The sequence below is a fragment of the Symphalangus syndactylus genome, chromosome 20, assembly GCF_028878055.3.
Source record: "Symphalangus syndactylus isolate Jambi chromosome 20, NHGRI_mSymSyn1-v2.1_pri, whole genome shotgun sequence".
Classification (NCBI taxonomy): Eukaryota; Metazoa; Chordata; class Mammalia; order Primates; family Hylobatidae; genus Symphalangus; species Symphalangus syndactylus.
The window spans coordinates 66,030,342-66,514,486 of NC_072442.2; the positions used below are offsets into that span (position 1 = coordinate 66,030,342).

The window sequence follows — 484,145 nt, forward strand, 5'->3', positions numbered from 1 at the left end:
GGTAAAAGAAAATTGGCCCATTACGAGCTGATAGTGGGGGATTGGTGACGAGGATGGAGTCACGGCTGACGGCTGAACCCCTGCTTAGAGGAAAGTGAAGCTGGAGGGCAAGGCGGGGAGCTGAACTGGGTCAGGATGCTTCAGAACAGGGGCTGGAAGGGACTCCATCAAAGCGTGCACCCACCCCTCCTCAAAGAATGAACACCAGCCAGGTGCGCTGGCCCAGCCTGTAATCCCAGCACTTTGGGAGGCCGAGGTGGGCGGATCTCTTGAGGCCAGGAGTTCGAGACCAGCCTGGCCAACATGGTGAAAGCCCATCTCTACTAAAAAGTCAAAAAATTAGTTCGGCGTGGTGGCTCGCACCTACAATCCCAGCACTTTGGGAGGCCAAGGCAAATGGATCCCCTGAGGTCAGGAGTTCGAGACTAGCCTGGCCAATGTAGAGAAACCCCGTCTCTATTAAAAATACAAAAATTAGCCATGCATGGTGGCATGCTCCTGTAATCCCAGGTTCTTGGGAGGCTGAGACAGGAGAATCGCTTGAACCCGGGAGGTGGAGGTTGCAGTGAGCCGAGATCGCGCCACTGCACTCCATCCTGGGCGACAGAGCAAGACTCTGTCTCAAAAAAAATAAATAAATAAATAATAAAAAATTAGCCTGGTATGGTGGTGTGTCCCTGTAGTCCCAGCTAATCAGGAGGCTGAGGCAGGAGGATTGTTTGAGCCTCAGGAGGCTACAAATAAACCCAGAGAAAGACCTGCCTCCCTGGGTCAGCGTAGAGTAGGGCCTGGAGGAGCTGGGTCCCTGGCAGAGAGGTGGGTCTGCTCAGGGGCTGGCGGGGCCTGCCTGGGAAGCAGGCGTACATGTAAAGAGGAATTTGCTGAGGGCTCCATGGCTCCAGGGAGCCTCCGCAGCAAACCCCTTCTCTCCGACCCCGGTCCCCGCAGCTTGCCCTCCACCAGCCCTCCCGGGCTCTCCCGCTTCCCCGAACCTGCTCACAGGCCTTCCTGGAGCCCATTCACCGCGGTGGCAGAGCACCGGTGATTAGCTGGGTGGTGAGTAAACGTTTGCTAAATGGGATTCTTGGCTCTTGGAAAGAACAGCCCGGGCAGGAGAGGAGGGGTGCGGTTGGTGGGAGGGGCTCTGGGGCTGGCTGATGGTCAGAGCCGGCACAGGCAGAAGCGCCGGGGAGGGGGGAATCTAAGCAGGCTGCTCCGAAGCCAGGAGGGGCTGAGGGCGGCGTGGCTGGGGAGCGCGGGCCGTGGAATGCTTCCCGAGCTTGGAAGCAGCAGGTGTCTGGGAACGGGCCTGTGGCCCAGGCCGACTTCCCGCAAGCGCTCCAGCTTGTTGGCACCAGGGGAGGATCTGGCTGAGCCCAGGAGGCAAGTTTCCACCATGAAACCCACTGTGGAACCGCGGCCAGGGCGCCAAGGTCGGAAACCACGCGCCCATAGACAGGCTGGGGGGCGGGCGGGAGGACGACCCCAGGTGGGGGGACCACACAGCCACTTCCACGGCAGAGTCCAGTCCCTGAGCAGGATCCCCTGGGCCGCTCCCGTACTGGGCGCGTCTCCCACGCCGTGAGCTGGGGGTGGTTTGTGGATACCCCAGACACGGTGCTGTTAGCACCTCTAGCCCTACTCCCCACGCTCTTCCCTGGACGGCTCCTCACCCTCCAAGACTCATTGGAGTGTCACCTCCGCCTGGAAGCCCTCTCTGACTGCCCCCACCCAGCTGCGCTCCTCATTTCGGGGGCCGAGGGGTGCTAACACGAGCGCCAACTCCATACCAGTTGCGAATACTTGTTTCCACATCTAGGCTCTGAGCTCCTTTTGCCCCAAGCCACGTCTTCTCATGTTTATGTTCCCAGAGCCTGGCCAGTGGCTGGACACGGAGGCCCCTGATCAGCCCTTGTTGAATGAACCATGCAGAGCCAGCCAAGCCTGGGGTCAGGGGAAGAGCTTGTGTGAAAGGCCTTAGAGACCACCAGTGGCCACCCAGCCCCTCCGACAGGGGTCAGGGGAGGAGTTTGTGTGAAAGGCCTTAGAGACCACCAGTGACCACCCAGCCCCTCCGACAGGGGTGGCTCTGTCCCTGTCGGTCCACAGTGGAGGCCTGTGTGGCAGGAGGGCGGGGAGAGAGAAGACATGACTCCCTCTGGGGGTCCGGGGAAAGTGGTGGGGGAAGACGGCAGTGGAGGGGTGGCCTCCGCCTCTGGGAAGACCACAGGAATCTGCATCTCTGTGCCCTGAACGAGACGCAAGGAGCCGGGGCTGGCGAATAGAGAAGATTTTGCCTCACCCCTGACATGTCCAGTTGCTTTGATGTCTGGGGTGATGGTGTCATCATAACTGCGTAGCATGAGCCGCTGAGTGACAAGTGATGTCGCTGCAACAGAGCTGCCTTGATTCCCCCTACCTCTTAGAGGAGAAAGCTGCTAAAAATACCTGGCGTCCTGGGCCCCCACTGCCTTGCCTCTAATAACAGTCGGCAACCAGAGACTGTGCTGTGCTTGACAGAAGTGGATCATTTATAAAACATTAGCATTTCTCGTACTGACATTTCACTTCCATATTATAGGCCTTCCTAAGTCTTTTTAAAAAAAAAATTTAATAAAGTGCTTAGACTCTTGATTTTCCCACTGAGGGCCTTGCTGTCTGAAGTTGGAAATGAAATCAACAACATAAACAACATCCTTGGGTTCTAAGGGACAGCCAGGCCCTGGCACCTCGGCCTGGGTCAGAGCCTGCAGACCACAGGGGAGCAATTGCAGGCTGAGGATACTGTGGTCTGCAGTCACTGGGCTCCCCTTTAGTGAGCGCCCCAAGCCTCGTACTGCGGAGGATTTGTCCAGCCAGGCCTGAAAACACACCTTCCTCCCTCTATCCGGGGAACCCTCTCCTTTCTCTGAAGCCAGAGAGACGTGTGCAGTCTCCAAGCCCACCCACAGCTGTCTGGGTGGGTCCCTGGCCTCCTGGAAAACCCCTTGGGCCCCAGGAACGGACTGTTCCCTTGCAGCCACCTGTCCCCACCAGCCGCCTGCCCAGCCCCCTGAGAACCAGTCACTCAGCAGCTGCTCCTGAGGCTCCCGGGAATAGGCCAGGAAGGACCCAGGACCAGCCTCCTCCGGGGAGAGCCACGGAGATGGTGCCGACGCAGGGCAGTCGGAATGTGGAAAGTGAATCATCATCTGTGCGGGAGAAGGAAGTGCCACGAAATGGAGCACTAGGGTGTGCGTGCTCTCTTGTGTCCCGCGAGTCAGTGCGCCCCTGCCCCCTGCGGCTCCTCCCACCAACAAATGTGCTGTGTTCCCAGAGCTGTGCCCGGCCAGGCTCACCCACCCACAGAAGCCCAGGATCTGCCACCTGTCAGGAATGCGGGGTTAGGAAATGAAAAACAGGGTTCTTGTCCAAGATCATTTATTGTTATTATTATTTTTCTCTCTTAATTGGATTCAGCCTTTCTGGCTCCTCACACACATCCTCTCTGGCGGGGGATTCAGGTTTGTGCAAAGCACAAAGGAGCTTGTACCCAGCTGGGCCCCCGGCCAGCAGCATGGCCGGCTTCGATCAGAGCCCCTCTTCCCTGTCCGGGCTCGCCTGCCCCAGTCCCTGCTTCTGACCCCTGAGTCCGGCCTCCCGAGCCTCTGCCTACACCCTGAGCATCCCCAGGACGGCTGGGAGGGTCTTCCGTGATGCAGAAGTGCCTGAGATGGTTCATGGAATGCCCTCATTGTTCCTCTTCTGCTAAGGCCCCCCGATGCCTCCCTCCTGCTTCCTACACAGGGCCCTTGCTGGGTCCCACGCCAAACAGCCTCAAGGACAAGTTCAGCAGCTGAGCCATGCGGGAGGCCTGGACTCAAGCCCAGAGTCTCCTTGGCCCGTCCAGACCGTCACTGACCAAACGCTAGGCTGACGACACGGTCCGACCCTTTGGACTAACACTGTGGACACTGCCTGGCCTGCTGGCTTCCAGATCCCAAAGCCCCTTCCTTCCCCTTCTCCGTCTCGCTCACCCTTGAGGCCTGGCTCCCTGACATACAATAAGCTGCTTCTCACTTCTCACCCTGAAGCCAACAGCTACGACAGCAGGGGTGACAGGGTGCTCCAGGGTGGCAGACAGGTTTGTGTTGCATATAAAAACAAGGTGATGCTCTAAATATCTAAGGATATGGGTTCCCCAAAGTGACTCTTGCTGCCTCCCCCTTCCTCACCGTCTCCGCCGACACCTTGCCCCAGGCCCTCGGGAAGCCCAGGTACCTTGGAGACTATCACTGCCAGTTTGGGATTCTAGACAAAAATTCTATCACTTTGTTCTTGCTAGAAATCACCGATACAATCCTTAGTTCAGCAAATACAGTTTTCTGTATAGTTTATAAACATGAAAAGACGCACAGTTAGGTAACGGAGTGGAAGGGGGACTGTGTATTTGTATATATATATATATATGTAGAGTGTGAATATATATAAGTGGACGTAGTTATAAAACTGCACCTTCTGTGAGAACCTCATTGCCCAGGATGAAGTTCTAGATTTCAGCCTCTGATGATCTTTCCTTTGGTAATTGGTTCTTGGACCCCAGCAGTGGGGCCTGGGTCTGCCAGGGTTGCCTGAGACATCAGGAATGAGAGGCGCTACCCCCGAGGGAGGGGCTGAAGGTGGAGTAGGGTAGAATTCAGGGCAGGGTGACTCAGTGGCCTCAGGCAAGAGCCAAGATGCCACCTGCTCGTGTGTGCCCAGACTGCTGGCCACCCAGCCTCGTGAGTGAGCCTTGTTTGTTCTTCTCTGCGTCCTTCTTTCTCCAGGAACCACGGGGCCCTCCGGACCTCTCGGAACGATCGGGATTCCACAGAGCCCCGGTGCCGCCGCCGGCAATTGTCCCACTGTTGCCAGTGGAGGATGCACTTGGAGTGCCTTTTACCACCTTGCCAGAGTGGACACTATCCGTGGGTGCTCTGCGGGGCTAGCTGGGACAGCCGGCTGAGATGCGCCAGCCCCTCCCGCCTAGGGCTGTACACTTTGGGTTTATAATCCACGTGGCAGGGTCCAGACGTCCAGACAGCAGCCGAAGCCTCTACCAGCCTTTTCCTGAAACCCAGCAGATCTTCCACTTGTTAAAAAAAGAAGAAAATAAATTCTGTTCCTTGGTGGACATGTGGCAGTGCTGGGTGCTGACGCCCTGGGTCCTCAGCGGAGAGTGACTGCCAGCCCCAGTGTCCAGGCCAGGAGGGAGGCCCCCAGGGAACTGGCCGAGGAGGCCTGCTGCACCCCGCTGGGGGCACGGATGGGGGTCCTGCGGGCACACTTGCCCTTCCTCTTGGGCCGGGCCGTGGGCATGATGTCGAAACTGAACTTGTGCTGGTAGTCTGGGGCATAGTCTGGCAGCTCGGGGGCCTGTTTCCCGGCGCCCGCCTTAGAGATCTGATTGCGGTTCCTGTGGCTGGTGCAGTTCTTGCCCGGCTTCCTGTGGCCGGGCCGGGAGCCAGGCGGGTGGCCGTGCGGGTGGCCCTTGCTCCTGGTGGGGCCGTGGGGTGAGTGGTGCTCCTTGCGGGCAGCCCTGTCGGTGGTGGTGAGCGTGTGTGACTTGATCTGGTGCGGGGACGCTGGTCCCGTGCAGTTCCGGAAGTCCTCGGCCCTCAGCAGCTTCAGGTCCTGGCCGTGCCGCAGCGCGGGGGACACGCAGGGGACAGCGGAGCTGGAGCCCCGGAACCTCTGCAGCCATTCCCACAGGGAGCGCGCGCGACAGCCGCAGTCCCAGGGGTTGCCGTTGAGGCGCAGGAACTCCAGGGCCCCCAGCGGGGCCAGGCACTCGCCCTGCAGCTCCGAGAGGCTGTTGTTGAAGAGGAAGAGGGTGGTCAGCCTGCGGAGGTCGTGGAAAGCCTTGTGGTGGACCCACTGCAGCTGGTTCTCGTGCAGCAGCAGACGGTCCAGGTTCACCAGGCCTCGGAAGGTGCCCGGGCCCAGACTCCACAGCTTGTTCCCGTGGAGGAACAGGTGGCTGAGGTTGACCAGGTCCACGAAGATGTCGTCCTGGAGGTACTCGATGTGGTTGTCCTGCAGGTAGAGGTACTGCAGGCTGTGCAGGCCGCCAAAGACGCCGGCCGGCAAGGCGCTGAGCCCGCACTTGTAGAGGTAGAGGGCGTGAAGCTTCACCAGGCCCTGGAAGGTCTCGGGCGCCAGCGTCCGCAGCTGCCGATTGTCGCCGAGGTCCAGCTCCTCCAGGTGCACGAAGCCGTCGAAGGTGCTGGGGTGGATGTAGGTGATGTTGTTCGAATAGATCCACAGGGTGACCATGGCGGGGCTGAAGCGGCCGGGCTGGAGGAGGCTGATGCGGTTGTTCTGCAGGAAGACGCGCTCGCTGTCCACGGGGATGCCCTCCGGGATGGCTGCAAAGTTGTGCGCCTGGCAGCTGACCGTCATGGGCGCCGGGTAGCACACACAGTCCCGTGGGCAGCCACCACCCAGGGGCAGCTCCGCAGCTACCAGCAGCAGCAGCAATTCCACACAGCACCCTGGCAGGGAGAGAGAGCACAGCCAGGTCAGGGGCCGTGCAGGTGAGGACTGGCACCGCACCTCCGGTGCCCGCCGGGGCCGCATCCTCGTCTCGGCTGAGCTCAGTGAGAGCCTAGCCTCTGGCTGGAGCAAGGCCAGGGTCAAGGCCCAGCCTGGAACCCGTCGGGGACGAGAGGCCTCCCCTCCTTGGTGACCCACTTCTGCTGGGCTGGGAGGTGAGTCTGGGGTGAAGGCCCCAATCATCCCCACACCTCCTTAGTTCCACCCCACAGCTGCTGAGCCCCAGCCCCACCTGCTCCAGCTCTGCCACACTGCTGGGGTGGAGGCCATGACCCAGGGACACAGCCGTCAGCCTCCTGCTCTCCTGCTAGCTGTGCCGCTGGTTGTTGTCATCTGCGCTCACGGATATTGGGAAGGGCTCTTGCTCTAATACAGTAAATATCTCATGTAGAGTCCTGAAGAATCTCTATTTATTTATTTTTATTTTTTATTGAATTTAATTTTTTTTTTTTTGAACGGAGTCTCACTCTGTTGCCCAGGCTGGAGTGCAGTGGTGGGATCTCGGCTCACTGCAATCTCCGCCTCCAGGGTTCAAGTGATTCTCTGCCTCAGCCTCCTGAGTAGCTGGGATTATAGGTGCACACCATCACGCCCAGATAGTTTTTCTATTTTTAGTAGAGACAGGGTTTCTCCTTGTTGGCCAGGCTAGTCTCGAATTCCCCACCTCAGGTGATCTGCCCGCCTTGGCCTCCCAAAGTGCTGGGATTACAGGTGTGAGCCACCGCACCTGCCCAGAATCTCTTTATTTAAATCATTCCCAATCACAAGCAGAGCATGCATGCGTGGCACCAAAGTTCACCTCAAATAATGTCTCCTTTACATTTACGGTGTCTTCACATCCTCAAAACATACAGGCCACACCCCTTCTAAGCCTCAGTTTCCTCATTTCTGAAATACAGACATGGCCGGGCGCGGTGGCTCACACCTGTAATCCCAACACTTTGGGAAGCCGAGGCAGGCAGATCACCTGAGGTCAGGAGTTCAACACCAGCCTGTCCAACATGGTGAAACCCCGTCTCTACTAAAAACACAAAAATTAGCCGGGTGGCTACTCAGGAGGCTGAAGCAGGAGAATCGCTTGAACCTGGGAGGCGGAGGTTGCAGTGAGCTGAGATTGCACCACTGCACTCCAGCCTGGGTGACAGTGAGACTCTGTCTCAAAAAAATAATAATAAATAAAATAAAATAAAGGCCAGGCACGGTGGCTCACACCTGTAATCCCAGCACTTTGGGAGGCTGAGGCAGGTGGATCACAAGGTCAGGAGATCGAGACCATCCTGGCTAACACAGTGAAACCCTGTCTCTACTAAAAATACAAAAAAATTAGCCGGGCGTGGTGGTGGCACGCACCTGTAGTCCCAGCTACTCGGGAGGCTGAGGCAGGAGAATAGCGTGAACCCAGGAGGTGGAGCTTGCAGTGAGCTGGGATCGTGCCACTGCACTCCAGCCTGGGCGACAGAGCGAAACTCCATCCCAATAAATAAATAAATAAATAAAATACAGACAATAGCAGTTCTCCCTGGCAGAGCTGTGTGGATGTCCTGAGAGGGCACCTGTCTGTGAAGGCCTGGGGGTGGCACCAGCTGTCAGGTGGAGGCTGCCCCAATCCCGGCCCACCTTCTGGCCACTCCCCTCTCCCACCTCGCTCCAGCTCCCAGGCTGTGGCTGCAAAACCAGGTCTTGCCTCTCAACTGTCCAGAGAGTTTCCTCTGTAGCTTCCCTCTAATTGGGCATTAATTAGGCATTCGTTAATGGATCCTTAAAATAATTTATTTTCGGATGTGTCCAGCCTGTGGTCGGATAATAGCCCCGCGCTCATTATTGGTGCAGCCTCATTACGGACGGTCGTCATTACCTACCTTTTTCCAGGGTCCCAGCTGCCCCAGGCGGCCGGGCAGGCGCGCCGAGGTGGGGGGGCCGGCTCCAGGCCTCCAGGCCCCAACCCTCGAGGGCCAGGCAGCCATCTCCTCCCTACCCAGCTAGCCTCCGGCCCCTTTGCTTCTAGCTTTCCAGCCAGACCTCGTGGGAGAGCCGGGGCGCCCGGGGCAGCTGAGTCTCTGCGGCAGCTGTGCCCAGAGCTTGTGGGATGAGAGAACCAACCCTGTGGCCACTCTCGGGCCAGCCCTGCTCCCGGCCTCGTGCCGCTGCCTGTCCAGGCTCCCGGCCCAGCAGGCCTCACCGCCACTGTCACCCCCTCGTTCCTGGCAGAAACAGCGTCGTAAATAAGTGACAGCTCCCAGCTGTTGGGAGTTATGGGCTCCCAGAGAGTGGCAGCTGCTTCCCGTCCCCTGTAATCACCCGGCTTCGACTGAACATTTCCAACACATAAAAATCATCGTACATAATTTGTTTTTTTTGCATAATTGGGCTCGGTTGCGAATTCAGAGGAATTATGACTTCAGTTGTGGCGGTGGCACGGCTTCAAGGACCCTTTATGGGCCAAGCCGTGCTCTCTGCAGTGACTTCAGTCCCACCCAGTGCACAGCCCGTAGGCTGGGCTGAGGCTGCTGCTGTTTCCCCCTCCTACCTCAGTTTCCCCTCCTACCACGCATAGGAGATGATGGCAGTGTCCACCGTCTCCACTTGGAGGCTCAGATCTGGCTTCCAGCCCCTGCTGCCTGCCTCCATCTGCCCAAGGAGACCCAGCCTGCAGGGGGAGGCAGGGGTGTGAGTGGGGAGGAACCTGGGCTCCAAACCCCACTTGACTTTTGGGAAGCCTGCCCACTGCCTGAAGCCTCCACACCCAAGGCTCGGAGGGGGCCCCAACCCACACCAGCTGCACCTTCCACAGAGCCGACACTCCCCGTCTCTCTCAGCTCACACTCCTCACCCCTGCTCGGCTGCTATCCTCCAGGAAGGTGCTTCCCGCACCTGTAGGAAGCTTCCTCCCCCAGGGAGCGGCCCCACTCTGCCACCCGGAGGGAGCCAGGGTGCCCCTCCTAGCTCAAGGGTGTTCATGGTATTCACTGCTTCTCATCCCACATCTCAGGCTTTTGGGGACGGGGCCACAGCCAGGCCATTCTGCAAAGACAAAGCCATTTCGTCCCTCGGGCTGCAGCAAGAGAGGCCTCGCGGCAGGGGGACGGGGTGATATGTGTCCGGCTTAGCGCTAATCCCGCTCGACATTTGCACAGCTTACTGGAGTTACAAAGTGCTTCTGCTCACACTGCCCCGAGCCTCAGAACTACCCTGTGTGCTGGGGTGTGGGGAGCCCTCCTCCACCTGCTGTGTGGCTAGCTCTGTAAGGCCCAGGATGCAGATCTCTGAAACGACGCCCGGAGAAGCTAATAGGGGTCCCACGGAGAGACATTTCCCCGTCAGACACAAAGCAGGTGCCTCCAAGGGTTGTCGGGGAACAGGGGAAACCGGGCAAGGACCCCAGTTTAGGTGAAAAAGCCAAATGGCTCCCAAATCCAGGAGTGGGCTTGGTACGTGGCTTGTGGGTGTGCCGTGGGTGGGAGGGGTCAGAAAGCAGGGGTGAAGACCCAGGGCAGGAACCCTCCTGCCCCTCCTCTGAGAGGGCTCCAGGCTTGGCGCAGGGCTCACATTCCCTGTCTCAAGGAAGAGCAAGCCATTGTATCAGGGGCCTGGGGGCGGGGCCCGGGCAACAAGCCACAGGCACCAGTGTGGGCAGCCCCTCCCGTCCCAGTGCCTGAGGATGGTGGAGGGCCCCCTTGGGGGCCAGGCCTGGGGGAATCCGGGCCCCGGGGAGTGCTCACCGACTTTCGGTACTGCCCAGATGCAGGGGACCCATGCCAGGGAAGCTGTCCTTCCAGGTACCCCCACCCCTCCTCCTGGGGAGTGGGGATGTCTCGGCTGAGTGCTTCTGCACCCTGGAAGTTGGGTCCCATCTCCAAGACCTGGACCAGCTCTCCCAGCAGGCCCCGCCGCCTCCGGTACCCCCTGCCAGCGCCAGTGGATGCCCCAGTCTTGGACTGTCCCCCTGCTGGGTTTCTCCCAGGGAGGCTGGCACAGCATTGCCACGGCTCCTCCTGTGCCCCTCCATGCAGCCCTTGGGAGCCCCGACCCACTGATTGCCTGATTAATGTACTAACAATGAGGCCCGCGCCTTTGCGGTGCATTTTAAGATTGCAAATTAGCAGGGATCAGTCTCTGTGGAGGAGCCCTGCACCACCCCCCCACCAGCCTCCTCGTCCCTCCTGGGTGGGGCAGGGGTGGCTCTGCCAGAGGGGGCTGAGGAGAGCAAGGCCGGGCCTCCCCCAGAGCTCCCCCAAGCTTTCTCTGGGGTGTCCCCCTGCTCCTCCTCTCCTCCAGGGGCATGCACTCCTCTGAATGCTCAGCTATCCCCAAACCTCCCGGCCTCCCACACTCCTCAGCTCACCCGCATCTCTGAAGCCTCATTCATTCTCTCCTCCATTCAACATTTGCTGCCTGAGCCCCGGGGTGTTGGGGGTGCCAGTGGGGAGGGCCCAGAATGAGTGGGTGGGGGGACACGGGGGATCCTCATGGCTCACTAGCAGATGGGGGCTCCCAAGAGCAGGCAGTCTGGCCAGGTGCTAGGGCCCAGGGTAGGCCCCTAGAGGTGTGTGTGGGAAGTGGGGGTGCTCAGGAAAGACTCCTGCCATCCCTGTGCCACCTGCCAACATTGTTCCGTCACCTCCTGGAGTATGAATCTGGGAACCAGGGAGAAGGGTCCCTGCCTCACAGGGTTGCCTTAGGATTCCAGCCAGCAGAGAGGAGGCAAGGAGAGCTGGGGTTGTGTTCAGGTCCTCCTTTCTGCAAATCCCCAAGGCCCTGCTTGCTGGGCAGGGAGCATGGGGGCAGCTCAGGTGAGTGGCCTGATCATGGGAAGCCACCCTACCCAGTCCACTCAGCAGCCCCAGATGTGCCTATGAGTTGTCCTGTGAGGCCAGACCTGCCGGGATGGGTGGGAAGGGAAAGGCAATGGCCACAGCCCGTGCAAAGGCCCTGCAGTGGGAAGGGGGCGACATGCCCCTTCCTATCCTGGCTCTGCCTCTTGGGCTGTAAGTACACAGAGCTTCCAAGGAGGCTGTAACCTCAGTTCAGCTGGGCTGGGGGAACACAGAGCCGGGATGGCCAGAGATCTCCCCACTGGGACCAGCCCTGACAGGGCCCTTGCCCCAGGCCCAGGCCAGCCAGCCACAGCCAGCCACTGCGGAGGGCACTCTGCAGCTTCCCAGCCCCTGGAAGCAGGACAGGACCAACCAAGGCGGACCCAGCCCTAACTGTGTACCGGAGTCCTCAGGACAGCCCCCGTTTCACAAAGGAGGAAACGAGGAACGCCGGGGGAAGGCACCGGCCACGGCACAGGCCTCACCCAGCTGACTGCAAGTACAGGGCTCTGCCCCCAGCTCCACCCTGCACGTGGTGGGCAGAGCATCCTCCACGAAGGGCTGGTTGGCCCTCGTAGGCCCCAAGGCCTCGAGCTGCTCACCCCAACCTGCCAGCACCGAAGGGACTGCGCCTCCCTGTGCCAGAGCAGGGGTGGCCCCATGGGCTAGCATCCACGCAGCCCCCTGGGCAGGGCCATGGGGCTCTCTGAGTCTTGGAGACGGGTCAGATCCCTCTGGCTCTGCAGCCCTCTTTCTGTCCCCCTCCCCGCTTTCCCAGCCCTGGCAGATTGGCAGATGCTCCTCTCTACGCCAATCGATGCTAACCCAATGCTCTCTGCTGGTCAGATAACAGCCTCAGGCCAGGCCGGCTGCACTTGGGGCTGCTGGCACCTTGGGCTACTTGGCACTGTCCCTCCATGCTGCACCCAAGCACAGGCCACTTCCTGGTGGGCCCATCACCCCTCCCCAGCCCCGCCTGGAGCCTGGCTCAGCCCTGGAGACATGGAAGCCAGCCAGTGCACAGCTGGGCTTCCCTCGTCCTATTGCTGGACATGGGGCGTGGGGTGTGCAGGATGGGGAGGGGCTCCTTGTCCATGGCATAGGGCATTGGAAAGAGCACAAGCTTTGGAGCCAGAGAGACCTGAGTTTGAATCCTACCTCCCCTATTTTTTTTTTTAAAGACACGATCTTGCTCTGTCGCCCAGGCAGGAGTGCAGTGGCAAAATCATAGCTCACTGCAACCTCAACCTCCCGGGCTCAGGAGATCCTCCCACCTCAGCCTCCCAGACAGCTTGGAATACAGGCCCACACCACCACGCCCAGTGAAGTTTTTATTTTTTGTAGCAATAGGGTCTCATTGTGTTCCCCAGGCTGGTCTTGAACTCCTGGGCTTGGCCTTACAGACGCGAGCTACCTCGCCTGGCCCCGGATCCTCAACTTAACCGGTGTGTCCCCACGCTTGTGTGAGCCTCATCTTCCTCACCTGCAAAATGGGGCAGTCATTTAAAGCTCTAGCATGGCCCTCTCATCTGCGGACGTCGGCCTCCCCCACATCTCCATCTGTCACACGAAAGCCTCCCAAACCGAGCTCTGCTCTTCCCCCACAAGGCTCCTCCGCTCGCATATAATCCATCTCATCAGACGCAGTGCCTTCGTTTCGGCTTCTCCGGCCAAACACCTTAGAAATATTTCAGACGGAGTCTCGCTCTGTCGCCCAGGCTGGAGCGCAGTGGTGCGATCTCAGCTCACTGCAACTTCCAACCTCCTGGGTTCAAGTGATTCTCCTGCCTCAGCCTCCTGAGTAGCTGGGATTACAGGCGCCCACCACCACACCCAGCTAATTTTTGTATTTTTAGTAGAGACAGTGTTTCGTCATGTTGGCCAGGCTGGTCTCAAACTCCTGACCTCAGGTGATCTGCTCACCTTGGCCTCCCAAAGTTCTGGGATTACAGGCATGAGCCACCGTGCCCGGCCAACTTCAAAATGTATTCAGCAACTATCCACTTCTCATGGCCACCACCCTAGTCTGGGCAACCATATTGCAATAGCTTCCTGAGTGGTCCCTCTGCCCCACCCTCGCCCCTGTATCTCATCTAACACAGTAGCCAGGGAGATCCAGCAAAAGTCTGTTAGAAAATGACACTCCTCTGCTCACCCCTCCATGGCTCCCATCTCGCCCAGTAAGGTCCCTCCAAGTCTGTTCTGTGGCCCAGAGACCCCGCTGGATCTGAGCTGCCACCCGCTCCTTCCCTTCCCAGCCGCAGTGGCCTCCCTGATGCCCCCTATTCATGCCAGGGATGCTCCACCTCTAGCCTTTTGCACGTGCTGTTCCCTCTGCCTGGAGCACTTCCCAGAGTGTCTGGGGGACTCCTGCCCTCATCTCACCATTTGCAGCTGTCCCTGCCTCTTCCTCAGGTGCCCCAAGTCCCCTGAGGCCTGTCTGAGCAGCCTGGTTATTTTTTTATTTTTTATTTTTTTGAGACGGAATCTCACTCTATCGCCCAGGCTGGAGTACAGTGGCACAATCTCGGCTCACTGCAACTTCCACCTCCTGGGTTCAAGCGATTCTCTTGCCTCAGCCTCCTGAGTAGCTGGGATTACAGGCACCCGCCACCACGCCTGGCTAATTTTTGTATTTTTAGTAGAAACGGGGTTACACCATGTTGGCCAGGCTGGTCTTGAACTCCTGACCTCTTGATCCACCGCCTCGGCCTCCCAAAGTGCTAGGATTACAGGTGTGAGCCACCGCCCCCGGACTTTTTTAAAAAAAAAATAGAGATGGGGTTTCACTATATTGACCAGGCTTGTTTCAAACTCCTGGCCTCAAGCAATCCTGCCGCCTGGGCCTCCCAAAGTGCTGGGATAACTGTTGTGAGCCACTGCGCCCGGCCACCCTGTTTCACTTTACCCCACAGCATTCCCCCTCTTCTAATACACTACATGATTTCCTGATTTTTCTTATTGACTTTCCATCTCTTTTCACTGAGTGTATGTTGACTCCGTGAGGACGGTGGTTTTGTCTGCTGTGTTCTCTGCTGTGCCCTCAGGGCCCAGAACACTGGCATCCAGCAGGTGCCCTGTCACAATGGCTGGATGAAGGAAGAAGCTTTCTGAGTCAGCAGGGGGACTGGCAGGTGCTGCTCAGGAAGCCCCAGGCCCGGGGCCTGGCTCCCAGCACGTGCTCCATAAACAGAGCGGTGCTTACCCAAAGCGAGGAGCCTCAGGGCCTCCAGAGTAAGAGCAGAGACTAGGCCCTGGCTCTATCCTGAGGCTCCCTGGTCAATCACAGAGGTGACACACGGTGAGGAGAGTTCTGGGAAGGAGGATCCAGCGCCAGGCCAGCCAGAGGCCCAGGGCAGGGTGACCAGGGCAGGTTTGCCTGGGACAGAGGGGTTTTCCAGGATGTGTGGGACTTTCACTGCTAAAACCAGGACAGTCCCAAACCAACCAACCAACCAACCAGCACAGGTCAGTCATCCAGGTCATTCAGGTCAGGCACATCCAAGGCATGTGCCTCCCTCAACAACAAAAACCTCTGAATGCAGGAAGGCACGAGGCATGCGTCTTCTGAAACACCATGCGTCCTGTTCAGTCCCTGCAGCCGGGAGGCCAGCCTGGGCCCAGACTGAGCCTGTGCGTGGCGTGTGTACCTGTGTGTCATGTGCATGTATACGTGTGTGCACGTGTGTCTGTGAGCGTCTCTGTGTGAATGTGTGTGTGTGCACGGGGTCTGTGTGTGTCTCTGTATGAATGTGTGTATGTGTGCACGGGGTCTGTGTGCATCTCTGTGTGAATGTGTGTGTGTGTGCATAGGGTCTGTGTGCATCTATGTTGAATGTGTGTCTGTGCACATGTGTCTGTGCGTCTGTGTGAATGTGTCTGTGTGTGCACGTGTGTCTGTGTGCATCTCTGTGAATGTGTGTGTGTGTGCACGGGGTCTGTGTGCATCTCCATGTGAATGTGTGTGTGTGTGCACGGGGTCTGTGTGCGTCTCCGTGTAAATGTGTGTGTGTGCACGGGGTCTGTGTGTGTCTATGTTGAATGTGTGTCTGTGTGCATGGGGTCTGTGTGCGTCTCTGTGTGAATGTGTGTGTGTGTGTGCATGGGGTCTGTGTGCGTCTCCGTGTGAATGTGTGTGCACGGGGTCTGTGTGCGTCTCCGTGTGAATGTGTGTGTGTGCACGGGGTCTGTGTGTGTCTATGTTGAATGTGTGTCTGTGTGTACAGGGTCTGTGTGCGTCTCTGTGTGAATGTGTGTCTGTGTGCACGGGGTCTGTGTGCATCTCTGTGTGACTGTGTATCTCTGCCTGCACGTGTGTCTGCGCATGCATGCTTGTGTGCTCGTGTACTCGTGAGGGCCTGTGTTTACATCTGTGTGCACAGCTGAGTGCATGTGCAAAGCCGATGCATGTGTGTGAATACACAGGTATGCACACAGAAACACATGCCTGTCTCGGGACTGTGGATAGGGTAGCGGCCCTGCCCCCTTCACCCTGCAGCGTGCCTCGCTCACCCTCCTGAAAAGGGAGCGGGGCCCTCGTCTGAGCAGAGCCACCCATCCCAGGTCTTATCTCGGCACTGGCTCTGGCTTTGCCTTCAACTCCCGCCCTCCTCCCGACACGCTGAATTATGTACCCACTCCAGGTCCCTCCAGCACGCCAGGCTCTCTCTCAGCTGAGAAGTGGGCGGCCCCTTATTGGAATAGCCTTTCAGCTTTCATCTGCCTCCCTGGGCCCCTGGAGCAGGCCTGGCTGGGAATGCCGTGCTAATTAGGCCGCCGCATTCTCAGGGGGCCTTGTCGGAGCAACCCCCAGCTCCCCAACCCTCTGCCCATCAGGTCTCCGGTCTCCTTGCTGTGAAGGTCTCACATGGGGCGGGGGTTGGAGGCTGGCACACTGACAGCTCTGGACCCACGTACTGCCCAGGCTTGAGACCGGCCCCCGTGGCAGCACATTGCAGTGGGATGACCTTAGGCCAGTCACTCAGTCCTGAGGTCTGGGAACTGCGGGTCAGAGCAGCTGGCTCCTCGGGTGCACTCAGTGGGACTGTGCGCCTGAACTGCTCAGCCCAGTGCTGGTTGTACGGGTGGCCCTCCCTAAGCCGTGATGATTACGTTACTTCTAGGGTTACCAGAGGGAGCTGCCCCCACTCCTGCTTAGGGCTCTCCCAACTTCCAGCAGGCCCTGGACCCTGGATTTCACTCCGCCCACCCTGATGCACCCAACCCGCTGCAGAAAGACCTGGCATATCAGATGCCGAGAAGGGGCTTTAGCCCAGGGCTGAGGGTCCGTGCCAGGCTACAACTGCAGGTGGAAACAGCGCCCTGACCTCTCTACTCGGCCCTCTCTCCCCATCGACCCAGCCCCACCTGGTCCTGGCAGTGCTCTGCAGGAAGCCTAGGGCCTGTGGCCTCTACTTCCACCTCCTGTAGCCCCTGCTTTCCAGGGCTCATAAAATGTGTCCTGTTATGCAAATTTGTTCCCAGGTTTGGGGGCCCCAGAACCTGAGTTGTGGCAGCGCAGACTCCAGGGCTGAAGGCTGAGGGCTTCTGAGAGCTTGTCCTTCCCAGGAGGTTTCAGTGAAGGCTCTGGGCCCTGCGTCTGAGCGTGGCACCTTGTGGAGCCAACTGCCCCTCCCCCAAAGCTACAGCAAATTGTTGACCACCCACTGCCGGACAGGCAGACAGGCAGGCGGACAGGCGGACAGGCAGACAGGCAGACAGGCAGGCGGACAGGCAGACACCGGCGGATGGGTGGACAGGTGGACACAGGCGGACAGGCGGACGGGCGGATGGTCCCACCAAGTCCCCAGTGATACCATAGGTGTGTTTAGTGGGGCGGGGGTTACCTCTGTGGCGATGGGACTGTCCTCAGTGGCATATGTCTGTTTGTGATGCCTGCCTGGGGGTCCAGGAGGGGTGTGAGGGGGAGGGCGTGGGGTGGGGACCTACTGTTTTCTTTTCTTTTCTTTTCTTTTTTTTTTTTTTGAGACAGTCTCAGTCGCCCAGGCTGGAGTGCAGTGGCGTGATCTCGGCTCACTGCAAGCTCCGCCTCCCGGGTTCACGCCATTCTCCTGCCTCAGCCTCCCGAGTAGCTGGGACTGCAGGCACCCACCACCACACCTGGCTAATTTTTTTTTTTGTATTTTTAGTAGAGACGGGGTTTCACTGTGTTAGCCAGGATATTCTCCATCTCCTAACCTCGTGATCCGCCTGCCTTGGCCTCCCAAAGTGCTGGGATTACAGGCGTGAGCCACCGTGTCCGGCCTAATTTTTGTATTTTTAGTAGAGACGGGGTTTCACCATGTTGGCCAGGCTGGTCTCCAACTCCTGACCTCAGGCGATCCGCCTGCCTCGGCCTCCCAAAACGCTGGGATTACAGGCGTGAGCCACAACACCTGGCCAGGGCCCACTGTTCTTGAAGGCCCTGGTGCTGGGCAGGCCAAGTTGTCAACAATGCAAAACAGGAGCTGGGAGCCTGCCTTTGAGAAGCAGGTGCAGAATGCCCTGCCAGGGCCCTTGTTCCCCAGGCCCGACGAGCCGCCCCTTCCCTGCGATCAGTGAAAGGCATTCAGAACCGGCACCTAGAGCTCTGAGCGCAGCCCAGATCCTGTCCGTCACCCGGTTCTGAATCTATCCCCACTCCTTCATTCACGAGAGTGACTGAGCTCCGGGCTTGCTTCCACGGCAGCAAGAGGCTCGGCTCCTTCCCTCCTGGGGCCTACATTCTCCTGGGGATGCAGTCAAACTAAAGGAACCAGATAAGCCCCAAATGATAGATCATGGTAAATGCTGGCGACAAAAAGGGTTGAGATAGAGACAAAGGAAGGGACCTATCTTAGCTGTGTGCTCTCAGAGGGCCTCCCTCCCTGGGCGACTTCTGTATTGAAACCTAAAAGGTAAGAAGGAGCTGAGGAACAGCGTTCCAGGCAGAGGGCACAGCAGGTGCAAAGGCCCTGGGGCAGGACTGAGCTTGGCCTGGACGAGGGCAGAGGGGCAGGAGATGGGGTCAGAACAGCGGGAGCCAGGCCTCGTATGGCCTGAAACGCCATAGGAAAGGGTTTGGATCTCATTCTGGGTATGATGAGAAGTCACTGAAGAGCCCGGGGTGGGAGCTACAGGGTAGGGTTTGGATTTGGGAGGTTGCATTTGGAGGGTGAGTTGAGGGGGAGCCAGGAGGGAGGCCTGTGGCCGTGAGAGACCTCGGGGGCCTGAAGACGGCAGAGGCCATGGAGACAGACAGTGCTGAATGGACTAGACAGATGCCAGGATGGGGCCGGACAGGACACACTGACAGATCAGGGTGAGGGAGGCGATGGGGGCCACGGGGCGGCTTCCCAAGTCTATTCCAGATGATGGAGAGGATGAGGGTATCACTATGAGACTGGAGGAATGAAACAGGAAAACGGGCTCGGGGCAGCCAGGGCACAGCGGGGGGACGCATAAGGTCTGAGAAGCCTTAGAGAGATGTTTAGTTGGCCGCAGCTGGATGTACGAAACTGAAGCCCAGAGGTCAGCTGAGCTGTCGGCACACAGCGGGAGTGTAACTCGCTGGGAATGAAGCCGGGGCAGCAGCTCACGCCTGGAATCCCAGCACTTTGGGAGGCTGAGGCAGGTGGATCGCTTGAGTTCAGGAGTTTGAGACCAGCCTGGTCAACATGGTGAAACCTCATGTCTACTAAAAATACAAAAATCAGCCAGGTGTGGTGGCTCACGCCTGTAATCCCAGCTACTCAGGAGGCTGAGGCACGAGAATCGCTTGAAACCCCAAAGCAGGGGTTGCAATGAGCCGAGGTCGCACCACTGCACTCCAGCCTGGGCGACAGAGTGAGACACAGTCTCCAAAAAAAAAAAAAAAAAAAATGCTACTTGGCAACATCGTAAGACTCGTTCTCTCTCTGTCTCTCTTTCTGTGTGTGTGAAAGTAAGTTTGTTAAGAAAGTAAAGGAATTAAAGAATAGCTACTCCACGGCCGGGCGCGGTGGCTCACGCCTGTAATCACAGCACTTTGGGAGGCCGAGGCGGGTGGATCACAAGGTCAAGAGATTGAGACCATCCTGGCTAACACAGTGAAACCCCGTCTCTACTAAAATTACAAAAATTAGCCGGGCGTGGTGGCGGGCGCCTGTAGTCCCAGCTACTTGGGAGGCTGAGGCAGGAGAATGGTGTGAACCCGGGAGGCGGAGCTTGCAGTGAGCCGAGATCGCGCCACTGCACTCCAGCCTGGGCGACAGAGTGAGACTCCGCCTCAAAAAAAAAAAAAAAAAAAAATTAAATTATATAACAAAAAATAGTAAACACACAGGATTGAGGCTTTTCGCAACACAATACTTTTGGGCAGGGGAAAGAAGGAGTCAGCCAAGGAGAAGGAATGGCCAGTAAGGTGAGAGGAAACCAGGAAAGTGTGGCTTTATCAAAGCCACAAAGTTGTTGTTGTTGTTGTTGTTTTTTGGGACAGAGTCTCGCTCTGTCGCGCAGGCTGGAGTGCAGTGGCGTGATCTCGGCTCACTGCAACCTCTGCCTCCGCGTTCAAGCGATTCTCCTGCCTCAGCCTCCCGAGTAGCTGGGACTACAGGCATGCGCTACCATGCCCGGCTAATTTTTGTGTTTTTAGTAGAGACGAGGTTTCACCACATGTTGGTCAGGCTGGTCTCAAACCCCTGACCTTGTGATCCGCCCGCCTCGGCCTCCCAAAGTGCTGGGATTACAGGCGTGAGCCACCGTGCCCGGCCCGAAGCCACAAAGTTTTTCAGGAACGGGGACAATCAACTGTGACGAGGACTGCCGAGGACTAAAGTGAGGACAGAGAAGCGCCCACTGATTTGGCGACTTGGAGGCCACTGGAAAGTTCTTTCCTGGCAGAAAGGCGGAGGCAGAAGGCATATGGAGTGGGATGAAGATCGAATGTGAGTGAGGTGGGGGAGCCAGGACAGGCAGGGGCGTGCTGAGATCACGAGGGACTCAGATTCCTAATGGCTCAGGGACAGCAGGACAGCTGAGGTTCTGCTCCAGGACCTGGGCCAAGAGGGCACCCTCTACCCAGAAAGCTGCTGCTCTCCTAGCAGAAGGGAAAGACCTGTGGACGTGGCCCTTGCCCTTTTGTTCCAAGCGACACATGTCTCTCCTGCTCACATTTCATTGGTCAAAGTAAGTCACGGGGCCCAGCTGCCATCATGGACGAATACCCCCAGGGGAGTTTGGGGAACCGTGAATATCTGTGAGCACCCAGAGACCACGCTGCATGACGTTTTGCCATGAGGGGCAGCGGAGAAATGGGGCAGGACCTGGAGGGGCATGGGTCAGGGGAGGTTGGGTTTTTGTTTTTTTTTCTTGACATGGAGTCTTGCTCTGTTGCCCAGGCTGGAGTGCAGTAGTGAGATCTCGGCTCACTGCAACCTCTGCCTCCCGGGTTCAAGTGATTCTCCTGCCTCAGCCTCCTGAGTAGCTGGGATTACAGGCGCCCACCACCATGCCCAGCTAATTTTTGTACTTTTAGTAGAGATGGGGGTTTTACCATGTTGGCCAGGCTGGTCTCGAACTCCTGACCTCAGGTGATCCACCCACCTCGGCCTCCCAAAGTGCTGGGATTACAGGTGTGAGCCACCATGCCCGGCCCCAGCCTGGTTGTTTTTTAAATGGAAGAAACTCGAGCCTGTTCACATGCTGACAGCATGACTCAGGAGGAGACAGAGAAACTGATGCAGGAGGAGTGAGAAGCAGGAAGAATATGAGATGCGGAGCTTAGAGGGATCCGAGCTGGGACGGGCTGGAAAATGGACTACATGGAGGTGATGATGGAGCTTGCCTCTGGGGGCTTCTGTTCTCTCCATGAAGAAGGGGTCCTCAGCTGAGGTAGGGACGAGGGCGGGAGTCTGAGGAGAAGGAGGACAGGACGGAACAGGCCTTCCCTGTAGTGGGTGGGTAATACCCTAGTCACATGGGAGGCCGGCGGAGGGCACCTCTGGGCGGTGGGGAGGGGAGGTATGGAGCACTTCAAGTGAAACCGGTCACCCCGCCTCTGCGGCTCCCTCTGGTGATACTCGCTGCTGGTATAGTGGGAGGCAGAGAAGGGTTCACCCAGGGCTGGGTTTTCCAGCGGGTACTGCAGAGTCAAGGAAAGATGAGAAAGTTGAAGGTGTTTGCAAACAGAAGTTTCCGGCGCCTGCCGGCCCAAACTCTGCCCAGGTTCTCGCCTCAGGCTGGGCTACTGGGGCTGTGTGGCCCCCTCCAATTAGGTCTGATCAGATACCCAGTTCCTGGTCTCTACGAGCAGACACATCTTTCCTATGTCTGCAGGACAGGATGCTATGGAAATTTGAGGCTCTTTTTGGCCCCTCAGCCACCAAACCTGCTTCCTCTGAGAGCTCTCCGTTTACGTAAATGAGCTATTCCCCCCCAGTCGGAGCTGACGGGCTCGAACTCACTTCCCCAGCCTCAAAAGACCCCGGCTGGGCTCTGCCCCTCAACACGCCTACCCTAGACTGAACTAGCAGTCAGAGACGCAAGTAACCAGGAAACAGGCGGGATCCATGGCCGTGGCAAAGCCATCGGGGACTGGCAACCGGCGGGAACATTGGAGGTGCAAATGGAGGTGTCTTTGCCCTCACTAGGGGCACCTGCTCCTGCCTGTGGAGCCCACAAGGTGCTGTGAGTTACCTAAGAGCCTTGAAATAAGACTGGTTTTTCGCTCACATTAGGTAAGGCTGGTGTCTGCTGCTTGCAAGTAAGACTCCTCCCTGATGCCAGGACCCTGGAGCTCAGATGGTTTCTGAGCTGAGACGGGTGTGCCCATCTGTGCCCCACCAGTCTCTGCTCTGAGGCTTCCTGCTCCCCTCTCCCTGCCTTCTTGGGGCAGCAGCTCCCGAATTCCCTTGCAGGTGAGTCAGGAGGCAGCTATCAATGCAGCAGCCAGGATCAGCCAGTTAGACTCTGCCTCAGGAGCTTGACCCTGAAGCAAGCGACGGGTCTAGACCCTTTCATCCTGGTGGTGCCATCCTGGGGACATTGTCCACTAGGTCTTTCCACCAAGACCCCGGCACCACCCTGGAGTCCTGCCCTCCCCAGAGCTGCTCCTTTGGGTCTGTGGGTCACCCTCCCCCATTTTTTTTTGAGACGGAGTCTCGCTGTGTCCCCCAGAATGGAATGCAGTGGCGTGATCTCAGCTCACTGCAACCTCTGCCTCTTGGGTTCAAGCAATTCTCTGCCTCAGCCTCCTGAATAGCTGGGATTTCAGGCACCCACCACCACACCCAGCTAATTTTTTCACATTTTTAGTAGAGACGGGGTTTCACCATCTTGGCCGGGTTAGTATTGAACTCCTGACCTCGTGATCCACCTGCCTCGGCCTCCCAAAGTGCTGGGATTACAGGCGTGAGCCACGGCGCCCGGCCATTAAATTTTTTTTTAAAGGATTGGGAGATACAAGGAAGAGATGTTCTACTTCCTTCCTCTGGGTGTGGTTGGACGAGCATGAAATGCATGGCCCTGAAGCCCCATCTTTCAACCATGAGGGGACCAGCCCAAAGGCTAATGTCAGCTTGCCAGGACTACAGAGTAAAACAGAGAGAACCTGCGTCCACAGTGATCTTGTTAAGCCAATGAGCCAACCAATGCTGGAATCTCCAAACTTCTTGTTGTAGAACATAGTAAGTTCTCTTTCTGTTTAAGTCATTTTAGGTTGGATTTTCAATTACTTGTGTCCAGAAGTGTCCCAACATGCCTTCCAATGAATTCCTTTTTTTGCTCAGTCAGACAAGAATTTCTCTTGCTTACAACTAAAAAAAAGTCTAACTTACGTACTGGGCAACTCTGTGATTCGGCTCAGATGGGACCTGCTTAAGCCTCCCTCGACTCACTCTTCCTTTCCTTTCCTTTCCTTTCCTTCCGTTCCCTTCCTTCTTTCTTCCTTTCCTTTCCTTTCCTCCCTCCCTCCCTCCCTTCCTTCCTTCCTTCCTCTCTTCCTTCCTTCCTCCCTCCCTCCCTCCACCCTTCCTTCCTTTCTTCCTTTCTTTTTTTTTTTTTTTTTTTTGAGATGGAGTCTCACTCTTGCCACCCAGACTGGAGTCCAGTGGCACGATCTCAGCTCACTGCAACCTCTGCCTCCTGGGTTCAAGTAATCTCCTGCCTCAGCCTCCCAAGTAGCTGGGATTACAGGTGCTCACCACCACGCCAAGCTAATTTTTGTATTTTTAGTAGAGACGGGGTTTCACCATGTTGACCAGGCTGGTCTCGAACTCCTGACCTCCGATGATCCACCCGCCTCAGCCTCCCAAAGTGCTGGGATTACAGACATGAGCTACTGCACCCGGCCACTCCCACTCTCTTCTCTCTCCACCCCAGAGGTGCAGCACTGCTGTGTGTCCAACTGTTTCCTGGTACATAGAGGTCATCCTGCTGTCTGTCAAGTCAATGAATGAATGAATGATTTAGCTGATGTCATTCCAGTCAAAAGCAAAAAGCCCAGGTGGCCTTATTGTGGGTAAATGGAGATATATAATAAGTTGCAGCAGCCAGAGGATCCCAGGGTAGGTACCTTATGCTTACAGGATAAGTTGACCACCAGCCATTTCCAGCCTCAGCTCACAGATAATTCTCCTTGGACCCTCTGCACGATTTCTCCTCACTGGCTCCTTGAGATGCCTGCAGAGTCTCTAAGAATCTCCGGTCCCAGGCCTTGAATTACCTTCTCTTCTCTGTCAGCCTGAGCGCCGCCCTTTCACTAGGGACCCACATTTCACCAGCCACCAGCCACCAGCCCCTGCCAGTCTCTGACCTCAGGCCCAGGAGGTTGAGCCCAGGTAGCATTTAGCACAGGCTTTGTGTGTGGTCCTCAACCCTATTTCTCCCTGTAAGGTTTTTATTTAATATCACTCATCATTATTTACTTTCAAAATAATACTTGCCAGGGCTGGGTAAGGTGGCTCACACTTGTAATGCCAATAATTTGGGAGGTCAAGGCAGGAGGATGGCTTGAGTCCAGGGGTCTGAGATAGCCTGGGCGACGTAGTGAGACTCCAACTCTATAAAACATTTTAACAATGAGCCGGCTGTGGTGGCACATGCCTGTAATCCCAGCTACTCAGGAGGCTGAGGCAGGAGGATCACTTGAACCCAGGAGGTCAAGGCTGCTGTGAACCATGATCATGCCACTGCACTCCAGCCTGGGTAACAGAGTAAGATCCCATCTCAAAATGATAATGATAGTTATTATTATTACTATTATTATTTTTTTGAGAGAAAGTCTCACTCCTGTCGCCCAGGCTGGAGTGCAGTGGCGCAATCTCGGCTCACTGCATCCTCCACCTCCCGGGTTCAAGTGATTCCCCTGTCTCAACCTCCTGAGTAGCTGGAATTACAGGCGCCCACCACCACGCCCGGCGAATTTTTGTATTTTTAGTAGAGACAGGGTTTCACCATGTTAGCCAGGCTGGTCTCGAACTCCTGAGCTCAAGTGATCCGCCCGCCTCAGCCTCCCAAAGTGCTGGGATTACAGGTGTGAAATAATTATTATTGAATTAAATAAGACCTGCCAGTTGTGGAAAACATGAAAAGCATATAAGTAAAAAGGAAGAAAAATCACCACAATCCCATTACCCTTGACAACCATTGACAGAACCTTGCTGTATCTTCTTTCAATACTTCCCTTTTTATATGGAGCTATATAAAATTTAAATAAAAATTTTATTTAAAGAAATAAAATTGGGATCATGCTATATATGGAGTTCTGTTATCCCGCATTTTCTACTTAAGACCATTCCATTCATTCAGCAGCTCTCAGGGGGTCTCTGTCTTTGAGGCTGTGTACTAAGGAAGCCCCAGGAAGCTTAGCAGGCAGAGGGGCCCCTCCGCTCAGGGGGGTGCAGGCGAATGGGGAAACAGGCACTCGTCAAACACCACGCCCAAATACAGTCGCAGCGCCTAACGCGGAGTACAGCGAAAGATGCAGGTGGCTATGAGAACTGTGGGGTTTCCCTCATCAGTGGGGGTGCAAAGCCTCGGACAGCCTTGGAGAGTCATCAGTGGGGGCGTGAAGTCTTGGAGAGTCTGAAGGCTGAGGACTCCGGTGGGGGCCTGGTGGGGGGCGGGTTCCAGCCAGAAGGAGTAGTCTAGGCTGAGGGCCTGAGGCCAGAGGCAATGCACAGTTACTTAACAGAAGAATGATGTGGTAACAGGCAGGACATTTAGAGACTGCAGAGTATCCCACGGCATGGACAGATTGTAATTTATTTATCCGTGAAAGAGTTAGATTGTTTCTCATTTTTTCTCATTTTTCACTGTTACAAATGATCGTGGCAGAAACTGGTTACAGCTGCCTCCTGGGAGGGCTGCAGGGGAGCTCAGGGTCTGGGGGGAGGGAAACATCACCGTATACCTGTCGGGAACTTTTTTTTTTTTTTTAAGATTGAGTCTCACTCTGTCGCCCAGGCTGGAGTGCAATGGTGCGATCTCGGCTCACTACAACCTCTGCCTCCCCGGTTCAAGTGATTCTCCTTCGTCAGCATCCCCCGAGTAGCTGGGATTACAGGCACCCACCACCACGCCCGGCTTTTGTATTTTGAGTAGAGACAGGTTTTCACCATGTTGGCCAGGCTGGTCTCGAACTCCTGACCTCAGGTGATCCACCAGCCTTGGCCTCCCAAAGTGCTGGGATTACAGGCGTGAGCCACCGCGCCCCGCCAGGAAATTTTGATGTATTACCACGTGACTGTATCTATTGATTCTTTTCAAGAGTCAGTTACATTAAAACTAAATAACGTAGGAATGAACATCTTTGTGCTCACGGCTTGGTTCAAACACCTGATCCTTTCCTTAGATCAGATTGATTCAGTCCAAGTCCTCTTGGCATTTGCTGACGAGTTGCCTTTCAGAACATTCAGTTCCTAAAACCGTAAGTTCTACACTCGGAAAATCACCAGCTGTGGGAGCTGTCAGAGATTCAGCCCTTTCCTCTGTTTGTCTTCCCAGCTGGACCGTGAGCTATGCAAAACAGACCAGGCCCGAGAGCCTCATATGAAGAGGAGACCGTGGGGAAGTGAAGGGGGTTAACATGTGCTGAACCCCTTCTGTGTGCCAGGCCTACCCATGCTGGGGGTGTCCGAATACACCCATTGAACAGTCTCCTCTCGATTATTATAAGGGTATTAATATCCTCATTTTACACTTGAGAAAAATGAAGCTCAACAAAGTGAGGTGGCGGGGCCGGGCGCGGTGGCTTACGCCTGTAATCCCAGCACTTTGGGAGGCTGAGGAGGGCAGATCACCTGAGGTCAGGAGATTGAGACCGGCGTGGCCAACATGGCGAAACCCGTCTCTACTAAAAAGACAAAAATTAGCCGGGCATGTTGGTGGCGGGTGCCTGTAGTCCCAGCTAATCGGGAGGCTGAGGCAGGAGAATCGCTTGAACCCAGGAGGTGGAGGTTGCACTAAGCCTAGATCGCACCACTGCACTCCAGCCTGGGTGACAGAGTGAGACTCTGTCTCAAACAACAACAACAAAAACAAACAAACAAAGTGAGATGGTGGATTGCAACACTCACACCTGTAATCCCAACACTTTGGGAGGCCGAGGCAGGAGGATCACGTGAACCCAGGAGTTCAGGACCAGCCTGGGTAACGCAGTGAGACCCATCTCTACAAAAACGAAAAAAATAAAAAATAAAAAAATAATTAGCCCGGCATGTCAGTGCACACCTGTAGTCCCAGCTACTTGAGAGGCTGAGAAGGGAAGATGGCTTGAGCCCAGGAGTTCAAAGTTTGCAATGAGTTGTGATTGCACCACTGCACTCCAGCCTGGGAGACAAAGTGAGACTGTGTCTCAAAAACAAAAGCAAAAATAAAACCAAAGCGAGGTGATTTGTCCAAAATGGTTGAGCCAGGATTCAAACAAGATTGCCGCAGCATCCAACCGTGAGAGGAGACATCTCTCTCCTTTTTTCAGACAGTCTCACTCTGTCGCCCAGGCTGAAGTGCAGTGGTGCAATCTCGGCTCACTGCAAGCTCTGCCTCCTGCGTTCACGCCACTCTCCTGCCTCCTGCCTCAGCCTCCTGAGTAGCTGGGACTACAGGCACCTGCCACCATGCCTGGCTAATTTTTTGTATTTTTAATAGAGACGGGGTTTCACCTTGTTAGCCAGGATGGTCTCGATCTCCTGACCTCGTGATCCACCCGCCTCGGCCTCCCAAAGTGCTGGGATTACAGGCGTGAGCCACTGCGCCCAGCCGACATCTCTCTCCTTAGAGGCCACTGCTGCACAGAGACCCCCTCCCAGCATGGCCCCCCCCAGTGCCCCACCAGGCACCCCCCTCCCCACCTCCCATGAGCCTTATCTTTGCTCCCTTGCCAATAACTTCATTCCTCCCCTGTTTTCATTATTAATTCCCTATTCTTGTGCTTCACACTCATGAGGCCAGGGAGATGGACAAGGCGGATGGGGAGGGAAGTGGAAATTCTGTGTAATACCATCATCACTGGTATCACAAAACTTGTCTTAAGTGCCAGCCCCAGGGATTTGCTGGAGTTGGCACAACAGAGGTGGGGCTGAAGGTCAGATTAAATTGGACTAGTAACCCCAGGGGGATACTTGAAAGAGGTTGCTAAAGAAAGAGGTTGCAGGATCGTGCAGCAGCTGAGGCAGGCAGCTGGCAGCAGCGTGCGGGCCGGCCGGCCAGATCAAGCCTGCTTAGCAGGGCTTGCTGGTGACAGGCCTGGGTTCACACGTCCTCCTCCGGAAGCCTGAAATCTTGCCTTTTCCCCCCAATAATGAGTTGGTATAAAAATGGATCTTGAATAAAATTGTCTGCAGTTTTCAAATTTCAAACTGCATTAGTCAAAATATATCAAATTTCCATGTACTGACTTACCACCTGCTCAAAATCTGATCCTTTTTCAGCTGGAATACATTGAAATATGAATCACCTCCTGAGAGGCAAAAGGGTAAAGACACGGAGGGTGAGGCCCTCTCCAAACGCGCCGGAGGGCGAGCGGGAATCCTGGACTCCGCTGGGCTCCCCCGGCCTCCATCTGACAATGGCTCCTTTTATTTCCGAGGTGGTCCAGGCCTCTTGGCCACTTCCCTTGATCCTAGGTTTCTGGCTGAGACTCTTATACTCTGGGCAGTCTATGGCACACAGTGCAGAAAATAATCATTTCATGCCTCTGGCCTTTATTAAGCACCTACTATGTGCTGGGTGCTCAGACTCACCAGGGAGGCAGTCCTATAATGGTATTGCTGAATCCGAGAGTGACTTCTTCATCCTAATGTGCTCACCTTGGCAGCACTGGACACAGTTGGCCCTCCCCTCTGGAAACTCTTTCTTCTCTTCTCTTCAGAGACCTGGTTCTGTCATCTTGTCTGCCTTGCTGCCTGCTGCTTCTTGGTCTGCTCTTCCCGGCCTGATGACCACATATCCTAAATCCCCAGAACTCAGCCCTTGAAACTTCTTTCTTCTGTAGTCACACCTGTCCCCAGGTAAGCTCGTCCAGGCCCAAGTTTTTGTTTTGTTTTGTTTTGAGGCAGAGTCTCACTGTGTCACCCAGGCTGGAGTGTAGTGGCACGATCTCAGCTCACTGCAACCTCCACCTCCCATGTTCAAGCGATTCTCACACCTCAGCCTCCTGAGTAGCTGGGATTACAGGCGCCCGCCACCACGCCCGGCTAATTTTTGTATTTTTAGTAGAGACGGGGTTTTGCCATGTGGGCCCAGCTGGTTTCGAACTCCTGACCTCGCGATCCACCCACCTCGGCCTCCCAAAATGCTGGGATTACAGGCATCAGCCACCACGCCCAGCCAGGCCCAGGTTTTAAATACCATCTTCATGGGGGTGGGGATTAGACATGTGTTTTGGCTCTAAACTGCAGACCAGTCCACCCGCCTGCCCGCCTGGCACTGCCACGTTAGTATCTAATAAGCAGCTCAAACTCCACCTGTCCTAACTGTGTTCACCGTGTAGGCTTCCCTGTCTCAGCAGGTGACACCTGCGGCATTTCGGTTGCTCGAGCTGGAAACGCAGGTGTTATTCTCCATTCTTCCCTTTCCGTCATCATCTCTCCCTTTAATCCACTAAGTCCCACCGGTCCCACCTTCAAAATACATCCCAAATTCACATCACCCCGTCCCCACCACCCCCACCCTACCCTAGGCCACTATCTTTTGTCCCCTGGACCCCTGCCGTGGCCACCCTCACTGGTCTCCCTGTTTTTATTGCAGCCCCATCACCACCCACAGCCTTAAGCACAGCCAAAAAGGATCTTCAAAAACAGTAAGTGCTATCATGTTACTTTCCTGCTCAAAATCTTCAGTGCCTTTCCACTGCACCAGAATAAAATGCAGGCTCCTCACCAGCCCACGACGCCCTCGTGAGCGGCCCCACCTCCCTCTCCAGCCCCATCCTGCGCCACTCTTCACAGCGCTAGCTGCACTGGCCTCCGTTCCTAGACCACAGTGAGCTCATTCTAGTCTTGGAGGCTTTGTTCTGTTTTCTTGTAAAATAGACACATTTTTATTGCAAATAAATAACTAAAAGTTAACATTTTAAAGCGTACAATTCACTGGCATGCAGCACATTCGCGACTATCATCACTATCTGGCTCAGAACATTTTCCTCACCCCAAAAGGAAACTCCATCCCCCTCAGCAGTCACTCCCCATTCTTCCTCCCCCAGCCCCTGGCAACCACTAATCTGCTGCTTTCTGTCTCTGTGGATTGGCCTCTTCTGGATACTTCATACAAATGGAATCATACCACGTTGGCCTGGGAGTTTTCACACCGACTGTTCCTGCAGGGCCCTCTCTGCCTCAACAGGGCCCTCTCTGCCCCAACAGGGCCCTCTCTGCCCCAGGCCTTTGGGGGACCATCTCCTTGTTAACATTCAGCTTGGCTCAAAAGTCACCTCCCTGTCTCCAGCCGATGCCCCCGCCCCTCTGCTCCCAGCCACTCTCGATTTCATAAGGACCCAGCCCTATTTATTTCCCTTTTAGCACTTAACACTCTGAGAGCACCTTGCTTAATTATCTGTTTACATATTTATTGTCCTTCCCCCTGTCGCTCCCTGTGATACCCCCATCCCCGGGACAGGGCCAGGCACCTAGGTGGTGCTCAGCAATTATTTGTGGATTGAAGGAGCCGATTCACTATCAAGCACTCGGATGGAGCCATCTACAAAGATAAACAGCCAAGGAAGGAAGAAAGCGGTGCTGCTGGCGAGGGGCGGAGTAACCAGGAAAAGTCACGAAGGGAAGCGGGGCCTGGAAGGATGACTAGAAGCTCAGCTGGCCTTCGGGGAGGAAGGGGCATTGGAGGAGGAAGGGGCAGGGCATTCCAGGCAGAAGGAACCTCACGGGCGGAGGCCTGGAGGCGGGAGAGAGGGAGAGAGCAGTCAAGGTAGGAGTCACGTGATGGCCTCTGTAGTTTGCAGTTTGTCCCCTAATTGATTCGCATTCACTGGCCTCCCACAGAGAGGACATTTAATACAGGTCTAGGAGTTGGGTTTGATACAACACGTAAGGGACTGAGAGGAAAGGAAGGGTGGAGTCTCTTTTGTTCATTTCTTCTTCCCTCCTCCCACTCTGGTCCTAGTGTGCTCTGGACACCCCACAGACACAAAGAAAAACAGGCCGGGGCCAGGCACGGTGGCTCATGTCGGCTCCCTGCAACCTCCGCCTCCCGGGTTCAAGTGATTCTCCCTGCCTCAGCCTCCCGAGTAGCTGGGACTACACATGCTGGCCATCATGCCTGGTGTAGTTTCCGGTTTTCTGATTTAAAATCATCTTGTAACCACTTTTAAGAGTCATGGGAAGGCCAGGGATGGTGGCTCACGCCTGTAATCCCAGCACTTTGGGAGGCCGAGGCAGGTAGATCATTTGAGGTCAGGAGTTCGAGATCAGACTGGCCAACATGGTGAAACCTCGTCTCTACTAAAAATACAAAAACTAGCCGGGCAGGGTGGTGTGCCTGTAACCCCAGCCACTTGGGAGGCTAAGGTAAGAGAACAGCTTGAACCAGGAGGCAGAGGTTGCAGTGAGCCGAGATCGCGCCACTGCACTCCAGCCTGGGCGGCAGAGGGAGACTCCATCTCAGAAAAAAAAAAAAAAAAAAAGATGTGGGAAGGTAGGGAGGGCAATGAAATATATTACAGATCATTGCCAATTCTATTTTATTTTTTTTTAGAGACAGGGTCTCTCTCTGTTGCCCGGGCTGGAGTGCAGAGGTGTAATCATAGCTTACTGCAGCATCGAACTCCTGGGCTCAAGCGATCCTCCTGCCTCTGCCTCCTGAGTAGTTGGGATTACAGACACGAGCTACAGCACCTGGCTTGTCAACTGTTTTAATGGTCAGAGGAGGGTCCCCGCTCTTTGGGTTCCTAGGAGGAAGGCAGAGCTGGGATGGACCTGGGACGGCTTCCCATTGGCCCTCCCCAGCCTCATCTTTCTGGGCTGAGCCACCGGCCCCTCTGGGCGCAGAGCTGTCTGTGAGCCCCGTGTCCTTCATTTCTCTTGATTGAATCAGGCCTGACTGACCCAGCCCCGTGGCTCTGGGAGTCCAGCTGAGCTCCCAGGAGGAGAGGCCCTTGCCCAAAGCCAGGAGGCTCACAAGGGCAAATTCAATTGTGGGCGAGGGAGGAGCCATTAACCTGTCTGTGGACTGCGGCTCCCTCACCTTCTCTCCCTGTGCCAGCCAGGCCTGTCCAGGCTGCCTCTGCTGGATCCCTACTGCCCGCCACCTTCAGGGGCTCCCTGCTGCCTCTGGGCTGTGTCCACCCGCCTTTGCCACTCAGCGCCCCGTAGCTGTTATCACCTGGGCCTCTCGGATCCGAGCGGATTTTGCGGTGAGAAAGAGAACAAATCTCTGGGAACTTGCACTTCACCTTGGAAGCAAACCAGGCTCTTGGTCCTTCCCAACCCTCAAGCTTCCGAGTGCAATCAGCCCTTGGGAGTTTTTTCTTTTTCTTTTTTTGAGACAGAGTTTCGCTCTTGTTGCCTAGGCTGGAGTGCAGTGGTGCGATCTCAGCTCAGTGCAACCTCCGCTTCACGGGTTCGCACCATTCTCCTGCCTCAGCCTCCCGAGTAGCTGGGATCACAGGCGCCACCACACCCGGCTCATTTTGCATTTTTGGTAGAGATAGGATTTCGCCATGTTGGTCAGGCTGGTCTCGGACTCCCGACCTCAGGTGATCCACCCGCCTCGGCCTCCCAAAGTGCTGGATTACAGGCGTGAGCCACCGCGCCCAGCCTGCCCTTGGGAGTTCTAATGGGGAGGAGGTCCTGGAGGCAGGTGGGAGTCACTTGAGAAAAGTGTTCTGGGGTCTCAAGCCTCCGGAACAGTCTGAGGCTGCGCTGTGCAGCATAGTAGCTGGTACGCACACGTGGCTTCCAAAAACTGGAAATGTGCTCACTTCAAAGACTTAGTAAGAAAAAGAATAAAAATACCTCATGAATAATTTTATATTGATTGCATGTTGATATTGCGATATCATATTTTGAATATATTCGGTTAAATATAAAAATATTTTAGGCCCAGTGTGGCTCCTCACGCCTGGAATCCCAGCACTTTCAGAGGCTGAAGTGGGAGGGTTGCTTGAGTCCAGGAGTTCGAGACCAGCCTGGGCAACATGGCAAGACCCCCATCTCTACAAAAAATTTAAAAATTTTCCGCACAGGTTGGGTGCAGTGGCTCACGCCTGTAATCCCAGCACTTTGGGAGGCTGAGGCAGACGGATCACGAGGTCAGGAGATCGAGACCATCCTGGCTAACACGGTGAAACTCCGTCTCTACTAAAAATACAAAACATTAGCTGGGCGTCGTGGTGGGTGCCTGTAGTCCCAGCTACTCAGGAGGCTGAGGCAGGAGAATGGCATGAACCTGGGGGGGCGGAGCTTGCAGTGAGCCGAGATCGCACCAGTGTACTCCAGCCTGGGTGACACAGCAAGAACCTGTCTCTAAAAAAAAATTTTTTTAAATTAATTTCACCTGTTACAGTTTGCTTTTTTTTTTTGAGACGGAGTCTCGCTGTGTCACCCAGGCTGGAGTGCAGTGGCGCAATCTCAGCTCACTGCAACCTCTGCCTCTCGGGTTCAAGAGATTCTCCTGCCTCAGCCCTCCGAGTAACTGGGACTACAGGCGCGCGCCACCACGCCCGGCTAAGTTTTGTAATTTTAGTAGAGATGCGGTTTCACCATATTGGTCAGGCTGGTCTTGAACTCCTGACCTCGTGATCTGCTCACCTCAGTCGCCCAAAGTGCTGGGATTACAGGCGTGAGCCACCGCGCCTGGCTTACAGTTTGCTTTTCTAATATGGCTACTAGGAAATCTAATGTACCTGTGGCTGGACAGAGTTGATCTTGAGTGGGGAACACAGGCTCTGGGTGGGTCCATCTCCCTGGCCCCATGGACTTACTGCCCTTTGGGGTGGAAAGCAGCAGGAAGCAGGCCAGAGCGGGCCTCCCTCTGAAACACCCAGTTACCGTGGAGGAGCAGGGCGGGCCAGGAGCCCCGAATGGGTCTGGGCGACCCTCAGGGGTGCAAAGGAGAGTTGGCTCAAGGCAGAGGTGGTCTGGGGCCTCTCCCAGTTCGCTTTCCAGGTAGAGACCCCTGGCCCCGCCAGGCCCCCGCTGCCCTCAGCGCTGACCGACACCCGTCCAGCCCATTTTTGCAGGAAGTCTGACTCCTCGGCCCCAGGACTCTCTGCCCTCGTCTGGGCTCTGTCTAGCAAAAGGTGAGGACTATGGCTTCTGCCTTCCCCCCACCCCCGAGAGGGCTGGCTCGCTCTCTTTCCCTGCTTCAAAGCCCAGAGCACCCTCTCAGGCTCCCCACTAAAGCTCCTGCTTCCTACTCAAGAACAGGGCAGGCTCGTTGACACAGCCAAGACGAGGACGTCCCGAGCGGCTCTGGAGCTCATGAAGGAGCCCAGCCTCCTGCTCAGGTCAACAGCCCCCCGCCCACCTCCCTGCTCCTCTGTGATAGCTCATTATTCCAGTGTTCCCAGGAGACAGATGGAATTTTCCCCACCACCGCCTAATTACATTCCAACTCGACGTGGTACAGTGACATGTGTCCAAGCCGCGTACGATTCCCAGTGTGACTGAGAGCTGAACACTCTGCAAAAGGGTCCAAATGGGGATGTTTCTGTCTTGAGGTGTGTGTTGAGCTGTTACGTGGGGAGGCCCTGGAGCGAGACCCCCCTCTCCTGTCAAGAGCAAGCCCCTTCTGGAACTAATAGAACTTGGCCTAAGGCTACAGCTGGGCAGGCAGAAGATGCTTCAGATGGAAACCGATGGAGGGAGTGGGTGCAGGAAAAGCATTCCCTGAGGGCCTGTCCCAAGGGAGGGAGAGGATTCTGACCTGGAATCCAGGGAGCAGCCTAACTTCCCTGGACAGGAGTGCTTCTCAGTGCTCAGTGGAGCGATCTCAGCGCGCTCCTAGCCTAGGAGGGTCCCTGGGCTACGGAAGGGCAGTCTCTGTCTTGGGGTTCCCTGCCTGTGTGGCCCGAAGTTCCAGGGACTCCCCCACCCACTAACATAGCCAAGGGTCTGATGTTGGGGGTGGAGGCTCCTAGAGAACACAGAGTCCTCTGCCCTCTGCTTCTCTCCAGAACCGGTTCTGTCACCCTGTGATGGGAATGGAGCCACTGCTGGTTCCTGGTTCAACATTTTAGCTGGTTCCGGCACTGCCACCACCAAAGCGCTTCTCCGCGGGGGGGCTTCCCAGCTTCACCCCCACCCTCACTGCCTTCAGGGGCCCTTCCAAACCTCACCCAGTCTCTCCCTACCTCACCTCCAGGCCTGGCCCCTGGCCTTCCCAGCATCCTCACACATCCTTCCCAGAATTATGGGCCCTCTGCCTCTGGTTCCGTTCTCTGACCGCTCCTCACCCCAAGGTCTCAATTCAAATGCTTTCAGAGGCCACGCAGGAAACAGAAGAGGCTGAAGTGGGCAGGGAGGTGGCACAGGTGGCAACCCAGGAGCCAGGCCCCTCCGCAGGCCCCAGGCTCCCGCAGCTGCTCTGCAGAAGGAAGAGGGGGCCCTGGGTTATCAACTCTTTGGATTTTGCCAGAGGCTGGGAATCAGGATTTTTGCATGCAATTGGTTGGCAGCAAATTCGACAAAACAAACAAAACACTGTGTGGGCCAACACAGCTCCACCTGCAGCATGGATTCCGCCGGAGGCCACGGCTTCTGACAGCTGCCTTCCTGGTCTAGAGTGGCCCCCTCAGCATCCTCAGCTCCTCGCCCCCGCTACCCACCGTGCCTCGGCATCTGTCTGTAGACTCAGATCAAGCCTCTCCCCTTGAACCACAAAACCCTGCCCAACCCAAATCTCCCTGCAGCCACTGCCTCACTCTCCTGCCCTTCACAGGCAAACTTCTCCAAAGGCCACCTCCTCCCTGGCCTCTCCCTCTTCGAGCCCTACACCTGGAATTCTACCCCTCCTCCCAGGCAGCCATGCAGACTCCTGCTGTTGCCCAAGCCCAACACTTTCCAGCCTCTTTTTTTTTGTTTGTTTGTTTTTAAACAGAGTCTCACTGTCACCCAGGCTGAAGTGCAATGGCACCATCTCAGCTCACTGCAACCTCCGCCTCCCAGGTTTAAGCGATTCTCCTGCCTCAGCTTCCCAAGTAGCCGGGACTACAGGCACCTGCCACCATGCACGGATAATTTTTGTATTTTTTAGTAGAGACGGGGTTTCACCATGTTGGCCAGGCTGGTCTCGAACTCCTGACCTCAGGTGATCCACTTACCTCAGCCTCCCAAAGTGCTGGGATGACAGGTGTGAGCCACCGCGTCTGGCCCCCAGTATCTGTCTTGCCTCAACTGCCCTAAGGTCAAAGTCCCCTTGAAATGTCCCCCTCCCAGTTTCCTTGACACAACGCCCACCCGAGACCACTCCAACTTTCCTGGACGTTCCTTCTCAGCCCCTGGCATGGGCACCTCTTCTCATTTTACCCACAGCCCGTGGGGGCCACCATGACCTGTGCATATACTGATGGCTCCAGATTCCCCTCGTCTCAGCACTCTGCCGATTCCAAGTCCGAACTGCTTTCTGCACAGGTCCTGTGGGAGCTCCTGGAGGCTTCCCCCCCAGCATTCCCCAGATGAAAAGCACCCCATCCAAACCCTTTCCCTCTTTCTGGACCACCCTCTCAATGACTACCACCGCCTCAATCTGCCAGAAACCCGAGACGCTGCCTTCTCCTCTCCCCTTGAGTTGGGTTCACCGAGTCCCATAGCTTGGACCAGCTGTCCTCTCTCCCGACAGATCAGCTGCCTCCTCACTCATCTCCTGCCTTTGCCTGGCCCCATTCCCCCTTCTGTATCGGAGAGGTTTTGCTAAAACTCAGCTCCGATGGTGTCACTCCCAATCTCTGTGACCCTTCCTGCAGGAGGATTTCTGACTCTGCCCTGGGCTCGAAGCCAACACTCATCTGCAGTCAGGAGCTCAGCCCGCTTAGGGGCTAATGTTCCCTGCATGTGCCGTGTTCCCTCCCATCCCCGGGCCTGGGGTCATACCGTCCCCTGTCTCTGGGATGCCCCTCCTTCCCGCACATCCCTGGGCCTGGTGTCACCGGTCCCCTCTCCCTGGGATGCCCCTCTTTCCCACACATTCCCGGACCTGGGGTCACACCGTCCCCTCTCCCTGGGATGCCCCTCCTTCCCGCACATCTCTGGGCCTGGTGTCACCGGTCCCCTCTCCCTGGGATGCCCCTCCTTCCCGCACACCCCTGGGCCTGGTGTCACCGGTCCCCTCTCCCTGGGATGCTCCTCCTTCCCTCACACCCCTGGGCCTGGTGTCACCGGTCCCCTCTCCCTGGGATGCCCCTCCTTCCCGAACATCCCCGGACCTGGGGTCACACCGTCCCCTCTCCCTGGGATGCCCCTCCTTCCCACACATCCCTGGGCCTGGTGTCACCGGTCCCCTCTCCCTGAGATGCCCCTCCTTCCCGCACCTGCCTGGCCTGGGGTCACGCAGTTCCCTCTCCCTGGGATGCCCCTCCTTCCCGCAACTGCCTGGCTCATTGCACGTGTTCTTCGAACTTGGCACAGGCTAAGGGGATTGTCCCCCTTTGGGGCTTACCCAGAACACTGTTCATTCGACCTGGCCTCATAATTGTCAGTTTGCATGTAGGTATCTATTGCCGAGTGACAGACTAGAGGCACAAATGGACAGCGCCAGTCCCCATATAAAAACAGAACTCTGACCCACGGTCTGCAGCAACCAGCTCAGGAAACCAACCCATGATCTGCAGCAACCAGCTCAGGAAACCAACCCATGATCTGCAGCAACCAGCCCAGGAAGCCAATCTGCTGTCTACAAGTCAGACTCGTGGGGGAGCCGGACCACTGTCTCTTTTTTTTTTTGAGACGGTGTCTCGCTCTGTCGCCCAGGCTGGAGTGCAGTGGCGCAATCTCAGCTCACTGCAACCTCTGCCTCCCAGGTTAAAACGATTCTCATGCCTCAGCCTCCCGAGTAGCTGGGATTACAGGCACCCACCACTACACCCAGCTAATTTTTGTATTTTTAGTTGAGACGGGATTTCACCATGTTGGCCAGGCTGGTCTCGAACTCCTCACCTTGTGATCCACCCGCCTCGGCCTCCCAAAGTGCTGGGATTACAGGCGTGAGCCACCGCGCCTGGCCTGGACCACTGTCTCTAGCAAACAATCCAAGAAGCCAAACAAGGACCCCTGCAACAGTCCACCCAGAACAGCTAGGACTTGATTAGTTTCCCTCATTTTTGTCCCCACTTCCAACTTCGGACCAACCAGAGAGAAAGCCAAATATCCTCCCTTAGCCAATCACAGTGGATGAGCAGCTTCCCCTTACCCAGCCGCCAGCTTCCCTAAGCGAACAGCCTCCAATCAGGGCAGGCTTGAAGCTTTCCCATCTTCCTCTATAAAACTTGCCCACTCCTCTGCCTGCCTGGACTGTTTGCCAGAATTTGAGTGAGGTGGCTGGCTCCCTTGCTATAAAAGCTCTGAATAAGTAGCCTTTACCAGTTCTCATTTGGTTGGTCATTTATTTCCACATGTGTAACAAACCACTCTGAACATGAGAGCTTAAAATAAAACCATTTCTTACTACAATAGTCCTGTCCATGAAAAAAAGTTCATGAGCTCATGACTCTGTGGGTCAAATGGGCTCAGCAGGATGGTTCTTCTGCTGTTCTCACTCCGGGTGTCTCATGTGCTTGCAGTCAGATGGTGGCAGGGGCTGGAGTCATGTGGGAACTGAGTTATGATGTGTAGACAGCTGAGCCTCTCTCTCTCTCCATGTGGCTCAGGATTTCTGCTCTCTCTTTTTTTATTTTTTTCGAGATAGAGTTTCACTCTGTCATCTAGGCTGGAGTGCAATGGTGCAATCTCAATTCACTGCAACCTCCGCCTCTTGGGTTCAAGCAATTCTCCTGCCTCAGCCTCCCAAGTAGCTGGGATTACAGGCATGTGCCACCACGTCTGGCCAATTTTCTGTATTTAGTAGAGATGGGGTTTGACCGTGTTGGTCATGCTGGTCTCGAACTACTGACCTCAGGTGATCCACCTGCGTCGGCCTCCCAAAGTGCTGGGATTACAGGCGTGAGCCACTGTGCCCGGTGAGGATTTCCCCTCTTAATGTGGTCTCTGTGCACGATCTCTCCAGCAAGGTAGCTGGACTTTTTACCTGGTGGCTCAGTGCTCCTAAAACCACAGCATGAAGCTGCCAGCCTTCTTAAGGCTTAGGACCAGAACTGGCACAACCTTACTTTCACTGCATTCTACCGGTTAGTTCCAGCCACAGACCCAGCCCAGATTCCACGTGGGAAGGGGCCCTCGTGGGACAGGCGTGGCAAGAGGGATGGGGGCCATCTTTGGAGACTGGCCACAACCCAGCTTCCTTCCCTGCTGACACTGTGTTCTTGGTCTCTGTGCCCTTGGCATCTAGCAGGGTGCCTGTCCGAGTCAGTGCTCAGCAACACCTGATAATCAAGGGAATGGAGGGAAGGACGGTGGGTCCTAAAGATGGACAGAAGGGCTCCACGCTGGCTCCCCTGCCCCCAGACTCCTACCACCCTGTTTAGTTCACATAAACACTGCTCTCTGCTGCCTAACACTCCTCTATTTTTAAACCTCTCAAGCAGTAAGTGGTGCTTAACATTTTTTGAATCAGGGACCCCTTAAGGAATCTCATGAAAGCTGTAGGAGACCCTCTCCCTAGAGAAGTGAGCCTACACATAATCACTCGCACTTCTGCAGCATATTAACGACGGCTGCCCTTGACTAAGATCTTACCATGTGCCAGTGACTGTGAAGGCACATCGTGTACATTACTCGACCTCTTACCCCAAACATCCTGCAAGGTAGATACTACTTATTTTTTTTTTTTTTTGAGACGGAGTCTTGCTCTGTCACCCAGGCTGGAGTGCAGTGGTGGGATCTCGGCTCACTGCAAGCTCCGCCTCCTGGGTTCACGCCATTCTCCTGCCTCAGCCTCCCGAGTAGCTGGGACTACAGGCGCCCGCCAACACGCCCGGCTAATTTTTTGTATTTTTAGTAGAGACGGGGTTTCACCGTGTTAGCCAGGATGGCCTCGATCTCCTGACCTTGTGATCCGCCCACCTCAGCCTCCCAAAGTGTTGGGATTACAGGCTTGAGCCACCGCGCCCGGCGGTAGATACTACTTAGTATGGTTTGGCTCTGTGTCCCCACCCAGGTCTCATCCCTTATTGTAATCTCCATGTGTCGAAGGGGGAGGTGATTGGATCATGGAGGCGGTTTCTCCCTTGCTGTTCTCGTGATAGTGAGGGAGTTCTCATGAGATCTGATGGTTTATACGTGTTTGACAGTTCCTCCTTCACATGCGCTCTCTCCTGTCGCCTTGCGAAGAAGGATGTGTTTGCTTCCCCTTCTGCCATGATTGTAAGTTTCTTGAGGCCTCCCCAGTCACGCAGAACTGTGGGTCAATTAAACCTCTTTCGTTTATAAATCACCCAGTCTCGGGTATTTCTTTACAGCAGTGTGAAAATGGAGTAATACGCTATTATTTGTTCAATTTTATAGATGAGGAAGCTGAGCCTCAAAGAGGTGAAGGAATAACTAGAAAGAGGCGGAACTGAGGCTCTGAGCAGGAAGGTCTAACTGCAAAGCCACGTACTTGGCTGGGCATGGTGGCTCACACCTGTAATTCCAGCAATTCGGGAGGCCGATTTGGGAGGATTGCTTGAGTTCAGGAGTTGGAGACCAGCCTGGGCAACACAAGGAGACCCTGTCTCTACAAAAAGAATTTAAACATTAGCCAGGTGTGGTGGCACACCCCTGTAGTCCCAGCTACTTGGGGAGGCTGAGGTGGGAAGATCACTTGGGCCCAGGTGGTCAAGGCTGTGGTGAACTGTGATCACACCACTGCACTCCAGCTGGGCAACAGAGCAAGACGCTATCTCAAAAAATAAAGTAAAATCAAATTAGCTGGGCGTGGTGGCGGGCACCTGTAGTCCCAGCTACTCGGGAGGCTGAGGCAGGAGAGTGGCTTGAACCCAGGTGAAGGCGGCAGTGAGCAGAGATCGCGCCACTGTCTGTACTTCAGCCTGTTGACAGAGCAAGACTCTGTCTCAAAAATAAATAAATAAATAAAAATTAAAAAACAAAACAAAGTAAAATCAAACCCCTCTGTAAGTGCTCCTAGAGTCCTCCTTCCTGTTCCGAACACCCTGCCTGGCTTCAAGGCCCTGAATAAGTCAGAGTAGTGACTCTGTGCTCTCCCTTAGATTTCTGCCCACTCTCAGGCCATGCCTCCTGCTCCCTTCAGCCTGGCCACCCTTGACCCTTCCCGCTTTGTGGCCCCTCCCCTGCAACGCCCTCTCTACCCTCTGTCTCCACCCCAAGGTCAAGTCTCCCTCCTCCCTGGAGATCTCCTCCACCCTAGCCTGCCCCAGACTCGTGCCTGTTTTCCTGCCCGCGTGGAGCTCTCATCATTTCCTGAGTAAAAGTTAACTTCCTGACTCAGCAGCAAGTGCCTTGAGAGCAGAGACCCATCGTCCACGTCCTTCTCACTTTCCAGACGGGCACTGGCATCAACGCTAACTGTTCACAGACTCCTCCACAGGCCCATTTTCTATGCGATTATGTTGTTTCCTGAATCCTCAAACCCAAAGACTAACTGAAACTCCAGAGCGGACCAGGCCAGAGAGAGCCTGGGTTGGGGCTGGACTTGTCTCCTCTCTGCAGATGAAGCAGTGGCCGAAATGAAATGCGGAGTCAGAATCAAGCAGAGTCCGACCCCCACCTGCCGCTCCAGCGGGGATATCAGGTGTCATCTGTTTCTTTCTTTTGCATTCTCAGGGGATACCATGTTGCATGAAATCTGTGGCTGCTTTTGTTTCTCAATAACAACAAATAAAGACTAGGCTGGGCACCGCGGCTCACGCCTGTCATCCCAGCACTTTGGGAGGCTGAGGCAGGCACATCACTTGAGATCAGGAGTTCAAGACCAGCCTGGCCAACATGGCAAAACCCCGTCTCTACTAAAAATACAAAAAAATTAGCCGGGCATGGTGGCGAACGCTTGTAATCCCAGCTTCTTGGGAGGCTGAGGTGGGAGAATCACTTGAAACCTGGGAGGTGAAGGTTGCAGTGAGCTGAGATTGCACCACTGCACTCCAGCCTGGGCAATAGTGTGAGACGCTGTCTTAAAAAAAAAAAAAAAAAAAGGTCTGGGCGGGGTGGTTCACGCCTGTAATCCCAGCACTTTGGGAAGCTGAGGTGGACAGATCACTTGAGGTTACAGTGAGCCGAGATCGCGCCATTGCACTCCAGCGTGGGCAACAGAACAAGACTCCGTCTCAAAAAAAAAAGCAATCCCAGCTCCTTGAGTTCCCCAGGATTCTGCTCCCCTGGTGTCCTCCACCCAAACCAGGTTATGAACAGAAAGCAAAGATTCCCATTGGTCCAAGGACAGACGTGACTGACCAGTCCAGTCCCCACCATTTCTGTCTCTGAGGCCTGGCCCCAGCCCCGCATGTTAGCTTGAGGGACAAGGTTACACTTTGCATATGATGATACATTTAGTTAAAAAGAGCTGGCCGGGCATGGTAGCTCATGCCTGTAATCCTAGCACTTTGGGAGGCCAAGGCAGGCGGATCACCTGAGGTCAGGAGTTCGAGACCAGCCTGGCCAACATAGTGAAACCCCGTCTCTACTAAAAGTACAAAAATTAGCCGGGCGTGGTAAGGTACACCTGTAATCCCAGCTACCGGGGAGGCTGAGGCAGGAGAATAGCTTGAACCCGCGAAGCGGAGATTGCAGTGAGCTGAGATTGCACCACTGCACTCCAGCCTGGGCGACAGAGCAAGACTCTGTCTCAAAAAAAAAAAAAAGAGCTATCCGTAGGAGGGGGGAAAGGTTACATTTAGTTTTCATTACCACCACACATGGAAACTGTTTACTAATAAAACTACCCAGCCTGGGCAACAGGGCGAAACTCCATCTTTACAAAAAAATACAACGAATTAGCCAGATACAGTGGCCTGTGTCTGTAGTCCCAGCTACTTGTCTGCAGTCCCAGATGAGATCTGGGTGGGGACACAGAGGTACTGTAGACCCAGCTGCAGAGGTGAGAGGATGGCTTAAGCCCAGGAGGCGGAGGTTGCAGTGAGCTGAGATTGTGCCATTGCACTCCAGCCTGGGCGACAGAGCAAGACTCTGTCTCAAAAACAAAACAAACCCTCCATTTTACAGATGAGAGGGAACCAAAGCTTAGAGAGGTAAATGACTCGTCCAGGACCACTGTGTCAGCCGAGTGTCATTATGTAATTTGAGGAGTTTAATAATGGGATGATTGACAAACGTGTGGGTGGGGCCTAGGGCATCCACAGGGATAGTCAATAACAGGCAAGAAACCACTGGTGTTACTACCCAGGGTCTGAAAGGGTAAAGAAAGGGACTGGAAATGAGAACCCAAACAGGGAAGCCAGGTGGAGACGGGCTCTGGCCACAGCGAGAACTTTGGTCAGGGGCAGTGCTAGCCTGCGGGGGCGGGGGGCGGGGGGAATAAATACCCAGCAGTCACTCTCCTCCTCATTCCCCTCTCTCCCTCTGCTCACCTGCCACTGTCTCCCATTGGCTGAACCTGAAGGCAGAGGGCAGGAGCCCACTGGTATCATCAGCATAGGCCAGTTTCCCAGGCATGGTGCCTGACGGAAGGGCAAATGGGATGTCCCAGCACCTTTATTAGCTGGGAAGGAACAAGCCTGCGCTCAAACTCAGGCTCACTCGCTGCCAAAGGCCAAGCATTTAGCCCTTCCACTACCATCTTTCCACGGGGTAGAATCCAGAGGCCCAGGGGCCCCCACTTCCCTAAGTGTTGGCACCTCTGGCGCCCCCACCCACGGTGACCTAACTCCTACCTTGCTCACCACACGGCTCTGACCCCAAAATGTACTTTCTAGTTTTGAGAGAAGACATGGTACAGGAAGCTGAGGAAATCCCCAGCAGAGAGGAGCTGTTCTACGATGAAACTAAAAGCCTCTTACTAGCATCTTTACCTAAAAGGTCCCAAACGCCCACCCAGAAATGGGTCTCCTCCACCCTGACTGGCTTCTTGCTTGGGGTAGTAAAAGGGTTTCAATAAAGATGTGAGCTGAGACTCTGCAGTTCAGAGCATCAGCAGAAAACTTTGGGGGACCAGACGTGGTGGCTCATGCCTATAATCCCAGCATTTTGAGAGACCGAGGTGGGCAGATCACTTGAGGTCAGGACTTGGAGATCAGCCTGGCCAACATGGTGAAAGTCTGCCTCTACTAAAAATACAAAAATTAGCCAGGTGTGGTGGCGCGGACCTGTAATCCCAGCTACTCGGGAGGCTGAGGCAGGAGAATCGCTTGAACCCGGGAGGTGGAGGTTGCAGTGAGCTGAGATTGCATCACTGCACTCCAGCCTGGGTAACAGAGTGAGACTTTGACTTAAAAGAAAAAGAAAAAGAGAAAGCTTTGGTGGAAGGGAGATTAAGCTGCACCGTGTGACAGGAGGCTCAAAGCAAGCTAAGGCCACATCATCTCAGTGAACCCTGCACCATTTGCAGATTTATTGAATCGAGAGCCAATTCTGACACAGTTTCTTTCAAGACGATCTACCTCACAGGTGTGCGAAATTTATTTGAGATAAAGAAAACCACTGCAGAGAGAGCACAATCTTCAAAGCCCACCCCTGAGACCAGAAATAAATAAAAACAGTAGCCCGTATAAATGTGCAATTAAGTTTCCAAATACTTGGGAGCCATGGAACACCATCCCTGCAGAGAGCAGGTCTTTAAGGCAATTTTCTTGAATTCTATTCAGCACTCACTCAAAATGCCTTTTAAAAATAACGTATGATTTTCCTCCCTCTCCAAACGCACCCTTGTTCTTTCTCTTTCAGGTAAGAATGAGCCAGCTCTGGAGTGAGAAAGGCAGTCACTCATGTTGATACGGAATGATGGACTATGTCCCCAGGAGGGCAAATCCCAAAGCCAAACAATAGCCCGGGGCTACAGGAGTCTTGCTGAGCCATGAGGAGGCCCAGGGGCAGGGGGCTGGCCCCAGGGGTCTTCACTCACCCCTAGAAGGTCATGGTTCCAGAGACCAGGCTCCTCTCTGAAGAGGTGTCGACCCACGGCCTAGTCTGGGTTCAAATAATGAACACTTTCCCCAGATGGAGATTTGATTCCCTGTGAGCAGAAGCCTCAGTTTCACTGTAAGTTTAGCTAAGAATGAAAGGATCTTCTCTCTGCATGAGGCTGAGGGAGTTACAAAGAGGTTTAAGTAGTGTTGGTGCTGCAGAAGGAAACGGGACCCACATCCTGGCCCTGCCACTCAGCAGCCGTGTGACTTTGGGCAGGTGGATTGGCCTCCTTGAGCCTCAGTTTCTGAGCTACAGTGGGGTACTTCCCAGGGCTGTTGGGAGGCCGTGCAGTTTATCCGAGTACCTAGTTACAGTCCCTGAATCTAGGCAAAAACCACTGCAGTTGGGGCTCAAAGCATTGCCACACTCCTGGAAAAAGACCACCACCCAGCTCACAGGGCAGGGAGCCAGGGGTGACACTGTCCGGAGACAGCACAGGCCATGGTTAAAATTAAAGCCCAGTCTTTGGGTGGAACTCGGCTGGGACTCAACTTGTCATTTAGTGGCGATGTGCTCTTGGCCAAAGCCCTTAGCTTCTCTGAACCTCAGCGTCTGTATCTGTGAAATGGGAACACTGATAACATGAGATCAAATGAGCCAGTCCAGGTACAGTGCTTAGCTAGTGCCTGGCTCGGAGTAAGTGCTTAATACGCAGTTATTTTGTTACCACTGTGGCCTCTCAGATCAGACTTCCTGTGCTACCATTTAATCACATTTTGTTTCTTTGTATTTATTTTTACAGTTACTTTCTATTTATGGCAGGTGATAGATACTCTGCCTCTCCACTTAAAGATGCCATATCCAGTTTCCTTTTAAAATACATTTATCTAAGTGAAAATGGGTCAATCTACGTAAGAAAACAGAAGTGCAAAAATAGTGCAGGTGTGCACAGACGGGCGAGACGCTGGGAAGGTGCGAGGCAGAGACTAGAGTCTGGGGAACACCCAGGCAATAGAAAGGCAGAGTCAGGCCCGAGAGCGCCCCACACCCACCCCACGGCCACCCCAAGGTCGTTCCACCCCAAGGTCACTCCAAGGCCAGCAACGGTGGTGGTGACCCTGACGACCTTGGAGCCTGCCCTTCCCCACCTTCGGGGTTCTCCCTGGATCCACCACCTGGTCTCAGGCGGAAGTCCCTATCCCCCTGAGGATGACTTTCCCCAAACAAGAGTGGGGTCGAGAGCCGCCCAGTGCCGCCCCCCACCCCGCCCGCCCGCCCGCCCGGGGTGTCTGGGACCCAGGAACGACCTGCGGCTGGGAGACCTGGGGCGGCCTGGCCAGAGACCGCGGGGCCTGGGGCTGGGGGAGGGGAGAGGTAAGTGGGGGCGGGAGGAGGTCCCTTTGCGGAGGGAAACCAATGTCATCGGTCTCCAACTTCTGAGGAGAGACCCGGAGCAGCCAGCAGATTAAAAACCCCATCCCGGCCCCAAACGAGGTGTCACAACTCTGTCCCAGTTGCCTGGCAACCGCGCAGGTGTGTGATAGGGCGAGCGGCGCTCCCGGGAGCCAACCAGCGGCCGCGGGCCGCCCGGGTGGGAGCCGAGGTCGGGGGCGCATCCTGCATCCTGCACCCCGCATCCCGCACCTGCATCGGCGCCCCGCATCCCGCACCCCGGATCCTGCATCTTGCACCCCGCACCCCTCATCCCGCATCTTGCACTCCGGATCCCGCACCCCACATCCCACACCCCGCGTCTCTCACTCCGCACCCCGCACCCCGCAGCGGCACGCACCGCAACCCTCCCGCAGCGCCGCCTCCTGCACCCTCGGGGAGGGAGGAACGGCCATTGCCTGTGGGGGCAAGGTGGGGGCAAGGTTAGGGCGGCTGCCAGGCCCTGCTGGGCTGCGTTTAACCCCGCCGTGCTCCTGCCGCCTCTGCTGTCTCCAGGCGTCCCTTCACCAGCCTCGAAATCAGTGGCCAAGAGCCTGGACCCGTGCAAGCGGCCTCCAGGGTCCCCACCCCACTGGGATCCAAACCCAGCACTTCAGGGGAACCCAAGAATGGGGACGGGAGGCACCTCCCTCTCCAGGACCTGGGCTCTCCTTTGGGCCACACATACACCTTCTCCTGTTCCCAGAGGAGGGGCTGGTGGAGCAGAAGCCTTCAGAGCAGAGGCTTGGCCGACCGTCCGCAACAGCCATCCAGACGGAAGCGCCCAGGTGGGCTCTGCAGCCGGCCTCCCAGCAGCAGCAGCCCAGAATAGCGGCCAACAGCTCTTGCATGGAATCAGGCTGCACTGGGATCCCAGCCGGTGACTGTGTGACCTTTAGCCCGTCTTGCAACCTCTCAGTTTGCTCATCCGGAAAATGGGGGGCGGAGGGTGGGCTGCTGTGCGGATTCAGTGAGGTAGTGCGCACGGAACATGGAGCACGGTGCTCAGCAAATACTCAGCCCTCCATTCAGCTCAGAGAAAGAAATGGTTCCTTTGGGAACTGGAAGCTGTTGCCATTAGGCACAAGTCCCAGAGTTGCTGCGGAGAATCCCACCACAGTGCTCCAAGCTCCCCACCGCACCCCACTTCCAGTAACCTGGGCAGGGAACCTCTCAGAGGTGGGGCCCAGAGAAGGGTGGAGGGCTACCTGGCTTCCCCACGTGGTGGCTATGCCCAGCCAGCAGAAGGTGTGGCCCCCGCGTCTGCTGCCTCAGCACCATTTCCAACAATCCTAACGAAACACTGAGGCGAGGCACGGCGGCTCACGCCTGTGATGCCAGCACTTTGGGAGGCCGAGACGAGCGCATCACTTGAGGTCAGGAGTTCAAGACCAGCCTGGCCAACATGGTGAAACACCATCTCTGCTAAAAATACAAAAATTAGCTGGGCATAGTGGCGCGCACCTGTAATCCCAGGTATTCAGGAGGCTGAGGCAGGAGAATTGCTTGAACCTGGAAGGCAAAGGTTGCAGTGAGCCAAGATAGCGCCACTGCACTCCAGCCTGGGCGACAGAACCAGACTTTGCCTCAAAACAAAAACAAAAACAAAAAACCCCATCTCTACAAAAAAATACAAAAAATTAGCCAGGCATGGTGGCATACGCCCGTGGTCCCAGCTACTCAGGAGGCTGAGGTGGGAGGGTTGTTTGAGTTCAGGAGGTCGAGGCTGCAATGTGTGCGCCACTGGGCGACAGAGCAAGACCCTGTCTAAAAAAAAGAAAAAAAAGAAAAAGACAAAGAAGGAAAGAAAAAAAATGCTGAGTAGGGGGTGTGGGTTGGGAGTATCACTCAAGGCTTTGCCTAACTGCCCAACTCACTCACCCTGTCTCCACCCTAACTTTCCTCTGTCCCTCTAAGTAGCATTCCCCACAGGAGTCTTCATCAGCCTATACTAAGATCTCTGCCTTCCTGAAGCAATCAGTGCGCACCTGCAATTCAGCAGGGCCAGACACAGGACAGAAAAGGGGAAAAAACGGGCCAGCCAAGTCCAGCCCTTTGCCCAGTGGGGTGGCCCTTCTCTTTGGAGAGCACCTCCCCACCGCTTCCCTCCTCCTCCACCCTTGACTGCCGCTTACCGCTAGGCAGGCCAAGCGTGAAAGTGCTCAGACCCGGAATTGCGTGGAGAAGGAAATCTCTGCTCTTCAGGCAAACCCTGTCCAGCCTTTTGGGATTCTCCTGAGAAGCCATGCTGAGCCCCAGGAGCTGAAGGCCCAGGCCCCTTCCCACACACCCTGGCCTGAGGGTGTCTTAAAATCCCAGCACTCCTAATCCACTTGGCTCAGACATATTTTTTCTTTTCTTTTCTTTTCTTTTTGTTTTTTTGTTTTTTTGTTTAAGACAGGGCCTCACTCTGTCGCGCAGCCTGGAGTGCAGTGCCACAATCATGGCTCACTGAAGCCTTGACCTCCCAGGCTCAGGTGATCCTCCCACCTCAGCCTCCCAAGTAGCTGGGACTACAAGCTCGTGCCACCATGCTCAGCTAATTTTTTTTTTTTTTTTAGTAGAGACAGGACCTCACTATGTTGTCCAGCCTGGTTTGGAATTCCTGGGCTCAAGTGATCTGCCTGCCTCGGCCTCCCAAACCGCTGAGATTACAGGCATGAGCCCCCATGCCTGGCCTGACATGTTTTCTTAAAAAGACAAATTCCAATTCCATGGGATCCCAGGCAGCTTTTGACACTAATGTTTCCATAGGCTTTTTAAAAGCTTCGGCTATTCGGGGGAGAGCAAACGTGTTAACATGTTAACGGTGGTGCTTGGCTCTGCCCTGGGTATTTGCCTCCCTCCCGCTTCTTTATAGCATTCTATACTTTTCAAACTCTCCACAGATGACGTATATTACTTTTATAGTAAAAATAAGTAAATAAACACAAAAGATTATTCATGGGACCGCTCAGCAACCTATTTAAATCCTTATCAAAGCGGAGCATTTGGGAGGCTGAGGCGGGCGGATCACCTAAGGTCAGGAATTCAAGACCAGCCTGGCCAACATGGAGAAACCCCATCTCTGCTAAAAATAAAAAAAACAGCCGAGTATGGTAGTGTAGCCTGTAATCCCAGCTACTCAGGAGGCTGAGGCAGGAGAATCACTTGAACCCGGGAAGTGGCAGTTGCAGTGAGCGGAGATCACGCCACTGCACTTCAGTCTGGGCCACAGAGTGAGATTCTGTCTCAAAAAAAAAAAAAAAAAAAAAAAAAAAAAAAGTGGAGCAGTTTCCCATGGGGCCAAAACTGGCCCCTGTCCCTGGCTGCTTCCTGGAGCCACACTGGCCAGGAAAGGCAGGAGGCATTGATGGGATAAAGCGCTCCACAGGAGCCCCTCGTGACCCACAGGGAATGGCCGTAGTCACAGTGCAAGAGGCCAGCAGTTTCCTGGGAGCCTCGTGCCTAGGACACTGGCAGCACTTTGGGAGCCTGAACAGGGAGGATCACTTGAGACCAGTTCAAGACCAGCCTGGACAACATAAGGAGACTCCATCCCTACAAAAAAAATTTAAAATGATCTGGGTGTAGTGGTGCACACCTGTAGTCTCAGCTACCTGGGAGGCTGAGGAGGGAGGATCACTTGAGCTCTGGGGGTCAAGGCTGCAGTGAGCTGTGATTGTGCTAGTGTAACTCCAACTTGGGTGACAGAGCGATACCTTGTCTTCAAAAACAACAACAACAACAAAAAACCTAGAAACGGAGCTGACTCCATCTTGATTTTTTTTCTTTGCATAACTCTGTCTTTCCAGAGACTTTAGGGAAAGGGGACTGCTGGGCCTTCCCTCCCTCTTGCCCTGCGGCTGCCTCGTGTGCAGATTGGCTGACCTGGTCCACCCTGCGCAGCCCCACAAGAGTCACTGCCTCCTTCCGGGTGAGCCTGCTCCAGCCTGAGCTGTGGCTGATGTCCCCATGCACATTGCCCTGGGAGCTCTGTGCCTCAGCCTAGACCGCTGTTCTCCCAGGAAGCTCTAGAACCTGCAGTGCAGTGTCTGGGACACAGCTTGTACCCAACAAGCACAATCATGCATCACTTAATGACAGGGATGTGTTCTGAGAAATGTATCATCAGACCATTTCGCTGTGCAAACATCATAGAGTATATTTACACAAATCTAGATGCTAGAGCCTACTGCACACCTAGGCTATATGGGATAGCCTACTGCTCCTAGGCTACAAACCTGCACAGCATGTTCCTGCGCTGAACACAGCAGGCAACTGTAACACAAGAGTGAGTATTTATGTATCGAAACTGGCCGGGCACGGTGGCTCACGCCTGTAATCCCGGCACTTTGGGAGGCCGAGGTGGGTGGATCACCTGAGGTCAGGAGTTCCAGACCAGCACGGCCAACATGGTGAAAACCCATCTCTACTAAAAACTACAAAAATTAGCCGGGCGTGGTGGCGGGCACCTGTAATCCCAGCTATTCAGGAGGATGAGGCAGGAGAATCGCTTAAACCCAGGAGGCAGAGGTTTTAGTGAGCCAAGATCATGCCACTCCACTCCAGCCTGGGGAACAGAATGAGACTTTGTCTCAAAAAGAAAAGAGAAGAGAAGGGCAGGGCAGGGCAGGGAAGGGAAGCGAAAGGAAGGGAAGGGAAAAGGAAGCCGGGCGCGGTGCCTCACGCCTGTAATCCCAGCACTTTGGGAGGCCGAGGCGGGCAGATCACGAGGTCAGGAGATCGAGACCATCCTGGCTAACACGGTGAAGCCTCATCTCTACTATAAATACAAAAAAAAATTAGCCGGGCGTGGTGGTGGGCGCCTGTAGTCCCAGCTGCTCGGGAGGCTGAGGCAGGAGAATGGCGGGAACCAGGGAGCGGAGCTTGCGGTGAGCCGAGACGGCGCCACTGCACTCCAGCCTGGGAGTCAGAGCGAGACTCCGTCTCAGAAAAAAAAAGAAAAGAAACTGGGAAGGGGCAGTGCCACAAACACCCGGCCCTCGACGCCCTGCAGGAAGCCCTCCCCTCCTGTATGGAGGTGGACGGCCAGGCTCCCCGACAGCTCCGGGTTGCTGGGTAACCCTGCAAATGGAGTGAGGAAAGTCCGACAACTTGCTGAGCCAGAGGAAGGAGGAAAGGGGTGGCTGCGCAGGAGGAAAAGCGAACCTCAGGGAGGGGCAGCGGCCGACAGTCACTGTGTGCGGCAGGCTGGGCTCCCTTTGCTGTGAGCTCCTCGAAGGGCTGGGTTTTTCCCAGTTCTCTCTCGGGCACCCCTCAGGGCAGCAACCAGCAAACTGGGCAAGTGCTTCCAAGTGGGCAACAGGCCCTGGGAGGCCTTTTCATGGTGGAGCTATGCTGAGACCTCACATTCTTCTTCTTTTCTTTTTCTGAGACATTCTCGCCCTGTCGCCCAGGCTGAAGTGCAATGGTGCCATCTCAGCTCACTGCAACCTCCACCTCCCGGGTTCAAGCGATTCTCCTGCCTCAGCCTCTCCAGTAGCTGGGATTACAGGTGCCCGCCACCACGCCCGGCTAATTTTTGTATTTTTAGTAGAGACGGGGTTTCACCATGTTGTGCAGTCTGATCTTGAACTCCTGGCCTCAAGTGATTCACCTGCCTCAGCCTCCCAAAGGGCTAGGATGACAGGCATGAGCCGCCACACCTGGCCGAGACCTCACATTCTTCTGAGGACACTTGTCCAGTAATGACACCAGTGGGGGCCAATTGACAGTGATACTAACAAAACATCCGCAAGCCCTTCCCAAGACCCTGCACCTAATTCGGGAACAAGGTTCACTGCAGCCTTCACCTCCTGGGCTCAAGCGATCCTCCCACCTCAGCCACCCGAGCAGCTGAGACCACAGGCAGGCACCACCACGCCTGGCTAACATTTTCTATTTTTTTTTTTTTTTTTTGTAGAGACAGGGTCTTACTAGGTGTGTCCAGGATGGTCTCGAACTCCTGGGCTCAAGCGATCCTCCCACCTCAGCCTCCCAAAGTGCTGGGATTACAGGTGTGAGCCACCACGCCGGGCCCTGAACCTAACTCTGTACTCATGACTTGTTTTTATAATGGGGTCCACAAAACCTTCGGGCTCCACCCAATCCGGATCGGAACCCTGCTCCCGGCTGGGACATGTAAGCAGGTTTCCCCTGGTAGAACCAGGCTAGAATAAGGACTGGCCAGAGCCCTGAGGCCGAGAAAACCCCCAGATCATGTCTCAAGGTCGGCTGTATACACCAAATGCAGGTGGGCAGGGCGGGCAGCACCTTCCCTTCCCCCATTTAGTCACAATATCACAGAGTCCAAAGAAGTTCTCGATCATTTTGAACAGGGGCTCCTTTTGAGAAGCCGATAAAGGCCATGGATCTTCTCTCTCCTAAAATGCACCTACACCTATTGTTCTAGGGTCCTGTGGATGCCTAAGGCCCACCAGGTGCCCTTTAGAGAAGCTGAGTCAAGGCCACTGCTATGCTCTGGAAGCAGCTTGGTGTGAAGGTGACATGGGTGACAGTGAGGAGGTTGAATTCCATCCCAGCTGCTGCTGCTTCTTTTCATTCTTTCGAGGCAGGGTCTCACTCTGTCAAACAGGCTGGAGTGTAGTGGCCCAGTCATAGCTCACTGAAGCCTCAAACTCCTGGACTCAAGCGACCCTCCCTCCTTAGCCTCCCAAAGTGCTGGGATTCCAGCCAGAAGCCATGGTGCCTGGCCCCAACCCAGCTTCTAAGTCACTTCCCCAAACCTCTACTGAGCTTTGTATGAGATGTTCTCAAAATGTCTTCCAACTTGAGAATTCTGATTCTTTCTGCGACTTTCATCTTCTGCAGGCCTTCAAGAAAAACAGGAGAGCCGGGCGCGGTGGCTCATGCCTGTAATCCCAGCACTTCCGGAGGCCGAGGCCAGTGGATCATCTGAGGTCAGGAGTTCAAGGCCAGCCTGGCCAACATGGTGAAACCCCGTCTCTACTAAAAATACAAAAAATAGCCCGGAAGCCGGGCGTGGTGGCTCACGCCTGTAATCCCAGCACTTTGGGAGGCCGAGGCGGGCGGATCACGAGGTCAGGAGATCGAGACTAACACAGTGAAACCCTGTGTCTACTAAAAATACAAAAAATTAGCTGGGCATGGTGGTGGGCGCCTGTACTCCCAGCTATTCGGGAGGCTGAGGCAGGAGAATCACTTGAACCCAGGAGGCGGAGCTTGCATGAGCCGAAATTGCACCACTGCACTCCAGCCTGGGCAACAGAGCGAGACTCTGTCTCAAAAAAAAAAAAATTAGCCGGGGGTGGTAGCACACGCCTGTAATCCCAGCTACTCAGGAGGCTGAGGCAGGTGAATTGCTTGAACCCAGAGGCAGAGGCTGCAGTGAGCCGAGATCCTGCCACTGCATTCCAGCCTGGGCAACAAGAGTGAAATTCCATCTCAAAAAAAAGAAAAAGAAAGAAAAAAGAAAAACAGGAGAAACTGAGCTCACTTAGGCTGAACACCCCGTTACATGCGACAAGCATTTTTCACACACTGCTCATTTCATTCTCTCGATGCCCCTTTCGGGCAAATATACTTTGTTCCTTTTTAACTGATCATGAAACTCTCCTGTCAGGTGAAGGAGCTTCCCGGAAGGTGTTTGGCAAGTGGTGGGGCTTGGATTTGAACCTGGGCCTGCTGGACTCCACAAGCCTGTGCTCCTGGCATGAAGGTGCTCACTCCCTGCGTGCCTGCACCAACGCCCTAGGTCCCCTCCTTCTTCTCACCCCCTCTTTCAACTCTGCCCAGAAATGTGGGCCTTCCCTCTACCTTTGGAACCTCTTGGGATCAAGCCACCTGCCTCCTACTCTCTGTCCCCAGGGCTTGCCAGCCGCCTGGCAGATGGGAAATGAAGATCCCATTCCCATCCACCCGGATCAAATCCTACTGAATCCACCCCCTCCTGGGTCCACTGCTTCACTGGGGGACAATTAATGGCTATGGTTGATTATTGGACACTTACGCACGGAGCAACATAAACCGGGTTTACATTCCCGGCTTTCAAAGCCCAGATTAATCGCCCTGGGCTGGTTCTGTCACACATAGGGATATATTTTCTTCCTGGAATTTACAAGTAGTTCCATCTGAGAAATAAACAACCAGAGATAAAAATTACATTGTCACAGTACAGGTGTGATAGATGTAGGAAGCCAGCGTCTGGTGGCTGAGGTGCTCTGCCGATGGAATCCGCTAAATGAGCCCTGGAGGAGCCCCAGGTAAGGGAGTAAGATGCGGATGGATCTCAGCCACAGGGGAAGTGTGGAATCTCTGCAATTTGCATCTCATCACTGTAAATCACAGGGTTCCCAGGCCGGCCTGCAGAGCCAGGGTGAGAGGCTGATTGGCAGGAGACCTCCTCAAGCTGCCCCGCCTCTCAGCTGCAGGCCTCAGGAACCCCACTCTTCAGGGACAGGAGGATGGCCCCAGCTAAGCAACAAGCAGGAAGACACTTGCCCACAACCTTGACAGCTCTGTCTCCACCAAGACACAAACCACCTCTCTTGTCTCTACTGCTACCAGCAGAGAGGAACTAGGCCTGTTGGTGGAAGAAAGCCATCTCCAGAAGGTCAAAGGAAAACCAGGCGGGATCTGGAGTCAGCAGAGTAATAATAACAACTAACATCTCTTGAGTGCTTACCAAGTGCTCAGCCCCCTGTGAAGGACTCGGCGAGGATTACTGTGTATTAATCCTCATGACCACCCGATAAAGTAGGTATCATTATTAACCTCACTTTACAGATGACAAAACGGAGGTGCACAGAGGTTAAGTGACTTGCCCAAGGTCCCTGCAGTGAATTGAATGGTGGCCCCCAAAAGGATATGTCCACATCTATATCCCTGGAGCCTGTGACCTTATTTGGAAAAAGGCGTCTTTGCCGACGTAATTTAGTTAAAGATCTTCCGACGGGCCATAAATGCAATGACAAATTTCCTTATAAGAGACAGAAGACGACGAGACAGAGGGAAGCCACATGAAGACGGAGGCAGAGACTGGAGTGATGCAGCCACAGAGAACCCCCACGGCCCCCAGAACTGGAAGAGCCTTCTTGGGGTGCACAGTCCTGCCAACACCTTGATTTCAGATTTCTGGCCTCCAGAACTGTGAGAGAATAAATTTATCTGGTTTTAAACTACTGAGTTTGTCGTGATAGCCATTAAAAAAAAAATTCATAGCCAGGAGTCACAGAGTCAGGAGTCAGGCCCCGCCCCCTGACCCCAGACTCAGGCCCTGCCCCCCGACCCCAGACTCAGGCCCTGCCCCAACCCCAAACTCAGGCCCTGCCCCCACCTCAGACTCAGGCCCTGCCCCCTGACCCCAGACTCAGGCCCTGCCCCCCGACCCCAGACTCAGGCCCTGTCCCCCACCCCAGACTCAGGCCCTGCCCACCACATGACAAAATGCTCACAGACTTCCAAGCCTGGATTCCAGGCTTGGCTCTGCTGCAACTGAGCTGTGTGACCTTGAGGACATCTCTAAGCCTCAGCTTCCTTATCTGCAAAATGAGGGGGCCGGACAAGAAAGTGGATGCCTCAGGGGCTGCCGCTGCGACAAGGGGACCAAGTGGGGTTCTGAGGAATGCAGGCAGGTGCGAAGGAGAAAGAAAAAAGGTTCAGCAAACCACCTGTAGGCAGCCATTTACAGGGAGTTTGGGCCACCCATGATGTGTTCCCCTCCTTTTGGCCACAGAACCCTGCTTTTCCTTCGGGAGAGCTGGTCCCCTCCCTCAGCTCTCCACCCATGCGCCGTGATGGAGCCAGCTCAGCCCCCACCTTCCGGAGTGGGCTCCGACCCAGTCAACAGCTGCTCCCAGGCCTCCATGACTGGTTCAGGATGAACTTGAGCCAATGTTATCAGTCCCACAACTTTTGTTCAAACCTGTGGGGGAGGAGAAGTTCTCCCTTTCCGGGCGCAGGGACAGATGGAAACCTGGAGCTGCTGGATCCTTCTGAGAATGATGCCAACTCCGTGCAGCCATGCCAAGAAGCCAAGAAGGAGAAGCCACGTCCGGAGACACCATGGGCTCAAGATGCACCTGAGGACGAGGCTGTTTCATGAGCCTGTAAGATTCCTGCTCTGTTCCAGTGGTTTTGTTTCCGTCTTTTGTAACCAGAATCTCAACCTTCAAGTCCCCAGGTCTGGCCATTTCCAAGGGTCCTTCTAGCTCTGAAGCAGTGTGATTGCAGGGCCAACAAAACCACAGCACCTGTTTGCCTGCACTGCAGATGTGTGTGAGTTCAGGGACACACACACACACACACACACACACACACAGACTTTCCACACATTATCCCACAACATCTCTGACCAGAAATAATTAAGCCCTCATGCTGGGTGCGGTAGCTCACTCCTGTAATCCCAGCACTTTGGGAGGCCAAGGCAGGTGGATCATCTGAGATCAGGAGTTCGAGACCACCATGGCCAACATGGTGAAACACCATCTCTATTAAAAATACAAAAATTAGCCTGGCTTGGTGGCAGGTGCCTGTAATCCCAGCTACTTGGGAGGCTGAGGCAGGAGAATCACTTGAACCCGGGAAGCGGAGGTTGCAGTGAGCCGAGATCGTGCCACTGCACTCCAGCCTGGGGGACAGAGTGAGACTCCATCTCAAAAAAAAAAGGAAAAAAGAAAATAAAAAGAAAGAATTAAGTCCTCGATGCTGGAACACCCTTCCCCTCTCTAGAGGTGTCTCTCTCCACCGCATCCCTGGCACCCAGGAGTGTGCCTGAACCCTCTGATGTCTTAAATGCTTCCTGAAAGAATGGGGAAATGAATGAACGGATGCTGGATGCTGTAGGCACACATAACTGGGGGACCTGACCTCGTCTGGAAGACTCAGGACCACTTCCCAAGGAAGCATCCTTTGAGCTGGGCTCTAGAAGAAGCATAGGAATTGTCCAGGTAAGCAGGCTGAGGCGGGGCAACGTTACAGGCAGCACAGCCCGCATGTGTGAGGGCCTCGAGTGCGCGGGGAGGCAGGCACATGTGAGGAACAGAAAGAAAATAGTCAGCATGAGTGGAAACTGGTGTGAGATGAGGCTGGAGGATAGGCAGGGGCCAGATCTCACGAGGTCAGTTAAAAAGCCCCGTTAAAAACAGGGACCTCTATTTCAAGAGCCGTGGGAAGCCACTAAAGGATTTTAAGCAATCAAAGTGATATGATCACATCGTGTTCCCTAACATCCCCTAATTGCGGCGAGGAGGCTGGAGACCAGAGAGTAATCTAGACCACCAATCAAGAGGCTACTGCAATAGTCCAAGCAAGAGATGTAGGACCCTGGTTTCAGACAGTTAGCGGCGACAGGGGAACTGGAGAGGAGGGGATGGAGGTAAAGGATGTGCAGGAGATGGACTCAACTGATGGAAGATGACGAGGGAGAGGATGACTCAGTGGGTGCTCAGCGCACAGCAAGCCAGATCCTGCACCGCCCTAGATTTGGACACTTCTATTAATGTGGCCAAAAATTATAGAGGCTTTTTTTTTTTTTTTGGAAGGCACATCAAACTTTCTGACTCACTGTGCTTGTAGGCAAATGCTTCCTCATCATAGTAACCCTTAATGGGACGAGAAGGCTCTACTGCGAGCACACTGGAGGGGCCCTGAGGCCAGGGCAAGCTGCTGGATCACAGGCTTGAGAAGGGTGCTGGAGCATCACACTGGCTGAGAACAGAAAGCCGGGGGGTGGGGGTATCATATATTTTTTATTTATTTATTTTTATCTTTTCAGACAGAGCATTGATCTGTCGCCCAAGCTGGAGTGTACTGGCATGATCTTGGCTCACTGCAACCTCCACCTCCCGGTTTCAAGCAATTCTCTTGCCTCAGCCTCCCGAGTAGCTGGGATTACAGGTGCATGCCACCATGCTTAGCTAATATTTGCATTTTTAGTAGAGAGGCAGTTTCACCATTTTGGACAGGCTGGTCTCGAACTACTGACCTTGTGATCTGCCAGCCTCGGCTCCCCAAAGTGCTGGGATTATAGGCGTGAGCCACCGTGTCTGGCCTGAGTATCATTTCAAGAGAAGAAAGTATGCTTAAACCCAGGAGTTCGAGACCAGCCTGGGCAAGACAGCAAGACTGTCTCTACAAAAAAAAAAAAAAAAAAGTCATGATAGTTTGTACAACAATGTGAATGTGTTTAATGCCACAGATCTGTACACTTAAAATGATTACAATGGTAAATTTTGTTGTGTACAGTAAAAAACTTTTTTTTTAAATTATCAAGGATGCATAGAATATTTGGGAAGCTGAGGCTGGAGGATCACCGGAGGCCAGGAGGTTGAGACCAGCCTGATCAACATGATGAAACCCCATCTCTGCTAAAAATCAAAAATTAGCCGGGCGTGGTGGCGGGCACCTGTAATCCCAGCTACTTGGGAGGCTGAGAGGCTGAGGCAGGAGAATCGCTTGAACCCGGGAGGTGGAGGTTGTAGTGAGCCGAGATCGCGCCACTGCACTTCAGCCTGGGTGACAAAGCGAGACTCCATCTCAAAAATAAATAAATAAAATAAAATAATAAAAAATAAAAAGTGATTGCAGGCCAGGCACGGTGGCTCACATCTGTATTCCCAGAACCTTGGGAGGCTAAGGCAAGGCAGGAGGATGGCTTGAGCCCAGGAGTTCAAGACCAGCCTGGGCAACAGAGGGAGACTTCATCTCTACAAAACATAAAAAATATTAGCCAGATGTGTGGCATGCACTTTTGGTCCCAGCTACTTGGGAGGCTGAGGTGGGAGGATCGCTTGAGCCCAGGAGGTTGAGGCTGCAGTGAGCCGTGATGACGCCACTGCACTCCAGCCTGGGCAATAGAGCAAGACCCTGTTTCAAAAAACAAAACTTACTGTAATACAATCAAGGCTAACATAAGAAAGGAAGGAAGGAAGGGATTATCATGGAGCTTTTTGAGTCCACTACAGAGGCGCTTCTGAGTCAGAATCTTTACAAAGCTGGGTTTTCTTTCTGACTATCACAATGTTGTTCTGCTCTACCTCTTAAAGTCTCTCTGAGCTGCGTCTCCAGGAGAGGAGACGGTGTGTACCCAGCCCTATACCCACCCTTTCCTGCATGTGAAGTGCTCCCCCTGCGTAGCCACAGTGGAGAAAATGAGAGCATCCAGGGAGCAAGTCCCTCTCTAGACTCAGAGAGCACCACCTCAGTGCAATTTGGATGCCTGACCTTGGCCAATTAGTACCTTGCTCAGGGTAACCAACCGAGTCGCAGGTTCCATTCGATTCAGCAAACATTTATCGAGCATCTCAGTGCCAGCTGATTTCTGTCTGTTCTATAAGTGCAATGAAGCTCAGCCTTCTCTCCAGATTAGAGTTATTTGTATTTCAAGGCAAAAGATAGGTTTTAAGTACCTGTAAGAGGCGGTAATGGATGCCCTGGGGAAGGGTAGGCATCGGCTTGTGGGGAGGGAGAGGAGCTAAGAAAAGGCCTGCGAATCAGGGCAGTAGGACCGGGCTGGAAACGGAAGAAAAGGTGGACTGAGAAGCTAGATAAAGCCTGTGAGTTTGTTTTTTTTTTGAACCTCCCCCTACTTTCTTTTTAACCAAAAAGATAATGCATGCACATAGTAAAAAAAAAAAAAAAAAATTTCAAAGAACACAAAAGGGTATACAATAAAAAGTAAGTCTCCTTTCCTCTCCCAGACCTCCAGGCCCCAGTATCTTTCTTCAGAGGTATCCTACTGTCAACAGTTTCTTTTGTGTATTTCCAGAAAATTTCTATCACATACAAGTATATCTTTTTAGAACCCAAATGGTAGCGCCGTGTATTACCACTGCTTTTTCACTTTGCAAGGCAGCGTGGCATCCACCTCACCTCAGTGCACAGAGAGTCACCCATTCCTCGCAGCAGAGAATCTCATTGCACCGGGGTGTTGTCATCTACCCAGTGGATCCCCTCCTGATGGACAAGTAGGTTGTTTCCAGTTTCTGAACTTGCATGCTCCCACATGCGCATTTCTGCCCACAGATACAAGGGTAGCAGTAGATCAACTCCTGGAAGTGGAATTGCTCTATTTACGTAGCTGTAACTGGAACTGTGACTGAGAAGTCCAGGGAGAGCTGTGTCTCCAGAAGAGGAGAGACGTGTACTGAGCCCCACGCCCACCCTCCTTCCTTGTACACATAGTCCCCCAGATCCCTCATGACATGGGCCACGTAGGAGCAAGGGTTGGACTGCATGCAGAAAAAGAGTCCTCGTGCCGGGCGCAGTGGCTCACGCCTGTAATCCTAGCATTTTGGGAGGCCGAGGCGGGCGGATCACGAGATCAGGAGATTGAGACCATCCTGGCTAACACAGTGAAACCCCGTCTCTACTAAAAAAACAGAAAATTAGCCGGGCGTGGTGGCAGGCAACTGTAGTCCCAGCTACTTGGGAGGCTGAGGCAGGAGAATGGCGTGAACCCAGGAGGCGGAGGTTGCAGTGAGCCGAGATCACGCCACTGCACTCCAGCCTGGGTGGACAGAGTGAGACTACCTCTCCAAAAAAAAGAAAAAAGAAAAGGAAAAAGAGTCCTTCTCTGGGTTCAGAGAGAGCCAACTTGTGTGGCTGGGGACCCAGTTGGGGGCAAAGAGCACCCCCCTCCCCCAGCTGGGGCTAAGAGCATGTAGAGGGATTGAAGCTTAAGGATACAGTGCCTGGCCCACAGTGACTGCTCCATCAGCATGACCTATTGTCGGTATTATTATGATCGCTACTGTGATCCAGAGGAAGCCTGTCTCGCCAGTGGCTGGGAAAACTCCCTGTGCTGTTCTGTCCAAGAGTCCAGCTGATTCAAAGGCACTGAAGTGGGAGCCTGCTCAGCTCTTGGAGGTGGATGAGAGCTGAGACAGGCAGTTCCCACTTATCACAGCTTGGCATCTGCAACTCCCGGGCCTTTGCCAGTACCTAATAAACACTATACTTCATGCCTTGCCATCGTCACCCACGCGTGCCCTACGCCTGCTGACAATGGCTGCCACAGCACACAGTCAGCATCTCACCCTGACACATGATTCTCTTATGGCCTGCTTTCGCTTTGAATGGATGCAGCCTGAATGATGTCACTGTGACATAACGAAACTACAGGTGAGGGCCGGACACGGTGGCTCCCACCTGTCATCCCAGCACTGTGGGAGGCCGAGGCAGGTGGATCGCCTGAGGTCAGGAGTTCGAGACCAGCCTGGACAACATAGTGAAACCCCCATCTCTACTAAAAAAAATACAAAAAAATTAGCTGGGCATGGTGGTGGGTGCCTGTAATCCCAGCTATTCGGGAGGCTGAGGCAGGAGAATCGCTTGAATCTGGGAGGCGGAGGTTGCAGAGAGCCGAGATTGTACCACTGCACTCCAGCCTGGGCAACAGAGTGAAACTCTGTCTCAAAAAAAGAAAAGAAACTACAGGTGTGTATTACGGGTGGGGAATGTCAGAGCTGACACACCCAAAAAAGAATTAGAAGAATTAGCCTTGACTTTGGGGGCAGGTCAGACCTGGGTTCAAATCCTGGCCTTGACACTTCTAAGCATGTGTCCTGGGGAAGTCATTTAACTTCCTTGAGCCTTAGTTTCATTACCTGTGAAATGGGCTAAGCACTTGTTCTAACAGGATTACTGTGAGGAGTAAGCAAGATAATGGATTATTTATGAGTTTTTGTTTTTTTTTTACAGACCTGCTTTATTCTTAAACTTATTTCAGGCAGTTGAGATAATACATGTAAAGTGTCTGGCACATAGTAATGGTTCAATAAAGCATCCATTCCCTTCCCCTACCCTTCCATCAGAGTGGTCATCTTTGAACCCAAGTCCCCCATTGCAAAGCACTGCCATTACTTGAAACAATTCTGGAACCTCCTCGTGAGAAAACTGGCTCAACTGGTTAGGGTGCCATCGCGTTTTGAATCTTAAAAAAAAAAATTCCAATAACGAAAACAAATCACATTCTGCAAATTGCTCAGCCCCTGTATTCACAACACACAGCTTCAAATTACTTTTGGCCTTTTCCAAAAAATCAAACCCACCCTCAAAGGTCAAGGATTCACCATTGCCAAGGCTGTTAAGAGGAAAATGCTGTGAAATCTGAAGCAATTTTCCAAGAAGAACTCATCAAGTTTTGAGCAAGCACAGCAGAACCGGAAGAAAAACAAAGCCCCCCAGTCCCCACCCCCAGCTACATCGAACCACCCCGTTCCTCAGGACACGTGCACTTGAACCTCGCCGCTCCGGGTCCCAATCTGTGGATTGCTTTCCCCAGTCTCTGGAGTAAGATCTGATTTTGCTGCCTCTGAGAAGAGTGTGCCCAGGTGGAATTCACAGGTGCTGGGAGCTTGAGGGGGAAGTGATGGGCAAGAGGTGGAGAGGACAAAGTGGCTTTCGTTCCATCCCTTATGGGGATAGTGAGGAGGGAGTCCAGGGACAGTGGGCTAGCAACCAGATGCCTTGGGGGCACAGCCACGTCTCCCCCGTGCTGAGCCCACCGTGTTACAGCGGACCCACCAACTCTCCCAGCCAGGGACGCACTTGGTCCCTCCTCTGGTGAAAGCAGGGCGAATACTGCCCAAGTCCTGAATATCCTCGGTCTCATCCCCTGATATTCTCAATTCTCAGGTCAGAAAACGCCAAGGGGCCTGCTCCATCCCCTTCCTGCCAGCTTGTGAGCTTATCAAACCCACAATTTGGGAAAAGATCCTGCCCCTACCTAACTTCACAGAAGGCAGAGGACAATGAGTCTGAGTGAAGATGCTGGATTCAGCCAGGCCTGGATTCCAATCCCAGTTCCGCAAATGACAGGCCCGGTGACCTCGGTCAACACAAGCAGGCTCTGCTGCCTCCCACCTCCAAGCCTCAGTTTCCTTCTCTAGGAAAGGGGATAATACATACTTGGGTTGGGGGAAAGGTGGTTGAAAAGGAGGCTTATAAAGATTAAATGATGGCCAGGTGCGGTGGCTCACACCCGCATATAATCCCAGTACTTTGGGAAGCCAAGGTGGGAGTACTGCTTGAAGCCAGGAGTTCAAGACCAACCTGGCCAACATAGCGAGACCCCATCTCCAAAAAAAAAAAAAAATCATGAAATGAGATGACAGAGGCTCTCAACAGACAGCCAAAAATATTCCCAAGGCCCTGTGTCTGGAGCGTGTGGTTCCCCTGTGCTTACAGAGGGCCTGGGACCATACTCAGAGCCCACAGTGGTAGAATGAGCCTCTCAGGCCCCAGCAGCCCACTGAGCTCTCACTGCAAAAGGTAGACATGGGGCCGAGTGCAGGGGCTCACACCTGTAATCCCAGCACTTTGGGAAGCCAAGGTGGGTGGATCACCTGAGGACAGGAGTTTGAGACCAGCCTGGCCAACATGGTGAAACCCCGTCTCTACTAAAAATACAAAAATTAGCCAGGCGTGGTGGTGGGTGCCTGTAACCCCAGCTACTCGGGAAGCTGAGGCAGGAGAATCACTTAAACTTGGGAGGCGGAGGTTGCAGTGAGCTGAGATTGCGCCATTGCACTCCAGCCTGGGTGACAAGAGTGAAACTCTGTCTCAAAAAAAAAAAAGGTAGGCATGGGCAGGGGAACCTCTACAGCCAGGAGGGCCTAAGCTTGGCTCTGGAAAGACCTTCGTCATTTGCTCACTCTCCTCGTCCTCACAGGCTCATGCCCCAGATGAGGGAGCTGACTCTCACTGTCGCCGGAAGTCCCACCTGCCAGAAGGCGGTAGAGCAACATGGTTATGCCTGGGCCTGCGTGCTGAAGAATACCCCTGGATCATTATCATCCCCCTCCAATGGCTCGCTGCAAGATCTACCGTCAAAGATAAACAAGTCCTTATCTTCTTGCTAATTGGTTCGAATCGATTGACCTTATAAGTTGGTCTAATGTACAACTGGTGAAAGATGGCCTATGTGCCAAGCAACCCATGCACTTAACTAGCTGTCGCTCAAGCACGGAACAAGGCATATTAACCCAAATTTCTCAGACCGCCTTCTCCTGAGAGGCTGCAGAGCCAGCGTCTCCCCTGTCGGGCTAACATTTGCTGGGTCAACAGGCCCGCTTAGAGGCACCTGGATGCTATTAGGCGGGTGGTGGTAACACTGGTGTACGTTCCTTGGAAAGGTGAGGGCGTGCTGAGCCTGTGACAAGCATCCCTGGGCCCTGCCCTGCCCTGGCTCAGGCTGCCTGGCAGGAGAAGGGACTGAATCCCAAGTGTTGGCAGGGGAGGAGCAGGAAGGCAATTTTCCCGGTACTCTCATCATCTGCCTTCCATGTGCTTTTTGATCTGTTTCCTTACTCGGTCTTCTCCCAGGAAAGCTTGAATCTGTCTCATTGAACCCATCTCTGAGGCCAGGTCACTGCTGCTTTCCAGGTGAGAGCTGATGTTCAGTCTTTTATCACTGCCGGTGTCTGAAATAGTCCAGAAACTGGTAAAGACAACAGACACCAGGAGATGGCCCAAAAATCTTGGGCAGAGTACGGGTGAACAGCAGCTCTCCCGCCCTCCCCTCCCCCCGGCCCAAGGTCCCCTTGCGGAGGGCTGGCTGCTGCCCCTCCCCGTGAGAAGCGGCCAGCTACCCCCAACTTTTTTCTGCTCTATTAATAAACCTCAGCTGAGATCCTTGTGAGCCCCCTCTTCCGGATTTGATCCTCGCTGCCTCGCCTTATCGGCCTTGCTTTTCACAAGCACTTAAATTCATGAGAAAAGGGAAAAAGTGAAATCAGATAGAAATGCAGGTCTGTTTGCTGTTTTCTCCAATGAAATGGTTCTGGGTAAACAGCAGACGCCTTTGATGAAATCCCAGCAGGCTTAAACAATAAAGCTGGTTACAAACTCAATCTGGCGGAGATATCAGATCTGAAATTGTTTCAAAAAACATGTCAACATTTTCTAATGCTCCTAAAAAAAAAAAAACCTTCCTGGGCTGCCCACTGTGGAGTCTGTGTCTCGGAGACAGGAGGGGGGTCACCCCAGTCTCTGCCCAGGCCAGCTGGGACTTTGTGCACCAAGAACCCAGGAGCAGGCTATTCCTGGCTGCTGGGGGCCCTGCCAGCTGCAGATGCGTAAATGGCCACTTCAGTGATAACCCAAGCCAGGCAGGGGACCAGCGTCCCCTGTGTACACCACTGTACCATCCCCCGCAACCAACCTGGCCTCTCCGCCTTCCCCCTTAACTATCTTCCATTCTCCACACTGCAGCCAGCAGAGGCTTTTAAAAATGTAAATCAGATCATGTCATTCCTTTGCTTAAAACCTCTAATGCGTTCACACTGCACTTAGAACAAAATCCAAACTCCTCCGTGGCCTACGAGACCTTCAGGGATCTGCCTACCTGCTTCTTCACTCACGACACTCAACCTCACTGGCCTTCCTCGCAAATTATTTCCTGCCTCTGGGCCTTTGCACTTCCTACAAACTTTGTCTGGGATGCTTTTTCCCCAACCCATCGTCCTCAACCAGCTCCAGGACCACCCCAGCTGATGTAGCTCCTCTCCCGGCCAAGTGCAATATCACATTAACAGTTTTATTCTCTACACTGAGTCTAACCACGATCTGAAATCATCGCATGTGTTTACTTATTAACTATTGCTCCCTGGAATGCGATCCCTCTGCAGGTCTGAACTTGTCTGTCTGGTAGTCGACAAGTATGACTGGCGCATAGTAGGTGCTCAATCATAAACCACTGCATGAATGAATGAGCAGTGAGGATGTCACCGTCCCCTCTAGGTATTCCCCAGGCAATGCCCAGCAAATTGGGAGCACCACCAGAACACTAAGGTACCCTACTCCAAGGTATGGGAATACCTCGCCAGCCTCCCTCTAGGGCCCCCCTAGCTGCCCCTGCCCCACTCAGGCCTCATCCAAGCCCCTGTTGGCTTTAGGCCAGTAGGACTTGGAGGTCAGGCCTGAGCCGCGGCTGGGAGGTCCCCGCCCCCTTCACAGCCCTCCTCCTCGGGCCTGCATCCCCGCAGACCCCCCACCCCAGCTGACGCCCTCTGAGAAGGGAGGTGGCAGGGGCAGGCCGGTGGGGACCGGCGCGCTCCTCGCAGGCCTTCTTGGGAAAGCGCGGGCGCAGGTGCCTTCGGTTGGGCTCCTGGGTCTGGGGCCTGGGGGCGGACAGCGATGTCCCCTTCAGGGTGCCAGGCGCCCCACCCCCACTCCCGCCCCAGGCCGCGATCGATCCCTGCCTCTCCTGGCCTCATTACCGAGGGAGAGCTGCCGGGGCTGGCAGGGGAGCCAGACGGCGGCGGAGGGGGCGGGGAGGCCTCCTTGGCTCCCTGTCCCGGATTAAATATTTACTATGTTTTGTTTGGCCTTTGGGGGAGGGGCGGGGAGGGCTGTCGCATTGATCGGGAGCTGCAGGGCGAGGCCTGGCCTAGCCTGGGGCGAGGGCGGTGCCCAGACCCGGTGACCCAGGGCCTCCCGCAGGCCGACCCGAGCCGAGAGCGCCCTTTGGGCACCGGCCCGGCCAGGGAGGGTCGTCTCGCTCTAGAGCCGGGGGCCGCGCTCAGAGATCGGGGTTACTGCGCGGGGAGCCGCGGCCGCGCTGGGATCCGTTCCCTCTCGCGGGAGCCGCCGGCCGGGGATCTGCGCACCCCACGCGCCCCGCTCGGGTCGGGCCTCCCCTCCCCGCGGCTGCCCCCGGGCTGGCTACCGCTGCCCAGCGCGCAGGTCCCTGCCGGATCCCCGGCGACTTTCCTGCCCCCACTTTACAGACGTGAACGCTGAGGCGGAGGGTGGGGGACGTGGGGCCAGCTCGCCTCCTCCTGGGCTCACCGGGATGTGGCCTCTGAGGTCGCCGCGGCGCTTTCCTGCCCAAGCTGGAGCTGCGGGAGCGCCCGGGGCCCCGCTCGCCTCGCGGGCCTCGCAGCAGAGACGGGGACATGAGCGGCCTCGCGCGCACGGGGACCCCGGGGTGGGGGTGGGGCTCTGCGAGGGCCCTAAAAACTCTAGGGGCGCGGGTTTGACGCACTCTCCCGGCAGCCGAAGAAGACCCCGGGGCCCCTTTATTCTCTGCGCGCTCATCCCACGCGCAGAACAGACACAGGCCCTGCCCTCACGGAGGCTTCCAGTCCGCTGTGCACAACTGAAGAGCTGCTCCCCTTCCCTGCACGATGACATCCTGTCACACACAGGGCGGGGACCACTCCACAGCCCCTTACAGCAATGTTCACTCGCCCCAGAGAACTGCTCACACCACAGTCTACACCAGACACACGCGCGATCACACGCACACACACACACGCTGCACTGAATGCGTGCTCATCATAGAAATACACACACACGGGCCGGGCGCGGTGGCTCAAGCCTGTAATCCCAGCACTTTGGGAGGCGGAGGTGGGCGGATCACGAGATCAACAGTTCGAGACCAGCCTGGCCAACAGGGTGAAACCCCATCTCTACTAAGAATACAAAAATTAGCCGGGCGTGGTGGCGCGTGCCTGTGATCCCAGCTACTCGGGAGGCTGAGGCAGGAGAATCACTTGAACCCAAGAGGAGGAGGTTGCAGTGCACCGAGATCGCGCCACTGCACTCCAGCCTGAGCAACAGAGCAAGACTCCGTCTTGAAAAAAATAAAACACACACACACACACGCGCGCGCGCGCGCGCGCAAGAACTGCCCCATCCCTATCCACATATGTGCACATGCAGCTCCCAACACCCATACACAGAGCTGTTCACCCACTGCCACCCTGTACATGTCAGTGTACACACAAGCACATATGCACACAGAACATCCAGCCTCTTCTTCCTGTCCCTGCACACATGCACAAATACACACTGCAGTGCCCACTCCCTATACATGCCCCCCCCCACACACACACACACGCATAGGCACACACACTCATGCGTGCTGACTGCAGGCGGCTGGGGAAGAGCTGCAGCCTCCAGCCCTGCTCCTATTTAAAGAGAAGCATTGCTGGAAAAGGAACAAAAGCAAAGCTGGCTATAAATAGCCACCTCCCTCCCGGCTTTTCCTGCCCTCCGGCCTCACGGCCTTGCCTCTTCTCGCCTCTCCTCTCCTGTCTAGAGCCCAGAGCAGCCGGGGCAGGCCTGTCCCCAGGGGGGCAGGCAGTGGGGCCCTGGAGGCCAGGTGGCCAAGTGCTGACCACTGGTCCCTGGGCCTGGATGGGTGCAGGGCACAGGCCGGCCACCTGCAGCCAGCCCTGTGTGCATGTACCCAGCACAGAGGGAGGGAAGCCTGCTTGGGCCAGGGCTGCTGCCTCAGCAGAACCGCAAAGGCTGACAGCTGTGTTGGGGAGAAGGAGTGTCTGCCAAGCAGCAGCCACCGCTGCCCCAGGTGTCCCTACCCAGCCCGGCCAGGCCTTTCCTAGTTTGCTTCCTGGGTTGGCTCCTGGAGCCCAGAGCCAAGGATATTGGGTGCCTTGTTAGGAAGCAGGATGGGGCAGAGGAAGGAATGTCAGGACGGGAGGCAGGGAAGGGACACAAAGTCCTACTTTGGGCTGCAGTTTTTATTTGTTTGTTTGTTTTTTTAAGATGGAGTCTCTCTCTGCCGCCCAGGCTGGTGTGCAGCGGCACGGTCTCGGTGCTACCTGCGCCTCCTGGGTTCAAGCGATTCTCATGTCTCAGCCTCCCGAGTAACTGGGATTACAAGCACATGCCACCATGTCCAGCTAATTTTAGTATTTTATTTATTTATTTATTTATTTTGAGACTGATTTTCGCTTTTGTTGCCCAGGCTGGTGTGCAATGGTGCGATCTCGGCTCACCTCCGTCTCCCAGGTTCTAGTGATTCTCCTGCCTCAGCCTCCTGAGTAGCTGGGATTACAGGTGCGTGCCATCACAGCCAGCTAATTTTTGTATTTTTAGTAGAGATGGGGTTTCACCATGTTGGCCAGGCTAGTCTTGAACTCCTGACCTCAGGTGATCCACCCAGCTCAGCCTCCCGAAGTACTGGGATTACAGGAGTGCGCCACTGCACCTGGCAGGGTTCTGGTTCGATTACCTACAGGTCCAGCGGCCTTGGGCAAGGCTCCGAATCATACCACCCAGCCTCACCTTCAACCCCTCTTGGAGGGATGGTGGGAATACTGCATGAAAACAGCTGTGGCTGGCAGGCCTTTGTGAGCTGTGGAGGGTCATGGAATAGGAGAGGTGACAGGCTGCCCTCTGTGTCTGAGAATAACTTGATAAAGATAACAATAATAATGTTTTTCATTTACTTTGTTTTTATTGTTTTGTAGAGATAGGGTCTCACTATGTTGCCCAGGCTGGCATCGAACTCCTGGGTTCAAGTCATCCTCCCCTCTTAGCCTCCCAAAGTGCTGGGATTACAGGTGTGAGCCACCACGCCTGGCCTTTCATTTACTTTGTATTTTCCATGTGCCAGACACTGGACTATGTTTAGCTTATTTGATCCTCTGTTTTTTTTTTTTTTTTTTTTTTTTTTTGAGACGGAGTCTCGCTCTGTCGCCCAGGCTGGAGTGCAGTGGTGTGATCTGGGCTCACTGCAAGCTCCGCCTCCCGGGTTCACGCCATTCTCCTGCCTCAGCCTCCCGAGTAGCTGGGACTACAGGCGCCCGCCACCATGCCCGGCTAGTTTCTTTTTGTATTTTTAGTAGAGACGGGGTTTCACCGTGTTAGCCAGGATGGCTACGATCTCCTGACCTCGTGATCCGCCCGCCTCGGCCTCCCAAAGTGCTGGGATTACAGGCTTGAGCCACCGCGCCCGGCCTTATTTGACCCTCTGTAAGGTAAGCACTATTTATATTCCCATTTTCCAAATGAAGAAACTGAGACTCAAGTGCTTGTTCCAAGGTCACACAGGCCCCTAAAGCACAGAGCCATGTTGCAAGGTAGAACTGGGTCTTTCTGAGACCAAGGCCTCCTTCCTATGTCCTGTACTACTGGGGACTAGAGCACCCTTGTTCTCCAGCAGCCCCTCCTCAATGGCCACTGGAGAGCTGGGCCAGGCTAGGCTGCCTCCCCCAGGACTAGATGGGCTGAGGGAAGGAGTGACTGCATGATTCTCCCCTGCTAAGGTCCCCACTTGGGGTTTGCAGCATCAGCCCGCCCCTGTCCTCGGCTCCCCCGAGGGGCCTCTTCACTTCAACCCTGGGGGAGGGGAGGGGAGGGAGTGGGGGGAGCTCAGGCAGACCTACTTTCAAGGCTTTAATCCTTTTTGCTTAAAGGATTTTTTTTTTGCTTGGGGAAGACTTGGTCTGATCAGAGGAGAGACGCAGGGAGCTGACAAGCTTCGGAAGATGGGGGGTGATGAGGAGAAAGAAATACATATTTATTACTCTCAATTATTAAAAAAATAGAGAGTACGAGATCTTAGGTGCTGGCAGACACTGCAGCGGTATTTCTGCAAGGACTATCTTCCTTCCTTCTTTCTCTTTCTTTCCCTTTCTTCCTTCCCTTCCTCCCTCCTTTCTTTTTTCTTTCTCTCTCTCTCTCTTTTAATTTTTAATTTTAATTTTTTTTTTGAGACGGAATCTCGCTCTGTCGCCCAGGCTGGAGTGCAGTGGTGCGATCTCGGCTCACTGCAAGCTCCGCCTCCCGGGTTCACGCCATTCTCCTGCCTCAGCCTCCCACGTAGCTGGGACTACAGGCGCCCGCCACCACGCCCAGCTCATTTTGTTTTTGTATTTTTAGTAGAGACGGGGTTTCACCGTGTTAGCCAGGATGCTCTCGATCTCCTGATCTCGTGATCCGCTCGCCTTGGCCTCCCAAAGTGCTGGCATTACAGGCGTGAGCCACCGCGCCCGGCCTCTCTTTATTTCCTCTCTCTCTCTCTTCCCTCCTCCCTCCCTCCCTCCCTTTTCTCTCTCTCTCCCTCTCTCTTCCTCCCCCCCCCGGCCCTCTGTCTCTGTTGAGATTGTGACATGGCTAGCTTGTTAGTAAAAACACTCTGGCCAGTTCCCAGTGGGGCGCGGAGGGAAAGTCAGGTCCCGGCGAGGAGGCAGGGGCGGCAGCTAGGGTCCTCCATACCCCAGCTACCAGGAGGGGCCCAGACCCAACTCAGCAGCAAGGGTGGGGCGGGAAGGATTTGTGCCCCCGTTTTGGGCTGCACAGGCTGGGTCCGAGGCGGGCGTGTCGCCCCAGCTATTTTTTTTTGTGCCTGCTGCTCTCCCAGGACAAACCCTCCACCAATAATAGGCTTTGCCTTGCGTTGCTGCTCTTTTCAAGGGAGTGGCGAGAGAGAAATCGATTCCAGCTTTCTCTGTGGGGGAGGTGACAGCTCTCGCCCCAGGCGTCTGAGGGCTTCACCAGGGGGCACTGCCAGCTTCCAGAACACACCCTTATCCTCCCAGGGATTGGATCTGCCTGCCAAATGGGGGCCAGGCATAAGCGTGGTGCAAAAATGCCAAGGCAGCCTACGAGGGTCCTAAAGGCCTCCGATACCTGATCCTGCAGGCTGGCAGACGGGCAGGTGACACCCACAGCCTCTTTTGTTGTGGCTCCTAAAACAGGGCAAGCAAGAGGGATCTACGGTGAGGAGAAAGGCCAGGGAGGCAAGCCCACTGAGAAGAGGACCGTGGCATTTTCATTTCGGTGCCCAGAGTCCCCCCAGAACCTGGCACCAAGAGGCCTCATCCACGGCTGCAGTGACAGAGGACAGTGACGCAGGAGGAACAGCAGCAGCGGCTCCCGGAGGCCTTGCTCCACCACAAGAAGGCACGCTACATCCACTTTGTCACAAACTCTCAAAGCCCCAGAAGGCAGATGGCATTAACCCCACTTGTGAGATGACAAAACTGAGGCCAGAAGGATTCAAAGCATCTGCCCAGGGTCAGGCACTTGGTAAATGGCAAAGCAGGAGCCTGAGTCCCACCTGCCTGGCCCCAGGGCCCCGGCCCGTCTGCTTGGCGCAGTCTCCGGAAGCAGCAGGAAAACCCGAGCAGACCAGCATTAACTTCAAGAGGAACCAAGCAAGAAGCAGTGGTCTTGGTCGGGCGCGGTGGCTCATGCCTGTAATCCCAGCACTTTGGGAGTCCGAGGTGGGCAGATCACTTGAGGTTAGGAGTTCGAGACCAGCCTGGCCAACATGGTGAAACCCGGTCTCTACTAAAAATACAAAACTTAGCTGGGCGTGGTGGCAGGAGCCTGTAATCCCAGCTACTCGGGAGGCTGAGGCGGGAGAATCACTTGAACCCTGGAGGCGGAGGTTGCAGTGAGCCCAGGTCGCACCACTGCACTCCAGCCTGGGCAACAGAGCGAGACCCTGTCTCAAAAAAACAGAAAGCAAAAAACAAAACAAAGAAGCAGTGTCTATTTTGCAGGCCAGGAGGTGGAGGCACTGGGGCTTTCTTTTCCAATCGGGGGACCCTGTTTCAGAGACAAGGAAGAAGTGCCTGCCTGGAGGTCAAGGCTGTGGACTGGCAGTTCTTGGATGATGCACCAGTTTTCTGGGGAGGCCTTCACCCTCATCTCACTTTTCCAAGCCAGTGGAAACCACTTTAATGCTTCCCGCAGCTCCACCTGCACCGCCTTAGGGGACTTCTCCCTGGCCCTGGGCAGAGAGGGCAGAGGGTTCAGGACAGAGCAAGGATAGTCCTTGGCAAACAGGGTGGCCCCCTCCACCCTACGTGACCTGTCCCTGCTGGTCTTGAGTTTCCTGCCCCTGGCCAGGGCTGGCGTGTGTCCGTCCTGATCACTCACACAGCTCTGGATGCAGAGAGGCAAAACTCCAAAGGGCAGTGAGACGTGGGCGGTAGCAAGGACGGTACATGAAGTATGCTGGGAAGGAAGTAACCACTGCTACTAGCAGTAGGAATGGCAGTGTTCATTGAGCTCCTGTTCTGGGTCAGGCCACAATAAAGTGCCAAGAGCTTTTTAAATTTTTATTTATTTGTTCATTTTTGAGGCAGGGTCTGGCTCTGTTGCCGAGGCTAGAGTGCAGTGGCATGATCTTAGCTCACTGTAGCCTTGACCTCCTGGGCTCAGGCGATCCTCCTACCTCAGCCTCTCCAGCAGCTGGGACTACAGGTGCACACCACCACATTTGGCTAATGTTTTTCACGTTTTGTGGAGATGCGGTCTCACTATGTTGTCCACGCTGTTCTCAAACTCCTGGGCTCAAGTGATCCTCCTGCCTCGGCTTCCCAAAGTGCTGGGATTACAGGTATGAGCCACCACATCCGGCCACCAAGAGCTTTAGAAGCATTGTCTTACTTAATCTTCACAATTCTACAAGATAGGTACTATTATTAGGCCCATTTTACAGATGAACTCAAGTCTGGAGAAAAAAGGTAATTCCCAGGATTTCAACCTGGCTCTGGCTTAATGACCCCACTCAGATGTGAAGGGCTTGGCCACTGACCTTTGCAATTAGGCCCTCCCTGCCAAGCCCTTTCCTCTGAAGAGGAGGAAGCCTCCGCTGAGAAAGGACAGTCACTGGTACGTCCAGAGAGGCCACAGGGCTCATGGCTGGTGTGGTGGCGTACACCTGTGCCTCCAACTACTCAGGAGGCTGAGGTGGGAGGATCGCCTGAGCCTGGGAGGTGGAGGCTGCAGGGAGCTGGGATTGCACTGTTGCACTCCAGCCTGGACAACAGAGCAAGACCATCTCTTTCTCTCTCTCTCTCTTTCCTTCTCTTTCTTTTTTCTTTTCTTTTTCTTTCTTTCTTTTTTTTTTTTTGACACAGAGTCTCGCTCTGTTGCCCAGGCTGGAGTGTGAAGTGCAGTGGCGCCATCTTGGGTCACTGCAACCTCTGCCGCCCGGGTTCCAGCGATTCTTCTGCCTCAGCCTCCCAAGTACCTGGGACTACCGGCGCATGCCACCACGCCTGCCTTATTTTTTGTATTTTTTAGTAAAGACGGGATTTCACCGTTAGCCAGGATGGTCTCAATCTCTTGACCTCGTGATCCACCCGCCTTGGCCTCCTAAAGTGCTGGGATTACAGGCGTGAGCCACCACGCCTGGCCTCTTTTCTTTTAATAGGTAGGGTAAGGGGAATTAGGAATGTCATATTTGGGGGAGGTTTGCAATTTTTTTTTTTTTTTTTTTGCAACAGAGCCTTCTCTGTGGCCCAGGCTGGAGTGCAATGGCACAATCTTGGCTCACTGTAACCTCCGCCTCCCAGGTTCAAGCAATTCTCAAGCTTCAGCCTCCCAAATAGCTGGGATTACAGGTGCGTGCCACCACACCCAGCTAATTTTTTTTGTATTTTTAGTAGAGACTGGGTTTCTCCATTGTTGGCCAGGCTGGTCTCCAACTCCTGACCTCAGGCAATCCACCCACCTCAGCCTCCCAAAGTGCTGAGATTACACGCGTAAGCCACTGCACCCAGCTGGGTTTTTTTGAGACAGGGTTTTGTTCAGTCACCCAGGCTGGGGTGCAGTGGTGCAATAATGGTTCACTGCAGCCTTGACCTACCAGGCTCAAGTGACCCTCCCGCCTCAGCCTCCCAAAGTGCTGGGATCATAGGCATGAGCCACCATACCTGGCCAAGTTTGTTTTGTTTTGTTTTGAGACAATCTCTCGCTCGGTTGCCCAGGCTGGAGTGCAGTGGCACGATCTCAGCTCACTGCAACTTCTGCCTCCCCGGTTCAAGTGATTCTTGTCCCTCGGCCTCCCGAGTAGCTAGGATTACAGGCACACACCACGATGCCTGGCTGATTTTTGCATTTTTTGTTTTTAGTAGAGACGGGGTTTCGCCATGTTGGCTGGTCTTGAATTCCTGGCCTCAAACAATCCTCCTGCCTCAGCCTCCCAAAGTCCAGGGATTACAGGCATGAGCCACTGTGCCCGGCCTTTTCTTTTTTTTAATGTGTGCTCAGCGGGGTAGAGGTACAGGAAGAGGTTGGCGATGGGGTCCTGGAAAGATGAAGGGCGTGTTACCCACCGTGCTCTATGGAACACATTGGCTGACCGTTTCCAGTGCCGTATGATGTTGGGCAAGCCACTGCAGCTCTCTAAGCTTCAATTTTCTCAGCTATAAGGTCCCTTCTAGTGCCACAGTTGAAAGTCTACAAATACGTCAAAATCACACAAATCCCCTGGCCCAAATCAGAAGCAAGGGGTATGCCCCTCCTCATACTCCAGCCACAGTTTTCTGGTGCCACAAGCCACCCGGATCCCAAAGAAAACGAATGCCTCTGTACGCTTTCCTCCTCTGGATCACCCACAGTCGGCTTCACTGGAGATCTAGGCCATGTTCATAGCCCCCCCCCCCCCACACACACACACAGACACACACACACACGGACACCGGACACACACACACAGACACACACACACACACACTCTTCCTCTCCAAATAATTGGATGATCGTAATTCAAGTCCCGTCTGGCTGCTTGGGGTGGTGCCAATGGATGTCACTGACCTCTTGCTCTGGCCTCCACCCAGCCAGCTCCCTGTGAAGACCTTGGCCTCTCATCCTGCTCCCCTGCCTCTGCTCAGAAACTCACCAAGTGGGTAGGCCAGGCTGCCAGATGCTGGCTGTGGCATGGTCTCTAACAGTGGTCTTGCCAACCTGAGGGTGCTGGCAAATCCTACAATGGAGCATTTTGCAGCCACTAAAACTGAGGCTTGGCTGGGCGCAGTGGCTCACGCCGGTAATCCCAGCACTTTGGGAGGCCAAGGCGGTCAGGCCATGAGGTCAGGAGTTCAAAACCAGCCTGGCCAGCATGGTGAAACCCCGTCTCTACTAAAAATACAAAAGAATTAGCCGGGCATGGTGGCGGGCGCCTGTAATCCCAGCTACTCAGGAGGCTGAGGCAGGAGAATCGCTTGACCCTGGGAGGAAAAGGTTGCAGTGAGCCGAGATCGCGCCACTGCACTCCAGCCTGGGCGACAGAGCAAGACTTTGTCTCAAAAAAAAACCCAAAAAAACAAACAACAACAAAAAGCTGAGGTTTAGGCCAGGCATGGTGGCTCATGCCTGTAATCCCAGCACTTTGGGAGGCCGAGGTGGGAGGATCACCTGAGGTCAGGAGTTTGAGCCCAGCCTCAACATGGAGAAACTCCGTCTCTACTAAAAATACAAAATTATCCGGGTGTGGTGGTGCATGCCTGTAATTCCAGCTACTAGGGAGGCTGAGGCAGGAGAATCACTTGAACCCGGGAGGCAGAGGTTGCGGTGAGCCGAGATCGCGCCATTGCAATCCAGCCTGGGCAACAAGAGCAAGACTCTGTCTCAAAAAAAAAAAAAAAAAAAAAAAAAGACTACCCCAAACTGAGGCTTAGAATTGCAAACATAATAAAAAATAAAATAAAAATTTGACACATTAAAAAAAAGGAATTACCAACATAGAAAGGTGTTTGAGAAATACTGTTAATTAAACGAGACGGGTGCGTCTGCGTGAATGTAGGAAGGAAGCGTAGCCGGATTATGAAATGCACGAACGCCCTGGGAGGGGTGAGCATTCCCACACTTTGCTCTTTGGGCTGTGGGGTTGTAGTGATTTTCTTCTTTTTGCCAATCTGTAGGTTTCCAGTGTTTGCTCCCTGGGTACGCATTTGGGAAGTTCAAAAAAATTCTGTGGCTGTTGAGTCAACCAACCCTCCTCCTCCCTGGTTCTTGAGGCTTTGCAACAGTTGGGCTCCCACCAATCTGCCCTACCACTAACTGATCTGCCACCACTCCGTGGCACCAACAGTGACCGTGGCCTAAGCACTGGTTGTCGCGTTGCTCTCCAGCCTTTCCAGCCTTCCCATCAAGCCCCTCTTCCTCTCACAAAGCCTCCCAGGTGCACCTGGGGAGCAGGTACCTCACCTCCAGCCGCCTTCCCCCTGGCTTGAAAGTGCCTTCCTTATCACCTACATCACCCTTTCACTTATCCAGGGTGTGGCTTCTCTGTCCTAGCAGGTTGTAAATTTCCTGGGCCTGCAGACTGAGCCTCAGCCCAGGGTTTACTCGCTCCCACCCTGCCTGGAGCACAGTGAGAGTTCACTCAGGAAATGACTACAGGGCATAGGGGCTCTGGTCTGGCTAGAACTGATGGTGTAAATGGGGAGAAAAGGGTGATGTATCGACGAGACAGGGACTGAAAAAGACAAGGCTGTACACAGAACTAAGTTCTATGTTGTATGCTGTGGAGTAAAAGGGCAGGGTTCGCCAGGGGTGGTGGCTCACACCTGTAATCCCAGCATTTTGGAAGGCCAAGGCAGGTGGATCACCTGAGGTCAGGAGTTTTTTTTTTTTTTTTTTTTTTTTTGAGACGGAGTCTTGCTCTGTCGCCCAGGCTGAAGTGCAGTGGTGCGATCTCGGCTCTCTGCAACCTCTGCTTCCCAGGTTCAAGCGGTTCTCCTGCCTCAGCCTCCAGAGTAGCTGGGAATACAGATGCTTACCACCACACCTGGATAATTTTTTTTTTCCGAGATGGAGTCTTGCTCTGTCACCCAGGCTGGAGTGCAGTGGCGTGATCTCAGCTCATTGCAACCTCCGCCTCCTGGGTTCAAGCAATTCTCCTGCCTCAGACTCTCGAGTAGCTGAGATTACAGGCACACACCACCACGCCCAGCTAATTTTTGTATTTTTAGTAGAGATGGGATTCACCATGTTGGCCAAGCTGGTCTCAAACTCCTGACCTCATGATCCGCCCACCTCAGGTTCCCAAAGTGCTGGGATTACAGGCGTAAGCCACCGCACTCAGCCGATGTTTGTACTTTTAGTAGAGACAGGGTTTCTCCGTGTTGACCAGGCTGGTCTTGAACTCCTGACCTCAGGAGAGGCATCTGACCCCTATGTAAAGGGGGATCCCCAGATCAGCCACCTCTCCTCCTGCCCACCGCCATAGCTGTTGCCTTGGTCCCTGAACCCCTGGCCAAGTGGCTGATGGACTTGGGACTGACCGCAAGTTCTGGTACTCTCAAAGGAATCTTAAACCACTCCACAGGCCACAACACAGAATGCCAGCCCTGCCCACAGCCCCAGCCATGGAGACAGCCAGGTACTGTAGCAAGCACACGCCTGACACAGGGCCTTTGCACCTGCTGTTGTCCTTCTGCCAGGAGAGCCCTCCCCAGGGAGAAGCAGCTCTAATGTCTGCAGTGCCCTCCGTCACTCCGTCACTCCGCTTAGGACCCTCTTCGAATGTCTGTCTATCAGAAAGACTTCCCTGCCAATCTCCCTAAAATAACCGCTCTCTGGTCACCCTCTGTTCTTCAACTATTAATTTTCTTCAAAGCACTTACCCCATCTGATAGAATATAGTTGTTTAGCAGGGCGCGGTGGCTCACACCTATAATCCAAGCACTTTGGGAGGCCGATGTGGGTGGATCACTTGAGGCCAGGAGTTTGAGACCAGCCTGGCCTACATGGTGAAACCCCATCCCTACTAAAAATAAAAAAATAATAAAAAATAAAAAACTAGCCAGGCATGATGGCCGGCATCTGTAATCCCAGCTACTCAGGAGGCTGAGGCACGAGAATCGCTTGAACCCAGGAGACGGAGGTTGCAGTGAGCCAAGATCTTGCCACTGCACTCCAGCCTGGGCTACCAAGCCAGACTCTGTCTCAATATATATATATATATAGTTGTTTATTGTGTATTTCTTCACCCCAACTAGAATGTAAGCTCCCAAAAAAACAGGAAACTTGGAATTTATTTATTTATTTATTTATTTATTGAGAGATGGGGTCTTGCTCTGCCACCCAGGCTGGAGTGCAGTGGTGTGATCACAGCTCATTGCAGCCACGGTCTCCTGGGCTCAAGCAATCCTCCCGCCTCAGCCTCCCAAATAGCTGGGACTACAGGCACACACCACCATGCCTGGCTAATTAAAAACAAACAAACAAAAACACTTTGTAGAGATGAGGTCTCACTATGTTTTCCAGGCTGGTCTTGAAATCCTGGGTTCCAGTGATCCTCCGACCTCGGCCTCCCTAAGTTTTGGGATCACAGGTGTGAACCACTGTGCTCAGTGCCTTGGATTTTATTCATCGCTTCATCCTCAGTGCCAAGCCAGCAGTAGGCAGGCAGTTAATCGTTGTTAAATAAACATTTGTCGGCCTGGCGCGATGGCTCACACCTGTAATCCCAGCACTTTGGGAGGCTGAGGCGGGCAGATCGCCTGAGGTGTGGAGATCGAGACCAGCCTGACCAACATGGAGAAACCCCGTCTCTACTAAAAATACAAAATCGGCCGGGCTTGATGGTGCATGCCTGTAATCCCAGCTACTCCAGAGGCTGAGGCAGGAGAATGGCTTGAACCTGGGAGGCGGAGGTTGCTGTGAGCCGAGATCGCGCCATTGCACTCCAGCCTGGGCAACGAGTGAAACTCCATCTCAAAAAAAAAATAGAAATAAAAATAAAAATAAACGTTTTTCAAATGGAGAGAGCCCCTCCATACCCCTCCTGGCTGACAAGATAAAAGGTGGCCGCTCCTCCACGGCTAGAGAACTGGTCGGTGATCATTGTCTGTAACATGCTCCGACAGGAGTCGTGACATGGCTGGCTCCGCTGGGCTCCTCCTTCTGGGAAATAAAGCTGAGAAAGCCAGGAATTGGAGGCACTTAGCTGTGGGAGGGGAAGGTGAAAGGCCGTGCTAGAGAGCAAGGCTTTGGATGTGGGGCAAGAGGAGGAGCTGGCGGGGTGGAGGGAGAGGCCAGGAGAGGGACCACGGAGGGCTGTACATTCTGGAGCTACTCCCTTGCCTGGAGGCCTTGGGAGTCCAGGTCACTCATCTCCTTGCAATAATCCCCCATTTCCAATGAGCTCCCATGAATCTCTGCAATCAGAATTGGCCATGGAAGCAGAAATAACCAGCCCATCAGGGGCAGTGGGCCAATTACGGTAAGATGATCATTGCTACAATCTCAAGGCAGCCCCAGGGCTAATTGCGTGTGAGTGGTAAAATGTCCCCTTTGGCTGGTGCATTCTCTTGAGCATAGCCCAAGAAGTTCCTGAGCCTCTTTCCCTCGCCCCTTGCTTGCTTGGGGATATTGTTTTTAAACCGCAGTCCTGAGCAACACCCCTGGAGCCCTCCCTGGGAGGGGAGGAAGCAGTTCAAAGTAACGCGTCAATTTCACAGATGGGAGCGGAGACAAAAGAGGCAGTCTTCTCATCCCAGGCACCACCTGAGCTCAGCTTCCTCTGGCAATTTTATCATGTTTGGTCCGGCCTCTTTTAAACATTTCAGATCTCTGAAGCCCAGAGAGTGTCCACGAGAGGTTTCCATTTGCCACGGAGTCGATAGTGCAAATTTTGTTCCAAACAAATCTGCCAAGTACAACCCTAAACTTTTCCAAGCGAGAGGTTATTTATTTTCCCAACACAGCGCCTGCTCTGCTGGGCATCCTCTGTGGTTCAGAAGGCCAGTCTTTCCGTGCCTGCTGGCTTCCTGGGGCCACGAGGAACACAGCTGGGCTGGGGTGAGGCGGCCCTAGGGCCCTGCCCAAGCTATTTAGCCCCTTGGAGCCTCGGTATCCTCATCTGTAACTTGGGACTAATGAGACGTGCGTTTTCTGCTTTTAATGAGGCATTGCACAGGGAAAAGTGCGTGGTAGGACTCTTTTCTACATCCTCCTCACTAAAAATTCCCCATTTCCTCCTGGTTCCTGGTACTGTTTCTATTTTTTTCTTTCTCTTTTTCTCCCTCTCTCTCTCTGTTTTTTTTTAAGCCCTAGATCATGATTTAATTTTTCTTATGGTTACAGAACAATATAAATATTAGGTTTTGGTACTAAGTTTCTTGTCCAATCTATGTACAATCATTCAATCAACATTTATTAGCCAATCAACTCGACTTTACTGATCCAGCACTTTTTACCTAATGTCACCATGTGCTATGTTTTTTTTTTTTTTTTTTTTTTTTTTTCTGAGACAGAGTCTGGCTCTGTCCCCCAGGCTGGAGTGCAGTGGCACCATCTCAGCTCACTGCAAGCTCCGCCTCCCGGGTTCACGCCATTCTCCTGCCTCAGCCTCCCGAGTAGCTGGGACTACAGGCGCCTGCCACCACGCCCTGCTAATTTTTTTGTATTTTTAGTAGAGACAGGGTTTCACTATGTTGGCCAGGATGGTCTCAAACTCCTGACCTCGTGATCCGCCCACCTCGGCCTCCCAAAGTGCTAGGATTACAGGCTTGAGCTACCGTGCCCGGCCTTCTTTTTTTTTTTTTTTTTTTTCTGAGATGGAGTCTCGCTCTGTCACCCAGGCTGGAGTGAAGTGGCACGATCTCGGCTCACCACAACCTCCACCTCCTGTGTTCAAGAAATTCTCCTGCCTCAGCCTCCCAAGTAGCTGGAATTATAGGCACCCGCCACAATGCCCAGCTAAATTTTGTATTTTTAGTACAGACAGGATTTCATCATGTTGACCAGGCTAGTCTCGAACTCGTGACCTCAGGTGATCCGCCCTCCTCAGCCTCCCAAAATGCTGGGATTACAGGTGTGAGCCACTGCGCCCATCCTGCTATGTTCTATTTTGTGCAGGATACTGTTTTAGTGGGGTCCTGATAGGAAAGAGCATTTTCGGATTGAGTAATTTCATGAATAAAGAAGAAGAGAGAAGTGAGGGGGATAGGGAAGCCCTAAGAGATAATGTCATAACCACCCCCAACATATACAGACCCCCAGGACTGAGTGAGGGGGAGCTGTTACTGAACTCAGAGGTAGAAAGAGCTGCCAGGAGGGCTAGTGGCAGGGGCTGTGTAGCAGATACTGCAAGGGCCTGCCCACAGCCCTTGCTTTGACCATTTCGGCACACCAGCCTGACTTCCAGCTGCCAAGACTTGCATTTCTTTGCCTCAGGGCTTTCTCTAGCAGCGGAGCTGGCTTTGCTCACCTACAGAGCAGGCCAAATGTGCTGGGAATGAATACCACCACAGGAACAAGACTCAGCGAGTGACCGGTGGGCGCTGGAACATAAATACCCCAGCTCCCTCACCCTGGAACATAAATACCCCAGCTCCCTCACCCTGGAACATAAATACCCCAGCTCCCTCACCCTGGAACATAAATACCCCAGCTCCCTCACCCTGGAACATAAATACCCCAGCTCCCTCACCCTGGAACATAAATACCCCAGCTCCTTCACCCTTGGGGTTTGATAACTTTGAGGTGCGGGTTCTAGACTGCATCCCAAAGCTGTGCAGCAGGGTTAAGCTCTGGTACCCACAGTGGTAACTACCTGACCCAGTGAGTCCCTGATTGGCTTCTCCCCTTCTCTGTTTCACTCTCCCACTCACTTCCTGGCATTTCCTTGGATCATTTCCCAAATAAACTACTTGCTTGAATTTTTGAAACTCAGGCTGTGCTTCTGGGAAAATCTTTGGGTAACCTTTTGGGAGGGACACCCAGTGCCCACGGGGACTCACCCTTGGCCAACCCAGCTGGAAGTGGGAGGGTGTGGAAGCCCACTGTTGAACTTGGACAGGCCAACCCTGGAGGACAGACAGCAGCATGAGGGATCTGGAGGGGCACAGGGTGGAGAAGTTCCAGTCTCCTCATGGAACTCACCATCCGGCGGGGAAGACAGATCATGTAAAAGTATTACCATCACAACAAGGCAGGCTGAGTACCATGACAGGGACGTGCAGAGCCCCACAGAGCTCTCAGGATCCCCTACTCTCCCCATTCAAGGCGTGGAGGGACCTTCCCCAGAAGATGTGTGTAAGTTGAGACCTGAGGATGGGAGTGCAGGGGAAGCAGCCACGGAGTGTTCTAGGCAGAATGAGCTGCTTGAGCAAATCCTTCGAGACAAAAGAACATGATTCAGGCTGGGCGCGGTGGCTCATGCCTGTAATCCCAGCGCTTTGGGAGGCCGAAGCAGGCAGATCACCTGAGGTCAGGAGTTCGAGACCAGCCTGGCCAACATGGCAAAACCTTGTCTCTACTAAAAATACAAAAATTAGCCAGGTGTGGTGGTGTTCACCTGTAATCCCAGCTACTCGGGAGGCTGAGACAGGAGAATCGCTTGAATCTGGGAGACAGAGGTTGCAGTGAGCTGAGATTGTGCCACTGCACTGCAGCCTGGACGACAGGGCAAGACTCCATCTCAAAGGAAAAAAAAAAAAGAACATGATTCAGTTGAATCCAAAGAAGTTCAGTGGACCTGGAGCTCAGAGTTCAAAGCAGTGGGGAGGAAGAAGGCCAGAGCTGCGGTGGGGCCAGGGGGAAGGATGTGGCAGGCCATTCCCTGATGAAAAAGGGAATCGCTGAGGGGTTCTAAGAAGAGAGAGACAAGAGCACAGGGCACTGTGGAATCCGGCCACTGTGTAAGGCCTGGGTTCAGCAAAGGCAAGACAGGAGGCTGCTGGGAGGGTCAGGAGACGATGGTGGCCTGGGCTTGGGTGGAGGCAGAGCAGGTAGCGGCGGAGGAGGTGCGATGGGTGTCATGGGAGAAGGGCAGGGCTTCGCGAGGGATGGAGGGTGTGGGGAGGGCAGGGGTCAGCTCTTGGGCTGGGGGTGGCTGGAGAGCAATGGTGCCAGATGCCATGAAGGGGAAATTGAGGAAGAGGCAATTTCAGACACGCCGGGTTTGAGAGGAACTGTGAGGCCACCAGTGAAGGCACTGGAGGTCGGTGGGCAGGTGGCTCTGGACATCAGAGGCTGGAGATGGGATATGGGGGGAGTCAGCCAATGGCCGGCCACTGCAGCCACGGCCGTGCTGAAAGCCCCCAGAGCCAAGCATGGCGCTGCGTGGGGAGGTGTCACATTGGAGAGGTGGCAAGAGTAGGGAAGCCGGCCAAGATGGCCGAGAGGGGCAGCCACAGAACCGCGGAGGCTGCCATCAGGGAAGCCGGAGAAGCAGGACGGCCAACAGGGCCGATGCCCCAGAGGTCAAGGAGATAAGGAAAAGATCTGTCGGGTTTAGCATCAAGCCAGAGCAGTGACCGTGGATGCCGGGGAAAAAGCAGGGTCTGGCTTGAGGAGTGAGAGGTGAGAATAAGGAGACTCCAAGTGTGGACAACCCTTCCTCGATCCGAGCGGAGAGAGCTGAGCGGCCGCAAGGGGTCCGAAAGGAGGGGATGCAGCATCTCACCAGCCGCAGGTGACAGAACTCAAACCCCTCACCCTGTGGACAGCGGACAGTCCTCTTTGTTAAGACACAACGCTCAGCACACCCAGTGGCTTCCTATGTCCTGCTAGGAGGGACCACAGGGGACTCCAGAGCCTCCAAGCTGGAGGGGCGGCCAGGGTGGCACCAAGGCCAAGGGAGGAAGCCCTTCCCCCTGGCTCTGGCTCTGATCATGGCCGCCCTGCCCTGGGCTCTGACATTAGGTACCATTTGAAGAAACTCCTGCTGTTGAAAAACTGTTGAAGGCCGGGCGCGGTGGCTCACGCCTGTAATCCCGGCACTTTGGGAGGCCGAGTTGGGAGGATCACCTGAGGTTAGGAGTTTGAGACCAGCCTGGCCAACATAGCGAAATCCTGTTTCTACTAAAAATACAAAAATTAGCCAGTTGTGGTGGCGGGTGCCTGTAATCCCAGCTACTTGGGAGGCTGAGGCAGGAGAATCACTTGAACAGGGGAGGCGGAAGTTGCAGTGAGCCAAGATCACACCACTGCACTCCAGCCTGGGTGGCACAGCGAGAATCCGTCTCAAAGACAAAAACAAAAAACAAAAAAAATTTTAAAGACCACTGATCTAGTCATATTACATATGGGTAAACTGAGGTCCAGAGATGAGGAGACATGTCTGGGGTTCTACTAAGTCCGCCCCAGAGCTGACCAAACACAGCCCCGGGGTGCCAGCTTCGGTGGTCTTTCCACAGCCCCACAGTTCCCGGAAAGGAAAGGACCGTGGCAACGCCAAAGCCAGGGTTGCCACAGGGCTGCGGTGAGAGGCGGGCGGGGTCTGGCAGCGTGTGATGAGAGACAGAGAGACGCAGCGTGTGGCGTGTGGCACATGCCAGTGACAGGCGGCAGCGGGCGGGCGGGCGGGCGGGCTGCAGCGCCAGAGCATAGCCATTGTCCCCAGCGTCCAGCCTGCCCAGGTGCCCCACGCTGGCCATCAAGTGACCTCCCTCGGCCCTGCCTCCCCTGAGGCTGGCCGGCTGTAGACCCCAAGCCCAGCTCCACACGTGCTCCTTCCTTCTCCCAGCTTGCTCAGACAAGCCCATGAATAGAACATTAAAGGCAAAACCTTCTAAAAGAAAAAGCAGCTCCCTGGTAGGAGTCGCCCCACTAAATGTCAAATGCAGAGCACGGCTTCTTGCCTTGTGTGCTTCTCACTAATGGAGGCACCTTAGCCTCCATATCCCCATCATCCTATTGCCCTATAAATAAATCATGGTCAGAGAATGCCAATTTCCCCCCTAGGGCCTCATGAATCTCTCAACATAAGCATATGTAAAGGCCCCCTTCACTGTGTGCTGGCTCTGGTGCCCAGAAACAGATAGCAAACCCTGCGAGGATGATTTTGGAGGCAGAAGTAAACTTTCTACCACCTCAGTGGGCTGAAAGTTGGGAGCCCAGCTTTTGTCCTGACTTGGGTAAGACCCTTGCTCACGTAGTTGTCACCATGATGCCACTACCCTCTGGAATCAACTCAGTAAGCTGCCAAGCGGCCCATCGCTGGGGGCTGCAGTGGTCTGTCCCCTGGCAGACATGTTACGAGTCGTGCCCACCCACCCCCTGTGAGGGCGAGCCACACACCCACTCAGCAAGTGTTGTTCCTGACATGTGGCACACACAGCGCTGGCCCGCCCACTCCTGGAAGCCCCTGCCCCCACTGAGTGGCTCGCCAGCGTGCCACGGTGCCAAGCCCTGCTAGTGGACCGATGGTGTGGGTGCCAGCAGAGGCTCTGGTGCACTAGCGGGTCCTGCTCTGCAACAGTGACCTCTAGCACACACACTCCAGGGAGCCTGTTGCGTGCTTTGCCAGGTGTGTTTCTGTACACACACACACACACACACACACACACTGTGGTGCCAACTCTTTTGCTGTGCCAGCACAGAGGCCTCCAGAGCAACTCTCCTGAATCAGATAGCAGGGGCTGTTTGCAGTTTCGTTTCCACGCTTCGCTGACTGGTTAGACAGTGATCACAGGTTCGGAAGCAAGCGCCTCACCACAGCGGAGGAGGCCCCCACTCTGAAGCGGGATTCCACACTCCTGCACCCTAAGATCAGCTAGACTCTCTGCCTTGTTTCATCTTTTTTCTTTTCCTAAAGAATCACAGGGAGAATTGACCTCTCTGGGACTCAACAGTGGGCTGGAAGGGGACAGAAGAAGCCCTTTCTGGAGGACAGCTGAACCCTGCAGCTGCCATCCTGCCTGGCAGGCTAGGGCTGGGCTGTGGGAAGGCCCCCCAGGAGGCAGGGAGCACTACAAGGCAAGAGGGGCAGGTATAGGTGGAGGAGCCAGTGTGTTCCGGGGCTGTGCTAGCAAGTCCATCAGGTCACCCTGGAAGGGAAGCCAGGGAGAGCAAACCATGCAGAGGGCTGAGACCCCAAGCAGAGCACAGCCCCCCAATAATCCATGGCCCTGGGCCTTCCTCAGAGGCATGAAAGCAGGCAGGAGGGTTCCTGGCCCACTGTCCCATCTCTGTCCCCAAGGAAGAAACCCGGGCAGGAGACAGAGGTGAGGACTGTGTCTTCCAGATACCGGGGAGAGGGAGTAGGAGAGGACAAATGAGACAGCAGCTCAGGCCCCAGGAGTCCCAGATCCCAGCCAGAGAGGCTCCTGAGTAACCACAGAGGGGAGTGCATGGGAACCCCAGCAAGCTCTGTGAGCAGCCAGAAATGAATCAGCAGTGCCAGCGCCCCACAAAACAAATGTCAGAGAAATCAAGACAGATGGGCACGTGAGACAGTGGAGCACAGAGGTCCAGAGAGCAAGGGAGAGGGTGGGCTTGACAGACAGAGCGGGGGCTGCATCCTGACTCAGCAGTGTGCCGGCTGGGTGGCCCAGGGAAAGGGACTCCAGCTAGCTATGCCTCAGTTTCTTCATCTGACACGGAGGAATGAGCACAGACAGATCATGCAGAGGTGGCATGAGTTAAGGCGTGGAGCACACTCAGTGAGGCTGTAACAAGTGCTCAGTCCACACAAGTGGCATGTGGACAGGGACGGGCAGGTGGAGAAAAGCAGGTTATTGCCTGCTGCCTGTTTCCAGCTAGCATCCATATCTCCTCCCAGCAGGCTTGGCTGGGCATGCTCTGTGAAGCCCAAGGTGGCTGGGACTCATTCCAGTGATGGACACCAAGTCAGTGGGCTCCTCTCTCCAGTTCCTCAACCTCCCCGGAGGCCCCTGCTCCTGCAGCCCTAGCCTTGGAGCTGATGGTTCCCTCAGTCTTCTCCAGGCCTTGGGGGGCCCCTCACGCTGGGGTCCCTTCCCAACTCCTCTCTCTGTCTCACTTCTGCCCAGGGAGGTCCGGCCACTGCACCCCGAGGAAAGGGCTGCTTCCGGCACTCTGCGTGGAGGTCCTGGCTTCTGCCGTCCCTGGAGGCTCCGTTCCCGTTTCGCCAGCTATTTTGCTGCCTCGGCCATCTGTTCCCTCCCTGTCATCTCCTCTCTGCTTTAACCTTAACCACTACTTCACTGCAGATGGCACCAGGCAGTTCCGCTCTCGACATCCTTCACGACGCCTGGCCCTCCTTCTCATCTCCAGCAAGTGAACCGCTCTGCCCTTTTTAAAGCCTCATCCCAAAGACATGGCCAGAGCTTGGAGTTGGATTCACCCCACACAACTCCCCCTCCTTGATGCCATCTGCTTTCAACTCCACCACTGGCCAGGGGCAAACACCTACCCCTTCCCCTGCCTTTTCCTCCTGAGACTTCTTCTCCTCAAACTTGGCCAAGAACCTCTCCTGGCATGGAGTGCGTGTCTGCTCCGGGCCTCTACCTGGTCTCCATCAACAGAGCCATGTAACTGCCCAGAGGGCTCCGGGTCGGCAAGCTGAGGCGGAGGCCAGAAACTCTGAAGTTCACTCCTACTGTGGGGGAACGAGGGCTCGTGCTGGGAGTTTGGGTCATGAACAGTTTCCCTGTAGACAATGGACCTGAACACTCCGCAGTAAGGGACTGTTTCCGTGCTGGCATGGTGGGAACCGAACCAAAACACATTTTCTATGTTGTCTGAGCTTACAGGGAACATAGCTCTGCTGTCCTTGCTGTTATTCTGGCTACTGGTGAGAAAATGCATGCATAGGCTTTACTTAGCAACTCGCTCTGCCTCTCCTCCCTGTCAGGGTGCTCCCCCAGAATCTCTCCTCTTGGCTGCTTTTTTCTGGCATAAGGACCCGGAGCTTTGAGGAGCGCAGCAGCCCTGAAGCTCCTAAGGAGAGAAGCTGTTTTGGTGAGATTGGTTCCACCAGGCTACATGCCTTGACTGGGACAGAAATGGGCTGGGAAGACCAAAATTTGACTTCTGCACCTGGATTTGGGCTAAAAAGTCTCACAGCTCAGCCTCCTTGATAAGGGCTCTTGTATCTTCCCCTCTATACTTCCTCTGCAGCAGAAAAGAGTATCTTGGCCGTGCAGGGAACACTCTTCTCTCACCCTCGCTACTGGGGCAAAGGGCAGCTATATTACTAACAGCTCCAAGTCTTGGTCGCCCCCAGAGAGAGGCAGAGATGTAGCCTGTCCACATCTGGCCACATGAAGACTCTCCAAACACCTAGAGGAGCTCTGGATTCAAGTGAAGCAACCATCTGATGCCACCACGGTCCCTCCTTTCCTTTGCCTTCCCTTCTTCCCACAAAAGAGAAGCCCAAATCCACCACCAGACCAGCCCATCTGCCCATGGAAACCAACGGAACCAAATGTATGGTACTGGGTTGCAGGCCTTAATCTAGCTCTTGCTGAATTATTCAGGGATGGCATTAACTTATAAATGAGTGTGTTTGACTGATTTTGTGGTTGATGTACTGATAAATTCTAATGAAACACAGTTACAAGATTTTAAATTATTAATTAGATTGCCACTTAACAAAGCCTATTTGGCACTCTATTTTCTCGCTTAACAAGACAAAAACTTTAAGGAAAGGTTCTGTATTAGCCCAGAGGCTCTTGATTTGCATTCTGTTTTTATAGCTCTACACATGAAAACCACTGGTCCCGACCTTAAGTAGGCCACTTCTGGCAAAGCAAACCCCCCAGTGGGCCGCCCTTCCTTCCTGGATGTTGCCGGGTGGCTTGGGGACTCGCTTGCCCTGCTGCCTCTCACCTCTTAACCAGAGGCTTGCTTTTAATATCCCTGGTTTTGCTGGCTAGGCCACGAGATGGAGAAGCAGGGAGGGCAGCTGCTGAAGCCTTCAGCTACCAGCACTGTCAGCAGCTTGGTCCCACTAGGGTTGTTCTAGTTCACAGAGGTGGGGCTGTGGCCAGTAGAGTCCTTTCATTAAGAGATGCAAGGCAGTCCCCTCAGTCCTCCCAAAATGTCGTGCCAGGGGACAGCTTTACTAGGAAAACCAGGAATCAGAGAGATGATCCTTATGGCCCAAGGTCTGTTCCCGCCTTCCTCCTCCTCTGGGGCTTCATACCACTGGACCCCTCACTGCACAGGGCACCCCATTATCAAGACCATGAGCCCTGCCCTTTGCAGAAAGATGAGGGGTTTTTTCTCTTCCCTCCTCCCCATGGGATCTAGGGAGGGCTACTCTTTCTTCATCTTTCAAACCCTTTCAGAATCGTAATTAAATTATTACACTCCCTCAGGTCCAGGACCCCACATAGGGCTCTGCATGTTATAGGCAAGAAAACCGCAAGAACTATTTAAACACATCCTATACCTTTTTTTTTTTTTTTTTGAGATGGAGTCTCACATCTTCTCCTGGGCTGGAGTGCAGTGGTGTGATCTTGGCTCACTGCAACCTCTGCCTCCCGGGTTCAATCAATTCTCCTGCCTCAACTTCCCAAGGAGCTGGGATTACAGGCATGAGCCAGCACGCCCGGCTAATTTTTGTATTTTTAGTAGAGATGGGGTTTCACCATGTTGGCCAGGCTGGTCTCGAACTCCTGACCTCAGGTGATCCTCCCAACTCGGCCTCCCAAAGTGCTGGGATTACAGGTGTGAGCCACCGTGCCCAGCTTTTTTTTTTTTTTTTTTTTTTTAATAGTGTCTGGCTTTGTCCCCCAGGCTGGAGGGCAGTAGCACAATCTCGGCCCACTGCAGCACCCACCTCTCAGACTCAAGTGAACCTCCCACCTCAGCCTCCCAAGTAGCTGGGACTACCAGTGTACGCCACTGCAAATTTTTTAAAATTTTGGTCAGGTGCAGTGACTCACACCCGTAATCCCAGCACTTTGGGAGGCCGAGGTGGGCGGATCACTTGAGACCAGGAGTTTGAGACCAGCCTGGCCAACATGGCAAAACCCTGTCTCTACTAAAAATACAGAAAATGAGTCAAGTGTGGTGGCGTGCACCTGTAGTCCTAGCTACTTGGGAGGCTGAGGCAGGAGAATTGCTTGAATCTGGGAGGCAGAGGTTGCAGTTAGCTGAGATTGCACCACTGCACTCCAGCCTGGGCAACAGAGTGGGACTCTGTCTCAAAAAAAAAAATTTTTTTTTTTTGTAGAGACGGAGTCCCACTCTGTTGCCCAAGCTGGCCTCGAACTCCTGGTCTCAAGTGATCCTCCTACCTCGGCCTCTCAAAATGCTGGGATTACAGCCGTGAGCCACCGCACCTGGCCTCCTATATCATTTTTGCTTGGAGACTTTGGGAACAATTCTAGAAGCAGACACTTCAATGGCCACCTCCCTGGGCATTAGCCTCAGGCATGCTTTTGGCTTTAGGCGCCTACCTAGAATCCATACAGAGAATCTGAGTGTCCTATACAGGTGTGCAGAAGAAACAAATCCAAAAGATCAGGATCTGGGGCCAAGAGGGAAAACTGCCTGCCCAGGAAAGAACCAACACAAGTCACCCGTCCACACAGTGTCCTAGGGGTGGCCTCCAGGTTACCCAGGCTGAGCTCAGCCCAGTGAAGGGCTTCTCTGCTCTGCTTCCTTTGGGCCAATCCAGGTGGAAACCTATGGGTGGAACCTCTCCAGCCAACCAGGCTGTGCAGGAAGGAAAAAACAGCCCGAGTGGCAAACACACGTGACTGCTAAGCCTCCAGTGGCCACCTCTTGTGCAGGGTAAGGATCCTACTCCCGGGGAGCGGCCCCCACAATGCACTGGGCTCATCCACAGCTGGGCCTCTGGCTAGCCAGGGTGGGAAAGAAAGGCTCTTGGAGGCTGCTGGAGCCTCCCTGGGCACCTAAACCATATAAATAAAGTGCGTAGGCTGCTTGGTGGCTCATTTTTAACTATAAACTGCCAAAAGACAAAAGACCAAAAGGGAAATGAGATGTCAGTTTCTCTCCATTATCCCTATCACAAACCTACAGCCCAGACAAGGCGGCTTCTTAGAACTACCTGGGAAGCTTTCCCTACCGGGGCAAGTTCGCGTGCTCTAGACCCAAGTTTTTCAGACCCGGGCTTGTGCTCAGCTCTGTAAAAAGCATCTTCTGTGTGCAACGACACTTTAGCCAGCACTGTTGGGTTGCTAAAAGGCCTTTTTGTCCCTTTCTGCAGGGAAAAGGAGGACGTGGGGTGTGTCTGCGAAGTGGTTTCTCCAACTAGCCCCAGAGACTCTTCCATACCACAGCGAGGGCAGCCAGCGTTTCTCCCTGAACTGCACCGACCCACGTGGAGGGCACAAGTCACGCACAAGTTTGTGACTATTCCAAGACGACGGGGCAACTCAGGTTCCTCGGTCGGCCCAAGCTAGGACCACCACGCGGCCTTTACTGCCCCACCAAAGGCGTGGTTCCTCCACCCACCTGTCTGACCTGCTTATATCTTGGTCTTCACCATCACCTCCACGTCTGCTTCTCTCCGCCCATCTTAGGGCTTCGCTTCCCCCCACCTCCACCCCCTCCGCCCCCTCCCCGTGCGCGTTTTCTCCTTCCCCATCCTGCTGTGAGGTCAGAATCCTGTGCTTACGACACCTCGGTCTGTTGCCATGGAAACAGGGGCGGATTAAGGCTGGAGCGCGGAGCGCAGGGATCAGGCCCCTCAGCTACCTGAGCTCCCGCCTCAGCTGGCTCCCGCAGGGCCGGGGCAGCCAGCCGCAGGCGCCGCGGCTTCTCAGCCTCCTGGCTGGGCCAGGCGCGGGGGGGATCCCGGCGGGGCGCCACAGCCCGCTCCGGCCTGGGAGGGGAGAGAGGCAGACGCAGAGGCTGGAACAGCTGGTGGCGGGGCCCGTGGGCTCCCGGCGTGATCACCTGCCCTCCCAGGGCCCGGGGGACGGCGCCCCGCGTGGCAACCACGTGGGGGCGCGGCGGGACTTCCCCGGTGCCCGCACCAACTTTGCCGCGCTCGGTACCGGGCCGGGCTGCCGGGGCGTCTAGCTAAGGTGGTCGCGAAGCCAGCTGTCCTCAAGTTGAGCTGGGCACCGGTCGCGCACACTGGCGGCACGGCCTTCGCGTCCCTCCGCTCCCAGCATAAGGAAAGTTTGAGGAACTGGACATCAGGCGCTGGCCGCTCCCCACCCTCAGCCGCTGGGTGCCCAGAGCCCATCCCTGGGGATCAGAGCAGGACTGCAGAGAAGACGTCCGCATCCGGCCCCCGTCTGGGGAGCTAGGGCGCGCGGGGAGTGCCCGGGCCGCGCGGTCACTGACCGCTGGCTGCACAGGAGCGCCGTGCGGACTCGGCCTCCACAAAGCGGCAGAAGCAAGGGCGTGTGCCCGCGCAGGGGATGGAGGCTGCAAGTGCAAAACTTTATCACAGCAAAGCAAAGGTCCCAGGAGGCCGGCTCCCCTTCTTCCGCCACCGGCCGCTCACTCTGGTCTCCGACTGACCCCTCCGGGCTGGATCTCTAGGCCTGGCCACTCGATCCATGGAGAAAACCCCGTGTCTCACAACTGGCCGCCGACGGGAGCTGAGCCCCAGCAGCAGCCCCTCGGCGGGTGCGCCCGGCAAAACCCACCAGCCCGCCGGGGGCTACTTCCCGGACCGGGAGCCCCGGCGCCGGGCGGCTCCCAGGCTCGCGGCTCTTTCCGGAGCGCATTCAACTTCAACTTGCCCCTGCGGCTCCAACTCACCTTTGCGAAGCATGTTGGCCACGGGGCCGCCGCTCCGAGGTCGGCCTAGGCGCACTCCCTCCCGGGGTCCAGATTCAAATCCCTGGGCGCCAGCTGCAGCTAATCCGAGCGCGTCGAGGCGGGGGCAAGCCGGGGATCCGCTCGTGCCCGGTGGCCCGGCCCCGCAGGGGCATGGTGAGCTCCAGCCCCGCGCCGAGGGCACCGGCGCCCGCAAGCAACCGTGGTGCTGCCCGGCAGCCCCGCGTGCTTGCTCAGCCCCGGGGCGAGCGGCTTGTTCCCCGGAGCCGGCGGCCTGCTTATGCCACCCGGAGCACTTTGCAGGCGGTTTTGAGGGGGGACGCCGCCCCCTGGCCGGCCGGCCGCAGCCCCCTCCTCTCCGCCCCCTCGGACCACCGCCGCCGCGGCTGCTGCAAAAGGGCGCTCGCACGCACCGCCGAGCTCCGGGGAAAGCGCCCGGCGCGCGTTTGCAGGACCGAGCGATCGGCGGAGCCGGGCGCCTCCCTTCCTCCCCCCGGCTTCCCCCTCCTCTCCTCCTCCCTCCCTCCCTTGCTCGCTAGCTCCCTCCCTCTCGCTCCGCTCCCCGCCCCCGCTCACGGTGCGCCTCCTATACAAAATTTATGAAAGTGCTCTCAGCTCGCGGTGCCGAGCGCCGTCCTATTCCCAGGGCAGCAGCGCTCAGCCGCGCGGCGCCGCCTCCCAAGGTGTTTTCACTGCGCCCGCCCCCGGGGAAGATCCTCGGCCCGCGTCCGTCCAGGCACCTGCCCCAGTCCCCAAGCCGGTCCTCCGACCGCTCCACGCCCCTCCCCGGCCCCGCAGGCCTCCCGGAGCCCGAAGCCGCAGCCCAGCCCCCGCCCGCTCGCCCTTCGCGGCTGGAGGTCATCAGGAGAGGCGGCTGGGACGCGAGGACCGCCGCCCAGAGTCCGGATCGCGAGTCCGCTCCCTGCCCCGGCTCCTCCCTGGACAGCGCCCCTTCTCCCAGTCTCGACGGCTCTTCCCCGCACTGAACAGCTCCAGCGAACCCGGCTGCCCCGCACCCCGAGTCCCAGGACACTGTTCTTTTGTGGGGAGAGGAGGGGAGCAAGCATTCAGAAAGGGCCAGCTGCAAATTCCAGGGAGAAGGAAGGACCCGTGCGGGTTCGGGTGGGCTGTCTCCGCCTGGGTGGGATGTGGGGCGGTCTGTGACCTCCCTTGGTCCACACAGACCCCGCTAGGGGGTTCGCGGAAAATGGGGGAGGCGCCGCTTGGAAAGCGGGTCCCGCAGGGGCCTGTTGAGCTGAGGGAAGAGAAGGTCCGGGCCAGGCGAGTTCCTGGGTGGAGGCGGCACCCCCTACTGGCCTGGGATCAGAGGGATTCGGAGGGAAGAAAAAGTGATGGACCAAGGCTGTCGTTCAACACACATTCACCGAAGGCTCAGCATGTGTGGGGCACTACTGTTCCTGAAAATTCAGCAGACTTTTTAAAGACTTGTCTTTGCCCTGTCCTCAAGGAGTTTCCATTTTAATAGGGGCCAAATGAGGAAAGTCCAGAGAAGATGGGAAGATTGTGCTTAGAAGAAAAACAAGCAGAGTATTGTTCTGGAGCTGATACGGGGGTAAGGGTGGCAGTCAAGGAAAGCTACTCTGAGCAGGTGACATCCAGGCAGAAATCCAACCGAATCCCTCCTTGTAGGAAAAGGTGACATGATAGGAAGGTCAAAAAGAAGGTCAGGGCCGGGTGCGGTGGCTCACACCTGTAATCCTAGCACTTTGGGAGGCGGAGGCAGGCAGATCACGAGGTCAGGAGATCGAGACCAGCCTGGCCCGCATGGTGAAACCTGGTCTCTACTAAAAATACAAAAATTAGCCGGGCATGGTGGCAGGCGCCTGTAATCCCAGCTACTCAAGAGGCTGAGGCAGGAGAATCGCTTGAACCCGGGAGGCAGAGGTTGCAGTGAGCCGAGATCGCGCCACTGCACTCCAGCCTGAGTGACAGAGCGAGACTCTGTCTCAAAAACAAAAAAAAAGGCCAGGCTGGGCGCGGTGGCTCACACCTGTAATCCCAGCACTTTGGGAGGCCAAGCTGAGCAGATCACTTGAGGTCAGGAGTTCGAGACCAGCCTGGCCAAGATGAAACCCTGTCTCTATTAAAAATACAAAAATTAGCCGAGCGTGGTGGTGTGTGCCTGTAATCCCAGCTACTTGGGAGGTTACGGGAGAATCTCTTGAACCCAGGAGATGGAGGTTGCAATGAGCCGAGATCACACCACTGCACTCCTGCCTGGGTGACAGAGCGAGACTGTCTCAAACAAAACAAAACAAAACAAAAAAGGCCAGTCTGACATATTCAGTCATACCTGCATTTGGTGGCACTGAAGCTTCAGATTTGAGCTAAGGCTCTGGACTTGGACTTCCAAAAGCTTCAGGTGTCGTGGGAAAAGAAAGACCCACAAACCATCTTAGAGTGTGACTGACAGAAGTCACAAAGACTGCGAAAGGGCTCTGCTAGCTCTGCCAGGGGCTACCGGATAATCAGGAAACAGTCACAGAAGAGGTGCCCTTGGAGTTAGGTCTTGAAGGCTGAGTTCATCACACTAAGAAGGGGGAAGGGCATTCCATGCAGATGATTGAAGATGAGAAGTAACCTTGTTCTGAAGATGAATAAGATTGGCCCTTCCTGAGGACCATGGGCTCACACCTATTATCTCACCACTTTGGAAGGCTGGAGTGGGAGGATTGCTTGAGGCCAGGAGTTTGAAACCAGCTTGGGCAACATAGTGAGACTCCATCTCTATTTTAAAAAAAAATGTTTAAAGATAAAAAAAGATTGATGGCTGCTACTCTGGGCACACTGCCCATGGCCACAGGAGCAGTTAAACACGAACAAAAAAAGATTGGTCCCTCTTGGGGTGGGAACAGAAGGTGAGGTATTCCTTCTCTTAGCCACCAGCTGCAAGGCAGTGCTGACCCCACTGCCTGACTTAGCCCTGACAATGGGAGCCTGAGAGGTCCTCTGTCAGTACACCGAGGCCCAGAGAGGATGAACAACTTGCTCAAGGTCACATCACAGGTCAGCGATAAAGTGTGGGTCTGACTCATGGCCTGAATGTGGGATAATCCTCCTTCCACCTCCCCAAGCCGCCTCCCCATGAACCCCTAGCCCACAAACTCTAGCATCTCAGGAAAAGTTGGCTGGGGCTGGGCGTGAGTGTGAGAAGCAGAGTTATTTCAGGCCTCAGGAGGGCTGGGTGCTGCCTTGGAGTCCAGCCAGGGGGTGGGGGCGAGTGAAGGCGGGTGTTGTGGTGTACTGTGGGGGTGCACTGTGCCCGCCTTCTTGTCAGGCAGTAATTACTCAGACTGCTGAGTAACTCAGGCAGGGAGCCCCCCACAGACAGATGGAGGTGCCCTCAGCCCAAGCTGAATGGCAGCCCCCAATGTCCTGCACCACGGGGTCTTGGAGAAGCATTCTCACATCTGTTCTTCATGTCCAGTTCTCCTAGGCATCATCCGGCTTCCTAATGGGGGCCAGAGCAGCTCATTAGGCACAGTGGATACGGAGCAATGTTACAAGAGGGATGGGAGCTTTGCCATCAAACAGGCCCCACCTCTGATGAGGGAAAGGTCCCAAGGGATATGGCGCCTGCTAGAGAGAAGCCATTGCTCAGTTGGAGCCAGTCGTTTCCCCTTCAGACTCCATGCTGCAGCCAGAGCTAAGGCTGTCCACAGGCTGGGCGGTGGTGTCCAGAGAGAGGAGGGGCTGAGCTCCTGGAATTCAGATCTTGCACCCTGGGGATCCAGAGAAGCTGGGGGGAGATGGGAAGGTCTAGTCTGGATGCTTATCAAGTTGAGGGGAGTGTTCCTGGGACCCCCATTGGTCACTTTTCTGTCTAGAACTACCTGTCCTAAGAGTGCCTGCGGCCTTAGGGGCACAGCACTGACCCTTGGTGATTGCCCCTCAGCTGCTCACTCCCTGCCTGTCCAGCCATTCCTCCTGTCTGGGCAGCCTCCCAGGCAGGGCCTGTCTCTGGCTGCTTGTTTTCACTTCTCCCTGAACATTAATTAGGGGTTTCCAAGCAGGGAGGGCCTCTGGGGGAGCCCGAGGCCACAGAGCTGACTTAAAGGACCAGCTGTGCTCACAGCACCACCGCAGAGAGAGAGGAGGAGGATGCCAGGGGGCTGGGTAGACCGTCAGCCCTGAAAGACCATTGTTCCACGGGACAGACTGCTGAGGGCCAGTCCTGCAGGTACTTTGCTCTTCCAAAGGTCAAAGCCGTCTCACTGGCTGTCTTCTCTTTGGGGTCTCTGGAGCCCTGGCCAGTGATCAGGAGAAAGACTAGCCCTGAGGGGCAGGGCAAAGGTTGGCCAGGGTCCAGAAGGGTTAGACATCACAGTCCTCAACTGCCCACCCTCCCAGGAAAGCACCCTCAGGCTGTGGGCCTTCCCCAGAGGGGCAGTTTCTACAGGGTCTACACGGTGGATGATAAAGGCTGTGTGCAGTGGCTCACGCCTGTAATCCCAGCACTTTGGGAGGCCAAAGTGGGAGGATTGCTTGAGTCCAGAGGTTCAAGACCAGCCTGAGCAAAATAATGAAACCTTATCTCTACTAAAGAAAAAAAAAAAAGAAAAAAAATTAGCTGAACGTACGCCTGTGGTCCTGGGTACTCAGGGGGCTGAGGCAGGAAGATAGCTTGAGCCCAGAAGGTTGAGACTGCTGTGAACCATGATCGCACCACTGCACTCCAGCCTGGGTGACAGACCAAGACTCTGTCTCAAAAAAAAATAATTTAAAAAGGTGGTAAGGGCGATCCAGAAACCTGCACCAAGACTCTCAACTTGGAGCTGGGCTGTTGGTCCCTGAGTTCTGTCCTACCGGACAATGGAGTCCCCCTAGGTAGGGAACGTGGCCCCACACGGCGGCCGTGTGACCGACCACTGCTTACCAGGAGGGGAGACTGGCAGGGGGGCTCAAGGAACATCTGGTGGGTGTCCCCCTTCACAAGACTCGGCCTGCAGAGTTCGTGCAGGGAGTTCGCACATAGGAGAGCACTGGTCCGGGAGTGCCAGGCCCGTGCCCGGCCGGGGAGAGGAGTGGGAGACTAAGTCGCAGGGTGAGGGCAACTGCCGTAGTCGGGGACCACTGGGGAATCCTGAGTCCCGGCATTCTGGGCTGGGGTGGAGCCCACTATAGCCACGCCCCTATCTCATCCTTTTTTTAATGGCCCCGCCCAGCGGATATCCCCCGCCCCCGCCCCCGCTGACCGATCGGCGATCGATCGCAATGTCTGCGCTCTCCGCGTTCTTCCAGCGCTGTCTTTTTAGTACCACGTGCGCAGGCAGGTGATGGCGGCGCTGGTTGTGTCCGGGGCAGCGGAGCAGGGCAGCCGAAACGGCCCTGGCAGAGGTGGGTGCTGCAACGCTGCGCCCTCCAGACCTCGCATCTTGGGGCGGGGCCCCCAAATTAGGGACAGGACCAACCCTCTTTAACGGCGGCGGCGCCTTTCTCCGCTAGATCCCGCTGTTAGTCGCTTTGGGCCGCTGTCACCAGCTCGGGGTCGCTGTCAACTGGAGCCCAGGGGTACCAGTCTTTTGCAGCTTTAGGGCGCGACCGAGAGCGGCCCTTAATCCTCAAATCGGAAACTACAGCATTGCCTTGGCGGGCAGACGGACGGAGGAAGATTGACGGATAAAATGGACTCGACGGGGAGGGAAAGGGCCAGGCCAGTTGCAGCGGGCATTTTACGAGTGCGCCCTCAGAGAATGCTTTCAGGGAAGAGGCATAAGGTTTCATTCGCCAGGCATTAACTGAGCGCCCACCGAATGCCAGGCCTGCGCTGGGTGCAGGTACTAGAATCAGAGATCTCAGTCTACTGGGGGAATGTTAATGTAAACATATCATAGCCACGTGATAAAGGAGGAGGTGCCTGCTGGTCCCTGGGACACATTGAAGGGCTAATGTTAGCAGTTCCTACACCCCAGCGACAACTAGGGACCTGTCAGAGGAGGATATGTAATGGGCCTAGGAAGCCTAGGCTGATTGTCCAAGGATTTTGAAACAACTGACCAAAAACCATAGCAGTGGTGACATTCAAATCTGGTCTCAGGGCCCCAGCCTGCCAGACTAGATCTCCACTGGACCATCCCCACCGCCGCCCACACAGTGGGTGAAGTCTCATGTCTGGGCGGGTCCCTCTTATCATAGTGTGGGACCCTAGCAGAAGCTGTGGCACATAGTACAGTCTCAATACATATTCGTTGAATAAGTTAATTTCTTGCTTTTTCATATCCTCAGACTGTGTGGTTCCTAAAGAGATAACGGGGTTGAACTAAGCTTAATTGTGGGGGCAGGGCATAGTGGCTTACACCTTTAGTCTGAGCACTTTGGGAGGCTAAGGAGGATTGTGTGAGCCCAGGAATTCCACACCAGTCTGGGCAAGATAGGGGGACCCTGTATGCACAAAAGAATAAAAAATAGCCGTGCATGGCTGGGCACGGTGGCTTACACCTGTAATCCCAGCACTCTGGGAGGCTGAGGCGGGCGGATTACCTGAGGTCAGGAGTTCGAGACCAGCCTGGCCAACATGGTGAAACCCTGTCTCTACTAAAAATACAAAAATTAGCCGAGTGTGATACCACACGCCTGTAATCCCAGCTACTCGGGAGGCTGAGGCAGGAGGATTGCTTGAGTCCGAGAGGCTGAGGTTGCAGTGAGCCGAGATTGCACCACTGCACTCCAGCCTGGCTGACAGACAGAGTGAGACTCTGTCTCAAAAAAAAATAATAATAATTAGCCCTGCGTCTTGGCACATGCCTGTGGTCCTAGCTACTGGGGAGGCTGAGGTGGGAGGATTATCATTTGAGCCCAGGAGGTTGAGGCCGCAGTGGACCATGATTGTGCCCCTGCACTCCAGCCTGGGTGATGGAGTGAGACCCTGCCTTAAAAAATAATAAGCTGAATTGTTTATTCAGCTTATTATTTTTTATCCTACTTAAGAGTAGGATGAGACCAGAGTAAGAGTTGCAGTCTTACTAAGGGCCACGGTTTCCCCTTTACTCCAGGAGTTGTAATTATGTGTACACCTGTCTTTGCCCCCCCTACACTGCTGGTCACTAAGGGACGAGGTCACTTTTCTGTCCTTACGGATACATCCACCACCCTGACTCAAGTGTTCTTTCCATCCTTCCTGGTTTAAGAGTAAGGAGGAGCAATGGGACAGCTAAGTCAGTGAAATGTATGATGTTTATTTCCCTTTTAAATGAGGGGAGGTAAGCGTGAAAGAATGAGCAGTGTGGCCATAGTCAGTGGGATTCTGAGTAAGGAGGGCCGTCTTTTAACTTAGTATTCATGTTTAACGATTTTCTTATAGACCTCATTAGAAGCTCAAAACTTCAAGGTGTCCTCAGGAGGTGGGAGAGGGGGGACATTCTCCCAGGCTGGCTGGGCTGGCTAGACTGACTTAGGTTTTCCACAGGGCTGTTCTCTATCAAGGAGCAGTATATGGACTCAGATTCATTCTTTGCTCCTTAGCCCCTGGTGTCACCTCTACTCTCCTGAGGAAGAAGTTGAGCCATGTTCTATTCATGGGCTCAAGTCTTCGATTCCCAGTCATTTCACAACGTGGAAATTATACCAGTTACCTTCTGGCTTAATGAATTGTCTCTACCTTCAGGATGAATTGAGTGAGAACAAAAGTTGGGCCAACCCCCTTGGTGTCTGGATCTGGCCCTTAAACTTGGTGGAGTTAACAGCTTAGCTGGGTCTTGTTACCGAACTCAACTTGGGTCTTCCCATCCTCACAAAGCAAAGCCAAACACTGACATTGAGATTTGCAGGGAGAGAACAAGCATTTATTGTAAGGCACCAAGCAGGGAGACTGGGCAGCTAAAGCTTAAGACCTAAACTCCCTGATGGCTTACAGGCAAAGGGTTTTTATTTTTTTTTATTTTATTTATTTATTTATTTTTGAGATGGAGTCTCGCTCTGTCACCCAGGCTGGAGTGCAGTGGCGCAATCTCGGCTCACTGCAAGCTCCGCCTCCCGGGTTCACACCATTCTCCTGCTTCAGCCTCCCGAGTAGCTGGGGTTACAGGCGCCCGCCACCACGCCCGGCTAATTTTTTGTATTTTTTGTAGAGACGGGGTTTCCCCGTGTTAGCCAGGATGGTCTCAATCTCCTGACCTCGTGATCCGCCCGCCTCGGCCTCCCAAAGTGCTGGGATTACAGGCCTGAGCCACCGCGCCCGGCTGCAGAGGGTTTTTAAAGGCTGGGCTGCGAGGGATCTTTAAAGTGAATTAAGCGCTGGGGAATTTCTGGAACTTTCTTAACCTATTTGTTGGCTTCAGTCTGTCTGAGGTCTTACATGACAGCAATTAGTTGGCATTTTTCACCTGGTGGGGGGTGGGGGTCCTGGATTCTGAAAAACAACTTAGGGATATATGTCAAGGTGTTATGTGTAGTTTCTGTGGGAACCAGACATCTCGAGACTCTGACCGGGGTGACTGTTGTTTATTATCTTCTTGTTTAGCAAGTTATTTGCTTCCCTAATTGCTGGTTGTAGGGCTAGCTAAGATGCCTGGGATTTTTCTTGAGATGACTCAAAATTTTTATTTCTGTGCTTGAGAGGGGGCACCAGCAGGCCCTGAAAAGGGATCCCTATTCCATCTCAATCTGGCTGCGGCCAAAGACAGACACCAACTCAGGCCTTATATCCATTCTAGGTCGGGCCCCTCGGGGCCGTGTGGCCAATCAGATTCCCCCTGAGATCCTGAAGAACCCCCAGCTGCAGGCAGCAATCCAGGTCCTGCCTTCCAACTACAACTTTGAGATCCCCAAGACCATCTGGAGGATCCAACAAGCCCAGGCCAAGAAGGGTGAGCCCGTGATCATTGAGCTGGGGTGGGGGTGGAGAGGTTGCCTGGCCCAGATGGGACAGTGTCCCCCTTGCAGCCCCTTCCTAGCCCTCCACCTCTCATGTCTCTGCTCGTCTTGCAGTGGCCTTGCAAATGCCAGAAGGCCTCCTCCTCTTTGCCTGCACCATTGTGGATATCTTGGAAAGGTGAGGCTTGGGGCACTGGAGAGGAGGGTGAGCCAGGTTTTCCCCACCCCCTATGCTCATTACCCAGGTGGGTAATGCCCTGGTGGCGGGCATTTTTTCCTTCTGAACCTCCACCTTCCCCATTTCCCTCCCACAACCATACACACACTCAGGGAAAACCCAAAACAAATCTCCCAGCTTGCTGAGAGCCCTGCTTGTCCCTGCAAATCCCCCTCCCCTAAACATTTGGGACAGAGAAAGAAATCAATCCCAGTGTCTTCAAAGCTAGGCCCAGAGCAGGTGGTAGGACCTGGGGAGGAACCTAAGAATTCTCCAAGCTGCCCTGAAATGCACTGAGTGATCAGTAGGTCTGCCGGTGGGGGGCGGCGGGGGACACTTTTTCCTCAGGCACATTTGGGGAATTAGGGCAAGGATGGGTTTGGAGCGGGGAGGTGCCTGGGAGAAGGTATTTAGTTCCTCTACATCCTACCCCTGTCACTCTAAGTTTCTGCAATACAATGAGCCGTCCTTGGTGGGGAGGGTGAGAGCTCAGCCATCTGGAACCAGCACAGGAACAGGGGAGGGGAGCGAAGAAAGAGGAGGTCATCTTATGCTGGGAACCTCCTACTCCCCTGCTGCCCCATCGCCCTCCCTCCCCTGCTGCCCCATCCCCCTACCCTGCCCCTCCATCCTCCTCCCTTGCTCCCCCATCCCCCTCCCCTGCCACCACCCTCCCTCCCCTGGTGCCCCATCCCCCTCCCCTACTCCCCCATCCCCCTCCCCTGCTCCCCTCCCCTCCCCTGCTCCCCCTCCCCTGCTGCCCCATCCCCCTCCCATGCTGCCCCTCCCCCTCCCCTGCTCCCCCTCCCCTGCTGCCCCATCCCCCTCCCCTGTTCCCCCTCCTCCTCCTCTGCTCCCCTATCCCCCTTCCCTGCTCCTCCCTCCACTGCTGCCCCCTCCCACTCCAGTGTTGCCCCTCCCCTTCTCCCTTCCCCCTCCCGATGCCCCCTCCCCCTCCCCTTCTCCCCCTCCGCTTCTCCCCCTCCCCTTCCCCGCTGCCCCATCCCCCTACCCTGCTGCCCCCTCCCCCTCCCCTGCTCCCCCTTCCCTGCTTCCCCATCCCCCTCTCCTGCTGCCCCATCCCCCTCCCCTGCTGCCCCCTCCCCTTCCCCTACTGCCCCATCCCCCTCCCCTGCTCCCCATCCCCCTCCCCTGCTCCCCATCCCCCTTCCCTGCTCCCCCCTCCCCCTCCTGCCCCATCCCCCTCCCCTGCTGCCCCCTCCCCCTCCCCTACTGCCCCCTCCCCGTTCCCCATCCCCCTTCCCTTTTCCCCCATCCCCCTCCCCTACTGCCCCATCCCCCTCCCCTGCTCCCCATCCCCCTTCCCTGCTGCTGCCCTCCCTCCCCTGCTGCCCCATCTTGTTGCCACAGACTCACTTCCCTGCTCCCACCTTCTTGCCCCTTGGGGATGCTCTCTGGGGCTCAGGCCAATTTGCATACATTTTAATCTATAAAAAATTAAGTGCTCTGGCTGACTCAGACGCCTGGGCTGCATTCTAAGGAGCTGAATAATCTGCTTCTGGGCATAGCCTGATTTGGGGAAGGGGGTGGAAGAGGGGGTGACTAGCAGGAGTTCAACTCTTCCACTGTCACACCCCAGGGGGAGGATGGGGGGACCCCAGTCACTGAGCCAGGCTCCACGCCCCAAGTGTGAGTCTCTTCCAAGGAAGAGGGGGTTCTCCTCCATTCTAGGGTGAGTTCAGGGGTGCAAGGTCTTCCCCACCCACCCCCTCCCCCAGTGATTCAGGCCTGGCAGCAGTTCCCACGGCAGTGTTCTGGCCAGAGCCTCCTCTTCCTGACGCAGGAGGCGTGTAGGTGGTGCCATGTACTATGGGGAGCTGTGCCTGGGTCCCCCAGTCCAGGGCACCAAGGGCCCTGCCTGTGGTGGGGAGGTAGTGGGGGTCCAGGCGAGAGGGCCCTGCCTGTGGTGGGGAGGTAGTGGGGGTCCGGGCGAGAGGGCCCTGCCTGTGGTGGGGAGGGAGTGAGGGTCCCAGCAAGAGGGAGGCTGTGTGTATTCATGCAGCCACGCCCATGCCCACCACAGCACTCAGCGCGGGAGTGAGGACCTTTGGGTGTGTGTGCATGCTCGTGGCTCTGGGTGGGTGAGTCAGGGCATGGGGCGTCTGTGTTTTGACCCCATGTGTGCTGGACTGAAGGTTGGGGTCCTCCTGCAGCCTGAGCCTGGGTAGAGGAATGAGGGTCCTCATGCAGCAACAGTTCCAGGAGCGGCTGCCAGGCTGGGGGAGGCGGCAGCTGTGCCCCTCCTACTCTTTGTTGGCAGAAGTGGCAGCTGCCAACCCGAGGAACCGGGAGAGGTAGGGAGAGAGGAGTTGGGCCCTGAGACACCCTCCCAGGGTTGGATCTCTCCTACCTCACTCCCTGTGTCCCTGTCCCACCGTTCCCCACCCCTGCCCCCACAGGTTCACAGAGGCCGAGGTGATGGTGATGGGTGACGTGACCTACGGGGCTTGCTGTGTGGATGACTTCACGGCGAGGGCCCTGGGAGCTGACTTCTTGGTGCACTACGGCCACAGTTGCCTGAGTATGGTGGGGCCAGGACACCTGGACGGTGGCGGGGCTGGCAGGGAGGCAGGTTACACACTCATCTTCCCCATGGCAGTGCCTTCTTGTCCTGCTTGGAGACACGAGGTCCCTCCTGGTTTCTGGGGTGGCCTCTGCCTTCCTGCTCTGCAGGTGGATCTTTCCTTTGGATTTGGTTGCCTTGGCAACCGTGCTGTGTCCCAGATGCAGGTGTTTGAAAGGCTGTTGGTTGTAGAGCAGGCCGGGCCCCGGCCGGGTGACAGAGAAGTCTGATTGAGAAGGAGCTTCTAGGGGACCTGTGACCCCCTCTTCTCCTACTCTGTCCTTTTACCCCCAGGCTGAAGCCACTGGGCCTGGCTGCTCAGAGACCTGAGCCTGGCCAGGCCCTCTGCTGCTCCTGCCTTCCCAAACAGTCCCTGAACTCCTCCCTCCCACAGTTCCCATGGACACCTCTGCCCAAGACTTCCGGGTGCTGTACGTCTTTGTGGACATCCGGATAGACACTGCCCACCTCCTGGACTCTCTCCGCCTCACCTTTCCCCCAGCCACTGCCCTTGCCCTGGTCAGCACCATTCAGTTTGTGTCGACCTTGCAGGTGGGTGGAACAAGGATTCTCGGCCTCCCGCAGGGTGGACAGCGGCCACTCTCTGGCTGTTGCTGGATCCCCAGGTGCTCCAGGCTGTTTCTCAGCCCTGGCTCTCCTGCTCCAGCCACTGGCTTCACTTCCCTCGTCATTCCCACAGGCAGCCGCCCAGGAGCTGAAAGCCGAGTATCATGTGAGTGTCCCACAGTGCAAGCCCCTGTCCCCTGGAGAGATCCTGGGCTGCACATCCCCCCGACTGTCCAAAGAGGTGGAGGCCGTTGTGTAAGTAAAAAATGGGGGCCAAGTAATTCCTAGAGACATGCGTGTACCCTGGGAGGGAGCCTGAGCTTCATCATCCAGGAAAGAAACCAAATCTCATGCTCCTTACCTATGAGGCCAAGGTCACACTGCAAGGGAGGGACCAAACAGGGAGCAGACCTCAGGTCTACTGTCGCTTTCTCCACTGCCCAGTCCATCGGCCAGAAGGCTGTGCAGGGTGGGGGCAGGAATCAGAGGGCATGATGGGGGGGTGAGGGTGGGCTGGAAATGGTGGGAATATAATTGGAGAAGATGGATGGGCACGCCCAGGCTGCAGCCCCATTAATTTACCATCCGGACAGCTAACAAGCAGAAGCAGCGTGTCTCCTGCCGCCTAATTATTTTAGGTAATGGAAATGCTTAATGTTGTGTGAATGCAGCCAGCCTGAGAGCCCACAGCTCCCCCGACTGGGGCGAGGGAAGGGAGCCTCCTTCCGTGCTAATGGCAGGGAGGGAGGGGCACTCCCTGACTCGGTCCCACCTCTGGGGCTTCGGAGGCTGTTTCCACAGGCCTGACACCCCTGCCCCAGACAGGCCCACATCAGGGCCTTCCCCAGCCCAGACCTGGCAGCCCTGCTCCCCAAGCAGCACCGAGCGGCATTTCCCCTGTGCCGGCGCCACTCAGTTGCTACCCTTGGGGGCCTCAAAGTGTATGTTGGAGGGAGGGACACGCTGAGTGTTAGCCATTCATCAGAATGAAGTGTGGTCTCCAAGAGGGAGAGAAGGAGCTGCCACAGGCAGGTTATCTTCCACGTTCTGGAGTCTTCGTGGGCTGGGAAGCTCCTGTCAGGGACAGCACGTCTGGGGGCACACTTGGTACAGCCTGGGTTGAGCCTCAGACACACTGCTTCCTAGCTGTTTAATATTAGGCAAGTTTCTTAACATCCCTGAGCCTCAGTTGCTATCTTCTGTAAAATAGGTACACTCTGCGTATCTTGGAGGATTAGTAGATAGGACTGCGTGAACTAATTCACATCAGGTACTTGGTCTATGCCTGGTACATAGAAGGCACAAGTCCAATAAACAGGAGCTGTCGGTCGGGCACGGTGGCTCACGCCTGGAATCTCAACACTTTGGGAGGCCAAGGCAGGAGAATTGCATATGTCCAGGAGTTTGAGACCAGCTTGGGGAACATAATGAAACCCTGTTCTCTCCAAAAAAAAAAAAGAAAGAAAAATTAGCTGGGTACAGTGTCCATGCCTGTAGTCCCAGCTCCTCAGGAGGCTTAGGTGAGAGGATCACTTGAGCCTGGGAGGTCGAGGCTGCAGTGAGCCATGATCGAGTCATTCAACCTGGGTGACAGAGTAAGACCCTGCCTCAAAAAAACAAAATGAAAATCTGGTAGCTGTTGTTATAACTCAGTAACTGGCCCCAAGAGCTAGTCTGGGCAGAAAGTAGCCATTGTATGTCCTGCAACCTCATGTACAGCATACATCAGAGGTCCCCAACCCCTGGTCCCATGGCCTGTTAGGAACCCTGCCGCACGGTAGAAGGTGAGGGGTGGGCCAGCCAGCATGACCGCCTGAGCTCCGCCTCCTGTCAGATCCGCCGCGGCATTAGATTCTCATAGGAGCTCAAACCCTATCGTGACCTGTGCATGCCAGAGATCTAGGTTGCATGATCTTTATGAGATTCTAATGCCTGATGATCTGAGGTGAGACCAGTTTCATCCTGAAACCATCCCCCAATCCCACCCGTGTCTTCCACGAAAGCTGTTCCCGGTGCCAAAAATGTTGGTTATTGCTGGCGTGGATGACTCCTTGAACACTACTGTCCACATCTGTATTGAGCTTGCAAAGGAGAATCTGTTCCCCAACTTCCAGATGAGGGGCTCTAGAACCCCAGGTGGCCTCACCACGGCCGGGCTGCACCTTCACTCTTCCCCAGAAGCTTGCGGTGGGACAGTTCTTAGATACTGCATTATGTAAATAGAGGGACCGTAGAGTCATCCAATTCAAACTCCTTATTTCACACGTGAGAAAACCAAGGCTCCAAGAGGTGAAATGAAGTCTTGTCCCAGTTTACGCAGTCAAAGCACAGCCAGCTGTGAACTCAGTCCTCTGGACTTTTTTTTTTTTTGAGACAGTCTTGCTCTGTCGCCCAGGCTGGAGTGCAGAGGCGCGATCTCAGTTCACTGCAGCCTTCGCCTCCCGGGTTCAAGTGGTTCTCCTGCCTCAGCCTCCCCAGTAGCTGGGACTACAGGCGTCCGCCACCATGCCCAACTAAGTTTTTGTATTTTTAGTAGAGACAGGGTTTCACCGTGTTAGCCAGGATGGTCTCAATCTCCTGACCTCATGATCCGCCCGCCTCGGTCTCCCGAAGTGCTGGGATTACAGGCATGAGCCACCATGCCCGGCCAGCCCTGTGGACTTCTAAGCCAGCGAGTGCCTCTTGTGCTGCCCTAAACCACACTTACAGCCTCCTCTCCACCCCTGCAGGTATCTTGGAGATGGCCGCTTCCATCTGGAGTCTGTCATGATTGCCAACCCCAATGTCCCCGCTTACCGGTATGAGCTGGGCCGCGCTGGGCTGACCAGCTGGTGAGGGGTGAGATTCCTTGCCACTGAGGTCCTCAATTGGTTGCATCCCCCTTTCCTGGCCACTAAGCCACCAGCCCTAAGGATCTGAGGCACTTGGGCCCTGGATCTGGGCATTAGCCCCAGGGCTGCTGTTGCCTACCCGTCTCCTGGGGTTTACACGGAGATCCTAAAGCCGCCCACTCTTGTCTGCTCCAGCTGTGGGACAGATCTTCCTAACGACAATCCCCGCTCTTGCCTCTGTTCCTAATTACCTGCGTGGGGCCTAAAGGTTCGGGAGCCCACGGGGCTGAGTCAGGAGCTGTGTGCATAATAGTGGTCCCGACAGCGGCTGCCACAGTGACCCTGACTGCTTCTTTTCCAGGTATGACCCATACAGCAAAGTCCTATCCAGAGAGCACTATGACCACCAGCACATGCAGGCTGCTCGCCAAGAAGCCGTAGCCACTGCCCGCTCAGCTAAGTCCTGGGGCCTTATTCTGGGCACTTTGGGCCGCCAGGGCAGTCCTAAGATCCTGGAGGTCAGTGGGCTCAGGACAGCCTCTGGAGGAGGGGAGTGACTGGGAACACAGCTGGGAAAACCAGTAGGCCACAGGTTCAGCTTTGGCTGCTTGCCCAGGTGACCCCCCCACCCTGCCTCCCTCTCCCAACAGCACCTGGAATCTCGACTCCGAGCCTTGGGCCTTCCCTTCGTGAGGCTGCTGCTTTCTGAGATCTTCCCCAGCAAGCTTAGCCTACTTCCCGAGGTGGACGTGTGAGTATCTGCCTGGCTATGACTGGCTAAAGAAGCTTAGAAGCTGGGTCTTGCCAGCTCATCTTGAAGGCTGGAGCCAACAGGAATTGCTTCCATGGTCATGGAATTTTACTGTTTACAGAGACCTCCCTGGGAGGGCTAACTGGGTCATACCTGCTTTGGGACTTTGGGGCTCAGAGGCAATGGCAACATCACATTTGTCCTTGTGAGATGAGTTTGAGCGGTGGCTGACACCTGCCCTGTACCAGGTACTAAATTTGGTTCTGGGGATACTATCACCAGTGAGCTGCCCTGGAAAGCTCATTGTCGGCAGAGGAAACAGGAGAAAACACACAACAATACAGTATTCCAAACAGCAGTGGGTCACTGTCTTTACTTTAGGATTCATAAAGCTTGTTAATGAATGGGTGTGCTGGGGGCAGTCATGTTCTTCAGCATGCTGCCTGGGAGAGGAGGAGGCCCTTCCTAGGGTCTGACCTGGCTTCCCTTCCCAGGTGGGTGCAGGTGGCATGTCCACGTCTCTCCATTGACTGGGGCACAGCCTTCCCCAAGCCGCTGCTGACACCCTATGAGGTAACACCAAGCTCTGGGAGAGAGTGGGCTTTGGACGTGGTTCTCAAAGGTGAGGTCTGGAGTGGGGTGAGGTCTGGAGTGGAGTGGGGTGGGTGGGCAGCATTTCGTTATGTTCATTGATTCCGGAGTCCGTCTTGATTTCTCCAACGGAGTCACTTCCTAGCTGTGTAGCCTTAGGCAAGGCCCTGAACCTCTCTGAACCACACGTTTCCCTTCTGTGGCAGGGGACAGTGTGCCCTTCACAGGCCGTCCTGAGGACTGAATTCAGTAATCCAGGAGCAGAAAAACCCTGGCAAATGTTATTGTCCACTCCCTCCCCTCCCCTAGGCGGCCGTGGCTCTGAGGGACATTTCCTGGCAGCAGCCCTACCCGATGGACTTCTACGCTGGCAGCTCCTTGGGGCCCTGGACGGTGAACCACGGTCAGGACCGGCGTCCCCACACCCTGGGACGGCCCGCGCGGGGGAAGGTAGGCGGGGGCTTCCAGGAGGGAGGAGAGACCGCGCCTGGGCACTGGCCGCCTCCCTGGCGACACGAGCCGAGGCCGCCGCCCTGCGACCGCGACGGGAAATGCACAGGAGCGGAGCGGAGGGAAATGCAGGGTCGCAGAAGCGAGACCCTGACCAAAGTCTGCGACCTCAGGTGCAGGAGGGGTCCACGCATCCCCCTTCAGCCGCGGCTTGCGAGGACTGCAGCTGCAGGGACGAGAAGGTGGCGCCGCTTGCTCCTTGACACGCTCCCGGGCCTCAGGTATCCGCCCCCGCTCTGGCTGCGCCCCGCCTTTTGCCGTTGTCATGGGAACGCCTTGGCGCTCCGAGGCCCGCCCTCGGGGCGGTGCCGACGTTTGGTTCCGCCCCTTGCATTGTGCTTCCGCTCGGGGAAAGGCCGCTTCCGGTGCTTCCGTCGCTCCTTGCCGGGCATAATGGCCGCGCAGCGACCCCTGCGGGTCCTGTGCCTGGCGGGCTTCCGGCAGAGCGAGCGGGGCTTCCGTGAGAAGACCGGGGCGCTGAGGAAGGCGCTGCGGGGCCGCGCCGAGCTCGTGTGCCTCAGCGGCCCGCACCCGGTCCCCGACCCCCCGGGCCCTGAGGGCGCCAGATCAGACTTCGGTGAGACAAGCCCCGCTCCAGAAATGCACTCAGTTTTCTCCATCTTGTTTCGTCCCCCTCGACACCCTTCAGCATTCCCCCACCCTGCGTCCACCCTCATTCCTCCCACCCAGTCCACACCCTTCATTTCTCGCGGCCCATACCCTCTTTGCTCAAACTGCAGCCTGTCCTCCCAGGCTTCCGCCTTCATCGTCTTCCTCCGCTGTCTCCTGTTCAGGCCAATCCATTACCCCCTCTCATTTCCCCCAGACTTTCGCCTCGATTCCCTCTCTTTTCCTTTCTGTCATCTCGAACCGTCCTGCCCTTTCTCATTTCTTTCCTTCCTGGAGCCTCCCATGCCCTAATCCCATCCTCTTTCCTCATATCTCTGTAGTGTCCTGCCCTCCAGAGGAGCAGCCTCGAGGGTGGTGGTTTTCAGAGCAGGAGGCCGACGTTTTCTTCGCATTGGAAGAGCCCGCCGTATGCAGGGGCCTGGAGGAATCACTGGGGATGGTGGCACAGGCACTGAACAGGCTGGGGCCTTTTGACGGCCTTCTTGGTTTCAGCCAAGGGGCTGCGCTAGCAGCCCTTGTGTGTGCCCTGGGCCAGGCAGGCGATCCCCGCTTCCCCTTGCCACAGTTTATCATCTTGGTGTCTGGTTTCTGTCCCCGGGGCATTGGGTTCAAGGAATCCATCCTGCAAAGGCCCTTGTCATTGCCTTCGCTCCATGTTTTTGGGGACGCTGACAAAGTCATCCCCTCTCAGGAGAGTATGCAACTGGCCAGCCGATTTCCCGGAGCCATCACCCTCACCCACTCTGGTGGCCACTTCATTCCAGCAGCTGCACCCCAGCGTCAGGCCTACCTCAAGTTCTTGGACCAGTTTGCAGAGTAAAAGATCAAGAAATGTCTCTGCTCCTACATCCAGCCCCTCTTGGGGTAGCCTCCGTCATCCGTGCTCTCCCAGGACTCTGCACTCACTGCTGTGAGTGCGCCTCACCAGGACCAGTTAAGAGACAACCATCAATTCTTGAGACCCAAATTATATGGGCCCTGCCCTGTACTGAAGAAAAGGGGAGCACAAGGCCTTAACGGACATTGACTTGTGAAAACTCAAACATGAATAAGGTTGGAGAGCCCTGGATTAGGGTGACATGGGGAAGGCAGAGGCTGGCACCATGGTGACTGCCACATAATAAAGTGGTGATTGGGATTTTAAGCATCTTTTTCCTGGTATACACAGAAAAACATTTTATAATGGAAGTCGGTTTCTTGGCCATCTACATAGTCTTCTGGGCAGCGCCAAGCAGGGAGGTGTTTCCAGTTGTGAGTTCCGGGACAAGTTCCTGCATGGGTGCACATACTCACACGTTATTGGTGGAAGTTTTAAGTCCCAAACTGAAGGGAAGGAGGCCTCGGTGGCACAATCAATCAGGGAGGAATATACACCTGAGGAGTTTTGGGAAGACATCACCTGGCAAGGCTGCCTGAACCACAGTAATTTAGTCTTCCTCTATCCAGATCACTGAGAGTTGTGTGCTGGTCTTCTCTCAAACCCTGGCTGTGTTCCCTGCTTCTCCCTAAGTGCTCTAACCTCGCTGAACTATGAGTTTGAAGAATGGGTTGATGCCGGACCTTGGGTGGAGGCCCAAGACAGTACAGAATAAATAGCTTCTTCCTAAATTGACCCCATCTTCAGGGTTTCTGAGATTGATGCCATTCCTTAGTGACTACAGCCAAGGCCTAAGCAATCCAGCTGGTTTTCCCTTTGGATCGTGTAGTTGTTCTTGGATACTTTGAGGATTGCTCACTCTTTTTTTTTTTTTTGAGACAGGCTCACTCTGTCACCCAGGCTGGAGAGCAGTGGCCAAGATCCTGGCTCACTGCAACCTTGACATCCTGGGTTCAAGCAATTCTATCTCAGCCTCCTGAGTAGCTCGCGTTACAGGCATGCGCCACCATGCCTGGCTAATTTCTGTATTTTTTGTAGAGATAGGGTTTTGCCACGTTGCCCAGGCTGGTCTCAAACTCTTTATCTCAAACAATCCACCTGCCTCAGCCTCCCAAAGTGCTAGGATTATAGGCCTGAGCCACTGCACCTACCTAGGATTGCCCACTCTTTTTACTTTTAAAGACAAGGTCTGACTCTATCACCCAGGCTGGAGTGCAGTGGCACAATCTTGACAGCCTCCCAGGCTCAAGCCATCCATCCTCCCACCTCAGCCTCCCAAGTAGCTGGGGCTGCAAGCGCACATCACCATGCCTGGCTAATTTTTGTATTTTTTGTAGAGAAGGGGTTTCACTATGTTGTGCGGGACGGTCTCCAACTTGTGAGCTCCAGCAATTTACCTGTCCTGGCCTCCCAAAGTGCTGGAATTAACAGGCGTGAGCCACCTCACCTGGCCAACTGCCCACTCTTAACGATTTCCCTCCCATTTCCAGTGCCACCTGACATCCCCCCACCCCACCCCAACACACACACACACACACACACACTCTGTTTTTTGACTTCCTGCCTCTGCAAGACAAGAAGCCTGTTCTTCTGGAAGATCACACCAACTCCTGTTTAGCCCTCAGACATAGATGCCAGGGAGCTAAGCAACTGAGCAGGAATTGTGGTCAGGGACGCAGCACAAATACTCCAGCCCATTTTTCTGACAACCAGACTGATATCCCTTACATTACCAAAAGTTCTAGGTTCCTCACGATAGAGAGTAGCTGTCCAAAATTAAAAAAAAAAAAAACAAAAACAGGAATTATCTGCCCAGAGACCTAGTTACTGGGTGTGGAAAGTGTGTGGGGAGGGGTGGGAGGTGGTTCTCCCTTGCTTCAGTTAGCTTCTGCCTTGTCGTTTTAAGGAATCTTCTCCTTTAGGAAAAGGAAGAGACTTTGGAATGGGTTGATTACACAGACTGGTATCTGACCCACTGAATTTTAGAAAAAATTCTGATTTAAAGTTTCAGAAATTACACAGAAAAATTCAGATTTCTAGCTTCTCTGGAAATGACAGATCTGCAGTTCAGGGCTCCCATACCCTCATGGCAATCATAGGCTGACCCCTTTAGCACAGTCCCAAGAGGTGAAAATGACTTGTATACCCCAGCTGCTTGGGATTATTGATGAAAGTAGAGAGAGGGAGAGAAATATTGGGGAGTGAATTTTGAGCCAAGGCTTAAAATTAGAAGTGGGGTAGGTAGAGCCCAGCAGTAGCAGGTGGAGGAGAAGGGCTCCTGGTCGGCATGAGGATTCCTTCTGAGGACCATAGTGTCCAAGCTAGAGGGAAACATGGGGTCCACTAGTTCTCAACAAGTGAACAGGTCACTTCCCATCATGCCGCCAGGAGCAAGAGAGACTTGGAGGATTGTGCCCTCTCCCCACCCCCAATACGCAGATTCTGTGTACCATTTACATCCAGAACATTTGTTAAAACCTGAATTCTGGCCCTGTGCGGTGGCTCATGCCTGTAATTCCAGCACTTTGGAAGGCCAAGGCGGGCAGATCACCTGAGGTCGGGAGTTTGAGGCCAGCCAGACCAACAGAGAGAAACTCCTTCTCTACTAAAAATACAAAATTAGCTGGGCATGGTGGCACACGCCTGTAATCCCAGCTACTCTGGAGGCTGAGGCAGGAGAATTGCTTGAACCTGGGAGGCGAAGTTTGTGGTAAGCCGAGATCACGCTATTGCACTCCAATCTGGGCAACAAGAGCGAAACCCTGTCTCAAAAAAAAAAAAAAAAAAAAGTAGCTGGGTGTGGTGGCATGCACCTGTAATCCTAGCTACTTGGGAGATTGAGGCAGGAGAATCGCTTGAACCCAGAAGGCAGAGGTTGCAGTGATGCAGTGAGCTGAAATTGCGCCACTGCACTCCAGCCTGGGTGACAGAGTGAGACTGCATTTCGAAAAAACCAACTTGAATTCTGGGGCCAACTCCAGATGTACTGAATCAGAATCACTGGGACCCAGGAATCTACATTTTGGCAAATTGCCCCCATCATTCCCAAGCAGGGTATTTAAAAACCACTGCCTTAGGAGTTGAATAAAAGTCTCTGGTGAGGGTGTGTTATTTGAAAAACCCCTAGTGTGACTTTCATGCAACCCACCAGGGAGGGGAGCAAGCTCCCCAGAAGAATCACTGGTTAAACATTTTCAATTTATAGCAAAGGAAAATTAGGTCCAAAGGATAGAAACAGGAATAGCATTTATTTATTTACTTACTTACTTATTTATTTGAGACGGAGTCTCGCTCTGTCACCCAGGCTGGAGTGCAGTGGGGTACAGTCTCTGCTCTCTGTGACCTCCGCCTCCCGAGTTCAAGTGATCCTCCTGCCTCAGCCTCCAGAGTAGCTGGGATTACAGGTGTGCATCACCACTCCCAGCTAATTTTTGCATTTTTAGTAGAGACAGGGTTTCGCCATGTTGGCCAGGCTGGTCTTGAACTCCTGATCTCAAGTGATTCGCCCACCTCAGCCTCCCAAAGTGTTGGGATTACAGGTGTGAGCCACCGTGCCTGGCCAGAATAGCATTTATTGAGTACTAACTGTATACCAGACACTGTAATAAGCAAGAGCTTTAATGTTGCCTAATTTAGGGCCGGGTGCAACTGCTCATGCCTATAATCCCAGCACTTTGGGAGGCTAAGGCATGAGGATCAATTGAGCCCAGGAGTTCAAGACCAGCCTGGGAAACACAGCAAGACCCCCGCTCTCTACAAATAATTTGAAAGTCAGCTGGGTGTGGTGGCATGCACCTATGGCCCCAGCTACTCGGGAGGCTCAGGTGGGAGGATCACTTGAGCCCAGGAGTTTGAGGCTGTAGTAAGCTGTGATTGTGCCACTGTACTCCAGCCTGGGAGACAGAGCTAGACCCTGTCTCCAAAAAAAAAAAAAAAAGAAAAAAAAACTACAAAAATTGGCTGGGGGTGGTGGCACATGCCTGTAGTCCTAACTACTCAGGAGGCTGAGACAGGAGAATTGCTTGAACCTGGGAGGCGGAGGTTGCAGTGAGCCGAGATCATGCTACTGCACTTCAGCCTGGGCGACAGAGCAAGACTCAGTCTCAGAAGAAAAAAACGAATAAAGTTTTATATATATATATATATTATATATATTACGCAATAAATATCTATAGCTTAAACCTTACAACTTCATGTTTAATCTCACAACTTCACGAGGTAAGTACCATTATTATTATCATTATTATTGGAGACGGAGTGTCACTCAGCCACCGGGCTGGCATGATCACGGCTCACTGCACCTCTGTCTCCTGGGTTCAAGTGATTCTAGTGCCTCGGCCTCCCAAGTAGCTGAAATTACTGGCAAGCACCACCATGGCTGGCTAATTTTTTGTGTTTTTAGTAGAGACGGAGTTTGACCATGTTGGCCAGGCTGGATTATTATTATTTTAAGACAGGGTCTACCTCTGTCACCGGCTGCAGGATCATGGCTCACTGCAGCCTCGACCTCTTGGGCTCAAGTGACCCTCCCGCCTCAGCCTCCTGAGTAGCTTAGCTGAGACTACAGGTGTTACCTATCACACTGGCTTTTTTTTTTTTTTTTTAAGAGATGGGGTCTCACTATGTTGCCCAGGCTGGTCTCCAATTTCTGGGCTCAAGCAGTCCTCCAGCCTCGGCCCCCCCCGCCCCCGCAAAATGGTGTGATTACAGGCATGAGCCATGTCTCCCAGCCCTAAATAATGATTTTTTTTTGAGACAGGGTCTCACTCTGTCATCCAGGCTGGAGTACAGTGGTGCAATCACAGCTCACTGCAGCCTCGACCTCCCAGCCTCAAGCAATCCTCCCACCTCAACTTCCCAAGTAGCTAGGACTACAGGTGTGCACAACTAATTTTCTTTTTTTTTATTTCCTTTCTTTTTTGTAGAGATGGGAGTCGCATTGTATTGCCCAGGCTGGTCTCGAACTCCTGGCCTCAAGAGATCCTCCCACCTCTGCCTCCCAAAGTGCTGGGATTATAGGCGTGAGCCACCGTGCCCGGCCCCTAAATGATTTCTAAGATGCTAAACAACCCTGACGTTGTACGGTCAATCCTCTGGTTCTTTCCCCTCTGACCACATTCTGACCTCTTCTCAGAATATCCCAACCATTTCTCTTTTCTACCTCTGATTCCACCTTGGATTCCTAAAGCTCTTAGGAGAGAGAGCCCCCTTAGCAAGGAACCCCTCAACAGCCCCAGGCCCAGAGTGAACCCGGGAGGCGGAGGTTGCAGTGAGCCAAGATAGTGACACTGCACTCCAGCCTGGGCGACAGAGCGAGACTCTCAGAAGAAAAAAAATAAAAGTATATGTATGTATAACATATATATAATATAGGTTATATATATATTTATTAGACAATAAATATATATAGCCTAAAGCTCAAGGTGTACCCCCCGCATCCCATTCATTCTGCCTAAGTGCACAGAGCTGGGGTCCCCTCCCAACACCACCCCTTCACAAACATGTAGTAGCCTAACAGAATACTTGAGATCAAAATAACATTCTGCCGTTTTTCGGATTTTTACTTACATGATCCTATTTAATCCTCACAATGCACCTGCCGAGGAGAAGAGATTATTATCCCGTTTTACAGAAAGCTCAGAAACAGAATATGGCCCCTTAACCACCAGTTTGCTGATGATGCCAGGTTGGACCTCTGGCTTCCCAGAGCACTACACCCAGCAGTACACTGCAGTCCACCCAGACATCCACTGGAACCCAGAAGCAAGTGCTTTTAATCTGCAAGACCTCGGGGCCCTGGGGAGGTGGGATGGCTAGCATGTGGGTGTTGATTAGCTGGGAAACCGGCACGAGTGTCTTAGAAGTACTTCACAAAGGAGCCGGGTGGGGAGTGAAGCGGGGGGTGGGGCGTGAGACATTAAGAAAAATTGGATTAACGTGTCGTGGGCTGGGTTGCATTAACCATTCCCAACACTATCTCTGGGGAAGTCTCACACCTGATATTCAATAGGCATCCCCTGCAGTGGGTGATGTTGGCAAGAGGCAGGCGACATATACAATAATATTTTTAAAGAGATCCTTGTTTACACTTCACCCGCACCGGAGGACTTCAGCCCCTGTGGTATTCACTCCTCTTTAGGGCTAATTTGAGAAACTCTCAAATTGGAATCCAGCACCTAGAGATAGGCTGAGGTGAGCATGTTGATCTGTTCACATGCTTCAGGGACCAGGTTAACTTTACAAGCTCACTGGCTTCCAGAGGGTTGGGGACCCTTCTTATCCTCCTAGCTCAGAGAGAAGGATTCAACAGTTTACTCTTCGCTCAATGCCCACTTCAGCTAGGGGTTCCTGGAAGAACGGGGCTGTGGAGTATCTCGGAAAACTTTCCTCCCTCTACTGTCTTCAGGCCCCAGGAGACAAACCTCCTTCCAAGCCTGCTGGTCCCAGTGGCTTCCCTCTCACCGAAATCGAAAGAACCCGAGTCCCAGCCCGACCCCTTCTCTCGCCGAGCCCTGGCTGGGACACCTTGGCCGGGAGGACAGGACGGCCTCAGGCTGGCCGCCAGACGCACTCCGCAGGCCGCGCGCGCTAGAGCCTCAGTGGACTCGGCCGCCAGCCCCGGGAGGCCGCCTCCCTGCGCAGCACCTCCTGCCACCCGCGCGGGCACGTGGGATCTTGACTCGCCGCCCCCGCCTCCTCCGTGTCCTCAGCCCGCGGCTCGGGGCGCGGCGTGGCGCGGCGCGTGGGCGTGCTGCGGGGCGACCATGGCTGTAGACTGTTACCTCCAGTTCCCACAGTAACAATCGAAAGCCACGGTTGCCCTGGAGACGCGGGGGCGGGGCGCGCGGACGGCGCCGGCGCGGGGCGGGCTGACGTCAGGGCCGCGGGGGGCCGGGCAGGGCGGCGGGGGCTAAGGAGCGCGCGTGGGTCACCGCCCCTCGCAGCCCCTAGGGACCCGGACGGGGCGGCCCGATGGCGGCGCCTGCGTTGATCAGCACCGCGGACAGCGGCGGCGCGGGCAGCGGGCCGGGGGCGAGGCCCTGAGGGACGGGGACTTGGGGTCCCGGCGGCGGCGGCCGGGGCCGCGGTCCTGGGGCGGGGCCAGGCGTCGGTGGCCGTGACTGGAGACTGTTACTGAGGGCGGCCCGGGCAGTAAGCAGTCTAGAGCCAAGGTGCCGGCGCGCTGTCCGGGCGGGGTGCCCCGGTCGCCCCGGCTGGGGGCGCTGCTGCTCCGCCTCCCCCGCGTCTCCTGCCCTGCCCCGCCCGGCGCTCGCGACCAGGCACGCGGCCCCTGACGTCAGAGGTCCGTGACGTCAAAGATGTCCCAGAGGGGGCACTTCCGGCGGGGGGCGTGGGGGGGGGGGCGGGGCGGGCCCTGGCGTGGCCCCGCCCCCCGGTCCTGAGAGGACAGCTCCGCTCGCAGAGGCGGGAAGCCGTGGGCGCCGCGGGACCCACTGGACGGGACCTGCCGGGAAGGGGCGCCCGGCGCCATGCGGGGCGGGGGTCCCAGGAGGGCCGGGGAAGCGGGGGTGGGCGTCCGTCTCTCGCCTGCACCCCCGCTCAGCCGGTCCGGGCAGCGAGGCTGAGTCACCGCGCCTCAGGGAGGGAGAGGAGGGGGCGCGTCTCCTGGGGCGCCAGCACCTTCGCCTCACTTTCCTGGGAGGATGGCGCAGGAGCCCCAAGAAAGCCGGGGGGGGGTCTCCGAGGTCGGTCCTCCATTCGATGCTCGTCCGAAGTAGCTGCGTCTCCATCGGGCGCCGGCAGGTGCTGCGCGGGCTCGTGTCGTCTCTGGCCCCGGCTCCACATCAGCGAGGGGACCCTGGTGCCCTCCGTCCGCCCCCATCCCCACCCCGGAGGGGCCGCCCCACCTGCCGCCTGCCCTTCCCTTCCTCGCCCTCCCGTCCGTGTCCGCACATCTGTCCCTCCGCTGCTGGTCCGTCCCGCTTACCTGGCGGGCCGCGTCGCCACTGCCCGGTCGCCTCCCGCAGCCTGGCCGGCGCGGCGGCTTTTATAGGCGCGCGTAGTACTCGTGCGGCGGCTCATTCATGCGGCCGCGGCTCCTACACACTGACGCGCTGCCGACGTCAGCGGGGAATTTAGGAAATGGGAAAAGGGGCTATTTATAGTGGCGAGGCGGGGGGTGGGGACCGAGGCGACCGAGAGGGGAGGAGGGGGTGCGGAAGCAGCGGCGGGGTAGGGGGAGCCGCGCCCCTGCCCAGCCGACAAGGGGTTAACTTTCCGGAACCGGGGGCCGGGGAGGCGGCGCGGAGGGGCGCGGCGGGCCCTTCGTGCTTATTCACGATGTCCTTCCGGAGCCCCGCGGCTCCTGGGGGTCTTCACCTGGCAGCCCCTTCCCCCTCCTCAGTTCCTGGACCTGACGGCTCTGCCGTCACACCCCGCAAGGCCACTGCGGTGTCGCCACCCTCTTTTCCTGCAGGGTGGGCAGGAGAGGAAGCTGGACTCCCGTGGGGGCCTGGGGCGCAGCTAGGGCTGTGGCGTCGGGGGCCGGGAGAAGAAGAGTAGGGGAGCCCAAGGTAGCCCAGGAGTCTTTAGCGGAGGAGCCTGGGCCTGGGAGGGAAGGCCCAGCGGGGATTCAGGTACCACCCAGGAGCTGGAGACCCGAGGGACGGCAGAGAAGTTGGGAAGGTGGGCCAACCTCCCCAGAAATGATGAGCAACGGGATCCTCTATGAGGGAGCTGGGGGAATGCGCCAGAGGTAGGGGTGAGAGGAATGGGCAGCCTCAGCAAGGGAGAGAGGAAAGGCTGTCAGTGCCACGTTCCAGAGCCTGGCAGCCAGGACCCACCTTCGGACCATTTGTGGCACGATGGACGCTCCCAGAGCTCATGTTAGGGTAATAGAGAGTGAAGGAGACCAGCAGCTTGGCCAAGAGGGGCCCCCAGGGGATGAGGAGGACCGTTTCCTGGAGGAGTTAATGTTCCTGGGGAATTGGCAGGGAGAGCCATGACTTGTGCGGCAGTTCCCCTGGTTGGGAGCGGGGAAATGCATGGTCCTGGCCCAGCCTGGCTCCATCGAGATGGAGGAAGGGTCTAAATGAGAGGAGTGTGTTCAGACGAGGAGCTGGACCAGGATGGGGAGGGCTGTGTAAGGCATGGCCGGAAAAGCGGGGCAGGGAGAGAAGGGTCGAAGAGTGAAGTGCACAGGAGGGCAAGGCGGTCCTCACACTGCCTGGGCTGGGGCAGGGCTGTGAGACCCTCCCTTACAGATGCAATGAGGGCTTGAGGATGGGGGTTAGGGGCAGTAAGTTAACTTGGGGAGCGGATGTGGGGAAACGCTGAAGAATAAAGACTGTGGGCACAGCAGACCCCTGGGGCAGGTTAGCAATGCACAGACTCCACTGCACAAGATACATGGGGCGGCCGGGCGCGGTGGCTCACGCCTGTAATGCTAGCACTTTGGGAGGCCGAGGAGGGAGGATCACGAGGTCAGGAGATCGAGACCATCCTGGCTAACACGGTGAAACCCCGTCTCTACTAAAACTACCAAAAATTAGCTGGCATGATGGCGGGCGCCTGTAGTCCCAGCTACTCGGGAGGCTGAGGCAGGAGAATGGTGTGAACCCGGGAGGCGGAGCTTGCAGTGAGCCGAGATTTCGCCACTGCACTCCAGCCTGGGCCACAGAGCCAGACTCTGTCACACACACACACACAAAAAAAAAAAAAAAGAAAGAAAAGAAAAGAAACAAGATACATGGGGCGGAGGGGCTCTTTGGAAGTGTGGGGGGGGATCTGACTCTATCAAAAAGAGAAAAGATAAAAGAGATGGGGTCAGAGAGACCCTGCATAGTCTGGATTTGGCCTCCTAGAGCTCCAGTTTTCTTGCCGTTAGCCTTTGTCCCAGGAGTTCTATTATTCACAAATGCCTTCCTGCTTGGTGGAAGAACTCCTATTCATCCGTCAAAGCCCAGCTCTAGGAGCACTTATGAGGAGCCTCTCCACCTCCCCTCAACACTCCGTAACATCCACCTCAGGCCGCAGCACGTCCCTCGGGCGAGATGTCGGGGTCCGCCTTCCCTAGAGACCGGCAGCTCCGGAGGCCTCCGTTTTCCTCTTTGGGACCTCACTGCTTCTAAAGTGAGGATGCTATGGGGAGAAATGGGAGAGGGAGTGGGTAAGATGGATCCAGAACATGGGGCGGACTCAGGCAGCGGCGGGAATCAGGCGGACTTGTTTGGACCGAAGCCTCCGCCAGGCACCGAAACCGTGAAATCGCCTGCGCAGCAAAGGGAGCCTCCGGGGGGCGCCCGAGACCTTGGTGTCGCTCGGGGGACGCTGGTAGCCGCGCCCGCTGCCCCTCGCCCGGTGACTCAGCCGGTACCTCTGGCTGGGCCATGGGGGCCAGAGGACAGCGCGGGGGGCGGCGAGCGCTGTTGCTAAGCTCTCCAAGGCCTCGGAGAGACGGGATCCGGGCGCACCTCATCGGTTGCCATGGTAACGCTGCGCCCCAGCCCCTCGCTCTCCGCGGCGGAGGGAGGCGCAGCCAATCGGAAGCGGCGGAGTTCTCGGGAACCCCCCCCCCACCCCTCCCGCTCCACGCCGCGTGTGGGCGGGGGTCAGGAGGTGCGGGGCGGAGGCGGAGCGTGGGCCGCGGAGATCCGGCGTTCGCAGGAGGCTTGGTGCGCGGCGGGGCCGCACGGGGCCACTTCCGGAGTAGTACTGCGGGCAGCGGCGCGACAGTGCGGGGTCCCCTTCCTCCCAGAAGAGACGTCACCCACACAAACCTGACCGTCACCTGGGGCACGGGACCTTGCGGGGTCCTAGCCGCAGGCGCCCCTGTTGTTTCCTTCGGGCGGGCGGGTTGGAGAAAAAGTCCACGCGGGATTCTTCAAAACGGCGTACAAGGGGATTCTAGGGCCCCATGGTTACTTCTGCGGACCCCCCGGAGGCGCTGTCTAGCCACTTCCAGTCGCCCTGATGACTCGTTGTGGGCTCCTTTAGGAGACCCGAAAGTTCAGGGCGGGCTGTGTGGGTAACACCTCTGCCCAGGTTCCCGGAGGGCCCTACGTGGCTGCCCCTGGAGTATCCCAGAGCGCCAGGACTGCGGGAAGGGGCGGGTGTGCGTCTGGAAACATGCGCGCCTGCTAGTATCAGTGCCTGGAGAGGGCTGGGGACAAACTGGTTTATGCCGCGCACACCGAATCCATGAGCCTGAGTGAGGGTGGGTGTGTTGGGGAGTTCGTCCAAGTGGACAGTGCCGTACAGTAAAGTCTACGGAGAGTTCTAGGAGAGCTTGGCTACTCCTGCGCAGGATAACCTCTCCCTCACCACCCGAGTCCCGTGCTTGCCGGCAGGACTTTTCCGAATTGGGGCTGTGTGCCTAGAAATACGTACATGGGAGCGCTCAGCTCAAAGCCCCAGGGTTTCTGGGACTCGCGTGTCTGGTGTCGGGGTCCCAGGTGGGTACAGGTGGGAGGGCGAACCTGCAGGTAGGGTGGGCCTCTCCGCCGGCTCAGCATCTGTGCGCCTCCAGCTCAGGTGCGCGGGAGGAAGGCAGCGGCCTGTCCCGCAGAGCCCTGCGCGCCCGCGAGGTGGCGCCATAGCCGCAGCAGCGCCCGCCGGCCCGGGCCGCTCCAGATAAGAGTGTGCGGAAAGCGCGGCGGGGCTGAGACGCGACCAGGACGCGGGGAGGACGGACCAGCAGGACAGACCGACCGGGGGCCCGGCGGGCGGAGGGCAGCGCAGCCACGTCCCCCCTGGATCCGCCGGCAGCCGGGCCCGGGGCTTTCGACATGCCCCCCAGGTGCGTTCTCGAGCCAGGGACTGGGAGGGACGGGGGACCCGGGACAGCCCGGTCCTCGTGCGTCGGCCGCCTCGGGCGCATCTTCTGGCGCGGGTGCCCCATCGCGACTGGCGGCTGGCGTTCAGGGCTCCGGGTGTCGTTCTTGTCGGACTCAGGACCGCCGGGCCGCGGCTCCGCGCCGGGTTCACGGCGGGGTCAGCGGCCCGGGGCCGGCTCTGCCCGCACATGGGCTGGAGAGGCGAGGGGAAGGGAAGGGAAGGGGAGCTGGCGGGCGGGGCTGGCAGGGGCGCTGCCCTGGCACAGCTCGGGGCCTGGCAGCGGCGGGTGGGGCATCGGCTAAGAGCTGCCACCGCCGCGGGGAGGGGAGCCCGGCCCGCCGGGGCCGCAGGTAACGGGCCGCGGGGCCCCGCGGGCCAGGAGGGGAACGGGGTCGGGCGGGCGAGCAGCGGGCAGGGGAGCTCAGGGCTCGGCTCCGGGCTCTGCCGCCGGATTTGGGGGCCGCGAGGAAGAGCTGCGAGCCGAGGGCCTGGGGCCGGCGCACTCCTCCCGCCCTGTCTGCAGTTGGAAAACTTTTCCCCAAGTTTGGGGCGGCGGAGTTCCGGGGGAGAAGGGGCTGGGGGAGCCGCGGAGGGAGGCGCCGGGCCCGCGCGTGTAGGGCCCAGGCCGAGGCCGGGACGCGGGTGGGGCGCAGGCCCGGGTCAGGGCCGCAGCCGGCTGTGCGCCGTGCCCGCCCGGGGCGCTGCCCCCTCCCTCCCCTGGGAGCTGCGTGGCTCCCCCCTCCCCCCCACCTGCTTCCTGCCTCAGCCTCCTGCCCCGATATAACGCCCTCCCCGCGCCGAGCCCGGCCTTCGCGCTCTGCCCACCACGGCAGCCGCTGCCTCCGCTCCCCGCGCGGCCGCCGCCCGAGCCCCGACCGAGGGTTGACAGCCCCAGGCCAGGGCGGCGCCAGGGCGGGCACCGCGCTCCCCTCCTCCGTATCACTTCCCCCAACTGGGGCAACTTCTCCCGAGGCGGGAGGCGCTGGTTCCTCGGCTCCCTTTCTCCCTACTTGGGCAAACTTCTCCGCCCTGAATGACTTTTCCTGAAGCGGACATTTTACTTAAATCGGGTAACTGTCTCCAAAAGGGTCACTTCGCCTGAACAGTTTTCTTCTCGGAAGCCCCAGCACCCAGCCAGGTGCCCTGGGGCGTGCAGGCCGGCCTGGCCTCCCCTCCACCGGCGGCCGCTCACCTCCTGCTCCTTCTCCTGGTCCGGGCGGGCCGGCCTGGGCTCCCACTCCAGAGGGCAGCCGGTCCTTCGCCGGTGCCCAGGCCGCAGGGCTGATGCCCCCGCTCAGCTGAGGGAAGGGGAAGTGGAGGGGAGAAGTGCCGGGCTGGGGCCAGGTGGCCAGGGCGCCGCACGGCTCTCACCCGGCCGGTGTGTGTCCCCGCAGGAGAGTGTGCTGGGCAGACGATGCTGGACACGATGGAGGCGCCCGGCCACTCCAGGCAGCTGCTGCTGCAGCTCAACAACCAGCGCACCAAGGGCTTCTTGTGCGACGTGATCATCGTGGTGCAGAACGCCCTCTTCCGCGCGCACAAGAACGTGCTGGCGGCCAGCAGCGCCTACCTCAAGTCCCTGGTGGTGCATGACAACCTGCTCAACCTGGACCATGACATGGTGAGCCCGGCCGTATTCCGCCTGGTGCTGGACTTCATCTACACCGGCCGCCTGGCTGACGGCGCAGAGGCGGCTGCGGCCGCGGCCGTGGCCCCGGGAACTGAGCCGAGCCTGGGCGCCGTGCTGGCCGCCGCCAGCTACCTGCAGATCCCCGACCTCGTGGCGCTGTGCAAGAAGCGCCTCAAGCGCCACGGCAAGTACTGCCACCTGCGGGGCGGCGGCGGCGGCGGCGGCGGCTACGCGCCCTATGGTCGGCCGGGCCGGGGCCTGCGGGCCGCCACGCCGGTCATCCAGGCCTGCTACCCGTCCCCAGCCGGGCCTCCGCCGCCGCCTGCCGCGGAGCCGCCCTCGGGCCCAGAGGTCGCGGTCAACACGCACTGCGCCGAGCTGTACGCGTCGGGACCCGGCCCGGCCGCCGCACTCTGTGCCTCGGAGCGTCGCTGCTCCCCTCTTTGTGGCCTGGACCTGTCCAAGAAGAGCCCCCCGGGCTCCGCGGCGCCAGAGCGGCCGCTGGCTGAGCGCGAGCTGCCCCCGCGGCCGGACAGCCCTCCCAGCGCCGGCCCCGCCGCCTACAAGGAGCCGCCGCTCGCCCTGCCGTCGCTGCCGCCTCTGCCATTCCAGAAGCTGGAGGAGGCCGCACCGCCTTCCGACCCGTTTCGCGGCGGCAGCGGCAGCCCGGGACCCGAGCCCCCCGGCCGCCCCGACGGGCCTAGTCTCCTCTATCGCTGGATGAAGCACGAGCCGGGCCTGGGTAGCTATGGCGACGAGCTGGGCCGGGAGCGCGGCTCCCCCAGCGAGCGCTGCGAAGAGCGTGGTGGGGACGCGGCCGTCTCGCCCGGGGGGCCCCCGCTCGGCCTGGCGCCGCCGCCGCGCTACCCTGGCAGCCTGGACGGGCCCGGCGCAGGCGGCGACGGCGACGACTACAAGAGCAGCAGCGAGGAGACCGGCAGCAGTGAGGACCCCAGCCCGCCTGGCGGCCACCTCGAGGGCTACCCATGCCCGCACCTGGCCTATGGCGAGCCCGAGAGCTTCGGTGACAACCTGTACGTGTGCATTCCGTGCGGCAAGGGCTTCCCCAGCTCTGAGCAGCTGAACGCGCACGTGGAGGCTCACGTGGAGGAGGAGGAAGCGCTGTACGGCAGGGCCGAGGCGGCCGAAGTGGCCGCTGGGGCTGCCGGCCTAGGGCCCCCTTTTGGAGGCGGCGGGGACAAAGTCGCCGGGGCTCCGGGTGGCCTGGGAGAGCTGCTACGGCCCTACCGCTGCGCGTCGTGCGACAAGAGCTACAAGGACCCAGCCACGCTGCGGCAGCACGAGAAGACGCACTGGCTGACCCGGCCCTACCCGTGCACCATCTGCGGGAAGAAGTTCACGCAGCGTGGGACCATGACGCGCCACATGCGCAGCCACCTGGGCCTCAAGCCCTTCGCGTGCGACGCGTGCGGCATGCGGTTCACACGCCAGTACCGCCTCACCGAGCACATGCGCATCCACTCGGGCGAGAAGCCCTACGAGTGCCAGGTGTGCGGGGGCAAGTTCGCACAGCAACGCAACCTCATCAGCCACATGAAGATGCACGCTGTGGGGGGCGCGGCCGGCGCGGCCGGGGCGCTGGCGGGCTTAGGGGGGCTCCCTGGCGTCCCCGGCCCCGACGGCAAGGGCAAGCTCGACTTCCCCGAGGGCGTCTTTGCTGTGGCTCGCCTCACGGCCGAGCAGCTGAGCCTGAAGCAGCAGGACAAGGCGGCCGCGGCCGAGCTGCTGGCGCAGACCACGCACTTCTTGCACGACCCCAAGGTGGCGCTGGAGAGCCTCTACCCGCTGGCCAAGTTCACGGCCGAGCTGGGCCTCAGCCCCGACAAGGCGGCCGAGGTGCTGAGCCAGGGCGCTCACCTGGCGGCCGGGCCCGACGGCCGGACCATCGACCGTTTCTCTCCCACCTAGAGCGCCCCTCGCCAGCCCGCTCTGTCGCTGCTGCGCGGCCCTGGCCCGCACCCCAGGGAGCGGCGGGGGCGGCGCGCAGGCCCACTGTGCCCGGGACAACCGCAGCGTCGCCGCAGTGGCGGCCCCACCTCTCGGCGGCCTCACCTGGCCTCACTGCTTCGTGCCTTAGCTCGGGGGTCGGGGGAAAACCCCGGGACGGGGGTGGGATGGGGTAAGGGAAATTTATATTTTTGATATCAGCTTTGACCAAAGGAGACCCCAGGCCCCTCCCGCCTCTTCCTGTGGTTCGTCGGCCCCCTCCCCCGGCTCCGCGCTGCTCTTAGAGGGGGAGGGGTGTCACTGTTGGGGCACTACTAGCCCTACCTCCGGCCCTTGCGACCACACCCATTCTCACTGTGAATCTCCCCGCTGGGGTCGGAGCGTCGGGCAGAGTTGGGGAGTGGGGAGGGGACTGAGCCGGCCGGAGGGCCCCCCGTACCCCCGCTCCCACCCACCCCGGGACTGATAATGTGAAGTTCCTCATTTTGCACAAGTGGCACTAGCCCCAGGGCCAACCCTTCCTTCCTCAACCACCAAGGGCGGGGAGTTCTGGAGTCAGAGGGCGAAGAGCCCTGGCCTACCGGGTCTCCCACACCCGCGGTGCCCTCCCATCCCTTCCCTGGGGCCCCGGACCATATTTATTGCATGCGCCCCGGCGGCCCCCCCATCCCGAGCCCAGGCTGGGCTGGGCTGGAACGCGGTCTCTTTAGCTCCCTCCTCTTCGTTTGTATATTTCCTACCTTGTACACAGGCTCTTCCAGAGCCGCTTCCATTTTCTATACTCGAACCAAACAGCAATAAAGCAGTAACCAAGGACCCCGACCCCGCTGCTCTCTTCTGCCCCTGCACAAGGACCTGGATGGGCTGCGCCTGCTGGGTGGAGGGGCCAGAAAGGGCCCCCCTCACACAGGTGCAGAGGCTTGGACCTGCCTCCCTCCCCAGTCCCAGAAACAGATCAGCAAGAGGTCAGGTATGTTTCATAACTAAAAATTTATTAAGGAAACAAAACCAGTGCTGCGAACGGGACAGAAAGGAGAGATGGGTCTCCCTCCCAACCACCCAGTCATCGGCCTTCCAGCTGGGGAGATAATCTTAAAGGAGAGGCCGGGGACCCTGTACTCCAAAGATCCCAGTCTTCTGAGACTCTAGGGGACTCTTACCCCCAAACTATTGGCCTTGGCTCCCCTGCACGGTACCCCATCGCTTCTGGCATAGTCCTGGGCCTCAGGGAGGGCAGAGCTGCGCACCCATCCTCCAGGCAGGCTGTGCAGTCAGGCCATGGGCTCTGGGGTGCCCTCCACTGGTCCCATTAAGATTTGCCCCTGGCTCCACCGAAAACCCTGTCTTCCTAAGTTGTCCTCATCTCTGGCCCTGGGTTTCAGGAACTCATTCTTGGTAAGGAAGCCTCCCCACTGAGGTACCAGCTAAAGGGGCAAGGAAAAGGCCCCTGTGTCAGTTCTTCCGGGAAGTGAGGGCAAAGCTAGAAACCAGGTTAGGCGATGTTGCCCCAGGCACTGGAATGCCTCAGGCTGGGCTGTCCACTCCTGGAAGTTTCTCCCAGCACAGGAGCCGAGGGTGGAAGGCCCTGGGTGGGAGAGCTGTACTAGGTTCCTGGCTTGGGGAGTAGAGAGGGAAGGTTCAGAGTGAGAACCCCTATGACAAGGAACCGCGGTGAAGAAATGAAGGGGATCAGGGAGGTGACAAGGATCAACTAGAAGGGGAAGGAGGGTGAGGGGCTATTCTGACGGGAGGGTAGGTGGGCAAGGAGGGGTGAAGGGGGAGCTGAGGAGAGTCAGGACATTTCCTGAAGAGGAAGCTAGACTGAAAGAAAGGCCAGTGAGGAGAGAGGGAGCAGGTGGAGACCATTGAGAGCACGGCCGGAGACCAGATGCCCGTTTCCTCTAGACTCATGACTGTCCATGGGGAAGCAACTGGCAAAGTGTGAGGGACCCAGGTTGATAAGGGCAGGAAGAAGAGCAGCAGGAAGGGTGTGTGTTAAGTCTGGGGTAGATGGTAGAAGAGGTGGGGGCCCAGGGCTGCTGTTAGGGACATGGTGTCTAGAAGCCAACTTGGGTCCATGGGCGAGTCTAGGCCTCAGGGAGATTGGGGACACACACCCTGGGCACTTCTTCCTGACATAAAGCCTCTTGAACACATTCAGGACAGAGGTTCTGAAGATGAAAGGGACCTGTGATTTCACTGCATCTGATGGAAACTCTGAACCCCTGCCCTGTCTCCACCGGAGAAAGTGGCTGCGTCCCCAGGCGAGAAGGCCCTCCCCCAGCCTTGGAATGAGACGGGGGAGGGAGAAAGGCTGAGAGCATGGGCGGCCTATCTGGCTTGCCCAGCTGCTGTTGCTGTAGTCAGCCACCTCCCTGCTAAATCCTGGCAGCCCAGGAGGGTCCCAGCAGCTTCCGCCCAATCCTTGGGAGGGGCTCTGTGAGGGGCAGCTCCCCCACAGCATGGCCACGGAGTGGGTTGGAAGAGGATGGTTTATTGTCTGGGTGGATTAGTGGCTCAGGCACGTGGGCATCTTCCGTGCTACACTGGGCGCCTGGTGGCCCGTCAGGAATGGTTCCACAGGGGTGGGCCCCAGTGTGGCTCCCTCAGCCCACCTGGGCCCACGTGAGGAAGGCTGGGATGTCCCGTACAGGAACATTCCTTGTGAGCGCCTTCACACGCAGGTTCCGGTCATCTGTCAACAGCACCACCTCCCGCAGTAGCCGGATTGGCTCCTCTGTGGGCATGAGAGAGCAGAAGGCTGTCACTGAGGACAGGAGGCAGAGGGCTGGCTGCTCTTCTCACCCTGGAGAATGTGGTCCTGGGGAGGGGTGCCACGCTAGCCATTTCTTGGCCCTTCTACCAGTCCTTTCCTCCATCCGGGCTCTCAACCCCAGGGCCCTCCCCTGCTGGCTTAGAGAGGGCTGCACTGGGCTTCTACCTTGACTCCCGCCTCCCATACAGGACTCTCTTCTGCCTAGTTCCTGAGAGCTGCCCAAACCCACCAGCCTCCAAAGACCTGTCTCCCAGGACCCTAAACTGAGGAAACAGAAGCAGCCCCTTGACCTCTACTCCTTTTTACCACATGGCTGGCCCCCAGATCACAACACCGCTCTCCCCAAACCCCACTTTTTTTTTTTTTTTAACAAGTCTTCTCCCTCTAAAAGTGAGCAGGTTGAAGCTTTAGCCATCCAGAGGCAGAAAACTAAAGATGGAACAGAAAATGTATCCAGGGTTTTCCGGATGTGGGGAGAGGGGTTAGCTTAAGGGAGCCCTGAGGAGAGAGGCGAGGGTAACGGTCTTTGCAGAATTGTGCCAAGGGCACACCAAGGCTTTGGCCAACCGATCGCCCCTGCTAAATAACAGTAATCCATGTATACAGGCAAAAGTCTCTAAGAGGACAGAAGAGTAAAAAGGAAGAGTAGAGTTAAGACGATGATCCCAGTTCTCTGTCTTGTACCCCAGGGAAGATGTGTGTATCCTTCCAGGTTTCTTTAGGCACATTTACAAGTACATACACTTGGACGTATAACCTTTTTTTCCTACATCATCATGATCATATTAGCCACACTTTCAGAGTATATACTTAAAAGATCTTTCTATAGTGGCACAGATATCTTTCATTCTTTCTAGATGACTTTTTTTTTTTTAGTACAGTCTCTCCACTACCTCTCTTTCCTTAACTCCCTAATCGTTAACACGTTGGAGAGAATTTAAGCCAGGGACAAGCACTCACACAAGTGACATCCCTACCCTGACATGCCTGCTTGGGTGGCAGGTCTACTCCTCAGTCCCAGGCTGGGCATCTCCTGACAGAGGTCCAGGTCCGGCAGACAGCAAGGCATAGGAAGTGTCCTGCCGTGCTCACTGACTGCGTGGGCTGGCGGGGGTGGGGGGCTGCAAATATCCATGTCTGACCTGAGCAGTTTCAGGCTTGCCAGCTCCAGGCAGGGAGGCTGAGAACTGGCTTTCAGCCTGGGGAGGAGTTTGGAGGATTCGGGAGGGAGAGGTTTGTGGGGTTGGTGGTGGTGAGAGAAGAGGACAGGAGGAAGGAGAGTGTGAAGGCAGGCAAGGGGCTGTGGTGGGCAGAGGGGAAGGGAAGGTGGCCTTGGGTGAGGGGATACTCAGACTACTCAGCTGCCTGGGCCGGGCCCCTCTGCAGATAAGTGTGGCTGGGGTGGTGGTATGCAGGGCTGCGTGGGGCTCTCAGCTGGCTGGCTGCGTCTGTCGCGGCCCCACCATTCCTGCCCTGGGCCTCAAACCAGGAGCGTCCCAGGCCTTAGGTCAGCCAACCAAGGCCCGACATTGCTGGCAGGGGTCTGCAGGGGTTTCTGTGGATACTTTAAGACATTTTTCACAATAAACATCCTCTGTTTTGACACTGGTAACTTCACTTTGTTAGAAACCAGAGACTGTCATCTTGTCAGGCCCCATCCGCCATAATCCACATGATTTTAAAATTCAACATCGTTTACACATAAACATTTAGTGACGGTTTCTCTGTGAATCTGACAAGTTAATCTGCTAAGAATTCACACTGACAAATGAGGTTTGATTACACCAGCCATTGCTGATGTAATTCTGATAGGGGCGGTCCCCAGGATGGCAATGGGTTCCTGTAGGCTGTTTGGGGTGAAGTCGGGGGTGGGCGGACTGGTAGGGCCAAAGCCAAAATGTGTCCGTTCTGAGAAAGAAAGTTCTGAGGCTGGGGTGGGGCCCAGCAGTCCTGGAACCACACTTCCCAACAAGGCCTTCGGCAATCCTGCCTACCTCTCTCTCAGGAGGTACCCCTCTAGGAAGCTCAGGCTTGCCAGCTCCAGGCAGGGAGGCTGAGAACTGGCTTTCAGCCTGGGGAGGAGTTTGGAGGATTCGGGAGGGAGAGGTTTGTGGGGTTGGTGGTGGTCAGAGAAGAGGACAGGAGGAAGGAGAATGTGAAGGGAGGCAAGGGGCTGTGGTGGGCAGAGGGGAGAGGATGGCCTCGGATGAGGGGATACTCAGAGACTACAGAACATAAGCTCCTCTGTTTGGCTCAGCCAGGTCTCCTTTTATGACTTTAATGCTCATATCTGGTCCTGAGGGATATGGCATGCAAACCTGGTGGCAGGACAGGACCTCTCTTGAGCAGCAGCTGCGGGCTCATAACCAGTCCCTAGTAAACAGACTCATGCAGGAGTGAGGGGCTGTGTCTGTGTGGGGAGAGGACGCAGGAGACAGTCAACTCCCAGAGCAGCCTGAATGCAAGGGCTAGAAACACAGACAGACAGGAGAGAGCAGCAGAGATGGAAAGGCAATGACAAGAGACCACTTATAGGTAGACAGAAACGAAAAGGTGAGAACTGCCAGCTCTGCAGATGACACAGAGCTGGCAGGTCCTAGGAATTCCTTCCAAATGAAAAAAATGCCAGAATCCTGGGAGCCAGGAGCAGAAAACCCTCGTGTCACTGACCTGTAGGGTGATGCATGAAGGCCAGCTCAGGGTTGAGGGTGAGGTGGTCAAGTGCTTGGGTGAGAACCCCAGAGTGGGGCTTTGGCCCAAAGATGAGATTCTGCTTACCCCAAAAGGTCTTGAAAACCAGGCTAAGGGCTCAGTCCTCAAGCTCTCACTAACCTCCAACTCTAGCCAAAGTGCTACAGCTTGTGACCAAAGAGACCAAGAAGCAAAGCCCACTATTCACTGGGGAAGTGCCTCTGCCCCAGGCCTGAAATAGGGTAAACACTCAGGGGTGAACGGAGAAGGTAGGAAGGTGAGCATGGCCAAGAAAGGGAAGTGTGCCCCAGGGACCCCTGGGGGCTGCCCTCAGAGCTGCAGAGGGCTGGGCTCGGGAGACCATGGCCAGAACCAGCTACAGTGAATCATAAAGACATTCTTGCTGTCAGATAGAACTCACTGAGGACACCCAAGAAAGGAAATGGATGCACGCTGGGTGAAGAACCTCGCGGCCTAGGGCTGGGCTTCCTGGGCTAGGCTCATCTCTAGTTGGCCCAGGGTGCACCTGGCATTCCCTGGGGCTGGGGGAGCCAGGACAGGGAGGTTGGGCCTCAGGCATGCATCAGCCCTAGCACTGATTCCTTACACTTCCCAGGCTAGAGTCAGTGGAGCCCTTCTCAGGGGCTGAGGATGGGTAGGACGAGGTAGGGCAGTGGGGATGGAAGATCCCAAGGCAGAGGCAAAGCTGTACCTTTGCTGGCGGGCATGAAGTCCTTAGCCTTGTCTTTGCAGTAATGGAGGCAGCAGGAGAGGATGAGATCATCGTTGTTACCCTGGAGGAAGACGTGTGAGAAGCACCACTGGGCAGAAGGGGGCGCCATGTGGAGGAGGAGGGATCCTCTGCCTCTGGGGCCCTGGGCAGGGCCACCTCCCCGATCCCTCCCATGCATGCCCTGGCCCTGCCTGGCCTGGTCTGACTGTGCTAAGAGCGATTTAGGGGAGAAGGAACTCCCCCACCTGGGCCTCCATGGTGGCTGGCCCTCAGCTGCCCAGGCTGACAGGCCTCCTTCAGCCCTTCCTTCCTGGAGACCTTGTTCTGGAAGCTGGCTGTGGGCTTTCCCTTCCTGCCACGGGGTCTCACCAGCTGGCCAGTGATGTCCTCACTGCGGAAGGCGATGGATTCGAGTTCATTGCCACGGCTGGTCAGGGCTCGCAGGCAAGAGTCCCGACTCTCGAATCGCTGCTCGAGGAACTCGATGGACTTGCGGGCCTTTTCTTGTACCACACGGGCGTAGCCCCCAGCCCGGTGGTCTGTCTCCTGCCCCTTGGCCAGGCCGTCCAGCTCATTGATCACTGATGAGACAGAGCCCCACAAAGTATCAGCCTCAGCAATCAGCTTTTATCCTAGGCCTCTGTCCATTCACTTTCCCAGCCAGCACCTTCCCAGACCAGAAGCCATCCTTCCCCCACAGGAGTCTTCCAGTAAAACTAGGGCAGGAGGAGAACTTGTGGGGGCAAAAAAGTGTCTCGAACTTAACTAGGGCCGTAGGGAAGCTTGTCGGGGCAAGAAGTGTCTTGAGATTTCACAGGACTCTACTCCCTTTCTGTCTCTTCTCCTGGGCCCTGCCCTCCTCTTGGGAGGAACTTAGGGGAATCTTCTGGAGCTGCTGTATTTAGAGGAAGAAATCTGGTCCCTCTATTGCATTCCTTGGTTACAGGACCAACGTGCAAGGGTCCCTCAGGAGAGTCCAGGGTATGCAGCAGCTCAAGGGAAAGGGAGGCATCCTTCCTCAACTCTTTGGGCCCCCACACACAGCAGTCCAGGAGGGGTAAAGTTCTACCCCCAACCCCACTGGTGGAGTGCAGGGAGGTCACCATGGAGGAAGGGGCAGTCACAGCCTCATTTGCAAGGCCCTGGTATTCCTCAAGACCAGAACCTTGGCACATCTACCTTCTCTGATACTGCACGTGTGTGTGTGTATGTGTGTGTGTGTGTCTGTGTGTGCATGTATGTGTGTCTGTGTACGTGTGTGTGTGTGTGTATGCGTTGTGTGTGTGTATGCGTTGTGTGTGTGTACATGTGAGTATGCGTCTGGGTGTATGTGTATGCGTGTGTGTGTGTACATGTGTATGTGTCTGTGTGTGTGTGTGTGTGCCTGTCTGCCTGCCTATGTGTCTGGGACATGGCTTCATTTTCTGGTGAAGATTCTTTCCAAAATTCCAGCCAAAAGCCTGAGGTCAAGTGGGAAATATGTGCTCCTCGGGGGCTCTGGGAGAGTTTGGGGTCTGAGGCCTCTCCTTAGCGCAGTGATTCATGGCTCAGGGAGCCGGCGTGAGCATGCTGTTCCATGGTGAGCCTGGCACTCATTGTCTGGGTATTCGGAGACACTTTCTGGAAAGGGCCCATGTGGGAATACACACACACACACAATGCCCATGTTTTCGGCACCCTGAAGCTGCAGTGTCCACACAATGCATGGCTGAGGTTGGGAAGCAGTGGTAGACGGGTGTACGGTACAGCAAACAACATCAAACAGGAAAAACGGGTATTCTATCCCAAAATCTGCTTTCCTGCTTCCAAACTAAACAGGCTTCAAAGAGGAAGCTTGTTTGTGATTCTGCACCAGGCAGGGCTTCTCCACGCTGGGGTCAGGTCTGCGGAGCACAGAGCAGGTTAAAGAGCACCAGAAACAAGAAGGGAAAGCTGGCGGCTTAACCCTTTGCTGCTCTGGGCACAGGGCGTGAGTCCACCAAGGAAAGCATCAGTAGACAGGAGCCCTCCTCTTACAGCCCCTGGGAGAGTCCAGGGGCCTGCCCAGCTGAGGCAGGTCCAGAGAGGCTGGCCTGCATGGCTGCAGCACAACTGTCAGTTCCCAGCACCCTTAGGCGTCGTCTCTTTGTCCTGCATGTATCTGCTGGGTTTTCTCATACGTTTGCTCCCTCCCCACCGAATCCGGATTTCCTTACTAAACCCTCAGCTCCTCAGGGCCAAGGGCTACAGCCCTGCCTTTCACTGGATCTCTCAAGAACAAGGAGACTGAGCCCACAGCTTGGGGTACGATCAGTCCTGGTGACGAAAAACCCTGGTAGCCTGGGACGGCGTCTGAGGCACCTTCCGGCTCTTAGGGGGCTCCTGAGATGTCCGCAGCCTCTTTCAGTTGTACCATTTCCTGACCACCTAGCAAAACACTTTCTTTCCCCTGAAAAGCTCCTGGGTAGGAAAGCAGAGAGACATATGACCTGGCAAGGCAGCCCGCCCCAGTGAGGAGAAGGGAAAGCCTGGGACAACGTGATCGTTTTGCTGCCCTGCCTTGGTGACAGAAACTGCTCTACTGTTGAAGAGCAGAAAGCCTTCCCTTAGGTCTAAGGGCCTGGATTTAAGAGGTTCTGGCCAGGCCACATGGGGAGGGGAAGGAAGACGGGGAGGGTGGAGGCAGGGAGGAGGGCTGCTTCAGTGCCAACATTCTCAGGTGGTGCTAACGTGTTTCCCACAACCCCCCAGGGTTCTGCAGCCTCTGCAGGGGCGGATGTTTCCTGCCCTTTGTTTCCACCCCCATCTGGCACTAAGACACTTGGGACTGGGAGGGAAGGTCCATTGGAACATCTTGGCATGGATGTCAAAGGTGGCTTGGCAGGCAGACTGCCAGTCTGGTGGCTTTTCCAGAAGACAAGGCTCTCAAACTTGCTCCAAGTAGCTGCTGAGAAGGGGATGTGCAAACGCCTGGGCCTCTCAATCATCTCCTAGACCCTCTCCCTCCGCAGAGGCCATCAGCTAGATACGAGCCCAGAGCCCAGAGCCCAGAGCCCACCCTGAGGCTGACCCACCACAGAGCTCCAAGAACTAAGGGTACCCAGACAGTCCCGTGGAGACGGCCCAGCTGGGCCTCTCTGGCTAGAGGGTGGGAAAGCAAGCTAGCTGGGTCCTGAGATGCTGACCCTGCACCAACACCAAGGCCCAGACAGTGGTAAGGGCCCAAGTGGTAGGAATCCACAGGCATGAGCCAAGGGCTTGCTCTGGAGGGTTCCTGCTGGCCTAGCCTTAGGGTGACACTGGCCAGAAGAATGCTACCTCGAACCAACAGAATGATCATGAAAAGCTATAAGACAATCAGACCAAAGGCATCTAACCACTTCAAAATCCTCCCAGCCTCCCTGCCAGACCACCCAGCAGCACTGCCGTTATCTGCCAGGGCTGAGTGTTTACCAATAACGGGAACCAGCTTTGCTGTTTTACTGCAAGCTTTATAAGGATAAAAACAAGGGCTGGGCTCATGCAGCCTCTGGTTGCTGGGACACAGGAGTCCATTTGCTCAAGCAGTTTAAGCCATGGATCAGCCATGATAATTTGAACTGCTTTGATTATTAAACAATTTTCTTTGCCCCACGCATTCCCTACTCCCCTGCAAATCCCGTCTTACACACGCACAGCAGGGCTCTCTGCCTGCCTGGCCCCCAGGCCGTGGGGCGTGTGTGGAGGGGGCTGCTGTGCACGTGCAAGGCTGCTCTGCCCTTCCCGCCTGACTCACCGATGAGGGGCACCACCAGGATGTACTTCCTGCTCTCCAGCAGCCGCGCCAGACTGGCCAGGTGGTCAATGAAGCCGTTGGTGTCTGGTACGAGGAACAAAGGTCTGATTTCGAGCTCCATCTGCCTCATCTGACTGTGGTCCTCCAGGACAGCCTGCGGGGACAGAGTGGTGAATGAGCCAGACAGCGAGCAGGCAAGCAGGTGGGTGAGCCAGGGCCCTGACACTACGGTGTGTCAGCATCCTGCCCCTAGGAACCTCTTCCCCTCCAGAGTAATAACCAGTCCCTGTCAGGCCTGAGGGATAGGCCCAAGGGCTGAGCACAGCACTGCAATAAAAAGAGATCAAGTGGCCCAGGGAATGGCATGGGTAAAACCCTGCCTAGGGCCGAGAAAGGATCCTGAGGATATTCAAAGTAACAGGTCTCTCAAAGTAAGTAAGACTGGGACAAAAATTCAACAAGGGAGAATTAGGTTCCTTAGATATGAAAGTGGTTTCACATATATTATCTAGAAAGCCTACAGAGGAGGTACTTTTCAATCTAGACATGAATATGCAAATAGAATCTGTTATTTTAACTTACTTCACTGTGTAGCTAAAACAAAACAAAACAAAATAAAATATAGCCCGGGCAACATGCTGAAACCCCCTCTCTCCAAAAAAAAAATTAGCTGGGTGTGGTGGCACACGCCTGTGGTCTCACCTACTTGGGAGGCTGACATGGGAGGATTGCCTGAGCCCTGGAGGCAGAGGCTGCAGTGAGCTGCGATCGCACCACTGCACTCCACCCTGGGTGACAGAACGAGACCCTGTCTCAAAAAACAAAAACAACAACAAACAACGAACAATGAAGTTAAACTCAAACGCTATACAAAAAAGTGATACTGACAGCTAATAACGCGAAATTCTCCTGCACCAGCAGCCGAAGTCCCTGCAATGTGATGAATTAAGACCCAACTCACGTGTCTGCAAAGAGCAACACCCAGGTCGATCACAATGGCCCACCACCTTGCCCTTGACCAACACAGTTTCCTAAACACGGGTCTTTTCTGTTCTACTTCTGCTCCTTTGCTATGAATCTGTACAAGCTACACTATTATTTACTCGACGTTTTTCTTTAAACTGACTTTGTCACTTTTTTTCTTAGCCTCTTCTTCAGCAACCATATCATGGTACTAAGCAACTGACAGCCTAGTCGTATGCTTACTAGTGCAACTAAACTGCCAAACAAAAAGCAGACAAAAGAATAAAAGCAGAAGAGCCTCCTTGGCCCCACTGACCCACCGCCTCCTCTAGCGCCTCTCACCAAGCACGTGGCCCAGCGCTTGCCTTCCCTGTGGACTTTGACGTTTCTCAGGGAAGTTCCTGAGAGATGCACATTTGCGAAAGCCTGATTTTCTTCTCTGACAGCCTTACGCGTGTGGCAGCGGCCCTTTGAGACAGGCTCTGGATATGTCTGTCACTAGAGAACATGGCCACTACTGTACTGCTTCCTCTTCTGGGGACCATGGCCAAGAATCGAACTGGTCTGCTGGCATCTGCCCAGACAGCAGGCTCCCTGAGCAGGGAGGTAGAGGGCACCCACACAAACCTGGCGGGGCCAGGAGGGCAGGTCCCAGCCCTGTCACACCCTCTCATGGCCTTCTGCCACAGAGCAACTTGCAGAGATCCAGATGCAGGCACAGGGCAGGGGAAGTGGACGTGCGTGCCAACCGAGATGGGGCCCACAGTGCTGGTCCTGGCCACCAACAGTCAGTGAGGAGGCTGCTCAGGTTTCACTGACAATGACAGTAAAACTGAAAGGGCATGCCTTCAAATGATGGGGGTGGCTTCTCTGTGACCTGCCAGGGACCTCTCCCTATGAGTAAGTTGTGCTGCCACTGCCACCACAGCTGGTGAAGGCACAGGCTACAGGACGCTGGCAGGCATGAGAAATGCAGCTCAGGGGCCCGCTCTGCTGAAGCCTTCCTACTGATCTCACCTCATGAGAGCAAGGTGCCACTACTGTGGGCTACCTTCCCATGGGACGCGGGGTCACTGACCCTCTGCATAGGGCTGCCACCTAGAGGGTGACGTGCACTCCAACAAACCTGGCTTGGGCATCTTGTAAGAACAGGAAATGGTCCTGCTCAGGCTCAGTAAACCCCTCTGCCCTTTCTCCCCTACGGAGGAGCATCAGCACTCTTGTTCCTCATTTCTCAGGCCATGCGTTCTCTGTCTAGCTCTTCTGCTGCCAGACATGCTTTCCTGGTACCGTGGCTCTCAAATCTATCTTTCTGGGTGAGCAGGGACAGAACAAGCATGGCTCAGGGAGACTTGGGAGCAGTGGCAGCTGGAGTGACAGGGGCTGGGGGTCCGGCTCTGCACTGTGCCTCTGCCTCTGCCCCTGTCCCACAAGCCCATTCCAATCTCAGTTCTCCTGCCTTGAGAAACGACCGTCCAGCCTGGTCTGACTCTATCAAGGAAGTGGAACTGGCTGCATTTTTTTTTTACCCTATGTGAACAGTCAGTTCCTAAGCCCTGCTACCATCCTACCTCTATTGCTGGCAATTAGGCAGGAGAGCCCTGAAGCCAGGTGGCCGAGGGATGCTGGGGACAAACAGCCTACCTGTGTGTTCTGATGGCAGGACAGAAGAAAAATCTAGAAGCGAGGTCCAGAGATGCTCTAACTTCCCCGGGTTCTTAGCTCTGGCTTGCGACTAGAAAGGTGAATAGGCCACAGTCTTTCAGAGGGGGCTTCCCTGGGTGTGGGGTGGGGCCAAGCCCCGTGAGGGTGGTCAGAGCTGTGCTGCCATCATCCGGTCCCAGGGACGCCCGCAGACAACTTCCCTTAACCTGGCTCTGCCCAGTGAGTCACCAAACAACTGCTTCCTGTTCCCCGCATGCCCTCACGGAGTCTCAGGAGATGAGATGAAGCTGCTCCCTCTTCTCCTGGGGTACCGGTGGGCCTCTAGGGCGGTCACACCTGGGTCACAAGACTGGCTCAGTCCCCTTAAAAAGAGCGGCAGGCCGAGGAGGGCTTCGGAGTCCACAGGCACCCTTCTACGGGTGTCTGCATTTCCGGCCCTTTCTGAGTGGCGCTGTGTGTGTGTGTGTTTAGCATCTGCCCTCCCAACTTTTCCAGATTTTACCCGTCAGATTCCTGGCAGCTGTGCACGGCGCCTGTGCCGGCCGTCACGTCCCATTCCGATCTCTGGGTCGCACGGTAACAGGAGGACACAGGATGCGCAGGGAGTGAAAAAGTGATGTCGGTGGGGAGAGTGCCAAGTCCCCACTCGCAGCCATGGGACACTTGGGGAGCACGGGAAGCATGCCGCTGCAGAGTTCAGAGGCCGGTAGTGAGGTTTATTTTTGTTTGTATGAGTAAAAAGCTGCAGAAGCCTCTGGTGGGGGTGAGGGGGGTGCAATCGGAATGCTGTGGTTCAGACAGACTGGCCCTGGCATGGAGTCAAGCGTGCTGACCCGGAAGGAGAGTTCCACAGGAACCTTCTAACGGCAGCTAAGGTTGGGCCACAGTGATCCCTGGATAGTGCACTTGGAACCCAAGCAACGTATGGACACTCTGAATCAGACTGGTGGCAATAAGGACCCAAGTTGGCATAAAATGTGGAAGAGAAAAATAATTCTGTTTCTGGAAGGTGCTAAGTAACCAACTTTCTCTAAGGTATGGGAGTTTCCTGGAGCAAGCTGGCAGAGAACTGGGAAGGAGATCATATACAATAACACCTAAGGAGGAGGCTAACAGGCTTGGGTCTCCAGGGAAAACTTTTGCAGGTTAAGTTCCTTCTCTACGGTGGAGACGATCTTATGATGCTTACCGCTGCAAGCTGAGACACACCATTACAAATAACAGCAATTCAATGAGCTGACACAGGAGGTGTGGCACTTGGCGAGCCTGGATCATGAAGCAGAGTAAGACCAGGAGAGGGCCTTCTGAGGTCTTCCTTCTGCTTAGGGGGTCCCATAGGGGGTGCGGCTGTTTCCTCTACAGGGTGAAGAATCATTCATCCCTGAGCCTCTCTGGCCAGAGCAATGTCTTCAACAGAAATCAGAAGCTTTGTAACACAGGAAATTTCCACATTCACCTTATATATGAAAGTACCTAGCAAAGTGCCTGACACATATTAGTAACTCAACAAATGCCAGCTTCCTTTCTTCCTTCCTAACTCTATTTTTTATTTTCTACATATCCAGAGCATAAATATCAGGGGGAAACCACCAGGAAATAGAACTGGGGACGAGGAGAGGTGGGGTAGAGGACTACTGATGTGTTTTTTTGTTTGTTTTGTTTTGAGATGGAGTCTTGCTCTGATGCCCAGGCTGGAGTGTAGTGGTGTGATCTCGGCTCACTGCAATCTCTGCCTCCCGGGTTCAAGTGATTCTCCTGCCTCAGCCTCCCAAGTAGCTGGGATTACAGGCGTGAGCCAACACGCCCGGCTAATTATTGTATTTTTAGTAGAGATGGGTTTTCACCACGTTGGCCACATTGGTCTCAAACTCCTGACCTCATGTGATCTGCCTGCCTTGGTCCCCCAAAGTGCTGGGATTACAGGCGTGAGCCACTGTGCCCAGCGTTTCTCTTTTAAAGAGACACGAGTTTCAGGCCAGGTATGGTAGCTCACGCCTATAATCCCAGCACTTTGGGAGGCTGAGGCGGGTGGATCACGAGGTCAGGAGTTCGAGACCAGCCTGGGCAACATCGTGAAACCCCGTCTCTACTAAAAATACAAAAATTAGCTGGACATGGTGGCTCATGCCTGTAATCCCAGCTACTCGGGAGGCTGAGGCAGGAGAACTGCTTGAACCCAGGCAGCGGAGGTTGCTGTGAGCCGAGATAGTGCCAGTGCACTCCAGCCTAGGCAACACAGCGAGACTCCCTCTCAAAAAAAAAAAAAAAAAAAAAAAGACAGAGTCTCATCCAAGCCTGACCAACATGGTGAAACCCCATCTCTACTAAAAATATAAAAATTAGCCAGGCATGGTGGCACGTGCCTGTAATCCCAGCACTTTGGGAGGCAGAGGTGGGCGGATCGCTTGAGGTCAGGAGTTTGAGACCAGCATGGACAATATAGTGAAACCCCATCTCTACTAAAACTTAAAAAATCAGCCGGGGATGGTGGCACACACCTGTAACCCCAGCTACTCGGGAGGCTGAGGCAGGAGAATTGCTTGAACCCGGGAGGCGGCGGTTACAGTGTGCCAAGACCATGCCACTGCACTCTAGCCTGGGTGATAAGAGCAAAACTCCATCTCAAAAAAAAAAAAAAAAAAAAAAAAAAAGAGAGAGAGAGAGAGTCTAACTCTGTCACCCAGGCTGGAGTGCAGTGGTGTGATCACAGGTCACTGCAGCCTCAAACTCCTAGGCTCAAGTGATCCTCCCACCTCAGCCTCCCGAGTAGCTGGGACTACAGGTATGTGCCACCATGCCCGGCTACTGATTTCTATTAAAAGACTTATTGTATGTATGTATCTTAACTATGTGGATGTAGATGAAAAATTGGAAATAAAATAAAAATAGGAACAGTGGGTGAGATAAGCACTGGCTGACTGTTCATCTTGGGCCAGCAGAAGCCAACGAGGGCAGATACTGAGCGTGCTAGAAAGGCAGGCAGGGCCACCAGCAGCATCCTCTGGGAGCAGGAGGAGGAGCATCTTCATTTGGGGTACACTGCTAATGAAAACACTGCTGCTTAGAACCCCTTTTCTGGATGTCCAAACGTACCACAGAGCTTAATATATTCTTGCACTCTTTTTAAAAATGATAACTATGGCAATTTGTTTGCTATTTCTTACTGTTTTAGGAGGACTGATCTTATTTTCAAACTAGACTGTCAAGTGCTCCAGGAGAACTGCCTACTTTTCTTGCCGTTTCCGTTGTCACACCTCACATACCGCCTGTTGTATCACAGGACTTCAGGGGACAGTGGGCTCAGTCACTGGCTCTCAGAGCTGAAGGGCACTTAATGATAATCTGATTGAATTTTAACTGATAACTTGATCTAAAATGCCAAAGAAGCAGGCAGGCCCTTTCCTGATGGAGAGGGAGGGGCAGGGCTAAGCATGACACCTCTGAGCCTGCTCCGAGCAGCAGCCTGAGGGCGTTTCCGACAGTGGCCTGGCCACTCTGTGGGAAGCCAGGCCCCCAGTGGATGGTGCTGGAGCAAAAGCTGGGGCCCAGCACTCAGGTTTTGGGGAGGCTGGAGCGGGTCTGGGTGGGAAGGGCGGATGCCCGCTCCACAGGCTGATGTGCTTTCCTGCCTTGACGTGAACGTGCCCCTGGCCTGGTGCTGTGCTGGCTCCCACCCTGTCTCCGACAGCCAGGAGCCAGGCCAGAGTGTCTGCCTTCCGCCAGCTTCCATACAGGTGTGGGGGGCTCTGTGCATACCCCATTGTTCCACAACAGCCCCCCCTAGCTGGGTGGCAGTATGAATGGACGGCAGCTAAATTTAGAGTGGAACTCCTGGGGCCACCACAAAAGAGGGACTACATCTTCAGGAGGGCGGGTGGGCGGGAAAGGGACAGGGGAGAGAAGCTATTTTGAGAACACATGTCATTGCTGGCCACAGAGCAAGACTGTGGCCATAATGCTGAGGGAAACAATAGATGTGGCCAGAGGAAGAGCCTGTTATGTTTCAGGTGGGATGTTTGCAACTGCTCAGGAAACCTGACCCCGCCCGACAGCAGCACAAATCACAGCAAAGCCTCAGAGAGGCAGTGAGGAAGCGGGGGATTCACAGGGCCAGGGCCAGCATGAGGTGCCAAGAGGCCACGCCTCATGCCTGGAGGAGCATTTTCAGTGACTGCTTTGCCCTGGGGGTTTGGTTAGGAATCAAACACTTCTGACCAACTTCCCAAACCATGTACCCTGCCCTGGTCTCTGAACAACTCCAAATGGCAATGAGAACGAAAAGGACTCAGGAGAAAAGCAGCAAGGTGGGAAGAACCAACAGGAGGAGCTGTCTCAGGCAACAAGACAGAGCGTGGGCTGAGCCGGAGAGTGTGGCCTCAAAGCCATGGGTGGGCGGACTTGGCGCCCCCAGCATCCAGGGGCCTGCCTGGGCGCTGCAGCTCCAGCTGCACGGGCTCTGAGAGCTCCCCACACCCCTTTTCTGACCTCCAGTCGGCCCCACTCACCAGCCTCTGTGCAGCGCCGGAAGCAGGGAGGGACAGGCTGCAGAGGGAGACCAGGCCTCACCTCCCCCATGCTCACAGAAGAGCTTAGGCCCAGGGGTCTAGGTAAGAGCAGGGAAGTGGGGGTGTGGCTACAGCCCCAGATCTCACTTGGACTTTACAGCTATCCTGGGGGCCAGGAGGATTTTTTTCAACCCCATCTTCATATCCCCTTCCCCAAACATGTGTGGTTCCTGTTTTGCTACATCTGTGAAAGGCGCTGGGAACTGGGGACTTGCCTTACACCTCTCGGTTAACACCCTGGAGACTGATGGAGTTCAGAGCAGTGTAATTTACAGCCCATCCCTCCAATCTTAATTCACTCGATGCTCCTTTCTTCCTTATTGTATTAGTGTGACCCAGGTACCTGCCAACAATAATGGCCTCTCCAGCTAGGAGCCTCTCCCCCACTCCCAGGACAATTTATACCTTTTCCTTGGATTTTCCCCCCTTAAATTAAACAAAAAGAGGAAAAATAAGAAAAGGTTAGCATGGGTTTGGAGCACTGAAGCCCCCGTGGTTCTGGGCAGGAAGCCAATGGCCTGAGGGCACACATGTGTGTGCTCTCCCAGAAGGGCCTTCACCGGCCCTGTTTTACAGCCACCTCGGCACAGACTCCAGGGTTCACGCATATGGCCAGACAGATGTGTCTGGCTTACGTTCAAGGCTGGAAAATGAAGAATTATGGAAGTGAAGGGCCCCGGGCATTAAAGAGGGGGGGGGAAGGGAAGGGGCGAATTTTTCCTCTGCTGAGAAATCCTCTTGTGGCTGTGAGGCTGGAGGAAGGAGGCTGACAGGAGGCAGGGCCGCCAGCTTGGTGCATGTGGGGCCTGTTCTTAAAGGGGCCACAGCAACCCCAGCTCCAGCTGGCCCGCAGCAGGCCTTCCATGCTTGGGTCTAAGCAGCCTCCTCAGAAGGAGCTGATCGGGAGAACAGGCAGCCTGGACAGGGCCCACCAGGGGCACGGGAAGTCAAGCGTTGGAGGAGACCTCCAATTCTGAAGGTGCTGCTGGTCGCTGGAGAGGCAAAGCTAAACACCGAGCTCCAGAAGGGGATGGATCCTGGCAGCATGTGCTCCCTCGGCATCCTGGACATCCGTTTTGTATGGATACTCATTCACACTTCAAATCACTTGTCAAGGACTCTACCACATTGTACCATTGTACACTCTGGAATGTGATCAGTTCTGTGTCCCCCAGACACTAGCCTAGTAAATGCTCAATACCAAACTGAGCTGAAGACATGCCTCCCGATTCCAAGGAGTTCACAGTACCATGTGGGAAACAAGTCCAGAAATAACTGTAACATGAGACATGACAGCAGGTCCACAAATGAAGTCTGATGAGTGTCACAGGAACACTAAGCAGAGGGAGACGGATTCCTCCTGGTGGAGACCAGAGGTGGCTTCACTGGGGAGGTGGAGTTTCATCTGGGGATTGAAGGAGGAATGGAATTTCGACAGGTAACAAGACATATGGAGCAGAAAAAGGGCACTCTGCTTTGAGGGACAGCATGAACAAAAACCTGAGTGGAAAAGGGCAGAGCATGTCTAGGGAGTGGAAAGGAAGGTTAGTGTCACTTCCAGGCAGGAGGGCCTTAGTGTCTGGACAGGCATTTTACATGCACTATGATTCATTCTGAGGCCTCATAGCAGCTCTAATGTTGGTGCTTTTACCACTTTCACTAAAAAAGTGTTTAAGAGATGGGGTTTTGCTATGTTGCAGTGGCTATTCACAGGCATGACCACTGCACACCGTAGCCTTGTACTCCTGGGCTCAAGCTATCATCCAACCTCAGCCTCCTGAGTAGTTGGAACCACAGGCACGTGCCTACTGTGTCTGGCATGCTTTCATTATATAGATGAGGAAACAGGCTCAGAAAAGTTAAATAATTTGCCCAATGTCATATAGCTAGTAAGGGTTCATGAGGGATGGAGTAGTGGGAGAAGAGGCTGGAAAAACAGACTGGGAACAGATCAAAAAGCCTTAAATGCCAATAATGGGGAATTAGACTTTATTTTACTAGCCAAGCAAAGGCCTGATGATTTCTGAGCAGGGGAGTAGCTCTTTCAGGAAGAGAATGATGGAGGCAGTGCAGTGAACAGGAGCCTGGTGTGTCACAGAGACAAGGCAAATGGCACCTTCTGGGGCTGTGCAACGCAGGGGCCTTCACTGCTATACTCTAAGCAACTACTTGACCTAGAATAATAGTAGTGGCAATGGAAACAGAGAGGAGAAGAGGGAATAAATGTGTGAATAAATAGTATTTAATATGAAATTAGATACTAAGGGTTAAAAGCCAGAGTGGAATTTAAGATGATGCTCTAGTTGCTACTATTATTGTCACTGAATACTTTTTTTTTTTTTGAGACAGGGTCTCGCCTAGGGCTAAAGTGTAGTGGCTCAATCTTGGCTCACTGCAACCTCCACCTTCTGGGTTGAAGCGATTCTCTTCCCTCAGCCTCCTGAGTAGCTGGCATTACAGGCACCCGCCACCACACCCAGCTAATTTTTGTATTTTTAGTAGAGATGAGGTTTCACCACGTTGGCCAGGCTGGTCTTGAACTCCTGACCTCAAGTGATCTGCCAGCCTCAGCCGCCCAAAGTGCTGGGATTACAGGCATAAGCCACCGCACCCAGCCACTGAATACATATCTGCTGAGCACTAACTCAGCTTGCTGAGACTAAGGAGTAAAAGGAAGGAGGAGACCAAAAATAGAATGGTGGTGAGGAAGCCCAGGAGGGTGGTCTGGTAAACAGAGAGAAGACAAGGGGTCATTCACTGATGCTAAAGTGAAGCTGAAGGAAGGTGGCTTTAGGGCCCAAAGACAAAGGGAGGTCAACTATGACACAGACTGAAATTTGATAAAGATAGGTCATCGGTGATTTTTCTTTTTAAGATAGAGTCTTGCTCTGTTGCCCAGGAGTGCAGTGGCACAATCTTGGCTCACTGCAACCTCTGCCTCCTGGGTTCAAGAGATTCTCCTGCCTCAGCCTCCCGAGTAGCTGGGACTACAGGCACCCGCCACCACACCCGGCTAACTTTTGTATTTTTAGTAGAGATGGGGTTTCACCATGTTGGCCAGGCTGGTCTCGAACTCCTGACCTCAAATGATCCACCCACCGTGGCCTCCCAAAGTGTTGGCATTACAGGCGTGGGCCACCGTGCCTGGCCATATTGGTGATTTTTGACATAACAGTTTCCATAACTGCTGGGTTGAGAGTCAAGAAATGATGGTAGAAACAGAACTTCTGGGAAAACAGATGGTAAGGAAGAGCAAGAAAAGAAGCATGAGGGCACTTCCGGAGGCCGTGGCGGGCAGATCACGAAGTCAAGAGATTGAGACCATCCTGGCTAACATGGTGAAACTTGGTCTCTATGAAAAATACAAAAAATTAGCTGGGCGTGGTGGTGCATGCCTGTAATCCCAGCTACTCGGGAGGCTGAGGCAGGAGGATCACTTGAACCTGGGAGGTGGAGGTTGCAGTGAGCTGAGATCAAGACAGCGAGACTCCACCTCAAAAAAAAAAAACTAAAAGAAGCATGAGGATAAAGTTGTTTTGAGGGTCATGCACAAGTTTACATGTAGACCCACAGCAGGGCTGGGGAGGCAGCCACACAACAATGGATGATGCTGGTAGAGGTATTACACACTGATTCCAATGGCAGCAGGGACGTGAATCTGTCTAAAGAATGACGGAGGCCGGGCGCAGTGGCTCACGCCTGTAATCCCAGCACTTTGGGAGGCCAAGGTGGGCAGATCACCTGAGGTCAGCCTGGTTTTTGTTTGAGACCAGCCTGGCCAACGTGGTGAAACCCCATTTCTACTAAAAATACAAAAATTAGCTGGGTATGGTGGCAGGCGCCTGTAATCCCAGCTACTTGGGAGGCTGAGACAGGAGAATCGTTTCAACCCAGGAGGCAGAGGTTGCAGTGAGCTGAGATTGCACCACTACACTCCAGCCTGGGCAACAGGGCAAGACTCCATCTCAAAACAAAACAAAACAAAACAAAAGAATGATGGATCTTGGCCAGTGTGATGGCTCATGCCTGTAATCCCAGCACTTTGGGAGGCAGAGGTGGACAGATCACCTGAGGTCAGGTGTTCAAGACTGGCCTGGCACACATGGCAAAACCCTGTCTTTATTAAAAATACAAAATTAGCTGGGCATGGTGGCAGGCACCTGTAATTCCAGCTACTCTGGAGGCTGAGGCAAGAGAATCGCTGGAATCCGGGAGGTGGAGGTTGGAGTGAGCCGAGATCATACCACTGGACTCCAGCCTGGGTAACAGAGCGAGACTCTGTCTCAAAAAAAAAAAAAAAAAAAAAAAAAAAGACGGATCTCGAGTGGTATTTATTCCTCTTCCCTGGTCAGGGTGACTGGACAAATATCAGACAAAGGTGGCCATTTATGGAGCACATACTAAGTGCCATGCACTATGCTAAGTGCTTTCCATACACTATCTCATGTAGGCCTCACAGTGACTCTGAGAGATAGGTGCTATTAGCACTTTTTTCTTTTTTCTTTTTTGAGATGGAGTCTCACCCTGTAGCCCAGGCTGGAGTGCAATGGTGCGATCTTGGCTCACTGCAACCTCCGCCTCCCGGGTTCAAGCGATTCTCTTGCCTCAGCCTCCTGAGTAGCTGGGATTACAGGTGTGCACCACCATGCCCAGCTAATTTTTTGTATTTTTAGTAGAGACAGGGTTTCACCGTGTTAGCCAGGATGGTCTCAATCTCCTGACCTCATGATCCGCCTGCCTCAGCCTCCCAAAGTGCTGGGATTACAGGCGTGAGCCACCGTGCCTGGCCAGCACTTTCATTTAACAGATGAGGAAACAGGCTCCAAGAAGCTGAATGATTTGCCCTATGTTACAAAGCTATTTAGGCGGCAGGGCCTAGACTGTCATTGGGTCTGCCTGATCACATGCATCAAACCCTATGCCAAAGGAGAGGGAAATGGGCATCCTTAAAGAGGCGGAGCGGGTGGCTTGACGCTTCCCTATGCACACGGTTCACCTTTAAACGGGGAGCAGGACTGCCTCTTTCCTGTCTGCCCCTAGCCCTAGAGGATGGGAAATGGCCTCACAGCACAAGGGAACAGACCTAGGAAGTCCAGGAAGAAACACTTGCTGGGGGTGAAGGCACAGGCCCATGAGAGGGCTGATGGGGATCAAAGTCCCTGTGTGGAGATTAAGTAGTTTGTCTCTGCAAGGGTGTAAGGAGTATCTTGTCCAGGGGGTCTTCCATTTCACTGGGAATCCAGGTAAGCAGACTGTGGCCATGACGTCCTCTCCCTGAGAATAGGTGTTTTGAACTGAGAATCCACAGCCTCTCCAGGATTATCTGGATAAGGCTCAGGGAAACTCTGAAACCCCCTCAAATTGTGTGAAAGGTCATGTATGTGTGGTGTGCATTTGTAGATTCTCACTGGGGAAGCAGCTTTTCTCAGATTCTCTGAGAAGACCCTACCCCTGCCTTGGAGCCCAGGATCAGGGAGACCCTAGGCACCAAACTTGCTACCAGAATTGAGTGGTAGAGTGAAAACAGGGGTAGAGCTAGAGAGAACATCGCAGGGCTGACTCTTCCTTAGTGTCCTGCCCAGCTCTGCTCTCTGCCCACATCCTCTCATGCCCTAGACAGCAACCCCCATAGTGGGAACCACGCTCCCCAGGCCGACTTCACCTGGATCTTTTCCTGGCGACGCTGCTGCTCAGCTATCTTCCTGGCCAGAGCCAGCTTCTTGGCCCGAAGTTCCCTGATGTCATCCTCGCCCCCGCTGCCTTCAGCCTCTGAATCTTCCTCAAAGTCTTCAATCACCACATCCTCCTCCTTTGGGTGGTGGAGCCGACCGGGACAAAGAGGAGACAGTTAGCTGGGCCCATGGCACTTACTGAACCCGACACTGCCCTTGTGGCCCCTCACCCATGCAGACTGGGGCCATCCCTTGCAAAGGGTCCCCTGGTGTGTGCTTCCCTCTACTCAGGCAAAGGGAGGTTGACAAAAGCTGTCACTCTTTCCCCGGAGCTGCTCTCTTTTATACTCTTCCCTCAGAGAGTTACACCATAAGTCACTTGCAATCACACATATATACCTGCGTGGTTTACTCACACTCTGTATTCTTCCTGGTACACACTCACAAAGTCAAACTTTAGGCCTATTTTCATTCTCAAGTCACCAATGATTCAAGAGGGAAACAAGAGAGATTTAAACCACCCAATTTAAATCTAATTCATGCTAACGATCTGATAGGAATCAGCTCTGGCCAACAGCTGGGAATTAGGCGTGGAAGTTCCCTTGCCGCAGACAGCATCAGAGACAGATGTTGCAGCTCAGCAGACCTTGCCCTGGTTTCTTTTTAAGACTCCAGCCTGGTGGTGTGAGGACTGCTGGGCCCCTTTACAGGAATTCACACGACATGACTTTGCTCAGCTGCCCTCCAGGGCCTGGGCAGGGTAGGAGGTGGCTGGCTGGCTTAAGGAGCCTCCTGCCAGGCTGGTGGCACATTCCCCAAGGATGGCACCTCCCTACTTGCAGCCTCAGCTCTTAGCAGCCATCACTCCCTGGGTGGTCCCAGTCTCCATTCCTTGCTTTCTTACTTTTGGCCTTGGTCAACAGAGAACATGCAGCTGCCCAAGATAGCTTCCTTTGAGGGACAGGGTTAGCATGGGTACATAATTTAGTAGAAGGTTCCTGTTTCTAACTGGATTATAATAATGACAGTGATGACAACAGCTATCACTTGCTGAGTGCTTATTATTGGCCAGGTACTGGGCTAAGCATTTTTCATGTATTAACTCAGTTAATCCTCACAACAGCCTGTGAGATAAGATAGGTGCTATCATCATCCCTATCTTATAAATGAACAAACTGAGGTTTAGAAGTCAACATCTTGCTCAGGGTCACATAGCTAGTAAAGGCAGAGCAGAGATTCAAGCCCAAGTGAATCTGACTCCAAAGTTTATGCTCTTACCAATACTAACAGCCAAGCCACCCTGAATCTAGACCATAAGCTCAGATCCAGCCCTTACCGGCTCAGCACCGTTAGGCCTGCTGTAAGCCCACCCTAGACCTGTTCAGTACAGACTGCTCTCTTCTCTTAACTGTCCAGCTCAAGGTAATATACAGATGGAGTCTCTTGACTGAAAGGGATTGCTCAAGTGGCTGGCTGGGTAGATGACGGGGGTATATTTTGTCTTGTGAGCAGAATCTAGGGGTGTTTTGGTAGGATCCCTAAGCGACTAAACTGTGTTCTATTCACAAAGAACTACGTCTGAAGAAACATCTTTCCCTACCTCTCCCAATCTGCTGAAGTGATTCCGTTTTGCAGTTTGGGGAGAGATGAGATCTGAGGATGGGGCCAGAACTGTCACTATCCTAAGAGATGTCAGGGGTCTGGGACGCTGTCCACAGTCACCATTCATCTGACACAGGCATGCTATAGTGTCACAGCGCTCACCTCCAGAGAGGCCCAGGCCGTGGAAAGAAGGAAAACTCTGCACATTCACTTCCTTGTTCATGAGGTTAACCCAGACTGCAGTGAGTGGGACAGAATGCCTGCCTAGCCCATGGGGGAACACTGCCTCTGCCTGCTCTGACTAGGGATCTACAAGGTTATCACGGGGCTTGAAGTGCGCTTGACTGAGGTCAAAAGAGGGTCAGAGAAGCTTGTCTGAGGTTCGCTCAGCTCTCACAGTAAACGAGGAAGTGCAAGGTTATGAAATGACACAGACCAGGGTGAGCAGAGTTTCCCAGAGACCACTAACATGAAGGAGCCCAGGAGACTCGTGGGAAAAGGAAGAAGTGGGCAGCCTGGTGTGGGTCACAACCTTTGTCTGGTCAATAAGCCTTAGAGCGAGAAAAAAAAGTGTGGCACTACCAAGATATGGGACCAGAGAACTCATCTGTTCCTTGTGAGGGCAGAGAAGGCCTTCTCTGGCTTTGATGCTGTGGCCCTCTCTGGGCCTCACTGTATTTGCGACTGCAGGCTCCACTGGCCAGGGGGCATCTTTGGGCAAGCCTGGAAGCTAACCTGGCTCTGCCCTCAGCCTTAAAGTGAGGGTGAGAGAGCTGACGGAGGCACTGCCCCACCTGTGCTTCCCCACACAGTGCCCAGGGTTTGGGTGGCACTGCTCTGCCCTGCCTGAAGCCTGGACACCCTGCCAGCTTTAGCAAGCCTGCTGTCCCCTCCCATGCTAACAGCTCATTCTTTCCCATTATTCTCTGCCCAGGTTTCATCTGGAGAGTCTGGAATCCTAGGCTCAGCTTTATCCCTGGAACCACCTCTGTTCTGGAAGCTGAGCCCTATGTCATCAGGGGTGGGGTGGAGCTCTCCAGTTATTCTAATGAAGCCAGTCCAAGATTCTGCTGCTCTCAAGACTCTGATCCAAAGGTGGCCACTCTATCACTGTTTCAGATCACAAACGACAGCTTCCAGCTGACATCTGGCTTCCTTGGCCTGTTGCTGATTTCATCCCTGTACCCCGCCCTGCTCTACCGGGCGCTTGAGACTGCTGCGGGCCAAATGACTGTGTTGGCCTATGGGTGACCTGGCCCCTGGCTAGAATCACTTCCATCCCTTCCCTTAGTCCCATGTTCCTTCCCACCTAAGTCTCCTGTCTGTAACACTGTGGGGTAAAAAGAAGAGTCAACCTTCAGGCAAAAGTGAGATGTGTGTGAACACACACCCAGACACACAGCAGGGCAGCTGCAAGTGATACTAAATGCATACATGCTCCAACAACATCACACTCACAACCACTCAGAACCCACAGACAGCAGGGAAGCTGGCAGCAGTGTTTACTTAAACTGACACACAAACCCAGCACACACAGACCCACATCAACAATCACCCCCAGAAAGACACATATATGCAATGGCAATATATAGGGCAGGGCAACTGCCAGTGGAGTTTTGCAGGGGTGGGTACACAGACTCATGCATGTGCACGCGCGTGCGCACACATACACACAGACAGACAGACACACACACACACACACACACACGAGTCTGGAGTGAAGCAAGAGCTACAGGAACAACCAAGGGCAAACAAACAAGAGGAGAATTCCTTAATCACATCAGGATGTGCAGGAGGGAGGGAGGGAACAAGGCAGGGAGGGTAGGACAGGGGAGGGGTGATTTTCCACAGAGGGCCAGCAATGTCAGCTCTTCCTGTACGTGTGCTGGAGGCTGGAGTTCAGGCCTGTGCTGCACTGGGCTCCACACATCTATAAACTTGATCCTGACCACCCCCCTCTCCCTTTCCTAAGCCTCGAGAGCTGCACATTATTCAGCTCCTTCTTTCTTTCTTTTCCTCCCTTCTCCTCAATGCAGCATTAAAAGAAGCATCTGGAACTCGTAGCGGAGTAGGATGGAGGCACCGGGGTGGACTGGCAGGAAGGGGCACCATCAGAGCACACTCTCGAAAAGCTGGCTGGTCACATTAACACAGACACTGTCCTCTGTGCTCATAAATAAGCAGGAGGGGAAGCTGAAGCCACGGGCAGAATGGGGAGGGGGCCTTCCCTCTGCCACAGTGGGCTCTTCCCGCATAGTACCTCATCTTCCAGTCGTGTTCCCTCTTGGCTTCCCATTTCCTTTCCCATGGTGTCTGGGACGGGTGCCACTGACACATACTTTCCACCCTTGAATGCCAGCAGAGGCTCTTCTTGTCCACAAAGGGCTTCCAGAAAATACTTCAGCACTGTGACCCTTTTGCAGTCAGCTGCAATAACCTACAGGGTGAGAGGGAGAGAAGAAAAACAGCATTTTCTGAAAGGGAAGATGGAGACGAGATGTTGCTTGCCGGCTGAGGGGCACAGGGGAACTGTGCCAAAGCTACCAGGCAAGGGGGTCAGAATGAATGACGGGGTGCGGAGGGCACAAGGGCATGTCAGGTGGTAGGTGAGGGCCCAGGGCAGGCTGAGGACCAAGATCTTCTGAGGTTATCTCTCCATAGGTTATCTCTGGGGCAGCAGACAACCCCAGGGACCAGTGACAGGTGCCTTACGTTTATTTGACTAAGGTCCTGATACAAAACAGAATACAGGACATTCTTCTAAGTTTGGTCTAGAACCAGCAGAGGGAAGAGTGGAGTGCTTTCACAGCATAGAGTTTTCTGGGGCCCCTCGCTGCCACTCTCCACTCCTCTCCTAGCACCCCTGCTCCAGAGTCCCAAAAGGAGAATTTTCAGCCCAAGTGCAAATTGAATGCTAAGGGCTTTCTTGGCTGTTTCATTTCAACCAGATCATTTTGGGCTTCCCCTGACAGGTTCCTGCCCTATCTAAGAGCTCCTCATGCTCAAGAGACTGGAGTCAGGCAGGAAATTGTCAGGAAAGAGACAGGCAGAGCAGGTGGGGATGTTTCACCAACCTCTACTCTTTCTGATGTTTACGCCAACCTGCTCCCATGTGGCCACATCAGCACACAAGTCAGTGCTGTCAGAGAAGCTTGGGCTGATTTAGCTGAGATGAAACTCAGTGTCTTGAGCAATAGTCAAATGTGTAAGTGTCTCAGATGAAGTGTCCACTGTCCCCAAGTCTGGGCCCCCCTTCCGGAGGCAACACACATGCATGCCCTCTCCTTCACACCTGTTTGCTTGGCTCACACGCTCCTCCGTGCTTGCCCCTTTGTGCCCTTCTCTTCATCTCTAGCCTCCAGCATCCTCTTCTCCCTACTGGCTGAGTGCTCACCAAGGGAGAGGGGCCCTGCTGGATCTGGAGCTTGAAAGCTGAAGGCCATTCCACATGGGAAACACACGTCCGTGGCCAGATGTGCCGCAAGGGACGGACCCTACATCCTCACTGACTAGCCCCTGCCTCTCTTTTAATGCATCCTCATTTCTCAATGTGAAAGGAACTTCACATTAATAAGTCTATTCTATCTGCAGCACATAGGGAAGTACTAATCTGGAGGCTACTGATGATCATTTTACAGGTGCAGGTGTTCTTTCATGTGGACAGCAACTCCTCTGGTGGCAAAGCCTAAATCTCATCATTTTCATATGTCACTGGCAACAATTGTAAGGACAAGCTGTGCACACAATAGGCTCCCAATAAAGACGGACAGCCCAGGGAAGCTCGGCTGGGTACCACAGAGAGCAGATGAAGCAGGCATGACCCATGTTCTCTAAGATAGTGGAAATAAATGAGCACCGCTGTGCAGGCTGGCTGCCCAGGAAAGTGCGGCACACACCGGTCAACTGTGCGCTCCGTGGCTGCATCCTCTGCCACCTTCACCAAAAGTCAACCCCGCTTTCCTACCTGGTCTAGGAGTGTTCTCTGCTTTCTCTCACCATTGGCCCTGTTACCACTATAGGAATCTCAAGCTAAGTACTTTGACCACCTTCACCTGAGAGGTTGATGTAGAAGGTTCTCGGCTAACCAGAAGGGCTTAGAAAAAGTCCAGCCCCTTGAGCTTGGGGTGCCTGGTCCTGGGCTTACCTCCGTGAAGGAGAAGGAAAGGTTGTCTTGGCCCAGGGCAGGTAAGCATGGTTCCATTGCGTGTATTCAAACATGTGATGAGGAAGGCTAGAAATACAGAAGCAGGGACTAAAAGGCATTAAAGAACAGAGCCGAAATGAGTAATAGCCTGGCAGGCAGCACGCACAGTGGCCTCCCTGCATCTCCAGCCTCTCACTTGCATAGGAAACTTCTGCATTTCCACAAGACTGCCAGTTTCCTCTCTGTGGTCTAATTTTAACTACCTTGTCGTTACAGTGTGTGTCAGCCACCTGACCCCACTATGACCTCTGACCTTACGCCCCAGCTACTGCTTGCACTATGGAGAATTATGTAATGGGTCCAGGACTTTCCTTTTTGGTGTGAGGCTGCTGCCACTGAATGGAGAGGAGAGGGGAGCTAAGGAGTAAGAAGAGGACAGAGGAAAAGCTTGCAACTGTCCTTGGCCTCACCTAGACGATGAGAGGTACACTGGCACCCCTGCTAAGTGTGCAGAGGAAACCTGCCCAGGACAGGAGTGTGCCATGGATGCATGCACGGAGAGGCGGGAAGGAGTGTTGCTGCTGCTAGAGCACGGGCTACATGGTATGCTGCGTGGCTAAGAAAGCGTGGTTCCCGGCCGAGGGAGAAAAGCCACATGTGTGGACGTGGGACTCCTGGAGATGGGGATTTCCAGGGCACAGCGGGACCCAGGGATGTGGACATCCTGAGGCCGCCTGCAGCACATCCTTACAGGCTCTGTGGGAATTGTCTATTCCAATTCCATGGACACAAGCAACGAGGAGTAGCCCTCTCCCGGTTTCATTTCCACCCCATTTAGGAGGAAATTGGTTTCCTTGGAGACTGTGTCTGCCATAGCTATTAGTTCCTCCTCTAGGACAAGGACACTCCTGGCTGATACGCAAAAGGCTGTGATCTACTGGGGTCTCTGACCTGGTGTTAACAGGCCTGAAAAGGATTCTACCTGTTTGGAAAGAGAAAGGTTGTCTGTCTTTTGGAAGAGTATCCTGTCCTTTGCAATCCAAGCAGCAGGGAGGATGGTCAAAGCTGTGTAAAGTGTACTGTGGGAGTGAGAAGTACACAGTCTGAGCTCTTTAGTAGATGGAGAAACTGAGAGGCAGAATGTCCAGGGCTTGCCCAGAGGCACAGAGAAACCTTCTGTCTGTAGCTCTCTGGCCTGTCTGCAAAAGCATTCTGCCTTAACGTTGGGGGAATAAGCCCACTGGGGAGAGGACCACAGCTCTCTTGATGCTGGAGTTCTGTAGGAGACTTACAGGAATATCCTCCTAGATAAAGCCCACAGCACTTGAGTCAGGGAAAAAACAACACAGAACAGTTTAAATACAGTTAATAAGAGACTTCATAATGAAAGAAGCCTTTCAAACCACTGACAAAAAGCCAATTCCAAGATGATCTTTGCTTGGTCTAGGAGGACTTCCTGGTAGGAGAGGGGTTAAAGCTGGACTCCCTGCTTGGAGAGGAAGGGCTCCAGATGAAGTCTGTGACATCATCCCCACAGTAACTCTGCTCGTGAGCACATTTTTCCACTCTATATCAATGAAAACCAGAGAATGTAAGTGGCATGTATATCGCGGCTCTGGGGGCAAACTCTGGATCCTCCAGGGGAGAAAGAGCTGGGCGGGAGAGGCTCCCTTCCTGGGCTACATTAGCAACGTGGGGCTGGACTGGGGCTAGAGGCGACTGAAAGGGCTGCCAGCCAGGGAACACCCTGGGGCACCTACGGACCTCTCCTCTGTGGTGTACCTTCTCACTCACAGTCCTGACCCTTCTGGAGGGAGATGCACTGTGTAGGCGATTGTCAAGAATTCCCAAGTTAATTGACAAAATATCACATACAAATCATTTCAATCAGCTTGGGAAAGAAAACTGGGGCTTTAGGTCAGGGAAGAGCTGAAAGAAAGCCCCTTTCCCTTCCCCTGAAGACTGTCGGAGGCAGCTTACCACTGCAGCAGGAACTGAAACCTTTAGCTTCAGGGCTCCAGTTATCACTCTAATCAAGTCCACACGCAAAGAACCAAGCAGAAAGGAAAACTGAAAGTGAGATGTGGGGAGGCGATACCGGAGGCTGTTCCCTCCTAGGCTCAGTTCCTTAGAGAGAGATAATGTAAGCATGGGGTAAGTAGGGGCTGGAGCCAAGGGGAGCGAGGAACAAAGGAGAAAACCTCTAGGTCAAGAGAGAAGACTGGGTAACTGTTCTGGGGTATTTAAGGTGGAGAGGTGGAGAAGTAAAGAAAAATGGTGTTTCTCGGCTGGGCACGGTGGCTCACGAATGTAATCTCAGCACTTTGGGAGGCCAAGGTGGACAGATCACCTGAGGTCAGGAGTTCAAGACCAGCCTGGCCAACATGGTGAAACCCCATCTCTACTAAAAAAACAAAAATTAGCCGGGCGTGGTAGCATGCGCCTGTAGTCCCAGCTACTAGGGAGGCTGAGGCAGGAGAATCGCTTGAATCTGGGAGGTGGAGGTTGCAGTGAGCCAAGATTGCACCACTGCACTCCAGCCTGGGCAACAAAGCGAGACTCTGTCTCAAAAAAAAAAAAAAAAAAGAAAAGAAAAGAAAAATGGTGTTCTCTGAAAACTGGTGACTCTTCACAGCTGCTCTGTAGGGAACAAGCACGGTGTGGGTAGAGATGCCCGGGGGGGAGGGGGGTTGGGGAGAGAAAATGAGCTATATGCTGCTTTATGAAGGTAGGGAGGGTAAGAGAAAACGGGAACTAAGCACCAGCTATCACATACTGATGTGCTCTGAGTTGCAAGACTTAATACCTCACGGCAGCCCCGGGGCAGGGAGAAAACCTCCAAATCTAGCCAGGGAATATGAAGAAGGGCTGGAGAGCCAGGACCCTGGATGCAAGCTCTAGGGAGTGAGGGACTCGCTCTATCATTACCTGGTCCCCGTTTTCTCCAAACAGGCCTCTTGGAAGGCACAACCACGGTTACTAGTCATTTTGCAAAATTTCTTTTTCTGAATTTTTGGTTTGGAGAAATCGGAGTTTAAACTTGTACTATCAGTCAGTTCTTTTTTCTAGTCTTAACAGTCCAGCTTGCTACTGCCCCTCTGGTTAAAGAGAACAATCACACAGGTTTCCCCCCACAAACTCGAGTTTACAGGTTGTTTTTCTTGTTTCTCTAAATGGAGCCAATTATTCTCACATTTGTTGAAACCTTCAATCAAACTTTATAGCTTGTTAATTTTACAGAATGTCCTTAGAGCAAATAAGATGCAGACAGGAACGTGAAGTCTTGCTGAGATTATTAAGAAACCTTAAAATAGCCTACAAATCCAACACCAAGGCTGGTAAAATACAGGCTGCCTGGCTGGCTTCTGAGGTCAATTAGCAATGGGTTAATTATCATCTTTAATGAGCCAAACCTCCAGGATTGGCCACAAGAAATTTAACTCAGACTAATGTGTTTTCACAAACTGGGAAACTCTAGTTATGCACTACTCACCCTCAGAGGAAACTGAAGGGTGGGAAGCTCAATTCTGTAGCAGCCAAGGGTGGGCCAGCCTAAGAAGGGGTCTGCCAATGGAAGTTCAGACACGAGAAATAAAAAATACCACACAGGGAATCCTCTGGAGCTGGGAGGACAGAGGAAATGGTTTATTCACATTCCTAGGGGGAGGGGCCTCCTGGCAGGAAGCAGACTCCAGAAGGCAGGAGCGAAACTGGCCACAAGGATGCACAGTCACTCTAAAGACACAGGCAGTAGCTTAGGATGGGGAGACAGACATTCACAGCCTACTTGAGTCGGAAGAAGTTGGTATGAAATTGAGAAAGAGGCTCATGGGTCAGAGAGGAGTGAAACAAAGAACCTGCGCGGGGGCTGAATGATAAGAGGGACAGAGTGAGAAAAAGCACACATCCTTGGACCAGATGCATCTCCTGACAACCTCGGAGCATACTGTCCAAGGGATCAATTCAAACAGTATTTCACTCTTTCCCTACCCCTGCTATAGCTGGGCCTCTTTCTATATAAAGCGTTAAGTACAAGCTACTTTCTCAGTCTTTTTTTTTTTTTTTTTTTGAGACGGAGTCTCCCTCTGTCGCCCAGACTGGAGTGCAGTGGTGAGATCTCGGCTCACTGCAAGCTCTGCCTCCCGTGTTCATGCCATTCTCCTGCCTCAGCCTCCTGAGTAGCTGGGACTACAGGCACCTGCCACCACGCCCAGCTAATTCTTTTTGTGTTTTTTTGTTTGTTTTAGTAGAGACGGGGTTTCACTGTGTTAGCCAGGATGGTCTTGATCTCCTGACCTCATGATCCGCCCGCCTTGGCCATCCAAAGTGCTGGGATTACAGACGTGAGCCACTGCGCCTGGCCCCTTTTTTTTCTTTTTGAGACAGAGTCTTGCTCAGTCACCCAAGCTAGAGTGCACCGACATGATCTCAGCTCACTGCAACCTCCGCCTCCCGGGTTGAAGCAATTCTGCTGCCTCAGCCTCCTGAGTAGGTGGGATTACAGGTGCGCACTGCCACGCCTGGCTAATTTATGTATTTTCAGTAGAGACGGGGTTTCGCCATGTTGGCCAGGCTGGTCTTGAACTCCTGACCTCAAGTGATCCACCGCGCCCGGCCTTTCTCAGTCATTTCTAATCCCAGTGTCCAGATCCAACCCTCCCTAGTCCTATGGTTGGCCTGTGCTAGCTGAGAGGTCATTGGGTCACAAGATGAAATGCTAACATCATTGGTCCACCCACAGCAACCACACCATTCCATGTGTCTGGTCCCAACAGCTGTGTTTTCTTCTTAGAGGAGGCAACGAGGGCCACTGTCAATCAGCCAGCATTGCACAGATAACTGCAGTCTCCACCTGTAACCACCATGTGTGTGCTGAAGTCTCTTAGGGGGAGGTGGGAACTGGCAAATGGTCAGATGGCAAGACCTGGTGCTGGTGGGGAGACTGTCCCAAGACAGGGTTACTGAAGATCCCAAAAGGTACGGGTGTATTTGGCTACTAGGAAGGAGATGATGTTCACACTGAAGGGAGAACCAGGGGAACAGGGGAGTTGTGAAGCATACACAGGAAGTAATGAGGTAAATAAAGTATAAAAAACGGGGCCATTCTGGCAAGAGGCAAGATAAGGCAATACAAGACGTTGGACAAGAGCCTGGGCTTCATAGTTACACAGACCTGAGTTCAAGTACTAACTGCCACTTCCTGGCTGTTTATCCTTAGACAAGTTACTTAACCTCTCTGAGCCTTTGTTCGCTCAAGTTGTTTGTGAGGTTTAAAAGATAATACAGGCCGGGTGCAGTGGCTCATGCCTGTAATCCCAGCACTTGGGAAGGCCGAGGCAGCGGATCACCTGCGGTCAGGAGTCCGAGACCAGCCTGGCCAACATGGTGAAACCCCATCTCTACTAAAAATACAAAAATTACCTGGGTTAGTAGCGGGCGCCTGTAATTCCAGCTACTCAGGAGGCTGAGGCAGGAGAATCGATTGAACCCAGGAAGTGGAGGTTACAGTGAGCTCAGATCGTGCTGTTGCAATCCAGCCTGGGTGACAGAGCAAGACTCTGTTGCAAAAAAAAAAAAAAAAAAAGACAAGACAAGCCTGGGCAACATAGTGAGACTGTCTGTCAAAAACAAACAAACAAACAAAAAAGCTGGGTATGGTGGTGCACCACACCTATGGTCCGAGCTAACCAGGAGGCTGAGGTAGGAGGATCGCTTGAGCTGGGGAAGTCAGAGCTGCAGTGAGCCATGAGCTAGCCACTGCACTCTAGCCAGGGTGACAGAGTGATATCGTGACTCAAAAAGAAAAAAAAAGACAGAGAGAATACATATCAAATACTTAGCGAGATGCCTGGGCCCAGTAGGTGCTCGATAACTGAGCAGCTGGCATTTTTTTTTTCCTCTTTTCTCCACTCTCTTCAGAGGTGGGAGGGGCACTGCCTAACACGGCTGAGCTGTTTGGAAGCCAGTCTGAGAGGCAAGGTGGGAAGCATGGGGCTGGCACATAGCCAAGGGCCAAGGGGAGAGGCCCTGGAATGCTTACCTGGCTGTTGAAGCTGCAAAAAAAATTTTTTTATATTTGTCCAGGCTGGAGTTTGCAGTGGCGTCATCATGGCTTGCAGCAGGCTCAGTCTCTTGAGCTCAAGCGGGAACCTGGCTAATTTTTAAAAATTGTTTTGTAAAGATGAGGTCTTGCTATATTGCTGGTCTCAAACTCCTGGCCTCCAGTGATCCTCCCACCTTGGCCTCCCAAAGCACTGGGATTACAGGCACGAGCCACCACTCAGGGCCTGAAATATTTTATTCAGAATTAAGGTGCTAGATCCAGGCTACTGGGCTGGCCAAGCAGGGGAGGAAAGACCTTGCCTCTCTTCAGCAATCCCTCTCCCTATTCTTCAAAAAGACTCTGGACCTAACCATAGGTATGCCTGCATTACTCCAGTAATCTAGAGAGGCTCCAAGGTCCTGGGCTTCAGAACAAGTGGGCCACTAATAAATGTATCAGAAATATAGTCACAGTTGCCTTGTCCATGAGGTCCCTTCACAGTGGGGCATGGGCGGTGGCTCTGCCTTTGCTAATGGGATTGTTAAGGGTTTGAGGAGGCCCTGCAAACCCTGCAACAGTGACTTTCTTTCTTTCTGAGATGGAGTCTGCTTCTGTCGCCCCAGGCTGCAGTGCAGTGGCGAGATCTCGGCTCACTGCAACCTCCACCTCTTGGGTTCAAGAGATTCTTCCTAAGTAGCTGGGGCTACAGGCACGTGCCACCACGCCCATCTAAGTTTTGTATATTTAGTAGGGATGGGGTTTCACCATATTGGCCAGGCTGGTCTCGAATTCCTGACCTCAAGCGATCCACCTGTCTCGGCCTCCCAAAGTGCTGGGATTACAGGCGTGAGCCACTTTGCTTGGCCAACAGTATCTTATTTTATTCTAAGATGGGGTCTTGCTTTGTTGCCCAGGCTGCTCTTGGCTGCTCCGAACTCCTGGCCTCAAGGAATCCCACTGCCTTAGCCTCCCAAAGTGCTGGGTTATAGGCATTAGCCACCGTGTCCAGCCTGGTATCTTTCTTAAATAAGACCCAGCTGGATCCTTGCCTCATGTCTCCCAATATGAAAGTAGTGATGAGAAGATCCCCAATATGGTATTTTCTACCCACCTGAATTTCCTGAGCTTAGATATTCCAAACAAAGCCAGATAGGAGTCTGGTCTTCCGTAGGCAGAGTAAGCTTGCTCTTCTTGAACTACTCCTTCATGGACAGAAACTATTCTTTTCTAGAGCTTTCGGCTCCAGCTGTACCAGAAAGGTACATTCTCAGCGGCAAGAGCGTCACAGAGAGCAAGCTATAGGCAGCAGTAGCTCGGGCTTCAGTCCAATTCTGCTTCCCCTGCAGAGTGCTCTTAGAGTAGCCACCCACATTGGCAGGGGTTAAGGACGGATACTGGCATTGCCAACACAAGCCTTTCAGGTCTGGCTGGCTTCAGCTGGTCTGAAACCTGGAACACAGGCACTGGGGCCCTCACTTACTGAACCAGCAGGGGAGGCTGCAGGCTCAGCCCCTGGGGATGAAAGTCCTCCCGTCTGTCTCAGTCTGCAAATATCCACACACAGTCTGTTTCTACACTGCCAGTTAGCTCTGGGCCAGAAGCACTGAACCCTGGGCTCTAGTCACTCTGAACCACATTGTTTGCCTTCTAGACAGCCACGTCCAGGAGGCCTCCCCTTAGGTTTGTGTTTAGGCTCCTTTACCAAATTTGCTCCTAATGGTATTTATTCTACGTGTGGCACAAGAGTGGACTCTCGGAGACATCTGTAGTCTTCAACACACTTAGGCAACATGCAGTTCAGGAAAATGTAAGTGCCTACTGTGTGTGTGAGGCACTGTCCTCCAGACCCTGGGGACTCATCACAGAACAAAGGAAAATCCCTGTTTCAGTTGGGGGGTTGGGTGGCGTGGGTCACATTCATACTAGATACATCGAAAGACCCCTGCATCAAGAGAGCACGTGCCCCTCCCCGGCTGCCATGACCTGCGGTACTCAGGAAGGCAGAATTCTCAGCCCAAGGGAGAAGAAAAACTCCTTGCAGAGACCCAGGACACTGCTCCTTCATTCCTTTCAGACAGATGGGTCCCGAGGAAGTCGGGATGGACAATTCTTTTGGGCTTAGCCTTGCTATAAAATGAAATCCCAATCTCTCTTAATGCTTCCCAAGCTCCTTGCAAACCCTTGCCCACTCACCCCTCCACCCAAAGATCGCTACTGGCACTTCTAGCTATTATTCCCTAATCCTGAACTTCAGGCCCCAGGCAACCCCCTTTGCAGTACCCTGCAGGCTGTCTGCTTCCTCTGGCACCTCTGAAAGTTCACACAGTACTCCCCACAACCTGCAGTGATTTTACATTTGAGCAATCAATTCATTCCCTCATCTTCTTTTAAGCTTGATAAGGTCTTTTTCTTTTTTCTCGAAACAGAGTCTTGCTCTATTAGCAATCAAGGCTCACTGCAGCCTCAAATAACTGGGCTCAAGCAATCCTTCCATCTCAGCCTCCAGAGTAGCTGGGACCACAGAGGCACACCACTTATGTCTGGCAAATATTTATTTATTATTTATTGAGACGGAGTCTCGCTGTGTCGCCCAGGCTGGAGTGCAGTGGCGCGATCTCGGCTCACTGCAACCTTCGTCTTGAACCTGGGTTCAAGTGATTCTCGTGCCTCAGCCTCCTGAGTAAGCTGGGATTCACAGGTGCATGCCACCATGCCCGGCTAATTTTCATATTTTTAATAGAGATATGGTTTCACCATGTTGGCCAGGATGGCCTCGAACTCCTGACCTCAGGTGATCCACCTGCCTCGGCCTCCCAAAGTGCTGGGATCACAGGTGTGAGCCACTGCGCCTGGCTAATGGCTAATTTTTTTTTTTTTTTTTTTTTTTTTTTTTGTAGAGACAAGGTCTTACTATGTCCCCTAGCTGATCTGATCTCAAATTCATAGCTTTAAGTGATCCTCCTGCACTGGCCTCCCAAAGTGCTAGAGTTGTAGGTGTCAGCCACCCAGCCCAGCCTGTAAGTCCTTCAAGACGCCAGTTAGCCTTTGTCCAGTCTGCCAGCCTACCTTCCACAAATCTTTTGTAATGCCCTATTATGTGACAGAGACTGCTAGACATCCTGGGCACATAAGACCAAACAAGGCAGATGCAGTCCTTGACTTCACATGACTTTCAGTCCAGCAAAGGACTCCACAGGAACCTCACACTAACCTCTCCCAAGTACACAGGTATCCCTCCAGCAACTATGGACTAGGCCCACACTTCATTCATCTTCTCTGACTGCATTAGCAGCCCTCCACATCTGCACTACTTGTACATCACAAAGTGAATTCTTTTGCCCTTTGGTTGGAAGAGACCTTAATAATCATTCAGAGCCACAAGAGAACCTCCTCTAAATACCCCTCAGTGATCCAAGTCTTTCTTGACTACTTCTGGTGGAGAGGACTCAAGGCCCTGGAAGAGTTTTTAAAATCAATCATTACTTAACATTGAAGAAACATATAATTTTTCTTTCTTTTTTTTTTTTTAGACAGGGTCTCTCTCTGTCCACCCAGGCTGGTGTGCAGTGGCACAATCACGGCTCACTGCAGCCTCGACTTCCCGGGCTTAGGTGATCCTCCCACCTGAGCCTCCCAGGTAGCTGGGACCACAGGTGCGAGCCACCATACCTGCTAATTTCAGGGTTTCACCATGTTGGCATGGCTGGTCTCGAACTCTTGGCCTCAAGCAATCTGCCTGCCTCCACCTCCCAAAGTGCTGGGATGATAGGCATGAGTCACCACGTCCAGCCAGTAATTTTTATTATCTACACTAACAGACTTTTTTTCTGACCATTCTATATGAGGTGTGTTACTGTGCTGAATCTGTAAGGGGGCACATTTCCTACCAGAAGGCCATTCTATTTTTGGACTTTTCTAATTGGTAGAGATGTTTACACCTTTTAAACCCAGATCTGCCTCCCAATGCTTCTAATTCGGTTCTCTGGGGCCATGTAAAAAAATAAAAAACAAAAAAACAAACAAACTCTAATTCTGCTTTTATCTGACCGGCCTCAAATTATGAGGTCTGCTGTGTTATACACCTTCTCTAGGCTAAACAGTCCCACTTCCTTCAACTGTGCCTCACTCTGTCTCCTAAACATCCTGCTTATTCTTTCACTAAGACTTTCACTAAGACTAATGTGTCTCCTACAGTGAGTGCCCACGTGACCTGGTAGCAGAGCAGAGAGTAGACCATCCCCTCCCATTTCTATCAGGGATACTCAATTTTAATAATAGACTTAACAGCATTACTTTTGTTGCCCCCACCTTGCACTACTGATAAACTGTGAGCTTCTTTTTTCCTTTTCACAGGGGGGACACGGTCTTGCTCTGACGCTCAGGCTGGAGTGCAGTGGCGAGATCATGGTTCACTGCAGCCTTGACTTCTCAGACTCAGGTGATCCTTCCACCTCAACTTCCTGAGGAGCTGGGACTACAAGCATGTGCCACCACACCTGTCTAAGTATTTTGTAGAGACGGGGTTTCGCCATGTTGCCCCAGTTGGTCTTGAACCCCTAAGTTTAGGGAATCCTCCTGCCTCAGCCCCCCAAAGTGTTGGGACTACAGGTGTCAACCACTGTGCCCAGCCAATTGTGAGCTTCTAATCAACAAATCCCCAAATTGTTTTCACATATGTTGCTAAATCCTATCTCCCTTTATGGAGTACAAGCCCTCCACCAACTATTCCCTTTCACATCTTTTCCTTCACCAAGGTCTTCTCCCCATGCCTGAAGAAATCCGATTATTTACCATTGTGCTGCATGCTACACGCTACATGTGGCTGACTTTTTGGACCAGGGTAGGGTTTTACATTTACTCTTATTTGATTTCATCTTGTCATTTACTTCTCCCATTGCAACCTATTAAGTTCTCTTTGGATCCTAAATTTTTCATCTGAGAATGCATTCCCTTCTCAGGTTTATGTTACATACATTTTTTTGTTGTTGTTGTTGAGACAGAGTCTTGGTCTTGTTGCCCAGGCTAGAGTGCAATGGCGCAATCTTGGCTCACTGAAACCTCTGCCTCCCGTGTTCAAGTGATTCTCCTGCCTCAGCCTCCTGAGTAGCTGGGATTACAGGCACCCGCCACCATGTCCAGCTAATTTTTGTATTTTTAGTAGAGACGGGGCTTCCCCATGTTGGTCAGGCTGGTCTCAAACTCCTGACCTCAGGTGATCCACCCGCCTCGGCCTCCCAAAGTCCTGGAACCACAGGCGTGAGCCACCGCGCCCGGCCATGTTACATGAATTTTATCAGTTGGTTTTATTTACAGTTCTCAATATCTTTCTCCCATTAATCTGCCGTGTTTTTTTCTCCTAAGTAAGATTCTTGAGGGGAGGCACTAGTGTGTGTGTGTGTGTGTGTGTGTGCTTAAAATAAAATCTATCTGCAGTATTTAACATGCACTATGGATACCTGAACGATGTGAAAAATTGACCGTGGGGGTCAGATGGCAGCCTCAGGACAATCCCAGAGGATATCACGGAGGTGGTGCGGCCATACTGTCTATACTGTGTCAATCATGCTCCCCGAAGCTGTGCAACACAGACACCCGGACACACTCGGAGATGCTACCTTCTGTTTGGGGGGTGCTCCTCATGGAGGTTTGGACTCAATAAGGAATAGGGACTCCTCTTTGACAGGCTGCCTCCAGTTTCTCATGTGAAACCAGATACCACAAGAAGCCACGCTCTGGGCATGTCTTAACTCCATGGAGGCTGTTGTACCAGGTCAAGGTAAAACATACCTCCTAAGAAGTGAGATTTAATGCTCTTCAAAGCACTGATGTCATGCTTTGAAAAAAAAAAAAAATTACATCCACATCAGAAGAACCCCTACAGCATATTAAAAAATGTAGTATGCAGACATTCTCTGAGGTTTGGGCTGAAGTAGAAAGCCATTCTAAATTGCATTTTCAGGTTCTGTTTCTGGAGTCCTGAATCACAAACATGACCCATGCCTCATAGCTGGAGACAAGACAAGTTTTGTTAACAAAAGCGAACTAGCCTATCCATAGCTCGGGATAAGGTGTAAGTCAGCAAATGGCTGCCATACAGAACCAGCTCAATCAGTGTTAGTTCCCTCTTCTTCACATCTGAACATGAAAAGGCATTTTTTCAAAACCAACTGTATCACAATCACACGCTGAGCTTATTAAAAATGCAGATTCCAGAATTCCACTTTTTTCTCTTTTTTTCTGGAGACTGGGTCTCACTCTGTCACCCAGGCTGGAGTGCAGTGGTGAGATCTCCACTCACCGCAACCTCTGCCTCCCGGGCTCAAGTGATCCTCCCATCTCAGCCTCCTGAGTAGCTGGGACTACAGGCGCCTGCCACCATGCCCAGGTAATTTTTACCTTTTTTTTTTTCGAGACAGTGTCTTGCTCTGTTTCCCAGGCTGGCGTGCAGTGGCACAATCTTGGCTCACTGCAATCTCCACCTCCCAGATCCAAGCAATTCTTCTGCCTCAGCCTCCTGGGCAACAGGGATTACAGGCAAGTGCCACCACACCCAGCTAATTTTTGTATTTTTTGTACAGATGAGGTTTTGCCATGTTGGCCAGGCTGGTCTCAAACTCCTGGCCTCAAATGACCCGCCTGCCTGGGCCTTCCAAAGTGTTCAAGTACAGGCGTGAGCCACCGCCCCGGCCTAATCTTTGTATTTTTTTTAGAGATGGGGTTTCACCACGTTGGCCAGGCTGGGCTTGAACTCCTGGCCTCAAGTGATCTGCCCTCCTTCGCCTACCAAAGTGCTGGGATTATAGGCATAAGCCACTGGTGCCCGACTTTGTTTTCTTTTTACCCAACACTACTCCTTGGCTGTGGATTCCACTTTGAATTCAATGAATTAGTATTTCTTAAGATAGGACCTTAGAATGTGTACTTTTAAACATTTTATTCTATGAGACAGGGTTTTGCTCTCTCACTTAGGCTGGAGTGCTGTGGTGTGAACACGGCTCACTGCAGCCTCAACCTATCGAGTAACTGGGAATACAGGCGCACACCATCACATCCACCTAATTTTTAAAAAATGTTTTATAGAGATGGGGTCTTGTGATATTGCACAGGCTGGTCTTGAACTCCCAGGCTCAAGAGATCCCCCTGCTTCAGCCTCCCAAAGTGCTGGGATTACAGGTGTGGGCCACAGCGCCCGACCAGAATGTGTGTAGTGTTCCCGGTGCTTACGAACACTGAGTCTGAGAATTACTGCTTTAAAGGATGGAAGGTTGTTAGGTCACAGTGGTCACAATTTTAGTAGACTCTTCAAAATGCAACTCTGTTTCTCAAAGGTACAAACACTACTACTATCTATGTATTTTTTTGAGACAGGGTCTTGCTCTGTCACCCAGGCTGGAGTACAGTGGCATGATCAAAGCTCACCGCAAACTTGAACTCCTGGGCTCAAGTAATCCTCCTGCCTCAGCCTCCCAAGTGGCTGGGACGACAGTCATGCATCACCATGCCCAGCTAATTTTTGAATTTTTATTTTTGTAGAGATGGGGCCTCACTATGTTGCCAGGACTGGTCTTGAACTCCTGGTCTCAAGGGGTCCTTTTGCTCTGGCCTCCCAAAGTGTTGGGGTTACAGCCGTGACCCACTGCACCCAGCCTACTTTATGTTTTTCATGACACTTTTAGGATTTAGAAATCCTCTGCACTCTTTGATGCAGTTACTACATCCAGATGATGTAGATGAGGAAACTAAAATTCAAATAAATTAAATGACATTCTCAGGAGAACTAAGATCCAAAGCCAGATAAAATGACTTCCTGATTCAAGGCTCTTACCAGCTCACCAGCGCTACCTTCCTGGAAGAGTGCCATCGGCCTTCCGGGACATAACAAAACCTGCTGCATGTCTCACTCACCCTTCGCAGCCACAGCGAACACTGAGCGAATGGTTACTACAAGCCAGGCACTGTGCCAAATGCTTGACACGAACCAACTCATGTGATCCCCACAACCTCATGAAGTAGATACTGTCACTGCTTCGATTATAGAGGTGAGGAAATTAAGGCACAGAGAAGTAACTTGCTCAGGAAATGTAGCTAGTAAGTGCAGGCGCCGGACTGTTCTAACTGCCACAGCTCTCCATGATCCAGAACATTCACAGGTGTTTCAGAGACCCTCACCATCTCCCCAAGGAGAAAGCTCTCATCTAGCCTGGAAATTCACAGAAGAAGAGAAAAAGGCAGCCTCTCAGAGCTGATTTCTTGAAGACTGAACTCTTCTGGGCATGGTGCACTCCTCCTGGGTGGGTGACATGCCACAGGTCTAGGACAAGCAGGGCCTAGTGGAACGATACTGTCGTAGCCTCCTAACTTGTGTGCTCTCAGGCAAATGACTGAGCCTTGTCTGATAATTACTGCTCTTACTGTCTGATAACTCGTGTGCTCCTGGGCAAATCACTGAGCCTTGTCTACAAGATGCTAATAATTCTGAAGATCTATATTCCTAGTCCTTTACAAAATTTTATTATAAATTGACAATTTATATTTGTGTATATTTACATGGGTACAAAGTGATATATTTTATGAATACAATGTATAATAATTAAACCCAGCTAATTAACATACCCATCACCTCAAATACTTATCATTTTATCGTGGTGAGAAAATTTGAAATCTTGACTTCCCAGGCTCAAGTGATCTTCCTGCCTCAGCCTCCCAAGTAGCTGGGACTACAGGCATGGACCACCACACCCTGCTAATTTCATTTTTTTTTTTTTTTTAGAGATGGGGTCTCACTATGTTGCCCAGGCTGGTTTGAGCTCCTGGTCTCAAGTGATCATCCTGCCTCAGCCCCACAAAGTGTTGGGATTACAGTTGTGAGTGACCACGTCTGACTTCTTAAAGCAATTTTAAATGTACAGTGCTGTATTTTAATGCTCACCATGCTGTTCAATAGATCTCAGAAAAACACACACCCATCTTTCTCCCATGGAACTGAGGCTTTGAACCCTGTGACCATCATCTCCCCATCTCCGAGCCTCTGGAGCCACCATCCTACTCTCTGCTTTTATGAGCTGGACTCTCTCAGATTCCACATGTAAGTGAGAACATATGGTATGTGTCTTTCCGTGCCTGGCTTATTTCACTTAGCATAATGCTCTTCAATTCCACCCATGTTGCTGAAAACGACAGAATTTCTTTTTAAAGACCAAATAGTACTCCATTGTGTGTATGTCCCACCTTTTCTTTATCCATTCATCTGTTGATGGACACTCAGACTAATTCCATAACTTGGTTATCGTGACTAACGCTGCAGTGAACCTGGAGTCCAAACATCTCTTCAACCAACTGATTTCAAATCTTTTGGGTGAATGCCCAGAATTGGGATTACTCTCTTTCCATTCTTACAGGTTTCTGTGATTCCGGGCAGTCATCTTGGAAAGGAGGAAAGGATCGTTCTGCCACTGAGCTTGATGGAGGAGCTCAGCTCTGTCATAGGGGACAGTGCCAAGAGCTGGGCTTGGCCTTTTTGGAAGGGTTAGATTCAGAATGTGAGCTAACAGTGAGAGGCTAGAGATTACTCTGATGGAAAAGGGTGGTATGGGTTACTCTCATATGATAAGCCACTCAGGAAGACTTGGAGGGTTTTATGGAATCATTAGCACAGAGCTCCCCTCTGGCCACAGAGCAGAGGAAGAAACAGCGGACCAGTTTATAAAGCTCCAGAGCGGAAAATTTCTGTTGGTGTCCAAACGAAGTTTTTGGCTTTCTGTGAAGCTTGGAAAGACTTATACTGATGTTTTAATCACCTGTTTAGTGTTCTGAGGACTCTTGTCAGCAGCCTCACTGAGCTTGCTCCAGCAGGCAGTGGGGAACAGCTGGCTCTCGCCCCATGCTCTTCTTGTGAGCTGTTTCTTTCCCATGACCGTCTCCAACACCCTGTAGCTCCCTTTGGGCCACTTGGAGGGTATAAGCCAAACCTGTGAGCCCTATAGGAGACTGAGCACACTCTTTTGGGCTAACTCACCACCAGATCTAAAGTCAGGAAAGACCCCTTAATAAGAGCCTTGGTGCAAAGAGATAAGAAGTCGTCTCAAGATTAGTCTGCCAGCAACACCTCTGTGATGGCACAGAGAAAGCAGGCTTGACTTCCAGGAGAATCACCATCAACACATTCTTTTTTTTTTCAGTTGGAATCTTGTTCTGTAGCCCAGGCAGGAGTGCAATGGCACAATCTCAGCTCACTGCAACCTCCACTTCCCAGGTTCAAGTCATTCTCCTGCCTCAGCCTCCCGAGTAGCTGGGACTACAGGCACGCGCCACCACGCCCGGCTAATTTTTTTTTTTTTGAGATGGAGTCTCGCTGTCGCCCGGGCTGGAGTGCAGTGGCGCGATCTTGGCTCACTGCAGGCTCCGCCCCCCGGGGTTCACGCCATTCTCCTGACTCAACCTCCCGAGTAGCTGGGACTACAGGCACCCACTACCTCGCCCAGCTAATTTTTTGTATTTTTAGTAGAGACAGGGTTTCACCATGTAAGCAGGATGGTCTTGATCTCCTGACCTCGTGATCCGCCCACCTCGGCCTCCCAAAGTGCTGGGACTACAGGCGTGAGCCACCGCGCCCGGGCACGCCTGGCTAATTTTTGTATTTTTAGTACAGACAGGGTTTCACCATGTTGGCCAGGCAGGTCACGAATTCCTGATTTCAAGGGTTCCGTCTGCCTCAGCTTCCCAAATTGCTGGGATTACAAGCTTGAGCCACCGTGCCCGGCCACCATCCAGACATTCTAAAGCACTTGGGTATTTATCATGAAAAGAAGTCCTCACAAGTGAAAATGCATACTGAACAAATTTAGGGCATGGAAAGTTCTAGAAAGAAAAACTCATGAGCATGCCAGAAGCTCTTTAAAGAGGTTAAGGGGGTTGAAAAACAAAAAAGGTTCAGGGTAGTGGCAGGTAGAGCAAGTCAGCATCTTACTTCCTCTGCAATTTTCATTGATCACAGTTTCTTGGTGGCCTAAATATCCCATTTTACTGGGAAAGCTGTGGTGTAGACGAAGTGGTGACAGATGGTTACTAGGAATTATGTTATTTCATTTGATTATCATGGTAATCCTGTGAGACAGGAAGAGGAAACTAAAGCTCAGAAAAAGCAAGTGATGAAGTGATGAAGCTGGGCTTTGAACCCAGATTTGTCTTACTCCAAAGTTTGTGCTCAGTTCATTATATTATAATATGGCCTCTTATGAAGGTAATGGCACTTTCACAAAGAGTATAGGGCACTTTTGAGAAAGGTCTCTACTTCAAGTCATCTTCTTTTTTTTTGAAGACAAGGTCGCACTCTGTTGCCCAGGCTGAGTGCAATGGCGTGATCATGGCTCACTGAAGCCTCAACCTCCCAGGTTCAAGTGATCCTCCCACTTCAGCCTCCTGAACATCTGGGACTACAGGTATGCATCACCACACCCAGCTAATTTTTTTTTTTTTTTTTGGTAGAGATGGGTTCTCACTATGTTACCCAGGCTGGTCTCAAACTCCTGGACTCAAGCAATCCTCCCGCCTCAACCTCCCAAAGTGCTGGGATTACAGGTGTGAGCCACCACGCCCAGCCTACTTCAAGTCTTTCTCACTTAAAAAATATTACACTCAGCTGGGCGCGCTGGCTCACACTATAATCGCAGCACTTTGGGAGGCCAAGGTCGGTGGATCACCTGAGGTCAGGAGTTTGAGACCAGCCTGGCCAACATGGTGAAACCCTATCTCTACTAAAAATACAAAAATTAGCTGGGCATGGTGGCAGGTGCCTGTAATCCCAGCTACCTGGGAGGCTAAGGCAGGAGAATTGCTTGAACTTGGGAGGCGGAGGGTGCAGTGAGCCAAGACTGTGCCATTGCACTCCAGCCTGAGCAACAAGAGCAAAACTCCGTCTCAAAAAATAATAAATAAATAAATAAATAACACTTGCCCAGGTTCAGCAGTAGCCTAAAGGCCCTCAGGACAGAAGAAACAGTTCTGACGAATTTGCCTTTAGAGGAACACAAATTGAATGGGTGCCTGACTAAGCTATAGGCAAGAAAAGAAATACTGAAATTTAAAATTTCTCAGGATACCTGCCCTAAAAAGAGTTCTATTATTCAGATTCATTTCATTTCACTGGACATAATATGGGCAAAACCTCAGCTGATTACTTGATGAGCTGAATGAATACAGGAAACTAGTAACTGCCAGATGTTAAGACCTGTATGTGGGTAACCTCTGAAAGCTGTCTGCACCACCGCCTTGAACTTTTATACTGAATGTAAAGAGTAAAGTCCATCATGAGGACAGGAAAATGGAAATCAAAGCTCCCTCCTGATACTTGGCACCCAAAGGCTCCACAAATCTGTCAATCCAAGTAACTTTTACTTTGCAAGCAACGGGGTGTATTATTTATCTGGCAACGCTTGATCTTGGAGAAGGTATGAAGGAGGAGAAGAGAGAATAGTATTTACTTCTCAGTGGAAAAATCAGGCTTAAGGAGGAGATACTGATTTCTGATTGAGTTCTCAGGGAGACCTTCTCTGCCACAGAATTTTCCCTTTCCACCCCATCACTTTTCTTCTTGTCTCTTTTCTTACCAAGGGAAGTTTCTTCAAACTGTTGTCTCTGGCTCAAAGTTAATTCCCCTTTGGCCAAAGCACTCTGCACATGCCATTGTTCCATGCCCTGTTATGCCAGAGTTCAAGCAGATAAGCCACCAACGTGCCTTTTAATAAAGGAAGGGAGGGGGTCTCTCAAGGGAACTCTGCTTACTGAGAGAAAAGAGAGTCCTATAGCAGCAAAGGCACATACTACCCTTCCTCGGTGACCTCAGAGGAGTCTATTTACAAAGGCTATAGTTAGAGAGGAAAGAGCAAGAAGGAAGGGAAAGAGAGGGAGACCATGACCAGAGAGGTCTTATGTCCCACAGGAATAACTCCGAGGACAAGGAAAAGGCTGTCCTGTCACAAGGGCAAAATTAACCAGACCCAGACAATTATGAGAGAGGGAAGGAGGATGCTGGGAACATGAAGGGGGCAAAGCTTACAGGCCACTACATACATGGGGGAATGCAGGAGGAAAATGTTCCAAAGCTGATGACAAGGCAGACAGGAAACCTCCGTGTCCCTGCTGACAGGAAAGAAAGAGTGAAAGAAATTCTGGGATCTTCTCTCTAAGCAGGATTTTTTTTTTTTTTTTTTTTTGAGACAGAGTCTTGGTTTGTTGCCCAGGCTGGAATGCAATTGCACGATCTCGGCTCACTGCAACCTCCGCCTCCCGGGTTCCAGCAATTCTCCTGCCTCAGTCTCTCAAGTAGCTGGGATTACAGGCGTGTGCCACCACGCCTGGCTGATTTTTGTATTTTTAGTAGAGACGGGGTTTCACCATGTTGGTCGGGCTAGTCTTGAACTCCTGACCTCAGGTGATCTGCCCACCTTGGCCTCCCAAAGTGCTGGGATTATAGGTGTGAGCCACTGCGCCTGGACTCTGCAGGATTCCTAATAGGCATGTGAAGTTCCCTGTCTTCCCATGGGTGCGCTGACAGCTGGGAATCCTGCCCTTCGGGTCAGGCAGGGCAGGGATCTAGACCTCTCGGGAGTTCATGAAGAGGTTCAGTAAGGACTGAAACCATGATCCCAAACACAAATGGGGACTGTCATTTCATGTTGGGTTTTCATGCTGTAAAAAAGTGGGGGAGAAATGCCAGCTACGAAGTACTACGTCTTCTGTGGAAAATGGAGTATGCAGTGTATCTGGCTCCTGGTTCTGACTTGTAAATCTAAGTGAGAACTAGTTGTTAGCTGCTAGAGGATTATAGTGTTAAAGAGACATTCTACCACCCAACCTGCCAGCCTTTCTGCTCACTGTCTGTGGGCCTCTAGATAGCTGATGACACAGTTGTCTTGAGCCTCCATAGGAAGGGCAGTTTGGGCTGGGGCAGCTCCTCTGGGCACTAGTTCACTGTCCTGTGTTCTTAAACAGCTCTGATGGAACAAGCCATCTGTGAGCGTTATTTAACTTGGAGCTGGAAGAGGGTGAGGATGTGGAAAAAATAAACTGAACAGCCAATGGATGGGGCCAGAGAGAGAGAAGGCAGGTGGCATGTTCATGGGACTGCGTGCCAGGGCCAAGAGGGGTGGGACTGCAGAAAGGAATGGTGCCGAAAGGAGGCCAGCATGGGAGGGGCTGGAACACCCAGGACAGCAGAATTTTATTTCCAAAATGGTATTTTGTTGCTCTCCTTCAAGGGCACCCAAGCCCTCACTTTAGAGTTCTATTTCTGGGAGAATCTTGAAATAGTGTAACTAAGCACACCTGCCTCGCCTTCTGAAAAGCTACCTGAACCTTGCCCAATTTCTGAGCCTTAGCCTACAAGATAAATCTAACAGGTTTTTTTTTTTTTTTTTTTTTTACATCCAATGCCTCAAAATAATGGCAACAGCTAAGTGGGTAGAAAATGGAAATGACGAAGGATTACAGAGAATTTGCATGAATTACAGAAAACAGCTACAGAAATGACAGGATGATCCAGAAGGAGACATGGGAATCTGGTGTGTGACTGACTTGTAACTGGACCTCTGTGGAGTCTCAGCCACTCTCCAATCCCCAGCCTCCACTATGAAAACACATATTGAAACTTTCATTTTTAAAAATGTTGCCAGGTGCAGTGGCTCACGCCTGTAATCCCAAGCCTTTGAAAGGCCAAGGCGGGCGGGTAACTTGAGGTCAGGTGTTCGAGACCAGCCTGGCCAACATAGTGAAACCCTGTCTCTACTAAAAACACAAAAATTAACCAGGCCCACGCCTGCTAACCTGCAGGTGCACACCTGCAGTCCCAGCTACTCAGGAGGCTGAGGCAGAAGAATTGCTTGAACCTGGGAGGCAGAGGTTGTAGTGAGCCGAGATTGTCACTGCACTCCAGCCTGGGCCACAAAGTGAGACTCTGTCTCAAATAATAATAATAAAAAAATTCTGAGCCAGGTGTGGTGGCTCATCCCTGTAATTCCAGAACTTTGGGAGGCCAAGGTGGGTGGATCACCTGAGGGTTAGGAGTTTGAGAACAGCCTGGCCAATACAGTGAAGCCCCGTCTCCGCTAAAAATATAAAAAAATTAGTCGCACATGGTGGCGGGCGCCTGTAATTGCAGCTACTTGGGAGGCTGAGGTGGTAGAATCACTTGAATCCAGGAGTTGGAGGTTGCAGTGAGTTGAGGATTACACCACTGCATTCCAGCCTGGGCGACAGAGCAAAAAAACCTAGGCATTTTCACTTATTTTATCTCATTTAATCCTTACTAAAATCTTATGAAATAACTATTGTCATCCCCATTTTTCAGAGAGTAAACTCAACCCCAGAGACAATAAATTAATTATCTGGAGTTTTCTCATGACTAGCACAGAGCACAATAAAGGCTATGACATCTATCTAGAACAGGAAGATGTATGTTTCTGCAGGTTGTCCTGGCAAAATAGCATTAGAGTTGACAGTATCTCATCTGCTCCATTCCTGATTACCAAGTCTATGTAGTATATTCTCACAGGATTTGAAAAAGAAACCAAAAAGCTGCTGTTAGAATATATGTCTTGCTCTCTCTTTTTTTTTTTTTTTTTGAGACGGAGTCTCGCTTTGTCACCCAGGCTGGAGTGCGGTGGTGCAATCTTGGCGCACTCCAACCTCCACCTCCTGGGTTCAAGTGATTCTCGTGCCTCAGCCTTGTGAGTAGCTGTGATTATAGGCGTGTGCCACCACGCCTGGCTAATTTTTGTATTTTTAGTAGAGACAGCGTTTCGCCATGTTGGCTAGCCTGGTCTTGAATTGCTGGCCTCAAGTGATCTGCCTGCCTCAGCCTCTCAAAGTTCTGGGATTACAGGTGTGAGCCACCGTGCGTGGCCCTTCTCATTCTTTATTAAATATTTCCAAGGCAGCAGATTAAGAATAGGCTTAGAGACAGGAATCCAATAACTGTACATGCTGCTTACTCTACTTTTGAAGACACATATAGACACGCAAACCATTATAAACTACTTTGAAGTATAGTTTCAGTGCTTTATACTGATAAAACAGAGACAAAATTTCTGGACCAGCCTATACTAGGGAAACCTATATACACCCTAAACTTAAAAATAATTGACAACACAAGGGCAGACGCAGTGGCTCACACATATAGTCGCAGCACTTTGGGAGGCCAAGGTGGGTGGATCACCTGAGGTCAGGAGTTCAAGACCAACATGGCGAAACTCTGTCTCTACTAAAAATACAAAAATTAGCCAGGCGTGGTGGTGCACATCTGTAGTCCCAACTACTTGGGAGGCTGAGGCATGAGAATTGCTTGAACCCAGAGGCAGAGGTTGCAGTGAGCAGAGACTGCACTACTGCATTCCAGTATGGGTGACAGAGTGAGACTCCATCTCAAAAAAAAAAAAAAAAAGATGACACAGAACTAAAAGCTGTCACTTAATTCTGTTACTTAAGCTAAAGCCACTCTTGCTGCTGACAAAGTACCAAAGGAGTTCAATGAGAACATCTGTTCTGGGAGGCACTGAAGATACGGTGGCATCTCAGAATCAAGTACCAGGCCAAACTGAAGCCGAAGCTGTTTAGTAATGTGTAGTTTAGAAACATGGCACATGGTAAAAACAAGCAATACAGAGGCTGAATTTTAAAAATGAAACCTGCCCACCTCTGATTTTTAGGCCCTTTTGCGAGTTTCTGGTATGTTCTTCAGAGATATTTCTGCATTTACTGACATATGTGATTATGAGCTCTCTCTATACCTTTTATAGATATATTTATGTAAGTAGTGATATACTATGACACATGCACATGCACACACACGGTATCTTAAAGATAATCAACATCATTTGTGAAGCACATTTCATGCCAAATACTAAGAATTATCAACAATAAAGCACTCTGTGTTGGGGGGACTGACGGAAAGATCTGGTGGAAGCAGCAAAGGAAAGCAGACGAAGAAAGACCCTGATGAGGTGCTCAAGTCCATCAGTCATTATCAAGTCCAACGGGCCTGGGAGTGGTCAGCAGCAACAGTCTCCCCAGCCAAGCAGGGTCTCAAATTACAAAAAGTTGGATAAAATGGGCTGCATTTACATGTCACAAAATAATGTGCAAAGTGTATACATGTGCTCCAGTCTGCACGCTGCCCAGAAAGAGCTCCCACCCCAGAGGAATCAATATCAGGAGGGTCATCAACAAATTTGAAGGCCAGAAACAAAGAGTGCTATGTATGTATTTACTGTGAAAATTAAGCGGCGCCGATTCCATTTCTATGTGTAGGCTACAGGTGTTACAGCAAGAGCTGCCTGGTACATCTGAAGGCCGCTGCACCCACCTTCAGTGCCAGTTTCCTTATCAGAGGAGCAGGTAGAGCTCTCACAGAACACAAAGTAAGATATCTAGGTGTTTCAGGCTGATCTCACAGTCTGAGTTCTAAATGTATTCTACTGAAATTCAATAAATATTTATTAAGCACATGCTATGGTGTGGCAGGCCCTATTCAAACCACAAGGAATACAGCAGTGAATAAAACAATGCTCCAGTTCCCATGGAGCTTAACATTTTTCTGAGACTGAGAATCAAATAAGCAGACAGTAGTGGGAAGTACTGTGAAAAAAAGTCGGGTAAGGGAGACAGAGAGTGGCAGGGTGGGGAAGAGTATTGCTATTTTATATAAGATGGTGTACAGAAGACCCTAAGAAAGGTAATATTTGATCAGACTTGAAGGTGTAAGCCACAAAAAAGAGAGGTCCTTTCTTATCTTGCTCAAAGAGGTCCTCTGAGATCACAGGATCTCGCTCTGTTGCCCAGGTTGCATGCAGTACAGTGGTGTGATCATAGCTCACTGCAGCCTCGACCTCCTGGGCTCAAGCGATCCTCCTACTTCAGCCTCCCAAGTAGCTGGGACCACAGACACCTGCCACCATGCCTGGCTAATTTTTTATAGAAACGGGGTCTCCCTATATTGCCCAGGCTGGTCTTGAACTCCTGGGTTCAAGGGATCCTCCTGCCTTGGCCTCTTAAAGTGCTGGGATTACAGGCATGAGACACCGTGCCTGGCCCGAAAGGTCCTTAGAGCAGGCTTCTTGGGTGGTGGCTGGAGCATCAAGGAGTCCCTTCTCTGATCGAAGGGCTTGTTAGCTACACAGTCTGAAGGAAGGAGAACAGGCTTTTCTAGCTCAGCCCGGTGAGAGGAGAGGCCTTTGAGAGTTTATGCAGCTTGCATACTCGCTCCATGCAGTTTCTGGAAAGTTTCCATCACAGATGAGAGTTTTATGTTGAATTTTAAGTTTGACCACAAATATTTAAACTTCCCTGGACCACAAATACAGTATCTTCTCTGTGGTTTATCTGGCGGCAAGTACATATTTACAAATCTCTATATGTCTGCTTGTTATTTAAATTTCTTACAGAAGTGCCAAGGTCTTTAGTTGTGATTTATCCCCTCCCCCTCCGTATTGGTAGGTATAGTCTTGATTAGGCCTAACTCTTGGGAAAAGGAGGTATCTTTACAATTGAAGCCACTGCACTCCAGCCTGGGTGACTAAGACTGTCTCAAAAAAAAAAAAAAAAAAAAAAAAAAAAGGCAATGGTCTGCTCCAAGTTCTTACATTTGAATTGAAATGTAAAAATTGAATTTTTTTGGTGCTTTTTATTCCACTAGAAAATTGAGAACAAAACTTAAAGCTAAATAAATCTGCATACTTTAGCTGTATTAAAAAGCAAAACAACAAACAAAAAAAGCCAGGTGTAATGAACTCCAAACTTTTTTTTTTGAGACAGACTCTCACCCTGTCACCTAGGCTAGAGTGCAGTGGCGCAATCACGGCTCACTGCAATCTCTGCCTCCCAGGCTCAAGCAATCCCCCTGCCTCAGCCTCCTGAGTAGCTGGGACCACAGACATGCGTCACCATGCCTAATTTTTGTATTTTTGGTAGAGATGGGGTTTCACCATGTTAACCAGGCTGGTCTTGACCTCCTGAGCTCAAGTGATCTACTGGCCTCAGCTTCCCAAAGTGCTGGGATTACAGGTGTGAGCCACTGTGCCCAGCCTTTTATTTTCTTTTTTAAGAGACAGAGTCTTGCTCTGTCACCCAGGCTGTGCAGTGGCATGATCAAGGCTTACTGCAGCCTCCACCTCCCAGCCTCCCAGGCTCCAGTGATCCTCCCCGCGACTTCAGCCTCCTGAGTAGTGAATAGTTAGCATTGCAGGTGTGTGCCACCATGCCCAGCCAATATTTTTTTATTTTTTGTAGCGATAAGGCCTCACTATTTGCCCCAGTTGGACTCGAACTCCTGGGCTCAAGTGATCCACCCGCCTCAGCCTCACAAAGTGCTCGGGTAACAGGCATGAGCCACTATGCTGGGCCTAAGGCCCAATTTCTAAATGAATACTCATTTGCTTACCAATTCCTGAAAATTATAACATGCACTAGAGTTACAAAGAATACAGCAAACATCCCTGCTCTCCAGCTGGGTCTTGAACAAAGCTGGCTTAGGAAAGGGTTCTGGCTCCACAGGAGCACAAAATTCTTAAATGGGTCTCTGGGTTATCAGGACTGGTTTCTCTTACACAGCTGCCAAGTGAGCTATATGGCATTCTTATCAAATGAAAGCAAACAGGTAGATCACCTAAAACCCATGGCCTCAAAATAATCACTCCTACTCCAATCTGCAGATCTTTCATTGTTTTCATCTTTCCTTTCCTGGACCTTTGGGGTATGGTCCCTACTAATATCCAGCCTACAGAGTTGAGACCCAACACAGAAAGGCTTAAGGAGCATCTTCATGCAATCACTGAATTATCTCCTCCTGAGTGTCACAGGAGAGTAGTGGAACTAGTTATGAAGTAACAAACCCACGCATATAAACCCATGAAAGAACATTCTAAGTCCAATGCCTACCTTTATCAAATGAACAATGACCTTCAAAGTATTCAATCTGGAAGGCTAGAAACTCATTTCTTAAAAACTAGCATTGAGGCCAGGCATGGTGGCTCACGCCTGTAATCTCAGCAGTTTGGGAGGCTGTGGCAGGCAGATCACCTGAGGTCAGGAGTTCAAGACCAGCCTGGCCAACATGGCGAAACCCCATCTCTACTAAAAAAATACAAAAATTAGCCGGGCGTGGTGGCGCATGCCTGTAATCCCAGCTACTTGGGAGGCTGAGGCAGGAGAATCGCTTGAACCCAGGAGGCAGAGGTTGCAGTGAGCCGAGATTGTGCCATTGCACTCCAGCCTGGGTGACAGAGCGAGACTCCATCACAAAACAAAACAAAAAATACCCCCTAAAAACGAAAACAAAACTAGCATTGATTTGATTAATCACAATGACATTAAGCATGTGCTTCTCTTCTATCCTTCCAGTTTCCCAATGAAATGACTAAAAATAAATAAATAAATAAAAATGAAGAAAGCATACATTAGTACTAGGCAACCCCATACCAGAAACTTTGGGAAACTGTCTGCAAGTCTAACAGTGGGTGGGACTGGAGTGAGAAAAAGGACAACTGGTGTTCAACCCTTTTCAGGCTGAGTAAGAATACAGACAAGACCTTATCGGCAGTACCATATTAATACCCTTATCTTGGGGCAACTAAGACAAAAACCAAGGTGGGTTGTGATGCAGTTGGAAGGGCACAGGGGCCAGGCACGATGGCTCACGCCTGTAATCCCAGCACTTTGGGGGGCCAAGGCAGGTGGATCACCTGAGCTCAGGAGTTTGAGACTATCCTGGCCAACATGGTGAAACCCCATCTCTACTAAAAATACAAAAATCAGTTGGGCGTGGTGGCAGGCGCCTCTAATCCCAGCTACTCAGGAGGCTGAGGCACAAGAATCTCTTCAATCCAGGAGATGGAGGTTGTGGTGAGCCGAAATCGTGCCACTGCACTCCAGCCTGGGCAAAAATAAAATAAAATAAATAAATAAATAAATAAATAAATAAATAAATACATACATACATACATAAATAAAAAGAAGGGCACAACTAGATCCTACCAGGGTTGATGGGAAACACAGCAAGTATTTGTGGCTGCTAACTGATAGCTGGTGTGGGTGGCCAGATGAGGCAGAAGGAAGACATAGCTGAGGAGGATGGGTTCTAATAAAGGCAAAAAACCCAGAATAAGAACATTAGGTTGAGAAACCTAGACTACTCTAGCAAACAGTGTTTAACACTGGCAGTATAAATCAAATGTTCCTCTTTTCCCTTTGTCTGCACCTGAAAATCTTAAGAGGCCCATCTAAACTCTCAATATGAACAAGTATAGACTGGCCCTAATAAGGATGAAAAAAAAATCACCTAACATATCAAAAAGTACTGCAGTTCAACAGGATACCAATCTAAGGAATTGGTAAACATCTTTCTAGAAGAGTCAATGTGAAAACAGGCACAAACTTTGGAAACTTTCAAACTAATATTTAAAAATTTAATAGTAATGGCACAAGGAGAGATAAATAGACCTTTGGGGAAGAAGATACAGTCTAGAAATAGACCCAAACATATATAATCATCTGACTTACGACATGGCATCATTGCAGTTCAGTGGGGAAAACTGATCTTTCAATAAAATGAACCACAGACCTAAGTGTGAAAGGTAACATAATATAGTTTCTAGATCAAAATATAGAAGAATATCTTCCTTCCAATATGTTGCACTTGGAATAGGAAAACATTTCTCTTTTTTTGGGGGGAGGTGGGAGGACAGGTTCTTGCTCTGTCCCCTAGGCTGGAGTACAGTGGCATGATCATAGTTCACTGTAGCCTCGAACTCCTGGGTCCAAGCAATCCTCCTGCTTCAGGAGCTAGGCGTGTACCACCGTGACAGGGTAATTATTTATTTAATTTTAGAGACAGGGTCTTGCTATGTTGCCCAGGTTGGTCTTGAACGCATGGATGGAAGCAATCCTCCCATCCTGGCCTCCCAAAGTGCAAGGATTACAGGTGTGAGTCGCTGTGCCTGGCCACATTTTTAAATAAGACACAAAAAGCACTAACTTTTAATAAAAATATATCTATTTATTATTTATTTATTTTTGAGACAGGATCTCGCTGTGTTGCCCAGGCTAGAGTGCAGTGGCATGATCTTGGCTCACTGCAGCCTCAACTGCCTTGGCCCAAGCAGTCTTCCCAGTTCAGCCTCTTGAGTAGTTGGTACATATGGGCATGCGCCACCCTGCCCAGCTACTTTTTATTTTTTTGTACAGGCAGGGTCTTGCTATGTTTCCCAGGCTGGTACTGAACTCCTGGCCTCAAGGGATCCTCCCGCCTTGGCCTTCCAAAGTGTTGAGATTACAGGAATGAGCCACTGTACCCGACCAAGAAAAAATTATAAATATGACTTAACTAAACTAAGATTTGTGTTCATAAAAAGATACCATTAATACTGAAAAGATGGCTGGGCATAGTGGCTCACGCCTGTAATCCCAGCACTTTGGGAGGCTGAGGTGGGTGGGGTCAGGAGTTCGAGGTCAGGAGTTTCTTGAGGTCAGGAGTTTCTTGAGGTCAGGAGTTTGAGACCAGCCTGGCCAACATGGTGAAACCCCGTCTCTACTAAAAATACAAAAATTAGCTGAGTGTGGTGGCGGGTACATGTAATCCCAGCTACTCAGGAGGCTGAGGCAGGAGAATCACTTGAACCCAGGAGGCAGAGGTTGCAGTGAGCTGAGATTGCGCCACTGCACTCCAGCCTGAGCGACAGAGCGAGACTCTGCCTCAAAAAAATAAAAACCCTGAAAAGATGAACCACAGACTGCAAGAAGATATTTTCAATACTTGTATCCAACATAGGACTTATATTCAGAATACTGGAAAAAAAAAAAACTCTATAAATCAATAAGAAAAAAGACAAAGAATCCAAGAAAAACATGGGTAAAAATCAGGAACAGGCACTCCCCAGAAGAGGGTATTCAAATGGCCAATAGCAGAAGAAAAGGCACTCAGTATCATTACTCATGAGGGAAATGCAAGTTAAAATCACAATGAGAACAACAACAACAAAACAAAACAAAACAAAACAAAAATCACAATGAAATACTTCTAGACAGCCACCAGTATGGCTTTTAATTTTTTTTTTTTTTTTTTGAGACGGGGTCTCTGTCGCCCAGTCTGTAGTGCAGTAGTGTGAACATGGCTCACTGCAGCCTCCTGGGCTCAAGTGATCCTTTCCCCTCAGCCTCCCAAGTAGCTGGAACCACAGATATACGTGGTCCTAGCAAGGATGCCCGCTCTCACCATTTCCATTCAACTCACTAGTGGAGATCTCAGACACTGTATTAAGGCAAGAAAAAAAACGATCAAAGCATAAAAACGGAAAAGAACTGCCTCTGTTTGCAGATGACATGATTGTTTAACACAGAAAATCCCAAAGAATGCGCAAATAACTACTAGATTAAATTCTAATAAAAATGTCTTTAGGATTGAAGGATACATCAATATACAAAAGTCAATTGTATTTTCATATTCTAGCAGCAAAAGATCAGTAAATACAATTTAGAAACAATTCCATTGATAATGGCATAGAAAATAAAATGTATTTAGGAATAAACTTAACAGACAATGTATACGACCTGTACAATGAAAACTATAAAAGACCTAGGTAAAAGGCTAGCTATACTAGGTTCATAAACTAGAAAAATGTTGTTAAGATGTCAATTCTCCCAAAACTGATATGTAAATTAAACTTACTCCCGTAAGGATTCTAGTGTCTGTCTTAAGAATTTTTTGCCGGGCGTGGTGGCTCACACTTGTAATCCCAGCACTTTGGGAGGCTGAGGCGGGCGGATCACGAGGTCAGGAGATCGAGACCATGGTGAAACCTTGTCTCTACTAAAAATATAAAAAAATTAGCCGGGCGTGGTGGCGGGCGCCTGTAGTCCCAGCTACTCGGATAGGCTGAGGCAGGAGAATGGCGTCAACCCGGGAGGCGGAGCTTGCAGTGAGCCGAGATCATGCCACTGCACTCCAGCCTGGGTGACAGAGCGAGACTCCGTCTCAAAAAAAAAGAATTTTTTAATAAAACAAGCAAAAAGAACAGAAAGCATAAGACACCCCCGCTTATATGCTCATCTGATATTTGAAAAAAAGTACCAAAGCAATCCAGTAGAGGCAAGAAATGCCTTTTCAATAAATAGTGCTAATATAACTTGATATCCATATGGGGGGGAAAAGTTTTAGTTCTTATATTATACCATATACAAAATTAATTTGAAGACCAGGCACACTGGCTCATATCTGTTAATTCCAGCACTTTGGGAGGCCAAGGCAGGGGGATCACTTGAGTCCAGGAGTTCAAGAGCAGCCTGGGAAACATAGTGAGACCCCATTTCTATAAAAAATTAAAAAATTAGCCAGGTGTGGTGGCACTTGCTTATAGTTCCAGCTTCTTGGAAGGTTGAGGTGGGAGGATCACTTGAGCCTGGGAGGTTGAGGCTACAGTGAGTCACCCATGTCACTGCATTCTAGCCTAGGTGACAAAGTAAGACCCTGTCTCAAAAAACAAAACAACAGGAATGGGCGCAGTGGCTCATGCCTGTAATCCCAGCACTTTGGGAGGCTGAGGCAGGCGGATCACTTGAGGTCAGGAGTTAGAGACCAGCCTGGCCAACATGATGAAACCCCGTCTCTACTAAAAATACAAAAATTAGCCAAGCATGGTGGTGTGCACCTGTAGTCCCAGCTACTCAGGAGGCTGAGGCACGAACCTGGGGAGCAGAGGTAGCAGTGAGCCGAGATCAGGCCACTGCACTCCAGCCTGGATGGCAGAGTGAGACTCTGTCTCAAAAAAAAATTTTATTTCAAACGTCTCATAGACCTAAATATAAAAGCTAAATCTACATAGCTTTTTTTGTCTTTTAAAATTTTGAGCTAGGGTCTTGCTCTGTTGCCCAGGCTAAAGTGCAGTGGTGCAAACATAGCACACTGAAGCCTTGCCCTGCAAGGTTGCAAGTAGCTGGGACCACAGGTGTAGGCCACCATGTCTGGCTAATTTTTTCATTTTTTTGTAGTCATGGGGGTCTCACTATGTTGCCCAAGCTGGTCTCGAATTCCTGGACTGAAGGGATCCTCCTGCCTTGGCCTGATAAAGCGTTGAGATTATAGGAGTGGGCCACTGTGCCTGGCTCAATGTAACTTTTTTTTTTTTTTTTGACATAGAATCTCGTTCTGTTGCCCAGGCTGGATGGAGTGCAGAGGTGTGACCTCGACTCACTGCGACCTCCGTCTCCCGGTTCAAGCAATTCTCCTGCCTCAGTCTGCTGAGTAGCTGGGATTACAGGCACCCACCTGGCTAATTTTTTTTTTGAGACGAAGTCTTGCTCTGTCGCCTAGGCTGGAGTGCAGTGGCACGATCTTGGCTTACTGTAACCTCCGTCTCCCGGGTTCAAGCAATTCTCCTGACTCAGCCTCCCAAGTGGCTGGGATTATAGGTGTGCCACCATGCCCGGCTAATTTTTTGTATTTCTAGTAGAGATGGGGTTTCACTGTGTTAGCCAGGATGGTCTCAATCTCCTGACCTTGTGATCTGCCCGCCTCCGCCTGCCAAAGTGCTGGGATTACAAGCATGAGCCACTGTGCCGGCCATAATTTTTGTATTTTTAATAGAGACAGGGTTTTACCATACTGGCCAGGCTGGTCTCAAACTCTTGAGCTCAAGTGATCCGCCTGCCTCAGCCTTCCAAAGTGCTGGGATTATAGGCATTAGTCACCACACCCAGCCCAGAATTATTATTATTATTATTATTATTTGAGACGGAGTCTTGCTCTGTTGCCCAGGCTGGAGCGCAGTGGCACAATCTCAGCGCACTGCAACCTCTGCCTCCTGGGTTCAAGTGATTCTTGTACCTCAGCCTCCTGAGTAGTTGGGATTACAGGCATGTACCACCATGTCCAGCTAATTTTTTTTTTTTTTTTTGAGATGGAGTCTTGCTCTGTCGCCCAGGCTGGAGTGCAGTGGCGCGATCTCGGCTCACCGCAAGCTCCGCCTCCTGGGTTCATGCCATTCTCCTGCCTCAGCCTCCCAAGTAGGTGGGGCTACAGGCGCCCGCCGCCATGCCTAGCTAATTTTTTTGTATTTTTAGTAGAGACGGGGTTTCACCGTGTTAGCCAGCATGGTCTCAATCTCCTGACCTCGTGATCCGCCTGCCTCAGCCTCCCAAAGTGCTGGTATTACAGGCATGAGCCACTGTGCCCGGCCATGTCCAGCCAATTTTTTATATTTTTAGTAGAGAAAGGGTTTCACCGTGTTGGTAACGCTGGTCTTGAACTCCTGGCCTCAAGCGATCCACCCACCTCGACCTCCCAAAGTGCTCAGATTACAGGCGTGAGCCACCAGGCCTAGCCTCAATATAGCGCTTAGAGGAAAACAAAGTCGAAGATCCTTATCACTTGGGATTTTTAGCCCTCATAAAGTAATAACCATAAAAGAAAAGCATGATAAATTGATTTCATGAAAATTAAAACCTTTTGCTTATCAAAAGATATTAAGAAAATGAATAGGTAAGACACAGACTTTGTGAAAATATTCACAAAACATGTATCTGACAAATTACTTACATCCAGGATACGTAAGGAAATCAATAAAGAGAATAACTCAAGAAAATGGGCAGAAGATGTGAAAAGATGCTTCATAAGGAAGATACACAAAATGGTCAGTAAGCATATGAAAAAGTATACAACTTCGGCTGGGCATGGTGGCTCATGCCTATAATCCTAGCACTTTGGGCGAGTGAGGCAGGAGGACTGTTTGAGCCCAGATGCTGGAGACCAGCGTAGGCAACATAGCAATACCTTGTTTCTACAAAAAATTTTAAAAAAATTAGCCCAGTGTGGTGGCACACACCTGTAGTCCCAGCTACTTGAGAGGCTGAGGCAGGAAGATTGCCCGAACTCAAGAGGTCAAGTCTGCAGTGAGCCGTGATTGTGCCACTGCTCTTTGGTTTGGGTGACAGAGCAAGACCCTGTCTGAAAAAAACAAAAAGTATACAACTTCATTAGTCATCAGGGAGATACAAATTAAGCTAAAAATGATACATCACCAGTCACCACACACCTACCAGAACGAGGATGTGAAGCAATGGGAAGTGTCATAATTGTTGGAGTATAACACAATCATCTTTGGAAAAAGCTGTAGGGCAGGGGTATCCAATCTTTTAGCTTCCCTGGGCCACAATGGAAGAAATGTCTTGGGCCACGCATAAAATATAATAGCACTAACTATAGCTGATGAGCTTAAAAAAAAGGGGAGGCAAAAAAGCTCATAATGTTTTAAGAGAGTCTACGAATTTGTGTTGGGCTGCATTCAAAGACATCCTGGGCTGCGTGCAGCCTGTGGGCCACGGGTTGGACAAGCTTAGTCCAGGGGATCTCTAATAAAAAATGCACATCTAATCTCTGACTCGGCAATTCTAATCCTACGCATTTACTCAAGTGAAAACACATGTCCAAAAACAGATTTGTGTACAACTATTCACAGCAACTTTATTCGTAACAGCTAAAAACTGGAAATAGATTCACTGTCTGTCAACCAGATAAACTGTGACATATTCACAAAATGGAATACTACTCAGCAATAAAAAGGAGTGGGCTACTAATATATACTAATATATGTAACAACATAGAGGAATCTCAGAAAGATTTTTTTTTTTTTTGAGACAGAGTCTCGCTGTCGCCCAGGCTGGAGTGCAGTGGCACGATCTCGGCTCACTGCAGGCTCTGCCCCCCGGGGTTCACGCCATTCTCCTGCCTCAGCCTCCCGAGTAGCTGGGACTACAGGCGCCCGCCACCACGCCCGGCTAGTTTTTTGTATTTTTAGTGGAGACGGGGTTTCACTGTGTTAGCCAGGATGGTCTCGATCTCCCGACCTCGTGATCCGCCCGCCTCGGCCTCCCAAAGTGCTGGGATTACAGGCGTGAGCCACCGCGTCCGGCCAGAAAGATTAAGCTAAATGAAAAAAGCCTTTCTCAAGAGCATGTACTTACTGTGTGATTCCATTTATATGGGGTTCTACAATAGGCAAATCTAATCTTGGTGGAAAAAATCAGAACACAGCTTGCCTTTGGGGACAGAGGTGGAGATAAGGGATTATAATATATGATTATATACATACACACACACATATACATATATGTGTGTGTGTGTGTGTGTGTATATATATATATATATATAGAGAGAGAGAGATACTCTCTTGCTCTGTCACCCAGGCTGGAGTACAGTGGCATGATTTTGGGCTCACTACAGCCTTGACCTCCTGGGCTACTAAAGCAGTTCTCCCGAGTAGCTGGGTCAACAGGTGCTAGCCACTACATTCGGCATTCGGCTAATTTTTGTATTTTTTTTTTGAGATGGGGTTTCACCATGTTGCCCAGGCGGTCTTTTCTTTTCTTTTCTTTTTTGAGATAGTCTCACTCTGTCGCCCAGGCTGGAGTGCATGGCACAATCTCAGCTGATTGCAACCTCTGCCCTCCTGGGTTCAAGCAATTCTCATGCTTCAGCTTCCTGAATAGCTGGGATTATAGGTGCCCGCCACCACATCCAGCTCATTTTTCTATTTTTAGTAGAGACGGGGTTTCACCATGTTGGCCAGGATGGTCTCAAACTCCTGGCTTCAAGCAATCTGCCCACCTTGGCCTCCCAAAGTGCTAGGATTATAGGCATTAAAAAAATTATTTAAAAGAAGAAAAAATGGATGGATGGATGGATGGATGGATGGATAGATGGGGGAAGAGAGGGGGAGAGAGACATAAACAGATAACATGATAAGACAAATACAGTAAAATGAGAATCACGGCATGTAGGTATTGGATATAAGTGAGCTCACTGGAGAATTTTCAACTTTGCTGTATAATAAAATGTTGGAAAATCAATCACATCACTAAAAAATAAAAAGACAATATTTGGAAGCACTGGACCTAGTTGGATTAAAAAAAGAAAATCTGCATCAATCCCTGTTGCCGTCACTAAACAGCTGTCTCATTAGCTATTAAGGAACACACAGTGTCAGAGGGCTGGTTCTGACATGTAAAAGAAGCCTTCAGCTTGCTGTGTCCTAACACTGGATCTCATATAAATCCCCAAATTCTAAAGGCTAGAAAGCTTTAAAACATAGACGCAGCTTCAATATCCAGGAGGCAGAACTAAGAACAAGAGATGTAAATCTAGCTCTGGCAGTGTGAAGTGGGGCGGGGGGCAATGGCGAAGCTAAGTTAGAAGCCGCCAGCCACTTAGCCTCTCCAGCTCCAGTAGTTCTGTGTCTGGACGTCGGCCCCATATACTGGCTTAAAACCTCAAGACACTAGAAGATCTCACCAGTGGGAGCAGCCAGAGCAGCTGAAACATGTCCCTGTAAACAATAAATGTTTATCTGGGCAGATAACCTGGCAGATAGCCCTATTCTGATCTTAGGCAACTTGAAACTCCACAACAGGAGGCTGAGCACAGAGGGGCCCCTTCCTCTTTGCTACATGGGTAGGAAGCAGAGATGGAGGTGGTCCTGGCTCCTACCACATGAGAGGTGGCAGAAAGCCACTCTCTGTAAATGCCAACTTCTACCCTACTGGATGATGGCCAGATTCCCTTAAACACAGAGGGTGGGGACAGAGAAGTCAAGTCAACCAACCCTAAACAATGCTACCGCATAAAGCTGGCTGTTACACCATACCCCTGAAGGTATGAGGAACTCTGGCGTGTTTGGCTGCTGCCACAGGAACCGCACTGGCTAAGGGCTTCCCCAGGCCTGGGTGGGATACTTGTCACTGACTCTGGCCACACACATAGGCTCGGTCGCCACCTCGGTCAGTGGCAAACAGCTGCTGAGAGGGGAGGAGTAGACCCAGGGGTGCTGTGTGCTGCACAGCCAAATCTTCCACTTTTGGAGACTCCAAACAATATTCATAAGAGCCATATGGCTTAAACCCCACGGAGGTACCAGGCAAAAGGCAGTATGACGGAAAGAGGCAGCTGGAAGGAAGGAATGGAAGTGTGTTGATGGCACAGAAACTCCTTTCATTGACAATTAACTCTGCAAACAATTTTACTGCCAGTTCTGAAACCCCAATCCCTAACTGACGAATTAAATCTTGGCAATGGTTATTCCTCCCACCTATATGCTTCTGCCCACACTCTTCTTGGAAGGAGAGAGGATAGGGAAGTGAAACCCACAGTATGCCGAAAGGGAAGTCGAGCTCTCATTCATAAGACTACTAAGCTCTCTCCCAGGAAAGAGAATGGAGATGGCACAACAAAGGCTCTTTGCTCTGAAATAGCACTGAAGTGAAGCCTGGCAGAGCCAGGGTGTGGATCTTGGATGGAGTGCAGAGGAGGAGTGTATTTGTGTATATGTTTGTGCTCATCTGGTTTTTGTTGGGGGAAGGTGACAATTCATTCTTTTGATTTCATTCAAACTTATAGCTGCTTTTATAATCACTTCCTGAAAACACAGTAGGAAGAGAGTGGTATTTGCTCACTCCACCCTCCATTTAACACTGCCCCAGCAATCCAACTATGTGCTTTACACTGAGAAGAGGCCAGCTTTTTGCCTTTGGCAGCACTGAAGGCCAGACATTACCAGCACTCCTGTGTACAGCTCAAGGCTCCACCCAAATCAGACTGCACACACTGAATCCAAGAGGAATATCATTCCAGAACAACAACCCATGAGAGAGAGGAGAGCTAAGGAGGCTGGATGGGACAGTTGGGACACTTCTAACTTCTGACACCGGGACACCCAAGTGGTTGGCAGAGGCATTTTGGTAGTGCGGTGACAGATCAACTGCAGTGTGGGAAATCCCAAATGCTATAGTAAAGAAGTTATCTCTGTACAAAGAGAGGGGTGACAATAAGGGTGGGGTACAGGCCACAGGGCAGTAAGGCAGAGAAATCAGTTTCAGCGAAGTGGCTAACTACTGGGCTAGTCCAATTCTGAATACACAAGTGATATTCTAGCCTCTTTTCAGGAGAGACTGATGTAGTCATGGGCAGGCCAGGAAACAAAGTTCCATTTCTGGCCTAAAGTGAATTGGAGGGTTCCTCCGCAGAGAGTCACAACAGAGTGTTTACATCAAACCCACTGCTCCTGGCTGTCCAAGGCCAAAGGCATCTTCTTCCTGGAGAGCTGTGTCTCTTACCCTCTAGGCTCTAAGACTCCCTATTTTACTTAGGAAGATTTCCTGTTTACTCTGGTGAGATCTGCAGATCTCCCCAGGGAGTCTTTAGAGAGAAGCTAGAGAAGGGGGCAGCAGGGAGACTGAACAGTACTAAGGACACAGGTCTTCCGCATCCTACCATTACTTCTTACATGGCAGAAAAATGAATGGACACGGAAAGGGGGTTTCCTGGTTTAATTAATTATTTACAGCATTTATTCTTTATTTTTTGTTTCTAATGTGCAGGCATCTCTTAGATTGCTGACCCTCAAGGAAAATACAATTGGGAGCACAACCATGATTGGCACCAAAAGGCATTTTTTGTTGCTGTTCCCATGAGAACAGCATCAGAATGATGAACAAGGTATACACTGCTATAAAATAATCAGCATCTCCATTTGGAGATGCTTTTCTTTTAAAAACACCCCATTTGGGGCACTGTGGTCTCTTCTTCTATGGAAATAGGAAGAGGCAGAAGGGGTTCCATTCCTGCCAGAGCAGAGTCTACTTTTTGCTAATTTTTTGGAAAACAAGAGGTTCTCTTTGGCTCTGGAGAAAAACAGACATTTCCAAAGGGAAAATAGAGAAGGAGACAGAGTCTGATGTGGCAAGACTTGTAGCCCTCTCATATCTCCAAGACAGAGATAACCTGGAGGGACCAAAACCCCGTTTATTCACCCTTTTAACCATGCATTCCATATAATCCAGACATCCTGAGACCAATGATCATTCAGATACTACAAGGTCTCTGAAGACGTCACTACAATCCTATGATTTAGGAAGAAAAGAAAATCTGAGGATAATTCTCTTGGGCTGTGCTGGCTAATAGGATGATGATTAGCTACAATGTGGCCAAACTTAAATTTAAATTTCCTAAAATTGAATATAATTAAAAATGGAGTTCCAATAAATGGAAAAACATTCCATGTTCATGAATTGGAAGACAATATTGTTATGCTAACAATGGTAACCAAAGCAATCTACAGATTCAATGCAATTCCTATCAAAATCCCAATGGCATTTTCCACAGATCCATAAAAACACATCTTAAAATTCATATGGACTCTAGCTGGATGCAATGGCTCATGCCAGTAGTCCCAGCACTCTGGGAGGCCATAGCGGGCGGATTGCTTGAGATCAGGAGTTGGAGACCAGCCTGGTCAACATGGCAAAACCCCATCTCTACTAAAAATACAAAAATTAGCTGGGTGTGGTGGCGCATGCCTGTAATCCCAGGTACTTGGGAGGCTGAGGCACAAGAATCGCTTGAACCTGGGAGGCAGAGGTTGCAGTGAGCTGACATTGTGCCGCTGCACTCCAGCCTGAGAGATGGAGTGAGAAACCATTTCAAAAAAAAAAAAAAAAAAAAAATTCATATGGAATCTTAAGGGACCCCACATAGCCAAAATAATCTTGAAAAAGAACAAAAGTTAGAGGGCTCATGCTTCTGGATTTCAAAACTTACTGCAAAACTATACTAATCAAAACGGTGTGGTACTGGCATAGAATAGAACAGAAAACCTAGAAGTAAACTCTCACAAATACAGGGTCAACTGACTTTTGACAAGGATGTCAAGACCAATTCCAATCTTATGGAAGGAATAGTCTTTTCAATAAAAAGAGCTTTAAAAAACCTGGATATTCACATGCAAAAGAATGAAGCTGGACCCTTACCTAACACCATATCCAAAAACAAATTCAAAATGGATCAAAGACCTAAAAAGAGCTAAAACTAGAAAACTCTTAGAAGAAAGCATAAGGGAAAATCTTTATGACACTGGATTTGGCAATGATTTCTTGGATATGACATCAAAAGCACAAGAAACAAAAGAAAAAAATAAGCAGGCCAGACACAGTGCCTCATGTTTGTAATCCCAGCACTTTGGGAGGCTGAGGCAGGCAGGTCACTTGAGGTCAGGAGTTTGAGACCAGACTGGCCAACATGGTGAAACCCCGTCTCTACTAAAAACACAAAAACTAGCCGGGCGGGCCCCTGTAATCCCAGCTATTTGAAAGGCTGAGGCACAAGAATCACTTGAACCCGGGAGGTGGAGGTTGCAGTGAGCCAAGATCAAGCCACTGCACTCCGGCCTGGGCAACAGAGTGAGGCTCAGTTTCAAAAAAAAAAAAGCAAACTGGACTTTATCAAAATTAAACACTTTTGTGCATCACAGGTGGTGACTCACACCGGTAATCTCAGCACTTCGGGAGGCTGTGGTGGGATGCTCACTCGAGGCCTAGGAGTTCAAGAGAAGCTCTGGCAACAGGGGGAGACCCTATTTCTACACACACATACGCACACACATGCATGCACGCACACAGACACAAACATACACGCACACACGTGCACACATGCACACACATATGCGTGCATACAATTAGCTGGGTGTGGTGGTATGTACTTGTGGTCCCAGCTATTTAGGAAGCTGAGGTGGGAGGATCCCTTGGGCTTGGGAGTTTGAGGCTGCAGTGAGCCATAATGGTGACACTGCACTCCAGCCTGGGCAACACAGAGAGACCCTGTCTCAAAAAAAAAAAAAAAAAAGACAAATATTGCATGATTCCACTTATATGAGGTACTTACAATAGGGAAATGCATAGAGCTAGAAAGTAGAAGTTGCCAGGGGAAGGGGGAATGAGGAGTTACTGTTTAATGGTTACAGCGTTTGGAATGATGAAAAGTTCTGGAAATGGATAGTAGTGATGGTTGCACAACACTGTGAATGTACTTAATGCCACTGAGTTGTACACTTAAAAAATTGTTGAAATGGTACATCCTTTTTTTCTCCCTCTTTAAATAGACCCTTTATTAGATCCGCAGGTGATAAAATCCCAGAGCTACTGTTAGGCATGTAAACATAGACCCTGCTAAATATTTAATATTATCAAGCTTGTGTGACTCAAGCATGGTTCTGGGGCCAGCAACCTGAGTTTCTATCTTCCTACCTCTCTGGGTGACGGCCCGATCTTGCTGGGCATGCAGTGTCACTATTTCTGTTCTCGATTCCAGCAGCTTCCTTTCATTCAACGAATACAATTCTTTTACTCTGCTCTTTTCTAGGGTGAAGTCTAATTTAGTATCTGTTCGGACTTTAATCACTTCATCCATTACTTGTTTTAACTGATGTAGTTTGAGTTTTATTTTCTCATGTTCTGCTCTGAGGGCTGAAAATTCACTCTTCTCCGAAGTAATCATATTCTTTTTCACATTCACAGTCTGAGACATTATTTGCTGAAGAGCAATCTCCTGCTGCATCTTGGTGGCCATATCTTTGTAGACGATGTCCATGTTGGCCTCCAGGACCTTGACCAATGCAGACACAATGATTTTTGCTTGCTGAGTAGCAAACCCATGGTCTTCCAGAAAGCACACTAAGGCACAAGTGTCAAAGGAGAGCTTCCTACTCCCAGAGGAGCTGAAATCTCTCCTTCTGCGCTCCAGCTGCAGGTATCCAGCAGACTCCTGCAGGAAGTGAGCATAGGCGCCGCGCCGAGGCACGGGCGAAGGGCGCTGGCAGCAGCAGCGATGCCCGGGGCAAGGCCCCACGGGCACATCTACGCGCTGCTGCATCTAGCCAGTGGGGCAGCGTACCCAAGGCATGAGCGCTCCCAGTCCCCAGGCTGCCGGCACGGAACAGCGGCGGCCAAGTGCAGGGAGGGCACGAAATGGTAAATTTTATGTTGTATATATTTTACCACAATTAAAAAAAATCATTTCTTCAGGTAGACCAGCCACATTTCGTGTGCTCAACAGTTACACGCGGCCAGTAGTTACCATACTGGACAGTGTCAAGTAGAACACTTTCACCACTGCAGAAAGTTGTATTGGACAGGATGGCTCTAGAGTTAGATTAAAAACCACCGGATTCTGATTTCAACAGTACTAACCTATATGCCACTCTAACTGCCTTATGCTTTATTCTGTATGCCACTATCCTGCTGATTTGTTAAGCCTCTCCAAGCATTGTATACCCACTATTGTAAACTTGAGGCCCGGCACGGTGGCTCATGCCTGTAATCCCAGCACCTTGGGAGGCAGAGGCAGGTGGATCACTTGAGGTCAGGAGTTCAAGACTAGCTTGACCAACGTGGTGAAACCCTGTCTCTACTAAAAATACAAAAATTAGCCGGGCATGGTGGCGTGCATCTGTAGTCCCAGCTACTTGGGAGACTGAGATGGGAGAATCACTTGAACCCAGGAGGTGGCGGTTGCACTGAGCTGAGATCGTGCCACTGCACTCTAGCCTGGGTGACAGAGCAAGACTCCAAAAAAAAAAAAAAAAGAGAGAGAGAGAGAGAAAGGAGGAAAGAAAGAAAATGGCATGCAAGCAGCAGAGTAAAAACCTTCAAGAAAATGAAAGAAATGTGTTATCTCCCATGAAACGACTATGAGTCAAGAATATGCTCATTTTGAAGTTTGGGAGAGTACACTGGACTATTTTGGGAAGAAAATTATAGTTTTAAATTAGAATTTTATTACTGGGCTGGGTGGGGTGGCTCATACCTGTAATCCCAGCATTTTGGGAAGCCAAGGCAGGTGGATCGCTTGAGCCCGGGATGGCGAAACCCCATCTTTATTAAAAATACAAACAAGTAGCAAGGTGTGGTGGCGCATGCCCACAGTCTCAGTTGCTCAGGAGGCTGAGGTGGGAGGGGCAAGCCCAGGGAGGTTGAGGCTGCAGTGAGCCATGATCGCACCACTGTACTCCAGCCTGGGCAATGGGAATAAGAACCTATTTAAAAAAAATTATTAATGTGTAACCCCATATAAACAGGTTAAAAAGAAAAACTACATAATCATCAACAGATTAAGAAAAAATATTTAATAAAATTCAGCCCTTATTTGTGATTAAAAAAAAATACTCAGCAATCTAGGAATAGAAGCGAATGGTCTTAACCTGACAAGATACACTTATCGGAAATCTATGGGCCAGGCTGGCTGGGCACGGTGGCTCAAGCCTGTAATCCCAGCACTTTGGGAGGCTGAGGCGGGCGGATCACAAGGTCAGGAGATCAAGACCATCCTGGCTAACACGGTGAAACCCGTCTCTACTAAAAATACAAAAAAATTAGCTGGGCACGGTGGCAGGCGCCTGTAGTTCCAGCTATTCGGGAGGCTGAGGCAGGAGAATGGTGTGAACCCAGGAGGAGGAGCTTGCAGTGCAGTGAGCCGAGATCACGCCACTGCACTCCAGCCTGGGTGACAGAGCGAGACTCCATCTCAAAAAAAAAAAAAAAAAAAAAAGAAATCTATGGGCCAGGCATGGTTGGTCACACCTGTAATCCCAGCACTTCGCGAGGCTGAGATGGGCAGACCACTTGAGGTCAGGAGTTCGAGACCAGCCTGGCCAACATGGTGAAATCCTGTTTCTACTTAAAATAAAAAAAATCAGCATGGCGTGGTGGTGCGCTCCCGTAACCACAGCTACTCAGGAGGCTGAGGCAGGAGAATCGCTTGAACCCAGGAGGTAGAGGTTGCAGTGGGCCGAAATCACGCCACTGCACTCCAGCCTGGATGAAAACAGCAAGACTTCATCTTTAAAAAAAGATCAAATGACAAAGTCTTGCACAGAGATAAAAGTAACCCCTTTTACCCCACCAAAGTATAAGCTCTGGCTTATTATTAAGACAATTGATTTTTATACAATAAAACTTTAAGCATATTTGCTATTAAATACATGCCAGTGGTCTTGTTTTAATTAAAATTTTATTATGGAAAATCTCAAACATATATAAAAGGAGAGACTAGTGTAATAAATCTGATATCATCTCCTAGCTTCAACATTTAGCAATATATGGCCAATATTGCACACTCAGAAATGCTTTTTTTTTTTTTTTTGAGACGGAGTCTTGCTCTGTCACCCAGACTGGGGTGCAGTGGTGCAATCTCGGCTCACTGCAACCTCCGCCTCCCGGGTTCAAGCGATTCTCCTGCCTCAGCCTCCCGAGTAGCTAGGACTACAGGTGCCTGGCCACCACGCCCAGCTAAGTTTTTTTTGTATTTTTAGTAGAGACTGGGTTTCACTATATTGGCCAGGCTGGTCTTGAACTCCTAACCTTGTGATCTGCTCACCTCAGTCTCCCAAAATGCTGGGGGATTCCAGGCATGAGCCCCCGTGCCCAGCTAGAAAGGATTTCTTAAATAAGACATAAACCAGAAAGGAAATGGCTGATTTGTCACACAAATTTTTATGCAAAGAAAATGCTGTAAATAAATTTAAAATTAAACTATAAACTGGGTGATCCGCAATGCACATAGCTGACAAAGATTCATATTCAGACTTGCAAATCAATAAAAACCAATCAGCCGGGCACGGTGGCTCACGCCTGTAATTCTAGCACTTCAGGAGGCCAAGGCAGGTGGATCACTTGAGGACAGGAGTTCAAGACCAGCCTGGCCAACATGGTAAAACCCCGTTTCTACTAAAAATACAAAAATTTGCCGGGTGTGGTGGTAGGCACCTGTAATCCCAGCTACCCGGGAGACTGAGGCAGGAGAATCCCTTCAACCCAGGAGGCGGAGGTTGTAGTGAGCCAAGATGGCACCACTGCACTCCAGCACTGGGCGACACAGCAAGACTCTGTCTCCAAAAAAAAAAAAGGAACTTTTGAACTCGAGCAATCCTCCTGCCTTGGCCCCTCAAAGTGTTGGGATTACAGGCATGAGCCACCACGCCCAGTGAATTTATTTTGCTTATTTATTTATTTCTTTACTTGTTTGCTCTGTATCCCCATAACTGGAATGTAAAATCTGTGAGGTAAGAGACTATGCCTGTCTCATTCACCACAAAATCCCTAGCACTGTGAATGCCTGGTAAATAGTAAGTGTTCAATAAATATCTAATATTGAATGAACGCGAGAAGTCAAGCCTCAGAGCAACTTAACAGCAGATGTGTCACCCTGGCAGAGAAGCCCAGGCTACATGTGGACTGTAAATTCAAGCGCCGGTCTCACTGAGTTGTCTGTGGGGAAGAGGTGTGGGATGATCAATGGATGGTGCTCTTACCTGTTACAACTCTTAACAGTACCAGAGGGTGTAGGAGTGAAGAGAAAATACAAAATTGTATTTGGAAATCAAATTTCTATTAACAAGATATAGAAACTTTGAGCCTCTGGATTCTCTGCAGACATCTCATTAATTCCCCAGCACAATTTTCTCATGCAAGTTCCTACATGAGGTACAGGAACTAAACTTTCTAAAAATCTAAAGCATGTCAATCTCTTTTCCTAGCCTCAGGTCTGAGAGAGTGACAGAAGAAGAAAGGGGACAGTGAAGAGAAAAACAAGAAGGCACATTAAATATACTGCCTTTTGTTGTTGTTGCGACAGGGTCTCATTTTGTCACTCAGGGTGGTGGAAACATAGCTCACTGCAGCCTCAACCTCCCAGGCTCAAGCAATGTCCCTGCCTCACCGCCCAAGAAGCTGGGACTACAGGCACATGCTACCACGTCTGGCTAATTTTTGTGTATTTTGTAGAGACGGGGATTCACCATGTTGTAATCCCAGCACTTTGGGAGGCCAAGGTGGGTGGATTACTTGAGGCCAGGAGTTCGAGACCAGCCTGGTCAACATGGTGAAACCCCGTCTCTACTAAAAATACAAAAATTAGCCAGATGTGGTGGCGCATGCCTGTAGTCCCAGATACTTGGGAGGCTGAAGCAGGAGAATCACTTGAACCTGGGAGACAGAGGTTGCAGTGAGCGAGATGGCGTCACTGCACTCCAGCGTGGGTGACAGAGCGAGACTCCGTCTGGGAGAAAAAAAAAAGTTTAAAAACGTAAAATTCTTAGAATAATATCTAAGATAAAGCAAGTACTCAGCAAACTGTAGCTTTTATTGTAATTATTCATCTGGGAGAGAGAGAACTGATGTTTAATTCTTTGGAAAAAATGGTAGCCTCCATAACAAGTCAAAGACAATATGAAACAGTGGGAAAGCACTAGACCAAATATCAATCGCCTGTACCTCCGCCCTGGGGTACAGGCGATTTTCATGTCTCAATTTCCTGAGTAGATGGGATTACAGGCATGCACACCATGCCTGGCTAATTTTTGTACTTTTAGCAGAGATGGGGTTTCACCATGTTGGCCAAGCTGGTCTCGAACTCCTGACCTCAGCCTCCCAAAGTGCTGGGATTACAGGCATGAGTCACTGCGCCTGGCCAATTAAGTAGACAAATGTGGCTAGTGACTGTTATCAGTCAGCCATACAGTGAGCTCTATGAAATAGAAGTAAATCATGGCATTTCTTCATTCCTATCTCATCTATCTCATTGATTCTAAATATCTGTGGCAAAATGTTTTCTTTTCGCCTGCTTCTGACACTCCTTGGAAAGTCTCCATTTCCCTATTCAGAATTTGGATTTAATGATCTTTCCAGAGGAATAGACACATATGTTCAACACACACACGCATACGCACACAGAGTCCTAAGTCAAACTCTGGGAAAACTTTACTGAATACACCAAAATAGTTGGATTCATGGAATTCACCAAAAAATGCACCAAAGACGATTCAATCCCTGAAAAGGCCTCAACTTTTTTTCTTTTTTGTTTTTTTTTTTAGCTTTTTTTGTCTAAAGACACCAGAATTTCAATTATCCTTTTGGTAAGTCCTTACATAAGTTTAGTGTGTTCTTTTTATTAAATAAAACACAAGAAAAAACAGGCATGTTCTGCTCCTGAAAGAAGATCAAATTAAGGTCAGGCATGATGGCTCACGCCTGTAACTTCAGCACTTTGGGAGGCCGAGGCAAGAGGATTGCTTGAGCTAGAAGTTCAAGAACAGGCTGGGCAACATGGTGAGACCTCTTCTTTACAAAAAATAAAAATAAAAAATAAAAAAATTAGCCGGGAGTGGTGGCACACACCTGTAGTCCCAGCTACCTTGGAGGCTGAGGTAGGAGGATCGCTACTTGAACCCAGGAGGTGGAGGTTGCAGTGAGCACAGATCCCGCCACTGCACTCCAGTCTGGGTGACAGAGTGAGACCCTGACTCAAAAAAAGGATCCAGCTGAAAGAAATGGTTACTAACCACGGAAAGCTTCTTGGTACAGGTTACTACTACCACACTAATAGGTAGGCAGGAGAAAAGCAACTCTCCAGAAGGGAATACCGAAAGTGGTGATATACGGAGAAATGTTTTTCTGGCTCAAAAGAAACACACTAGAACAAACACCCTAACCTTGATGACCCCCACAGGCTGCTATTCAGGTGCTCATGTTTTAGATGTGAGCTAAAGTGTAATTCCTTAAAAAAACTCCTTGATGTGACTCCAAGAAATGATGTGACGGTACTTGCTGCAGATTTCCCTTAGAGGCACGCCAGCATGACCTTTTCAAATGCAAATAGGCTTACTCATCACAGCTGTCAGGTTTCTTGAGGAGGAGTTTAAAAGAAAAGGCAACACTTCCCTCTCAGTGAACTGAGGAGTGTGGCTGACCCTGATTAAGTGAGAATGAAGGGATAAAAGACACCTGGAGAATGACCCCAGCAAGCAGAAAGCGCCATGGGACTAGGTCTTGAAAGAACTTGATGGGAATTGAAAGTCTTTAGCTGTATAGATTCTCTGCTTCAGTCAGCCTACCTTGATTGGTTTTGGCATATCCCCCACCCCCAAGCTGGCTTAGATATTCACGGATCTTAGTACAGAATCCAAATGTCCTCTGTATCTCCAAGTCAGATCTTCCTTGTCTTTACAGCAGGAGTGCCTGTCAACCATGTCATTCAGCTAGGCCTCACTGGCTCTTCCTCACACAGCCCTCATAAGACATGAGCACCACACTAGACACTTGGGGATGGTGGTCGGAGAGTAGTATCACAGAGCTCACAATCTAACTGTCCAGTGTGTAGTCTTAAAGGCAGATGCAGACAGAAAGAGCTGAGCGATGGCCCAGAACTGTGTCCACACCTGGAAAATGCCTTTGGTCTTGAAGGAGTTGTTATATCACAACATGGAAATACAGTTATTTAGTAGGAGGCAGGAAAAAAAAAAACACACCCTGGAACTTCAGAAAGAAGAAAAAAATGTACGGTAAAGGTAGGCAGTGGCTGGGATTCGTGAAAATGACAGTGAAAGCTTTAGATTTCTTCAAATATAAAGGTTAGGGAAATGAGAACTGGATACTCAAACACGCCAAGATAAAGAAGCCTGTCCCCCATCTACAGGAAGTTTATCCCTGACATCTAAATAGTCATGTTTTAAAATCAACAAGTTTGCTGGTTCTCAGCTGCCACTAACCAGAACCCCCAGTGGCTGCGGCCTACAGTGTAGACAGACTGTGCCCAGCCGGACTAAATGAAGACATAACCGCAAGTCCGCCACCAGCCTGACCCCTCCCAGTTTCAGGAGGAGACTGAGCAAAACACTATCCAGCTACATGAGTAGTAGACGAGATGCTTTAACCCTAGCAGCACAGGGTACAAAGGACCCCACATCTGAATCAGCAGATTCAGAGAGTAAGTGGTCTATGACCCAAGGAAACTCTAAGAATAAGAATGGAAACTTACCAGCAAGTTCAGCAGGACTTTTGGTTTCCCCCACCTCTCTCCCTCCCTGTCCACTGCAGTTACATATTCATGTCCACAGTCACATATTTTTAAAATTTGATATAATTATCTCCTAGAAATTACTGTATGTAGCCTCTTGGGATCTAAAGCAATTAAGTGAAGATAAATGTATTTCATAGAGCAAGCTGTCAAAGGATAAAGCAATTTCATTCCCCATTTGAAGTGGAGACTTGGGTCATGCACGGTTTATTTGAAACAAAGCCATCACCTAAAGCTGCTGATCTTATCTCTAACTCTGTTCTCCATTCCAAACTGCTGGAGATATGTAGCGTGGCACTGCCTGAAGTTATGACATCTGGCTCAAGGCCAGCAGAACAAGCCAGTTCTTCTAGGTTTCAAGCATAAGAGGACAAAAGTCATATTAAAAGAAGGTAACTATACAGGTGAAGTCTGTTAAACCCTAAAAAAGGGAGATGTTTCCAGGGTATTGGGAGTGACTACAGAGGCACCTAACAATGGGGAAGTTGTGCAAGAAAAGGCAGAAGAAACAGCCCCCAAATGGGGTAGGTAAAATACATGCCAAGGAACCAGATTTTTCTCTTCTGGGAGACACCAAACCAAACAGTGAGGCCTATTTCATGAAACAGCCTAAGAGATGGAAAGCACACCAGACTGACAATCAAGAGCTCAGGGTTCCAGTACTATAAGACTTTGTGAAACTTATGGAAAAGTGTCTGCTTTTTCTTTTTTCTTTTTTCTTTTTTTTTGAGATGGAGTCTCGCTCTGTCACCCAGGGTGGAGTGCAGTGGCGCGATCTCAGCTCACTACAACCTCGGCCTCCTGGGATCAAGTGATTCTCCAGCCTCAGCTTCCCAAGGAGCTGGGATCACAGGCGTGTGCCACCATGCCTGGCTAATTTTGTATTTTTAGTGGAGACAGGGTTTCGCCATGTTGGCCAGGCTGGTCTTGAACTCCTGATCACAAGTGATCTGTCTGCCTTGGCTCCCAAAGTGCTGGGACTACAGGTGTGAGCCTGTGCCAAGACCTTTAAAAAAAAAATTTTTTTTTTTGAGATGGAGTTTCGCTCTGTCACCCAGGCTGGAGTGCAGTGGTATGATCTTGGCTCACTGTCACCTCTACGTCCTGGGTTCGAGCAATTCTCCTGCCTCAGCCTCCCAAGTAGCTGGGATTACAGGTGCGTGCCACCATACCCGGCTAATTTTTGTATTTTTAGTAGAGATGGGGTTTCACCATGTTGCCCACGCTGCTCTCCAACTCCTGAGCTCACGTGATCCTCCCACCTCAGTCTCCCAAAGTGCTGGGATTACAGGCATGAGCCACCACACCCAGCTGGGAAACTGCCTGTTAACTAATTTTTTTAAAACTGTAACGGGCACTTTATTTTTGAGACAGGGTCTCACTCTGTTACCCATGCTGGAGTGCAGCAGTGAGACCTTGGCTCACTGCAACCTCTGCCTCCCAGGCTCCAGTGATCCTCCCACCTCAAACTCCCAAGTAGCTGGGACCACAGGCATGTGCCACCATGCCCAACTAGTTGTTGTATTTTTAGTAGAGATGGGGTTTTGCCATGCTGCCTAAGCTGGTCTCCTGATATCAAGTGATCTGCATGCCTCAGCCTCCCAAAGTACTGGGGTTACAGGCGTGAGCCACTGCACCTGGCCTGGCACTTTATTTTTTTAAATTCTTCATATCCAGGCCGAGTGCGATGGCTCACACCTGTAATCCCAATACTTTGGGAGGCCGAGGCGGGCGGATCCTGAGGTCAGGAGATCAAGACCATCCTGGCTAGCATGGTGAAACCCAGACTCTATTAAAAATGCAAAAAAAATAGCCGGGTGTGGTAGCACGCACCTGTAGTCCCAGCTACTCGAGAGGCTGAGGCAGGAGAATCGCTTGAACCTGGGAGGCGGAGGTTGCAGTGAGCCGAGATTGCACTACTGCACTCCAGCCTGGGTGATGGAGCGAGACTCCGTCTCAAAAAAAAAAAAAAAAAAAAATCTTCATATCCACATTGTATTCATTTTTATAACATGCAGTCAATGCACTATTTAGAAAGTAGTATTCAATTTTTTTAAAAAAAGACATTGAAACTGTCTTTAGGTGAAATCCATGCATGTCAGACCTTGTCTGAGCACTGCTTTTTACAGAAGCCTCGACAAACTGGAATTGGCTTTCAAGTATTAGTGCATTGGAATCACCTGGAGATCTTGTTAAATGAGATTGCTGGGCTCCACCCTCAAGTGTTTATGATTCAAAAGGCTGAGGTAGGCCCTAAAACATTACAAGTTCCCAGGTGAATCTGATGCTGCTGGTAGTGGCACAGAGAAATCTTGCCAGGAGAATGATCTAGAATTGCAGTTTAACACAGTAGCCACTAACCACATGTGGGTATTTCAATTTAATTACATGAAGATTTGTTTTTCTGTTGCACTAGCCACATTTCAAGTATTCAAAAGTCACATGTGGCCAGTGGCTACAATACAGGATGGTGCAGAAATAGTAACTTTCTATCATTACAGTATTAAACACTGCATCATTACATAAAGTCCTATAATATTTTGCAGCACTGGCCAAGAATCTATTTGATTGCACTAGTTTGTTTAGCTTAGAGAAAAGAAAACGTAAAGAGAATTTCAAGTATAACTAAGGTGTGTCAGATATAGAAAAAACAGACTTTGTGATTTTGAGAAAACTTTTTAAAAATCATTCAGTGGGAATTACAGGAAGGCAGGCTGTGTTCAGTTTGAGAAGGAACTTTTTATTCTTTTAGAGAAGCGGTCTTGCTCTGTCACCCAGGCTGGAGTGCAGTGGCACAATCACAGCTCACTGTAACCTTGAAATCCTGGGCTCAAGTGATCCTCCTGCCTCAGCCACTTGAATGGCTAGGACCACAGGTGTGCACACCATACCCGCTAATTTTTTAAACAATTTTTTGTAGAGGCAGGGTCTTGCTATGTTGCATGGCTGGTCTTGAACTCCTGGGCTCAAGTGATCCTCCCACCTTGGCCTCCCAAAGTGCTGAGATGACAGGCACAAGCCACCTCACTCAGTCTGAGGAGGAACTTTTTATAGTGACTGTCTCATAATAGAGTAAATTCTGGGGAAGCATCTGGAGCAGAGGCCATTGAGAACACTGGAGGACTATTTTTTCATTAGATGACAAGACTGGCCCTGATGTCTTCTAAGGAAACTTTTAACTCTATGGTTCTTTTGTAATCAATCTGATCCAATTTTATAGTTACAATCATTGTTCACCATTTCTTTGGAATCTAGGATACTTTTCTAAAGTATGTACTTCAGGTAGAAGAAACTTTGTTTAGTGAGGATATTTGGTGATAAACTCTATTTTGTTTTTGGCGGGGGGACAGGATCTCACTATGGCTGGACTCCAGTGCCTGGGCTCCAGCGATCCTCCTGTCTCAGCCTCCCAAGTGGCTGGGAATACAGGTGCGCACCAGCTTCTCCCAGTCCTTATTGTTTAAAAATGTCTTTATAACACCAAAGCACAAGTAACAAAATAAAATAAACCAGATTAATTGGACTTCGTAAAAATTAAAACATTCAAAAAAGTACAAGGACAATCAAATCACAGGAGGGAGAAAATATTTGTAAATCATTTATCTGATAAAGCACTTGTATCCAGAATCTAAAAGAACTCCTGCAAATCAAGGCTGGGTATGGCGGCTCATGCCTGTAATCCCAGCACTTTGGGAGGCCAAGGCAGGAGGATCACTGGAGCCCAGGAGTTCAAAACCAGCCTGGGCAACATAGTGAGACCCTGTCTGTCTATCTATCTATGAACTCCTACAACTTAATGTAAGCTATCTATCTATCTATCTATCTATCTATCTATCTATGAACTCCTACAACTCAACAATAAAAGACAACCCAATTTTAAAAGTAGGCAAATACGGCTGGGTGTGGTGGCTCAAGCCTGTAATCCCAGCACTTTGGGAGGCTGAGGTGGGCAGATCACTTGAGGCCAGGAGTTCGAGACCAGCCTGACCAACATGGAGAAACCCTGTCTCTACTAAAAATACAAAAAAAAAATTAGCCAGGCGTGGTGGTGCATGCCTGTAATCCCAGCTACTTGGGAGGCTGAGGCGGAAGAATTGCTTGAACCTAGGAGGTGGAGGTTTCAGTGAGCCAAGATTGCGCCATTGTACTCCAGCCTGGGCAACAAGAACAAAACTCTGCCTCAAAAAAAAAAAAAAAAAAAAAAAAGTAGGCAAATATTTGAATAGTATTCCAAAGAAATACCAATAGCCACTGAACACATGAAAAGCTGTTCAACATCATTAGTTATTGAGAAATGCAAGTGAAAATCACAATTGAGATACCACTTCACACATACTAGGATGGCTATAATAAAAAAGACAATAATAACAAGTGTTGGTGAAGATGTAGGGAAATTGAACCCTCATACATTTGCTGCTAGTGAGAATGTAAAATGTTGCAGTTGCTCTGGAAAACTGTCTAGTGTGGAAGTTCCTCCAACAGTTAAACACAGTTTACCATATGACCAAACAATACTATTTCTAGGTATATATATCTAAGAGAAATGAAAACATATGTCCACATAAAAACTCATATACAAACGTTCACATCAACATTATTCATAATAGCCAAAAAATGCAAACAACCTAAATGTTTATGAAACTGATGAATGGATAAACAAAATGTGGAATTACCATATAATGGAATATGATTCAGGCATAAAAAGGAATGAAGTACTGATATGGGCTGTGACATGGATGAACCTTAAAACATTAAGCAAACCAGAAGATGCCAGATACAAAAGGCCACATAATTATATGATTCCATTCGTATGAAAGAAGCAGAAGAGGCAAATTTAGAGAGACGGAAAGTAAACTAGTGGTTAACAGGGGCTAGAAGAGGGGAAAATGGAGATAACACAACAGGTAGAGGGTTTCTTTTTGAGGTGATAAAATGTTCTGAAATTAGTGGTGATTGTTGTATTGCTCTACGAATATAATGAAACAACGGAATTGTGTATTTTAAAAGGTTGAACTTCATGGAATGTGAATTACATCTGAATAAATTGATTAAAATTTAAAAAGGGTATTAAAATGTCTTCACTCTTATTTTGTAGTTAGTAAATAATAAATTGTATCTTTTTAAGCTAAAGGGGTTAAAAGTATTCTTTTAGATTTTTTCTCCACAACTGTACTGGGGTATAACTGAAGTGTACTAAAACTGCACATACTTAAAGTGTACAATTTGATCAGTTTTGGCTGCAGTGGCAGGATCATGGCTCACTGAAGGCTGAAACTCCTGGACTTAAGGGATCCTCCCCACTTAGCCTCCCAAGTAGCTGGGACTGTAAGCGCATGCCACCACGGCCAGCTTTTTTTTTTTTTTTTTTTTTGAGATTGGAGTTTCACTCTTGTTGCCCAGGCTGGAGTGCAATGGTGTGATCTCGGCTCACTGCAACGTCCGCCTCCCGGGTTCAAGTGATTCTCCTGCCTCAGGCTCCCGAGTAGCTGGGATTACAGGTGCCTGCCACCACGCCCAGCTAATTTTTGTATTTTCTTTTTTTTTTTATTAATTTTTTTTTGCACACAAAAACAATAAACATTTTCTAAAAATACATACAAACAAAAAGATGCGTATTAAACATATTAGGAAGGTTGCACATGGGAAGTTGGGGAATAGAAATGGGGGGTGGGAATTAAAATAAATGAGAGAGGGACTTTATATGGATCAGTGATAATAACTCAATCCTCTATTTGACAAAGAAGAAGCAGAAGGAAGAGGAAGAAAAAGAAAGTGGGATAAAGGATCAGAAAGGGAGGAAAATAGAAAAAATTAGAGTATGACTCCAGGGTAGACCTGTTTTGTTGTCACTGAGTTGGTTGGTTGGTTTGTCTGTTGTATTTTTCATATGTTTCGCCATGTTGGCCAGGCTGGTCTCAAACTCCTAGCCTCAAGTGATCAACCCACCTCGGCCCCCCAGAGTGCCGGGACCACAGGCGTGAGCCACCACGTCCAGCCCCCACATTGCTTCTGGCCTCCGAGGTAGACCTCCCAGACGGGGCGGTCGGGCAGAGGCACTCCCCACATCCCAGACGGGGCGGCTGGGCAGAGGCGCTCCTCACTTCCCAGACGGGGCGGCCAGGCAGAGACGCTCCTCACTTCTTCCCAGACAGGGCAGCCAGGCAGAGACGCTCCTCATTTCCCAGACGGGGCGACCGGGTAGACGCGTTGCTCATTTCTTCCCAGACGGGGCGGCCGGGCAGAGACGCTCCTCACTTCTTCCCAGACGGGGCGGCCGGGCAGAGGCGCTCCTAACTTCTTCCCAGACGGGGCAGCCGGGCAGAGGCGCTCCTCACTTCCCAGACGATGGGTGACCTGGCAGAGGCGCTCCTCAGTTCCCAGACGATGGGTGGCTGGGCAGAGGGGCTCCTCACTTCCCAGACGATGGGTGGCCGGGCAGAGGCACTCCTCACTTCCCAGATGATGGGTGGCCGGGCAGAGGCGCTCCTCACTTCCCAGATGATGGGCGGCCGGGCAGAGGCGCTCCTCACTTCCCAGACAGGGCGGCCGGGCAGAGGCGCTCCTCACTTCCCAGACGATGGGTGGCCGGGCAGAGGCGCTCCTCACTTCCCAGACGGGGCGGCCGAATTTTTGTATTTTCAGTAGAGACGGGGTTTCACCTTGTTGACCTCGAGACCAGGCTGGTTTCGAACTCCTTACTTGAGGTGATCTGCCCGCCTCGGCCTCCCAACGTGCTGGGGTTACAGGCGTGAGCCACAGCACCTGGCCATTAATTTTTAAATCTTTTTGTAGAGATGGGGTCTCATCATGTTTCCCAGCCGGGTCTGGAACTCCAGAGCTCAAGTGATCCTCCTGTCTTGACCTCCCTAAGTGGTGGGTTTACAGGCATGACCCACCATGCCTGGTCACCTTTGTTTATCCTTTACAAGATAGCTTTGTTGGGAATGACAATTATTTACTTTAAGTATATTAAAGGCTGTGGGCTGATTTCCATGGAACTGTATCCATGGGAATCCTTTGTGGCCTGAGTTGAAGCTGCTTTTTTCCAGAGAGGACTTGTCTTTGCTTCTGCGGGTTACCCTGGGACACTGTCAGACAGAGATCACTTTAAATTAAACCATCTGCTGCTCAAGGTTTTTCAGAGTACATAAGTAGTATGAATTCAGACTAAAAACTCAGGTGAGGGTTAGCTCATGGTCATAAAATGCTCACCATGAGGTTTCCTAAAGCTGGAATCCCAGCTTTAGGCAGGGCCTCCTATATCATTCTTCACCTAGGGTGCATCCCACGCTTTCAGGCCCGCTTGCCATAGTCCAAGCAGCTTTTAGTGAGTAAGCCCAAAGCTTCCACGGCTTGACAGAAATCATCAGGGCAAGCACCAGCCAGCTTTGACACTCGCTTACTTTTCAGAAATCTTTTGTTCATTTAGTTCTTAAGATCTGCAGATTTCTCGTTTTCATGCCAGCTCAGGATGCGTTACATTATAGTTAGCATTTTATGTTATTTATTTATATTTTTATTTTTTTGGAGACAATCTCTCTCTGTCTCTCTGTTGCCCAGGCTGATCAGTGGGGTGAAATCGGTTCACTGCAACATCTGCCTCCTGGGTTCAAATGATTCTCATGCCTCAGCCTTCTGAGTAGCTGGGACTACAGGTGTGTGCCACCACACCCAGCTAATTTTTTTTTTTTTTTTGTCTTCTTAGTAAAGACAGGGTTTCGCCCAGGCTGGTCTTCAACTCCTGAGCTCAGGCAATCCACCTGCCTCAGCCTCCCCAAAGTGCTGGGATTACAGGCGTGAGCCACTGTGCCCAGCCTATAGGTAGCACTTTAGCTGTGTTAACTGAGAAGGTTGTTCAGTGTATCTAATCCTACCATACAACTAAAAATGGAAGACCCTATTAAACTCCTTGAGTTCTAAAAACCTCACGTAGGGTGGGCGCAGTGGCTCACACCTATAATGCCAAAACTTTGGGAGGCCAAAATGGCGGAGATCGCGGCACTGCACTCCAGCCTGGGCGACAGAGCGAGACTCCATCACACACACACACACACACACACACACAAAGCATATAGCATACCTTTGCATCAGAAGCCATAAAGATGCTGATGTACCTTCAGAAATAAAAACAGAAAAGAAAAAACAAAAAGCAAGAAGCCATAGAGAGGAAAATCCATTCTTGTTCATCCATTCTGAACTCAATTAGGTGACTGTTGCTAACTGGAATAGTTTCTGGAAAGCACAATCCACCCTGAAGTTTGGGTCAATGTAGATTCCAACTGTCTGCAACTGTTCCTGAGTAGATGAATGATGCTCTATCTAAATCTCAATATATGTTCCATGTCTTTTAGTTATTCAGATTAGCATCTGAATAACTAAAAATATTATTTAAAATAACTAAAATCTTTAGGGACTCCTTTCCTAAATATTTCTCTTTGTTGAAACAAAGAAACAACAGGAGAAAAAGGGCCTAGAAGATATGATTAAATGAACTAAAATAATATATGTAGGGGGTTATAATTCTCAAAAAACAATAGTAATGCAAAAATATGCTTAAGTAAAACCTAGTGAAGCATATGCAAGCATGAACTCCGGTGCCTGGCACATGCTAAATGGTAAATATCTGTTAGATTACATGCTTACTTTAGATGGGCAGGTGATGGGGCCAATGCGTTCACATCCCTAAACAATGCTGAGCAGACTTTGTGACCATCTTCAGGGGAAAACCAAGTCAGAGACTTAACCCTTGCCCTAGTTCAGAAGAGGCAACCCCATACTGGGAGATGAACAGATATGAGTAAGTAGGTCACCTGTGCTCTGTTCCCCTTACCTACCAAAAAAACATACAGCCTTCGGTCTAAGACAAAAAGACTGTAAATTTGTTTTCCCTTCAGGTTTGGCAAAGAATTTCAGTAACAGTGAATTTGATGGCTCAAGATAATAATGCCTTTTTTTTTTTTTTTTAATTGAGACCAAGACTCTGCCACCCAGGCTACAGTGCAGTGGCGTGATCTCAGCTCACTGCAACCTCCACCTCCCAGGTTCAAGTGATCCTCGAACTCTTAAGCTCAAGTGATCTGCCCACTTCAGCCTCCCAGGTAGCTAGGACTACAGGCGCATGCTGCCACGCCCGGCTAAGTTTTGTATTTTTAGTAGAAATTGGGTTTCACCATGTTGGCCAGGCTAGTCTTCAACTCCTGGCCTCAAGTGAGCCACCCACCTCAGCCTCCCCAAATGCTGGGATCACAGGTGTGAGCCACCACGCCTGGCCTGAATTGTATTTTTATAGAATCTTTACAAAGTGCTTTCACAGAGCCGATCTCCTTTAATTCTCACAACAGCTCTTTGAGCTGGGTTGGGCAGTTAGGGGTTTCCTCATTTTATTGAAGAAGATACAGAAGCCCAGAGAGGTTACAGGGATATTTCATTTTTGCTTAAAAAAGAAAGAAAATCCAAAAGAAGGTATATATGAGATAGAGCTTTTGTTCATTTGGTTTAGAAAGCTATAGATTATAGGGGCCAGAACAGTGGCTCACACCTGTAATCCCAGCACTTTGGGAGGCTGAGGTGGGTGGATCATTTGAGGTCAGGAGTTTGAGACTAGCCTGGCCAACGTGGTGAAACTGTCTCTACTAAAAATACAAAAATCAGTTGGGCGTGGTGGCAGGTGACTGTAATCCCAGCTACTTGGGAGGCTGAGGCAGGAGAATCGCTTGAATCTGGGAGGCAGAGGTTGCAGTGAGCCAGGATTGCACCACTGCACTCCAGCCTGGGTGACAGAGCAAGACTACATCTCAAAAAAAAAGCTATAGGTTATAGGCCACACAAGTAGCTTATAGCAAGTTAGGATCAGAGCCTAGGTGGGCGTAGTGGTGCACACCAGTAGTCTCAGCTACTGGGAAGGCTGAGGCAGGAGAATCACTTGAGCTCAGGAGTTCAAGTCCAGCCTGGGCAACATAATGAGACCTTATCTCTTAAAAAAAACATCAGAGCCAACATCTGACACCTTAATGCTCAAGCATTCCAAGGCCAATCAATTCAGAAAGGAGAAATTATACATTTAAAATGAACACAACAAATAAGCACACGAAAAGATGTTCAACATCACTAGTCATTAGGAAAATGCAAAATCAAAACCACAGTGCAATACTACTTCAAACCAATACACCGACTAGGATGGCTGTTACTAAAAAACAAAGTGTTGTGAGAATGTGAAGAAGCTGGAACTCCTGTGCACTGTTGGTGAGGATGTAAAATAGTACAGCTGCCGTGGAAAATGTATGACGATTCTTCAAAAAATTAAACACAGATGACTGGGCACGGTGGCTCACGCCTTAAATCCCAGCGCTTTGGGAGGCTGAGGTGGGCGGATCACTTGAGCTCAGGAGTTCGAGACCAGCCTGGGTAACATGGTGAAACCCCATCTCTACCAAAAATACAAAAACTTACCTGGGTGTGGTGGTGCACGCCTGTGGTCCCAGCTACTCGGGAGGCTGAGGTGGGAGGATCGTTTGAGCCCAGGAGGTGGAGGTTGCAGTGAGCTGAGAGTGTGCCACTGCACTACAGCCTGGGCGACAAAGTGAGACCCCATCTCAAAAAATAAAATAAAATAAAATAAAATAAAATAACACAAAATAAAATAACACAAAGTAAAATAATAAAATAAAATAAAATAAAATAATTAAACGTAGAGCGACCATAGGATTCAGCAATTCTACTTTCTACTTCTGGGTATACACCTAAAAGAATTGAAAGCAGGATCTCAAAGAGATATTTGTACATTTACGTTCACAGCTGCATTATTCACAGCAGCCAAAAAGTGGAAGCAACCCAAGTGTCCATCAACAGGTGAATGGACACACAAATTGTGGTAGATATATGCATACAACAGAATATTATTCAGCATTAAAAAGAAATGAACTTTTGCCACGTGCTACGGCATGGATAAACTGTGAAATCATTATGCTGAGTGAAATAAGCCAATCACAAAAGGACAAATATTTTATGATTCCACTTATATGAGGTTCATAGAGTAGTCAAATTTATAGAGAAAGGCTGGACACCATGGCTCATACTTGTAATCCCAACACTTTTGAGAGGCCAAGGTGGGCGGATCACTTGAGGCCAGGAGCTCAAGACCAACCTGGACAACATGCCAAAACTCCGTCTCTACTAAAAACAAAAAAATTAGCCAGGTGTGGTGGCAGGCGCCTGTAATCCCAACTACTTAGGAGGCTGAGGCAAGAGAATTGCTTGAACCCGGAAAACTGAGGTTGCAGTGAGCTGAGATGGCACCACTGCTCTCCAACCTGGGAGGCAGAGTAAGACTCTGTCTCAAAAAAAAAAAAAAATTCAGAGAAAAAGTAAATAGAATGATGGTTGCCAGGGGCTGCAGGGAGGGAGGAATGGAGACTTATTATTTTATGGGTACAGTGTTTGAGTTGGTGAAGATGAAAAAGCTCTAGAGATGGTTGTGGTGATGGCTGCACAACAGTTTGAATGTACTTAATGCTGTAAAACCCTACACTTAAAAAACTAGTTAAAATGGCTGGGCAAAGTGGGTCACGCCTATAATCCCATAACTTTGGGAGGCCGGGGAGAGTGGATCACTTGAGGTCAGGAGTTCGAGACCAGCCTGGCCAACATGACGAAAGCCCGTCTCTACAAAAAATACAAAAATTAGCCGGGCGTGGTGGTACACGCCTGTAATCCCAGCTACTCGGGAGGCTGAAGCAGGAGAATCACTTGAACCTAGAAGGCAGAGGTTGCAGTGAGCCGAGATCACACCACTACACTCCAGCCTGGGTGACAGAGCGAGATTCCGTCTCAAAAAAAAAAAAAAAAAAAGGGGTTAAAATGGTAAATTTTGTCTTATGTATATTTTATCACAATTAAAAAAAAATAGAATGAACATTACTTAAAGAGTAAGACTAACCTCTCTTCCTAACTCCTCACCCTCTTGCCTCTTCTGGTATTTGACATTTTGCAGCTTCTGGTATTGACAACACAAGGAAGAACAGGTAAAAGCTACCAGTGAACGAAGGGCTGTCCTGTGACCCCCATACACCCGGAGCAAAAAGCAACCTAGGCAGGGCTTGCAGGCACTCCTTGACATTGCGGTCTGACTGGCAAGGCCAAATATTGTCCTCAGCTCTGTCTGTGTGAGATACGGAGGTAAAGAAAGAAACAACAAAGGACTCCTTCAGTTGTCTTTTTATGGGTTGGGCCCTCCAAGCAACAGAGCTGGCTCTTGGTCCTAAGAGGCTAAAACTTGCCTTATATCAAAATGTAAGTCAGTGGCAAAGCACCAATTCCAGCATTTCAGTTCTAAGTCCACAGGACTTTAATGTTCCCACCGGGAGGATCCTGCTCATGTTTTGTAATCCTAAAAGGCAGAACTGCCTGTTTGTTCATGTTCAGTTTAGCAGGAGGGCTAGAAAAGAGACAGGTTAGATTCTGAAAGAGTGCCTTCTCCCTCCAGCTGCATCCAGTCTAGAGCAGGGGTCCCAGCCCCCGGGGCTGTGGACCGTGGTACCAGTCCATGGCTTGTTAGAAACTGGGCCGCACAGCAGGAAGAGAGCGGTGGAAGCAAGCAGGAGCGCCTGAGCTCCGCCTCCTGTCAAGTCAGCAGCAGCATTAGATTCTCACAGGAGCGGAGTGCGAACTCTATTGTGAACCACACGTGCAAGGAATCTAGCCTGCGTGCTCCTTATGAGAACCTAACTAATGCTGGAGGATGGGAAGTGGAACAGTTTCATCCTGAAACCACCCACTGCTAACCCTGTCTGTGGAAAAACTGTCTTCCACAAAACCAGTCCCTGGTGCCAAAAAGGTTGGGGACCACTGGTCTAGAGTATCAAGGGCCCAATACCAATGTGTTGAACAGATGCTGTTGGCACTGTCTACTGTGTTCATCAACATCCCCAAAGGACACAGCTATGCCCCATGTCATCAGGGGTAGCTCACCTCTAGGTGGTTATGTCTCCTGGCCCTCGATGCTATGGAAGTGATCACCAAAAGACACAGCTATGCCCCATGTCATCAGGGGTAGCTCACCTCTAGGTGGTTATGTCACCTGACCCTCGATGCTATGGAAGTGATCAGATTCAACTCTGATGGCCATCTTGAGATGTTCTTCCTATTACACTTTATATTGCTGTTCCCAGAAGTCAGGCAAAGGCAAATCACAAAAGATCTCTGCCTATACAAAGTGTGACTCTAAGGTAATAAAGACATGTTTTTAAAAATCACAAATGAGTACTGGTGTAATTAGGATACTTGATAGTGACATCTTACACCGAGGCTGTGAAATACCCTTTTCCCCAACTCTCAAACCTAGATCTCACTTGAGCATGAAGGATTTAAAAAAAATCTGTAACCCAGCTGTGACACTTCCTTCCACCTCTACCTGTACATCTGTTTCCTATGGCATGCTGCTGCCTCAAGTAAGATGGGTGAGGCTTCTGTAGATGCTGGGGAACAAGATGGAACAAAAATGCTTCACACCTGGCTCCCAAATTACAGGAACGCTGGACAGAGGCCAACATAAGCTGGCACAGCACCAGCTGAAATGGACATCAATTAAGGAGCTTGTCATCTTTCAAGACTACAGGGTCTTTTTTCACTCCACAATCTGCACTGCTCCACAAACCAGCCACAGCACCACTAGCAGGGTTTTCCAGATGGGATCATTTCCCTTAGATTCCACATTTGCAGATTTATTGCAGAACTTTTTAACCCATCCCTCCATTTTTAAAGCCTGAAATATTATTCCACACTACAGTTTTATATTCAATTGAATTTGTCTCTAGTAAAATCTGTACCTTCATGAGCAGAAAAAGAAAGTTTTAAGCCTGCCTACAAGTTGCTGTTTGCTTACAAAAAGACATGCAAAAAACTGAGATTTGTGAAGGCTCAGAAATTCTTCTCTGAACACATTGCTCCAACTGGGGTCAGAAGTCAGAGAGCCTTCACCAGGCTCCATTGTCCTGGAGAAATGGACAGATCTCCAGCACTAAGGCAGGCCTCCTCTGACCATCAGAAGCAGTGTTAGTGATCCATGTCACATGCACAAAGAAAAAGAAACTCTACTAATGTCTAGTCAGTGGCAAATGCTGCTTCAGAAAAACATCTTAACACGGATCAGCAATTAAAAAGTGACAAGATTCCACACAGTATCTTCTCTTGACTTTCATCCAACGGGGCAGGACATCTTCCCTACACCTATGCGGCTGCCCAGTGGAAAGAATTCCACACAACACGAAAGAGACCCACGGTGAGTATGTTCTGAGAACTGAATTCCATTGCCTCAGGGGCCTGTCTGCTGCTGCCAATTTGCTTCTCATGGCAGAAAACTGTGTGTCAGAGCCCTGACTAGGCTCTGCCGATGCTTGCTTGGAAAAGCGTCCAGCTGGAGATGAAAGGAGTTCTTCAAAGCAATGACTCCTTGGAGGCTATCATTTTAGAATTCTTCACTCTGGAATATACTATGGGCAAGAAGCTGGCCTGACCTCTCGTGTATTCTGTTGGAGTTGGCCTGAGCCGGAGAGGCCTTGATGGGTTTGGAGTGATGGCAGGAAGTGAGGAACCCAGTTGAAGGTAAGAGCCCAGAAGCTACATCATAGGCGGGGACAGGACAAAGAACTGAAAAAAGCTTCAGAAATCTGTCTGGACAATTCAGTTTGGCCCACCCCTTATCCCTCTCTTTTATTTTAAATAAACAGCTTCAAAAGGGGTGGCCCTCACATCTTTCTGCTGACTAAGGTGTCGATTTCCTTATGTTCCTCTATGAAGAGAGCCTGAACCCTTCAGCTCTCAGCATTTAATCGGTCAAAACTTAGTCTCTAAAGTGAAAAGACAAGCTACAGACTGAGAGAAAATATCTGCAATGCATTTGTATTTGACAAAGGATTTGCATCCTAAATATATAGACCTCTCAAGACTCAGTAAGAAAAAAATCCGATTTAACAACAGGCAAAAGATGTGAATAGACACTTCACCAAAGAAGATACACAGATGACAAATGAACAGATGAAAAGATGCTCAACATCATTAGCCATTAGAGAAATGCGAATTAAAATCGCAACGTACCTATTATAATTATTTAAAAAAACAAACAAACTGACAGTATCAAGTGCTGATAATGATGCCAGAACAACAGGAACTGCTTATGCAATATGGTACAGCCACTTTGTAAAAGTTTGGTGGTTTCTAGCAAAGTTAAACATACTCTTATCATATAAACCATCCGTTCCATTCCTAAGTATTTATCCAAGAGAAATGAAAACTTAAGTTCATTTAAGAAACGTAAAGACTGATGCACAAATGTTTACAGCAGTTCTATCCATGACCACCAAGAACTGCAAATAGCCCAAATGTTCAACTGGTGAATGGATAAACAAATCATAGTGTATGTATACAGTGGAATACTACTCTGCAACAAAAAAGAACATATGACTGATATAGGCAACAGCATGCATGAATCTCAAATGTATTATGCTATGTGAAAAGAAGCCAGACTCAAAAGCTCTATATCAAGCTTGTCCAACCCGTGGCCCATGCAGCCCAATGCAAATTTATAAACTTTCTTAAAATACTATGAGATGTTTTTTGAGACTTTTTTTTTTTTAAGCTTATCAGCTATTGTTAGTGTTAGTGTAGTTTATGTGTGGCCCAAGACAATTCTTCTTCCAATGTGGCCCAGGGAAGCCAAAACATTGGACACCCCTGCTCTATGTACTGTGTGATTTTATTTATAAGTCATTCTGGAAAATGCTAAGTTATAGAGACAGAAAACATCAGAGGTTGTCAGGGACTGGGGATGGGAAGGGAGCTGGTTGCATGAGGGAATTTTTGGGGGTGTTGAGAATGCTCTATATCTTAATTGTAGTGATGGTTACATGAAAGCATGTGTTTCTCAAAACTGTACAACAGAGTGAATTTTAACTTATGCAAACCCACCAATCTTGGTTGCTGAGAGTCTCTGTGGCAAAGGGGTAAACTGGTGGAACACCACTTCATGCGGTGACTGGGGATACCTGGGGATGCATACATCTAGAGTGTGATGGGGCTGAGACAGAGCCCACTTTCACCTTGAAATTAGAGACAACACTAGAAAACAGACATAAATTTATGTTGGAATAAAAGAATTTTATGTCCTTTGTCCTTCAACTTTTTCCTTGTTGTAGAGACAATACAACCTTCTTTAGAGATTAAAAAGGTACAAAATCTCAGCCTGGTTTTCCTCCTCCCTTTACATGTCCTGTTTCATTTAGGCAGAGGTCTCTGTTTCTCCAAAGAGCAAAGTGTATATTCAAGCTGAAATCAGAGGCCTAGACTAACTAGAGGCCTGCTGGCTGGAAGGGGTTAATGTGCACAGAACTTAGTAACAATGAATACTGAAACTATTTTTAATAATAAACACCTGCTAATCTCTAATTAAAAAGTATAGGGACAGCATGGTGGCTGTAATCACAGCACTTTGGGAGGCCAAGGTGGGTGAACTGCTTGAGCTCAGGACTTCAAGACCAGCTTGGGCAACATGGTGAAATCTCATCTCTACAAAAAAAAAAAAAAAAAAAAAATTAGCAGGGCATGGTAGCATGTACCTGTGGTCCCAGCTACTCAGAAGCTGAGGTGGGAGGATCCCTTTAGCCCAGAAGGTTGAGGCTACAGTGAGCCACTGCACTCCAGCATTGGCAACAAAACAAGATGTTGTCTCAAAAAAAAAACAAAGTACACTCTGAGAAATATTTTTTTTTTTTTTTTGAGATGGAGTCTCTCTCCATCACCCAGGCTGGAGTGCAGTGGTGTGATCTCGGCTCACTGCAACCTCCACCTTGCTGGTTCAAGTGATTTTCCTGCCTCAGCACCCCTAGCAGCTGGGATTACTGGGATTACAGGTGCGTGCCACCGTGTCCGGCTACTTTTTGTATTTTTAGTAGAGACAGGGTTTCACGATGTTGGCCAGGCTGGTCTCAAACTCCTGACCTCAGGTGATCTGCCCGCCTCAGCTTTCCAAAGTGCTGGGATTACAGGCGTGAGCCACGGCGAATGAACCAAGAAATCTCTGTCATGTTTTCAGTGGGTAAGGGAAAAAACATAAAGTATCCATGTGAAAATAAAGTTTCTCTTCATGTCATTACAATAAAATGATGAGGATAGCCACCTCCAAAGATTTAGCAGATTAAATGAAAAAGTATGACTCTTATAATGAGGTTACATGACCACAGGGAGCAAGTAGCTTCCATGGAAAAAGATGGAAAAAGATGTGTGTTACAGCAGTACCCAGAAAGCTACGAAAGCAGTGAGCCTGAAGAAGAGAACATATCCCACTCCTACCACAGTGTCTGATCTCCACGCCTCTGCTTCACAACTTAGTCCTCCCAGCATTTCTTGGGTGCTTCAAGAGAGGAAGGAAATGGTACAGAAACGCAGCTTGTACATAAAGGGCACAAGCATGTAAGCATATGCACACATATGCATGTGTGCATACAAATGCAGAGAAAAGGCCTTTTCATTTAAATGGAGGAAGCTGCCATGTCTACCTCTATAAGCAAAAGTATTAATCATCCACCGTCTGGTTTTAATCCACACGCTCCTGATCCTGCATTTGAATGTATTGTTATCAGGGGAAGATGCATTTCAGCTCAATCTTATTCACCAGCCAAAAACCTGAAAATGTGAAAACCACATTGGTAGAGTACCTTATTGGGGACCCAGAAAACTTAGCTGAGCTGCTCTTTTATTTACCTTTTTTTTCTTTTTTTTAAATGATGAACAAATGTCAATTTCAGGGGCACTGAGATTAGAAAAAGCTCAGGCCGGGTGCCGTGGTTCACGCCTGTAATCGCAGCACTTCAGGAAGCTGAGGTGGGCAGATCATTTGAGGTCAGGAGTTCGAGACCATCCTGGGCAACATAATGAAACTCTGTCTCTACTAAAAATACAAAAAAAATTAGCCGGGCATGGTCAGTGGGTACCTGTAAACCCAGCTACTCCGGAGGCTGAGGCAGGAGAATCACTTGAACTCGGGAGGTGGAGGATGAAGTGAGCTGAGATTGCACCACTGCACTTCACCCTGGGCAACAGAGAGACTCCTTCTCAAAAAAAAAAAAAAAAAAAAAAAGTTAACAGCTCAAATTACAGGCCCTTCTTGTAGTGACACTATCCTCAGGGAAATTAGCACCTTTTCTTCTGTATTTCCCAAAGAGATCCAGCCACACACAACCTGACTGACATCAGCCTGTCAGATGCAAGACTGGGCACCCAGGTGCATCCCTTATGAGCACTTACAAATGAAATGGCAAGCCCAAACAGCAAGCCTTTCCCTCCTGTCTCTGTTTTGTTTTGTTTTTTTTGTTTTTTGAGACAGGGTCTTGCTGTGTAACCCAGGCTACAGTGCGGTGGCACGATCACTGCTCACTGTAGCCTTGACCTTCCAGACTCAAGCAATCCTCCCACTTCAGCCTCCAAGCAGCTGGGACTACAAGCATGCGACACCATGCCTGGCTAATTTTTATTTTTTTGTGGCGACAAGGTCTCACTATGTTGCCCAGGCTGGTCTCGAACTTCTGGGTTCAATCGATCCTCCCGCTTTAGCTTCCCGAAGTGCTGGGATTACAGGCATGGTGTCACCGGGTGTGTCTCCATTCTTCTAGTTCATGCTTTGCTAACAGTAAGGGAAGGGTTTTAAAAAGCGTTTGTATGTATCTAAGCATGTTTCTTCCACTGTTTGTGCTGGAGACCCTCCCCCCTCCTAAGGTTTAACCTAAAAAGGGTCCCAAAGCCCATATGTGGGCTGAAGTACCTTCTTCAAAGCCATTAGTCACCAACCTTGCAGTCTTATTCCAGACTGCACAAGGGGCCACCCATGACACAAAAACTCTGGCAAGATTAGGGGCTAGCAAGAGCAGAAGAAACCGCAATACGCATGAGACTCCCAGGAGAACAGTGACTAGTGCTGGTAGGGAACAGACTGACAGACAAAGCAGACAGACTCTAACCAGGCCTCACTCTGTTTTTGATGCAACACAAATGTTTTCCATTAAAAGTTCCCTGCCCCACAAACACTCATACATGCAGCTATGAAATCCACATACTTAACTTCTGCTTTTCTGGCACACTGACCCAACTACCTCTCCTGTTCCTCTGGAATAGAGCAAAGATGAGGGTAATCAGATTTTGGTACCCCTATCACAAAGGTTAGTGGAACGGAATCACAATTAGAAGCATGCTTACTGAGTACCATCCAACATGAGTATGATTGAGCAGGCCAAAGGGAAGAAGGCAGAAAGCATGGACTTTCCTTTTGCCAAAACCAATCCTGTCTAGCTTTGGATCTTACTGTTTGGCTCTTACGCTTTCAGCTTAAAGTTAGGCTTTGCAGTAAAGTCTGCAAATGATCTTCATCAGGAGGTGTTGGTCACCAATAAAACCAAAACAGGCAAAAACCTCAGAACACTCATTACAAAGCCTGCAAAATTCTAGTACTAAGAAATCAGGGAATGCTGGCTGATTTGTAATCTGTATTTCAAATGCTTAGAACCAGCTGGGTATTGCAATGGTGACAAGAAGCTGAATTAGAAATCCCTAAACCATCAGCAAGCTCTCCTCCCACCACCAGTAGAACCTGGCCCAGGTGCATTTCTAACCAAAGTCACAGAAGTGGGACACATAAATGTTTGAGTAATTCCTTAAAAGAAAAGAAACCACAAATAAGAATTTAAGGGAGTAATAAAAAGGAGTGAACATTGAAAAGAAGGGAAGAAGTTAATTTTTTAAATGGCATGTGAGAAATAAAAAGGAAATCCCCTATTCAGGCAGCTCTGGAGTTCCCTAATTGCACAAGAGCAAAGGACACCCCCCACCGAACATGTATGCCTTGTTAAGCAATTGCTCAACCTACACTCATTGTGCAATTTCAATCTTCCAAAGTTTTCTGCTGCACATATGCAAACCACGTTTTCCTCTGCATTCTAGAATTAAGAACAGTTTATCATTCTTCTCTTCACTTTAGAGAGGGGTGTATGCATGAGCCAAAAAAAAAAAAAGAAAGTATTGCTAGATAAGCATTCACTACAAATGAGGTTTTATATTATTTCTTTTACATTATTTCATCTGGTTATTTCTGAGTTTACTGGTAGTTAAGAAACACTTGAATTCACTCTTAGGCAGCTAAAGATTCATTTTTCCTGTCATTGACAATAATGATATCACAAAAAATAGCCCACGAAAACATCAAACCTTCAAAAGCCTTTGTCCTAAATGATGGCAATTCTAGAATATTTGAAACAGTTAAAAGTGGAAGTCCCTACTGTGTAGTCAAAATTCCATTGGAAGGCTAAGCGCCGTGGCTCATGCCTGTAATCCCAGCACTTTGGGAGGCTAAGGCAGGTAGATCGCTGGAGATCAGGAGTTGAGACCAGCCTGGGCAACATGGCAAAACCATGGCTCTACAAAAATTACAAAAATTAGACAGGTATGGTGGCGTGCACCTGTAGTCCCAGCTACTTGGGAGGCTAAGGTGGGAGGATCCCTTGGGCAACAGAGCAAGACCCTGTCTCAAAAGAAAATAAAAAAAGTTTGCTGTTCAAGACTATGTTTAAAAAAAAAAAAAAAAAAAAAAAGGCAAACCAGTCACAGACCACGAGAAATATTCACAGGATGTGTATCTGACAAGTTTTTGTGTCAAGAATATATGAAGAACTCTTATAACTCAATAAGAAAACACCCCAATGTTTAAAAATGGCCAAACAGATTAGAACATTTCCCAAATGAGGATATAAGAATTGTCAGTAAACTCATAAAAAGATGCTCATCATTATTCAGGAAAATGACTATTAAAACTACAGCCAGGAACAGTGGCTCACGCCTGTAATCCCAGCACTTTGGGAGGCCGAGGCGGGTGGATCATTTGAGGTCAGAAGTTCGAGACCAGTCTGGCCAACATGGTGAAACCCCGTCTCTGCTAAAAATATGTAAAATATTAGGTGGGTGTGTGGTGGCATGCTACAGCTGTAATCCCAGCTACTTGAGAGGCTGAGGTAGGAGAATCGCTTTAACCTAGGAGACGGAGGCTGCAGTGAGCTGAGATCAGGCCACTGCACTCCAGTGTGGGTGACAGTGAGACTCTGTCTCAAATGAACAAACAAAAAAAACCCCCGAAAACATAAAACCAAAATGAGATACTACTTCACACTTACTAGCATGGCTAAAACTAGTTGGCAAATATGAAGCAACTAGAACGCTCACACATTGCTAGTGGGAGTATAAAAGGGTGTAATCACTTCAAAGAAGTTTGGAAGCTTCTTTTAAAGTTAGATATATACTTAAATGACTAAGCAATTCTACTCCTGGATATTTACCCAAGAGAAATGAAAATATATGACCACAAAAAGACCTGTACATTAATGTTCACAGCATCTTTTTCATACCCCTCCAAAATAAAAACAGCCAAAATATCTATCAACAAGTGAATGGATAAACTGTAATATATCCATACAATGGAATACTACTCACCAATAAACGACTGAAAAAATATAATGCACAATATGGATGAATCTCAGACGTTATGCTGAGTGACAAAACAAAGATAAGAGTATACACTATATGATTCCATGTATATGAAATTTTATAACAGGCAAATCTAATCTATAGTGAGAATAATTAGATCAGCAGTTGCCTGGGGCAGGGAGTAGGATGGGGGATAGAGGCACTCGGGAACATTCTGTGGAGAAGGAAATATTCTGTATCTTGATTGAAGTGGTCTTTATGCAGAATATATAAATATTCTGTATCTTGATACGGGTATATATACACCCATACATTCAAATGTATACATTTCATTGTATGTAAATATATATTAAGTTGATTAATCAAGTAAAGGTATTAACTATAAATTTCTTTTTAATTAATTTTTTTGAGACAGATCTCACTCTGTCGCCCAGGCTGGAGTGCAGTGGCGCAATCTCGGCTCACTGCAGCCTCCGCCTCCTGGGTTCAAGTGATTCTTGTGCCTCAGCCTCCCGAGTAGCTGGGATTACAGGGTGCACAACCACACCTGGTTAATTTTTGTATTTTTAGTACAGACACGGTTTCACCATATTACCCAGGCTAGTCTCGAACCCCTGACCTCTGGTGAACCGCCTGCCTCGGCCTCCCAAAGTGCTGGGATTACAGGTATGAGCCACCGTGCCTGGCCTTAAATTGTTTTGAATATCTAAAATTATGGGCTGGGTACAGTGGCTCATGCCTGTAATCCCAGCACTTTAGGATGCCAAGGCAGGAGGATCACCTAAACCCAGGAGTTCAAGGCCAGCCCAGGCAACTGAGCGGGACCCTGTTTCCACAAAAAATTTAAAAATTAGCCAGGTGTGATGGTGTACGCCTATAGTCCCCAGCTACTCAAGGGACTGAGGTGGGAGGATTGCTTGAGCTCAGGAAGTCAAGGCTGCAGGGAGCCATGATCGTATTACTGCCCTCCACGCTGGACAACAGGGCAAGACCCTGTCTCAAAAAAAAAAAAAAAAAAAAAAAAAAGTAAATATAACTATCAAGTAAAAAAATATATTCTTTTACATATATGATATTAGTAAAGAAAACTAAAAAGGGTGAGACAAAAAGTACCAGGGCGGAAGTTTAAATCAATGTTTTTTTTTCCTATCATACATTCTCCTCTTAACCAATTTTAATTTTATATTTATTAAGTCTTGAGACAAAGGTTGTATGTATGTATGTAGGTAGGTAGGTAGGAAGGCTAGGCAGGCAGGCATGCTCACATAACTGATCCTTGTTTTTTTTTGTTTTTGTTTTTGTTTTGAGATGGAGTTTGCTCTGGTTGCCCAGGCTGGAGTGCAGTGGCACGATCTGGGCTCACCACAACCTCTGCCTCCTGCGTTCAAGCAATTCTGCCTCAGCCTCCCGAGTAGCTGGGATTATAGGTGTGCACCACCAAGCCTGGCTAATTTTGTACTTTCAGTAGAGATGGGGTTTCATCATGTTGGCCAGGCTGGTCTCAAACTCCTGACCTCAGGTTGATCCGCCTGCCTTGGCCTCTCAAAGTGCTAGGATTACAGACATGAGCCACCAAGCCCAGCCTTTTTTTTTTTTTTTTTTTTTTTTTTTTTTTTTTTTTTGAGACAGAGTCTCACACATTGTCACCTGGGCTGGAGTGCAGTGGCGCGATCTCGGCTCACTAATCTTCAGGTTTTCATATACCAGTCATCATCATTAGTCACTGTTCATCTATAAGCAATGTTGCCTCCAAAGTTTGGAGTCCAGGACATTGGACCTGATCTTCTAGTCCTTAGACACTGCACTGTCACTACTCTTGTATTTTTGCCCTTGAACACACCTCCTAAATGATGTAGATAAGACTACATATATTTAGTACCACTCAGAGCACTCTCAAGTCTCAAGGATTTGTCTAAAAAAAAAAAATCAAATTCTCTCTTCAAAGACTCAAATTCTAGACTTTGAGATGCTTTTGAATCCAGGGCATTCCAAGATTTGAAGAACATTCAATCCAGGGGAAAGATGCTGATAAATTCAGTCTTGAGCATTCTATTCCACTCATATGAACTTTTCCTTCTTTGTTTATCCTCGGGAACTATTCTGAGTCCCTTTAAATATCTATGAAATGATAGAGAGGGAGGTCTAAGAAGGAGAAACTATCTCAAAGGGCAAGAACAAAAGACTTATGTGTAAGGCTGCCTGAGATGGCATCGTTTATAATACAGATAAAAGTCAGTAACTTCCTATAAAACGTCTAATGATCGAGGACTAAACAAATATTATGATATATTCATACAATATTGTGCAGCTCTTAAATTCATGTTATAGGCAAACATGAATTTAAATGTTTATTTAAATTTAAATTAGTTTATTGCTAAGTGAACAAAGTACATACAAAACAAAACATAAAGTTTGATTCTATTTCTGTTAAAAAGCAAAAATTGGCTGGGCAAGGTGGCTCATGCCTGTAATCCCAGCACTTTGGGAGGCTGAGGTGGCCGGATCACGAGGTCAGGAGATGGAGACCATCCTGGCTAACACAGTGAAACCCTGTCTCTACTAAAAATATAAAAAAATTAGCCGGGCATGGTGGTGGGCGCCTATAGTCCCAGCTACTCGGGAGGCTGACGCAGGAGAATGGTGTGAACCCGGGAGAGGTGGAGCTTGCAATGAGCCCAGATTGCGCCACTGCACTCCAGCCTGGGCGACAAAGTGAGACTCCATCTCAAAAAAAAAAAAAAAAAAAAAAAAAAAAAATCAGTGCTGGACATGGTGGTTTGCACCTGCAATCCCAGCTATTCAGGAAGCTGAGGTGGGAATACTGCTTGAAGCCAGGAGTTCAAGACCAGCCTGAGGAACACAGCTGAGATCTTGTCTCTAATAAACAAATAACCAAAAAACTTCACTTAAATCCAGTCATCCATCTACCTATCAGCCATCCTTCTAGGTTGGAACATATGGAGCAACATGGAACAAGAAACAGTAGTTATCTCTGGGTAGTGGATCAAGAAAATCTTTTCTTTTCTGTATTGCTAATCTTGATTTTCCTCTCTTTTTTTGAGAAAAGGTCTCCCTCTGTGGCCCAGGCTGGAGTGCAGTGGTGCAATGCAGGCTCAGTACAACCTCTGCATCCTTGGTTCAAGTGATCCTCCCACCTCAGCCTCTCAAGTAGCTGGGACTACAGATGCACACCACCACACTTGACTGATTTTTTAATTTTTTATAGAGACAAGGTCTCATTATATTGCCCAGGCTGGTCTTGAACTCCTGGGCTCAAGTGATCCTCCTGCCTCAGCCTCCTGAAGTACTGGGGTTACAGGTGTGAGCCAACATGCCTGGCTGCTAATCTTAATTTTTAAAGTATTTCTAAACGAACATTTATTTTGTAATACAAAGATTATTTTATTTATTTTTGAGACAGGGTCTTGCTCTGTCACACAGGCTGGAGTGCAGTGGTATGATCACAGCTCACTACAGCCTCAACCTCCTGGGCTCAAGTGATTCACCCACTCAACCTCTCAAGTAGCTGGGACCACAGGTGTAGGCCACCAAGCCCAGCTGATTTTTTAAATTGTTAGTAGAGATGCTGTGTTTCCCAGGCTGGTCTCGAACTCCTGGGCTCAGGTGATCCTCTCACCTTGGCCTCCTAAAGTGCTGTGATTAGAGGTGTGAGCCACCGTGCCAGGCACCAAATCTTCATTTTGTTTGATTCTAGTATGTAGATATGGGATTGATTTTTGTATAATGACTTTATATCCAGCAACTGTGCTCCATTTACTTATTAGAATAATTCTAATAATTTATCCTTTTTGGGGATTTTCTAAATGTATCATGTTATTATCTACAAATAAAAACAGCTTTATTTTTTCCCTTCCAACAGTCTTATTAATACTTCATTTTTTTTTTTTCACATCTTACTGTACTGACTAGGACCAACACAGGACTGAATGGAACTGGTAACTCATTGCCCTTATCTTATTCTGTTTCTTGAGCTGCTTGCTTGGTGGTTATGTAGTTGTTTATTCTCTGAGAAGACTGAGGAGGGCAGATCACTTGAGGTCAGGAGTTCGAGGCCAGCCTGGGCAACAGGGTGAAACCTCATCTCTACTAAAAATACAAAAATTAGCCGGGTGTGGTGGCAGGTGCTTGTATTCCCAGCTACTCAAGAGGCTGAGGCAGAAGAATCCCTTGAACCAAGGAGATGGAGGTTACAGTGGGCCTAGATCACGTTACTGCACTCCAGCCTGGGCGACAGAGAAAAACTGTCTCAGAAAACAACAACAACAATGACAGGGTGAAACCCTATTGTACTAAAAGTACAAAAATACAAAAACTTAGCCAGAGGGGGGCACAGTGGCTCACACCTGTAATCCCAGCACTTTGGGAGGCTGAGGCGGAGGCGGGCAAATCACTTGAGGTCAGGAGTTCGAGACCAGCTTGGCCAACATGGTGAAACCCCATCTCTACTAAAAATACAAAAATTAGCTGGGCATGGTGGCAGGTGCTTGTAGTCCCAGCTACTCAAGAGGCTGAGGCAGGAGAATCGATTAAACCCGGGAGACGGAGGTTGCAGTGAGCCGAGATCATGCTACTACACACCAGCCTGGGCGACAGAGCAAAACTCTGTCTCAGAAAACAACAACGGCAATGACAACAACAACAAAACTTAGCTGGGCGTGGTGGCATGCACCTGTAATCCCAGCTACTAGGGAGACTGAGGCAGGATCATCACTTGAACCCAGGAGGTGGAGGTTGCAGTGTGCCGAGATCGCGCCACTGCACTCCGGCCTGAGTGATAGAGTAAGAGAGTCAGACTTCCCGTCTCAAAGGAAAAAAAAAAAAAACCAGCCAAGCGTGGTGGCTCATGCCTGTAAGCCAGCACTTTGGGAGACTGAGGCAGGTGGATCACCTGAGGTCAGGCGTTTGAGACCAGCCTGGCTAACATGGCAAAACCCCATCTCTACTAAAAACACAAAAATTAGCCGGGTGTGGTGACGCGTGCCTGTAGTCCCAGCTACTCCAGAGGCTGAGGCAGGAGAATCACTTGAACCTGGGAGGCAGAGGTTGCAGTGAACCAAGACTAAGCCACTGTACTCCAGCCTGGGTGACAAAGCGAGACTCCATCTCAAAAAAAAAAAAAAAAATCCTTAATGACATCTGCAGAGGTCTTTTTGTCACGTAAGGTAACATGTAACAGGTTTTAGAGATTGAAGACATAAACCTCTTTGGGGTGGGGGTGTTACTTTGCCTACCACAAAGGGTGAGGACAGCTCATGAGGCAGACGCAGACCACCACTTGGATGCTTTCTCACTGCTACAAATCAGTACCATTCGCAATGGTTCAGCAGTTCAGAGAGGTCTAAGGCAAATTCCCACACTAAATGCAAAGTGGCCCAATGACAGAATTTCTTCTTCACATGGTAGCTCCAAGAAGGTGACAGGATACTGCAGTTATCGTTTATATGAAAGAGACTGAAAAAAAAAAAAAAAACTGAAAACTAGACATGAATGATAGCTCTGATACAGTAGCTCCACTGTATACAGAACAGAAAATGTAGAAAATAAATTCATTTATTGACATTGCACACCACTTGGTCACCCTCCCACTCCCTTGAGGTTAATGACTTGCTAATACAGGTTATTCTTTACCCAAAATGCCTGGGACCAGAAGTGTTTCAGATTTTGGAATATTTGCATTTTATACTTACTGGTTGAGCATTCCTAATTGGAAAATCTGAAATCAAGCTTTGGATTTTAGAGTCTTTTGTATCTCAGATTTTTGGACTAGGGATATTCAATGTGTATAAACTCTATACTTGAGCAGGGGATTTCAACTATTGTCTATGGGCACACTCTGGGAGGCCATGGCGGGAGGATCACTTGAGCTCAGGAGTTTGAGATCAGCCTGGGCAACACAGTGAGGCCTTGCCTCTAATAAAAAAGTAAAAATAATTAGCCAGGTGAGGTGATGCTTGCCTGTAGTCCCAGCTACTCAGGAGGCTTAGGCGGGAGGATCGCTTTAACCCAGGAGGTCGAGACCGCAGTGAGCTATGGTCACACCACTGCATTCCATCCTGGGTGACAGAGTGAGACCCTGTCTCAAAAACACAAAGAAACAAGCACAATGGACAGGCACGGTGACTCACGCCTGCAATCCCAGCACTTTGGGAGGCCGAGGTGGGTGGATCACTTGATGTCAGGAGTCTGAGACCAGCCTGGCCAACACAGCAAAACCCTGTCTCTACTAAAAATACAAAAATTAACTGGGCGTGGTGGCAGGTGTCTGTAATCACAGCTACTCGGGAGGCTGAGGCAGGAGAATCACTTGAACTTGATAGGTGGAGGATGCAGTGGGCCAGGGGGTCATGCCACCGCACACGGTGACTCACGCCTGCAATCCCAGCACTTTGGGAGGCCGAGGTGGGTGGATCACTTGATGTCAGGAGTCTGAGACCAGCCTGGCCAACACAGCAAAACCCTGTCTCTACTAAAAATACAAAAATTAACTGGGCGTGGTGGCAGGTGTCTGTAATCACAGCTACTCGGGAGGCTGAGGCAGGAGAATCACTTGAACTTGATAGGTGGAGGATGCAGTGGGCCAGGGGGTCATGCCACCGCACTCCAGCTTGGGAGACAGAGCCAGACTCCATTGCCAAAAAAAAATAAAAAATAAAAATAAAAATAAATAAATAAATAAATACTGTAGACAAGGTATCCAGTGAGAATCTACCTAATCTGTTCAAAGCAAGTATCTTTCTTTGTTCAAAGAAATGTAAGTGACCAGCATCAAATTGTAGAAACTAAAGCTGAGGTCTAAGAAAACAATCTGCAATATATTAATAAAAAGGAGAATGTAGCACACAAATAGAGAAACAAATTATATTTTGGGGAAAAAAATGCCAAATGAAAAAGAAGGTACTATCTGCTATATTCTTTCAACTGAATTTATTTTTAAAGACGAGGTCTTGCTCTGTCCCTCAGGCTGGAGTATGGTGGCACAATCACAGGTCACTGCAGCCTAGACCGCCAGGGCTGAAGTAATTCTTCCACCTCAGCCTCCTGATTAGCTGGAACTACAGGTGTAATACCATCAACCCTGGCTAATTTTTATGTTTTTTATAGGGACAGGTTTTTGCCATGTTGCCCAGGCTGGTCTCAAACCCCTGGGCTCAAATGATCTGTCTGCCTTGACTTCCTGAAGTGCTGGGATGACAGGCATGGGCCACTGCTCCTGACCTTCAACTGAATTCTTCAAATTATAGACTCTGTGAAGTATGCTAAATGAAAAATGGAAAAGCAAAGACAGATATAAGGGGACTGAGGCCAGGCACAGTGGCTCATGCCTGTAATCTTAGCACTCTGGGAGGCTGAGGCAGACAGATCACCTTGAGATCCGGAGTTCGAGACCAGCCTGGCCAACATGGCAAAACCCCGTCTCTACTAAAAATACAAAAAAATTAGCTACGTGTGGCAGCGCGCACCCCTGTAATCCCAGCTACTTGGGGGGCTGAAGCAAGAGAATCGTTTGAAAACTGGGAGGTGGAGGGGGTGCAGTGAGCCAAGATCACACCACTGCACTCCAGCCTGGGCGACAGAGTAGGACTCCATCTCAAAAAAAAAAAAAAAAAAAGATATAAAGGGACTGACTAAAAGGCAGGCAAAAAAATAAAGGTTATAAGATATAATGTAAGAGAACAAATTATACAATAGAAGACTTAAAACCTGAACTAGAAGTAGTAAAAAGTAGAATCAATGCTATAAAAATATATAAAGAAGACAAACTTGAGAAACCTTCCTAGAATGCAGAAGAAAAGCAAAAACAGATTAAAGTGATGACAGAAAAAGTGACATATAGGACAAAGAATGCAGATCTAATATATCAGGAGAGCAGAAATTACTGAAGAAAAGAATATAACAAAGAGAGTATTTGCACTCAAAGGCATATAAGGTGAAAACTTTTCTGGTTCAAAGATACAATGCTAACATTAATGCCAAATCAGTGCTCTTGAAGCAATGCCTTCACTGGGATATTACCAGCTCAACAAAACACAAGAACTCCTCAAATTCAATTATGGTGCCACTCACATCTTTATATATGGCACAAACTGTCTCTCAAACTAGGAAGATATCTGCCTTATGTGTCTGGATCTCCCAGGCTGTGTTGGCAATACGTGTTTCGTAAATATCTGCAGAATAAGCATCAAGGCAGGACCAAACATGAGACTAATCTCAACCAGTAATAAAGCTGCTCACATTGCTGCCACTGATGAGCACTTGAGATATGTTTTACATTTCCTAGTAGCGAACACTAGAAGCCAGAGGAAATGTTTATATTTTTCAAATTTCTTTTTTCTTTTTTTTTCCAGACGGGGTCTTGCTCTGAGACCCAGGCTGGAGTGCAGTGTGGCACAATCATAATGAGCATCAAACCCCTGCACTTAAAAAATTCTCCCGCCTCAGGCTCCTGAGTAGCTGGGACTACAGGCAATTGCCACCACACCTGGCTATTTTTAAACTTGCTTATAGAGACAAGGCCTCACTATGTCACCCTGGCTGGTTTGGAGATCCTGGCCTCAAGTGTTCCTCCCACTCTGGCCTTCCAAAATATTGGGATTACTGGTGTGAGCCACCATGCCTGGCCCTTTTGCAGGTTTTTTTTTTTTTTTAATTTTTTATTTATTTGAGACAGAATCTCACTCTGTCACCCAGGCTGGAGTACAGTGGCACAATTTCAGCTCACTGCAACTCCACCTCCCAGGCTCAAGCACTTCTCATGCCTTAGCCTCCCGAGTAGCTGGGATTACAGGTGCCCACCATCATGCCTGGCTAATTTAGTAGAGATGCGGTTTCACTATGTTGGCCAGGCTGGTCTCAAACTCCTAGCCTCAAGTGATCCACCCGCCTCAGCCTCCCAAAGTTTTGGGATTACAGGCGTAAGCCATCATGCTACGCCCACTTTTGCAGATTTCTAAAAGGTCAAGAGTTCCCAAAGATTCATCTCCTAGGTTGGCCATGGAAATGACCCATATGAGCTTATTATCGTTCTTTTCTCTTGAGCCTCAGTACCCTCTTTTACAAAATTTGAAATGGCTCACACCTATAATCCCAGCACTTTAGGAGGCTGAGGCAGGAGGATCACTTGAGCCTAGGAGTTTGAGATCAGCCTGGCAAGATGGTGAGACCCCGTCTCTATTAAAAAAAAAAAAGAAAAAGAAAACGGTTTTTGTTGTTGTTGTTGTTTTGTTTTGTTTTCTGAGACGGAGTCTTGCTCTGTCACCCAGGCTAGTGTGCAGTGGCACGATCTTGGCTCACTGCAACCTCCGCCTTCTGGGTTCAAGCAATTCTCCTGCCTCAGCCTCCCGAGTAGCTGGGATTACACAGCCCACCACCACACCTGGCTACTTTTTCTATTTTTAGTAGAGACAGGGTTTCACAATGTTGGCCAGGCTGGTCTCAAACTCCTGACCTCGTGATCCACCTGCCTCAGCCTCCCAAAGTGCTGGGATTACAGGCATGAGCCACCATGCCCAGCCAAACTTTTTTTTTTTCTTAATCAGCCAGGCATGGTGGCACATGCCTGTAGTCCCAGCTACTCAAAATACAAAAAATTTAGCTGGTCATGGTGGCGTGCCTGTAATCCCAGCTACTTGGGAGGCTGAGGCAACAGAATTGCTTGAACCTGGGAGACAGAGGTCCTGCCGGGGCGGGAGGATTGCTTGTGCACAGGAATTTGAGGTGGCAGTGAGTTATGATAGTGCCACTTACTCCAGCCTGGGTGACAAAGTGAGACCCATCTCTTAAAAAAAAAAAAAAAAAGAGGTAATAATACTTACATGGTGGGCTTAGAGAACTTAACGAAATACTGTACAGAAGTACCTAGCTCGGGGACTCATACATGATAGATACTCAGGAGATGTTATTTTCCCCTGCCGTGGATGGAGAATAATAAAGCAGAGTACCACTTTATATGATTATATGATGTGGCCAGGGAAGCTCTCTTTACCAAGGTGACAGAAGGGAGTGCAAGAGGCACACACACAGCCAAGTACAGAGTGTTCTCGGTTAAGAAAAGAGCAATTGCAAAGACCCTGAGGCATGAGCGCTTGGTTTGAGCAACAGCAAGGATGTCGATGTGACTAGAGCACACTGGGTTGAAGGACAGTAGGAGGACCTGGGGTCAGAGAGCTTGGGAGCAGGATGGAGGTGGGGTCAGATAATGGAGGGCATCGTAGGCCCTGTGAAAACTTTGGACTCTAAGTGAGAGGAGCAACCATCAGAAGGTTTTGACCTAAGAAATGACATGATCTCACTGATATTTTAAAAATAGACTGAAGAGTAGAAGCGGGAAGGAACCAGAGCAACCAGTCAGAAGGCATTTCAGCAAACTGAACCAGGCGCAGTGGGAAGACAGAATTGTATCTGTATGTGTTCTGAAGGTAAAGAAGACATCACCTGCTGATGGATTAGATATGGAAGTGTGACAAAGAAGTGCCAAGAATAACCCCAAGCATTTTGACACAAGCAGCCCAAAAATCAAAGCTGCCATTTACCAAGATGGGGAAGGGTAAAGGAAGACCAGGTTGGCGGGTAGCAGGTGGGGCAGGATTCAGGAGTTTGGATTTGGACATGTTAGGTTTGACATACCTATTTCACAGTCGTTGAAGTGGAGACCTACCTTAGTCTCACTGAGCCGCAACTGCCCCCTAGGTAGCCTGTGGATCACTACACAGGCTGAGGGCTGGTCTGCTGGCTCTGTGCTCAGATACGTGGTATCTGACACTAGAGCTGAGAGAGCTGATGAAGATGGGGCGAAGGAAGAGTCTGAAGCTGGTTAGGACTCTTCTACTCAGCACCTGTCCCACACTACAAGACAGCTTCAATAGCGAACTCCCAAAAGCATCCTCTGGAATCAAGACCACCTTGTGATCACAAAAGAAAAGTATGAGGATCCTCTGGCCCAAGCCACGTCACCCAGTCTCTCTTCTAACTCAACATCTTCCACATGTATAAAACAATTTGTTAGCTGTCCTCAGCCTCACATACTACAAATCCCCATTATTTTCCCATTCTGAGACTAGAAGAGCAGAATTTCACTCTAAGTTTTTGTTGGAAAGGCATAAAATAAGTATTCCTCTTGGGAAAGAGGGGTTCTCTGATTCCCAAGATATAGTAGCCATTAAATGCATCCAAGGAGTATGAGTTTTTGATATATCAATGTCTAGAACCTTAAGCTACTTACAGCAATTTAACCAAAGGGAATATATGCTCAAATTCTGCTACAAGAAATTGATACACTATTCGTAACTGTAAAAAAATTGGGAACATTCTCTTGGTTCAATAAAGCAAAGATTGGTTAGAGAAATCTTGGAATATAAAAGCATTCTGGGTAACTATAAAAAATGATTCCATATAAGAATATATTTAAAATATTAGGAAAAAAGCAGATTACAAATAGTATATACAGCTGGGCATGTTAACTCAGACCTATAATCCCAGCACTTTGGGAGGCTGAGGCAGGTAAATCACTTGAGTTCAGTAGTTTGAGACCAGCTTGGCAACACGGTGAAACCCCATCTCTATAAAAAATACAAAAATTAGCTAGGTATGAAAGTGGGTGCGGTGCCTGTAGTCCTAGCTATGTGGGAGGGTGAGGTAAGAGGATTACTTGAGCCTGGGAGGCAGAGGTTGCAGTGAGCTGAGACTGTGCCACCATACTCCAGCCTGGGCAACAGAGTGAGACCCTATCTAAAAATAAAAATAATAAAATAAAATAAAAACAAATAGTATATATAAATATTAATATAACCTCCAGTTTTATTGAAAATGAAAGTGTGTGTGTGTATACTAGAAATTAAATACGATTATATATGATCAGCAAAATAACAGTGCTCTTACTTCTGGGTAGAAAGAAAAATTACGGATAATCTTTCTTCTTTTTATTTGTGTGTGTTTTCCAAATTTTCCACAGTGAACAAATACTCTTTTATACTAAAAACAGTTTGTGTGTTTGTTTGTTTGTTTGTTTGTAGAGACAGGTTTCTCATGTTGCCCAGGATGGTCTCGAACTCCTGGGCTCAAGCGATCCGCCCGTCTCCGCTTCTCAAAGTGCTGGGATTAAAGGTGTTAGCCACTGCAACAGGCCAAGACTTTATATTCTACATAGTCTCTCATATTTGTGGCTCATGTTTGGAATTTTTACTTTTTTTTTTTTTTAACATCTCCCTATGTCCCTAGTATATACTTCATCTAGGTCAAAAGACTTCCTCCTGAGAAGACATTTGTGGAGCCTCCCCGAAGGCCTGTCCCCCAGGGGATGTGATGCTCACTACTCTGCAGAGAAGTCAGTCACAGGGTATTCCTGCCTCCACACAGCACTTCACTCCCAAGCTCGGTGGCTACTACTTCCCTAGCCTAGTAACTGTTATTACACATGAGAAATGTGAAGTCGACTGGACTACCCTACTCTTTACCTGGCTGAAAACCCAACTGTTAAGCAGAGACTAAGAGCTCCACAGTCCCCATCAGTGCAACAGGGAATCAGCTTTGTTTTCTATAAACAGACAGGCAAGAAAAACATTCAGGTTAAAACACAGTCCTCAGAGGAAGGAAAATAGAAACCAGGCAGCGGGGAATGCTTCATATTCCTACAAGTTTTTTTTTCTAAGTTAACACATGGTGTCTGCTTCTCTCTAGTCACCTATTTATCACTCTCCTCCTTAGAGAAGGGAAAAAGCCCTGGCTGTTTTCCTAGTGCAGAGTTTTGTGGCGGAGGGGGGCAGGGAGGAAGGGGGAGAAAGGAGGGTGCTTTAAGCATGATGCAAACCATTTGGAGCTGAGTGAGAGCACTGCCAACACAAGCTGCACTATTTAAACAAGTGAGGAAATGATCGTATATACAACATGCCAGCGAGCACACACACACACCAAAGGAAGTCGAGAGGGCTTTTTTTTTTTTTTTCAGGACACAGAGCTGGATGTCAGCGGCTAAAAGGTCGATATTTTCCCTTAACACCCTTCTCAATGACTTAATCATGTTCCATTTGCACAGAAAACTTCCCAAGAATAAAAGTCTGGAGAATTAAGAGGAGGGGCGAATGGGGAGGGATGTTTGCCCTGGGGCTGACCTTATCCGAGGTTTTCTCCATGTAGCAGGGGTCCTGAGGGGCAGCCAGCAAAGGGACAAAGCCCGAGAGAAGCCGATCCTCTTCCAGGATAAGAAGGGTGAGGTCATCATCCGGGTCCTTGTACAGTGGCACCTCAGACTGATTGACTGCAGTCAGTATGTTACAGAAATCAGCCAGCGTCGACCACACATCCACAGCAACACTGTGAGAAATAAGGTAAGAAAAGAGCAGCTCTAAAGAGGGGCCAGTAAAAAAGAGTATTCTCAGTACTTGTGAGCAGGGAAGTACTTGCAGCAAATGTTGTCTAGGCTGGCATCTGCCAGGAAATCATACCCCAAAAATGCTAGGAAACAAAACTGTGCCCAAGGCAGCAATCTGAGGTATGTGTATGTGGTTCTATGCAAAGTTGAAATTGATTAGGGGGAGTTTTTAATCCTCACCAGAGAGGAAAAAGAATTTAGAGAATCAGCTGCCTAATGCAGGGTCCTGTCATCTTTCCAGACAGTGTGCCTGAAACGCTTATTCAAACACTCTAGACACCCAGTGCCTGAGGCTGCTCCCAGAATTCCCCACTGCTGTCCAGCCAACTATATGCCACACAGACAGCAACTGAGCACCAGCCTCTCCTCCTCCAGCCACAGCCATGGAGAGTCTAGTCACAACACAGCAAGAGTCATGCATGTTTTCCTCCTACAATGCTTTAGAAATCTCTTCCCTATATATAGGCAGGCAATCAATCAATCAATCAATCAATCAACCAATCAAACAAACAAACAAACAAACAAAAACCTCATTCCTGGCCCATCAAGATCCTCACAGGAAGGTAAAGCCTCTTATCCACAATTCATCAGCGCTGTCTCAGCCATTCCACACCTCTCTTTCTCTCATTTGTGGAAGGTTAGATACAGGGTGACCAACCATTCTGGTTTTTGTGGGACTGTCCCAGTTTTAGCACTGAAAGTCCCACGTCCCCAGAAACCCCCCAGTCCTGGGCAAACTGGGATGGCTGGCTGTCCTAATTGCGTATCACCAGGTCCTGGCTGAACCTGAGAAGAAACCTTGAAACTGCAAAGTTTGGCTCTCCTTAATTGAAATTTCAGGGTAGAATTATAAAAAAAGAGGTTCATTTCTCTGTCACCATCATTTGTCAAAAATCGACTGTGGGTCAGATTCCTGCTTTGGTGGGTGCTGAGGATCCATAAAGTTTTTTTGTTTTTTTTTTTGTCTGCCCAGGGATACTACAAATTGTGGTAAACATACAGGGCCTGCCAAGGCTACAGACTTGGGTTTCTTCTCCAGGAAAGCACCTAACCAGGAGTCTGGAACAGATAGTATCCTATGAATGCTAAGTTTTACTCTAAAAGAAGAGAGATGCATAGGAGAATTACAAAGAAAAGCTTCACAATTAGATTCATGAGCTAGACTGGCAAGAGGCAATATGTAAAGAGAACTGCAAGAATCATCCTGGGCGGAGTGTGGTGGCTCACGCCTGTAATCCCAGTACTTTGGGAACATGAGAAGGGAGGATCACTTGAGGCCAGGAGTTCAAGACCAGCCTGGGCAACACAGTGAGACCCTCTCGCTAAAAACAACAAAGAATCATCATCCTGGAATCTCCCCAGTGGAGTTACTGCCTATGAGTCCTACTAGGGAGGGGCCTCAGATCTAAGCAATTTGTTTCTCCTGGAGACCAAGAATCTTTGGGAGATGGCAGAAAAGAATGCATTCAAGGGACATGCCACCGAAGTTGACAGTGGGGGAGAAAGTGGTGCAGAGGTACAGGAACTCCCTGACTGGCTCCAGGTGGAAGGAGGCTGCAATGGTTTATTTACTGTAATCGTTGCACTAGGAAAAGGCAATGAAATGAAACATCTTGTTTTCAAGAGTGTCCTGGGAACCAGACAGAACACAGCCCCATTAATCACACAACGGCACATAATCAACACACGTGTACTGCAGAAGTAACTTGCTTCACAGGCTTTACCCAGGAAAAAGAACATGTTTGGGAAGAATCACCAGAGGGACGAGTTTTCTAAAGCCTCTCTCAGCACAGACACCGACAACCAGACTCATTCACAAAGCTCCATCTTTTGGCTCAGCCGGGTTTGGCTGTCAGAAATGTTTAAATATGGAAAAAAATAAACAGTTGCAACACGTTTCTGTGCAGAGATCTGCCTGAGCTCCTTTGTGATGTAATGGGAAACGCAGCATTCAGGCTACCAGCTGTAGAATAAACAGAACTTCGAGGGTTAAAAGGAACTGAACTTTCCACGACCCCATCTGCAGAGAAGAAAATAATAAGAGGAATGATGCACTGCCCCACAGCCCTGATAGTTTATCCTCCGGTCCCGGCTGCAGAGACAAGCACCGGATGTGATAGGGCTGCTCAGGGCCGCCTCCGAGGTTAGTGCTGCCCATGGGAGACGCACAGGGAGGCTCTTCCAGTTCCCCGCTTCCTCCCCCAGTGCCCTGCTGGCCACTTGAGCCCACTGCCTGAGTCTGATCCCACAGCACTGGTGAGCTTTGGCCAACAGGCACTGCTCGGCTGCAGAGCAGCAATTTGGAAAATAAACAGGAAAGACGACAGTGAGAAGGAAGAAGGTGAAAAGTCTCCCAGCTGAATTCTTGGCTTGGGGGCCCTGGTTGGTGCTGTGCAGGTCAAGGCTGCTGCAGGACATAGTTGGGGGTTGGGGGTGGTGTGGGCAGCAGCATCCCTAGCCAGAGAGAGGCGGCCGAAAATTACCCACGGCTGCCACAGTGGGAGGCCCCACATCCCTCTCTCATCCTCCCACCCCTACCATCTTGGATCCAAGATGAAGAAATATGTGGTACCATGTGGTTCTCATTACCATGCTCTCCTGTCCCCTAAGGCTCAGATAAACCAAAACTGACTCCTCCCAGAGACTGCTGGCCACCACTAGGGACCCCTGCCCACATATGCCTTTTTGCCCATTACCACCCACCTTGTACCAAAACCTTAAGACTCACTGCAAAAATAAGGTGGATGAGAATCCCCACCTCAATGTTGATTTGTAAGAAAGCAGCTGATGCCAAAAGACATAGGGAGTGCCCAGAGTTCCCAACTCAGAAATATAAATAAATGTGGTCCAAGAGCCAAGCTAGACTGTGCAGAACCAAGGAAACACACAAAATGCTTCAAAGAGAGGTCATCTCTGCTCTGGTTAATTCAGATTGGTCTTGTACTCTGATTGTGAGTAGCTGTCTTCTTCTGGTGTTTCAGTGGGATCACCCAAACTCAGTTCACATTCATATCATCAGTTATCTCCTTTCATCGAACACCACAGACATGAACACAACTATCCAGAGACCCAAGGGCTACACAGTGACTATCTACAGGAGTGAGGGAGTGTCAGGAAACTCAAAGGAAGAGGCGCTTTGAAAAACCAGGTGAGGGCCGGGCGCGGTGGCTCACGCTTGTAATCCCAGCACTTTGGGAGGCCGAGGCGGGTGGATCACAAGGTCAGGAGATAGACCACGATGAAACCCCGTCTCTACTAAAAATACAAAAAATTAGCCGGGCGTGGTGGCAGGCGCCTGTAGTCCCAGCTACTCGGAGAGGCTGAGGCAGGAGAATGGCGTGAACCCGGGAGGCGGAGCTTGCAGTGAGCCGAGATTGCGACACCGCACTCCAGCCTGGGCGACAGAGCGAGACTCCGTCACAAAAAAAAAAAAAAGAAACAAAAGGAAAACCAGGTGAGATGTCTGAACTCAAAAGTTAAGATATTTGCAAAAGGATGAGGTTAATTCCTGGAAGCTGGGCAACATCACCTCAGCTTACCCCAATCAGGCCTCTGGGCTGGGAGGTCAGTTCTGTGGGTGAACATAGGATTTCCTGTCTGTAGAAGGAGAAAAGCTTAGCTTTTTCCTGCTTTAATTCCTCATCCCAACCAGGAGCACCTTCTAACCTTCACCCAACAGCAACCCTTAGACCCTATGGATTCAAGGTTGGCCTGGGCCAAGGAGCCAAAAGTCAAATTCGGGTGGCAATGAGGATCTGTAAACAGCTGCCAATCTTTTGGAAATGCTTGGGAAATAACTTCCCAAAAGGTTTCCCAAATAATCTCTAACAACTTTTGACTCTAAATGGACCCTCTAGAGTGCTGTGGACTCATGCAGGTCCTTCTGGTTTATTCTGGTTCAATGCATATTTTAGGGAAATTCCCAGAGTCCACAATATCCCACTAAAGTTAGGGTGGACTCTTCACCAAGCAGACACAAAGCAGCCAGAGAATACGCAACTGTGTCCAATGAGCCTGTTTATGGCTCCCAGAATGATGGCCAGGGAGTCTCTCAGCAGCTGTGATGTGATTGGTGAGCAGGGATCGGCAGCTGCAAGGTGACCCACTGCCCAACCCCACAGAACACACCACACACCAGGACAGCAGACCCCTGGCTGGAGTCTGAAAGCCAGATCCTAGTTTGGGACAAACCAGCAGTGACTAGTTACAAGTATGCACTCAGAACCAAGGCTCACTTGCTTCCCTACAGACATGCATTCACTTAGTCCACCAGGAAAGGAAAAAAATAAGAGTTAATTTACTTTTTATTGCCTCAGAATTCCAAGGTTTAATGTATCTGTCAGTTTGAGTGCAGAGCAGCTGCTGGCCGATACAATGCAGCCCAGGCCAGCCCAGGTGACTGGGGAAACACATTTCACAGAAACAAACCAACACACACTCCTGGCTGGTTGTTTGGGGGATACTGACTTGGGGAATCAGATTAACCCTTCAGGCTGAGGTGAGTTCTGCAAACAGCTGTAGAAAGGCAGCTGACATCCAGGGAACTGAGAAGCCCTGAGAACTGAGAAGTATCTGAGAAGAGGGGCCATGGGTTTCTGTGTCCCTAAAATTTTGCTTTTCTCACAGGAGAGTTTACCCAACTGCAGCATCCTCTGACAGATTAAGGTACGCCAGGTGAGACACGTTACACCACAATAATCTACCTTCTTGCCCAGAACTCAGAAAGGCAGTCTGCCAGCTTCATAGGGAAGGGGTCAGGCAGGACTTTTTCTGAAAGCTCCACTGGGGCAGGACTGAGAGGAGGAGAGAGTCTGAAAAGAGTGGAGCACTAACGCCTGACCAAGACTCAGTCCAACTTCCTGGCAAGTCTAAGGAGGACGAGGCACTCACACACTCCTTCATATTTTACTGGGGGAACAAGCTGACTGGTGATTAATATCAAGTACAATGACCCCATGTTACAAGCCTGCTGGGGCCTGTGGAGGTGGCCATTTCCTGTGTAATACCAGCTTGTTTAAACACTAACATTCAAACTCCACAGCTGCAGAACAAACCCGGAAAGAGTTGAGTGAGAAGAAGCCGTGCATTGTGTTTCAGAGCTATGGAAGATCAGAGAAACAGTACAGATGGGAAACAAGTTGGGTCTTCTGGTTCCGGGAGTGAGGAGATCTGGAAATACAGCCAAGATGGCACAGAAGCTAGGCACAAGGATGCCGAAAAAGAGGACACCCATGTGGTACAAAGACAAATGGCTGTAACAAGAGAACCACGCCTAAGACATGCAATATCTGCCTTTTCAAACGGCTTCCCTGTGGGCCATTATATCCTAGCCTACAACTGTCCACATACAGGTCAGAGGCTAACATAAGACCACTGTTGCCCTGGAGAGCTTCTCACTCCACTGGAGAAAACTGCAGGAATTCAGCAGCTAATAGCAGAAATGGACTTGAATCCAGTAAGTCTGGCAGAGTTAAAAGAATAATACCTGGGCTTGAAATGGCTTAGTACGCCTCTTGGAAAGCCAAGATGTCATGCTAACTCTGTTTGCAGTGGGCGAAGGATTTGATTCTGGTACCTCAGTGCTAGGTAGCTCAAGAAGCCCTGGGCTGGGCTGGAGATGGGGAGAATTCTATGTAGCTCCTGGAGATTTCTAGCAACAATGTGTCATCCAGATGCCACATGATACAAAGAAGAGACAAAGGTATCAAAGGCCACCATTCCAGGAGTTAAGATATGAGCAGCAAGATACCATCCTCTAAGAATAAGAGATGTTTACTGGGTGACCACTAAAGAGTACCAGACTTAGATGAAGATAATCCTTTCTATCTTTCTCGTTTATACAAACAAGTCAACTTGGGACTTTGGGAGAGTACTCACCCTAAATCAATTTTGCCTAAAAGGGCAAATCAAATTCTGAAGCTTAGTCATCCTGCCCTACTGCAAGAATATAAACCTCTCCATGTTCTAAGCAGGGCAGCTGGAACCCTATGGCCAGCAATAGGTCACAGTAACCTCGTTCCAGGATTTCTCAAGTATCAGAGCACCTCTACCATCCACTGCCCCCAATATGCACGGGGTTGGTGCCTTATTTGATTTCAGTTCTCCAAAGCCACCCTCATATGTATAGCCTCTGTCATATCACTATGGTGTGCTAAACCCATCAGCACTCTACGTTTGGGAAAGAGCAGCCCCTAGGGGATCCTGACATCTCCACGGCATGAGTGGAGCCCTCGGCGGCCTCCCTGGTGCGGATTCTCACGGTTCCTGCCTCTCCAAACTTTTAGCTGTAACCACTCCAACACGTCTTCTTAGCTTAGCACACACTGGACCCAAATAACCTCAGCTCAGAGCTGGAAAGTACTCTCCCTGGGGTCAGCTGCTGTACCCTGCTGGGGTCAGACTGGAGCCTTAGGCCAACACCCCTTCCTCTCACAAGGAGTCCTATGGGAGGCGTGGGGAGGGGACAGGGGCTCCTGCCGTGGGAGAGATCACGTGTGCCCCACACTCAGCACTTGGAGGAAGAGGAACCCCCTGGTGCCAGGCTGTAGTGCTAACGCCCCAACCCGGAGCCAGGGAGACTGGGTGGGGAGCCAGGGTAGCAAAGGGGCTTCCCACAGTCACCACCACTTCCTTCAGGGAAGTGCTGATGGACTATTACTCAGTGACCTCCTAAAATGCCCTTTTGGGAAGACGTATTAAGCGTCCTTGAAGGGGTGCCGATTAGACTTGGGATTAGTTCTTATTTCAGAGCTGCCCTATGAAGGTGAGTGAACTAGTTGTTTTTTAACTTGAGAATTTCTATCTCATCTAGAGTCAACACATGGAAGCTCCCTGAGGAAGTCAGCTTACTGCGTATGCCCTACGTATCGCTCTTTCTCCCTATGTGACAAGACCTCAGAGGGCTCCCTACGACCCCTCTCCAGTGTGCTCTGTAGACTATGGAAGACGAACCATGGAAAAGCAGCAAGTACAGGAATTTCTAGAGTTTTTTTTAAACAGTACTCCAATCCAACAGTGTGATAAATGCATCCGAGCTACAATTAGGAAGATATATAGCATCAGAATGCGAAGGTCTGGGCAGCCTGGTGAAACGCGGGTTCTCCAGAGCCCCAGCTATGTTTCCCATTATGTAACCCTGGTCATGGGCAGACAGCCAGACTCCAAATGAAAAAGAGACTCTGGCTTGGCACTGGTTCTATTTTCCTATCCTCATTCGGGGTCAGCGCAGTGTCATACAGCTGCAGAGAAAGCTCTGGGGATTAAACCTGGGAAAGCCTCCAAGACCAGGACCTGGGTTCAAGTACCAGCTGAAAGCAATAAACCAACTGCCACAGCTGGGCTAGGTTTGGATGTTCTCAAAGTCCCCTGACTCTTTCACTTACTGAGAACCAGAGATCAGGATAAGTGAAGATTTGGCCTCAGCAGAGACTGAAATGAGGTAGGCTGTCCCACTGCCCTAGCCTTGCCAAAGGTCCTGGGATGCAAGGGGTCACTATGCTCAGGTTCATGAAGCCTGCCGCTCTACTCCTCTCCAGCACGACTTTCCTTGTGCTCACTTGCCGAAGTAGGGGCACTGCTGCCTCTCCCTTCTCACCGGAGGCTTGGTGTGGAAGGGAACACAAACTATGCTAGCAGATGGGGCAAGTAGATGGGCCCTCCAAACAAAGTAGTCTGTCCTAAACAGACCCAGCACTCTACACTGACTTTCACAGTGGCCCCAGGCCACTTTCCACATCCTACTATAATCCTCTATACCAATAATCTCCTGGGATTATGAAGCCATTCTGTTACAATCCCTAACAGGTACAAATGGGAAATCAACTTGCTTCCATACATGCTGGCTCTAACACGCAGATCTAATAAGTGCCACAGTGAGGGAAGGCACACATGCCCAGCAATCCTGCCCTCATCACTCTGCAGGGCTAACGATACTCTCATCATCATCCTAGGTGTTCCACATGTGCCTGCTGTTGTGGATTTGACTGGAAGGAAGAGGAGCATGGGCAAAGAGGAGAGAACCAAGGAAACTAATGATGAACCCTGGAATTCCCCTCAGAGACGCGAAGATGCTGTGCAATGATTCTCTAACTACATAAGGAAAGAAGGTAACAAATTAAAGATAGGGAGGGAATGAAGGAAGAGAGATGAAAGAAGGGTCCCACGTGTCAGAGGGACCATTTGGAAGTGGGGTTTCTGGAGGAAAAGCAAAGGGGACTTCCTCTTTGTAGGAAAAACAGGCTCTCTGGTCACCTTATCTTAGGATCAGAGAAATGTATCTTTGCAAAGAAGAAACGCAGGCAAAGACCAATGAAAGCATGCCAAGAAGGGGCACTAAACAGCAGCCATTTCCTTCCTGCTCCCTTGGGAGCATTTCCAAACCCTTCAAAACGATGAGCAGCAACAAGGACTTTACAAGCATCGGGGGGGTTACAGTTTTGGCATCTACAGAACCACTGGGGTGTGTTATTCTCTATGACCTTAAAAGAAAAGCCTCTTCAGTCTATAAGGTCAGTGGGCATGAGATAAAGTTGAAACCCACAAAAGCACCATACCTTTGCCAATCTCTCAACCAGAGTATTTACTTAGGAAGCTACATGAGAATATGGGAAACAAAAGAAGGAAGGTGCAATTCTGATTTCACTTTTCCAGTCCTCTGATCTGAAGGCTCTGAGGTGGGACTACCCTCAGTGGTAGTCAGGCCAGGTTTGCTCTGTTGAACACGGGCACCAGTCCTTAAATAGCCATGCCTTGGGGTCAGGCCCCAGGATAGCAAAGCCTCTCTTTCATGCTTAAACTTGCATTCCAGAGATAACCAGCTGCTGATCCTAACTGCAGAGAGAGAGAGAAAGAGAGCACAGAAGGAGACGTTTTTCTCTATTACACTGTTTTATCTCTCTAGCCCAGACTGGCTTCACAAGAGAGTAAGTGGTATCCACAGCTACGGTAACATATTTGCTGGGTAATTAAATTCAATATACTGTTTGGTCAGATTTGCTCTCCTCGTGAAGAAGTCTGAGAAGACTAAGCAAATATGACTCAAATGTCCCAACCCCCTCTGCCTCTCTGTAGCCCAGAATGTGAAGCCCAGCCGGGGATGGCTGTAGCTTGGACCACGTGCCTGCCTGTAGATTGAGCCCTTGCCCAAAGATGGGCAGCAGCTCAGAGCCGGCAACGGGCCATTTGCTGCAGCATCCAAAGAGAAAACAGACTCAGCATCTCAAGCAAATGAGACCCAGCACTTCCTGTGTGAGCTTTCCATTTCCTCAGCCAAACAAAAGCCAAAAGGGAGTGAGAGAGGGAGGAGGGATGAAGGGACACATGCTGCGTGAGAGAGCTAACAGACCTGTGGCCCAGGATATGGGTAAACAGGGGCTGTGTGAATCCTATCTAAGAGACCTGTGGTTGTGAGGTGAGGTGACCCAGGGAAGGCCCAGGCTCCAGGGACAGATGGTCTGCCTCCCCACCCTGAGAGTAAGGAAGGGACACTCAGTGACCCTTGTGCATGCTCAGAAGCAGTGGCTTAGATACTTGGAGAACTGAGTCCTTTCTTGGCATTTTCTTTCCAAAACTGCAAACTGCCTAGTCCTCATTATAGATTAATAGCCTGAAAAGTTTGAGGCTGTAGATGTTAACTCTTTGGGGATCACTGCTGAGAAACAGCTGTCCCCTAGCCGGCAGATCCATCAGTTCCTTTGTGTGGCCCCAGCTGCACAGCTTGGAGCTCCAAGGCTTCAGCCTGGAGTGCATTTTGGAAACCTAGGAGGGCCCACAGATAGGATGCAGAGAACTGTCTGATGCTGTGAGTACCGCCCACACCGTTACAGAGCCAGAGGTGGGGAGGGCATGGGGAGACTGAGATTAGTAACAGTCCAGGGGTGCATTTTAAGGCAAGGACAGGGAAAAAATTTAGAAAGAAAAGGGGAAGAATCAGACTACACAGTCCACACAGAAACTGCTGCCCAGAAATCCCTGCTTTAGCCTTCCCTCTGGAGGTCACCCATGAGTCTAGGAGACTCACATGGCTGGTCCCCAAGCCAGACAAGCTCCCCTCCCTACTCCCCAAAAGTGCCATCCAAGTAGCCAGGGTCTCCATAATCTATCCTCCAGCATTACTTCTCTCCAGAGAAGAACACTGGAGATGCTTGTTCTGAAACACACATAAATGCATAACACAGAGCATGAAGGAGCTTTGGGTACACAACACCAGCCGAAGACCACACTCAGAGAATGTGCGGTAGGGGAAGAAAAGGAAGAGGGAAACGAGAAATGGCCGGGGGGGCGGGGTGGGCAGGGGTGAAACAGAGAAAGACAGAGACACTAAGGAAGAGAAGAGATAAGAAAGAGAGGTCCAGCACTGTGGGAGGCCGAGGCAGGCAGACTGCTTTAGCCCAGGAGATCAAGGCCAACTTGGGCAACATGACAAAGCCCCATCTCTATTTAAAAAATACAAAAAGTTAGCCGGGTTGGTGGTGCATGCCTGTAGTCCCAGCTACTTGGGAGACTGAGGTAGGAGAATCACCTGAGCCCAGGAGGTCGAAGCTGCAGTGAGCTGTGATCATGCCACTGCAGTCCAGCCTGGGTGACAGAGCGAGACCCTGGGAAAAGAAGGTAGGAAGGCAGGAAGGGAGGGAAGAAGGAAAAAGAAAGAAAGAAGAAAGAAGGGAGGGCGTGAGGGAAAAATTAAAGTGAGCATGAGGGAGAGATGAACAGTCAACAGGGCTGAACAGAGATGGAGCCTACACGCACATACATGAAGACAGAATTGTACAAACATGAACACACATAGTGACACTAACACAAAGAAGGTGACACATGGAACATGGACAGACATTGAAGTCAGCAAGCTTTTTCTGTAATGAGCTAGACTGTAAATATTCTAGGCCGTGTGAACCATATAGCCTGTGGCAACTACTCAACTCTGCTCTGTAATGTGAAATCAGCCATAGACACAGTATAAACAAGTAAGCATGGTTATATTCCAATCAACTTTATGGACACTAAAATCTGACTTTTATATAATTTTCATGAGTCATGAAATAGTACTCGTTTGATTTTTTGTTTAACCATTTAAAAATGTAAACCATTATTAGCTTGTGGGCCATGGTATGCTGATCCCTGATACTGGCACGTGCACACACACACACACACACACACACACACAGCAGAGGCAAAGAGAAAGACAGAGGCAGGCAGGCAGAGACAGGCCAGGACAGACAGACAGGTAGGTAAAAGGCAAGGCAGGCAGACACAGGAAGACCCACATACACAGAAATCCCCCCTCTAACAGAGAGATCCAGACTGGCACACAGAGACATAGTTATACACAAACATGGACATGAACACAGACATTCAGGAACATATACTCACAGACACAGACATCGACATGAATGGGACCAAAGCAGACACAGACTGACATGGACCCAGAATCAGCACAGACACAGACAGATATATTGGTCGGACGTGGTGGCTCACGCCTGTAATCCCAGCACTTCTGGAGGCTGAGGCGGGTGGATCACTGGAGGGCAGGAGTTTTGAGACCAGCCTGACCAACATGGTGAAACCCCATCTCTACTAAACATAAAAAAATTAACCAGGCCTGGTGGCTCATACCTGTGATCCCAGCTACTTGGGAGGCTGAGGTGGGAGAATCACTTGAACCCAGGAGGCAGAGGCTGCAGTGAGCCAAGATCATGCCACTGCACTTGAACCTGGGCAACAGAGCAAGACTCTGTCTGAAAAAACAAACAAACAAAAAGGGCCAGACGTGGTGGCTCACACCTGTAATCCCAGCACTTTGGGAGGCTGAGGTGGGTAGATCACCTGAGGTCAGGAGTTCAAGATCAGCCTGGCCAACATGGTGAAACCTCATCTCTACTAAAAATACAAAATTAGCTGGGTGTGGTGGCACATGCCTGTAGTCCCAGCTACTTGGGAGGCTGAGGCAGGAGAATTGCTTGAACATGGGAGGCCAAGGATGCAGTGAACTGAGGTCACGCCATTATACTCCAGCCCGGACAACAAGAGCAAAACTCCCTCTCAAAAAAAAAAAAAGAAAAAAAAAAGCTGGGTACGGTGGTTCACGCCTGTAGTCCCAGCACTTTGGGAGGCCGAGGCGGGTGGATTGCCTGAGGTCAGGAGTTTGAGACCAGCTTGGCCCATGTGGTGAAACCCCATCTCTATTAAAAATACAAAAATTAGCCAGGCGTGGTGGCAGGTGCCTGTAATCCCAGCTACTCGGGAGGCTGAGGTAGGAGAATAGCTTGAACCCAAGAGACGGAGGTTGCAGTAAGCCAAGATTGTACCACTGCACTCCAGCCTGGGAGACAGAGCGGGACTCCGTCTCAAAAAAAAAAAGAAAGACAGCTACAGATGTGGACACAATGACATGGTGGAAACACAGACATACACTGAAAGAAACCTACGTGGGGACACATGAACCCCATACAGAGACATATATACTCAAGGATATATAGACACAAACAGGTATAGACACAAATACAGACACAGATACGGACATCCCACACGAACATATACAGATAACAACACACGTGGCCACAGGTGGATGGATGCACATGGACACATAAACACAGACAGACATGGACAGGCCCCCAGAGGCAGACACACAGAACTTTGCGCTCAGACACAGACACTAAGACACACGCAGACTTACAGACACACAGACAAATGGACCTAGACAAGCACAGAGTCGGACACGACCCAGACACAGATATAGACAAAGATAAAAGAAGTAACCATACGGGGTTGCACAACACTCTGTAAATGTAATTTATGTCACCGAACTTAGAAATGGTTAAGAAGGCAAATGTTATATCTATCTCCACAATTAAAAAAAAAAAAAAAAAAGGCATACAAACACATAAACTGATCTACGTAAATACACCCAGGCAGACACATAGACTCCAACACCTGCCCCCCGCCCCCAATACACAAATGCTCTGAGAGATGCCAGACTGACACACAGAGACAGAGGGCGAGGGCAGGGACATGGTGAGAAGACGGGATGAGAGCAGGGGCATGGTGAGAAGACGGGGGGCGAGGGCAGGGGCATGGTGAGAAGACGGGGATGAGGGCAGGGGCATGTGAGAAGATGGGACGAGGGCAGGGGCATGGTGAGAAGACGGGACGAGGGCAGGGGCATGGTGAGAAGACGGGGATGAGGGCAGGGACGTGGTGAGAAGACGGAGACGAGGGCAGGGGCATGGTGAGAAGACAGGACGAGGGCAGGGGCATGGTGAGAAGATGGGGGCGAGGGCAGGGACGTGGTGAGAAGACGGGGATGAGGGCAGGGGCATGGTGAGAAGACAGAGACGAGGGCAGGGGCATGGTGAGAAGACAGGACGAGGGCAGGGGCATGGTGAGAAGATGGGGGCGAGGGCAGGGACGTGGTGAGAAGACGGGGATGAGGGCAGGGGCGTGGTGAGAAGACAGAGACGAGGGCAGGGGCATGGTGAGAAGACAGGACGAGGGCAGGGGCATGGTGAGAAGACGGGGGCGAGGGCAGGGACGTGGTGAGAAGACGGGGGTGAGGGCAGGGGCGTGGTGAGAAGACAGGGGGTGAGGGCAGGGGCATGGTGAGAAGACAGGACGAGGGCAGGGGCATGTGAGAAGATGGGACGAGGGCAGGGGCATGGTGAGAAGACGGGACGAGGGCAGGGGCATGGTGAGAAGACGGGGATGAGGGCAGGGACATGGTGAGAAGACGGAGACGAGGGCAGGGGCATGGTGAGAAGACAGGACGAGGGCAGGGGCATGGTGAGAAGACGGGGGTGAGGGCAGGGGCATGGTGAGAAGACAGGGGGTGAGGGCAGGGACGTGGTGAGAAAACAGGGGGCGAGGGGAGGGGCATGGTGAGAAGACAGGGGGCGAGGGGAGGGGTGTAGTGAGAAGACAGGGCATGAGTGAATGGAAGAGAGATGTGCATGCACTCAGCCTCCCCACACGCTGCCATGCCAGGAGACAAAGTACAGAAGACAGCACAAGCAGCAGTGAGAGAGCCTTAAAGATGCAGAGAAGGCCGGGCACGGTGGGTCATGCCTGTCATCCCAGCACTTTGGGACGCCAAGGCAGGTGGATCTCCTGAGCTCAAGAGTTTAAGACCAGCCTGGGCAACATGGCGAAACCCCATCTCTACCAAAAAGTACAAAAAATGAGCCAGGCGTGGTGGTGTGTACCTGTGGTCCCAGCTACTCAGGAGGCCGAGGCAGGAGAATCACATGAGCTGGGAGGTGGACGTTGCAGTGAGCTGAGATCACGCCACTGCACTCCAGCCTGGGTGAGCTGAGATCGTGCCACTGCACTCCAGCCTGGGTGACAAAGTGAGACCCTGTCTCAAAAAAAAAAAAAGCAAGATGCACAGAAAAACTAATAAGAGAAGAAACAAAGTCTCACACACACATATCCACTCCACACAAATCCAGACTCCAGAGGCAGCTGCAGAGATGGTGAGTATGCACAATATGGAGTGAGGATGAGGGAGTGACAGCAAGAACAAGTAACAAAATGGAGAGTGAGAGGAAAAAGAGAGTGTGAGAGGAGAGGGAAGAGGCCTGGAGAACAGGAAAAAATAACCTAAAACATCAGAGGACAGGGAAGGTATTCAAAAAAAGTTCAAATAAGAAACAGAGAAGCAAGCAGGCTGTGGGCAGAAAGAAACAGAGCAGGATTTGAAGAGGGGAGTTGTAGGAACACAGGCAGGCCCAAGCCAGTGGTGCTGAAGAAATGGGCAGGTCAACTCACTGCGAGGGCAGATCCAGGGATGTGGGAGGAGGATTCCAGGTGTCCGGGTAGCCGAGCATCCAATCTGACCAGACTTTGACACTGGGGAGCAGCTCCTTCAGGTCCAGGACAAAGGAAGACACCTTGATGTCGTCTTGGTCATCCTGGTCCTCAGGAGAGGACAGCTGAGCTGCAGAGGCAAAGGGTGAGAACTGGGCCTATGTCTGCTGTAGCCCCCGAGTGAGGCCTGGGGCGCTGGGATGGCAGCAAGCTCTTAGGGAAGGGAGACCAAGTCCACAGGAAAGATGGGCCCAGAAGCGAGGACAAGCGCCAGCACCTAAGAGGATTCTGAAAAGTAGGACAAAGAGAGAACCAGTGTACTGGGTCTGCCCCTGGACACAACTGCTTCTGCTTCACCTGTGGCTTGGCTGAAGCCTCTACTCTGGCCTCTAGCCCACCCTTCCAGCCTTCCTTCAGCACAGTACCAAGATGGCACCAGAGTACTTGCCAAAACTGCATGACCTGAATTTAATCATAAGGAGACACCAGAAAAACCCAAACTGTGGGACACTGTACAAATGATTTATATTCTTCAAAAATGACAAGGACATGTAGGACAAAGAAAGATAGAAAAACCATCCCAAATTAAAGGACACTAAAGAGACACGATGATATCTAAATGCAACGTGTGCTCCTGCACTGGATCCCAGAGCAGAAAAAAACTTTTTTTTCCCCTTGCTATAAAGAAATTAGGGCAACTGGCACAAACTAAATAAGGTCTATGAATGCAATAATAGTATTTTATCAATGTTGACTTCCGATTTTGATAATTGTTATTAAGAGAATATCCTTATTATTAGGAATATAGAGTCAAGTATTTGGGGGTAAAGGGCCAGCAACTCCGTAAACTTAAAAATCAGATAGTTCAGAAGAAAAATAATAACCTTAAATATGTGTGTATGGAAAGACGAACGTAAGCCCATATGGTAAAATGTTAACTGGGGAATCTGGGTGAAGGGTATATAAGAGTTCTCTGTACTATTCTGGCTACTGTTCTGTAAATCTGAAGTTCTTTCAAAATAAAAAGTTGCCCTTCTTTCAAAAAAAAAAGGCAGCCTCCAAAGCTGGAGGCATTCACAAAGCTGGTGTGGCATGGGGTGACAGTGGGGTCTCATTAAGTCACTAATATTGATCTAGGAGCTGAAAAGAAAGGTGTAACCTTCAGCCCTACCTTCTACTGCTACAACAATCAGGCTTAGACTTCTAAGGGCGGCCTTCAAGGATATGGGATACTGTCTCAACCTAAGGGCTAAAAATAGCACCTGCTCTATCTGGTCCAGTGAGTCTCCCATGATGGCTGGTCCACAGCGGTTACAGAACTCACCAGGTACCACACAAAGAGAAACACAGAGATAACGGGGAAAACACAACATCAATTATGGAAACTAACTTTTCTGGTTTCCTGAAGATGCAGGAACATGCAGCAGCTCATAGGTACAATGAAAATCCTAACTACTAAAGGAGAAAAGAGAGAGGAAAGAGTTCTACAAAAAGGAGAAGAGGGCCTTAGAGGCAATCAGACTGTAAAAGGGAAGGGGACTAGTTAGGCAGGCAAAAGGAAGAGGGGCATGTAGGTAAGAGGAAGCATGGAGACTACAGGGAGAAGACACCGAGAAAGCAGCATGGCATGTGAGGTCTGGACAAGGCCAGGCAACTGGAAAGCCCACCAGGCTGGGGACTCCTCCTGCTTACCTTTGGCAGACTCCTTAAGTAAGCAGGTGCAGCGCCGGACCAGTAGAGAAAACATGGCCAAGCCCAGAGCTGCGGCTTGTTCCTGGATCACAGAGCGGCACTCCTCCGAGAAGCAGTCTGAGGAGAGGCGAATGAAACTCTCAGCACCCCAGGCGGACAAGATGCACATCATTGGCCATGTTACCGAGCTTCCTTTTCCTCACTGAAGACTAGGGCTAGTAATATTCCCCCTCTCAGAGTGGTCATAAGGCCAAATGCGTGTGAAACACTTACCACGAGGTCTGGCATATGGATATGTGTTCAGTAAGACGATAAGGGTCACCTCTGTCAATTCTACATCACTTTCCCAGGAACAGTTACCTCAAGAAGGGCAGTTTGAGCTGGAGCTGCATGGTCTCTGCCTTTAGCTGTCTACTGATAATGTAAAGCGATCGTAACAAGAACTCACATTTAATTAACTCAGTCTCTCTAGTGTATAACTAACAGAAGCACAGTCATGAATTAAGATTGGAAAAATACACATTTAAAAATTATCTTCTGTCTACTGCCATACCACCCTGAACGCGCCCGATCTCGTCTAAAAATGATCTTCTTGAATCACCAACCTTTAGTCCCATCCTTACCTCCTCCATGTCCCTCCTCCTAAGAAAACACACATGACACAAATAACCTACTTTCATGGAATGAGTTAATTTTATGCAGAACAGTGCTTGGCACATAATAAGCACTTAATCAGTGCTGGCTTTTGTTTTCACGAATTCCTTCCCCTAGCGCTAAAAAATAAATCTAGCTCCCAATCCCAGTACCCTCTTTCCATTACTTTTTCAGCCTGGCTAACTAACTTCCTTCTGGCTCCAGGTCACCGAAAGGAGCCATCTTTTTGGTAGGCAGAATTATTCTTTGGTGGGAGCTATGTGACATACTCCCAAAAGCCTGCCTGTACCTACTCTTCATCAGTGGCCTTCCCTGAAAGCCACGTCATCTGAACTCCAGAGGAGCTGGTGACACACAGAAGGCAGCAGTCCACCACAGCCTCCGAGAAGGAGACACCACATACCCACAGGAGACAGAATCAGGGGCCAGGCTCACTAGCTCTGGCAGCAGCTAATCTGTTAATTCCCTGTCTAATACAGGAGAACTCTCAGAATCTCCAAGTGTTAAAAGGATAATCAGCTAAATGTCTGATCTCTGTCCCTGCCTGTATTTTAACCTCAATAGCCAAGGGGAGCCCTCTCATCAGCTCACCAGTCTTGTCAATGGGGCCCCATTGAAGTTGTTACTCCAGGAGACATTACCCAACCACAGTGATTCCTTACCATCCCTGCCCCAGGAGCAAGTATGATTGGAGTACACAAAGCCAGCCCCAACCCACTGCTCAGAAGGACCCAACAAACGAATAGCATCCAGGGTAGTAATTCTTTGATTGTGGCTTTCCCACCAACCTTCCAGATGCCCACCGGTCCCAGATGTCACCCTCTGACTTTCCAGCTCAACTGTGGCAGGCAGTTAAGGAAGTGGTAACAATCCATGTGATTAGAATAGACCAGTCTCATTCCTGTCCTGTTAAGGCCCTAAACCTCCGTTACAAAGAAAACCAGCATGCAAGAGCCAAGAAGAGGGGAGGATGGAAAGCACGAAAGGGGAAGACATGTAAGTTGTCAAGAAAAGTTACCAACGTCTCCCCTTCACTCTCCCCGTAGGCAGCAGCACTGTCAGTACCGCCCAGCTCAGTCCAGGCCATTGCCACGCCCAGACAACATCCTGCCTCTAACTAGCAACAGAGCCGGGAAGAAGGGAGTAAGTCCAGAAAAGAGGGAGTTGGGAGACGACAAGTGGAGGCCACATCCTGGTAGCTGACACTCTGAGTAAACATTAGTGCCCCTCATCAACTGAGCAGAAGTTATCTGCACTCAGAAGGCTACAAGGGATGGAGGGGGGTGTCCTGGCTCCAAGAGACTGGCATTTTGTGAAGCACAGGCTACAATAAGACACTCTCATGAGCCTGGACAGGGATAACACAGGGGAGGTTTCTTTCACCGAGCCTAGTTCTGTATTTATGACAAATGGCAATCTCAAGCTAGACCGTCTCTCAGAGTTCAAGGAGGGGGGCTGGGGCTCAGAGGGAGAATGGCTGCTTATGGACAACGGGATCTGCGGTCTTCGTGGACTCCAGGTTGGCTCCTTTTCTAAAGGCTCCTGCAATAAGGTCTGGAGACCAGGCAAGGCAGCAACAGCTGGAGTCTCTCTGGTGTAGATCTGAAAGTGCTCAGCCACCTCCCAGGCAGCAGCTAGAAGGCAGCTTCATGACTGCTCTGTCCTTGGTGACGGTTATGTCACCTCGACTCCCCATCCCCTAACCCCCTCCTGAAGAAAGGCTTGAAATAACACTGGCAGCTTATGTGTCTGGTCCATCTGACGCGGAGTATTAAGCAGTAACTGTTCTGCTGTAATCAAGCAGGTGGAGATTTTACGAACGATCGAGGGGGTCAGCATGTCTGAGTGTTGATCAGGCCTCTGACTGGCCATGCTACCTAGAGCACCTCCTGGAAGGCCTGTCCTTCTCCGTGGCTCAGTGGTACCACAAGCACATACTGAGCATGTAGAATGTTCCAGACTCTGTACTAGGTATGATGGAGCACACAGCTACAAATAAAACATGGTCTCTGCAACCTTAGGACCTTTCAATAGGGTAAAGAAAATTGTTATTTATCCAAGTAACCACGGCAACTTGGATCCAGTGCCTCAAGCGAGACATGCACTAAGTGCACAGCATCTTCATGGGCTGCTCTTGGCCTCACGCAGGCTTCCACAGGCTAGAAACCGTAAGACACCACTCCCTGAAAGCATTCACCGTTATACAAGTGGGTAGGAAAACAGCATCTAGATTCCCAGAGCCCACCCACTTTGGGGCTAGACCTAGGAAACTGGCCCTAGTCTGATGAATGCCCATATATATCCCTAGTGTTGGGCTGGGCCAAGCCAACAAGTCATGTGGGGTGGGGGAGGAAAAGGCATTGTTTGCCTTGGTATTCGCCTGGGTTCCTCTGGCTTTGTGTCCGGTAGCAGGAGCATGACAGGAGCTGAGGAACTCATTAACACTGTGAAACAGCCTTTCCCCTTCTTTCCAAAAGCAGAGACTCGCTTAAGGGTTTCGGCTAAGGGTTTTGGCTAAGGAAGTCAGACGGAAATATTTCTTCCTAAGAAAGTCACCTGAGGTCTGAGCTTGGTTCTGCTCCTTCCCACATGTGGGCAGGTGACCACAGCTCCTATTATTCCTATGGCCAAATACCTGCTTGGACAGAAATATTCTTCTTGCTCCCATGTAACAGGGAGACTTTCTCATTTTTCTGAGAATATATTCATGGAAAACATAAACCAACTGTCGTCAAAGTTGCATGAAATCAGGAAATGGAGTGGCCGGGAGAAGGCTGCCATGTGGCCGGATGTTATGTATTTCTAATTAGTGCTATACATCTTTCAACAGCAAGTGTCCTTCTGCTGGGAAACACAACACACTGCCCTTGTTATTGTAACTGTCAGAGAAGTGCTTAAACAGATAATCTCCAGGAAAAGTGATAAACACGTCCCCTCTCCCACCAGTATGTGTGACGGTGCTGCCAAAGCAAAGCTGTGCCTGACAGCTCCAGGATGGCAAAGCATCCTCCTGCAGGAAATGGGAGTGAGGCAGGAGGGGCGGAGAGGGACGAGCAGGGGATGGGAGGCAGGCCCACCTGCCTGGGCCCTCTAAGCCGAGCCGACAGATGGTGGTTCAGAACCACTGCTTCTGATCAATTCCAGTGTTTTCATCAGGGAGAGATTTGAAGGAAACCAGTACCAGTGGGATGGAGTTTGGTTGGTCACAGAAAAATCTGACAGTGATGGAACTATCACAGTTCCCTTGGTGCGCACAGCCAGTTTCCTGGCAAGAGCATAAGAAGAGTAATGAAGAGAAGACACAGGATGGATGACACATAAGTCTAATGCTCTGATAGCAGCAGAAGGGATTCTGAGGGCACTGGGGTCCATGAGCCATTCTAGCACAGAGAACCAACTATCTGCCTGGCTGCTTCACTAAGAGCTGGAGAAAAATGCAGGCAAGACCACTTATTCACCAATTCCCTCCCCACTGTCTCCTCCCAAAGAAAGGAAATGAATGGTCAGTCACCTCCAAACTACCACCACCTGGAGGCAATTTGTTGGCCCTTATCTTTCCGACATAAGGCTGCTTTTCTCATGAGTCAGTTACCAGTCAGACTCAAGGCTGGCACAGTTCCTAAGCAGCCCACCAAAACCTCCTTGTCTACAGGAAGTGGGCAGTGAGAGCATCTTTCAACTGCTGCTGCTTGAGCCACAGAGTTCCCTGTGGCAGCTGCTAGCTGAAGAGGAGGTAGAGGAAGCAGTCGCTGTATAGGAACCAGACAAAAACAAAATCTCAGAGCAAAAGCAGAGATGTCTTTTCATCATTTCATTCCCTGAGGAGCAGAACGAATGAGTCAGCAGAATCAGGCACTAATACACCCAAGCAAATTATTCATGCACAATGGCAACACAGAGGCTGACTGAGTGTAAAGCAAGTCATAACACTTCCCTAAACTGATACAGCCAAGTGACATGGTGTGAATATCTGTCCCCACCCAAATCTCATGTCACTTGTAATCCCCAATGCTGGAGATGGGGCCTGGTGGGAGGTGTCTGGATGGTGGGGTGGATCCCTCAGGGCTTGGGTGCTGTCTTTGTGGTAGTGGCTGAATTCTCGCGAGATCTGGTCCTTGAAAAGTAGGTGGCACTGCCCCACTCTTTGCTCCTGCTTTCGCCATGTAAAGTGCCTGCTCCCCTTTCGCCTTGCGCCATGATTGTAGCCCTCCTTAAGCCTCCCTAGAAGCCTAAATGCTTCCTGTACAACCTGCAGAACCATAAGCCAATAAAATCTCTTTACTTTATAAATTATACAGTCTTAGGTATTTGTCTATAGCAATGCAAGAACAGCCTAATGCACGAAGACAAGACAGAAGGTGGAAGGTAATTTCCTCCCTAGGAGCCCTCGCTGTCAGTGTTCCCTTTGGATTTTCTTCCGAAACTCTTCTGAAAGTAGGGAGATATGGGTGCAAAGGAAATCCCAATCTTCTCCCATTAATTCCAAAAACACCTGAGTGCCCAATTGTGGAGGATATAAAGGAAAGTAGGATCCTGTCTGCGAAAAGAAGGTAATCTAATAAGGAAGACAGGAAGAATACATACATACTCAAGTAACTATAATTCAACACAATGTACTACATATCATAAGGAAGATGGAAGTAAGATGTTTCTGTCACCAGAGGGAAAGGAAATCATTTCAGCTAGCATGTAACAGAAGGCTTCATGGAAGAGACCTTTATTTTTTGTCATCCAGACTGGAGTGCAATGGTATAATCGTGGCTCACTACAACCTCTGCCTCCTGGGTTCAAGCAGTTCTCCCACCTCAGCCTCCCAAGTAGCTGGAATTACAGGCATGCACAGTTTCACCATGTTGGCCAGGCTGGTCTCGAACTCTTGGCCTCAAGTGATCCACCTGCCTCAGTCTCCCAAGTGCTGGGATTACAGGCATGAGCCACCATGCTCGGCCAGAAGAGACCATTTCTAAGGTGGGCTGGAAGAGACAAACGATGATGGAGTTGGTGGATGCAGGGGGGACCACATGTACTACTTGAGGCATGCAAGTAGTGTGTGTGCTGTGCTCTGCCTGGAACCACAAAGTATAGGGCCTGCAATACCAGAACAGGGAACATGAACTTGACTCAACAGTGACGGAGCACTCACTCAAAGTTCTTGAATGAAGCAATGAGTGAATATTTTATAAAGATTAATCTAGCTAAAGCATTTAGGACTAATTAGGGTAGCTGGAAAAAGGTAACAATGAGGGAGACTAGCTGGGAAGCTAAGAGAGCACAGACTTGTTTGAAGCAAGCGAAATTACATGTAAAGCACTTCATAAAGTTTATAATGCCAAGTAAGGGTAACATCTTTCTTATAGAGGTAGAAGAGGGAATGAAAAGGAGTGCACAGATATGAAAATTACTGCAGAAAGAAAATCAAAAGAGGCCAGGCATGGTGGCTCACGCCTGTAATCCCAGCACTTTGGGATGCTGAGGCGGGAGGACTGCTTGAGAGCCCAGTAGTTCAAGACCAGCCTGGGCAACAGAGTAAGACTCTGTCTCTACCAAAAGAAAAAAAAAAGAAAGAAAGAAAAATCAAAAGAGGCTGGAGATAATGCTGTTGAGGGGGTATGTAGGGGTGAAGACTGCTGGAGCAGGTCAGACTCTCATGTGTATTCTTGGCAGGTTCCAGAGGATCCTGAAAACTGAAGAAGAGTAACAACTCACCAAACAAGATCCAAGAAAGGGGGAAGAAACTCAGGACTGCAAAACACCTGGAGGGAGAGAGGTATGTGTCGAGGAGTCCCCAGGCTCCCTCCCTCTTGGCTCTGGGCCAAGTCCTGTCTTTCCAGAACAAAGACACTTCAGGGGGTCAGAAATACTTGAGGAAGACCTAGCAAGAGGAGGCCTGGGAAGTCTGAACTGGCGCTCCCTGTGGAAGCCATTAGATATTCGGCACTTCATTTGTTTCCAATTCTTGTATGAGTACAGCTCCAGGCTGTGGGGTGAGAGGCTCCTCTCTGACGTAATCAGGAAGCAGCTGCAAAATTAAGGAATCCCTCATGACATCATAAAAAGGGTCGATGGTTTACTGGGGAAAGTATAAAAATTAATTACATATTCCCACATGACACCCTTCCCCTAAATCTGTACACACCCTCTCCCACCTCCACACATTCTCTCATCAACAACATCCAGAAGCCACCTCAATGGACAGGGTATAAAAGGGCAAACAAAACCCAGAGAAGGTTCTTTGATGCACTCACACTGTCTGCCCACCTATTTGGAACTTAACAAGCAATACCTTGTCCTGGAATTGTTATTCATAGAGTAGGTTTCCTCAACAGAATTATAAGCCCCTTGAGGGCAAGAGCTATGTCAAGACTTCACATACTTGGGAATCAGCACCATAGAGAGGTTCAGGAAACATTTGCTGCTCATAATAGTAGGCACACTTGCCTCTCTCACTTGTGAATCTAACCATGAATGATTCCACTGTGGCCAGACACAATAACTAAGACATTTTGAGGCCGGGCGCGGTGGCTCACGCTTGTAATCCCAGCACTTTGGGAGGCCAAGGCAGGCGGATCACGAGGTCAGGAGATCGAGACCACAGTGAAACCCTGTCTCTACTAAAAAAAAAAAAAAAAATTAGCCGGGCGTGGTGGCGGGAACCTGTAGTCCCAGCTACTCGGAGAGGCTGAGGCAGGAGAATGGCGTGAACCCAGGAAGCGGAGCTTGCAGTGAGCCGAGATCGCGCCACTGCACTCCAGCCTGGGCGACAGAGCAAGACTCTGTCTCAAAAAAAAAAAAAAAAGACATTTTGAGACCTATGTTAGGCAAAGAATATTTATATATATTATCTCAAAGCTTTACAAAAGGATTGCCTAAGTATTATTCTCCTTTTTGACATCTGAGGAAACAGGCTCAGAGAGGCTAAATGACCTGCACAGTAACACAAGGCTAGAAAGTGCCAGAGCCGGGATCTGAATCCAGTTCTGTCTGCTCTCATGCCCACATTGTTTGCATATCTGATTTTCACATGCCTGTGACTCAAGCTTCACACTCCCACTGCTCCTCTCTCCTTTGCTATGACCATGAAAAGCTCAGACTACTCCAACCACAGTGCTGCACAAAGAGCTCAGAGATGATGACTGTGTGAAAGCCAAAATGAAAAACATGCCATCATTTACAATAGTGACAAAGAAAATGAAATGCTCAGGTATAAGTCTAACAGAACGTACGGAAATGCTATGCTAAAAATCTGAAAATGCTGATGAAAATCAAAGAGAAAGCCAGGCACGGTGGCTCACGTCTGTAAACCCAGTACTTCAGGAAGCGGAAGCTGAACGTGACCTGAGGTCAGGAGTTCGAGACCAGCCTGGCCAATATGGTGAAACCCTGTCTCTACTAAAAATACAAAAATTAGCCAGGTGTGGTGGCATGTGCCTGTAATCCCAGCTACTCGGGAGGCTGAGGCAGGAGCAGGGGAATCACTTGAACCCAGGAGGCAGAGGTTGCAGTGAGCCGAGATTGCGTCATTGCGCTTCAGCCTGGGTGACAGACTCTGTCTCAAAAAACAAAACCCAGAAAATAAAAGACAACCTAAAAACTGGGGAGATTTACCATGTTCATGAACTGAACAACTCAGCATTGTAGAGATGTCAGTTAATTGTTTAATGCAATTGCTATCAAAATCTTAGGAAGGTTTTATGAAGACAATAGATCTATAGGTTTAATGCAATAGCTATCAAAATCTTAGGAATGTTTCACGTAGATAAAGACAAGCTTATTCTAAAGCTTATCTGGAAAAGCAAAGGATGTAGAACATTTCAAACAATTTTGAAAAAGAATACAGTGGGAGAAACCGTTCTCCCTGATGTTAAGTTAATGAAGAAAGGGGCTGGGCATGGTGGTTCATGCCTATAATCTCAGCAATCTGAGAATCTGAGAGACCAAGGCAGGACTGCTTGAGATCAGGAGTTTGAGACTAACGTAGATAACATAGCAAGACCCCACCTCTTCTAAAATAAAATTAAAAGGAGGAATAGCTTTTCAACAAATGGTACTGAAGCAATTAGACATCTGCATGCAAAAAAACAAAGCAACAAAACTTTGACCTAACTTTCACACTTATACAAAAATTACCTCATAATAGATCAAAGACTTATATATAAAACATAGGACCATAAAACTCTTAGAAAAAAATGGAAGAAAATCTTCAGGACCTAGGACTAAGAGTTCTAAGACTTAATGCCAAAAGTACAATCTATAAAAGGAAAAACTGATACACTGGATTTCATAAAAATTAAAAACTTTTGCACTGCAAAAGACCGTGTAAGAAGATGAAAAGGCAAATGATAGGCTAGGAAAATCTATTTGCAAACCACATATCTGCCAAAGAACTAGTAACCAGATTATATATAAAACTCTTAAAACCTGGCCAGGTGCGGTGGCTCATGCCTATAATTCCAGCATGTTGGGAGGCCAAGGTGGGAGAACTGCTTGAGCCCAGGAGTCTGAGACCAGCCCTGGCGACATAGCAAGACTGTGTCTCTAAAAAAAAAAATTTTAATTAGCTGGATGTGGTAACATTCGCCTGTAGTCCCAGCTACTTGGGAGGCAGAAATGGGAGGATCACTTGAGCCTGGGAGGTCAAGGCTGCAGTGACCCGTGACAGTGCTGCTGCACTCCAGCCTGGGTGACACAGACCCTGTCTCAAAAAAACAACACATAAAGAAAAATAAACACAAACCAAAAAACAAAACAACCTCTCAAAACTTAACAGTAAGAAAACAACAATACATTTAGAAAATGGGCGAAAAAAAACCAGGTATTTCAGCTCTCTCTCTCTCTCTCTCTCTCTTTCTTTCTTTCTTTCCCTCTCTGGCCCAGGCTACAATCTACTCGGCTTGCTGCTGCCCGCGCCGCGGACTGCCTGGGACTGCCGGCACGCGCCACCGCTGCCTGCCTTTTCTCCTTTGGATGCAGGCACGCGTTCGCCATCTTGGCCACGCTGGTCGCCAGCTCCTGACGCCGAGTGCTCTGCCCGCCTCAGCCTCCCGAGGTACTGGGACTACAGACGGAATCTCGCTCACCCAGTGCTCGGTGTTGCCCGGGCTGGAGGGCGGTGGCGTGGTCTGGCCTCGCGGCAGCCTCTACCCCCCGGCCGCCTGCCTTGGCCTGCCAGGGTGCTGGGATTGCAGCCCCTGCCCGGCCGCCGCCCCATCTGGAAGGTGGGGAGCGCCTCTGCCCGGCCGCCCCGTCTGGGAGGTGAGGAGCACCTCTGCCCGGCCGCCCCGTCTGGGAAGTGAGGAGCGCCTCTGCCCGGCCACCCACCGTCTGGGAAGTGAGGAGCGCCTCTGCCCGGCCACCCACCGTCTGGGAAGTGAGGAGCGCCTCTGCCCGGCCACCCACCGTCGGGGAAGTGAGGAGCGCCTCTACCCGGCCACCCACCGTCTGGGAAGTGAGGAGCGCCTCTGCCCGGCCACCCACCGTCTGGGAAGTGAGGAGCGCCTCTGCCCGGCCACCCACCGTCTGGGAAGTGAGGAGCGCCTCTGCCCGGCCACCCACCGTCTGGGAAGTGAGGAGGGCCTCTGCCCGGCCACCCACCGTCTGGGAAGTGAGGAGCGCCTCTGCCCGGCCACCCACCGTCTGGGAAGTGAGGAGCCCCTCTGCCCGGCCACCCACCGTCTGGGAAGTGAGGAGCGCCTCTGCCCGGCCACCCACCGTCTGGGAAGTGAGGAGCGCCTCTGCCCGGCCGCCCCGTCCGGGAAGAAGTGAGGAGCGCCTCTGCCCGGCCGCCCCGCCCGGGAAGAAGTGAGGAGCGCCTCTGCCCGGCCGCCCCGTCCGGGAAGAAGTGAGGAGCGCCTCTGCCCGGCCGCCCCGTCCGGGAAGAAGTGAGGAGCGCCTCTGCCCGGCCGCCCCCGTCCGGGAAGAAGTGAGGAGCGCCTCTGCCCGGCCGCCCCGTCCGGGAAGAAGTGAGGAGCGCCTCTGCCCGGCCGCCCCGTCCGGGAAGAAGTGAGGAGCGCCTCTGCCCGGCCACCCATCGTCTGGGAAGTGAGGAGCGCCTCTGCCCGGCCACCCACCGTCTGGGAAGTGAGGAGCGCCTCTGCCCGGCCGCCCCGTCTGGGAAGTGAGGAGCGCCTCTGCCCGGCCGCCCCGTCTGGGAAGTGAGGAGCGCCTCTACCCGGCCGCCCCGTCTGGGAAGTGAGCAGTGCCTCTGCCCGGCCGCCCCGTCTGGGAAGTGAGGAGCGCCTCTGCCCGGCCACCCACCGTCTGGGAAGTGAGGAGCGCCTCTGCCCGGCCACCCACCGTCTGGGAAGTGAGGAGCGCCTCTGCCCGGCCACCCACCGTCTGGGAAGTGAGGAGCGCCTCTGCCCGGCCACCCACCGTCTGGGAAGTGAGGAGCGCCTCTGCCCGGCCACCCACCGTCTGGGAAGTGAGGAGCCCCTCTGCCCGGCCACCCACCGTCTGGGAAGTGAGGAGCGCCTCTGCCCGGCCACCCACCGTCTGGGAAGTGAGGAGCGCCTCTGCCCGGCCACCCACCGTCTGGGAAGTGAGGAGCGCCTCTGCCCGGCCACCCATCGTCTGGGAAGTGAGGAGTGCCTCCGCCCGGCCGCCCCGTCTGGGAAGAAGTGAGGAGCGCCTCCGCCCGGCCGCCCCGCCCGGGAAGAAGTGAGGAGCGCCTCTGCCCGGCAGCCCCGCCCGGGAAGAAGTGAGGAGCGCCTCTGCCCGGCCGCCCCGTCCGGGAAGAAGTGAGGAGCGCCTCTGCCCGGCCGCCCCGTCCGGGAAGAAGTGAGGAGCGCCTCTGCCCGGCCGCCCCGTCCGGGAAGAAGTGAGGAGCGCCTCTGCCCGGCCGCCCCATCCGGGAAGAAGTGAGGAGCGCCTCTGCCCGGTCACCCATCGTCTGGGAAGTGAGGAGCGCCTCTGCCCGGCCGCCCCGTCTGGGAAGGGAGGAGCGCCTCTGCCCGGCTGCCCCGTCTGGGAAGTGAGGAGTGCCTCTACCCGGCCGCCCCGTCTGGGAAGTGAGCAGCGCCTCTGCCCGGCCGCCCCGTCCGGGAAGAAGTGAGGAGCGCCTCTGCCCGGCCGCCCCGTCCGGGAAGAAGTGAGGAGCGCCTCTGCCCGGCCGCCCCGTCCGGGAAGAAGTGAGGAGCGCCTCTGCCCGGCCGCCCCGCCCGGGAAGAAGTGAGGAGCGCCTCTGCCCGGCCGCCCCGTCCGGGAAGAAGTGAGGAGCGCCTCTGCCCGGCCGCCCCGTCCGGGAAGAAGTGAGGAGCGCCTCTGCCCGGCCGCCCCCGTCCGGGAAGAAGTGAGGAGCGCCTCTGCCCGGCCGCCCCGTCCGGGAAGAAGTGAGGAGCGCCTCTGCCCGGCCGCCCCGTCCGGGAAGAAGTGAGGAGCGCCTCTGCCCGGCCACCCATCGTCTGGGAAGTGAGGAGCGCCTCTGCCCGGCCACCCACCGTCTGGGAAGTGAGGAGCGCCTCTGCCCGGCCGCCCCGTCTGGGAAGTGAGGAGCGCCTCTGCCCGGCCGCCCCGTCTGGGAAGTGAGGAGCGCCTCTACCCGGCCGCCCCGTCTGGGAAGTGAGCAGTGCCTCTGCCCGGCCGCCCCGTCTGGGAAGTGAGGAGCGCCTCTGCCCGGCCACCCACCGTCTGGGAAGTGAGGAGCGCCTCTGCCCGGCCACCCACCGTCTGGGAAGTGAGGAGCGCCTCTGCCCGGCCACCCACCGTCTGGGAAGTGAGGAGCGCCTCTGCCCGGCCACCCACCGTCTGGGAAGTGAGGAGCGCCTCTGCCCGGCCACCCACCGTCTGGGAAGTGAGGAGCCCCTCTGCCCGGCCACCCACCGTCTGGGAAGTGAGGAGCGCCTCTGCCCGGCCACCCACCGTCTGGGAAGTGAGGAGCGCCTCTGCCCGGCCACCCACCGTCTGGGAAGTGAGGAGCGCCTCTGCCCGGCCACCCATCGTCTGGGAAGTGAGGAGTGCCTCCGCCCGGCCGCCCCGTCTGGGAAGAAGTGAGGAGCGCCTCCGCCCGGCCGCCCCGCCCGGGAAGAAGTGAGGAGCGCCTCTGCCCGGCAGCCCCGCCCGGGAAGAAGTGAGGAGCGCCTCTGCCCGGCCGCCCCGTCCGGGAAGAAGTGAGGAGCGCCTCTGCCCGGCCGCCCCGTCCGGGAAGAAGTGAGGAGCGCCTCTGCCCGGCCGCCCCGTCCGGGAAGAAGTGAGGAGCGCCTCTGCCCGGCCGCCCCATCCGGGAAGAAGTGAGGAGCGCCTCTGCCCGGTCACCCATCGTCTGGGAAGTGAGGAGCGCCTCTGCCCGGCCGCCCCGTCTGGGAAGGGAGGAGCGCCTCTGCCCGGCTGCCCCGTCTGGGAAGTGAGGAGTGCCTCTACCCGGCCGCCCCGTCTGGGAAGTGAGCAGCGCCTCTGCCCGGCCGCCCCGTCCGGGAAGAAGTGAGGAGCGCCTCTGCCCGGCCGCCCCGTCCGGGAAGAAGTGAGGAGCGCCTCTGCCCGGCCGCCCCGTCCGGGAAGAAGTGAGGAGCGCCTCTGCCCGGGCGCCCCGTCCGGGAAGAAGTGAGGAGCGCCTCTGCCCGGCCGCCCCGTCCGGGAAGAAGTGAGGAGCGCCTCTGCCCGGCCGCCCCGTCCGGGAAGAAGTGAGGAGCGCCTCTGCCCGGCCGCCCCGTCCGGGAAGAAGTGAGGAGCGCCTCTGCCCGGCCGCCCCGTCTGGGAAGTGAGGAGCGCCTCTGCCCGGCCGCCCCGTCCGGGAAGAAGTGAGGAGCGCCTCTGCCCGGGCGCCCCATCCGGGAAGAAGTGAGGAGCGCCTCTGCACAGCCACCCATCGTCTGGGAAGTGAGGAGCGCCTCTGCCCGGCCACCCACCGTCTGGGAAGTGAGGAGCGCCTCTGCCCGACCGCCCCGTCCGGGAAGAAGTGAGGAGCGCCTCTGCCCGGCCGCCCCGTCCGGGAAGAAGTGAGGAGCGCCTCTGCCCGGCCGCCCCGTCTGGGAGGTGAGGAGCGCCTCTGCCCGGCCACCCATCGTCTGGGAGGTGAGGAGCGCCTCTGCCAGGCCACCCATCGTCTGGGAGGTGAGGAGCGCCTCTGCCCGGCCACCCATCATCTGGAAAGTGAGGAGCGCCTCTGCCCGGCTGCCCCATCTGGGAAGTGAGGAGTGCCTCTGCCCGGACACCCATCGTCTGGGAGGTGAGGAGCGCCTCTGCCCGGCCGCCCATCGTCTGGGAAGTGAGGAGCGCCTCTGCCCGGCCACCCATCGTCTGGGAAGTGAGGAGCGCCTCTGCCCGGCCACCTATCGTCTGGGAAGAAGTGAGGAGCGTCTCTGCCTGGCCGCCCCGTCTGGGAAGTGAGGAGCCCCTCTGCCCGGCCGCCCCGTGTCTGGGTAGAAGTGAGGAGCTCCTCTGCCTGGCCGCTCCGTCTGGGAGGTCTACCACGGAGGCCAGAAGCAATGTGGGGGCTGGACGTGGTGGCTCACGCCTGTGGTCCCGGCACTCTGGGGGGCGAGGCGGGTTGATCACTTCGGGCTAGGAGTTCGAGACCAGTCTGGCCAACTTGGCGAAACATGAAGAATACAACAGACAAACCAACCAACCAACTCAATGACAACAAAACAGGTCTACCCTGGAGTCATACTCTAATTTTTTCTATTTTCCTCCCTTTCTGATCCTTTATCCCACTTTCTTTTTCTTCCTCTTCCTTCTCCCTCTTCTTTGTCAAATAGAGGATTGAGTTATTATCACTGATCCATATAAAGTCCCTCTCTCATTTATTTTAACTCCCACCCCCATTGCTATTCCCCGACTTCCCATGTGCAACCTTCCTAATATGTTTGATACGCATCTTTTTGTTTTTATGTATTTTTAGAAAATGTTTATTGTTTTTGTATGCAAAAAAAATTAATTAAAAAAAAAAAAAGTGAAAAAACCAGGTATTTCATCAAAGAGGATATACAAATAGAAAATAAGCATAAGCAAAGATGTTCAATATAATTAGCCATTAGGGAAATGGAAAATAAAACTACAATGAGATCTCATTACATATCTATCAGAATGGCTAAAATAAAAAACAGTACCACCACCAAATATTGGTAAGGATGCTGGGAAATCAGATCACATGTACGTTGCTGATGGAATGTAAAATGGTATAGCTGCTCTGGAAAATAGTTTGGCAGTTTCTTCTAAAACTAAAAATGCACTTATGATATGATCCAGCAACTGAACTCTGGGTCTTTATCCTGAAGAAATGAAAACTTATGTTTGGAAAAAAACCGGTATGTAAATGTTCATAGCAGCTTTATTCATAATGGCCCCAAACTAGAAACAACCCAAATGTCTTTCCACAGGTGAATGGTTAAACAACTGTGGAATATCCGTACCAGGGAATACAGGGAATATTACTCAGCAATAAAAAGGAATGAACAACTGATACGTGCAGTGAGCTGGATAGACTCCAGGAAATTATGCTTAGTGAAAAGCCAGCTTCAAAAGGTTATATACTGTACAATCCCATCTATATAATATTCTTGAAATAATATATTTATAGAGATGAAAAACAGATTAGTGGTTGCCAGGGGTTAGGACTGGGGGCTGAAAGGGGGTAGGGATGGTTCTAAAGCATAGAGCAGGAAGGAGCTTTGAGTGTTGGGAAAGTTCTGCATCTTGATTATGGTAATAGTTACATGAAGCTACATGTGTAATAAAATTGCACAGAACCACATACACACACAAGTGCAAGATAACTTGTGAAATCTGATTAAAGTCAGTGGATACCAATGTCAATTTCATGATGTTGATATATACTAAAGCTATGCAAGACACGAAAAATGGGGAAGGAGGGGTGAAGAGTGCATAAGACCTCTCTACATTTTTAAAACAACTTCCTGTGAATCTATAATTATTTCAAAATAAAAAGCTTTAAACAAGTAAACACAACAAAAAAAGTAAACCCAAATAAAACCGAAAAAGATCTGACACAGTATTCCAGAAAGTTTTACACAGAAATGGGTTACTCAGTCACTTGGGGGATACTTTCTCAATTGACAGTAGCTGATTACCCTGTCCAGATGCTGGAGCCCCTTGTTCTCATCTTCTGCTGCCTGGCCCGAGCTGGTGGAGATGCCCAGTTGTGGCTCCTCACCAGGCTTAAACAAGAAACTGTCAGGGGCAACCAAAAGGAAAATAAAAAAAATAAATAAAAAAAAAAAGAAGGAAAAGTTCACTGAAGACAGAACTTCTGTCTAAAGAATAAGGAGTATAGCAAGAGAACTTCATCTTCAAGGCTATGAATCACTGGATCAGTAAATTCCATGGCAAGCAGCACAAAGTGAAGGTGATGAGAAAGTGAAGAAAGATGACGAATGAATTGCAGAAACTGAGTGAGCAGTTTAAAAATGTTCTTGCTTCTCAAAAATAAGGTACACATCTCAAACAATGGTATGCACATTCTTCAAGAAAGGGCAGTCAGAGGAAAAAGCGGCTTCAAACACGAGTCTGACTGTTTTCTTCATAAAGGAAACTACTTAGGCATTTTCGGTGTTGCTTTGATCATCAATCAGATGGATACTAAGGTATTTATTTTTGGCCAGGCACGGTGGCTCATGCTTATAATCCCAGCACTTTGGGAGGCTGAGGTGGGAGCATCACTTGAGCCCAGGAATTCAAGACCAGCCTAGGCAATACAGTGTGAGACCCAGGAGGTTGAGGCTGCAGTACTGTGGAGTGATCACGTCACTGCACTCCAAGCCTGGGTGACAGACCAAGACCCTGTCTCAAAAAAAAATAAAAAATAAAAATAAAAATAAATAAATAAATAAAAATAAAAAGATTTAATTTTGATTTTTTTTAAAAAAATATTTTTGTAGGCCAGGCACAGTGGCTCACACCTGTAATCCCAGCGCTTTGAGAGGCTGAGGCAGATGATCACTTGGGGCCAGGAATTCGAGACCAGCCTGGCCAACGTGGCGAAACCCCATCTCTACAAAAAATACAAAAATTAGCCAGGTGTGGTGGCGTGTGCCTGTAGTCCCAGCTACTCGGGAGGCTGAGGCAGGAGGATCACCTGAACCCGGGAGGCGGGGCTGCAGTGAACTGAGACTGCACCACCACACTCCAGTTTGGGTGAGAGAGGACAATTCTGTCTCAAAAAAAAAAGTGTCTGTTTTGTTTGTTTGTTTGTTTTGAGATGGAGTCTCACTCTGTCACCCAGGCTGGAGTGTAGTGGTGCCATATTAGCTCACTGTAACCTCTGTATCCTGGGTTCAAGCGATTCTCCTGCCTCAGTCTCCCGAGTAGCTGGAATTACAAGTGCCCAACACCACACCCAGCTACTTTTTGTATTTTTAGTAGGGACGGGTTTCGCTATGTTGGCTAGGCTGCTCTTGAACTCCTGACCTCAAGTGATCCACCCACCTCAACCTCCCAAACTGTTGGGATTACAGGCGTGAGCCACCATGCCCGCACAAAAAAAACTTTTCGTTTTTTTTTAAGTGTCAGAAGTAAACAGATTTTATTTTAGGTAAACTTTGCTGAAAAGTGAGACTAAAAGGGATTCAACCTGCATATACCTTTTTTAAAAATGTGAATTTAAGCCTTGTATTCCTTATATATATTTTTTTTATTATACTCTAAGTTCTAGGGTACATGTGCACAACGTGCAGGTTTGTTACATATGTATACATGTGCCATATTGGTGTGCTGCACCCATCAACTCGTCATTTACACTGGGTATATCTCCTAATGCTATCCCTCCCCTTCCCCCAACCCCACGACAGAAAAAAAAAAAACTTTTTGTAGAGACAGGGTCTTGTTTTGTTGCCCAAGCTGGTCTCAAACTCCTGGCCTCAAGTGATCCTCCTGTCTCAGCCTCCCAAAATGCAAGAATTAGAGGCATGAGCCACTGCACCTAGCCCGAGATATATACAAACAGACACACATACACACAATTTAATTTAATTTAATTTATTTATTTCTTAATGAATGAGACAGGCTATCGCTCTGTTGCCCAGGGTGGAGTGCAGTGGAGCAATCATAGCTCACTGTAGCCTCAACTTTCCAGGTTCAAGCAATCCTCCCACCTTGGCCTCCCAACCTCCTGGTCTCAAATTCCTGAGCTCAAGTGATCCTCCGGCCTTGGACTCCCAAAGTGCTGGGATTACAGGTGTGAACCCCACACCCGGCCCAATATTTATTTTTTAATTGGCAGCATCAACTGCAATACTCTGATAAATAGCCCCTTTGCCAATGTATCTGTAATTACAAATCAAACATTTTCTAAAAAGTAGGTGATTTCATCAGAATCAAACATATTTGCTTTTCAGATGACAAAATGAAAAGGAAAGCTACAGAAAATTATCTCACTGGGAGAAAATAATTGTAAAAGATACATCTGACAAAGGACTCAGAACTGAGGTATATAAAGAACTCTTTCAACTCAGCAAAATTAACAAAAAATTGGGCAAAGAAGATATATGGATGGCAAGTAGGTACGTGAAAAGATGCTCAACATTACTAATCATTAGGGAAATGCAGATCAAAATCACACATACAACTCCATACCCAACAGCGTGGCAGTAATAAAAAAGATGGACAAACAATAACAAGCATTGGAGAGGATGTCAAGTAACTGAAATTCTCACACTGCTTTAAGAATCTTAAATGAGACCAGGTACGGTGACTCACGCCTGTAATCCCAGCACTTTAGAAGGCTGAGGTGGGTGGATGGCTTGAGGTCAGGAGTTCGAGACCGGCCTGATCAACATGGTCAAACCCCATCTCTATTAAAAATACAAAAAATATTGGGCGTGGTGACAGGCACTGTAATCCCAGCTACGTGGGAGGCTAAAGCAGGAGAATAGCTTGAACCTGGGAGTTGGAGGTTGTAGTGAGCCGAGATCACACCACTGCACTCCAGCCTGGGTGACAAAGTGAGACTTGATTCAAAAAAAAAAAAAGTTAAATGATACAACCACTTTGGCAGTATCTTAAAAAGTTAAACACCAGGCTGGGTGTGGTGGCTCATGGTTGTGATCTCAGCACTTTGGGAGGCCAAGGTGGGTGGATCACTTGAGGCCAGGAGTTCGAGACCAGCCTGGCCAACATGGTGAAACCCCATCTCTACTAAAAATACAAAAATCAGCTGGGCATGGTGGCAGGTGCCTGTAATCCCAGCTACTTGGGAGGCTGAGGCAGGAGAATCACTTGAACCCAGAAGGTGGAGGTTGCAGTGAGCTGAGATCATGCTGCTGCACTCCAGCTGGGGCAACAGAGTGCGACTCCATCTCAAAGGGAAAAAAAAGTTAAATACCAAACGACCCAGCTATATCACTCACAGGTATCTACTTCCCAAAAATGAAAGCATACATGCACACAAAGAATATTCATATCAGTTTTACTCATGAAGGTTAAAAACTGGAGGAGAAAACACCAAATATCCATCAACAAGTGAATGGATAAATAAATAGTCCTCACAGGCCACACAGTGAGGACTATTCAACATTAAAAAGGAACAAACTACTTAATCATTCGAATGTCAAAAACAGGCTCACACCTGTAATCCTAGCAGGATTGACTTTGGGAAGCCAAGAGGGGAGGATCACATGAGCCCAGGAGTTTGAGACCAGCCTGAGCAACATAGTGAGACCCTACCTCTAGCAGAAAAAAATAAAAAATTAGTCTTCATGGTGGCAGGTGCCTATAGTCTCAGCTACTTAGGAGGCTAAGGCAGGAAGATCACTTGAGCCCAGAAGTTCAAGGCTACAGTGAACTAAGATCATACCACTGCTTTCCAGCCTGGGTGACAGAGCAAGACTGTGTCTGAAAAAGGAAAAAAAAGAAATAGAGTAATGACATTTAGAAACACATTAGTGTGACCCTTCACTTGGACTGTTAAGAGTTCATAACTAGAGGCTAACTTGATAAAGAAAAGCAGACATCCACTGAGTACCCAGTAGGTAAAAAAAACCTGGGACAAGGTGTTTTGCATATTTTATCTAACACTCAGAAAACCCCTGAGAATTGGCACTGATAACCTGCTTTATGAACAGAGAAATTCAACCTCAGAGAGGGTAAGTAAACTTTCCTTATCAAGGTCACACAGCTGGCAAGTGGCTGAGTAGGGAATTCTAACCCTCCACCAGGTTGATTCCAAAGCTCTGTACAGCATTACGACACAACTGCTACCTTCTGACGGTGAGAAAATGATCTCCAGAAGTGCTAGGCCCCCTCCAGAGGACAGCCTGGCTTTCCCTTCTTCTTTATATAGGACTCTAGGGCCAAGAAATGTCCTGGGGGGCTCTATCAATACATCTTGGCAAGACAGACAGCAAACCATCTACTCTCTACAAGAAAAAATGAAAACACTTCTAAACGAGTGCTTAACTTTTTCCAGGAAATACCCATGCAGTTTTAGAAATGGTACTCCAATAGATTTCCTGGAAAATAAATAAATAAGTTGCCAGTCAAAACACACTTTGGCCATTTCCACCTTAGCTGTGTCTCTGGATTGATATTTTTGTCACTTACAGGTTACTGTCTGAGCCCAGAGTTATTCAATACACGTCCCCTCTTGGGCAGGCAGAGCTGCTGCCAGTAGAATAGCACGTTGGCACTGGACGAGTCCCTTGGTAATGGGGCCCAGGAGAACAAGGGCCTGCCATTCCAGCATCTCATTTGGAAGAGTTACAACCAGATCTTGTAGGACAGAGTTTCTGCTTCTACACTGCTCGCCAGACGTTTTGGGAAGCTTGCCTCTCTCCCAGTATTTGAGGAAAAGCAAAGGAAGAGTACAAAAGCATGGTAGGTCTTTAATTAAACAAGACAGGTAGTCCCTATGGAATCCCATACAGCAGATATGAGGTGTCTTGTGTCAAAAGTTATTTAAGGTTGTGGAGGAGAAGTGATATGAAAGAGGCTTCCTAAGAGGCATACCCATTAGCCAATCTAGAAGGAAGTTTCCCTATAACAGTGAGGAGGAAGAAATATAGCTACATCACTTTTAATAAAGCAAGGAGAGATTTGGCTGCTGATTCAGACACACACCTTGAAACCCACCTCTGCTGGCGTGAAACTTCAGGAGCACTTTGAGCCAGAAGTAAAAATTAGGGAGGGATAATGCCGGCAGACACCCTGATTCAGAGAAACTCCATTGACAGGGCAGGCAGAGGGGCAGGGAAGTGTTCTGCTTCCATTTCCACAAATTAACTCAATTTCTTTTCATTCTGTGGCTTCCTAAACGATTTTCTTTAAGAGATGGGGTCTTGCTGTTGCCCAGGCTGGAGTTCAGTGGCATGGTCATAGTCCACCGCAGCCTTGACCTCCCGGGCTCAAGCGATCCTCCCGCCTCAGCCTCTGAAGTAACTGGGACCACAGGCATGTGCCACCATGCCCAGCTAAGGATTTTTAAAAGTCTGACAGCGTTTGTAAACAATGCCAAAAATAAAACAATTCCAAGATAGGTGAGACAGAAAGGTACCTAGAATAAAAAGGACCTCTTGGAGGCCTTCTGAGAAGTTAGCTTTTTCAGGAAGCTTCCAGAATGTAAAAATTACAGTCATCAAATTTGAGGGGTCAGTACTGAAAAATAAGACCAATGATAAGACACAATTTTTTGGTGGATACCTTGTGAATATCCAGATCTGCACATTCATTTGACTCTGCTCCAGAAACTCATCCCAAAATGGTTCCTCAAGGCCTTAGAATCCATGATCAATGTCCAAACCAAATTGCGAACGTAATGACTTCATCCAACACCACCCACTGTGGTGCATCTAGTTTTAAAGTAGACGTCAGGAGCCCGGCCGCCTCGTCTGGGAAGAAGTGAGGAGCGCCTCTGCCCGGCCGCCCCGTCTGGGAAGAAGTGAGGAGCGCCTCTGCCCGGCCGCCCCGTCTGGGAAGTGAGGAGCGCCTCTGCCCGGCCGCCCCGTCCGGGAAGAAGTGAGGAGCGCCTCTGCCCGGCTGCCCCGTCTGGGAAGTGAGGAGCGCCTCTGCCCGGCCGCCCCGTCCGGGAAGAAGTGAGGAGCGCCTCTGCCCGGGCGCCCCATCCGGGAAGAAGTGAGGAGCGCCTCTGCCCGGCCGCCCTGTCCAGGAAGAAGTGAGGAGCGCCTCTGCCCGGCCGCCCCGTCCGGGAAGAAGTGAGGAGCGCCTCTGCCCGGCCGCCCCGTCCGGGAAGAAGTGAGGAGCGCCTCTGCCCGGCCGCCCCATCTGGGAAGTGAGGAGAGCCTCTGCCCAGCCACCCACCGTCTGGGAAGTGAGGAGCGCCTCTGCCCGGCCACCCATCGTCTGGGAAGTGAGTAGCGCCTCGGCCCGGCCGCCCCATCTGGGAAGTGAGGAGCACCTCTGCCCGGCCGCCCCGTCTGGGAAGTGAGGAGCGCCTCTGCCCGGCCACCCATCGTCTGGGAAGTGAGGAGCGCCTCTGCCCGGCCACCCATCGTCTGGGAAGTGAGGAGCGCCTCTGCCCGGCCACCTATCGTCTGGGAAGAAGTGAGGAGCGTCTCTGCCTGGCCGCCCCGTCTGGGAAGTGAGGAGCGCCTCTGCCCCGCCGCCCCGTGTCTGGGAAGAAGTGAGGAGCGCCTCTGCCCGGCCGCTCCGTCTGGGAGGTCTACCACAGAGGCCAGAAGCAATGTGGGGGCTGGACGTGGTGGCTCACGCCTGTGGTCCCGGCACTCTGGGGGGCGAGGCGGGTTGATCACTTCGGGCTAGGAGTTCGAGACCAGTCTGGCCAACTTGGCGAAACATGAAAAATACAACAGACAAACCAACCAACCAACTCAGTGACAACAAAACAGGTCTACCCTGGAGTCATACTCTAATTTTTTCTATTTTCCTCCCTTTCTGATCCTTTATCCCACTTTCTTTTTCTTCCTCTTCCTTCTCCCTCTTCTTTGTCAAATAGAGGATTGAGTTATTATCACTGATCCATATAAAGTCCCTCTCTCATTTATTTTAACTCCCACCCCCCATTTCTATTCCCCGACTTCCCATGTGCAACCTTCCTAATATGTTTGATACGCATCTTTTTGTTTGTATGTATTTTTAGAAAATGTTTATTGTTTTTGTGTGCAAAAAAAATTAATAAAAAAAAAAGAAAAAAAAAAGTAGACGTCAGGAGAATAATAAGCTGGATAAAGCAGTTATGCCAAGGAAGAAAGTGAGAAAGCAGCACTGAATGAAGGTGACTAGAAACGTGCTAAGGTGCCAGCTAGTCTCCTGACCTAGAAGCTGTGGAATGGACATACCTTTTAATAATAACGCTTCCAGCTGGGCATGGTGGCTCATGCCTATAATTCCAACACTTTGGGAGGCGAGGTAGGCCAATCACTTGAGCCCAGGAGTTCCTGGCCAGCCTAGGCAACATGGCAAAACCTCACCTCTATTAAAAATACAAAAATTAGCCAGACGTGGTGGCACATGCCTATAACCCCAGCTAATCAGGAGGCAAAAGTTGCAGTGAGCTGAGATCATGCCACTACACTCCAGCCTGGGCAACAGAGTAAAACTCTGCCTTAATAATAATATAGCCCTTCCAAATTTGTGCTCAGTTGCTGGACTGATCAATTTGTCAATACACTTACCGAAACCAATATACATTGTTTGAAACCTGTATGTATCTAGTTTTTGTTTTTTGTTTTTTTTTTGAGACTGAGTCTCGCTTTGTCACCCAGGCTGGAGTGCAATGGCACGATCTCAGCTCATTGCAACCTCCGCGTCCCAGGATCAAGCGATTCTCCTGCCTCAGCCTCCCAAGTAGCTGGGATTACAGGTGCCCACCGTGTCTGGCTAATTTTTGTATTTTTAGTAGAAACTGAGTTTCACCATGTTGGCCAGCCTGGTCTCGAACCCCTGACCTCAAGTTATCCGTCCATCTTGGCCTCCCAACATGCTGGGATTACAGGTGTGAGCCACCACACCTGGCCTGTATCTAATTTTAAACTAGATTAAAATTTTTTATATTTATTCTTTTATACCACAATTCACAAAAGATTTGTGTCAACTTACAGCAAAATCACATAAAATGAGATAACGTTAAAGTAGATTAGAGAATCAAGACCAAGAAAAAGGAAAAAATGTCAATCACATGGGTTAACAGCCTACCATAAACGGACTTAAAATTTCCTGTCAGCTAAAGCAAAAAAGGAAACAGCAAGAACTGTACAGTTCTCATTATTAGAAAGGAATAAGTATATCAATTCTTCAGGAAAAACAACTCCTTTTTCTCAGCACTGAGTTCTAAGATAATTTTTTAAAGCATGGACTCTATGCAAGAGATATTATATGAAAAAAGTGAACATAACCTTACAAATATATAAATAAATATGTGTGTGTGTGTGTGTGTGTGTGTGTGTATATATATATATATATTTTTTTTATTCCCAGACAGAATATATATTTTTTCTTCCCAGACAGATGCTAGCTCTGTCACCTAGGTTGCAGTACGGTGCCGCAAACTCAGCTCACTGCAACCTCTGCCTCCCGAGCTCAAGCAATTCTCGTGCCTCAGCCTCTTGAGTAGCTGGGACTACAGGTGTGCGCCACCATGTCTGGCTAATTTTTGTATTTTTAGTAGAGGTGGCATTTAACCATGTTGGCCAGGCTGGTCTCAAACTCCTGACCTCAACTGATCCACCTGCCTTGGCCTCCCAAAGTGCTGGGATCACAGGTGTGAGCCATTGCACCCAGCCTGAAAGTATTTTTTATAACACATAGCCTCTTATTACATGCTGTTAAAAGATACCCCAGAAATAATATCCTAAAGCTATCTATATGGTGAGACAAAATACATATATATATATATAAAATCCTAAAAATATTTTTCCAAAACCCATATATAGGAATAAGTTATATATTTATAGATACACGGTGTTTTAAGAAACTCTATAGGCCAGGTGCAGTGGCTCATGCCTATAACCCCAGCACTTTGGGAGGCTGAGGCTGCAGAATCACTTGAGTCCAGCCTCGGCAACATAGCAAGACCCCATCTCTACAAAAAAATAAAAAATAAAATTAATTGGGCAAGGTGGCATGCTCCTGTAGTTCCAGCTACTCAGGAGGCTGAGGCAGGAGGATCACTTGAACCCAGGAGTTCAAGGCTGCAGTGAACTATAATCACACCACTGCACTCTGGCCTGGGCAACAAAGCGAGATCTTGTCTCTAAAAAAAATAATAAAATTTGGCCGGGAGCAGTGGCTCATGCCTGTAATCACAGCACTTTAGGAGGCCAAGGCAGGCGGATTGCCTGAGGTCAGGAGTTCGAGACCAGAGACCAGCTTGACCAACATGGTGAAACCCCCTCTCTACTACATGTACAAAAATTAGCTGGATGTGGTGGCACATGCCTGTAATCCCAGCTACTTGGAAGGCTGAGGCAGGAGAATTGCTTGAACTCTGAAGGCGGAGGTCGCAGTGAACTGAAATTGCGCCAGTACACTCTAGCCTGGGCAACAGAGTGAGACACCTTCTCAAATAATAATAATAATAATAATAATAATAATAATAATAATAATAATAATGATAATGATAATAATAAAACAAATTAAGGTGAAAGTAAAATATTTTTTAAAAAGATCTATAAAACTAAATTAAAATAACACTAGGTCAGGCACAGTGGCTCATACCTATAATCCCAGCACTTTGGGAAGCCGGGGCAGGCAGATCACTTGAGGCCAGGAGTTCAAGACCATCCTGGCCAACATGGTGAAATCTTGTCTCTACTAAAAATACAAAAAAAAAAAAAAAAATTAGCAGGCATGGTGGTGCATGCCTATAATCCTAGCTACTCGGGAGACTGAGGCACGAGAATCACTTGAACTCAGGAAGCGGAGGTTGCAGTGAGCCAAGGCCAAGATGGCACCACTGCACTCCAGCCTGGGCAACAGAGCAAGACTGTGACTCAAAAAAACAAAACACAACAAAAAAAAACCCCACTAAATTAGAAAATGATCAGTTTTATTTCAAAATTATCCATGATGGGTTTCTTTAAATAGAGGGATCCCTGATCTCTAATGCAGTTGTTTAGTCAACATTCTGTATATGACACCTCTGACTAAGGGTCAGAGAAACCCAAATGCAAAAATGCTTTACGGTTGATGATGAACGATCAATCCAGAATGAGGAATAAAGAATTCTAAAGTCCTAAAGAAAAACTCTAGCTAAATGAGAAAGTGACATACACTAGAAAAGATTGCTTTAAAAAGACCAATGATATATTAAAATATATATAATTAAATATATACACATATAAACACAAATGTATGGATATAAAAGGGAATTGTCTAGATTGTAACATTTAATTTAGGCACATTTTTGGAATATTTCTACAACAAAAAGTATAACAGTATGCTATAAAGCAAGGGGATTTAAAAGCTACATTTGTATTTTAACACTGGTACCGAGAACAAAGCTTCATAAATGTGGGATTAGCAACCCCCTGCCAAACAGTTTTTAAAGCACCAGTTCAACTTTATTTTCTTGGTGAGATTTCCTCCATTTAGAGGATAGAACTGACCTGCTTCTACCTGGCTCAAAAGACCTAACAGGTTTATTTATAGACCATTGCCTTGCTTCTTTAAAAGGGCCCCACACTTGCCGGGTGCAGTAGCTCATGCCTGTAATCCAAGCACTTTGGGAGGTCGAAGTGGGAGGATGGCTTAAGCCCAGGAGTTCGAGGCTGCAGTGAGCAATGTTCGTGCCACTGCACTCCAGCCTGGGCGACAAGAGGGAGACCGTGTCTCTCTAAAATAAATAAATAAATAAAGGGTCCCACATCAAAAGATGGTGAATGACCAGTCAAGAAACAAAATAGCAAACCTGCCTCCACACTCCTGAATGGCCATTCTCCTACCCCCACTCTCCACAGTTTACGTCTTTCCTCTCCCTTGCTTCCTTCAAGATCCAGCATGTATCAGACCTGTACTATACGCCTCCTCCTCTGGATTCTGGCAGTATTTCTACCTGTAACACTCACCAGGCACGTGGGCTCACAGCTGTCCTTGTATAGGATTTACAATTCACCAAGCTGCCCCACTAGCCTAGAAATCCCAACAGGGCGGGGTCCACAGCGCAGACTCCACCAAATCCGAAGTGCTTACTGCTGTGCCTGGGTGCTGGAGCTGATCTGAACGGTACTTCACATGGTGCTGAACCAATTCGTTTCTTTATATTCACACAGTCAGCATTCACCAAGTGGCTACTACAAGTAAGGATCTGTGCTGGGCACTTAGTTTTTGAAGATGACTCAGACATAAACTGGACCTTCAAGGAGCTGAAGTCTAACAGGACTTGCTTATGCTATCAACTATAAATCAAAGAAGAAAGTGAAAAATCTCTTAAGAAGTTTAAAGAGGCATGAAATGATGTGAATGATGAAACTCACTGTTGATATAGTTTGGACAGAAAAAGGCTGCAAACATGAATATAAAACCACTTAAAATTATGGTACACACATATCGTGGAACAGACAGCCATTAAAAAGAGTAACATGTCCAGGTAAGGTGGCTCATGCCTGTAATCCCAGCACTTTGGGAGGCCGAAGTGGGTGGGTTGCTTGAGCTCAGGAATTCGAGACCAGCCTGGGCAACAAAGTGAGACTCCATCAAAATTAGCTGGGCATGGTAGCATGTGTCTGTGGTCCCAGATACTGGGGAGGTGAGGTGGGAGGATGGGTTAAGCCCAGGAGAAGGAGGTTGCAGTGAGGCGAGATCACACCACTGCATTCCAACCTGGATGACAGAGGGAGACCTTGTCTCAAAAAACAAAACAAAACAAAAGAGTAAGATGTAAGACAGCTCTATTTGTTTTCTGGTTTTGTATTGAGATGGAGTCTCCCTCTGCTGCCTAGGCTGGAGTGCAATGGCGCCATCTCAGCTCACTGCAACCTCTGTCTCCTGGGTTTAAGAGATCAGCCTCCCAAGTAGCTGGGATTACAGGTGCGTGACACCACACCCAGCTAAATTTTTTTTTTTTTTGAGGCGGAGTCTTGCTCTGTTGCCCAGGCCAGAGTGCAGTAGCGCAATCTCGGCTCTGCAACCTCCACCACCCAGGTTCAAGCGATTCTCCTGCCTCAGCCTCCTGAGTAGCTGGGACTACAGGTGTGTGCCACCAAGCCCAGCTAACTTTTGTATTTTTAGTAGAGATGGGGTTTCACCATGTTGGCCAGGCTGGTCTTGAACTCCTGGCCTCACGTGATCTGCCCACCTTCGCCTCCCAAAGCGCTAGGATTACAGGTGTGAGCCACTGTGCCCAATCTAAATTTTTGTATTTTTAGTAGAGATGCAGTTTCACCATATTGGCCAGGCTGGTCTCAAACTCCTGACCTTAAATGACCCACCCGCCTTGGTCTCCCAAAGTGCGGGGATTAAAGGCGTGAGCCACCGCACCCAGCCAAGATAGCTCTATTTGTAAAAATACATGTATACAAAAGTGATACAACAATTAAAGCTACCATTTACTGAACCCTTACTATATGCCAGGCAGGGAAGAGGGGCAGAGAGGCAAGCAATATGCACAAAACAGAGGTACAGAAAGAGGCTTTCTTGGCTGGGCACGGTAGCTCACGCCTGTACATCCCAGCACTTTGGGAGGCCGAGGTGGGCGGATCATGAGGTCAGGAGATCGAGACCATCCTGGCTAACACGGTGAAACCCCATCTCTACTAAAAATACAAAAAATTGGCCGGGCATGGTGGCGGGCACCTGTATTCCCAGCTACTTGGGAGGCTGAGGCAGGAGAATGGCGTGAACCTGGGAGGCGGAGCTTGCAGTGAGCCGAGATAGCACCACTGCACTCCAGCCTGGGTGACAGAGAGAGACTCTGCCAAAAAAAAAAAAAAAAAAAAAGAGGCTTTCTTGCTTCCATTCCCCTCTGTAGGTCTGGCTTTATCCTTGTCCTCAAGTTCTTTATACTATAATTCCTTTCTTGTTTAAGCTATTTCAAGATGACTCTTGTTCTTTTTTTTTTTTTTTTTTTGAGACAGTGTCACTCTGTTGCCCAGGCTGGAGTGCAGTGACATGATTGCGGCTCACTGTAGCCTCAACCTCCCAGGCTCAAGTGATCCTCTTGCCTCAGCCTCCAGAGCCCCTGGGACTGGGACTACAGGTGTGTGCCACCATGCCTGCCTAACTTTTTCTATTTTTTGTACAGACAAGGTTTCACCATGTTGCCCAGGCTGGTCTCAAACTCCGGGACTCAAGTGATCCGTCTGCCTTGGCCTCCCAAAGCGCTAGGATTATAGGCACAAGCCACTGCACCTGGCCCAGCTCTTGTTATTTTCAAATACTCCTAACATACAGGGTAAAAAAGAAAAAAATATAAGAATGGTGTAAGCATTTGTCAAAATTCATCAAACTGATCACTTAATATCTGTCTATTATTGTTTCATGTAAATTGTACCTTAACTTAAAAATAGAAACACTGAGGCCAAGATAGCCCAAGTTCACGGAGGACACTGGTACCAATCACAGAAATATTATTGTGCGTAGGAGGAACCAGTTTGGTGGGGCAGTAGATGACTTGGGGCACTGCCCAGATCCCCTCCAAGACTAAAGCACTCACTCCTTCCACCAGCGTTGGCAACAGCAGCTCTCATCTGAGACCTTCACTGAGACTTGTTCTCAGCTAAAGAAAGGCACTTCCCCCAAATGACCGCACCTTCCCAGATAACCCACATCCAACTACCTGGTGAGGAGAGAGAGGGGGTATAAAGATTCAGCCCCTCTGATCCAATTTGGGAGTACTCCGAAGGGTTGGCCTAGGTCCAGAGCTCCTTGCAGGACTGGGTAAGCCCTTTGTTATAGCTGCAACACAGTTCAATTTCTCCCTCTGCCCCAATCCAGCTTCCTGCATACAAATATCCATCTTAAGAGTTTGCTTCCTGGGGGGAACCTGATAAGTGAGGGAGAGGATGAACCTTTTTCTTTTCTTTTTTTTTTTTTTTTTTCTTTTCTTTTCTTTTTTTTAAGAGATGGGGTCTCGTTATGTTGCCCAGTTTGGCCTCAAACTTCCGGGCTCAAGCAATCTTCTTTCCTCAGCCTCTTGAGTAGCTAGGACTACTGGTATGCATTACTGCAAACCAGCTACGGATGAGTCAATTTTGAATAAGCTTGCGATTCCAGGTGAAGATATACAACAAAAAGTTAGAAATGTGGGCCAAAGTTCATAGAAAAAGATCAGGGCAGTAAAGAAATTTTTTTGGGGGGGGTGCACAGAGATGACAGTTGAAACGACAAGATTTTACAATATACCAATGGGGAAAGAGAAAGAGGAGGGCAAAGGTAGTATCTTTAGTTAATGCTGATATATTGGATGCTGCACGAGAAAGAGGACACCCAAGAGACAGGCAGAGAGGATGAGCAAACCGAGAGAAAACAGATACAGCATTTCTGGAAATGCTGTCTACAGCCAACAAAGGCAAAAGCTTAAAAAAAAAAAAAAAAAAGCAAGCTAAGAGCTAAGAAGAAAGACACATAATGAGTGCTTAACAAACCCTTGTTAACTAACTGAGTGGGATACATGGCCTGCAAGATGCTCAGCTTTTAAACCTAGGTAAGCCAAGACACAGATTAGCTTCTGCTTGAGCAATCTGAAAGAAATCCCCTTCTGAAAGGCTTCTTTCAAGAGCATTCCCAAGGATCTCCTGAACAAACTGCCGGGGTACTTGAGAAGGATTACCATGCTTGCCTACCAAATTCCAACCTCAGTCAAACCGATGGACTTTCAAATACATAGAACTTCCTGCAGGAGCTGGATTTTATTTAAAAAAAAAAAAAAAAAAAAAAAAAAGAAAGAAAAAAGATACATAGAACATGCTATAACAGGATGTCTTAGACTGGACAACAGTTCAAAGGTGAAAGAAAAAGAGAAGTTAACAATCATAAAAAAATAAGAAAAACTACATAGACGAATTCTAATACATATATATATTTTTGCTTCAGAACATTTTTTGGGAGGTAAACATTTTTAACAAAAGCAACATCATCACTGCCTTGAAGGAAAATAAATAACTCTTCTTAGCCTTGGCACCCTAAAAAAAAAATAACAAAAAGGTGTTATTTGGGCTGGGCGCGGTGGCTCACACCTGTAATCCCAGCACTTTGGGAGGCCGAGGTGGGCGGATCACAAGGTCAGGAGATTGAGACCATCCTGGCTAACATGGTGAAACCCCGTCTCTACTAAAAACACAAAAAAATTAGCTGGGTGTGGTGGCGTGCGCCTGTGGTCTCAGCTACTCAGGAGGCTGAGGCAGGAGAATGGTGTGAACCCGGGATGTGGAGCTTGCAGTGAGCTGAGATCGCGCCACTGCACTCCAGCCTGGGAGACAGAGCGAGACTCCATCTAATAATAAAAAAAAGGGGGGTTATTTGACCTTCAGTCTTGGCTGGAGTAAACAGAAAATAGTTTACCTTCTATGCACAGAAGGAATTTACATTCTGTTACTGTGCCCAACATGGCTATGCCATATTCTTCACTGACTCACTGACTTTCCCTGTTTCCCTCTGGGCGTGGCTGGGGATCCCCATATCCACATCTCTCGCTCCAACTCTTCCTGCCCAACCTGCCAATCAAAAGCCAAGGCTCCAAGCGTCACAGACTCCCCAAGAGCCAGTTTGGTTATATTTCCCGCAAAGATCTGAAAACCTGCTGGAGCTCTAAAAGTCAGTACCAATTTCAAATCTGATCAGCATATCTGAAAGTCACAGTTACTATATAGCTGAATATTTTTTCATAAATTTAACGCCAGCGTGTCTGTGTTTGGAAACTTTGAAAATACATGTTGTATGGTTTACTGCACTGGAAAAGGTGCCAACAGAGTTTCAAAGGAAGGGAAGTGTATAACTGTTTCCTTTCAAATGCATTTTCCAATGGGATCCATTCAGGGAAAAGGCTGGAACTAACTAAAACATTATTAAAACTGTTATGGAAAGAGACAGGGAGATGGAAAAAGATAGACCCAAAAAAGTGAAATACATAAGCAAGAGTGAGACAGACATACGAGGAAAAAGAAAGGGGATCTGGGCAGAGAGACAGGTTGGACAGGGAAATGGGGTGAGAGAGAGTTTTGTCTGGCAGTTGCTGTTCGTGGTTTTATATTGCTGCAGATCAATCGATCAGGACTGCAGTGCTGCTGGCCCAGTGGCACAGGACAAACCACAGCATTGGCTTTACGTTCGGCACTTGCGAACTGCTGACCTTCAGTTTTCAAACCAAAAATATTCTTTGGGAAACAGTAATACCAGGTTCAGTCCAACCAGTCAAGAGAAAACAAGGACTACTAACCTGAAGTAACACCCTATTCAGTTACATCAGGCACCAACCCTTCATAGGCATCAACCAGGGACATCTGCAAACCTGAAACCACACCCTCCCAAACTAACTCCAGGTTCTGACTCAACCAACTAGGCAGTGATAACCAGGAATGCTCAAACAAGTGACATGGTGTTTCAAAATTGGCTTAACCAGGACCTACTCAAGCGGGAAGGCCAGTCCACACTCACAGAGCCAGAAACACAGCAATGCTTTCTGAGGTCACATGTGCATGACTCCAGTGGAATCTGCATGCAATGCTTAGGGCTGGGTTTGGCACTGCCTCACAAAGCCATTACATTTCTAGACAAAGAATTAACAGTTTGTAGTGAGTGAGTTATCTGTTATTTCTTGCTGAATTCATCCAAGCTAGTATGATGCTAAAATTTATCGCGTAAACTGGGATACTTCTGAGAGTGAAGGGGTGTGCTATGAGTAATTCATAAACAGGATCCATCCCTGGGCAAACCAGGACTTACAGTCACCCTGGCCTAAACCATAGGATCTTTTTTCTTCTCTGGGTCAGTATTATAAAACTCTACCTCAGAAGAATCTTTTCAAGAGGCAGAACTGCTTTGCTGAGTGCCAAAGCACCTTCTTTTTGAGCTCCTCCAATGGAGAGGTAAACAAATCAATTAAGTTAACTACAAAAACTAACAAGAAAGATTGAGCTAACAATCAGGATTCTGGAGGAGCTCAAAATTCCAAGCAGCAGCGTCAGAGGAGAAGGGAAATGTGCCGCAGATGGAGCTGTGGAGGCTGATCCACCCGGCCTCTCAGCGCTAGGCCCTGATGCCGCAGCCAGCTTCAAACAACAGAACGCAGGGCAGGCAGACGGTGGTGCGAGTCTGCTGAGTTCCAGGCCATCATTCTTGAGGGTGTAATAACCATGGGCTGTAGCACACATGTTGAGGGATGAGGGAAAAAAATAAACAGAGAGACAAAAGAATGAGGATGCACTGCCAATTTCAATTGTGCAGCTTTTATTTTTAAATGCTTATCAAGCTGAGAGAGAGCAGGGTTCTTGGAAAACAAGGTTTCCTTTTTTCCAATGCCAGGGTAAAACACCCTCAAGGATGGGCACCGCACAGACTGTAACAACAAGGAACGTGGCTTTGCATCCTCCCAGCAACAAAGTCTACCATGGGTCCCACGCCACTCTGATTTCGGCTCAGCCGAGAACTTGAAATAACAGGCCCACTGCCTCTGGTAAAAACTGCTCTTTTAAAATTTTTTATTAATCTCCAAACTGGCTGTGTTAGAATTACAGCCCATTACCTACCAACTCTCTTCACTAATAAAATAAATTTGTAAAAGGCCTAATTACTACTTTTACTGAACTACACTGTTTGGGGATCAAGGACAGGAAGCTGAGAGCTCAACCATTTGTCAGCCAGGGGATGATGGGGAGAGGACTGGGGGACCTAGAGTCACTAGCAGGAACATAAGGCCCAGAGATAAGTCTCAGAACCCATGCCCAAAAAGAAACAAAAGGTCACTAACCCTGTTTTTGTTCTCAACAGCTCCACGAGGATCCATGCCATCATGGCACTTTGGGAGGCCTGTCACGAGTTACACAGGCCTAGGCTGCCCACGCCCCAGCTCAGCAGAAAAAGAGAATTGCAATCCAAGTCAGACGGATCCTGCCTGGACTCTCCGCAGAGAGCCTGGAGAGTCTGACCAGCAAAGAAACAGCAATCTTCCCACCTACCCCACTCTTATTCCCCCACCCCAATCCAGGCTCCCAAAGAAGAAAAACAAACAACAACAAAGCAGGCAATTGCACAAGAGCTGCAAAGTGAAGGCGAGGTGGACAGCAATGGGTTCTCGGCTGTGCCCTGTATCTCTTCCCAGAACACTGATGACAAAGCTGGAGACATTACTCACATGCCGAGCCAGTCAGCCCCTCACCCAGGGCTGGTGCTGAGAAGTCTGACTAGAAACCGGCAGTCAACGCTGACACACTCATTTATAATAAAAGGTGTATATTAAACAAACTAGTCAAATCCTTAAACAAAAAGTAAGGGCAAAATGTGACTGTCATTCTTAATTGTCCATGCAAAATCCTCCCGGTTAAATTCCATGTGTCTCCTGGACTTTGATAAATGTTATTTCTCCTCTCAAGAACATGAACAGAGATAGCGCTGTTGAAGTAGCTCTCTTGGAAAGAAACCTGATAAGAAAACTTGCTATGGCAGGTGAGTGAAACCTGTGAGGGACACCATTTTGAGGGATGACCAGACTGGAACATAATATTTCACTGAGGCAGAGGGGTCTGTGGTTACTTTCTGCATGCCACATGTCTAGTCCTAAAGAACTGAGGAATGCTCTCGACAGGAAAAACACAGCAGCCAATGCTGCGATACCAAAGCCACAACTCCACGGGGCCCTGGAGCCTCTCAAACTAAGCTGCCAGCTAGGGAGCTAACACTAGCTTTGGATAAAACACAGCTCTGGTACAGTAATTAATTTTTTTCTTAACTAGGATTACATTAATTTTCAAGGACTAATGGAGTCCAGCTGTAATGTGAAGAGTGGCTGCTGATGCACAAAGGCACTTGTGCGTACATTATAAACACACATACACACGCACACACACACACAGACCTATAAAAAGGATCTACTATAACAGGATATTTTTAGTTTCTACAATGCTGCACTAAAAATACAGTCCCGGCTGATACATCATGGCAGAACTATTCTCTCTCTGTCCCTTCAGGAACAGTTTAAAACATTTATTTTTGTTTCCTTTTGCGATGGTCAGAGTAGAGAGAGAAAATAGCAACTCATTGATAAGAGGAAACGAGACAGACATGAAAAATTGAAAACTACCTAAAAACTCATGGAGAGGTTTATTTTATTAGTTCTTAATAAATATCTTGCAGATTTCCTCAGGAAATACACCAGATCACATGTAAAATAGTTTGATACTGATGTCAACTGCATCAACATATGAAGTCTATTAGGGTGAAGCCGCAGCAGGGTGATCAGCGCGCTGAAAAACTCTACAGTACTTGTGTGGGGGGGGGGGATCTCACGGCCTTCCAAATTCTTCGAGAGGTAAAAAAGTCAGCCAAGACGCAGAGAGAGAAAGAGAGAGAAAAAAAGATCCCACATCCTGCTTTCAGCTGCCAGCAATGTGAAGTGCCCAGAGATTAATTCTACGTCTGGCCTGGAAATGCGACTTTAAAGCATGAGGGAGGGGAGTGAGGGTGGGTTGGGGGCGGCGAGAAGGAAAGAGGAAAGAGAAGGGTAGGCTAACCGAGGCTGGCAGCAGGCCACCAACCCCCTCCCAAGCCATGTTTCAATGCAGACAGAAGTAAACCCCTATAGACAGCAGCGCCTCAGCCTGCCAGGGCCTTACACCAGCTGCAGTGCATCTCGCGCTCTCCCTCAGCCCTGAGTGCAGATGTTCCCCGCAGCATCACTTCCGCTACACTTTCTTTTAAAGAAACAGCACACACACAGAGGTATTTCTGCCTCTTCCCAATAGGCAGAAATTTTTGGCCTTCAGGGATCTCGGGCAAGGCGGAAACTCAGATGGCAGGTACCACGATGGTTAAGCAACGACCCCAATCTCCCTTGGAAGGGACCAACCAAGGTATCCAAGGAATGGGGTCAACAGCATTAGTGAGGTAAAGGAATTTCATTACAGATTTGGCTTTCTATTGTCTTCAGAGGGAGAGAGGTCCCCACAGTTTGGGGCTAAGAAAAGGGGGGAAAAAAGTAGGCTGAAGATTTAAACCGTGATTTCTCAAAGCAGCCTACTGTAACATTACCATCTCAAAGGGATTCTGATGACTTCATCATCATGCAAGTCTCACAGAATTTTTTAAAAATATAATTCTAAGGTATTAACATTTTGCAAGGCACAATTACTTACCTATAAGACATAATTTTTTTAAATCAACAATCTGTTAATTTCTTATTTGCCTAAACTCATTTTATACATTCTCAGACCTTAGAAAATCAATCAATCAATCACTGATTAGGCACCTAACTTTTTCAAAATTTCTGGCCCTTTTTTGTGAGAATAAGCATCTAATTTTGGAGTCAGCCTTGAACATTGTTAGGAATTTGCTAAAATATCATATAGTCTCTTGTCCCCATGGAGACATACTCTAGTTGAGGGATTTATGCATTTTATGAAGCTAAAATAATTGCATTTTCAAGATGAGCTAAATATTCTAATTGATCTATAAGGTTGTTAGTTCTTCTGGAATGAAGGAAGAGTTAGAAGAATCAGTAATGTCAAAAGAAAACAAGACAATTGGTATACCCTCAAAACCTAAGTTGCCTCTTTTGAAATTCAAGTTCAAAATAAGAAACAGAATCTTCCTTTATGGGAAGGAGAGAAATACTGGCAATCAGTGTCGAACATACTATGGCAGGAAAGTTTAATTCAACAAACATTTATTAAATGTCTTCCATCCACAAGGTACTGGACGTAGAAACAGGCTTGGAAATGGTTAAGTAATTTGCATAACACAGCAAGTAAACAATCAGAATTAGAACCTAGTTTTATCTAATTTCAAATATTTCTTTTTATCATTATAATTTTTAAAAATACATTTATTACTATTGTGATAATTACAGAAAACTACAAAAATACTGAGAAAAAAGAAAATGTAAAACATGTATAATTCTACCATCTTAGAGAATCATGGATGAGTTTTGATGGATATCCATCAGTCTATTAAAATTAATATATGTATAATATATATTATTTTACCAAAATGTGATCAATTGCAAAGTTCATAACCATGAAGCCACATGGTCTTCAGAAAAAGCAGAGATCACATTTTTGGCAGCTGACCACTCCATACTTCCAACCACCAGAAAACAGAAAAGTCATGGTCCAACTCTAAACTGGGCAGGATTTTTCTATTCCATCTTTACACTTCTCTCTGAACTCTTTAAAGCAAAGAAATTTCAAAAACATCTCATTACCCTCTACCCTCCTCCTGCACATCATCTAGAGCCCAAGATAGCCAAGTGCACTGGCTCCCCTCAGCCACCTTCCACAGTGCTTCCAGAGCCAAAGAATAAACAATGAAAAGGACCACCGGGCGTGGTGGCTCATGCCTGTAATCCCAGCACTTTGGGAGGCCAAGGTGGGCAGATAACGAGGTCAGGAGATCGAGACCATCCTGGCCAACATGGTGAAACCCCGTCTCTACTAAAAATAAAAAAAATCAGCCGGGTGTCGTGGCACGTGCCTGTAGTCCCAGCTACTCAGGAGGGCAAGACAGGAGAATCACTTGAACCTGGGAGGCAGAGGTTGCAGTGAGCCGAGATTGTGCCACTGCACTCCAGCTTGGGCGACAGAGCTAGACTCTGTCAAAAAAAAAAAAAAAAAAAAAAAAAAAAAAAAAAAAAAAAAAGGACCATCAGAGATTATAGGTAACACCTGTATTTAAATGTCTGGCTGAGTATGGCACCCTGAGCCCCCACAGACAGCCTACTCTCTTGCTGTTCAGCTCAATAGATGGTTTAATCCAACAGCTTTTACTCCAATATAGAGATGTGCTTCTCCCATAACATTCTGTTATGGTGCAGACAATTCATTCTTTAGTAAAAAAAAAAAAAATAAGATAACCAAATACGCCAGGTGTGGTGGCTCACACCTGTAATCCCAGCACTTTGGGAGGCTGAGGCGGGCAGATCACGAGGCCAGGAGATCGAGACCGTCCTGGCTAACACAGTGAAACCCCGTCTCTACTAAAAATACAAAAAATTAGCCAGGCGTGGTGGTGGGCTCCCGTAGCCCAGCTACTCGAAGGCTGAGGCAGGAGAATGGCGTGAACCCGGGGGCAGAGCTTGCAGTGAGCCTAGATTGCACCACTGCACTCCAGCCTGGATGACAGAGCGAGACTCCGTCTCAAAAAAAAAAAGAGATAACCAAATAAGGAAACCACATTCTTTCGTCCCTGTAATGGCAAACCAACAAGTCTACTCACTTACATACCCATGCCAACCTTCCAAGCTTGAGCTACTCATCACCTGAGGTGCTGGCATGTCATCACCTGAGGTGAGGTGAAAGGTTTAACCCTGACAATGTAGTCCATGACGACTCCAAACTTACTCACTCAGAGTGATTTATAAAAATAAGCTAGTTACCCACAGAATGCACAACACCGAGAGTGAACCCTAACGTAAACTATGAACTTTGGGTGATGATGTGTCAATACAGGTTCACTGACTGTAACAAATGTCCCACTCTGGTGTGGGATATTGATAGCAGAGAAGTTTTTGTATTGTGGGGGACAAAAGGTACATGGGAATTTTATGTATATTCTGTTCAATTTTGCTGTGAACACAAAACTGCTTTAAAATGTAAAGTCTATTTTTAAAAAGGACAGGTTTTATTCTGCCATTTATTCAACAAATACACGAAGGCCTACATTGTGCCAAAGACTAAAAAATTTAAAATGCTTAATGCGGCCAGGCACGGTGGCTCATGCCTGTAATCCCAGCACTCTGGGAGGCGGAGGTGGGTGGATCCCCTGAGGTCAGGAGTTTGAGACCAGCCTGGCCAACAAGACAAAGCCCCATCTCTGCTAAAAATGCAAAAATTAGCCACGTGTGGTGGCGGGCACCTGTAGTCCCAGCTACATGGGAGGCTGAGGCAGGAGAATAGCTTGAACCTGGGAGGTGGAGGTTGCAGTGAGCCGAGATCACGCCAACACACTCCAGCCTGAGCGACAGAGTGAGACTCTGCCTCAAAAATAAAAAACAAAATAAGATAAATAAAATGCTTAATGTCTACAGGAAGGTGGTTGCTGGACATTTTCAAACACTGCTAAGAGTGTAAGCTGGCACAACTTCTTCAAAAAGCAACCTAGGTCGGGTCAGCAGCTCATGCCTATAATCCCAGCACTTTGAGAGGCCAAGGTGAGAGGACTGCTTGAGCCGAGGAGTTTGAGGCCAGCCTGGGCAATATAGTGAGGCCTCATCTCTGCAAAATATTTGAAAATCAGATGGGCATGGTAGCACCTGCCTGTAGTCCCATCTACCTGGGAGGCTGAGTTGGGAGGATTGCTTGAGCCCAAGAAGAAGCTTGAGGCTGCAGTGAACTATGACCACACCACTGCACTCCAGCCTAGGTGACACAGAGCAAGACCCTTTATCAAAAAAAAAAAAAAGAAAAAATAATCTAGCACCATGTATCAAAAGTATTAAGATGCCAAAACCCCTTCACCCAACAACCGAACTTCTAAAAATATAGTATTTATTTATTTATTTGAGACAGGGTCTGGCTGTGTTGCCTAGGCTGGAATGCAATGGCATGATCTCGTCTCACTGCAACCTCCACCCCCTGGGCTTAAGCCATTCTCCCGTATCATTTTCCTAAATAGCTGGGACTACAGACATGTACCACCATACCCAGCTAATTTTTGTATTTTTTTGTAGACATGGGTTTTGCCATGTTACCCAGGCTGGTCTCAAGTGATCTGCCTGCATGATTACAGGCATGAGCCACCATGCTTGGCCTATTCTAATAAATAACATGAAATGCAGACAAAAATTTTATGTACAAAGATGTTAATTACAGCATTATTTATAATCCTAGAAACCTGAGAAGAAAACGTTCAAAAAGAGGGTAATAATTAAATGAATGTTAACATATTCATGTGAAGCCAAGCTCAGTGGCTCATGCCTGTAATTCCAAGACTTTGGGAGGCTGAGGAAGGAGGATCACTTTGGCCCAGGAGTTTGAGACTAGCTTGGGCAACACAGTGAGACCCTGTCTACACAAAAAATAAAAAATTAGCTGGGCGTGGTAGCATGTGCCTGTAGTCCCAGCTACTTGGGAGGCTGAGACAGGAGGATCACCTGAGCCCAAGAGTTCGAGGCTGCAGTGAGCTATGATCATGCCACTGTACTCCAGCCTGGGCAACACAGTGAATATACATAACAATAAAAACATTCATATGAGAACATGATTCAGTTTATATTAGGTTGGTGAAAAAGTAATTGCACTTTTTGTCATTACTATTATTTGTATGTAAATTACAAATGTTTACAAAGAATTTTATAGCTTTGTATACTTGTAAGTAAAAATAGTAGAATCAAACATTTTATAGTCAGCATCTTTTCAACTGTGTAAAAACTCCTTGAATATTTATACATCGTATACGAAAGAATGTCACTGCCAGAAGTTGGTTTCTATTTTATCTTTTTTAGTACTTTCAACGAAACCCAAAATGTTAAATCCTTTTAAAAAAAAAATCACTTAGTTTACATAAATAGGACAGAATTGCTCCAGTAAGGTGAATGTAAAAATATGATATATGAGTAGGGAAATAAAAAAGTATTTCTAGGCAGGAAGAAAGGACAGAGAGTAAAAGACGAAAGATTCAAGAGACCAGAAAGGACTGAACTTACGCTGTTCTACAGCAATTTACTTTCCAGAGCCCCGATGATATTTACTCTAGGGTTAAGAGCTGATACGGTTTGGATTGTGTCTCCACTCAAATCTCATGTTGAATTGTAATTTCCAGTGCTGGAGGTGGGGCCTGGTGGGAGGTGACTGCATCATGGAGTGGTTTCTGATGATTTAGCACCATCCTCCTGGCGCTGTCTCCTGATGGAGCTCTCGGGATCTCTGGTTGTTTGAAAGTCTGTAGCCCCTCCCCCTTCACTCTTTTCCTCCTGCTCCAGCCATGGAAGACGTGCCTCCTTCCTCTTTGCCTTCCACCATGATTGTGATTCTCCTGAGGCCTCCCCAGCCATGTTTCCTGTACAGCCTGTGGAACTATGAGTCAATTAAACTTCTTTTCTTTATAAATTACCCAGCCTCAGGTATGTCTTCATGGCAGTATGAGAAAGGATTAATACAACAGTAGATATCAAAGCACATTTAATGGATTTTACTTTAATGCCAGGATGTAAAATATGCATTTGGAAATTATGCTTTCAAGAAAGTCACCTTAACAAAAAACAAGGAAAGACAGTAAGATTATGAGCAATAACCTAGTTAACAGATGCTCCTGCCCTTGCCATTCAATCTTCATTGTCCAGGCTGACCTGCTGACAGATTATTCTTTTTTTTTTTTTTTTTTTTTTTGAGATGGAGTCTTGCAATGTTGCCCAGGCTGGAGTGCAATGGTGCGATCTCAGCTCACTGCAAGCTCCGCCTCCCGGGTTCACGCCATTCTCCTGCCTCAGCCTCCCAAGTAGCTGGGATTACGGGTGCCCACTACCATGCCTGGCTAATTTTTGTATTTTTAGTAGAGACAGGGTTTCGCCATGTTGGCCAGGCTGGTCTTGAATTCCTGAGCTCAAGTGATCCACCTGCACTGGCCTCCCAAAGAGCTGGGATCACAGACGTCGGCCACGGCACCTGGCCTCAAATTATTCTTTGACTTGAACTTGATATAACACATGTTTATTGAGAAGTTACAACAGGTCAGGTACTGTGACCTGTACTGTTCACAATATATCAGTGGATAAAACAGACCAAAGATCCCTATTAGCAGGGAGCTTACATTCTTGCAGAATAGTAGAGGAAAATAAATAATAAGCATATGCACATTAAGTAAATTATCTAGTATTTAGAAAATAAATCAGTAGAATGGGAAGATAAAGAGTGCAGGTTTGGAGTAGAGTGCAGCAGTATTAAATAGGATGGTTGGGGTAGGTCTCACGGAGGTAACATTAAGCAAAGACTTATAGGAGGTGAGGTATTCACCAGGCAGATGGCTGGATGCAGAACATTCCAAACAGAGAAAACAGCTAATGCGAAGGGCCAAAGGTGGGAGAGTCCCCAGCTCAGCAGAGGACTTCCAAGAAGGGTAGTGTGGTTGAAGCAGAGTAACCAAGCAAGGGGGGAGAACAGTAGTGAATGAGCTCAGAGAGAGGCAATGCAGGGGGCAGGAGAAGAGGTCCATATATAAAGGCCTTGTAAATAACGTGGCTTTTACGCTGAGTGAAATGGGAAGTCAGTGAAGGATTTTGAACACAGCAGACTCTGTGTATGTAATATGTGTGTGTGTGTGCGCGTGTTTGGGAGGGAACGGGAGAGGTAAGGGGTACAAAAAGAGACCACTTAGGAGTTTCAAGACTTTCTTTCCAAGTTTAAAAAGAAGTTTTATCCACAAGGGGTATTCAGGCCATGTTTGCAAACAGGGGTTTTCTCTTCCAATGAGGAATACTGAAGAATCTGTCAATGGCCTACAACTGTATCCCTAGCAGGCATCTCAAAAATAATACTTATGAAACATTTTCCTCTGCTCATTGCCCTGACATGAGTTCTGGGCATCACCCTCTCTCAGGGGAGAGGTGAAAAGAGGTTATGTGGAACAGACAGTGATAACAAGATGACGTCACAGGTGTGCCTCAAAGAAGTCCCTGGTGAGTTCGGCTCATAACCGCTCTGCAGTGATTTACTCGACCCTGCCAACTCCAGCTGGAGAAGAGATGCAGAAAGCTGACACAGCCTAAAGCCCTGGGCAGGCATTGTAAGATCTTTCTCCCTGCGGTCCCCTGCCAGCTCCTCCCCTCTTTCAACCACTGATCCTTAACTCAGAAGCCAAAGTGTGAACAGCACGTGTCCGGATTTCAGAAACCTGCCCAGCAGTTGGAAATTCCCTGCAGCGTGTCAACTGCTACATCTGTTGTTGGTACTTGGGGCAAAGGGATCACACGCGCATTTTCTGAACATAAGCTTCAAGATATGAGTCTTGTATTTGAAGAGGGGACTAAACAAGCCAGAACACTCCAATTATAGTAAATGCATTCCTAAATAGACGACAATCTGCCTTCTGAAAAGGAAACTGAGACATACAAGCAAACCGAATAGCTCTAAGAACAGCAGTAGTCAAGAACAAAAGCACAGAGAACCCTGACTAATGGAAAGGATTTCATGGGCCAGCAAGGTTCACCAGATATATAATGTGATGTAGCTGAAACAACAGAGTACTCTTTTCCAAATCTCTAACTCACATCTTTTTGTCAATAAATGGCTCCTATCACTTCAGCTGCAGCCTTTCCTCTCCACTCCTTTGATCTTTCTTTCCCACCCAATTAGCCCTCTAAGTGATATTCTATAGACTGGACACCTCTTGGAAAAATGAAAAAATGTGAGCCCAATGACACCATTTGCCATAAGACTGAGCTGTAAATGGGCAGGAGCTGGAAAAGAAACTAATCCTTGGAAGAGCAAACTACATGCCCTTGCCACCCTGGATGTAGGTGCCCAGTCACACTGCTCATAGGCATCACAGGCAGAGCAAAAAAAAGAAAAGAAAAGAAAGAAAGTTTGAGTGAGTCTGATGGAACAAGGAAATCCCAGCTTCCTCTGGTAGTACGGCAGACTAGACACCTAGATCCATTCCCCCAATCAAACAGCTCATTATTCTGAAAAAAAAAAAAAAAAAAAAAAAAAAAAAAAAGTATGTTAAAAATCTTTTTGGAAAGCATTTGTGAGCTAGTAAAATAAAAGAAAATCCTTTGGTCAGAGAATGAGTAAAGATGGGAAACTAGATAGGTAAGTGTGGCATTACAAACAGCCTTTACCCTAAGAACATTTGCTACTTGATGAACTCGACTTTGCTTTCCAAGTCTTCATAGACACAGCCAAGATCCTTATCATAAAGCTAGGGTCCCACAAGGCTACATCCCAAATACACCATTTCAGATTATAGAGTCTCTAAAATGCCATGTTGAATATATTTTAGAGAAATAAAAGACAAGCTCACAAGTATATTTGGGAAATAAGAAACCATAAAGAAAGTCAAAGCAGATTTGACTAAAAAAATATGGAAATAAAAAATTTATTAAAATTAAAAACATTGTCAATGGGGCATATTTAATAGAAGATTAGATATAGCTATGGAAAGGTTCAATGAACTGAAAGATAGTTAAGGAAATTATCCAGAATGTAGCACAAAAAGAAGGGAGTCAGAAAAATCAAAGAAAGGTTTAAGAGACATCAAAAACTAAGTCTGACATATGTCTCATCAGGGTCACAGAAGGAGAAGAGAAAGCATGGGGAGATGCAGTATTTGAAAAAAGAACACTAAGAGTTTTCCAAAACTGATAGGAAAACCAACCAACCAACCAACCAACCAACCTACCTACCTCATAGGTTACATGAAGCCTGACAACTACTATGCAGGAATAATTTTTAAAAATCCAAACCTAGACCAATCACCAAAACTGTGGAACATCAAAGATTTTAAAAAGACCTGGAAAGCACCTAGAGAGAAAAGACAAGCTGCTTTCAAAAGAGAAACAAAACTGATAGCTGACTTTAATCAACAACAGTGAAAGCCCAAAGACAGTAGTAACCTATCTTCAATGGGCTGAGCAAAAGTAACTGTTAGGCTAGAATTCTATTAGTGGAATAAGGGTAAAATAAAGCATTTTCAGACAAATAAAAAAACGAAGAAAATTTGCCATCAAAAGAACTTCACTAAATACATTCTAAATAATATACTTCAGGCAGAAAGAAAATGATCCCAGATAGAGGGTCTGAAATGCAAAAGTGAATGTAACATTAAATATACAGGTGAATTTAGGCCAGGCGTAGTGGCTCACACCTGTAATCCCAGCACTTTGGGAGGGCTGAGGTGGGGAGATCACTTGAAGTCAGCAGTTCGAGACCAACCTGGCCAACAAGGTGAACTCCATCTCCACTAAAAATACAAAAAAAAAAAAAAAAAAAAAAGCTGGGTGTGGTCACGCCCTTGTAATTCCAGCTACTCAGGAGGCTGAGGCACAAGAACTGCTTGAACCCGTGAGGTAGAGGTTGCAGTGAGCCAACATTGCACCACTGCACTCCAGCCTGGGTGACAGAGTAAGACTCTGCCTCAAAAAATATAGGTGCGTTTGAACAAATATTTACTGTCAAAATAATAATTAAGGCCGGGCGCGGTGGCTCACGCTTGTAATCCCAGCACTTTGGGAGGCCGAGGCGGGCGGATCACGAGGTCAGGAGATCGAGACCATGGTGAAACCCCGTCTCTACTAAAAATACAAAAAATTAGCCGGGCGTGGTGGCGGGCGCCTGTAGTCCCAGCTACTCGGAGAGGCTGAGGCAGGAGAATGGCGTGAACCCGGGAGGCGGAGCTTGCAGTGAGCCGAGATTGCGCCACTGCACTCCAGCCTGGGCGACAGAGCGAGACTCCATCTCAAAAAAAAAAAAAAAAAAAATAATAATAATAATAATTAAAAAACCAAATAAATCAAACCAAAAATAACAATAACTTGTTTTATAGGGTTTAAAAGGAAAAAAGAATATACATGACAACAATGGCATGCAAATTGGGAAAATAAATTTAATAAATAAAATTTTAAGTTTTTCTGTGGTTCTTGTATCGTTTAGGAGGAGAATGGAAATCTGATTTTGATTTTGGCAAGGTTAAGTATGCATGCTTTAATTCCTAGGGTAACCCTAAAAGAAAAGAAGAGTGCTGGGGGTAAGGAGTAGGGGGCACAACGACAATGGTGGAATGGAAACAATAATCCATCCAAAAGAAGAGAGGAGAAAAAGAGAAACAGAAGAGACAGGAGGATGAGAAAGCACCAGGAGAAAATTTCTGCAAAATATAAATCTGGTAAGGGCTTATGTCCAGATTATATAGAGAACTCTTAAGACGTAATAATAAAGACAAACAACTTGATAAAAAAAAAAAACAAGTGGGCACTTTGGGAGGCTGAGGCAGGCGGATCGCCTGAGGTCGGGAGTTCAAGACCAGCCTGACCAACATGAAGAAACCCTGTTTCTACTAAAAATACAAAATTAGCCGGGTGTGGTGGTGCAAGCCTGTAATCCCAGCTACTAGGGAGGCTGAGGCAGAAGAATTGCTTGAACTAGGGAGACAGAGGTTGCAGCGAGCCGAGATCACGCCATTGCACTCCAGCCTAGGCAACAAGAGTGAAACTCCATCTCAAAAAAAAAAAAAAAAAAAAAAAAAAAGCCGGGCGCAGTGGCTCACACCTGTAATCCCAGCACTTTGGGAGGCCAAAGTGGGTGGATCATGAGGTCAGAAGTTTGAGACCAGTCTGGCCAACATAGTGAAACCTCGTCTTACTAAATATACAAAAAATTAGCCGGGTGTGGTGGTGTGCGCCTGTAATCCCAGCTACTTGGGAGGCTGAGGCAGGAGAATTACATGAACCCGGGAGGTGGAGGTTGCAGTGAGCCAAGATCACACCGTTGCACCCCAGCTCAGGCGACAGTGTGAGACTGTCTCAAAAAACAAAAAACAAAAAAGAAAAAAAAAAAAACAAGTGGGGCTGGGCTCACACCTGTAATCCCAGCACTTTGGGAGGCCAAGGTGGGTGGATCACCTGAGGTCAGGAGTTTGAGACCAGCCTTGCCAACATGGTGAAACCCCATATCTACTAAAAATACAAAAATTAGCCAGGCGTGGTGGTGAGCACCTATAGTCCCAGCTACTCTCGGGAGGCTGAGGCACGAGAATTGCTTAAATCCAGGAGGCGGAGGGTGCAGTGCAGTGAGCCGAGATCACGCCACTGCACTCCAGCCTGGCGGCGGTGGAGTGAGACTCCATCTCAAAAAAAAAAAAAAGAAAAAGCAAGTGTGCAAGAGATGTAAACACTTACCAAAGAAGATACACAAATGGCAAATAAACACATGAAAAGTCTCTCATCCTTAGTTATTAGAGAAACACAAACCAAAATGATATAGCACTGCATATTCACTAGAATAGCTAAAATAAAAAGAAATGACAATACCAAATGCTGACAAGGATATAAAGAAAGTGGAACTCTAGGCCGGGCGCGGTGGCTCACGCCTGTAATCCCAGCACTTTGGGAGGCCAAGGCGGGCGGATCACGAGGTCAGGAGATCAAGACCATCCTGGCTAACACGGTGAAACCCCGTCTCTAGTAAAAATACAAAAAATTAGCCGGGCGAGGTGGCGGGCGCCTGTAGTCCCAGCTACGCGGGAGGCTGAGGCAGGAGAATGGCGTGAACCCCGGGGGCGAGCTTGCAGTGAGCCGAGATCGCGCCACTGCATTCCAGCCTGGGCGATAGCCAGACTCCGTCTCAAAAAAAAAAAAAAAAAAAAAAGTGGAACTCTCACTGCTGGAGGGAATATAAAATGGTCCAACCACCACAGAAAACAGTTTAGCAGTTTCCTACAGAGTTAAAGATACACATGCCATATGATCCGGCAAATCCATTCCTAGGTACTTACATAAGAGAAATGAAAACATGTCCACAAAATACTTGCATATAAATGTTCATGGTAGCTTTATTCATAATAGCGAAAAACTAGAAACAACCCAAATGTTTATCAACAGGTAACTGGATAAACAAAACTACAGAATATCCAGACTCCTCAGTAATGCAAGCGAATGAAATACTGATACACGTAATAACATGAATAAATCTAAAAATTATTATGCTGAGCTAAAGAAGTCAGACATTAGTCAGACACAAAGAGTACACACTCTTAGGATTCCATTTACATGAAACTCTAGAAAAGACAAATCTAACATACAGTGACAGAAAGCAGATAAGCAGTCGCCTAGAGCAAAGGGTGGGATGGAGATCAACTGGGATGGGCACAAAGAGAACTTCTGGGGATGATGGAAATGTTCTGTATCTTGATTGTGATGATTAGTTACTTGGGTATGTAAATTTGTCAAACTGACTGAAGTGCATGCTTAAAATGGGTGTGTTTTATTGTATGTAAACTTTACTTCAATAAAATATAGGATGATGTATATAACTCCCAAGGTACCAATAACTGCAGTAACCATCAACAGACTCAATGATTGTAATAGTCCCAAAGAGAAAACAACTGAAATGCCCATCAACAGAAGAATGGATAAACTAATGTGACTAAAATGTAAGATTACCGCAATGAAAATGAATCAACTACAGCTACACATATGAACATAGACAGAACTCACAAACATATGGAACAAAATAAGCCAGGGAGAAAAGAATATAAATAGTATGATTAGCACGATTCCATCTATATGCAAGCAAAGCAAAATTACGTGTTTTGTTTTATTTTGACTTTTTTGAGACAAAGTCTAGCTCTGTCACCCAGGCTGGAGTGCAGTGGCGTGATCTTGGCTCACTATAACCTCCACCTCCTGGGTTCAAACAATTCTTGTGCCTCAACCTCTTGAGTAGCTGGGATTACAGGCATGTGCCACCGTGCCCAGCTAACTTTTTGTTTGTGGAGACGGAGTCTCACTCTGTTGCCCAGGCTAGAGTGCAGTGGCACAATCTCGGCTCACTGCAACCTCCACCCCCCCGGTTAAAGCAATTCTCCTGCCTCAGCCTCCTCAGTAGCTGGGATTACAGGAGCCTGCCACCGTGAAGGGCTAATTTTCGTATTTTTAGTAGAGATGGGGTTTCACCATCTTCGCCAGGCTGGTCTAGAACTCCTGACCTCATGATCCACCCGCCTCGGCCTCTCAAAATGCTGGGATTACAGGCATAAACCATCACGCCTGGCCTAATTTTTGCATTTTTAATGGAGACAAGGTTTCCCCACGTTGACCAGGCTGGTCTTGAACTCCCGGCCTCAAGTGATCTGCCCGCCTCGGCCTCCCAAAGTGCTGGGATTACAGGCGCAAGCCACTGTGCCTGGCCCCAAATTATATTTTACATATATATATACATACACACACACACATATACATACTAGGTGATAGCACTACAAAGAAAAGTAAGGAAATGAATTCGCAGGTCAGGATGATAGTTACCTGTTGGGGAGGTAACTACAGCTATACAGAGATGAAGTACATAGGAACATCTGAGGGACTGACAATATTCTATTTCTTAACCTGGGTGGTAGTTACATGTGCGTTTACTTTATCCTTCTTTCAGATGTTTTATACTCTCACACTCTTTTCTGTATCAATGACATATCTACCTTCCCCCCAGGGCACAAAAAGAAGCACGGTCTCTCCTAAGAATAGCATGTGAAAGGCCTCTTTTCTAAAAGAAGAGGGATACTAGACATGATGGTGAAAATATGAAACAATGTTAATTAAAAAAAAAATCCGCCCACCCCTTTTTAAGAGACACTATGTATCCTAAACCAAGAGAAAAGAGTAAACACTTCTACCAACTAGTCATGGACTGCGCTTTCCATGTGAGAGGGAGGTTTCCTCTACCCATGACAATAATGAACATGGACTCCAGACAGCCCTGAGTTGCCCAAACAACAACCTTCTGCTGGCTTATTTGTTGTAGCCCCACCTGAGTCTCACACAACTCGGAGAATTCTGACTTACCCCAACTCTCTTACCTTTACTCCTGTTCCTCTTCCTGTCTCAGATCAGATTCACAGGTCAGTTTCTTCATCAGAGAACAAAAGACTGCTCAGATTGGGGGGGACATTCCTTGCACTGTCTAGCTGCCCAGAGAAGCTTTTTCTTTTTTCTGATATCAAAGGATGGACACTTGACACCTGTGTATAATTTACTAGCTGTGCAGCCCTGCTTAACCTTTCTGATATGTTTTTCCTCATCTATGAAATAGGACACAAAATATCTGTCCGGCCTGTCTCACAGGGCTGACAAGAGAATCAAAGGAAAACACATATGCAGTAACTATAAAGTGTCATCATGTATTAGCATGGAGTCATTGCTGTGGTTGTCATTACTGGTCACGCCCTCTGAAAACTACAATTCTTCCTCAGATAGGCATTTACTTGGTTAGGGTCCAAAGTTCAACACTTTCCACCCCTCACCATCCCCCTAGAACATACCTACTTTCTCTGTTAATTCAGCATACAGTCTGAATCTGGCCTGAGCCCCACACCCACACCCAAGCTATACATTTAGAAAACACAGAGCTCTGAAAAGGTAGCTGAAAGTCCTGCTGCCAGGCCAAGCGCAGTGGCTCACGCCTGCAATCCCAGCACTTTGGGAGGCTGAGGCGGGCAGATCACTTGAGGTCAGGAGTTTGAGACCAGCCTGGCCAATGTGGTGAAACCCTGTCTCTACTAAAAATATAAAAATTAGCCGGGTGTGGTGGCCTGTGCCTGTAATCCCAGCTACTCGGGAGGCTGAGGCATGAGAATCGCTTGAACCCAGGAGGCAGAGGTTGCAGTGAGCTGAGATCATGCCACTGCACTCCAGCCTGGGCCACAAAGCAAAATTCCGCCTCAGAAAAAAAAAAAAAGAAAAGTGTTCTGCTGCCAAAATTCCCCCAAATAATGTTTCTCCTTCAGAATAAGTCCATGTCGGGGCAAAACAAACAAACAAACAAACAAAAAAAACAAAGGAAAACCACAAACAATCAAATTGAGAAGCTATAAAATGGCAAAAGAAACGAAATCTGGGCAACATGGGATATTGCATCTCTCACTCCACACCAAAGCAGCCACGGACACCAAACCGCATGGCTATCCTGGGGCAAAACAAAGACCATTTCTTCAACTGATACGATAAAAGGCTTAATTTTATTGAGATGACAATTTTCTCATTTCTTTGGCTTTTCCTATTTCTCCTTCCCCAGCCTAAATACATTCTGAAAACAAGGACCCTGGAACCCAGAGGTGGAAAGACAGGTGGGTCCCTCGACATACTCACTTCTCTTCAGGGAACTACAGGCAGATCCATAGGCAGAGAGTGCTGACAGCAGTCTGCACTAGGCGGCCTGTCAAGAGTTCTATCTCCCCCACAGGGAAAGAGGGCAGAGCTGAAGCATGCATCCTTCTCTGGCCTGCCTTCCAAAGCCTAACCTATTCTGACCTTTGAATCTACTTCTCACAAAATTCCTTGCTCAGGCTGGCTCTGTTCATTTTCTCTAAACTGAGGCATCCTGAAAATGAAAGTCAGGTGGCAATGATTCCCTACAGAAATCTACCCACAGATCCTTGTCGAGAAAAAGCCCGAGGGTTTCTACCACCAGAGATATAGGAGGAGGAATGAGGGGGCCAGTTTACACAGCTAACTCAAGCCTAACTCCTTATGAAAGGTGGATTTCCTGTACAACTGTTCTGACAAGTGGAGGATTAGGCACTTCATACATTCTGCTTGGGTAAGAGACTCAAGACAGAAGTGAATCACCACAGAGGAGCATACTGCTTTTCTGAACGTCTCTAAGATTGTTGTATGCTAGAAGACAAGGACATTTCGGTTGTGAACCAAACTAGAGTCACCTCCCATCACAACAATGGCATGAAACATCCACACCTACAAGTTAAAGCTATCAGTCCTACACAGACAGCTGTAGCTAGCTAGCTTTCTGTCCCTCTGGAGACCCACATGTGACACTCCCTGTACCTCCTGTAATTCAGGATTACTAACACCATTCAAAGCAAGCATAAGGCTGGGTGCGGTGGCTCATGCCTGTAATCCCAGTACTTTGGGAGGCCAAGGTGGACGGATCACGAAGTCAGGAGTTCGAGATCAGCCTGGCCAACATGGTGAAACCCTGTCTCTACTAAAGATACAAAACTTAGCCAGGCGTGGTGGTGGGCGCCTGTGACCCCAGCTACTCAGGAGGCTGGGGCAGGAGAATTGCTTGAACCCGGGAGGCAGAGGTTGCAGTGAGCCGAGATCGCACCACTGCACTCCAGCTTGGGCGACAGAGCAAGATTCTGTCCCTCCCTCCCCCCACCCAAAAAAAGCAGGCATAAATGATAATGAAAGGAATGCCAGGCAGGCTCTACCTCAATCCCAGCTCCCAAATCTTCCCTAAAAGCAGGCAATACCAATAGCACGTGCAAGAAGTGTCTCTTGGGTGCCCTCTTGCTGCCACCGGGGCTTCTCTGCAAAGCTGAAATGGATGTATGTGCTATGAAACTGGTAGAGGAAAACAGAGGGAGCCAGGGCACAGAAAAGGGAAGTTATTCCAGTGGTGGCCAATGAGTAACATCCAGTGATTTATAGGCGGTATAATCCAATAATACAGTAAAATAAAACACTGTGTGCCTGAAATGGTTTTGATTCCAGGAATTATAAAACATTTTTGAAAAAGAGAGAACAAGAGGGGAGAGAAAATGAAGGAAGAAAAAAAAAGGGCCAGATTGGAACAAATTGGGCACAGATGGGGGATGCAATGGGGTTTCAATGCTCCCCTACCACAATGCTGCTTCAATTCTTCCCTTCAAGAAACTAGAGCTTTATTTCCTTAAATTACAAAATTTTTAAAAAATTAAAATTCTTGGAGTACTTGTGGTTTAGAGCAATAGGTCACCCTCCGGCATCACGTCAACCAATTAGATGACTGCCGAAGTGTTAAATACTGAGGCACGTGGAGAAAGCCCTTCCTCCGTTCAGGCTCAGGAATGCCTTAGAGAGATTTATCAGTTATGACATCACTCTGGGAACCACCTATCTCACCACCAGCTTTGGAGCTGGGCCAGGTAAGGAACACACTGCTCAGTGAGAGCTGGCTTTTCCAGAACTGTTGCCTTCTTCACCCATGCACTCAGCAAATGCTTACTGAATGCCTAATAAATACCAGGCCCTATGCCAAGGCCCTCAAACATCCCTTGTCCCACCCCTCAAATTTATCTATCCCCAACTACCTGAGTGTGCAGTATGAGGATTCTAGAATTCCGTATCCACTGACGTAGGACTCTGCATAGGGCCCATCCGAGAGGAGATCAAGGTCTCTCTACCAACACCCGTGAACCCATGAGTTTTAAGACTACTGCTGAAACTGGAAAGTTTAGTTGGCTAAATACCGTGGCATTATTCAACTTATTTCATCCTGTAGGAAGGGGGGCAAATCTGGTCTCACATCCTCTGCCCCCAAGAGCAGAGTGAGCTCCTGGGAAAACCATAACCTAGGGAAAGGCAAAGATGCCATTCTCTCACCACCATCTAAACTTTTCCTTTCATTTTGCCTTCTGCAGTGTCCAAAGCTTTTCTACACACTTGAAAAGTAATCACAGTAAAATGTTAGCAACCATATGATTTCCATCCTGGATTACTGATATTGCGAAAAGAAGATAGTTATACAAGGGTGGCGCTGAACACACAAAAAACAAATGATTCACGATAGCATGAGAGGCACCAGCAAAGGATACACTTTTAAAGAAAGGAATCTGCTCCCCTGTGGCTCTCCAAATCATACTCCTTAGGCACCACGTCTACATGGAAGACTCAGGTAGAGACTGCGAGGATCTCAACTGCCTGGTGGGCCACAAGATCACTTCTGCTTCAGGCTGGAATGCTCCTTCTCCACAGAGTCCAGAAACTGACATATGCAAAACACCCACCCAGAAGGACATGTCCAAGAAGGAATGGAAAGAAAAATGATGGCCCAGATGTTCTGTAGCTTGCAGTGACTGCCAATTCACCATAGACCCCAGCACCTGGGAGGGCAAGGCAGCATCAGGCTCTTGCTTCCTGGTTTCAGGCAGCCAGGGCCCTGAGGGTGGGTGGCAACTCTGACAGCATGCAGACCGGCCAGGGGAGAAACCTTTAGAAGGGCACTGGCTGACGGGACTTGGGGGTTGAACACACAGGGCTGATTTATCACTTCCTTACTCATAAAAATGTGATTCAAACTGCTGCTGATTAGTGAAGGATTTAAATCTTTACCCTCTCCCCAACCCCCCTCCCTCTCCACCCCCGGCACAGATGCTGCTACTCAGCCACAACACCCCCTTATTGCCACTGTCCAGGCAAGCACAGCACAGCACAGGGGACCAAAGATGATGACTCATGTGCTGGGAAATGGAAAAGTGCATCTTCCCACCAGCCAGCCCTGCTGAGCACTCTGCTCGCCCCGTCCCAATGGCAGCCCACAAAGCGGGGTCTGGACTCTGCTTGCCCCTCTCCCAATGGCAGCCCACAGAGTGGGGTATGGATGGCCACCTCAGCTGCACACTGGGTACTTGGCAGCACGTCCACAGAGCTCTCTGTCCTCACCGAGTGTTACATCCTGTGGCCTGGGCCGTTTTTCCTTGAAACACCCTTGGAGCCTCTGACCACCTCAACTCATACTCTTCTTGGCCCCAATTACCTCATCGAGGTGACAATGAGGTGAGAGTCAGGAGCAGACCAGTAATGAAAAGTAGGGTCTCAAGTATGGGCTTTATTTTTACATGTCTCTCCTGGCTAGAGGGTACTCATTATGACCCACCATTGAAGAGTCCTAGAAAAAGTACCTTGGCCTCAAATCAGGGAACAACCGACTTCTTTCTCTGTACTCACCATCTTACCTTCCTTTTACCCGTATTTTCTTTTTTATTTTTAATTCTTAATTATTATTATTTTTTTTTTTTTGAGGTGCAGTCTCACTCTGCTGCCCAGGCTGCAGTATAGTTTGCAATCTTGGCTTACTGCAACCTCCACCTCCCAGGTTCAAGTAATTCTCCTGCCTCAGCCTCCTAAGAAGCTGGGATTACAGGTACCCACCACCAAGCCCAGCTAATTTTTGGTATTTTTAGTATAGACAGGGTTTCGCCATGTTGGCCAGGCTGGTCTCAAACTCCTGACCTCAGGTGATCTGCCCGCCTTGGCCTCCCAAAGTGCTGGGATTACAGGCGTGAGCCACCGCACCCGGCCAACCATTATTTTCTTAACCTTTACTTAACAACAGCTACAAGAAAAAGATTCACTGGTGGCCTATTAAAAGGCCAAGGTATTCCTTTCCACGGAATAGAAGCTGCTGAAAACAGATGCTTCATGGGCAAGGGCTGCAGGTCCTTTACATTCACACCTAAAGAAGCCACAGGTCATTTGGTGCTGGAACAATGTCTTGGCTGAGGCTGCAGCTCTGTGACAGGCAGCTCACTGACCTCTGTGGGTTGTTTTTAGTGGGAGATGGGAAAATGAACAGGAGAGGGCACCTCAGGAGGGCCCATTTCCAGAGTCAAGTGGGCTTCCTACTTGGTAGCAGACTGTTCCTCCCCTTTGGGCCTCACCAGCACAGCACTTTACAAACTTTGTTCTCTTCTCCCTGGAAACCAGTGCTGCCACTTAAGACTCGATGCTTCCTCAGGGCCATTTACCCAAATAGCCATCACAGGAAAAATTAGCCAAGTTCAAAAAAGGCATCTAAGCCCCTGGATCTCACTTTCTGCTGGGAATTCTAAGCGCTGTAGCAGGCAGCATGAGAGGAGGAAATCCTCTAGATTCAGAAGTAGCTGAGAACCCAGACACACTCTGAGAGGACCTTGCCGAGTCCTAGAAAGACCCATATTTCCATTTCAAGGCAAAGTGTGGCAGACTCACGCCCCCACCACAAGCAAGCGAAGCATAACCCTTAGGTACAAGTGGGGAGATAAATAAATCAACCTCACGGTGAGAGAAAGTGCTATGAAAAGGGGCAACAAGAGACCCAGCAGCACTCTGTCAAGAAACACCAGATCTGTTTTACAGCAGGGCCTCTATGGGCCAATTCCCACTTCCTGGCATTTCTTGCCCTGAGACCAAACACTCTCTGTCAGTGTTCTGAAATGATTCCTAGGCAGCATGGACCAAATCGCCCTTGCAAACAAACACAGAAAATAATGTTATCCCTGTGCTACATAATTCCATCAAGTCATACCATATCATCCTTACCTAAGTGAAATGAAGGGAACGGAAGGGAAGGGAAGGAATCCTGGTAACATCCTTTGACCCTGACCTGGTCATCAGAGCATTTAAAACCCTGCCAATCTGCCCTTCTCCCCTCTACTTCCACACCCACCCGACCCCATATGAAAAACCCCAAAATGTTCAGAAAAACATTTCAGAATGCACACTGGTATAATAGCCAAATTCTGGGACTGGTGGTTTTTGTGCTTCCAGATTTGAGTCACCAAAGCTCATCAATTCTCGGTTCTTACTCCCTGGCAGGCTCCCACTAGGGATATCCCATAGGGAACTAGACTTTTCCATATTGAACAAACAGGGTACATGAGTCCAGAAACAGCTATTCCCAATCCCTGCCAAGCGTATGGTCTCTGCGATGAAACATCTCAGCAATGCCTCTCCCTTGGGAGAGGCTCCGGGTCTGCAGCCTTCAAGAGGCCTTGCTGCTGCCTTTCGTGTGGCCAGATGTGCAACAGCATCTCTGCATTTGCAAATTATGCTCTATACCCATGATTCCCTCCTTCCATCCCACCCAAGCACTAGAGAGTCATACAGATTTCAAAGTAAACTAAATATCTGAGGCAATGGTAGGAAGGGTAGGGTGTGTGTGTTCGGGGGTGGGGTGGGGGGAGGTAGGTATGGTAGGTATGGTAACACAAGAAAGAAGCTACATTAATCTCTATCTGTCTATATTCTAGATGAAGAAACTAAACATGCCTTACCTTTCAGCTGGGAGTTGTGTACCGCAAACATATTGATGGTCATAAGCTGCAGCATGCGGGTACTTCCAATGGGAGAGGGGCTGTGCTGCAGTAACACCTGGAACTCCTTGAGGACCTTCTCAGCCACTGCAGGGAAAGTCTCCATCCTGCAGATACAGAAAACCCATCAGTGAGGCACCTCTCTCTTTCAGTCTCTCTCTCTCTGTCTCACACACACACACACACACACACAACCAGACAACTACTGCCTAGGACATTTCTTTGCTACTTTCACAAATCTTCCTGGTATCCTGCAATTTTGAACAAATTCAAGATAAAGGAGTTTTCAGGGTCCAGAGATGGAAACAACTCAAGTTTTGGATAAATCACTATGAGTTATTATGCTTTGGTATGCTATTTCCTCACCCCTGGCAATAACTGCGTTCAAGCTGATATCAAAGTTTCTCTCTGAAACCATCAGCTTTTTGAAATACTCAACAAATTTCCTAAAACCTTCACAGTCCCTAAACGCTCTGGTATGAAACTTAATTCAATTAAAAAAGTAACATGAATCTAAAAAAAAAAAAAAAAAATTTTTTTTTTTTTTTTTTTTTTTTTGAGACAAAGTTTCACTCTTTTCGCCCAATCTCGGCTCACTGCAACCTCTGCCTCCCAGGTTCAAGCAATTCTCCTGCCTCAGCCTCCTGAGTAGCTGGGACTACAGGCATGTGCCACCATGCCCGTATAATGTTTGTATTTTTAGTAGAGACGGGATTTCACCATGTTGGCCAGGCTGGTGTCAAACTCCTGACCTCAAGTGATCCACCTGCCTTGGCCTCCCAAAGTGCTGGGATTACAGGCGTGAGCCACTGCACCCGGCCTAAAGATTTTTTACTCAAGCGCTTACTTTAGGTAACCAGACATAGTTCTGCTGTTGTCTTCTGAGGTACTATCACACTGACTGTTCCACCCAAGGATCCCAAATTTCCCCTTGAAGAACGCCTAGACCTAGAAGCCCCCAGTAATCTGTCTCAGTTCTTCCTGTGTTGCCGTCCTCCTCCCTCTCGCAAGCCTCTGCTCATCGGGGTCTGTATGTTTTCAGGCCAGTGGGAATATAATGCCCTGGCCAAGTGCCACTCCCAATACAGGAAGAGGCTGTAACGCAGGGAGGCAGAAATCTAGCCAGTGACCTAGGGCTCCTAAGAAGAGGTCATTCAAATCACTCCTTGCCAAATGTGGCCACTGGATCCCAAACAGTGGTGCATGCCTGGAGCTTCTCTGGCAACAGAAACAAACCACAGCTGAAGTCTTCAGAAATAAAAAGCAAGTTCAAGCTTGGTGCTAGAGAGAGTAGCCAGGCACACAGGCCTTAGGGCTATGCCGAACAATTCGTGGTCACCAAAGTATTTTTTACCATGTCCCCCAGCCCCCAAATAAACAAACTGCTTGTGACATACTTGTGGGCTTGGGGAAACAGCTCCAGGTTGGATTAATAGCTTCTGAAAAGCCACAAGGAAGGTAATCCTTCTCAAAAGGTAGAAACCAGTTTCAAGTTCTAGAGAAGGTGCTTCTAGCTTCACCCATCCCAGCCCTTCCCAATTGAGTAGTGCCCTCCCCAGATTAGAAAACTCCAGGTTTTCTGGAATCTTGGCAATCTTCACTCCTTGCTCTTGGATGGCAACTCCTATTACTGACCCCCTGGTGCCCAGAAGTCGTGCCACAGTTATGGGTCAATTACAGTTTACATTCCAGTTCCCTTCTCTGCTGAGCTGTCCTCATTTTCATTGGCACAAAAGATGCCATGCATTTGCTTTTTTTCTCCACATGCCATTTCAAGTACCCACCCCTCCAAAACAAAACAAAACTCTTTTTTTTTTTCTCTAAAAAATTTCAGAGCCGTTAAAACTCTTGGAAGATGTGGAATGGCAGAGAGTGATATGTTTGGGGCTGGACTAGATCCATTTTTCCCCATGGGCTATAACAAAGGTTTCATTTTAAATCTTGACACTGTGCAGTACTCTTTCTGGTCAGAGGTGGGGAGGGGGACTAGCACTTCTCGTTAGAATAGCAGCGTTCACTCTGCTTGAAAAGCAGCCACGCTGGGCAAGTTTCAGAGCCATGTGTCTCCGTGTTGAAAGGCAGTAGAGAGCCAGCACAGAACGACAGGACAGAAGTGTCACGTGGGACAGTTTTGCTTCGAAGCTGTGTCTGAGGAAGCCTCTTCCCTGGGGTAGGAATTGAAACAGATCCATTAACACTCTCTGGGTCAGACTGAAGTCTTGAACGAGCACTAGGTCAAATGTCCACATTTTCTTTTTATAAGAAGTTTTTTAAAAAAATTCTCCCTTTGCCTTTCAACTAATTCAACATGATTAAAACAAAAGAAAAAACTGAATGCAGAGGATATAAGTCAGAGCAACTTCAAATGTGAGATGCAAGAGAAGGTGGACCTAGTCATGGAAAACCAGCCTTGTTCAGCAGTAACCACGGGAGGCGCAGATAAAGAGAGGAACCCTCCTCAGGGCTCAGTAGGTGGTTTCTGGTTTCCAGTTTTGTAATCAAAATGCTATCTAATTCTGGCCTCAAACTACCTGTAAGTAGTTTTATGTCTTTCTCTCTGAGAAATAATCTTTGCTCCACCCCGCGTTACCGATGGACACATATGTAAGTATGTAGGTAGATGACTGAGAGGTCTGGAAGAATACACGCCCTGATGTCTACTACTATCTTTTTGGAGGGCACAGAGTTAAAAGAAATTTTAGTCTTAGTTTTAATGTTATACTTTTATAAGGATTTCTGGATAATACTTATGTAATAATTATAAAATTATAGCCAAGAAGAAACAGCAGTTGCAGCAAAGTAGGAAGAGAAGAAACAGAAAACTTATAAAAAGTGGTCATTTATAATGGCCAAAAATTGGAAGCAATCTAAAGTGGCCAACAACAGATGATTAAGAGGAGCATGCACACAATTGAATACTAGTTTTTTAAGTTGTATTACATTTTTTTAATCATGTGAGAGAAACTTCCAAATATATTAAATGAAAATAGTTGTAAAGCAATTGAAAAAAGGTGTGTATGTGATATGTAGAAAAAAACTGAAAAAATTTTACCAAATTTTAATGGTGGAGTTATCTCTAGGTGGTAGGAATGTGGGTAATTTTTTATTTGTTCTTCTTTGCTGAGTTTTCTAAATACTTTACAAAGAGCGCTGTAAAGTAAGAAAAGATTTCTCCCATAATGAATACATCTTACTTTTGTATTTAAGAACATTCGTTAATTTAAAAAATGAATCAGACACAAACATTATATTTTTAAAAATTAAAAGTACAAAATAAATATATCAGTCTTTGAATTCCAGGAGACTTTAAAGCTATGCAAATAGCATGACTAGGCAAGCAAGTAAAACCAAAGTGGTAACTGTGATCAAGGCAGTAAGAGGAAGCAAAAGTATACTATCTGTCACAAATTCAGAACCTATAGGCTGCCAGCTACCTAACCTCTCTGTGGAGTCCGAGTGCAGGCGTGATCTGCCTCTTACCAGGAAAGGGTCTGTCAGGAGCCATATGGCACCTCGACTGAGTCCTTCTCCCGAATCCGAGGTGACTCCATCCCTATCCTTTAAAACCTCAGAAGATACCATCGTTTTCGGGCTGTGTGTTTCACTGACTAAAGTGGCTGCCTTGTGAAGTGATCTCTAGAGACACCTTGTTTCATTTGAATGGCAGTTTCAAGAAACCAATCTTTCAGACAACACCGGGACCTAGGCCCGGGACTGACTCAGACAGTGACTAACTGAGCAGGACTCAGCCCTCAGATGCTGAGGAACACAGCTGGGGTAGACAACATTCTCTGCAGAAAACAATCCAGGTTAGTTTTTCTCAACCTCTTAATTTTTAAAAACCGAGCAAGATAGGAACAACCCAGGAGCAAAAGACCAAAACCAAAAAACTAAGCCATGTTGACAGGGTGGAAATGAGAAAAAAAAAAAACAAATCATAGTGCTACAGAACGTAAGGACTGGAATGGACCCCAGAGACCATCTCTTTAAACCACTGACCAGGTTAGTTGAAGCCCACAGCAGCTCCGACTTGTTTACTCTCAAGATCTTGTAACTAGTAAGTGGTGAAAAACAAACTCTTTTTGGCACTGAATATTTCCTCTAAAGCTCTGAACCTCTCGTCAGCTAGTGCTGGGAGTTAAGAGACTTATCTTGCACATAGTAGGCATTTGAGTCTCTGCTGACGCAGTGTGGAGCACCAGGCAAAGAGCAGACCACGCCTGGAAGCGCAGAGTCGGGGCTTTTCTGAAAGGGCAGGCAGGAGAGTGATGTGCCTTCAGCTGCTCCCCATTACAATCTCCTCACTCTTTATTCGTTCTCAACGCCGCCCACATTTCACATCTTCTTGGTAATTAGGCAACAGTCCACGATGTTGGGTGTGGCTTGGGCTCATTGCTTCCCTAGTCTTAACAGACTTCTATACCTTTCTCCCTGCAATAGAAACATTATTTCTGTTTCTGCCTTCCAGAATAAATATGGGGCTCGATTTTATTTTACCTCCAGGACAGAATAAGAGGATACCCATAGAGAGTGTAGTGCCTAGAATCGACATACATTTTCCTCAGTGAAAACTACCATAAGTCATTTCTTACCAAGGTGAAATTGGGCTGGCTTTACCTTTTTGACAACAGAATGTTACATGCAGGAATAAAAGAGATCCTGAAAAATAACCTGAACACAGTAAACCACCTCAGACAAATGAGGTATCTATTCATTTTTAAAGGCCTCCAGAAAAGAAAATTCTCAAACATCTTCCCTTCTGTGAAATTTTCTTACACCTAACCCAAATCTCTCCAGCTACAACAGAAGCCAATTTCTCTTACTGTCATCCCATAAAAATCAAGACTATCCTATTAGGACCCTTTTATATTTAAACATGTTAGGCACCCTACAGCTGTCTCTAAATAAATATTTTTTACTTAATGTTTTTTAAAATTAATTTTTCCTTTCAGATCTCACTTTCTGGCTTTTAAAAAAATTCTCTATTATATTCATTAAAAAGAGAGATGGGGTCTTCTCCCTATGTTGCCCAGGCTGGTCTTGAACTCCTGGGCTCAGGCGATTCTCCCACCTTGGCCTCTCAAAATGCTAGGATTACAGGCATGAGCCACTGCGCTCCGTCATTATCTCGCTTTTTAATCATTACTGTGGTCCTTTCCCAAACTTATTCCAAAATATGTGTCGAAATATAAGAATTTTAGAAGTGGAGGGGAAATCAGGGTATAACTACTGCATAACCTGATAAAAATATATCCTAAATGTTCCTACATTCTGCACCAAGATTTATAACTTTTTTAGTCCCAAAAGTCTCTAACAGGGCAAGAAATATCTAGAGTAGTGGTTTTCAATGAGGGACAACTTTGTCTCCCAGGGAACACATGGCAATGTCTGGAGACATTTTGAATCATCACATTTGGTGGGGGAAGTGTGCTACTGGTACGTACTGGAAAGAAGCCAGGGATGCTGCTAAGTATCCTACAATGCACAGGACAGCCCCTCACAACAGAGTCATCTGGCTCAAAATGTCAACAGTACCAAGGGTTGAGAAATCCTGACTTAGGGAAACATGGTACAGGAAAATTTAAAGAACAAACGCAGGCAAAGGAAAAAAGGAGAGAAAACACTGAGTGAAAAGTAGTAAAGGAGAGAAGGATGAAAAAACGAGAACAATAAAAGATAAATAGGCTGGGCGTGGTGGCTCACACCTGTAATCCCAGCACTTTGGGAGACCGAGGCGGGTGGATCACAAGGTCAGGAGATCGAGACCATCCTGGCCAACACAGTGAAACCCCATCTCTGCTGAAGATACAAAAAAAAAAAAAAAATTAGCCAGGCATGGTGGCAGGCGCCTGTAGTCCCAGCTACTCGGGAGGCTGAGGCAGAAGAATGGCGTGAACTCAGGAGGCAGAGCTTGCAGTGAGCTGAGATCCCGCCACTGCACTCCAGCCTGGGCGACAGAGCGAGACTCCGTCTCAAAAAAAAAAAGATAAATAAGCCAGCTGTGGTGGTGTGAGCATGCAGTCCCAGTGACACGGGAGGCTGAGCCAGGAGTTCAAGGCTATAGTGCGGTATAATCACGCCTGTGAATAGCCACTGCACTTCAGCCTGGGTAACACAGACAGGCTCTATCTCTTTAAAAAAAAAAAAAAAAAAAAAAGAGAGTAAGTAAGAAGCAGGAGTACCATCAACTGTCACTTTAAGTGTAGCACAATGGTATTTCCTACTCTGATGCGTTATTTTTAAGATGATACTGATATCATCTTATCCACCTTCAACCTTGTCACTACAGCCTTACCTTACTCACTAGTGATTGTCTTGGGTCTACAGCAACCTACTAGAATACTACATATTTCTCTGCAGTGCTTAGCAATCCATCCGTTTTTTTATAATTCATTCATTTATACAACAAATACTACATGCCAGGCTCTAGGAACACAACAGTGAGGCAAAAACTGCCAGAGTGGAACTTAAACTGGTGGCAGTGGCAGGACGGGGGAGGTGGGAGGCAGGAGATGGGACCAGTGATGCATCTAGTTTACTTTGCCTAAGTGAATGTCTCCACCCGTTATGTCTACAGATAGAGATTCATCTACTGGTACCTTTTCCAATTTTCCCAAGTCATTTTGAAATCCAAACTGTGCTTGCAATGACCATCACTATCATTCTTACCCAGGTTGATACCAAATGAATACGTAATAAGCACACTTTCTAGTCCACCACCTGTGCAGCAGAGTTTCTTCCAGTGGAACCAAGCCTTTCCGCTTCTCAAAAAAGTTAACTACAACAGTATGTGGAAACTGACATAGCCCCTACCTCCACTAAGAGAGCCTTCTAGGCTGGGCGTGGTGGCTCACGCCTGTAATCCCAGCACTTTGGGAGGGCGAGGCAGGTGGATCACCTGAGGTCAGGAGTTCAAGACCAGCCTGGCCAATACGGTGATACCCCATCTCTACTAAAAATGCAAAAATTAGCCAGGCACAGTGGCACGTGCCTGTAATCCCAGCTACTCGGGGGGCTGAGGCAGGAGAATCACTTGAACCCAGAGGGCAGAGGTTGCAGAGAGTCGAGATCACGCCACTGCACTCCAGCCTAGGCAACAGAGCAAGGCTCTGTCTCAAAAAAAAAAGAAAGCCTTCTAGAGAATTACAGATAAACTTACGAAGTTATGACGGGAAGTGAAAGGGAAACACTGACAATAACTGAGGTGTTTATAATTCAAAACAAATCACCCCAAAGGGTAGCTCACAATACAACTTCCAACTCAGAAAATCTTAGAATCCAGTGGAAGACTGGTCTAGTGGAAGACTGGTCTGGGGGCACTGCCACCTACTCCTTTCTTCACTCTCCTATACTCAGGGAGATCCTACACTAAAGAGGCACCAGGCATCCATCTGCTCTGGCGTGTAGGCATTACGTTGGGCTTAGGATCACTAGTTTTATGCAGTGAGGAAGAACTCGGATCCACCCGAGGAATAAAGGAATACTCAAAACTCGATCTGTTTCCAGGAATTTAAGCAGTCAAGTGTTAGTTTTGCACACACTACCTTCCCTAAGATGTCTATGGAAATCCATGGTGGATGATGAAACCGTAAGAGGCTTGGTATTTAATGAGATCAGCAATATGGCACAGGAAACTGAGCACAGGAGGAAAGGATATGGGTCAAAAGGATATAGAAAGAAAATGTTACTCTTATTTTTGATGGAAAATTAGTGGACAGTATTCTTCCCAAGGAGGGCCCCCTGACAGCTGCACCCAGGGATTTAGCACAACTGCCTTGAGGCACTCACTAGGGACTGAGCCGGAAGGCAGGGGAAAGAGAAACCCAGAGGGACCGGGGTGGGGGCTGGGACAAGATTGTATTTAAAGGTGGGTTTTAGTAAAGGTAGAGAAAGAAGAAACAAGAGAGATAGAGAGTAATATTTCCCAAATTTCATGAGCACAGTAGGACAGAAGATGAAGGGAAGGGAAGAGAAGAGAAGGTGGAGGCCTCTAAGAATTCACACCCTGTGCCCTCAGTTACAAACACAGTCCAGTTGCTAACAATATTAAATTCCAAAATGACTTGTAATGTAGGAAAATAAAATAAACATCCTGCACACTTACCCAATCCGGGTAAACAGCTTCCCATGGGCATGGAGAAAACTGAGGATGAACCTTTTGTTCAGCTGCATGGGAAAAAGGGAGAGGAGAAAACAATTAAACTTTCCCCAGTTTCCTGTCACTGAACAGAGTCCCCAGTGACACAATAACCTGGCCAGGGTCTAAGGGGTGGGCACTAGGGATGGGAACCAAATGGACATGCCCAAACTCTCACAGACCCAGGGCACATGCCCAACAGCTGCTGCTCAGCTGAGCCAAGATGACAACAGGCTCAGTGAGCAGACAGCACCCTCTGCCGGCAATGGCACCTGTGTGCAGGGGATGAGGTGGTGAATCCTAATAAGCAGGATGTAAAGAAAGATGCCCACAGCTCTCTGAGGATCTAGGAGCCACTCTGGCTCCATAATCATGGAAATGAAACTCTTACAGGAGCAAGGATAATACTGAAGTCCCTGGTTGTATTTGGGTTATTTTTCTACCTACCTAGCAACGAAAGCAGGATTCTTTGACAACCAAGAGCAAGGTAACCCACTAGTAACTAGCTCATCAAATTGTACTTCACCAGCTTTAAAAACTAGAGTTCATGTTCTAGGTCTGGAGTTGAAAATTCAAGAGTCTAAAGAGCTAGGCATGAAGTATGCTGATGGAGACAGTAGCAACCTATGACTATTCCACTCCAGTTTTAGCCAAATCCTCTATGTGGGCCCAAGCTGGAAACTGCAATCTGGGTTTTTTTGTTTTTGTTTTTTTGAGACAGAATCTTGCTTTGTCGCCCAGGCTGGAGTGCAGTGGTATGATTTCTCACTGCAACCTCCACCTCCCAGTTCAAGCGATTCTCATGCCTCAGCCACTCAAGTAGCTGGGATTACAGGCATGCACCCCCACAACCGGCTAATTTTTGTATTTTTAGAAGAGATGGGGTTTTGCCATGTCGGCCAGGCTGGTCTCCAACTCCTGGCCTCAAGTGATCCACCTGCTGTGGCCTCCCAAAGTGCTGAGATTATAGGCATGAGCCACTGCACCCAGCTTGTTTTGTTGTTTTGAGACAGGGTCTCACTCTGTCGCCCAGGCTGGAGTGCAGTGGTGTGATCACAGCTCACTGCAACCTCGACCTCCTGGGCTCAAGTGATCCTCCTGCCTCAGCCTCCTGAGTAGCTGGGACTACAGGTATGTGTCACCAAACCTGGCTAGTTTTTAATTTTTGGTAGAGAGGAGTTTTCAATATGTTGCCCAGACTGGTCTCAAAATCCTGGGCTCAAGCAATCCTCCTGCGTCAGCCTCCCAAAGTGCTGGGATCATAGAGGTGTGAGTCACTGCACCTGGCTGAATCTGGATTTTTATGTGAAATCCTCTGGCTTTTACATGTTGGCTACTAATGAAAATAATTTAAGCATTAAAGAAGCCAAAAAAACACATTTGCCAGCTACATCTGGCCCATGAGCCACCAATTTACAATCATGGTTCAAGGTTCTAGGAAATCTACTTCCATCAAAACCAAAAGATTTCTCAGCAAAACAAGGAAGGGAAAAAAATTTCAATTCAAATCCAAAGAAAGCAGAAACAATCTAAAAACTAAACCTCCTTTTCATCTTCCCTGGTCTCCTAGAAGCAGTATATTCAGGGCTCTGCAGCCAGCCAGGAAGAGAAGTGAAGAATCTTGACCCCAGGATCCCAGTGGTCAGGGCAAGGAGTCCTGTATCCCTGGGCAGTCTGCCCCACAAGGAAAAAGTCCCTGTTTAATCCCCTTGCAAAACAGAACACCAATCAAGCTATGGCAGTTCCATCTATTTCATATGGAAGCCAAGTGTGGGAAAAGAGGTACATTCTCACTTTACCAATGATCAACATCAAACTCTGCATAGAATGTTCACTCTATTTTTGCTTTAAATGAGTTACACTCATTTAATTTATAGATAATGAGTTACACTCATTTAATTTATAGATAATGAGTTACACTCATTTAATTTATAGATAATGAGTTACACTCATTTACTTTATAGATAAAAAGCTCAGAATACTTCATTGAAGATAACCTGTCTATACAGCAAGGTGAGTCAGGCCACCTAGGTGTCTGTCTCCACCTGGGAGGCGGAGGCTGCAGTGAGCCGAGATCACACCACTGCACTCCAGCCTGGGAGACAGAGTGAGACTCTATCTCAAAAAAACAAAAGATACTAACCCGCTTCATTCAAGCCTAAATACCATCCCCCAAGACAACTCAGAAATTTAAGCAACTTTACGTTAGTAAATGGCAGAATTAGAACTTGAACCCAGGTCTTCAGATTCCAAACACAGTTTTCTTTCTCTTATCCTACACCTATCTCGGGGAAAAGAACTGGTGAGCTGATTCAACGAAGGGCTAACGAGGGAATAAGAGCAACTAAAAAGCCGTTCAAGTTTTGCTTTTAAGTTTTCCTTCCTGATTAGATAGGAAACTCATACTGTTTGAACGACAGCACCTCCTGGACTAAAATTAGAGCCCCAAGAGGTTTGGAACATCTGTGCTTCTATGTGTACTTCACAAACATCCTTCCCTTAGGGTAGGAGATGAAGCCCACCTAATTACCTGAGTCCATACTTGCCACTACCATATTTTAACTGCAAAAAGTCGATTTCATTGTATTACTTTTCAACTAGTGGCAGTGAAGAAAATCTCAGATAACCTTTCAAACTATACACACATTCTCCCTAACCTTAGTTAATGAGAACCATTGCTGTATTTTTAGTCTGAACGTCACTGCTAAACATACTTTCTCTTTGTTGTCATCAATAACACTTCAATTAGGAAAGGAGCTAAAAATGTAGATACATCCTAGAAGGTTATGTGACATGAGGGAGCAGATTTGTTACATACTGATCAAGTCGGACCTAAACAACATTTACAAGAGACAATATGAAGTCAACTAGCACTGAGGCAGATATTTTGGAGAACTCTTAACTGACCCCAAACCCATAGTCACAAAAGCCTTAGTCTGAGCTTCCTTCTTCCTTCCTCTCTAACACATCACCATGGACTGGCTTCCATTTCTACAACTTTTTAATTTTTCTTATTTATCTTAGAGACAGTGTCTCACTGTTACCCAGCCTGGAGTGCAGTGGCAACATCACAGCTCATTGCAGCCTCTGACTCCTGGGCTCAAGCAATTCTCTCACCTTAGCCTCCCCAAAGTGCTAAGATTACAGGTGTATACCAATGCGCAGGGCTAATTTATTTTCATTTTTTGTAGAGATGGGATTCTCACTTTGTTGCCCAGGCTGGTCTCCTCACTTTGTTGCCCAGGCTGGTCTCAAACTCCTGGCTTCAAGCAATCCTCCAGCTTTGGCTTCCCAAAGTGCTCAGATTACAGGTGTGAGCCACCTTGCCTGGCAGACTTTATTTTTAACAATACACCTAGATGGTTCTCGGTCAGGTGGAAAATAAATGTTACTTCTCAAATTGTGAGGCTACCTGCGTTCAGATCTTCCTTACCTATTTACGTACTGTTCACTGAAACAAAAATGCTTCTTGGGTGTATCCCTGAGAGGTAGTGTTAGAATTATTAAAGGTCTTCTGGCTCCTTAGTTCAAGTCCAAAACAAATTCACTGTGGACTCCTGAGCTCAACCCAAAGAGACACTAACGGCAGTAGATGGATGGGTAGGTCTCTGGACACACAATAAAGTCTGTCCTGTCATTAACTGTGGGATTATAAGTAAAATGTTTTGGATTGTTCCTGGACTGTAAAATGGAATTTCTACCACTGACATTACCTAATTCAGAACTAAAAGGATGAAATAATACAAATTAAAGTAGTCTAAGGAGTAGATGTTTTATACAAGCCTTGAAAGTTATCACTCAAAATTGTGTCTTAGGGCTTGGTGACTGTGGAGCAAGGAAGGAGAGAAAAGCAGCTCAGAGGCAACAAGCAAGAGGAGGGGATTCTGAAACAGGCCCAATTTCAGTTCTGGAAGAGTCGTTCCTGCTTCTACAGAGTCATGTGAAAAACCGAATTTCTGAAAAGTGAATCATTTTAAGGACAGTAAGGGTAGTCAGTATTAAAGGAATTCCAAAGTGCATTTTAAAGTGATTCTGAGGAGCATAAATTATTATTCTCTTATCTGTATGGAATGTCTCTATTTTTATATACACTTTTTTTTTTTTTTTTTTGAGACAGGGTCTCGCTCTGTCACCCAGACTGGAGTACAGTGGTACAATCAAGGCTCACTGTTGTCTAGACCTCCTGGGCTCAAGCAATCCTCCCGCCTCAGCCTTCTGAGTAGCTGGGACTACAGGCACACACAATCACGCCTGGCTAGTTTTTTATTTTTTTGTAGAGACGGGGTCTCACTATACTGCCCAGGCTAGTCTCAAACTCCTGGGCTCAAGCGATCCTCTGCCTCACCCTCCTAAAGTAGTGGGATTACAGACATGAGTCACTGGTCCTGGCCCTATATATTTAAAAAAAAAAAAAAAAAAAAACAACTTTGTTGCATTTTAGAAAAGGGATCTATCCTCTTAGATATGAGACAACACAGGTGGGGACCAAATTTCATGAGTACCTGTTAGTAAAACGGCCAGGACTTTCACAGCATTCAATCAAAGTGCACTTATCAGTCTCAAGCACTGAGATCACAAGGCGGAGGAGGATGTGGGCGCACTGGTGATGTTGTTCACACGTCATCCTCATCCCTGCGCTCCTATGCTGGGCGCAACAGCAAACCAACAAGATAGGGTTTCTGATGCCAAGGAGCTTATAGTCCAAGAAAAAAGATAAATAACATACCAACTTGCCCACTGGCCATTTATGCTCCCACACCTAAGACAAGGTCTATGAAGGTTCCAGGAGGCACTGTGTTTCCCTTACTGTCATTTTTCCTGTCACAGAGATGAGATGAGAATTAAAAAAAATGAGGGAAGGGGGGCCTGGTACACAAAATGTGGAAACCTATCAGTAATGCAATAATCATTCAGTAAAGACAGAAGTTATTCATCATTATTACTTTCAGCATTCCTCTTTCCAGGATATACAGATTAAAAAAAAAAAAGTATGGGAAAACCAAATAGCATGACTCAAATGCCTTGTAGGAAGATGGAGCAAATCAAAATCAATCCTTAGGTCCCTTCCTTGGACCGAAGAGCCACGCTGAGGCTGAGGTAGAACCGGGATGGCAACAGCTCTTCACCCTTTACTTCCTCCACTCCGTAACTGTTCAGGGCTGGATGACAGCTCAATTAGCTTCAATTAAACACAAGTTCCTGTACAGATGTCCCACTTAAGATGGCTAGATCCGAGACATGTGAATTTAAGTGTAAAATGTGCCTTTTAAAACTACCTCTTCCAACTAATGCACCCCTTGAAACAATGGCTCTCAACTTTGCCCTGCAGTTTAGTGCTGCCTCTTATATTAAAGCAATTCGTTACTTCATTATCTCTCCTAGTTAAAGCCAGCAGACTGAGGGAAATTGAGCTAAATCAGCAGGCAGCTCCAGAAAACACAGCCAGCCAGCAGAGGGACAGCCGAGCTCAGAGTACCTGGCTGGCTCTCAGAAAGGAAACTGGCACCAAGTATAAAGAAAAGAAGAGGCCAGGTACAGTGGCTCACGCCTGTAATCCCAGCACTTTGGGAGGCCGAGGAGGGCGGATCACCTGAGGTCGGGAGTTCAAGACCAGCCTGACCAACATGGAGAAACCCCATCTCTACTAAAAATACAAAATTAGCCGGGCGTGGTGGCTCAAGCCTGTAATCCCAGCTACTCTGGAGGCTGAGGCAGGAGAATCGCTTGAACCGGGAGACAGAGGTTGCAGTGAGCCGAGATCGCACCACTGCACTCCAGCCTAGGAAACAAGAGTGAAACTCTATCTCAGAAAAAAAGGAAAAAAAAGAAAAGAAGAAGGCCGGGCGCGGTGGCTCACGCCTGTAATCCCAGCACTTTGTGAGGCTGAGGTGGGCGGATCACGAGGTCAAGAGATCGAGACCATCCTGGCTGACGGTGAAACCCCGTCTCTACTAAAAATACAAAAATTAGCTGGGTGTGCCCATAGTCCCAGCTGCTCAGGAGGCTGAGGCAGGAGAATCACTTGAACCTGGGAGGTGGAGACTGCAGTGAGCCAAGGTGGCGCCACTGCACTCCAGCCTGGCGACAGAGCAAGACTCCGTCAAAAAAAAAAAAAAAAAAGAAAGAGCCATGTATATGTTCAGTATTTTGTATTTACTGCTCATGTGTTTACTAGGGGAAAGGAATATGACAGAATGGTATGAACAGAGACCGCTGATCTTAAGAGTTGAAGACCTGGGTTCAAATTTTGGTCATGCCATTTATTTGCTGTTAATTATCAGCAAGTCACAGAAATCTTCTAGGGCTGTTTCTTCAACAGTTAAATGAGTGAGATCAGTACTGCTAATTCCATAACCCTGAGTGTATGTCTATCACCTGAACAGCTTTTGTAAACAATACAGATTCCCCACTCCTACAGAATCAGAATCCTCAAGGACGAGAGAATGGCACTTTGAATCAACATTTTTAAAGGTCTCCAGGTCGCTGTGAAAGATAGCCAGATTTGGAAACCACTGGGTTATATCAGATGCTGGCAAACTATGGCCATGGGTCAAATGTAGCCTGCCACCTGTTTTTGTATGGCCCATGAACTAAGAATGGTTTTTACTTTTTTTTTAATGGTTGAAAAAAAAAGAGAATATTTCATGACATGAAAATTAAATGAAATACAAATTTCAGTTTCCATAAATAAAATTATGTTGAAACACAGTCACCCTCATTTGTTTACATATTGTCAGTGGCTGCTTTCCCCCTACAAAGGCAGAGCTGAGTAGTTGCAGCAGAGGGCACATGGCCCACAAAGCCTAAAATATTTTATTTTATTTTTTTTTTTTTTGAGACGGAGTCTCGCTCCGTCGCCCAGGCTGGAGTGCAGTGGCGCGATCTCGGCTTACTGCAAGCTCCGCTTCCCGGGTTCACGCCATTCTCCTACCTCAGCCTCCTGAGCAGCTGGGACTACAGGCACCTGCCACTACACTCAGCTAATTTTTTGTATTTTTTTAGTAGAGACGGGGTTTCACCGTGTTGGCTAGGATGGTCTCGATCTCCTGATCTCGTGATCCGCCCGCCTCGGCCTCCCAAAGTAGCCTAAAATATTTACTATCCAGATTGTTACAGAAAAAAAAAGTCTGCTGATACCTGGGCTAAATAATCTACAACCTTGGTGTCTCAAAAGATGTTTCTCCCTGCACAGCACTTCAGAGCTACCACACACATGTACTGGAAACAGTTATGATTTTCATGAGCTAAGAGGTGAAGATGGGTAGTGATGAAGAGTATGGTTTAAAAGAACCCCTCCCCACACCAGAATATTCCGATATCCACCCACTTCTCACCACCACACAAGCACCAATTTTCAGTATTTCTTCCAATGCTAAGAGCCCACAAATGCATAATTCTAAGTAAATAAACTTTTCTTGCCAGCTTCTGTGTAAGCACCATCCCATTCTGATAGCACAAGTGACACCAAATGCCAAAGACTCCTGCTCTCGGACACTCACACACTCCAAAGGCTACAGAGAAATATAAATGGGACTCTCCAGGTTTCCACCTGCAGAGGAGAAACAGAACACACCCAAGCCCAACAGAGACTTCACTTAGGCCAGAGGGCGCCTGGACATTTCCCAAAACATCCCTATCAAAGGAAAGTGCCAGATTAAGATTTATGAGTCCCTATGCTGTGGTGTGACAATCTGTAACAACCAACTCAAATGTGCCACCAGCTTAGCATCTCCAGGTACACAGAAAAAGAGAAAGAAAGTTCAGCCAAAGGGCAACACTGTTGCTCTGACTGGGTTACTTTCTGAATGACTCTTCTTTCTGACTCATCTCTCTCATGCCTGGGAACTCTCATGCCCATCCACCCAAATAGTAGGGAAGCTAGGCCACGCTGTGTCTGCACTCCAGGAAGTGAGAGAGAAGAGGAAATGGCTGAAGCTCCCACTGCATGATCAGGTGGACAACCAGCTAACAGTTTTTCCAAGAACACATACACAAGCTCAAACCCATCTTTTTTTGTTGTTGTTGAGACAGAGTCTTGCTCTGTGGCCCAAGCTGGAGTGCACTGGTGCAATCCCAGCTCACTGCAACCTCCGCCTCTGGGGTTCAAGCAACAATCGTGCCTCAGCTTCCCAAGTAGCTGGGATTAGAGGCGCGTGCCACCACGCCCGGCTAATTTTTGTATTTTTAGTAGAGACGGGTTTTTGCCATGTTGTCCAGGCTGGTCTTGAACTTCTGGCCTCAAGTGATCTGCCCACCTCGGGCTCCCAAAGTGCTGGGATTACAGGCGTTGAGATACCATGCTCAGCCATCAAACCCATCTTATAAATCAACGGGTTGACATAGTGTAAGAGGGATGGTGAAGACTTCCTCACACATGGACCCATACATTTATTCATTCAACAAAAACCTACTGGGCACATTTTATGTACAAAGCACAGTGCACAAGCTGTGAACAAGGCAGAGATAATCCTTGCTCTGTGGGTAACACAGACAATTATGAAGTGCCATGACTGGGGAAGGCTAGGATGCTGTGGAAATATACAGAAGCAGCACCAGAGCCTCTCAGAGGAAAGGACTTTTTAGTTGAAAAGTGAGGGTTGAAGAAACAGTTGGTTTTGTAGAGGAGAGGGAGTCATGTCCTGGTGTGTCTTAAGCAAAGGAACAACATATATGATGTTCTCAAAAGTGGTACATTGTAGACTGGCATGGCTAGATGATTGATTCTGTAAGAAAGTCTGGAGAAGTGGGCAGGGCATGTTGGACAGGTCCTTGTTAACGAATGTGATCTTCATTAAAGCCACTGAAGGGTTTTCAGCAGGGAAGTGACACGAGCAAATCTGTATTTGTAAAGGTTGTTCTGGATGTTTAGAAAACTTAGGGTTTTTTTGAGGGGTGAGGGGTTGGGTGGAGTCAAGTGTGTGGAGGCGAGGAGACCAGGAAAAAGGTTGCTGTTGCAATCATCCACTGGCAATGGAAACAAAGAGAGGGAAGACATGAAGATTGTCATTCCACACTTGGACAATCATGGGCCCTGTCTTTAAGTCTCAGTGCTTCTAGTTCCAAGCAACTTAACTTACAGACTAGCGGTGGTGCAGAACCAAGCATGAGTATTTTAAAAAGACTAAAGGCCAAGCACGGTGGGTCACGCCTGTAATCCCAACACCTTGAGAGGCTGAGGCAGGTGGATCGCTTGAGCTCAGGAGTTTGAGACCAGTCTGGGCCAACATGGCAAAACTCCGTCTTTACAAAAAATAAAAATAAATCAGTCAGGCGTGATGGCGCACATCTGTAGTTCCAGCTACTCGGGAGGCTTAGGTGGGAGGATTGCTGGAGCCTGGGAGGCAGAGGTTGCAGTGAGCTGTGATGGTGCCACTGCACTCCAGCCTGGGAGACAGAGTGAGACTTTATTTTAAAAAAATAGATAGACAGATTTGATATGGATTAAATAGGTTATCCAGGCAATATATACAAGAACACTCGTAAGAAAAAGAGATGAATGTTGTAGGGAAAGAGCACACACATCACTATCTGTGAGAATTTAAATCCACTTCTTTTTGGAGAGTCATGTGGCAAAACTCAGACAAAGGTATGCATGTATGTATGTATGTATGTATTTATTTTGAGACGGAGTCTCACTCTGTTGCCCAGGCTGGAGTACAGTGGTGCCATCTTGGCTCACTGCAACCTCCACCTCCCAGGTTCAAGGGATTCTTCCTTTTTTTTGAGACAGAGTCTCTGTAGTGCAGTGGCATGATCTCAGCTCACTGCAACCTCCGCCTCCTGGGTTCAAGCGATTCTCCTGCCTCAGCCTCCCAAGTACCTGGGAGTACAGGCACGTGCCACCACACCCAGCTAATTTTTGTATTTTTAGTAGAGACGGGATTTCACCATGTTGGCCAAGATGGTCTCCATCTCTTGACCTCCTGATCCGCCCACCTCCCGAAGTGCTGGAATTACAGGCATGAGCCACTGCGCCCGGCCAAAAGAATCTTGTGCCTCAGCCTCCTGAGTAGCTGGGATTACAGACACAAGCCACCACGCCTGGCCCCCAAAGGTATTTAAAGGAAAAGGTATTTCTGTCAGGATTCTGATCCTGAGTAGTAGCAATTCCATCTGCTACATTCCACCCAAGTGAATGGGCAAAAAGAGACTACACTTAACATCAGAATGAAAGCCAAAGTCCTTACAATGGTCTACAAAAGCCCTACATAATCTTACACCACTAACTCCTTCTGTTCCTTAAATGTGATGAGCATGCTCCCAACTCAGGCCTTTGTATTTATTTTCTAGCCCAGTGGTTCCCAAACTTTACAGTACATTGAAATCTTCCTGGCTGGGCCTGGTGGCTCATGCCTGTAATCCCAGCACACACACACACGTATACACATATATATGGTCAAAACTTCTATAGCATCTTCTATGTGTAGCACACTACTCTAAGCACTTTACGTCTGTTAACATTACAATTCTGTGAGGATAAGTACTACTATTATTTCCTTACAGAAAACAGCACAGAGGTTAACTGACTTGCCTAGAGCCTGAGCTCTTTATTTTTCGCCTTTTAAAAAAGGCAACCTTGGCTGGGTGCAGTGACTCATGCCTGTAATCCCAGCACTTTGGGAGGCTGAGGCGGGCAGATCAACGGAGGTCAGGAGTTCAAGACCAACCTGGCCAACACGGTGAAGGCCTGTCTCTACTAAAAACACAAAAAAATTAGCTGGGTGTTGTGGCACATGCCTGTAATCCCAGCTACTGGGGACACTGAGGCAGGAGAATCATTTGAACTGGGAAACGGAGGTTGCGGTGAGCCAAGATTGCACCATTGCACTCCAGGCTGGGCGACAGAGTAAGACTCGGTCTCAAAAAAAAAAAAAAAAGAAAGGGCAACCTCATTTGAGCCTAGGAATTCAAGACCAACCTGGGCAACACAGGGAGACCTTGTTTCTACAAAAAAATAATTAGCTGGGCTTGGTGGTGCAGCCTGTAGTCCCAGCTACTCTACGGGCTGAGGTGGGAGGATTGCTTGAGCCCAGGAGGTGAAAGGTGAAGTAAGCTGTGACCACGCCACTGCACTCCCAGCCTCAGTGACAGAGCAAGGCATTAACTCAAAAAAAAAAAAAAAAAGAACCGGCACAGTAGCTCACACCTGTAATTCCAGCATGTTGGGAGGCCGAGGTCAGGAGTTCAAGACCACCCTGGCCAACACGGTGAAACCCCATTTCTACTAAAAATACAAAAATGAGCATGGTGTGGTGGCATGCACCTGTAATCCCAGCTAGTTGGGAGGCTGAGGTAGGAGAATTGCTTCAACCCAGGAGGCAGAAGTTGCAGTGAGCAAAGATCACACCACTGCACTCCAGCCTGGGCGACAGAGCGAGACTCCATCTCAAAAACAAACAAACAAAAGGCAACTTTTCCAGCAGAACCAAGACAGACACTGAGAATGTTTCTATAAAGACCAAAAGCAAAAGCCCCAAACAAAACCCACCAATGGTCTCAGCTGTCTTTCACCGAGAGACCACCAGGCCAAACCAACAGAGAAGTCTTGGAGATTAAGGTAAGCAAATACTTCCAGTCCAGACAATACCATGCAAGTTGGCAGAAGCATGTAACAACATGCACCCTCAAGTAGTACCAGTAAGAAGAGATAAAAGATAAAATTGTAAAACTGAACAAGTTTATTCTTCATGGTGATAAAGCAACAAGAGCCTGATGAATAAGGAAAGAGTCCTTCAAGGATGGGCACAGTAGCTCATGCCTATAAGAGGATCACTTGGGCCCAGGAGTTTGACCAGCCTGGGCAACACGGTGAGACCTCATCTCTACAAAAAATAAACAAAATTAGCCAGCTATGGTGGCACACGCCTGTAGTCCCAGTTGGGAGGCTGAGGTGGGAGGATCACCTGAGCCCGGGAGGTTGAGGCTGCAGTGAGCCGAGATTGTGACACTGCACCCCAGCCTGGGTGACAGAGCGAGACCCTGTCTCCAAAAAAAAAAAAAAAAAAAAGTTCAAGGAATGTATGTGCATTCGCACACTAATAAAGGGACTGTACACAGTCCAGAAAAATATTTGAAAATATAACCTCTCTCTACCTACCTAACGCAATACAGGAAAACCCCTGAATCTCTCAGGAAAGGGAGGAGCACGAACTAATCTAAGAACCCAACGGAGAACGAAGCTTCAGTTTAAGATAGATGTGGTCACAAAGACGGTTTCACAAACCACTCTGCTGTGGGCACCATAAAGCAAATAACCAGCACACACGGAGCTCTGGCTACCTTGTGCAAGCTTCGGATTTAAGCAAGGCACCAAATAAGGGAAGGATTCTGGCGCATCAACTCCCAGGAAAAGTGTTTCAAGTTAAAAATGGTCATTCAGGTTTGGATGTGAACTTCTGTATCTGCTCTTTATCAACAGAGGCAACTCTACCTCCCTGGCAGCTAGCAGCAGAAAAAGAAGAAAACTGTTAGAATAGAAATGGATTACGCAAAGACAACAACATGGCCTGCTACAGCCTGGCATTCGCCTTGACACTAAAAACAAGGCTAGAAACACGCAATGCAGATCTTCTGGGATTCCACATCTGAGCTGAACCAAGCATGTCCAGGAGTAGGCAGGCCATGATGTCACTTTCCCCCCAACAGCCAGATGGTTCAAGATGAAGGCTTGAACCACAGCACTGTTGGTGAGAGACTCAGTTTCACTGTGACTGGAGGCAAGGCCTGCTTCCAGCTAGATTTTTTGGTCAATCAAATCTTTTCTGTGCTGGTTCCCAGACCCAAACTCTGTAGTTCAAAAGTCAAAGCAAACACCTTCAAATCTTTTATCTTTGATCCAATTCTTTATCTTCCAAATTCTCTCCTCATTCTCTGTCTCTGAACAATGAAAATCAATCTTAACAAGAATCCAGAAAGCAAGGAAAACATGGGCATTAACTTCTTCCTAATTTATTTAAAATGTTCTGTCACTGCTATCATTAAATATATAGAAAAAAATTTGAGTTCAGAGTTAAAAGGGAAGAGGCCGGGTGCGGTGGCTCATGCCTGTAATCCCAGCACTTTGGGAGGCCGAGGTGGGTGGATCACCTGAGGTCAGGAGTTCGAGACCAGCCTGGCCAAAAATGGCAAAACTCCATCTCTACTGAAAATACAAAAATTAGCTGGGCGTGGTGGCTGGCGCCTGTAATCCCAGCTACTCGAGAGGCTGAGGCAGAAGAATCACTTGAACCCGGGAGGCGGAGGTTGCAGTGAGACGAGATCATGCCATTCCACTCCAGTCTGGGCAACAGGGCGAGACTCTGTCTCAAAAATAAATTTAAGAAAAAAAAAAAAAAAAAAAGTCGGGCGCAGTGGCTCACGCCTGTAATCCCAGCACTTTGGGAGGTCAAGGCGGGCAGATCATGAGGTCGGGAGATCGAGACCATCCTGGCTAACACGGTGAAACCCTGTCTCTACTAAAAATACAAAAAAAAAAATTAGCCAGGTGTGGTGGCGAGCACCTGTAGTCCCAGCTACTCAGGAGGCTGAGGCAGGAGAATCGCTTGAACCCAGGAGGTGGAGCTTTCAGCGAGCCAAGATCGCACCACTGCACTCTAGCCTGGGCGACAGAGCAAGACTCCGTCTCAAAAAAAAAAAAAAGGTGGGGGGGGAAGAGAAGAATGGCAGCAATACAAGTAAATAAACTGCTGGTCACACAAGTATGCTTACGTTGTCACAATTTATCACCTGTATGGCTTTGTTATGTGCACTTTTCTGTGTATATATATTTTTGTAAGATTTCTTTTAATTCTGTAATAATTTTTTAAATTGCCACAACTTTTTCTACTAGTCCACAAAAAGCCTTTGTTTCACAGCCAATAAATACCCTTTGCCCCATATGTCCTAATCCCCACCATTATTCTAACTCTGAGGCGGTAGACATGTGGATGACTGGTGCTATAATAAACAACTTTCTACTCCCCCTCGGTGGACAAAGCTGTGCAGATGTGTTGATGGTGTACGCTGTATCCCCACTGTATGGATGTAAAGACAGGGAAAGAGATTAAAAAATCTGTTCATGCAAACAAAAATAAATTTAGGAACGCAACCCTTAAGATCTCACTCCTGGTCTGCAGCGACCACAAGTGACAGCTTCCTAGGAGCACCAAGGGCACTATTAGTGCCTTATTCAACCTTTTGACATATGTCACTTGCAAGTATTTCAAAAGCCATAGAGTTTTATAGATCTGTCCAGAAGTCTAAAGGAAAACCTGCCAAAGACATTCCTCAGAAGAGAATGTGAAATGTGTTAACATAATTTGCTTGACAAATTAGGACCTAGCATCTCAGAGATTTGTGGCACAAGTAAACTCAAAATCTCATTAGCGAGTATAAGGTTTTAGCATCTTTATCAAGAAAAAAACACTCCAGAAAAATGTAAATCCATATCGAGTATTATCACAATTCCTCTTTCCCATATGCATCAGGAGCTGCAGTCCTACTGTGTGTGTGAAAGTCAAGAACAGGACTTAGTGCCAATGATTACAACACAAAGCATAACTTATTCCTAAGCCAAGCTGGGCTTGGCTCAGAAAGCTTCCCAGAATGATGGAAGGCATGACTTTAGAGTGAGTCAACCTTTGCTAATACATAAAATAAAGCAGAGAAAGAACTATTTGAAGGATTCACTTCTAAGCTTGAGTCAAATCAAAAGCTCAAATCAATCTACATTGTGATGAATCTTCAGTTCCAACTGAGTGATTAGACAGCATCAATGTGGACATCTGTACCATGGCCCAAGACATTCTAATGATAGAATCTTGGCTGGGAATCTCAGAAGCAACCATTCCTTGCAGTTTCGAACCATGTTATGTTTTTATCCATGTTGTTCTTTCTGCCAGAAAAGTCAGCTGACCACATCTACCTAAAATACTTCTTCGACTTGCAAAATTAAGGACACAGATTACCTTTCTGTTCACCCTGAGTTAATCTCTTTTACCTCTGTCCAGTGTACATATTTATATTATTACACTTATAACACTTTATTGCAAGTATTTACTTATATATCCTTTTTTCTTACTAGACTGTGTTTTTGAGGGAAGGACCAACATCACTTACTTTTCTGTGTGCAGTGTGCTCCATGAATATTTATGGAAATGACCTGAATTGGGACAGGGAAAAACTTTATTTCCTCAGAGACTACTAGCTGACCTCAGAGGAGGTTTTACAGCAAAATGGGCAAGTGAAAAGAGAAAAAATATCTATATAAAACTTTGAAGCCACTTATTTTAGGCAACATACAAAGGTACATATTATACTGTAAGATAAAATAGATGAAAAACAAGAAAGAGGAGCCAAAGAGAAAAAGATAAAGAGGTCACCAAACAGTAAGGTCACGACCCAAGATGCATACCCTTTACACTTACCAAAGGAATTTTGGCTACAACCTCTGGAACAATTAAAATAGAGAATCATTCTGGGTTAAAAATTCACAAATTTGTTATTATAACAATCTTACAAATATGCATGAGGTTGAAGAAACCCATTTTCTACTAAGAGCAGAAATTTCTTCCATAGGCTTCCACAAAGACACCACGCAACACAAACAGCAATCCTTCTCTAGGTCTCTTTTTTATGTATCTTCAGACAGGCTGATGACACACTCAAGTACAAATCAGTAAAAGCAGTACTACTAGTAACCAATGTTACCTAGTTACATAGCTCTCTGATGGTTCTAGGCATGAACGACATGGAAAAAACAGTAGTAGGAGAGGTGCCTAGTGATTTCTATAATAAATGCTCAATCAATTTTGGATCAGAAGGTGAAAGACAACTCAAAAAACCACTTAAGCTCTTAAAAATAAAAATGTGTGGTTAATACATTTTATTTATTTTTTTTTTTGAGACGGAGTCTCGCTCTGTCACCCAGGCTAGAGTGCAGTGGCGCCATCTCGGCTCACTGCAAGCTCCGCCTCCCGGGTTCACGCCATTCTCCTGCCTCAGCCTCTCCGAGTAGCTGGGACTACAGGCGCCCGCCACCACGCCCGGCTAATTTTTTTGTATTTTTAGTAGAGACGGGGTTTCACCATGGTCTCGATCTCCTGACCTCGTGATCCGCCCGCCTCGGCCTCCCAAAGTGCTGGGATTACAAGCGTGAGCCACCGCGCCCGGCCTGGTTAATACATTTTATAGGAACTCAAACATCAGAAAGATAGAGGGTATAGACAGTATTTTAAATTATTTCTGGTCTAGAGAGTCTATACACTCATACTAGGGAGAAAAAGAGTGCAGTTCACTTCAATACTAAATATTTATGAGTAAAGTGAAAGGCTTCCAAGACGGGAAAAACCTGGAGTTTCCCCCTGGAGTCAAACAAACAGTCCGCAGACTGAGGAAGGATCATGAGCCAAGACAACGATTTCATATTCTCTATCTTAGCTCAAATACATCACATCTAAGATGGTGAAAAGAGGGTAGAGAGATGAAATTCTGGAACCTTTAAGAGCAAAGAGGGATTTTACAGAATGATCAAACTATGGATACAGCTCCCCAGGAGAACAGTCAGAAACAAAAACCAATATAGGAAGTTGGTGAGAAAGGCAACGTGGGAAAAACATAAAGGGTTGTGCAGTCTTCCTACCCCACATAACAGGCAGTGTGTTACTATATAAAGCGAGCTGCTTCCACAGTAACCATCACCTCACTACTCCTTCCTATAGCAGCTGCGGATTGAACAAGGATCCAGCGTACAGGTCTCATTCTTATTTGGAAGGCTCTTCACAGACCACAAACTGGATCCTAAGGGACGATTTATAGTACCCCCTCACGTACATTCCAGTTGGCTGGAACTCAGCAGCTGATTGCTCCCTTGTCTAACTTGGCAAGGAGCCAAGGGAGGACTTTTCTCAGTCAACTCTCCCAAGCTAGAAAATTCTCTAATGCCAGAGTTCTGGTTAAGTCAGGATATCAGGTTATTCATGAGATGCCAGAACTACATCTTTACGTTGGCTTTGAACAAGTCCCTCAAGTACACCATACAGATTCCCACAGACCTCAAAATCATCTGGATATTAAGGCCAAAGATAGCTACTCCATCTCTCACACAGAGAGGAATGTGCTTTTCACAATACCAGCAACATCAAAACAAACCTTTCATACATCACAAATCAATCTCAATTCTTAAAATAGGTGTCAAGCAACAAACGCAACATTAAATGACTTCCTAGGCTGGACACAGTGACTCACAGCTATAATCTCAGCACTTTGCGAGGCTGAGGTGGGCGGATTGCTTGAGCCCAGGAGTTTGAGACCAGCCTGACCGACATGGTGAAACCCCGTCTCTACTGAAAATACAAAAATTAGCTGGGCATGGTGGCGTGTGCCTGTAGTCCCAGCTACTCAGGAGGCTGGGATGGGAGGACTGCTTGAGCCCGGGAGGCGGAGGTTGCAGTGAGCCAAGATCATGCCACTGCATTCCAGCCTGTGTGACAGAGCGAAATCCCGTCTCAAAAAAAAAAAAAAAAAGATTTCCTTAAAATCTTGTATTCTATCCTACTGAAAACTCTTCCTATTCCACTAGCTACTCAAATTCTCTCTATTGTTAATCCCTGGGCCATCAAGATCCAAATCCCAAGTCAGGTTCTCTGAGAGGAAATGGAGTAAACCTTAACAAAGTGTTTTGACCTTGTCAAGCTTCAAAAGTAATGGTTCTCAACCAGAATATTACCACCCACCCCAGGAAATGTTTGGAAGTACGTGTGGGCCATTACTGGAATCTAATGAGCAGAGCCAGGAATGCTAAACATCCTGCAAGGTCAGACCTGCATAATGAAGAACTGTTGGCCGGGCGCCGTGGCTGAAGTCTGTAATCCCAGCACTTTGGGAGGCTGACCACCTGAGGTCCGGAGTTCGAGACCAGACTGGCCAACATGGCGAAACACCATCTCTTCTAAAAATACAAAAATTAGCAGGGGGTGGTGACAGGAGCCTGTAGTCCCAGCTACTGGGGAGGCTGAGGCAGGAGAATCACTTGAACCTGGGAGGCGGAGGTTGCACTGAGCTGAGACTGCGCCACTACACTCCAGCCTGGACAACAGAGCGAAGACTGCCTCTCAAAAAAAAAAAAAAAAAGAACTGTCTGCTCAATAGGCGATAACATTTTCATTAACAATCAATTTCCTAACAGAAGAACCTTATCATTAACTGCATTCACCTCTCCCAGCTTTTAGAGCAGTGGTAAATTTTTTCTGTAAAAGGTCACAGAAAATAGTTTAGGCTTTGCGAGCCACATACATCTCTGTCTTGTGTTGCTCTTTTTAAACAACTCCTCATATAAGAATGTAAAAACCATTCTTAGCTCATAAGCCACTGGCAATATTTTGCCCATCCCTGTTCTAGGGTATTACCTGAATCATTAGTCTGTTTATATTAATTTAGAGATGCTGGTTAAAATAAAATGTGATGGAGTGTGCTATAAACAACACCAATAACGCATATGACAATCTTAAAGAATGAAATATGAGCTTCAGAACTTAGCCTTACCACCTAAGAATTGGTGCATGTGTTGGGCTTCTAATCACCTCTCATTCTCGTCCCCTGTGCATTTCAGGTGCTTTAGGTTTTCTTCTGAATGTTCATTTTCAAACACGTTACTGGGAAGAGCACAGAAATGCCTTTCCCCCGCTTCAGGATCTAGTACTCTCTGTTCACCATGCGTGCCATTCAAAGGCTTTTTACAATTATTGCTGTTAACATCTTCTAAAATGTCTAAACCAAACCAAGGCCTGGAAATTCTGACGGGTATCTGGGTCCTGACTTTCCGGATGGTAACTAAAGGTCACGTGGGGTGGAAAGTGGCCTGTGGGTAACACAGAATATACACATGCACGCGAACAGGATATGCTGGTAATCCGGCTTCCTGAGACCTGGTGAGTTTTGAGAGTTCTCATCAACACCCTAGGGGAGGATGAAAAACCTTAAGCTGGGAGATGGTAGATTTTAAGCAAGTGCTCATTGTTAGAATTAGATTTCTGTCTACAGCAGAATGGGAAGGTACACCATTTACTCCTCTATATTTTATCTGCCTAAAAACACAATACACAAAAATAAAGTGACTACTGAGAGGGGTTTCTTCAGTGTGGAAGCTGGCGTTTGCAGCATGGCTTATATCACGTCTCAACCCCAGAAAGATGAAGAGTGTGGTTTTGGTGTTTAACCAGCCTCAACAGCACCCTGGCACTCTGTTTCTTCCCCCAGAGAACTCTGCTCTGTTAGAGGAAAGAAACCAACCTCACATATTGAAACAAAACGGATAGGATAAAAATAAAGCCCTGAAGTGGTTTGGTGACCGAGGTCATTTGGGGCGTTAAAGGTTTATAGATAGGGCTAATGTTCTTTGAGAAACTTGCACTCACTACCAACCACAAAGACATTAGCCTTACAGTCCAGCAGTGATCTGGACAAAGCAGCCCCAGTCCTTGCCTACTAGGGGCTGCTCCTTGCAACACACCTCACATTATCAACATCTGAAAAACCAGGTTCTGGTTCTGACCTTCTTTGAGGGTAATCTCACTGAGCTGTTTCTTATGGCCTAAGAAAAAGAAAACCAATCTGCTTCTTCCCACAGAAAGAGGCTCTAATGAATTGCTGTTATCACATGCTGCCAAACTGCAGTTCACACACTTTTCAAACAGCTTCCAGTGAAGAGTATAGCCTGAGGTACATATCGCATACTACTTTACAAAAGCATAGGACTAATTAAAGACATGAAGTCAACTCACAGTAACCCTAAAAAATTTTCTGATGCCCACCTTACAGATACAGAATCTTTTTCTTTTGAGGCAGGGTCTCACTCTGTAACCCAGGCTGGAGTGAAGTGGAGCAGTCAAGACTCACTGTGACCTCAACCTTCCAGACCAGAGTACTCTCCCACCTCAGGCTCCCGAGTAACTAGGACCACCCACCACACCTGGCTAATTTTTTTTTATTTAGTAGAGACAGGGTATCCCTATGTTGTCAAGGCTAGTCATGAACTCCTGGATTCAAGCAATCCTCCTGCCTCAGCCTCCCAAAGTGCTGGGATTATACAGGCGTGAGTCACTGTTCCCAGCAAGATATGGAGTCTTTATATCCATGAGGCCAAGAAATTAAGCTGGCTTTCTCTGTCATGATGATATAATTATGAGATAATGAAATAACTGGGTTATCACAGATAAAGCACTTACCTACTAGCGCAGAGACTCAACTATTCTTTATCATTATAGATTAAATCAATGCTTGTGCTATCCAGAGAAAACCAGGCCAAAAGCTTTCTTTTTTAATGTATTTAGTTATTTATGTATTTTTTATTATTTTTATTGTTATTATTTTTTTGAGACAGAGTCTCACTCTGTTGCCCACGCTGGAGTGCAGTGGCGTGATCTCGGCTCACTGTAAGCTCCGCCTCACAGGTTCAAACCATTCTCCTGCCTCAACCTCCTGAGTGGCTGGGACTACAGGCGCCTGCCACCACGCCCGGCTGATTTTTTGTATTTTTAGTAGAGACGGGGTTTCACCGTGTTAGCCAGGGTGGTCTCGATCTCTTGACCTTGTGATCCGCCTGCCTCGGCCTCCCAAAGTGCTGGGATTACAGGCGTGAGCCACTGCACCCGGCCTTATTTATGTATTTTTTAAGTGAAATATTTTTATTATTATTAGAGATGGCATCTCATTATGTTGCCTAGGCTGGTCTCCAACTCCTGGGTTCATGAAATTTCCCACCTCAGCCTCCCAAAATGCTGGGATTATAGGCATGTGCTACTGTGCCTGGTCTAAAAGCTTTTTTTATGTTTCATAATGGGTACTGGCTCTCAAACTATAAACCTAAAGCCTCATGATACAACTCTAGGAATTAGAACTCATTCCAACAGAAAGCAAGTCACCTTGCCTAAGGAAACCTTATAAAACCATGCTCTGATCTATATAATTGTTTTGGGGGGAGGGTAGAGGAATTAGATGTGTAGCACTCACACCTGGCAGCTTTCACAGCAGCAGCAGCTCAGGTGCACAAACTATGCAAGGGGCACTGAAAAGACAAACGATGAGTCTAAAGAAAATACTGGGTGGGGAGCAGTGACTCACGCCTGTAATCTCAACACTTTGGGAAGCCGAAGTGGGCAGATCACTAGAGGTCAGGAGTTTGAAACCAGCCTGGCCAACATGGTGAAACCCCATCTCTACTTAGAAAAAAAAAAAAATTAGGCCGGGCGCAGCGGCTCACGCCTGTAATCCCAGCACTTCAGGAGGCTGATGCGGGCGGATCACGAGGTCAGGAGATGGAGACCATCCTGGCCAACACGGTGAAACCCCGTCTCTACTAAAAATACAAAAAAATTAGCCGGGCATGGTGGTGGGCACCTGTAGTCCCAGCTACTCGGGAGGCTGAGGCAGAAGAATGGCGTGAACCCGGGAGGCAGACCTGGCAGTGAGCCGAGATCACGCCACTGCACTCTAGCCCGGGCGACAGAGTTAGACTTGGTCTCAAAAAAAAAAAAAAAAAAAAAAGACGGGGCACGGTGGCTCACGCCTGTAATCCCAGCACTTTGGGAGGCCAAGGCAGGCGGATCACGAGGTCAAGAGATCGAGACCACCCTGGCTAACACGGTGAAACCCCGTCTCTACTAAAAATGCAAAAAATTAGCCGGGCATGTTGGCAGGCGCCTGTAGTCCCAGCTACTCATAGTCCCAGCTACCTGAGAGACTGAGGCAGGAGAATGGCATGAACCCGGGAGGCGGAGCTTGCAGTGAGCCAAGATCGTGCCACTGCAATCCAGCCTGGGCAACAGAGCCAGACTCCATCTCAAAAAAAAAAAAAAAAAAAAAAATTAGCCGGGTGTAGTGGTAGGTGCCTGTAATCCCAGCTACTTGGCAGGCTGAGGCACGAGAATCACTTGAACCTGGGAGGTGAAGGTTGCAATGAGCTGAGATCGTGCCACTGCACCCCAGCCCAGGGTGATAGCATGAGACTCTGTCCCAAAAAAAGAAAAGAAAGAAAAGAAAATGCCACCTACATAACACACTTTTAAAACAAAAAAACTATACACTTAAAAAAAAAAACAAAAAAAACAGCCCTCAAGCAAATACAACAAGTTGAGCATGTGGTGAAAGTTCTGTGCTACAGGCCACCTGGCCTGGGTTTTCCACAGGGAAGCTATGCTCCTTTGCTAACCAACTTTCACTTTGCTGGTCTATTGATTAAACGCAAAAAGAAAATATACTATCCAACTTTGTGTAGCCACATATTCCAACTCAGAAAGAAAACTGTCATTCTCAACTTATAATAGAGCCTCTAAGAAAATCACAAGAGATTTGGGTAGAGGCAGCATGCAAACTTCCAAGCAGAAACTATGAGTCCCAGCCCTAGGGAAACAAGGTTATCATTGTCATCATCTTACAGATAGAAAACTAAAGCTCAGCCAGGTTACAGAACATGCCCAAAGTCTCGCAGCTAATATCTGATAAAAGTAGGACTTCAGGCCAGGCATGGTGGCTCACGCCTGTAATCCCAATGCTTTGGGAGGTCGAGGCAAGAGGATGGCTTAAGCCCAGGAGTTTGAGACTGCAGTGAGCTATGATGGTGCCCCTATACTCCAGCCTGGGCGACAGAGTAAGACTCTGTCTCAAAACAAAAAAAAAAACAAAAAAACGGCCGGGCGCGGTGGCTCACGCTTGTAATCCCAGCACTTTGGGAGGCCGAGGCAGGCAGATCATGAGGTCAGGAGATCGAGACCACGGTGAAACCCCGCCTCTACTAAAAATACAAAAAATTAGCCGGGTGTGGTGGCGGGCGCCTGTAGTCCCAGCTACTCGGAGAGGCTGAGGCAGGAGAATGGCGTGAACCCGGGAGGCGGAGCTTGCAGTGAGCCGAGACTGCGCCACTACACTCCAGCCTGGGCGACAGAGCAAGACTCTGTCTCAAAAAAAAAAACAAAAAACAAACAAACAAAAAAAACTAGCACTTGAACTCAGGACTTTCCAAAGCTCTGCACTATCCTGGCTCTGACATACAAATACTAGACAAAATTATGAACGCTATCAGCCGGCCTCTAGAGAGATACAATGGATTTGAGGGCAATTACTCAGAGAAGGATCTCCCAAGTCCAGTGGTAATAACGAAAAAAAAAAGGTGAATATAACAGTGTGTATAATATGCCACTAATAATGCAAGAGAAGAAAGATAATCACGTATACACCTACATAATATATGACCCATTGAAAATAGTTCTTTAGAGGCCAGGTGTAGTGGCTCATGCTTGTAATCCTAGCACTTTGGGAGGCTGAGGTGGGAGGATCACTTGAGCTCAGTTTGAGACCAGTCTGAGCAACACAGCGAGACCCTTTCTCTACTAAAAATAAAACAAACTGGCCAGGCATGGTGGCACATGCCTGTAGTCCCAGCTACTCGGTAGGCTGAGGCAGGAAGACCACTTGAGCCTGGGAGATGGAGGCTTCAGTGAGCTATGATCATGCTGCTGCACTCCAGCCTGCACAACAGAGAGGAACCATGTCTCAAGGAAAAAAAAAATTCTTCAATTAAAATACTTTAAAAGGCAATCACTCCTCTGTGTGATCTCTTTCAACCTCTATTCCCACTAACTTAGAAACCAACTCCAGCATTACAGCCTAGGCACTTTTCCAACTACACCCTAGCCTTTGAAACAAGGTCATAAACTTTCCGTGCCCAGGGGGCGTCAAATTAATGCCCCATGCCCCAAGGTGTCACTAGTTCAAGATGCTTCCTTACGAAATGGGCATTTTCAGACTCAATCTTTCAAAACAATAACTGGTCTATCAGATGCCTAACATTTCTTCAACTCACTCTTCTCTATTCATGTGGCTTGAGAAGTTTCTACACACAGGAGGGAAGGCCTACAGGTGTAACTTTAATTGTGTTACTTTGATAAAACAGAAAAATAAGGCCAGGCATGGTAGCTCACACCTGTATCCCAGCACTTTGGGAGGTTGAAGCAGCAGGATTGCTTGAGTCCAGGAAATTGTTCTTCTGTTTTTTTGTTTTTTTTTTTTGAGACAGTCTCACTCTGAAACCCAGGCTGGAATGCAGTGGTGCAATCTTGGCTCACTACAACCTCCGCCTCCCAGCATCCCGAGTAGCTGGAATTACAGGCATGCACCACTATGCCTGGCTAATTTTTGTATTTTTAGTAGAGACGGGGTTTCGCCATGTTGGCCAGGCTGGTCTCGGACTCCTGATCTCAAATAACCTGTCTGCCTCAGACTTCCAAAGTGCTGGGATTACAGGTGTGAGTCACCATGCCCAGCCAAGTCCAGGAGTTTGAGACCAGCCTATACATTTTAAAAAGCAGCCAGGCGTGGTGGCTCACGCCTGTAATCCCAGCGCTTTGGGAGGCCGAGGCGGGCGGATCACCTGAGGTCAGGAATTCGAGACCAGCCTGGCCAACACAGTGAAACCCCGTCTCTACTAAAAATACAAAAAATTAGCCGGGCGTGGTGGCGGGCGCCTGTAGTCCCAGCTACTCGGAGAGGCTGAGGCAGGAGAATGGTGTGAACCCGGGAGGCGGAGCTTGCAGTAATCTGAGATTGCGCCACTGCACTCCAGCCTGGGTGACAGGGCGAGACTCCGTCTCAAAAAAAAAAAAGAAAAAAGGCTTTGCCCTACTTAACCCAAACCATTGGCAATTTCCTCCAACAACCAAGACACAGAAAGACACTAGTATGTTTGAGTTCAAAATGCCTAAGAGCATTGTCTAAAAGAATAGCCCTTCAACTTTTTAAGTCAGCAAACTGTGGGGTAAACGATTCAGTCAACCTCCACCCTACCAAATTTAATGGATGGAATAGTGCTGCTTTTGCTCAATTAACAATGCAGACATGACAAGTAAACAATGAGATATTCTAGAAACAAATTATTATTTCCAGAATCCTAAGGTATTTTATGGGAGATCAGCCCCCTGACTACCTCCCAAGTGCACAGCATGGCACCAAACTAGAATGTGGCTCTGGCAGAAGGCTCAGCCTCCTCTCTACCCTCCAACTTTCTCACATTGGCCTCCAAATTACCACAGATTTAGGTGTCCTGTGAGCCCTCTGCTGTTTCACACCTTCTGTCTTTGCTCATGCTATTACTTCTATTTGGAACACTCTCTTCCCACTCTGCCCAGTTAACTTTTCCAAGAAGCCTTCTGAATGCACTTTCCTCTCTCCTCACCCCAACCCATGCCTCTGCCAGGACTAGACCAAAAGCCTCTCTCTGTGTTTCCACAGTACCCAATACATACCTCCCTCCTGGCACCCACCACAATATAATCAACCCTCATTATTCATGGATTTTGCATTGTGAATTCACCTGCTTGCTAAAACTTACTTGTAACCCCAAAATCACTACTCATGATGCTTTCACAGTCATTCCTAGACACGCACAGAGCAGCACAAAATTTGAGTCACCCGACGTGCACGTTCCTAGCTAACTAAGGTCAGAAAAAGCAACTCTCTGCCTTCGTATTTCAGGTCATACTTAGTGTCCTTGGCCAGGCGCGGTGGCTCACGCCTGTAATCCCAGCACTTTGGAAGGCTGAGGCGGGTGGATCACGAGGTCAAGAAATTGAGACCATCCTAGCTAACACAGTGAAACCCCGTCTCTACTAAAAATACTAAAAATTAGCCAGGTGTGGTGGCAGGCGCCTGTAGTCCCAGCTACTCGGGAGGCTGAGGCAGGAGAATGGCGTGAACCCAGGAGGCGGAGGAGCTGAGTTCACGCCACTGCACTCCAGCACGGGGGACAGAGCTAAACTCTGTCTCAAAAAAAAAAAAAAAAAAAAAATGTCGTTTTCATGGTGTATTTAGTATCACATTTCTGAGATTTCTGTTGGTGATTTTGTTGTCTCACGTGGCCCCCAGGCCATTGTGCTTGGGGAGCACGCCGAAGTGTGTGACTCCTTAAGTGCAAGAAGGCTGTGATGTGTTTTACAGGGAAAATGTGTATTAGATAAGCCTCATTCGGCTATGAGTTACAGTGCTGTTAGGCAGTGAGCTCTTTGTTAATGAATCAATAATATACATTAAATAAGATGTCTTTAAACAGAAACCCACATAAAACAAGGTTATATAACTGGTCGGACGTGGTGGCTCACGCCTGTAATCCCAGCAATTTGGGAGGCTGAGGTGGGCGGATCACTTGAAGTCAGGAGTTCATGACCTGCCTGGACAACACAGAGACACCCTGGCTCTACTAAAAATATAAAAATTAGCCAGGCGTGGCCGGGGGCGGTGGCTTACGCCTCTAATCCCAGCACTTTGGGAGGCCGAGGCGGGTGGATCATGAGGTCAGGAGTTTGAGGCCAGCCTGGCCAAAATACACAAATTAGCCAGGCATGGTGGCGGATACCTGTAGTCTCAGCTACACGGGAGGCTGAGGCAGGAGAATCGTTTGAACCAGGGAGGCGGAAGTTGCAGCGAGCAGAGATTGCGCCATTGCACTCCAGCTCAGGCAACAGTGTGAGATTTTGTCTCAAAAATAAATAAATAAATAAATAAATATTAGCCAGGCGCGCGCCTATAATCCCAGCCACTCAGGAGGCTAAGGCACAAGAATCGCTTGAGCCTGGGAGGCAGAGGTTGCAGTGAGCAGAGACCGTGCCACTGCACTCCACCCTGGGCAACACAGTGAGACTCTGTCTCAAAAAAAAAAAAAAAAAACCCAAAAAAAGCAAACTTATATATTGATCAGTTGATTAAAATGTTGTGACCAGAGGCTTGAAGGAATATAATTCTGTATTTCCCTTAGGAGCAACAATCCAGTATTCACTAATTCAGTGTTTGTGGTGAATTTATTGAATTTATAGAACATAACCACCACAAATAACAAGAATCAACTGTATACTGTATTCTATTTATGTAACCATTTCTTCCACTAGAACAGAAGTTGGCAAACTAGGCCCACAGGCCAAATTCAATCCACCATCTGTCTTTGTAAATAAAGTTTTAATGGAATAGTCATGCTCATTCATTTACATATTGTCCATGGCTACTTTGGTGGTACAACAGTAAAGGTGAGTGGTGGCAACAGAGAACGTATAGCCTATAAAGTAATTTACTATCTGGCCTTTCACAGAAAAAGTTTGCTGACCTATACACTAGACTACACAATCAGAGAAAGTAACAATAGTGTATTCGTCTTTACAATCCTAGCACAAAACTGGCACAACAGAACAGGTAAACTTCAGTCTGCTTAAGCACTGAGCCCAGAACACGGTCTTCTACTCCAAAAACTCAGGGGCAACTGCATTAAATTCTCCAGACCTGAACAAGTCCTGAAAAAAGACATCATGCAAAGAAATAAAACAGATAATGATATGTAACAGAAGGAAGAAGAGCAAAAGGAGAGAGACCAAGGTAAACAAAATCATTTGTTGGGTGAAATAAGATAGAGAAAAAGGAAAACAGACAGACATGTATTATATTCTATTTAGATAATAGAGATTAGGAGCCTCTATGGTATAGTTCGGACTGAACCACAAAACATTCAAAGAGGCCAAGGAGAAGGAAGGTTTGACAAGAGCTTGGCCAAATATACAATGGCATTTCTCTTGTCTAAAGACATTATTTGCTACAGTCAGCACCAAGCATGTTGCAGGAATAGTCACAGTGGGTTGGAGAAAATGCTGGGAATGGTAAACCAAATCATTCCAGGGCAGGAGGACTCACTCAAGTTTCAGAGACAAATACCTATTGGCCACATGCAGTGGCTCAGATCTGTATTCCTAACACTTCGGAAGGCTGAGGTGGGAGGACTGCTTGAGCCTAGGAGTTTGAGACCATCCCAGGCAACATAGCAAGACAAGGTCTCTACTAATATGTCCACATATTTAGCTAAGCATAATGGATGGAATAGGCATAAAAAAGCATGGGCAAAAAAAAAAAAAAAATAGGCACGAGCATAAAAAAGGTAGAAACCTAATTATGTAGGTTCCTATCTTTTTAATTATGTCACTGAGGAAGTGTTTTAAGGGTTGTGCTCCTTCCTACATATATAAAGAATACGAGCCGGGCATGGTGGCTGACGCCGGTAATCCCAGCACTTTGGCAGGCCAAGGTGGGTAGATCACTTGAGGTCAGGAGTTCAATACCAGCCTGGCCAACATGGTGAAACCCCATCTCTACTAAAAATACAAAAATCAGCTGGGCATGGTGGTGCGTGCCTGTAATCCCAGTCACTCAGGAGGCTGAGGCTGGAAGATCACTTGAACTCAGGAGGTGGCGGCTGCAGTGAGCCGAGATCACGCTGCTACACTCCAGCCTGGGAGGCAGAGCAAGACTCTGTCACAAAACAAAACAAAATGAAAAAAAGTCTATCAGTCTATCATCTATCAACCACTCCCAATCCTATATGCTTTCTTCCCCAGCAGACAGACATGTATTACATTCTATTCAAGATGCTGATAATAAAACAATCAGATCTAAAAAATCCTCAGCAGTTCTATCAGAGACCCTTGCTTTTCAGTGTGAAAATGATTTCTGATGCTGTAATTTAATATCCTTAATTAACTCCCTGACTGTCAGCAACAACCCATTTGACAAGCAGTACCCCGTTTCTAAAGAGAGATGAAGAACAGCAGAAGATATAGCCACTAAATAACAAATGCCCAGAACCCTGGCAACAAGGATTTGGAGGGGCCTGGCTGGCAGGTGGAAGAGTTGAAATGTGAATCTTAATAGGATGCTACTTGCAGTTGAGGCTGGCAGTCCCTCCCCAGGCTGGATATTCAACCCAAACCACATCTCAAGACTAAAAACCAACAACCTACAAGCTAACCTCCTGCAACCATTCAGAGAGAGAGAGAAAGATCCAGAGCAAATGCTTGGCAGAGAACAGACTAGTTGGGATGTTACCACTGTTACTAACAACCACCTGAAGCCAAACTTTGTTTACTCATGGATCTAAATTTAAGCAGTCTGTGCTAGAAATTCTCTAGGAGTTGTCAAAGGAACAATTCCAATTAAGGCTAATCACCCAGTTCTGCTATAATGTTCATTTTGAAAATGAGAATTTGTTTCATTGCCATAAATACATAAACGAACAATTTGGGCATAACACAAACTTTGCCTTTGCTTATATGTGATTTTGTTTACAAGAAACACCAGGTGAACACAGAGAACTGCATCCAGTTGAATCAAGCTGCACAGGAATACACAAAACATACACATGCACACGCCCCAAACATCTACAGCTACCCCAGTTCACCACATGATCATGTGTTATGAGCCACGCCTATCCACATCTGCTGTTACAACTGTCCAGCAAATGTTTTTTTGTTTTGTTTTGTTTTTGAATTTTGCTCTTGTTGCCCAGGCTGGAGTGCAATGGTGCGATCTTGGCTCACTACAACTTCCATTTTCCAGGTTCAAGTGATTCTCCCGCCTCAGCCTCCACAGTAGCTGGGATTACAGGCATATGTCATCACACCCAGCTTATTTTTTGTGTTTTTAGTAGAGACAGGGTTTCACTATGTTGGTCAGGCTGGTCTCGAACCTCCGACCTCAGGTGATCCACCCACCTCGGCCTCCCAAAATGCTGGGATTACAGGCGTAAGCCACTGCACCTGGCCTCTGTCCATCAAATTTTAAGTAACCCTCCTTCTATTACTTCACAATAACTCACAAGCTGTAACCCTTCCCAAGTCCACTTCCACATGCCAACTATATGTCTTTTTTTTTTTGTTTTTGAGACGGAGTTTCACTCTTGTTGTCCAGGCTGGAGTGCAATGGCACAATCTCGGCTCACCACAACCTCCACCTCCCGGGTTCAAGCGATTCTCCTGCCTCAGCCTCTTGAGTAGCTGGGATTACAGGCACGCACCTGGCTAATTTTGTATTTTTAGTAGAGATGGGGTTTCTCCATGTTAGTCAGGCTGGTCTCGAACTCCCAACCTCAGGTGATCGCCCACCTTGGCCTCCCAAAGTGTTGGGATTACAGGCATGAGCCACTGCACCCGGCCTACTTTATGTCTTTTTCAAGGTAAAGTGCTATGTTTAATGTAGTATTTACACATTTATTTATTTATCTATTTTTTGAGACAGAGTTTTGCTGTCGCCCAGGCTGAAGTGCACTGGCGCGATCTCGGCTCACTGCAAGCTCCGCCTCCCGGGTTCACGTCATTCTCCTGCCTCAGCCTCCCAAGTAGCTGGGACTACAGGTGCCTGCTACCACGTCCAGCTAATTTTTTGTATTTTTAGTAGAGACGAGGTTTCACCATGTTAGCCAGGATGGTCTCGATCTCCTGACCTCGTGATCTGCCCACCTTGGCCTCCTAAAGTTCTGGGATTATAGGCGTGAGCCACCACGCCCAGCTGTATTTACGTATTTCTTAACCATTTCACATGTATAAAATTGTACAACAGTTTTAAATCAGGCTCCTATCTTTTTCACTATGTCACTGAGAAAGTTTTTTGAGGGTTGTGCTCCTAACTCCATTTTCTGCACAAGCCCTGTGTGGTTTTTATTGCATGATTTTGCACAGAACAGTAATTTTTAGGAATGTATATATTGCATTATAGCAGGAATAATTTATGTCCAAATAATAATTTTAAAAAGTAAGTTGCAGATTGTTATATATAGTACTATCCCCCTTTTTGTTAAAAAATGTATTTCAGCCAAGCTTGGTGGCTCACACCTATAATCCAAACATTTTGTGAGGCAAAGGTGGGAGGATCACTTGAACCTAAAAGTTTGAGACCAGCCTGAGCAACATAAGGAAATCCCATCTCTACAAATCATTTTGTAAAAATTAGCCAGGCATGGTGGCGCATGCTTGCAGTTCCAGCTACTCAGAAGACTAAGGCAGGAGGATCACTTGAGCCCAGGAAATAGAGGCTCCAGTGGGCCGTGACCATGCCACCGCACTCCAGCCTGGGAAACAGAGGGAGATCCTGTCTCTCAAAAAAAAATTTTATAATGCATTTCATGTTTTTACAGGTATGTGCATACGCGTATACACTTATAAATGCTTAGAAAAAGGTCTGGAAGGACATCAATCAGTTAACAGTGATGTCTCTGAAGGAAAGAATACAAGTGACTGCCACTTTAAACTATACATACTTTTTTTTTTTTTTTTGAGACAAAGTCTCCCTCTGTCACCCAGGCTGGAGTGCAATGGTGCGATCTTGGCTCACTGCAACCTCCGCCTCCCGGGTTCAAGTGATTCTCTTGCTTCAGCCTCCCGAGTAGCTGGGATTACAGGCAGACACCACTACGCCTGGGTAATTTTTTTGTATTTTTAGTACAGACGGGGTTTCACCATATTGGCCAGGCTGGTCTCGAACTCCTGACCTCAGGTGATTGGCCCGCTTTGGCCTCCCAAAGTGCTGGCATTACAGGCGTGAGCCACCGCACCCAGCCTAAACTATATACACATTTCTGTTTAATTTTGAGCCAATGAATTGTTATTAGTTATGCAACTTGAAAAGTTCCTTTTAAAACTAAATTTGTTCCAGCACTAGAAGTATTGGAAAGAGTGATCATTATAGAAATCCAATTATATCATCCCTCTGCTTAAAATCCTTAGTACCTAAATGACTAATGTTTGATGTGAAGGATATTCTAAATACTCTGATTTGATCATTACACATTCTATGCACGTATAAAAATATCACATGTAGTCCATAAATATGTACAATTATATATCAATTTTTAAACATGACCAACACAGCTCCAAAAAAATTAAAAGCCCTCAATACCTGACAGCCAAACTTCAAAATATTTATGAAGGACCTGGCCCCTGCTACCTTCTCTAGCCTCATCCCTCACTGCTCTTCCCCTCATTCGTGTATCAACTAAGATTTATTTAGAATCTTCCATATGCAGACACTGGGGACAAAGAAGTGAACACACTAGATGTGACTCTACTCTCACAGAGCCTTCAATCTAGCCAGGGAAAGATGTGCACAAAACTACACTTAAAAGCACTTAAACCAGAAATGTGGTATTACAAAGGCGAAATGGCCAGTCTCAGGGATCAGGAAACGCTTCCTTGAAAACGTGACATTTAGGCTGAGACCTGAAGGGTAAGAAAGAAAGTGACTGATAAAGGCAGAAATACCAGTGAGAGGTAAGTGCGTTGCGGGGAGAGATATGTGCAACAGCCAGGAGCCAGAAAAGAGCTTGGATCCTTCAAGAAAGAAGCCAGAGTGGCTGGATCACAGTAACAAAGAAAGAAAAGTACGAAAAGTGTAAGATTTGAAGTAGCAGGAGCCAGATCATGAGGGGCCCAGTGGACTATGTCAAGGATTTTACACCTGATTGTAAGAGCAAACAGAAATAACTAAACACTTTCAAGAAGGGAGTGGCATGATCAGAAATGGGTATTTAGGCCAGGCACGGTGGGCTCACGCTTGTAATCCCAGCACTTTGGGAGGCCGAGGCGGGCGGATCACGACGTCAGGAGATCGAGACCACAGTGAAACCCTGTCTCTACTAAAAATACAAAAAATTAGCCGGGCGTGGTGGCAGGCACCTGTAGTCCCAGCTACTCGTAGAGGCTGAGGCAGGACTATGGCGTGAACCCGGGAGGCAGAGCTTGCAGTGAGCCGAGATTGCGCCACTGCACTCCAGCCTGGGCGACAGAGCAAGACTCTGTCTCAAAAAAAAAAAAAAAAAAAAGAAATGGGTATTTGGAAGTTCATTCATTTGGGTTACTGTCTAAAAAGAAAGGCCAGAAGAGGACCAGGAATAAATCTGAAAAGACCATTACGGACTTCTTTCCACAGTATATGGATTACTGAAATGGTGATAGCTTGAACTATGATGGCAGCAATAAGAAAGAAGTGGATGGCTTCAAGTTACGATTAGGAGGTGGATTCAACAGTATCCACCTCCTAATACCAGGTGGTACTGACTGGATGTGGGAACAGAGGAAAGGAACATGTCAAGCATGACTCAAGTCACTCACAGAAGAACTTCTCACACTCTAGACTCCAGCCATACTGAACTACTCGCAGTTCCTGAAGCCTCCATGCCTCATCCACATTTTCATGCCTCCATGTAGAAATGCCTTTACATCATCTTTAAGCTGCAAAATGCGGCCTCGCCCCAGCCTTCCCTAACCATGACTGGATTAGGTGTTCCAATTGCATGCTCCCGAAGCCTCTCATGCTTGCCTTTATCACAGTACTTACCACACAGAACTATAATGACACACCTATGTCTTCCTCACATGACCAAGTGCTCTTTGAAGTTAAAAATCATTTTTGGTTATTTTAATTTCTCTATCCTCAATGCTTACTTCTTATCAATGTGTGTGTTCCAAGGAACAGAGAAAGCAAGCTAAGCTCTTGGGACCTACTGTGAGAGAAAAAAAAATATATAGGAAGCTAACTTGGGCCTGAGAAAGCAGGTAAAAATGGCAGTGTGGTTTCCTGGCTAGATAAATGAAAAGTTATGAAACTGCAGATTTCTTCTTTTTTTTTTTTTTTGAGACAAAGTCTGCCTTCTTTGCCCAGGCTGGAGTGCAGTGGCACGATCTCAGCTCACTGCAACCTCCCCCTCCCGGGTTCAAGCAACTCTCCTGCCTCAGCCTCCCAAGTAGCTGGGATTACAGGAGTGCACTGCACACCCAGCTAATTTTTTTTTTTTTTTTTTTTTTGAGACGGACTCTCGCTCTGTTGCCCAGGCTGGAGTGCAGTGGCGCAATCTCGGCTCACTGCAAGCTCCGCCTCCCGGGTTCACGCCATTCTCCTGCCTCAGCCTCTCCGAGTAGCTGGGACTACCGGCGCCCGCCGCCACGCCTGGCTAATTTTTTTGTATTTTTAGTAGAGACGGGGTTTCACCGTGGTCTCGATCTCCTGACCTCGTGATCCGCCCGCCTCGGCCTCCCAAAGTGCTGGGATTACAGGCGTGAGCCACCGTGCCCGGCCTACACCCAGCTAATTTTTTTGTATTTTTAATAGAGACAGGGTTTCACCATGTTGGCCAGGCTGGTCTCGAACTCCTGACCTCAAGTGACCTGCTCGCCTTGGCCTCCTAAAGTGCTGGGATTACAGGAGTGAGCCACTGCGCCAGGCCAGAAACTGCAGATTTCTTCAAGGGCTAGTAGCCTAAAATGAAAAGCCCAAACTCAAAGATTTAAATTTAAAGAAAATTAAGGGAAATAGTTACCCAAGGATGATGTACAAGCTAAAAATATATAAATAGCTTCATCAATAGTTCAGAAAACAAATTACCACGTTGTAGTCTACCTACAAGTATTTAAAGTTTTTACCAAAAATATATTCATCTATTATTTGTATAATCAGAAATAAAATGGGACAGACATGATACACCTCATGCCTGTAATCCCAGATCTTTGGGAGGCCATGGGAGGACTGCTTGAGGCCAGGAGTTTGAGACCAGCCTGGGCAGCAGGGCAAGTCTCCATCTCTACAAAAAATTAGCTGGGTGTGGTGGCATGTGCCTATAGTCCTAGCAACTCAGGAGGCTGAGGCAGGAAGATCACTGGAACTCAGGATTTCAATCGCATCACTGCACTCCGGCCTGAGCAACAGAGATCGACCCTGTTTTTGATTGTATTCATTTATTTTTTGGAAGGCAGAGTCTCACTCATCACTCAGGCTGCAGTGCAGTGGTGCAGCCTTGACGCTCTTGGGCTCATTCTTGACTTTTCTGAGACAGGGTCTTGCTCTGGCACCTAGGCTGGATCACAGCTCATGATAGCCTTGAACTCCTGGACTCAAGCAATCCTCCTGCCTCAGACTCCTGAGTAGCTAGGACTAGAGGCCCACATCACCATGCCCAGCTAATTTTGAAAATTTTTTTGTAGAGACAGAAGCCTCGTTTTGCTGCCCAGGCTGCTACTGAATTCCTAGGCTCCAGCGATCCTCCTGCCTTGGCCACCACACCAGACCTTGACTCTTTCTTCTCCCTGAGCTCCCCACGTTCAACCACGTCTTTTGGATTCTACTGTAATAATATGGCTTGTGTCTGTTCACTTCTTCCCATCTCCAAAGCCATTTCTTGGTTCAAGTCTTTTTCATATCTCACTTGGAACTACCGCAGCACCCTCCTTGTCTCCTATTTCCAGTCTTACTCTTCAAACATTTTACAAAGCAGCCAGGGTTGTATTTCTGAAGAGCAGATGTTATTCCCTTATTTAAAGCATCCAATAGCTCCCTACTATTTTCAGGATAAAGGTCAAATAATTTATCGTATGACCCTTCAACATCTAGCCCCAGCTTACACCACCCACTGGGTGAATTTTACCCTTAAGACGCAATGAACCAGCCACTGCAGTTTTCCACCTACCGTGCTCTCTCTCCCCCTGCCAGCCTCAGCCCTTCGCATATGCTATTTCCTTTGCCTGGGAATCACTTTACCACCTCCCTTTCCTTCTCAAGCTAACTCCTACTTGTTCTTTATACTTCAATTGACCAAAGGCTGCTTTGGTCCCATGGCTATGTGCTCTCATATCCTGGGTGTGTACCCCAAAAACAAAATTAATTACACTGCTCAGTCTCCTGTGTCCACTAGAATGCACTGAGACAGCAAGAGATCTCGTTCACTGTATCTTTAGTGACTGGCACACTGTCGATAATTACTTACTGAGTCAATGAAGAGGAGAAATCTTCTAAACAAGCCTGTGATTTTCTACTGTCATTTCTCCTGGCTTAAAGGAAAAAATCCCCGCCCAAGAGTTATAAGAGGATATCCTATAGAAAGCCAATCGCAAATCAGACTAACCAACCTATCCATGCTACTTTAGTTCGTTCTCGGAATATAAGGTCAACCAAGAGGAAAAGATAAGTACAAAATCCCACATAGAATCCTAAAGCATCATGTTGATGATGCTGAACAAAAAGCAGCAAAAAAAAACCAAAAAACAAAAAAATTCTAATCCTACTTGTACTAAATTCTGCAGTGACACATAGTGGTGAGAGAGGGAAGTACATAACAAAGATAAAGGAAGCGTACATGAGAAGGGAAAAGACCATCAGGGAGCCACGAGTGGTTTGCCTTCCTTGCAATCAGTAGGAAGTATCTGTGCCTCACAGCTGTATGAACCAGGGCACCCAGGCTTACTGAGCCAGTTTGGCTCGTTACATCATTCTCAGGAACTTACATCACTGGGACTCAGGCTGCCCAGCCCATTCTCTTGCTCAGAATCTTTCCCAGACTCAGTGCCCTGGGAAGACCGTGGATGGGATGGATGAATCCAGATCTCCAGGCGAGTGGTGTCATCTCCAACATGCCGCAAAGTAGACTTCTTTCCTTTCCGCCATTGGTCAGGGCTCAGTTCAAATTCCTCATGTTGCTTCTTTTCCATCTGCTCTGCCTATATAACATACAAACACATTAGCTCATGGCCTGGGGAGTGGCTCACGCCTGTAATCCCAGGACTTAGAGACACCGAGGCAGGTGGATCACTTGAGGTCAGGAGTTTGAGACCAGCCTGACCAACACAGTGAAACCCTGTCTCTACTAAAAATACAAAATTAGCTGGGTGTGGTGGTGCACACCTGTAATCCTAGCTACTGCGGAGGCTGAGGCATGAGAATCACTCAAATCCGGGAGGCAGAGGTTGCAGTGAGCCGAGATCACATCATTGCACTCCAGCCTGGGCAACAAGAGCAAAACTCCATCTCAAAAACAAAAAACACACATGAGCTCAGACTCTCCTGAGATTCAGCTTACAAAGAGAAAAGCCTCACCTCACCTGTATTTATTTGACAATAAAAAGACTGTACCACAGTCCCAAAGTAGCAGAGTGTCATCTGCTTTGTCTCATAAAGTTATTAATTCTGTAGACTGAATGCTGTAGAACATGTACATGTACATCCAGGGGCCCCCTGAAAGCTCTCCTGAAGATCACAGTTTTGTTCTGCACAGGGGCTGACCAACTACCCATCAGCACAGTCTGATGGGACCATTTAAGGACACTATGAGTCATTCCCTGAGGACACACAGACACTGAGCAATAATTGCACCGTGGATAAACCTCATTGGCTACCATCCTGCCAGTGCGCAGAGCTAGGGCACACCAACACTCATGGAAATGCATTATTCGAGGAAGGAAGGGTTCTGCCACATCCCCACTCACCTTCCGCTTGGTCTCTTCAAACAAGCTCATGAGACTCTCCTTGGCAGTCAGGATAGGGTTGCTGGCAGCTAAACTGCGCATATAGTAATAGACAGCGTCAAGCTTCCTCCTCTGTGGAAAGAGGCCAGAGACATTCAGTCAACCAATTCTCGTCCTAACTCCAGCAAGAGGCAGCTGACTCAGGAAACCCTACCATCTCTCCCAGCCTGTCTCCCAAACTGAGAGGAATCCCAACAACAAAATCAGAAATGCTATCCACGGGAGAAGCCATTGCAATTACATCACAGATCTCTTCTTACACAGTATTATATCTTACATGCAGACGTGCTCCAAGAACCAAGTACTCATAAGCAGAGAAAGGAATAAACAGCCTCTTAAAATATAAACAGAAATTACATCTTGTTCTTAGAGAAAGCATGATGTTCAATTCACTTTATATTTCCTGTTCTTATCAGAGAGTCAGTATGGTATAATGAAGTCACAAAATTACAAGCCAGACAGACCTTGGTCCAAATACTGGCTAATCAAGGAGTTGACTTGGAAACTTTGGACAAAAGTCTCCAAGATTATTATATTATTATGTAATAATCTTCCTGAGTTCCTATATCCTCAAAATTACAATGGGAGTAATAATACCCAATGGAGGAGTATCCTCAGGTTTACAAAGTGTTCACTGTCTCACACTTAACTGTACTTAATCAATGATGTTGCCATTGTTATTGACAATTTTTTAAAATAAACAATTAGTAGCTGAGTTGAACATTTTATGGATATTATTCAAGAAATTCAGCAAGTCTATTTATAAGCAATTAATAGGGAAAAGAAGAAGTAAAGAAAAAGGAAGTGGGTCAGAAAGAAGGAAAAAGGAAAACATTGAAACAAAGGCAGAAAGAATATCCAAAAGGCTTTCTCACTTTTTCTTCAACTTCATGTACACTTTCAATGTTTTCCATAACTGTTTCAAAATACATTTAAAATGCTAGCTTCTCTCTCTCCCTAGCGTCTACTCATTCTTCAAAACTCCTATCTTATATTCACCTGGCATGGCTAGAGGTGCAGGTTCTAAGGTCAGTGCCTGAGTCTGAATTGGGTCTTGCATTTACTAGGTATGACACAACACGTTAACCTAGAGAGGTTTCCTTGTTTGCAAAATGGAAATGTTTACAACATATGGCTCCCAAAAAGATTAAATTTATATAATGCATATAGTTTAACAGAATATTTGACACACCATTACAGTTAATTGGTAGCTATTTTTATTATTATTCCAATCCATACTAATTTCTATCTACACTACTCACCTGATTTGAGACTGTATTATATTAATTCTATAAAATATTTTTTCATATGAAAAAATTTCCAAAACAGAGATACAACTTACAATCGGTATCCATTGTCATGTCTTATTTTAATTTGCAGCATTTTTCTTAGTGGAACAGAAGATAATGGTGCATCTAACAATCAATTACATATTTATCAAGTCTAATTTGCATCACTGTCTATACATCTCACTTGTTTTCTCAACACATTTTTTTTTCAGGGAAGAAAGTAACTTAATATTTTATCATTCCTGGCATCTAGCAAAGCACCGTACACATGTTGTGTTCTCAATAAATACCTGAGATTCGCTGATTGGAAGAGACAGAATGACTGACTGATTGGAATTGGCAGAAAAGTTGGGAAATTGTTGCTAACAGACAACTAAGAGGAGACAGACAGAAAAAAAGAGGGATAGAGGAAAAGAACTTGAAGGAAGTGCGAATCTAGGTCAGAGGTCTGTGAAAAAGAAAATTTAATTCAAACGACAAAAAGCCATTGAGGGAATTCAGCACAGTTGCAACATACAAGATCAACACACGAAATTCAGTTACATCTCTATATACTAGCAATGAGCAATCTGAAAAAAAGAAATTAAGAAAACAATTTCTGGCTAGGCGTAATGGCTCAGGCCTATAATCCCAGCACTTTGGGACGCAGAGGGAGGAGACTCACTTGAAGCCAGGAGCTCAAGACCAATCTTGGCAACACAGTGAGACCCTCTTTTCCTTTTTTTTTTCTTTTTTGAGACGAAGTCTCGCTCTGTTGTCCAGGCTGGAGTGCAGTGGCATGATCTCAGCTCACTGCAAACTCCACCTCCCAGATTCGAGCAATTCTCCCGCCTCAGCCTCCCGAGTAGCCGGGACTACAGGTGTGTGCCGCCACACCTGGCTAATTTTTATATTTTTAGTAGAGATGAGGTTTCACCAAGTTGGCCAGGCTGGTCTCGAACTCCTGACCTCAAGTGATCCACCCACCTCAGCCTCCCAAAGTGCTGGGATTACAGGTGTGAGCCACCCCACCTGGCCGAGACCCTGTCTAAAAAAACAGGGAGAAAGAGAGAGAAAAAAAAGAAAACAATTCCTTTTGCAAAAGCATCAAAAAGAATGACATACTTAGGTATACATTTAACCAAGGAAGTGCAAAACTTATTATACACAGGGTTAAAAGAAATTAAAGAACGAAGTAAATGAAAAGACACCCTGTGTTCATGAATTAGAAGGCTTAATATTTTGAAGATGGCAATATTTCCCAAAGCAATCTACAGATTCAGTGCAACCTTATCAAAATTCCAATGATTTTGCAAAAATGAAAAAGCTGATCCTAAAATCCATATGTAATTACAAGGGACCTCAAATGGCCAAAACAGTCTTGGGAAAAAAAAAAAACAAAACAGAGTTAGGGGACTCACATTTCCCAATTTTTCTTACCACAAACCTACAGTAACTAAAACAGCTGTGGTACTGGCATGAGGAATGTCATATAAATCAATGGAAGAAAGCTGAGAGTTCAGAAACAAACCCACATATAAAGTGACTTTTGACAAGGGAACCAAGACCATTCAATGAAGAAAGAACAGTCTCTTCAACAAATGGTGCTGAGAGAATGTAATAACCACATGTAAAAGAATGAAGTTGGACCTTTACCTCATACTATATATAAAAATTAACCTAAAATTAATCAAAGACCTAAATATAAGAGATAAAAGTCTAAAACTCTTAGAAGAAAACGTAGAGGTAAATTTTCTAAACCTTGGATTTGGTAATGGTTTCATAGCTATGACATCAAAAGTGCAAAGAACAAAAGAAAAAAGATAAACTGGACTTCAACAAAATTAAAAAACACTTGTGCATCAAAAGATATTCTCAACAGAATGAAAAGACAATCCACAAAATGGAAGAAGATGTTTGCAAATTATATATCTAATAAAGGTCTAGCATCCAGAATATATAAAGAACTCATACATCTTGACAACACAAAAGATAAAATAACAATTTTTAAATGGACAAAGGACTTGAATAGACATTTCTCCAAAGATGATATGCAAATGACCAATGTGCATATGAAAAAATGCTAATCATTAGGGAAACATAAATTAAAACCATAATTTGATATCACCTCACCACCATTACGATGGCTACTATCAGAAAAGCAGAAAATAACAAGTGTTGGCAAGAAAGTGGAGAAATCAGAAGCCTTGTATGCTGTTGGTTGGAATGTAAAATGGTGTAGCTGCTATGGAAAATAATATGGTTGTTCTAAAAAACTAAAATCAGAATTACCATATGATCTAGTAATTCGTTTTCTGGGTATGTACCCAGAAGAAATGGAAGCAGGGTCTTGAAGAGATTTTATCTGAACACCCATGTTCACTGCGGCATTATTCACAATAGCCAACAGATGGAAGCAATCCAAGTATCCATCAATGGGTGAATGCACATATAAAATGTGGTATATATACACAATGAAATATAATTCACCCTCCAAAAGGAGGAAATTCTGACACATGCTACAACATGGATGAACCTTGAGGACCTAAGCTAAGTGAAATAAGCCAGTCACAAAAGGACAAATACTGTATAATTCCACTTATATGAGGTACCTAGAGTAGCCAAATTCATGGTGACAGAAAGCAGAAGGGTAGTTGCAGAGGTTGTGCGAAGACAGAAGTGGGAGCTGTTATTTAATAGACACGGAGTTTCAGTTTTGTAAAATGAAGAGCATTCTGGAGATTGGTTACACTACAATATGAATGTACTTAATGCTACTGAAGCTACACTTAAAAATGGGTAAGACAGGCCGGGCACGGTGGCTCACGCTTGTAATCCCAGCACTTTCGGAGGCCAAAGTGGATGGATCACCTGAGGTCTGGAGTTCGAGACCGGCCTGGCCAACATGGCGAAACCCCGTCTCCATTAAAAATACAAAAATTAGCCAGGCGTGGTGGTATAAGTCTGTGGTCCCAGCTACTCAGGAAGCTGAGACAGGAGAATCACTTGAACCCGGGAGGTGGAGGTTACAGTGAGCCAAGATCATGCCACTGCACTCCAGCCTGGGCCACAGAGCGAGACTCCATCTCAAAAAAAAGAAAAAGAGCAAGACAGCCCGGGAGCGGTGGCTCATGCCTGTAATCCCAGCACTTTGGGAGGCTGAGGCAGGTGGCTAGCTTGAAGTCAGGAGTTCAAGACCAGCCTGAGCAACATAGTGAAACGAAATCTCTACCAAAAATACAAAAAATTTAGCCAAGTGGGGTGGCATGTGCCTGTGGTCCCAGCTACTTGGGAGGCTAGGGTGGGAGGATCACTTGAGCCTGGGAGGCAGAGGTTGCTGTGAGCCAAGATCAGGCCACTGCACTCCAGCCTGGGTGACAGAGACCTTCTCTCAATTAAAAAAAAAAAAAAAAAAAGTGGGTAAGATAGGCAGGGCTGGTGGCTCACACCTGTATCCTAGCACTTTGAGAGGCTGAGGTGGGCAGATCACTTAGGAGCTCAGAAGTTCAAGACCAGCTTGGATAACATGGTGAAATCCCACCTCTACAAAAAATAAAAAAATTTGCCAGGGGCGAGCAGCCGGGTGCGGTGGTTCACGCCTGTAATCCCAGCACTTTGGGAGGCCGAGGTGGGTGGATCACGAGGTCAGGAGATTGAGACCATCCTGGCTAACATGGTGAAAACCCGTCTCTACTAAAAATACAAAAAATTAGCCGGGTGTGTTGGCAGGCGCCTGCAGTCCCAGCTACTTGGGAGGCTGAGGCAGGAGAATGGCGTGAACCCGAGAGGCAGAGCTTGCAGTGAGCCAAGATCGCACCACTACACTCCAGCCTGGGCAACACAGCGAGACTCTGTCTCAGAAAAGAAAAAAAAAAATTAGCCAGGTGTGGTGGTGGGTACCTGTAGTTGCAGCTATTTGCGGGGCTGAGGCAGGAGAATAGCTTGAACCTGGGAGGTCGAGGCTGCAGTGAGCTGAGGTCATGCCACTGTATCCCAGCCTGGGTGACAAAATGAGACCCTGCCTCAAAATAAATAAATAAATAAATAAAAATAAATTAAGTGACTGGGAGCAGCGGCTCATGCCTGTAATCTCAGCAGTTTGGGAGGCCAACGCAGGAGGATCACTTGAGGCCAGGAGTTCCAAGACCTGCCTGGGCAACGGAGTGAGATCTTGTCTATACAAAAAATCAAAATATCACCTGGGTATGGTGGTGTGTGCCTGTAGTCCCAGCTAATCAGGAGGCTAAGGCAAGAGGATCACTTGAGCCCAGGAAGTCAAGACTGCAGTGAGCTATGATTGTGTCACTGCACTCCAGCCTAGCTGACAGAGTGCGATCCTATCTCTTAAATACATATACACACATATATATATATGGGTAAGAGGATACATTTTATGACTATTTTACAATTAAAATTTTAAAAAATTGCCAGGTGCGGTGGCTCACGCATATAATCCCAGTGTGAGGCTGAGGTAGGTGGATCACTTGAGGTCACGAGTTCAAGACCAGCCTGGCCAACATGGTGAAACCCCATCTCTACTAAAAATACAAAAAAATTAGCAGGGGGTGGTGGTGTGCACCTGTAATCCCAGCTACCCTGGAGGCTGAGGCAGGAGAATAGCTTGAACCCAGGAGGCGGAAGTTACAGTAAGCCGAGACTACTGCAGCACTGCACTCCGGCCTGGGCAACAGAGCGAGGTTCCATCTCAAAAGAAAATAATTATTATTATTACATATATATATATATGTATGTAATTAAAATTTTTCTCAATGAGCAATGAAATAGATATTTCTCCCAATAGCAAATCAGCACATGAAAAGATGCACATCATTAGTTGCTAGGAGAATCCAATAAAAAACCACAATGAGTTATCACTTAATACTCACTAGGTTTATGGATATCAACAAACTGATTCTGAAGTTTACATGGGAAGGCAAAAGATCCAGAATAGCCAATACAATACTGAAAAACAAAGGTGGAAGATTGACACTACTGAACTTCAAGACATAAATAAAGTTACAGGAACCAAGACAGTGTGGTACTGACCAAAGAACAGAGAAATAGATCAACAGAGAGGCCAGAAATAAAGTCATGCAAATATAGTCAGCTGGTCTTTGACAAAGGAGCAAAGGCAATTCAATGGTGAAAGGACAGTCATTTCAACAAATGGTGCTAGAACAACTGTATATCCACCTGCATCAATAAATCTATACACGAACCTTACACTTTTCACAAAAATTAACTCAAAATGTATTACAGACCTAAATGTAAAACATAAAACTATACAACTCCTAGAAAATAACACAACATTAAGTTAGCCGTGGGTTTGAAGACTTCTTAAATAAAACACCAGAAGCATAACCCATGAAAGAAATAACTGGTAAGATGGATTTCATTAAAATTTAAAACTTCTGCTCTGCAAAAGACACTGCTGAAGAATGTGAAGACATGCCACAGTCTGGAAAACTGTGCAAAACACACACCTGATAAAGGATTTGTAACCAAAATATACAAAGAACTCTTAAATAAGGGAAAAACTCAATTTTTAAAATGGGCAAAAAAGTGGGGGGGGGGGGCGCCAAAAGATCTGAACACCTCACTGAATAAGATATGTAGATGGCAAGCATATGAAAAGATGCTCAACATCGTGTATCATTAGAGAACTGCAAAAAGTCATACGTTATACGATCCCATTTATGTGAGACATCCAGAATAGGTAAAGATACAGAGACAGAAATCAGACTAGTGGTTGTCAGGGGCTGAGGGGAGGGAGGGATGGAAAGCATAAGTATCAGGTCTCCTTTGGGGTGATGAAAATGTTCTGACACTAGGCCGGGCGCGGTGGCTCACGCCTGTAATCCCAGCACTTTGGGAGACCAAGGTGGGTGGATCACAAGGTCAGGAGATCGTAGCCATCCTAGCTAACACGGTGAAATCCCGTCTCTACTAAAAATACAAAAAATTAGCCAGGCGTGGTGGCGGGCGCCTGTAGTCCCAGCTACTCGGAGAGGCTGAGGCAGCAGAATGGCGTGAACCCGGGAGGCGGAGCTTGCAGTGAGCCGAGACTACGCCACTACACTCCAGCCTGGGCGACAGAGCAAGACTCTGTCTCAAAAAAAAAAAAAAAAAGAAAATGTTCTGACACTAGATAAAGGTGATGGTTAACTGTATTTTCTAATTAACATTTTGTTCAATGATCACAAGGAATAAGGAAAAGATGGATATAGAGAAAAGGGGAAGAAAAAATAACGCTGCAAAGAGGGGCGGGAAAAAAAAATCACATAAACCCATCACAGAGAATAAGACAGAGGTAAAAACAGGAGAGATTCAACAAATTTTGAAAGAAGTGTTTCAGTAAACCACATTACTTAATCAACTATTTCAATCCATAATTATTAAGAATTTGCTTGGGAGGCTGAGGCTGGAGGATCACTTGGGCCCAGGCGTTTGAGGCCAGCCTGGGCAACAAAGCAATACCCCTCCTCTACAGAAAAATACTTTTTGTTATCTGGGTGCAGTAGTGTGTGCCTGTAGTCCCAGTTACTTGGGAGGCTGAGGCAGGAGGATCACCTGAGCCAGGAGTTTGTGTCACTGCACTCCAGCCTGGGTGACAGAGCAAGACCCTGCCTCTCTAAAAAAAAAAAAAAAAGAAAAGAAAATTTTCTCCTTGCTAATGAGCATCTTACTTGCTTCTTACGATGGAACCTCTGGTACCTACCACTGGTCCCTACCACTGGTCCCCATTTTCCCCCTTGAATTCAGCTTTCTCCCTTGGAGCTCTCTCAGCTCCCAAGGCCCGCTTCTCCATTAGAGACATATTTAGAGCACAATGATTAGACCTAGAGAGGTACAATCTGGTGCTTACTGTGCTTCTGCTAAGGAGGCACCTTAGATAAAAAGTTAAAAGAAGTAACAGGATCTAGGGAAAGGAAGCAAAGATCTGACTACTTAGAGCTAGGTGAAAACTTTAAGGGAGAGAAGTAAACCTTATTTTTCTTCTAGAATGAGTTGCCTAGTTTAACAGAAAGGGAAGAGAATCAAGACAAAATTCAGAGAGGAAGCTCTGGTCAGAAACAAAGAATGGTGTTTAGCTGGAGCATGAGCATTCCCTCAGGAATTTAAGTGCAGTGGTAAGTGGATAGACGAAGTACAGAGTTAAGTGAAGTGAGGAATCCCTGACAACTTAATTCTGAGAGTAACCATAACAAAAGGAGTTTGAGGGGATATTCTTTGGGCTACAGTGATGAGATGAAATGAAGCTCCAGGAACTGATACTATCAAACTCCACATTGTAAGATACTTCCTGCAAAGCACTTCTCCCCTGTCCACAGGATTTCTTACCGTATACACTGCCAGCAAAGCCAACTGGTTATAGGGGCGCCCATTCTTGGGAGCAATGTGCTGGGCCTTCAGGTACCAACTAGAACAGAAAAACAATAAGAAAATGCTAGTTCCAGATTAGCTTTTTCCCAATTCATCCTGATAGCCCTAATACTTAAAACATAAGGTAGAGTGTTAGATGTAACCTTGGAGTAGTAAGGCATGACTACAGGGACCAATAGGGACACCTGTACAACACCCATATGGCCTACTGCTCTTAGTAAGGCTTAGCTTAGAGCCACATAAGGAAGAGAAATAACGAAGTGGAGGTAAAAGTACCTGCGTGCTTTCCCATAGTTCGCTGTATCACTGGCTTGCTCCCGGTACCTAGCAATATCTCCTTGGCATATCATGCATCGTTGGGCACTGATCAAGGCATATTTTACCTTCAGGAAAAACAATCAGTTAGTAGAAAAGCCAAGAAACACTAACTTCAACCCTCAAAGGACAGGGATGGGGTGAAAATGACAATGTAGCACTGGTTAAGGCACTAGCGGTCCTCAACAAAGTATAAAGTTTTTAGCCTAAACCTGACTACCAAAAAAAACACAACTATAAAGTTTTCAGCCTAAACCTGACTACCAAAAAAACAGTCAGCAGTGTGATACAAAATTTACTGAGAAAGAGAGAGGGTAATTCTTGAGTCCCAGGCAAATGAAAGAAAACATTTTGATATTAGTAGTCAGGAGACCTGACTCTATGGAATAGTGTTGGATCTCAAGGAAGTCTTTGAGATGCTCTGGGACTCAGTTTCTTCGCCTGAATGTAAAAATAACTACTCTATAGGGTAACTGGAGGAAATAAATGTAAAAATATTTTATAAACTATAAAGAGACATACAAATATGAAGACAATTGTTTACTCTGTTCTTTTTTTTCCCCCTAATAATTTCTGAGACAGAGTCTCACTCTGTTGCCCAGGCTGGAGTGTAGTGGCGCAATCTCGGCTCACTGCAACCTCCACCTCCTGAGCTCAAGCGATTCTTGTGCCTCAGCCTCCTGAGTAACTGGGATGATAGGCATGCGCCACCATGTCTGGCTAATTTTTTTATTTTTAATAGAGACAGGGTTTCGCCATGTTGCCCAGGCTGGTCTCAAACTCCTGGCCTCAAGTGATCCATCCGCCTGCCTCAGCCTCCCAAAGTGCTGGGATTACAGGCGTGAGCCATCACGCCCAGCCACTCTGTTCTTTTTTTGCCATCATTATAGTCTTTCTTCAAACTGTTAACATCACTGAATTGTACCACGGCATTACACTACCTTCGGCTAAAACAATAAATCGTCCTTTATCAAACATTAACAACGTGCCACACACTGTGCAGTGCTATGTGTTTTCTCACTGATTGGCTTAGCATCTGTCACTCAGAAAACAGAGTAAACCAATCCCAAGACATGTGTCCACCAAAATATCTCCCTAAGGAACACCACCTCACAGCACACAATACAATTCCACTCCACTCCACACAAAAGAAATTAATGTATCACTGAATAAAGAACAAAGCTTCATTGAGAAGAAGATATTGACGCCTCAAGAAGGCACACTCACTAAGCGAAATGGCTACTGCACATTAACCTCCTACCTAGCACGTAACTCAAATTTGTACCTCAGCAAAGTTATAATCACTACGTATCACATACCCTCTAAGTCCTAACTGTTCCACAAATTCTATGAATGAACATCCCCAAAGGTGTTAAAAATCCTCCGCATTTAACTGATAAAGCACAAAGAGAACTGATTATGCCTCCATACTACATCCACTTTGTCATCTTGGTAAGAGAGAAAAACAAAACAAAACAAACTCTTTCAAAGGCTCACCGTCATCCTCAGCATGAAGTCCTGGACAATCGAGCCTCTGCTTACCTCATCAGCACCATATTCCCGGTCACTTTCTGTACCTCAGTCAGACCAGACTCCTCAGTTCCCCTAACACACCACGCTGTTTTCCACTTCAGGGCCTTTAAGTATATTATCCTCCTCCCCTAGAATGCTCCTCTCCTTGCATCTACACATACTCCTTCACCTGGCTGATACTTTCGGCCTTCAGCGTTAGTTTAACTATGATTTTCTCAGTCTCCCTGGATTCTTTAAAACTAGGTTAACCCTTTACACTATACACCCCCAACATCCTTGGCAAAAGTCACTCCATCAGCAATTACTCATCCAATGTCTGTACTCACCCCCAATCAAACACTAAACTCCAAGAAACAGGAGCACGGTTTTTTTTCAATCTGCACTGAATTGCCTCTGCCTAAAATACCACCAAGCATGTAAGAGGAACTCAATAAACATCTTTTTTTTTTTTTTTTTTGAGATACAGTCTCACTTTGTTGCCCAGGCTAGATTGCAATAACGCAGTCTTGGCTCACTGCAACCACTGCCTCCCGGGTTTAAGCGATTCTCCTGTCTCAGCCTCCTGAGTAGCTGGGACAACAGGCATGTACCACCACACCCAGCTAATTTTTGTATTTTTAGTAGAGATGGGGTTTCACCATGTTGGGCCAGGCTGGTCTCAAACTCCTGACCTCAGGTGATCTGCCTGCCTTGGCCTCCCAAAGGGCTGGGATTAAGGAGTGAGCCACTGTGCCCAGCCAAAAACATCTGTCCATCAGTAAGAAAGTGCGTATGTAGTAGAAGGAGCAAAAAGGCAAGAGGAAGCCTCTGCTCCATAAATCACGCTGCTTTCTCTAATGAATCTCTAACTGCTTCCTAAACATGCTCAACTTTCCAATCTTAAAATAAAAATTGGCCAGGCGTGGTACAGACAAAAAAAAAAAACGAAAAACAAAGAACAAAAAAACCTTCTCTTAGAACCCTATGTTCTTTTAGCTGTCTTCCCTCCTTGCCTTCGCAACCAAGATGCTTAAAAGAATGGTCTATATTACTCTCTCACAATCTCTACTGCTTTATCTCTCTTCACTACAATCTGGCTTCCAGTCTCCCCAACTAAATTAACTCTTGATAAGTTCATCCAATCCAACTGACACTTTTTAGTAATCTTAACATTTGACAGCTCCATTGCACTTGACAATTTTACCTATCCCCACCTTGAAATGTAACCCCCATCTCTGGCCAGCCTTCCCAGTACCCCAACTTTTGCTTCAACCACCACCTGTATCATGATGACTCATGAATCTATATCACCAGCCCAGCTTTCTCCTGACCTCCAGAGAGACCACAATATTCATTTGTTCATTTTCAAGTTCCTGTAACACACACACCTCCACCTCAGCATATCCAAACCTGAACCTATCTCTTCCTTTGCAGCCACTCCCCTGGACTACCAGCTGGGAGATGATTCAGACTCTTCATGCCTCCAATCTCATCTCTCACACCGAATCAGTCAACAATTCCATTCTATTTCCTTTCTTTCTTTCCAATCTGTCTTCTCTTTCCCATCTCCACAACCTCTATCTTAGTTCAACCTACAACCTGACTCTATCTCCACTCTTGCCCAGCCCCCATCCAAACTCACCAATTTGCCCAAGTGACTGGTTCTAAGAACAAATCTACCTTATCCATTTACTAAAAAATCAATTAATGGTTCCCCAGTGCTTTCAGAATGAAGTCTAAACTCTTAAGCATAGGATATGAGAGTTTATGACCTAGTCGCTTCCCACTTCATTAGCTTTTCCACCTACAATAGCCCCCTCCACACTACAAACACCAGCATACTGAACTTCTTGCACTTTCCCAACGATGCCTGGTTCTCTTTTGCTGGACCCTCTATCTAAACTGCCCTTCCCACCTTCAAACTTCTAGTCATGTTTCAAAACTCAGCTTGACAATCTCCAAGAAGCCTTCCTTGGCCCCACCAGACTAAGTTAGATTCACTTCTCTCTATGGCCCTTCAACACTCTATACCAGGGGTCCCCAAACCCCAGGCTGCGGACTGGTACCAGTCTCTGGTCTGAGCAGTGGGCAGGCGAGCATCACCACCTGAACCCTACCTTCTGTCAGATCAGCGGTGGTATTGGTTCTCACAGGTGCGCAAACCCTATTGTGAAGTAAGCATGCAAGGGACCTGGGCTGTGCACTCCTCATGAGAATCTAATGCCCCAACACCCCCGTCCATGGAAAAACTGTCTTCCACGAAACCAGTCCCTGGTGCCAAAAAGGCTAGGGACTGGCCGGGCCCGGTGGCTCATGCCTGCAATCCCAGCAGTTTGGGAGGCTGAGGCGGGTGGCTCACTGAAGGTCAGAAGTTCGAGACCAGCCTGGGCAACATGATGAAACCCTCGTCTCTACAAAACATACAAAAATTAGCCAGGCTTGGTGGTGGGCACCTGTAATGCCAGCTACTCGGGAGACTGACAGAGGAGAATCCCTTAAACCTGGGAGGCAGAGGTTGAAGGTTATAGTGAGCCAAGATCAAAGCACTGCACTCCAGCCTGGGTGACAAGAATGAAATTCCATCTCAAAAAACGAAAAAAAAAAAAAAGAAAAGAAAAGAAAGAAAGAAAGAAAAGAGAGAGAGAGAGAAAGGCAGGCTGGCTGGGGAGCACTGCTATATACCATTACCACAGTACATATGACATTACAATTGTTGGTTTAATCTATCTGTCCCTGCACTGAACTGTACCTTTCATTCTTTTATCCTCAACACCCAGTACAGTGTCTAGCACATACCTAACACTAGATAAATGCTTACTAAATGAATGAAAATGTAAGATAAATAAAGGTAGCTTACTGTCTTGCGTAATGGTTTGCTGCGAATGGCAAGACCATCCATGTAGTCTTCCAGTTTGAACTTGTAAGTAACCTGCAGCTTCTGAAGCAAACTATCAAAGAAGTCACTACCCTATAAAAAGAAAAAAAGAAATGACTGAATCAATCTATTCTAATCCAACCTATCCACCAAAAACCGGGGCAGACAACCCTTTCACAGTTCTGCTAATGTTCACACATCCTATGAAAAGGGAGGCACGCACAATATTCAGTGGCCACCAATTTGAGACAAGACAAATTCAGTCGAAGTCTCCATGGTTTTAAAGATATGACCACATGAACACACACACACACACTCTCCACACAAACACATACGTACACATTCTCATTCTCTCTGTTTTAGGCCAAGGCATTCAGAAAGCTTTCAACCTCAAAACTCCAATTGCCAGTAATTTACGGTCCCAAGGAAGCAACTGGTGTAGGACAGGCTCAGAACCCAAGAAAAGGGCAGTTTTTTTGTCGATATTCTGTCTAAAACACAGTATTTCAGGTAGTAAAAATCCATCATAACTACAGAATGCTGAAGCCTTTATCCTGAGGACAAAAAGATGACAGTTTACCTCATCCAAGAGCTCCAAGAGTCTGTTCCGAATCTGTTCTGGGTTCTCAACATTCGGATCCTTGACAAGTTGCCTGAACTTCTCAATCACCTGATAGAAAGCATTCTTCCACAGGATCTGATCCACATTCTGATTATCAGAGAACTCAATGTCTAATAGAATACAGCGCTCATAAAGCTGCAGCAGTTCAGCTCTGGAATAAAATACATGCAACTTCCAGCTCCAAATACACCACAGAAAAAGCGGGACTCAAGTTTTCAGATTCCTGCAAATTAACCACCTCCCCTGGCAGGAAATAAAAAAGTGTGACCAGGTAGGTATACTACTCACTCCGGTTTCCATTCTGCAGAGCAGAATGTCATTCTAAAGATAGTTGTGTCTAGGAAAATAGTTTTTCCCCATATGTCTTCACCTAAATTTAACAACTGAAATAAGATCTTCACTGCAAGTTATATGTTGTTCATTTCTTGGCATTCTAGAAAGTCTTTTTCCATTTCAAGATTCCATGAACCCTTAAAGATAATTTTTTCTTAAAGAAAAAGTAGGATGCATAATCATTTCTAAGACTAGAAATAGGGCCGGGCGCAGTGGCTCATGCCTGTAATCCCAGCACTTTGGGAGGCCGAGGTGGGCGGATCACGAGGTCAGGAGATCGAGATCATCCTGGCTAACAAGGTGAAACTCCGTCTCTGTAAAAATACAAAAAATTAGCCGGGCGTGGTGGGGGGCGCCTATAGTCCCAGCTACTTGGGAGGCTGAGGCAGGAGGATGGTGTGAACCCAGGAGGCAGAGTTTGTAGTGAACCAAGATCGTGCCACTGCACTCCAGCCTGGGCGACAGAGCGAAACTCCGTCTCAAAAAAAAAAAAAAAAAAAAAGACTGGAAATAAAACTTGTTTCCAACTGCCCTTCCCTTAAAGAGAAAAGGAGGTAAACCCAGTGGCTCAGCTAAAAAGTTTCTACCTTCCTCAGCCATAGGAATCTATACACCTCCAGCTGATCCCCATTTCCCTTCAGCCAGAATAGACCACATCATACCTGAGTTGCGCCATCTTCTCCAGGCCCTCCGGACTGATGCGGTCCCTGGAGAGCAGGTTGCTGAGCTGCAGTTCCTGGTTGTCAGCCACCCGGAGAAGCCTGTGCAGCTCCTGTTGCTGCAGATTCCTCATATGCTGCTCTAGCTCCTCGGGACTCATGGTGCTGGCAGGTAGAGGGCTACATACATACTGTCCTGACGGAGCCGGGTAGCCTGGGTAGTAAGGCCCTGGGTACACACCATTCGTAGGGCCCACTGGGTACTGTAGAGGGTTATAGCCCATATAGGGATACTGGGAGGCAGGGCCTGGTGCCCGGGGGTAATAATAGGGGTTGTCAGAGTTTTGAAACTTATAGTAAGATGCTTGAGCCTGGCGTGAGTCACCCCAAGATGTAGGGCTGACTTCATCATCAGTGTCCAAGAAATGTAGCTGGGGCGTCTGAGACTTTAGAGCAGGTTTCTGATCAGGATTGTTTGGGTCCCACAATCGGCGTGTGGTGCCTCCACGGCCCCAACTCCGAGGTCCCTTACTACCAGATCCAAACAAAAGCCGAGGTCCCAAAGGTGCGGACTCTGGAGAACCTGCTGAATTGGCAGATAGGGTGGTGTGGGCAGGCAGAATCAGAATGCCACGACCACGACCCCGAAGTTCTTGTTTCGGGTTTTTGGACTCCTGCTTCTCAGAGCCTTTGCCCCCACTGCTCAAGCCTTTGTCAGGCTTTCCTCTATCCATATCATCCCTGGCTGACCTCACCACGGGAGACTCTTTGTTCATGGCTTCTGCATCGAAAGTGACATGAAGAGTGCCTCGATTTTCTTTACCATTGCTTTTCTGCTCGCCCTCCCCACGGCCAGACCAGTTTCTTTCTAAATGTTTCTTCCTTTCTGAACTTCTCCTGGGTCCTAATCCATCAGGCTCATCAATTCTGTCCTCATCTAAGGAATCGGTTGAGGACACAGACACTTGCTTCTTCAGTCGTGGCCTCTCCTTGGTCCTATCCTGTCGGCGGCGGCGACATCCGTTATCAGTCAGGCCAGCTCCCTCAGCGCTGTTGTTGCTGCCAGCTGAGCTGGTACTGCACGTGCGGTAGCGATTCCTTCGTTTGTCTGAGCGGGAGTAGCGCTTTGCAGAACCTGGCTTCCCCTGGGCCGGGTCATCATTGGTTTTCCTCATCCCCTCCCCTTTTTCAACCCTCTTTCCTTTTTCTCCCTTTGCAGCCCTTACTCTGTCACCACCTGGGCTCTTTTCTGTCTCAGCCCTGTCTGGTTTATTCACAACTTCCTCTTTCGCAACATTTCCCCTACACTCATCTTCCTCTACTCTCAGTTGTTCTATCTGGTTGAGGATTTCTTCCTCCTCCACCCGACTGGCTGATTCTTTGCTAACAGTCTGCAACCGTCGTCCAGGCTGATAGATCTGCAGGTCTGGTTTCTTTGTTCTTTTGATAATTTTTAGACTACGATCCTCTTGTCCAGCAGTCCTAGGAAAGGATTCTTGTCCCCGATTATTTTCTGGGTCTATAGGACCATTCTGCTGTTGGTTGTTCAGTTCCTTGCAGACATCTTTAACGGGCTGTATACCATTTTCAACAGCAGAGCAATCTCGGTCATTAACGATTTCATCTTTGATTTCCTCACTCCCAGAGGGTTCCTTGATTTTAGCCTTGTTCCTTAGCCGAGAAAGGCCAGGCTTATAGATTTCCAGATCTGGACGCCTGTTATCTTTGCGTGGCCTGGCCTCCTTTAATTCCTTCATGTTTTCTGTTATGTCAGGGAAAGAGTTTGGGAGGGAAAGGTAGAAGATAAGAATAAAGAAGGAAGATAGGGGAAAGACTGTCATTCTGGTTAGGTAACAAAAAAAGTTGAGCAAGAATTACACATCCAAATGCTAATATCGGTAGGCAAAGAAGGACATTTCTGTAGAAGCAGAAATTCTGGGTTTACGACACTTGTTCGACAGTTCACAAGGCTAAGGACCTAACTGTGTTGGGGCTACCTACACTTGGGTAAGGGAAATGGGGGAACTCATCTCCTTATGTGTTATCCAAGTCCTATTCAGAAATCCAAGACCCCTAACTACCTCATTATTGTCAGAACAAAAGATCTCTATAAGGCCAGGCGTAGTGGCTCACGCCTGTAATCCCAGCACTTTGGGAGGCCGAGGTGGGCGGATCACGAGGTCAGGAGATCGAGACCATCCTGGCTAACACGGTGAAACCCCGTCTCTACTAAAAATACAAAAAAATTAGCTGGGCGTGTTGGCGGGCGCCTGTAGTCCCAGCTACTCGGGAGGCTGAGGCAGGAGAATGGCGTGAACCCAGGAGGCGGAGCTTGCAGTGAGCCGAGATCGCGCCACTGCACTCTAGCCTGGGGGACAGAGCAAGACTCCGTCTCAAAAAAAAAAAAAAAAAAAAGATCTCTATAACCTTTTCAGCACTACACTGTTCTCTATCTATAGAGCCTGTGAATCCACCTCAGCCTCTTCTTCTGCCTCTAACTTTTTCCTGGGTGGCTAAGTTCTTTTAACATAACAGCAGGGGGGAAAAGTAAAAAAGGAGAAAAAGCGGGGTATTATAACAATTATCAGTCCTGGACATCTCTGGAGAAAAAAAAATGCAACTCTAGTCTTTAAACATGACCAGGATGATTCTCTTCTTCCAGATACCAATTACCAAATAACATACCTGCTGGTGAATTAAACAGCAAGTAGTTCCTTTCACATTCTTCAATTTCACCCATCCTCACCAACTCACTAACAGTAGCTCGCAGAGTTACCAAAATACTGCTCAGACTATATCACACTAGAATACTGACACTAACTGCTACTGTGATGATGGAATTATGATTAGAAAAAAGTTCCATAAGGAAACTTTCCCTGGATGCTGATGGAAAGATTGTGACATACTCTCAAAATGCCAAGAAATGGGAACTCAAGAATTAAGAATAATACAGGACTTTAGAAACCACTCTCGGCCGGGCACGGTGGCTCACGCCTGTAATCCCAGCACTTTGGGAGGCCATGGTGGGCAGATCACGAGATCAGGAGATCGAGACCATCCTGGCTAACACGGTGAAACCCCGCCTCAACAAAAAATACAAAAAATTAGCCGGGCGAGGTGGCGGGCGCCTGTAGTCCCAGCTACTGGGGAAGCTGAGGCAGGAGAATGGCGTGAACCCGAGAGGCGGAGCTTGCAGTGAGCCGAGATCGCGCCACTGCACTCCAGCCCGGCGGACAAATACTTATCTGGTTTTTTAAAAAAGTATCTGTTACCATTATCAAAAGTAATCACTAAACATTTCAGTGGAAAAGTGACAGAATTCGGGAGAATATTATCAAGTACACAAATGAAATGCTATATAAAATCCTAGCATAGGCCAGGTGCAGTAGCTCATGCATATAATCGCAGCACTTTAGCAGGCTGAGGCAGGAACTGCTTGAGGCCAGGAGTTCGAGATCAGCCTGGGCAACATGGCAAAACCCTGTCTCTACGAAATATACAAAAAATAGCCAGGTGTGGTGGTGGTCTGTAATTCCAGCTACTCGGAAGGCTGAGGTGGCAGGATCACTTGAGCACAAGAGACGGAGGCTACGGTGAGCTGAAATCCCTCCACTGCACTCCAGCCTGGAAGACAGAGTGAGACCCTGCCTCAAAAAAATAATAATAGGCCGAGAGAGGTGACTCATGCCTGTAATCCCAGCACTTTGGGAGGCCGAGGCGGGTGGATCACGAGGTCAGGAGATCCAGACCATCCTGGCCAACACGGTGAAACCCCGTCACTACAAAAAATACAAAAAATTGGCCGGGCGTGGTGGCGGGCGCCTGTAGTCCCAGCTACTCGGGAGGCTGAGGCAGGAGAATGGCGTGAACCCGGGAGGCGGAGCTTGCAGTGAGCAGAGATCGCACCACTGCACTCCAGCCTGGGCAACAGAGCGAGACTCCGTCTCAAAAAATAATAATAACAATAATAAAAAAGTTTTTAATCCTAGTATTGCTCTCTAAATATAAATGCAAACAAGCCCAAAACAGGAATCATATGCTCCAGCAAGTACATTTACTTTTTGTAGATGTAAGAAAACGGGGAAGAAAAGAGACTGAGGTTTAGGATAGTGCTTCACTATTTTCAGAAGTTTAAAAGGCAGGTTCATGAAGTATCCACAAAGATAAAGCAGTTTAACCCAAGAATAGCTCACCCTCGGCAGTCTGTAACTTGGTGGTGGTGAGGGGGATGGGGAGAGCTACCCTACTACTTTCTAGAGCAGCGGGAGAAAATAGCCTTAATAATCCAATTCTGTTAATCAACAAAAACCAATTTCACAGACTGGCCGCAAACCTAGAGAAGGCATCTATCACAGCTACCATTCTACACAACTCTATCGCCTAACGCAGGAGAGGTGAGACACTTAGAATCTTTCTTACTTTCCTGACGTGGCTGGAGACTTGAAATTAACTTGCAAATTGAGCATTCTAATAAAAACTGCTCCCACACATGCCAGGGCCAAACCCGAGCAGTCTGAGGTCCCGGATCCCTCCAGTGGCGCAGCTTTCGGAAGCCTGTCTTGGGGGGGAAAAGTTCAGCAAGGAAGTCGCAGGCTGTTAAACCTTTCTCCCCAATTCCTTCTCTCCGACGCTAAAGCGGTGGCCAGGGCAGGCCCGCGGAGGGCGGCCTGGAGAGCGACAGGCCCGGGGCCTCCACCAGACCCCACTCCTTTCCGCGTCTCCCGATGCCTGGGAATCCGGGGCGGGTCTGAGAGAGCTGGGGCAAAAGGGAACAGTCACCTTCGCGGCGAAAAAGAGGGTGGAGACAGGAATTCGGGCCAGGCTCTCCCGGAGCGGGCCAGGACTAGCCGAGCCCGACCCCGCACTAACCCGCGGGAGAGGAAGGGCAGCGAGGGTCCGCCGCGGCCCCAGCGCCTACTGCTGGGGGAAGGGGCGGGGGCTCCGGAGCCGCGGGCCGAGCGGGGTGGAGGCAGAGGAGGAGGAGAGGGAGGCGGGGCGGGCAGGCCCGGCCCAGGAGCTGGGCGGCGCGACTCACCTCTGCTCCCGGCCTGCGGGGCCAGAGTAGCCAGGATCCCGCGCAGCTCCGACGCGGAGATCCGCACACGCTCCAGCCCTTCCGCCATCTTCGCGGCTGCTGCTACAGCCGTAGCTACTCCGCCACCGCCGCGCGCAGCCAGGAAACCACCACAGACAGGCGGCGCGCGCGCTCGCCCACCTCCCGGCCTTTCCCCGCCCCCTGCCGCCCTCCCTTTCCGAACGACGGTGGCCGCGCTGGGAGGAAAAGCGCCCGACGCCAGTTCCAGAGGGGCGGGACCGGAGCGCGAGACTGGGCAGGGCAGGCGGGCGGGCGCTGCGCGTGCGCAGAGGTGCGGCCGGGGAGGCGCGCGGAGGCTGGAGCTGGAGGCGCGGCGCCGGTGAGCTGAGGTGAGGCGAGGCCGGGCCGTGCCAGGCCAGGCGGGCGTTTGCGGCGGTGGCTGCCGTTGCTATTGTCGTCGACACCAAGGACACTGCTAGTCTGGGACTCAGGTTGACAGAGACACCCTTCAGCCTGGGCTCCTCTGCACACCTTAGGCCAGGCTCTCCCGCCACAGGCCCGGCCTAGCGCCGCGGGCCATTACTTGGGACCTTGAAGACCAGCTAAGAGTAGTTATTACTATTCCTTTTTTTTTTTTTTTTTTTTTGAGGCGGAGTCTCGCTCTGTTGGAGACTCCCGGGCTGGAGTGCAGTGGCGCGATCTCGGCTCACTGCAAGCTCCGCCTCCCGGGTTCAAGCGATTCTCCCGCCTCAGCCTCTCTACTATTCCCATTTCTAAGATTAGGAAACTGAATCCCAGAGAACGGAAGTAAATTGCCCAGGGTGACACCGTGGATAAATACCTATCAGAGCCTTTTTCATTACAGCAAGCCACATCTCCAAACCCTCTTTTTTTTTTTTTTAGACGGAGTCTCGCTCTGTCGCCCAGGCTGGATTGCAATGGCGCGGTCTCGGCTCACTGCAAGCTCCGCCTCCTGGATTCAAGCGATTCTCCTGCCTCAGCCTCCCTAGTAGCTGGGATTACAGGTGCACACCACCAAGCCCGGCTAATTTTTGTATTTTTTGTAGAGACGGGGTTTCACTAGGCTGGTCTCGAACTGCTGACCTCAGGTGATCCACCCGCGTCGGCCTCCCAAAGTGCTGGGATTACAGGCGTGAGCCACCGCGCCCGGCCGCCCCCTGACTTTTAAAAACTAGATACGATATAGTTGGAATCGTGTGGAAGGAAGTACATCAGGAGGCATATAAATCGATTTGGGACCTGTAATCCCGGCGACTCGGAAGGCTGAGACGGGCGGATCGCTTGAACCCGGGAGGCGGAGACTGTAGTGAGCCGAGATCGCGCCACTGCATTCCAGCCCGGGAGTCTCCAACAGAGCGAGACTCCGCCTCAAAAAAAAAAAAAAAAAAAGAAAAAAATTACTGCTCTGGATCTCAGGTTGACTTTTTAATTTCCCATCTTTAAAATTTAACTATACCAGAAGACTGGTACTTGAATCTTTTTTTGGAGAACTGTGCAGAGGTTAAGCTCCCTTCCCCAAGGCCACTTGCCTCCACCTGTTGCTCCTCCACAGCCCCACAGGCCTTTAGACCACACCCATCACAGAATAGTTACCGATTATTCCTTAGTCTGAGCCGAAAGGATTGCCACAACCTCTGACAGAACTCCTTCAGTTCCTTTTATGTGACACTTTGTCACCAGAAGGTTAAGCATAAGAAAGTCAGTAGATGATGGGTGAAAAAATCCAACAGTTCAGAAGAGGAACCATTTGAGTGGTCAGAGCAGATGACAGCCTTTGCCACCAGATTTGAGAGAAATAGGAAGAAGTGTTAAAAAATAATCTGTTTCACATTGAAATTTGAGAGGCCATTGCATGATTTTTTTTTTCAGCTGGAAAAATAATGGAAAACAAGAAAACTTTCTTAGGACAAATGGCACTGCCAATTTAATGCAACAGTGTCAGTGAACTGCAGATTAGATATGCCAAAAGTTAAACCAGTTCAAGAAAATTTACCAGAACTCAGAAGGAAAAGGTAACAGATAAAAACTGAGAGACAAAGATGGGAGACATGGAGAAGGGGTACAAAAAATTAATAATTAAATACGAGTTCCAGAATGGGATAATAGAGCTGACTGCAGAAGAGCAATAATCAAATAGTAGAAGAAAATTTACTAAGTTGGTGGAAATTTTTGAATTCTCAGATTTAAAGAATTCATGAAATACCAGGTAAAAAGAAATGACAAGAAAGACAACCATATTTAAGTCTGTATCACAATGAAAGCTGCTGAGTTTGTTTTTCGTTTTTTTTTTGAGATGGAGTTTCACTCTTGTTGCCCAGGCTGGAGTGCAGTGGCAGAATCTTGGCTCACTGCAACCTGTCTCCTGGTTTCAAGCGATTCTCTTGCCTCAGCCTCCTGAGTAGCTGGTATTACAGGCGCCCACCACCATGCCCAGCTAATTTTTTGTATTTTTAGTAGAGATGGGGTTTCACCATGTTGACCAGGCTGGTCTCGAACTCCTGACCTCAGGTGATCCACCCGCCTCAACCTCCTAAAGTGCGGGGATTACAGGCGTGAGCCACCGTGCCCAGCCTTGAATTCAGTTTCTAAAAGTAAAAATTGTACAGGTTGGCCGGGCGTGGTGGCTCACGCCTGTAATCCCAGCACTTTGGGAGGCCGAGGTGGGCGGATTGCCTGAGCTCAGGAGTTCGCGACCAGCCTGGGCAACAAGATGAAACCCCGTCTCTACTAAAATACAAAAAAATTAGCTGGGTGTGGTGGCGGACGCCTGTAGTCCCAGCTACTGGGGACGCTGAGGCAGGAGAACTGCTTGAACCTGGGAGGCGGAGGTTGCAGTGAGCCGAGATTGCTCCACTGCACTCCAGCCTGGGCGACAGAGTGAGACTCCATCTCAAAAAAAAAAAAAATTGTACAGGTCATATTTACTTAGCACAAAGTAATAAAACTAGAAGTGAATAGCCACAAATTAAGCAAAAAATTCTAACCATTTGGAATTTTTTTAAAAACGATTGCCGGGTGTGGTGGCTCACGCTTATAATCCCAGCACTTTGGGAGGCTGGGGCGGGCGGATCACGAGGTCAGGAGATCGAGACCATGGTGAAACCCCGTCTCTACTAAAAATACAAAAAATTAGCCAGGCGTGGTGGCGGGCGCCTGTAGTCCCAGCTACTTGGAGAGGCTGAGGCAGGAGAATGGCGTGAACCCGGGAGGCGGAGCTTGCAGTGAGCCGAGATTGCGCCACTGCACTCCAGCCTGGGCGACAGAGCGAGACTCCGTCTCAGAATAAATAAATAAATAAATAAATAAAAATAAAAACAACAATTTTAGGCCAGGCCCCGTGGCTCATGCCTGTAATCCCAGCACTTCGGGAGGCCAAGGTGGACAGATCATTTGAGGTCAGGAGTTCGAGACCAGCCTGGCCAACATGGTGAAACCCCATCTCTACTAAAAATACAAAAACTAGCTGGGCATGGTGGCGGGCGCCTGTAATCCCAGCTACTTGGGAGACTGAGGCAGGAGAATCGAACCCAGGAGGTAGAGGCTGCAGTGAGCTGTGATCACGCCACTGCACTCCAGCCTGGGTGACACAGACTGTCTCAAAAACAAAACAAAACACTTTCCACCCATGGACACCGCCAAGTCTAAGTCAGAGTCTCCTAAAGAGCTCGTACAGCTGAGGAAGCTCTTAATTGGAGAGCTGAGCTTTGAAACAACTGATGAGAGCCTGAGGAGCCATTCTGAGCAATGGGGAACACTCGCAGACTGTGTGGTGATGAGAGATCCAAACACCAAGCACTCCAGGGGCTTTGGATTTGCCACATATGCCACTGTGGAGGAGGTGGATGCAGCCACGAATGCAAGGCCACACAAGGTGGATGGAAGAGTTGTGGAACCAAAGAGAGCTGTGTCGAGAAGATTCTCAAAGACCAGATGCCCACTTAACTGTGGAAAAGATATTTGTTGGTGGCATTAAAGAAGACACTGGGCCGGGCGCAGTGGCTCACGCTTGTAATCCCAGCACTTTGGGAGGCCGAGGCGGGCGGATCACGAGGTCAGGAGATCGAGACCATGGTGAAACCCCGTCTCTACTAAAAATACAAAAAATTAGCCGGGCGTGGTGGCGGGCGCCTGTAGTCCCAGCTACTTGGAGAGGCTGAGGCAGGAGAATGGCGTGAACCTGGGAGGTGGAGCTTGCAGTGAGCCAAGATCGTGCCACTGCACTCTAGCCTGGGCAACAGAGCAAGACTCTGTCTCAAAAAAAAAAAAAAAAAAAAAAAGACACTGAAGAATATGAAGAATATCACCTAAGAGATTATTTTGAACAGTGTGGAAAAATTGAAGTGATTGAAATCATGACTGACCAAGGCAGTGGCAGGAAAAGGAGGGGCTTTGCCTTTGTAACCTTTGATGACCATGATTCCGTGGATAAGACTGTCATTCAGAAATACCATACTGTGAATGGCCACAACTGTGAAGTTGTGAAAGGCCTGTCAAAGCAAGAGATGGTGAGTGCCTCATCCAGCCAAAGAGGTCAAAGTACTCTGGAAACTGGTGGTGGTCGTGGAGGTGGTTTCGGTGGGAATGACAACTTTGGTCGTGAAGGAAATTTGGTGGCAGCTGTGGTGGTGGTGGATATTGTGCAGTGGGGATGGCTATAATGGATTTGGTAATGATGGAAGCAATTTTAGAGGTGGTGGAAGCTACAATGATTTTGGCAATTACAACAATTAGTCTTCAATTTTTGGACCCATGAAGGGAGGAAACTTTGGAGGCAGAAGCTCTGGCCCCTATGGTGGTGCAGGCCAATACTTTGCCAAACCATGAAACCAAGGTGGCTATGGCGGTTCCAGTAGCAGCAGTAGCTATGGCAGTGGCAGAAGATTTTAATTAGGCAACAAAGCTTAGCATGAGAGGAGAGCCAGCGAAGTGACAGGGAAGCTACAGGTTACAACAGATTTGTGAACTAAGCCAAGCACAGTGGTGGCAGGGCCTAGCTGCTACAAAGAAGACATGTTTTAGACAAATACTCATGTGTATGGGCAAAAAACTCGAAGACTCTATTTGTGACTAGTTGTTTAACAGGTTATTTTAGTTTCTGTTCTGTTGAAAATGTAAAGCATTCCAACAAAGGGTTTTAATGTAGATTTTTTTTTTTTGCACCCAAGCTGTCGATTGCTAATTGTAATAGTCTGATCGTGACACTGAATAAATGTCTTTTTTAAAAAAACAAACAACAAAAAAACCACCAATTTTAAATAATTCATGGGTCAAAAAAGAACACAAGACTAAAATCTTGGATTATTTAGAAATTATGATAATGAAAATATTGTATAATGGAATCCATGATATTAAAGCAGTTCTTAGAGGAAAAATCATATAAGTAACCTTATATGCTTTTTTTTAAGTGAAAATTAGTAAGCTAAGCATTCAACAAATATAGAAGACAAAGGAAAATGGCAGAGTAAACAAAATCAGAAAAAATGGAAAAAGAGCTGTACTTTAAATAAATTGAAAAGCTCATTCTTCAGAAATAAAACAGACACTAATATATACACATTTCTGGCAAGAAATAATTTTTAAAAAAGGGACATCCTCTTGGATGTTTCATAAACCAAACTTAGCTAATCAAATCTGATTTTCCTGTCAAATACTTATTTCTTCTCCTGTTTTAAATCTCAACAAATCGTACCACCATTTAAGTCAAAACCCAGGAGTTACTCTTTTTAAAGAAAAATTTTTGGCTGGGCGTGGTGGCTCACACCTGTAATCCCAGTACTTTGGGAGGCCGAGGCGGGCGGATCACAAGGTCAAGAGATCGAGACTACCCTGGCCAATTAGCTGGCCGTGGTGGCACGCTCCTGTAATCTCAGCTACGTGGGAGGCTGAGGTATGAGAATCACTTGAACCCAAGAGGCAGAGGTCGCGGTGAGCCAAGATTGCACCACTGCACTCCAGCCTGGCGACAGAGTGAGACTCCGTCTCAAAAAAATAAAAATATTGGCAGGGTGTGGTGGCTCATACCTGTAATCCCAGCACTTTGGGAGGCTGAGGCAGGTGGATCATCTGAGGTCAGGAGTTCGAGACCAGCCTGACCAACATGGTGAAACCCCGTCCCTACTAAATACAAAACATTAGCCAGGTGTGGTGGTACATGCCTGTAATCCCAGCTACTTGGGAGGCTGAGGCAGGAGAATCGCTTGAATCCGGGAGGCGGAGGTTGCAGTGAGCCGAGATTGCGCCATTGCACTCCAGCCTGGGCAACAAGAGCGAAACTCCATCTCAAAATAATAATAATAACAATAATAATTTGTAGAGGCAGGGTTTCCCTGTGTTGCCCAGGCTGGTCTCAAACTCCTTGCCTCTGGCAATCTTCCCACCTTGTCCTTCCAAAGTGTTGGGATTACAGGTGTGAGCCACCATGCCTGGCCCAGGATTTATTCTTCACACCTCTCTCCCCCATTCAATCCACTATCAGGATATGTCTCTTCTGTTCCTATAATGAACATGTAAGGAATCATCTCCCCAGCATTCTCCCCTTTATTTTCACTTGGAAAATGCCCCTTACTCCCACTCAAAAGTACTTTTTCTTTTGTTTTCTTTCCTCCATCACTCCTTTATTTTGCTATTTTCCCCTCAGGTGCAGAGAATTGAGCCGGTCATACTCGTTTATTCACACTGTCATTAACAAGGCCTTTCTCATTTTATCTTTTCTCTTCATTGCAGTTCCCACTAATGTTCCTTTCCTCCCTCCTTAGGTAGTCACTCTAATGTGTTTGATATATGTCTTTGAATATACATGTATCTTTGAATAATATGTAATGTTGTTTTATGTATGTATGTGTTTTAAATGTACCTAACTGATACTGTGTTACAGATCTCATTGTTTCTTTTTCACGTTTATGTAAATACTTCTGACTATTGCACACTGTTGTCTTCAGTGACCTTATACCCTGGCCACTGGTCCTGGGCCAAGATGGACCAGAGTCCTTACCCAGAATTTTTTGAACTGAAGCTGAGAAAGAAAATTCCCCTCCAGTGTGGAAGCCATAAAATGTAAAACATACGAGCTGTCAGCAGCCATGTGTCAGTTGGTTCCATATGGAACCAACTTGCCTGCATTGAAAAAGAAGCCGACGTGCAGAAAGCAGCAGAGGTGAGAGACTGAGTCTGGGAAGCTCTCAAATCTCTGGTTCCAGTAGTTCCTGAAGCTCCGTATTCCTCCCCTTACCATGGTTTCTTCAGTTCTTCATGGATTCCATGAGCTAGTAAATCTCAACACCTCCACCTTGTGCCTACTAAGGTAGTTCAAATTGAGGTTCTATCACTTGCATCTAAGAGGACTGACTGTTTACAACCTCCAAAATATATCTTATTTTTGATAGTGGGTTTTTTGTGTTCTGGGTTTTGTTGTTGTTGAGAGACAGGGTCTACATGTAGGAATGGAATTGCTAGATCATAGCATGATTCTATGTTCAATTTTTTTGAGGAAGCACCATACTGTTTACCGTAGAATTACCACTATGGGCACCTGCCACCTGCACGGCTAATTTTTTTGTATTTTTGGTAGAGATAGGGTTTCAACATGTTGCCCAGGCTGGTCTTAAACTCCTGAGCTCAAGCAGTCTGCCCATCTAAAGTACTGAGATTACGGGTTATGAACCACTGCACCCTGCCAAGGGGGCAAAATTGACATTTATTCATAAAAATATTGAGTCTTCAGGCCTGGCATGGTTTTTTGGGATTTTTTGTTGTTTTTTTTTTGAGACAGAGTCTCACTCTGTCGCCCAGGCTGGAGTGCAGTGGAACAATCTCGGCTCACTGCAACTTTGCCTTCCAGGTTCAAGCGATTTTTCTGCCTCAGCCTCCCTAGTAGCTGGGACTACAGGCGCATGCCACCACTCCGGGCTAATTTTTTTTTTTTTTTTTTTTTTTGAGGCAGAGTCTTGCTCTGTCGCCTAGGCTGGAGTGCAGTGGCACGATCTCGGCTCACTGCAAGCTCCGCCTCCCGGGTTCACGCCATTCGTCTGCCTCAGCCTCCCGAGTAGCTGGGACTACAGGCGCCTGCCACCATGCCCGGGTAATTTTTTGTATTTTTAGTAGAGACGGGGTTTCACCATGTTAGCCAGGATGGTCTCGATCTGACCTCGTGATCTTCCCACCTCAGCCTCCCAAAGTGCTGGGATTACAGGCAAGACCCACTGTGCGTGGCCAATTTTTGTTTTTTTAATGGAGACGGGATTTTACCATGTTAGTCAGTCTGGTCTCGAACTCCTGACCTCAAGTGATCCACTCACTTTGGCCTCCAAAAGCGCTGGGATTACAGACATGAGCCACCGCGCCCAGCCAACTACTTTTTGTTCTCTTGTTTGTTTTTAAGAGACACGGTCTTGCTCTTGCAGTGGTACAATCATAACTCACTGTAGCCTTGAACTGGGTTTAAGCAATCCTCCTGCCACTGTGCCCAGCCGAGAGGACATAATTGACATTAAAAAATATTGAGTCTTCAGGCTTGGCATGGTGGCTCATGCCTATAATCCCAGCACTTTGGGAGGCCAAGGTGAGTGGATCATTTGAGCTCAGAAGGTCAAGACCAGCCTGGGCAACATGGCAAAACCTTGTGTCTACAAAAGATACAGAAATTAGCCAGGCATGGTGGCACAATGCACCTGTGGTCCCAGCTACTCAGGAGGCTGAGGTGAGAGGATTGCTTGAGCCTGGGAGGCAGAGGTTGCAGTGAGCTGAGATCATGCCAATGCACTCCAGCCTGGATGACAAAAGACCCCGTCTCAGTAAATAAATAATGCCCCCAGTTCATTTATACATCTTTACAATGGAATTTCTGGCAACTTTGATAAAGGAATTCTAGTTCACCTGGAAGAATTGATATGTGAGAAAAGCCAATGAATTTTAGAAAAAGTAATCAAGGGAGAATTTATTAATACAGTATATAATAGGAAAAGACATTGACAGTCTGGCCAGTGGAACAAAATACAATAGCCCCAACCATTCATAGAAATTTAATTTTTGATAAATAGAGCATTTCAGAGGAAAAGGATTCGTCAGTAAATGGTGTGTTAAAGAGAAGAAGGCTGGGTGCGGTGCCTCATGCCTGTAATCGGAGCACTTTGGGAGGCCAAGGCAGGAGGATCACTTGAGCTCAGGGGTTTGAGACCAGCCTGGGCAACACAGCAAGACTTTGTCTCTACTAAAATAAAAATTTAGCCGGGCGCGGTGGCTCACGCTTGTAATCCCAGCACTTTGGGAGGCCGAGGCGGGTGGATCACGAGGTCAGGAGATCGAGACCACGGTGAAACCCCGTCTCTACTAAAAATACAAAAAATTAGCCAGGCATGGTGGCAGGCGCCTGTAGTCCCAGCTATTCAGGAGGCTGAGGCAGGAGAATAGCGTAAACCCGGGAGGCGGAGCCTGCAGTGAGCCAAGATCGTGCCACTGCACTCCAGCCTGGGTGACAGAGCGAGGCTCTGTCTCAAAAAAAAAAAAAAAAAATTAGCTGGGCATGGTGGTGCATGCCTATAATCTCAGCTACTCGGGAGGCTGAAGCAGGAGAATTGCTTGAACCCGGGAGGTGGAGGTTGTGGTGAGCCAGGATTGCACCAGTGCACTCCAGCCTAGACAACAAGAGCGAAACTCCATCTCAAAAAACAAAAAAAGAAAACGCAGAGGGAAATAAAGAAAATGAACATAATTATTTAAATGGAAAAGTCTAGCTATTTTTTTCTTTATCAAAGAATTTGTTAAATTTTTATTAAAAATTAAAAATTTAAATTTAAAAATTAAAAATAATATGAAAATTGAATCCATTCAAGTAGCTTCACAACGATGATTAAAAGAAAGGTGGAGCTGGGCGCGGTGGCTCATGCCTGTAATCCCAGCACTTTGGGAGGCCAAGGCAGGCGGATCACGAGGTCAGAAGTTCAAGACCAGCCTGGCCAACATGGTGAAACCCCGTGTCTACTAAAAATAAAAAAAATAGCTGGGCATGATGGCACATTCCTGTAATCCCAGCTACTTGGGAGGCTGAGGCAGGAGAACTGCTTGACCCTGGAGGCGGAGGTTGCAGTGAGTCGAGACTGTGCCACTGCACTCCAGCTTGGGCTACAGAGCGAGACTCCGTCTCAAAAAAAAAAAAAAAAAAGGAAGATGGAGACCAGTGGCAGTGCCAACAGTGCCAAGAGATGGGTGGTGTGGGTGGGGAGTGGGCTTTAGCCTTCTGTAATCACCATCAGTCACTTCTCTCAAAGCTTCACCAGAAAAACTTCGTTCAGCTTTCAAGTCAAATCTCTTTTAGAGAAATTCTGGTGGCACTCCAGTAATGGAGAATTTCCAGATGACACCACAGGCCCCAGGTCTATTCTGTTACGTATTTTCGAAATCTCTTCAATAAACATATTGTCTCGGACTTTGCTTTGACCCCTTTCTTATTCCTGGGTTTCAGAACCATGTGTGCTCAGTACTGCATCTCCTTTGCTGATGTTGAAAAAGCTCATATCAACATTCGAGATTCTATCCACCTCACACCAGTGCTAACAAGCTCCATTTTGAATCAACTAACAGGGCGCAATCTTTTCTTCAAATGTGAACTCTTCCAGAAAACAGGATCTTTTAAGGTAACAATCCTTCTTCTCAGCGTATCATGTATGTTTTCAAACCCTTTCACATATCAATTTGATTCTCCTGACCACCCAGTGAGATAGGCAGAAGTAAATTAATGCCTTTATACAGTTGGAAAAAAGGTTACAGAAATTTTCCTTTCAAGTCCTTGTTTTACCTAGCATCATAGTGTTGATAAGCAACTTTTACACAGTCATAAATCCTTATAATTAGGATAATATATATAACTTATCCGAGTAATTTTTATATATGTATATGTGTATATATATAATATATACATAAAATAGTCATGTGCCACATAACGTTTCAGTCAATGACAGACCACCTATATGATGGTGGTCCTTGGTCCCATAAGGTTATAATACCACACATTTACTGTACCATTTCTGTGTTTAGATACAGAAATGCTTGTCATTGTGTTATAGCTGCCTACAGTATTCAGTACAGTAACATGTTATACAGGGTTTGCAGCCTAGGAGTAATAGGCTATAACAGCTGGGTTTGTATAAATACACTCTATGATGCATGTACGATGATGAAATTACCAAATCATGCATTTCTCAAAACATATCCCCATCCTTAAGCAAAGCATGACTTTATTATATATACCATCACTTACTGTCCAAACTAAGACATAATTTATTATCCAAATTAGGACATGTTTGGGACTGAAAGAAGCAACCTGAAATATCTAAACTGAGACATCTGAACTGTTGCAGACAAATTGGAAAGTGTTATCACTCTGTATATGACCCAAGTTTAAGCATTCACTGTGTCAACTTGCTACACACAGATACATTATCAATATAAAAGATCTAAGCCTGGGCCACACGGCAAAACTCTGTCTACAAAAAATACAACTATATGACAGGCGCAGTGGTTCACACTTGTAATCCCAGCACTTTGGGAGGCTGAGGCAGGTGGATCACCTGAGGTCAGGAGTTTGACACCAGCCTGGCCAACATGATGAAACGATTTTTTTATTTTGTTTTGTTTTGTTTTGAGACGGAGTCTCGCTCTGTCCCCCAGGCTAGAGTGCAGTGGCAAGATCTCGGCTGACTGTAAGCTCCACCTACCAGGTTCACGCCATTCTCCTGCCTCAGCCTCCCGATTAGCTGGGACTACAGCCACCCGCCACCACGCCCGGCTAAATTTTGTTGTTGTTGTTGTTGTTGAATTTTTAGTAGAGACAGGGTTTCACCGTGTTAGCCAGGATGGTCTTGATCTCCTGACCTTGTGATCTGCCCGCCTCAGCCTCCTAAAGTGCTGGGATTACTGGCGTGAGCCACCGCACCCAGCCTTGGTGAAACACTTTCTACTCAAAATACAAAATGAGCCAGACTTGGTGCCAGGCACCTGTAATCCCAGCTGCTTGGGAGGCTGAGGCAGGAGAATCGCTTGAACCCAGAAGTCAGAGGTTGCAGTGAGTCGAGATCATGCCATTGCACTCCAGCGTGGGTGATAGAGCAAGACTCCATCTCGGGAAAAAAAAAAAAAAAAGGCCAGGCGCGGTGGCTCACGCCTGTAATCCCAGCACTTTGGGAGGCTGAGGCGGGCGGATAATGAGGTCAAGAGATCAAGACCATCCTGGTTAACACAGGGAAACCCCGTCTCTACTAAAAATACAAAAAAATTAGCCAGGCATGGTGGGCGCCTGTAGTCCCGGCTATTAGAGAGGCTGAGGCAAGAGAATGACATGAACGCCGGAGGCGGAGCTTGCAGTGAGCCGAGATCGCGCCATTGCACTCCAGCCTGGGCTACAGCAGAGCAAGACTAGGTCTAAAAAAAAAAAAAAAAAATTTAGCCAGGCATGGTGGCAGGTGCCTATAATCCCAGCTTCTTGGGCTGAGGCAGGAAAATCACTTGAACCCGGCCCTGGGGGTAGATGCGGTGTGGGGAGGTGGACGTTGCAGTGAGCCGAGATCGGGCCAGCCGGGGTAACGGAGACTCCATCTCAAAAAAATAAAAAATAAAGATGCACATGAGATATTTAGGAGGTAAATCGATAAGACTTAGTGACAGATTGGATGTGCATGTTAAGGATAGAAAATCTAGAAAAGTTCCTTGCTTTCCAAAACAATGTTTTAATCAAATATGTGAATTCACCATCGCTCTTTTTCAGATTCGTGGTGCTCTCAATGCCGTCAGAAGCTTGGTTCCTGATGCTTTAGAAAGGAAGCCGAAAGCTGTTGTTACTCACAGCAGTGGAAACCATGGCCAGGCTCTCACCTATGCTGCCAAATTGGAAGGTACTTGATTTCTCAAGGTACTAGGTAGATCACCAGAAAGGAGTGGAAAAGTGCCCTTAATTTCAGTGACAGTGATGATAGCTGTGGGAAGTAACTTTCCAAAGAAATCTCTATGTGATTGCAAGCAATAGGAACATAAGTTTCTTTTTACTTTTTTTTTTTTTTTTTGAAGACAGAATCTTGCTCTGTCACCCAGGCTGGAGAGCGGTGACACGATCTCGGCTCACTGTAACCTCCACCTGCCTCAGCCTCCTGAGTAGCTGGGACTACAGTTACGCACCACCACGCCTGGCTAATTTTTTCTATTTTCCAAATACAAAATACTAATTTCACCATGTTGCCCAGGCTGGTCTCGAACTCCTGGGCTCAGGCAATCCACCCGCCTTGGCCTCCCAAAGTCCCAGGATTACAGGCGTGAGCCACCACACCTGGCTGAACATAAGTTTCTTTCTTTCTTTTTTTTTTTTTTTTTGAGACGGAGTCTTGCTCTGTCACCCAGGCTGGAGTGCAGTGGCAGGATCTCGGCTCACTGCAAGCTCTGCCTCCCGGGTTCACACCATTGTCCTGCCTCAGCCTGGGACTGAGTAGCTGGGACTACAGGAGCCTGCCACCACACCCGGCTATTTTTTTTTCTTTTTTTTTTGTATTTTTAGTAGAGACGGGGTTTCACTGTGTTAGCCAGGATGGTCTCAACCTCTTGACCTCATGATCTGCCCGCCTCAGCCTCCCAAAGTGCTGGGATTACAGGCGTGAACCACCGTGCCTGGCCACATAAGTTTCCATTCTAAATTCTCCTGACTTGTAGTAACCAAACATGTTTTCCTCTCCCAGGAATTCCTGCTTATATTGTGGTGCCCCAGACAGCTCCAGACTGTAAAAAACTTGCAATACAAGCCTACGGAGCGTCAATTGTATACTGTGAACCTAGTGATGAGGTAAGGAGAGCAGTGTTTGGTACCATCTTAACAGCTTTCATTTGACCAATGGCTCTTTCTACCTCACCGGCTGCTCCCTCTCAGCTTCCTTTGTGGTTTCCTCTGTTAGCATGCTCAACCTTTTCTCTATCTACACTCACAAAATCTCATTAGTCTCATTGCTTAAATTATTACCTATGGTCTAACAACACCAACTCCAGCTTCTCTCCCCTTAACAGCCAACTTTTATATCCAACAGCTACCTACCTTTCCCACTTGATGTCTTAAAAGGCATCTCAAACTACAGCTAAAACCAAACTCCTGATCTTACTTCCCTATATTGCTTCCCTTCCAGTCTTCCTCATCTTAGTAAATGGCACTTTTTATTCTTCTAGTTAAAAAAAAGTTGAAGTCATCTTTTTTTGAAATTTTTTTTGTTGTTGTTGTTAGAGATGGGCTCTTCCTATGTTGTGGGATCCTCCTGCCTCAGCCTGTTGAGTAGCTAGGACTACAGGTGCATGCCACCACACCTAATTCCTTTATTTTTTGTAGACAGGGTCTCACTGTTGCCCAGGCTGGTCTCAAAACTCCTGGGCTCTAGCAATCCTCCCACCTTGGCCTCCCAAAATGCTGGGATCACAGGCATGACCCACTGCACACAGCCAGGAATCCTCTTTGATAACCTTCTCATACCCCACATCCAAATCTCAGTCTGCTTTCAACATATTTCCATAACCCAACTTCTTCTGTGTCTACCGTTACCACTCTGATTCAAATCAACATCAATTCTCACCTATATTCAATTCAGTAGCCAGACCGGTCTCTCTGCATCCACCCTTGCCCCACTACAGGCTTTTTTGAGCAACCAGAGCTCTCCATTTAATAAAGTCAGAACTTGTCTTTTTTTTTTTTTTTTTTTTGAGGCAGTCTCACTCTGTCGCCCAGGCTGGAGTGCAGTGGTGCGATCTGGGCTCACTGCAAGCCCCGCCTCCCGGGTTCACGCCATTCTCCTGCCTCAGCCTCCCGAGTAGCTGGGACTACAGGCCCCCACCACCACGCCCAGCTAATTTTTTCTTTTTTTTTTTTTTTTTTTTTTTGAGGCGGAGTCTTGCTCTGCCGCCCAGGCTGGAGTGCAGTGGCGCGATCTCGGCTCACTGCAAGCTCCGCCTCCGGGGTTCACGCCATTCTCCTGCCTCAGCCTCTCCGAGTAGCTGGGACTACAGGCGCCCGCCACCACGCCCGGCTGATTTTTTTATATTTTTAGTAGAGACGGGGTTTCACCGTGGTCTCGATCTCCTGACCTCGTGATCCGCCCGCCTCGGCCTCCCAAAGTGCTGGGATTACAAGCGTGAGCCACCGCGCCCGGCCTAATTTTTTCTATTTTTAGTAGAGACGGGGTTTCACTGTGTTAGCCAGGATGGTCTCGATCTCCTGACCTCGTGATCTGCCCACCTCGGCCTCCCAAAGTGCTGGGATTACAGGAGTGAGCCACCACACCCAATCAGAACTTGTCTCTTTTCAAGTCTAAATTCTCTGTTGGTTTCCCATCTCATACATGGTGGAAACTAGAGTTCTTGCAATCATCTAAGCCCTGGATAAACTCAAACATTCCTATCTTTTTGACCTCATCTTTTTTTTTTTTTTTTTTTTTTTTTCTGAGACAGAATCTCCTCATCACCCAGGCTGGAGTGCAGCAGCACGATCTCGGATCACTGCAACCTCCGCCTCCTGGGTTCAAGCAATTCTTCTGCCTCAGCCTCCCGAGTAGCTGGGACTACAGGCGCGTGCCACCACGCCCGGCTAATTTTTGATTCTTTAGTAGAGACAGGGTTTCACCATATTGGCCAGGCTGGCCTCGAACTCCTGACCTCATGATCTGCCCGCCTTGGCCTCCCAAAGTGCTGAGATTACAGGTGTGAGCCACGGCGCCCAGTCCCTCATCTTCTTATTTATTTTGAGACAGGGTCTCGCTCTATCCAACCCAGGCTGGAGTGCGATAGTTTGATCTCAGCTCACTGCAGCCTCCGCTTCCTGGGTTCAAGCGATTCCCATGCCTCAGCCACCAGAGTAGCTGAGATTACAGGTGCGTGCCACCACATCTGGCTAATTTTTGTATTTTTAGTAGAGACAGGGTTTCGCCGTGTTAGCAAGGCTGGTCTTGAACTCCTGACCTGAAGTGATCTGCCCACCTTGGCCTCCCAGAGTGCTGGGATTATAGGTGTCAGCCACTGCACCCAGCCTTGACCTCATCTTCTATTATTTCTCTTGCCCACTCTGTGCCAGCCATACTAACCTTTTTGGCGGTTCCGCAGAAAGGCCAAGCACTCCTACTTTGTAGTCTTTGCACTGTTAGCCCCTCTCTGGAATATTCTAGACATCCACAGCAGTTGTTCAGATCTTTTAAAATGTCACTTTACTAGAGGCTCTTCTTGGCTACCCTATATGAAATAAATTCCTTCATTTTACTCCATTGCACTTAGACATACCATATATTTACTTCACCCATCTCTACCCCCTTGAGGGCAGGGATATTTTGTTTATTAACATATATATCTCTAGTACCTGAACAAAGTCTGAAAAAAGTAGATGGTCAATAAAATGCTGAATGACCAAATGGAACTTGTTGGGGACTCTATTAAATACAAATCAATTAAGCTAAATTAATGTACTTTCAGTCCAGAGAAAATGTTGCAAAAAGAGTTACAGAAGAAACAGAAGGCATCATGGTACATCCCAACCAGGAGCCTGCAGTGATAGCTGGACAAGGGACAATTGCCCTGGAAGTGCTGAACCAGGTAAAATAGCTGAGTTCTTCCTGTTTAGCTACTGGTAAAGCTGTTGGGCTATATTCAATTATTTTATATGTACACATTAAATATAAAACTGCTTACTAATAGGCCTATTTACAGTTTATATTCTTTCCACTAAAGGTTCCTTTGGTGGATGCACTGGTGGTACCTGTAGGTGGAGGAGGAATGGTTGCTGGAATAGCAATTACAATTAAGGTGAGCAGCTTCTGGAGGATTCCCTGCTTCAAGCAGAGGATTTACTTTACATCCTAAATGTTCTGTATACACATGCTCAACATTCTGCACACATTACTGTTCCTTCCCCTTACTCCTTTGGGACTTGAAGGCCCGTCTCTGCCTCACTACTCTATTTACTATCATTATTTTTATTATTTTTTTTGAGACAGACTCTCGCTGTTGCCCAGGCTGGAGTGCAGTGGCACGATCCAGGCTCACTGCAACCTCCACCTCCCGGGTTCAAGCGATTCTCCTGTCCCCGCCTCCCGAGTAGCTGGGATAACAGGCACGCACCACCAGACCCCGCTAATTTTTTTCTTTTTTTTTTTTTAGTAGAGACGGGGTTTCACCATGTTGGTCAGGCTGGTCTTGAACTCCTGACCTTGTGATCCGCCTGCCTTGGCCTCCCAAAGTGCTGGGATTACAGGCGTGAGCCACTGCACCCGGCCTATTTATTATTTTTAATATTCTTCTTTTTTTAAGAGATGGGGTCTTGCTGAGTTGGCCAGGTTGGTCTGGAACTCCTGGGCTCAAGCAATCCTCTTATTTTGGCCTCCAAAAGTGCTAGGATTACAGGTGTGAGCCACCGCACCCAGCCAACTCTCTTCTTAATCCATGACAATTTTACAGCACAAAAGCAGTTACCACAAGTGACACCATCATAGTCTTTTCCCTGAATTCCATCATCAAGCTACTATCCATACCAAGGGGCTACTCTTTTCTCAAATTACCAGGAGAATCAGATGTGATCCAGGCAATGGAAGGCTAGTATCAGACATATAATTTATTTATAAAGTGCTTGAAGATATTTTCATTACATCCATAAAAGGGAAGGCTCTTACTTAGGCAGAAATGTACTACTTATTGTGCCTATTTTCTTTTTTTGAGACAGAGTCTCACTCTGTCACCCAGGCTGGAGTGCAGTGGCATGATCTTGGCTCACTGCAAGCTCCGCCTCCCGGGTTCACGCCATTCTCCTGCCTGGGCCTCCCAAGTAGCTGGGACTACAGGTGCCCACCACCATGCCTGGCTAGGTTTTTTTTTTTTTTTTTTTTTTCTGTATTTTTAGTAGAGACGGGGTTTCACCGTGTTAGCCAGGATGGTCTCGATCTCCCAACCTCGTGATCCGCCCACCTCGGCCTCCCAAAGTGCTGGGATTACAGGCGTGAGCCACTGTGCCCGGCCCCCTTTTGGTGTGATCTCGGCTCACTGCAACCTACCCCTCCCAAGTTCAAGAGATTCTCCTACCTCAGCCTCTTGAGTAGCTGGGATTACAGGGGCCCGCCACCACGCCTGGCTGATTTTTCTATTTTTAGTTGAGACTGCATTTCACCACATTGGCCAGGCTGGTCTTGAACTCCTGACCTCAACTGATCCACCCGCCTCGGGCTCCCAAAGTGTTGGGATTACAGGTGTGAGCCACCACACCCAGCCCCTATTTTCTTTTAGACATGCAGGCAATGTTGTGGTTTGTTGTAAGATGTCTTAATACTCCTCTTCCCAGGCTCTGAAACCTAGTGTGAAGGTATATGCTGCTGAACCCTCGAATGCAGATGATTGCTACCAGTCCAAGCTGAAGGGGAAACTGATGCCCAATCTTTATCCTCCAGAAACCATAGCAGATGGTGTCAAATCCAGCATTGGCTTGAACACCTGGCCTATTATCAGGGACCTTGTGGATGATATCTTCACTGTCACCGAGGATGAAATTAAGGTAAGGCTCCAACAGGAAAAGAAATAACAAAGCATGGCGTAACTTCTTAGGCAGAAGAACCTTCTGTTAGGAGTAGCAAGTGACCCATGGGAACTTGGCTAGGTAACTTCATGACATGGGAGGGTACCCTAGATGTATTAATGACAACCCTCTTGACAGAAGCCGTTAGAATTAAAGAAAAGCTTTGGGAAGCATGTATACACAATGCTAAGAAAATTCAAACTGGACATATATTCTCATCTGACCTTTATAGGTAAACCAACTAGACTCTCCTTTCACTAATTCCTACTCCCTTCCGTATCAACAGCGTGCAACCCAGCTGGTGTGGGAGAGGATGAAACTACTCATTGAACCTACAGCTGGTGTTGGTGTGGCTGCTGTGCTGTCTCAACATTTTCAAACTGTTTCCCCAGAAGTGAAGAACATTTGTATTGTGCTCAGTGGTGGAAATGTAGACTTAACCTCCTGCATAACTTGGGTGAAGCAGGCTGAAAGGCCAGCTTCTTATCAGTCTGTTTCTGTTTAATTTACAGAAAAGGAAATGGTGGGATTCAGTGTCTTTAGATACTGAAGACATTTTGTTTCCTAGTCATTGTCAACTCTTAGTTATCAGATTCCTAATGGAGAGTGGCTATTTCATTAAGATTTAATAGTTTTTATGGACTAAGTAGTAGAAAAACTTTTATACTTAACTGTGACATTTTGTCAAGACTAAAAAAAAATCTTGCAAAATGGGGCAGCGGACTGACAGGCTGACACAGAAAATTAACTTTGCCCAATCACAACTTGTGCCTCCCATCCCTGGAGTATTGACTGGCACTGGTAAGACAGAATCTCTTTGAATCCATTACTCCATGCCCCCTTGAGGCACTGTTGAAGAAATCTCACTTTTCAGCCAGGGTACTGGTTCTGGTACATATGGATCATAAGTCCATTTGGGGAAAACTCGTTTATACAGGTTCATCAGTACTGTGTCTTGAGATTTTAGCTTCCCATCAAAGCTGCATTTCATGTGGCCATGCGTACCTAGAAAGAAAACAGAACAAGTCGGTCAAATTAAAAGTAGAAATTTTTAAAGCAATGACTTCCAACCCAATAGTCATTTAGTAACACTGCAGAAATGTAGACATGGTCTCAAATCCCATGTTTCCTTACCTAAAGGCTCCTTGATGTGTCCTCTCCGGCCCCACTTCGTTCTCAGTTCCACTGGTTTAAACCACAGCACATCCTCTTAAACACATAAAAGACCAAGACGAAACATTTACCCACAAAATGTAAACCCAACCTTTATACCACAAAGGCAATCAGATCACATCCTCCTCCTTCATACCCACCTCTGTTGAAGAACATGTAACGGACTACTGCCATCTTAGTAAAAATTTTGAAAGGATGACCACTCAGAACAACTCTCTTGATGACCATTCTGTCTGGATCTACTGACATAAGATGGCCTGTAGCAATGAGGCTGTGCATTCCTAAAGGACAAAAGCAAAGAAGCTATTTAGGAATTTACAGGCCAAAGTCTTCATTTATTGCCCCAGTCCATGTAATAACCCATGCAAAAGCCTGGTTTGTCATCCCTGCCCTAGCCCAATCTGAGGCTAAGATTGGTAAACTGTAAGCCCACACTTAACCTTGTCAATAGGTCCTTGAAAACTTGTACTTTAAGAGAAATGATATATAACAAAAGCATATTTTTTCTCATCAGTTGTTACAAGGAAAAGATGTTGAACTAAAGGCAGTTATTTGACGACTGGCTATACACTGTTTCACATAAAAGTTGCAGTTTTCATTGTTCTATTAACAATGTTAAGTGAAGACTTACTGTATTTTGAAGACCATCATCACCTTCTCCATACCATTTGGCTCCCAAATTTAAATAAAGAAGAGAAAACAGTGTTTGTCTATTAAGGACCTGCAGGGTCTGTTCATCTCTGTGGCTCAACTTACCGTTGCTTTTCTGCTTGAAAAGCAGCACAGATGCAGGAGGAAAAGTGATTGGCGCATAGACTGTCGCCACCAGAGCCATGTCAGCAGTCAAGAATCTCTGCAATTTATGTTTGTCCGCTGCCATAAGGGTTAAAAAATGAAAACCAAAACCATTTTGAGAAACCAGAGGTAATAGAAGCCTATGAAAAGCTGTGTTAGTGCAACTCTTAAACCTGCGGCAGCTTCTACTTCTCTAATCCACCAGTTCTCAAAAATTTTCCCTGCCTCAATGCACCTAAAAGATACAATCTAGTCTTATCAGTAACTTTTTTTTTTTTTTGAGTTTGAGTATCATTCCTGTCACCCAGGCTGGAATGCAATGATGTGATCTCAGCTGACTGCAACCTCCACCTCCTGGGTTCAAGCAATTCTCCTGCCTCAGCCTCCTGAGTAGCTGGGATTACAGGCACATGCCACCACGCCCAGCTAATTTTTGTATTTTTAGTAGAGACCGGGTTTCACCATGTTGGCCAGGCTGGTCTCAAACTCCTGACCTTGTGATCCGCCCACCTCAATCTCCCAAAGTGCTGGGATTACAGGCGTGAGCCACCACGCCAGGCTGTATCAGTAACTTTTTATTTATTTATTTATTTTGAGATGCTGTCTCACTCTTCTTGCCCAGGCTGGAGTGCAATGGCGCCATCTCTGCTCACTGCAACCTCCACCTCCCAGGTTCAAGCGATTCTCCTGCCTCAGGCTCCCGAATAGCTGGAATTGCATGTGCCTGATCAGTAACTTTTTTATCTGGAGTCAGAATCTCAGAGCCTAGACTGTATTTGATGTTCTACCTTCAATGTAGCCCTCACCTCCTTTTTAAAATACTAAACTTAAAGGAAAATAAAATATTTTAAGGGAAAGAAAAATTAATCTCAGTGATTGTGATTCTCACAATTGGTGAGAATAAAAATTATCCAAAACATCATTAATACTGCTTTCTTCATATTCCTCCTGCCACTGCTGAGAGTGAGTGAACTAGGATGATGTTCAGAAGCCCCCAAGTTAGTGGGCAACACATCTTCCTGCTCCTACTGTGTAGGAGACAATCATTTCTGCCGCAAGTCCCGTCCAGTAGTCTCTCAGTATCTCAGGACCCCTACCTCTGCTTTACCCAACTATGAGCCATACCCAGCCTCCATTCCTTCACCCACACTGCCCTTGGCACACCAGACATCAAAGTTTCCACACTTTATCACACCCTTTTAAAGTCTGAGAGACAGTGTCTAACTCTGCTATCTAGGCTAGACTGTATTTGGTGTTCTACCTTCAATGTAGCCCTCACCCACTTTTTAAAATACTAAACTTATAGGAAAATAAAATATTTTAAGGGCAGTGGTGTGAACACAGCTCACTGGAGCCTCAAACTCCTGGGCTCATTGGCTCAGGCAATCCCTCTTGCCTCAGCCTCCCAAGTAGCTGGGACTGCAAAGCACATGCCACCACCGTGGCTAATTAAAAAGAAAAATTTTTGGCCGGGCGCAGTGGCTCATGCCTGTAATCCCAGCACTTTGGGAGGCCGATGCGGGTGGATCACCTGAGGTCGGGAGTTTGAGACCAGCCTGGCCAAGATGGTGAAACCCTATCTCTACTAATAATAGAAAAATTAGCTAGGTGTGGTGGTACACGCCTGTAATCCCAGCTGTTTGGGAGGCTGAGGCAGGAGAATCACTTGAACCAAGGAGGCAGAGGTTGCAGTGAGCCAAGATTCTGCCACTGCACTCCAGCCTGGGCAACAAGAGCGAAACTCCAGCTCCCAAAAAAACCATTTTTTTTTTTTTTTGTAGAGGCCGGGCATGGTGGCTCATCCCTATAAATCCCAGCACTTTGGGAGGCCAAGGCACGTGGATCACCTGAGGTCAAGGGTTTGAGAATAGACTGGCCAACGTGGTGAAACCCCATCTCTACTAAAAATACAAAAATTAGCTGGGTGTGGTGGCGGACACCTGTGGTCCGAGCTACTTGGGAGGCTGAGGCACCAGAATCACTTGAACCCGGGAGGTGGAGGCTGCAATGAGCTGAGATCATGTTATCGCACTCCAGCCTGGGTGACAGAGCTGGACTCCATATCACAAAATAAATAAATAAATAATTGTAGAGACCAGAGTCTCACACTCCTGACCTCAAGCAATCCTCCTGCCTCAGTCTCTGGAATGAGACTTTTATTTAGTTCCAGTTCTAAGGATCTGCCTTTACAAAATAAGCAAAGAAGTAAATAAAGTTTTATGCATACAGATCTAGTTTAGAGCAAAACATTAGAAATAGCCTAAGTGCTCACCCGTAGAAGCTCAAATAAATATCAGTACATCACATACATTGGAATATATCCAAATGACAATAAAGCATTAAAAGACTCATTAACTAATTAATCTTATGGAAAATTGATCAAAATCAATTAAGTGATAAATGCAATGTTTAACATCATATTTACAATTACAATCCAAACTATATTTAAAAAATGAGATCCAGATGAAAATGTATAAAATAAAAATGAATTTTCTCTAATATAAGGTAATTTTACTTTTACATTATTCCTTATTTTCCCAACTGTCTAAAATATGAAAATAGTTCATCCTAAAAAAAAAAAATCAAAACCATTTTGAAACAATAAAAGAGTGACTGGCCAGGCGCAGTGGCTCATGCCTGTAATCCCAGCACTTTGGGAGGCCAAGGCAGGAGGATCGCCTAAGGTCGAGAGCAGCCTGGGCAGCATGGTGAAACCCCGTCTCTACTAAAAATACAAAAATTAGCCAAGCGTGGTAGCGGGTGCCTGTAATCTCAGCTACTCGAGAAGCTGAGGCAGGAAAATTGATTGAACATGGAAGGCAGAGGTTGCAGTGAGCCTGGATTGCACCATTGCACTCCAGTTGGGCATCTGAGTGAGACTTGGTCTCAAAAAAAAAAAAAAAAAAAAAAGGCCAGGCACATTGGCTCACGTTTGTAATCCCAGCACCCAGCACCCAGCACCCAGCACTTTGGGAGACTGAGGTGGGCGGATCACCTGAGGCCAGGAGTTCAACACCAGCCTGGCCAACATGGTGAAACCCCATCTCTACTAAAAATACAAAAATTAGCTGGGCATGGTCATGCATGCCTGTAGTCCCAACTACTCTACTCGGGAGGCTGAGGCAGGAGAATTGCTTGAACCTGAGAGGCGGAGGTTGCAGTGAGCCGAGATCACACTATTGCACTCCAGCCTGGGCAACGGAGTAAGACTCCATCTCCCAAAAAAAAAAAAAAAAACAGGCGGGGCGTGGTGGCTCACACCTGTAATCCCAGCACTTTGGGAGGCTGAGGTGGGCGGATCACGAGGTCAGGAGATCGAGAGCATCCTGGCTAACACGGTGAAACCCCATCTCTACTAAAAATACAAAAAATTAGCCGGGCGTGGTGGCGGGCGCCTGTAGTCCCAGCTACTCGGAGAGGCTGAGGCAGGAGAATGGCGTAAGTAAACCTGGGAGGCGGAGCTTGCAGTGAGCCTAGATCACGCCACTGCACTCCAGCCTGGGCGACAGAGTGAGACTCCGTCTCAAAAACAAAAACAAAAAAACAAGATTAAATCTTAAGCTTTTTTGGTCTTCAATTCCCCATTCTCATGCCACAAATGTTGGGATTATAGGTGTGAGCCACTGCACCACTGCACCCACCCGTATATAATACCCTTTTATAAAGCCGCCAACTTCTACTCAAAACCTGCTCTGGAACAAATACTCATGGCAAAAAAGCCTCAGTATCACACAGAGGTGGCATCATTGGGATGCTTCAGACAGGTTCAGACATTTTGAGTAAAAACATCATTGGCTCTTAAACCAGAGTACTGAAAATACCTCTAACCCAGAGATGTAAGATTTTTTTTTTTTTTTTTTGAGACGGAGTCTCGCTCTGTCGCCCAGGCTGGAGTGCAGTGGCGCAATCTCGGCTCACTGCAAGCTCCGCCTCCCGGGTTCACGCCATTCTCCTGCCTCAGCCTCTCCAAGTAGCTGGGACTACAGGCGCCCACCACCACGCCCGGCTAATTTTTTGTATTTTTTAGTAGAGACGGGGTTTCACCGTGGTCTCGATCTCCTGACCTCGTGATCCGCCCGCCTCGGCCTCCCAAAGTGCTGGGATTACAAGCGTGAGCCACCGCGCCCGGCTAAGATGTAAGATTTTGAAACCATATATTTCGGCACCCCTCCACCACAAGTCAGTTTCCCAAAAGACAAGATGGACAAGAACCCAGGTTCCCCACTGCTAACCTGCAGTGTGCTGAGAGAATAAAGGTGAGGCTCGGAAGCGCCTGAATCCACAGTGGAATATGAGCTCTTCCTTGGCTTTCACAGGTTCAGTGTTGCCAGGGTCACGCCTCACCACCATATTCAATACTGACATCTGGGGACCAAGTAAGAAAGACAAAAATCTTCATAGTCTGGGAATACAATTGCCTAAACTGAAAGAAGGCAAACCAAACTATCAGATTCAGACTCATTCTAAGAACTGACGATGCTAATTAATGGTGGAGTGTAGATGCTGAAACACAGGTTCATCCTTTACCTCCACCAATGACTGGCATTTAAGCCAAACATAGGCTGATCAGAGCTTTCATGCACCCTTCAATGCGAACCTACCTTCCTGCATCTAACAGAAAAGTGCTCAACATCTGCCACACAAAAATCAGTGGCCTTCAAGGCATTCACTCACCACAATCTCAAAACCACACTCATTCAAGCCCCTTCTTCTTGAGCCCTTACCAAAACCAATCAAAGAACTATCACATACCCCACAACATACACAACTACTGACCACCAAGAGAAAAGAGATCTGCATCTTGGCATAAACTTTTTTTTTGACATGGAGTTTCGCTCTTGTTGCCCAGGCTGGAGTGCAATGGCGCAATCTTGGCTCACCACAACCTCCGCCTACTGGGTTCAAGCAATTCTCCTGCCCCAGCCTCCCAAGTAGCTGGGATTACAGGCATGCGCCACCACACCTGGCTAATTTTGTATTTTTTGTAGGGACAGGGTTTCTCCATGTTGGTCAGGCTGGTCTCGAACTCCCGACCTCAGGTGATCTGCCCACCTTGACCTCCCAAAAAGTGCTGGGATTACAGGCGTGAGCCACCGCACCTGGCCAAACCTTTATTTTTAAGGCTGCCAACCCTTATTCAAAATCTGGTCTGAAAAACATACTTGGAGAAGTCTCAGAACCACACAGAGATTGCATCACTGAGATGCTTCAGACAGGTTCAGACAATATGAATAAAACCATCACTGACTTCTCTATTATTCTCCAATTCCTAATCATAAAGGCAGACTTTTTGCATCCCAATGAACAAAATGTTAGTCACACATAAACAGAATTTTAGACTGTCAGAAGCAGCTGGAAAGTTTCACAACCCCCCATTTTCCCACAAGACAGCAATTTACCTTCTGTTCATGAGGTAGTAACGAAAATGCAATCAAGGGCGTTCCTTGCCTGAAGCACTTGACCACTGAGACGGGGACTTCAGAGACATGAAGTATGACATACCAGCCAACCTGCCACAAGAAAGCAGAAAGCAATCATGGAGTTACCTTCAAAGTCCCAACAGTGAGGAAGCTTTCTCCAAATATGTTGAGTCTCTCAGATAAAATTTTTAAAGCCAACCCTCATCCTTCAAGATGCTTCACTACCCAGATCACACTTTTTCATTTAACATAGCTGATACCTCTTTGTTACCAGTATCATTCTAATCAATGACTCAGGTGCTCCCCCAATCCCCAAATGCAGCATATTTTCATGCCAAGAGAAGGAATAAAGTAGGGAGCATGTTGACAAATGAAAGCAACATACAAGATGAACAAGGAGGGTAGATACCTCAGCTCCTTCAACCTCTTTTTCTTCAAGCTCTTTAAAGATGCTTTTCCTAGTATTAGTAAAGTTCTGAAACTGAAATATCCGAGCATAATCTTGAGGAAGGTTTTCCTTAGGATCCCACGGAGATGTCCGGAAGCTCTTAAGGCCTCTGTATTTCTGAAATCTAAAATATTGAAGATTTTAAAGACATTAAGTCAGATTTATATGGTGCTATATAGACTCAAGTCACTGCTAAAATGGCTAAGGAGCTAGCTGAAAAGAACTCCAATCACTCTCTCTCCAAACAATCCAATAGCTTAAAACCAAGACGACACTCCAAATAGCCTGTAACAAGTTGTATCAGAACCAAACCCAAGCTTCTCACTGACAAAAGACAAAGTATTTGCAGTGGCTCCCTGTTACCTGTCAGGGAGCTTTTTAACCTGACAAAAAAGATGCTTGGTAATGGCCTGATATAGTTAAGACGTGTGTCCCTGCCCCAATCTCATACTGAAATACAATCCCCAGTGTTGGAGGTGGAGCCTGGTGGGAGGTGACTGCATTAAGGAAGAGGTTTTCTCATGAATGGATTAGCACCACCCCCCTTGTTGAGTGAGTTCTCATGAGATCTAGTTGTTTAAAAGTGTGTAGCACCTCCTGCCTTGCTCTCTTGTTACTGCGCTGGCCGTGTGACATGACTTGCTCCCCCTCTACCTTCTGCCATGATTGTAAGTTTCTTGAGGCCACCCCAGAAGCTGAGCAGATGCCAGTACCATGCTTCCTGTACAGTCTGCTGGACCATGACCCAATTAAACTTCTTTTCTTTATAAATTACGCAGTCTCTGGTACTTCTTTATAGCAATGCGAGAATGGCCTAATACACAGCCTTACCTCCTAATATCTAAAATTAATTCACTGGCTTTAATCACTTACCTCCAGAACAGATATAATCATCTACTTCTTCACTCTTCTACTTCTGCTATTCTACCCAAACCCCCTAAAATTTCCAAACATTATATATGTCAATTGAGTACTGGCTCCTTTGGGAAGAAGTATGTGCTAATTAACCTTAGCATTTCTCCTTCATTCAAGTCCTGTAACGTTAGTCTGCACCACAGTCTAGAACTTAATTATATATGACCATTTCCTGTATGTATGTCTTGCCTTCCCATATTAATTGTTAGCTCTTCAGGAGCAGGAAAAATGTGTTTTTCTTCTTTTGCATCACAGTGACACAGCTCTGAGCCAAGTTTTTAAAAACATATTGATTGAATTTAGACTTGTTCATAGACTTGTTGACTAACCGAATTCTAGCAGCCACATCACGGGGCGTGTCCACTTCATCTGGAAACATCTCTTCCAGTCTTTCTTGTTTATATTTCTCCAACATTTTTGCCTCAGCTTCTTCATCTACTTTCTTATCATACAGATCATCATGCACAGACTCCCCAATAGTCATAGTTTCATATTCTTCGTCTTCTTCTTCACTACTCTCATCCTATAGAATAAAAGATTACAGCTTTTTTCAGAAGAAATCCATACCTGTCTCTACCCCAAAGGCCAATAAGCTAAGAGTAAAACAACTGTACTAGATCCCTATTCCCAACCAACATAAATTCTAATACAGTCTAAAGTATAAAACAAAAGCCTCATTCCTGGCAACTACAGAATCATTCCTAAGAAACTAATCATACACAGCCGGGTGTGGTGGCTCACGCCTGTAATCCCAGCACTTTGGGAGGCCGAGGCAGGTGGATCACGAGGTCAGATCGAGACCATCCTGGCTAACACAGTGAAACCCCGTCTCTACTAAAAATACAAAAAAATTAGCCGGGCATGGTGGTGGGCGCCTGTAGTCCCAGCTACTCCGGAGGCTGAGGCAGGAGAATGGCGTGAACCCGGGAGGCAGAGCTTGCAGTGAGCCCAGATCGCACCACTGCACTCCAGCCTGGGCTACTGAGCGAGACTCTTGTCTCATTTAAAAAAAAAAAAAAAAAGGAAACTAACCATACATACCCAAGATCACAACTGCACTTTGCCTACGTTTGGAGCTAGACACAGAATTGGCCTAAGGCCTCATTTCCTTACCTGAGATTCCTCCTCCATAAAATCCTCATGTTCCATATCATCATATTCATATTCATCTCCTTCCCCACCACTTTGGCTGCCACCATCCAAAATCCATTCAGCTTGGTAACTGGATGTTCCTTTAGGGACCTTCTTTACCACCTTAGAACTTTCCTTCAAGAAATCTGTAAAAGCCCAAACAAATTAAGTAAATTATAGACTTCTTTTCCCTATCCCTCTGGTTATTCTCACCTAGGCAAGGCACCAGATACTGCTGCCAACATGGGAAATTCTGGCAGACACTGTAAATAGAACTGACTACTTCCAAATTTAATTCAGCTGCTTCACAACTAGCAATACTTACACAGCTAAATAAGCCCTGCAATGAATCCAAAGTTGTTTATCTGTTGGATAAAACATTAACACAAGTAATTTTGACAAATGGAACAAGGCTGTGTGTAATGTTTGTTTATTGAAAACATACAGCATTTGAGGGTGAGGAGAGACTTTCAACTATACCCCCATCCCACTCTATCCTATAAGGCCCTCACTTGGAACAGCTAGAGAAAATCCACAATTCCAGGTCAGATGAATTACAAACAAGTTTACCAATACCAACCCTTTGCCTCGCTCAGCTCCTCCTCAGTGGGCCAGGTTTGCTCTCCCTCCATTGGATCTGGGATAACCTCTGCTTGCAAGGATTCCTGTCTATCAGGGTCTGCCTTCATTAGGACCTTAAGGCCTTCTTCCATATCATCTACAGTATCCATAGCACAAATCTGAAAACCAAAAGCAGGTGATAGTCAAAGAAGAACCAAAAATCTCCTAAATCTAACACAGTAACCAGAAAGACCCAGAAATATCAGTCCTCATGTAGAAGATGAATGCAACAGAATGGAAAACTTGTCAAAACTTTTCCAGGCCGGGCACGGTGGCTCACGCTTGTAATCCCAGCACTTTGGGAGGCCGAGGCGGGCGGATCACGAGGTCAGGAGATCGAGACCACGGTGAAACCCTGTCTCTACTAAAAATACAAAAAATTAGCCGGGCGTGGTGGCGGGCGCCTGTAGTCCCAGCTACTCGGAGAGGCTGAGGCAGGAGAATGGCGTGAACCCGGGAGGCGGAGCTTGCAGTGAGCCAAGATCGCGCCACTGCACTCCAGCCTGGGTGAGAGAGCGAGACTCTGTCTCAAAAAAAAAAAAAAAAAAAAAAAAAAAAAAAAAAAAAAAAACTTTTCCAATGGCTATTTTCTAATTTCCAGAGTATTGTCTCTCCTTGGCTCTTGAGGTCTTTCTTAATCTGCTCCCACTCCTATCCATTTATTACACACCTCGCTCCCATCAAGCTGATTTCTTCAAGGTTCACATAAACCCTTTGATCCACCACTGTGCCTAGGTTCATTCTGTCTCTTCTAGGATATTCTTTTATCCCTCCTCAACTCCTAAATCACATTTACCCTTCTCAACACCTAGCTCAAGTCTGATCTCTTATGTGAAGCTTGCTGGTCTACTTTCTCAACTTCCACTGCTGACGGCACCTTAACCATATGCTATCTCAATCTTTATTTCACAGATGCCATTTTGTTCCAGCCCAATTAAGTCCCCTGAGGAAAGCAACCACATCTTGAGTGTGTTCTATAAACTCAGAGCCAATCACAGTGCAGAGTACCTAAAAAGTGCTGGATAAATATGTGATTTATCAACCTATTTATAACCGACTATTGCCTTACTTCAGACTAGTGAATTCTCCTCATTCACCTAAGTGTACAGACTACCTTCTCTGAATTTAAGTTTCTCTCCTGTGCCAACTTTCATATGAACATGAATTAAGAGTATCAGTCTTACCTCCATTGCCATGTCTGGGTCCTTTTGGGGTTTAATTCCTCTAGGATTTAAAGGGAAAGGGTCTCCGGGGGCATCTATCTGTTTCATCTGGAAATCGCCATGTCCAACAATATGCAGCAACTTATTGACATTCAGAGTCTGCCCTCGAACATAGCCTGAAATTTTCAAGGTGCCCACCAAGTTATTCTCTTCACTAGGAACAAAATCAACAGCATGGGCAAATAGGTAGGCCCGCCGATCTCGAAAAGCAAGATGCTGTTGCTTCTGGTTAGCCAACTGCCTAAGCAGCATCCCTGCCTCCTGTTGAGTGTCTAACAAGAGGAGTTTGTCATGCGGAAAGCGCTTCTCCACTGCTTTACTTAGCTTCTTCCTTGCATCTATTTGTTTCTTCAGTGGGAGGCCAGAAATCCCCTGGACAGCTAGTGCTGTAAGCGAAAGAGAAAACGCTTCATGACCTACTGCTTCATTACATAAAAATCCCTCTGCAGTTCACAAACAACCTAATAGCTCAGTTGCAAGCCCAGAGATCACTGGGAAACCCAACACTGAACTACCCTGAAGGAATTTCACAGTGAAATCAAACTTCATATCCTTGTTTCTCTGGGCAAAGGACAGCCAAAAACAAAAAGTCACCCTAAGTGATCATCTGTAAACAATGGACCAAGTTTAATCCATATGTGTACATCCCACCACCAGCTGAATATGATCCATCAGTTGTATTCCTATATCAAAAGCCAGGCATAGTGCCTGACAAATTAAAGGTGCACAATAAATGCTAACTCACTTACTATAGGTCGGAAGGCCCTGAGCAAAGAGACAGGAAAGACAGTAATCGCCGGTGCTGTCCCAGCCTTCTAGTGGATCAAGGAGGAACAGGATGGTATCAGCTACTTTAGCCATGTCTAACACAATGTGCAGATCCCCTGCAGATAGAAGACACAGTAAGAAGAGGTGGTTGGCACCAGCACATTATGCTAAAAAAAAAAAAAAATTACTACTACTCAAACATAATACAAAATATTGGTGTATACTCTAACCTGGCCTTGCTGATGTGAAAAACCACCGATGTTTCAAGCGGGGGCATAGCAGCATAAAGCTCTGGGTGTTTCCCAATTCATTCAAGTGTACTGTTCCAGTGTCCCTATCTTGAAGCAGCTGCATGGCCTCTGGCAGGGAAATTCTGCTGTGCAGGGGCACCACCAGTACCTGATGAGGAGGGCCATCCTTGCCACCCAGCTGTCTCTTCTCTGCCAGAACCTGAAAATAGAAAGATATCCGAGAACATCTCAGTGTCTCAGTACTTCACTCCAGCATTGCATTTCCACTCCTACAGATGCTCCCCCTACCCACAACCAGCATCTCTCTCGTAAAAGACCACAGGTATGCCAGCGGGGTGGCAGGAATTCTGACCAAAGCAAAGAATGCTAGACCTGCACGCTCGACACGTGCTCTAGTGCTACGCTCTGTCCCTGGACCCTCCTCCCGGTCTCATTTTCCACTTCGAGGCATTAGCCACCTAGAACAGCAGAGAAGCCGCCGTCTCCCAAATCCCGCTCCTCTCACCGCCTCCTTCTTCTGCTTTCGGAGCTGGCTGGCGCGATGCCTCTGGTCGACCCTGCTGAGTTCTTTTCTCACCTTCTTGCTTAGGGTTTTCAGTGCTAGACGGCCTGAAAGGCAGATTAGAAGGGGCTGGTGTGATCGGCCCCACAACAAGGTCAAGAAAAGGGACTCTCTGCCCGGCCTTTCGCGTGGAGCACAGGCGGGAGACAGAAGCTCAGTCAGGGCATGGGGAAAAAGAGTTAATAACGGCCAAATAGCCCTTATTCCTTCTACGTTGTCTTCTTACCCTTGCCGTCCCGCTGTGCAGATCCCCGACCCCGATGCCGCCCGCCTTTATGAGCTTTATTCTGCTGCTTGAGCGGGCCAGGGCGGTGGGCCGCCATGCCGCAGCGCGCGTGTACGGAGTCAGCACTGCTTCCGGGCCAGGACGAGCGCTTCCGGTCTCCTCCAAGGGGGCGGGCCCTCCAGGGGGCGGGACTCCCTGCGCCCTCTCGCTACGGTCTTTTCCAGCCGCTTCTGAGAGCGCAGCGTTAGCCGCTCCGCCAAGCCGCGGTGGGAACTTTTTCCACTTCGCAGTGTATGGTTGGGGGCTTGAAGGCGCCGGATGTAGACTGTCGAGGCTCAGGCTGTTGGTTCAGCAGGGCTGTTTGTGTCCCTTGCATTGTCATTTTTTTGCGCTATAAAGCTGCATCACATAGAAACATGTTGACTGGAACGCTCCATTCGTGCCGAAAAGGCCTAAGCCCTTCCTGTCACCTAGATTCGGGCACGTTGCTCTTCCGTTTGCAACGGCATGTTCTTTATCACTCTGAACAACCTTTCTTCTCCCTCGATTCCCTAGCGAGGCTTGGGAATCGCATGGAAGACACTTCTCTCACCTTGCCCGGTACCGTACCGGCTCACGCCCGGCCCTATTACTAAAACCCGCGTCCCGCCTCCCACGGAGCGGCCGGGAAGGACCCTGTGGGACGTGGCGACCCGGTGAGGGGGACTGGCCGCGACCCTCCGGCCGTCGGGCTCGGGCGGCTGCGCTCCCACTAATCTTCCCAGAAACTTGACAACTGCACGGCGACGGCCGGACGGGGATTCAGAGGGGTCACGGGGCCAGGCTGCACCGGCTTCGCCGTGGGCAGGCTCGGATCGCAGGGGAGCCCGTGCCCGAGCCCCGGCCCTTTCCGTCCCGTCGGGAGAGGGAGGAGGGAGAAGTCAGGGCACCTTCAGCGGGACCGGGGCTCGCTCTCAGCCGCGGGGCCGCGGGCTCCAGGGCCAGCGCTCACAATGAGGCTTCCCGCCCTCCATGCGGGAGCGGGTGCGTTGCCATGACAGCGACCCCCGTGGCGCGCGCCCGGGTCTGCCGCCCCTAGGCGCGCACGGCCTCTCCCCGCCCCGATCCCCCGTCGCTGTGCGCAACCCCCCTCCGGCTGTGGGAAGGGGCCGGGCCTGCCGCCTGACGTCTGTGCGGGGCTCGGAAGATGGCTGCGGAGCCGAGCACCGGGCAGTGGCTGCGGCGGCGGCGGCGGGCCGGGAGCGCGGCGGGCGGGGGCGCCGCCTTGCGCGTGGGGCGCTGAGCCGAGAGGCGCGGAGGCGGCGAGGGCGCGGGGGCTCCAAGGGCCGCTCGGCGCCGCCTCCTGCCACACCATGGGCAGCGCAGGGGACGCAGTCAAAGAGAAACTGCTGTGGAACGTGAAGAAGGAGGTAAAGTCGAAGCAAGGACCCCGGGGGGCTCGCGCCCTGGCCCGCGCGGCCCAGAGGGCAAGACAGGTCCGCGCCCACCCGCCGGCGCGGGCACCCGGGCCGAACCTGGGCCGGGCGGGGCAGGTCCTGGACGGGCTGCGCCTCCCTCCCGTTTCTCGGATGGGGGAGGGCAGCGCCCCTCTGCCCCGGGGACCCGGCCGGCGCTCCGGGCTTGTTTGCTTCGCAGCCCCGCAGCTCCCCGCCCTGTGACGGCAGCGGCGCTGGGAGCCCGAGGCCGGGGGAGGGGTGGCGGGGATGGCGGGGATGGCTGGATCGGGAGCTGCCCATTCAGTGCCCGCGCCGCTGGGGGAGGGGGCGGGGCCTTGCTCGGGCTCCCGCGGCGCAGGTGGGTGTCGTGCGGGCCGAGCTTCCCCAAGTCCTAAGTGGGTGTCGTGCGGGCTGAGCTCCCTGTTGTCCGACGCTGCCCCCTCCGCTGTGCCTCCAGCTACGGAGTGCTCGCTGCTGGAGGGGTTCGCCGCACACCTCAGTTTCTCCCTCCACGCCCACCTCTTTACCCAGGGACCAGGGGCTTGTTTGGAATGGTTTTTAACACTCGGAAGTTTTCCCTTTTGAGGGAAGCCCCCCTACTTCAGAAAGAGAAGCAGTCCTTCCCTCTACTAACTCCGTTTACCTTGACCCTGCCCAAAAGCCCATTTCCATTTCGGGTGGGGGGCAGTGCCCATATGAATGACTCACTCCCATACGAGAGCTGGAGAGCTCCAACCCGCAGCGCAGCTTAGAATGCATTGGGCCTCCTTCCCCTGCCTGCCTCCGTGGCTGTTGTCTGCCTGGTAGGTAAACTCCACCAGGGCAGGAGACCCTCTGTTTGGTCCACTGCCTTGTATCCAGTGCCTGGCACACTGTAGGCACTGCGTGACGGTTTGGTAAATAAATGTGCTGATTTTGGAGACTTCGAGGCCTGGTGTTTGGAAAGCATACATTTTGGAATAGTCTGGACCTAGTTCTGTGTGACCTTGAGTGAGTTACTTCTCTGAGTCTAGATTTCATCCTCTCTATGCTGCCTACCTTATATATAAGTTTACCTCACGCCTGTAATCCCATCACGTTGGGAGGCCTAGGCGGGTGCATCACCTGAGCTCAGGAGTTTGAGACCAGCCTGGCCAATATAGTGAAACCCCATCTCTACTAAAAATACCAAAATAAGCCGGGGTGGTGGCGCGTGCCTGTAATCCCAGCTACCCGGGAGACTGGGGCAGGAGAATCGCTGGAACCTGGGAGGTGGAGGTTGCAGTGAGCCAAGATTGTGCCACTGCACTCCAGCCTGGGCGACAGAGTGAGACTCTGTCTCAAAAAAAAAAAAAAATTTACTTTAGCTGAGCCCTAATTAGAGTTTCAGGGTTGGGGAAGAGTCTGGGCTCTCATAACATCCTGGAAAGCAGACAGGTGTGGTGGCTCACGCCTGTAATCCCAGCACTCTGGGAGGCTGAGGCAGGTAGATCATGATGTCAAGAGTTCCAGACCAGCTGGCCAAGATGGTGAAATCCCATCTCTACTGAAAAAAAAAAAAAATACAAAAATTAGTTGGGCACAGTGTTGGGCACCTGTAATCCCAGCTACTCGGAAGGCTGAGGCAGGAGAATCGCTTGAACCCAGGAGTTGTGGTTGCAGTGAGCCAAGATGGAACCACTGCACTCTAGCCTGGGTGACAGAGGAAGTCTCTGCCTAAAAAAAAAAAAAAAAAAGCTGGGCATGGTGGCTCACACCTGTAATCCCAGCACTTTGGGAGGCTGAGGCGGGTGGATCACGAGGTCAGGAGATTGAGACCATCCTGGCTAACAAGGTGAAACCTCTCTCTACAAAAAATTAGCCAGGCGTGGTGGCAGGCGAATGTAGTCCCAGCTACTCAGGAGGCAGAGGCAGGAGAATGGCGTGAACCCGAAAGGCAGAGCTTGCAGTGAGCCCAGATCGCGCCACTGCACTCCAGCTTGGGCAACAGAGCAAGACAGCGTCTCAACAACAACAACAAAAAAAATCCTGGAAAGCTCTAGATGGTTCTCATGCGTTAGCCATGGCCTGGCTACTGTGCCCTAATGTTTGTTCCCATGCCTCCCCTTGGTAAAGATGTAGTTGAAGCCATCAGCTTTCCAGCTTGTAGGAGAAGCTTCATTAAGTCTTTGCTGTGAAGAGGCCAAAAAAGGGTTTCTTAGGCCAGGGGTGTATCAAGTCAGCATTTAAGCCCAATTCTGCTCTCCCCAATGAAAAGAGAAATCTTGATTCTCCTCCGAAAGGAGGCAGTCTAGTGACAGATACTTGAACAGTGTAAACAAAATAGAAAAGTACCTGTATCCACACTAGAGGTGGATATGCTGGGATTATAGGTATGATTCAATTTTGGAGGTTAGTCACAGATAATGGGAAATACTTATTATTATTTTTTTTTGGAGACGGAGTCTTGCTCTGTTGCCAGGCTGGAGTGCAGTGGTGCGATCTCAGCTCACTGCAACCTCCACCTCCTGGGTTCAAGAGATTCCCCTGCCTCAGCCTCCCAAGTAGCTGGGACTACAGGCACATGCCACCACACCCAGCTAATTTTTTGTATTTTAGTAGAGATGGGGTTTCACCATGTTGGCCAGGATAGTCTCGATCTCCTGACCTCGCCTTGGCTTCTCAAGGTGCTGGGATTACAGGCATGAGCCACTGCAACCAGCCAGGAAATATTTTTTAAGAGGATGATGACTTTTTCCACCAGTGCTTAGAAACTGGACTGTAGTGCTCCAAAAGTGATTCCTAAGAAAATGTGAGAAATGTCAGAATATGCCATAGCTACGTATCACTCCTGACAAAAGTTGACCTGCTCTGAACTCATGTTTCTCCTTTCCTCCTTCAGTGTTTGATTTTTTTTTTTTTTTTTTTTTGAGACAGAGTCTCGCTCTGTTGCCCAGCCTGGAGTGCAATGGTGCCATCTCAGCTCACTGCAAGCTCCGCCTCCCAGGTTCATGCCTTTCTCCTGCCTCAGCCTTCTGAGTAGCTGGGACTACAGGCGCCCACCACCACGCCCGGCAATTTTTTTGTGTTTTTAGTAGAGACAGGGTTTCACCATGTTAGCCAGGATAGTCTCGATCTCCTGACCTCGTGATCTGCCCGCCTCGGCCTCCCAAAGTGCTGGGATTATAGGCGTGAGCCACCTAGCGCCCGGCCCAGTGTTTAATTTCTACAGATACATCCTGTCCCTTCTGCAAGGAGAAACAACAGGAATATTGGTAGACCAGGCTGGGCTTTCACAAAGGACCACTGGTATAATTCTAGGGGTATCTGCAGATCGTCCTAACCCAAAAATCTGCCCCATCAGCCTGCTTCAGATGCCTCTAGGTCTTTAGCTGTGACATTATCCTCTGTTGAATGCTAACATCCTTGGGAGGTAATCTAGGAAGTTTTTTTGTTTGTTTGTTTGTTTGTTTTTTGAGACAGAGTTTCACTCTTGTTGCCCAGGCTGGAGTGCAGTGGTGCGATCTCAGCTCACTGCAACCTCTGCCTCCCGGGTTCAAGTGATTCTTCTGCCTCAGCCTCTTGAGTAGCTGGGATTACAGGCACCCACCACGATGCTTGGCTAATTTTTGTATTTTTAGTAGAGATGGGGTTTCACCATTTTGGTCAGCCTGGTCCTCAGGTGATCCTCCCAAAGTGTTGGGATTACAGGCGTGAGCCACCATGCCCAGCCGTCTAGGGAGCTTTTAACAGCTTAGAGTGCATTAATTGATCTGATCCCCTTTTACCCAAGCACTAACCATTAGCAGTTTCCAGCAGGGAGGGGCCTCCAGGTCCTCATTCCCACCTCCCCAGGCTTTTGAGGTTCTACCACCCTCCAAACTATACAGTCTTGACTAAGGGTCTTGGGAACCTGGAGAGCATCAGAACATTACATTCCTGTCTAAAGAATGGGGAAGACTAGCTCTACCCAAGGCTCACTTTATGTGTAACATTCTACACTAGGTAATCTCTATAATCTCCAGTACTAGGACTGCCTGCTAGTAGGTTCCCCCAGGACATCAACAGAGTTTGGGTTAAATGTTGGGAACCACCAGAAGCTCATACATGGGAGTGTAAACTGGTATAACCAACTTTGGAGAACAATTTGGCAATATCTAATAAAGCAAAGTGTGTGCATCAGACATTCCTTGCCTGGAAACATAAATCCAAAACATTCGTTCACCAGAAGACATGTCGTCAATGTTCATAGCAGCAATATTCATAACAGCCCCGAACTGGAAACCACCCAACGCCAGTTGTTTGTACGTTCACACCACGGAGAGTGAACAATCTACAACTGTACACAACATGCACGGAGAATGAACAATGTACAACTATACACAACATGAACAAATTTCAGAATGACACAGGTGAGCAAAACAAACTAGTCACAAAACACTACACACTGAGTGATTCCACTTATAAGAAGTATAAAAACCCAGGCCGGGTGTGGTGGCTCACACTTGTAATCCCAGCACTTTGGGAGGCCAACACGGGTGGATCACCTGAGGTCAGGAGTTCAAGACCAGCCTGGCCAACATGGAGAAACCCTGTCTCCACTAAAAATACAAAAAAAAAATTAGCCGGGCGTGGTGGCGGGCGCCTGTAATCCCGGCTACTCTGGAGGCTGACGCAGGAGAATGGCGTGAACCCGGGAGGCGGAGCTTGCAGTGAGCCGAGATCGCGCCACTGCACTCCAGCCTGGGCGACAGAGCGAGACTCCATCTCAAAAAAAAAACAAAAAGTGAACTAGCCACCGCCTCTGTGCGTCGCCCTCCATGGTTATCCCGGCTCTCCGCCCCTCCTTCTCGCGGCGCTCGAGGGACCATGGCCGATCCTCGCGTGAGACAGATCAAGATGAAGACCGGCGTGGTGAAGCGGTTGGTCAAAGAAAAAGTGATGTATGAAAAAGAGGCAAAACAACAAGAAGAAAAGATTGAAAAAATGAGAGCTGAAGATGGTGAAAATTATGACATTAAAAAGCAGGCAGAGATCCTACAAGAATCCCGGATGATGATCCCAGATTGCCAGCGCAGGTTGGAAGCCGCATATTTGGATCTTCAGCAGATATTAGAAAGTGAAAAAGACTTGGAAGAAGCTGAGGAATATAAAGAAGCACGTTTAGTACTGGATTCAGTGAAGTTAGAAGCCTGAAACTTTTCTCGTATGGGGTGGTTTTTGCATTAAATCCTGGGGTCCATTTTACAATCCATTATTTTTAACCACTGCTGTGTGTTCAAGTAGTATGAGAATGTGATTGTTTTTATCTGGTTACATATATATTTCTTTGTCTAATTTAATATGTCAAATAAATGAGTTCATCTAAAAAAAAAAAAAAAGTATAAAAACCCACAAAACTGTCGTGTTGGAATCAGGAGAATGGGTACCCTTAGGGACATAGTGACTAGAAGGGAAGGTGATGAGGCGAGGGTGTTGGTCACATGTTCTGTTTCTTGCTCTAGTTGCTGATTTCCCAGGAGTGTTCAGTTTGTGAAAATTCACCACGCTGTGTAATTGTGATATAAGTTCTTTTATATGTTTACTGCACATCAATTAAAAAGGTTTCTTTTTAAGTGCTTTCTTAAAGAAAGAAATGACCGACGGGGCACAGTGGCTCACGCCTGTAATCCCAGCACTTTGGGAGGCCGAGGCGGGTGGATCACCTCAGGTCAGGAGTTCGAGACTAGCCTGACCAATATGGTGAAACCCCATCTTTACTAAAAATACACAGATTAGCAGGGCGTGGTGGCATGCACCTGTTGTCCCAGCTACTCGGGAGGCTGAGGCAGGAGAATCGCTTGAACCCGGGAGGCAGCGGCTGCAGTGAGCTGAGATCGCGCCACTGCACTCCAGCCTGGGCAACAGAGCGAGACTCCGTCTCAAAAACAAAAGAAATAACTGTTTACCTTACAAGATATTTGGGAACTTTTACATCCAGGTGGGAACCCCAAACATCAAAGTTTTAGACCCTAGATTGAAAGAAGGCTGGGCTTTTGAGCATGTAGAGGGTGTCCCTGAGGTATGAGATCTACCCCTAACTTCGGAGAATAGGGAGAAAAGGAGGAGGGGCAGGTTGTTTATCTGCAGGCTGTACCGAGATGGTTTGTCTCTAAAGGACAGTATGTCTGCCCAGAAGCCCTTCGTCAGCTGAGAACAGATGAGCAAACAGCATCCTATTCCTGTTCTCCAAGGCAGGGCACTTCCACCTGGGCTGGAACATGCACTGATTGTTTGATGGGTTTTTGGCATCTCTTTCCCTGGTTTCCTCTCCAAAAGACTCGAATCAGACTGTGCTGAAGAAACTTTGCTTCCCCACACCTTTCATCCCTGTCATCTCTGCAAGTGTCTGAAAGTGCCCTTCAGACCAGAAGGGCGGAACCAAACTATTTATTTGCCCAGAGGTCTTTGGTAAGGAAAAATAATAATAAAAGCAGTGATGCTGTCCATGTGTCCGCAGGTGAAGCAAATCATGGAGGAGGCTGTCACCAGGAAGTTTGTGCATGAAGACAGCAGCCACATCATTGCTTTATGTGGTGAGTGAATGACTGAAGGATGATGGGAGGTGGGTCTAGAGCCGAGGACCCTGGCCTGGGGCCGGGAAAAGATGAGTCCTCAGGTTTAGTAGCTCTGAAATCTGGCTGCAAGTCCAAATCAACTTGGAAGCTTTTGAAATCCTCTTTGGCCCCATTTGCAGATCTGCTAAATCAGGATGTTCAGGGATCAAGAATCTGCATATTTTTAGTTTCCCAGGATAGTAATTCTCACATTTTAGCATGCATCAGAGTCACCTGAAGGGCTTGGTAAAACACAGATTTCTGGGTCCCAACCCTGGAGTTTCTGATTCTAGTAGGTCTGGGGACCCCACTTTGAGAGCTGCTGCCCTAGGTCATTTGAGTTCAGGAACCAGTGCTCTGACGGATTTTGATTTTGACTTCGGGGAGGGGTTTGTGCTTTTTGGATGCTCTGTGCCACTTTCCCTTTCTGTTTCATCCCACCCATGTTGCTCCATCCTCCTAACCCCAAGCACTTGACTGGATGTAAAAGAGCCTGAGCATGGGCTAGCAGGGGTGGCCAAGCCTTCCAGCCCCAGAAAGGAGAGAGTCCCTTATAAACTATTTCTGCCTCCTCAGCATGAAGACTTTTGCTTTGTAGGAGCAAGCCTATCCCTACACACGGACTCTTCTTGGGTTTCTAGGAATTTGAGCTTCTTCTCAACCCCCCATCTGAAGGGACAGGGAAACATTCACCTTCTCTGTGTTGTATTCCTTGGCCTCTGAGATTGGTGTTGGGGTTTGCGGAGGGAAAAGAATGAAAGAACAGATACGGGAAGGGATGCTTTTGGACGGCAGTGAGGCGCAGCAGATAGAGCTGCCCTTCCCCTCATCCAGCAGCAGATCCCCGCCAAGGGCTCACCAGGTGCCAAACACTGTTCACCGTACAAGGAAATGGCAGTGACAAGATGGACAGAGTCTCTGCTGCAGGAGCTTACGTTCTGTTGGGGAGACAGACAGGAAACAAATGCACACGTAAATATGTCATCCAATAACTTAGCACGTGATAAGAGCTAGGAAGAAAAAACAGATGTGGGAGGGCAGTCAGGGAGAGGCAGCCTCTGAGCAGAGTCTGAGTGACAGACTGGGGTTTGAATCCTGGCATCCTGCCTTTTAAGTCATCTTGGACAAGTTTCTTAACTTCTCTCACCCTCAGTTTGCTCCTCTAAAAACAGGCTGATGATTCCCACCTCAAGGAATTTTCGTGGGGATTGAGATGATGTGTGTAAATGTTCATTTGTTCGTAGCATTGTAAGCACTCAAAGAATGTTCGTCTCTCCTCCTTTGGCTGTTGAGGCTGAAGGTAGGTTTGTAGGACTTGAGTTCACACCATGTCCATTTGGGAAGGTTTTCCCAGTTCTTTGAGATGATGGAATAATGATTCCCAGGTTTACAAGACACAGCCTGACCTCAGTTTTTCTCAGCAGAACCTATGCTCTGGGAAAAAAACCATGCCAGTGTTATGATAAGCAGCTTTGAAGAGTATTAGAATTCTCGCCGGGCACAGTGGCTCACGCCTGTAATCCCAGCACTCTGGGAGGCAAGGCAGGCGGATCACCTGAGGTCAGGAGTTCGAGACCAGCCTGGCCAACTTGGTGAAACCCCATCTCTACTAAAAATATAAAAATTAGCAGGGCGTGGTGGCAAGCGCCTGTAATCCCAGCACTTTGGGAGGCCGAGGCAGGCGGATCATGAGGTCAGGAGACTGAGACCATCCTGGCTAACATGGTGAAACCCCGTCTCTACTAAAAATACAAAAAATTAGCTGAGCATGGTGGTGGGTGCCTGTAGTCCCAGCTACTCGGGAGGCTGAGGCAAGAGAATGGTGGGATCCTGGGAGGTGGAGCTTGCAGTGAGCCGAGATCGCACCGCTGCACTCCAGCCTGGGTGACAGAGTGAGACTCCGTCTCAAAAAAAAAAAAAAGTATTAGAATTCTCTTCCTTTCCTCCTGTGCTATGTTCTCTTGACATTCACCAGTGTCTGTTGTCACCAGAAGGGCTGTGCTGGCAGCCCAGTTATGCGTGGCTTGGTGCTGGGTTTCATCAAAGCACACACACTAGAGAAAACAGAATAAAACGGTGCAGACAGCTTGTGCATGGGCACCGTGTGTGGGTGGCCCTGGGAGAAGGAGGGAGAAGGGGCATGAGGCAGGAGGAGGCTGTGGACGTCTCACATTCAGGCCATTAGCGTGAGAAGAAGCTGTCAGCTGTCCTCCAGTCAGTCCACGAGCCCCTGGAGAGTAGTAGGGCTTTCCCTTTTGTCTTCTGCCTGAAGTTTGTGCATGAAGACAGCAGCCACATCATTGCTTTATGTGGTGAGTGAGTGACTGAAGGATGATGGGAGGTGGGTCTAGGGCCGAGGACCCTGGCCTGGGGCCGGGAAAAGATGAGTCCTCAGGTTTAGTAGCTCTGAAATCTGGCTGCAAGTCCAAATCAACTTGGAAGCTTTTGAAATCCTCTTTGGCCCCACTTGCAGACCTGCTAAATCAGGATGTTCAGGGGTCAAGAATCTGCATATTTTTAGTTTCCCAGGATAGTAATTCTCACATTTTAGCATGCATCAGAGTCACCTGAAGGGCTTGGTAAAACACAGATTTCTGGGTCCCAACCCTGGAGTTTCTGATTCTAGTAGGTCTGGTGACCCCACTTTGAGAGCCCACTTTGAGGGCTCTTTCCAGGAGGCAGGGATATCGTACTCCAAAGGAATGGTTTTTCTCCTTTCAGTCAGTTTCAGTAGCTGGAATAGAACAAGGCCCTTGAGTCTCCAGGCTTCTAAACTGCCCAGGAGCAAGAGGAGCCCCGTGCTGTCAGTCCTCAGGAGGTGCCTTAGTGCCACCACTACGAAATTCAGTGCTTACAGGGCCAGACAAAAAATGACTACAGGGGAAGCTAGCGGGATGTGAGGCAGCGGCGGAGACTGAGGCGACCCGGCCGTCACTTGCGCTGTGTGAAGACGGGCAGCCGTTATTTTGGCTCATGCAGGAATTTGGGCCCAGGCTTCTCATGGCCTCTGTTTTATTTTCATCTTACTTGAAGCCAGAAGTCTGGGTTTTTATATGAAATTTCCTATTTTTGGCCGGGGTGGCTCACATCTGTCCCAGCACTTTGGGAGGCTGAGGCGGGTAGATCACTTAAGGTCAGGAGTTCAAGATCAGCCTGGCCAACATGGCAAAACCCCGTCTCTACTAAAAATAAGAAAAATTAGCCGGGCGTGGTGGCGCATACCTGTAATCCCAGCTACTCGGGAGGCTGAGGCAGGAGAATCGCTTCAACCCAGGAGGTGGAGGTTGCAATGAGCCAAGATCTCCAGCTTGAGCAACGAGCGAAATTCCGTCTCAAAAAAAAAAAAAAATGGCTGGGTGCGGTGGCTCACACCTGTAATCCCAGCACTTTGGGAGGCCGAGGCGGGCGGATCACAAGGTCAGGAGATCGAGACCATCCTGGCTAACGCAGTGAAACCCTGTCTCTACTAAAAATACAAAAAATTAGCCGGGCGTGGTGGCAGGCGTCTGTAGCCCCAGCTACTTGGGAGGCTGAGGCAGGAGAATGGCCTGAACCTGGGAGGTGGAGGTTGCAGTGAGCTGAGATCACGCCACTGCACTCCAGCCCGGGCAACAGAACAAGACTCCGTCTCAAACAAAAAAAAAAAAAAGAAAAGAAAAAAAAAGAAAGAAATTTCCTACTTTTTAAATACTGACAGCTAATTCCCATTTAGAAAAAAATTGTGTGGGCCACACAAAAGACATCTGCCAGCCTCCGCCGGCATGCAGCCTCTGTTTTGGGTTCCATACAGTCATGGAGAACAGGAGCAGGAGAGGTTCCAACAGTATCGGGCTGAGTCAGGCCAGGGTATCTCAGGGCCCACGGACAGAGGAATCCTCATGCTTTGTCAAAATTGGTCCTCAGTGGTGAGATAAATCCCAATTTGGGCTGGAACTGAGGCTCGTTGAAAGCATTGATAATCAACCTTTTTCCTCTGCCTGCAAAGCAGCTTCCTTGCATTGCATAGTGGAATCACGAGAGACTCTTGCGGGGGACGGGGAGGGAAGACTAGCAAGGTATGGATCAAAAACACCACCCCTCTCTGCCTTTTTGGAGATTCTGATGTGCCAGTCTCCCTCAGTCCCTGGAAAAATGCTCTGAAATGCATTTTTATTCTGAAGTTGATCCAGACTTAAACCATGCCTTGCTACTGCCCTAGCCACGTCCGGAATTCAACTTTGTTGTGGGAGAAATGGGAATATAGAGAACATGCTGAGAGGTCAAGAGCAGAGTGAAGTCTGTGGAGACTGAATTACCAGCCCAGCGACACCACAGTCCCTAGTTTCAAGGGACCCTTGTGTACTGGGCCCCTCGACTCCACACCGACCCATGGTTCTTGGCAGAGGAGGGTTGGGGATGACTGAGGAGAGCCAGGCCTAGGCAATACGAGCTTTTCTGAACTTCTTAGAATGCGTCATTTAAACAGAAAACACAGAGCCTTCCTGGAGAGCCTTCCTGAAGAATCACTGGGTCAAGACCTGACCATGGGCAAACCCGGGAAAGTTTGCAGCCAGATACCCATTCCTGTTACCCAAGGGGAGGGCCGAGACTCCTAGGACTGGCTAGAAAATTGCTTTGTTGAGTGTTTGCTGTGGTTGTTCTTAAACCTGTCTGTCCAGAAGCTGGGTATGCAGTAGGCCCCTGCGAGTAGAAACTTCCCTTGTGTGGAAGTTTTCGCTGGCAAACCAGGCCGGCAGCGGCGGGGGGGCTGCGTGGGGTTCTCTGTGTGCTGTTCCCAGGCCCGAGGATCAGAACCTATGTAACTGCCACCTCCGTGCCAGTGGAGGGTGGCGCTTGGAGAATGGGCTCAAAACTACCACTATGGGGCCAGGCATGGTGACTCACACCTGTAATCCCAGTGCTCTGGGAGGCTGAGGCGGGAGGATCCGTTGAGACCAGAAGCTTGAGACCAGCCTGGGCAATATTACAAGACACAATTTCTGCAAAAAAAATAAGTAACTTGCTGGGCATGGTGGTGCACACCTGTAGTCCCAGCTACTCCAGAGGCTGAGGTGGAGGATTGCTTGAGCCCGGGAGGTTGAGGCTGCAGTGAGCTATGATTGCATCACTGCACTCCAGCTTGGGCAACAGAGAGAGAGAGAGACCCCGCCTAGTTTGTTTATTTATTTATTTATTTATTTATTTATTTATTTAGAGATGGAGTCTCACTCTGCTGCCCAGGCTGGAGTTCTGTGGAGCTATCTCAGCTCACTGCAACCCCCACCTCTCGGGTTCAAGCAATTTTCCTGCCTCAGCCTCCTGAGTAGCTGGCATTACGGGCGCCTGCCACCACACCCAGCTAATTTTTGTATTTTTAGTGGAGACGGGGGTTTCACCGTGTTGGCCAGGCTGGTCTCGAACTCCTGACCTCAGGTGATCTGCCCACCTTGGCCTCCCAAAGTGCTGGGATTACAGGTGTGAGCCATCACACCTGGCCTCATTTTTTTTTTTTTTTTTAAACAAAACCCAAAAACTACCACTGTTGGGGAGAGGTCTTTGATATATCCTTTTATCCTTTTTATCTTAAAACATCACGTCAAGTTTACATTTTTCTCTATAATATGGTTTTTGGATTTTTTTTCATTTTAATATAAAGACTTACTGTTGAATTAAAGTATAGGCTGGTATCTCCTGTCGCCCCCTCCCCTGCAGGGGAAGGTGCTTTTGTTTTTTTTTTTTTTTTTTTCGAGACGGATTCTCATTCTGTCGCCCAGGCTGGAGTGCAGTGGCCCCATCTTGGCTCACTAGAAGCTCCGCCTCCCAGGTTCACGCCATTATCCCCCCTCAGCCTCCTTAGTACTTAGTAGTAGCTGGGGCTACAGGCGCCCGCCACCACACGTGGCTAATTTTGTTTTTGTATTTTTAGTAGAGACGGAGTTTCACCATTAGCCAGGATGGTCTCAATCTCCTGACCTCGTGATCCGCCCACCTCGGCCTCCCAAAGTGCTGGGATTACAGGCGTGAGCCACCGAGCCCGGCCAGGGGAAGGTGCTTTCAACGTGCATTTGTGGGCAGAGCACTCAAGGTCAGGGTTAAACAGCAAATTCTCCTACGTTTCACTCTTGAACTCTGCCTCTGAAGTAGTCATGCATGTACTTAGGGCACAGTTATTCTATTGCCATCAGGGATCTGGGGTAATGTAGGCACCAACCCATCATGTCTCTGGGCCTGCTCTCCTCTCTGGCTCAGATCTAGGAGTATCTGCCTCCACGGTATTTCTTTTCTTTTTTTTCTTTACTACTTTTTTCTTTTTCTTTTTTTTTTTTTTTTTTTTTTTTTTCAGATGAGGTCTTGCTATGTTGCCCAGATTGGTCTCAAACTCCTGGGCTCCAGGTATGCTCCTGCCTCAGCCTCCCAAGTAACTGGGATTACAGGTGCATACCTCCGCCCGAGGTCCGTAGTGTTTTATTTACCCTATTCCGATTGGGCACTGAGTTTGCATTTTAACCTTTGGCTGGTAGAGCAGGTTTCAGAGGCTCACAGAGAGGCTTCTGGCCAGGCAGAGCAGGTTCTCAGGCCAATCATATCTCCTAGGACCTCAGCCTCCCCACCCCCCAGGGATTGGGGCAGACACCAGCCTTCGTCCTCAGTCATCAGATTCCCTGCCCTCCTGTGTGCAAGTGGGTCAACATGAGGGTTGCTTCAGACTGAGGATGAGCTGTAATTCGAGAAGGGTGGAGTCCGTGGAGCTGGGAATAACATCAGGCTTTATTAACCAGCTCCCTGTTGCTAGGCAGCTTTCATTAGCCAGGAAGATCTGCCCTGCAGTGAGCTCCTTCAGGGAATGGCAAGGAGATGCTAATAAGCTGGGAGAAAGGCCGGTACTAGGGAAGGCTTGCCTCTGCCCTGGGATATTGCAGCCAGCGATATTTCAGCACATTCTGAGATTTGGACTCCAGGCAGTCTTCATCCTGTCTCTTTTCAGTAAAAGGGATTCCTGGAGGCTGAGGCGGGAGGATCCCTTGCAGGAGTTCGAGACCAGCCTGGGCAAAAAAGACCCCATCGCCACAAAAAGGAGGAGCAGGTTCCTCCTCCTTCCCACCCACAGGGAATGAACAGCTCATTCTCTTGCTATCTAACTTGTGCCTTCCATCCAGAAATGATCTAAGAGGAAGGAGGGAGCTCTGAAGGAGCTGACTCCCCTCACTCTATCTTGGAGCATCGTGGAGGGCATATGGGGGGGGTGTTCATAGCTGAGACTTTGGGGTCACACAGACCTGGGTTCACGTCCTGGCTGTGCCACGAAGTGTGTAGCCGTGGTTACTCATCTCTGAGCCTACCCCAGAAGGCAGATGTAAGGAATAGAAGAACAACGCAGGCAACGCACACAGCGTGGATCTGGGTATGCAGTAGGTGCTGAATCCCATTCTACTTTGGTTTTTGTTTTGTTTTGTTTCGTTTTGTTTGAGTTGGAGTCTCACTCTGTCTCCCAGGCTGGAGTGCAGTGGTGTGATCATAGCTCACTCAGCCTCGACCTTCTGGGTTCAGGCGATCGTCTCACCTCAGCCTCCTGAGTAGCTGGTCCTACAGATCTATGCGCCACCACACTCAGCTACTTTTTTGTATTTTTGTAGAGATGGGGTTTCGCCATGTTGACCAGGCTGGTCTCAAACTCCTGACCTCAGGTGATCCACCCGGCTGAGCCTCCCAAAGTGCTGGGATTACAGGCGTGAGCCACCACCCCACCCCATATCTGCTTTGTTTTTGAAAGTGAGCATAGGCCAGGCACAGTGGCTCACGCCTGCAATCCCAGCACTTTGGGAGGCTCAGCCGGGTGGATCACCTGAGGTCAGGAGTTCGAGACCAGCCTGGCCAAAATGGCGAAGCCCCGTCTCTACTAAAAATACAAAAATTAGCTGGGCGTGGTGGTGCACGCCTGTAATCCCAGCTCTTTGGGAGGCTGAGGCAGGAGAATCACTTGAACCTGAGAACAGAGGTTTCAGTGAGCCGAGATTGTGCCACTGCACCCCAGCCTGGGCGACAGAGCGAGACTTGGTCTAAAAAAAAAAAGTGACCTTACAACCTTTCCTATAAAGCCTCCTCGAGCCTTCCCCAGGATTCCATCTGGGAATCTATGTTTCTGGAAGTTTGGAGCATCTGGAGAATCAGAAATTTGAACATCAGGAACTCAGTAAGGAAATGTGATAATATAAAGGAATTGTTATTAATTTCGTCAGTGCAATAAAGGTATAAGTACATGTTTTTTGTTTTTTTTGTTTTTGTTTTTTTTTTGAGACGGAGTCTCTCTCTGTCACCCAGGCTGGAGTGCAGTGGCGCAATCTCGGCTCACTGCAAGCTCCGCCCCCCAGGTTCACGCCATTCTCCTGCCTCAGCCTCTCCGAGTAGCTGGGACTACAGGCGCCCGCCACCATGCCCGGCTAATTTTTTGTATTTTTAGTAGAGACGGGGTTTCACCGTGGTCTCGATCTCCTGACCTCGTGATCCGCCCGCCTCGGCCTCCCAAAGTGCTGGGATTACAGGCGTGAGCCACCGCGCCCGGCCTAATTTTTGTATTTTTAGTAGAGACGCGGTTTCACCATGATGCCCAGACTGGTCTCAAACTCCTGACCTCAGGTGATCCACCTGCCTCAGTCTCCCAAAGTGCTGGGATTACAGGTGTGAGCCACCGTGTCTGGCCTAGAATGTTTATATTCACATGGGAAGTATCTAATAGGGAAAAACTGCAGGCATAAAAAAGAGAAGAGAAGTTTGCTGGAGTAGCGTCTTCGAAAAGGTGCAAGGGAGGTGGGGTGCGGTGGCTCACGCCTGTAATCTCAGCACTTTGAGAGGCCAAGGCAGGTGGATCACCTGAGGTCAGGAGTTCTAGACCAGCCTGGCCAACATGGTGAAACACCGTCTCTACAAAAAATACAAAAATGTGCCAGGTGTGGTGGTGCACATCTATAATTCCAACTAATGGGGAGGCTGAGGCAGGAGAATCACTTGAACCCAGGTGGTGGAGGTTGCAGTGAGCCAAGACCGCACCACTGTACTCCAGCCTGGGCGACAGAGCGAGACTCTGTCTCAAAAAAAAAAAAAAAAAAAAAAAAACAAGACATAAGAAACGGTGCATGCCGGGCGCGGTGGCTCACGCCTGTAATCCCAGCACTTTGGGAGGCCGAGGCAGGCGAATCACGAAGTCAGGAGATCGAGACCATCCTGGCTAACATGGTGAAACCCCGTCTCTACTAAAAATACAAAAAATTAGCCAGGTGTGGTGGCGGGTGCCTGTAGTCCCAGCTACTTGGGAGGCTGAGGCAGGAGAATGGTGTGAACCCAGGAGGCAGAGCTTGCAGTGAGCAGAGATCGCACCACTACACGCCAGCCTGGACGACAGAGCGAGACTCCGTCTCAAAAAAAAAAAAAAAAAAGAAACGGTGCAGGTGGACGGTGACCTCAGAGACGAGTCCAACTAGACCATCCCTAGGAATGAGATGAAGGCAGGGACTGGGCATGGGGTGCAGGGAGGGAAGGCATCTGCATTCATCAGTCCCCTTTGGTGTGCTAGGCAGGGGCCGAGAAGCCTTTCGCACCTTGGGATATGCTGTTACTTTTCATCACCCGGCATCCATTGAGGTGGACCCTGATTTTCTCCCTAATTACAGCAGAAGTTCAGAGAGGTTTAGTGACTTGCCCAAAGTCAAACAGCCAGTAAGGAGAGGAGCCAGTGGGCTGGGCGCGGTGGCTCACGCCTGTAATCCCAGCACTTTGGGAGGCTGAGGCGGGTGGATCACTTGAGGTCAGGAGTTCGAGACCAGCCTGGCCAACATGGTAAAACCCCCTCTCTACTAAAAATACAAAAATTAGCCGGCCGTGATGGTGGGTGCCTGTAATCCCAGCTACTTGGGAGGGTGAGGCAGGAGAATTGCTTGAACCTGGGAGGCAGAGATTGCAGTAAGCCAAGATCGCGCCACTGCACTCCAACCTGGGCAATAGAGCGAGACTCAGTCTCAAAAAAAAAAAAAAAAAGGAGAGGAGCTAGTGTTTGAAGCCACCTCTGTGTTGCTCCAGACTCTGTGCTGCCCAGGGATTGGTCTGCCTGGGAGGCCTACCCAGAAGTGGAGACTAGAGGGGCGGCGGCATTGAGGAGTTGGCCCTCGTGCAGACGAAGCTCTGGTCATTGAACGGTGGGCTCATGGTGTCCAGAGACACTCCGGGAGACTGTGGCTTCCTTACCCAGCCAGCTGAGTGTGCCCACATCAGTGTCCACCGCATGAGAGTCTGGCCCTGGCCTGGTTCCCTGAGTAGCCGCCATGAGCACTGTGCATGCAGACCCTGTCTTGCATCTCCAGCAGGACAAGGACAATGGGATGTGTAGCATGGATTTCATTTCCCCCTCCTTGGTTCTAGGTTCCAGAAACTCAGGACAGTTCTTTATCCTTCCAATCAGAGTCCGGTTGCGAATGTTGCTTTCTTGCTTTGGGGGTTGAGCAGGGCTGAATGCCTTCCAAAGTTGAAGCAAACAACCAGTATCACCAGTGCAGGCTGAGAGAAAATGCACCCTAGTTACCGCAGAAATGCTCATCTGAGTAAAGGCGGCCACTACAAATCCCTGGGTGGAAATAGCCAGGGAGAGAAGCGGGGAAGAGGGGGCAGGTCACGCTTGGTGATGGCTCTTCGCTCCTCTCACCTCGTCTGCGGCAGATGAAACACTGGCTCCTTCCACAGGCAGTTGGAGTAAAGATACTTGATGCTTTTTCTCCTTCAGTTGTTACTTGAAAGAGGCAGGTCCTCCCACCCATTCCTTTATCTCCAGGAAGGCTGCTCCTCTCCAGCATTCTTGATTCCACCATCCAGGGGCCTGAACCACCGGCCCCCCAGGCAGGCATTCGGCTTTTGAATTCTGCTCTAATTAGTGTCTCCCAAAGCCCCAGGTCCAGAATGGACCACCTGAGGCTGGCTGCCCTGCCTGCACTTCCTCGCTTGGGTTCTGTGTGGCAACGGTGGCTGAACTCCCCTGTCGTGCAGATGGCAGCTGGTAGTAAAAGGTGAAAGCGGGCCAGAGGTGGGGAGCAAGCCACACCTGCCAACTTGCTGTCCTCCCATTCCCAACTCCGGGCCCAGCATCTCGGGCCCAGTTTCATGTCGAGTTGTGCTAACTCTCTCCCTGTACCTCAAGCAAACTAGGCTAGTCCTCTGAAGGCCACTCGGTGGTTCCCACTGTTACCAGGCTGGGCTTGTCCAGGCTGCTGAGTGCAGCTTTCAACGTAGATATATATGCACATGAGAGCCAAGGCAGAATGCAGGTGCAGAGACCCAGCCCTGCTTCTGAGGCTCCCTGGGCTGACTGATGACCCTACCAACCACTGCTGCATTTTCTTTTTTTTTTTTTTGAGACGGAGTCTCGCTCTGTCGCCCAGGCTGGAGTGCAATGGCGTGATCTGGGCTCACTGAAAGCTCCGCCTCCTGGGTTCACACCATTCTCCTGCCTCAGCCTCCCCAGTAGCTGGGACTACAGGCGCCCGCCACCATGCCCAGCTAATTTTTTGTATTTTTAGTAGAGACGGGGTTTCACCATGTTAGCCAGGATGGTCTGGAACTCCTGACCTCGTGATCCGCCCGCCTCAGCCTCCCAAAGTGCTGGGATTACAGGCGTGAGCCACCGCGCCCGGCCCACTGCTGCATTTTCTAGCAGCCGAGCTATAGTTCATTAACGTGAGCTCCTGAGACACCTTAGCTTGTCTCAGCCCGCTGGATCGTTTCTCTAATCCCTGCCCCGCTCAGGTCACCTGCTGCTGCTGCCCTAAACAGAGCCCACATGCGCCCCCTAGTGGTGGGAAACCAAACGATTCCGCAGATCCTGTTTGTTGAGGGAGGAGGTGAAACGGGATGCCCACGGGCGACCCAGCCTTCCTGGGTTTTGTGAATTCTGATTCACACCTAGATTGGAGAGACTGTGGCATCATCTCATGATGGGAACCCTAGTACTGGTCACCCACTCAATTATTATAATTAATTTTGCGTTCGTAATATATTTAACTGGTTCAAAAATCAAAACCATATAAAAAGGATACAGTGGGGCCGGGCGCAGTGGCTCACACCTGTAATCCCAGCACCTTGGAAGGCTGAGACGGGCAGATTGCTTGAGCTCAGGAGTTCGAGACCAGCCTGGGCAACATGGTGAAACCCTGTCTCTACTAAAAATTTTTAAAAATTAGCCAGGCATGGTAGTGCACGCCTGCAGTCCCAGCTACTCGGCAGGCTGAGGTAGGAGGATCACTTGAGCCTGGGAGGCAGAGGTTACAGTGAGCAGAGATCGTGCCCGCTGCACTCCAGCCTGGGTGACAGAGCGAGACTCTGTCTTTAAAAAAAAAAAAAAAAAAAAAAAAAGTGTGCAGTGAAAAGTCTCACTCTTTTCTCTGCTCTTATTCACCCACTTCCTGTCTGTGTACAAGTCCCACACAGGTGACCACTTTTGTTTCTCACGCATCCCTCTAGAGGTTTCCTTTTGTTGGTTTTTTGTTTGGTTGGTTTTTTGTTTTTTGAGACAGGGTTTCATTCTGTCACCCAGGCTGGAGTGCAGTGGTGCAATCTCAGCTCACTGCAACCTCCGTGTGCTGGGCTCAAGCAATCCTCCCACCTCCGCCTCTTCAGTAGCTAGGATACAGGCTCATGTCACCACACCCAGCTAATTTTTAAAATTTTTGTAGAGATGGGGTCTCCCTATGTTGCCTAGGCTGGTCTCAAACTTCTTGGCTCAAGTGATCTTCCCACCTTGGCCTCCCAAAGTGTTGGGATTATAGATGTGAGCCACTGCACCCGGCCTAGAGTTTTTTTTTTTTTAAGTAGAGACGGGGTTTCACTATGTTACCCAGGATGGTCTCCATCTCCTGACCTTGTGATCCACCTGCCTTGGCCTCCCAAAGTGCTGGGATTACAGGCGTGAGCCATCGCACCCAGCCAAGTTTTTTATACTGATAAAAAAGATTGTAGTCTTTGTTCACACCTCCCTTTTTGTAATTGAAAGGTGTCATGCAATTATACCATTCTGCATCTTGCTGTTGGCGAGCTTTCCATTATTCATTCCTAGAGAGCATATTCATTCTTTCTCAGAGTTGCATGATATTCTGCTAGAGATGTACCATATTTGCTTAACCTGTCCCCTGTTGATGGGCATGTGGATGGCTTCCAGTCTTTTGCTGTTATAACTAAATAATCATGCAGTTATATCTGTAGGACGGATTCTCAGAAGAGGGGTTACTGGATCAGAGGTTATTTGTAACATTAATGGAGAGTGCCATATTGCGTCTATATGGGTTGCAGCATCTCGCCTGCCCACCAGCAATATATGAATGGATTCAGCAGCTCCCCACATTCCTTCCATCTCTGTCTTCCTGGTGTCTCCTCTACTCTAAATTGGGCCTCTTGGAATGGTGGAATCGGGGTGTAAGGGTTGGGAACAGGGGCCCCATATCTTAGAATGGTGAGATCGGGGTGTAAGGGTTGGGGCGCCCATAGGATTCCATCAGCATTTGTGGTCTCCAGCTGCATGTAGCATTTGTTAAGCTGCATAACTTGATGGCTTTGGGGTCACATCAGGGGCTGATGAAGGGAGCCCCAGGGCTAGTCTGGGTGTGTAGTTCCTGGCCTTTCCCTGGGAAGATGGCTCCAGACCTTTGTAGGGGCGTCCAACAGTGTGCTGGAGTTAAAGGCAGTTATGCTCATGCCCACTCAGAGTTGCAGTTCCTTGAGCCTTGCTGTCAGCAGGATGGGATGGGCTGACAGGATAGAGAATGCACCTGGGCTCAGCTGGCCCAGACTCCAAAGGCCACCAGAAAACCAGGGTGGCAAATGCCCATCATTCAACAAGTGGATAAAAAAACTGATATATACATACAGTGGAATACTACTCAGCCATAAAAAGGAATACATTCATGGCATTCACAGCAACCTGGATGGGATTGGAGACTATTATTCTTTTTATTTTATTTTATTTTATTTTATTTTATTTTATTTTATTTATTGAGATGGAGTTTTTGCTCTTGTCACCCAGGCTGGAGTGCAATGGCGTGATCTCAACTTACTCAACCTCTGCTTCCCAGGTTCAAGCAATTCTTCTGCCTCAGCCTCCCGAGTAGCTGGGACTACAGGTGCCCACCACCACACCCGGCTAATTTTTGTATTTTTAGCAGAGACGGAGTTTCACCATGTTGGCCAGGCTGGTCTCGAACTCCTGACCTCAGGTGATCCGCCCGCCTCAGCCTCCCAAAGTGCTGGGATTACAGGCGTGAGCCACCGCGCCTGGCCTCCATGTATGTTTCGATCAGTGACAATGCCTGGGTTTCTGCTCGACGCAGAAGTCTCAGAGCTGGGCTCAGTGGCTCATGCCTGTAATGCCAGTGCTTTGGAAGGCTGAGGTGGGAGGAGCACTTGAGCCCAGGCATTAGAGACCAGCCTGGGCAACATAGTGAGACCCCAGTCTCTACAAAAAATTTTTTAAAATTAGCCAAGCTTAGTGACCCAAGCCTGTAGTCCCAGCTGCTTGAGAGGCTGAGGTGGGAGGATGGCTTGAACCCAGGAGGCTGAGACTGCAGTGAGCTGTGGTTGCACTGTTGCACGCCAGCCCAGGCAATGGAGTGAGACCCGGTCTCAAAAAAAAACGGCTTCTTAAATCTCTTTAGGGTCAGAAGCTGAGAACCATACACCCACTATCCAGGAAAAAAAGCACTCTCCTAATCATTCCAGAGCACATCAACAATTTGCATTGAAATTACTCCCAATTTCAGAGAGGGGCTCTTTTTTGTTGTTTTTTGTTTTTTTAGTTTGTTTGTTTTTGAGACGGAGTGTCACTCTGTCACTCAGGCTGGAGTGCAGTGGCACGATCTCAGCTCACTGTAACCTCTGCCTCCTAGGTTCAAGCGATTCTCCTGCCTCAGCCTCCCGAGTAGCTGGGACTACAGGCGCCCGCCACCATGCCTGGCTAATTTTTTGTATTTTTAGTAGAGACAGGGTTTCACCGTGTTAGCCAGGATGGTCTTGATCTCCTGACCTCGTGATCCGCCCGCCTTGGCCTCCCAAAGTGCTGGGATTACAGGCGTGAGCCACCGTGCCCGGCCCCACGGAGGGAGTTTTTGGAGCTCCAGAAGCCCATCCACAAAGTCTTCTCGGGTCACAGTTCTCAAGTAGTGGTGTTCTTGTTATTATTTTGCCTGCACACTGCACAAGATAACATATTCATCACACGTGCACACTCTTGGTGGAGGACACCCTGTGGGCATGGCACAGGACAAGTGCAGTGTGAACAGTTACTGGCCGGGAGCCCACAGAGCTGAGTCAGTAATGCCTGGCCTAATGGCCTAACTGGTCTTAGCTTGGAAAGTCGATGCGTGAGAGGGATTTCTCCTTCCCCAGACACTGCCTGGTACCTTGCCTGGGTTGCACCGAAGGAAGTTGGGGACCGTGGGGTAAAGGGGGGACTGAGCATGATGCCTGGCTTCTCTCAGTATTCCTTAGTTGCGGTAATTGCTTAGGAATGCCTCCTCTCACCCGAAAGAACTCTGTGGCTGTCCTCAGAGGCTGGCCAGGAAGGTAGGCGAGGCCACCCCGATGGGAGTGCTGGGGCCGGCCACTCCCCAGTTCCCCCTGGCCTGGCTGCATTTGCGGTCGCCTAGGGAAGGTGGGGAAGCGAATGACTCATTATCCCAGCAATTAGTCACACCACTGAGGCACGTGATCCCTGCAGGACGTGTGCCACCTGCTGTCCCTCTGCCCTGTTCGGTGCTGCTTCTCTCCCCACTCTGATGGGAAGTGCAACCCCAGGAAATGATCACCCCCTTTCCACGGGCACAGACTTGTAGCTGCAGCAGCCCAGGACCAAGAGACTGGGACAAAAGGGTCATTCGCCTGTAGATCCCAGGGCCACACAAGACCTCCAGGGACCAGGGGGACTGATCATAGAGAGGCGCATGTGGACGCTTAAGCCAAAGGTTTCCCCATGTGGGCCGGGCGCGGTGCCTCACACCTGTCATCCCAGCACTTTGAGAGGCCGAGGCGGGCGGATCACTTGAGGTCAGGAGTTCAAGGCCAGCCTGGCCAACATGGTGAAACCCCCGTCTCTACTAAAAATACAAAAATTAGCCGGGCGTGGTGGCGCACGCCTGTAATCCCAGCTACTCGGGAGGCTGAGGCAGGAGAATCACTTGAACCCAGGAGGCGGAGGTTGCAGTGAGCTGAGATCGCGCCACTGCACTTCAGACTGGGTGACAGAGCGAGACTGTCTCAAAACAAAACAAGATTTCCCCCTGTGCCCCATACAGACACGATAGGTGCACATACATCTGTCAGGCTGCACATGTGCGTAAACGTATGGACACACTGTAAAGGAAGGGCTGTGCCTTGAAACAAAACCCTCCAAGGCCTGAACAGTGAAGAGCTCCAGGAGGCGGCTCTCAGGGGGAGGAGGGGTCCTGCCTGTTTCCCCAGCCCTGGGATGCTCTCACTGAGCTGGCTGCCCTCCAGATTGGCCCCCGGGACTCTCTCCCTTCTTGACTTCAGTCCAAGAGAGGAACAAACAAAATTCCTTCATAGACCAGTGGTGACTGCTAGTCAGTAACTAAAAACAAAGGTAAAAAACAAGTGAGAAATCCTATTTTCAGTAATTATTTCCTAACTCCAGGTTTCATATTCTAACAGTACTAGTCAAAATAAACTTGATGGAGGCCGGGCACGGTGGCTCAGGCTTGTAATCCCAGCACCTTGAGAGGCCGAGGCAAGCAGATGGCTTGAGCCCAGGAGTTCAGGACCAGCCTGGGAAACGGCGAAATCCCGCCTCTACAAAAAAAATGTATAAAAAATTAGCCGGGCATGGTGGTGCGTGCCTGTAGTCTCAGCTACTTGGGAGGCTTAGGTGGGAGAATCACCTGTACCACAGAGGTCGGGGCTGCTATGAGCTGAGATTCCACCATTGCACTCCAGCCTGGGCATCAGAGTGGGTCCCTGTCTCAAAAGAAAAATAAAAAAAAACTTGACAGACCTCAGTTTCCCCATCTCCACCCACTTCTGGGGCAGCCTTGGATCCTCTCTCCAGTGCACCCTCTTCCTGTCCCTGGCGGGGAGAGGTCCTGCTGAAACCCAGCTCTTAGAGGCCAGCTGTAGAACTGCATCTGAACAAACAGGGTGAGGAGTCAGGAACTGACCTAGACCCCGCGCCTCCTGAGAGCCAGACCCCGCGTGGGCGATTTCGCATCCTCCATCTCATGCAACGTCTCACGCTAGCCCTCTTCGCATTTCACAGAGGAGACAACTGAGTCTCAGAGCAAGTGACCGTGCCAAGCTCAGACCTCGTTCTGTCTGTCTGCAGTCCATATGGAGAAACCACCTCCTTCTCCCCGCAGTGTCCCTACCCCCAGCCAGACACACCTGGATGTGGCGAAAGGGGCTCGGGCCAAGGTTTGGAGCCCTGGGTCCTCGTCCTGGTGGCTCTTCCACTTTGCGACTGTGATCGAGTTTCTTCCCCTCTTTGGGCCTTTCCTTCCTCACCTGTAAAGCAGTTAGCTTGGCCCAGTCATGTAGCAGCTCCTCCGCCCCACACACAGACACACTCCTGTTTTTAGAGTCTGGGCACAGGGCAGCTCCCTACCGTCTCCTACCAAGCCCTTCTTTTCTTCCTGCAGGGTCTGTCTGTGGAAAGTCCAGACAGAGACTAAGCCTAACCCTAAACCATGAATGAATGGAGGGAAGCCCTCCTAGCATGGAAAAGAGAAATCTCTCCCTCAGCTGCTGGGCTCATCAGTCCGGCGGCCACTGTCGGGTCCGAGCTCTGCAGTGACTTCATCAATATTTTAGCCCTGCAGAGCCCTCTTCTTAGCAACCGCATCCTCCGTGCCCTCCAGAAAGGCTCCCGAGTCGGGTGCTCCTCACATCCCCGTCCTGTGGGTGCTGTGCCTTGCTGTCAGGTTTGGAGCCACTCATGCCACCCTGAGCGGGGAGCTTTGGTCCTCACGACCCCCAGGGGTGAGGCTGCATGCAGGAGGCGTGTGCACACCAGGCGAGGAAGAGGGACAGCTTGACGTGTCAAAGCTCTTCACCCCTGGGCAGGAGCCGAGGGACGGGGAGGGGAATTTTGGAAGGAAGGCCGGGGTATCTCCCTGGCCTGCCCTTGGCTTGACCTTACCCCTTGCCTCACCACAGGTATGGGGAAGAGGAGCTTCTCTCCCTGTCCCCCGGGCTCGTCTTTCCCAGGCTCAGATGCTGTTTCCCTTTGTGGCCTAGGTGCGGTGGAGGCTTGCCTCTTGCATCAGCTGAGACGCCGTGCCGCTGGCTTCCTGCGTAGTGACAAGATGGCAGCCCTGTTCACCAAGGTGGGGAAGACGTGCCCAGTGGCAGGGGAGATTTGCCACAAGGTACAGGAGCTGCAGCAACAAGCAGAGGGCAGGTGAGCCCTGGGCCAGCCCCTTCTTCCCTCCTTTCAGCTCTTCCCACTTGGCAATTGCTACTTCCTAGGACAGCCCATCGGAAAGTTGGCATCCTGGGCCTGTTCCTCGCAGGGCCTCTGGGTGAGGGATCAGCCTGAGGGAGGGGATTGGTTCCTTGTGGGCACAGGGCTCTGTGCCCCTCCTTCACCTCCCAACCCCAGTCAGTTCTCTGTGCTCCCATCTTGGGGTACCAAGCCCCACTCCTGATGCTAGCATTCTGGGGCTTACCCCTAGACCACTGCACCCCTGGAGCCCTCCCCACCTTTGCAGGAAACCCTCAGGGGTCAGCCAGGAGGCCCTGCGGAGACAGGGCTCAGCCAGCGGGAAGGCCCCGGCCCTCAGCCCTCAGGCCTTGAAACACATATGGGTACGCACGGCGCTCATTGAGAAAGTTCTGGACAAGGTTGTGCAATACCTGGCAGAAAACTGCAGGTGACTGCCCCGTTCCCCAAGCAGCCCCTCCCTTGACCCATCTCCCGACGTCCCTCAGCCCCAGCCCTCAGGATGCGTGCCTGTCCATGCCAGCCTGTAGGCAACCCTCCATCTCCCCGTCCCCTTCGGTGCCCTGAAGGCGTTGGCCATACCAGCACCTCACGAAGCCCAGTCACTAAGGACTCACTGTTTCTTGGTGACTGATCTGAATCTGGTCTTCGTGGGGACGTCCCTACCTGGTGAGCTTGACTGCCCTGGAATGAGTCCCGGAGCCACGGCAGTCACACTGTCTGTCTCCTGGCAGCAAGTACTACGAGAAGGAGGCATTGCTGGCAGACCCTGTGTTCGGCCCGATCCTGGCCTCTCTTCTAGGTGAGCCTGAGAGCACAGGGGCCTGTGCCAGGCCCGCGGTGGGTACGGGGCAGGTGCTGAGGGAGCATCGTCTGAGCTGGCTGTCTCTGTCTCCACAGTGGGACCCTGTGCCTTGGAATACACTAAGCTCAAGACAGCCGATCACTACTGGACTGACCCCTCTGCCGATGAGCTGGTCCAGAGGCACCGCATTCGGGGTCTGCCTACTCGCCAGGACTCCCCTGCAAAGCGCCCAGCCCTGGGGGTAGGTGCCCCCTCCCCACCCCTTGGGCTCATCTGGGCTATGCCCATGGGCCTGTAGGGACGGGAAACCGGCCTCTCTACAGGACAGGCCTTGGAGATGCCCCAAGGTAGTGGCCACCTCATAAGGGCCTTCTCCGCACAATAAAACTGAACAGAAATGCCGGAAGCCCGTGCTGGTCCGTGGCTGGAGAGCAGAGGGTGGCTGGGAGTCAACTGGGGCAGGAAGGACCCTGGGGTCAGCTGGAGAGGGTCAGCATGGAAGCGTGAGGGTTCTCAAGCCCCGAGGCCAGTTTCCCAGGGCTGGAGGCTGAGCCCTGGCCTTCCACACAGATCCGGAAACGGCACTCAAGCGGCAGCGCATCGGAGGACAGGCTGGCTGCCTGTGCCCGCGAGTGTGTGGAGTCCCTGCACCAGAACTCACGGACGCGGCTGCTCTATGGCAAGAACCACGTGCTGGTGCAGCCGGTAGGAAAGCTTCATCCTGCCACCCCTCCCCAAAGGTCCCAGAACGAGACGACTGGAAGCCTCTAGCCATGGCTGTTCCTTTCCTGAGGAGCTTGACCAGAGAGGGGGGAAGAACGGCCCCAGCCTCTCAACTCCCTGTTTCACATGACTCACGCCCAGCCTTGAGTTGGCAGGGGACGGGAATGGCAGCCAGCAGGCAAGGGAGTCCGCAGCGTGGGTATGGCTGTCCTGGAATGGACCTGGCATCCAGGAAGCTGGCAGGAGAGAGTCAGTGGCACCAGGCTGACCAGGGAAAGGACATGTCCAGATCTGCTGCCTGGGTCCTGTTTCCCGTGCTTCTGCCCAGTCCCTAGTCCAGGACCCCATGACTAGCCTAGCTTGGCCTCCCCTCCTCCCAGCGGGAGCTCATTTTTCACAGGCCATCCCTGAGAGCCTCTCAGCCCTTCATCGTCTCTGTCTTCCGGTGTCTCCTGCTGTAGAAGGAGGACATGGAGGCGGTCCCTGGCTACCTCTCCCTGCACCAGTCTGCAGAGAGCCTGACTCTGAAGTGGACCCCCAACCAGCTCATGAATGGCACTCTGGGGGACTCCGAGCTGGAAAAGAGGTGGGGGCTTTGGGACTCGCTCCCAGGAGCCAGGGCAGGGAGTGGGGTTGACCTCAGGCAGAGGGATGGAGAAACTCCACTTGCTCCAGGAGGCCAGCCTCCCTCTTTATCTGGACGCCAAGAATAGCAGGGAGCGGCTGCCTGGAGTGATTCCCAAGCTCTCTAGGACGGAGCCAAGCCTGGCCATGAAGAAGTTTGTCTGAGCCAAGCTCTCAGCGGCTGAGGCCGACAGCGGTCCATGTGCCGTGCGGGCAGCACAGATCTCAGGGGTCGTGGCTGGCTGTGCGCACTTCTTAGCTGTGGTCATCCTATCTTCAGGGGAGTTTCGTGGGGTAGGACCAGGAGACAAGGCAGGCAGGATGGCAGGTCTTTGGACACAGTGACAGCAGTCTGGTTCCTTTCTAGCGTTTACTGGGACTATGCCCTGGTGGTGCCCTTCAGCCAGGTCGTGTGCATCCACTGCCACCAGCAAAGTAAGCCTGCCTTGTCCTCGGCTCGGGTGGGGAGGGAGAGGCTGCTTCTGCCAGCTGTGCACTGTGCGTGGGGCCTGTAACACTCCTCGTCCTCCTCCCATCCCTGTTCATGGGGCTCCCAGACCATGCTGTAGCCCAGCCATCTGCCTCTTACCCAGCCTTGGGGCGCTGGCCGGCAGGCTGTGATAGCCGACGAGAGGGCCTCAGCCCCACTCTCCGCGTTCACCCCCAGAGAGCGGTGGCACGCTTGTGCTGGTGAGCCAGGATGGCATCCAGAGGCCGCCGCTGCATTTCCCGCAGGGAGGACACCTGCTGTCCTTTCTGTCTTGTCTGGAGAATGGGCTGCTGCCTCGGGGACAGCTAGAGCCCCCGCTGTGGACCCAGCAGGGGAAGGTAACTCGGGTGGGAGGCTTTGGGGGAAGGGCTGTGTGTGGGGTTCTCTGCCCGCCTCCCTTCCCCACGTGGAGTTCTTAGGAGCAGCCTTGTGTGGAACCCTGGATGAGACTCTGCCCTAGACAGCCCGACCACCTACCCCTCCTTCCACAGGGGAAGGTGTTCCCCAAGCTACGGAAACGAAGCAGCATTCGCTCCGTGGATATGGAGGAGATGGGCACGGGGCGGGCCACGGACTATGTGTTCCGGATCATCTACCCCGGCCACAGGCACGAGCACAGTGAGTGTCCCAAGCCTCATCCCTGGGGAGGAAAGGAAGATGCTCGGGGAGGCAGGGAGCGCAGTGTCACCCAGGAGGGCAGCAGGCAGGGCCCACTGACCAGGCCAGGTTAACACCGGAGGCTCATCGCCTAGCCTCTCAGCTGGACCTTTCACCCACAGATATTGCCTTTGAAAAGGTGCGTCTCTTCTACCCAGCTCCCTTCCCCACTTCTCCACCCCAGGACTCTTAGCTCAGCAGACCTCACTACAGGCGTCACTACACAAGACTCTTAGTTATCCTTTCGGACCCTGTCCAGGGGTAAAACACGTGGAAAAACTAGAAGTAGAAGGTGGGGAACCCTCCATTGTTCTTCACCTCCTGCTCCCCAACCCCCACAAGACAGCCCAGGTATGGGACCAGTGCTTCTTTTTTTTTTTCTTTTTGAGACGAAGTCTCACTCCGTCAGCCAGGCTGGAGTGCAATGGCGCAATCTCAGCTCACTGCAACCTCCGCCTCCCGGGTTCAAGCGATCCTCCTACCTCAGCCTCCTGAGTAGCTGGGATTACAGGCGCACACCCCCATGCCCAGCTAATTTTTGTATTTTTAGTAGAGACGGGGTTTCACCATATTGGCCAGGCTGGTCTCAAACTCCTGACCTTGTGATCTGCCCGCCTCAGCCTCCCAAAGTGCTAGGGTTACAGGCGTGAGCCGCCACGCCCGGCCCAGCGTTTCTTTTTGGATGGTGAATATTGTCCGCTGACTGCCCTAGAGCCGGAGCCCTCCTCGAACCAACTACTGCTGAGCGTTAGCTGAAGGAGCAGGTTGCATCAGATCAGACTCGGGGCTGCCTGGGGGCTTTGGGGACTGGCAGGTAGAAAGGTGGCTTGGCCCTTGTGGGTCCTGCCCCACCCTGGACACACACCCCTGGGCCCAGGGGGGTCTCTCTGTCCATGTGCATCTATCAACACCAAAGTTCCCTTTCTCGTCAGAGTGCTGCTGCTGCCCATAGGCTTCTCTGGGCCAGACTTGCTTTTCTTACAGATAAGGTCGGGGAATTTGCCAGCCCAGAGCGTTTATTGCTAACAAGACCACCCGCTCCCTAAATTTCTAACTTGTGCCAAAAAGTTGTCAATAAGTTGTCTCTGTATTAGGGACCAGACTGTCCAGACTGCACACTCAGCCACAGCACAGATAGCTCCACCAGGCTCAGAGAGCACACGGCACAGGGATGTCCCCCCCTTCCCAGATGTACCTGACAAAGAGACGCATCTTTGGCCAGAATGTATTTACACACTTGGCGCTTAATCTCAGGCTGTTGCTTGGTTTAGCTTCTCCAGTCTCTGCCTCCCCTCTTCGATCTTTGCCATTTCCCAATCCTGGTCACCTCACTTCAAGGACCACCTCGCCAAGGCCAAGCCAGGGCACCCAGAGGCTGAAACTCCACCAAGTGACCCCCGCTCCTTGAGGACAGCTCTGGGAAAACCCTTTCGTTTTCCTGGGAGGGAAGAAGGTGGAATTTATAGTCTGAAAAAGGGGATTTGGAGTAATCTTCAGATTTGGTCCAGCCTGAGAGGAGCTAGAGAACGATCAGGACCCATCTGCCAGCTGTCATGCGCAGCCTCTGCGAGGGCCGATGACCTCCTGGGCTGCCAGCCCGTCCCAGAGAGTCCCGGTCTTTCACATCCTCCCCTCTCTGTTCTCTCTCTTCTGTTCTTCCTAGAGAGGCTGCCTCCGAAGAGTGAGGCTCTGCAGCTGCCCCAGCCCCTTGCCACCTTCCACACTCTCCCAGGAAAATCATCCAAAGAGCTTTCTGGTCCCCTCCCTTCCCCTCTTCTGTGCCCTGCAGATTCACGATGACCCCGGCCTCCATTCCACTCCCCTTAAGGAGGGAGTCCATCCTGCCCAGGGATGAGGGTCCTCATGCCTCTGCCTCTCGCTGTTCTCTTTGAGCAGTCACTATTAACTACCACCACCTAGCGGCCAGCCGCGCGGCCTCGGTGGACGATGATGAGGAAGAGGAGGATAAACTGCACGCGATGCTCTCAATGATCTGCTCGCGGAACCTCACAGCTCCCAATCCGATGAAAGGTTTTTATCCCTCCCTCTCCCTGACCCACCTTATCCCCACCCTCCCTCCCGGGCCCACCTGCCACCCACCACAGGGGCTCGAACGGCAGTGTTGGCATTAGGGGACTTGCACCCGGGGCAGTTCCCTTCCATCGGGGGCAGATCAGGGAGGGCAGAGGAGGCCAGACAGGTGCTGGCAGGAAAAGGGGCTGGCCCAGGGCAGGTGGCTTCAGGCTGCGAGGAGGGCGCTTGGTGCCTGAGGAGGAAGAGGATTCGCTAATAGGAAGGTCTGAGTATCTGATTGCCTCCTGGGCACCCTGAATGGCTCTCTGAGCCCATTCCTACCCCGGGGGTCAGGCTGGCAAATGCCAGATGGAGGTCTCTTCCTTTCTCTCTGCTGATTGGGAAGACCAGCCTCTGGGCCTGGTGCTTCTGACTCCTGACTTAACAGAAACAGGACGGAGGTACCGGGTCCTTCCTGGGGCAGGGGCAGCAGCTGTGGGTCAGGCGAGGGGTTGAGGGCTGCCATGCGAAGGGCCCCAGGGCTCAGTCTTCCCAGCAGGCCTGAGGGCCGCAGCCAGCAGGGCCTGGTACTTTGGCATGAAATCTAGAAATAGCTGCAGCATGGTGTCCAGGAAGGGGCCAGGCTCAGGGCCTGGCAACATGAACTCCCGCCCCAGATATGCCCCTGCTTCACTGTATGGTTTTGAGCAAGTTTCTCACTATCCCGGAGCTCTGTCTCTTCACCTGTGCCAGGGATATAAGACAGATGTGTTCCTGCCCTCATGAACCTCAGGGTCCACGAATGGAGAGGCCCCCTTTGTTGGAGGTGACAGCGTAGTGCCCTCAGCCTCTCAGGGTTCTGACTACCACCCATCTTTCCTAGCACAGAGCTGGCTTGGTAGAGAGGGAGCCCCATTCTTTTCAGCAAGCAATCAGCCAGGCGACCTGTGAGGGCTGGGATAGGTGCTCCAGGAAGGGGTGGGTAGGAAGAGGCTAAGGCCAGTTCTCCCAGAGACTAGGGGAGCTTCCCCATTCCCGCCCATTCCCATGCTACAAAATCAATTGCTTCTCCCTTTCCCCTCCCCTGCAGAGGATGCCCTCAGAATATGTCACACTCCCCTTAGGCTTCCAAAGTTCTGCCGGGAAGCCCAGTTCCTTAGCCGGCCACTAAGCCAGCAACAGTCTCCAGGCAGGCAGGGCGGACTGGTCTGTGTTGGAACAGACCCAGCACACCCTCCACACAAGCTGCCAGCTGCCCTCCTACTGCCAGGCACCTGCCTTCATGCCCTCCCAGCCCTTCCAATATGAGCCTGTAGGCCAGGCCTAGGTGGGAACATCCTACTTCTGATGTTTATTGCCTGCACACACCCCTGCCATCTGGTTCCTTGCAAACCTGGACTTGGGGCTGTTGCCTATTTACAGTAAACTGACTGACATGCCTTCATGCCCTCCCAGCCCTTCCAATATGAGCCTGTAGGCCAGGCCTAGGTGGGAACATCCTACTTCTGATGTTTATTGCCTGCACACACCCCTGCCATCTGGTTCCTTGCAAACCTGGACTTGGGGCTCTTGCCTATTTACAGTGAACTGACTGAGCAGTGTGGGAAGGTTGAGCTCTGAGGGGACCCACGGAGCTACTTCTTCCCCCACGAACTGGTAGTCAGGCTAGAGGCTTGGAGGGTCCTAGCAGAACCCTTGGCAGACTCGGTGACAGAAAGCCTATCCCTGACTAGTCTTAGGGCTGAGGCCTCCGGGATCAGAGAAACTTCCAGACCCACTTCCAGGGGTCCAGAGGCCTCAGGGCTCATCTGTGCATCCTCTCAAGGAACTCAGGGGCTAGGCCAACCCAGTATGGAGCTTCTGGGCCCCTAATACTTGGGAAAGGAGAGGAGGCATAAGAGCAGAATCAGCAGGCGGTTGGGGAGAGGGCTGGGGAATGGGGGCCCCCCACCTCCACTCCAGTCCATAATGACAACACTGTTGAGTCCGTTCTGCCAGCTGTTGCTTTTCAGGCCTGCAACATGCTTGACTTGTGCATGTGAATCAGTGGCGGGGTGTCCAAATTTCCTCTCCCTCCCTCTTCCTCTCCCCTTCCTTTTCCTGCTGCCTCCCCACAGAGCAGATGCTATTCACTCTAATTCTGCTCCAGCCAGGCACCTTTCACTCGGAGTCTTAGGGGCTGTGGGGTTCGCCCACCCTGTTTTCTTGCTTTACACTTTCCTCATGCTCAGAGGAGAGAGTCAGAGTCAAAGCTGACCCAGCAGACGCCGCCCCCCCACCCCGCCGTCCAGCCTGCGCCCTCACCCAGTCACGCCATAGCCCCAGCTGTCTGCACTGGGCTCGTTCAGACACACAGTGTTCGAATGTGGCTGGTTCAGCTCCTTCCTGGAGGATTAAGGTGAAGAGCATTGACCCAGGAGACATGTCATGGCTGGGCCTCCTTTCTGGGCATGAGCTTGGTTCCCTTTGCCCACCCCCGCCCTCGCCCCTGTTGCCCTCTCTGCCTGCCCGCCTGTTGCCTGCTGCCTGCCTCGCTGGGCCTCTTCCCACACCGGCTCCTCCCGGGACTGGCCTCTTCTCTCCTGCCTGCTGCAGGGGCCTGAGCTGGGCTCCTGCCGCACTGCACCTGCGCCCTCCGCTTCTTCCCAGAGTCTCAGGCATGGCTTGCAACGCCCTCACTCCCAGAGCCGCAGCCCCTCCTCACCACGTGTGTTCCCTTAATTTGCCTCCTGGTGGAGCTGAAGGGCCAGATATCTGCAAAACTCCCGGCCGGCCGTGGGTCTGGGAAGAGAGCCCCGGCCAAAGCAGGGCAGCCGCTGAGGGAACTGGAAGGGGCTCAGCTCAGCCCTCCTCACCAAGGCACACCCAGAGCTGGAGTCCGGCTCCCACCAAAGCCAGGGTCACGCCTGCGGCAGGTCACGGTGGGCCCCGGCCCAGGCTGAGCCAGCCGAGCACACCGCTGCTGACAGGACTCCCTCAGCACACACGGCTCTCCGTCCCTGTTCTTCCGAACTCTTCTCCACTCCCTCCCTCCCTCCCCGGCATCACCCCCCAGTGCTTCCACTTCCTCTCTCACTTTGCTTCATCTCTGGGGCTCACTGGACCTGCCAGAGTCCCCCTTAAGCAGTGCCCTGCCCCACTTGGGCCGTGGAAGCTCTCGAGGGTCTTGAGTTCTGATTCAGACCGCCCGGGCTGGCTGAGCAGGCCCTGTCTGCTGGCGGCGTAGCTGTGTCCAAGGAGTCATCATCTGAGGCTGCAACTGGGCCTGCTCTTCTCTGTCACATTGCATGGTGGGCCTCTGTGCCCAGCCACCACCCCTGCCCCCGCAGTGGCCTCATAGCCCTGGGAACTGTGGCTTCCGTCCCGCTCCTTGGTGTTTTCGGGAGGCCACCATGCTAAGTGCTGTCAGGCTAGGCAGGGATGGAGCAGAGCTCAGAAAGGGGCCGTGGGAGCTGACAGCAGGGGTGCCTGGCCTGGGCACGGGGTACTGCTCATCCGTAGCCACTGGCCACCAGATCTAGACTCGCCCAGAAGAGCCAGGCCTATGGGCAGGTGACTCAGATTCCTCGGGGGTTTGAACAGTGGGGATTCCCTGGAGGGGAGGGTTCAGAGTTGGAAGTATTCTAAACACCTCCTTGAGCATCTCTGAGTTTGCCAAGAGGACCAAGCTGAATCCGTGAGGGCTGAGCTAGCTGGTGGCACTTTGAGGAGCTCAGGTCTTTGTTCCTTCTCTTTCTTTCCCTTCCCTCTAGAAAAGCAAGTGCTTGCTGGTCGCAGGATAGAGCTAGGCACAATCATCCAAGACTCAGTCCAAGCATTTTACCACATGCAGAACGACGCCTTGCCGCCCCTCTCCAGGCTTGCTGGAGGCTAGGAAGTGTCAGGCGCCCTCTCCCTACCGTTTCCATCTCTGGGCTCTGGACCAGGCAGGCCCCACCTCTGTGATTTTCCACCCATGGGTGACTTGATGCTGCAGCTCTGGGCACAGAGGTGGGCATGCTGCAGGGTGCCTGGGAGAGAAGGCGTCTCGGGCCCTGACCATGCCACCCTTCCTGCCTGCAGATGCTGGTGACATGATCGAGATGCAGGGCTTTGGGCCCAGCCTGCCAGCCTGGCACCTGGAGCCCCTGTGCAGTCAGGGCTTCTCCTGCCTCTCCTGCTCCTCCAGCAGCTCCCCACGTGCAACCCCCAGCCACTGTAGCTGCATCCCTGACCGGTGAGTGGGCAGCGCTCGGCCCCAGCTTCCCGTTAGCGTGTCCAGCCACGTGTGTCCATCTGTCCTTAAAGGCTGTGTCACTTGCACGACAGGGTGGCCTCTAGAGTGGGACAGATCTGGGTTCAAATTTCACTTTTGCTACCCACGTGACTTGCAAGTTAGGGAATTACCGTGAGCCTCTACGTTTCTGAACCTCAGTTTCCTCTTCTGTAAAATGGGGATGATGCCACTTGCTGCCTACGTACTTGTGAGGACAGAATGAGACAGAACCCAAGTGAATGTCCAGAGTTGTGCCGGCACATCATGGGCTCAGTCCCCGCGAGCTCCCCTTCCCGATGTGCACACAGACCCTGCTGACAGGCCGTCCACCTGAGGACACTCAGCAGCCACCTGCCGTGTGCCAGGGCAGTGAGTGAATGGCTTTTATGGGAGGTGTTCTCTTTTACCTTTACTTCGTCTTTCGTTTATTAATCCTGATGACCCTCCGGTGCCTCTCTCCATTTTTCACATGAGGAAACGAAGATTCACACAGGTGAAGTTCATTGACCAAGATCCCTGGGTGGTTGGGGGCCAGGCGGGGGCCCCACAGCAGCTCTGTCCAGGTGGCAGGCAGGGACAGGGCGCCCACTGACGGCTGCTGGGCTGTGGCTCCTCCTCCTTGCACCCTCCCCAGTGCCTTACCTGTCCCCCAGGACAGAGCCTCCTCCCTTCTCTCTCTCCTCCCACCAGAGGGGCCGCAGCCCCTCCCTGCTGAGCCCAGTTGTTCCCACAGGTTGCCACTCAGGCTACTGTGTGAGAGCATGAAGAGGCAGATCGTGTCCCGGGCCTTCTATGGCTGTGAGTGTGGGGCTCGCCAGGCTGTGGCGGGCTGGGGGCGGGCGGCCCTGGGTCCCAGCCCCCTGCTGCCCACTGCTGCCCACTGCAGGGCTGGCACACTGCCGCCACCTGTCCACGGTGCGGACCCACCTGTCAGCGCTGGTGCATCATAGCATCATCCCACCTGACCGGCCCCCGGGGGCCTCCGCGGGCCTCACTAAGGACGTGTGGAGCAAGTATCAGAAGGACAAAAAGGTGCCAACCCTGGGGTTCCAGGGCCACAGGTCGAGGGGCTGGGGTGGGCAGGAGTGAGGGCTTCAGGGTGAAATGTGGCAGTGGGCGTGGTTGACAGGCCAGGGCCGATGCCACGGAGTGACCAGAGTCCCGGCAGAATCTCTTGCAGCTGGGCAAGGGGCTGACACGGGAAGGGGGCTAGACTGGGAACCTGTCCTGCCTCCACGTCGGCCTGTGACCCTGGACAAAGCTTTGCCTCTCTCCGGGCACCATTTCCTGCCCCGTAAGGAAGGAGAGCAGAACGAGATCTCATCCTGCTGTGAGCTGGGGCACGGGAGGACGTGGCCACCCCAAAGCAGGCTTTGCCTGGGCTTCAGCAGTCACTAGAGGCCCCGCCCCAGCCCGTTCTCCGTGGGATGGGGCTCGCCCGGCTGGGCCACTGTGACTGTGGGGGCGGCACAGTCTTGACTCCCCGGGTCCCTCAGAACTACAAAGAGCTGGAGCTGCTGCGGCGAGTTTACTACGGAGGCATAGAGCACGAGATCCGCAAGGACGTCTGGCCCTTTCTGCTTGGCCACTACAAGTTTGGCATGAGCAAGAAGGAGATGGAGCAGGTGAGGGAGCCTGTTCCCACGGGGCTGGCAAGATGGGGAGCTGGGACAGGGGACGCCAGGGAGGGGACCTTGGAAGCCTCAGCCCCTTCCCAGCTGGAAAGAAGCATGGCAGGGCAGCTCGACCGCCCTTCCCCTGAGGCCCGTCTTGAGTCTCAGACTCAGGACCCAAGGTCCAGTGCAGGCCCAGCTCCTGAAGGGGAGGGTCTGGTGCACGCTTCCCCCATGGTCATGGTGTGGTCTGAGTACAGGTGGACGCAGTGGTGGCAGCAAGGTACCAGCAGGTGTTGGCAGAGTGGAAGGCCTGCGAGGTGGTGGTGAGGCAGCGGGAGCGGGAGGCCCACCCAGCCACACGTACCAAGTTCTCCTCAGGCAGCAGCATCGACAGCCACGTGCAGCGACTCATCCACCGAGACTCCACCATCAGCAACGATGTGAGCCAGACGGGGCCTGGAGGGTTGGGGGTCTCGGGGGCCACCCACGTTTTATGCACAGTGTTCCTGAGCACCAGCCTGACCTCTGGGAACTGGTGGGGCCCTGCGAGAAGGGCCTAATGTGCCTGTGTCTCATTTTCTCCAACTGGAAATGGCTAACTGTGCCTCTGCCGCCTACTTCTCTGGGTATTGTAGGAATAAAGTGAGGGTACACTGTGCTCAGTTTTAGCCAACTATAGGGAAAGATGGACTTACTGGGATTTAGGGAAGCCCTCCTCCTTGTAGAAAGACCTCAAAGCTAGCAACAGGCAGCGCTGGGTTCTAGTCCCAGATCCACTACTAAGAAGATGAATGTCTCTGGGCGAGAACTTCCCGTCTCTGGGTCTCAGTTTCCCCTCTCCACCCATATCCTCTGACTGCAGAGGCTTCCCGAGAGCTGTGGGCCTGAGAATAGGGGAGCCTGTAGAGCAGCCCCATTGGTGTCGACTGGCGGGATCCTTCCTCCCCGCGATGTTGCCTGTCACTGTACAGAACTGACTATGCCAGGCTCGTTCAGAGCACGGGAGGCTAGCTCCTTCTGGCATCACTCCTGCCTTTTGAACAGCAAGTTCTAAACTGTGACTGCCTGGCCCAACCAACACTGATAAGTTTCATTTTTAAGGACACTTTTATTAATTTTTTTCTTTAAAATTGCCTCTTTAATGTGTATTCTTGTTACTTTACTAAATCCTTACTAACATTAACAGAAAATGTAAGTTGAAGCAAGTTAAATATAACTGGCTGGGTGTGATGGCTCATGCCTGTAATTCCAACACTTTGGGAAGCAGAGGTGGGAGGATTGCTTCAGTTCAAGAGTTCGAGACCAGCCTGGGCAACATGGCGAAACTCTGTCTTTACAAAAAATGCAAAACTTTGCCGCATGTGTTGGGGTGCGCCTGTAGTCCCAGCTACTTGGGAGGCTGAGGTGGGGGGCCCACCTGAGCCGTGGAGGTTGAGGCTGCAGTGAGCTGTGATCCCACCACTGCACTCTAGCCTGGGCCATAGAGTGAGACCCTGCCTCAGGAAAAAAAAAAAGAAAAGAAATAGAACAAACAAGGCACATTGTCATTTCCCACGTTCTTTGTTCTTAATCCCCTATCCAGGAACACATTCTCCCTCTCTCTGGCTTTTGGTTTTGTAAAAGTCTCAGTCTGTGCCAGTGCCCAGCTGCTGAGCTCATGGACAGCAGCAGCCTTCCTCGCTGGCGTATTCGATTGCCACAGAACTGTGGCCTTACCCAGCACTTCATGCTTCCTGCCCAAAGTAGAAACTTTTAGCATCGCTTTCCCTACGTGGTCAAAATAGAAAAAGAAAAATCCCAAACAGTCTCTGTATGCGTCTCTTCTTTTCCCCGTGCCTTGTCCATGGTGGTGGACTGTATCTAGTAGGCAGAATGTTTGCTTTTCCTTCTTACATCTCCCCACCTTGCCTGAGGGCTAATGGAACTGACTAGGTACTTGCTACAGAACGTTCCTGTCTTGTCCTGCTGAACATTCAATACTGAAAATAAGGCAAAACTTGTTTTTCCTAAAACCTTTAGCCTTCTCTCCACCCAGGGTGTCCTGGCAGCCACACCAAAACACTAAGGCCATTCTCCCGGTCTCATGACTTCAGGCGTTTCTAGAATGAGACTGAGTTCAAACTGGCCATTGAGCGTTCAGCCGTCTGGCTCCCCTTCTTCCCTTCAGTAGCCACAGGAAGGAAGACCTGGGGCTGTTCATTCAAGCAGGGCTGAAGACGTGTCTTCATGTTTGGCCAGAGGCTTGTTTCTCTCTGCCTGGCTGGCTGGGTCAGAAGCTGGCTTGGTGCTCCGTGGCGACAGTGTTGGAGGCTGTGGTGGGAGAGGGGCTGTGAAGAGTTTTGCGTTCCAGCTCCCTTCTGGCCCGAGGAGGCGGTGGGCTGCAGGAAGGTGCTGGAGTGCAGGTGGAGCCGCCCTGTGTTCACCCACCAGGTGTTTATCTCTGTGGATGATCTGGAACCCCCGGGGCCCCAGGACCCTGAAGATTGCAGACCAAAACCTGAGCAGGAAGCAGGAGCTGGGACTCCGGGCACCACGGTGGTGGAGCAGCAGCATTCCGTGGAGTTCGACTCTCCAGACTCAGGACTGCCCTCCTCTCGCAATTACTCCGTGGCCTCGGGCATCCAGTCAAGCCTAGATGAGGGGCAGAGCGTGGGCTTCGAAGAGGAGGACGGCGGTGGGGAGGAAGGCTCCAGTGGGCCCGGTCCTGCAGCTCACACTTTGACGGAGCCCCAGGATCTCAGCCAGGAGAAGCCTTCTCAGGCCGGAGAACTGGAGGCCGGAGAGGAGCTTGCGGCTGTGTGCGCGGCTGCCTACACCGTGCGTACCTGCTCCCCAGGCGCTGTTCCAGCCGCCCCAGAGGCCCTCCTGACATCCCAGAGCTGGGGAAGCGTTGGTGGGGTGGAAGGCGGGGTGCCCTGACTGCCCTGGAAGGGAGTTCTGAGCCCATTTCTCAGCATCCCCAGAGGACTCACTCTGGTCTCAGGGTTCCCTGTTTTGCTGCATTTCTTGGGGCATCACCTCCTGCCCCCATCCTGGGAAGGGCTGCCCGGTCTCACGCCTGAGGGCCCTCCACTCTTCCAGATAGAATTACTGGACACTGTGGCCTTAAACCTGCACCGCATAGACAAGGATGTGCAGAGATGTGACCGCAACTACTGGTACTTCACGCCCCCCAACCTCGAGAGGCTCAGAGACGTCATGTGCAGGTAGGTGCCTTGTGGGGCGGGGCTCAGAGTGGGAGGCGGGACCCTGCCGCGCCTGGAATGCTTTTTCCCTGCACACCCCTCCCCCGCCCCTCTTCACTCTTAGCGGGTCTACCGACCTCCACTTCAGCCACACCTCTAAAGGAAGCTTTCCCTCATCCCCGCACCCCCACCCCACATACCAAGCCTGTCGGCCTTGTCTCTCCCTAAGTCGGAGTGCCTTGGGGGGCCGGTGGGTTGTTCCCCGTTGTCTCCCTGTCGGGGGTGCACAGTACATGCCTTAGGGTCGTGGAAGGGCTGACTTCTGGGCAGCAGGTGGCTCTGGAGGCCGTCTCCCCTGGGATCCGGAGGGAAGGAAGAATGGGGCACAGCCACAGTGACTCTCTCCCCTGCCTTTCAGCTACGTGTGGGAGCACCTGGAGGTGGGCTATGTGCAGGGCATGTGCGATCTGCTGGCGCCTCTCCTGGTCACCCTCGACAATGGTGAGGGATGGAGGGACATGGGACTGGGCTGCATAAGCTGGAGAAAGGACAAGAGGGTGGCCAGGTCTGGAAGGGTGGGAATGGGAGCTGGCCCTGTCCCCTGCGTCTCCTGCCCTGCCAGCTTCACTCCTGTCTCCCCTCAGATCAGCTGGCCTACAGCTGCTTCAGCCACCTCATGAAGAGGATGAGCCAGAACTTCCCCAACGGGGGTGCCATGGACACCCACTTTTCCAACATGCGCTCCCTCATCCAGGTGAGGCCGGTTGCCACCCATGGGCATGGGAGCAGGCAGTGCTGGGCTGGTCCATCGTCCACAGGAAGGCTAGGGAGCATTCCAAAAACATACTTGACATAGAAACTTAGTTTCTTTCATTTTAAAAGACATGGTTTCAGCCGGGCAAGGTGGCTCAGGCCTGTCATCCCAGCACTTTAGGAGGCCGAGGAGGGCTGATCACGAAGTCAGGAGTTTGAGACCAGCCTGGCCAACATCGTGAAACCCCATCTCTACTAAAAATACAAAAATTAGCTGGGTATGGTGGCTCACACCTGTAGTCCCAGCTACTTGGGAGGCTGAGGCAGGAGAATCACTTGAACCCAGGAGGTGGAGGTTGCAGTGAGCCAAGATCGCACCACTGCACTCCAGCCTGGGTGACAGAGCAAGACTCTGTCTCAAGAAAAAAAAAAACAAAAACCAAAAACAAAAACCCATGGTTTCAGTTAGAAATTGAGGAGGAGTGTGTGTGTGTGTGAATGCTCGTGCCCATGAAAGTTCTGGCAAACAGTAGGGGTTGCTGATGACATCAGATACCCACAACATCCTATAACCCTAAAAATAATGCAGCCCAGAGAGATGGGTGATGGGAGGGGCAGCAGGAGCAACCCACCCTCCACAAGGAGATCCGAGGGGGAGAGAGTGCACCACGCGGCACAGGGCAACAGACAGACCCACTGCCAGGTTGGGGATGGCCTGCATCCCTGGGCGTGAGCAGAGCGTGAGTGGTGGCCAGAGGCAGCATCGGCTCAGGGCTCAGCCTCTCTCCCTTTTCCCACCCACATAAGATCCTGGACTCAGAGCTATTTGAGCTGATGCATCAGAATGGAGACTACACCCACTTCTACTTCTGTTATCGCTGGTTCCTGCTGGATTTTAAGAGAGGTAAGAAGTGGGTTGGATCATGGGGCTGAGGTCAGGGGCAGTGAGAAATCCCTCTTCCCCAAAGGCAACAGTTGTCAATCCTAACTGGACCTTGGAACCACCTGGGGAGCTTGAAAAACTCCCAGTACCCTGGGCCCCACCCAGCCCAGACTCATCAACTGTGGCTGCCTGGGCCTATGTGTTCTTAAATGCTCCCTGACCAGACACAGTGGCTCACGCCTGTAATCCCAGCACTTTGGGAAGTCAAGGTGAGAGGATCGCTTGAGCCCAGGAACTTGAGACTAGCCTGGGCAACATAGCGAGACCCTGTCTTTAATTTTTAAAAAAGAAAGAAAAAATTAGGCTGGGTGCGGTGGCTCACGCCTGTAATCCCAGCACTTTGGGAGGCCGAGGCGAGCAGATCACTTGAGGTGAGGGGTTTGAGGCCAGCCTGGCCAACATGGTGAAACTCCGTCTCTACTAAAAATACAAAAATCAGCCGGGCATGGTGGCAGGTGCCTGTAGTGGAGGCGAGGTTATAGTGAGCTGAAATTGTGCCACTGCACTCCAGCCTGGGCAACAGAGCCAGACTCTGCTCAAAAAAAAAAAAAAAAAAAAAGAAAAAATTAAAAAGAAAACAAAATTTCCCTAGGTGCTTCCAAAGTGCCACCAGGGTTGACAATTACAACTCTCATAGATCATGGTTTGGGAAACTTTTTTCAAACCAAAGCATTCCTGAGCACCAAGATGGGAGGCCTGTGACAGAGCTGCCCGGCTGAAGTGCAGGAAGAGTCTGCAGGAACCCAGTGTGCAGAAATTACCCAAGAAAAGGATGGGGCCTTGGCATGGGGTACAAAACCCCCATTCTTGAGCCAGGCTCTGTGTAATGGAGAGAATCCCAGGACTTTGGCCCCTGACGCTCTGACTCCTCACCTGGCTCCATTTAGAGGCCCGTGAGCAGCCAGCCAGGCCAGCCAGTGTCAGCCCCAGCCCCAGCCCCAGCCTCAGCCTCAGTCCCAGCCTCAATCCCAGCCTTAGCCCCAGATATGTGGCTAGGACAGGTGAGCAGCAGCCGCTTACTATCCCCAGAACTGCTGTATGAGGATGTGTTTGCTGTGTGGGAGGTGATCTGGGCAGCCAGGCACATCTCATCGGAGCACTTTGTCCTGTTCATCGCCCTCGCCCTGGTGGAGGCCTACCGAGAGATCATCTGCGACAACAACATGGACTTCACTGACATCATCAAGTTTTTCAATGGTACGAGCTGGTCCAGCCGTCCGGGATGCCCTGAGCAGAGGTGTGGAGGCCCCCACGTCTGCCCCGCACACAGTGGAGGGTTCTCAGGAATTCTGGGGGCCCTTCCCCAAAGGCAGGGATGTCAAGAATCTAGCAGAGCAGATGGAAACACAGCAGGGTAGTCAGCCACCTCCTAGCCTGCTGCCCTTTCTCTGGGCCTCCCTACAGCTCTCCACGTTTCCCCCCAGAACGTGCTGAGCATCACGATGCCCAGGAGATCCTGCGGATTGCCCGGGACCTCGTCCACAAGGTGCAGATGCTCATAGAGAACAAGTGAGCTGGGGCCAGGAGGCAGCAGCCGCGCAGCGCCTGGACCTCAGGCGCCTGGGCTCCGGCAGGGAGAGGTGCAGGGGAATCACCGCCCAGACCTCCCCAGCCACCAACCGACCCCACCTCTGTTCCTAACAAAGTGATTGTGAGCCTGGATCCGACTCCCGGCAGTGCTGACCCTGCAGGGCAAGTCAGGGGCCAGGATGCCCTCAGATCAGGGCTGGGATGGGAGAGGTCAGCCTCGGAGCAGCTGCCTTGGGGGACACACCTGCTCTGCTCCCCTCTCACACATCTGGGAATAGCCCCACTGCCACCTGCAGCCTCAGCCTGGACTGTTGCCCATGAGTGAACCTGGGGCCCCATAGGATTAACAGGGGCTATAGTGGCCTGGGCCCTACTTAGCTGGGGTGGCAGAGGGCGAGAGGCTCTGTGCTGTGTCCCTTCTGAGGGTCCCTTTGCAGTCCCAGTATATTGTGCGTGCACCAGCCCCAGCTGGAGCAGCCAGAACTGCTGCCAGTTTAGGCACCTGTCCTGGGTGCGGGAGACCTGGGCCGCCTTCAGGCCGCTCCCCCGAGATTCTGGGGCAGTCCAAAGATGTGGGCCCTGGCTGGGAGCAGCCCACTTCAGCAGCACTGCCACTGCCTTTGGCCACCTGAGGTGACCCCCAGGCCTCCCCGGCCCTGTACGGTGTACCTCTGTGTATCTGTACAGCCTCGCTCCTGCCACCCCACCCTTGCGCTCTGCATTAGGGACTTCTCTGAAAACCACGTGTAAGTGATGCTCTTGTCAGTGGATGATCTGGAATGCGACTGGAGCACTTGCTCTGAGGAACCCCAGGGTGACTGTGTAGGGGAGCAATCCGGTCACAGCCTCCCCTCCGAGACAGGCCTCGGTTCTAGGGCAGCCCATTATCTGTCGCAGACATCTGCCACATCCCTGAGACTGCGGGAGGCAGGGGATGCATGGGTGTCCCCATCCGTCCCTGGTGAGAAGCAAGGCTAGCTCTGCCTTTCACATGCTTCTCAGGATGCCAAGAGGCCTAGGAACCCAGAAACCCCCTTGGAGGAGCTGTGTGCATGGGGGTGCCAGGAGGGGCATAGCTCCTGCCCCTAGGCCTAGGCATGCTGCTTGCTCGGCCACCCCCACTTCCTCCTCCACCCCAACACATGCAGGCTAGGCCTTGCTCTGGGACCTGAAAGCCCTGCCTGGGGCTGGGGCCTGTCCAGCAGCCACCAAAGTCTGGCAGACTTTGTGCATTTGAGAAACATGACAAACGGCCCCGCAGCCCTTCTGCACCCAGCACAGCCTGCCCAGCCCAGCCCTGCCCCCGGGCACTGCACAGCCTGTCTAGGGGCCAGATCACCCCATTGTCCATCCTTGTTGTCCATGAGTCCTTGGCCTCCACCAAGCACGTGTGGCCATTGTGTGCCTGCCGTAGTGACTCCGTGGTTTTGTGAGGAGCAGAGTGTGTATGGTTTTTGCCTCAGAAACTATACTCTTCTGTGTAACAGACCAATAAATAGCATTTGTCAACACTGGAGCCTCTGGGACTGGACACTGAGAGACCGCATGCCTTCTTTAAGCTCCACAGTTGGCCAGCCCCAAAAGGCGAGGATGGCAAAAAACTAAAGTTTCCAAGAGAAAGGTACTCCAGCCGCCAGTCTGGAGGGTGTGGGCTGGTCAGGAAGTCAGGGTGATTTGATAGCCAAACCTCAAGTACTCAGCGCCCTTGAGGAGACCTCACCCCAGAGTCATGGCCCCATCTCACGACCAGTGGCCCCTCTAGCCTGTGGATGAGAGAAGGTCCCTGTCCCATCCCTACCCCCTGCCTGCCCTCCTGACCAGGCTGCAATGAGAAGCTGGAGCTTGACTACGCCACTGCAGCCGGTGGCGACGGAGCTGCCCCTGTGGGCGTGGCTCTCACCCCCTGAGCACTGTCTGAGAGGCCTGAGGGGAGTGTCAGGAGTGTCCGGAGGAGTCAGACCCTGCTGAGCTATAGACAGGCCCAGCTGTAACGGGTCTCCACCTCTCTTCCTGTCCTTCCCCAACCCGAGTGCTACTGATCCCATCGTCGATGGCTCCGGGGAGAAGACACCAGTCACCCAACACGTTTTCTATCCTGGAGGACAGTGGCTTCCTGGACATTAGGGCCTGTTGTCCACTCACTCAAAGCTGAAGACCCCAGCCCATGGTCCTAGCAGGCTGAACCCAGCTTTATTACACAGAGAGAGACAGCCAGACAGAGTCTGTCTGGCTGTCTCTCCCACAATGGAGTGCAACGGTATGATCATGGCTCGCTGCAGCCTTGAACTCCTAGGCTCAAGCGATCCTCCCAACGCAGCCTCCCAAGTAGCTAGGGCTACAGGCGCACCACCATGGCTAATTTTTGTATTTTTTTGGTAGAGGCAGAGGCTCACTGTGTTGCTCAGGCTAGTCTTGAACTCTGGCCTCAAGCAGTCCTCCCATCTTGGCCTCCCGAGGTGCTGGGATCACAGGCTTTAGCCACTGCACCTGGCCCTGAATCCAGCTTTTAGAAAAGAATGCAGACTAGTGGCCAGAGCTACCCAAAGAAACCAGGTGGCGCAGAGAGAGCTCTGGGACCAGGGAACTTGATAAGCCCTTCAGGTGAACACCCCCGACCCGCCAGCCGACTCTGTTGCCCGGAGGAGTCAGAATCCCCTTTGCCGTGACCACCTAAAGGAAGTTTCACCTGGCCTGGGAGTAACCCAGTTCCTTCACACACTTCCATCCTGTCCTACTCCCCCCGACTACTGGACTGGGATCCTGGGACCAGAGGGGATCCCACAGCTTTTCAAAACGATGGGACAGCTCGGGCGGGAGAGCAAGCAGCACAGTGGGCTCTCCAAACACCATCTCAAGGAACCTTCGCAATCTGGAAGGTTAGGGCTTCCTCTTCCAGAGCACGAGCTGGTAAATGGAAGCACCTGGATTCATACTTGATCTGACCACAGGCCCCTTTCTCACAAGCTCCAGCTGAGCCATGGGTGAGTGGGAGCTTTGAGTACAGCTTCTGCCTAAAGATTTAGTGACGGCCAAGTCATCACTGCCTGGGGAGGGTCTTCATCTGTGTTCCCAGTGGGCACAGGGCCTGGCACTGAGTATGCACCCAGAAGGGTTAACCCTAACCCTACCCCTTCCCTAAAGCGACACTTAGTGGGCTAATGGAAGTGACCCAGCTCTTCCAGGAGCTACCAGCAGAGGGAGCCCGCGTCTCACAAGTGAAAAGGGCAGGCGCAGTGGGGAGGACTGGATTCCGAACTTTCATTTTAAGTTTTAAAAAATTTTTTGAGACAGAGTCTCGCTCTGTCTCCCAGGCTGGAGTGCAGTGGCACGATCTCGGCTCACTGCAGCCTCCGCCCCCCGGGTTCAAGCGATTCTCCTGCCCCAGCCTCCTGAGTAGCTGGGATTATAGGCATGCACCACCATGCCTGGCTCATTTTTGTATTTTTAGTAGAGACGGGTTTTTGCCATGCTGGCCAGGCTGGTCTCGAACTCCAGACCTCAGATGATCCGCCCACCTAAGCCTCCCAAAGTGCTGGGACTACAGGCATGCGCCACCGCGCCCGGCCTGAACTTTCTGAAGTCAACCCTTCTCTTTCAGAGAACAGGACCCAAGACATCACTCCCTTCCTCAAGGGTAACCCCTACCCACCCCACCTCAGGAAGAGATGCAGAGTCAGTCTCCCCTGTGGGGACTGGGAGTCAGACAGGCGCCGTCAGGGTGGAAATGAGAAACTGGGCCCCCTTGCCCAGCCTGGTCTCCAGTAAGGCCCAGCTAGTGGCTCCCTGACCTCACTTCCCACACTGCCTCCTCCCGAGACAGCCTGCCCAGGGAGAGAAGACACGGCCACAGGGACAAGGGGCTTCCAGCCCCGCTGAGAACACAGCTCTTTGCCCCTGACCTCCAGCCTCTTCTTCCCCTTGTTCCTTTCCCTTAGAGGACAGCTTTATGGACTCCCCGGCTGACCTGTCATAACTACACCCCCAGAGCAGCTCCTCAGGAAGCTCTCACCCTCTATGCCCAGATCCTGGGGCAACTCCCCTGTACCTTTTTATTGGATCCGAGTCTAGGACTGGCCCCAGGTGCCACAAAGGTGGCAGATGCTGGGTAAGAACTCTGTGCCCAGTTGAGAGGTCTGACTGCAGCTCCAACGAAGTCTCCAGCTAGCCGTGTGGCCTCAACAAGTCACTGGGCCACCTCAATCCTGTTTCCTTATCTGCCAAAATGGGGCTAAGTCTTGCTTATTTACTTCACTTAGCTGTTGAGAGATGAAACAAGATAATGCTTGTAAAATGGTCTGAGGAAATATGAAGCTTTGCAGAAGTTTCACACCGACCAGAACTGCCATTTTCAGAGCGGCGGAGGCACCAGCTCAGAGCCGCTTGAGGACTCTGCTGGGCAAACAGGGTCGAGACAGGTGATCTCGCCGCTCCTGCCGCATGCTTCCCCACAGGCCTCAGCCTCCTTTTGCAATAAAATGACCCAGATGCTGCAGGCTGGCAGCTCCATCTCAGGTTTCAGTGCAGGTTTATTTCGGTTTTATATTTTATTCCAGGCAAGTGCTTATTACATGGATAGTATTCATGTCTCGGTAACTAAAGTCTTGGAGCATGAACAGCCACTAGAATACAGTTCAATAGTAAAAATACAGTATGTACAAAATTAGGGTTTTTGTAGTTTTTGTTTTTTTTTCCCACACAGCAGATATACCCAAACACATAAAAATCTCTACAGTCTGGGGTCGCTACAGTTTATATTTCAGGAAACAGAGACACAGTGGCCGAGTCCTCACTGTAAACAAGGGCCACCTCTTTGGGGGTTGGGGGTGGGACCCTGGGATGGGGGGAGAAGCAGCTGTTTCTGGAGAGAGAAGGGGTCGTGGTGACCCCCCAGTTACCCTCCAGGCATTCCCTGCCTTCTTTGGCCCCCGCAAGGAACCAACCTCCCCCTCTCCCCGAGGTAAGGACTCCCAGCCAGTGAGCCACTCTGAACATCAAAAGGTAAAACACGCATGAGAGGTAAGATGTGTGCGTGTGTGTGTGTGCGCGTGTGTGTGTGTCCCAGGCTAGAAGGGCTAGGGAGGGAGGGCCAGGCGGTCCCACAGGGTGAGGACAGATGTGGTCCCGACAGCTCTCAGGGGGAGAAGCCCAAGGAAGGGCTGGGTGGTGGCTGCCCACTTGGGCACACAGCATCACAGCGTTCACAAACGACAACAAGAACAACAGCAACACCCATCGTCACCAATCTGGACATAGTCATTCGGCACTAGATTTGCAGGCCCCCACTGCTGGGGGACAGGGACGGGGAGGGGCAGCGGGTGGATGATGAGGTATCTGTGCAGGCCCGGGGGCCACTGGCCTCAGGATGCAGGGAGAGGTGGGCAGGCTGAGGGGAGGGGCGAGCTCCACGACGCTGCTCTAACTGTCCCATGGGTCAGGCCTGCCATCACTGTCACAATGGGAATAGCAAAGCTGGCTCTCCCAGAGCCAGGGGGTCTGGCAGAGGTGGCTGTGCTGGGGTGGGCACAGGGCTCAGCCTCTGAGGGTGGTGACCTGGTTTGTAACTGTCCCTTTACCCACACCAGGAGAGAGAAATAAGGAAACAGTCCCCTGGGAGGTATCCAGGACCAGGAGGGAACGGGAAGGGAATTCTTAGGCATCTAAGGATTCTTTATTTCAAGAGAAAATCTATTCAAGACCTTTGCTGACCTCCTCTGTGCCTGCAGGGCACTCCAGAAAATCCTCAGCTCTGTTCCCTCCCTCCTGTCCCCCTCACCGGCCCAGGCCCCTGCCCCAGCCCATCAGTGTGAACTTCACACCCAGGGACACTGGCTTCCTCCCGCTACACTGAAAGGCCACTGGTGAGTGTGCGTCCAGGTGGGGAGCCGAGCGTGTCTGACACAAAGCCACTTGTAATAAACATCCACATACAAGGAAAGGCCAAAGCAGGCTGCCCAGAGGCAGAGAAAGCCACACCCTAACACAGAGCCCCTGACTCCTCCCCCTTCCACGCTCAGCCCTGGCCTTGACCCAACCAAGGACCTCTTCTCAGAGAAAGGTGGTGCTGCTCAGCAGCTCCCCGGGGAGGGTCCATTCAAAAGTGTCCCCTGGAGAAGTGGGGTGTTGAGGGGATGGGAGGACAGAGGCAAAGGGGCTGGAGCAGAAGCAGCAGCCCTAGCTCCAGCCCTCTGTTCTGTACAGGTCCCAGGGTTGGTCTGGGGACACGCTTAGGACTTGGCTAAGCCGCTGGGTTTTTACCTTCCTGATGTCTCAACGATGTGGCTTCTATGCTCCTGGAAACAAGACCAGATGCTGGTCCATGTCTCCCAAACTGCAGGAGGCATCCAAACCCACAGGCCGCCAGGCCCACCTGTCCCTTGGAGGAGTGCCCAGCACTCAGCAGAGGTCAGAGATCAGGGGCTGAACGCAGGACAGCGCCCCTCTTTGCTGCCTTCTGGAAGCCAAGAGCCAAGCCCAAGGCTGGGGACTGGGGACAGAGGTCCAGTGGCTCTCCTCCCATCCAGACCCAGGCTGCAGGGGACGGGGAAGGGGGCAGGACAGCCGAGTCCCTCCTTCCCCACCTCAGCCTGCCCTCCTGAGGTCCAGAGCCCAGTGGCAGGGAATGGGTTGAGGGCACAGGAAGCTTGGCAGTGGCTGGGTTTGGTTTATTGTTGGTAGAGAATCATTTTAAGTAGTTTCTACGGTAACGAATCACAGTGACTGCAATCGGGTCAGAAAGCCCCAGGCTGGGGCCCCACCTGTCCGGGTGGGACTCCAGACCAGCCACTTCCTATGATCTGTCACCTGTGCTCAGAGCAGGGCCCCTTATCACCCCAGTCAGCAGCTTTCTGGGCCAAGTGGCTTCAGTTCTGCTTCCCCCATTTCCCCTCCAAAGGCCTGGGAAGAGAACACCGAGGCTCCAGAGGAAAGCCGGGGGCCTGGGCCACCTCACCAGACAGCAATAGCAGCAGCAGCAGCAGCACAGGAAGGCGGGGCAGGGCAGGGGAGAAGTCAGGGAGCGTGACGTCCACATCGCACTGATTTCTGAGGGTAGGGAGGGAAGCAGGAGCGGCACTGGAGCTGGCACTGGGCCGGACAGGTGGCACATTCCATCAGAGTCTCGCATTTTCTCAGAGTCATCTTACCAAGTCCTAGCGCAGCAGGGTGGCCCCCTGCCCTGTGCCCAACTTCCTGGGTGGCCCTTCCCTCCCGTGGCTCAGAGTCTTTGCACCCCCTTCCCTTAGGAGGCCTGGGGGTGGGTGGGGGGGGCTGGCCTGGGCCTGGCTGGAATGTGTGGAGCTGGTGGGTGAGAGAGTGGGGGACAGGTCCCCGTCCCTGTCCCCACTGGGGGCCTCTGAGTGGCCTCGTCCTCAAGCCAGCTTGAGCGTGCTGACTGGGAAGGAGGGCATGGTGACCATGGTCACAGGGTTGAGCACGGTCTGGCCCACCAGCTGGGGGTGGTGCACCACCTGAGCCCCCACGGCCGGCTTCGCCATGACAGTAGCCGGGGGCCCCAGGCCAGCTGTGCCGTTCACTTGCTGGTGCGAGAGGGTGTGGGCGATGTGGCTCACTGCCACGGGCTGGCTCACTGCCACGGGCTGCGGGTACAAGGGCAGCTGGGAGCCCAGGTGGGCCACATGGTTGAGGGTGGCAGGGTGCACGGTGATGTGCCCAATGGGGGGTGTGGCAGGCGCCAGCTGCACCGCAGGGCTGGGGGCCGAGGGGGCGATGTGGGCGATGTGCTTGCCGCCTGGCCCCTGCAGAACGTGGTTCACAGTCTGGATGACTGAAGCGTGAGTGGTGGCTGTGTGGGCGATGACCGTGGAGCCACCCCCAGCCGTCGCCACCAGATGGGCTGGAGCTGGCACCAGTGTCTGGGCAGGGGCAGCCGGTGGGGGAGGAGGGGCTGGCAGGGGGGTCTTCTGCTGTGGCTGCTGCTGCTGCACGGGGAGGTGGGCAGGAGATAGGGCCACGGAGTGGGGGTGAGGGTGTGGGTGTGGAGGCAGAGGCGCAGGGGTGGTGCTGGGGGGTGGCAGAGTGGACTTCAGCAGCTCCGGCTGGGGACGATGGCTCAGCTTAGGTGGGCCCAGGCCCGCCCGGTCCTCCTCCATATCCTCGTCTATGTTGTCCTCACCCTCTGTGGGGAACATGGGGCAGGGAGCAGGTCAGAAGGGCGGGAAAGCAAGTGGCTGGAGGCGTAGACGCTCGTGGGGGTGTGGGAATGTGATGGGGCTGGGGCCATCTTTTCTAGCAGGCAAGAGCCTGGCCAGGGAGGCTGGAATTTAAGGTGTAACATCTGAGGGCTGTGGGGCCAGCGTGGGGGCTGGGGCTCACCAGAGGCGGTGGAGGTGGAGGCCTGGTCATCCTCTGGCTGGCCCGTCTGCCGCAGCACGCGGTCAATCTCCAGTACGTCCATCCACTGGCTCAGCTCGTGCTTGAGCTCTGCCAGCCGCTGCTGCGTGGCAATCTTCTCCCGCGCCAGCCGCTCCATTTCATGCTCATATTCCTTCTCCTTCCTCTTCAGGGACTGGGGCACAGAGTAAGGGACAGCAGGACACCCTGAGCAGCAGCCTTGGGGCCCAAAGCCCCCACAAACCTCTCCCTACCAGCTGGCCCACAGAGACAGGTCTGTGGCAACCAGCGGGCCCAGCCTGATGGGGGCTGCTGGAGACCGCATCTGTTGTGGTCCATGCCCCTGCCCAGCGAGGCCCAGCGTCCCAAGGAGTGTGGGCTCTTGGGACAGGCACCACTGAAGCAAGCTCAACCAGGTGTGCGGGTCCTTCCCTGTCCTTCACAACAACTCGTCCTCAGGGGCTTCTCCGCCTCTCGCCCCATCCCTCCTCCAGCAGCCTCTTCACTTTGCACACTTCTGCCTCGAGCTACCCTCTACAGAACCCCAGGATCCTGCGCTTCCACCTCACCGTTCACTTGTCTCCCTGGTAACTTCAACATCCTTGGAGAATGACCCACTAGGCAGTGACACGACCTCGCCCCGTCTCATCTCCAGGATTCGCCTCCCTCCTGGCTGCTGGTCCCCAACCTGCTCCCCGCACCTGCTCCCCGACCTCCTGGGCGACTCTCCACTGTGCCCGCCTGACGATTCTCGACAAGGTTCCACCTACACACTGCTCCCCATCACCCTGCCCACTGCCCTCCAGACTCCCTGGGCTGAACAACCCCCATCCATGAGAAATGGCTCTTGCATCCCATGACCCAGCCCCCTCCACACTCAAAGTCTTTCCCATGTTCCAACCCGGCACTTCATCAATCGCACTGTTTCAAGTCTCACAGACCTCCCTGCTGGCAGCTTTTCGCCCAGGCATGTCATGACCAATGTGTCCACCAGGCAATGCCGACACGTGTCCTTGCTGCCTCCCGAGTCCCTTTCTTGGCCTGCTCTCGAGCTCCTAGCTTCCCAGGCTTACTGGTCGTGTCCAGGTGCGGGACCCGCAGGCTTTTCACACACACAACTCACCAGCCCGCCTTGGTTTCCCTCTCTGAACCCCGTCTGCCCTCATCACACACAGATCCTCCTCCCTTTGCCCCCTAGATTTTATCTGCCCATGCTCCAAGACCACATCTGAGCCCCTACCTCCCCCACTGTCCTTCTGTCTCCCACATCCTCCTGCCTCCAAGCCCTTCCGGGCACCGCACCATTTTTTCCGAGGCTGGTTTGGATTTGGGGTGGGTTTTGGTTATATTCCCCTCCCCCACTCTCCCTCAATTTTCTTTTACTGTTTGTTTTTTTGAAACAGTTTCGCTCTTGTTGCCCAGGCTGGAGTGCAGTGGCATGATCTCGGCTCACCGCAATCTCTGCCTCCCAGGTTCAAGTGATTCTCCTGCCTCAGCCTCCTGAGTAGCTGGGATTATAGGCATGCGCCACCACACCCGGCTAATTTTATATTTGTAGTAGAGACAGGGTTTCTCCATGTTGGTCAGGCTGGTCTCGAATTCCCGACCTCAGGTGATCTGCCCGCCTCGGCCTCCCAAAGTGCTGGGATTACAGGCACGAGCCACCGAGCCCGGCCTACTAGTGTTTTATCTTTGATTTTCCGTCAGCCCTCAACCCTGATTCTCGCCTTTCTTGATCAACACCTTTTCTTGCCTCTGTCCCCTTCTCTCCCTTTCTCTCTCACTCCCCTCCAACCTGGGGGACAGTGGTGTGGAGGAGGAGCCATAGGCCTGAGAGTCCATCTGCACTCCTTCCTGGAGCCCAGAGGCAGGAGAAGGGGGTGGCGTCTCCAGCCCCCTGACACTGAGGGAAAATGGGGCTCTTCTCACTCCACCCCCCCCTTCCTCCCCTGCACCAGGACTGGGCCACTTCTGGGTGGGGTAGTGGGTCCCAGATTGGCTCACACTGAGAATGTAAGAACTGCAAACAAAATTTCTATTAAGTTTTCTGTCTCAAAAAAAAAAAGCCGGGGGGTGAAATGAAAAGAGCCCCATCTGCCTGGGCAGTAAATATGAGGCTGAAAGATAGGACTTTCTCAGGAACCGGCTCATACAAAGTCTCTCACATACATGCTTTGTCTTTCCGCCTCAACACACACTGTCCCTGTCCCAGCTGTGAATGAAGGTGAGGATGGCTGCGTAGTCCGTTTAGATCCCAGAGCCCACGGGCGGCCAGGAAGAGCTATGCGCAGGGTGCTTACTCAGCCCCAGGGGAAGGATCTGGAAGGGTGCTGTCCCGACTCCTGGTGACCATGTTCCTTCCCACCTCTGTCCTGTCTCTTCCCTGCATCGCAGGGAGAATCACAGTAACCCATTAGACCCAGGTTTCCCTTCTTTCATCCCCTAGGGCAGGGGACCCAAAACCCCAGGCACTGGTCCGTGGCCTGTCAGGAACAGGGCCGCATGCAGGAGGTGAGCAGCGATGGCGCTCTGATCCTGTCACATCAGTGGGACATTCGGTTCTCACAGAAGCAGGAGCCCTCCTGTGAACTGTGCACACCAGGAGTCTAGGTTTTGTGTGCTCCTTAGGCGAGTCTGACTAATGCCTGATGATGGGAGGTGGAACACTTCCATCCCGAAACCAGCCTCGCCCTCCCTCTCCATGGAAAAATGGTCTTCCAGGAAACTACTCCCTGTTGCCAAAAAGGTTGGGGATCGCTGCGCTAGGAGCAGTTTTGCTGTTTTGTAGCAGCTTTTCCTGACCAGGCCTGGCAAAGTCTCCAACCCCACCCACCAGTGAGGCTAGCTTCCCACACCCCCTCCTGCATACATTTCTGCCCTCACCAGTGACAGATGTCTCGAACCATTAGTGCCGGCAACGCATAACCCAGGTAGAACCGTGCTCTGTACTGGCCTGAAATCTAGCAGCTTGACACTTCTGTTGCCAGTCCCAGGCCACACACAGCCCTCCCTCATTCTGGCTTTAACAGTTTCTCCCCATTTTCTGCTAGAAAGACAGTAGGAAACTCCCTTGCCCCTACACACACCTGTGTGGCTTTTCTTTTTTTGGAGACAGAGTCCCGCTCTGTCACCCAGGCTGGAGTGCATTGGTGTGATCTCAACTCACTGCAACCTCCGTCTCCCGGGTTCAAGTGATCCTCCTGCCTCAGCCTCCCAAGTAACTGGGACTACAGGCATGTGCCACCAGGCAGGACTAATTTTTGTATTTTTAGTAGAGATGGGATTTCGCCATGTTGGCCAGGATGGTCTTGAACTCCTGACCTCAGGCGATCCACCCGCCTTGGCCTCCCAAAGTGCTGGGATTACAGGTGTGAGCCATGGCGCCCAGCCTGTGTGTGGCTTTTCACCTGGCTCTGAGGCTCTAACAAAGGGCCCTAGGTGAGTCAGCTCTCACTTGAACCTGGCTGCTGGGGGCTGGAAGCAGCAGTCCTGAACTCAACCCACCTGTGGGTAGGATATAGTTCTGGGCCAGGGAGTGACATGAGTCAAAAGCTTCCCCTTCTCACCTAGTCCAGTTCTTCACAGGCCTAGAGGCCCCTGGAAGGTTTCCCCAGGATCTAACTTTAACCCACATTGCTTCATTCTAAACCCATTTCCTTTCTGTGACTACCTGGATGCACGGTTTGGTACCTATTTTTCTTGTCTCTGTCCACTTTACTGTGGCTGTCTTCAAACCTTTGACCACCTCCAAGCCACTCTGGATTCTGGCTGGGGACCACTGCCTTCTTCCCACAGCTTCCTGCTCTCAGCAAACAACCAAAGCCCCCAGTCTACACAGCCCCACTGGTCTCTTCAGGACCAGCTCTTGACTCTGCCCGTCTCTGAGTGACACCCTCCTGACCATGTTTGTGTTTGTTCTTAGAAACGGAGGTCTCACTCTGTGGCCCAGGCTGTCCTCGAACTCCCTGGGCTCAAGCGCTCTTACTGCCTTGGCCTCCCGAGTAGCGTAGCTGGGACTCAGATGCGAGCCACCGTGCCTTTTATTTCCAAAAAGCATCCTGTTCCCTCCTGCTGGAGAAACTGGGCTGCCCCTGGGCTCTTGGCCTCCACTTTGCTCCTTGCCACCCAGACTTATCCTGCAGGTTGAGACCTCAAAGGTCCTTTCCTCAGGAACAACTATCCTCCCTCCCCAGAACAGATCCCACCGCCCGGTCCCTATTATGCCCATACGGCCGTCTTCTGAGAATGACTTGTTCACCATCTGCCACAAGACCCAGTCTGGGAGGGTGGAGACCCAGGCTTTTTTACTTGCTCGCCACCATTCTCCCAGAAGCAGAGACTTCGCTAAAAGCACCTCAATGAATAAATGAATAAATGGTTTGTAGACAGGCCTTTGACTTTCCTGCTTCTGTGACCAGCACCAGAATGGGTGTCCCTTCTGGACAGCCTGAGTGAGGCCCACCCCGGCTCCTACTTCACCGGGCCCAGCTCCTCAAGAGCTTCCTTCTGCGGCTGCCGCTGAGTCTCCTTCCGATTCATTTCCAAACCCACACGTTACGCAAGGCGCCCTCTGCAAGTAGTATCTGCAAAGAGGAACTCGCCGTGCCGTCCTTCCTATTTCTCAAAAATAATAGCTAAGCGAATGTCGGGAGTGCAGTGAAGTGTCTGCATGAACACCCTCGGCCAGACCTGCGACTAAACTGCAACCAAGCCCACGTCCTGCAAAACCGTTCCAGAAATAAACCACCGGCCTGTCGCGGCCTCCGGGGCCCTATCCCGCTTGGCGCCCCGAGGCCCCACCCCGAAGCACGCGCGCACCCACGCGGCCGCGGCTTCCCTGCGTCACCCTCGCCGGCTGCCCCGCCCTCCGCGACTCGAGAGCACCGCCCCCCCCCGCTGCAGCCAATCCGCGAACCCGGCCCCGCCCCTCCCGGCTGCCCGGAAGCTGCCTGGAGGCGCGCCAGCCCCGCCCCCTGGCCAGGAGGGCGGGCGGAAGGGCGCGTTCGCGGGAGGCTGGGAGGGAGCTGCCCGCCTAGAGCAGTTGCGAAGCAGCACCTCAGCCCCTCCCTTAGCAAGTCAGGCTCCGGTTACCTCAGGGCTGTGACCCCGCGGTCGAGGCCGGGGGAGGGGCGGCGCCCCGCGGTAGGCTCCTCGCGCGCTGGACCCTCCTCGCCACCCCTCCCACGGGGCCCGTGACGCCGCGCCGTCCCCGGAGCTTCCTCAGAGGGTGGAAAAGGAGAGTCCCGGCTCGCCGCCCACCCCGCCCAACGCGGGCTGGGAGCCCCACGTCCCTCCATCCCCAACGGCTCCGCGGCCGCCGGCCCATCCCCCACAGCCTCCGGCTCGACGCGCGGAAGCCCCGCCGGTTTCCAGGGAAACCGAAGCTCAGGCCGCCATGGCAACTGCCTGACGTGGCGGCGCCCCCGGCCCCAGCACTGCAGAGGGAGCGACGCCCAAAGGGAGGGGACGCGCAGCCGAGAGGGCCCCAAAAAAAGGGACACCCCCTCTTCTTAGCCCAGGAGGAAGGAAAGCGTGACGTGTTTCAGTCTCGGCGGCCCCGGGGCTGTTTGCCGCCCAGTCAAATCGCAGTTTCCCCCGCCCCTGGCGTAACCCCACACTCGGGCCTTGGCGCCTCCACGCGCGCTCCGAAAGGACCTTCCTCCTTCGGGGTAAAGGGGGCTCGGCCCGCGCCGCAGCGTGGACAGGGACCACGCCCAACCCTCCCCGCAAATAGCTACAGACATTCGGGCGGAATCTGGGCTCCCGCCCAGGCTCTGCGGCCGAGGAGGCGGCGCCGGGCCGCCCCATGCCCTTCCCTCCCGCGGCTGCACCAACACGCGCGAACGGGAGCCGCCACCGGGACTCGCACCAGGCGTCACGGCGCGCGCCTCACGGCCTCGGGGACACCAAGGCTGCGGGGGCTCCGGAGCGGCGCGGGAGGGGAGCCGCGCCCTCCTCTGCGCACGCGCGCCCTCCCGGGCAGGGAGCCCCGCTGACGTCAGCCGGGCCATGTGCTCAGCGCCCGCGTGGAGGCGGGAGGGAGGCGCGGGGGAGCCGCCTGGGCGTGAGGGCGGGGCGGGGCGCGGCCGGGGGAGGGGCGGCAGAGGGAGGGCGGGGGAAGCTGTGCGGCGCCCGCCTCTGGGCCCCATACCTGGATGTACCGCAGCGCCGTCCGCAGCACGCTCAGGTTGGAGGTCTTCTTGTCATCCACGTTGGGGATGTTCCGCTTCAGGGTCTCAAAGCACTCTTTCAGATGGGCCCTCCTGGAGAGAGGGGCGAGCGCCGGTCAGCGGTGCCTGGGGCGGGGCTGGGACGGGGGGAGGCAGGACCCGGGGGAGCTGGGGCCGAGGGCCGGCGGGGCCCGGGCCGCGCGCGCGCGCGCGCACACACACACACACAGACACACACACACCTGTTCTTCTCCAATTTGTTGTGGACTTCTCTGGTTCCGATCCTGAAACCCAGACAGATAGGAGGCTCAGGGAGGAAGACTCGATTAGACGGCCTTCCTAACCTGCGCCGCCACCCCCAAAATTGACACAGGCTGTTTGTCCCCAACATTGTCTCAAAGCAGAATGGGAGATGTTCGCCCTGTGCCATGCTGCGCCCACCCCCTGGAGGGCACGTCTGTGCTCATAATCACAACTCCTGTCACCCTCCGTCCCACCAGGAGGGAGACAGGGGGGGCTCCTGGGACTCAGAAGCAGCCGGTTGACCCCAGCCCTCACCCAAGAGGCCCATACTCTGTCCAGAGGCCTGGGAATGCCATAGTCCTCAGCCTTGGAGTGCGTGAGAAAACACAGAAGCCTGGGAACAGGGAGCAATGGGACATTCCTTTCCAGGATAGAGATGGGCACAGTGAGGACGTGTTCACATACAGGGGGCACTTCTCAGCTGGGGAGGCAGGAGACACCTCTGAAGCCCCGGCCCGGGAGGGCACCTTGTCTTGCACACAGCCCAGGGGATGGGCAGCTCTCCTATCCCCCACCAGCCCGACCCTGCCACACCCCACTCACCCCCCGGGCCTCTTCTTCTGTTCACTGGATTTGACTTCTTCAGCTGGTGCCAACTTCAGGGTCCCAAGCGTGGGTGGGGGCGGCTGCTGGGGGGCCAGCTGAGGCTGGACTCCAGGGTGTGGCGCTATGGTCAGGATAGGTGTGGGGAGGGGCTGCAAAGGCTTGGGGCTGCCAGTGGCTGGAATGGTGGTCTTCGAGTCCGGCAGTAGGGGAGCAGGGGTGGGCACCTGCGGCCTGCTGGGCAGGGGGGCAGGCTCCTTAATACTGAGTCCAGGGGTGCTAACCAGGGCCGGCTGACGAGGCGCCAGGGGCAGAGGCTGGGCTGCCGGGGGCAAGGGTGGGGGTGGGGGTAGAGGCTGAGGGGAGTTGGTCACCACAGGAATAGGAATGACAGTCAGTGGGGCAGGGGTGGCAAGTGGTGGTGGGGGTGCCGGCGGGGGAGCCGGCGGAGACAGAGGCAGGGGTGGCGCCTCCATGCGGGGTTCCTCCACAGGAAGGGCATGTGCCAGCCTGGCCAGGCTATTGGCCTTCTTCTGTTCCTGCTCCCGCTCCCGCTCCAAGCGAAGCCGCTCCTGCTCCTCTACGCAGAGAGAACACAAGAGGGGGGGGGTCTCAGCGGGGCCCCAGAACTCCAGCCCTAACGCGTCCTCAGACCCTAACCCAGTCAGTACTCAGTGACACTCCTGCTCAGCGGGAGACACCACAAATAGTCTACCAGCCCAGCCAGGCACGGGGGAAAGTGCCGGGGCACAGCAGTGAACAAATTGAGCAGACCTGTTTCCCACCACCAGGGAACAGGACAGTCACGGGAGCTGACAGTCCGGGCTGCGGGCAGGACAGGCGGCCCTGGAAGGGTGGAGCAGAGCTGTCAGAGGGTGCTGCAGGCCACCTGCCAGCCTGCAGAGTGAGGAGGAGGGCGGGTGAGGGCATCGAGGGTCAGAGGCCACAGGGCCGAGGTGGGAGAGGCAGGCAGAGGCCCAGCCACCCAAGACTTCACACCAGAGAAGGGGGTGTGCTGACAGATCCCAGCTTCCGTGGAAGGCCTTTAACAATGTTTACCAAGCACTTTCTAGAGGGCAGGCAGTGCCTGCATGGCACAGATGAAGTCAGTGAAGCTCAGGGAGCAAAGTGATTTGCTGCAGGTCCCACAGCAAGCCTCCTGACCCCTGGAGGACGCTTGCCATGCTCACAAGGAAGTGCTGACGGTCCCTGGATCCTCACAAGAGCCCCACGTCACATCACAGGCAGGACAGGAACATCACCCTGGTTTCACACATGTGGAAACAGCCCAGCACTCCTGACTCCGAGGCTAGGTCCCAATGCCTGTTTTCCTCAGGGAGCATTCAACAAACACACTTAGTCCCTCTCTGACCCTTCTCGTGCTATAACTCATTTTTCCCAAATCCCCAACATCCCCCCCACCACCAGCAGCAGCGCCAGCATGTCCCGTCCTTCAGGCCTAAAGCATCCTCTGACATCCTCAGTGACACCCCGCTCAGCCTGAGACAATACAAATACCCAACCAGTCCAGCCAGGCACCGGGGAAAGTGCACCTGCCTGGTTCTGGGTGAGAGAGGGCAGCTGAGGAGGAGGAGGTAGAGCAGCGACCATTTCTCCCAAACAAGAATGGGCTGGGCTCTTCAATGGGGGCTGAGCAGGGCAGTGCACCCCACCATCCGCTCAGCATCTCTGCTGAAAGCCCAGCAGGAAGGCAAGGCCCACTCAGGAGCTGGCTGCCAACAGGGGAAGGGGAGGCACCTCCATCTCCAGCTTGCCTCGTCCTCTCCCAGGCCCCACCATTCTGGTTCCCCGGCTACGGGGCTGGCCCAAGCCCTTGGAGTCTGCAGCCCCCACTCCAGGGAGCCGCCGGGACAAGCAGCCCTCTCCTCTGGCCCCGGACGCCCGCCCCGCTCCGCTGACGAACGCAGCAGACAGCCCGGGCTGGTGGACACGCCCCAAACACCCGGGCAAGGGGTGGCGCGGGGGACTGGAGTCGGCTAAGGCCCCCTGGGGAGAAGAGCACCCACCTCCCACACTCTTACTGGCTCAGAGGCCCCAGAAAACCTGAGGCCTCAGGCCCCTTGGCCAATCAACAACTGGAGTGTGAGCCAGGCCTGCTCCCAGCCCCGCCCTCCCGCAGAGGGAAGAGGCCGAGGAGGAAGCGGAGGGGGAAGCGTCCTGGGAGGGGAAGCCTCAGTGGTTTCCCAGCAGCCGGAGTTCAGGGGCTGGGCTAGCCAGCGGGCCTCTTTCAGATCTCCCTAGCCCTTCGGGAAGGGGCGATGCCAGGCCGGTGCGGGCCTGCTCCAGTGCGGGGAGGCCTTAGGTTATGTCCGGGAGAAAACCAGCCCTGCGCTCCCGCTTCCCACAGACCGCAGTGGCCAAGCAGCCTGCTGAGTTCCAGTGACAGGGCCCTTTTCAGTCGGGCACAACCTCAGTAGTCCCCAGCCCCTTCCCCTACCCCAAGACAAGGCTCTGGATCCCAGGGCCTAACACAGACCCCGCCTCCATTCCTTTGGCTGACACAGACCTAACTTTTCATTGGCCTTCAGACATGGACTCCACTCTCTATAGGCAGAGGGACAATCAAGGCCCTCCCTGAGTCACAAGGACAGATGGGACCCTAGAGTGCAAGCCAACCCCCATTCCCTATATTTTAAAGCAACCCCAAAGCTCACCTGGGAGGTGGCAACCTCCTTCTCACCTGCCCTCTCTCACCCAGAACCAGGCAGGTACACCTCACAGGTGCCAGGAAGGACGCAGTTACACCTGGAGCAGCATGAAAAAGCTCCACAGGTGGTGAGGAAGAGGAGCTGCACCCAGCCAGATCCAGCCCACCAGAGCTTCCTGACCCTTCCCACCCAGCGGCAACCCTTTCCCTGCGCACTGGAGAACCACCAAACTGGTGGTGGCTGGTGCTCCCTGAGGAGCACCCTGCGCTTAGGCTCTTTTAAAGAATGTTCTGCACATCCACCAGACAGGGTGCACCCCCTCACATGCTTCCCTGGGCTCCACCCAGAGGCTGCCCCCAAAGAATTTAGCATGCCCCTCTGCAGTGACCCAGGGGCCAAGGCTTCAGCCCACAGTCAAGAGCATGGGCAGTGTGCTCCCTTCAACCTTCCCAAGCGACTGTGGCCCAGGCGCTCTGCACTCACAGGGCTGGGGTGGAGGAGTCCACACTGGTGGGCCCCAGCAGCCACGGGAATTCTCTCATCTGCACGCTAAACAGGGGGCTTGGTGCCTAAGGCAGGCCCAGGGTAAGCCTTGGAGAGTTGGTCAGGGGCCTCTGGACACCCCAACCAACTCCCTCCAAACAAGGCAGAAGAGTTACATGTGAGCCACCTCCATGAACACTAGGAATGACCAGGCCAGGCCCTCCGGCTGAGCACCAGGATAGCTCTGCCCTTTTCCCTCTCTCACAGGCACACACGTCTGCAGGGTCCTCATGTGAGCAAACTGGCTGGTCTAGGTCAGAAACCCATGCTTGCGGTTGAAAGGGAGAAAGGACAAGAGGATCCCTGTCCAGAGCTGGTCCTAGGTCCCAGGAAAGCGTTCTGGTCAGCAGGTTCACCTGCCATGCCCTTCCTTCCATTCGTCCTGCCCCAGCTCAGAGGACAGAACCTCAAGAGGGAGAAGAAAATGAATTCTGCTGGGATCGGTTCCGGACACCTGTACATGAGTTTTTGAGTAGATCTGGCTTTCCGCACCCACTCATCTCCAAAGACCTCTGACCAGCACCAAGAAGCTGTGACCAGGCCGCTGAACTCGGCCTAAACACAGTGGGTACTCGAACTGCAACGTGTTGATGGCGGCAGCAGGTGACTTAGTCTCTCCAAACCTTGTGCACGGTCTTCCCCTGACCTCTGTGCCCAAACGTAGGACATTCTTGGTCACCACGGGCACTCTCCACGGCCAGACCCCGCTCTGGACCACCAAGGCAACAGGCGGGGAGTGTGGGCGATGTCCCCGCCCATCACTTCTGCAAAACCCAGGCATCTGAGTCTCACATATCTCCAGTGACTCTTGACCTTGAGAGGCCGGTCGCCCCGACTAGGCCGCCGGCCCCGCAGCTCCCCCGCCCCTTGCCCGCTGCAGCTCCCCCCTTCCCCCACCCCCGCCCGCCGCGGCGGCGGCACACGGCGGCGCGCGCGCACACAACACACTACTACCTCCTGCATGACTCATCATTGAAGCAACAATAGGCAGAGAGAAAGGAAAGGAGGGCGAAGCACTCTCCACCACAACCAACCCTGCCGGGGGATTCTGGGGGGCGGGGAGGGCACAGGAGTCCCCGGGTCCTGCACACACACCGTTCCAGAGCCGAGGCCCTGGCAGCACCCTGGAAAAGGGAGGTCTTTCCCGCCAGCCCCTCTGCAGCACCCTGAAGCCAGGGACCACCAACAGGGCGCGTGAAGATAGGAGTCATTAGTCTCTTCCCTTTCGAAGGAGCGCCGAAGTTTGCCCTTTCTCATCCTGGCTCATTCCAGCGTGGCCCCGGGTGATGCCAGGGGGCATGGTTGGAACGTTTTGGGGGTCAGTGGAAAAATGTGAGCTCTAAATGTCTCGTTGCCCTGCGATTCTGAGGGTTTCCCTTGCCTCGGGATCAAACACAGGAGGTTAGGGGCGAGAGCCGACAGGTGAGCTCGGCTCCTCCCTCGCAGGGCAAAGGCTCTCCCTGGGAGGTGCCCAAAGGCCCGGGCTCGGGCCCAGGCCCAACCCAGCGCAAGGCCCCTTGCCAGCCCCGCCCAGGCCCCGCCCCCGGCCGAGCGCGAGGCGGTGAGGAGGGGCCGGGCCGCGCCGTCCCCAGCAGGAGTGTCCCCGGTGCACGTGGTCGGGGGCGGAGCCCGTCCACGTCACCACCCGGTGTAACCAACGGGCTCGGAACGCAGGCACACGCAACATTCCAGGCGAGAGCGGGTTTGGAACGCGCAGACACGCCACATTCCACACTGGCTAAAGCGGGGCGCAGCGAGGGGGGCCCGGGGGCTGTCCCCCAGCGACCCGCGGGCCACTTCGCAAACGCCCAATTAGCCCGGCTTTCACCCAAACCCCGGACGCGCGGCCCAGCCCAGCTCTGGGAGGCGGGGTCAGGCGGGGCTGGCCAGGATCATAAGACACGCGATGTCATTTCATTCTGCAAAGGCCGCCTCCGCCCCAAGCGGCGCGTAGATCTGCCGGGAGCGCCCCCCGCACCCTCCCCACGGGGCCAGGGAAGCCGAAGAGCTGCTCGGCGTAGAGTAGTCCCCACCCCCACTCCGTTACACACACGCCCACTCGTGTGCTATACACACGCCCGTGTACACGTCCGTTCATCTGCTCTTCCCGAGGCTCACATCACACATCCCCCGTGCACACACGCACGCACACGCGAGCCTGCCACCCCCACGCAACACCATTCCTCACCCCACCCCCCGGCTCACACATCCTCAGTGCCACCGAGGGCTCCGCTGGCCCACGCAAAAGCAGCCCCCCACAGAAGGGGCACAGGGGTGCCAGGCAGCCGGGGTAGCGCCCGCAGGAGCCAGGTCCCTCGCAGCATGTTAATGAATTCATTAATTAATTTCATTGCCCACATCACCCCTCCCCGGGCGGCGGCTCTCGCGGGGAGCCGTGCGCTGCTAGGCTCCGTAGGCCGCCCGGGAAGGGGCCCTGTCCGCGGTTTCGCGTGGGTTCAGGGACCGGGGTCACTCGCTTCCCCTTCCCCAGTGCCCCAGGGGCCCAGCCCGGCCGCTCACCACGTGCTCTCTGTTGTTGCTGCGCTTGCCATTCCAGGAAGCGGGCCGCCTCCAGTAGCGTCTCTATGCTCATCGCGCCGAGAGCTGCCGGGGGCGCGCCGGGGCCGAGGCTGCGGCCCGCGAGCCGGGCACAGGTCAGGCTGGCGGGCAGGCAGGAGGGAGGGATCACCTCCGGGGGGCGACAGGGCTGGGCGGCGCAGCGCACTCCACAGGGAAGAACGGGGGAGCACGGGGAGAAAAATCAATGTCTCTCAAAATATTTGCAAAATATAAAATTGCAAATTTAAAAAAATGGGATGCAAAAAAAAAAAAAAAAGGCGGCACTGCCTCCCTTCTTCCCCTCCCTCTCTACCTCCCTTCCGATGCCTCCCGCCCCGCGGCCCCCGGGAGTCCCGCCGACAAGAAAGGGCTTTGCAACAAGATGGCGAGGAGGCACCGACACACACAACAAGGGAAGGAGCCGCGCTGCCCCCGGCCGCCGCCCCCGCTACTACACCGGGGCCACAGCCAAAGCCCGGACCGGAGCCCCCGCCCGCAGGGCCGCGGCGTCTCGCGAAGGGAGGGGCGGGTCCTGCGCTGCTGGCCCCGCCCACCGGAGCCGGCGCGCGCACACGTGGCCCGGACAGGGAGGGAGAGGTCCGAGCGCGGTGTGCGCGCCGCGGTTCCGCTTTCCTGCTGGCCCCGCCCCGGCTGCAAGCCACAAGTTGGGCCGGGGCGGTGCGTTTGGGTCGTTCACCATGAAATCTGTCCTGCTGGAGGGAGGGAAGGGTGAACAATTCAAGATTTAACAGAGTTCCAATCAGGATATTCCGGGTCAGGGAAACCTTGGGAATGGCAGAAACTGGCCTGACCCTGGGTCTCCACGCTCCACCCACTCGCGACCTAAATCCCGCAATCGCCGGGCTGTCGCAATTCCCCCGGGATCCGCCCCTGGGCGGAGCTGCCGGCGGCTGGAGACTGTCAAGAGAACCAGTGGACGGAGCGGAGCGGTAGTCCGGCTCCGCGTTTTGTCTCCGTTCCTCCCCCCGCAGTGCGTTCGCATCCTATTAGGCGACGTCACCGGGCCGCGGGCCAATGGGCGGGCAGGACAACACGGCATGGAGCAGCTCCACATGGACACCCCGCGCCGCCAGCCTTCGGTTTAAAGGGCCAGTGTCTGCAGGTCACATTCGCGGGTGCGGATGGGGCCACTGGGCGAACCCAGGGTGGGATGCCGTAAGGGGAATCCCGCAGTCGTGCCCTGGCCTCCCCATTCCTTTTCACCACCCTCCATTTAAAACCAGGCCTTTATCTTTCCTTCCCCCAGACTCCAGTCTTTGTCCACGCGTATTCGATGTGGGTGGAGATACGGACTGTGCCACCCCATGGGCCACCCTTTGCTCTGGGGCCGGGGCCGGGGCGGGGAACACGAAACGCCCGCAGCCCAGACCGGGGGGCGTGGCCCAAATCGGGAACAACAACGTGGAGGGCGGAAGCCCGGCCCTCCCCGCGCCTGGCGACCGGCGGTGGGCGGGGCGCGGGGGCGGGGTCCGCTGCGGCCGGCTGGAACCGCGCTCCCCAGAGTGAGGGACCCCGTCGCCCGCCCGCCCGCCCGTGTCTTCCTGGCTCGAGTGTTTAGGGGAGCCCGGGTGCAATCGGAGAGTTAGCTCTTTGAGGCCGGCTGCCCCTAAATCCTCTCACTTCACAGATAAGGAAACTGAGGCCGAGACGGCCAAGGACTCGCCTAAGGTCGTTGCGTATTCCACCTGCTCCTCTCTCCCGAAGCGGGGGCACTCTTCCCTGACCCCAGGGACGACTCTGAAGCCAGTTCTGGAGGAGGGTCCCCAATCAGAAAAATGCCAGGGAGGAATAGCAACCCTGACCACTCAACACACTGTGATTGGGGCAACAAAAATCTTCACCTGAGACCCAACTCCGCTATTCTGCTTCCTCGGTGGAAGCCACACGAACCACACTGGTACAGCGGCAGCGATAGACTCCAGGCGGCTGAAAGCTTATTTGGAGCGTCCCGGAGCATGTCGATTGTGCTGTGCCAGTGCAGGGGCAGTACCCCTCGGTTCAGTTCTGGCCCCAGGCTCCATTCTTTTCTAACCGGTCCAAGAAGTGGGGGGCAATCAGTGCCAGTGGGTTTAGAACTCCTCAGCCGCGGCTTCACCATCACACAGAACCAGAAAGCAAATCTTCATGAGGCTGAGAGGCAGGCCGCCCTGCCAATCCATTCCATCACATGGCACCCTCGGAGCGTTCCTATTTTAGGGACTAGTTGGAAGAGAGCTAGAAACATAGAAAGCAGGCAAAATGTTTGCTGGCTTTACTCCTTTCCTTTGAGGGCATCGTAATGCATCCTGGCGGGGGGAAATCTGCACAGATCCTGGAAATCAAGAACTTCGTGAACCGGAGGAAGGGGCTGTTTACCAGCGCTAGTCTACAGAGGCCTCTGATCTTTTCACATTTCATGCCCCAGCATCTAGAGCTGAGCATGGAGAGGTCGCCACACACACAAATGTCCAGGTAGGTACCACTGATTTTGCTTATGATGAAGCTGGAGCAAAGGCGGATTAGAACGGAACAGCCCAGTTCTTCTCCATGGGATGAGTGCCCCTTTGCTGGGAGGGCTAGATCTGTGCTGGCTCCAACACTGATTCCTTTAAGGTCTGCCACTTGTCATCAGTATGGTTGGGCCTGGCCCATTCTGCACTAGAGAAAATGGAAAATTCAAAGGCAATATAATATATAGGCGGCAGTGGAACAGGGACTCTAAGCAGTATACAGACAGTCCCTGACTTGTGATGGTTTGACAGGAATTTCCAAGTTTGCAATGGTTGTTAAAAGTGATAATCTAGCGTGTGCTCCTCAATTTGGGATGGGATTATGGCTGGTGAAACCTGTCCTAAGTGGAGCCGCATCTGTACATGATAGTGACCTGAGTTAATGCTTTTGGGCAAGTTCTTATTTTGTGTGGGGGTCAGCACCGTGGTGCGCAGTGCTCCATCCAGCTGTCCCTTCCTGCTGTCCTCAGGTGGCCAGGCACTCATACAGCCCTGGAGTTTCTGCTGAAGGCTGAGGTTTAATTTTTTACACTCTTCTTTGTCACTGGCCAACTCTGTACCAGTAAGTAGGCACCTCTCTGAAAGGCAGTATTCTTAAGCCACTGTTCACTTCAGGGGTGAGGAAGCAGAAGAGTAGAGTGAACACAGATTTGAATGCCAGCCTCTCCACTGCCCCCAATACTCCATCTGCCCCAGAGCTTAGTGGAGATGTTTGCTATTTAAAACAAACAGCCTTACTGGCTTCACATGATCATCTGTTTATTTGGGTCATGTGGGGACAGCAGCCAGGGGATGTTAGACAAAAACAAGGGTTTAGAAGAGAGGCTGCAGGCCGGGAGCGGTGGCTCACGCCTGTAATCTCAGCACTTTGGGAGGCCGAGGCGGGTGGATCGCTTGAGGTCAGGAGTTTGAGACAATCCTGGCCAACGTGGTGTGGTGAAACCCTGTCTCTACTAAAAAAACAAAAGGAAGAAAAAAGAAAATTAGCTGGGCGTGGTGGCAGGCGCCTGTAATTCCAGCTACTGGGGTGGTTAAGGCAGGAGAGTCACTTGAACCCGGGAGGTGGAGGTTACAGTGAGCCGAGATGACACCACTGCACTCCAGCCTGGGCAACAGAGAGAGACTCCGTCTCAAAAAAAAAAAAAAAAAAAAAAAAAAGGCGGGGAGAGGCTGTTTCTGGGCCTGTTGTTGCCTACAGGAGCCTGAAAATGGCCAAAAAGAATACCTCATCAACCAAGCTTTCCCCAGTTGGGGAATGGACAGTCGGGGTGGGAGATACCTATAAATGGCGACGTGAGGGCATGAAAGAAGAGGGGAATGAATAGGAGGGCTGTTTAACATTTTAGCCCCAGCTTCCTGTTCCAAGGGGGTGGAGCCAGGATAGAAGCTGGCAACTGTACTCACTCAAGAGAAAGAGAAATAAGTCTTTTTGGTTTCAGCAGAAAGGTTAGCAGGTTTGGGGGATTATCCAAAGGCCAGCAATCTCTAAAAAGATGCTCCTTAAGTTTCTTTTTCTTTTTTGAGATGGAGTCTCCCTCTGTCGCCCAGGCTGGAGTGCAGTAGTGTGATCTCGGCTCACTGCAACTTCTGCCTCCCGGGTTCAAGTGATTCTCCTGCCTCAGCCTCCGGAGTAGCGGGGATTACAAGCATGCACCACCACGCCTGGCTAATTTTTGTATTTTTAGTAGAGACGGGGTTTCACCATGTTGGCCAGGCTGGTCTCAAACTCCTGACCTCAAGTGATCTGTCTGCCTCGGCCTCCCAAAGTGCTGGGATGACAGGCGTGAGCCACCGCGCCCGGCTGTTCCTTAAGTTTCTTCATGGCTTCTAGGTGCTTAGTACCTTTGAGCAGGAGAAAAGCTGGGCTGTCCATCATTGTGAGTTTCTCACGAGAGGGTTTCCGTTTTCAGTCTTCCTCCGAGTCTTGTGCACCCCACCACCCAGTTCAAATTCCATTATGTCCTCCAATTTTTTAATCTTTTATTCTTTTTTTTCACCAACCACAATAAGAAGCACCAATTCTCCAATTTTTTAATATGCTGAGCCAGAGACATCCCCTTAGTGGAACTGTCTTCCTATCCCCCTACCACTCACCCAACAAAGTATCAACTCCAAGAGCTATGAAAATCAGTGCCCTGACTCCTACAAAGCCTGACTCATGAGATGGGGGAAAGGGCGTGAAGCCAAAAGTACAGATGTTCACAGTAGATCTCAGAAGGTGTCCCAACCCTTCAAGCCTGATGTCTCATCTTTTGCAAGCAGCTAAGGAGCTTTTCACATACCATCATTAAAACAAGACCCATGGGAGGAAGCTGGCTGCAGGATGAAGAGGAAAAAACAGAAGACTAGTACACTCAAGACATACCAGAGAAGATCCATTTCATAAATATTTATTGTGTGCCTGAGGTGCCAAGCACTAAGCGAGGTACGCTGTGGCCAAGGCCAGGGAGTCTCTGGTAAGCCAGAGTGGGGCAGAAGGAAACAAAGCGGAAGTCCACTCCAATGTGGTAACTTGCAGAAGATTAGTTCTGCTGTTCACCGCCGTGCTGGACGCAGCACCAGAGACAGGACTACACGAGGACCCAGAGGGCGCCGCCATGCTCATTTTAGAAGATGCAGCCTCCGTGTCCGTGGGTCCGCACCCATGGAGGCAACTAACCGTGGATCAAAAATATTCAGGAAAAAAAAATTTTAAATATACAAGAAAAAATAATACAAATTTAAAAACCAACACAGCACAAGAACTATTTACACAGCATTTACATGGTATGAAGTATTTGAATAGCACAGAGATGAGTTAAAGGATATGGGAGGATGTGCATAGGTTACACGTAAAGGATTTGAGCATCATCCATGGACGGGTATTCGGGGGTTCCAGGAACCAATCCCCATTGGACAGTGAGAAGCAACTGTAATCCTGTTTTTCTATGCAGAGATAAAAAGAAATTCAGTGGATTTAAGGCTGGGCCAGTCAACTGAGCCTGATTCCCCCAGTCTGAATGATGAGCGGGACTCTGAATTCCTTTGACAGAGGTGGATCCATTCAATCATCAGTGAAATGGGGTCCCCACAGCCAGAAGTTTCCACAGGACTCTTTACCTCCTTTCCCCACCCCAAGTGAGTTGTCAGAGGACCTCTCCTGAACTCACAGAACAGGTCCAATCAGGTTCCACCTCCCCATTCATTCATGTCCTTTCCAGAAGCTGGGCGCGGTGGCTCACGCCCTAAGTTCCAGCTACTTGGGAGGCTGAGACAGGAGAATCGCCTGAACCCAGGATTTCAAGGCCAGCCTGGGCAACACAGCAAGATACTGTCTCAAAAAAAAAAAAAAAAAAAAAAAAAAAATTGCAGCCTCACATGATGTCATAGCTGGAAGAGCTGGGATCACAGGGTCTGACCTCCCAAGAGAAGGTGTATCCAAGGTCACAAAGCTGCCAAGCGTCAGCTGGGTTGAGAAGTGACCTGGTCCTCCTCTTTGGCTGGCTGGGCCAGGCCTGGGAAGTGCTATCAGTGTGGGGTGTTGAGTCCCTGAAAGCCTCCCAGAAGTGGGTGAAGATGGAGCGGGAACTCCACCCCTCCTAGTTAAAGACAGGAATAATCATTCACTTTGCTTAGTGGTACCCAATAAACAAGCTTAGCAGATAAGCGGGAAGATAGGGAAAGGGAATCAGACTTGGGATCCAGGAGCTCGCAGGACCCCGTTCTGCCCCAGGCCACTCAGGAATGGAGAGCTGCTAGCTGGACCTGGGTAGGTCACCATTACTCACTGGGGCTTTTGTCTGGCACGAAAGGTGACGGGAGAAAGGGGCAGATTTTTATCCAGGCAGCCACCGTGGGTGTGGACACTGAGTCATAAGGAAAGAAATGCAGTTCAGAAGCAAAGAGGGAGGAGCCAGGTCCTCTGAGCTCTTCTGAGAAACCAGGGCCCAGTCAAGCTCTGCAGCTAGAGTGGGAACTGCGGATGACAGCGGGTCAGAAGCTTGGTGGGAGAAGGCTGGCCCAGCGGAAAGGCATAGGAGACGGATGAGGATGTCAGGGATTCCTTTAAAGAAAAAAAGAGGTGGCGTTATGACAGTAAAACTAATTCAGGTCAAGGGAGTGGGACTGGGCAGAAGTGATGAGTAAAGCCGGGTGGAGTCTTGCCATGGGAGTCAAGAGTCCGCTGGATCACGCAGGGGTGGGGACATGGTGATAGGGAAGCACCTCCCAGGACCGACGGGCTGCAATGTGATCAGTGCCCCACAGAAAGGACTAAGGTCTGTATCCCAGCAGCCCCAGTTCACACCCAAATGCAAGGCTGTAGGACCAAGTCTTGAAAGCCTGAGATCAGCGGCCTGTGCCAGGAATAAGGCTCTCTCTGGAGGCAAGGCCGGGAGCAGTGGCCGGTCACTGGCTGCACAGCCCAGAGCAGATGCCACAGAGCCAGGGCTCAGCTCCAGGGCGCTATGAAATTCTCTCCCCAAGGCCCCAGGGCCCACTGGGAAAGGACACCCCACTGCTGCCCAGCCTGCTCCAGTCCCTGTGCCATCAGGGACACCTCGGGGAGTGCTAGAGCCTCCCAGTCACCTCTCTGATGAGTTACTCTGAAATAATGCTGAACCACTGGTAAAAGACAGGTCCTTAAACTTCACACCATACAGCAACGTAAATTCAAATGCTAAATGTAAAAAATAAAACCAAAATAGCCATAATAAAATATAGGAAAATATTTTTCAGCTCTAGGGTGGTGAAGGAGTTTCTACCCATAAAGGCAAACAAAGAAAATATAAAAGCACACAGTGTGATAGATTTGATTACCTCTAAAAGCTATAAAAATAAAACAAAATCATCACTAAAGAAAAGAAAAAGGGGCCGGGCACAGTGGCTCACGCTTATAATCCTAGCACTCTGGGAGGCCGAGGCGGGTGGATCACCTGAGGTTGGGAGTTTGAGACCAGCCTGGGCAACATGGTAAAACCCCCGTGTCTACTAAAAATACAAAAAATTACCCGGGTGTGGTGGTACATGCGTGTAATCCCAGCTACTCTGGAGGCAGACGCATGAGAATTGCTTGAACCCGGGTGGCAGAGGTTGCAGTGAGCCGAGATTGCGCCACTGCACTCCAGCCTGGGTGACAGAGCAAGACTCCGTCTCAAAAAAATAAAATAAAATAAAAAATAAAATAAAATAAAATTGTCGGACTAAGAATAAAAAAAACCTGGCTGGGCGCGGTGGGTCACGCCTGTAATCTCAACACTCTGTGAGGCCGCAGTAGGCAGATCACGAGGTCAGGAGATCGAGACCATCCTGCCCAACATGGTGAAACCCCGACTCTACCAAAAATACAAAAATTAGTGGTGGTGCGTGCCTGTAATCCCAGCTACTCGGGAGGCTGAGGCATGAGAATTGCTTGAACCCGGGAGGCGGAGGTTGTGGTGAGCTGAGATCGCACCACTGCACTCCAGCCTGGTGACAGAGTGAGACACTGTCTCAAAAAAACAAAACAAAACAAAACAACAACAACAACAAAAAAAAAAAACCTTGAAATCGTCAAAGTGGGAAAATGCTGGCCTGTCCTGTATCAGAAAGGGCCTCCCATTCTTTGGGATCTTGCATCTCTCGGTCTCAACCAACTCCCCTGCCTGTGGGATTTATTTCCCATCCTACTCTCTCTTTTGAAAAGCAGATTTCATCTTGTTCTCTGCCCAAAATACCTAAATCTGCTCTTTCTACTTCTTTACTCTGAAGCTCCCCAGAACTCGCTGAGGCCATTACAGAGCTCTATTGGGCTGGACTGGGGAGAGGTTTCTAAGGTGGAATTGGTGGGATTTAGTGGAAGACTTTAGACCTGGTGGGAAAGGAGAGGGAAGAACAGAGATTTGTACTCTGGAGAGCTGGGTGGATGGTGAGCAAGGCAACAGGAGAAGCAGGTGCAGACAATCAGAGGAGTTTCACACGGCCATGGGCTGGGGGGTGAGGAATGAGGATGCTGGAAGTTCAGGACAGGTCTGGATCTGGGCACAATGAATGTATGAGGAATGGTTGAAGTAACTGGCGTGGATGAGTTCAGCCAGCAGTGGGAGAAAGAGCAAGCAGGCCCATGGGTAGACTCCTTGGGACTCCTCCCTTAAGAGGTGGGAAGGACCCTAAAACAGGGAAACAGGCAGCAAGCCGACCAGTAGCTCCAGTGAGAGGGTAGTGGAGGCAGGAAAACACAGGCAGTTCTACTCCTGGTGGCAGAAGTGGTCACTGACAAATGGTTTACTGCAAATTTTTTTTTTTTTTTTTGAGACAAGGTCTTACTTTGTTACCCAGGTTGGAATGTAGCAGTGCGATCTCGGCTCACTGCAGCCTTGACCTCTCTGGGCTCAAGCAATCCCCCCGCCTCAGCTCCCTCAAGTAGGTGGAACTACAGGTGGGCACCATCACACCCAGCTAATTTTTTGTATTTTTCGTAGAGATGGGGTTTTGCCATGTTGCCCAGGCTGGTCTCGAACTCCTGGCCTCAAGCAGTCCACCTACCTTGGCCTCCCAAAGTGCCAGGATTATAGGCTTGTGCCACCATGCCCAGCTGGTTTACTTTTTTTTTTTTTTTTTTTTTGAGACGGAGTCTTGCTCTGTCGCCCAGGCTGGAGTGCAGTGGCATGATCTTGGCTCGCTGCAAGCTCCGCCTCCCGGGTTCACGCCATTCTCGTGCCTCAGCCTCCTGAGTAGCTGGGACTACAGGCGCCCGCCAACACGTCCGGCTAATTTTTTGTATTTTTAGTAGAGACGGGGTTTCACCGTGTTAGCCAGGATGGTCTCAATCTCCTGACCTCGTGATCCGCCCGCCTTGGCCTCCCAAAGTGCTGGGATTACAGACTTGAGCCACCGCGCCCGGCTGGTTTACATTTTTAATAAAATAATTGTCAGGATTTACAATTAAGCAAATTTCTCATAAATCTGGATTTCTGGCTTCCCTCAAAACATCAGCAGATCCAGCAACACTGGGCACCTATTTTAGCACAGCAATAACCAGGGGGAGCTGAACACAAGCCACTCCACTATATTTTTATTTTTTATTATTTCGAGACAGAGTCTCGCTGTGTCGCCTAGGCTGGAGTGCAGTGGTGCGATCTTGGCTCACTGCAACCTCCGCCTCCCGGGTTCAAGTGATTCTCCTGCCTCCGCCTTCCAAGTAGCTGGGATTACAGGCGCCCGCCACCACGCCCAGCTAATTGTTGTATTTTTAGTAGAGACGGGGTTTTGCCATGTTGGCCAGCCTGGTCTCGAACTCCTGACCTCAGGTGATCCACCCTCCTCGGCCTCCAGAAGTGCTGGGATTCCGGGCTGAGCCGCCGCGCCCAGCTGAGATGTTTCCTTTGAGAATGAAGAAGTCCTCGTCTGTGCTCGTCCAGAGCTCTCACTGAATATGGCCAGAGTTTGCTCCATAAAGCCCCCAGATAAATCCACATTTGGGTGGCCGTGTGCGGTGGCTCATGCCTGGAATCCCAGCACTCTGGGAGGCCGAGGCAGGTGGATCATCTGAGGTTGGGAGTTCGAGACCAGCCTGGGCAACATGGTGAAACCCCGTCTCTACTAAAAATACAAAAAATTAGCCGGGCATTGTGGCAGGTGCCTGTAGTCCCAGCTACTAGGGAGACTGAGGCAGGAGAATCGCTTGAACCCAGGAGGTGGAGGTTGCAGTGAGCTGAGATCGCACCACTGTACTCCAGGCTGGGCAACAAGCGTGAAATTCTGTCTCAAAACAAACAAGCCCACATTTGGCCTTGAAGGCAGGAATCTGGGACACATATGTGTGAAGTAAGGATCCTGTGTCAGACCAGACAGGGACTCCCCTTTTCCCAGCAGGAGACACAGTTTCCAAATGGCCAGTCTCTGGGCACAGGCCCCTGCTCACCGGTGTCCCAGGAGGGGGCCTGCTCAGCAGTGCTCTCTGGGCCGCATTCTCATTCTGTCTCTGGACAGCAGCTGCACAAGCTGCCATTTCCCTGGGGCCTGACTGGCTCCTCGAGCCAGCCAAGTGCCCCAGCTGGGAACTTCCTGGCTCTGGTTTTTAGATTCTGGGGCCACATTCCCTGAATGGGTCCACCAGATGGCAGGCAGCCTTTCCTCTTCCCAGATTGATACTAGTTCACACACCCTGCCTGGGGAGGAGGCCTGGCTGTTTTTCTGGCAATTGCTACCTTCTCCAGGAAGCTCAAAAAGCACATCAGTT

General features: G+C 50.3%; 10 protein-coding genes, 3 long non-coding RNA genes, 2 other non-coding genes and 2 pseudogenes across 46 annotated transcripts; 9 read left to right on the top strand and 8 right to left on the bottom strand.

Annotated features, from left to right (window-relative positions):
* Positions 1–3,403: 3,403 nt before the first annotated feature.
* RTN4RL1 (reticulon 4 receptor like 1) lies at positions 3,404–98,377 on the bottom strand. The gene is made up of 6 exons (XM_055256469.2): positions 98,252–98,377; positions 95,672–95,737; positions 94,445–94,576; positions 93,880–94,340; positions 93,242–93,648; positions 3,404–6,512 (listed from the first exon to the last, which is right to left on the bottom strand). The coding sequence occupies exons 1-6, from the start codon at positions 98,375–98,377 to the stop codon at positions 5,188–5,190; spliced, it is 2,517 nt and encodes an 838-aa protein (XP_055112444.1). The 3' UTR covers positions 3,404–5,187.
* LOC134735307 (uncharacterized) lies at positions 78,868–82,217 on the bottom strand. Its single transcript, XR_010118388.1, has 2 exons — positions 79,618–82,217; positions 78,868–79,041 (listed from the first exon to the last, which is right to left on the bottom strand). It is a non-coding gene; the product is annotated as an uncharacterized lncRNA (long non-coding RNA).
* On the bottom strand, positions 92,970–200,477 carry LOC134735295 (mitochondrial calcium uniporter regulator 1-like; annotated as a pseudogene).
* On the top strand, positions 98,523–111,910 carry DPH1 (diphthamide biosynthesis 1). Of its 5 annotated transcripts, none has more exons than XM_063629707.1 (13): positions 98,534–98,617; positions 101,932–102,084; positions 102,206–102,269; positions 104,483–104,623; positions 104,729–104,850; positions 105,287–105,444; positions 105,593–105,714; positions 108,189–108,257; positions 108,652–108,808; positions 108,941–109,041; positions 109,536–109,614; positions 109,942–110,082; positions 110,256–111,910. In XM_063629707.1, the coding sequence occupies exons 1-13, from the start codon at positions 98,557–98,559 to the stop codon at positions 110,343–110,345; spliced, it is 1,458 nt and encodes a 485-aa protein (XP_063485777.1). In that variant the 5' UTR covers positions 98,534–98,556; the 3' UTR covers positions 110,346–111,910. The 5 variants fall into 5 exon arrangements, with proteins under 5 accessions (XP_063485779.1, XP_063485777.1, XP_063485778.1 ...); XM_063629708.1 differs by having other exon boundaries at positions 108,652–108,745; XM_063629709.1 differs by lacking the exon at positions 104,483–104,623 and having other exon boundaries at positions 98,523–98,617.
* Positions 110,484–111,910, top strand: OVCA2 (OVCA2 serine hydrolase domain containing). The gene is made up of 2 exons (XM_055258448.2): positions 110,484–110,719; positions 111,093–111,910. Exons 1-2 carry the CDS (start codon positions 110,536–110,538, stop codon positions 111,590–111,592), a joined length of 684 nt encoding a protein of 227 aa, XP_055114423.1. The 5' UTR covers positions 110,484–110,535; the 3' UTR covers positions 111,593–111,910.
* HIC1 (HIC ZBTB transcriptional repressor 1) lies at positions 123,197–127,859 on the top strand. 2 transcript variants are annotated; one of them, XM_055258422.2, is made up of 2 exons: positions 123,197–123,407; positions 124,840–127,859. In XM_055258422.2, the coding sequence occupies exon 2, from the start codon at positions 124,860–124,862 to the stop codon at positions 127,002–127,004; it is 2,145 nt and encodes a 714-aa protein (XP_055114397.1). In that variant the 5' UTR covers positions 123,197–123,407; positions 124,840–124,859; the 3' UTR covers positions 127,005–127,859. The 2 variants fall into 2 exon arrangements, with proteins under 2 accessions (XP_055114397.1, XP_055114396.1); XM_055258421.2 differs by lacking the exon at positions 123,197–123,407 and adding an exon at positions 123,898–124,515.
* SMG6 (SMG6 nonsense mediated mRNA decay factor) lies at positions 128,015–376,413 on the bottom strand. Of its 8 annotated transcripts, none has more exons than XM_055258403.2 (20): positions 376,155–376,413; positions 375,539–375,673; positions 371,123–372,881; positions 370,086–370,278; positions 369,488–369,598; positions 365,080–365,186; positions 364,762–364,840; positions 356,114–356,224; positions 355,136–355,348; positions 319,005–319,066; positions 310,862–311,007; positions 254,747–254,863; positions 253,016–253,184; positions 237,999–238,200; positions 153,725–153,901; positions 149,853–149,999; positions 136,998–137,151; positions 133,613–133,824; positions 133,223–133,304; positions 128,015–129,780 (listed from the first exon to the last, which is right to left on the bottom strand). In XM_055258403.2, exons 1-20 carry the CDS (start codon positions 376,240–376,242, stop codon positions 129,650–129,652), a joined length of 4,395 nt encoding a protein of 1,464 aa, XP_055114378.2. In that variant the 5' UTR covers positions 376,243–376,413; the 3' UTR covers positions 128,015–129,649. The 8 variants fall into 8 exon arrangements, with proteins under 8 accessions (XP_055114378.2, XP_055114381.2, XP_055114380.2 ...); XM_055258406.2 differs by having other exon boundaries at positions 375,539–375,677; positions 376,155–376,275; XM_055258405.2 differs by having other exon boundaries at positions 375,539–375,875; positions 376,155–376,265.
* LOC129470555 (uncharacterized) lies at positions 246,170–272,836 on the top strand. The gene is made up of 4 exons (XR_008653250.2): positions 246,170–246,363; positions 247,065–247,179; positions 261,065–261,167; positions 272,686–272,836. It is a non-coding gene; the product is annotated as an uncharacterized lncRNA (long non-coding RNA).
* On the top strand, positions 376,405–406,361 carry SRR (serine racemase). 14 transcript variants are annotated; one of them, XM_063629742.1, is made up of 9 exons: positions 376,483–376,543; positions 383,114–383,328; positions 386,632–386,803; positions 388,930–389,056; positions 389,888–389,991; positions 392,646–392,765; positions 392,901–392,975; positions 394,501–394,710; positions 395,018–396,624. In XM_063629742.1, the coding sequence occupies exons 2-9, from the start codon at positions 383,255–383,257 to the stop codon at positions 395,234–395,236; spliced, it is 1,101 nt and encodes a 366-aa protein (XP_063485812.1). In that variant the 5' UTR covers positions 376,483–376,543; positions 383,114–383,254; the 3' UTR covers positions 395,237–396,624. The 14 variants fall into 14 exon arrangements, with proteins under 14 accessions (XP_063485817.1, XP_063485815.1, XP_055114417.1 ...); XM_063629741.1 differs by having other exon boundaries at positions 376,484–376,543; positions 394,964–396,624; XM_063629743.1 differs by having other exon boundaries at positions 376,487–376,543; positions 383,114–383,475.
* Positions 379,801–381,985, top strand: LOC129470549 (heterogeneous nuclear ribonucleoprotein A1-like; annotated as a pseudogene).
* On the bottom strand, positions 395,343–408,451 carry TSR1 (TSR1 ribosome maturation factor). 3 transcript variants are annotated; one of them, XM_055258414.2, is made up of 15 exons: positions 408,265–408,451; positions 407,982–408,085; positions 407,456–407,675; positions 407,207–407,341; positions 406,419–406,843; positions 405,194–405,353; positions 404,596–404,759; positions 403,812–404,005; positions 402,529–402,691; positions 402,099–402,209; positions 400,932–401,064; positions 396,661–396,777; positions 396,045–396,185; positions 395,866–395,940; positions 395,343–395,736 (listed from the first exon to the last, which is right to left on the bottom strand). In XM_055258414.2, exons 1-15 carry the CDS (start codon positions 408,359–408,361, stop codon positions 395,558–395,560), a joined length of 2,418 nt encoding a protein of 805 aa, XP_055114389.1. In that variant the 5' UTR covers positions 408,362–408,451; the 3' UTR covers positions 395,343–395,557. The 3 variants fall into 3 exon arrangements, with proteins under 3 accessions (XP_055114389.1, XP_063485730.1, XP_055114390.1); XM_063629660.1 differs by lacking the exon at positions 396,661–396,777 and having other exon boundaries at positions 408,265–408,416; XM_055258415.2 differs by lacking the exon at positions 408,265–408,451 and having other exon boundaries at positions 407,935–408,039.
* LOC129470851 (small nucleolar RNA SNORD91 family) lies at positions 400,408–400,502 on the bottom strand. The gene has a single exon (XR_008653371.1). It is a non-coding gene; the product is annotated as a small nucleolar RNA SNORD91 family (small nucleolar RNA).
* Positions 401,860–401,954, bottom strand: LOC129470853 (small nucleolar RNA SNORD91 family). The gene has a single exon (XR_008653373.1). It is a non-coding gene; the product is annotated as a small nucleolar RNA SNORD91 family (small nucleolar RNA).
* A 982-nt stretch (positions 408,452–409,433) lies between the features above and the next one.
* On the top strand, positions 409,434–453,813 carry SGSM2 (small G protein signaling modulator 2). Of its 3 annotated transcripts, XM_055258409.2 has the most exons (24): positions 409,434–409,673; positions 416,158–416,233; positions 434,504–434,666; positions 434,977–435,138; positions 435,443–435,510; positions 435,609–435,754; positions 436,084–436,218; positions 436,698–436,822; positions 437,228–437,295; positions 437,528–437,688; positions 437,842–437,968; positions 439,904–440,038; positions 444,083–444,236; positions 445,009–445,073; positions 445,162–445,307; positions 445,772–445,900; positions 446,149–446,331; positions 448,322–448,708; positions 448,973–449,097; positions 449,495–449,577; positions 449,721–449,830; positions 450,637–450,733; positions 451,802–451,969; positions 452,197–453,813. In XM_055258409.2, the coding sequence occupies exons 1-24, from the start codon at positions 409,617–409,619 to the stop codon at positions 452,283–452,285; spliced, it is 3,159 nt and encodes a 1,052-aa protein (XP_055114384.1). In that variant the 5' UTR covers positions 409,434–409,616; the 3' UTR covers positions 452,286–453,813. The 3 variants fall into 3 exon arrangements, with proteins under 3 accessions (XP_055114384.1, XP_055114387.1, XP_055114388.1); XM_055258412.2 differs by lacking the exon at positions 439,904–440,038; XM_055258413.2 differs by lacking the exon at positions 439,904–440,038 and having other exon boundaries at positions 453,028–453,813.
* On the top strand, positions 414,284–415,039 carry LOC129470552 (tubulin-specific chaperone A-like). 2 transcript variants are annotated; one of them, XM_063629769.1, is made up of 2 exons: positions 414,434–414,686; positions 414,768–415,039. In XM_063629769.1, the coding sequence occupies exons 1-2, from the start codon at positions 414,528–414,530 to the stop codon at positions 414,852–414,854; spliced, it is 246 nt and encodes an 81-aa protein (XP_063485839.1). In that variant the 5' UTR covers positions 414,434–414,527; the 3' UTR covers positions 414,855–415,039. The 2 variants fall into 2 exon arrangements, with proteins under 2 accessions (XP_055114424.1, XP_063485839.1); XM_055258449.2 differs by having other exon boundaries at positions 414,284–415,039.
* A 2,997-nt stretch (positions 453,814–456,810) lies between the features above and the next one.
* Positions 456,811–473,857, bottom strand: MNT (MAX network transcriptional repressor). 2 transcript variants are annotated; one of them, XM_055258426.2, is made up of 6 exons: positions 473,400–473,857; positions 467,668–468,247; positions 467,064–467,105; positions 466,803–466,914; positions 460,634–460,826; positions 456,811–460,436 (listed from the first exon to the last, which is right to left on the bottom strand). In XM_055258426.2, the coding sequence occupies exons 1-6, from the start codon at positions 473,470–473,472 to the stop codon at positions 459,670–459,672; spliced, it is 1,767 nt and encodes a 588-aa protein (XP_055114401.1). In that variant the 5' UTR covers positions 473,473–473,857; the 3' UTR covers positions 456,811–459,669. The 2 variants fall into 2 exon arrangements, with proteins under 2 accessions (XP_055114401.1, XP_055114403.1); XM_055258428.2 differs by lacking the exon at positions 473,400–473,857 and adding an exon at positions 468,858–469,010.
* LOC134735309 (uncharacterized) lies at positions 465,621–471,754 on the top strand. The gene is made up of 3 exons (XR_010118390.1): positions 465,621–465,793; positions 470,387–470,646; positions 471,087–471,754. It is a non-coding gene; the product is annotated as an uncharacterized lncRNA (long non-coding RNA).
* Positions 473,858–484,145: the final 10,288 nt, after the last annotated feature.

Coding starts and splice junctions, on each gene's coding strand:
- SRR (XM_063629741.1), top strand. CDS start 383,255: ATGTGTCAGTTGGTTCCATATGGAACCAACTTGCCTGCATTGAAAAAG. Junction 386,804..388,929: donor AGAAAACAGGATCTTTTAAG/GTAACAATCCTT, acceptor GCTCTTTTTCAG/ATTCGTGGTGCTCTCAATGC. Junction 392,766..392,900: donor CCCTGGAAGTGCTGAACCAG/GTAAAATAGCTG, acceptor TTTCCACTAAAG/GTTCCTTTGGTGGATGCACT.
- DPH1 (XM_063629707.1), top strand. CDS start 98,557: ATGGCGGCGCTGGTTGTGTCCGGGGCAGCGGAGCAGGGCAGCCGAAAC. Junction 104,851..105,286: donor CTACGGCCACAGTTGCCTGA/GTATGGTGGGGC, acceptor TCCCTCCCACAG/TTCCCATGGACACCTCTGCC. Junction 110,083..110,255: donor GACGGCCCGCGCGGGGGAAG/GTAGGCGGGGGC, acceptor CTGCGACCTCAG/GTGCAGGAGGGGTCCACGCA.
- TSR1 (XM_055258414.2), bottom strand. CDS start 408,361: ATGGCGGCCCACCGCCCTGGCCCGCTCAAGCAGCAGAATAAAGCTCAT. Junction 407,342..407,455: donor TTTCACATCAGCAAGGCCAG/GTTAGAGTATAC, acceptor TTCTATCTGCAG/GGGATCTGCACATTGTGTTA. Junction 395,941..396,044: donor TTACATGTTCTTCAACAGAG/GTGGGTATGAAG, acceptor TATGTGTTTAAG/AGGATGTGCTGTGGTTTAAA.
- SMG6 (XM_055258403.2), bottom strand. CDS start 376,242: ATGGCGGAAGGGCTGGAGCGTGTGCGGATCTCCGCGTCGGAGCTGCGC. Junction 365,187..369,487: donor GCAAACCATTACGCAAGACA/GTAAGCTACCTT, acceptor TTTTTCCTGAAG/GTAAAATATGCCTTGATCAG. Junction 150,000..153,724: donor GAACACGACTGGAAGATGAG/GTACTATGCGGG, acceptor CACCACCCAAAG/GAGGAGGATGTGGTGATTGA.
- RTN4RL1 (XM_055256469.2), bottom strand. CDS start 98,377: ATGCCGGGACTCAGGATTCCCCAGTGGTCCCCGACTACGGCAGTTGCC. Junction 93,649..93,879: donor ATAGGACGGCGCTCGGCACC/GCGAGCTGAGAG, acceptor GCCCTTTTGCAG/CAGCCGCGGCGGCGGTGGTC. Junction 6,513..93,241: donor GGCCAACATGCTTCGCAAAG/GTGAGTTGGAGC, acceptor TCTCCCTGCCAG/GGTGCTGTGTGGAATTGCTG.
- HIC1 (XM_055258421.2), top strand. CDS start 124,479: ATGACTTTTCCTGAAGCGGACATTTTACTTAAATCGG. Junction 124,516..124,839: donor GGACATTTTACTTAAATCGG/GTAACTGTCTCC, acceptor GTGTCCCCGCAG/GAGAGTGTGCTGGGCAGACG.
- OVCA2 (XM_055258448.2), top strand. CDS start 110,536: ATGGCCGCGCAGCGACCCCTGCGGGTCCTGTGCCTGGCGGGCTTCCGG. Junction 110,720..111,092: donor GGGCGCCAGATCAGACTTCG/GTGAGACAAGCC, acceptor ATATCTCTGTAG/TGTCCTGCCCTCCAGAGGAG.
- MNT (XM_055258426.2), bottom strand. CDS start 473,472: ATGAGCATAGAGACGCTACTGGAGGCGGCCCGCTTCCTGGAATGGCAA. Junction 466,915..467,063: donor AACAAATTGGAGAAGAACAG/GTGTGTGTGTGT, acceptor CCCTCTCTCCAG/GAGGGCCCATCTGAAAGAGT. Junction 460,827..466,802: donor CGGCGCTGCGGTACATCCAG/GTATGGGGCCCA, acceptor TCTGTGCCCCAG/TCCCTGAAGAGGAAGGAGAA.
- SGSM2 (XM_055258409.2), top strand. CDS start 409,617: ATGGGCAGCGCAGGGGACGCAGTCAAAGAGAAACTGCTGTGGAACGTG. Junction 435,511..435,608: donor GATCCTGGCCTCTCTTCTAG/GTGAGCCTGAGA, acceptor CTGTCTCCACAG/TGGGACCCTGTGCCTTGGAA. Junction 436,219..436,697: donor ACCACGTGCTGGTGCAGCCG/GTAGGAAAGCTT, acceptor CTCCTGCTGTAG/AAGGAGGACATGGAGGCGGT.
- LOC129470552 (XM_055258449.2), top strand. CDS start 414,528: ATGGCCGATCCTCGCGTGAGACAGATCAAGATGAAGACCGGCGTGGTG.